Below are 576,716 nucleotides of genomic sequence, written 5' to 3'. Positions count from 1 at the left end.
AAACACCTTACAGAACTGTTAGTAATGGACTTTTGTAGCTTGATTGTGACTACTAAAATTTTCTTATAATTCCCATTTGTTTCACATGATATCCTTATCCCACTAGTCAGCCACCCAGGCTGCCTTTTACTGCTAGTACCCTGTTTAGAACATTCTAATGGAAAGCAACTTTAAAAGAGCATGAGAAATGAGTTAAGGAAAACATTATATTTGTCATTTATGTTATTGGCACTGTAAACATTCTGCCACTATTGTTCCTTAACAAATTCTAAAAACCTCTCTATTGCCATTGGATTAGTTTTTCTACATAGTTTGCAATTACATACAACATTTGTTTGAGTGCAAAAACCTTTTAGTATTAAAATTGGTGCATCATGATCTGAAAGGCCAGTCACCCTTTTACTAACAGAATGCCTATCCAGTAATGAAGTGTGAATAAAAATATTACCTATGGCTGTGCTACTGTTCACCTGCACCTTGGTTGGAGAAATACAGTCTGCATCAGATCATATGAATTTAGGAGATCGTCCAACAACCTTTTCCTTGCATAATCATATACCAAATTGATATTGAAGTTGCCACATATAACTAATGTTTGGTAATTCTTGTAAAGTGAGCCAAGAACCATCTCTAGCTTGAGCAGAAATTCTCTGAAGTCAGAGTCAGGGAAACTATAAACAACAACAATTAGAAGTTGAGCTTCACTAAATGCAACTTCCCTTGCACAACATTCAAATATCTGTTCAGTGTAGTGCCATGACACATCTACAGATTCAAATGGGATACTGTTTTTTACTTACACAGCCACTCTCCCACTCCACAAAGAACTCCTTGAGAAACAGCTAGCTAATCTGTATCCTTGTAAAGGAAGTGTCTGAATTGTCAAATTATTTCAGTGATGCTCCAATATACCAACAATGTGAGAGTCAACATCTATAAGCAAATCACTTACTTTATACCGTACCAAATACCTCTTAAGTTTTGAAAAAATATGCTAATTCCTTCACTACTTGAATACCTGACTTCCACTGAAGGTGATTCCTTGTTAGAGGGACTTCCTTTAAGCAGGGATACCTACCATCCGACTTCAATCTAAAAAAGGTGCAGCTTGAACATCAACTACTACAGAAATTTTTCCATGAGTGATCCCACCACCACACACTACACTGTCACCTATAAGCTTTGCCAGCCTCCCCTTCCCATACCTACTGAGAATCATGCCATGCCTAATGAAACCTGATCTGTTGATATACTCTATTGGCACTACTGCAATATGAGCCATGCCCTCCAACATCAGTGCCTTCTGCAGCCCCATATTAACATGCCTAACAGCAGCACTAAGATGAGGACAATCACGATGTTGAAACAGTTGCACAAAGTGCACATTAGTGGCACAGGTTTGAATAACTATCTTTACCAGGTCACCACCTACATCATACTCCCTGTCCCTATCATGTCTATTCCCAGCTCCACCCACAATCACTATCTGATCCTGTTTTATAGCATCCCTACAGTTACGTGAGCCAACCTTGCACTAGGCTTCACAATGCTGGTGACCTGGTACTCACTCCCCAACACTTCCTGCAACTGCTGGCCCACACCTTTGCCATGTGAACTACCTTGGAGCAGAACCTTCTTATTTCTGTTAGAATTTGCAAGTGACTTACTTTCCCTAACTGCTGAGGACTGCTGCATGTTTCCTACACCTACAGATATAAGACATAGCTGCAGAATCATTTTTGTGTAGACTTTAATGTTGCTTTTCTGTCTGATGGTAATGGCTGAAGTCACCTAGAGTTGTTCCTGTCCAGCTATGGATTATTTTTCACAGTAAAATTTCCTGTGAGGATTGAAGGAGTAGTGTAAAATGTATTGTCAAATTGTTTTTAGAGCCAACAACTTGCAGTGATTTAGCTGTGAAAACAGCAGTCAATAGTTTATCTGACACTGATGGTCCCACTTTAGTAATAAAATTTACTGACCAGTTAGGAGAAATCATAGAAGAAAAAATTATATAAGCATAAGCAGTGGCTCTGTCACAGTGTTTAGAGAGAAATTATGGGAAGAATGCTGAGGAGAAATTTGTAATGCCTACACATTGATGAAAATTTAACTTTTTCTGGAATGTATTTGTACAACTTTTTCAGTTTTGTTTCCCCATAAAGCAAATAAAGGCTTTAAAGAGAAGCAAGGAGAAGTGGTGTACAGCTCCTGGCATTAAAGGATCTTGTATTATATAGAGAAAGCTCTACAAAATACAGAGAACAAGTGGTGGTAAAGATTTGAAACACCATTACCAAACAGTTCTCTAAAATTCACCATCCTCACATTAAAAAAAGCAAAACTCTTGTACTCTGCTGAAGAAATAAAATAATGTTCCAAGTAATTTTTGGAACACTATTAAACAAGAAACAAGCAAATAAAGCTCTAGCAAATGGCTGTGACAGCATTCTGACACTTTCAAATCATTGGTCACCAAATTCAATGATTACTTCCTCACAGTGATTGCAGACATTGCACATAATAATAAACAAACAAATACAGATCCACTATAAAGTTGACAAATAAATGTTTCATATTTAATTTTGAACATTGTGAACCATAAATATTTATGATATCAATACATCATGTTTGTTTTTAATGTAGTCCATGTTTCCACAGCGAGGGGGGAAGCATGTGCAGTCTATGGCAACCAAGTCACCTGTAAACATTACAGTTCTTGCTCTGTGTGTCATTATGAAGGTTGTGTTGCTTCAGCATGGTTTTAACAATGATAACGTATTATCAAAGCTCTGTAGAGTCACCCTAACAGAGCAGGGAATGAGACAGATGGATGTCACACTGAATATCATTCTGAGTCAAAGTGATATGTCTCTAGAATCCAGAACAAGTTTCTAGTAATAGTATCACTTAAGGATCATCACAGAAGTGGAGGCAGATGAAAAAAAAGAGGTATGCATGACTAATATCTGCATATAATGGCAAGCACCATACTTATCAGGTTCTACACTCAATATGTGGTTGAATTTGCCCCTCTTCTATCTCTAATCTATCATAGATATCTCAAACAAAAAACCATGTCCAGTTTTTGGAAAAAGGCACAGGTCACATCCATCTACAAGAAGAGTAATAGTGATCCTCAAAACTATTGTTCAGTATCCTTGACATCAATTTGATGCAGAATCTTAGAACATATTCTGAGCTCAAACATAATAAGGATCTTGAACACAATGACCTCCTCAAAGCCAACCACTATGGTTCTTGAAAACATCAATCATGTGAAACTCAACTCACAATTTTCTCACATGACACACTGAAAGCTTTGGATCAAGGCAACATGGTAGATTCAGTGTTTCTTGATTTATGAAAAGCATTTGACTCAGTACCACACCTACACTTACTGTCAAAACAATGATCATATATCATATGGGGTATCAAGTGAAATTTGTGACTGGGTTGAGGACTTTTTGGCAGGAAGGACACAGCTTGTTATTTTGGATGGAGAGTCATCATGAAACGTAGAAGTAACTTTGGGTGTGCCCTAGGGAAGCATCTTGCAACACTTGCAGTTCATGTTGTATATTAATCTCCTTGCAGATGGTATTAATAGTAAAATCATCCTTTTGCAGATGACACAGCTGTCTATAATGAAGTGCTATGTGAAAGAAACTGCATAAATATTCAATTAAATCTTGATGAGATTTCAACATGGTGCAGAGACTGTCAGCTTGCTCTAATGTTCAGAAATATAAAATTTTGCACTTCAAAAAATGGAAAAACATAGTATCCTGTGACTACAATGTCATTGAGTTACTGTTTGACTTTGTCAACTCATAAAAATACCTGGGTGTAATGCTTTGTAGGGATAGGTTCAGTCATGGGTAAAGCAGGTGGTAGACTTCAGTTTATTGGTAGAATATTGGTGAAGTACAATCAGTCCACAAAGGAGATTGCTTACAAATCACTTATGTGACTGGTTCTAGAATATTGCTTAAGTGCACAGAAACCACACTAGATAGGGCTAACAGGGTTATTCATCATATACAGAGAAGGGCAGCATGAATGGTCACTGGTTTGTTTAATTCATGGGAAAGTGTGACAGAGATACTGAAGGAACTGAACTGGAAGATTCTTGGAGATAGACATAACCTATCCTGAGAAAATCTATTAACGGAACTTTAAGAATTAACTATACAGGTTTACTCTAGGAATGTACTGCAACCCCCTACACATCACTCACATAGGGATTGTGAGTATAAGATTAGAATAATTACTACAGGCACAGAGGCATTCGAACAATCATTCTTCCCATTCTCCATACTGGAACAGGAAGAAATCTTAATTACTGGTACAATGGAATGTACCCTCTGCCATGCACCTCATGGTGGTTTGCAGAGTGCACATATAGACATAGGTGTAGATGTTGAAGCAGAGACTTTCGACAAAATGCTACGTGTCTATAGCAGCAGTTTGGAATAGTTACAAGAATGCATGTGTCAACACAAGCAATACAAAATAGGCTCCATGAGCAGAGATTATGCGCCAGAAGAACTCTCAAGGCTTTTCCTCTAAATCAGGTTCAGAGAGGTGCTTATGTCACATTGGCACAAGACACAACACTCTCTTCTAATGAGACCCACATCACTCACCACTATGACAATATTGATACCCATGTGTGGAAGGAATGAGAACAACATTTATCTCTAACTTTATTGCAGATCATCACCCTTATCAAGACACTTCAGTCACATTTTGGGAGTGGAATTGTGTTGCCTAAGGGTACCTCTTGTGCTGTGTGGATAGATGACTGATGTGAAGTATGAGGATGGCATCCTTGTACTCATTGTGGCTCAGTCTGGAGCACATATTGGAGTGGAATTCACACTGATGGACAACAATGCACACCATCATCATCACAATATTTTGAACACCTTCCTAGTTGAGCACAGAATCACTCAGATGGAATGACCTCCACATTCCCTAGATCTCAACCACATTGTGAATGCATGGGCAATGCTAAAAGTAGCAGATTTCCACTGTCTGTGACACCAGAGACATTACATGCATAACAGGGGCCCCAGTTGAGGAATAGTCAAATCTCCCACAGGCGTATCTGGACTATTTGGTAAGGAGTATGCATAACTCCATTCAAAAGTGTTGTCAGTTATGAGACTGCCCATCTGGTTCATAAATAACCTGTTATGCAAGATGATAGTGGGAAGAAACTGTAGTGTTTGTGGTGGAATCTTTTGTTCTTTTTTTAATCATTGACAGTGTGGTTATTTTCTTCATTTTTGTTTTATTATTGTTGTGCCTGACAGAAAAAATACATTTTGTATCCTATTATGTCCAATATAGACAATAAAGCAATATGCAACATTTATTTTGTCAACTTAACAAACTAAAGTCTTTTGGAGTTAATGTCATGTAACTTGTACATATGGTATCTTACTTTCACAACCAAAAGTAGTGGGGTGTCACTAACAGGATGTATCTCAGGTGTGAAACTAACCTCAGCGTAGGGGTATATATCATGCAGAACACCGTAAGGATCAGAGCTTGTTCCACTCCAGTTTCTAACCACATAAATGAGAATCCAGAGGCTTTAATGGTGGAATCAAAAATTGTGATATTTTTGCTGAAGACAGAAGCATATCACTCAAACACAGACACATCTCAGATGATAGCTGAAGATGCCTACGAGTGGGTCACAGGGAACACTTTAAATCTTAATCTCACAAAGAATCATATTATGCAATTGTGAATCTCCCATATGAGCAGTTGAGACCAGCAGTAGACACAATGATCATCCACTAAAAGAGAAAAACTGCACAAAATTACTAGTGGCCCAGCTGGATAACAAGTTAAACTAGAGTCATCTGCCATCTGCTAACAGCCTTGTCAAAGAGGGCAGAGGAGTGGACAGAGGTTCAGGGCACTCTCTTGTCCTTGGGGTTGGAAACTTCCCCTAAAGGCAGAAGAATCATCCATGATCAACAGTATGAGGATTCAGAAGGCAACGGAAACCACGGTATTAAACACGCATAATGTGTATCTACAGGACATGTGGGCCTGCATCTGAAGAAGTGTCATGATCATATCTCCATTGGCAAAAGATTCCAGAATACCTGTAGTCTTCCATTCAGATCTCCAGGAGAGGACCACCAAGGGGGAGGCGAGCATGAGAAAAATAATGAAAAACCAACAAAAGGATAACATTCTATGAATCAGGATGTGAAATGTCAGAAGTTTGAATGTGGTAGTGAAGCTGGAAAATGTGGAAAGGAAAATCCAGAGGCTCAGTCTAGATATAGTAGGGGTCAGTGAAGTGAAATGGGAAGAAGACAATGATTTCTGGTCAGATGAGTATTGGGTAATATCAATAGCAACAAAAAATTGTATAATGGGTATAGGATTCATTATGAATAGGAACGAAGACCAGAGAATGAGTTACTGTGAATGGTTGAGTGGTATGGTTGTTCACATAAGAATCAAGAGCAAACTAACATTGACAATGATAGTTCAGGTACACATGCCAATGATGCAAGCTAAAGATGGAAAGATAGAGAAAGAATATGAGGATACTAAGCTGGTAATTCAGCATGTAATGGGATTTGAAAATGTAATTGTCAAGGGGGACTGGAATGCAGTCCTAGGGAAAGGTGTAGAAGAAAGAGTTACAGGAGAATGTGCACTTGGTAGTAGGAATGAGAGAGGAGAAAGACAAATTAACGTCTGCAGTAAATTGCTTCTGTTAAGTCTCACAAGAGAAAGAGGTGTACTTGAGAAAGGCCAGAGATATGGGAAGATATCAGTTAGCTTACATCATTGTCAGTCAGATATTCCAAAATCAGATACTGGATTGTAAGGCATACCCAGGAGCAGACATAGACTCAGATCACAATTTAGTAGGGATGAAGAATAGGCTGAAGTATAAGATACCTTTCAGGAAGAATCAATACACAAAGAAGTTGTACACAGAAGTACTAAGGAATATAGAGATACTCTTGTAGTTCTCTAAGGTGATAGATACTGTGATAAGGAATAGTTCAGTAGACAGTTCAGTTGAAGAGGAATGGACATCTCTGAAAAGCACAATCACAGAATCTGGAAAAAAGAAGAAAAAAACCATACGTACGAAGAAGGTAACTGCAAAGAAAACATGGCTAACAGAAGAAATACTTCAATTGATCGATGAAAAAAGAAAATCCAAAAATGTTCATGAAAATTCAGCAATACAGAAATGAAGTCACCTAGGAATGAAATAAATAGGAAGTGCAGAGCTAAGGTGAAATGGCTGCATGAAAAATGTGAAGAAATCAAAAAAGAAGGGATTGTTGAAAGGAATGACTTAGCATACAGAAAAGTCTGAACAATCTTTGGTGAAATGAAAAGCAAGGATGGTAACATTAAGAGTACAAAGGGAATTCCACTGATAAATGAAGAGGTGAGAGTGGATAGGTGGAAAGAGTACATAGATGGATGCTATGAGGGGGAAGACTTGTTCGATGTGATAGAAGAACAAACAGGATCAAATATGGAAGAGATAGGGAATCCTGTATTATTATCAAAATTTAAAATAGCTTTGGAAGACTGAAGATCAAATAGGACAGAAGGGATAGACAATATTCCATCAGAATCTCTAAAATCATTCGGGGTAGTGGCAACAAAACAACTATTCACATTGGTGTGTAGAGTGTGTGAGCACGGAAATATACCAACTGACATTTGGAAAAATATCATCCACACAATTTCAAAGATTGCAATAAGTGTCAAGTGCAAGAATTACCATACAACCAGCTTAACAGCTCATGCATCCAAGTTGCTGACAAGAATAATATGCAGAAGAAAGAAAAAGAAAATTGAAGATGTGTTAGATGAGAATCAGTTAGGCTTTAGGAAAAGTAAAAGTACCAGAGGCAGTTCTGATGTTGAAGCTGATAATGGAAGCAAGACTAAAGAAAAATCAACATGCAGTCATAGGACTTTTAGATCTGAAAAAAGCATTTGACAGTCTCAAATGGTGCAAGATGTTGAAAATTCTGGGGAAAATAGGTATAAGCTATAGTGAGAGTTGGGTAATATGCAACATGTACAAGTGCCAAGAGGGAATAATAAGAATGGAAGACCAAGAATGAAGTGCTTGGATTAAAAAGAGTTTAACACAGGGATGTGGTCTTTTATCCTTACTGATCTATCTATACAGTGAGAAAACAAAGCTGGAAACAAAAAAAAAAAAAGGTTCAAGAGTGGAATTAAAGTTCAAGGTGAAAGGACATGAATGATATGGTTTACTGAAGACATTGCTATCCTCAGTGAGGGTGAAAAACAACTACATGATCTGCTGAATGGAATGAACAGTCTAATGAGAACAGAATATGGACTGAGATTAAACTGAAGAAAGACAAAAGTAATGAGAAGTAGGAGAAATGAGAACAGTAAGAAATTTAATGTCAGGACTAATGATTACAAAGTAGTAGTCTACTACCTACACAGCAAAATAACTCTGATGGACGTAAGTGTCAATTTAAGGAAGATATTTTTGAGAATCTATGTTTGGTGCACAGCATTGAATGGTAGTGAAACATGGTCTGTGGGAAAACCAGAACAGAAGAGACACAAAGCATTTGAGATGTGGAGCTACAGACAAATGTTGAAAACTAGATGGATTAACAAGGTAAGGATGATGACGTTCTGTGCAGAATAGGAGAGGAAAGGAATATCTGGGAGATGCTAACAAGAAGAAGGCACAGTATGCTAGGACATCTATTAAGACATTAGGGTATAACTTCAGTGGTACTAGATGGAGCTATAGACAGTAAAAACTGTAGACAAAGACAGAGACTGGAATATATTGAGCAAATAATTAAGGATATAGGTTACAAGTGCTACTCTGAGATGAAGAAGTTGGTGCAGAAGAGGGATCCATGGCAGGCTGCATCAAACCATTCAGAAGACTGATGTCTCAAGAAAAATAAGATAAACCAATCAAACTCAGTGCAGTATGTTATGCCCTTAGAAGCATCACTCTTTATACTGCTCTAAGGAGATGAGTGTTGGTTCATTTAATATATTTTAACTTCATGTTGTCCCATAAAATTATCTCCTAGGGTAGAGCACCTAAAGTAGAAAGAATATATGCAGAGGTAAGCGATAATAATATTTTTAAGATAGATAACTGGCCATACTTCACGATTTGTCTAGGGTTCAGAATGGAGTTAAGTGCTCCGGTGTTAAGATATTCAACAGGCTTCTGTCTAACATCATATCTGTCTTTACATATATGAAACAAGGTGTGTGTGTGTGTGTGTGTGTGTGTGTGTGTGTGTGTAGAGTATCTCCTACGAAACCAATGGATCAGTTTCAAACAAATCTGGTGCACGCACTGCTTACTATATGAAAATCATCAGGTGTGGAGTTTAGGTCATCTTAGCTGCCATTTGAGTGTAGATATTAGCAAAAAACAGTTTTTCACTCCCTGATATGTAGGTTGCACTGCATGAGAGACCTGTTGTAAAGGTTGTGTTACCTTGCTTTTCAAGGTCTACATGTGCAGAAAGGCATGGCTGAGCAGGGAGAGGGGGAGGAGATGGATAGTGGGATAGTGAGAGAGGAAGAAGGATGAGGTGGATAGAAAAAGTCTGAGGAGGAGACAGACAGAGAGGAAGGTGGAGATAATGGACAGAGAGAGGGGAGGAGGGAATGAACATTGAGAGAGGGGGAGTATGAGATGTACAGAGAGATTGTGAATGAGGAGATGAAGAGAGAGAGAGTGGAGGAGATGTGTTGTCAGGTAATATTGACAAGCATTTCGGTGGCTAAATATGTGATTGGGCACAACTGAGCAGGAAGAGGAGGAGATTACTGTTTAATGTCCGGTCAACAACGAAGTCATTAGAGATGGAGCACAACCTCAGATTAGGGAAGGATATCGGCCATGCCCTTTCTAAGTAACCATCCCAGCATTTCCCAGAAATGATCTGGGGAAATCACGGAAAACCTAAATCAGGATGGACAGATGCAGTATTGAACCATCATCCTCCTGAATGGGATTCCAGTGTGCTAATTACTGTGCCACCTCGTTCAGTACAGCTGAGAAGAGACAGTGGGTGGGAAAGATGGATTGTGAGAGAGGGGAAAGTTATGATGGGCAGAGAATGGAGGACAGAAGAGATAGATTGACAGAGAGGGTAGGAGGTGATGGACAGAGAGACAAGGAAAGGGATGGACACAGACAGAGGGAGAGGATGATACAGCATGCAGCATCTTTGCTGAGAGGGAAGCAAGGAGGGGAACTAGAAAATGGAATGACACTCATATTAAGTATTCATTGATATGTGTCAGACCCCTCTCCCCTCAGCTGTGCAATTTAATACATGTATACCCCGGAATATATAGCCATATGACCTGCACACTACCTTTCATCCCCTCTCTCTGTGTCCATCTACTCCTCCTCACTCTCCTTTCCCACCTCATCCTCCCTCTCTCTCACTGTTTATCCCTTTCACTCTGTCTCTCTGTCCATCTATTGATAACGTTTTCCAGTAACAATAAAAATTATTATTATTATCATTATTACTTCAAGAATTCATCATATATTAAGAATTTTACCTTGTAATCCTCATGCAGAGTGAGTCACATAAAATGCAACACACAATTTATTTCGTGAAAGGTTACACATATCAAAACAAGGTTTTTGGCAAATGTTACAGTGTCAAGTGGCATGCATATTTTTGTTTGGTTTATGTTTTTAGGGCTGGCATCAACTGAGATATTGGAGTAAGTATGTATTCAGAAATGGAACTGTATACTTTTTATAACTGCATTCAGTAGCTCTTGGGAAGACAATTACAGCGATATATACTGATAGCGTTTTTTGATGTTCGTAACCTGTTAGTTCATCCCTATGAAATCCCCAAACCACATTCCCTACCCTCTGGCTCCTATCCTTGTGACCGCCCCCGGTGTAAAACCTGTCCCATGCACCCTCCCACCACCACCTACTCCAGTCCTGTAACCCGGAAGGTGTACACGATCAAAGGCAGAGCCACGTGTGAAAGCACCCACGTGATTTACCAACTGACCTGCCTACACTGTGATGCATTCTATATGGGAATGACCAGCAACAAACTGTCCATTCACATGAATGGACACAGGCAGACAGTGTTTGTTGGTAATGAGGATCACCCTGTGGCTAAACATGCCTTGGTGCACAGCCAGCACATCTTGGCACAGTGTTACACCGTCCGAGTTATCTGTATACTTCCCACCAACACCAACCTATCCGAACTCCAGAGATGGGAACTTGCTCTTCAATATATCCTCTCTTCCCGTTACCCACCAGGCCTCAATCTCTGCTAATTTCAAGTTGCCGCCACTCATACCTCACCTGTCATTCAACAACATCTTTGCTTCTGCACTTCCGCCTTGACTGACATCCCTGCCCAAACTCTTTGTCTTTAAACATGGCTGCTTGTGTCTGTATATGTGTGGATGGATATGTGTATGTGTGGGAGTGTATACCCATCCTTTTTTCCCCCTAAGGCAAGTCTTTCTGCTCCCGGGATTGGAATGACTCCTTACCCTCTCCCTTAAAACCCACATCCTTTCGTCTCTCCCTCTCCTTCCCTCTTTCCTGACGAAGCAACCGTTGGTTGCGAAAGCTAGAATTTTGTGTGTATGTTTGTGTTTGTTTGTGTGTCTATCGACCTGCCAGCATCATCTTTGTTTATATATATATATATATATATATATATATATATATATATATATATATATATATATATATATATATATATTCCAATCCCGGGAGCGGAAAGACTTACCTTAGGGGGAAAAAAGGACAGGTATACACTAGCACACACGCACATATCTATCCACACATACAGACACAAGCAGACATATTTAAAGACAAACTCTTTGTCTTTAAATATGTCTGCTTGTGTCTGTATGTGTGGATAGATATGTGCGTGTGTGCTAGTGTATACCTGTCCTTTTTTCCCCCTAAGGTAAGTCTTTCCGCTCCCGGGATTGGAATGACTCCTTACCCTCTCCCTTAAAACCCACTTCCTTTCGTCTTCCCCTCTCCTTCCCTCTTTCCTGATGAGGCAACAGTTTGTTGCGAAAGCTTGAATTTTGTGTGTATGTTTGTGTTTGTTTGTGTATTTATCGACCTGCCAGCGCTTTTGTTCGGTAAGTCACCTCATCTTTGTTTTTATATATAATTTTTCCCACGTGGAATGTTTCCTTCCATTATATTGATATCATTAATTTGAATCCAACAATTACGTTTGTTATTGTCACTGTTGCATTTCGAAATCTTTTCTGTCGTCTTATTTTCCTCTTTCTGTTTTTGCCAGTAGTTTCACTTTGTATTCACCTTCTCCTTTTTACCGTAATCTGCTATACTATTTTATCCCGCCTATATATATACTCAATAATACGTAACCCACTTCCAAACCATAACCAAAAAAATATTTTTTTTTTTTTTGCCGCTTTCAGCACTACCGCCGCTATAATATCCACCGTTTGTAGTTCACAAACAGCTCCTTTCACCTTTTAAACAACCATTTCGGCCAGTTCTAATAACTTTCGCTTTATTTCCATTTCCGTTTTTCCCACATCACTGATCATTTTTAGCCGCTTTCCACAGGTTTTAACGCCATTATTTCTTCGTCAGACAATTGTTAGCCTCATTTTCATAATCTGCCACCACAATACCACTCCATTTAATATACTACACGCAGTTTTTTCGAAATTTTCCCGAATTTCTCCGTCCTTTAACGTGTTTTGGCGGCAACACAACCACATAACCTTTATGCACATCGTTGTCTACCAACCCAAGTCCAACATAGCCCATCTGTAACCAACACCTTTTCGCCTTTTTTCATTCCAGATCTCCAGTTTCTTTCCGGTTCACCTTTATCTCTCCCCATATATTTTTATTTTCATTTTCATTTCACCTCATGTTACACTTTCCACCTTCTAATACCATGTCACCCTCACAACACCCCCACAATGACCCCATTAAGTTTTATTTACATTCCCTCCGAAAAAAAAAGCCCAAACTCTTTGTCTTTAAATATGTCTGCTTGTGTCTGTATGTGTGGATAGATATGTGCGTGTGTGCTAGTGTATACCTGTCCTTTTTTCCCCCTAAGGTAAGTCTTTCCGCTCCCGGGATTGGAATGACTCTTTACCCTCTCCCTTAAAACCCACTTCCTTTCGTCTTCCCCTCTCCTTCCCTCTTTCCTGATGAGGCAACAGTTTGTTGCGAAAGCTTGAATTTTGTGTGTATGTTTGTGTTTGTTTGTGTATCTATCGACCTGCCAGCGCTTTTGTTCGGTAAGTCACCTCATCTTTGTTTTTATATATAATTTTTCCCACGTGGAATGTTTCCTTCCATTATATATATATATATAATAGAGGGAAACATTCCACGTGGGAAAAATTATGTATAAAAACAAAGATGAGGTGACTTACCAAACGAAAGCACTGGCAGGTCGATAGACACACAAACAAACACAAACATACACACAAAATTCAAGCTCTCGCAACAAACTGTTGCCTCATCAGGAAAGAGAGAAGGAGAGGGAAAGATGAAAGGATGTGGGTTTTAAGGGAGAGGGTAAGGAGTCATTCCAATCCCGGGAGCGGAAAGACTTACCTTAGAGGGAAAAAAGGACAGGTATACACTCGCACACACACACATATCCATCCACACATTTACAGACACAAGCAGACATATTTCTTGTGTCTGTAAATGTGTGGATGGATATGTGTGTGTGTGCGAGTGTATACCCGTCCTTTTTTCCCCCTAAGGTAAGTCTTTCTGCTCCCAGGATTGTAATGACTCCTTACCCTCTCCCTTAAAACCCACATCCTTTCGTCTTTCCCTCTCCTTCTCTCTTTCCTGATGAGGCAACAGTTTGTTGCGAAAGCTTGAATTTTGTGTGTATGTTTGTGTTTTTTTGTGTGTCTATCGACCTGCCAGCGCTTTCGTTTGGTAAGTCACCTCATCTTTGTTTTTATATATAATTTTTCCCACGTGGAATGTTTCCCTCTATTATATATATATATATATATATATATATATCTGTGTGTGTGTGTGTGTGTGTGTGTGTGTGTGTGTGTGTGTGTGTGTGTGCCACATATTGTCTGTAAGTAAGGAGTAGTGTGGTTGTAAAAACTGCCTAGCTCTCATAGGAGTTGGGATGGGGATTTGCTAACCCCTGACATCTAGGTTAACCTGAATAAAAGGCATATTGCATTCCAGAGACTATACATGCAGATGGGCACAGTTGAGCAGAGAGAGGGCAGAGAATAAGATGGACAGTGAGATGGATGAGCATGAGATGCACAGAGAAAGGGGGTGGAGGGGACAGACAAACAGAGACAGGGGAGGAGGAGATGGACAGACAGAAAGAGGAGAGCAAAAGATGGCCAGAATAATGGAGAGGAGGAAATGAACAGAGAGAATGGATGATGATCAGGTGGGCAGAGAGAGTGGGAGGAGGAGATGGGCAAACAGAGAGGGGGAAGGAGATGGAGATGAACAGACAGAATGCGAAAAGGGGGAGATGACTAGAGTGAGGGCAATAGGGAGACAGACAGAGAGAGACGGACGAAAGAGATGAATAGAGAGAGGGAATCTGTAGTTAAAAGGATAGTAAAGAAATAAATTAGACTCCCTGCCAACTCATAAGAAAATTAAAAACATACCTCATTAGTGACTCTTCCAACAAATTATCTTAATATCTAGAGTCAGGTTTCGATAAGTTGTGTTAATTCCAAGGAAAGTAACAATTTTTGTTATAAAACTGTGTGCCAATTAGTAATGCAAGTTAAATAGGAGGCAGATATTACAGATGTAAGGAAATGCTTTCCTTGAAAAATACCACTCTAATCAAGTAAATATTTACCTGCTAATAGCAAATAAACAGCAGCTATATAGTAAAATTGAGGAGGAACCAGCTTGTTTCAAAATATCAGCTTTCTTTCTAATTTATTCTTTCAAATTTAGGCAACATACAGGGTGTTTCAAAAATGACCGGTATATTTGAAACGGCAATAAAAACTAAACGAGCAGCGATAGAAATACACCGTTTGTTGCAATATGCTTGGGACAACAGTACATTTTCAGGCAGACAAACTTTCGAAATTACAGTAGTTACAATTGTCAACAACAGATGGCACTGCGGTCTGGGAAACTCTATAGTACGATATTTTCCACATATCCACCATGCGTAGCAATAATATGGCGTAGTCTCTGAATGAAATTACCCGAAACCTTTGACAACGTGTCTGGCGGAATGGCTTCACATGCAGATGAGATGTACTGCTTCAGCTGTTCAATTGTTTCTGGATTCTGGCAGTGCACCTGGTCTTTCAAGTGTCCCCACAGAAAGAAGTCACAGGGGTTCATGTCTGGCGAATAGGGAGGCCAATCCACGCTGCCTCCTGTATGTTTCGGATAGTCCAAAGCAATCACACGATCATCGAAATATTCATTCAGGAAATTAAAGACGTCGGCCGTGCGATGTGGCCGGGCACCATCTTGCATAAACCACGAGGTGTTCGCAGTGTCGTCTAAGGCAGTTTGTACCGCCACAAATTCACGAAGAATGTCCAGATAGCGTGATGCAGTAATCGTTTTGGATATGAAAACTGGGCCAATGACTCCTTTGGAAGAAATGGCGGCCCAGACCAGTACTTTTTGAGGATGCAGGGACGATGGGACTGCAACATGGGGCTTTTCGGTTCCCCATATGCGCCAGTTCTGTTTATTGACGAAGCCATCCAGGTAAAAATAAGCTTCGTCAGTAAACCAAATCCTGCCCACACGCATATCGCCGTCATCAATCCTGTGCACTATATCGTTAGCGAATGTCTCTCGTGCAGCAATGGTAGCGGCACTGAGGGGTTGCCGCATTTGAATTTTGTATGGATAGAGGTGTAAACTCTGGCGCATGAGACAATACATGGACGTTGGCGTCATTTGGACCGCAGCTGCAACACGGCGAACGGAAACCCGAGGCCGCTGTTAGATCACCTGCTGCACTAGCTGCGCGTTGCCCTCTGTGGTTGCCGTACGTGGTCGCCCTACCTTTCCAGCACGTTCATCCGTCACGTTCCCAGTCCGTTGAAATTTTTCAAACAGATCCTTTATTGTATCGCTTTTCGGTCCTTTGGTTACATTAAACCTCCGTTGAAAACTTCGTCTTGTTGCAACAACACTGTGTTCTAGGCGGTGGAATTCCAACACCAGAAAAATCCTCTGTTCTATGGAATAAACCATGTTGTCTACAGCACACTTGCACGTTGTGAACAGCACACGCTTACAGCAGAAAGACGACATACAGAATGGCGCACCCACAGACTGCGTTGTCTTCTATATCTTTCACATCACTTGCAGCGCCATCTGTTGTTGAAAATTGTAACTACTGTAATTTCGAAAGTTTGTCCGCCTGAAAATGTACTGTTGTCCCAAGCATATTGCAACAAACGGTGTATTTCTATCGCTGCTCGTTTAGTTTTTATTGCCGTTTCAAATATACCGGTCATTTTTGAAACACCCTGTAAGTTAAGCAGTTAATACAGTATACAGATTAAATTTCCTTGCTTTCCTCATCTTATGTTTATGTATACCTTGGTCCATTCCAAAGCCTGAAGGTTCTCCTTCTTTGTGGACTCTATGGAACAGGATGAATGGATGAATTCCTAACTGTAATATGTATTATCTTCTTTTACATAACTGCTAATATTCACATAGGAGTAACTGCACTATAATTAAATGTCTGTGACTGTGAAGCAGCATGTGGATCATTTATATGAAGATACTGAATATGTCATAATAATACAGTTTAACAACAAAAAATACACACACACTGATGTACTTACAGATATAGTTTGGCAAGGATGGAACAGGTCATTAGCCATTGTTTTAGAGAAGAAATCATTCCAGGATTTGTATGAAATAATTCAGAGAAATTACAGAAATCCTTAACAAAATGGCCAGATGGATATCATAGTTTCCACCCTCTTAAGTATAAGACCAATCTGTTAAAAATCATGCAACCTCATTGCTTTAGCTTTTCAAATTATGAAATAACTTCTTTGCAATGCTGTATAAACCAAACAGTGTTGTACACTAGGAGTAAACACTGATGAATCATTTCTGAACACCATTCACTACATCAACCAGATATTGCATATTAGAAAGGAACTCACCAGGCAGACTGATTGGTTGCCTGTAGACAAAGTCAGCTGCATTTGTTTTCAAATCATTCTTGATTGCCATGTGGAGGCCCAGTAGGATGACTGATAATGTCTCTGTTCAATGTTGGGTCTTGTGGCACTGTAGGGATACTTTAAGCTGACAATGTTGTCATTCCTCCAAACCTTTCACTGCTGAGTGATAAGTCAATGTCCCAATACGCTTTGTGCCTAATGTAGTGTTGAGTGCCTTGGGCAGAGAGGATTTGAACTGTCTACCCTAGTTGATGGTAATGCACAATGGTACACTGAAATGGGTGATCCATCCCTGAAAGAAGATAGTTATGATTGTCTCAGTGGTGATGTTAGACGTGGATAAGACCACAGCCAGTGATGGTAGTGAAGCAGTAGGTACATCCCTCAGATGAAGACAGTGGTCCAGTGACGTCCATTTGGACATGGTCAAATTGCTGGTTATGCAGAACAAATATGCTGAGGGGTGTACTAATGTGGTGAGTAATTTTATTTTACTGACAAGCTATACATTAGTGAACAAATACTTTACAGTCTCTGACAATGTTAGGGCACATGAAAGCTTGTTTCACCAACTGTGCTGTAGTGCAGACACAAGGATAAGACAGATCATGCAGAGACACGATTGCTTGTTGTCAGAAACCATCGATCCCAAGGGGTCCTGTCTTTGATGTGGAGATGTCACAGTGCAACAGCACACATGTTAGTGTCACTTGGATACAATGGAGCTGCAGACGGGATGGTCATGCCAATAAATATCAAAGCTTGTCATCAGATTGTTGTACCAAGGCTAGTGCCTTGTAGTTAAATGCACTTGAAATCACTTCAATGTGGTAGAGAGCATCTGCTGGGCATTAAGGTCTCCCTTAGCATGGACAATATGGGTTGTAAACTGTCCTACGAAATCCAAGTGATGAAGCTGGTGTAGTGATGCTTTGTCTCATCTTTGACAGAAGGTGTATGACAACAATGTGTGGTCCCTGATGAGAATAAAGTGTCGACTTTTGACCACATACTTGAATTTCCTAACTGAAGCATACTCCACATGCAACTCGAGATTGTACATAGACTAGCACTGTTATGCTGGAGATAGCTTTTTGCTGTAGAACATAAAGGGTTGGCAGTGTTGATCTATTTGTTGTTGTAGTGTGTCACCTGTTGCTGTCACTCATGTGTCAGCCATTAAGGCAAGCAATACTTGTTGGGCAAGGTGCGCTAACAGAGCAGCCTTGGTGATAGCAGTCTTTTGAAACCTGTCTCAGCTTTGTTACACCACAGCAATCTTTCACTTGGTCTAGGTGAGTGGCATAGATGGTCATCCAGCAGGACAACCAACAATACATGATTATGCACCCAATGGCAGTAGAAGTTGGTGATGCCTAGAAATTGTCATAATTTGTGAACAGTCACAGGTTGCAGATAGTTGACTATGGCATCTACTTTCTTTTGTGGTAGCCGAATTCTGTGAGCAGTGATTGTGTAGACCTAGAAGAGGACTTCTAGAACTCCAGAGACACATTCTGAGGCATTAATAAGTAGTCCACGTGAATGAACACATATAACTACCTTGCATAGATGTTCCAGACTTCGCAACTGGAAATAACCAATACATCATACACCAAAAATGCAGACCTTGCATCACCACATTGAAATGTCTGTGCAGTGTTGCATAACATGATTGGTGCCCCTGTAAATTTGAAGATGCCAAATGGGATAGGGGTGGCTGGTTTACCTATATCTTCTGGCTTTACAAATATCTGATAGTACGCACACACAAAGTGTCAGGTGCAGAAGATGTGCTTGCCATAGATGTTTTATGTGAAGTTTTCAATATGTGAAATTGGGTAGCAATCACTGCATGGATGCTATCCAATGATCTTTCTAGAAACAGCATGCAGTGGTGAGGCCCAACTGCTGTTTGATGACTGGCAGATTACTTGTAGAAGCATGAAAGAAAATTCTTGTTTGGCTACTTTCAGCTTCACTGGTGTCAAGCAGTCCAGTCAAGTGTGGATTGTTGATCAGGATATAATGCACTGTTGAATAGCATACTATTGCTATTGTAGGTAGTTGATGGTCTATCTCTGGGAACAATTTAAGAAGTTCTACATAAGGAGAGTCATCAATGATCATCCAAACAGCTATATTATCCACACAACATAAATATCCTTGACTGGCCATATTAATGGTGGTATTGAGGAGAAAACAATGTCAAAGGTCTCATAACGGGCCATAACATGACAGAAAGTCATCTCTGAGCATAGCATGTGTCACATTTGCTACAATAAACTGCCATTCAACCTTAGACCTAGGTTCAATGAGGGTGTCACATAATCATATGTCTGTATCACAGATCCATTAATAGCAAAGAGGTAACAATCATCTTGTGGCAGATGGGAGGATGGGTACACTGTTACATCCACAACTGTGTCCAACAGATACTGCGGTTTTGTGTAGAGGTTAGTGATGAATAGTCGACGGCTGTTGTTTGGTAAGCCAGTTGCCATCATTACTGACTTTCTACTGCATTTCCCATTTCACGTGGAGGACTGTGTTTCTACACTTGAGAACCAAACTCACTGTGTTACTAGTAAAGTTTCGTTGATGAAGGGGAACAGTTGTGTTTGCTCAGTGAGCAGTGTTGCTGAGATAAGCAACTGGAATGCTGTGTTTGTAGAGCAGAAACTTCCACTGTAAACTCTGCAATCTGTGCCTGCAGTGATCCAATAGGATAGTCTGACTATGAGCCAATAATTTCTGCCACTGCAGATGGGTACATCTCTGCTACATAATCTGTAGTTTGCACTAGCTCATCTGGATCTCTAGTCCAGGGATCTCCAAACGTTTTAGTCTGTGGGCCACACTGATTCCACCACGAAGTCATAAGGTTCAAGATCTACCTAGTGGGATTAAAGAACCCTAGCACTCCATGATCACTGTAATGTAAGGCTAAAGAAAAGATGAAATCGCAAAAATCTAACGTTGTGGGAATAGCTAGCACTGAAACGAACTACGATTTTTATTTAATTACGTAATTTTGATTGGTAGGCGTACCTGACCAAATTTCTGGCATATTTTATTCTGGTGAATTTCACCGACAAAAAAGTATGTCACTGCACATTCTTCATGAAAGCATCCTGCTAAGTTACCGAAATCTCAGAATCATTGTTAGCAACACTATTACTACAAGACGTAACACAGGTAGAGTATGTCAATGCATTCTTATCTCAAGCAGCGCAACAATAAGTTTAGTTATGTAGTCTTGTAGCAAGTAGCAGAGCCAGAGCATATATTTGATAGTTCTGTTGCGTGATTGTGTCTATGTTGTGAGTGTTTCACGAGTTTTTAGTGTTTTATGCGCTGTACTAGTAGGTGTGGGACAATTCAAAGTTTGAATTCGAAGAGACAAGGAAACTCTGAATATTGAAATACGTAAAGAAAGTGAAACCCTGCTTAAGAAGCGTCTTTCATAATGATTGATTACTAAGGCTAGTCGCCGAAGTGGATTCCATTTGAAAGACTTGCACCAAACTCGTGAGTAGAATAAAATGCAAAGAATTTTTTTACTTAAAATGTTTTCACCAAACTAGACTGTTAACCTTTTTTTTTCACTATCCCACAGAGAATGGTCTTTCTGTTTATTGTGGATAGCCACAAGTTTAACCATGACCTTCCACTTTGTAAAGATAGAGCCCCGACAATGTCGCGGTGTATTGGTCACGATAGGCCTCGAAACTCAATTGTTGGCAGTATAGGCACCACCTCAAATATTTGGCGAGCCAGATACCAGGGATGTCTGGCCAGCTAACGTGGGCCGGCTTGCCGGCCCTCGTGGGCTGGTTTCGGCCCGCGGGCCGTAGTTTGGAGACCCATGCTCTAGTGCATGCTGTGAGAATCATCTATGTGTCTGGAGGGAGACATGACAACCAGATGTTTCTCAGGAAGTCCTCATTAATAGCACTGCTTGCTAATGACTGTAGCCACTGCAGAAAGTGTGAGGGAGTGTGTTCATGTACCTCCTCTGTTCACAGAAACTTCTCGAGACACTTTTTCTTGGATTGTGAAAAGTGAGTGTTCAGGACATTCTTAAGAGTAATGTATCAGTCTGTGGCAGGTGGTAAGGCCAAAATATCTTGTACCTCAACAGGTATATTTAAATTTAGCATGGGGACAAAATAGCAGCACTTGGTTTTGTAAACCACGATTTTGGTGATCAAAAGTGGCTCTTGAGCTACACAAACAATAGAAATGGGTTATTTTAGCAGAAAGATGATGGATTAACTGTGATTCAGTTAGACAAAGCATTTTGAGACACATCAATGGGCAGTATTGGGCCTGACACTGCTGCCCCTCATTACTTGGACAGTGTGTGTTGTGCGATTGGTATGGTGGTCTGGTGCTTGATGTTTGAAATGTGTTGGCAATGTACTATGCAGATGGTATGAGGCATGGCTGCAACAGATGGTTAGCACTTGATGCTCAGAATGGAACAGACATCATATTAGCTGTCTGAAATGACATCAGTTGGCACCTAAGATCATGCTAGTGTAACAAAAATTATGCAGTTCAAGGCAAATTAACTTCATTACAACATTTAATTGCATACATGTGTATACACTACAATCTGAGAATTCAGTAATGAGAGAAATCAATAACAGAATAATTATCATAAGACAAAGAATAGAGCAGTGTTGGTGATATTATTGCTAAGTGTAAACACTTTACATCTTTTGCACTTCTACATATTGATGCACAACCACTGCAGAGTCATAGAAACAGTAAGTTTTTATATTCAAGGTTGCTAGAGACAATAACTGAATGAACAAGAGCAAAATGGACTAAGGGACTTTTGGTAATACATATAAGGTTTTCAGAGTTGAGTCTGGATAGCAAAGGAATTGGAGTCTAGTATTAAGAAGAGGAAACTGTGTGTGAAGAGAGAAATTAATCAAAGCCCTGCACTGTAGACATTTGATAAATTAGTTAAACTAGCAAAGCTTACTGCAACAACAGATTTGTTTCAAATGCTAAAAATCAAATCAAAAGCTGTATGGTCTTTTGTAAGAAGTAAAATTGGCAGTGAAACAAAGAGAACATTCCCCTCTAATCTATTGATACGTGATACATCTGTTACAGACCCCAGTACCATTTGTCTATTCTTCAGTGGCTTCCTTGTAAGTTGTAATAAGGTCAGTGATCAATGACTGCTCACCATCAAGTGCAAATCCTAGTATGACAGAGAGATGTTGCTCAGGTTTAAAGTTTTCCCTGGTTTTTAACACCGATGTTAAGAAAATCATAATGTTCCTAAAAAATTTAAACTCAATGCATTGGGATGAGATTCCCACTAGAATAATAGTGAAAATAGTCTGTCACAGTATTGCATATAAACTCTCCCTCATGTTCAATTAGTTTTACTGAAGGATATTTTCCAGATTGATTACAATATGTTGAAGATCATACAATTCATAAAAAGTGCAAATATGATGAAATGGTAAATTACAGATCTATCTCATCACTACCAATATTTTAAAGAGCTGCATGCCATCAGACAGAAAATTGTAATTCATCCCACAGCACTATTTTACACAACCCGTATAATTTCAGGATAGGCTGCAGCAAGAAAATTGCAATGAACGAACTGGTGAAAAAAGTGTGTCACTTGTCTTTTGTGATCTTACAAATGTTTTTGATACTGTGGATCATGAGCTGCTTCCATGAAAACTTGCAAGCTATGATTTTCAAAGAAAATATCTTAGTTGGATGTCATTACACTTAGCAAACAGAAAACCAAAAGTGATTGTTAGCAAGAAATTTCTCTCCAACTGGACACACACAAACAATAAGGCATTCCACAAGGTTCAGTAAGAGGGTCACAACTATTTTTGTATTATATCAATGATATGCTGTACCAGATTTAGTACAATATTATTCGCTATGCAGATGACTCAACAGCAACAGTCTGCTGTAAAACTAATGTAGACTTTATGCACTGTATTGAGCAGGCATTTGAGGAAGTAGAGACAAGTGTCAAAAATAATAATTTGAAATTAAATTTACAAAAACAGAAATTGTTCATTTTACTACAAAACAATATGTGGAATGTATAAGCGAAATACACTATGTGGTCAAAAAATTACACATTGCAAACTGTGTCAAATTTTTTCATGTACTAGTGAAAAATGTATATTTGGAGTTATCACATGCACAGCACGCTGAGTTGACTGAACCATGTCCTTTATGCCATGAATGTTTTATATAATATAACTGATTCATCTGTAAAAGACCGTAAATTATGCTTATTCTATTCATATTTTGTTTCATTCAATAGGTACAGTAGAGAAGATAGTTGTACCTGGAGAATAGTGTGCCTCGATACACAGGATATTTCCTGATTATTACGTAAATCTAGAGACAGATTTTCTACTTTTTCTGTTGTTGCAAGACAAGAGGCTGTGTTTTATGCAGTGTTTGTAAATATTACAAGCTCTTTATATTTAAGTGTTGTATAATGTATTACAGTTATTTGGAGGATATTATTAATTCTTCTGTTACAGAGATGTAAGATGAGTAAAGTTCTGTGTATTTGTAAAACTAGTTCTATAACATGTGAACAGTCACACTTCATCAATTGTGCACCATCTTCTTCCACAAGAACACAATCTGTCTTGAAAATGAAAATTTTTGTTAGTTGCCAATAGCTTCTATTTCAAAATGTTTTTAACTTTAACTGGTTTTTGATAATATGCCTTCTTAATTTGATTGTGCTTAGTACTGTAGTGGAGTAAATGTAACGCAATGACTATTAAGTGCAACATTGACAAGATTTTCTTGATTATTACTGTTACATATATGAACAGAATATTTTTTCTTAGATATATGATCATGTTGTACTCTGCAACAGTCTGTCACTTGGAAAAACCTTTCTTTTCCAGAGTAACTTTTTAGTTTCAGGAAAAGACTATAGCACACAGAAGGTGAATCCTATCATTTTAAAATGGAATAAGAAAATACATTAAACTCATATTAGAGGGCATGGCCAGAGGTGAAAGTCTGAGAAAACTAGTCTACTCAAAGCTATAAAACTATAAAAAAGATCACCTGAGTCATGATAGCAGCTAAAACAGAAACAACACTACAAACATTTATTTGAAAAGAAAGATGAAGCACACATCCTTTGGATGGCAACTGCTTCTTGCATAAGTATGAAACATCCACAGAGCAAGCTACATGTTACCTAGACACAGACAAAAACTTAGTGAAGAAACTGCACATTATAAGGGCATGAAATTTTTAAATAAAGTCTGGAAGAAGTGTGTCACACATATTTAAAAAAAAAAAAGCTGAATGCAGCATAGAAAATATCACAAAAGCAAGTGCTACTTCAGTTTAGAAGGTCTGTTGAGCTATAGTCTTGTAAAATTATACTGGTATCTGTCTAAAGAAGTAACATCATATGTATTATAGCCACAGATTTTTTAAAAAAAAATGATAATCTTATAAAGTAATACATGCCTCGAGAAGAAACAAAATACGTATTATTAACTTAGATTAATTGTAGTAGTCTGTGTATGGTGTCAGAAATGACAAGTCACTTATGTCAGGATCTTCTACTGTATGAGGCATTTTATGAGTTAATAAAAATTTGATTTGATTTAACTGATACTGCCCGTTTTGTTCTGTTGGAATAAGATATGGACTTTCAGTGAAAAAACATTCATAAATTGAGGGTTACTCATTGAACAATAGAGAAGTGCATTGTGAATTACTATGAGAGACATCTTCACTTACATCTATACTGTACTCCACAAACCACTCTGAAGGACAGTGCTGAGGGTACAACCCATTGTACCAGTTATAAGACTTATTTCACAGTCTATTTACGTTTGGAACATTGAAAGAAGGAATATTTAAATGTCTCTGTGGATGCTGTAATTAATCTAATCTTGTCCACATAATCCCTCTGTGAGCAATATGTAGGAGGTTGTAATATATTCCTTGAGACTTCTTATGTAGGCTTTTTCAGGATAGCTTGCATCTGTCTTCAAGAGTCTTCCAGTTCAGTTGCTTCAGAATCTCTGTGACGCTCTCCTGTGGGTCAAACAAACCTGTGATCATCCATGCTGCCCTTCTCTCTAGACATTCAAATAGTCCTATTTGGTACAGGTACCACAGACTTGAGCAGTATTTTAGAACATATCTCCTGAGTGCTTTGTAAGCAATTCCTTTTGTAGACTGATTGCATTTCCCCAATATTCAGCCAGTAAACCAAAGTCAACTACCTACTTTACCCACAACTGAGCATGGTGATGACTCAGAAAGATAGTGTTACGACTCAAAAATGAAGATTTTACAGCAGAGCCATTTATAGTTTTTAACTGCAGCTGGTAAATAAATGAGTCATGTGACAGTAATGAAAATAGGAACAAATATTCTTTATTGATCTAAAAAATTATCATTGTTTAAATGTTGTCAAAATTTTGTTTTATGTAACTTTAATGTGTAATTTTTTTAGTTGTAAAACATTTTCATTTAAATACCTAAGTGAAACTTATGAGACATAACTGCATTCATTAGTATTTTATTCTGTCTTCCTCAGTGGTTCTTAGTTTTGTTTGTTTTACAATTATTATTATTATTAATAATTGAAAAACTGCATTCATTAGTATTTTATTCTGTCTTCCTCAGTGGTTCATAGTTTCGTTTGTTTTACAATAAGTTTATTTAAAAGAAGAAAATGTTTATTTGTGTATAACATTATATTAGTAACATAAAAAACCTTAGTACATGTAATGAATAATGAATGCAACAAGGTAAAGAGTATTGTCTTCAAAGTAAACAATGTAAAACGAAGTTATCTTCTCGAATACTATTAACTTTCAAATTCTCATAGAACTGGGCATGAACACTTGGAATTACACCATTTTTACACAGAACAAACAAATAGTTCTTCTTCTTGCATCTATACATTGTGGTAAACAAAATTCTGCATTAAGTATGGTTTTTGAAGGTTTGCCTCTCTCTCCTCATTGAATGTTAATCTTTGTGAAATCATCGTGTTCATAAGAGTGTTGTGTAAAGGATAGTACAATGATCCTATTTTCTGATTCCATGATCTTGATGTCACACCAGTTTACATTTCACCATTTGTATACTTGGAAAAATTATTACCCACTTGTTGTGCTAAATCTTTCAGATCTGCTACATCTGGAATACATATTCTATTGGCTCTGTAAGTACTGCCCTTTTTATTTGCCAGTTTTAGTACTGGTTCTCACTGGGTTTACACTAATACACATCCTCCTTTAGGAACTCTCTGTTTTTCTATTTCAATGGTGGAATGCATGGAGTCATTTTCATTCTGTGTGTGGCCTGTGATAAAAAAAATGAGCTATAACATTAATACATATTACTTAAACAAATTAAAAGTAATGAAACAATGAATCTGTTTTTGTTTTTCCCAGCACAATTATTTGAAAACAAAAGAACTTGCAATACTGAAGTGGACAAAGATTTTAGGAATTTACATAGGCTTGTATCAATCTCATTTGAATCTGTTTGGTCAAACTCTGATGCCAAAGTAACAGTATCACAGGCTGTTTAGAATATCATATACTGTAAAATTGTAACATGACAGTTTCTTTTCACAAGGTGAGGGGAGAATAACCTGAAGATCAAAACAGCTCAGAGTTTTATTTGGATCCCATTCCACTGATTCAGTATCTGCAGTCTTTGCATCTCTTGATATTTGTTTTCTTCTAAGTACCTCTCATAACTTTCTTGAAGTTTTAGTTTTTGAAGGCTGGTGCTATTTTTAAGTGCATTACATATGCTACATGAGTCCCTTTTAGGACTACGAATTGCTAAATTAAGTGAATGAAATACTGATATGTATGAATGATTTTGGCAAGCTGTAAACATTTCTGCAAATAGTAATCATCATAAATGCAATACACTTCACTAATATTCAGGTTTACATCTAAATACTACTTTTTGGAATCCCTTCTGCAGTAGTGAAACTCTATGTGACTAAAAGAGAGTATACGTTCCCTTGCATGCTCATCTACTTAATTATTATTTACACATTTCCCTGTTAGTTCTCCCTCTATTGAACCTATGTTTCAGATTTAACAGTTCTTTAGAAATTTGATACATAGTATTATATTTTGGTCATTCATTTAAATGAGTCCATTACACCATTACTGTATCAAACAAAAATTTACTCCACTGACAATTACATTTCACACTCCTGGTAACTACAACATAGTTCAGTCACAATGTTCAATAAATTAGGCATCAGTATCATTTATAAGTAATTAAGCATCAAAACTCATGAGTTTTATGGTGAACAGAGCACCTATTCTTACATACAGAAGATACATACTTATGGCTTGAGCTAAACAATGAGAGTGCTCTGACATAGTTGTGACCCACTCACATTCAGACAAAGGACTGCCCATTTTAGGTGATGTCCAACTACTTAAAAATTGGTGTAAGAACAAATAGTAGCTTGGAAAAGTACATTATGCTTTGAAATGTGGCTATGTTGTAGTTTACTGTTTTTAATAATCTATGAGAATCAGCAGAATTTTGGGTTACAAAAAATGTTTGTGGATGCAAATTTTTAAAAATACATCAACATTATTTTTCTTCTGCATTGTGATTCCATTCATTTACATGAATAAGTGTCATATTACAAATCAAAGTGGATGACATAAAGTTACTGATTAGTGAGTTAATTAAGTGATGTTGTGTCTCAGATGATATAGAAAAATGAAGGTCCAAAAGGAAGTTGTCAAAGTCTGGAAACTAACAGCAGATTAAACAAACTCTGTGACGCAAAATAGTACTGACTCAGCTCTTTAAGTTTATTAATCCAGAAGACAATCAGTTTTTGATCATGTAAAACACTTTACAGAAAACCGAGAATGCTTAACTTTTAAATGGTGTAGGCAACTTTCCACAAATTTGCTGATCAGCTCACAAAGTTTTATGTGTCTCAAAATATAGTTACAACTTCAGTTAGCTGAAATTTATAATTAACAGTGTCCTAATGAAAACTAATTATACAAATGGAAGTGGATCACTTGAAATGAGAATGTGAATAATAAATTCTAGATAAATTTGGTGTAAACAAAAGCTTGACATTTCCAAGTAAATGTCACGTATCAACAGGTTAATGTATTGAAAATAAAATGAAATTTAATGATAAAAAAATTTAGCTATTTTTGGGAGTATAAAAGTGTGGCTGATGGAAAGAATCTGACTGCTTTGTCTCAAGTACGAATTTACCACATTTGTGTGTGAACACCTATCTCCACTGAGTAATTTCCCAGGCTTTGCATTATTAGAGTTCTCAGAAAACTTCATCAATGGTTGGTTCAGCTGCTTAATGAGTGACATTATTTATACATTAGAGTGAGGCATGTTTACAATTATGTACCAGTGTCATCCACAACTGCAAACAAAGGTATAATCAAACAATACCCACATGAAGTGTTTTACCAGCAGATTGAATATTGTCGACTCACTGTCATTTATTAACAGCATGTTTGAAGATGACACAATGGCATTATTTAAACATGCAGTAACTTTTGTTTACTTTTATTTGATAACCAGTATTATGAACAGACTGATGGTGTTGACATGAGCAGTCCTCTCTCACCAGTGGTAGCTAATTTATTTATGGAGGTCTTGAAGAAAAAGCACTCAACTCTGAAGTTTTAAAACCTACAGTGTTCTTAAAATGTGCTGATTATGCCTTCACAATTTGGCCCCATGGAAACACCAAATTGATCCAGTTTCTTAAAGATCTAAACTTCATTCCCAAAAATATTAAGTTGAGAATGCAATGGGAAATAAATGGATGTATTAGTCTACCAAAAGGAAGTTGGGCTTTTAGGACATAAACATTTGTTGTAAGCCACCCATGCCAATTTACACTTGCAAGCATCTAGCTGCACCATCCTTCACCAACTAAGCATTCTTCTCTTTAGAACAAGAGGCTCTGGCACTGTCAGCCTACAGAGTGAACTGGTACTTAGAAGAAATATTCCACTAGAACTGGTATACAAAACATCAAATTAAGAGAGGTCTGTAACCAAAAACACCAGATCAATGAAAAGAAAATGTAGAAGAAAGGAGTATAAAATCCAAAAGTCTTACTATCGTATGTGGGTACTGCTTCTTCAAAAACTACAAGAATAATGAAGAAGCATAAATTGGATGTGGTCTTCCTTGCACCAACCAAGACAGCAGCTATTCTGGGATTTGTGAACTTCAGAACGGTGGGTATGTACAAAATTCCTTATGAGTGTAGTTAATGGCTCATAGCAAAAACAATACATTCCATAAAAGAATGTTGTGTTGGGCAAAAGCGATTCACTCACTTACTACAACCCAGCAAATCTGCAGTGGCTGAACATTGCATTTCCACTGGCCATTCTATGGATTATGGGGAAATTAAGGTACTGGCCACTGCCTCTTCCTACTGGGATTCAGTGGTCAATTAAGCAATAGAAATACAATTAACAGACCACCTGATCAACTGAGACAAGGGTTTCTACCTTGACAAATCATGGAAATGTCTCAAATATTGTTCTAAGTGTTGATTGCCTAGCATTCCAACATAAGACATCCATAATTATCAACAAAATACTTCATAAGCACTGTGAATTTCTTGACTCTGCACTTGCTTTGTTTTACTTTTAAACCCATAAAGTTTCATCTGTGACTGCTGCTCTTTTTACAAACAGTGTTGTCTCTTATGCACATACATTTACTCCACAGTGCAAAGTGCCTCAAAAATCTTACAAGCAACTCACCTTGAGAATGGCTGGAAGATTGTCAGCTGAAATATAAGTACAAGAGTTGATAATATCCTGGATATACTCTCAAAAGTTGATGGAATATCTGTAGCTTTGTCTACAGAAGTAACTTATTTATCAGTTTACTCTACTGTCTGTTCAGTTTTCTCATGAATGTGTGGTTGTGAAACTCTCCCAAATGATTATTTAGGATGGTTTTATGAATCATAATTGCTCAGAACACCTCTAAAAATGGAGGGGGTGGGAGGGACTGATTTTGAAAACTACAGGCCAGGCTTCTATCAGACTGCCTACAGCATCAAATTACTCACCTATGTTTAATACCTGTGTATGTGTGTAAGTGTTGGATTTGCACATTGTAGAGCTTGCTCTCAAGCTTCCCTATCAGGAGCAAGATGTATGGCTGCATATCAGACCATATGATCTGCAGAGGATTCCTTATAAAATTTGTCACAAATATTACAGTAATGACTAAGTCCAAGTAGTTCTGATGCCCATGCCCTGTATGACTGTTTTGGCTACATTTGGCAAAGGTAAAACCCCGCATGAGCAGCAATAACGTGAGTATGTTTACGGTGACAGATAGAAGGTAATTCACATATCTGATCAAGAGCAAGACTGACGCTGTAGCTGATTCACACAAGGTGAAATTGACAACAAAAAAGGAGCCTTGCACAAGTTTACATGTGTTACCATAAATTCCCAGAAATGTTGTTGTGGGCATTTTTCGTAAGTGTCCCAGTCTTCTGCTGCATCGCCATAGACAGGGAATCTGTTGCAACAGCCCAACAGGTGTCTCAGCCACGCATAGGTAATCATCATATGTGACAACAACAGTCTGTGTCACATTAGAAACAGCCTTGTTTTCTGTTGACTCCATGCCCATAATCATTCGTTCAACATGAATGGACTGCGTGCCCCAAGTACTAGGTAATGTGTAATAGGTGCCATAGAAAGGAATACATTGCTTTTGTGTGTAACTTTCTTCTGAAGCTGAGTGATGATGAAACGAACATGAATGTGAACAGTGTGTCAGGAGTGATGGTGTCTCCAAACAAATTATACAGTGAAGTGTGTGTGTTTAACATACCATTAAGACTGCAGGTGTTCATGAGTGCAGCAGCAGCATTGATGAATTCTCAGACTTTTGTGAATATGGATTCTCCCTCTCTGTCCCCAGTGTCATGGAGGCTGGTAACTTATAACAAACAACAAATTCCCATTCTTGGACAGTATTCTGCACCTGTGACGTACAAGGCTGTGGTTTGTTCAATGACACTCCTAGCAGAGGACAATTTTATGCTGATAATCTATTTGGTTTTGATGCTTTTAACCTTTTTGTGTTCTTCATTGATGATGAAGTGCATTAGGTTTGTATCAAGTTCTACATTAACAGCTGGATGCTCTCTATGCAAAATTTTCCTCTTTAGTTTCTCCAAGACTGGGTTTTGCATCACAATTTTGTGTTTATATTATGATGAAACAATCTGTCTGCCCATTTCTTCTGGGCCTGTCCAGTACCAGTAACTTTACGGGATCAGGTAAAAGCAGACATCATCCTCAAACTTTTGATGTTGTTCGACCTATTTCTTCCAGTAATGAACAAAACACCACTGGTGACAATAAAAAAAACCTGTAGGTGAATTACACATCTGTGGTGATTGTTAAAAATTATGAATGCACAGTTGATCACTGATATTTGCCCTTCACCATTTTCTGAGGAGCTGTTAGCAAAATTATTGGGGGCCATTATTTTGAGATTGACTTAGCAGAACCATATTTACAGCTGCTGCTGTATGAAAGATCTAAACAAATTCTAATTATCAGTACACCATTTGGTCTTAATCAATACCAGCATTTGATTTTTGGTGTAGCAAGTGTAGCATCTATTTTTCAACAGTTTTTATAGAATTTATTGCATCACTTCCAGGTTGCATCTACTATTTAGATGACATGGTAATGTCTGGTGCCTCTACAGAGGAACAATGGCAGAACTTTCATGCTCTATTTTCTGTTTTACAGTCTGCAGGGTTAAAGTGCAGTTTGGACAAGACAAAATTTTTTAACTGTCTATTATTTATTTGGGTACTGATGTGTTGTGAGCTGATATTAAAAGCTATTACATCAGTATATTGATGCTATGCTACGTTGCCATGCCCCATATCCACCAAGAAATTACAGGCATTTCGGCATTCAAATTGTTGAAATCTGAATCCAGTCAGCCCCTTGTTTGCTCACTTTTCAGCCAGTTTTCTCCTTGTGTTAGTCATGCATACATCCCAGATCAGCTGTGCTGCCTTCCTTACTGGTAAGCATGCAGATGGAATTCTCTATTGTATATGCCTCCAAACCATTAAATTCAATGTAACAGCATTATTCTCAGATGGAGAAATACGTTTTAGCAATTTTCAATGGTCTAAAAAAATCATGTTTTTCTATAGGGTCTAACTTTCATCTAATCATAGATCACAAACCATTGGTGTCTCTTTTCAAGCCTCTGGTATCCTTGCCAGAAAAATGTTACAGTGGTGGGCTCTTCTCCTGTCATGATACCATTATGAGATACATTTTTGACCTATGCTGCAACATGCAAATAATGTTTGCTGATTGGTCTGGATCCAGAGTTTGATAAAGAAGAATTACTATGTTTTAATTTAGACCTGGAAGATGTCGATGGTTTTCCTATTACTAGCACTAAAATTGCAGCTGCAATAGCTGCGGATCCTGTTTTAAGTAAAATTGTTTGTTTTGTGCAATACAGCTGGTCAGACAAACCTCCAGTCCATGCTTCTGATCCTTTAAGACATTATTTTGCACCATAAAATTGTCTTTCTTTTTGGTATAGAGTTTTACTGTTATGTTGCCGACTGATCGGTGTATACATGACACAATATTCCATTCATAACTGGAGGTACATCCAGCTCTACTGAACTGCAGTAGGAATATAAGTTTATACTGACCTCTGTTCCAATGATGTCTTCACTTAGTGATTTCCTGTGGTCAAAATAATACTAAAAATAGTGTGTCTGATTTTTAAAAAAAGTGCAAGTCATCGAAGTGGTCCCAACCTTTAATTAAATATTGTTAAATGTTGACTTTTTCTGACTCCTTATTCATTTTTATACTATTTTCATTTCTCAGGATGTGTACTGAAAATTATTTTAGGTGTGTACATAAAGAACATATTTCATACTATCTCTTGAAGCACAGTTTTAACACTGCACTTCATTCTATCAATTTATTATATCTTCAGAGAATTATCCATTCATATTTGTTGATTCTTGATTTTCATGACTGCTTTGATCAATGAGAATGCCACATCACAGCAGTATTTCAGTTTTGGAGAAGAAAAAAAATCTGCTTACAGAACATGATACAAAAATGGAATATAATATCTATAATAATTTTCATTGCAGCATTGTTACAATTGCTTTTAATAAGCACATTTTAGCACAAATATGAATACCTCATAAATTAAGAAACTTGTATCAATTACATCAGATTCATGTTCATGTTGCTGTTTAACAAAAGTTATGTTTGAAAAATATGTTGATGTTTGTGACCATAAAGCTAGATAGTAAAAAACTAATTTAAATCTACAATCAGTCAAAATTACCTTTAAAGGGTGCATTGTTTTTTCATAGTTTTATATCTCTTTATCAGGTACACTTTTATTTATTTACTGAACCTAGTCAGATTAAGGTCTACAGGTACTCACTTAGAATTTACTTTTTGTACTAACTCAAGAACACTGCAACTTTAGAACATGAAAAAGCATAAACACATGCAAAACAAAACACATGCAGCAGCTAACACACAAGTGACCAGCGGAGCCTTGTTCCCCAGCCTATATAGTAATTAGTTCTAACAGGGGGCACAGCTGGCAGGCTGCAGAAGCAACTGCTGTTGTACTAGCATGCCAGGTGGCCTCTAGCAGCTGAATCAAGCACAAACTTCACACACAATTATGATGCAGTGCATCTGCATGAATTCATTCCCAAGGCGGCTGCAGAGCTGGCCGGGCTGACAAAGATGTACAGGGGCTGCTTGATGGGTGGCACACTGTAAGTAGGCTGCAACAGCTTGTGCTATTTCTCCATCAATGCCTGGCCAAAAATCTTTTCTGTGTGCCAATTCTTTTGTACATGACACACCTCAGTGGTCCACATGTAATAAATGCATAACTTCATGCTAAAGGGCAGACAGGAATACAACCCTGGGAGTGGTGTCCTTTATAGCTAAAAGCAAAACTCCATACCAAAAAGAAAGAATAATAATGAGCAAAATAATGTCTTAAAGGATCAGAAGCATGGACTGGACGTTTCTCCAGCCAGCTGTATTGCACAAAACAAACAACTTTACTTAGAACAGGATGAGCAGCTACTGCAGCTGCAATTTTAGTGGTAGTAATGGGAAAACCATCAACATCATTTTACACTCCCAGGTCTAAATTAAAACATAGCAATTCCTCTTTATCAAACTCTAAATCCAGACCAATCAGTAATCATTATTTGCATATTGCAGCATAGGTCAAAAATGTATCTCATAATGGTATCATGACAGGAGAAGTGCCTACAACTGTAACTTTGTCTGGCAAGGATGCCAGAGGCTTGAAAAGAGACACCAGTGGTTTTTTATTTATGATCAGATGAAACTTAGACCCTATAGAAAACATGATTTTTTTAGACCATTGAAAATTGCTAAAACTTATTTCTCTGTCTGAGAATAATGCTGTTACATTGAATTTAATGCTTAGAGTCATAGATAATAGGGCATTCTGATCCACCTGCAGACTTACGAGTAAGGAAGACAGCAGGGCTGATCTGGGATGCGTCCAAGGCTAACACAAGGAGAAAAGTGGCTGAAAAGTGACCAAACAAGGGGCTGACTGGAATATAGATTTCAACAATTTGAATGTCTGGTCATAGGCAAGTGACCATTGGAAAAGAACATCTTTATGTAATAATGCACAGAGTGATTGTGCCACAGTAGCAGTGTCTGGTATGAATTTGTGGTAGTAAGCAATTTTGCCTAAAATGCCTGTAATTCCTTTGTGGATGTGGGGCATGACAAAGTAGCAGTAGCATCAATATGCTGATGTAATAGTTTAATACCAGCACACAACACTTCAATACTCAATTAAATAGTAGGCAGTTGAAAAATTAATTATGTCTTGTACAAACTGCACTTTACCCTGCAGACTGTAAAACAGAAAGTAGAGCATGTAGGTTCTGCAAGTGTTCCTCTGTAGAGGCACCAGACATTACTATGTCATCTAAATAGTGGATGCGGCCTGGAAATGATGCAATAAATTCTCTAAAAATTGTTGAAAAATAGATGGTACACTTTCCGCACCAAAAAGCAAATGCTGGTATTAATTAAGGCCAAATGGTGTACTGATAACTTGAAGGTGTATAGATTCCTCATATAGCAGCAGCAGCAGCTGTAAATATACATGTGCTGAGTCAATCTTTGAAAAGTAATGGCCCCCCAATTTTTTTGCTAAAAACTCCTCAGAAAACGGTGAAGGGCAGATATTTTCTTTTGCAGTCACCACTGATGTATAATTTACCTACAGGTTTTTTTACTGTCACCATTGGTGTTGACCATTATTGGAAGAAATAGGTTGAACAACATCAAAGGATTTAACATGATTTCTGCTTTTACTTGAACCCGTAAAGTTACTGGTACTGGACAGGCCCAGAAGAAATGGGCAGACAGATTGTTTCATCATAATATAAACGCAAAATTGTGATGTAAAACTCAGTCTTGGAGAAACTAAAGAGGAATAGAGAGCATCCAACTGTTAATATATAACTTGATCACAAACCTAATGCACGTCATCATCAATTAAGAACCCAAAAAGTTTAAAAGCATCCAAACCACGGATTATCAGTCTAAGCATTGCCCACTGCTAGGAGTGTCAATGAACAAACCACAGCCCTTTAAGTCACAGATGCAGAATACTGACCAAGAATGGGAATTTATTGTTTGTTATAACTTACCAGCCTCCATGACACTGGGGACAGAGAGGGAGAATCCATATTCACAAAAGTCTGAGAATTCACCAATGTTGATGCTGCACTGATGAACACCTGCAGTCTTAATGGTATGTTAAATAGATACACTTCACTGTATAATGTGTTTGGAGACACCATCACTCCTGACACACTGTTCACATTCACGTTCGTTTCACCATCACTCAGCTTCGGAAGAAAGTTACACACAAAAACGATGTATTTCTTTTTGTTGGCACCTATTAGACATTAGCCAGCACTTGGGGCATGCTGTAAATCCTTGCTGAATGAAAAATTATGGGCGTGAAGGGAACAGAGCACAAGGCTGTTGCTAATGTGACACAGACTGTTGTTGTCACATATGATGATTACCTATGCATGGCTGAGACACCTGTTGGGCTGTTGCAACATGTTCCCTGTTTCCTTGTGAACTGACTGATGGCTGGAAGTGGTGGGAGGAACTGATTTTGAAAACTTAAGATCAGTTTTCTATCAGACTACCTACACCTTCAAATGACTCACCTATGTTTAATACTTCTGTAAGTCTGTAAGTGTAGGGTTTGTACACTGTAGAGCTTACTCTCAAGCTTCCCTATCAGGAGCAAGATGTATGGCTTATGAAATTTGTCACAAAAATTACAGTAATGACTAAGCCCATGTAGTTCTACTGCCCATGTCCTGTATGACTGTTTTGGCTAAATTTGGCAAAGGTAAAACTTCATATGAGCTTTCAATAATGTATGCTTACAGTGATAGATAGATGGTAAGTCACACATCTGATGAAAAGAAAAACTGACACAACAGCTGATACACACAAGGTGAAATCCACAACAAAAAAGGAGCCTTGCACAAATATACATGTGTTGCCACAAATGCACGGAAATATTGTTGTGGGTCAATTTCATAAATGTCTCAGTCTTTTGCTGCATCACCATAAACAGGGTTCAGTGGCAGGTATGCTGGTGGTGGGACTGCACCTGGGCCAATTTAGTCATTAAACTTTAAATAGCAACTGTCAGCTTCTGCTACTGCTTGATAAGAATTTAAGCGTGCATCCATGGAGATTATTCTCAAAGGACCAATGACTGAAGTAGAACACAGTGAGTTAAATACCTTATTTTTCATCAAAGTGTTTTAGCCCAAGAACACAGTAACTTCATTACATGAAAAAACAGAAACACATGAGAGACAAAGTACGTATAACAGACAACAGCTAAGTATCCAGCAGGGCCCTGCACTCCGACCTGTATAATCATTATGTCAAATAGGGAGCACAGCTGCCAGGCTGCACATGCAGCTACTGTTGTAGTAGGAGGTTGAGTGGCCTCTACTGGCTGAATAAAGCACAAATTTCATGCATGAACTAGGAAGTGTCGCACACACAAATTTGTTAGTTACAGCAGTTTTGGTCTACATTCTATCTCAAAAACAAATGTGTGAGTGTTGTATGAAAGCAGGAAACCATAGCACATCACAAGTAGAAAACTCTCATTGGATAAATATCCATGCTAAAGAAATGGCACATTTATGACCAAAGGTATACTTAACAAGGGGTATGGCTGTCCAGCTGCTAAGGCTGTTATACATTTTGTAGAAACGTTGTGACCAATTATGATTCATAAAACATAATAATTACTTTCATGTAAAAAAGTTGACATGTGTACAACAAAGCTCAAATCAAAAAAATCAGTGTAACACTACTTTCATATTAAAATTATCTCAGTGTGGATACATAAGCCTGTGATTACTGACAACACTATGGGAAAAAATTATATTGAAAACCAGAAACTTCTAAGACTTATGATGAGTTAATTGGTGCGTGAGAAAGAGATATTTTCTTTTTTTAATTTTGTGAATTTTCTGAAGTTGGCAGTGGTATAATATTGTGCCATAACAAATGAAAACCATACAGAAAATCAAATTTATTGTGAATTGACATTAATGAAATGAACATTTTATTTATGAAAGACATTAAAAACAAAAATCTGAACCTCTTCACAGGAAAAAAATCATACATTTGGACAACAACACAAGATAGCCCTGAGCAGAAGATAAGTCTGCTGATTTGTTTTATTATTTGGACTCATTTGTATCATTCTTCAGACTACTTGAAATGAATGCTGTGGAAAAGCAAATTTCACAGTTGTGTCATATGAGAGTGCATTGAAAAGTTGTCAGTCTTCCAGCCATTCTCAAGGTGAGTTGCTTGTAAGATTTTTGAAGCACTTTGTACTGTGGAGTAAATGTATGTGCATAAGAGACAACACTGTTTGTAAAAAGAGCAGCAGTCACAGATGAAACTTTATGGGTTTAAAAGTAAAACAAAGCAAGTGCAGAGTCAAGAAATTCACAGTGCTTATGAAGCATTTTGTTGATAATTATGGATGCCTTATGTTGGAATGCTAGGCAATGAACACTTAGAACAATATTTGAGACATTTCCATGATTTTTCAAGGTAGAAACCCTTGTCTCAGTTGATCAGGTGGTCTGTCAATTGTATTTCTGTTGCTTCCTTGACCACTGAATCCCAGTAGGAAGAGGCAGTGGCCAGTACCTTAATTTCCCCATAATCCATCGAATGGCCAGTGGAAATGCAGTGTTCAGCCACTGCAGATTTTCTGGGTTGTAGTAGGTGAGTGAATCGCTTTTGCCCAACACAACATTCTTTTATGGAATGTATTGTTTTTCCTATGAGCCTTTAACTACACTCATAAGGAATTTTGTACATACCCACCTTTTTGAAGTTCACATATCCCAGAATAGCTGCTGTCTTGGTTGGTGCAAGGAAGACCACATCCAATTTATGCTTCTTCATTATTCTTGTAGTTTTTGAAGAAGCAGTACCCACATGCGATAGTAAGACTTTGGATTTTATACTCCTTTCTTCTACATTTTCTTTTCATTGATCTAGTGTTTTTGGTTAAAGACCTCATAATTTGATGTTTTGTATACCAGTTCTAGTGTAATATTTCTTCTAAGTACCAGTTCACTCTGTAGGCTGACAGTGCCAGAGCCTCTTGTTCTAAAGAGAAGAACGCTTAGTTGGTGAAGGATGGTGCAACTAGATGCTTGCAAGTGTAAATTGGTATGGCTGGCTTACAGCAAATGTTTATGGCCTAAAAGCCCAACTTCCTTTTGGTAGACTAATACATCCGGAAATGGTAGACATCCATTTATTTCCCATTGCATTCTCAATTTGATATTTTCAGGAATGAAGTTTAGATCTTTAAGAAACTGGATCAATTTGGTGTTTCCATGGGGCTAAATTGTGAAGGCATAATCAGCACATTTTCAAAACACTGTAGGTTTTTAAACTTCAGAGTTGAGTGCTTTTTCTTCAAGACCTCCATAAATAAATTAGCTGCCACAGGTGAGAGAGGACTGCTCATGTCAACACCATCAGTCTGTTCATAATACTGGTTATCAAATAACAGTAAACAAAAGTTACTGCATGTTTAAATAATGCCATTGTGTCATCTTCAAACTTGCTGGTAATAAATGACAGAGAGTCAACAATATTCAATCTGCTGGTAAAACACTTGGTGTGTGTGTGTGTGTGTGTGTGTGTGTGTGTGTGTGTGTAGAAATCTCATAGAAAAATTCTTGCCTGTGTGGCCAATATATCTGTTCTGACACAACTGTATTTTATTGCACTCAATAGAATACAAGGATCCTCTTTGAAGATTTCATAGTTCCTTGACCAACTGCCCAAATTTTTTTGTTATGAAAAATGCGGGAGCTATGGCGACTGACAATCAGTTTCTTTCCAATCCTTTCTGATATGTGGCCATGATATGGAATTTTACAAAACTTGTTCTTTTTCTTCTCTGCTGGCTTCAGAGTGGTTCCATTTCATGATCCCTCATGCTTCCCTAATATTTTTTTATTCAGTTTCTCAATCATAGCCATTATGTGTGACAGTATTCTTGATTATACTGATCTCTCTTTTATATGCCTCTGATGTGAGGGAAACATTATTTAATCTATTTAAGAGAGACTGCAAGGCAGCAGTTTAATATTTATATGGTTGGATCAGTGCTACATTCAGAACTAAATCAGTAATATACTTTTTTCTATAGATGTCAATCTCTACCTTTTCACAATTTAAGGTGATATTTAACACAAAATATGGCAATGTCCCATTAATCTGATGTTGAACTTAAAGATCATCTTAAATAGTGGCAAGATAAAGTTTGACATCGGTGGGAAAAACTCTGCTATTGATTTAGTTCTGAATGTATCACTGGCCCACCCATTTAAATATAAAACTGCTGCCTTCTAGTCCCTCCAGTCTCTCCTAAACAGAGTAAATAATGTTTCCCTCACATCAGAGGCATATGAAAGGGAGCTCAGTATATTGCCACACATAATGGGTATACAGGTTCTATGACTGAGAAACTGAATAAAGAAATACTAGTGAAGCATGGAATGGAATAACTCTGAAGCCAGTAAAGAAAAAGAGAGGAACAAGTTCTATCAGATTCCATATTCCATACCATGGATGCATGTCAGAGAGGACTAGAAAGAAACTGATGTCAACTAAAATAACTCTTGCATTTTTCATACAAAAAAATTTGGGGAGTAAGTTAAGGAACCACGAAGTCTTCAAAAAGGATCCTTTCTCCTATCCTGGATGATGATGATGATGATGATGATGATGATGTTTGGTTTGTGGAACACTCAACTGCGCAGTTATCAGTGCAAGTACAAATTCCCAGCCATTTCTCAGTCCAGTCTCACCAATTTCATGAATGATGATGAAATGATGAGGACAACACAAACACCCAGTCATCTTGAGGCAGATGAAAATCGAACCCAGGACTCCATGCCCGGGAAGCGAGAATGCGACCGTGAGACCATGAGCTGTGGACTCCTATCCTGGAGTGTACTGTATTGAGTGTGACAAAATCCAGTTGTGTGAGAGCAGAGATATTGGCCAGATAGGTAGGAATTTTTATATGAGATTTAAGTAAAGTAAAGATCTGGCCATAAGCTCTGACATTGCATTTGACTGACTACCAGAATCAGCTGCAGCAGGTTAGTGATAACTTAACTGTCTTACACACTGCAGAGGAAGGTTGGATATGCAATGTTCTAGAAGAAATTTAAATCTTAGGAAGTCCTCATTCTTAGCCCCTTGATACAATTAATGAATGCTCAACTGTGTCACAAAAATTTTTTAGTTAATTATGGTATTATCCAAGCATGTTAAGGTGTCCATATAATGTAGTACTTTCCCTTGTTTTTTAAATGTATGGGCCCTTTTCCTGTTACTTCCCTCTTTTCCAATTTACACAGTTGCGAAGCTCATGTCTGCTTAGTACCACAGCTATGCTTGGGTCATGTGCAGCTTCAGTACTCATGGCTGGTATTTACTATTACATAGTTTTCCTTTCTGTGTTTCTGGTCACGCAGCACTGGGAAATGGTTTTTTATGGAATTGATTTAAGTAATTCCATGCAATATGTGCTTCCTACCCCATTCTTTATTGCAGTTTACATGTTTCATTGTTTTGGTAACTTCCGGTCTTCAATCATGATGTCTTTTTTTTTTTTTTTTTTTTTTTTTTACGTCCCTTATATCTGTCTGACATGAAACCTTTGGTTCCATGGCAGCGAGGATGACCTCAGATGTTAAGTGATTTTATTTGTAAGTAACAGCTTGTTATCTCTTTTATGGCAATTCAATTTAATTTGTAAGTTTCAGCCACATAGTTCCTTATGTGATGATTCAGACTTGAGGATCCCCTCCCATTCCCATGTAACAGAATATTTTCATTATTACTGTTTACACCAGAGGATTGAACTTTAAGTGTTCCAAAAATCATCTCTGCCATGTACATAACAATAGAGTCTGTATTAAGGAATAGTTATGCAGCTTCTTCACTTTACAAAATGGTGACCACCATTGTTGCTTCCCTTGTTGTAGCAGTGGAAAGCAGTGCTCCCAATGAGAGTTCTGTGCACAGGAAAAGCACCACATCATCTTTCCAAATAAGTCCTGGTTGTGCATACAGCATCATGATGGATGTGTCTTTGTGTGTGAGGAGGGTCCAAGGAGAGTGGCACCTGGAGAGATGGTATGGGCTGCCACTGGGTATACAGAACAATCACCTCTAGTTCACACAACTCAATGCATATGCCCTTCAACTGTTCCTCCCAACAGAATATCTGTCAGACCTCTCTCACTCACTGAAAACACTTGGATTGCTTAGTGACTGGAATGGCACCAGTTGCCAGTCACTGCAATTGGTGAACTGTGGTATATAGTTGAAGCAGCATGAAATGACATACAGTAGAATACCAATTATCTGGTAGACTGGGAACTGAATCCCGAAATTTTTCATCTTTTGGCTGGGATGAAATACTTAATTTGAGTTATCTGCTTTATAGAGCTGCTTTGTTGTTGTTACTGATGCTGTAAAAAGGAAAAAACTGACCCAATGGGTAATAATGCCCACACATGGCAGACATGATTTTTGAGTTTCAACATAGTTTATTTCTCTGTTGAACTCATCCAGCAATAAGACAAGGCATGATATGCCTGTACAAAGTAGGCACAGTGTGTGCCTTCAAGAAACGATAGCATATTTACAAATCAGATCGGCATTGAGGCCACCTTGAAACTTTGAGCAAAACTGAGTGCACAACAATGGTTCTACATGGGCTTTATATACATTTTGCTACAATTATGTGGTTGTTAAAAAGAGGAAATTAAAGAAATACAACGAATTTTGACAGATATCACTACAGTAAATGAGATTACATAGTATATGAATTTTGTTACAGATCAATCTTATTCACAATGAAAATAGTCAGATATATAAATATAACAATACACATTGTATTTTAGTGAAATATTCATAAAATATTGGATATAATTTCTCCCTAGCATGTTTCCTAGCTTTCATAAAAATTTACTTCATTTCAGTAATAACAGTTTTTCAAAAAAGGGCCTGGCAAACAGGCTAATGCCACCTGGTATCAAACATTCCTCACAGTTACAGTATCTACTTGAAGATGCAGATTTATTTCATCACAACAGTTCCCAAAGTATAGAATTATTTATTTTGTCCATATTTGGTGATTCTTAGGATTGCTATTGACGAGTTATTACTTTTTCTATTAATTACTGTGAGAAAGAATGTATTGGAAGTGGAAAGGTCCTAGCTGTTATGTTTCAACCCAATCCAAATAGTTAGACATCTGGATGATTGGATAAAACATGAAAACAGACGATTTCCTTTTTTTTGAAAAAAGCTAAATTTATACATACATACTACTGTATTATTAATTTAGTGATTGCAAAACAATGTTTAGATTTTGTACAGTACTGCACTTACAAACAGAGCCAGTTCCTGAATTATTGGTCAGAGTCAGTTGGTTTGCTGTCTTCAGTCATTTTCATGGAGTCAAGTCTTGCATCCACTTGATGGTGAGCAACTGCATATGGTCACACTCAAGCTGCCATTCAATCCATGTTAGCACAGTGTTAATATGTGCAAAAGTCTTAGCAGCTGATGGTCTCATAACTGGTTCAGTGACAATATCATTCTCCTGGTCATCAGTTTCCTTTCTCACATTTTGAGTGATTTTGTGTTCACTGAGAATCTGGAATCAAGGGTCCAAAAAATCACAAGTAAACCACTCATCTATATCCTCTGCACTGCAATCAGGACATTCAAGAATTTTCAGAAGTATCTTTCTTATGTCTTTAAATGATATTTTTTCTGTGTTGCTATTCTTTCTTCTTCTTCTTTTTCCACTTCTTCTTTTGATCTTCCTGTTTCTTGTTGAAATGCCTTTCAATTTATTCCAAAGTCTTTTTAATGAGGTTGTCTTCAGCAAATTCCTTGCATCCACAACAATCTCAGAGCAGTCTTTCAAATTCAGTTTCAGGTGATGAGCCACAATGCCCACTTCATTTCCTTTCTATCAAAATCCTCATCAACAGCTGTCTTCTGTACTGTCATTTCTTAGTTTCAATAGCCAATTGGCCCAATGGCTGCAGCAAAAATGTTATGTTTTTTGGAAGGAAGAGTGTTTTGAAACATCGATCTTCGGTATCAGAAAGGATTTCTGTAGGGTTGATGGCTGCATTGCCCACAATGAACATCACCTTACTACCTTCTTTCCCTATGTCATTATGGTACTTTTTATATCCAGGTAGGAAAATTGAGTAATATCCTTCACAGACAAAGTAGCTGTCACCCAGGTCTTTGGTCAGTTCTTGTAAAAGATGAGAAGTTCAACATTTTTGAAACTATGGGATTTTTTTCTATTTTCCTATCAAAAGAAGGGGTATTTAGGGGTTTCTTGTAGAGTTATCACAGTTCAGCACTGTAATATGGTCTTTACTAACCTTATGGTCAGGAGCACTTGTTTCACTTTTAGAAGCTAAAGCTATTTCAGGGAAAGACTTCCATCTCATATGTGCCATATAAAAATTCAGGGTCATAAGATCCTGCTCCAATTTGGAATTTTCAATAAAATTTTCTGCTGCTTTTGGATCTGCTCACTGGTTTTCACCACATAAATCCAACTCACAGATACTGGGCCTTGCCTTGAAATACTGTAGCCAATTATTGCTCACTTTAGATGAGGACAAACATTTGATTATCTCTGATAAAAGTTTCGGTTTTTTACAGTCAGCCCTAAAAGAGGGTTTCCCAGTGTTTGCTGCTGAAAAAAACCACTTGAATATGGCCTCTTCAAGCTCTTTATTTTCCGCTATTTCCATTGCTCTTTGACAAAATCCTGTCTTCATTGTCAAGGAAAGACAGAAAGTTCAAAACTGAGGACTTGTTTTTCTTTATGTCTGAAATTTCTGATGTTCCCATGGTAACATCTCAGAAAAATGCTTACCATTCATGTCTTTGCTTATATGTTCAAGGACGTTTATTTTGTGTTCCAGTGAAAGAAACAGTACCTTGCCTTTTAGAAGACTTGCTGCACAGTACATGAAAACACATGTGCAAAACAAAACAAATATGACTCAGATGTAGGTTGCACTGAATGATGGGCACCATACACACAGCAATGGACATATTGTATTCATTGTTCACTAGAATATTTTCTTTTTGTTAATACATTTACTGCAGATTAATTTTAGAATGATCCAGAAGCATACAGCGTATTTATTATATAATGTAACAACTATCAAACAAAATCAACCATTTTATTCATAAAGTACAAATTTCTCTTTCCTCAAAGTGATCTGGATATCTGGTGATCTGAATTGCTGGAATTCCCATAACTGGAGATCTACTGTACCTATATCTGACATCCAAGCTCAGTACAATCAGAAGCTGAGAAAAAATGGTGCCACTGTTGCTACTAGAGTCAACAGCTCCGCCCACTAAATTTTGCACCCTGTATACCCACAAATCACATACAAAATTAATAATGTATTGTTCCTACTATTTTTGTACACACAATAAGTAAAATTATGTAATATCCTGTTCTTCCTAAAATTTCAGTTGTATTGACCAGCAGGGTTCAGCAACAACTATTAGCAGTAGCAGCAACAGGATCAGCCAAAGTACTTGATATTGATATGGCTAGATGGCTTGTGAACAAAACTAATGTAAATTCCTAAATGTGTAAGCACACAAAAAAGGCATGATGTCAGTGACTGTAAATCTCATAATTTTCTGGCCAGAAGATGAGAGTGAAACTAACTGAAATATTGTGCCTTTTGAATGAGTTCATATGGCTAAAATGTTGAGAACATTGTACGAGAACCAGAAAAGGAACTGTTGGCATCAGCACTTGTAAATAGGGGCAGTAGAAACAAATTCAGCAGAAATGTGCACGTCTCAGAATCTGGTGTCAGTTCCACTCTTAATCCAGCATCTAATATTAGCAGTAGCTCCAATAGAATCAGCAGTAGGAAATTCAGTATTAAAAGATTCAGCAAAAGTGTATTCTTTCACTTATGCTGTGGGGAACTGCTCAAGCCACACTTCTGCATTGCATTCTATCTGTGAATTGTTAATGACACATTATGTAATACCTGTGATAAAGTTACCTGTGGTTAACATGTAAAATCCTCTTTCTAATTGTTTCCTAACATTTTCTGGTGCCAAAACCCAGAGGGTGGTGATGCAGATGGGAACTTTCAGAATAACAGGGATGTCCAAGACACATCAAGTGAGCATGTATGGATTCCAAATGACTATGCACAGACTACACAGTGGCAAGGACACACCACATACCTGGGGGCACGGAGGTGGGCACAACCGTACCCCCCCCCCCCTCCACCCCTCCATCACTCCCTCCCCCAACTCTGAGGCAAGTGAAAAAATATAGTAAAGTCAATTGTTTTTCTGCAAGAAAATGATTTAAAAATCAATATTACTTAGGTTTATAACTGGATTGTAACAAACATTTTTATCGTTACTTCCAAGTAACCATTAATCTTGCAAAATATTAAAAATACTCCATACTTCCAGTTCTAAGCCATTCCCCCATTCCCCCTGCCCCCCATCCCACCCTGACTCCCACTCTTTACAAACAATTGTATGAGTACCCTTGCACAGTGTAATCTATTTGCATGTAATGCACAATATGCACCTCTAGCGAAGTCATTCATGCACTGGGGTATTCTGTTTATCTGTATTCATTACTGAATCTTAATACATTACTGTCTGCATACTACTAGGTGAAGTAATAGTTGAGTGGAATGTAGGAGGATAATTGATTGCTTAATAAGTAAAGTTGGTCCCTAGTGAGAAGATCAATATGGAAGCTTGCAGAGTACTCATACAAAATAGACCTGACTTCCCAGAAGCTCTTAGGTTAAAATTTATTGAATATAGCAAATGTGCCCAGTTTCTACAGGCACTAGGGGAGAACGTAGAATCTTATGGTCAACTATTAGTTCCTAAGGTACTTCACAAGTTTCCCAGCTGACTCATGTTCGTATGGATAATCATACCAAAAGGGCACTATTGGTAGAAGCAAACATTCTGAAACTAATGGAATTGTTGTTAGATGAAGTAGATGGGACACTACTGGCACAAAGTATGCAAGAGAAAACTCACAGATTCTATGTCATCTACAGCACCCATCAATACTTGCTAAGCTAGGGCATACAGTACATAAGTCAGTGCAGAAGGTAGAAGACTACTATGTGTTTTGTGTGCAGCATGATCACTAGACACAAGACTGCAGGACAGCAAAGAATGTTCATGACCATCCCAACATTTTGAGATTCTGTAATAGGTGCTTTCTTTGCCTTAAACAGGGCCTTACAGCAAAATATTGCAGGAAGAAAGGTAAAGTATTTTGTCTCTTTTGCAAGATAGGTCATTATCAGTTAGTGTGTACAAATTCAGAACCTTCTACTTTGTCAGTTACTCTTGCCAAAAACAGTTCTATTGACAATATGAATTCCAGACATCTATACGCACACCTTCAGATGGTCTGTTTGGATGTAATAGGACCCATTAGAGTAAGTAGACTCACATGTTGCATTCTAGATGGTGGCAGTCAGTTTAGTTTTATCAGTAGATCATAGATTAATAACTTAAAATTAGAAGTCATTGCAAATCATCCACTGCCTATCAATGCATTTGAGTCTTCATTTGCTACATCACACTTTTGCTGTCTGGTCTGACTGATACTGAGAAGAATGTGGAGCCATGCTCACAATGAGATTACTCCATTTGAGAGTTTTCATTTTTTTTTTTGTGGCATGTGCCGATGCCTCAAGAATTCAAAATGAAACACATTGCTAATCATTAACATGGCAGAAGGAAAAGGTGATTTTCCCACAAAGGTACTAATTGAAGCACATTGTTACTGGAGAATTGTTAGAAATGCAGACTGATACACATCTTTCAGTCTCTAGCTCTACTGTCTGCAAAATTTGGATGGATCTTTAGAGGAAGCTGCTTAAGGATTTCTGCAGACTGAACCATCGTTAGCTTCATCAACCTGCCATGCAATCGAGCATTTGACAACACAGTCAGAAACTACTAGGATTTAGAGGCAGTAAGGATATGTGACAATCAAAATCACATGATGAATGTGAAAGATTTAGAGCTTTGAGGAATTTCACACTTCCTGTTCTGTTTAGAGCCAACAAAGAGTAATCTGTCTTCCATAAAAAACCTGAATTCATTCTTCCAAATAACCTCAGTAATGCCAAGAAATGATTTCCTACATTGCAGAAATGTTTAGGGAAGAATGAAGCCCCTTTTTATTAAATGCGAGACTCAGATGTGAAACTACATCCAAAATCAACACATCAATATGGTCTCACCACACAATTGAGCCAACACTTTTTACTTACCTCTCCAAATAGTAAGGACGGAGAAACATGGGAGCACCAAATAGCAAATCATTTTCAATGCATCTTCACCCATTCTCCTTTAGTTATTGATGTCTTAGAAACCAAAACTAACCTACTTCCTGAAGTAGTCACAGTACTTATGCATTTTTTAATGTGACATTTTGCCAATGTCGTAAATATTACCCAGGCATGTTTAAAGTTGGTTCTCCATCTGACCAACAGAGACCTAGCTAGATTCTTCTGGTGTAATGATCAAGGGCACAAAGTAAATGAAGCATCTGGCAGTCAAAGGATGACTATGTACCGCTATAAGAGACTTCCCTTTGGGTTAAACCATAGTCCATTGTTGCTTTCAGTGGTTCTAAGAGAATTGGAAAGCAAGTACTCATCATAATTTCCTACCAAAGTATCTTGTCAGACCATGACACTTATGAGGACTACTTTGCAGCAGCACTGCAAATGAGAAAGAAGTGATAACTCTTTGTTACAAACTGGCTCCACTCATGAATCAAATTAAACTGCCTATATATGATGTGGGCAACAATCTCTCAGCAACTAATTGTAAATGGAAAATGGAAGGCTGAGAGATCACAAGAACTTCAAACATGTTAAGAGTTCACTGAAACACGGTAGATCACACATTTTGCATGGATCAACAACAGGTTATTGACTAGATATCTGATGACAGGCAACCAAAAGGAACTTACTATAAGCAACCACTAGTTTCTACAGTCCCTTGGGCTTAGCAGCAGAAATAGAAGTTGAATGTATTTATAGCACTTGTGGTTACAACATCAGAAATGGATCCAACTTTCATTTCTGCTGAAACTACTCCATTTAATTTTCCTTTACTGCTTCATGTGTGCTGTAGAAAAGATCAAAAACATTTATTTGTGGAACTCCAGAGCATTTTGTCTGATCCTTATGAAACAGCTTTTGAATGGAAGTAACAATTGTAAAATTGCTACAAGTGAAATAACAGGTGCAGTTGTTGAACAGAAAACAGAAAAATTTTATTGTCTTCAGTTAAATGTGCACTCACTGTCCAATAAGGTGACTGCTGTTGAATCTCTCATAGGACCTTTAGCTATAACAGTTGGGTGTTTCATAGAAAACATCTTAACGCAAGGAGATGGATTGATGCTGCCCTGAGCACTAGACCAAATTCAAGCATTTTAGAACAAGCAAAACCCAGGGATGACATGTAGTCTGTTTATGAAAGAAAGTTGAGATCTCAGTATATTTGAATGCTTTTAACAATAGAAATGTTACAAGAAATTACAGCAATAAACTTTGTATGTTAAAGTTGTAGCTCTCTGTTCAGTGAACGCCTGAGGCTACAATACAGAGGACTTCATTGTTAAGTTAATTTCCGTATGTGAGGCTGTTTGTAAATACAGATGTAGGATAACTATTTGTCATGAATTTAATGTGTAGATATATTTCAAATGAAAGGATATGAAATGTCATAACAACCAAACCAGCTGAAATCTGCCACTGGTGTAGCAGACATAATTGGCACCTGGGGTGCAACACTTTATTGGTGCCCCCTCCCCACCATCAACGCCCATAATGCCCAGGGTACAACACTTTACTGCCACCCCCCCCCCCCAAAAAAAAATATATGTATATATTATTTTTCTGGAAAATCTTGTTTGTCTTCGAGACTGTTTCTGTTTGGTGCTCCTCACAAGCAGCACCCAGGGCATGATAACCACCCTCCACACCCCTTCCACACCCCACCCCACTGCATTGCAATGCCACTGAAATCTCCATATGCCACTTGGGGATGACATACTGAGACATCGAAGGACATGAATGTAGTGTCCAGCTTGGTCATGTGTATGCATGATACCCAAAAAAATTCTAAGTTGTATCCTCAGCAGGCAAAGTAATCCATATAATCTTTTTCAATGTCTGATGTCTGATACTCATCAAATTCCTTGAGTACAGAAAAACCATTGACAGTGATGTGTACTGTGACACACATGATGCCAGCGGCCTTCAACTCCGGCTTGTTAGCCCCGAAGTGCTTCAGTTTTCACCACACAGCAGTACAAGAAACCACTACACACTGATACTGAACTTTAATGCAAGTACTGTAAATAGTGGGGAGCATAGTTTTCATAATGTGCCACAACAGGACGCCTTTTTGAATGTGCAAGCTCCACGTGTGTATCACTCCGCGCTGGTTGCACACTATGTGAATGACATTCACCAGCCTGTTACTCCAAGTGTTCATCAGTGCAGTAATTTCAGCGCATCAGGTTCCACCAAGCTCATCAGTGACTCTGTGATGGACAATTTTGCTGCAGATGTGGAGGACCAACTGCATAATAACCCGTCGAACAACCGCCGTGAGCACTTTGACCTTCCGCCGCAACAACCGGTCCTGCTTTGCTCCACGCCAGCCTTGCTGCTAACAGATTTCGTTTCCCCTCCAGCTACTATGAACACAGCCAGCATGTCTGCTTTCTCTCTACTGCCCTCATGACGCAGAGTTAACTTCGACTTGGCTACTCCTGCGTCCACGAGTGGCTGCCCGCATTCTTCGACCGCCAGTTTGTCGAATCTACCGAAACTTCCGGCATTTAAACCTGCTCCCACCGAGTTTTCCCCTACCTCACCCACTGTTGATGAGACCATGCTCTCTGGCCACCCTCGGCCTTCTTCCTCTGCTCATGATTCGAGTAAACTCACACCTACACCGGCCCCGTCAATGAGCCTACACTCATTCCAGGGTTTTCCGCCTCCCAGCTCCCATACCACAGGCTCCAACTCCCAGGGCTCTAATATAACAGTTCCATCTTCGTGCAACAGAAAATCGCGCCGCTCTTCTAACCAGTGCAGCCCGCAGGTTACTGCCACACCCACTCAGACCTCACCATGTGACACTCACCCCTCTACTCGCAGCACACTGCCCTCACCTTGTTACGGTTTCCCCAACCCACTGGCTCAGCATACCTCTCCATTAGCAGGCAACATTTACGAGCCCTCAACCCACGTTCATCCTAATGACATTTGTGGTTTATCTGTTGTCGTTAGTGGTGATACCACATTAGTGCTGCTTGCGTGTGACGATACGTGTGACTCGTTAGGTGGTGTGTCACAACGTGTAGTCAAGCATTTCAAAATCTCTCTAAGTGCTACATGTGGCAACCTACATGCTTACGTTAGGCCAAGTGGAAAGGTGATCATTAGGTTCCCTGCCGACGACACCCTTCCACACCAGTGCTCCCGCAAAGGCCGACGACTACGACCGCCGACATCGCTTCAAGACTTCAGCATCAGCATTCCAGGATTTGCTCCACACTCTCCTCCTACATGGCCCATGGCATTAGATGCAGAGGAACTCAGTGTAACCCACTTAAACTCTCGCCAACCAGCCCCCCCCCACCCACACACACACACACACCTTCATATGTACTCCATACTGCAGGGGGGGTTATGTGGCGTCAATCCATGGATAGATAGGCCAGAACATCATATGTGTATTAGGTCTTCGAGTTGATCTTTGTTTTGTATACTTCTGGGACCTCAGTTCCGGCCTAGTCTTCGACCTGTACGTTTGTCGTGTAATAAAAGTATTGATGATTAGAAGAGAGAACTGTGGTCATTATCTTACCACCATGATATCTCCTTCAAGATTATAAGGTTAATTTTGACAAACCTAGAACCAGAGCAACAGAGTTTAGCTGAAAATCATTCAGTGCAGAGGGAATTACGTTAGGAAATGAGAGTTTTGTTATTTGATCAGTAAAGTAGCTGAAGTAGAGAGGATACAAAATGGAGACTGGTAATAGTAAGAAAAGTGTTTCTGAAATTTGTTGGCACTGAATATGTTTCAGCAGTAGGAAGTCTTTCCTGAATGTAACTGTCTGCCGCGTAATCTTATATGGAAATGAAAAGCAGATGACATACAATACTGACAAGAAAAGACCTCAAGCTCCTGAAATGTGGAGCTAAAGAAGAACACATACAATTAGAAGGGTAGATTGGATAACTGATCAAGACTCACTGAAATGAACTGGGGGACATGAAATGTATGACACAACCAGACTAATAGGAGGGATTGGTTAATATAACAACAAAAATAATTAATTTTTGGCAATAATTTTAATAATAATTTTTTGACAATAATTTCTTTCTCATTCTGTCCAGTAAGTCTCCACTTACCTTTGGTTCTGGGTGACTTTTCTGAACTCTACCCCCTTTCATAAACCTTCCACTTCCTTTCCCTTGACTCCTCATCCTTTCCCTTCAACCCTTCTGCTGGAAGGAGCCACTGGCTCCAGTAGCTTGCATATGTTATAACTTTTCTTATATGTGTTTTCTCCAACCACTGCTTGGTGAGAAGTGATTGGTTGATAGAACACACTCTGAGGTATAAAGAAATTATGAATTTGGTGATGGAGGAAGGTGTGGGGGATAAAATTGTAGAGGGAGAACAAGGCTTAATTGGAGTAAGCAGGTTTAATTGGATGCAGGTTGCAGTAGTTATGCAGAGATGATGAGTCTTTAATAGTATGTCTAGCAAAAAGACCAGCACCACACCAGTCTTTGGACAGAGGAGTACAACAGAAACACTGCTACATTAATATTTGATGTAATTTAATTAACATACTGGAAGTCTCAACCAATCTGAAAGATTATTGAAAACATATCTCATTAGCTACATGTTCTCCAAATTCCCTGACTATGAAGATTCAAGGATTAAAAAGTTCTATTAGCTGCAGGGTAAGCAGCAGTGCTCATTGTACAGCTGCATGACAAGTGGTAATGTAATGTAAATGGGACTTTCTGTACACAGATGTTGGGCACTTATTTGTATGAAAAATAACAGTGTAATAATCTAAATACGGAGCAACTAATAAGAGATAAACAACTGATATTCAGTATGAGTGAGTAACAGCAGCTTTTTCCAAAAGTAGCAACATTTTCCTAGTGTACTTGGTTAAATTTAGCTGTCAGAGGCATAAATAGCATTAAACAGTCTAGTAAGAGTTTATTGTTATACAGTGTATGGATTAAATTTCTATATTGCTTCAGTGTTGACAAATTATACTTTGATTTAGTCTGCCTGCTTAACTGAGTGATTACATGTCTGCCTACCATACAGTGGGCCTGGGTTCAATTCTGGGTTGGAGATTTTCACCACTCATGGACCAGTTATTGTGTTGTCCTCATCATCATTTCATCCTCACGCGAGTCGCCCAACGTGCTGTCAACTGAAATAAGACTCGCACTCGGTGGCTGAACTTCGCTGGATGGGGCCACCTGGCCGGCAATGCCAAATGCTCATTTCATTTTTTTAATTGATTTATTCCACATTATGGAAGTTTTTCTTTCTTGGTGGGATATTTATATATACTTCTGCTGAACTCTCCTTTCTTTTAAAAATCTAAGATTGATCATGACAACTCAATTAATTCCTAATCAATTACTTCAGAAGGAAGACTCTGGGTTTATTATAACCTAAATATTTACATGCTAAAAGTTGTTTATGGTATAACATAATGGAGACTTTTGACCAGTACATAAAATTGATTGAAACTATCCATAATTTTCTGTATTTATCACTTTATCAGCAATTACTTTTTTCAGATTCCTTCATGGCTTCAATTTATGTATTTGTTTCCTCTTTTGGACATAATCCTCATGTGTTGGATATCAGAACCACCTCTTATTCTCACTGACAATGCTCAAACTTAAAATGGACCTATGGAGCTGCAACCAATGAAAAACCCACTTCCGCTATGTAGGCATATGCACAGGAGTTGTGGATTTGAAAATCTGCTGACAAGGGCTTGCTTTTTATAAGCTAAACAGTGAAGTACACAAACAGTAGAAAATGTTGGATGGAATAACAGCAATATGAAACCAATAGATCGCCACTCACCACACAGAGGAGTCTTTGACTGGCAGACAGGTACACAGAGAAGAGACAGTTAGATATTATCAGCTGCTGGACTAAGTCATCTGTCAGACACAAATAAAAGACACACACAAATTTGCACAGGCTTGGCTCACATACATATGGCCACTTGTCTCCAGGCACTTAGCACTTAGCATGTGGGATGAGCAAGGCCATATGTGTGTGTGTGTGTGTGTGTGTGTGTGTGTGTGTGTGTGTGTTTTGTATATATCTGACAAAGGAATTAGTCCAATAGCTGATAGTAACTAGCAGTATTTTTTTCAGTGTGCTTGTTTGTCAGTCATTGCTTCCTCTATGTGGTGAGCAGCAATTTGTCCATCTCATATTGTTGTTAAACAACTAAATATAGGCAGAGCTCAAATAATCACGTTAATGAATGCCTCACTTCATGTATATGGTACAGTTTTGTGAGCAGCCATTCTAGATTTTCTTCCCTACTCCATAAGCACCATCAAGTGCAAAATCAATTTACAGTGTTTGTGTATACTGATCATGTTTCTAATGTTAACGTTTACAGAAACTTAATATTACATAGAATTCACAATGTGTGGCATTATATGAGTAAGTAGTTATGCCAAACAGTTCTACAAATTAATTTATCAGTAAAGTAAAGGGTGTTGACTACCAATAATTCATTCAGGCTACTCTTAAACTGCACTTTATAACTAAATATACTGGGTGAAGGAAAAATACCATACTTGGAGGCTGGCATGTGATTCCTAATCCAGCTTCAATACAAAATTTTATCTAGCAAAATCATATCTGGCGCATTTTGAAAATGTATGTATGAAAAGGAGGAGCTAGCAACACTGTTACATATGCAGCACATTGGAATCTACAAGGAATGTGTATTACCCCACACCACAGTATCAGCCATGGTAGCTCACTGAGTAGACTGCTGGGACATCAAACTCACATCCACCATGGAGCTACGGGTTGAATCCTTGTTATGTTCAATTTTTACATTTAAGACATTCATTCCCTAGTTCTCATGTTTTTTCAATACACAAGGGTTGACTGAAAAGTAGTGCCTCCACCTTCATAACTCTTCAACAGTTAGCAGCATTGATGTGTGGCAGGTACTGGCTTGTTCCATAACCTCTTCTCTATAGCTCCAGTTGGCAGGAAGCTTAGCATTTAATGGTTGTGTTGTTACAGTGTAAAGTATGGAACCCTGCACAGATGATAGGTCAATGCAATTTAAGCAATGTGCAGTTGTTGAATTTTTGATAGCAGAAGGTGTTACCCCAAAAGAGATTCATCAGAGAATGAAAGCAGTTTTTGGTGATTATGTTGATGTGAGTCTATGGAATATCAACACAAAGACTCATCACAGAAAAAGAAATTTAAGACGCAGCCTTCTGTTGGAAAAATCATGGCCAGTGTTCTGGGATGCAGATGGTGTTATCCATGTTGATTTCCTTTATTGTGGAACAACAATAAAATCAGAGCATTACATCACAACACGGCAAACTCTGAAATGATGGTTAACAAGGATTCGAATGGAAAAGGGAAATGTTTTCCTGCAGCATGACAATCTCACCACCATATGGCATCCTCCATACAGTCCAGATTCAGTACCGTCTGATTTTCATCTGTTCCCAATAATGAAACACGATCTACCAGGACATCATTCTGCTTCTGATAAATACATTGAGAGACCTGTGAGACTGGGGTTCTGGAAGCAGTGTCAACATCTGTGATGACTTCAGAAAATTTGTTCATCATTGGCAGAAATGTTTCCAAGTGGCTGGTGAGTATGTGGAAGAGTGAATATTGGTAATTAAAGATCACATTCTAAGGTTTATTTTTGCATTTGATTTATTAAAATATTCCCATCCAAACCCAATTAACGAAGGTGGAGGCACTAATTTTCATTCAACCCTCATATAAATATGTACTAGGAAAAGTTAGTCAGCAAAATCTCGAAATTTCTTGACTGATTTACTTGAAACTTTTATGCAGTAGTGTAATAAACATTCACGCATAGGATTGCCGTACATCCTGATTGATAGGGAATGTCCTAGTTTTTCAGTCTTTGTCCTGGTGTCCCAAAAAGACTTCAGAATGATAAATATCCTGATTTTCAAGCAAGATAGTTATTGTTTACTGGTTCAGCACATTAATATGCATTAATAGATAACTTATAACAAACTGCCAGTGCCTTACTCTCATATCACATCTATTTTATTTGATAATGGTTGACAACTCTCTATAACAACCACTATTCACTTGTTCGTATTGTGGAGTCACTTGAGTCTCTAAATTTATTTACCACTGTAGTGCCAGTGTGCATTATTACAGTATGTGAGTTGTCATTGCTTTGTCATGCAAAAAGTGAAATGTAAGTGTTCTTTCCATTATGAATACGCAGAAATAACACCTTTCATAAAAAGAGGCAATGAAAATGGAGAAGCATTCTGCAAACTTTGTTCCTGTTATTTTTCAATTGAGCATACTGGGAAGTCCAACATAATTCATCATATTAAGACCCAAAAGCACAAAAGAAGTATTCAGTGAGAGGCATCCAGTTCAAAACTCACAACTTTTTTTATAAAATCAGATGCAAGAGAGGAAATACTCATTGTTACAACTAAACTGACCACAACATACAAAGCTGTAAAACATTTAAGTCACTTGATTGCACACTAGAATTGTGTTTAGTTATGTATACCAGCTTTGTGATTACTAGGAAGCAATGTCACAAGTACAATAACCGAAGCAATTATCAAGCATAGTCTTGCTCCTCATTCTTTATATATTTGGCCTTAGACTTTAAGGGGGGGGAAAAAACCTTCCATTTTACAGAGTAGCTGTTGATGTTGGCAATAATAAGGCCTTGAAATTATTTCCTTCAGTTGTGTAGTATTTTCATGCAAATAAAGAGAAAAAAACTAAACTAATGAAGCTTAATCCTGAACAAAATGAAACATTGAGCACTATATCAGTGCTCACAGATATTAAAATTAATTTAAATAAATTGTTTAACAGTTTTCAGTGGCAACTGCAATGTCAGTTTTGGGAGGCTGAATGGTAGAGGTGAAGACAACATGTTTAGTCACTTAAAACTGAAACTTGGGCAGAACTTGGAAGGAGTGAGCTGTTCAGCAAACATTTTGCATTACATTGTTTCAACTGCTGCAGAGATTTTCTCTGTTGATATCAAAGAGTTTCCTGGTTTTGAAACATTTCAAAGGATAATTGAAGGTCAGTAATACCTGGCCAGAACAAAAGACTGTGATTTTTCATAAAAATCGAGTTCAGTGTTCTGAAGTTAGAATTGTTAAGGATATGCCAATATATGTTCTAATGTTGAGTGAATTTTTTCATTAATGGGAGGTCAATGGACTGAGGAACAGAATTGTTTGTATGTATCAAAATTGAGAGCATATTCCCGTCTACTTATAACTTTCAAATGAACTGTGAAGAGTTTTACAATTATGCAACTAACTACACCAATCCCCTAAAAGCACTCAAATCATTTGAGAAGTATAACTGATCCATTACATAATCTGTGTAAAAGTTGTGTATGTAAGTAACTTATGTAACTTACACTATACATTGTTCTTTTCAAATTTACACTATACTTTGTTCTTTTCAAATATATTTATACAAGTATTATAATCAACAGTGATGGATAAATTAGTTTTTCCAGGCATTTGAAGCCCTTCCTCACACACATCTTATGATTGGATTTCTGTGGATTTTGTCCTGATTTTAGGGTACCAATGTTTATGGAACTCTATTCAGATAGCAGCTACTATATATATATTTTTAAATAATTTATGGTTTTTCTGTCAAAACTGACTGCAAGAAAGAAAATGCTGTGAAAATGTGCAGGTGTTCCCCCCCCCCCCCCCCCCCCCCCCCTCTCTCAGAGTCAGTTTGAACCACAGTCTCTGTGGTTTTAATTACAATATCAGTGCATTTAAGCAATGGATAAATTGTTTCTCACATTTATAATCTTTCTCCTTATATGTAAATCTGAACAAAAATTTATATACACATACACATCTATGTACTATCCTGTTTTCTTCCCCACAATCTGTTTTAACAGAAAACAGGAAAGTTGTATTTGTGGCTTATTGGCTTATGATTAAAATAGTACTATGAAATCTGTATAATCCAAAACTTTTTAATCCAGTCTATTTGCAGGTTAACACTACCATAAGCAAAATACTGTCATCAAATCTTACAGACACAGCAGCTATGGAGGTCTCTCATATTCTGTATACCAATGATCCCAACCAATTTACCTATTCATGTTAAGTGACTTATATTCCTAATCAAGGTTCCATTGGCAATAACAACAGTCAAGTCTCAAGGCAACTTTGCAAACACTTCAACTTAAGTGGAGTACATAACTGCCTTGAAAGTATCATACATTTCTTTGGGTGGTTGTACATACACCACATAAAAATAGGCAAGTTTTGATTGTTTCACATTAGCTTCTCCATGTTTTAATGCTATTGACTTGTAAATTTATTTGTTAAGAAATAACTTATAAAAATTTAATATGTATGGCTCATAATATTAAATAAAAATTACTTTTTTATCAGCTTATCTTGCACGAAGATTTAAAAATGGAATAAATCCTCATCATAATTTGGAAGGCCAGGAACAGAAAAAACTACAAGTGAATGGCCTTGAATATAACTGCATTTTCTACATGCTTTCAAGCATATTTGCAGTAGGAACTAAACTTTAGCATGAGATGCTGCTCTTCACACAATAGGTGGTAAAAGCAAATATACATTCAATATGTAAGCAATGAGCCTATTCCAGTTTTTACATTATAAGATTCATCTTACTGAAAAGTTTTTTGCATCCAGAATTTGAACACAGAATGGATAAATATGAGAACTCAAAATCTGGTAGGGCTGGGAATTCTCTCTTACCAAATAAAAATTTTACGTTCAGTTGATCCCCCAAAGAATGTCCACTTCTGACCAGTCCTAAAATTTTTTATCTAATTTCAAAATAGGAAGGTTCCTATAGTCATCACTGATTTGTTGTAGGAGATTATCATCATCAACAAAAGAGACTTTTCTTGGCAATTTTTTCATAACAGGTCTAAGAGGTTTTTCCCTTTCTTTGTTTGAAAGAGCCCTTTTAGTCATAAAAACTGCAAGCAATGGTAATAAATCATCATTGAAGTTATACTTATTCTTCATCTCTCATGATCCCATCAGCATAAAATCCCTACATCTGTGGTAAAAGACTTTCAAGATGTTCCATTCATTATATATTTCTGGAAGTGCCTTTGAAACTTAAATTTCTTAATACGTTTAGGCTGTCAGAAAGAAAATTAGACCTTCTGTTGAGGTCAATGTCAATCAGTTTATTGATTGTTTTTAATTGGATTTTGTCTGCCCCCGGTAGCTGAATGGTCAGCGTGACAGATTGTCAATCCTCTGGGCCCAGGTTTGATTCCCGACTGGGTCGAGGAATTTTCTCCACATAACCATCCACCTTCTTTTAATGTAAATCAATGATTAAAACTTTACCACTCTGGAAATACATATTTAAATATTTGAATTTCAGTAAAATATAAGAAAGCTACAACCTCTGGGTAATGGACAACACTGAGAGGATGATAATATTCTGCCAAGGGTCCCACCAATTTAATTTCTGCAATGTGTGCTTGATTATTTAAAGAGGTATCAGTGATAGCTGATTTTACAGATGTACTCAAAACTGTCTGCTGTTTAATTTTTTTTGCAAATGTTCCACAGTTTTTAATGCAGTCTCCTTAAATCCAAAAGTCAGGTTACAGACTCTACAGCTTGCCCTTTCTTAGTTTTATTGATTGGCACACAACCAACCTTTAAATTCATGAATAATTTCCCAGCAATTTCTTTATCTTTAGTTTCACCTCTTATATTTACGTATGCTCACTGTAGATTCCTTGGGAGTACTAGGACCACTGCCACTATCTTCTGTTTCCATTGACACTATTTTGTACTCCTTAACACCTTGTTAACCAGCCACTGCCAGTCACTGTGCTCACATGAGGCAACATGTTACTGTAATCCTTTTCACTTATGTATGAGCACTACATGGTACAACAAAATCAATATGATGAATACCCCAGGGGATTCATCTCTGGGAATAAACTGATTTGTGTTATGCAACTGCTGTTTAATACAACTTAGGAATTCCATGACTGTACAGACTGGCATGTATGCTTTCAAAATCACATTTGTGAAAAAAAACTGTCCAAAATTAAATAAACTGTAAAAATAATAAGAAAGATGAAATCTTAATAACAGTAAGCGTTTCATAAGATTGTACGATACATGTATGCTCAGAAGGGTGGCTCATATGTTCATATTCCATTTCCAATTATTGCACATGTACAACCCATACTGCACTATTGGTGGCACTGGCTCTAGGTTAGAGAGAAACGCAAAAGGAGATGGACAAAAATAGTGGCGAGGAGGAGGTAGAGAATGATGGGGGCAGGGGAGAGAAAATGAACAGGGAGAGGGAGGAGAAGGAGATTAGAATGTATATCCGATTCCCATTCATATTTTTCAAATGTGAAGCTTTGCCATGTTCACTAGCATCTATATAACAGTGATCTACAGTCAAATGAAGCTAACTACTACTACTGCTACTACTACTAGTGCTACTACTGCTACTACTATTACTACTACTATTATGATTATCTTCACAAACTGGATAAAGAGAAATCTCTCTCCCTCTTTTTTTTTTTTTTTTTTTTTTTTTTTTTTTTTTTTTTTTTTTTTTTTTTCACTGCACAACGAAACTGTCTTCTTCTGTTAGTTTGTCACCATAACTAGACCCTTTCATTTCATATTTGTTGGCTTCTCCAGTTGACATTAAAGCTGTGAATATACACACAAAGAAATGTGAAGTCACTGTAGCTAACATTACACCTCTGATCAAAGCTGACTACTCATATCAAATATTCCTCTTGACCCAAGAAATTATATGTATGGCGCAAATGGGCCAAAATATGGAAATCTGAAGTGATGCCCACAAAACATAAAAATGTATTTTTTGACTACATCACTAAGTACCATAATAATTAGCAGCTGATGTCTGTCACTTGCCACTACTGTGTTGCCACATTGGTTGCTGGCTGCCACTCAGTTATTGGTGACATACAAATACACAGTTGGTCACTTCACAAATGTTGTTAATGTGTAATGCAGAACAATGTTGGAATGATGCTCTGTCGATAGTTGATTTGAAGTGGTCAATGGCTGAATTGGGGCAGACGGCGCATTTGGTAGTCCTGAATTTAAACTTATGTCCCAATCTAACCACAATCTCATGATGTTCAATGTATCTGAGAAAATGGCAGTCAGCAATCAGTGGTAAAAGTAAAAACACAATCACTTTGTTCACTATGATTAAAGCTAACCTCTATAAGCAAAATCGAGAAAGAATAATTTCAGTTTCAGTGCTAAAAAACAAACCTTAATTTCCTGCTGTCATTCATTGGTTACCAGAAACTAACCTCACACTGGCTACACAAACTGCTATTTACCAACTGAGGAGCAGTACTGGTTGGCACTTGGTTGAAGATTATAGGTGCTACTAGCAGATTCCAAATGGAAAAAGAATGATAGGAAGAAAAGTAAGAACAAATAGAAAAACCAATATGAAATTAAAATGACATGGCAACATATTTGCAATGTTAAACAAATACATTTAAATCATTAATTGAATAAAATAACAATTAAGTTCTTTTGATTAGCTTTAGAAACTAAAAACAAAAAATTGGCGTGTTTCATAGTTTCTAAACTATGACTTCCTACATGACACCGAGTGCTCTGACTGGAGGAAACAAACTCCACCCTGTGAAGTGTCAACTGACAAGTAATTTTAATCAGAGTATAGAGTTACTCATGTCCGAAAACTACAGGGTGGAAATAATTATAGAGCATCTATTCACAGAGGTCCAGTATGGGCTGTAATTATTGTATGGCAGCAAAACTTGGTAGGTATGGTAATGTGTTAATATGGAACTGATTTATCCTGGAAAAAATTAGTTCCAATTTTGGCTACCAGGTGCAAATCTGGCGCTGTGCATGCAGGAAAGACTTATAAAAATGTTACCATATCTAATGGATTAGTAACGAGATGTGGGCAGAAAAGGTCAAACAAGTGAGAAAAGCATAATTCTGATTTTATTATAAACCGCCACTTACACTATTTCTTCAAATGGTTCAAATGGCTCTGAGCACTAAGGGACTTAACTTCTAAGGTCATCAGTCCCCTACAACTTAGAACTACTTTAATCTAACTAACCTAAGGACATCACACACATCCATGCCTGAGGCAGGATTCGAACCTGCGAACGCAGTGGTCACGTGGTTCCAGACTGTAGCGCCTAGAACCACTCGGCCACTCTGGCTGGCACTATTTGTTCAATTTGGCAATTAGAGATGTCAATGAGATGCTGCAGCTATAAAACAACGTGATCAACAGTTTCTTGCCGCAGTTCCGGTGGAATATGAGCAACGTGTTCCTGTATACTGCTCTTCAGATAAGGTAGAGACTGAATGGGTCACTGGTAAACACGTCCTTTTAGATATCCCAAGAGCCAAAAGCCACATGGATTCAAATCAGGTGATCTGGAACACCTGTAGAAATTACACATTTGTGAAAGCTGAATTAAGCAGATCTCTCACTGAACGAGCAAAATGAGTTGCTATTTCATCTTGCATGAAAACTTTGGTATTCACACAGTTACACTTTTACTAGACTGTAGGACTTACGTAGGAGAAGATACAGGCTCAGATCATTATTTAGTGTGATGAAGAGTAGGCTAAAGTTTAAGAGACTACTCAGGAAGAATCAATACGAAAAAAAGTGGGACACGGAAGTACTAAGGAATGAAGAGATATACAGGGTGTTACAAAAAGGTACGGCCAAACTTTCAGGAAACATTCCTCACACACAAATAAAGAAAAGAAACGCTTAATTTCCATGTTAGAACTCATTTTAGTTTGGTCTTCCACCTACGTTCAATGGAGCACGTTATCATAATTTCATACGGGATACTCTACCTGTGCAGCTAGAACATGTGCCTTTAAAAGTACGACACAACATGTGGTTCATGCACGATGGAGCTCCTGCACATTTCAGTTGAAGTGTTCGTACGCTTCTCAACAACAGATTCGGTGACCGATGGATTGGTAGACGCGGACCAATTTCATGGCCTCCACGCTCTCCTGACCTCAACCCTCTTGATTTTCATTTATGGGGGCATTTGAAAGCTCTTGTCTACGCAACCCCGGTACCAAATGTAGAGACTCTTCGTGCTCGTATTGTGGACGGCTGTGATACAATACGCCATTCTCCAGGGCTGCATCAGCGGATCAGGGATTCCATGCGACGGAGGGTGGATGCATGTATCCTCGCTAACGGAGGACATTTTGAACATTTCGTGTGACAAAGCGTTTGAAGTCACGCTGGTACGTTCTGTTGCTGTGTGTTTCCATCCCATGATTAATGTGATCTGAAGAGAAGTAATAAAATGAGCTCTAACATGGAAAATAAGCGTTTCCGGACACATGTCCACAGAACATATTTTCTTTCTTTGTGTGTGAGGAATGTTTCCTGAAAGTTTGGCCGTACCTTTTTGTAACACCCTGTATTATACTTGAAGCTCTCTAAACCTATAGATACTGTGATAAGGAATAGATCAATATGTAATTCGCTTGAAGAGGAACAGAGGTCTCTAAAAACAGCAATCACAGAAGTTCGAAAGAAAACCATAGGTACAAAGAAGGTAACTGCAAAGAAACCATGGGTAACAGAAGAAATACCTTAACTGACCGATGAAAGAAGGAAGTACAAAAATGTTAAGGGGAATTCAGGAATAGAGAAATACAAGTCACTCACAAAGTAAACAAATAGGAGGTGCAGAGAAGCTAAGCCGAAATAGCTGCACCAAGAAGGTGAAGAAATCGAAAAGAATTATTGTCGGAAGGACTGACTCTGTGTACAGGCAACTCAAAACGACTATGGTGAAACTGAAAGCAAGGGTGGTAACATTAAGAGTGCAATGGAATTTCACTGTTAAAAGACAGAGGAGAGAGCGGATAGGGTAGGTGGAAAGAGAACATTGAAGGCTTCTATGAGGGGAAGACTTGTCTGATGTGGTAGAAGAAGAAACAGCAATCGATAGAAAACAGTTTATGGATCCAGTACTAGAACCAGAATTTAAAAGAGGTCTGGAAGATTTAAGATCAAATAAAGCGGAAGGGTATTCACATTAATGTGTAGAATGTATGAGTCTGGTGATATACCATCTGACTTTCGGAAAAATAGCATCCACACGATTCGAAATACTGCAAGAGCTGACAAGTGCGAGGATTATCGCATAAGCATTTAACAGCCCATGCATTCGAGTTGCTGACAAGAATAATATACAGAGAAATGGAAAAGAAAATTGAGGATGCATTACATGACGATAAGTTTGGTTTTGGGAAAGGTAAAAAGGCACTAGAGAGACTGTTCGGATGTTGTGCTTCATAATGGTAGCAAGACTACACAAAAATCAGGACTCGTTCATAGGATATGTAGACCTGGAAAAAGCGTTCAACAATGTAAAATGGTGCAAGATGTTCTAAATTCTAAGGAAAATGGGAGTAAGCTTTCCTCTTCCACATGCCACACCAAGCTCAACCGCGTCTTCGAATTTTATTATCATCTTCTTTAAAACATTTAATGACATCGTGAATTCACAAATGCACAAGAGTTATTGTGTGTTAATAACTCGCAAAACCAGTAATATTAAGTCTTCACGTGACACATGTCACATAGAGGGCGTTCCAAGCCCTGTCACACCGAGGTCTGCTGAACAGGTGCATGTAAACAGCGGCCTCAGTTTATGTGATCGCTCTAAGCTTGTTGACACCAGTGCCTACCAATTTTAATTGTATATTACAGGTATGTTCCTACCAACAGTTATGTTCATACGCAGGTGTAGTTGTGATTTTCTGTTTTATACTCTCTGATCGTTATGTGAAATTTTTAACTTCCAGCACTGAGGATGGTCACTAAGTGACCGAAAATCGATTTTGCGGATAATAAAACAAACAAATACGACCAATGCTGTTTCTCCTTCCAATTGAATCAAAAGAAGCTCGTGTCCTCTCCGGCTCTAACAGTACAGAAGAATATGCTGTCTTCTCTGCTTCTGTTGTTGCTGACAGGAGTTGCATGAACGATGGAGTGAACTAAAGAGAACGTAATACTGCTGACAGAAGAATACAGATATTATGCGTGCATCTGTGATCGAAGGAAAAGCAATATAATTGACAGAAAACTGACGAACCATTCAAATCTCCAGCTGGAAATGTGAGGAAGACAATAAATTCATTAGATGCTTGTACCAGATAGGAACCGAGTAAGTAACCAAAAGCTTCGTTAACTCTTCTTGTTAAAAAGGAAAAGTACAATAAATTTCCTTGAAAGTAAACAAGTGTGAATATTCATTGCGGGGTGTACAGACAGACAATCATGCGAAATACTTTTGAACATGTTTTCTGAAAATTGTCTTGAGCAGCTAACTCGGCAGCTCATACGCAATGGAAGTATCTTAGACCTTGGAGATACAAAAGGCCGGACCTTATCGACAATGTCAGTGTAGAAACGGGGATTGGCGCTCCTGACATCATTATAGCAACTATGATTACGAAAGTTAATGAATCAGTGAAGAAAGGTAGGAGAGTGTGTCTGCTAGACAGAGCAGGTAACAGTTATGAACATCTTACTTAGACAGTGAATTGGCATCACTTAGTACTAGCAAGTGGGTGTAGAGGATTTATGGGCAAAGTTTAAGCACATTGTAAATCGTAGTCTGGAGAGTTACTAGCCTGGTAAGAGAATAGAAGATGGAAAAGACCCACCATGGTTTAATAACGAAATTCGTTAGATGCTGAGAAAGCAGAGGATGCTGCACTCCAGATTCAAAAGGGGACGAACAAACGACGACAAGCGAAGGCTAGTAGAGAATCGTGCGTCTGTGGAAAGATCTAAGCGCGAAGCATACAACTACCACCGTCACACCTTAGCAATAGGTCTGGCAGACAACCCGAGAAAATTCGGACACTTTTGTGCCTGCAAGGTTCCTGTACTGTCGACACGTTCTTGCTTTCTAAAGCAGGCGAAGTGGCTGCTGCCAGACCAGAAGAACCCAGACGTCTTCAGGAGTGCATTTTTGAAGCTCCATCTCCTTGGATACGGGGTCCATCAGTTTTCGGCAGCCCTCTTATTGTCCGCCAAAGTCATCGCGAGGTGTCCATTCTTAAGCGAGGCGAGGGCATCCGCCCTGCTCCATCCTGAGCGTTTGCTCAACTGCGCCGATGTTCACATCTTGGAAGCTCACCGCGGAGGATGCCCTCTCTCCTTGTCTTGGGCCACTGGCTCTTTGAGCCGATGAAAGTGGTCCCCGGTGTAGGTATCGCAGTATGTTTCAAATTTCATTAATCATTTTATTGACACTATTTTCCTCATATTTACTTCAATAAAATCCTTGAAATGCTTCACATATGTCACTTCAGACATCAGAAACTATCTGATATAAAGCAGCTAATAAAATGCAAAACAATCACTAATGTAAATCTCTCTGGTTGCTAATAACCAGAATGTTACTGCTATCGTTTCTTCAAGTTATGTTGGACGTCAGTGATCACTGTTCTGCTTTTCAAATCCCTCCTCAGTTGTAATGAGAATTCTGCAAAAAGCGTCAATCTACATATGTGCAGTGCTTTCGACTAGTGCTAAGGAAAACTGGAGCTGCAGTTCAGTCTGTAGTGCACTACCTCCAAGAATTTAACGTTCACATACATTTCCCGACACATTAACACAGCAAACTTTACTAAAAATGACGCCTTCTTGGGAGATCTTTGATACCGTGTATATCTAAAACTGCGTATTTTCGCAATACGAAAACCACCAAATGTGGAATGTCAACTTTGCAAACACTGAAGTCAGTGTGTCGGTTGCACGGTTATGTCGTATTTTCTTCCGTTCGCTCCTGTGTAAATGCCTGTGGCGACACAACTAGTCACACATTATGAAAAAAAAGATTTACTTATTTGCTTTGACTTAGAGACCTTCTTTGGAATTCTTTCAGTTTTACCGCCATGTGTCTGTGTAATCAGCTGGCGTAATGTATACAGGGTGTTACAAAAAAGGTACGGCCAAACTTTCAGGAAACATTCCTCACACACAAAGAAAGAAAATATGTTCTGTGGACATGTGTCCGGAAACGCTTACTTTCCATGTTAGAGCTCATTTTATTCCTTCTCTTCAAATCACATTAATCATGTGATGGAAACACACAGCAACAGAACGTACCAGCGTGACTTCAAACACTTTGTTACACGAAATGTTCAAAATGTCCTCCGTTAGCGAGGATACATGCATCCACCCTCCGTCACATGGAATCCCTAATGCGCTGATGCAGCCCTGGAGAATGGCGTATTGTATCACAGCCGTCCACAATACGAGCACGAAGAGTCTCTACATTTAGTACCGGGGTTGCGTAGACAAGAGCTTTCAAATGCCCCCATAAATGAAAGTCAAGAGAGTTGAGGTCAGGAGAGCGTGGAGGCCATGGAATTGGTCCGCCTCTACCAATCCATCGGTCACCGAATCTGTTGTTGAGAAGCGTACGAACACTTCGACTGAAATGTGTAGGAGCTCCATCGTGCATGAACCACATGTTTTGTCGTACTTGTAAAGGCACATGTTCTAGCGGCACAGGTAGAGTATCCCGTATGAAATCATGATTACGTGCTCCATTGAGCGTTGGTGGAAGAATATGGGGCCCAATCAAGACATCACCAACAATTCCTGCCCAAACGTTCACAGAAAATCTGTGTTGATGACGTGACTGCACAATTGCGTGCGGATTCTCGTCAGCCCACACATGTTGATTGTGAAAATATACAATTTGATCACGTTGGAATGAAGCCTCATCCGTAAAGAGAACATTTGCACTGAAATGAGGATTGACACATTGTTGGATGAACCATTCGCAGAAGTGTACCCGTGGAGGCCAATCAGCTGCTGATAGTGCCTGCACACGCTGTACATGGTACGGAAACAACTGGTTCTCCCGTAGCACTCTCCATACAGTGACGTGGTCAACGTTACCTTGTACAGCAGCAACTTCTCTGACGCTGACATTAGGGTTATCGTCAACTGCACGAAGAATTGCCTCTTCCGTTGCAGGTGTCCTCGTCGTTCTAGGTCTTCCCCAGTCACGAGTCATAGGCTGGAATGTTCCGTGCTCCCTAAGACGCCGATCAATTGCTTCGAACGTCTTCCTGTCGGGACACCTTCGTTCTGAAAATCTGTCCCGATACAAACGTACCGCGCCACGGAAATTGCCTCGTGCTAATCCATACATCAAATGGGCATCAGCCAACTCCGCATTTGTAAACATTGCACTGACTGCAAAACCACGTTCGTGATGAACACTAACCTGTTGATGCTACGTACTGATGTGCTTGATGCTAGCAATGAGTCGCATGTCAACACAAGCACCGAAGTCAACATTACCTTCCTTCAATTGGACCAACTGGCGGTGAATCGAGGAAGTACAGTACATACTGACGAAACTAAAATGAGCTCTAACATGGAAATTAAGCGTTTCCGGACACATGTCCACCAAACATCTTTTCTTTATTTGTGTGTGACGAAAGTTTCCTGAAAGTTTGGCCGTACCTTTTTGTAACACCCTGTATATTTTTGTGTGTTATATGCATGTTTTTCATTATTTGAAGAAGTTCGTGGTACTAACACTGCTCGTATTTAACTGTGGACTGTCATTCCCACAAGTGGTAACCCGGACGAGCACCACGGCAGATGACAAACACATCGAAAGTGAGTTTACTTCACCGGCTACTATGCATGCTGCCTCTTCATGACTGTCAGAGGAAGCCACTATCTTGCACAGACGATGTTAAGTTTCAGGTAAGAGCCGAATACACTGCGTAACATACAACGTACGGACAATTCGCTAACAAGCTACATCTCATCTTCCGCGTCCCGTGGAGAATTCTTCGCTCCGACGTGCATGCCAGATAACCAGATCAATAGTTCCGGATCCTAAAACTTTGTTTTGAAGCCTAAACTATCACGGATGACAAACTGCAACTCATCCTGACAGTCGGAGCCTTTTACTCTCAGACCTTATTCCCAAATGACTATTCACTGACACAGGGATGCATGCTACACAGTAGCAAACCAATGTGCGTAGTCTGCGCAAACCCGCATTCGCTCATGTACGCTTGTGATTTCTTCGGCATAAAGGGCTTCATATGTGCCATGATGTAAGTGCAGAGCGCACCACTAGGAGCCAGGCGTATCAAAACACGTCGTGTAATTGAGCGATGGGTGGCGTTTTTGTGTCCTTGACTTCGTTAAATGTGAATTAATTATGGTAGTTTGCTGTTGATTTCGTACCAATTCCCGTGACACTGGCTGCTTATGTGATGCGAAGAAAACAGGGTGCCAGGACCATAAGCAGAGAAGATGGAGCCTACACAGGAATCATTCGTTGGAAGACCGAAGAAATCGACCACGCATGGAAGCAGAGATCTGCAGATACCATTGTCAAATAACTGGTGCATTCTACGCAAATATTCGCACGTAAAATAGTACCGCTTGCAGCTGATGCACGCGTAGACTTCTCGGAATAATGAGCTTCTGACTACTGCAATGATTTGCAGGAGCGTCTGGAGGAAGACTGTTTTCCACAGAAGTTTGTTCTCAGTGAAGAAACTTCGTGTCATGTTTCTGGAAATGTGAATCGTCATAAAGTGCATGTTTGGGACTCAGAACATCCACACTGTGGAACACATTGGTTATTCGCCTAAAGTTAACGCATTTTTGTTCCATGTCTTCTTCACAAGTTCATGGACCATTTTTGTATGTGGAGAAAGCAGTGACTCATTTAGTGTACCAGGACCTGGTGCAGCGACGGCTTACGCCACAATTACAGTAAGTCCGCAGCTCGTGGTCGTGCGGTAGCGTTCTCGCTTCCCACGCCCGGGTTCCCGGGTTCGATTCCCGGCGGGGTCAGGGATTTTCTCTGCCTCGTGATGACTGGGTGTTGCGTGATGTCCTTAGGTTAGTTAGGTTTAAGTAGTTCTAAGTTCTAGGGGACTGATGACCATAGATGTTAAGTCCCATAGTGCTCAGAGTCATTTGAACCATTTGAACAATTACAGTAAGACGCTGGCATCTCCCTTCCCAACAAGATTGTACTTCACCAGGTTTCCTATCAAGCGTTCATGATTACCTCAATGCAAGACTGCCTCGGATTGGATTGGATGTGCCTTCTTTCATCATGGCTCTCCTCTTCTTGAGGGACCCCATGGTCGCCTGGGTTAACTCCATGTCATTTGTTCTTATGGGGTTATGTCAAAGGTCGTGGGTTCCTGCCTCCAATGCCACTTAATTTCGAAGAGTTGCAAGAACAGATAATTAATGCAGTTGCTGATATCAGTCATGACTTGTTGGAACGTGTATTGCAAGAGTTTGGCTACCGGTATCGTATTCACGTTCGTCGCATTAGGAACAATGCCCATAATGAGAGGCTGTGAACTGAGTTATAAACTAGGAGAGCTGTTCTGTTCATTTATATGTAGCGTATTTCGTGAACATTTCATGTATCTGCACCATTTCCAACATGTGTAACGTCTTCCGTCTGTCGATCACCAACCACAGAAATACTTTCGTTCGTTGCTTTGTTGAACATACAACAAGTCAGCCGTTTTTAGCTCAGTCTTGCATACAGATAAAGCAAACACACGGACGAGTTGGAATAGCTATTTTCCCAACCTAAATACTCAAGGAACAATGCGGCCTACACACGACTAAAAGTTCCAAATTAATCTGAGAGAAAATTGTAGGCCACTGGCAGATTCGTATGCTGTTCTAGAACGACCTACAGGCGCTTTCTGCAAGGATGTTATGCAGTACACACTTCTAGACTTCGCTGCAAGATGTGTACCCGTGAATAGGAGGAAGAGTGTGATTTATGTATGGGACGATTCTAACATTGTTCGAGGGGCACTGAATGATATCTTCCAAGACAGATGGATATATAGCAGAGGAGCACTCGCCCCCTTTGCACGTCTTCTAGACGCAAGCGCTTTGGATTATTATCTGTGGGGCCACTTAAAACTGTTGGGTTATGCAACTGACGTTCCAAAGCAGAGATTCTTCAGTAACGTGTCTTGAAAATTTCTGAAACCATTTCACGCTGTCCTGAGATGTTTCGAAGGACGTGTTATTTCATGATAATATTATGTAAACTGAAGGTGGAGGAAGGGGGGCGGGGAGGAGGGAAAGAAAGGGAAGGAGCTAATGATATCAGCTGCCTCGAGACTTCACGTGGAATCAGGGGTGACAAGTGAAAATGTGTGCTAGACTGGGACTCGAACCTGGGGGACGGGGACTGCAGGTAGTGAGGCGCTAGGCGAGAATGTGAGTCGACCGGGGAGCGTGCTGAGATAGTCCGCGAATTTGCTATAGCACTGTGTCTGGATGGAGCAATGTTTGACACAACTGCTAAGCAGGCAGAAGATCGTGGGTTCGATTACTGCTCAGGCACTGATTTTCACTCGTCAACTCTCATTACGCTTAGAGTCCGGATGCAACTGATATCCTCAGTTCCTCTCCTTTCCTTCAGGCTCGCCCTCCTGTACCTTCAATTTAAATAATATGTATCACAGCTGCGGAATCTGCGTGGTTTCCGTTCTTTCGGACATGTCCGAAAGAACAGACATAACATTCACATCATTATAATATTACTAAGACTAGTAACAGGTCACATAGGTAAAGCGTAATCAATCTGTAAAGTAGATAGCTTAAAAATAGTGCAGCCGTACTAGAGTATTGCTCAAGTAAGTAGTATCTGTGCGAAATCGGACAAACGAGAGATATTGAACGCATAGGAAGAAGCACAGTACGACTGGTCACAGTTTTGTTTGATCCACAAGAGTTCGTCACGGAAATGAGAAACTTGAACTGGCAGACGTTTGAAGATAGCAACCATCGCTCGAAAGCCTACTTACGTGGTTTTAAGAATCAGTTCAATCTAGGAATGTATGGCAATCCCATACGTATCCCTTCCATTGGGCCAGTAGAAACAGGATTAGACTAATTACAACACACGTAGAAGCATTTAAACAGTCGTGCTTCCTGCGCTCCCCGCGAGAGTGGAACGGAAAGAAACTTTAATTTTTCCGTAGCTCCGAAATATAGTAACGTATGTGGTGTTAAACGATTTAAATACTGTGAAGTTGTGTATGATGAATATTAAAAGACAAAACTTACACAGGCGATGGCACGAAAGAGCAGCCACTGGAACTGTATTGTGAGACAACCGTTGTTCGTTTCGTAGTTTTAATCTCTCCGAACTAATTAAACGCACTGGTTTCAGTGATTAAAATGAACGCTTCTCACGTTCGTATGACGAGAATTTTAAAGAAGTAAGACGGAAGCAACCACTGCAAAATATCTGGTCCCGATAAAAATCGGTCACCAGTGACAGAGAACGGTAAACAGTAATATCGATGCAAAGACTCAAAAATAATTAATGTGACGGTGTGTGTGCAATGCGTCACACGATAGCTATGATACACCTCTCTTTGTGGGGTAAGTAAACTATGGCTACAACGGGCGGTTTGCTGTGACGCACGTTACGAGTGGCAAATGACAATCGTGAGCGCTGCCACGTGGCAATGTAATAACACAAAAGCACAAAGAGATTATGAGTTTCGGAGAGATTGTTATCATTGGAAAATCAGTAGTAAGGCGACTTGCGTGCAACATTGACATTATTCAGCCACTCGACATTACAATTCGAACGTTTTTTAAAGCAGAAATACGTTAAGCTGTCCGTCACAAAAGTGTCAGCACCTGGAGGAGCATCTTTAAAACCAGGAAGGTAAGATGAAACTGATAATGACAGACAGTTAACTGGAGTGACTTAGAAATTAGTGAAGTGACATTGTGAAGACCATGTTTTCGTTTCTCCCAGCCGAAAAGTCTCTTGAAATAAAATAGAGAGTGCAGCACAGTCCTGGTGAGGTATTAGTCCAGTACAAAAATTCAATTCCAATCTATTGACATATGCTGCAGTGTTGCCACGCACCTATGCATGGGCAGCTGTCCTTGTAGATATTTGTTATCCACTGGAAATTTTTATCTGTACAACTGCTCAAGACAAGTTAAAATTTTACAAACTGTAATTCATTCAGAATAATTTTTCTGTTCAGTTTTGTTCGTATTTATTAGTTTTTCCGGCATATTCTAGCAAAAACTAACTACTTTGTGGGATGAGTGTGTGATATACTAACGTCTTTTAAAAGCAGTATACGAGGTATGTTCAAAAAGTTACGAAAATAACGATCATATAAAATTAATCGCCTGATGCTCGAGTATCATGTCGTTTTTGGAAACCCAAAATCTACTATGTAGGAATCAACATGGATTCCGGAAACAGCGATCGTGTGAGACCCAACTCGCTTTATTTGTTCATGAGACCCAGAAAATATTAGATACAGGCTCCCAGGTAGATGCTATTTTTCTTGACTTCCGGAAGGCGTTCGACACAGTTCCGCACTGTCGCCTGATAAACAAAGTAAGAGCCTACGGAATATCAGACCAGCTTTGTGGCTGGATTGAAGAGTTTTTAGCAAACAGAACACAGCATGTTGTTATCAATGGAGAGACGTCTACAGACGTTAAAGTAACCTCTGGCGTGCCACAGGGAAGTGTTATGGGACCATTGCTTTCCACAATATATATAAATGACCTAGTAGATAGTGTCGGAAGTTCCATGCGGCTTTTCGCGGATGATGCTGTAGTATACAGAGAAGTTGCAGCATTAGAAAATGGTAGCGAAATGCAGGAAGATCTGCAGCGGATAGGCACTTGGTGCAGGGAGTGGCAACTGACCCTTAACATAGACAAATGTAATGTATTGCGAATACATAGAAAGAAGGATCCTTTATTGTATGATTATTTGATAGCGGAACAAACACTGGTAGCAGTTACTTCTGTAAAATATCTGGGAGTATGCGTGCGGAACGATTTGAAGCGGAATGATCATATAAAATTAATTGTTGGTAAGGCGGGTACCAGGTTGAGATTCATTGGGAGAGTGCTTAGAAAATGTAGTCCATCAACAAAGGAGGTGGCTTACAAAACACTCGTTCGACCTATACTTGAGTATTGCTCATCAGTGTGGGATCCGTACCAGATCGGTTTGACGGAGGAGATAGAGAAGATCCAAAGAAGAGCGGCGCGTTTCGTCACAGGGTTATTTGGTAACCGTGGTAGCGTTACGGAGATGTTTAATAAACTCAAGTGGCAGACTCTGCAAGAGAGGCGCTCTGCATCGCGGTGTAGCTTGCTCGCCAGGTTTCGAGAGGGTGCGTTTGTGGATGAGGTATCGAATATATTGCTTCCCCCTACTTATACCTCCCGAGGAGATCACGAATGTAAAATTAGAGAGATTAGAGCGCGCACGGAGGCTTTCAGACAGTCGTTCTTCCCGCGAACCATACGCGACTTGAACAGGAAAGGGAGGTAATGACAGTGGCACGTAAAGTGCCCTCCGCCACACACCGTTGGGTGGCTTGCGGAGTATAAATGTAGATGTAGATGTAATTTAGCGCCAATGGTGTGTCAGAGCGAAATGCAGTTAGCATCCCTGTACACGCCTGTGTTTATTGCATAACTGCCGGAAGTCACGTTGTTGTGTGTCTATTAGTTATTGTTCAGTGCTAATAGAGTAGACCGTTGTGTTACACAGTTTGCGAATTTCGAGTTGGCCGAGTTAGAGGAGCAACGCGTCTGCATTAAATTTTGTGTGAAACTCAAGAAAACCTTTACAGAGACACACCGCATGACGCAGAAAGCCTACGGTGATGAGTGCTTAAGGCGTACTCGAGGTTACGAATGGTTCACACAATTTGGAAATAGCCAGACGGAAGTTAAAGACGATCCTCGTTCAGGACGCCCTTCGATGTCTACCGACGACGCTCAGGTCAGGAACGCCAAAGAAATTTTGTGTGTCAATCAAAGATTGACTGTCCGAGAGATTTCAGAAGAATGTAACATTTCAATTGGATAATGTTAAGAAATACCGACACAGCATCTTGGAATGTATCGTGTTGTCGCCAAGTTCGTCCCACGGCTCAGGAGTCAAGACCAGAAGGATCTCCACCTCGCAATCTGTGAAGAGCTTTTGGATGAGAACGGGATGTTCCTTTAGAGAATTATATGGCCCCTATTTTTATTTCCAAAGTTGAGAATCCCATTGAAAGGACGAAGATTTGCAACGATAGATGTGATGAAAGAAAATTCGCAGTCGGCGCTCTGCGCGATCCGGCAAGATGGGTACCAAGACTGCTTCCGGAAGTGGAAACGGCGTTAGGAGCGGTGTATCAATTTTGGGGAAGAGTATTTCGAAGGAGACCATACACAATATGTAAAAGGTAATCTTAGAAAAATTTTATGGACGAAGTTTCGGAATTTTTTGAAGAGACCACGTATGTACCCATTTTTCTTTTTTCGAATTATTGGGGTTCTAGTTATCAATGGTGGCGGTGTATCATTTCAAAGACAGTCCACACTGTTGCCAGTTTTTCTCCTCCCGTCCACCGCCTCCCTATGACATCAGGCGCTGTCCCCAGATTTCCCCTCCTCCAACCCTCTGACGTTGGCCAATTGCCCTATGTTTAAAATAGCACGAAATTCAAAATTTGTTGGGAAATTCAAACAATGATGGAATATTCTGTATTCCTATTGTGTGTGTGTGGGGGGGGGAGGTGAGAACAGCCCGATTTGTCCTCCCCCTCCCTCACATCTGTGGGCCAATTATGTGGCTTAGAAAATGGCAGGAAGACAAAACAGTTGGGTGGGACAATGTCCTTTTTGTTGGGTATTAAGCTCATTAAATACAGTATCATAACTCAAAAAAAGTGGTGTTATTCAGGAGGAGAATTTAAAATTTTTAAAGGACTACAGTTTCAAGACCAAAAAATTTAAAGGCATTAAATTTGACTATTCGAGAAAATAAGTCACTTCAATAATTATGAGAGTATCAAATTTATTTTATTTGTTTCCAAAACTATGTTATGAGGCCCAAAGTGCCCCAGATGCACACTTATGTAATAGTTACTAGAAACATTATGCTCGAAGCACCACACAAATCAAAATCCGACATTTTAGTCACGAACTTGGATCATATTAGTTGTAGTTACGTCACTGGTGCCCATGACTCCCTACGCACTGAAATAGTCCCATCACGTGCAACAAAATCTAGGCGTCAGCTGTGGACTGTCATCAGTAATCTGAAGATAATTTCATTGCTTATTAACATATCACTGAGTGTGTGAAGGTATGTAGTAGTGTGTGTAACCCTTCGGGATGAAATTCTCTGCCAATAAATCCTGAACGTCTTCTTTCTTCTTAGAACCTAAGCTTGATTAGAAAGAAAGGTTGATTTTAGAGCCACTTCTTCCATTATCTTTCTTTTCTTAGTTAAGATTATTTCTTGCGCATCTCTGCTCTGCTGTAGAAGTGATTAAAAACTAGCAAACCCGGCAATGCTTCGCAATTGCTGTATATGTAAGGGAACTGCATGAACACCCTAAATTCCTTGTCCCTCTCTCCCTCTGTCTCTCTCTCTCTCTCTCTCTCTCTCTCTCTTTCCATGCATCTTCTCCTTCCCCCATCTCTATGTGCATAATCTCCTCCCCTTCTCTGTCCATCTGCTCTTCCTCTTCACCCTCTCCCCCTCTCTATGCCCATTTCCGTGTAAATGTTCGTTAGAGTATCATTTAAATATTTTTAATAAATCGGCGGAAGCATTTCGAGATTTATGGTAACCAGGCTTACCCTTTATACATTACATGTATACGTATATATTATGTATATTACAAAACTATATAGCATTTGTCCGTCCGGACGTCCGTTAGGCCGCGCGTGATTAGCCGAACGGTCTAGGCGCTGCAGTCATGGACTGTGCGTCTGGTCCCGGCGGAGGTTCGAGTCCTCGCTCGGGCACGGGTGTGTGTGTGTTAGTCCTTAGGTTAATTTAGCTTAAGTAGTGTGTAAGCTTAGGGACTGATGACCTTAGCAGTTAAGTCCCATAAGATTTCACACACGTTCGTTCGTTCGAACGTCCGTTAGACTGTCGTGTAAAAACTTGTAGTAAATCAGTGACGATCTTTTCCTGAATTTTTTTTATGAAAACATGTCACAGCAGAGCTATCAAACTGAACGCAATTCTTTTTTTATTTTCTTTTTCGTACCAAAAATACAATTACCATCTACAATTGCCACACAGAAAAAGATCATCCGAATCAATCGAGCCGTTCTCAGGCAATGATCTTTCACAACTGATTTTAATTTCCGACTTTTCTGGTGGATTTTCCAAAAATTTTCTTTTATACAAGTCTTGTCCTGACGATAACGAACGCAATAAAAAAATCAAATAACGGTTAAGTCGTCCTCAGGTGATGATCTTTCATACATGCGACAGTTGATTTTTATTTATATAGGTAAGGAATACTAAGAGTCACTAGTAATTTTGACATCTTTTACATCTGTCAGTTTCAAAGGTTTCAGCTTAAGAGGACCGACCACTATGTATTTTACATCATAGAAGTCCTCATGTCATAATTCGTGCACATGGAAAGGTTCGCCCTGTTTTTCTGCAGATCGTACAGCAGCTACAAACCCTTCAGAGGTATAAATTGGTCCATCTCTAAACTGCCGCTTCGTTTGTCGCTTAGTCAGAGAATGATCTGAATCTCCTTCATTCTGAGTGCACCCTTTTATAAGACATTTGTGGGAAATGGTTATTATTCCAAGAAAACTAACTGCATAAAAATACAGGTCCAACATAAATTTATTTCCTTGTTGGCCAGCAAAATTATCAGAATAGATGACTTCTCCATCGCTTGTGTTAGCTTTCTATTTTAAATACATTAACACACATGAACATTACTGATTCACTCTACGATGACCATTTGACTCATCCCAAACAAAGCAATCACGCGCATTTGTGTTGAGGTCATAAATACTGAAGTTTCAGACATTTAGTTTGGATTTATAATTAAATGAGGAAACATCAGCCTTTGGCAACTGTACAGGGTGGTCAGAAACAGTTTGATACGTTGCGCTGTTTCGAAGTTAATTAACAATGAAGTTATACAATCACACCGTTGCGCGTGCAAGTTCAAGCGACCCGCCAGATTCAGTTAGGGTCAGTTGGTTTCAAAGTGTAGATGATAGCGGACGAGACAGCTCAGCCTTTGGCTCCGATTCGATCCTTAGTGCCATCCCATATTCAATTTTTGTATCGCTTTCTTGTTCGGTTTTAGGAAACCAAAAGAAGAACACGTTTGGCGGCACCGTCTGATGTGGGGCGCCAGAATTCGCACACGCAATGGCCTTATTGGTTAACTTCAGTGCTAATTAACTCAGAAACGGTGCAACGTATCAAATTTGTTTATTAACAATCATTACTCAGCATAACCTAATCTGTAACTTTTCAGAAGGTTTCTGATCATTCTGTATAAAAGAAAGTTAGTACACCTGGAAAGACGATGTCGATTTTGATCCGATGATGGCATAGTACAAACTGCAGCCTCGTTTTCCTTCAAACACTGCTTTGTCCTATCTGGTTCCTTCGCTACTGCCTCTTTTGCTTCATTCAGCTTAATACCAACAAGGTCTAGCTAAACCAGCATTTTACCACGAGAAGATGACGTGGTCTGCAGAGATCGGGGAATAATGAAATCGTTCAGTGTAAAAAATAAATAATCTTCGTCTGTTTCAGTACTGGTTCAACCAGTTCTAACAATAATAGCATAATTAAAAATAATCGAATGGTATTCCCTAAAAAGGATACGTTCTTTGTAACAAGAACGATATACTGGCATCTTGTACATAATTTTTGCATCAATTTACATCGTGATTTATGGGAATAAGGTCAAAAGTTTATACAAGAACGAGTAAAATATCTATTTATCGGGGCAAGAACGTTGTATTTCAATTTCAATTTAGTAGCCGGCCGGAGTGGCCGAGCGGTTCTGGGCGCTACAGTGTGGAACCGCGCTACCGCTACGGTAGCAGGTTCGAATCCTGCCTCGGGCATGGATGTGTGTGATGTCCTTAGGTTAGTTAGGTTTAAGTAGTTCTAAGTTCTAGGGGACTGATGACCTCAGAAGTTAAGTCCCATAGTGCTCAGAGCCATTTGAACCATCAATTTAGTACACATACCGTTTGGGTGGATACCGTCTAAATAATGTTATGCATGTGAAATTCTATCACATAAAATAATTACTTATCTCACAACAAGGGTGTCACAGCTCCAAATATGTCACTCTTTAAAACCCACGCCAACAGCCTTGCTGCAGTGGCAACACCGGTTCCCTTCTGACCACCGAAGTTAAGCGCTGCCAGGCTTGGCTAGAACTTTGATGGGTGACTGTCAAGGTCTGCCGAGTGCTGTTGGCAAGTGGGGTGCATTCAGCACTTGTGAGACCAATTGAGTAGCTAGTTGACTGCGAACTAGCGGCTCTGGTCACGAAAATTGACGAGGACTGGGAGAACATTGTGCTGACCACATGCCCCTTCATATGCACACCTAGTGAAGCATCTGACTGAGGATGACAAAGTGGTCGGTCAGTACTGTTTGGCCTTCTGGGCCTATTCAGATGGAGTTCAGTTCTTATTAATATCCACAGTAGTGTGTATTCCACACAGCTCCAACTATAATGGTATGGCATTTTGCACATACAAGGAACAAAGGTAGGAGGGCTAAGAGTGACACAGCTGCCTCCACGTCCATGTTGTTGAACTTCAGATTATGTCATTCTGCCAGATAAAATTGCATGCCAGATTCGTTACACTGATTTACACCATTCAAACCCGACGGTTTTCAGTTATGACATAGTTGCATTTAATAAATGTTGTGAGTTCATCACCTGTCACCTCTTCAGTCTTGACATACGTCACCCGGCCTACTCCTGTAGGTCAATTGAGTGATGGTGGGAAGTTATCCCATTGGTGGGACCCCACCACCGGTCTCCCCCCCCCCCCCCCCCCTCCCGCACTCATCCAAGGATGGTAGTCATCATAAGATGGCCTTCGTGCTTAGAACGTCAGCCTACGAACGTTATGAAGCATCATCAGAGATCAGCCACGGCCCCCAGACAGAATAAAAAAATAAGAAGACAGTCACAATTGAGTGCAAGTGTTAATACACTCCCGTCTCTCATTATTCATTGCGTATGTTTGTAATTTCGCGAGTACTTGCCATTATTCTTATTTTCAACATTGAAACAACACTGTATGTGGTACTAAATGATACATTGAAGCAGGACATACATCTGTTTGTTGCACCGTCGCTCGTTGATCCGCAGCAGTGTGGAGATGGATCACTGATTTCTAGGATCATCCATTCGAGTTTCTCGCGTCTGCTCCATCGCAGCAGCATGTCACTGCAGGCCTACCTGGTATATGGGCGCAAGAGTCGCAACCACTCGAGTTTTCACTACCTCTTGAAGTCAATGAGTGCTAATTGGTGCTAAGGAACTACTGTTCACCACTACATATAATTTGTCTGCCTGTGGATCCAAACGTGTAACGATAGGTACACCAGTATATACTGAGTGTCATGTTTCAATGAAAATCAAGAATGTTAAACACGTTGTTAAAGTTCGGCTTTCAGACATGAAGTGGGATGAGCTATGTCATGCAGTGCCACACATCAGTGTTCGTATGACGATGCAGTGTTACCTATCTCGTTCTCCTCCAGACATCTGCTTCTTCAGTGTGAAGTTGTCCATCATAGTTATGTACGGTGGCGCAGCACTCAAGTTAACGTCTAGAAACTCTCCCATTCATTTACGTCATTCAAGTGTTATGAACTTACATGGCCTAGAAGTGCATTATGGATTGTGTTAGACAGACTGAGTAGATGGCAGCCATGTGTCAAAGCTGTATTCAATCACTTTGTAAGCTATCTGTGTGAGCGTAGCGTACAATTAGAGGGCTTAGAACAGTGCATAAATGCATACATCCATACTGTGCCCAAGTCAGCCACTATCAACCCGATAAGTATTAAATCCATAAAAGGATAATTTTCAGATGGAATACCTAGACATATTACTATCCCCTTAGTTTTGAATGTGATCCAGGACAAATCTAAGGCATTAAAAGAAACAGTTACTTGTGAAATATTGCAAAAATATTGTCTTATTTCTTAACTCTTGTGGCTGACAGTGCGCGTGGTTTGTTCGGAAAGTAAGTACCGTTTCGGAAACAAAAAATCATAAAACACTTTTCTCAAACCAAAATTTACTTTTCCAAGAAAGAGCATTTGTCAAACTGTTTTTCTACGTAACTGTCTCCATTGTTCAGACATTTGTAATAGCAGGAAACCAATCTTTCTACGCCCTCTTCATAGAAAGATGCCGCCAGTCAAGATAGCAATTGCTGAACACCGTTTTTTGCGTCTTTTCTGCTTGTTGAGTTTCTTCCCAGAGGTGAAACCGTAAGTGCTGTTCGATACTGTGTAACAATGAGAAAACTTAAGTGTGCAGTTCAAAACAAAAATTGTGGTATTCTCAGTCAAGGCATTGTATTGCTTCGTGACAACGCACATCCCCCATCTGCTGGTGTCACTCAAAACTTTATTCAGTAATTCTGTTGGGAGCAGTTCGATTGCCCGCCGTAAAGCTCTGATCTCGCGCCTTGTGGCTACCACTTGTTCTTGAACCTAAAGTGTGAATTTGAAGGAAGATGCTTTGACAGCGATGACGACACAGAAAACGGTGTTCAGCAGTGGTTGTCCTCACTGGTGGCATATTCCTATGAAGAATGCTTAGAAAAATTTCTTTCCTACTGTGGCAGCAACATCGACAACTATGTAGAAAAGTTGTTTAAAAATGCTCTTTCTTATGAAAATTAATTCTGATGTGAAAAAAATTATGAGTTTTTTACAAAACGGTTCTTATCTTCCATGGGTGCCTCATATCTAAATATACAACAAAATAATATTTTCAGCAAAATTGTATTACTTTCCCTACACCATCCTGTCATTCAAATGTGAGTTAATCGGTTGATCAATAGGGTTTATTATGAAGCATCCGCTGAGAACAGCCTCAGACTCTAAGGCAAAATAAAAAGAAACTGCACGGTCGAATGTATTACTAAGGGACGAAAGCTTAACTAAATTCCAAATCTTTTCAAAGGCAGATAACATACTATTAACATAAGTCTTGCATTACAATCAGACGTATCGGATGGTTATAATTAAAGTACATCTATTCACGGAGGTTCAATGTTGGTTATAATTATCGTAGGGCAGCGAAACTTGGCAGATTTGCTAATGCGTTAATGCGAAACCCGTTTACGCTTGCAGAAACCACAGTTCCAGTTGTGGCCACCAGGTGAAAATCGTATGCCGTACATTGTTCGTATGACGACAGGAGATCCACGCAGTCACTTGACAAGCTATAAAGTGAGTGAACAGTATGGCTATCGCGAAGAGACCGTGCGCTGTTAGCGAAATGTTTTATGTGAACGGCAGCAACTTTAATGCTGCATTGGGAGAGTAATGGCGACTGAAAGGTCGAGGAGGGGCCCGATGTCATTAAAAGGTTGAAAGAAGATGATAATGAGATTCGAAAACACGGGTGAGTTTGGTGTGGCACCTGGAAGAGGAAGGCGTCATATCCAGCTGGAAATTATTGACAAGGATGCTGTTGCTGTAACTGACAATGCAGCACGTGCCCCGTGTAGTACCAACTACCACTGCACGGCCAATTTCACGGGAATTGTGCATTCCATGGTGAACAGTACGTTAAGTCTGCGGTGTATTTTACACTGGTACCTGTACAAGATCCAGACGGCACAAACAGTGAAAGCTCATTATCCACAGCAACGGTCTGAATTTTCTCTTTGGTTTCCGGTGCGTATCGAAGTTGACGACATGTGGTCGGGCAATATTATCTGGAGTGATCAGGCGCATTTTTCGCTAATGGGCGCAGGGAATACACAAAATTGCCAAATTTGGGGTACTGTTAAACTGCGTGCTGTGCACGAAGATCCATTGCACTCGCCATATCGGACTTTGTGGTACGGATTCCCAAGCAGCTTTATTCGCAGTCTGTTCTTCTTTGGGGAGTATACACCCGGAGGGGCTGTCAGGTGTACCGTGACGTCTGCACGTCATGAAGACCTCGTTGTACGACATATGTTTCCTGCTGTGGAAGAGCGCAGATGTGTGGTAATTACTGTTTTCATGCAAGACTGGGCAGTACTGAAGGCTACCTCCAACGAACGTGTTACCTCAAGAGGTTTTCCAGATGCATGGCCTGCAAGATCAACTGATCTGAATCCATTTGACTTTTGGTTCTGGAGATATCTAAAAGAATGCGCTTACCAGGGAAACTCGTTGCTAAGATTCAACCGGAACTGCTGCGAGCAAATGTTATCACGCCGATTTACGGACACATCGTCTCGTCGATGACTCCAGTGCACACACTGAACAAACTGTGTAAGTGGCGGTTAATAATGAACTCAACATTATGACTTTCTCGTTTGTTTGACCTTTTCTGCCCGTGTCTCGTTCCTAATCCATTACAGTGGAAACTTTTATCTACGTCTTTCTTGCATTCACAACACCAGATTTACACCTGGTGGCCAGAAATGGAACTAATTTTTTTCCAGTATAATTGGATTCCCCATTATTGGTGTTGTGGTCTTCAGTCCAGAGACTGGTTTGATGCAGCTCTCCATGCTACTCTATCCTGTGCAAGCTTCTCCATCTCCCAGTACCTACTGCAACCTACATACGAGGTGCATTCAAGTTCTAAGGCCTCCGTTTTTTTTTTTTTTTTTTTCCAATTAACTACTCACCCGAAATCGATGAAACTGGCGTTACTTCTCGACGTAATCTCCCTGCAGACGTACGCATTTTTCACAACGCTGACGCCATGATTCCATGGCAGCGGCGAAGGCTTCTTTAGGAGTCTGTTTTGACCACTGGAAAATCGCTGAGGCAATCGCAGCACGGCTGGTGAATGCGCGGCCACGGAGAGTGTCTTTCATTGTTGGAAAAAGCCAAAAGTCACTAGGAGCCAGGTCAGGTGAGTAGGGAGCATGAGGAATCACTTCAAAGTTGTTATCACGAAGAAACTGTTGCGTAACGGTAGCTCGATGTGCGGGTGCGTTGTCTTGGTGAAGCAGCACACACGCAGCCCTTCCCGGACGTTTTTGTTGCAGTGCAGGAAGGAATTTGTTCTTCAAAACGTTTTCGTAGGATGCACCTGTTACCGTAGTGCCCTTTGGAACGCAATGGGTAAGGATTATGGCCTCGCTGTCCCAGAACATGGACACCATCATTTTTTCAGCACTGGCGGTTACCCGAAATTTTTTTGGTGGCAGTGAATCTGTGTGCTTCCATTGAGCTGACTGGCGCTTTGTTTCTGGATTGAAAAATGGCATCCACGTCTCATCCATTGTCACAACCGACGAAAAGAAAGTCCCATTCATGCTGTCGTTGCACGTCAACATTACTTGGCAACATGCCACACGGGCAGCCATGTGGTCATCCGTCAGCATTCGTGGCACCCACCTGGATGACACTTTTCGCATTTTCAGGTCGTCATGCAGGATTGTGTGCACAGAACCCACAGAAATGCCAACTCTGGAGGCGATCTGTTCAACAGTCATTCGGCGATCCCCCAAAACAATTCTCTCCACTTTCTTGATCATGTCATCAGACCGGCTTGTGCGAGCCCGAGGTTGTTTTGGTTTGTTGTCACACGATGTTCTGCCTTCATTAAACTGTCGCACCCACGAATGCACTTTCGACACATCCATAACTCCATCGCCACATGTCTCCTTCAACTGTCGATGAATTTCAATTGGTTTCACACCACGCAAATTCAGAAAACGAATGATTGCACGCTGTTCAAGTAACGTCGCCATTTTAAGTATTTAAAACAGTTCTCATTCTCGCCGCTGGCGGTAAAATTCCATCTGCCATACGGTGCTGCCATCTCTGGGACGTATTGACAATGAATGCGGCCTCATTTTAAAACAATGCACATGTTTCTATCTCTTTCCAGTCCGGAGAAAAAAAATCGGAAGCCTGAGAACTTGAATGCACCTCGTACTTCTGAATCTGTTTAGTGTATTCATCTCTTGGTCTCCCTCTACGATTTTTACCCTCCACGCTGCCCTCCAGTACTAAATTGGTGATCCCTTGATGCCTCAGAATAAGTCCTACCAACCGATCCCTTCTTCTAGTCAAGTTGTGCCACATATTTCTCTTCTCCCCAATTCTATTCAATACTTCCTCATTAGTTATGTGATCTACCCATCTAATCTTCAGCATTCTTCTGTAGCACCACATTTCGAAAGCTTCCATTCTCTTCTTGTCTAAACTATTTGTCATCCACGTTTCACTTCCATACAAACACTTTCAGAAACGTCTTCCTGTCACTTAAATCTATACTCTATGTAAACAAATTTCTGTTCTTCAGAAACGCTTTCCTTACCATTGCCAGTCTACACTTTATATGCTCTCTGCTTCGACCATCATCAGTTACTTTGCTCCCCAAATAGCAAATCTTATTTGCTACTTTAAGCATCTCATTTCATAATCTAATACCCTCATCATCACCTGATTTAATTCGACTACATTCCATTATCCTCATTTCGCTTTTGTTGATGTTCATCTTATATCCTCCTTTCAAGACACTGTCCATTCCGTTCAGCTCCTCTTCCAGGTCCTTTGTTGTCTCTGACAGAATTACAATGTCATCGGCGAACCTCAAAGTTTTTATTTCTTCTCCGTGGATTTTAATTCCTACTCCGAATTTTTCTTTTGTTTCCTTTACTGCTTGCTCAATATACAGATTGAATAACGTCGGGGATAGGCTACAACCCTGTCTCACTCCCTTCCCAACCACTGCTTCCCTTTCATGCCCCTCGACTCTCATAACTGCCATCTGGTTTTTGTACAAATTGTAAATAGTCTTTCGCTCCCTGTATTTTACCTCTGCCACCTTCAGAATTTGAAAGAGAGTATTCCAATCAACATTGTCAAAAGCTTTCTCTAAGTCTACAAATACTAGAAATGTAGGTTTGTCTTTCCTTAAACTATTCTCTAAGATAAGTCGTACAGTCAGTATTACCTCACGTGTTCCAACATTTCTACGGAATCCAAACTGATCTTCCCCGAGGTCGGCTTCTACCAGTTTTTCCATTCATCTGTAAAGAATTCGTGTTAGTATTTTGCAGCCGTGGCTTATTAAACTGATAATTAGGTAATGTTCACGTCTGTCAACACCTGCTTTCTTTGGGATTGGAATTATTATATTCATCTTGAAGTCTGAGGGTATTTCGTCTGTCTCATACATCTTGCTCACCAGATGGTGGAGTTTTTTCAGGGCTGGCTCTCCGAAGGCTATCAGTAGTTCTAATGGATTGTTGTTTACTCCCGGGCCCTTCCCCATTAAAGCATTAAAATATCTACCAAGTTTTTCTGCTGCCGCACAATAATTACAGCCCTTTTTTGGACCTCTGGGAGCAGTATCTGGTACGTGTAATTTACTGAGCACAAAACGTATGAGCCTGGCAATATACAGTATAATGTAGCGTCTACACATAAACTCCATGGTATGTCAAGACGTAAACTGATGCTACGGTATAACTGCAGCGACCACGAAAGCTACTAGAGAAGTCAATAGTGGTGACATGCGTCAAAGGATTGGGGTTCTGTATCGTAATACAAATACAGTTTAGAAAATTCATTGGTAAAATGCAATCCTAACAAGTCGTGAACTGTCTATACTAATGAAACGTTGTAAAATATGGAAATATAAGAATAAAAGTAGGTCAGGTACTGTGACGTCACACATGGCGTACTCTAAAACTATCACAAAGTGAACCAAGGAAAGGGCTTATGGAATATCAACTACAGCACAAACAAATTACAGTAAAATATAGCCTTATGTAAGGTGGTTGTATAGTGTGGGTGCGGTGTCCTATATTATACAGTATACAATTACTTCCTGCACATCAAACACAAAAAATGAAATAATAAAAATAAAAAAGAAGGGTTTGGTAGCCCTTGTACAGAAAGGTCGGTACGTACGTATATTTGACAAAAACTAATAATCACCTTGATGGAATCGTAAAATATACAAACGTACAGACATTAATGAACAAGTGCTACCATAACTCTTCTTTATTATTTTTATTATTTTATATTTTAACGTCTGTATTTACGATCGTTTGCTGTTCCGTTTGTATTTGATGTACAGGAGAACATAGCGACGACTAGGTTCTTTCTATTTCTGTAATGCCTCTTACACTTTATAAACCCATTACAGACTTTACTAATTGAATCCCCCTTTATTTTACATGGTATCGTTGAAGAATAAGTGTACGCTTATAGTAGCGACATCTGGCGAACTTGCAACACAAACATTTTGTGGCTGCCGTATAGCAGTTTGTTTTGAACAGTAGTGCTGTTGACAAGATGAATCTTGGTTCAAATGGTTCTGAGCACTATGCGACTTAACTTCTGAGGTCATCAGTCGCCTAGAACTTAGAAGTAATTAAACCTAACTAACCTAAGGACAACACACACATCCATGCCCGGGGCAGGATTCGAACCTGCGACCGTAGCGGTGATGAATCTTGTGTGTACTATTATTTGTATATGTTTGACAATGCTGGCGCTGAGTTTGTGTTTAGCATTTGACGATGCCACTATAGCTCCAGTATATTAAGACATGTTTTTATAACATGGATATGCCTCATCGTATTTAAAACGCACAAATCCACACGTATATCAGTAATACTTTTCATCATGGTCTGTTTTATTGTTTTAACCGCAGACAATCTGCTAGTTTTATTTGTGTTTTTCCCATATTTTGCTGCAGATCAAAAGATAGACCGAAACCTATAGTCTGATGACATAAAAATTTGTGCCCATAGACGTGACGTAAAGGAAATTTATTCGATGTACTTTTGTACAATACAGGACACCACACCCGCACTATACACCCATCTTGTAGCACGCTATATTTTGTTGGAATTTGCTTATATTGTAGCTGATTTGCTATAAGTCCTTTCCTTGTTCCACTGTGTGATAGTTTCGGAGTGCGCCCTGTTTGGCGGCATAAAATTTGACGTACTTTTATTCTTATACTTTATAATGTTTTATTAGTATAGACTGCTCACGACTTGTTAGGATTGTGTTTTACCAATGAATTTTCTAAACTGTGTTTGTATTAAATTACAGAACCCCAACCCCTAGATGCACGCCACCACGAGTGCTCTCAGGACTAGTTTACAATGTCGCTGTAGGTACCTCTTAGTATCCGTTTAACTTTTAACATACAGTGATGTTCATTTGTGGACGCTATATTATATATTGCCAGGCTTGTATGTTCTGTGCCCTGAAACTGACACCCACGTCTGGTTGTAATGCAAGACTTGTGTACATGGTATCTTACCTACCTTCGAATAGATTGGGAGTTGTTAATCCTTCATTCCTATGTAGCGTGACATCAATTGCAGTTTGTTCTCCATGATTATTTGATAATGTACAAGCAGTCCGAAACTAGACATCAGTAAAAGATAAAACCTCCTACACAGCTTAAGACGCTTCCTGTATCACTTGTTATAATAACAAAAAAGTTGCAGATGTATTTCAGTACCAGCTCGCTGGAGATACAGACATAAATTGATATTAGATGTTGACAGATTCCTCTTTCTCATAAATTTTTCTCTTGCTGTTGCCTCTCTGCATTTTATGTCCTCACTATTCCAGCCATCATTAGTTATTTTTCTCACCAAATAACAAAAGTTATCTACTACTTTCACTGTATCACTCTCTAATTTTATTCCTTCAGAGTGTCCGGATTTAATTCGAATATATTTCATTAGTTTTATTTTTGTTGACTATCATCTTATGATCTTTAAGTCTCTATCCATTCCATTCAACACCTCTTCCAAGTCCGTTGCCGTCTCTGTGCTGTGATACACCGAAATTTACGAGACTTACTGCAATTAGATCGTTGTATATCAACGCGATTTCACTTTGTATTCAAGTTTCTTTCAGGAATATATTATAGTTAATATCAATATAGTTTTTGCTTTTAGACGATTTAAGGTAACAGTCACAGAACATTGTTTCTTTGCTTGCTATAGTATCAACGGGTAACACTTGTTTCACACTTCTCGCATACGTGACATCATTTTGACTTCACGCACAGTATCGACGACAGCACAATCGGTTATCGACTTTGTGACAAGGAGGAGTATGAATGTTATTGCTCTTCGTTTAATTAGACTGTGGTTTCAATCGCAGCAATTTAAGCTGTACTCTTAGGTTCCTGCCTAATCAAACACTCGGAAGTAGCCACAGATTTGGAAAAAAAGAGCCAAAATTTTATGAAGAGAAAGAATACGAATTTTATTGCAACATATAAAACTGCACTCTTAGGTTCCCTCTAACCACACATATGGAAATCACCGCATATTCGTAAATAAATAGCGAAATATTTGTGACAGGGAAGAACATGAATGTTATTGCTCACCAATTCACTCGCAGCAAGTTAAACTGTTGTCTTAGGTTCCTGCGCGCAACCACATACTCGGAAATCGGCACATATTCGTAAATAAAGAGCCAGATATTTGTTAAAAGGCAAAATATAAATTTTATTGTTACTGCTGCGACGAAATGCATAAGCGAGAACTCATATGTATTATTGTGAAAAGTGTAGACACAATGCATGTGTCTGAAACGAAATAACGTTACCCATAAAGAAAAATTGTTTCACTGCAGGTGTGCATCCTCAGTACTTGTATAAAAATGGAAAGAATTTATGTGTACTGTTTAGACTTAATGCAGCATACACCACGCGAAGACTGTATTTCAAAATGAGTAAAGTGAGTGTTATGCACTACTATATTTTTCTTGTATATTGCTGTACAAATGTGTTTAGCGGTCTCATATACACACGATGAATGTGGGGGGGAAATCTGACGGAGACAGAATTAGTTTAATTATGTAAATATATTTTATTTCTTTTTCATTGTTCTGTCCATAAATTTATTTTTTATAAAAATTGTGTCAATAAATACTCACTTTAATGTACAACAATACTTGCATTTTCCAATATCAGACTGAATTACTATTGAAAAATAAAATTATAATTTTCGTATGTTTTTGCAAACATTCAACTCACATAGTGTTTATATAAAAAAAATCAGAAAATATGAAATGTCTGTAGATGTATTCAGATTTATGAAATCCACGTATTGTATGTAAAAATATGAAAGAAAAGTGAGCACACGCAAAGTCTACACAGTAGCTCTACAAAAATATTCACTCACATACCTTATATTTATCAATATATTTGTATGCTTAATTACATAGATACAAAAATTAACTACTAACATGAAACTAAGTTTTCTATAACTAATATTTAGAGGCTAGTTGATCAGGGTGAGCAGCAGCAGGAAACTGAATCTATGATCTATACAAAAAAATGTCTGCTACACACATTCATAGACGTTGTTAGTGAAAGCTTAAACAGCTTGTGCTGTAAAATCAGAAAAATGCAGTTACTATACGTGAAAACTACAGTCGTAGTCATCTCAGTGTTTGTGCAAAAAAATTAGAAAAATGCGTATTCCACATGCAAAAATACGTAAAATATCTACGGGGTGTCCAAAAAATGTTGCGACAAACTTTGAGGGGTGGTAGAGGGTATCTTGAGGAATACATCGAGAATAGAAACTCGTGCCCGGAAACGTCATCCAACGACGGTACAGAGTATCGAAGTTACAGGAGGCAACACCTGCGACAAGGCCACGCCTTGAGCAGCAAATGTGACTTCGTACGCTGAAGGAACGTCTCACAACGTTGTTTGTTATTCGGTAACTGCGACTGATTCTCATGATCGCCAGTTTAGAAGATGGAGCTAGCTGCTGCGTAGAAAGGTCTTGTTTGTCTCCTGCGAATGCGATGCCTTGTTGCCTCAGTGGATGACGATTTCAGACACGGTTTCCAGTCATAATTTATTCTTAACCTAGCACCCTCTGAATTCTCCAGTGTTTTTCGGAATACAGAAGAAAAATAAACTATGGCTGGAAACCCAAGAGCGAAACTGTCATCTACCAAGGCAACAGAGCGTCACATTCATAAGAGAAGAGACCTGTTTGCACAGCAGCCAGCTCCATCTTCTCCTCTCGCGATTGTGACAATCAGTCGTGAACAGCGAGTAACATGTAACATTGTGAGAGGTGAGACATTGCGACTATGGTCCACAAGATACCAAAGTCACGTTTGCTGATTAGTGGAAGACTTTGACGCCTATATCTCTGACGCTCTATAGCCTCATTGGATGACGTTTTTGGACATGGATTGCTATCCTCGAACTTTGGCGGAACACTTCTAGGACACCCTGTAGATGTATCCATATTTACATCCGTACACAGTCTGGTGGTTCATATTATTTTGCCAACACACACTCAAACATACGTAAAATACATATATTCAGCCTATCACTCACGCACTCAAGTGAATAGTGTGAGTATGGAAGGGTTTCAGTTCCATCATCACAAATGAACCATTTATTGTCGTGACATGAAAGGCCAATTCTCAGTTCTTCACCTGTATAAACCACATAACTGAGATAGAAAATTATTATATCACACCTTGTGTGGTACACCAGCATCATCACTCAAACACCATTGGTAATCATCAGTTGTAAGATTCCATGTGGCTGAACGATTCACACCCTTAACCTGCTTGAATATGGTATGCATACTTATTGGCTTGAAAACCCAATAACTCCACAATCTGCAATACATTCGGATCATCTTTGCTCAAGCCGACAATCTTATTGCTTCCCAACTTTGAGCCACAAGAATCACCAGCTGCATATCCACATGCATCAAATACATTGGGGTGACACCTTAGGACTTCATATGGACCACAACCCTTCACCCAGTAAATGAAACTGATGAAGGCTAGCTGCAACGCTGGCCGAAACGTTGGCACATTTTAAAATTATGACGATGCGGTCTGATACCCTGAAGAATTTTATTGAAGATGATAAATTTCAAGTTTGGTAGTCTAATACACACTTACTGACAGAAACAGGTTTAGTAAGCAGTGTCAAAAGGTTATCCATCTCTAGAACTGTAAATTGATTACTGAAGATAGTAGGCCATTTAAAAATTGACATGGTGAAATAATGAGTGCAATGATTCCCAATATTCTCCATTTTTAAATCTGGTTGTTTATTAATTTATAAAAATCTTTTTGAAAATTGCATGACGTGAAATCTCTTTTTTCGGCGATCTTATCACTGTATGGCTTGAACAAAGAACTCTGCTTGAAGACATTGCCATGTGTGATTCCATTCGTTTCCATCGCCAAACTGAAACATTACTTCAGGTTTCTGTCACACATTATATGCCTAGATTTATTCTCTAGTGTTATCTACAGCTTGGTGTGTAAATGTGTCATGGAATCTGATGCTCTTAATACAGCAGCAAATCACTCTGGATGTCATGCAACCTAGCAGGATGTATCAGGTCCACATCAAGATATATCCATCACTAGCATTATCTGCCACAGTTGAGATAGCAATTAATCTGACGATTTCATCACTAGATGGCCATCGAATCCCTACCCCTCACCCCTTCCCCTCCCCCCCCCCCCCCCCCACCCAATAGGTAAACATCGTTGCGTGACATATCCATATACACACATCAAAAAGTTTTGAATCATCCCGGTTCCCAGAACTCCTGAAGTTAGACGTTGACTGTGGATATCGTATCACAGACACAGTCCCTTTGACTCTTCAGAGATGCCACTAAACCCGCCCAAAGATGTAAACAACCATCCATGAGCAGCACCTATTAGACGGAGGGGTTTCCACAGTCGATAAATTCCAGTCATTCCACCAGGAAGCACGTACACGGCTGCTCGTGTTGTCTGTAGTTAAACCATGCCTAGACAGTCAATACCGTGGTTAGATCGCGTCTGCATTCTTACTTTGTGCCAGGAAGGGCTCTCAACAAGGGAAGTGTCCAGGCGTCTAGGAGTGAACCAAAGCGACGTTGTTCGGACATGGAGGAGATACAGCGAGACAGGAACTGTCGATTACATGCCTCGCTCAGGCCGCCCAAGGCCCACTACTGCAGTAGATGACAACTACCTACAGATTACAGTTCGAAGTAACCCTGACAGCAACGCCACCATGTTGAATAATGCTTTTCGTGCTGCCACATGCTGTCATGTAACGACTCAAACTGTGCGCAATAGGCTGCATGTTGCGCAACTTCATTCCATCTTTGCAACCACGACACCATGCAGCATGGTACGGATGGGCCCAACAACATGCCGAATGGACCGCTCAGGATTAGCATCACGTTCTCTTCACCGATGAGTGTCGCACATGCCTTCAACCAGACAATCGTCGGAGACGTGTTTGGAGTCAACCCAGTCAGGCTGAACGCCTTAGACACACTGTCCAGCGAGTGCAGCAAGGTGGAGGTTCCCTGCTGTTTAGGGAGGCATTATGTGGGGCCGACGTAAGCCGCTGGTGGTCATGGAAGTTGCTGTAATGGCTGTATGATACGTGAATGCCCTCCTCCAACCGAAAGTGCAACCATATCGGCAGCATACTGGCGAGGCATTCGTCTTCATGGACGACAATTCGCGCCCCCATCGTGCACATCTTGTGAATGACTTCCCTCAGGATAACGACATCGCCTGGCTAGAGTGGTCAGCATGTTCTCCAAAAATGAACCCTATCGAACATGCCTGGTATAGACTGAAAAGGGCTCTTTATGGACGACGTGACCTACCAACCATTCCGAGGGATCTACGCCGAATCGCTGTCGAGGAGTGGGACAATTAGACCAACAGTGTCTTGATGAACTTATGTATAGTATGCCACAAAGAATACAGGCATGAGGAAGTGCTAAGGGGTATTAGAGGTACCGGTGTGTACAGAAATTTGGACCACCACCTCTGAAGGTCTCGCTGTATGGTGGTATAACACGCAGTCTGTGGTTGTCATGAGCAATAAAAAGGGCGGAAATGATGTTTATGTTAATCTCTATTCCAATTTTCTGTACAGGTTCCGGAACTCTCGGAACCGAGGCGATGCAAAACTTTTTTCATGTGTGTACATTCATGTGTAGAATGTAACGTGAATAACTAGATGTTTCGTCGTACGAATCTGGCATTTGCATATTATATGAATCAGTATGCCTTTCAATACATCTTACGCGAGCCCCTCGCTTGTAGAACAGCAGCACGAAATCATCAGTCAAAAGTTCGAATTGAACATGTGTGTCCTTAAGCATGGTGTCCCACGAAAACACAGGTGCGGTGCAATAAAAAGCGAAATCCAGATCGTATGTTGCTGGGCATTGTATGGGATTTCTATGGGAATACCATATTTGTCACAACGATCTGAAACCTTAAATAATCACGATATGTAGCTCATTTGGGGTGTATGTCCTTCTGATAAATAGATTCAGCAATTTTCTGAAGTGTGGCCTGCATAAATCTTAATGAATGCAGGAATCGCTGCACAATATTTTCGGTAACTCTCTTAGAATATGAAACGCAATTCTCCCTGTTCACAGGTAGGCACTAACCTGATCATTACGTGGTACTAAACATATTAACTGCTCAGTGACAAAATGAGCATCATATCGACTCAAATTATGGAAGAAATTATGGGATTATGTAATGAGGCTATTGATAATTTAGATTGTATGAGTTGTGCACTGCCCCACGAAACTTACCACTTAGATAGTAGAAGAGTTAATGGTGTTGTTATACTAATCCTAAGCTTCCTGAAATTTAATTAGAGAAACCTTGGTGAGATAAAACGCATCAATGTCCTCTGCAAGTGCTTTAAGCTCAGAGAGCAGCAATTTCACAGTATTCTCCCCAATACATGATTTATAAAAATTACGAATCGAATCACACACATAATATGCTGCAAAGAAATGTACTTCTTGTTTTTCAATAACTTCGTTAGAGGTGATGGGGTTGTTGTTACAGCCCGCTACAGGAGCGAGAAGACATTAAAAATTTCCATAAGCTACATAAGGTTCTCACTCCGTATGTTGACCTTTAAGATCTAGTTAGCCACAGAAGGTATGTCAACACACTCACTGGCTCATGGGTAGACCAGTCTCTCAGATGCTAAGTCAATTGATCATTATTGTAAGATGATTTTGATCAAGCAGTAATGCTGTCGGGCACCATCAGATGTTAGTAGCAAATCAACATGTTTTCCACAATGACATGAATGTGGGAGGTAATTAGAGCAGACTGACAGTTTTATGCTGTGTCTCATTTGTAGACTCATCTTCTTTCATGCTGTATACGAGTACATGAATTGAACATTGGGGGTTTTGCTTCAAATTTTGAAATGTTCTGAAGATTTCTGGGAAAATCAATCCCAGCAACATTGTCATGTTCATCGAATCATGCATGTTTTGTATAGCTGAACACTCAGAGTTTTGCTGAATATTTCTCACACAAGCTAGAAGGGACAAAGCGAAACATCAATCTCAGTAAGCTTCCAATTAATAACGGCCTTTTTATTGGCTATGTCACTTGGAAGAGAAATCTGAAGAACCTCTACATAAAATATCTTAAACATGTGAGTGAACATCGAGCTACAGGATATGTATTAATGCTTTTCCGAACATTCTTTTGTGGAACTCAGAAAATGGATCTTTGTTAGAACTGACTTCTCGAACCATTCAGCAAGCAGCACATCGAATCTTTCCTTTCGCAGTATAGAGAAGTGCAGGACTTTACGCCCAGATATCACGATAATTAATGATTTTGGGAATCTAACGATCCTAAACACTTTGACCTTCATTTACAAACATGATCAGATCTAGCTACTCGATCGAATAATCAACGTGGGCATCCAAGATCTCCAAACGCCACCGTGATTACTGAAAATGGTAGTGCTGTGACATTATGCTTGTGTAACTCATCAACACTCCTATTTCTTGTAGAGTAGGCTCAGGAGCTGCTGCTGGTCGATTGAATACTGTTACACACTAATATGCCTCGAGAGACAGTAGCAGGTGGCTGTGCTTGCCAGAACAAGCATCTGGGGTATTAAAAACTGGAATAGACTTCATTGTAATAGTACATTTATTAAAAATGGCAACCGATTTTGATCAAATAGCAACTATTTTCATACCATATGCAGTGAAATGTAGGTCGATATCGTTTTAGAGGAAAATCTAATAACAACAGTTAATGTAAGATACATAAAGTATGAACAGAGTCAAAATAAGTTACACCCATGATGGTAGGTCGTGGTGGGAATAGAGTAAGTATCGTGGATGCATTAAAGTCACCTGGAGCTTCGGGTAGTGGCGCTGATGGTTAAGTGCTGGATGCTCTGCCCATCACTTATTGCATCACGTCAGTAACAGCCAATCAGACATACAGTATGTATTAAGCGTTATTACAAATAATGTACAGATAAAAAAACTGTACGACGATTAAGGAAAAAACGTTTCATGACAACACATAAATATCTAGGCCTACTATATAAAGTAGTTTGTCGAATTACATTCAAACAGATACACAAGAATATACAGAGGAATAAGCAGTTTAAATTGGCTGTCAGTACACATATTGCCCTCTATGGGTGTTTGAAGAAAACAGATATAACACAGTCATAGGGAAGACAGATCTATGTGACGCCGTAGGTTTCCATGGAAAAGGAGTTAAGGTATCGACCCAGCAGTTCAGGGCTGAAGAAGATAGATGACAAAGATGCGACTGCAATTGGGCACTGTACTGGGTTAGCATGCAAGTAAGAAAAGCAGTTGATGTGCGTGAAAACCGATGAAGAACGTTGTGACCTAACCATTATGATGAATGGCGACAAAAGCGCATATAATATTAAGTACAGAACAGTGAATTAGATAGAGATCAGCAATGCTATCATTACTGGCGACAGAAGCGTACGTAATTTTACGTGTAATGTAGTATTTTACGTAAAGTTTAGTAGTGTCGATCAGTACAGTACCGTAGAAGCAATATGTAAACATAAACCCTATAGTCAGGAGTTATAAAATATCCGATCAAACGTTTAAAAAAAGGCCTGTGTCGTTATCAATCACGAAACTAAAATTATATGCAGGATAAAAATAGGTGGAAATCATTTGAGAAGCAGAATAAAAATATAACAAAATGAAAATAAGAAGTAAAACAAAAAAATAATATGTTGTTGAGATTTAAAATTTAGAAAGCAAAAGCATTCTATAGTAAGTCATGCAATTGATCGATAAAATATCTTTCTCTGAAGTCTAACTGCTTGTTCAATATGGGGAAAGACTTATTTTTATAATGAGCCTAAATTTCTATCTCGTCCAAAGCGTTCAGTAAGTCCTTTTGGTGCATTGCGAAGGATTTTCAGATTATTCGTTATGGATCCTTTCGAATGGTTACGATGTGTTAAATGTTGGCCAAACACTGATTTACCATGAGAAGTGTATGGTTTACGTCCTTGAAGATGGATATTAAAGTTTAGAGTTGTTTGTCCAATATATTGTGGATGACAGTTATCACATGATGTTTTGGAAACACCAGAACCCAGATAATTGCTATTGCATTTATCAGTTGTGTGTTTTCGCCTATCTGTAAAACATTGTTTGATAGTAAAGGCAATAGTCTATTCCATATTTTAAACAATTAGTTTATTTTATCAAATACTACACATATGTAGGTAATTTTAGTAAATTTACGTATATTGGACAAGCAGGTCGAAACCTTAATATCCGTTTTAGGGGATATATATCAGGAACTTCTCATAGTAAATCAGTATTTGGCCTACATTTAACTCATCAGAACGATTATGAAAGATCCATTATGAATTACTTGAAAATTCTCCACAATACACGAAAAGGACTTAGTGAACACCTTGGAAAAGATAGAAATTTATGCTCATTAATAAAATAAACCTTTGTCCTCACTGTACGAACAGTTAGACTTCAGAGAAAGATATTTTTTCGATCTCTCTGGTGACTTACTATAGAACGCTCTTGCTCTCTTGTTTTTAAATCCAAACAACCTATTATTTTTTCCTTTATACTTCTAGTTTTAGTTTTTGTATATTTTTATTCTGCTTGTCATATGATTTTCAGGTATTTTATCCTAGATGTAATTTTAGTTTCATGACTGATGATGATACATTTCATGTTTTTGATATTTGACCTGTTCTTTTATAACTTCTGACATTTTGATTTTGTGTTTCCTTGGTGCTTTTACAGTACTCTACCGATCAACATTTACTACTCGTTATGTAAAACACTACATTACACCTAAAATTACGTACTCTTCTGTTACCAGTCATGATAGCATTGCCAACCTCTACGCAATATACTGCTCTATACATAATATTATACACTTCTGTGGCAAGTCATCGTAGTGGTTAGTCCACAACATTCTTCAGCAGTTTTCATGTACATCCATTTACAGGGAAATCTGTGTATTGACAGCTGATTTCAGTTGGCCCTTCTCTCGATTCTCCTGTATATCTATTTAAATGTGATTTGGCAAATTGTTTTATATGATAGATATTTATGTGATGTTATGTAACATTTTTCTTAATCTTTTTGCAGTTGTTTTACCTGCACATTATTTGTAATAATGTTTATTGTGTATTATATTTCTGGTTGGGCTGTTTCTGATGTAATGCTATAAGCAGTGGGTAGAACATCCAGTACTTAACCCATAAGTCCACTACCCTGAGCAGCAACTGGCGTTCATGTATCCACAATACCTGGTTTGTTCACCACCACCTTCTGTCGATATAGGTATAATTTATTTTAATTTTGGTTACGTTTTACATATATTACATTAACTCTTTTTATTAGATTCCCTTCTACATCTATATCGTGCTTACTTTTTGGTGCATATAGTCTAAAGTCTATCTGACTGAAAGCAGTTGCCGTATAATTCTTAACATTGCATAATCAACGTCGACAACAGTCATTATATGCTGCAGCACAGTGTGTCACTCAATACTGGCAGATACGTCATCCCCAGTGTTCCTTTGCAGATGGTGGAAGTTGATGGATGCAGTGGATAAGTAGCAACCTTATAAAAAAAGGTTAATTAAAAAAATACAAAGTATTTATTTTATTCATTTAGTCTTCATATTCGAGACTGACGTTTGAAACTGACAGTCTGATTTATAACTGCAATGTACGAAAAAGAATCCTTCGATTTTGAATAAAAAATACATAAGTTAAAAAGTGCTTTAAGTATTAACCACCTTTCACTATTCGTTACTGTCACTGCTCCAATCTTATTTTGGCTAGCATCCTACTTACCTATATTCTGAAGCGCTTTAGTGCATGCTTAGGTCCCTCCTCACCCATAATTTTACACAGAAAAGCCTGCTTTGCTGCGAAATGTTGATTTGGTCAGCTGCTTTAGCATATCCTGTGCTTAAACAACACAGCCTGCAACATATAGAATTGATACTTTGGTATTAAGCTGATAGTTCGGTAATTTTCACATCTGTCAACACCTGCTTTCTTTGGGATTGGAATTATTATATTCTTCTTGAAGTCTAAGGGTATTTCGCCTGTTTCATACATCTTGCTCACCAGATGGTAGAGTTTTGTCAGGACTGACTCTCCCACGGCCGTCAGTAGTTCCAATGGAATATTTTTTTATTTTTTTTTAGAGACTATTCAGGAGGAAGTCGTCATCTAGAGAACGAAAACTGTCATTTGATAGATTGGAGAGTGTAAAATTATACCCTTTAATCTAATCCCTTAAAACTAGTAGAAGCCAACCTCGGGGAAGATCAGTTTGGATTCCGTAGAAACACTGGAACACGTGAGGCAATACTGACCTTACGACTTATCTTAGAAGAAAGATTAAGAAAAGGCAAACCTACGTTTCTAGCATTTGTAGACTTAGAGAAAGCTTTTGACAATGTTGACTGGAATACTCTCTTTCAAATTCTAAAGGTGTCAGGGGTAAAATACAGGGAGCGAAAGGCTATTTACAATTTGTACAGAAACCAGATGGCAGTTATAAGAGTCGAGGGACATGAAAGGGAAGCAGTGGTTGGGAAGGGAGTAAGACAGGGTTGTAGCCTCTCCCTGATGTTGTTCAATCTGTATATTGAGCAAGCAGTAAAGGAAACAAAAGAAAAATTCGGAGTAGGTATTAAAATTCATGGAGAAGAAATAAAAACTTTGAGGTTCGCTGATGACATTGTAATTCTGTCAGAGACAGCAAAGGACTTGGAAGAGCAGTTGAATGGAATGGACAGTGTCTTGAAAGGAGGATATAAGATGAACATCAACAAAAGCAAAACAAGGATAATGGAATGTAGTCTAATTAAGTCGGGTGATGCTGAGGGAATTAGATTAGGAAACGAGGCACTTAAAGTAGTAAAGGAGTTTTGCTATTTGGGGAGCAAAATAACTGATGATGGTCGAAGTAGAGAGGATATAAAATGTAGGCTGGCAATGGCAAGGAAAGCGTTTCTGAAGAAGAGAAATTTGTTAACATCCAGTATTGATTTAAGTGTCAGGAAGTCATTTCTGAAAGTATTCGTATGGGGTGTAGCCATGTATGGAAGTGAAACATGGACGATAAATAGTTTGGACAAGAAGAGAATAGAAGCTTTCGAAATGTGGTGCTACAGAAGAATGCTGAAGATTAGATGGGTAGATCACATAACTAATGAGGAAGTATTGAATAGGATTGGGGAGACGAGAAGTTTGTGGCACAACTTGACCAGAAGAAGGGATCGGTTGGTAGGACATGTTCTGAGGCATCAAGGGATCACCAATTTAGTATTGGAGGGCAGCGTGGAGGGTAAAAATCGTAGAGGGAGACCAAGAGATGAATACACTAAGCAGATTCAGAAGGATGTAGGTTGCAGTAGGTACTGGGAGATGAAAAAGCTTGCACAGGATAGAGTAGCATGGAGAGCTGCATCAAACCAGTCTCAGGACTGAAGACCACAACAACAACACAACAACAACAACTTTGGTATTATATGAAAATGTGTATACACATGCAAGTTTGACAAAGAAGTACAACCAGTACTTAAATGGAGTGTGTTGACCCTCTGTACATCCCACTGTATCTAAAACAACATTATTTAGGTGTTTCAGATGTACAACATTCAGTTGCTAATGCAGCTCATTTTACATTTTAGGAGTGTATGTTGTAGCATACAGAATGAATTATTAGAAAACGACCCCACACATACCTACATATAATACACAAATACAAGAGCTTACAGGAAAGAAAGAAATGTTACTGGTACTTATAAGGAACACTTCTCCCCTCAACATTCGTCTCATCTGCAACTGCTTCCTGAGAAGAGGTAATCGCCATAGAAACCCCATCATTGTCGTCAAGCACATCAGCTATAGCTTATATGGAACTATGACATATATGGAATGGAATATTATACAATGAACACACACACACACACACACACACACATGCACACACACATGAAAGAGGGCAAAATGTTATTAGTACTTACATGAAATAAAACCTTCCTAAAGAGTCTGCTCAGTGAAAACCACTTGTGGTAGAGAGACAAAAACCTTGTTCTCATCCAGCATTGCCACTGTTGTCACAACCACATAGGGGAAAGGACATATATCCTTATCGTCATTATCATCATCATCATCAACAGTCATCACTGTAACATGTGAAAAAAAGAATCTTTAGATCGAAAATGCAAATAATAGTGCATAACATTTCATATATAAGAGTTATTAATTATGTGGACTGAGCTTTCAGCTGCTGGCAGCCGACTAATTTCAACCATTGCAACCACTTTCAGCGGAAATGGGAAAAATTCCCACTGTCCATCAACATCTCAACTCTAATATACATGGGAAGAATCATTAGGTGATGAGCAAATACATATGGTCCTGTAATATCCAAACTGTAATTCAGATACTTACAATTCAAGTCCTGGCATGATCTCTTTAATCTGCTATGTCTACAACTTGCTGACATTTGTCTTTTTACTATCGCAGGATGGATGATTGACTTGCTGCCTAACAAATGAGACTTGAAACACCTCCAGCAGCTTGCTTATATGTGATCATGGGATGTCACACAGTTTCCCTAAGACCATTCCTGCTGACATAGCTTCCATGAGCCAAGGTATGTGTGCTTATTGAGGTATATGGCACTGAATAAAAGTTCACATATATTATTAAAATCATGTTTTCATTAATAATAGCTGTACATTTTTCATTGACTTCCATAAAGTACACATCAAATATCGACATGAATGATTTATTCATCATCCACTGTAATAATAACAATGTGTTTTAGTATGAATTCGTAAAAAATATCTCCTTTCTTCCTGCAAAGTGAATGTGGCTGAGTGTTTAAAGTCTTCAAAGTTTCATAGCGATGCATTTTTATAGATGGCTCTCATCTAAGTCGTTTTTTCGTGTCCTTTCTCATACACAATCGTGTCTGCATTATATAAGGCCTAAAGCATTTTTAAAATATTTATACCCATATAATTTAAGTGCAAGCTATGACAGTTTTCAATCAGCTACATGGCAGTTCTACAAGTCTTGGTGCCTTTAGGGTCTCTGAACAACTTTGTTAGTGCAACACTCATATTACAAGTTGGAATAGTGTATTCATCACTTTTGGATGCTACAAAAGCAACAGATCTAATCATTAATTCATATATTGTTGGTAAACTTGTGCAAAAATACTTGTTCAAAACCGGTGGTAGGCAGAAAACATCTTCCGAGATTGTTCTAAATGCTTTCTCCGAAAATTATTTCGAGCAGTTAGTCCACGAACCCCTCTCGAATTGTAAATGGTTGCTAAAACACACTTGACCTCTTCGCCACAAACAATCCGGAGCTAATAGAGAGCATCATGACTGATACAGGGATTAGTGATCACAAGGTCGTTGTAGCTAGGCTCAATACCGTTTCTTACAAATCCACCAGAAACAAACGCAAAGTAATTTTATTTAAAAAAGCGAATAAAGTGTCACTAGAAGCCATCCTAAGAGACAATCTCCATTCCTTCTGAACTGACTATGCAAATGTAGATGAGATGTGGCTCCAATTCAAATATATAGTAGCAACAGCAACTGAGAGATTCATACCTCATAAACTGGTAAGAGATGGAACTGATCCCCCATGGTACACAAAACAGGTCCGAACGCTGTTGCAGAGGCAACGGAAGAAGCATGCAAAGTTCAGAAGAACGCGAAATCCCAAGATTGGCTAATTTACAGACGCGCGAAATTTGGCACGGACTTCAATGCGAGATGCCTTTAATAGGTTCCACAACAAAACATTGTCTCGAAATTTGGTAGAAAATCCGAAGAAATTCTGGTCGTATGTAAAGTACACAAGCGGCAAGACGCAGTCAATACCTTCACTGCGCAGTGCCGATGGTACTGTTACCGACGACTGTGCCGTTAAAGCGGAGTTATTGAACGCAGTTTTCCGAAATTCCTTCACCAGGGAAGACGCATGGAATATTCCAGAATTTGAAACACGAACAGCTGCTAGCATGAGTTTCTTAGAAGTAGATACCTTAGGGGTTGCGAAGCAACTCAAATCGCTTGATACGGGCAGATTGTATACCGATTAGGTTCCTTTCAGAAAACGCTGATACAATAGCTCCCTACTCAGCAGTCATATATAACCGCTCGCTAAGCGATAATTTGTACCTACAGATTGGAAAATTGCGCAGGTCGCACCAGTGTTTAAGAAGGGTAGTAGGAGTAATCCATCGAACTAAAGACCTATATCATTGACGTCGGCTTGCAGTAGGGTTTTGGAGCATATATTGTATTCAAACATTATGAATCACCTCGAAGGGAACGACCTATTGATACGTAATCAGCATGGTTTCAGAAAACATCGTTCTTGTGCAACGCAGCTAGCTCTTTACTCGCACGAAGTAATGGCCGCTATCGACAGGGGATCTCAAGTTGATTCCGTATTTCTAGATTTCCGGAAAGCTTTTGACACCGTTCCTCACAAGCGACTTCTAATCAAGCTGGGGGCCTACGGGGTATCGTCTCAGTTGTGCGACTGGATTCGTGATTTCCTGTCAGGAAGGTCGCAGTTCGTAGTAACAGACGGCAAATCATCGAGTAAAACTGAAGTGATATCAGGTGTTCCCCAGGGAAGCGTCCTGGGACCTCTGCTGTTCCTGATCTATATAAATGACCTGGATGACAATCTGAGCAGTTCTCTTAGGTTGTTCGCAGATGGTGCTGTAATTTACCGTCTAGTAAGGTCATCCGAAGGCCAGTATCAGTTGCAAAGCGATTTAGAAAAGATTGCTGCATGGTGTGGCAGGTGGCAGTTGACGCTAAATAACGAAAAGTGTGAGGTGATCCACATGAGTTCCAAAAGAAATCCGTTGGAATTCGATTACTCGATTAATAGTACAATTCTCAAGGCTGTCAATTCAACTAAGCACCTGGGTGTTAAAATTACGAATAACTTCAGTTGGAAAGACCACATAGAAAATATTGTGGGGAAGGCGAGCCACAGGTTGCGTTTCATTGGCAGGACACTTAGAAGATGCAACAAGTCCACTAATGAGACAGCTTACACTACACTCGTTCGTCTTCTGTTAGAATATTGCTGCGCGGTGTGGGATCCTTACCAGGTGGGATTGACGGAGGACATCGAAAGGGTGCAAAAATGGGCAGCTCGTTTTGTATCATCACGTAATAGGAGAGAATGTGGCAGATATGATACGCGAGTTGGGATGGAAGTCATTAAAGCAAAGACGTTTCTCGTCGCGGCGAGATCTATTTACGAAATTTCAGTCAACAACTTTCTCTTCCGAATGCGAAAATATTTTGTTGAGCCCAACCTACATAGGTAGGAATGATTATCAAAATAAAATAAGAGAAATCAGAGCTCGAACAGAAAGGTTTAGGTGTTCGTTTTTCCCGCGCGCTGTTCGGGAGTGGAATGGTAGAGAGATGGTATGATTGTGGTTCGATGAACCCTCTGCTAAGCACTTAAATGTGAATTGCAGAGTAATCATGTAGATGTAGATGTAGATATTAACACTTCTAGGTTCGATTTTGAAATGGTTCTGTGGTCCTTTCTATGCAACTCTTTATACTATACTGATGATTGGCGAATGAGTAACCATCCTGTCACGCAAAATTATTGCAGATGTGTCTGTATTATCAAGAAAATTCTTTTTGGATTCACATTCAACCCGTAGATCAACAGGACCCTGAAACCGAATAACATATTTGGAAGACACTCTGGGGTGACTTCTTTTTTTTTGCACCTAAAGTACAGCACTGGATGGTGGGCGTGCACTACCGAGCAGAAAGTATCGACCAGTCAGTGTGGAACTAGACTATTGAAAGGAGAAGCGACAGTCGAGTATGAAGAGTTATGTCACAGTCTAATAAATACAGTCACTACATTCCCTGGGGTGAAAGTCGTTACAGTTTCACAGCTGGAGCGACACTAGCACTCTATGTGGTCAAAAAGCAGACGTTTATGCACATCATGAGGTTAATGTTTGTTTTTCATTATTTTATATTCAATTAACAAAATAGTTGTTATGTTTTTGTGTTCCATCCGTTAGTAAGTTACCAAGAGAAATGAATTATCGTCAAATATTCGTAAAAGCAGTCGAACCATGCTGATTCAATGGTAAAAGCTACAACTCATTCATGAAGAAATAATTTTGGATATGTCAATATTTGAAACTTATTCCACTGACAGCAAGAAATATAACACATTTCATGCATTAGAAGCACATATTTCTGTTGTTGCCTATTGTTATTATCATAGGCCCTACCCTTGACACATAAAAACTTTTATCGAGTTGAATGATTAGCTCTTTTTTTTTTTTTTTACACTTCCCTCGAATTTCTAATACATGAATATTTTTGTAAATGTAATCACGTTTGCTTTAAAAGCAAATGTGTTGAAGATTCTTGTCGTTTGTGGCTCAGATTTAGCTTCTATTGTGGAACTGCTTTCTCCTGTGTTGGGAAACTGTTTTATTGCTTCTAAAGATTTATTGTCACGTCTGTGAGGATTTTCCCTTAAGTTAAGTCGTGGTTGCTTATTTCATACATTAAATTATGTAGATATTACACCCCATATAAGTTTCCTACGTTCCATTTTCACTGATTTCATTGAAAGTGAAGTGAGCAAAATTGTGCATTGTCAGATAGATATACGACATCTTTCTGTAAAAGGACAGGTCTTCTGGTGTTAACTTGCAATCTTTTGTTAGTAAAGGAAAATGACATAATTCATTAAATGTCTGTATGTTACAAGAGAATCGTAAATAAACTATCCTGTAATGCACCGTTTTGTATCTCTCAGGCTGCTTAGGAAATTAAATAATCACAGATGTGATACAATTTCTTAGTTATTGTCGATTTTATGGCACTACATACACTCTCTATTGTAAACACTATGTTACAAATCAACATACATATTTTACGAAAGTTCAGTATGTGGAATTTTTTTAAAGTGATAGTAGCTACTTGTTACTGTAATCAAGTGTCTAGAAGTTTTAATCAAAGTTATTTCCATTAATGTATTACTTTCCCAGTTTAGACTTTTTACAATTTCTGATTACAGTGATTGCATCCATCATGGAACAAAGATGTTTTACATAAATTTGAAGTTTCCAGATTATGAAGATCCCAGTAGAAGTTCAATGTTACTATAATGTTGAACAATTAGTTTTATAACATTGTACTCATTGAACCTCACAAACAGTGACTGTGAATAGAAAATTATTTTTAATCTGTGTTCTGTCCTCAGCGATTTTAGACATTATATGTTTTTATTTTCTCTTTACTGTGTCAATTATCCATTTAAATATCTGTTTGTTTCCAACAGTTGTGCTAGGCTTTATATTGATATTATTATAGATTACTTAGATAGAGACATTAACGAACATTGGAGTGACAGAACCTGGGATCTGAATTGTGCACCATACAGTTCAGTTGAGTTTTACTGCTGCCAAACACTAAGCAATTCCGTGACCTAGTGACTGTTCTTGAGTATTATTGATTGAAAAATAATTTAACGCAATGTTGGAATCAAACAACAATGAAAAACGTAGAAGTGGGCGGCTGTCTGGAAAAGAGTGGCACAGATAATGCAAATGATGCGGCAGCTTATCTTAGGAAACAGGAGCCTAACTAAAAAGATAGAGATAGGAAACCAAGTCTCAACAAGAAGATAGACAATATAATGCAAAAAATTGAAAAAAAACTTATCAACTACTGGATAAAATGATAAAGCAAATAGATAATTAAATGACAGACAGAGTGAACAGTGATGTTGTAGTACAAAATGGTAATGCTTAGCCATGTGAACTAGAAGATAGTAAAACACCAGTTAATACAGAGGGCATAAAACTGTTTCTGATATATGGAACAAGAAAAGTACAAAACTGGATATATTAGAAGCCATTGTTTAAACTGAAGAAAATGATGATATGAATCTTAAGGGACAAACCAAAGCAGAGGAAACCATGTGTATGGAGGACAGTGGTTTACTTGTTGCAAATGGCAAAGCATTTTGTGACCATGTGCGAAGCAAAGTTTCAAGTAATGATAAAAAGTTAGAGACCTTTAAGTTAATTGTTAACTACATTCTTCAAAGTAGCAGAATTTTAAAGCAACTTAGCCAAAGATTAATAAAGAAAATGTATTTCAACAAATATGAGGGATTGGCACATTTATATATTAAAATTATGCATAAGGAAAATGAGAAAAGTGTCATGATGACGATTTTATCTTGTAATTACAACTGAGTATTTAATTTTACTGATATTGAAAATCCTCAAATTATTTGTAATTATTTTTCCAAATATTTGAGAATGTCAGAAACTTCAATGTGGAGAAATATATGTACAGCAAGAGTTGAAGATAATATGTTGACATGCAATTTTTTAAATAAATGTTAGAAGTAAAATTTTCTATTTTATTTAAATTTTTCTTTATAGAGATAATAGATGTAACTTACGGAAACAGACTTATGTTAGCAGAAACAGATAATGGTGAAGGCACTGAATAATATCATGTGAGAACTCACGAGCATTCATGTTCTTCTGTGAATAGTGTGCTTGGCAAGCAGAGGACTCTGAGCCATGTAGCACCAATTTCCTGTTCATCATTTTTTGTTGCTGGATCATTACTTTCCCTATTCTGCGTATCTTTCCAAGTTATACAATTTCGTCTGTCGCTCCTCTGCATTTTCTGTAGTAAGTTTGCAGACTGTAAAAGGTTTGAATTGTAGTTTCATACTATAATGTCTTATGTGTTAAGGGAGTACTGTGAGAGTAGACTGGAGTCATGTTGAAAATGCTTGGGATGAAAGTTGAAGGGTTTGAATATATGCTAGATGCTTACGAATTGAATATTCTGTGTTCAGAATTTTTTTTATAATGAGGGGCTGGTGATGTTATTTAGAGGATGCTAATGATGACAATGTAGGCTGACGTGAAGTATATGTTATATTAAAGTATTATTATGATAAAGATAATTATGTTCTTGATGACAATGTCAGTGTTAGAATTCTTAATTCTGAGTTGCAGTTATTCGTATTCATTTCCTGCAGTGAGAAAGATAACTTTATGATGTTCTAATAGTGGATATGATAATTGTAAAGTATGTATATATTTCAAGAAAGAATTATGCAGGTGAGAACATATTATTGGGATAACAACGAGTAATGCAAATGGTGAACTATGAAAATATTTAGCAGACTATAAATAATTCTTGATTGCTCAGAAGTGTTATCTATAATTTAAAGTGGAAAACATATGAGAAAGTACTATCTAAGTTTATTTACTATTTCTTATGCAGTCAAATGCCAGTTCAGTTTTTTTAACTTTTCTCCCATGTCTCATTGTGTATGACAACTATTAATGAAATCTGCAATGAGGTCAGTAAATTACAGTGAACCATAAGTGACAAATAATTAATATATTGTTTTACCTGGTAAGTCATGGCACAACTATTTTAATGTTAATTAAAGAATGGTCGTTGGTGTATATTTTCTTGAGATGAAGTAATGAAGATAACTGTATGATCATTCAGGTTAATGTGAATAATAACTTATGCAATTATCAGAGTACATTATCATGGCTACTGTGAGTAATGTTAATTTGTTGCATAAATTTGTATGTATTTCTATTTAATATGTCACGGAAGCTTCCAAGTGAACATTATTTATGTAATGGCAAACGTAATTTTCTTCTTGTCAGACACTCATTTGCATTTGTATTTCGTCTGTCTGGAAACCTGACAAATTATCATTTTTATGCAGCTATCAATGTAATTATCTTCTTGTAAAATTTATATTTGTGTTATTTTTTGGGGTCAACATTCTTAATTTCACTTTGGCCCAATATACACCTGCCATCTTTATTGTCTCCATAATACGATTTGCAAAAAACATGCATATGTATCAAACTGCAGATAGCGAAGGTTCAGATCATAATCCTGTTGTAGATTATAACATAGATAGAATTCAGAATGAGGGCACACTTTCAGTTTTGTTAATTTACTTTTGTCAGGTACTCTAGAATTAATTTTCAGGTTTGTGTTGTGTCAGTCTGCAATGCTAGTAATATGAAATATGGTATTTTGACTAGAAGCCATGTTTTAATATTCTATTTCTGTAGCATGGTTGTAGGCAATAGGGGGTAGCCCATGAACAGAACATTAAAGGTAATTGGGTACCTAAAACAATTATCACCAATAATTTTAAGTATTGTTTATCACTCACTGAAGTATGTGGCAGTTTCCAAACAGTTTTGTTAAGGATGATTTTACAGAATTCCTCATGGTTATTCACTTCTTGTTTGTAAACGTTTTTAATAGTATTCCTGCACTTAAACACTTGAACTCAGGTATAGGTTGCATTTCTGTTTCATTAGAGATCCATCCATCATTCCTTTTAGGTAGGGTTTTGACCCTGAAACATGAGCTGTTAAGTTTGATGTAGGAAGTACATCACATGTGTGATCAATTTTTACACCATTCATTTCTTATCACATTTGTTGAAATAAGTATGTAAAGGCATTACTTTTGGAATCAGATGCAGAACCCAGTATGGAGAAGCGACTGTAAATTGTGTGAATGAATTTATCATTGAGGTAAGGATTAGTTGCAATATTACACTTAATTTGAATTATGTTTTTTGGTAATACATCCACTGACTGATCTGACTTGTAAAATTTTTCATTTGGCATCACCTGCTGATTCTTTGAAAAGCCTGAACGTTTTCCTATCAAGCCTTTCTTTCCAAAGTAAGTAGTTTCAAGTATCATTCGTATTTCCATTTTAAATGTATTGAGATTTATATATTATGGTTGTTGGGAATAGGTGTTTAAATCAACAGGTTTATATCCTCCATAAAGTATCTGTATGACCTCATGATATTTTTTATGTAGTTTACAGGTTGATGATATGACATTTAGAAAATAGTTGCACATATCAAGCCCTATTAACGGAAAGGACCACAATCCTTTGCTTATGTCTGTCAGAGGAAAATAATTTGCATTAGGAACTGATGCTTACCCTTTTAACATGTGTGTAGTGCCTGACACTACACACACTTAACTTTCAACTGATTAATGGATGTATAGTGGTTTCTGTTTTATATTTAACCCATCTTCATCAATGGAGTCATCATGAGAAACATTAGGAATACATTATGTATCCACACATGTATCAAAGTTTTGATAACAATGAAATTTATAGAAAAAGCGGTTGTCAGCGAAGCAATACTGTAATTCTTCAGGTGGTTGTAAATCTCCAATGCATCAAAGCAATAGACATTTACTTGGCATAGCAACCCAGTGCATCCCAGAACCTCTTTCATCATCCCCTAAATTCATAATTCCACATTATTTCGTATTCCGTGTAGTTATGGGCCATGTGGTGCATGTAAACACTCCGCAGAATCTTGATAATTGATCTTTTTCACTTTTTTTAAGCAGATCTGTATTCTTGAGAGGTCTATCTGAAAGAATAGTTAGGATCTTCTTTTAAAAAAAAAATGAACAATCCTAGTCCAAGGCAGTGTGGTTTTAAACTTAGTCCTCTCCCGATAGCTACAACTTCTATGAGTGGATTATGTCTTTCGGCTTTGCAAAGCTGTTCTAGTGTGGCTAACTATGTGAGTGATTACTGAAGCCTACCTGAAAGGGTTCCTATGGCTGAAAGTAACACTGCTATTAGGATAAAAGGAACTCTCGTGATGTTTTAGGTACTGGTTAGATCTCTGGGTGGTTTCACTAACTTTTTCCTTAGTTTCTGTTTTGCAGCTCATCATCAAAGATGAGTGACAATGAGTAGGTTTCATAACTTATCAAAAACTTATTTCAGCACCGAATTTGACTTTGGCACGCATTGCCTTGTTAACTACTAATGCAGCAATATAGTGGCTAGAGCCAGTATCCCTTCTGCTGCATATCTCCTTGGCCTTTTTGGCTAAAATTTGATCTGCTACATGACACTCTTTCCTATGTGTAGTTGCAGTGTATGCAATATAATATCTTTGCAGGTGGTGTCCGATAGGTTAATTCTCTTATCACCTCACGCCAACTGATTTTGTAGCTTTGTTCTCGAACCACAACCGTTATATATTGGAATATGGAGTGCCACTGGTACTTTGTTGATTAAATTATTGTTTCCATATATGATGTGCTTCGCTTCTGTGGAACATTGCAGTTTGTTGTTTTACATGCCTTCTCATGTGTAACACCCTCGACATCAACCCAGCTATTTCTCTATGATGGAATCGCAAGCCACTTAACCAATAGACTTTTACCTTGTCACTGAATGATATGCTCTATGAGAAACACATCTAGTTCACTGGTTTTCAGTGGTTTTTCCGGGTGGAAACTGCCAGCTATTTTGCTTCCTCTGCAGCCTTTCAAGCTACATGTGTGTAGTTCTGTTAATTTCGCCTCCCAAACTGTAAATATCACTGTGTGAAGTTTGGCAAGTATGAGTCCTCAAATACAGCCTAGTATTTGCAAATGTGAATTGAAATCAGCAACATTAAATTTCTCTTTGCATGAATCTATCATATCAATATGACTGCACACAGCATATAAAAGCTATCATGGAGTTCACATTTAATTGTCCAATGTATTTACTCAATACTATTGATTAAGTTACTTGTATTCTCACATGTACCACTGCACTGGTTATGCCGCTGCAGTGACACAGCCTTGTGACATCGCATCTTTTTTGTACTCCTAGCAGCATGTGCTTTTCCCTAATATTCTGGGAATTAGCAGATTTGTACCTGTCTTATTACTTTTATTGCCTTGTTTTGATATTTGTTCGAGTTTGTACCACTTCCTAAACTTCATTGCTCTTTTCGTTTGCCAATGAAGACCCACACATTGTCAGACAACAACATAGTATTTCAGTTCAACAATATTGTTGTTATTGCATCCTGGACTTTCTATTGTTTGAGTATTTCAGTTTAGTTTTATCCCAACTATACTCTACAGCAGTGCGAATATTATGATTGCTACACCAGTATTTCTTTCCAATATGGTTCAGTTCATTGTAAGAGCGGCCTGTCTTTTAATGCAGGAAGTGAAACCATCCAAATCACCCTCCCCCAGAAAAAGAAATAGAAAGTAGTTCAAAGGCAGTGTAGCGATAATTATTTACCTTACAGGTGTTTTTCATGTGGTGATAAAACATTTCCAATCCCTGGGTGTGTGGTGTGTGGTGAAAGAATCAGTAATGCTGCTATGTTTCCCAGTAAACTGATAGACGTTTGCCAACAGAACGTTCCTTTCTCAAACAAAGTTGTGAATTATTTTCGTTGGTTTCTGGAACAAAATAAAAAAAAAAACAAGTGAATTTTATGGCTACGTTGGTACGTGTTTCACGAAAAGTGCAGGACGCCAGCTATGGGGCAGCCGAACTTATCGTGAAGAGCAAAAACCACACACAACAGCAGAAACACAATAGCAGAAACTTGCTAGCGTATAAGGAAACTGTGAAAATAGTCTTTGGTTCAGAAGTTGCTACCGAAATTTCAGAAATTTCTCTCTCTGCTCACTCAATGAGCCGCTGAGCTAGTGTCATGTCCAGTGACATCAAAGACGTTTTGAAGGAGAAAGTTGTGGCGTTTGCTGTGTTATTCAGTGGTTTGGTATTTAACTAATCTGTAAATGGAAATGATAATCTTATTTTATTACATTGAGTAATTACTAAATAATTTTTCTCCCGGCTAAAGATTTTATCAAGTTGCTAAAGAACTCCAAGTTAACGTGGTGTTAAAGTGCTGTCTGTAAGTTGTGTAAGTGTCACTAAATCACAGTTCATACAACAGATTCCTTACAACTATTGATTAAGATGGAAGCAGTTATCTTCAGCAAAATGATCATTAAAACCACCAAATATCAGCCGCGCACAACACTGACGTATGTTACCTGAAACAATATTCTTCGCAACTCGTGCGTAATTAATTTTGGCTCCATACATCAGCTAGAAAAGTTTCTTTAAAGGATCGTGCTATGAGCACTGTTTTTAAAGAACCAATCTGATTAGAATCATTTTCATTAAAATGAGTTCGGGACCACCGGTGCACATTTATTTTTACACATTTGTATTACCTTCGGCATTTATTCTGCAGAGTTGCGTAATTTAAACTTGAATTTGCCGCTGAGATAATTGTTAAGATGACGGCAAACGATTGATAGAGACTTTCTATTGTTAGAGCAAATAAGTAAATATTAAAAATGCTTATTAAACTCTATAAAATCTACTTTCGTATTGTGCACTATTTAGAGTTCATCAAGCAAACATTTGATTTGTTTCTAAGGAAAACACAGACAAAAACACGATACAAATCGCTTTCATCAATGGCTGCGCTCCTTGCAGCGGAAAGAAATAATTAACACAGATAATGCTTACTGGGAGAGGAATTAAAGTTACAAATAATTATTCACTCATATTTATAATAATAATGAACTCTATTTTCAAGTAATAATTAAGAAATAATCACAATTTCTTAACAGACCTTGTAACCTCCCCACAAAATTGATAAATGAAAATTGACCATTAACCCACACAATAACATTGATTAAATAATGAACCATGTAGGAAATGTAACTTGCTAACAGAAATAATAATGTCTGGTAAATTTTATAAGGACAGCAGCGCTGACTTTCGGCCCTGTGAAATAATTAAACCTGATAAATTTTATAAGGACAGCAGCGCTGATCTTCGGCCCTGTATTCTGAACAAAAAGGCAAAAATTCTTACCTCAATAAAAAACTGCATCTATATCTGCTCTTATCTATCGTCACAGCTTCGTGCAATGCTGGCGTATATTTAATTTTGATTCTTGGAGGAAATGCATAGGGAATATTCTTTAAATTGAAATGAATGTTTTCCTTTAAAAGAGTTACTTTATAAAAAAAATATTATTGGGGCATTTTTTGAACAAATTAATTACAATTAACATACATTAATAGATGTGCTCAATGCTGCTTCATTACCTTCTACAACAATACTCATCATCCACCACAATTCTGACCAGAGTCGCAAGAAGAGCACGCCGCCAACGCATGCCGACGTCTGCTACCATATCTGACTGACTACTACTACAGACAGAGTACAACTGTTCCTGCCGACTCGCTACACGCAACTAACTTCTACTGCCGACTCGCGCAGACTCTCTGGTCAGAGATTCTGTCATGCCTCACCATCGCTGGTAATGAATACATACGTCTTTCATAACCCTCCACTGGGGGGGCAAAAAATTGGCAGCAATGGTGAGTCATTTGGGATTGCCATGAGCAACAAATTTTTGTTAACTAACTAACTTTACAATCACAGAATATACAGATATATAGATGTAGAACATGAAGTAAAGATAGTGCACATGCACCGACTACAGAACATATCAGGTAATGACAAAATATATATACAATGAGTACAAAACAAATTAACAAATGACATAAGTGCACATGCACTGTAGTTCAGAACATATCAGCAAATCAAAATTGTATATGCAATTAGTAGAAATCATGTTAACAAATGATAAAAATGCACACGCACTGTAGTTCAGAACATATCTGCAAATCAAAAAATGTATAGATCATGAATACAAATCATGTTAGCAAAAATGATTTTCACTATGTTACAAGAATTAGGATAGGAAAGGGAAGGATTGCATCATGGTCGTAGCACCTTAGGTTGCATGCAGCTGCACTGATAGTCCGTATCTTTCTACAGAAGCACAACACCAAGTGAGACAATCTGAAGTTCTGTTCCCAGAAGTATTAATCAGCGTAGCCAAGACACTGAAACGTCGTAGTAATATTCCATGTTATATTTTTGGTAGTACATTAGGTACACCAAACAGTGGGACCATAATAGCATCTCCATTGCTCACGGTAGTGGACAGAATGTCGTGTCAACACCACGTTCTTGTAAGGTACACCAACGTAAAATTAGTGCAAAAACCAAATATAGTGCTCCATGATCATGATGATATACAGGACAAACGGATATTGCAGTAATTCCAGGTAATTATGTCACAAGGTGAAGGACATTAAGTCACATACTAGGCTTCATTGAGAATTACACTAATAGTTGGTGGCACTCATTGCCCAGTTGTTGAACATTTCTGTACCATGTATGTAGTATTACAGAATAATGTTCATGAGTTGTTTTACAGAGAACATTGGCACTCATTGCCTAATTATAAACCATCAGAAGTCATCATTGAAAACAGGAGCTAATAAGTGGCATACTATTACAGAATAATGTACATAAATCGTTTTACAGAGAACATTGGCACTCATTGCCTAATTATAAACCATAAGAGGTCATCATTGAAAACAAGAGCTAATAAATGACATAGTATTACAGAATAATGTTCATGAGTCGTTTTACAGAGAACATTGGCACTCATTGCCTAATTACAAACCATCAGAAATCATCATTGAAAACAGGAGCTAATAAATGACATAGTATTACAGAATACTGTTCATGAGTCGTTTTACAGAGAACATTAGCATTCATTGCCTAATTATAAACCATCAGAAGTCATCATTGAAAGCAGGAGCTAATAAGTGGCATAGTATTACAGAATAATGTTCATGAGTCGTTTTACAGTGAACATTGGCACTCATTGCCTAATTATAAACCATCAGAGGTCATCATTGAAAACAGGAGCTAATAAATGACATAGTATTACAGAATAATGTTGATAAATCGTTTTACAGAGAACATTGGCACTCATTGCCTAATTACAAAGCATCATATATATACAGTGTATATATATATATATATATATATATATATATATATATATATATATATATATATATATATATATATAAAAGCAATGCATTGCGTTGGCTAATTACTGAAGAATGAAAATATTTGCTTTTGAGTTGTTGCTGCAAATGAAGATGTGTAACGTCATTCGTTATGAGTCAGCTGTAGCCAGATTATGAAACAAGTAGAGTATATGTAATCACATTCATAAATGACATAGGTTTAATGAACAACTGCTTATAGTACATTAATTTCATAAATAATTTCTCCTGCAAAATACAAAAAATGAATTATTAAACTGAAAGAAGAAACGCATTTTTTGCTGAAAAGTAGTGAACTTCGAATTAACAGGTAGTGAAATGTGTATAAAAAAAATGTGTTCCCTAACTGTCCTTTCCAAAACCTTCAGTCATCATACTAAGTAATATAACACATACTGTCAAAACGAACTGCAACAAATACTAAAATAACTACATAGCATGAATACATAACTTCAACATTATCCTCATTTGTCAAGAAAAAAAAGAAACTTCATTATCCATCACTTCATTATCTATATTATCATAACTCCATTATTATCGTCACCTGTAAAGAAAAACTTCATTATCCATAGTAGCATATTCTTCATCATTATTCATCACCATTCATTACCATCTGCAAAAAAAAAAGTCACTTCATTACTCATTACACAACTATTCCTTATTTCTAGCATATTTCATCACTAAAACTAAGATGTGTAGTTCTGTCTGACAGCCTGCACCAATCGCCTTGTATTCTGAAAGAAAAAATTAGCTAAGACTGCTATTCTACGATGTGTATAGTATATTCTTGTTAATGCTTGTTAATCCAGATCCATTTACTCTTCATCATGAAGTATTGCATCCTCTTTCGTTCATTCCGAAGGTGAAATTCCCATTTCTGTTTAATTTATTTCGTTTATACATTATTTCTTTCTCAAAATGATGAACAAAGATTAATGTCTTGCATTTAATTCATATACCCATTAGATAAAAACTGGTTTATAGTAGCATAATTGAGCATACAGCATAGCATGACAGAAAACGTAATATGTCAAAAATATGGATAGTGTTCAGAGGCAAAAAATGTACCCAGTGTATCACAATGTAGCAGCAAAAAAAAAAAAAAAAGAAGTAAAGTAAAGTAGTCACAATGTTGAGATATCATAAGGCAAAATGTCAAAGTTAACTGGTGTTTGCTATATCTTAACTATTTCATAGTGCATACAAACAAAACAGGAAAACAATCGTACATACATAAAAAATGATGACAAGAAATGTGACTTTCTTTGTGTTCAGCTTGTATGTTGTGTAGTTAATAGAGGCGAGAATTAAAGACTTTAATGGAGACAGAATTTAATAAAATTAATATGTTACTAGATAAAATTGCATAATTATTCATAAGATACGTAAGTTTATCTGGAAAAATGTGCACGGTCTGATGTGTAACGACAAGAAGAGCGACCTGCTAACCTTACCTTGCCAGACACTTGCCAAGAAAAATACGACAATCATCAGTAAGTAGTCACATAAATATAATTGCATAAGTGGTCAAAAAATGTGTAAGTTCATCTGGAAAAATATGCACGGTCTGATGAGTAATGACAAGAAGAGCGACCTGCTAACTTTACCTTGCCGGGCACTTGCCAAGAAAAATACGACAATCATCAGTAAGTAGTCACATAAATCTAATTGCATAAGTTGTCATAAAAATGTGTAAGTTCATCTGGAAATGTGCACGGTCTGATGTGTAACGACAAGAAGACTGACCTGCTAACTTTACTTTGCCGGGCACTTGCCAAGAAAAATACGACAATCATCAGTAAGTAGTCACATAAATATAATTGCATAAGTGGTCACAAAAAAATTAGGAAATGGCATTACAGTGTGATAAATCATAAAGTATCTTCATTCAATAAAAGGTTTGATATTTGACACGTGGTGTTCCCTTTGGTTTTTCTGGTTCTCAAAGTTTCGACGTGTACAACATTGGGGTGAGGAATGCTGCGAATCAGATATGGACCTGCGTATAGAAGCTCAAATTTACTGCACCTACCTTTTACTCTATTGGATAAATAGAGTGTACGTACTAACATCTTCTGTCCAATGTGAAAGTCACGGCGCATACAAACCTGTTTTTGCTTTCTTCTCCGGCGCTCTGCGGCACGTTTGATGTTGTTCAGCGCAATGTCAATTATTTCATGGTGTCGTAGTCGACGAGATGTAGGAAAGTTTACTAATTCTTTAATTTTGTTAGGTGGTGCAACATTTTTTAGTATAACAGACGGAGATAGCATAGTGGATTCATTTGGTATGGAATTAATTACATCAGCACGTTTCAAATAACGTTTTCGTGAACAAGATTCTGCGTACTGTATTTAATCAAATTCTATCTGGCGTGTTATTATTTTCAGGAGGATGCTGTAGCATTTCAACTATTTGTACTGTTCTATTATTTCTTCCATATGTATTACGCTCTGGATGATACCTACTGTCTGGTTCATTCATGGTAATATGTTGTTGCTGATGTTCTTGCTGCTGATAAGACTGACTGTTATAATACGTAAGCTGAAAATTGTGCTCATTAATTTTACGTCTGCCATGATAGTCATTTCTATACGGCGCATTGCGATAGGAATTGAAATAGTGTGTTTTCTGTACGTACTTATTTCTTTGCTGCCGTGCGTTACCATTTGTTGGAGCTGAGACTATACATGCACACGGCGAAACATTAAAGCTTGGCTGACCTTGCGCACTCCATTGTTGGTTAGGTATGCTAACTGGCTGGCTTTCATGCTGTTGCGGAGAAAAACCTCTATTGTTACCAAAGTGCGTTCGCTATTGCTGATAATTTTACACATACTGATGATTAAAATTTTCTCTGATATTAAAGTTCTCATGGTTGTCATATCTGGAGCGTCTAATGATAACTGTCACTTTCGGTAAAATTTGTCATATCAGGTTTTCTTTAGACTCTTCTTAATCCTAGGTAGAGCAATAGTTAAAGAGCTGTTTTGATAGATATAAAGGATAATAGAAGAGAAGGCAGCAGTGCAGAGAACTAAAGATGAAACAGCACTACTACGGCTCGGGGCCCTGTGCACGCTACGGCACATACTCATTAAAGCGTAATGAATCCCCTGAGGTCTATTACGCGCTGCAAATAAATTTCAGCTTTTGCGTTACAGGTAATGCCGGTGAAAATTCAAAAAGAAATTGCTGTATCAATGCTAATTGTAGTTTCTGTATTACAGGCAATGCTGTTAAAAATACAAAAATAAATTGACGTATCCAGTTCAAAGCGTGTACCTGTGCTCTGTCATTATTAAGTTCCTTAGATTTTCTTACGGATAAAAATTGCTGATAATCAACGTTACCGTCTCTGAATTTGTGAACACGTTCAGGTTTGTGTGAGAATTTGTTTGTCTGTATCATTTCGGGTTTTAAGTCGCGTAGCTTTTCGGAGTTTAAGTCGCGTACTCTCTGCAAATCATGCAAATTACACTGGCTGTGTGACTGCGACAAATGTTCGGAATGTGCCGTATGCTGTGACGTGTTAGTGAGCGAAACATTTTTCATATCTGTCACTTTAATACGTTCGTCAGTTTGGTTGTTCTGCTGTTCACATTTCTTATCGACTTCCATATCCACAGTGTGTGAAAGTTCTGGTTACTTTAAATTAAACTCGTCGTGTACCTGTGCTCTGTCATTTTCAAATACTTTAGATTTTCTTACGCATAAGAATTGCTCGTGATCAACGTTATCGTCTCTGAACGTGTGAACAGGTTCACGATTGCATAAGAATCTATTTGTCTCTGTCACTTCGTATTCTAAGTCACGTAGTCTCTGTAAATTGCCTAAATGACACTGGCTGTGTGAATGTGACAAATGTTCGCAACGTGGCGTATTCTGTGACATGTTATTAACTGAAATAATTTTCATTTCCGCTACTTTAATACTTTCGTCCATTTGACTGATCTGTTGTTCAAATTTCTTATCGATTTCCGTATGCAGCGTGTGTGACAGTTCTGGTGACTTTATATTAAACTCGTCGCGTATCTGTGTTGCGTTTTCTGAACATTGTTCAGTGACTGCATTAATTTCGTCTTTAAGTGATTCTGTTGTGCCTACACGTGTACTACTTAATTCCTGTACAACAAATGTAATTTCTTCATTACTGTTCCTAACATGAGCCTTACTTTCTTCACATGATTGTTCTTTCGTGTCGTGACGTTCCACGGTAACAGCTGTAATCTGTTCACTAACTTGTTTGTTCTGTTCGTTAAGGTTGTCGTGTTTTTCGTTCGGCTGTTTAAGACTTTCAGAAAATTGTTTGTTCTGTTCTCTAAATTGTTTGTTCTGTTCTGTAAGTTGTTTGTTCTGTTCATCAAGTTTTTTAATAAGTTGTTTGTGATGGTAGTCTTGTCTTTCATTCTGTTGTTTGAAAATTTTGTTTAGTTCTTCACTGAATTGTAGTAAAAATGCGATAACTTGATCCACAGTAACATTACCTACTCTATTCTCTGTGCTATTTGATGACGTACCTGCAATTGTCACGTTTTGTGTAACCATTTGGTTATTCTGTGATTCTTGAAAATGTTTGCCAATCGGATGTGCACTGTTAGTCACTACACCGGACTTAAATAAATTTGTCGTACTCTGATTACACTGTTCATTTTCATTAGAAAAATTTGTCTGTTCGTCACGTAAATTCTGCAAACCGGGCGTGTTAAGCTGGGCAGCGCTCATTGCAACAGAACGCCCCACGTCATCAATTATCGTCAAATTAACAGAGGACACAATTGAATTCGTTTGTTCAACGTTAAGATAAAAATCATTATTAATGGTCGGTACGCACTGATTGTCAGTAAACGGAGGATTGTCATCATTACACTGTGTGTCACAAGTACTATCGTTCAAATTATTAGAATCGGCTATTTCATTCATTACACATCGCGATGTACTGTTAACAGTTTTTCGCGGCATTTTTCTCAAAACAAATTAATCACAAACGAAATAAGCACAATGCAAAAAGCAACAAACAAATACAACAAGGAGCAACAAATTGCCGATGATCTGTGGAAGAAAGAATGACAAATTAGAAAATGCGTTGCGCCAAATGCTAATTATATTAAGTAAATAAGAGCAGATATATAACTACTTCTCACAAGGGAACCTCCCCAGCGCACCCCCCTCAGATTTAGTTATAAATTGACACAGTGGATAGGCCTTGAAAAACTGAACACAGATCAATCGAGAAAACAGGAAGAAGTTGTGTGGAACTATGAAAAAATAAGCAAAATATACAAACTGAGTAGTCCATGTGTAACATAGGCAACATAAAGGATAACGATAGCAGATGAGCGCCGTGGTCTCGTGGTTAGAGTGAGCAATTGCGGAACGAAATGTCCTTGATTCGAGTCCTCCCTCGAGTGAAAATCTTACTTTCTTTATTTTCGCAAAGTTACGATCTGTCCGTTCATTCATTGACGTCTCTGTTCACTGTAATAAGTTTAGTGTCTGTGTTTTGCGACCGCACCGCAAAACCGTGCGATAAGTAGACGAAAGGACGTGCCTCTCCAAGAGGAACCGAAAACATTTGATCGCAAGGCCATAGGTCAACCGATTCCTCCACAGGAAAACACGTCTGATATTTTCTATACGACACTGGTGTCGGCATGTGCGTCACATGACAGGAATATGTTGTCGATCCACCTAACTTGTACACTTGGCGAATGGGTAAAAAGATTCTTCTAACTTGCCCGATTTAGGTTTTCTTGTGGATGTGATAATCACTCCAAAGAAAGTGAGGAAAACATAAGAGTTTGTCACATAAACTGCATCAAATGAATGCAACAGTTTCAGAGTCGCACAGTTTTCCCTGTGCTCTGTCAAAACATATGTTTTTTACGTTTTCAAATGTTTCTGTGCGTAGACCATCAAAGTCTGTATAAGTCCAAGCAAATCTGAACATGTCCTGGAATTTTGGAGAGCGAAGATGATTATGTGTGAGTGGCTGAACTTTGATAATTATCTGAAAATAAAAAAATTAAATTTTCACCCGAGGGAAGATTTGAACCAAGAACCTGTCGTTCCACAGCTGCTCACGCTAACCACGGGACCACGGCGCTCATGAGCTAACATTCTCCTCGATGTTGCCTACCTTGCGCATAGACTACTCAGTTTGTATATTTTGCTTATTTTTTTCGTAGTTCCACACAACTTCTTCCTGTTTTCTCGATTGATCTGTGTTCAGTTTTTCAAGGCCTATCCCTGTGCCAACTTATAACTAAATCTGAGGGGGGTGCGATGGGGAGGTTCCCTTGTCAGAAGATTCACAAACAAATACGATCCTGGTCCGGATGTCGCCAAGTGTAACCTCCCCATAAAATTGATAAATGAAAATTGACCATTAACCCACACAATAACATTGATTAAATAATGAACCATGTAGGAAATGTAACTTGCTAACAGAAATAATAATGTCTGGTAAATTTTATAAGGACAGCAGCGCTGACCTTCGGCCCTGTGAAATAATTAAACCTGATAAATTTTATAAGGACAGCAGCGCTGACCTTCGGCCCTGTGAAATAATTAAACCTGATAAATTTTATAAGGACAGCAGCGCTGATCTTCGGCCCTGTATTCTGAATAAAAAGGCAAAAATTCTTACCTCAATAAAAAACTGCGTCTATATCTGCTCTTATCTATCGTCACAGCTTCGTGCAATGCTGGCGTATATTTAATTTTGATTCTTGGAGGAAATGCATAGGGAATATTCTTTAAATTGAAATGAATGTTTTCCTTTAAAAGAGTTACTTTATAAAAAAATTATTATTGGGGCATTTTTTGAACAAATTAATTACAATTAACATACATTACTAGATGTGCTCAATGCTGCTTCATTACCTTCTACAACAATACTCATCGTCCACCACAATTCTGACCAGAGTTGCAAGAAGAGCACGCCGCCAACGCATGCCGACGTCTGCTACCGTATCTGACTGACTACTACTACAGACAGAGTACAACTGTTCCTGCCGACTCGCTACACGCAACTAACTTCTACTGCCGACTCGCGCAGACTAGCGCAGACAAGCAACGATAAATAACTCTCTGGTCAGAGATTCTGTCATGCCTCGCCATCGCTGGTAATGAATACATACGTCTTCCAACCTCAGTTCGATATGCGTCCGCAACCTACAAAAGCCAACCAACAAAAGGTAAAAACAAGGGAAGACAAACGCAGATCATAAAAGGAATTTACAATTATCATTGTCTTTGTATGATACACGTCGATATGTCCAATTACATCATAGAATATTATATAAATAATTAATATTTATCATCGTTTTCATTCGTTTTCACTGTTTTTTCATACGTCGAATAGATAATGTTTATAACTGTTAGAGGCATAATTTTCTCTCGTCGCACTGTAGCTAAAATTTATCTCGTGGATGTTACAAAGTAAAGAGTAGTCCTAAGTTCTCACCTCAGATCGAGGAGTACATCGATACTGGCAGTCACGGAGAACTTCATTCCTATAAAAATTACGTTGATGGGCATGTAACTGCAAGTAATTTCTTTTTTTGCAAGAAACTACTTAAATGAGGAATTGGTGAACAAACATTTCATGCAACTCATTAATATTTGGTAATGACTCATTAATATTTGGTAATGAATTAACTTTGGAGGACTGCGTTTGTGTGTGTACAAATGGAGCAGCGACTATAACAGACTTAGTTAATGAAGTTGTGAGTAAAGTACGTGAAGTACATCCCAACCTAAAAACAGACTATTGTCTCATTCACACCTTACCCAATGTTGCTAGATCTTTACTATTTCCTGTGGAAATCGTGATGGGTGAAGTAGAAAAACCTGTGAACTTAATCAAATCATGGCCACTAAATTTATGGCTTTTTCACGTTTCGTACAGAAGTACGATGGTTATGTCGAGGTAAAGTGTTAACCTGAATGTTTGAACTTGATGATGAGGTACTTGCATTTTTAACTACAGAGTGGCATGAGTATGCGGATTTATTTACGTAAGATGAGCGGGTGTCTAAGTTGGCATATCTGTGCGATATTTCCACTTAAATGAAGCAAATGTAAAAATGCCAGGTAAAGGAAAATATTTCGATTGCTATGGATAATATTCATGGATTTTTTATTAATAAGTTAAATTTGTGGATGCATAAAATTGAAAACGGATTGTGTGAGATGTTTGCAAATATATGATCCTTACTGACGGTAACAACTATGGAATATTTAGTACTCACGCAGTAAAATTAAAAAAAAAATTGCGGACGGTACTGAAGATTTCGACTGAGTTCGTGATCCATTTGCGGATTCGAAACATCTTCCGAGTAATTTAAATTTAGGATTACGAGAGGAAGTCGCACATTTGAAAGCTGACAGAACATTGAAATCAAAATTTTTCGAAGTGCTTGTGTATACGTTGCAGTTGTCAATAAGCAGTGAATACCCGACTACCTCCGAGATGGCAGTTAATGTGTTATGACCATTTTAAACTACATATTTGTGTGAACTGGACTTCTCGACGTTGACTAAAATTAAAACATCAAAGAGAGAGAGAGAGAGAGAGAGAGAGAGAGAGTCAAATCCATCGATGAAGAAATTACGCTTGCCTTGGCGACGATTCAGCCGTCTGTGTGCAGCTAAGTAGGCTCAAGTACACACTGAAGATGCAAAATCCAGTTATTTACCTTAAAATTCATGTTAGAAATGTCTGTTTTCTACAGTGCATATTTGTAATAAGCTGATGGTTAATGCTCGAGTCTGTTCCTGTTTTATAGTAATAATAACAATAATAATAATAACTGATTGCTTAATGACGTAATAATTAGTAATTATATTAAGAATCACGCGATTTTGGGGAAACAGATATTCTGGTGCGCAGTGCTGAGTCTAGGACCCTCTGCATGTACCGTGAATAATAATAGTTTACGGAACATTGATTTGGAGAGTAGCTAAGGCTTCGTTCCGTCGAAAAGGGTAATTTTTGTTCGTGACCACAATAGCGGTTTTTTGTTGTGCATTGAGTAGGGCCTATCCGCAATGCTTTCTTCCAGTGTAAGGACGTTGTGGATGGGGCGATTTAAAACTATGTGACACAAGTCTTCGGCTTGAGAAAGCTTTTATCGCACGGCCCTTACCGCCATTAATCATCTACATGGTGATGTGGCTGGTTACCAGCCCGGAAAATGTCACACACAGGCCAGAGCTCGTGGAACAGCGAACAACTGATCAGTCACACTAACTTCCACCAAGTGAGTTATAACAACCACTTCAAATTATTTATGTTGTTTATCTCCACCAGTTCACAATTTAGTTGTAGAATCTTATTTTCTTACAAATCTAATCAACTTTGCATCAGCGGAAACATAATTTTTTTCCGATGGCTATATGAATACATTTTTAAGAAAAATGATCCACAGACAAATGACGAGCACGTTGTCGTGTGACTGACAAGGAATGAACTAACCCTACATGTCGAAACCGAACCTCAAATTTCTCGCGCAGGAAGGATACACCGAAAGAAAGGCACTATCAGAATTTTAGCTTCTAAGCTGCATTGCAAATATTTTTTACAAAATGGCAAAGTTACTCATATTATCTGCATAAAGAGCCCCTTATAACAACGGTTCGTACAGTCCTTCCAGCCTAGCGCGCGAATCGACGAGTAAGCAGATGCAGCAGTGACAATACGTCGTAGTGCTGCGTAGTTCGAAGTCCTAAGTGCACAAACGCGAATTTTAAGCACGTAAGCCATACCAAGAAGCCTCAAATCACAAATTTTTGAATAACATGCATTTCATATCGATAGGTATAGTGTTGCAGATGTAATCGTAACAGTAGTGACGTGCAAAGGAAAGAAAATCGACTCAATGTATCATGTTTCATTACAGGCAACTTCTATCAGTCGGGACTTTTATATGTTGACATGAAATATTTTGTGACAATTCCTGTAACATAGATCTTATGATAATTTCTAAATAATGTGTGTTTTATTAGCAGTGAAACGGTTTCTTGTTTATTCCCTGTAGCCATCACAAGAAAGTGAAATGTCTATTGGATGAGGAAATCACACATTTTCCGTACATCAGGAATACCTGATAAAAGGAAAAGTAATACATTCAGGAACTTCCCATTAATTACTAGTTTTATTTAGACAAAACTGAGATGGAGGAAGAAAAGGTTGTGGTTATTGTTCTGCATATTGTGCTGCGTACCAGCATACTTGGTCAAATCCGTAAAACGTGGTGATGCAGACTGACATTGCACAAGTGTCTGTAGTTTAGCGATAATGTCCAGCTGTAAAAGCTGAAATGACAAACAGCTGTCGAAAGTTATATTGTCTGACAATTTTCTGAAAAAAATGCTTTACTCTATATGACAAGCTCTTTATCGAGAGGCTGAATCACGCTATTAGTTCCGGGTGGAATTCGAATTATATTAACAGTATTTTGTCTTTTTCCTAAACACAAAGGTATTGTCATATATGAAGATGGTATCTGATCTTTCTTACATGTCCGAAGAGCAGATACCATTGGTGATCTTGCAGCTCTAGAAGAATGAAATTACAGTGAAATCAGGCCTTTAGTTGCTTATAGGCGTTGATAAATATCAGTGAGGACAGCTGAAAATGTGTGCCTCGATCAGGACTCGAATCCGGGATCCCATGTTTAATGGCAGATACTGTATCCGTCTGAGCCACCGAAGACGCAGAGGATAGTGCGACTGCAGGGACTTATCTCTTGCACGCTCCCCGTGAGACCCACATTCCCAACTCACTCGTCCACACACTACATTTGTAGTGACCCTGCCCACTATACTCATTACTCGCGGCAGTCAATCTACCGATTCCCGTAAGAGTTCGGGCAATGTGGGTGCATCCGCACTGAAGAAGATCATTTGTCGGTAAGCCTTAGCTATTTGAAGATGGTATCGGTTCCTTGGGACATGTCCGAAAGAACAGATACCATTGGTGATTGTACAGTTCTCGAAGAATGAAAGTTGGAAATGTGGGTCACACGGCGAGCATGCCAGAGATGAGTCCCTGCAGTCGCACCATCCTCTGTGTCCTCGGTGGCTCAGACGGTTAGACCTAAAGACAGTCTTCTACATTACTGGAAGCCTTTGTGTTTTGTTTTCGCAAAGGCTTCCAGTAATGTAGAAGACTGTCTTTAGGCCTATGTCACTACAATAAGAAATTTCATAATGTTGTTGTAACTATTTGTGACTAAAAAAAATATGATAGAGCGTCTGCCATGTAAGTAGGAGATCCTGGGTTCAAGACCCGGTCGGGGCACATATTTTCAACTGTCCCCGTTGATATTTAAAGATATGAGTTCATTGTAAATCCAAGGTATTGTCATGTCCAGGCCAAGAAGCCACAAAAGCAATGAACTGTTTTGTGCAACTGATAAGGAGACTTTTCGGATGTAACACTGAAAATTATTCTCTCCCATTTTCGCACATTTTTCTATGTCGATTACAGGATTTGTGCAACTAAACAAACGTCTTTTTTTATTTTTGGTCCTAATTTGCCTTGAGGTTCCTTATCACAAGCATTGTTGTATACGAATATGGTGTAGCGTTCATCAGCTGCAAAGCGACTTTGTCTTTCTTCACTAAAAATGATAAACTGCGGTCTACACACAGTTCTTGCCCAAAACCTGACTGATTGGCTTTACACACAAGATTTTAGGGGCTAGCAAGAAGCATCGTCTTAACGTCAACTGTGAATTTCTTTATAACATCACCTATCAATGACACCTCATCTACACGTTCACTTGAAGTAAACTTCGTAATTTTGCAACATTCTTTTCCGTATAATTTTCTGCATCTGTTTAACCAGGTCGAAGAAGTCAGGAAATCAGTCATGTCATCTCATTTGCAAATCAGATGGCCTAGTCTCATAGATCTATCTGGAGAATAGCTTTTCTTCCACACTTCTGAAAGCTTCATTCCGGAGGATATTTCATAGTCCTTGTAACACTTTCTTCAGTTTATACAATTCACATACGAAATGTGACAGGCTTTTCACACTGATTAACTGTAAGCGTTTTCAACTTCCGTCATTTAACCAAAAAATTTACTGCCTCTTTTTTCTCGCTGAAAGCTATTACTGTAATGTTTTCTTTGGGCTAGGAATGTACTACATTTTTGTTCTGGACATGAATAGTACGTCAATCATCCTTCGAACTAAAATTAAAGGCCAGAATGAGATTTTCCTTCTGCAGCGGAGTGTGCGCTGATATGAAACATTCTGGCAGATTAAAAATGTGTGCCGGACCGAGACTCGAACATGGGACCTTTGCCTTTCGTGGGCAAGTGCTCTGCCAACTTAGCTACCCAAGCACGACTCACGCCTCGTCCTCACAGCTTTACTTCTACCAGTATCTCGTCTCCTACCTTCCAAACTTAACAGAAGCTCTCCTGGTAGAGCACTTGCCCGCGAAAGGCAAAGGTCCCGAGTTCGAGTCTCGGTCCGGCACACAGTTTTAATCTGCCAGGAAGTCTCAAAATTAAAGGCATCGTCATAGTTATTTGCAGTTTCTTCTAATGTTTTCACAAGTTCTAACGAAATGTCAGCATCATTCAAATGAATATCCAAGAAATTAGGTACTATGTAACGCAATGTAGGTCTTCATCACTTTATTCAAATTTCATCTTGCAAGTTGGAACCTATTAACCGAAGTAAACATTACTGTGAAAGTCTAGAACCTGCACAAAGGTAGATACTATTAGGAAGCAAATTCAGAGAGAACACAATGAAAATTAATTCAGTTTTATATCCATAGTCAACACTTAGCGCTATGTCCGCCCCAGTAGCTGAGTGGTCAGCGTGACGGATTGCCGTCATCTGGGCCCGGGTTCGATTCCCGGCTGGGTCGGAGATTTTCTCCGCTCGGGGACTGGGTGTTGTGTTGTGTTCATCATCATTTCATCCCCATCCGGCGTGCAGGTCGCCCAATGTGGCGCCGAATGTAATAAGACCTGCGATATGGCGGCCGGACCTGCCCCGCGAGGGGCCTCCCGGCCAATGACGCCAAACGCTCATTTCATTTACTTAGCGCTATCACAAAGGCCTCTGCTAATGTCATGTGTTATGGATATTAAAGGACTAGCGAATTTGAGCGAGTGGTTACTATGAACAGTTGTGTCAGAGAATCTATGAATGGGAACTGAAATTCTCTTTACGAATTACGATCGCACTATGCCTTGTTATCTGTTTACCGATGCGCCGTCAACCAAAGCTATGAACCTGCCCCGTTACATGTGCACTGTCCGTTACAGCTACGCTACAGGTTACATTTCTCCAGCCGCCTGACGAACTACAAATTTGGTAAGTTTCAATTTTTGAAAAAATTCTGACAGTATGTCTTGGAAGCTAAAATTTTGACATGGTGTTTCTTTCGGAGTATTCTCCATGTACAAAAAAATTCATGGCAGGTTTCGACATCTCGGATTTGGACCACTCCCTTGTAGGAATGAACTTTTCTGCAAGTCATCATCACTTCAGTAAAATAATGGTACGCAGTTGTTGCCCGGGAGACACCAGCTGGGTTGATCGGCCACTTGGTGCTAGTCTTTCCCTTTCACGCCGCTCTGGCGAGCTGCACGTCTTTGTGATGGAGATAAGATGAAACTATTTGGATAGAACACGCACCCAGTCCTTCAGAGAAGAATATTTCCGACCTGACCAGGAATCGAATCTGGGACCCGCTCGACGCTAACAAACAACAATTTTTTCCTCCATCCCTCCCCCCCCCCCCCCCCCCCTCCCCAATCACCCTCCTCTCAGAGCCCACTCTTGTTCTCACCAAATGTGGCTTCAACGGCTAGGCTTCGGTGCCAATATTAATATGTTTACGTTTCCTCAAACTGAAGTAATGATATAGAATCTCCACAAGAGACGGACACTTACTTGTTTTATCGGATTCGTACGTGCATTAACCATTCAACTGCTCAATCTGCATGTCAGGTAGAAAAACCTGTAAAAAAGATGTATCATCACCGTCCTCCATGTACAGCGATCTGTGATATATATAAGGGCTGAAAATTGGATTCAATACTCCAATATTCGTATCACTTAACAATATTATGCACATAACAAAGGGATATGCAGAGATTTAGCTCATTGCTAATTTTTCCCTTGTGCTATTCGACAGTGAAATGACTTTGACATTTGATTTAAGCTATATCTCATCCCTCTGTTGCAGGATCTTAGAAGTTTCTTTAGTAAGGAACCGCTAAAGTCTATTCAATACATTGCCTGCTTATGGCGTTCACACTCCTTTTACTTCTCTGTTTCTGCAATTGTTACACAGCAGTTTTGCGCTCACCCAGTAGTATACTCATCCACAACAAGGAAATTGGCGATTCCCTGTGACTTATGCATGAGAGTGAGGAACTGCTATATGTTACAAAAGTTAATTCACATTTTGCTTGAGCTCCTATGTGTATTCCAAACATTAGAGTAGTGCTCTATAAGAATGGGCCACAAAAAGTGTTCTGCATGTGGTCTCCTTTATAGAGGAGCTACACTTGCCAATAATTCTCCCAGAAAACCAAGCTGACCATTTCTGTTCATTGCAACATTGCATGGTCGTTCCTTTTCATGTTGCTTAGCAGCGTTGTGTTTAGAAATTTAACTGACATGACTTGTTCAAGTAGTATTCGAATATTGCAGGATTGTTTTTCTACTCATTTACAACACTTTACATTTTTGTACATCTGTAGCAAGCTGCCATTCCATACATCAAAGATAAATTCTGCTAAAGTCATCCTATAGCCTTTTACAGCCATTCAACAACATTTTTCTGTACACCGTAATGCCATCGGCAAACAGTCGCTGATTGCTGCTTACACGTTCCGGCAAATCGTTTATGCATATACAGGGCGCCCCAAAAATCCCGATAAGCTTTAGGAACAGGTTCCTTACACCAAAACCAGGAAAAAAAGTAGAGAAAACATGGTCTCTAAAATACTTACCTTAAGAGCTATGAGCACTTGTTCATCTTCGATACTATCAAACAGACTGTAGGACTTTGCTTTCAACATTTTGGGAGGTGGTAGTATGGATGAAACCAAGGAAAAAATGTCGAGTAAACATTGGGTCTAAAATGCACACTTTAAGAGTTACAAGCCCTTCACCAGTGTGAAACTCACCTCTTCTACAGAAGAAGTAGATTGTACGAACTTGTACACCCTACTAAGCCGTATCTTTGTGTATTGTATGAATTTCCGTTACCACACAAACAAGTTATAATTCACCACCTACACTGGTTTATAAGCATACTTAGCATAGAAACGCACTATACATTGACAGAAATCGGAATTTGCGCAGAAGCTGGTACCACTACATATATGAGGGAGAGATGGCAACCCATATGTGTGCTTAAATAGAGGTAACATTCTACAGGTATGGTGTAATGACAAAAATAGCATTTCTTCTTAATGGGAGCAATACTGTGGGAGCAAGAGGAAAATTGGCAAAAATCAGCTAGGGAGCACTGGACATCATTTCGAGGAAATCTACTTCTAAGTTATAATTTATGAGAATGAAATGGATTTCTCATCTATCTAACAGTGTTAAACGCCATTGAATAGAGTAGTGTTATATTAAAGCAGCAGAAACATATTTTTTTCTCAATCCAGAATTTTTCACCACAATACAGTCTAATAAAGACATTACCGAATTAGAACGGGCTCCTAAAAGAATTGTTACTCCAAAGGTATTAGGGAAAACAACCAGTGTGTCGAGGAGACACAAATCAGTTCTGAGTACAAAACACACTACTGACATAGTATGTGACTAATTCATAGAACAGTACACGTAGCGTATACAGTCGCTTTAGCAGATTCCCCACTTCTTGTTGTAACTGTTTTGGTAATAAACTGCAGTACTGCTGTGCCATATGGCACTACACACTAGTTTAGATGATACTATGGACTTGACAGACATTCATAGAGATTTTCTATGAGTTAGCCATCTTGTAAGAACTAACCTGATACACATCTTCCGGACTAAAGCGCATGGCACTAAGCTCTGTTAAGTCACATTTATTCCCAAGGAAACATAATAATATGTATGATGGAATTAAACGCTTACTGCAACATGTAAAAATATCAGTTTATAACATTCCTTTAGTTTCATTTCTCCATCTCTCTCTCTCTCTGTCTGTATACAGGATGGTCCATTGATCTTGACCGGGCCAAATATCTCACGAAATAAGCGTCAAACGAATAAACTACAATGAACGAAACTTGTCTAGCTTGAAGGGGGAAACCAGATGGCGCTATGGTTGGTCCACTAGATGGCGCTGCCATAGGTCAAACGGATATCAACTGCGTTTTTTAAAAATAGGAATCCCCATTTTTTATTACATATTCGTGTAGTACGTAAAGAAATATGAATGTTATAGTTGGACCCCTTTTTCGCTTTGTGATACATGGCGCTGTAATAGTCAAAAAATGGCTATAAGCACTATGGGACTTAACATCTGAGGTCATCAGTCCCCTAGACTTAGAACTACTTAAACCTAACTAACATAAGGACGCCACACACATCCATGCCCGAGGCAGGATTCGAACCTGCGACCATAGCAGCCTCGTGGTTCCAGACTGAAGCGCCTAGAACCGCTCGGCCACCGCGGCCGGCGCTGTAATAGTCACAAACGAACAGTTGGTAACAGGTAGGTATTTCAAAAAAAATTAAACACTGAACGTAGGTACGTTTGAACATTTTTATTTCGGTTGTTCCAATGTGATGCATGTACCTTTGTGAACTTAACATTTCTGAGAACGCATGCTGTTACAGCGTGATTACGTGTAAATACCACATTAATGCAATAAATGCTCAAAATGATGTCCGTCAACCTCAATGCTTTTGGCAATACGTGTAACGACATTTTTCTCAACATCGAGTAGTTCGCCTTCCGTAATGTTCGCACATGCATTGACAATGCGCTGACGCATGTTGTCTGGCGTTGTCGGTGGATCACGATAGCAAATATCCTTCAACTTTCCCCACAGAAAGAAATCCAGGGACGTCAGATCAGGTGAACGTGCAGGCCATGGTATTGGTGCTTCGACGACCAATCCACCTGTCATGAAATATGCTATTCAATATCGCTTCAACCACACGCGAGCTATGTGCCGGACATCCATCATGGTGGAAGTACATAGCCATTCTGTCATGCAGCGAAACATCTTGTAGTAACATCGGTAGAGTATTACGTAGGAAATCAGCATACATTGCACCATTTAGATTGCCATCGAGAAAATGGGGGTCAATTATCCTTCCTCCCACAATGCCGCACCATACATTAACCCGCCAAGGTCGCTGATGTTCCACTTGTCGCAGCCATCGTGGGTTTTCCGTTGCCCAATAGTGCATATTATGCCGGTTTATGTTACCGCTGTTGGTGAATGATGCTTCGTCGCTAAATAGAACGCGTGCAAAAAATCTGTCATCGTCCCGTAATTTCTCTTGTGCCCAGTGGCAGAACTGTACACGACGTTCAGAGTCGTCGCCATGCAATTCCTGGTGCATAGAAATATGGTACGGATGCAACCGATGTTGATGTAGCATTCTGAACACCGACGTTTTAGAGATTCCCGAGTCTCACGCAGTTTGTCTGCTACTGATGTGCGGATTATCCGCGACAGCAAGTAAAACATCTACTTGGGCATCATAATTTGTTGCAGGTCGTGGTTGACGTTTCATATGTGGCTGAACACTTCCTGTTTCCTTAAATAACGTAACTATCCGGCGAACGGTCCGACACTTATGATGTCGTCCAGGGTACCGAGCAGCATACATATCACACGCCCGTTGGCCATTTTGCTCACAATAGCCAAACATCAACACGATATCGACCTTTTCCGCAATTGGTAAACGGTCCATTTTAACACTGGTAATGTATCACGAAGCAAATACCGTCCGCACTGGCAGAATGTTACGTGTTACCACGTACTTATACGTTTGCGACTATTACAGCACCATCTATCACAAAGCGAAAAAAGTGATCGAACTAAAACATTCATATTTCTTTACGTACTACACGAATATGTCTAAAAATGGGGGTTCCTATTTTTAAAAAAAACGCAGTTGTTATTCGTTTGACCTATGGCAGCGCCATCTAGCGGGCTAACCATAGCGCCATCTGGTTTCCCCCTTCAAGCTAGACGAGTTTCCTTCTTTGTAGTTTTTTCGTTTGATGCTTATTTTGTGAGATATTTGGCCCGGTCACCATCAATGGCCCACCCTGTATACAATGTTGCAAATGGGGTTTCCAATCAGAAGTTATAGAATACTGACCTGTCCTACCCTCGCAGCATGAAGGTAGGGGTCCACATATTATTGGACATTCAAGTGCCATTGAGTGGTATATTGTAAATTATGATTGTGTACCCATTTCTATTCATCTGTGGCGAAATGAAGAATATGCTTCAGACAAAACATATGTCGATTTTGCTGTAGGATCATAATCTGCAATAAAAAACGGAGGTTTCCTCAGAAGATTTCAAAGTTGCCCTCACCACCCACGCATGGGATCGGGTGGCAGGCTGAGTGTGATATCCTCTGAGGCAGAGGAATTGGAAATATAGCTTTCTGTGATCCGAAATGTAATTTTCGACTTATTGCAATGTCTTCAGTTACAATGAACACGATCTATATACACCGATCGTTACAGAACAGGAGCAGGTTGAAGCACATATGCATGTCATGGTGATTAAGTGGGTGACAAGCACATGCACTAGACAGAATCAACGACTCCCACACTGGATGTAGCTAATGTGATTCTACGTGAATATGCTTCTCTAAAATTATTTGTAAACATTTTCTGTAATTTTGTTTACTGTATCGATACCATACCTATTCTACACACAGTTTCGTAATATTTGTTGATAGATACAATACTTTTAGAAGGAGACAGTTTTAAAACTGTTAAAATCGTGGTCAAGGCTTTGTAAACGTGTATTTTTCAACTGGTTGGCCTTTATTTCCAGTCCATTGAAGTATTTTATGTGTGCAATTACAATAATCGAAAACATAGCATGTAGATTTGGGTTTTGCAGTATGTATCACTTTGTAGTGGATGATGTGAATGTTTATATGAAGATAGGCTGTTACAAATTGCAGAAGACGGATGCATGTAAATGTAACAACTACCCTTAAGTACACAAAGAGACTCACTGCTGTTCTGTTACACTACAGGTGATAAAGCACTAGCAGTGGTAAAACATCTATGAGTAACCATCTGGATCGATCTGGGGTATAGTGACTCCATAAGACAAATAGTAGGAAAAAGAGATGCCAGATTTATGAGAAAGAACTGTGTTAATAATCAGCATTAATAAATTGCTACATAACAAAGAAGCGCAATAAAGTTGAAGGAAGTGACAAATACAAATCCTACAACAGATCGATGTGGGATCAAAACCAGAATCTTCTGAGCAATAGTATAGCATAGTTGTCTGTACTGGTGTGGCTGAGGGTCTATTAATAACCATTTATGCATGTGATCCATAAGTCAACGCTGCAGAAAAACTGTAGAACTCTCCTACAGCTTTTGTAGAACGATGGTCATGTAATGTGGACATGGTGTGCACTTTGTCTGGCATTCAGTGAAGAAGTAGTAAATGTCTCTGTAGACTCTCAACCTGTGTCGGTAAACAATCTCAATTTTTGCTGTGAAGTGCTCTCGTCTGTAGAAAGGTGGTGCTAGTGATCACTTATCATAATAGACCTCTACATAGAGGGTTAAATGATGGAAGTACTCTCTCTCTCTCTCTCTCTCTCTCCCATACGTCATATGAAAGCATCTGATTTTTTATGCAGTCCATGTCCACATCTTCACAGTAAGAAGATATTAAATAATGCTGATAATGGTGATACGCATTAATTACACTAATAGGACAATTAATTATGACAAGTCATTAATAAAAGTGATAAGCCAAGTGGCTAACTACTGGAGAACAATGTCCCTCTTGACTCTTGATTTCCAGGTCCTCCATATGGAGGACATTGACTCCTGACCTTGGATATAAGGAGATAACCTTGACCTCAGATGATCTTCATTGCGCTTGCGTGCTCACTGCCCCACTACTCAAGTATTCCAAGAATACAGCACCTTCGTTGTCAATAATTTAAGGGCTGTATGCCCAATGACACATAGAGCTGAATTTGGTTAGTGATTGGGTACAGCAACATGGTTCCTCAAACTTTCATATAGCGTGTGGGGGCCCTATCGATGACAGACAGTTTGTGGCTGAGAAAATTATCTACATCATGCTCTGCTCCTCAAACAAAGCTGTCTGGGAGTGAGGCAACATTCCTGCATTTGTTGCACTGGGGTGGGTCCTGTGCAATATGTCATTCGTGGGTATTATGTCAATGACAATCAGATATCATCGTGGACAAATCCGTTAAGGCAGGCACAGCTCTCGAATGTTTCGCCACAATACCTTCCAGCTGACATGCGGTTCCCTTTCGTCATCGGGGTTTCCAGGGATGGTCTTTGTCATGGTTTTGCACTCTTAACAAGCTGCGAGGTGTTTGATATACTTCTGTGCACATAGGTAAATTCAAGAAAATATTTCAGTGTTTGCTGATATTCAGGAGGGACATTGCGAGGTGTATTTTCCCTGATAGGAACATTGGTCTCAAGCTGGTTAAGAGACTGTGAAGATGGCAAGCGCCCTGACACTGTATTTCTTTCATCATTTGGTTGATAATTAACACCAAACATTGGTGTCGAATGTTGATTACCTCACAAAGAAGGCCACTAACTGTACTTTGAAGAAGTTACCATGGAGAAGAAACCAGCTGAATGGCCATTGAATATCTGTCACAAAAGATTCGGGAAGTGGAAGAACTTTGGCCATTAAGTACAGTTTGCTTGCTATGGACACATGAAAAGCTTGCATCGTTTGCACGAGTTTCAGATGTCTGTCGGAGTGTAGACTTAGAGTGGCCGTAATGTGGTTCAGGGGGTCGGCACAATTCTCAGTTATCACAAAACAATGCGTGGCTCCCAGTGGATGCCCACAGAAAGGTGCAACGTTTGTTGCTCGGGTCATGTCGCTTCAGGTGTTTCTCCAGAGTCTCCATTATGAGGAAGTATGACTGTCTACCGGCTCTTGATCTGAACGCCAATCGCCCGATGTAGATTTCAGTTACGTCTTCCAGGAAGGCCCAGTCTTGTTGGGAAGACACAAGAACAGATCAGTCATCTGCATATGCTGTGCGGCAGATCTAAGTGTTCTGAACCACTAAACAGATAACTCTGCTTTCAATGAGACGCTGTAGTGGCTCAGTAACTATGACGTACAGGGAAATCGATAGCGGGCATCCCTGGCAGAGAGACTGAGCAATGATGAGAGATTTTGTGAGGTAACCATTGATTAAAATCCGAAAGGAAGCGTCTGGTAATACACAATGGATAATTATTGTGAGATGGTCTCCACATACAATACTCTTCATCGCGTTGTAACGCCAGAAATGCACATCCTCCTATTTCCATCTATTGCACTGCAAATTTTTTTCCTTATTTTGTTAGCTGAAGATATAGCATTTCTGTGTCTTTGTATATTGTAATTGTTTTACTATTTGTATATACATGCATTTATGTCGATGTATAATTGGTTTGTTTTGTAAATACTATTTGTATTTTTACGCTGGGTCTTGCCTAGGGAAAAGTATGCTATCGAACGATTACATCGATAGGTCGTGTGGAGAACCAAAGTGTTTAGGATCTTTGGTAGTGTGAACTCGGCCGCGTGAAGTGCGGGCAGAGGGAGAGTCTGGCTGGGGTGGTGCAGTGGAGCAGGTGTGTGGTGTGACGCTCCCTGGAGTTGCCGCGCTTTCGTGCTTGGGCAGCATGTAATTGCGCTCGACTTGCTATGATAGTTTCTGACACGGTGTCGTGGACGGGAAGCATTAGCTGGCGCACATCAAGAGCCCGTTTCGCCTGGTGACCGTGTCGAGAAGAAGGCGCGCCAACATCCAGCTTCTGCAACAGTGACGGCCGACAATGAGTGACTGTCGCCACCTCCTCGATCGACGGCTTCAAACCTTCAATCAACCAACAAGGAAGACTGGAAGCACGTAAAGTTTTAGAACTGTATGGCAGACCTCAGCTTTTCAAACTGTTCCATTTTCATAACTAAATTACAGCAACGTAGCATGAACCTTTGTTGCTCATTGTCCAAATTGCATTACCAAGCAGGGTCCCTTCCTTTTCCGGAATGAACCCGAGTGTCGTTGAAATTCAAACGCCAGCATCATTCGATTTCACTGCTTTAATTTCAAAGTTCAGTTAAGGTATTCATAGCTGACTACAATATTTAGATTACACAAGCACAAATTAAGAGTGCGTGTTTTGTTACCGTATTTTAGCTTACCTGTGACTACAGCTCAGCTTGGTATGTACTAAATTTTACTATTGTTAATTGTTCAGAATCATTTAATTCAAGTTCAGAGTTAAATCTCTTATTTCTAAATTGCGTAGATTCAAGTAGCTTTTGAAATGATTATTGAGGTAGTCCAAGACTAACCGTATTTTACTGAATTTCGATGTGCTTCAGAAAGAAAGCTTACTATTAACTTCAGTCACTAAATTAACTTTCGATTTTCCGGTTTTATTAATTCTTTCGCTAAATTAAGTCAGAGTGTAGCGAAATTTATTACTTCTGACAAACTTTCAGTTTTCACACTACACGTGTCAACCTGCAGTTGCCACGCTTCTAGTGCTAATTATATGTGTAATAACCTTTCTTTTTCAGTTACTATAGTAATTGTCCTTAGGACTGGCGACCGTAATTTCCCCCAAATCTCAAATATCTAATTACCGCTAGTTAATTGTTAACGTAACGACCGCACATTTACTTTCTTTATTAACTTTACCCCTTTTCAAAATTAATTTCCACCAGTTTCATTTGCATTTTTCCTTTCATTTAGATGTAACCCTCTCCTCCCCCTTTACCAACATATTAACTTCGGTGACGATAGCTTTTCCCGAATTTCCATTAGGTACACGCGGTTTAATTTTTCGCTGTCATTAAGGTCGATGAGTGAGGGGGAGGTTACACGTGGCGACCTGGTGACAGGACAATCTTCGGATTTGAGGTTGTTCTGGACACGAATTTTGCATTGTGCAAATCTCGTAACAAAGTACTGGTTACGAAATGGTCGATACGTCAGCGAGAATATTATCGTGAGGAATCCTAATTAGATTTGAGATTTGGCATTTATATTGAAAATTATTAAAATGAGTGAAGGCAACAATTACCAAAATTTGGTAGACTTGGATACGGAACAGTCGGTTGAACAGTGGGAAACGCGCACCGCGGTACCCATTGTTCAGGGGCAGGCGGCTAGCATGAAAGACGCAACCGCCGAAACGCAACAAAGAGCAGAAATGGAATTCCAAAGCTTAGAAAATGTTTCGGAAGCGAAAATCAAATCTTCACCCCTTGATGACGAATACGGGGGAACATATATAGAGGAACCCGCTACGGAAGTAAAACCGGTAGTTTCCGGGAATTTAACTGATTTATTGAATGTTCTGATTAACGAAATCAAGAGTCAATCGGCAGAAATTAAAGTTCAGGCTGCCAAGCAAGAAGCTCAGGCTGCCAAGGAAGAAGCTCAGTCTGAAAAAATTGAACGGAAGCTAGACAATCAGAACAAAGCTATTAATGTTGTTAACAACAATGTTGGAGTTGTTAACACAAAAGTTGATAAAATCAAAGAAGATATTGTTGTGATTAATACCGAAATCGGTAATCTTAAACAGGAAATGATAGGCGTTCAGGCGGAAATTGCGAGCATAAATACTCGTTTTAATTCCGAAATTAGCAGAATCGAGAAAAGTGCAGGAGAAGCAGTTGCTCCGATCATCGAGAATAAGGTGACGGAACAAATTCAATTAGTGAAAAAGGAGGATCAACAGAAGGTGGAAACTTTAAAGGCTTTAGTGACCGAAGTAGAAATTAAAGTGAGGAAGCAGGCTAATACCTGCGAAGAGAAAAAGAGGGAAGTGGAAACGCTTGCGACAACCACTTGCCAAGTAATTTCGAGAGTTTCGTAATTAGAAAAGAAACTTGACGAAAAACAGAGCTATGTGCCAATCTGTGCACATAGTTCGGAATCGTTGACGAAAGAGGAGCGGTTCGACCCATTGACGAAAGGCGGTATACACGCGTCGGATTTCATTAAAAATTGTGAAAGAGTTTTACCCAGATCATGGACTAATGAGAGAAAAATTAATGCGGTTATTGACGTGTTGGCTGGTGATGCCAAGCGTTGGGGCTTAAACCTCAACATTACGAACCTGACTTTTGACGAGTTTAAAAATTTGTTTCTGGCTGAGTACTGGTCAGAGCAAAAACAACAAAGTGTCTGGCGCGAATTTGTCGTATCGAGGCCTTTCGATGCGAATTCGCGTGGCTCGATGAAGGAGTTTTGTGAGGGCTGGATCCGCAAGTTGGAATATTTGCGTGATCGCCGCACGGAACCCGAAATAATCTGGGAACTGTACAGGAAGCTTCCAGATGATACAAAACTCTACGTAGGAAGCAATTACAGGACAATCAGTGATTTCGTGGAAAGAGTTGAGGACGAGGAAAATTGGCGCAATAATCGCGACAGTGGTAGAGGCCGTGGCAACAACAACGGGTACCACAGCAACCACAACAACCATAACTATGGGAGTAATACATACCGCAATCATGGCAGCAATAACAATAGTGGTTCGGGCCGTAATGACAATTGGTACAATGCAAATAATAACAGGAATGACGGAAACCAGTATCATACTAGCGTGATACGGGCTTCGCAGAATAGTAATAACGCCAGAGGGTGTGATCAGCCGCCTCAGCAGCATCCGGGGAGCGTATCTGCCGGGATGAGACAGGGAAACCATTAGCCGCGCCGGTGAGGGGCCGACCGGGCGTGGAGAAATTTTGGAGGTCCAATAACAGGAGAAAACCCGGGTGTCGTAGTTACGAAATTTCCGTATGGAATATTCAACGGTGGGAGAGTGTGCCAGTGTTAAGAGAAAGAAGTGCGCCCACAAGTAGTAGATCAGCTGTAGACACGGCAGTAGAAAATACATTCACTGTCAGTGAGAACAATTTAAGTAGTGTTCCGGAAAACGATTACAAAGTGGCAGCTGTAACACCCACAGCGGAAATGGAGATTGAGTTTAAGAATGATTCGCAATTGTTGAGAGAAGATCAGATGTCGGATAACACGTTCGTCATTGAGCGAGGGGATGCAGAGAGGGATGAGGTCTGGTTAAGGCAGTTCGGTCGCTTATACGACGAACTAAGAGATTATAGGGGCCCGTACGGGAGAAGTGTTTATGGGGAGCGCGGGCAGGATTTGCCGCGTCTCGTCCCACAGGAAGATAGTATTTGTGAAGTGATAGAAAGTTCTGGCCCTAACCGGCAGACTTTACTAGAAATAGTTGATGTTAATGGGGAGCACGAGCAAGACTCGTCGTGTTTCGTCCCGCAGGAGTTGGATGTTGAAGTAGTAACGGAAAGTTCTGGCCCTAACCGGCAGACTTTACCGAAAGTTACAGTGGTAGAAGTAGCCGACCCATCCGACGCAAACCTCCAGTTTAAACATTGCGAGAGTATTAAGGAGAAAGATTACGAAAATTTTAGTGATAGCCGGACACGATTGGTAGAAAAGCACATAGATTACAGCGTGTATGAGGTTAGAGCTGACATTATACGGTCAGACGATAGCAGTGTGGGTTGCGCAGATCTGTTGTTGTTGTTGTGGTCTTCAGTCCTGAGACTGGTTTGATGCAGCTCTCCATGCTACTCTATCCTGTGCAAGCTTTTTCATCTCCCAGTACCTACTGCAACCTACATCCTACTGTATCTGCTTAGTGTATTGATCTCTTGGTCTCCCTCTACGATTTTTACCCTCCACGCTGCCCTCCAATGCTAAATTTGTGATCCCTTGATGCCTCAAAACATGTCCTACCAACCGATCCCTTCTTCTAGTCAAGTTGTGCCACAAACTTCTCTTCTCCCCAATCCTATTCAATACCTCCTCATTAGTTACGTGATCTACCCACCTTATCTTCAGCATTCTTCTCTAGCACCACATTTCGAAAGCTTCTATTCTCTTCTTGTCCAAACTGGTTATCGTCCATGTTTCACTTCCATACATGGCTACACTCCATACAAATACTTTCAGAAACGACTTCCTGACACTTAAATCTATACTCGATGTTAACAAATTTCTCTTCTTCAGAAACGATTTCCTTGCCATTGCCAATCTACATTTTATATCCTCTCTACTTCGACCATCATCAGTTATTTCACTCCCTAAATAGCAAAACTCCTTTACTACTTTAAGTGTTTCATTTCCTAATCTAATCCCCTCAGCATCACCCGATTTAATTTGACTACATTCCATTATCCTCGTTTTGCTTTTGTTGATGTTCATCTTATATCCTCCTTTCAAGACACTGTCCATTCCGTTCAACTGCTCTTCCAAGTCCTTTGCTGTCTCTGACAGAATTACAATGTCATCGGCGAACCTCAAAGTTTTTACTTCTTCTCCATGAATTTTAATACCTACTCCGAATTTTTCTTTTGTTTCCTTTACTGCTTGCTCAATATACAGATTGAATAATATCGGGGAGAGGCTACAACCCTGTCTCACTCCCTTCCCAACCACTGCTTCCCTTTCATGCCCCTCGACTCTTATAACTGCCATCTGGTTTCTGTACAAATTGAAATAGCCTTTCGCTCCCTGTATTTTACCACTGCCACCTTCAGAATTTGAAACAGAGTATTCCAGTTAACGTTGTCAAAAGCTTTCTCTAAGTCTACAAATGCTAGAAACGTAGGTTTGCCTTTTCTTAATCTTTCTTCTAAGATAAGTCGTAAGGTTAGTATTGCCCCACGTGTTCCAACATTTCTACGGAATCCAAACTGATCTTCCCCGAGGTCCGCTTCTACCAGTTTTTCCATTCGTCTGTAAAGAATTCGCGTTAGTATTTTACATCTGTGACTTATTAAACTGATAGTTCGGTAATTTTCACATCTGTAAACACCTGCTTTCTTTGGGATTGGAGTTATTATATTCTTCTTGAAGTCTGTGGGTATTTCGCCTGTCTCATACATCTTGCGCACCAGATGGTAGAGTTTTGTCATGACTGGCTCTCCCAAGGCCATCAGTATTTCTAATGGAATGTTGTCTACTTCCGGGGCCTTGTTTCAACTCAGGTCTTTCAGTGCTCTGTCAAACTCTTCACGCAGTATCTTATCTCCCATTTCATCTTCATCTACATCCTCTTCCATTTCCATAATATTGTCCTCAAGTACATCGCCCTTGTATAAACCCTCTATATACTCCTTCCACCTTTCTGCCTTCCCTTCTTTGCTTAGAACTGGGTTGCCATCTGAGCTCTTGATATTCATACAAGTGGTTCTCTTCTCTCCAAAGGTCTCTTTAATTTTCCTGTAGGCAGTATCTATCTTACCCCTAGCGAGACAAGCCTCTACATCCTTACATTTGTCCTCTAGCCATCCCTGCTTAGCCATTTTGCACTTCCTGTCGATCTCATTTTTGAGACGTTTGTATTCCTTTTTGCCTGCTTCATTTACTGCATTTTTATATTTTCTCCTTTCATCAATTAAATTCAATATTTCTTCTGTTACCCAAGGATTTCTATTAGCCCTCGTCTTTTTACCTACTTCATCTTCTGCTGCCTTCACTACTTCATCCGTCAGAGCTACCCATTCTTCTTCTACTGTATTTCTTTCCCCCATTCCTGTCAATTGTTCCCTTATGCTCTCCCTGAAACTCTCTACAACCTCTGGTTCTTTCAGTTTATCCAGGTCCCATCTCCTTAAATTCCCACCTTTTTGCAGTTTCTTCAGTTTCAATCTGCAGTTCATAACCAATAGATTGTGGTCAGAATCCACATCTGCCCCTGGAAATGTCTTACAATTTAAAACCTGGTTCCTAAATCTCTGTCTTACCATTATATAATGTATCTGATACCTTTTAGTATCTCCAGGATTCTTCCAGGTATACAACCTTCTTTCATGATTCTTGAACCAAGTGTTAGCTATGATTAAGTTATGCTCTGTGCAAAATTCGACAAGGCGGCTTCCTCTTTCATTTCTTCCCCCCAATCCATATTCACCTACTACGCCATCATCATTTAATCATACAGTAAAGCTGCATGTCCTTGGGAGAAATTACGGCTGTAGTTTCCCCTTGCTTTCAGCCGTTCGCAGTACCAGCACAGCAAGGCCGTTTTGGTTAATGTTACAAGGCCAGATCAGTCAATCATCCAGACTGTTGCCCCTGCAACTACTGAAAAGGCTGCTGCCCCTCTTCAGGAACCACATGTTTGTGTGGCCTCTCAACAGATACCCCTCCGTTGTGGTTGCACCTACGGTATGGCCATCTGAATCGCTGAGGCACGCAAGCCTCCCCACCAACGGCAAGGTCCATGGTTCATGAGGGGGTGCGCAGATCTAGAGGAAGTAATTGCGGATACTACTGGGGACATTCCTCCAGGTAGATTGGCAGATGAGATCAATCTGGCCAACGAGGAATCAACGAAGGTGACAATTGATGAAATTATAGCAAAGCAACACTCACTAGTTGACGAGTTACAGGAAAAGGTTTCAGTATTGGAGGCGAAGCTACAGACATAGCCTCAGGACAAACGTGTTGAAATTAAAACTGTATGTGAACAGAGGCTGAAAAGGCCGCCAAATAAGCCGGATTTAGGAACAAAGCCGGATGGTTTTTTTCTGGAATGACCTGGATATAGACGAGGATTTACTGTGGGAAAATAAAGAAACAGTCGAGGACAAGTGTAGACAGATAGTAGTGTCTGTTAATATGCACGACCTACAACTAAACGTGTTGATTGACACCGGTGCAGAATTGAGTGCTGTATCTGGGAAAATATTTGAGTTACTGAAAGACAGACCTGGCATCGTAGTTATGTCAGTAACAGGAGTGAAAATTATCGGTGCTACTGGGAAGGCCAGTAAACCGGTCACAAAACAGATTTTTGTCAACTTCGAGATATGTGGGGCACGATTTGAACAAGAGTTTGTCGTCGTGCCAGACTTAACTACGGAAGTAATTATCGGGTTAGATTGGCTATTAAAGTACTGTGCAGTGATTAATTGCGAAAGCAAAACTTTGACATGTTCGTCACAAGATAAAACCATAGTAGTTAGTTTTGACGAGGCAGGAGACGGTGTGCATAGGCAATACCAGCCTATACACATTGTTAACTGGCCGGATGCTATTGACGTAGGTATAAATTTGAACTACTGTAACGTGAGGAATCTCGGCATTGACAACAGTGTAGAAAGTGAATTGGGAAGTATTGTAGACGGTGTGTCAAACGTAACACACGAACAAAGACGAGGCCTGTATGAAGTAATAATGGGAAATAAGAGTGTGTTTTCAGACAAACCGGGACTTGTGGAAGAGATAATCAAATTCCCTCCACAGATTGACATTAATATTGGTGTGAAAAAAGATCGTTTGCGAGAAGTAATGAAGCTAAGAGCCGATGCACGCATACGTCGTCATGACGCTAAAGCGCGTTTTGCTAAGTTTGCAATCGGAGATTTAGTACTTGTAAAAGCTCATGACAAATCGAGCGAGATAGACAGTGAAATCTCTAAATTTAAGTTTGTTTATAATGGACCATATAAAGTCATTGGTATACCTCACACAAATGCTTATTGCTTAGAGTATCCAAGCTCTGGAAAAGTATTAGGTATACGGAATATTGTAGACTTGAAATTGTACCAACCTAGGATCGATTAATACCACACAATGGGTAATTTGTACAGTATGTAAATATGGTGTGTAAGATTTAAGGTTTGCTAGATTGCCATGCTTTTGCCTGACCAAGAGTACATTAAAGAAGTTGTAATTAATAAGTAATTACTTTGACTAAATGATTTAAGAGGAATTGATTAGTAACCAATTCAAAAATCCAAGCTGCTATTTTAAGTTTTCAGCTGAGTCACAGTAGATTAAGGAATGTAAATATGAATTTGTAAGTAGCTGTAAGATTTCATAAGTATGTGATTTACTAGACACTGCCGATGTACTTAGACGCTGTTATAAGTTTCAGGTTAGTACATGCGTGTGATGATGGACACTGTTGAGTTATCCACTGTGATAGTGTTAATGGACTCCTTGAGATTACTCGGGAGTGAGTTTTTCCGAAAGAATTCAGTGAAACGGACGTTCTGGAAATGCCGTTACACAGGCGAGTGAGATCAAGCGTGCCGCACAGGCGGGCGCAACAATACTGGCGAGGCGGAGCCGCTATCGGCTCTTGTGCCGCTATCGGCATTCTTTGTACTTGCGGGTACGGAAGGCGGAGTTGTTTTTCTTCCCGGACAGCTGATGTGAAAGACTTTTGCTGTCAATATTTATGTTTTTGTCGATCTGCTGTATATTATTTTCTTGTTTAGAGTTAAGTGGACTCTCATGGCGAGAGTATTAATTATGAAAAGGTTATATAAAATGTGTATTCTATGTAATTAATTATTAATTTGCGTATTTGATATACCTGTTTTTTATGACCATGTACTCTAATTAATTTTGTGAATAGTATTCCATTTCTTGATACTGTTAGGAATTTTGATTTTTTGGATAGCTAAACCATTTTTTATGTTTTCTATGAATTTTAATTTGTTGTCAATCTGTTTTCTTTTGTGTAAGATGACAGAGTGGAATAAGATTAGGAGTGTCTCCACTCACTTATTATGGTCTAAAAATTGGTTTATGGTTAATTAGCCTAATGCTAAATTTTCTTGATGTTTTGAGCATATGCATTTCCGCTGTTTTTTTTTCCTTTTAGGGACATTTTCCGCGTCTGTTTAGGTTACACAAACATCCTCAGACAATGAGGGGCACGTGTAATGCCGGAAATGCACATCCTCCTATTTCCATCTATTGCACTGCAAATTTTTTTCCTTATTTTGTTAGCTGGAGATATAACATTTCTTTGTCTTTGTATATTGTAATTGTTTTACTGTTTGTATATACATTCATTTATGTCGACGTATAATTGGTTTGTTTTGTAAATACTATTTGTATTTTTATGCTGGGTCTTGCCTAGGGAAAACTATGCTATCGAACGAATACATCGATAGGTCGTGTGGAGAACCAAAGTGTTTAGGATTTTTGGTAGTGTGAACTCGGCCGCGTGAAGCGCGGGCAGAGGGAGAGTCTGGCTCGGGTGGTGCAATGAAGCAGGTGTGTTGTGTGACGCTCCCTGGAGTTGCCGCGCTTTCGTGCTTGGGCAGCATGTAATTGCGCTCGACTTGCTATGATAGTTTCTGACACGGTGTCGCGGACGGGAAGCATTAGCTGGCGCATATCAAGAGCCCGTTTCGCCTGGTGACCGTGTCGAAAAGAAGGCGCGCCAACATCCAGCTTCTGCAACAGTGACGGCCGACAATGAGTGACTGTCGCCACCTCCTCGATCGACGGCTTCAAACCTTCAATCAACCAACAAGGAAGACTGGAAGCACGTAAAGCTTTAGATCTGTATGGCAGACCTCAGCTTTTCAAACTGTTCCATTTTCATAACTAAATTACAGCAACGTAGCATGAACCTTTGTTGCTCATTGTCCAAATTGCATTACCAAGCAGGGTCCCTTCCTTTTCCGGAATGAACCCGAGTGTCGTTGAAATTCAAACGCCAGCATCATTCGATTTCACTGCTTTAATTTCAATGTTCAGTTAAGGTATTCATAGCTGGCTACAATATTTAGATTACACAAGCACAAATTAAGAGTGCGTGTTTTGTTACCATATTTTAGCTTACCTGTGACTACAGCTCAGCTTGGTATGTACTAAATTTTACTATTGTTAATTGTTCAGAATCATTTAATTCAAGTTCAAAGTTAAATCTCTTATTTCTAAATTGCGTAGATTCAAGTAGCTTTTGAAATGATTGTTGAGGTAGTCCAAGACTAACCGTATTTTACTGAATTTCGATGTGCTTCAGAAAGAAAGCTTACTATTAACTTCAGTCACTAAATTAACTTTCGATTTTCCGGTTTTTTTAATTCTTTTGCTAAATTAAGTCAGAGTGTAGCGAAATTTATTACTTCTGACAAACTTTCAGTTTTCACACTACAAGTGTCAACCTTCAGTTGCCACGCTTCTAGTGCTAATTATATGTGTAATAACCTTTCTTTTTCAGTTACTATAGTAATTGTTCTTAGGACTGGCGACCGTAATTTCCCCCAAATCTCAAATATTTAATTACCGCTAGTTAATTGTTAACGTAACGGCCGCACATTTACTTTCTTTATTAACTTTACCCCTTTTCAAAATTAATTTCCACCAGTTTCATTTGCATTTTTCCTTTCATTTAGATGTAATCCTTTCCTCCCTCTTTACCAACAAATTAACTTCGGTGACGATAGCTTTTCCCAAATTTCCATTAGGTACATGCGGTTTAATTTTTCGCTGTCATTAAGGTCGATAAGTGAGGGGGAGGTTACAACGTCTATTAAAAACTCGTGGCTCACATGGTCAAACGCCTTCGAAGGTTCTAAAAACACGTTTTCTCCTTCAGTTCCAGCAGCTTCTGTGGAGCATATCACGCCCTGTCGTCCACACGCTGCAGAAAGGATGCATCTAAGAGAGACGGCACAATGTTGGTAGCTGCGTAGTCTTCTGCGAATGTGATTCCAAAATAGCCTTGTGCACACACATACAAATTCGTAAATCTAGGGGATACGGAATCGGATTTTGGGTTAAAAAATCGAATTTTTTTTATTGGCGTATTATATTCTGCCATGTTTCCTCTTTAAAATGACGTATCATACATAGCCCTACTACAATTATAACTATTTTATTTTTATATATTTGTGAGATCGGGTATTGCGCTTTAGTTATACACGTCTCTCGTGGCTGACCATGAACTTTTTGGCAGTACCTTTAAAGTGACATGAATTCAAATATCCCGGTTTCCAGCGACTATTTATACACTAGTTGCCCGAAAATGTTTCTCTCTGGTTTCCTCAAGTTACTCTTTGACTTTGTGGCGGGACTGTTTTGTAAACAGTGTGATATAAGAAAGTAGTTGTTGTTGAGTTATTTCGTATTTAGTGCTTCATTTTTCGCAGTGAAAATGCCTAGAGCTAAAGCAAAAGTATTTAAAAAGCGTGTGAACTGGCAAAAGAAAAGAAATAATGATTCATTAGCAAAGCAAAGCAGTTCATCATCATCACTGTTGGAAAATGTGAATCCACTTATTACTGATTTGCCGAACGAACTTACACCAAATGAAAACAGTGCTTCTCATAAAAAACTAAGAGATTTGGAAGAGAAATATAATTTACTTGATAGAGGGAATGAAGTTTTTGAACTCATTGATACGAATATATTGTGTGAAGCTCTTGAAAACAGTTTGTGCTGCAAAAAATGTCATGGAAACGTTTCTCTGAAAGTAGAATCCCATGTTGGCCTGGCTGCCCAGTTTAATTTAATATGCAGTGTTTGTAAATACAGCTGTAAGTTTCCAAGTTCGGTTTCAGTAACTGTAAATAATGGATACAAGAAAACTGAACTTTATAGTGTAAATATTAGGTTAGTTTATGGATTGCGAGCAATTGGTAAGGGCAAAGCAGCTGGTGATATGCTATGTGGTGTTCTAAATCTTCCAAGTGCACCTTCAAAGTTTGAAGCTTACAATTATGTACTAGGATCTGCAGTTGAAGATGTAGCACAGAAGTCAATGCAGGTTGCTGTGGAAGAAGCAGTGGAAGAAAATGACGGCAGTCGTGACCTCACAGTGGCGTTTGATGGCACGTGGCAGAAAAGGGGCCACACCTCCAACAATGGTGTTGTAACAGCAACTAGTGTTGATACTGGCAAGGTTATTGATGTTGCAATAATGTCTAAATACTGTAGGTGCACAGGCAGGCTGAAAAATGAACACAGTGATGACTGTATTGCTAATTATTATGGTAGTAGTGGTGGCATGGAGGTTGCTGGGGTGAAGAAAATTTTTCATCGCTCTTCACAGTGGTATAATGTTCGCTATGTCAAATATCTGGGAGATGGTGACTCTAAAGCATTCAAAGAAGTTTTGGAAAGCAAACCATATGGGAACAGTGTAAATATAAGCAAACTTGAATGTATAGGACATGTGCAGAAGAGAATGGGTGCCAGGCTGAGAAGGTTAAAATCAGTTATGAAAGGGAAAAAACTAGATGATGGGAAAACCTTGGATGGCAGAGGAAGATTGACTGATTCCATAATAGACCACATTCAGAACTGCTATGGCCTTGCAATCAGGCAAAATACAGGCAATCTTGAAGAAATGAGGAGAGCTATATGGGCTTTATATTTCCACACCGCATCCACGGATGAGCATCCACAACATGGTTTGTGCCCCAAAGGTGAAAACAGTTGGTGTAAATACAATAGGGGACTAACAACAGGAGAGAAATACATTCACCACCACAGTCTACCATCAGCCATCATGGCAGAAATAAAGCCCATTTTCAGAGATCTGGCTGACAGAAGTCTTCTGATGAAATGTCTTCACGGAAAAACGCAGAACCCCAACGAGTGCTTGAATAGTGTGATATGGCATCGTCTCCCAAAAACAGTGTTTGTCGGAATTAATACACTACATTTTGGTGTGTATGATGCTGTGGCAACCTTCAATCTTGGAAATATAACTAAATGCCAGGTCCTTCAAAAGTTGGGTATGTGTGTTGGTTCCCGTACGGTACGTGCTATGTTCTTTTTAGATCAGCACAGACTAAGGCATGCTGATAATATAATCAAGACATTAGTGAAAAAAGCAAGACAGGTGCAGAGGGGTGCCAAAAGAAGACTTGAAGATGATTATGAAGACTGTGAAGGGGGTATTAGCTACGGATCAGGAATGTTTTAATCTTCTTTCTCCGTTTCCCGTAAGTTTACTTTTTACTTCATCTAGGAACATTATCTCAGGTACTGATCAACCTAGAAGTCTGAAATTTTTATGACGTAGTGACATAGGTCCCTATTACATACTGAAACAACGATTTTTTAATTACTTGATTTACAAAAGACTTAGGGGTGATAGTCTAGTAAAAAGCGATGGAAAAAATTTACTTAAAAATAAATGTACAATATCTCTGTAAGAAAATACTTTGACAATAAACTGTTGTTTCAGTATTGTTGTAACATATGAATGCACATACAGTAAAATTTTTACCTCTCTGTCTCCAGTAGTTTGTGAGAAAATGTTCCCTATAGTAGGCATATATTAACATTGCGGGGATAGGTGATTCCGTATCCCCTTAAGGTCGATAAGTGAGGGGGAGGTTACAACGTCTATTAAAAACTCGTGGCTCACATGGTCAAACGCCTTCGAAGGTTCTAAAAACACGTTTTCTCCTTAGTTCCAGCAGCTTCTGTGGAGCATATCACGCCCTGTCGTCGACACGCTGCAGAAAGGATGCATCTAAGAGAGACGGCACAATGTTGGTAGCTGCGTAGTCTTCTGCGAATGTGATTCCAAAATAGCCTTGTGCACACACATACAAATTCGTAAATCTGCGTTAAGCAGTGACAGGCTGGAGGTTCCATCTATGTGTGCTCTGCCCAGTCCTTGGGAGAAGAACAACTGTCTATTCCTTCCTCCGTGGTGCTTCGCTGTACGTCGTTAGTTACAGCTTGAAAGGAGTCTTTGAGGATATCCCAATAGCATTGGTAGAATCCTACTCCGAGGCCACCAGGCCCTGGTGACGTTCCTGTAGCATCACGAGGTTGCATTCTTGATTTCGTCGATTGTGAGTGGGGGTTCCAGAATGATCCTGTATGCCTCTTGGTATTCCTGGACAGTGCTGAGTCGTGTGAGACGAGCTGATCGTCGATCCTGCCACATAAGATGCAAAAACACGCTGGTTACAGTCTGCAATCCATCTTTGTGATCCACTCGCAGACTAGAGTCGTACGCAACCTCAGTGATTAACTGAGCTTCAGAGGCGCAAAACATGGAATACCGACACTCTTTTTTCGGCCGCTATGTCTGCTGGTCGAGACTGAACGAAGATTATAGAGAGTTGCTTTAGCCATATGTCAGTGATTTTATTTTTAAAATACTCAAGTTTTTTTGTTATAACGTCTGTGACACAAGTTCTTTGGTACAGGTCCCTGAACCATCCATAGTAAACCTCTATGCTCGTTTTTTTTTCCAGAAGCGTTTCCGTATGGCGTACTGTTGCATTATGGACTGGAAACTTTGCCCAATGAATCCACCATGTCAGAGCATCGAGATGGCGGTGACCTTGTAAAAGAAATGTCTCCTACTTCAGTATTATTTCAGTTTTAAACCAGTACCTGAAATCGCAAGAGAACTATTGAAGATATATATAAAAAGAGGAGTAGACACAGTGGTCATGAAAAATGACTGGGACTATGAAATCGCTCGTGACATGCGGCTGCAGAGCAGGAGAGACATACAAGGTGGCAAATGAAGGGGACCCAGATGAGTGGATATGATAGGACGTGAATCTGTGACAGGATTACTGGAGGAGGAAAAAAACTTCAGTTGCTTCCAACAGGATGAAGCAAGTTCCCATACATGTGGCCGAACCTTGGAATACGTTTACACAGTCTTCACGCCTGACAGAGTTGTTAACAGAGGGCAGTCTGGTAGCAGCCATAGCTGACCACCAAGATCACATAATCTGTCAGTGTGCCATTACACTGTGCGGCGAGCTCTCAAGTCAAAGGCGTATCGCCACAACATTAACAGTCTTCAAGAAGAGCAGCAGAACATTTCGGATGAGATTCCAGTAATTCGAGCAGTCCGATCCGCCTTCACCAACTTGCTGACCAGGGCCCATAAGGGCGAAGAGATGAATGGTGGTCACTTTCACCATCTGCTATAGTCAGCTTAGTACTGTATTTCCTTTCCTCTGCTGTGTTTCCTCGTACCCTGGAGGTTTGTTCTCCAGACCACTTTTATTTGCCCCACCCTATACACTCTGTGCAGCCTGCTTGCTGTGCAGTGAGACATGTAGGTAAATTCTATGCTTGGGTCGTATGGGTGCTTCCAAGTGTCATACATACATACATACATTAATACTTGATCCATAGATCATGAATGCGACATTTCGTAATGATGTGCAACGAGTCACTTTAACATAAGTTTCTTTACACAAAATAATTAATTAATTAATTCTTTTTCTTACAGTTACTACTTCATATCTAAGAATTCATCTATTGAGTAGAAGGATTTGTCATTCAGAAATTATTTTAATTTGCTTTTAAATGGTGGTTGGCTATCTGTCAGACTTTTAATACTATTTGGCAAATGACCAAAGATTTTTGTGGCAGCATAATTCACCCCTTTCTGTGCCAAAGTGAGATTTATCCCAGAATAGTGAAGAAAAGCCTTTCTTCTAGTGTTGTAGCTATGTACTTCGCTGTTATTTTTGAATTGGGATGGGTTATTAATGACAAATTTCATAAGTGAATCTATGTATTGCGAAGATACTGTGAATACCCCGAATTCCTTAAACAAAAGTCTGCAAGGTGATCTTGGGTGGGCTCCAGTTATTATTCTGATTACACACATTTGTCCAATGAATATTTTTTCTCTTAATGAGGAATTGCCCCAAAATATTATGCCATATGAAAGCAGTGAATGAAAATAGGCATTGTAGGCTACTTTACTGATATGTTTGTCACCAAAATTTGCAATAACCCTAATAGCATAAGTAACTGAATCTAACCGTTTCAGCAGATCATCGATGTGTTTCTTCCAATTCAATTTCTCATCAGTGCACACACCCAGAAATTTTGAGTATCCTGCCTTAGCAACAGACTTCCGTTCATAGTCTATATTTATCAATGCCATTTACTGTACAGAATTGTATAAACTGTGTCTTCTCAAAATTTATTGTGAGTCCATTTGCAGAGAACCACTTAATAGTCTTCTGAAAGACATTATTTTCAATTTTCTCAGCTGACCCTTGCTTTTTGGGTGGGATTACTATACTTGTATTATCAGCAAAAAGAACTAGCCCTGCATTTTCATGAATATAGAGTGGCGAGACTGCACCCTGTGGGACACCACTCCTGATAGCTCCTGGTTTTTGCTGCTGGTTTTTGCAGACTATCTGTACTGTTAATTTCAACTTTCTGCATTCTTCCAGTTAGGTATGAATTAAACCATTAGTGCACTGTCCCATTGTAACGATTCACGTTGAATGCTACTTAACTTAAGTCTCTTCCACCTGGTTCATTGATGAATGAGTACGAAATTTTCATGCTTCTCAAAATTTATTCACATTAATTGACGTCTGAACTGCACACTCGTCATATAAACAAAACACGGACAGACTTCACTGATCTCTTTGACTTCCATAAGTAAATTCAAAACTGTCTCCTTGCATCACCACTGCATCACTTCATATAGACTTTTAACAATAACTTCCACAATAAATCATTATTAATTTCGTACAATTTTGATGAAACAATTAAATTTTGCAAAACGTAGAAAAACTGATGTTACAGCCAAATAAGATATAAAATACATTATTCAATGACGATCTTTTATAGTAATATCTTTAGTTTTCCATAAGAAAATCATTTTGAACTTTAATTACAATAATGTCTCTCATATTATTCTAGTTATGCAATAAATTACAGTTTGGATTTGGTTACTAATATTTAGTGGTAATGCAGACCTTGTTCTTTATTGGATTACATACATAAAATGCACAAATAAGGCCTCAAATTCTGGAAATTGGAAAACTGTGAGAAGTAAGCAATTGGAGAGTTAATTAGAAATGTAATTACAAAGAATATTAATTACAGAGGAAGACATAAAAATAAGTAACAAATGAAATAACATCGCTTGGTAATAACTTTAAAGCTATTTGTCAAGATAGTGAGGTCTCCTGTTACAGGATTTTTGTATTACCGTTTTCTTAATTAGAATCATTGATTTTTCATGCTAACATCTCTGCAGTCTCTAGTTATTTATTTCTAAAAACTTATTACTTCAATTTCTTGATTAGTTACTTAATTTAGTATAGGGTACTAAAGTTAAGATAATTACGACAATGCACGCCCTTCCAGAACATTCCACACACCTTCGCAATGAATATAAAGTTTTTATCAAATAGGACAGAATGATACATATGAAGACACACATAAAGGCCCAATAACTATCCGGATGCATATAAAAAAGTGGCATCGGACATTTCATATGAGTCCTGGGTGAGGCTTCACCGTTATATTTTACAAACCACAATACTTAAGCTTATCTAGAAGAATTTCATGATTCACACAATCAAAAGCCTCTGAGAGACAACAAAATATCCCAATGGGTGATGTTCGGTTGTTCAATGCATTTAATATTTGATCAGTGAAAGCATATACAGGATGTTACAAAAAGGTACGGCCAAACTTTCAGGAAACATTCCTCACACACAAAGAAAGAAAATATGTAATGTGGACATGTGTCCAGAAACGCTTACTTTTCATGTTTGAGCTCATTTTATTACTTCTCTTCAAGCCACATTAATCATGGAATGGAAACACACAGCAACAGAACGTACCAGCGTGACTTCAAACACTTTGTTACAGGAAATGTTCAAAATGTCATCCATTAGCGAGGATACATGCATCCACCCTCTGTCGCATGGAATCCCTGATGCGGTGATGCTGCCCTGGAGAATGGCGTATTGTATCACAGCCGTCCACAATACGATCACAATGAGTCTCTACATTTGGTACCGGGGTTGCGTAGACAAGAGCTTTCATATGCCCCCATAAATGAAAGTCAAGAGGGTTGAGGTCAGGAGAGCGTGGAGGCCATGGAATTCGTCCGCCTCCACCAATCCATCGGTCACCGAATCTGTTGTTGAGAAACGTACGAACACTTCGACTGAAATGTGTAGGAGCTCCATCGTGCATGAACCACATATGTCGTACTTGTAAAGGCACATGTTCTAGCAGCACAGGTAGAGTATCCCGTATTAAATCATGATAACGTGCTCTATTGAGCGTAGGTGGAAGAACGTGGGGCCCAATCAAGACATCACCAACAATGCCTGCCCAAACGTTCACAGAAAATCTGTGTCGATGACGTGATTGCACAAGTGCGTGCGGATTCTCGTCAGCCCACACATGTTGATTGTGAAAATTTACAATTTGATGACGTTGGAATGAAGCCTTATATCGCAAAGAGAACATTTGCACTGAAATGAGGATTGACACATTGTTGGATGAACCATTCGCAGAAGTGTACCCGTGGAGGCCAATCAGCTGCTGATAGTGCCTGCACACGCTGTACATGGTACGGAAACAACTGGTTCTCTCATAGCACTCTCCATACAGTGCCGTGGTCAGCGTTACCTTGTACGGCAGCAACTTCTCTGACGCTGACATTAGGGTTATCGTCAACTGCACGAAGAATTGCCTCGTCCATTGCAGGTGTCCTCGTCGTTCTAGGTCTTCCCCATTCGCGAGTTACAGGCTGTAATGTTCCGTGCTCCCTAAGACGCCGATCAATTGCTTCGAACGTCTTCCTGTCGGGACACCTTCGTTCTGGAAATCTGTCTCGATACAAACGTACCGCGCCACGGCTATTGCCCCGTGCTGATCCGTACATCAAATGGGCATCTGCCAACTCCGCATTTGTAAACATTGCACTGACTGCAAAACCACGTTCGTGATGAACACTAACCTGTTGATGCTACGTACTGATGTGCTTGATGCGAGTACTGTAAAGCAATGAGTCGCATGTCAACACAAGCACCGAAGTCAACATTACCTTCCTTCAATTGGGCCAACTGGTGGTGAATCGAGGAAGTACAGTACATACTGACGAAACTAAAATGAGCTCTAACATGGAAATTAAGCGTTTCCGGACACATGTCCACATAACATCTTTTCTTTATTTGTGTGTGAGGAATGTTTCCTGAAAGTTTGGCCGTACCTTTTTGTAACACCGTGTATAGCATTTTCTGTTGACAATCATTTCTGAAAACCAAACTGAAATTTTGTTAGAGCTTCATTTTTACAAATATGTGATGCTACTCTTGAATACATCACTTTTTCAAGAATTTTGAATAAAGTTATCAGAAGTGAGATTGGGTGGTAGTTGTTAGCATAAGATCTAAACCCTTTTTTATGCAATGGTTTAACAATAGCTTATTTCAATCTATCTGCAAAATTGCCCTGTTTCAGTGAGCTACTACATATGTGGCTGAGAATCCTACTTATTTGTTGAGAACAAGCTTTTAGTACTCAGTTGGCAATGCCATCGATTCCATGTGAGCTTTTACTTTTGAGTGAATTTATTATTTTCCTAATTTCAGTAGGAGAGGTGGGTTGAATTTCAATTTTATCAAATTCTACAGCTACATCTACATACACACTCCGCAATCCACCATACGTTGCGTGGCGGAGGGTACCTCGTACCACAACTAGCATCATCTCTCCCTGTTCCACGCCCAAACAGAACGAGGGAAAAATGACTGCCCATATGCCTCTGTACGAGCCCTAATCTCTCTTATCTTATCTTTGTAGTCTTTCCGCGAAATTTAAGTTGTCAGTAGTAAAATTGTACTGCAGTCAGCCTCAAATGCTGGTTCTCTAAATTTCCCCAGTAGCGATTCACGAAAACAACGCCTCCTTTCCTCTAGAGACTCCCAACTGAGTTCCTGAAGCATTTCCGTAACACTCGCGTGATGATCAAACCTACCTGTAAGAAATCTAGCAGCCCGCCTCTGAATTGCTTTTATGTCCCCCCTCAATCCAACCTGATAGGGATCCCAAACGCCTGAGCAGTACTCAAGAATAGGTCTTATTAGTATTTTATAAGCGGTCTCCTTTACAGATGAACCACATCTTCCCAAAATTCTACCAATGAACCGAAGACGACTATCCGCCTTCCCCACAAGTGCCATTACATGTTTGTCCCACTTCATATCGCTCTGCAATGTTACACCCAAATATTTAATTCACGTGACTGTGTCAAGCGCTGCACTACTAATGGAGTATTCAAACATTACGGGATTCTTTTTCCTATTCATCTGCATTAATTTACATTTATCTATATTTAGAGTTAGCTTTCAGTCTTTCCACCAATCACAAATCCTGCCCAAGTCATCTTGTATCCTCCTACAGTCACTCAACGACGACACCTTCCCGTACACCACAGCATCATCAGCAAACAGCCGCACATTGCTATCCACCATATCCAAAAGATCATTTATGTAAATAGAAAACAACAGCGGACCTACCACACTTCCCTGAGGCACTCCGGATGATACCCTCACCTCCGATGAACAGTCACCATCGAGGACAACGTACTGGGTTCTTTTACTTAAGATGTCTTCGAGCCACTCACATATTTGGGAACCAATCCCATATGCTCGTACCTTAGTTAGGAATCTGCAGTGGGGCACCGAGTCAAACGCTTTCTGGAAGTCAAGGAATATGGCATCCGTTTGATACCCTTCATCCATGGTTCGCAAGATATCATGTGAAAAAAAGGCGAGTTGCGTTTCGCGGGAGCGATGCTTTCTAAAGCCGTGCTGATGCATGGACAGCAACTTCTGTGTCTCAAGGGAATTCATTATATTCGAACTGAGAATATGTTCGAGAATCCTGCAACAAACCGATGTTAAGGATATTGGTTTGTAATTTTGAGGATCCGTCCTTCTACCCTTCTTATATACAGGCGTCACCTGCGCTTTTTTCCAGTCGCTCGGGACTTTACGTTGGGCAAGAGATTCGCGATAAATGCAAGCTAAGTAAGGAGCCAATGCAGTAGAGTACTCTCTGTAAAACCGAATTGGAATCCCATTAGGACTTGGCGATTTATTTATTTTCAACCTTTTCAGCTGCTTCACAACCACAGGGATGTCTATCACTATGTCCTCCATATGGGAATCTTACAAGACTCAAACGGCGGTATGTTTGTACCATCCTCCCGCGCGAAAGATTTCTCAAATGCTAAATTTAAAATTTCAGCTTTCGTTTTGCTGTCTTCCATTGCCAGGCCAGACTGATCAGTGAGTGACTGGATGGAAGCGTTCGACCCGCTTACCGATTTTACGTAAGACCAGAATTTCCTTGGGTTTTCAGCAAGATCTTTTGCTAAGGTATGACGGTGGTAGTGGTTGTATGCTTCGCGCATCGCTCTTTTTACAGCAGCACGAATCTCTACTAACTTTTGCCTGTCCTCATTCTCCCGATCTTTCTTGTACCGCGAGTGCAACTGTCTTTGCTTCCTGAGCATTCTCCGGATTGCTCGGTTAAACCATGGTGGGTCTGTTCCGTCCGTAACCCACTTTTTCGGCACATACTTGTCCAATGCGTGATTTACAATGTGTTTAAAATTTGCCCATAATTCTTCCACGACCATCGGGGTCGATTCATTTACTGAGTGGGATGCTAACAACTGCTTATCTGCTCTTTCTAGTAAGAATACTCTCCTAGCCTTCTTGACCGACTTTTTAGCTTTCATAACCATAGTCGTAATGACAACATCATGATCGATAATCCCGGTCTCAACACTGACACCGTCGATGAGGTCTGGTCTGTTCGTGGCTACAGATCTAAAATATTTCCATTACACGTTGGCTGTCGATTTAGCTGCTCAAGACAGTTTTCGGATAATGTGTTCAAAAGTACCCCCTGTAACGAATCCATAGACATCCCAGTCTATACTAGGTTGGTTGAAGTCGCCTCCGATTAATATAGCATGATCCGGGTACTTCCGCGACACAGAGTGTAGACTCCCTTTGAATGAAACCAGAATGAGATTTTCGCTCTGCAGCGGAATGTGCGCTGATATGAAACTTTTGGAAGGTAGGAGACGAGATACTGGCAGAAGTAAAGCTGTGAGGACCGGGCGTGAGTCGTGCTTCGGTAGCTCAGATGGTAGAACACTTGCCCGCAAAAGACAAAGGTCCCGAGTTCGAGTCTCGGTCGGGCACACAGTTCTAATCTGCCAGGAAGTTTCGGTCCCTTTGAATGATTCTAGAACTGTCACGGTGGAACCTGGTGGCCGGTAATAACACCCAACAATTAGCTTTATTTCTCATAGCCCTGTTAAACGTGTCCAGATAACTTCACAATCACACTCTACTTCGACCTCAGTAGACACAATATTTTTGTCAACTGCAATGAAGACACTACCTCCTACGGTGTCTAATCTGTCTTCCGATACACGTTCCAACCCTCACTAAATATTTCAGAACTTCCTGTCTCAGCGTTCAGCCTGGTCTCAGTCCCGAGAATAATTTGCGCGCCACACGCTTCCTGGAGGGCAGTAAATTCAGGAACTTTATTCCGAACACTCTGAAAATTTGCTGCTAATATCTTGATAGCTGAAGTGTCTTTACACTGAGCGCGTCCTGATTACCCTGCCTGCACGTCGAATGGTGAGTGTTCATCAAGACACCTCGCGCTACTGCCTAGCCTAAAAAAAATCCATGTACACGCCACAAATACTCTGCTACTCGAGTAGCCGTTTCCTTTGTGTAATGCACCCCTGACCTATCTAGCAGCGTCCTACAATTCCCCACCCAATAGCGCAAGTCTAGAAATCTGCAGCCAAGACCGTCATAGAGTCTACGAAGCCTCTGGTTGAGGCCCTCCACTCGGCTCCAAACCAAAGGACCCCGATCCACTCTCGGAACGATGCTGCAAATAGAGAGCTCTGTTTGCACCCCGCGTGCGAGGTCAGCGGCCTTCACCAAATCCGCCGGCCGCCTGTACGAACTGAGGATCGCCTCAGAACCCAAGCGACAGGCATCATTGGTGCCGACGTGAGCAACTACTTGCAGACGACTGCGTAGGCACTGCCTCTTCCATATACTGCCATGCATTTTCAAATGAATAGCTGGGTCCTATTTTCTCTACAACATTTAAAAATGACTATTAAAAATGTTTTCTACTTCTGACTTCTTGTTAACAAACTTTTCATTGTGTTTCATAGAAATACAGTCTTCCTATGCTCTCAGTTGCCCTGTTTCCCTTTTCACAATATTCCAAATTGTTTTAATTTTATTATGAGATGTGCTAATCTCAGACAATGCTCATACTTCTGGACTTCTTAATAACTTTTATTAATACAGTGCAGTAGTTTTTATAATGTTACACTGCTTCAGGATCATTACTCCTCCTAGCCATAAGATACATTTCCCTTTCCTGCTTACAAGTTATTTTTATCCCTATAGTAAGCCATGGCTTTTTACATGTTTACTTACAATTACATTTCACTGTTTTCTTAGGGAAACTGTTTTCAAATATACTCACAAAACTATCATAGGTTAAATTTTAAATTAGCATCATGTTCCCTGTACGCTTCTTCCCAGTCTAACTGTTGCAAGCTTTCCCTAAAATTTTGAATTGTTAAATCGTTAATGGAATGCACTATTTTGGAGGACTGTTTTGCATTACTGTATGGAGCTATATCATATACTGTTACTAGCTGTGCATCATGATCAGACAGACCATTTTCAACAGAAAAAGTTTTTATTTGATGAAATTTATCTTTGTCCATGGAAATGTTATCTGTCAGTGTGCTGCTTTCCTGCATCACCCGAGTAGGAAAATCAATAACTGATGTCAAATTGAAAGAACCGAGTAATAATTCAAGGTCAAGCATTCTATCGGACTTTTTCAGATAATCTACGTTGAAATCCCCACAAACAATAATTTGCTTTCCTTTGTCTGACAAGTAGCACAACAAAGAATCCAAGTTTTTCAAAAATAGTTGAAAATTTCCCAATGGGAACCTATACACGGCTACAGTTACAAAAGAGCCATTATTTAGTTTAAGCTCACATGCACATGCTTCTATACGTTGCTCTACACAAAATTTTCACACTATGACTGATTTTAACATACATGGCAACTCCTCCTCTCTCCACAGTGTCTCTACTCACTTGTGCTGAAAGATTATATCCACCTACATTTACCATTTCTATACATGTGATTATATGATGTTCAGACAGGCATAGTACATCTATTCACCCTCAGTTTCTAAATCTTCTAAACAAACAAGAAGCTCATCTACTTTGTTTTTTAATCCCCTGATATTCTGATGCAATATATTAACATTATTTTTCACTGTGCTTTTATGTGAACCTTGTGACATACTAACATTTTTCACTGTACTGTTAAGAGAATCTTGTGATATTTTCGCATCTCTAGTACCTGCCTGTCTGAACTTCTCATTAAGCTTAATTTCAATCAATGTAGGATGGCTGGACACTGATCTTAGCCTATAAAAGTACTCCCATGAGTTTCAGTGCCCCCTTACAGATTTTGCTATCATCCCAGCCAGTTTACCGTTCCCTTTCCTATTGAGATGCAGGCCATGTCTTGTGAAGTCCTCCCTACCAGTACCATCAACAGGAACCAAACATACGCCTAACAAAGTAGCATCCTGAAGCAGCTGATCTAACTCCAAATTGACCCTCTTGACAGAGCTATTCAATTGGGGCCAGTCATACCGCATGAAAGCAGGAACCAAGCCAACATTTGTGTGGTTCGTTGAAGATGCTATTTTTACTGGGTCACACTCAACATTGTAGCCCTGATCACTTGCAATACTGTCTCCCGCTCCACCCACTAGCACAACATGATCCTGCATTGTAAAACCCTTGCACAATGTCCTACATCCTCTATCACTTGGCTAAGACTTGCACTGGGCTTGAAAATACTTGTGACCTGGTACCTGTCACTTAATTTTTCCTGCAAGATCTGGCCCACAACCCTTCCATGGCTACTGACAAACAACAGAACTTTTCCTCCTACTTTCTACTTTTTTGTAACAGTTGGTTTCCTAGTGAAGGTCTGTTGAGTGCTGACTACACTTACATCTATTTGAGCCTCTTCCTTAGCTGACTGAGGTAGCAAGGCAAATCTATTGTTTGTGCCAATGATGAAACTGTCTGATACTGTTCTCTTTCTGTGGCCCCTGTTCCTTACTACCACTTCCCACCTGTCTTCACCCTCCTCCCCCCTTCACCTCATCAGTTCCTCCCTAGCATTATCCAGTTCAGCCTGAAGGGCTGTAATCGTCCCTTCGTGTTCCGCTATTTTCCTATCCCTTGAACATAATCTTCAATACCATGGAAGAGATCCATTTACTTCCCCGGTTCCCATGCCACTACATTTACCCCAATGTAACCATCTGCCACAACAGATGGACAGAACGCCAGAACTGACTTTCCTACGGCAGCTCAAACATTTCTTGCTCATGGATGTTTACAATGTTTCTTTCAAAATTTATCTAGGCAATAACAGCAATATTCCACAGATCACAAAAGTCACTAAACGTATGTGAAACACTAATAATCGTGTATACTATTAATATAGTAACGTAATGCAGTTAAAATAACGTTAAAAATCAAAACTTGTATACCGGAAAAATTAGGCCTAAGATCGTGTATGCGCGATACGTACTTAACGCGTTTTGAAAGGAAATAAAAGAACTGAAAACCTTTAATTCCCCGAGTAGACATGGCACTAATAAATATATGTGTAATGAAAACAACCTAAATTCTGCACTTATCACTTAAAGAAATGTCTTAAATTTGTACGTAAACCTACATCGGAAGTACGCGGAAACCGGCCCTTATGTTATGTTTTTTTTTTTTTTTCGAGAAATACTTTGAAACGAATGAAACCTTCAATAGATAATATACAACAGGCTCTAATTAACTTCGTTACGGTGTAATATTATCATAATTGACAATTATAGAATTAATTACGTAACTTCACGAGCTTAATATTCAAGCGTGTGCGATGTGCGCTAGTGCTGCCAACTAGGAGAAGACCGGCGGCCAGGGTTTCCAGATTGTGACACTTACTGAAGTTTGGTGTCTTATCCTTAGCATGGAATACGCAATTTAAGTATCCAGCGATGATTATCGGACCGCTGTTGGTGCTGATAAGAGTGGGTAGCTCTTCTTTCAAAATGAGGACTGTTCGTGACGTTAGGTTGATCCTGATGGAGGTTTATTATCTGTGTTTCATTGGCCGTGCATGAGACCATTAGGAAGGTGCTGGACATTAGTGAAGGCGCCAGCAGAATCTTCATTACCTGCATTAAAAATTCCAGTGCATCCCGCAACAACAATATCGGTAGTGGTAACTTCCTGAAGAAGAGCAAATTCAAGCGCAGTTACGTGTAGAAATTCTACAAGAGCAATGATACTATGGCCACAAGTAATACGGTTGATATTGACTGTAATGACGTTTAAGTTCGGTATGGCATTAAGGGGTTGAGCTGCATTGCAGCGTTGGTTGGCGTCCCGTAACTTCTGCCCACCAGGGTGATGTTTCGGTTTTTGCAGGTGGGCGTTCTTCCATGGCTGTTGCTCCAGCACTGACAGCAGGTGTAAATTACGAAGCGTTGCACCTCCCTTGAGGGACGCGACCGTTTTCAGTAGAGTAGATTTTAATTATTCAGCTTCCCTCTGTACACCGGAATGCGAGACACGTATTTTTTTTTTTCTTATCGTGTGACAGCTGTAGGGTGTCTCCCTTCCCTTTGCCTTTCATGCTCTCGTTACGTCGCTCTTTGTGTGGCGTTTCGTCGTCCAAATGCCGAATGGAGCCTGCTACGGTCAAGACGACACTGTCACTAGTTACAACCGGAGTCACATTGCTTGTTTCTCCAGGAATTGCAACGCCCGGATTACTGGCAGATTAAACCGTTTCGGGGCCTGTGGTATCACCCACTCCTTCCACGTCTCCTCCGTCACCGTATCTTCCTCTCACTCTGTACTACTGTCCGTGGTAGGAGGATAGGCGTCTACCAGCTCGGACAACGGAGCGACAGCTGTGGCATTCGACGTGTCAACCAAAGCATTGCGCGAGAGGGCGTCAGCGTAGCTATTCGAGTGCTGGAGACAGGGGATCAACCGCTGGTGCGCTTCGCATGGAAGTTGGATATATCTGCGCTTGCTACGATTTGCCTGCAAGAGCATTGATGACTCGCAAAAAAATTTGCAGTGCGCCTGCCCACTGTAAGAGATGAATTTTCGTATCCCACTAACGGCCATCTACGAAAGGATAGGCCAGTAACAACATCCCTATCATCGCTGTCAACTTGGTATAAACAAGTAAACTTTTCATGACATCATTCTATCAAAAATAGGTGATTTTTGTGACGTTTTTCTTTTCAAGCTAAAATAAAGAATAATACTAATTCTGATGATGCAGTTTTATCCCCTCCACTTATGCCTTAAAGAAATCATTTTTGTGTCCACAATGGACACTCGCTGTAACCGATGCACCTGGTGGAAGGAACCCTTGCATCCGGAACACTGACGTCGGCGGGTATTCCCGAAGTCCTCGTATCGGGCTTGTAACAAAACAATTTTGCATAAGGCATTTTCAATATATTTTCTATCAGCATACATAGGATAATTGAAAAATATTAAGTTGTAACAAAATGGAAATGTGTAGAAATAAACGTCATTTCCGTCGCCCATAAAATCGAGACGAAAGCTTGCATCGAAAATAAACTGTTGTAGATGTCCCAGAACAGTTATATAAAAATATGGTTCAAATGGCTCTGAGCTCTATGGGACTTAACTTCTGAGGTCATCAGTTCCCTAGAACTTAGAACTACTTAAACCTAAGTAACCTAAGGACATTACATACAGCCATGCCCGAGGCAGGATTCGAACCTGCGACCGTAGCGGTCGCGCGCTTCCAGACTGTAGCGCCCAGAACCGCTCGGCCATCCCGGCCGGCAACAGTTACAAACGCTGATTCAGAATTTAATTTATAAATCTGGCATCAAATTCCAATCAAAATCGTATGTTCTGTTCTCAAGTTACACTCAGATGACAAAAGCCAAGAGATAGCGTCATGTACATACAGAGATGACGGTAGTATCGCGTACGATATACAAGGCCACTGTTAATGTCACCTTTGCTACAGGGACGATGTTTACCAACAATAAAGTGAAGCTGGAAGGAATTGGTGTTTCACTGCAGTAGATGGACCTTACGTTTCTTAGGAGCAACACTGAAGCTTAGTATTAATACAGTCGATATTTTTTTCACATGGTAGCGGTTGGTTGGCTGTTGACATTTTTCGGTGCAGAAGTTTTCTGTCATTTCTACTCAAGTGATTCATGTGAAAAGGTTTCCGACGTTATTATATCCACACAGTGGGGATTAACAGCCATAGAACTCGGGGTGTTAGTTGGAGCTGGATGAATGGGACATTCCACTTCGGAAATCGTTAGCAAATAATCCGATGCACAGTGTCAAGAATGTGCCAAGAATACCAAATTTCAGGCATTACCTCTCACCACCCACAACGAAGTTGGTTCAAATGGCTCTGAGCACTATGGGATTTAACATCTGTGGTCATCAGTCCCCTAGAACTTAGAACTACTTAAACCTAACTAACCCAAGGACATCACACACATCCATGCCCGAGGCAGGATTCGAGCCTGCGACCGTAGCAGTCGCGCGGTTTCGGACTGAGCGCCTAGAACCGCTAGACCACCGCGGCCGGTCACAACGAAGTGGCCGACAGCTGTCACTTAATGACTGATGGCAGAGGCGGTTGCGTAGAGTTGTCAGTGCTAACAGACGAGCAACACTGTGTAGCCGAAGAAGTCAATGTGGGACGTTTGACGAACAGTGCGGCGAAATTTGGATTTAATGGGCTATGGCAGCAGACGACTTACGCCACTGCCTTTGCTAACAGCACGACAAGGCCTGCAACGCCTCTCCTGACCTTGTGACCATATCAGTTCGATACTAGACCACTGGAAAACCATTTCCTGGTCAGATGATTCGCGATTTCAGTTGGTAAGAGTTGATGGTAGGGTTTGAATGTGGCGCAGACACCACGAAGCCATGGACCGAAGTTGTCAACATGCTGATGATGACTCGCAAGTGATGTATTTGTGTACATGGAATGGGCTGAATCCTGTGGTCCAATTGAACCATCATTTGACGCGATACGGTTACGTACGGCTACTCGAAGATTATTTGCAGCCAAACAAGGATGGAATTTTTATCGAGGACAATGCGCCATGTCACCAGGCTACAGTTGCTCGAAACTGATTTGAAGAACATTCAGACAGTTCAGACGAATGATTTGGCAAAGCAGACCGCTCGACTTGAATTCCATGAGTCATTTATGGGACATAATCGGGAGAAAATACTGCACCGACAACACTTTCACAATTAAGGAGACAACATGGCTCAATATTTCTGAAGGGGAGTTCCGACTTATTCGATCCATGACAGGTCAAGTTGTTGCACAGTGCTGGGCAGAAGAAGGTACGGCACGGTATTAGGAAGTATGTCACGACTTCTGTCTCCTCAGCGTCTGTTTCTCGCCAATTCAAAAAATATGTTTGGTTTACTTTTTTTGTATTCAAGTTAAACTTACCTTTAGTCAGCCATGCCTGGCTGTATAGCAGTTCGTCCGGATCCAAACGGACATCCTTCACCACTCTTCTTTGTTGCCATGGTTGTCCTGGGGTCCTCTTTGATAGCCTCTGTCATCCGCTGCTCTGCCTGCTCGATACGCTTTTCGTCTGTTTTTGTGCAGACGTTGTAATCAGCTGGTCCGATCTCTAGTTCGAGAATGTTCTGAATTTCCGTAATACCTGTCAGATCGTTGTTAAAGTTATGTGCTGCGACATAGGTGGCGATGTCGACTTTTTTTTTGCCGCTGTGAATGGTTTTCGGAGGCACTTTTTCACAAATCGCCTTGTAACTCGATAACGGAGTTACTGGCGAACTCGAGATGAGCATCACAATAAAGCAGACATCCTAGAGGACATTTTAAGGAAAAAACCAAAAATTGATTTTTGAAATTTTGAAAGAGACCTTTTTAATTAATCACACTAACAATAAGTATAATTCCATAGGGACGTGTCCATCGTGAGATATCGTCACTCTAGCTTTCTAGGGGCATTATGAATCCCACAGCCAGTATAGTATGTACGATTAGTTCGTCACTAATCTAGCCATCGTCATGTTTAAATTTTCGAATGCCACGTGCGGAAGTTATAATAATTCCAAGTCATTCAGAGTTCTTGAAGGTTATAGAAAGAGAGTTCAAAGCAATATCCAATTGAAAAGCGATAATACCATTATAGGCAATTTTAAGTTCCTCAGGCATCATTTGTAAATGTCTAAGCATTAGGAAGCGCAGAGTTCCCATTGAAAGTTCAATGCATTCGGTCTGTTCTATTTAAGTCCCACGTTTTAATTGCAGAACGCTGTCACAGCACACACGAAGCGATGATTTTCAGCGATACGCAAACGCACAGCGACAGCACCGCTTGGCGAGAGACAGATACCACACGACCGCTCACTGGCGAGCCTACCACGAGTTCGACCTGCACTGCTGTAGGCAACCACAGAAGATGCGTGAATGAATCACATTTCGGCACACGCCGTAAACCTGAGACTTCCTTCTCGAAGAACATTGCTCTGAAGACAGTTAAAGGTATTTTGCTTGTGTCCTTTGACACCATTCACATAAATTTCGAGGCGCACCTTATTGTAAAGCCATCCTCACATTCCGCGTAATCGCCTGGCTTAAACCGACACCGCTTCTATAAACTTGTCTACTTGAAGTGAGTGGTCAAGTAGGCAATAATCATATGAAAGCAGAGCAATCTATTGCTGCGCCTGAAAGTAAGCTCAGGGTAAACGTCTGCTGAGAATTCTTATTCGCCCAGAATCACAATCCTACTGAAATCTTTGCTATTGTTATTAGTTAATACTAATTACAGTTTAGGATTATTGATAGTACCAGGACTGTACAAAACAACGAGTTAAATTTTTCTCCTCAATTGCACTAAAGTAGCTTCTCTGAACTGCTTTTCTCTAATTAATTCAAAAGGCAGATTGGACTATAGTGGCTGAAACTAAAACATACTGGTACCTGGTGCGAAGGGAATCGAGCACCCACGTACATAAACTTGTGCGTGTGCCACACCCACAGAATTTTGATTTTGATAAATAAAAAATAAAACAAATATTTCTCAATTAATTAATATCAACACACTGAGATAGAAGTTAAATCTTGTGACCTCTAACATATATGTTTGTTTCAAATGTCTGGGCAAAGGCAGCCAAGCATCCCCCCCCCCCCCCCCCCCGCCCCAAAATAAATGCTTGCCGTGTTGATCAATGATATAGAATAATCCGTGATACAAGTAATACGATTGCTTCAAACTGCCTAAATAGTTTTTTTTTAAAAAAACATAAGATTTCAGAGAAATTGTTTTCGCATTATCTGGATTGTTATCATTTCGTTTGTTGAGACAATTGCTTTGAAGTACGCGAGAGCTTATAATGTAGACTTCAGCGGTGTTAATGGAATAATAGCTAGTACAAAGAAGACGGTATACTGACGGGATGCGTGGAACACAAGCTTTTCGCCGGGCAAAAAGTTTCGCAGTTTTTAGACGTTGCGCGATTACTGGGCGCGTGAGGAAAGTTTCGAATTCATCCTAGTTTCCTAGTCGCTATGGATAAATTCGTCATACGTTTCTCGTCGTCATCACAAGTGGATACTACTAACATCGACAATAGCGAAAAGCAATTCAGCCAAACAATAAAGAATCCTAAATATGTCTTCTGCCAGTTCCTGTAGTACATCAGCAGGAAATTCAAGAAACGTTAGGCAGGTCATACGACGAGGGATGGAAAAACACATTTCCTTGGATTTTTTACGACAGTTGGACAAAGTGTTCTGTAGCGCGCGTAAAAACGCTTTTGATTCCAGTATAGCGCTTCCATCTGCAACTGCTACCTCTGAGGACAGGGATTCGGGTAGTGCATTTGTTCTAAATGGATTTTCCGAGTGGCAAATGGGAACTGAACGTGTCAGATTTCATGAAAAATGTACACTTCAACGTTCGTTACGTCCAGCTTTGGCAGCTACGAAATAAAGTACCACTGTGAATTCCTTGTCTCAACCCATAAACTAGAAGATATGTAAAGATGCACACAAGGCGATTTGAAGGGTAACAACGTTCCTCCACTTTTTAAGTCAGCAAGAAATAGCAATTCGTGGTCACACCGATGAAGCATCAAATATTCATCAGTTTCTGCTGCTTAGAGCTCCTGACTTGAAATCTTGGCCTCAGCGAACTTCATATAAGTGTTATTTTGTCTAAAAGTGACATGGTGAGACCGTGGCTATGTACAATTAATGTAGGTTAATTCTTACAGAGAAGACAACAGCAACCAGCCACTATTAACAGATAGACAACTGTACAATCTACACTTGCAACTTAGCAATAGCCTTTCCAGCATACAGTTATCCTACATATTGCAATACATTGACGACATCATTTCTAAAGAACATCAGAAAATAACTTGTAGGCATAACAAAAAACTTGATGGTCTGAAAAGCAAAAAAGATAGATTCAGTGCCAACAATCCCCAGGCCAACCTACATCAGTTCCATTTATTAATAGTGGCTGGTTGTTGTTTTCTACTCTGTAATAATTAACCTACATCATATAAGTGGGTTTCTCACGATATAGTGAATGAAATTGTTTCGTTAGTACCCAGCGATGCACAGAAAAACATTGTTAAATCTATTAAGGATGCACTGTATTTTTCTCTTATTGTGGATGAGACTTCCGACGTATCAGTGAAGGAACAGCTATCCATATGTTTCAGATATCTCGACAAAAATCTTCAAGTTGAAGAAGTTTTTATGGGATTCTAGGTAGTAGCTTCCGCAAAATCTAGGGCATTGTTTGAAGTCGTCCAGGATGTCATAAGAAGTTTATCCCTTGACATAAAATACTGTTGTGTTTATGTTATGATGTGCGAGCAATGTCAGTGGACGTTTAACAGTATTACAAAGTAGGATAACTCGATTTGAGCCAAGAGCTAAATTTGTTCATTATTCGGTGGATTATTTGAATTGGTAGTACGATATGCGGTGCAAAGTATTAATTATTTGAAAGTCTTTCTGGTCATTCGTAGTGAATTAACATCATTTGTAAGACTTTCGTCAAAGAGGCTAGCGGTGTTTCAGTCGCTACGGGAAGACTGCAGATAACGAGGATGGTGTTACAAGACACGTTCACAGACTGACTTTGTGACCATTCTGTCCTACGATGATGAGTGTCAGGATACAGTCACTAACATCGTTGGGAAGTAATTATGACGTTCTTTTGAAATTATTGGAAGATGTCAGAAGAAGAAAGTGAAGCCATTGGGAAAGCTAATGGATATCTATCAAACCTGCGTCAATTCTAATTTCTTATTTCCCTGAAATTGATGATTTTTAGTTTTGGGTAGGATTGAGACACATCATTCTTCTTTGCAGGTGAAGTCGTTGTAATACTGAAAAATCAAAACATTGGTGGAAATTTTGCCTGCAAGTTTAGCTTCGCAGAGGGATATATTTCTTGAGTATGGAATGAAATGATTAGGAAAGTGGAGGAACTTAACACTTTTGAACCAGTTTTGTCTAGAAAAACGAAGATGCCAAAATGCTACGACTAAGGTAGTGATTCTCATACGTATCAAAAGCCGAAGGAAATGTGCAGACAAATATATTTTGAAATAATTGATCTGGCTGTGGATTCACCAAATCGTAGATTTGTCTCAAATGTTTTGGAACTGTTGATAGAATCCTGCAGTTCTATGGGGCAGACCTTGATAAAGATAAACTAAAAATTGCGTAGGGACATGTATCTAGATCTGTGCACATCGAAGAAAGAGGAAGTGGCCAGTTTGTCAGACATTACAAATATTTTAAGGTGATAAAACAGTGTTCCCATGCGTGAAATGCTCACAGAATTAGTGAAGGTTGTTCGGATGATTTTAACTATATCTATTACTTCTTGTACCTCTGAGTGGTCGTTTTCAGCACTTAGACGATTGAAAACGTTTTTGCCGTCAACAGTGACACAAAAAAGACTGAATAATTTGGCAATTTTGCATGTTCATAGAAAATGACTAAAAATATTGATATTGCCAAAATTGCAAACAAATTCATATTTACAAATGACCTAAGAAGGTTCAAAATGGTTCAAATGGCTCTGAGCACTATGGGACTTAACATCTGAGGCCATCAGTCCCATAGAACTTAGAACTACTTAAACCTAACTAACCTAAGGACATCACACACATCTATGCCCGAGGCAGGATTCGAACCTGCGACCGTAGCGGTCACGTGGTTCCAAACTGAAGTGCCTAGAACCGCATGGCCACTCCGGCCGGCACGCAGGCACCACCTAAGAAGGAAAGTGTTTTATACTGAAAGTTAATATGCCATGATTGTTATTCAGCATGTCAAGTGAGTTATTTTGTAGTTTCGTTCACAAATAAATCTTTGCATAGTTTTTTCTCCAGTAAATTAAAACTTTCGATTTATGGAGATTTTTTCATTTTAATTTCTATGAACGTGATATTTTTTTTTTTTTTTTAGTACGTGTTGATAACATTGTTGCCTCTTGCAATCGCCGGCCGCGGTGGTCTAGCGGTTCTAGGCGCTCAGCCCGGAACCGCGCGACTGCTACGGTCGCAGGTTCGAATCCTGCCTCGGGCATGGATGTGTGTGATGTCCTTAGGTTGGTTAGGTTTAAGTAGTTCTAAGTTCTAGGGGACTGATGACCACAGATGTTAAGTCCCATAGTGCGCAGAGCCATTTGAACCATTTGAACCTCTTGCAATCACTGTGCATGTGAGTTGTTTACAATACCTGATGCTGATCCAACTGGCATTTTGTTAGTGAATTATAGGTTGAAAACAGACATTTAATACACAAAGTATCGACTACTGTTACGATTACAGATTTTGAGAATATTCGTTTCGTTAACTTATCCTTGTAAAACAAACTACTAGCGTGACAGCCCTTGTGGGTCAGTACCTGTCGGAGAGGCCTCTGTGTGGGTGAAAACGTGCTCAGTGAGTCGCTTTGGTCCCACGGTTGCTCCAGTACTCATTTCAGACTGAGTATACCTCGGAAACGGACGGTCTGTGTAGGTGTGCAGGCGTGTAACTTCAGGGCCTATAATGTGGGCCGGCCTGATACTTCTGCGGCCCGCAGAAAGTAAAAGATTGTTGTTAGTTTATTCAGAACTAAAATTTAAATAAATAGTGAAGTCAAACGCATAGAAATGGTGAGGTCACGATGGTTCCGTAGAATTAGTCAACGCTAAAATGAGTTTATCGTAGAGTATGTAAACAGTGCTTGTCGTTGCCGTCTCTCGTACCACTTTAATTGCAGCATTTTCCTCGGACCGCACAAAAGTGCAGCACAGTAAGTTACTACAAAACAATGACAACAACAAAAACGTTTACCAAACTATCACATTTAGGTAGAAAATTATTCACTCTTCATGTTCAGAATACACGAGACTGCATTATGCAGATTTTTCTGAACATTTAACTGTCGTCATATCTTTATTCGGCAACACTGTCAACTATCCAATAAGAAGTAGTGGTGTAATAACGGGCAGTCAACTCTAACGCAATGGTTATAGAAGTATGCAGTGTCACAAGTGAGTGCTATTCGGAAGTGAAAAGTTATAACAGCAATTATCAAGGCGAGGAAGAAGACGCAACAAAAGGCGGCCTGTGTGGCCGAGAGGTTCTAGGCGCTACAGTCTGGAACCGTGTGACCGCTACGGTCGCGGGTTCGAATCCTGCCTCGGGCATGGATGTGTGTGATGTCCTTAGTTTAGTTAGGTTTAAGTAGCTCTAAGTTCTAGGGGACTGATGACCTCAGACGTAAAGTCCCATAGTGCTCAGAGCCATTTGAACCATTTTTTGAACGCAACAAAATCGTCGTAAATGTAATTAGCATATTAATATCGCTGACTATTCAAATGATCGCTCAGATTATCAGTTTGATGTAAATGATTCAAGTAAAAAGTTCGTTATTCGACAAAATCCTTCAGCTTGGAGGGAAGTGGTTCGAGACTGGAGGTGGCTAACCAAAAGTACAGTGTGACGTGAAACTATATGCACGTCTGAAGTCATGCTTTGTATTGAGTTCGTGATGGAAAAAAAAACATCAGGGACCTAGGGAGAAAGTAGGAAAATCAAACAGTAGAAACCTTTTAGCAACCATCAAACTTCTCGCAAAGTACAATAGGGTAATCCGCGAGCTAATATGTAAACCAAAATAGGCCTATAAGCAAAAAATGTCCTATGCCGTGCAGCTGAAAAAGAAATTATTAATGACATTAACGCTGCCTCGTTATTTTCTGTTATAACACATGAAACATAGAACATTACTAAATAGATCTGTGAACTCAAGTTATTTGGATATGTTACAGTGGAAAGCCTTGTGAGGTGAAGATAAATGAAAGTTGTTTAAGGTTTCGTGAAATAAAAGATCAAGAAAAGGAAATTCTACATGCAGAAGATGAAAAGGGAATTTTTAACTTAATATTGTGGTCAAGGTTATGACAGTTGTACCAATATGCCAGTCATATACACAGCTACTAGGACGAGAATTCAAAAAAGACGTAAGACTGCAAAATATGTGCATTGTGCTGTACACGCTTTAAGTCTAGCACTTGACGATGCTACATGTGGAATTCAAGAAGCTAGGTCCTTTTCCAACGCAGTAGAAACGTTGTATCTTTTCGTCAGTCATAGAATTAAAAGATGGGAACTTTTGCTATCTTCTTGTATCTTAAAAAAAACTTGGACCAGCACTTTTGTCTTCCAGGTACCAGCCTGTAAAAGTCCTTCGTTATCTTCATGTCTATTAGACTACTTAAGGCTCTGTGAAAAATAGTATTGGCATCTGAGTAAAGGGAAGAAAGAGAATGAGCTGCTGTTTTGCCAAACCAACTAGAGAAATGTGAATTCATTTTTCATATAGTGCTACAATCAAAACTTTGCTATTTAGCATCTCAAATTATGCAATTGGTAAATGTAGAGTTTGATAAAGCATGTTCTCTCGTTCAGATGCAGCTGATAATTTATCTTGCTATAGACACAATTTTTAAGAATCAATGTCCTGTCTACATCTTTGGCAAACAAATGGGACATTGCAATGACTGTTTGGACATCATTTTAACCAAGTAAAAGAGCAAATTTGAGAGTATGCATAACGTTAAAATTACTTCAAAATTATTATCCCAAAATGTATAAATTCTGCTTCCGAAGAAGAGGTTAACAATGGAGTAGTAATTCTTCGAAATGAATATGAGAAGGATTTATCCAGTAAATTCCCAGACCTAAAAAGCTTTGAAATAAGAAATAGCCTCATTAACCTCGGCAGGTGATTAGCAATACTATTAGTAACATAGAATTCTATTATCATCTTAGTGTTCCAGAGTAATGCACAAAATTTTACCTGTTTTTAACTATTCCTGATGCTGTTTCTTCGTCCGAACGCTTATTTTTTAGGCTCATACTTACATAGAACTACCTATGGAATTCTATGACCCAAGACAGAGTTAGTGAATTCAGCCTCCACAGTGTCCAAAGTGATGTAATGACGCCAGTGAAATAATCAGTACCTTCCATAACAGAAAGTACACCGCATGGCCCAGTTTCACTAGAGTTCAAGGTGAGTACAGTGAGTTTTACCGATTGAGCAAGGGCTGTCTCAACGTACGCTTATACTACCGGTATACTGTACTTTATCACAGAACATGTCTTTAGGATACATGCAGTGTTTATAAAAGATTACGAATGAAAGGTAATCATTTTAAAAAATATCGAGACTCCCCAGAAAACATATAACACATTCCGCCATTGATACGCACCTACAGAAATTTTTGGGAACTCAGCGCCCTTGTATAGTATTGTTTGTGTATATGCATGAAAGTGCAACGGTAGTATTGATACGTGTGAGTAATAAAAGTAATGAAAATCATTACGCGTTTGATTCAATTTTCTCGCGTGTGAAGGAATTGTGCGAGGTCTTTGTTTATTTTATTTCATTTTTTTACGGGATTCTGATGAAAGAATTTGCTTTGCGAGATATGACGTTGTGTGAAATACAACGTTGTAATTACAGTATCAAGTGGATGGACTTTTTACTCTCTTTTTTAGTGATTTTTGCAAATTCAACATGGAATTATTCTGTTTACAAATGGTTGTTGTTACCCTTCCTGAAGTTGAGTCATTAACAATGGCCAAAATTAGCCTTCTTGCTGATCACTTTATTTTAGACCTTTGTAGGGGAGGGGTTAATAGAGTACCATGCCTCAGTCCTATTCACAAGGAAACTAGCCATCGCATCCCCCGCAGATGTAGTTGTAAAATGGCCTAGTAGATAGCACGTAAAAAAATTGAACATAGATCAAGCACAAAAACTGGGAAAAGGTATACTGATATGTAAAAAAAATGAAGCAGAATATAAACAGTGAACGGTCGAACCTCAAGATGTGTAACATTGAGCGGACAGCAAGAATAATGGCGTTGTGGTTGTGTGGTCATGGTGTGGTACTGTAAAGGGAAAGATCCATGTTCAAATCTCCCTCATACCCAACTTTTTTTCACACATTCATGAACTGTCTGTCCGGTCATTGACGTGCCTGTTCTCTTTCTGTAGCCTTGGCAATTGTCATACTATACATAGGTTATAAAATATGAGTCATGTGGTTAAAATATCACTGTCGCAAGTAAGTGTGTTGAATAGTAAGAGCAGACGAGATGCTACAAAGAGCTATCATAGAAATGAAAAGAACAAATAAACGGGTGTGAACTATTTTACAACAAAGGTATTCAAGAGTCAGAACTTCCAAAACGGGACGCAAAGTCATAACATGTGGTACTTTTTTGGAACAAATAGAAGGTACGCACAGTACATTTGAAGGTTGCAAACGGACAGACACAAATTTGAATACAGTGAATAGAGACGTCGATGACAGCACGCACAACTCATAATTTAGAGAAACAAATGAGGCACGAGGAAGATTTAAAAGGAATCTCCGTCTTTGCCGTCCAACACCAGGCCCTCATTATCCATGGCGCCGTGGCCATTCATTCGCTCGATGTTGCATATCTTGAGCTTGGACCGTTTACTGTTTATATTTTGCTTCTTTTTTCACAGTCCGGTACATCTTATTCCTATTTTCATGCTTGATACGTGTTCAGTTGGGGTTCACCGAAGTCACTGCGAATGTACTTGTCAGAAGTAGACATTCTTGGCAATGTCATCTAGTAATTACATGCAACTGGCATTTCTAAAGTCCTTCACACTATAAAATACAGTTGAAGAAAATAATTTTTTTTAAAAAAAATACCTTTACAGACTTTCAGTATAACTTCCATTTTTGCTCATAACAGCTTTCCAACATTTTGGCAACTGCTGTGTTCCGGTTAGGGCACCTCCACTGTTGAGCTGTCAAATTACTCAGGTCGCATCAGTGGAAGCTTCATCAAGTGAATCAAAATGTTTTCACTGAAATTGTTACTTCAGTTTGGGAAATATGTCTACATCTACATGAATACTCTGCAAATCACATTTAAGTGCCTAGCAGAGGGTTCATCGAACCACCTTCACAATTCTCTATTATTCCAATCTCGTATTGCGCGCGAAAAGAGCGAACACCTGTATCTTTCCGTACGAACTCTGATTTCCCTTATTTTATCATGGTGATCCTTTCTCCCTATGTAGGTCGGTGTCAAGAAAATATTTTCGAATTCGGAGGAGAAACTTGGTGATTGGATTTCGGGAGAAGATTCCATCGTAACAAAAAACCTCTTTGTTTGAATGGTGTCCACCCTAAATCCTATATCATTTCAGTGACACTCACTCCCCTATTTCGCGATAAAACAAAATGCGCTGCCCTTCCTTGAACTTTTTCGATGTACTCCGTCAATCCTATCTGGTAAGGACCCCACACCGCGCAGCAGTATTCTAAAAGAGGACGGACAAGCGTAGTGTAGGCAGTCTCCTTAGTAGATCTGTTACATTTTCTAAGTGTCTTCCAATAAAGCGCAATCTTTGGTTAGCCTTCCCCACAACATGTTCCTTCCAACTTAAGTTGTTCTTAAGTGTAATTTCTAGGTATTTACTTGAATTTACGGCCTGTCGATTTCACTGATTTATCGCGTAACCGAAGTTTAACAGATTCCTTTTAGCACTCGTATAGATGACCTCACACTTGTCGTTATTTAGGGGCAATTGCCAATTTTCGCACCATACAGATATCTTTTGTTTTGATCTTATGAGGCGTTGAAGAGTGGATAAACGGCAGCGTCATCTGCATACAACTTAAGACGGCTGTTTAGACTGTCTCCCTCTCCCTTATATAGATAAGGAACAATCTAGGGCCTATAACAGTACCCTGCGGAACGCCAGAAATCACTTCTGTTTTACTCGATTACTTTCCATCAGTTAGTACGTATTGTGATGTGTCTGACAGGACATCACGAATCCCGTCATATGATATTCGATAAGCAAGCAATTTCACTACAAGCCGCTTGTGTGGTACTGTGTCAAATGCCTTCCGGAATCCAGAAATACGGAATTTATATGAAAGCCCTTATCAATAGCACTCAAAACTTCATGCGAGTAAAGAGCTAGTTGGGTCTGATGGACTCTTATAAGGACTGTATGGTAGGTGAGGAAGCACTTCCCACCTATATTTGTCGAGCGTTTCTCTCATTGCTAGGACAACATACTTTCTTGCATTATCGTGCTAAACGAGGATACCAGCTGCAGGCATGTCAGGCCTTCTTTGACGAATTTTCGGGTGTAAAACAATATGCAGAAACAGCTTGTAGTACACGCCTGTTACAGATATCGCACGGGACACTCTATCTGTAGCTATGACTCCAGTCATGTGATACGGAGAAATCATCACCATATCCACCCTTGGCTGTTGGTGGCGGAGTTTTTTCGGGGGTGTGTAGAGTCGTAACGTTTCCATTGAGACGACTGAGACTTCAGTTCTAGCTCAAAATCTCGTGTCCACGTTTCAACAAGTGCAACAATCCTTTTCGGAAACTGTTCACCTTCTTTTCGATATCGTTGAAGCAATTCTTCTGCGATTCTTTTACGACCTGCTTTCTGCTGCTCACTCAGATCATGCGGAGCCCATCTGGTAGCCACTCTTCTGATCTTTAACTTCTCAGTAATGATTCTGTAAACCGAAGTGATAGACATTCTGGCCTCGTATGCAGTTTCCTCACATGTTTTTTGTCGATCCCCTCTCAAAATGTCATTAACAATAACCTGAGAGCTGCTGTGTGTTACAGTTGATGGCCTTCCACTTCTTAGATTGTTCTCAGTACTAACCCGACCTTCATAGAAACGAACAGACCACCATGACGCTGTGCTACGATCCACTACACTAATCACACACACCACTCTCAAATGGTTGTAAATTCTGTTGGCGACTTTCCATTGAGGGATTCGATTTTATGTAGGAAGGCTGGTCACTGCGTGTTATCCGACCTGACTTGGATTCGGCTGTCATTTTAAAACTGAATTACCGCACAGCCACGCGAAAGAGCAAACACATATTCGATCCTCACACCTAAAGTCTCACCTACAAGTGACAAGAATTTCATTTTGGCCACGCCACCACGTCTGTCATGCATGAACAGTGTGCAGGACTTTTGGAATTATCGCCGTACATAGGAAAGTTATTGTGTTAGTTACTATATAAACTGTTGTTCATCTCTGAGGAAAGTACATAAAAATAATGAATTGTGCGTAGGAAAATGAGATATTTTAAGTAAAGTTGTGGTCTTATGTAACATCCTCGAGTCTTTGCTCTATGTACCTACTGTATTCTCGACTTACGATACGAACGTAGCACATGCCACTTAAGTCTGTGTGCGTCACCTCCTATTATCACACTCTTCTTAGATGTATTGCCTTCCTACCTCCAAAACTGCCATTGGTACATGCAGGTGCAGCAAAACAACATACAAGGCAATGGGCAGGATGCTGAGGGGCACAACGCTCGTCGCACTAGTGGTCGTCGGATGTTCTGCTCAACTCGTCTTCAAAGGCGGCGAGAACGACACTGAGGGACCTTCGGAGTGTGTGGCGGACATCGCAGCGCGGTACTTCCCCAGAGGGCGCAGCGTGGTCGTCAGCTGGCTGGGGGAATCCCCACTCGCAACAGCGCACAGTTTTAAGGACATCGTGCAGCGGCTGCAGGCACACGATTCCTGGCCGCTAATTGTGCGTTCCGGACTTCATCCTATGGTCAGTGTTACGTTACAACAGCAGCCAGGTGCTTACGTGCTTGTGGGGCACCTCCAGGACTCCAGGTATCGTGTCCATGACTCCATCGATGTCGAGCAATCGCTATTGGGCAGCTTTTTACTTCCAACTGAAAATGTATTTTATTGAAAGTTGTCTTAAATGATATTTGGCACCTCATGCTGTAAATGAACACAGAGAATTTTCGTAATCTTCTTAATTTCCTTGTCACATGAAGAAAAGTATGGGGTGTTCAAAAAGTCTCTCCGCAGTGCCGTATGCTTGTTAGCGGCGCGTGCCTTATGCCACATTGAATATACCGAAATGAAACTCAGTGAAATACAAGTTATTAATTTATTCAATATTCATTTTTACTTACAATTTCTCACTTTAAAGGCTGAAAGTGTCCGCCCTGTTGTCAAATGCACAATTCAATTCGTCTAATCATGTTTCGCCGACCGGGGTGGCCGAGCGGTTCTAGGCGCTACAGTCTCGAACCGCGCGACCGCAACGGTCGCCGGTTCAAATCCTGCCTCGGACATGGATGTGTGTGATGTCCTTAGGTTAGTTAGGTTTAAATAGTTCTAAGTCCTAGGAGACTGATGACCTTAGAAGTTTAGTCCCATAGTGCTCAGAGCCATTTGAACCATAATCACGTTTCCAAACACATGCTGTAACATCCCTTGTGTAACAGAAGCAGTGAAAGTGCATATCGCAGTTTTCAGTTCGTCGATGGATTTTGGACGGTTTTTATAGACAGTTGCTTTCGCTGCACCCCATAAGAAAAAGTCAGGTGGTGTTACGTCAGGCGATCGTGGGGCCAGTGTCCCTGTGAAATTATGCGATCACCAAAAACATCAGCAAGCAGTGACATTGAAACGCGAGCTGTATGCGCGGTTGCACCATCTTGTTGAAAATAACCGTTTAGTATTTCACTTAGCACAAGTTCTCCTATGAATGGGTACAGAATATCACTGCAGTATCGTTGTGCGTTTATTGTTTGGTTGAAAAATATGGGACCCACAATCCATCGTCTAGAAATTGCTATCCAAATTCCTATTTTCACAGAGTGAAGTGGTTCCTCATGAATACACAGTGGATTTGCAGTACTCCAAATACAAGAATTTTGTGAGTTCATGTACCCGGATAAATGAAACCACCCCTCAACAGTGACAAACGTTTCATTAAGGATATCCCTTCCATTTTGTTGAACGAAATTTTTGAATCATTGACAATAATGCAGTCTCTTCCCATGGTGAGTATTTTCAGTTCTTGCACGACTGTCGCTTTGTATGGGAAAAGTTCTAATTTTTTCCTTATAGCTGTGTGGGCAGTTCCGACACTAACATCGATTTCCTGGGCGAGTTTTCTTACTGACTTCTTCGGACCCATGGACATTTTATCGGAAATATCGAGTAGGTTATCCTCAGACAAAATGCTACGACGACCACTTCTCAATGCATCTGTCAATGAACCCGTACCTCGACATTTATTAATCGAATCTCGCACAATATCGCGATGTGGGTCTCTTCTCTCCGGGAAAACTGAATTAAATGTTTGACAAACTGAAACTGTGGATTTACCGCCAGCTTTGAACACCTGTTCGACAAAAAACACACGTTCTTCAATGGTTAGCATTTTTACAGTGACAAAAACGGTACAAACGAACAAAGGAACTAAACTTAAACGTTCACGTCAACACGTAACGACACACACCAACGATACTACTGACGCTGGCTGAGATAAGCGAAACAGAGGAATGTTGGGAGAGTCCACTTGAAGGGAAGTAACCCACGCAGGCCAACAATCATACGGCACTCGTGGCTAACAATCATACGGCACTGCGGAGAGACTTTTTGAACTCCCTGTAGTACCTTCCGCCACCCTATGAAACAAATACAAAAGAACTACCACAATGTCAAACATTTTTAATTTGTAATCTCGGTCCCAACACCACTATATTATACTGACCTGTGTTCAAGATCTATCTTGTACTCACTGTATGCAGGGGTAGAAAAATTACACAGCCAAAATTTGGAAAGTGATAGCACAGGTCCATTCAAACGTAACGAATACAGAAACATACAGCCGCAAAGCACGACGGGGTAGAAATTACACTGCTCGTCATTAAAACTGCAGTACCATGAAGGTGGCATGCAACAAACCTCAAATTGGCCTATACTGCAAGCTCTTTGCTTTCCATATTTTCGGAGGTGGTAATATAGACAAAAACAAAAAATTCCAAGAAACATGGGCCCTAAGGTGCATATCTTAAGAGTTATGAGTAATTGTTCGTCTTCGCTGCTGTGCTCGTAGCTCTTAAGGTACGTATTTTACAGTCCATGTTCACTTGACCACTTTCGCTTTTTTTTATCCATATTAGATCCTCCCAAAATATAGAAAGCAAGGGCTTGAAATAGAAGTGATCTGTTTCACAGTATCCAAGATAAAGTGCTCGAAGTTCTTAAGGTATGAATTTTAGAGCCCATGTTGACTGGACTTACTTGCTTACAATGATCATTCCTGAATATTGACCATTCTTCTCAGGAAACCCCGTGTAAGGAAAACGGATTTGGCATTCAGACACAGCGTTTGAAAGTCGATTTTCGTGAGAACGTCGTGCTATGGGTCACCTAAGATAGAGATATACATCTCACCTCGTCTCATGAATCGACAGAAGCAAAATCGTGGCTTACTAGCACTTCGACGTATCGTTTGTATTGGCCAGCATCCTTCGACTTTCATTCGAAGATGGAACTGATTGGTTCAGGAAGACCATACTCAACGTAATGCAGGTTCTCGGCAGCCGTACACGCTTAGCACCCGAAAGAACGGACACAGAGTTCACTTGGCCGTGTAGGATCATACAGCCGTTATGTACTGTGGGCCAAGAAACAGCTTTGTTTGCAACAAGACAGTGCGACGATGTCTGGGTCTCACGGACAGAGAGCACAGTAATCGCCGTCTCACCTCCCTTGACGTGGCAACAGAGAGAGCTGCTGCGACAGCGATGCACAAAACGGCAACACTGGATCTTGAAGTGGCACCATGTCGTCTCTTCCGGCCAATCCCTGTTTACAAAGGAGGAGTTACATTTGTAATATGTTAAGGCTGGTAGCTGTTCCCTCTCTTCAAGGTCTCTGTGGCGTCATCCTTCAATAAGAACGCGAGACTGCATGCTGCCAGTATGTCCTGCACTACATGGATATCCTTTGTGTTCGACTGTTGCCTGGAGAGCACGTTCTCCAGATCATTCAGCCACTGAAAATAACTGGCCACAGGTTGCCAAGAGACGGCCATTCTATCACTCGCCAACCAATGCGACAGATGAACGCTATAATGGAATGACATATCCGAATCTTTCATACGAGCTTAATGCTGCTCGTTGCCCAGCCTGGTTAAAGCTATTGCGCTGCCATAGGTGGTAGTTCTGTGTGTACTCCTAAATCACCAACAAATTTAATCATGTATTTATTCTCCTATATACGGATAACAGCCGCGCGGGATTAGCCGAGCGGTCAGGGGCGCTGCAGTCATGGACTGTGTGGCTGGTCCCGGCGGAGGTTCGAGTCCTCCCTCGGGCATGGGTGTGTGTGTTTGTCCTTAGGATAATTCAGGTTAAGTAGTGTGTAAGCTTAGCGACTGATCACCTTAGCAGTTAAGTCCTATAAGATTTCACACACATTTGAACACATTTTGCACGGACAACAGATAAAGTTTGGTTTTTTTCATCCTTTGGGGTGTTGAAAATTTAATAACTAAAATGTGGGAAGTGTATACTGAGCAACTCCTCAAATACTGGGTGGTTATAAATGCAACTACTCACGGAGGTACAGTGTGGGCTGTAAGTGTCGTATGGCAGCGACACTTGGCAGACATGCTAAGGCGTTGCGGTGGAAGCGATTTCTGCCAGAAAAAAATTAGTTTCAATTTTGGCCATCAGTTGCAAATCCGGCGCTATACAGCAACCCCTCGACGTTTCTGGTGATTATATTTAACAAACTGCCTAGGCGGCGGTTAAAATAATAAAATCATTACTATTCATTTCTCACTTGTCCCTATCCTGTCCTTAATCCACTACATAAGGAAACATTTCCATACATCTTTCTTGCATTCACAGCGCCAAATTTGTACCTGGCGCCAAACTTGGAACTAATTTTTTCCAGCGTAGATAGGTTCTGCATTAACACATTAGAATATCTACCGAGTTTTGCTGTCATACGATAGTTACAGACCACAAGAATCTCTGTGAGCAGTTGCACTTTAGGCGTTGACATCAAAAGAGGGACATGTCACACAACTGTAGTTTTGTGATATGTTGAAAAAACTATGTAATCTTGAATAGTATTGTTCACAAACCTTATAGTTACTCCCATATGCTCATCAGGAAGAATACAATCTTTCACCAAAAGCTGTAATCTTAGAATAAACGCAAATGAAAGAAAATGGTATAGAAAATGACTGATATATCCTCTTTTTTATTTAAACAAAACTCACTTTATCATAAGTAATATGTATCTAAAAAATAGCATAACATCAAGCAAAATATTCTTTCTAATCATTTCAACATGTTCATACAAATTTCTACTATTTGTGTAAAAATTCATAATTAAACAATACATATCAAAATAGATAATCCAGTGGGAGACAATATCATTTCTAGTGATACTTATATTCATAAACTTGTCACTCTTGATCACTGTCCCAAACTTCACTTCCAGATGCATTGTCTTCTGCTCCACCAGTCACTCTATTAATGGAGCATTTTTTTTTTTTTAGAATATTATCAAAATATGCACGAAACTGCAAAGGGATAACTTCAGTCATGCTCGAAATATCCTGTAGTTTCTAAGGTTTTAGAGGAATGACATATGTGCTTCTGGCACATTGTGAAAATGAAGGACTATTCCAGTCTTAACCAGAGTAAATTCGTATTACACCATTCGACTGCTACTGGGTGAAAAAGAGACGCATTATGACTGAACATGTTTTGTTTATTGCATCCCGCTACAATGCTGCCATCGTGCCTCAATTTCTTTCATGCAGTATAGGAACTTATCCCTGTGGCAAGGACTCTTTCTTCAAGAAACGAAATTTCAATGCTGGTTTAGACAGGGGGAAAAAATCACTGAATGTGCCCCATTTTAGAACCAACAGATGCGGAATCGTGTGAAAATAACAACTACAGAAATAACTCATATAGCAGAAATATGATGACAAGTCCCCTTTTTTTTATCTCAACAACTCAACTGTAACCACCCGGTACCTTTGTAAAAGCTAGGAAACATGAGGAGGGTCTATTACAGAACGTTAACTGCTTATCCACTTTGATGAGTGTTGAGGCGTAAACAGAGGAGAAATGGAGTATTCCTTTTGCGTTGAGTAACAGGGGAACAGCAGCAAGCCGAGTGGGGGAAGAAGTACGGGTCCTCGAGGCGGCCGGGATGCTGGAGGTGCGGGCTCTGTTCGTGGTGGCGCTGCTGGGCTCCAGCGGCGACTTGTGGCTGGAGGAGACCGCGAGGGCCGTGCTGGAGAGACTGCGGGCCACTGGCGCACTGCAGGTTGCCGTGCTGGCGGGGCGGCAACAGCAGCATCAGCAGCAGCAGCAGCTGGCCGTCTATGTCTGGAGGCCGTACCAGGACGGCGCCTGCCACCGCAGCGTGCACACCGCCACCCTCGTAGACAGGTAGGTCTTGCTGAGGGTCTGCTTGCAAAAGATCACTTTTCTCTGGAGCGAGTGCAAGAGAACTAGTCCGATGCTCCTTAGACTAATTTTAATGCTGAAAATAAGGTTCAAAATGGCTCTGAGCACTATGGGACTTAACATCTGAGGTCATCAGTCCCCTAGAACTTAGAACTACTTAAACCTATCTAGCCTAAGTACATCACATACATCCATGTCCGAGGCAGGATTCGAACCTGCAATCGTAGTGGTTGCGCGGTTCCAGACTGAAGCGCCTATTTAAACGTCCCCTTTGAACAGTTATACATGACTGTGCTTAAACTGACACACAATATTTTGTTAGCGCAACGCAATCTGACTTTCAAAATTCCCTACAAAAGAATGGGCCCTGACTAACATTAAACTATACCTTTCACAAATCACTTACCTCACAAAAATCTTCGCTGCTCAAGCTACTGCAATACAGCGAGCGCCACTACTGCCAGCTAAATAAAAGATTCAAACTATGGAAGGCACTAACTACTGATAGGGATAGTTAGCAAATGAAAGATATTAATAGAGAACAAACAATGTATTTACCTTTATATCATCATATATAAATATAGCAGTTCATGACAAATTTCAAAACTCCGCCATCTCTCTCCCCACATCCACCACTGCTGGCGGCTCACCTCCAACTGCCCAACGCTACGCGCTGTTCACATCCAGCTGCCTAACACTACAATGACGAGTATTACAACAATGCAAAGCAGCCACAGACTGCACACAGCACAGCCAGTGATTTTCATACAGAGGTGGCGTTACCAATAAAAAACCTAAACAGCCTACTTACATAGCCCCCATGCTCCCCACAAAAAATTTTACAAATTGGCTTGGGCAGTGGCCAATACAGATTTGAAAAAAAATTTTCACAATTACAGTAACAAAGATATAAAATGCACACACTTATTGATACAATGTTGGTCAAAAGCTAAAATTTTCTCACAGTCCATAAAGACAGTCCTGATCATTCATCACAGTAACATTGCAGTGTTTTTCTCAAAGTCTGAGCAGTAAAAGAAAATGCACACGGAAGTAGTGGATTTCCATGCAGTCTTGAAGAAGTAGTGTTGTCCTTCCAACGGAAAGACAGTGCTGACTCTTGACATGCATACAGGTAATGGGCCACAACAGAGCAAACCCACAGCAGAGTCAGTCGAAATTTTGAAGAGTATTGGTAAGTAGGTCATCACAGAGCAGACCCACTGTAGTCCTGGTAGAGATTACGGTATTGGTGGGCCACCAGAGGTGCAGACCCACTGCAGTCTTTGTAGAAATAATGGTATTGATGGATCATCAAAGATGTAGACCCACTGTAGTCCTTGTAGAGATAGCCAGCAGCCATCTGTTGTGACTGTGCAGGTGCACAATCACCATTGAAGAGTCTTGCGGATAATATAGCAAGTCCATAACCACCACTTGTGCACTCACAAAGTTTTTGGAATTGTCCTTAGAACCAGCAATGCTGTTATCCAGTCCCTTGCTGAATTAGTAACACACGTGCAAACACTAACAGTCCCAACTTCTCACATATTGTCCATATACTATGACCAACAGAAACGTGTGCAGTGAAATGTAACTCACAAGTTAATAATATCATGAACTGGTGACAATTACAATTTTATAACATAAGAATACAATAAAGGTACAAAATACATCATTAAAAACATAACAATATAGATAACATTTGTAGTACAGGCTTTACAAAAGAATAGAAATAGACATATACATCAGTGTTACAGGAATTATGACATGAGTACAAAAATAAAAGATCAGAATCACTTTCGAAACATCAACTTCACACACGAGCATTAAAACAAAACAGAATGAATAATGTCTAACATCTTTACAAAGTAAATAACAGAGTATTAGAAAAATTCTACAACATAGCTCTCATCAGCTAAACACATAAAGACAGGAAAAACACAAATACACAAGGGTACACAAACATATAGAGGGATGACACAAAAGGAAAGGACAGGGTTTGTTTTACTGCAGTATTTTGCATGGAGATCTCCCTTCATTCAGCATTATTCCCAAAAAGTCCTATCTAAGCCTGCTTTCTGTATTCTGTTCACATCCTCTGTCAAAAATAGTTTTTCTCCACTGTACAGTATCCTTTTTTTTTTGCCAGACCATTTTCTGATAGCTTCTCAATGCATTTCTTATAAATTCATCATAGTTAGTTTCTTATATAGTCTACCCCCTCTTAAGCTAACTTAAATCTACTGAGCTCAGATGCTAAACTAAGGGACGAGGCAATGCAGCAGTACATAACAAATTAACACAAACAGCAATGCAAAAAAAATGGAAAATTGCAAAGCAAGCTACAGTAAATATAAATTACCAAGCAATTCAACATTACAACTAATATGAGGCAATGCGCAGTAAACAAAAAAATAAATCTGGCTTAGCAGAGTAACACAAATTAAAGTTCAGTAGTACTATGCCTGGCAAACAGCAGCTTATATCTAAACATGACATAGCTCAAGCAGAAAAAATAGTACACTAAAGATAACAATGCAGATAAGGGAAATGTATAATCACATCTTAATGTCTAAGTAATTAAAGTGGTGCACCACAACAACTTATTGTAAAAGAAATATTACCATGTACTTGAAAAGAATGTTATGTATGCAGTTACTGTTACTAGTCCCTTCTTATTGTTCTTTCCTTTCCAAGTGCTCCTTTTTGTAATGAATGTGGATTACAAAATTATCATTTAATAGATCTGTTGACAGAAAGTGTTCACATTAGCAAATGCATTTAATTTTATTTTATGAAACCAATGCTGCAACACAGCTGGAAAACAGATGTCAAATGAAATAAGCAATTACGCCAACCAAAGCATACAAATATCATTCAATAGTCATGTGACATTTCATAAGTTAGTAGAAATTCTCTCAACTCTCGTAGAAAGACGCTTGTCGTAATCAAGTGTGCAGATGTAAAAATATTTCTCGTCATTTCATTAGGCATTTCAGTAAATATCATAAATTACGAGCTCCACAGTATGCTTTCAACAAGGAAATGTCAATAGCAAGGTTAATGGAAGTAAGGAGGGTGCCGCATTTGCAATATTTTCTCTAAAGGAATGTCAATGGCGAGGATAAAGGCCTGCCTTTTTTCTTTTTTTTTTCTACCTGTGCTTCCGGAAAGGCACACCCTAATGGCTTGTTCTCCAGGTGTTTGACACAGCTGTGTGCCCACGACGCATTACGTGCAGGTGGTCACTTAACTTTCTTATGGAAATATTTACGACACCAGTTTCCGCTACAGTGACAGTCTCACATGAAAATATTTCACAGGTCAAGAATTAGCGTTGCAAATCTGTAGAAACAAAATCCTATAAATATAAGTGTCCAAAAAAAATTTTCGCCGCCATTGTGATACATTCACGCATTTACACACACATTTCATAACTCTTAAAGTACGATTCTCGGTTTCCAACATCCTTTTTCACAAGTCAAGAGTCCCTACCCACTATTCATTACTCCTTACCTTATTACACATATACGTATCCATCGACACTCGTCAATATTTCGTCATTATAAATATGAAGCATAATCAAATATGAAACTTCCTGGCAGATTAAAACTGTGTGCCCGACCGAGACTCGAACTCGGGACCTTTGCCTTTCGCGGGCAAGTGCTCTACCAACTGAGCTACCGAGAAGTTTGGAAGGTAGGAGATGAGGTACTGGCAGAAGTAAAGCTGTGAGTACTGGGCGTGAGTCGTGCTTCGGTAGCTCAGTTGGTAGAGCACTTGCCCGCGAAAGGCAAAGGTCCCTAGTTTGAGTCTCGGTCGGGCACACAGTTTTAATCTGCCAGGAAGTTTCATATCAGCGCACACTCCGCTGCAGAGTGAAAATCTCATTCTGGAGGCATAATCAAATAACTCATATAGCCTCAGCCTATTAATCATAAACATACCTCAGCAGCATAATACACATCGTCGTCGTAAAAATAACATCATAACACCTCAGTCAAATCTCAAAATCGTCGTAGCTTCCTCCAATAATTAAAAAAATTCTCTGCTCATGTCAAAAGTGTCATCTGCCACAAACGTACTTTAAAAATCATGAATCCATACCAAATACATCATTCAAAGCTCTCATAGTATCACAATGGTTCCGAAAAAAATATGAAGAGTTCACACAGTACAGACAAAATACAATTTCGTAAGTGTGAAGTTATCCAACGGTGTAATTACGAAAACATGTGTCACTGATGTAGTAAAAAACATGTTTATCTCTCAGTTAAATGATCAGATCGCTGTGTAATCTATGTTTTAGAGAAATATGGTACCGATGTGTAAAGCTGTATAAGCAAATACCATATTAGCTAGGGTTCCTTGTGCTTGCCAAACACATGGTACACAAAGTAGGCGTGTACCCCCCTGAGGATTAATGTAATTATACCCTCAGGTGTTACAGATTACAGCAATGGAATGAAATGTATCACGGAAAACTTTCTTTGTAATTCAAAAATCTTTAAAAATAAATGTTTTAAGTACAAAATTAATCACTCAAATACGTGTCCTGTAGCGCTAAATATGCGTCTTGCTGTAAGATAATTTCTGTGGAAGTGTCGTAGTTATCGTCCTCCGAAAGCTAAGTTCTGCAGAAGACAATGTACTTACCTCATGATAAACGAAAGTGAAATGCTTTGCGTATAGATATCTTAGTTATTACGCTTATTGTTGTGGTAAAGAACGTACTGTGCTGTAACGTATTGTTGTGCTACGGAAAACCCTGTATCATTGTAGCTATACTACAAAAGTTACTACTAAAACATGTTTTACTTTCCAGAATAAAACAGAAAAACTGTGCAGATATAAAACAGAAACACCACAAAAGCAACATTGTATATTGTCACTCATTAGTAGTGTCGTGATAAAATCGTGTAGCTGTCACATAAACTAACCATTGTGTCATCTGGTATCTCACAGAAAGTACTTTAAATCCAGAATATATTTTCAAGTAAACCAAAATGTTGCATTAAAATCTCATTAGCAGTACCAGTATATGTTTTAAGTATGTGAGCCTTATGGTCGTTACGTAATCGTGCCACTAACAAACAAGAATGTACACACACAATAACGATGTGTCGTCAGTTCACTATAACAACGCATTCTTAATTTCTGTTTAAATAAGTTCTCTTGGTTCTTGACTGGATATTTAACTTCAAACATTGTTGCATATTAACAGATTCTAAGTCTGACAAAGCATACTAGTAATGTAAAGTGAAAAGTTATATGGCAAAGACAAAGTTAAAAGGCAGATTATCTTTCAATAAACGGTTTTACATGTGAAATGTGGTGTAAACCTTTACTCTTCCTAGTACGCAGAGTTTCAACTTCAACGCAATTATCATGTTGTATACATCGGTAAAGAATGCTAAAATTTTTCTCAAGGCTAGCGTCTTATGTTATTTTTCTCGGAGCTAGCGGGCGCACGCGGCTGCCTGCTGTGCGAGTCATTGTCTGTCTCTTTGTTGGCGCGCGTCGTTATTGGGATTAGGAGACCTAACTTCTACAAATTCACTTTGTCGAGAGGGCCCTGCTCTGTTTGAAGCTCGCCAGTTCTGATGGAATTCAGGTCTGTCGTTTTGTCGGTAGTTTACATAGTTTCTTTTTTGTCGGTCATGTGGTGGAGAATTTCTCCCGGAATCGTAACTGCGCGCTGAACTGTTGCGTCTGAAATTACTCTGTCTCCCTTGATAATAATAGTTCTGGTTACCATATTGTCTGTTTCTATTATTGTCTCTCTCATATTCATTACTACGGAAATGCGAACTTTCTCTGTAACTATAATTACTCTGCCAGTGGTTGTCATATGGGTGGTGTCTGTTTTGGTCACGATTTGCGTTGTAAGAATAGCCTTGTCGTGTCCAGTTATTGTTTCTGTCGTCACGGAATTGTGACGTATGTGACCTGTAGTGATTATTTTCCTGTTTTCGCATCCAGCGACTGTCAGTGTCAATTTCCAGTTCTTGTAACAGTCCCTGAAAAGCCTCAATGTCTTCTTTGCAACGTCCTGCTAAAATAATATGTCGTAAATGTTCAGGCAATTTGAGTAAGCAAATGCGGATGAGTTCTGAGGGGCTGTATGGGTTTGAAAGATACTGATTCTTATGCAACATGTCTTCAAAATATTTCACAAGACTGGAAAATTCAGATTGTTCGAAATGTTTCATCATTATGATGCCATGTTTTACTCGGTCTTGTGTGGCTTGAGACCAATATGCTGAGAGGAAGGCATGGTAAAATTCTCCTTCACTGTGGCAATCGTGAATGACCGATCGCATTCTTACAGCTGGTTCATTCTCTAAGTAGCCACACATAAATTCTAATCTGTGTTCTAACGACCAGTTGGGAGGAAAACAATGAGAGAATTGATGGAGCCATGCTTGTGGATGAATGTCGTTGCCAGAATTCTTAAATGTTTTGAATTTACGTGTAGTAATGAACAGCTTATAGTCAAAATCGTCATGTCGGTGAGTCGTATGTCGGTCATTGTTACGTCGTGTCGGCGGTTCCATCTCAAAATCCAATGCGCCTTGCCAATTTCTTTCATAATTTCCGAAGTGTCCTGTGTTATTATTTTGTGGTTGTTCCGTATTTCTATGTCCCTCTTCCTGTATTGGAGCGCGAGTGTCCTCTGAAATACGTAATTCTTGTATTACCTGCGTCAACTGATCTTGTACTTCCCGGATTTCTCTTTTGTACTGTGTATTGATTTGATTTTGATTTTGTTTGAATTTTCTTATTTGTTCATACTCTTCTGTGTCAGTGAAGGCTACGGGTCTTGTGTCATTCAGATCATCATCTACCTTTGTAGATAAGTTAGTGACCTGATCCGAAAGTTCGGCTACTTTCTCCGATAGTGTACTTATTTCCTCCATGTGTCTTTCTGAACCAATTTTCAGGGTATCTACTGTGTCCTTTAAGTTTTCCTGAGTTCTTGCAAGTTGCGTAACCGAATCGGTAGATGCAACTGAGTCAATTTTAGCTTGCAAGGTCTCATGACTTTCATGAACAATAGTTTGCAGTTCTTTTATGGCTGCTTCGTGATTCTGTAATACATTTTCATGACGCGAAAAAATAGGTTGGAAATGCTCACAAATTTGTGTTTTTACGTCATTACAGACCTTTTGACATTTCGATTCGATGTTATGTAACTCAGTGGTTAAATCTTCACGTGTTTGTTCAAGTGTAGTGTCTAACTTTTTGAGATTTTGTTCCACTGTGTCTAACTTTTTGAGATTTTGTTCCACTGTGTCTAACTGTTGCTGTGTTTGTCTCTGGTGTTGTTCCATTGTGTCTAACTTTTCAAGCTTTTGTCCCATTTGTTGCATTAATTGTAATAACAATGCACTGGTGTCTGAAACATGTTCCTCAGTGCTTTTCGGCAGTGAAGTTGTACCGGCAACATTCACATTTTGACAAGCAGAAAATGTGTCTTGACTCATTTGAGAAAACGGTGAGAACCCAAATCCTGGGTCTACAGTATTTGCAAAATTGTGTCCTGGCATTCCCGATTCCTGAGGCAAGCTGTTGCCGACCGATCGATCGATAATGCGTCCCTCTTCACTAATTGTTTCACTGTCCACGCCATTGTTTGCTGCCCGCTCCATTTCCCTATGCACAGTTACCAAATTACTACTTTGAATGTCTGTTAATTCATTACTCTGCGGCGCTATCACACTGCTTTCGTCTTCACTGTCATTTCTCAGTTTACTTTGGAGCCTAGTATTACGTTTTTCACACGCCATTATTGTCACAATATTTCACACGACAACACAGAAAAGCACAATTTGAAGAGCAAAAATAAGAGAACACATTAACGTAGCACTGAAAATAATATCTAGTTAATTGCAGCTGCGAAATACTTGGTGCAAATCTACATGCATGCCGCAACTGTTTTACTGTACAACAATGAAAGTCTGCAACTACAAAGGAGATTTTCTCTACAATTACGCGCTAGCAATAAACAAAATCTACACTAATTACACAAACTACAACAAAAAATCAGAAGATTCCAGTGAGGTATCCTCGGCTAAGGGTCGACATATGAAACGTCCCCTTTGAACAGTTATACATGACTGTGCTTAAACTGACACACAATATTTTGTTAGCGCAACGCAATCTGACTTTCAAAATTCCCTACAAAAGAATGGGCCCTGACTAACATTAAACTATACCTTTCACAAATCACTTACCTCACAAAAATCTTCGCTGCTCAAGCTACTGCAATACAGCGAGCGCCACTACTGCCAGCTAAATAAAAGATTCAAACTATGGAAGGCACTAACTACTGATAGGGATAGTTAGCAAATGAAAGATATTATTAGAGAACAAACAATGTATTTACCTTGATATCATCATATATAAATATAGCAGTTCATGACAAATTTCAAAACTCCGCCATCTCTCTCTCCACATCCACCACTGCTGGCGGCTCACCTCCAACTGCCCAACGCTACGCGCTGTTCACATCCAGCTGCCTAACACTACAATGACGAGTATTACAACAATGCAAAGCAGCCACAGACTGCACACAGCACAGCCAGTGATTTTCATACAGAGGTGGCGTTACCAATAAAAAACCTAAACAGCCTACTTACACTAGCACCGCTAGGCCACACCAGCCGGCTGGAAATCAGGGGTGGGGGTGAAGGGAAGAGGGGGAGGGGGAGGGTGGAAGTTCTTTCGTGTATTCGTTGGAGCTTCTGTGGCGTTGCTTGAAGTCATACTCGAGTCCACGGTCTGAATTCGAACACTCTTGGCGATGTGTTGCCTACGGGACAAATTACGCAATGTACTGCACCGTGAAATTAAACAGGAACGTTTATTAACATGCTGGGATTCATTGTCTCCACCACTACATTACTATATCAATACAGAGTCTCAAAAGTCTTTCCCTGATTACATAAATTGATAACTCAGGCTGGAAGTAAAATACAAATATGAAACTGGTGTCTAATTGTTTACAAACTATCAAAGTTTTTTTCACACATCAGTAAACTTCCACATGAGCATCATTGGTAGCACGTAGCACATCTAGGCGATATTCAATTTCCGTCCACACATTAGCCAACAACACTGGAGGGGTCGATTCAACGACTGTGGTTATCCATTGCCACAGGGTTTCAAGATCTGGTACACGTGTTTGGTAGACCTCGTCCTTGACATAACCCCATAAAAAGAAGTCTAATGGGGTTATGTCAGGAGAGCGTGGAGGCCAAACCGTTGGCCCATCACGACCAGTCCATCGCCCAGGAAAGGTCATATCGAGATAGGCATGGACGTCCAAACCCCAATGAGGCGGTGCATCGTCTTGCTGAAACAAGACATCTGGTGATACTGAAGCAGCTGAGGAAAAGCATACAGTTGCAACATGTCCAGATACACTGCAGATGTGATGGTAGCCTCAGCGAAGAAGAATGGCCCGATAATTCGATCGTGCAATAGCGCGCACCAAACATCCACCTCTGGACTGCCTCTGGTGTACTCCATGACCTCGCCAGGGGGTTGTGAACCCAAAATGCGCACATTATGGCGATTCACTACTCCACTGACAGAAAAGGTCGCTTCGTCGGAAAAGGCAATTTGTCTGAGGTAACCATCATCGTCCTCAATACGTGATAGCATTTCGACCGCAAAGTCATATCGACGTCTACTGTCATTGGGCAACAAGGCCTGAGCGATTTGCACTTTGTATGCACGAAACAATAAACGTTTGTGTAAAATGTCATGGAGAGAGCTTTTTAGCATCTGTAATTCACGTGAGGCCCTGCGCACCGATTTCTTCGTACTTCGCAGAAAAGACTGCCTTTCAGCTTCCACCCTGTCTGCTGAGGTTCTTGGTCGGCCAGACCTCGGGAAGGTCAGCAACCGATCCTGTGTTCTTGAACTTCTCATGCCAGGCTTTAATGCTCTTGACATCAGATGGATTCCTTCCAAATGTTGTTCCTTCCAAATGATGTCTGGAAGTGTCCCTGCACTGTGGTTGGTGATCGTGTCTCATGGTACCACAGGACACATTGTGCCTTCTCCTGATTGGTTAATATGGCTTCTTCGTCACTGCACCTCATCCACTACTTACGTACTGCGAACCTAAAACACAAAAACAACTTTGATAGTTGTAAACAATTCGACACAAGTTTCATATTTGTATCTTACTTCTAGCCTGAGTTATCAATTTATGTAATCAGGGAAAGTCTTTTCGAGCACCCTGTATAAATAAGAATCGCCAGCCTCGCTTTGAATCGCGAGGGTTAAACTTCACAGTTCAAAACTCAATAAACTAAATCCCTAAATACGAGGTCTGATCAACGAAGACAGACTGATTTTTTTCACAGGTGTTTATTACTCCATGCCAGTGTTTACATAACCTTTTTCAAAGTACTCCCCTCCTACTTGAATGCACTTTTTGTAGAATCTCTGCCAGTCCTCGGAACGCATAGTGCAGGCCATCCTTTGTCACGTCCTTCAGAATAGCCTCACTCTTCTTGAGCACTTCTTCAGAGTTCTGAAATCGAATGCCCAAAGCTTTGCCTTTAATGATGGGAATAAAAAAATTACAGCGTTCAAGATGGGCTCTATAATGCGGATGTAGCACAGGTAATGCTGAATTGAACCAGAAAGTGCATGATTTGATTTGTGACGTGAGGCCGCACATTGTCATGATGAAGTCTCAGAAAGTTCTGATCGTTTCCTTGCAATGTGCTTTCTGAATCTAGGCAATGCTGACGTGTAATATGTTGCTGTTAACAGTAGTTTGAGGGGGAACAACATTCTGGTAAAACATACCATGACAGTTAAAAATTGTGGTGATCGTCACTTTTCCTGCAGATGGAGCAAGTTTTGCCCTTTCTGGAGTTGGAAAAACTCGCGTTACCACACTGTGACGGCTCGCTTCCTTCAGAATCATAATGATGTAAACTCATCACCGGTGAGAATCGATTTCAGAAACGCATCCCCTCCAACAGCAAAGACGCAGTACCTCACGGCTTGTCTGTATTCGCACAGCCTTTTGTTGGGTAGTCAACAGTCGTGGCACCCAAAGGGCACAAACGCGACTTATATGGAGGTGAACATTCATAATCGCAAAGACATGGCCATATGAAATTCTCAACACTTCACTGAGAGTACGTAATTATATCCGTCAGTCCTCATGGACAATCAAAGACTCTGTGTTGGTGTTGAATTCAGTCTCAGCAGAAACCGAAACACCAGACCCATCTCGCTTAACACAGACAAGACGGCTTTCTTTGAACACCTTGAACCACCTAAACATAGTTTCAGGAGGTGGTGCACCTTCGCCGAACGCTTACTGAAGCTTTTCGTAAGTTTCTGTGGCTGTGTGGTTTAAATAAGCACAGAATTGTATTGCACCGTACTGCTCCTCTATCGTCTCCTCCACTGTTTGGTATGCGAAATTCAAAGAGTATTTATAAAAGAGAGCATTACTACCAACCTCCCAACACGGGAGTTCTGCCACCTATCAACACTACACACAATAACCTGCTCTTTTTAAATATTAATTATACATACAGGAAACTATCTCAAAAACTACAGGAAAAAATTCAATCTCAGTCTTTGTTGATCAGCCGCCGTACTGGCTACTAATAATTGGCGTTGATATTTGCCATAACCATAAAAAGAAACATAGTTCAAAGTCAACATGGAAAATTTCACTTAAAAACTCTGCGATTAAATATGCATTAACCCTATCCAAGACCGTAACTTTTATCCAACACCATCTCCAGCTGGCTGATGGCTCCAAGCTCTGCTCTGAGGCTTCGTTTGACCGAATAAGTCCATGTTCACCTGTTTACAAGACTCGCTGAGAAAAACAGGGTAGTATCTAAGGAGAATTCGATGCGTACAGAAGAGAACGCACCTTCAAACAGTTTGTGAGCTTTCCGTACCAGAAAAGTAATCCCGGTGATCGCAGTGAGTCACTAATTCTCGACTTTCAAAATGGCCACTATAAAACACAAACTCCGCGCCGGAGTGCACACGACTTGCCGATTGAGCCCCACGAGGGCTGCTGGTCGATTCCCCGATTTACGCGAGCCTCTCAAAACACCAAGAAATTAATTAACATAAACGTCTTTCAGCCAATCAGAATCAGGAGCCTAATGTAGGCTCTCTCATTGGCCATTTCCTGCTTCTGCTTACAGACCTTATGTAATGTGATGTCCTTGGCAGCACTTACAGAATTTTTTCTGCAACGAGTTGGAAAAAACCGGCCGTTATTGGGGAAATTCCACCCCATTAAGGACAGCCTAGTTTGCTCCCTCCACTACTCATTTAGGTGGATTAGGAAATCCCGGCCTTCAGCCAAACAAAAAGCCCTTTTGCACAGCAAGCAGAAATTGTCAGAGCGAAATAGTAAGGCCAGGGAACAAAGCGTTAGGGGGGTTATTTCGTTATTCTCATCTGTCAATGAGAAAGTTCAAAAGAAGCAATTTGGATTTCATTGTAGAATCAACAGAGGACCGTACTGATACATTAAACTGCTAGGGGAAAAATAGTACACCATTTTAGAGGTTCCCAACTCACTTAAGATTTATTAAGTTTCCTTTAATTTACGTCTATGGTCACAAACTTTTTTTTGTTAACAGATTACCGGTTTCGGTCTTTAATGACCATCATGAGATCTGCAGCAAAAATGGGAAAAACATAAATACACTCGCAGATTGTCTACAGCTTAAAAACAATACATAGACAATAATGAAAAGTAGTAGTGACAAAAATTACATTTGTGCGCTTTAAATATGAAAAGGCATACCTGTTTATTAAGTTTTCAAATGTATACTGACTTTTTGATCACCCAGTAAGACTTTTCTTGAGGAGGTGCGAAACTTTCCATTGACTTCACAAGGATGTCTGGGTCAGACAAAGAAATATTCGACTTTCTCTGCACTTACCTTCCACGAATGCCACCTTTGTAAAAATCTGACTTTTTTCACTCAAGGAATAACCATTTGAGGAGAGCTGAATGTGAACATGAAGGGAATTACTTCGTTAGTGCCGGCCGCTGTGACCGAGCGGTTCTAGGCGCTTCAGTCCGGGACCATGAGGCTGCTATGGTCGCAGGTTCGAATCCTTCTTCGGGCATGGATGTGTGTGATGTGTTTAGGTTAGTTAAGTTTAAGTAGTTCTAAGTCTAGGGGACTGATGACCTCAGATGTTAAGTCCCATAGTGCATAGAGCCATTTGAACCATTTACTTCGTTAGTGTAAAAAAATGCGGCATAAAGCAACACGAAAAGCAACAGGTGCCGACCAACTGTGCAGGTGGGTCCCTCCAGAAGGCTTTCAGTCGGGTGCAGATCTGTTCGCGGAGAAGCTGCCGCAGGACATGGGTGGCTGTCCGATCGTGGTGTCGACGTTCCTGTGGCCTCCGTTCCTCAAGACGGAGTCGCCCGCGGACCCGTCGGACGCCGGGCTGGAGGCGAGGCTTTTGCAGACGATGGCGTCGTGGCTGGGCGCGACCATCCGCACGGTGGCGCCGCCCGCGGGCGAGGACGCGTGGGGCGACCTGCAGGCGGACGGCCGCTGGACGGGCTGCCTGGGCAACGTGCAGCGCGGCGACGCCGACGTGCTGGCCGGCGGCTTCTGGCTCATGGCCGAGCGCGCGCCCTACTTCGACTGGCTGCACCCGCACTTCCACGACGCCGCCTACTGGTACCTGCCGATGCCCGCGCGGGCGACCAGCTCGTGGCCGCCGATGGGCACTGCCTCCGTCGCCGTCGTGGTCGCCGCGCTGCTGCCGCTGGCCGCTGTTCTGTACAAGGTCAGGGCGCGTCTCTGCCTAACACTCACGTGGACAACGTGTGAACTGAACCAACTTCTCCCAGTTATCAGCACAATGATAATTTTTTTATTTTAATTAGTTTCACTCCCTTACCTGGTCGGCGGTGACTGGCCACGGCATAAATTGTGGGCCTTTGAACGCAAAAGTTCAGAACAGTGCGGATTAATGAAACTTCCTGGCAGATTAAAACTGTGTGCCGGACCGAGACTCGAACTCGGGACCTTTGCCTTTCGCGGGCAAGTGCTGGCATAAGTAAACCTGTGAGGACGGGGCGTGAGTCGTGCTTGGGTAGCTCAGTTGATAGAGCACTTGGCCGCGAAAGGCAAAGGTCCCGAGTTCGAGTCTAGGTCCGGCACACAGTTTTAATCTGTCAGTAAGTTTCATATCAGCGCACACTCCGCTACAGAGTGAAAGTCTCATTCAGTGCGGATTAACATCCACTCGAAGGCAAAAAAATCGACGCACCACAAAGGAATTATCTAAAGGGACGGAAATCGGTAGATGTAAAGTACATGTACAGGAAAATAAATTTCAGAAAAATGGATGTTTTGTTCAAGAGAAAGAGCTTCACAAATTGAGCAAATCAATAACGTGTTGATCCACCTTTTTAAGGATATCATGCCACATACTGCCCAGCTGGCGTGTTAGATTGCCAAAAACCCGAGATGGTTAGAGGACCCTGCCTATAATACTACAAACGTTCCCACTGGGGGAGAGATCCGGAGAGCCTCAAGGATAATCCTTGTATGGGTGCCACGAAGGGCAACAAAACGGAGCGTAGAATATTGTCGATGTACCAATATGCTGTAATGGTGCCGCGGATGACAACCAAAGGGATCCTACTATGAAAAGAAATGGCATCCCATATCGTCACTCTTGGTTGTCGGGCCAACAGTTAGGTTGACCTAGTAGATAGTGTAGGAAGTTCCATGCGGCTTTTCGCGGATGATAAGCGAAATGGAGGAAGATCTGCAGCGGATAGGCACTTTGTGCAGGGAGTGGCAACTGACCCTTAACATAAACAAATGTAATGTATTGCGAATACATAGAAAGATGGAGCCTTTATTGTATGATTATATGATAGCGGAACAAACACTGGTAGCACTTATTTCTGTAAAATAACTGGAGAGTATGCGTGCGGAACGATTCGAAGTGTAATGATCATATAAAATTAATTGTTGGTAAGGCGGATACCGGGTTGGGATTCATTGGGAGAGTCCTTAGAAAATGTAGTCCATCAACAAAGGAGGTGGCTTACAAAACACTCGTTCGACCTATACTTGAGTATTGCTCATCAGTGTGGGATCCGTACCAGGTCGGGTTGACGGAGGAGATAGAAAAGATCCAAAGAAGAGCGGCGCGTTTCGTCACCGGGTTATTTGGTAACCGTGATAGCGTTACGGAGATGTTTAATAAACTCAAGTGGCAGACTCTGCAAGAGAGGCGCTCTGCGTCGCGGTGTAGCTTGCTGTCCAGGTTTCGAGAGGGTGCGTTTCTGGATGAGGTATCGAATATATTGCTTCCCCCTACTTATACCTCCCGAGGAGATCAACAATGAAAAATTAGAGGGATTCGAGCGCGCACGGAGGCTTTCCGGCAGTCGTTCTTCCCGCGAACCATACGCTACTGGAACAGGAAAGGGAGGTAATGAGAGTGGCACGTAAAGTGTCCTCCGCCACACCCCATTGAGTGGCTTGCGGAGTATAAATGTAGATGTAGATGTAGATGCTGTCCAAGGAGTCTCCAGACACATCTTCGCCCTGGAGTTACTTGAGCCCCAATGACCAGCGAAGAAGTATCTGGAGAAACTCTGGACAGCGGTGGATACCACCCTGACTCCCGAACGCCATTTCGTCCTGCACCAAGGAGTGTGGTCCGGGCTGCGGTTTCTATTCATAGCACGACCTTCTCGGTTGCCATCCACGGCACCACTGTAGCACAGCGGTACAGGGACGATATTCTACGTCCCGTTTTGTATCCCTTCTTGGCAAGCCATTTCAGCAAGATAACGTCCACCTGCACATGGCGAGAGTTTCTACTGCTTGTCTTCGTGCTTACCAAACTCAACATTGGCGAGGAAGGTCGGCGGATATCTCCCCAATTGGAGCATTATGGGCACGGTCCTGCAATGAGCTAAAATTTTTGACAATCTAACGAGCCAGTTGGACAGAATTTTCCACGATATCCCTCAGGAGGACATCCAACAACTCTATCAATCAATACCAAGCCGGATAACTGGTTACACAAGGACCAGAAGTGGACCAACATGTTCCTGACTTACTCAATTTGTGAAGGTCTTTCTCGCGAATAAATTATCCAAATTTCCTGAAATGGTCATCAATTACTTTCCTTTACATGTACATCACATCTACCGGTTTACGTCCCTCTCGGATAATTCCTCCGTAGTGCGTCCTTTTTTGTCTTAGAATGTATTTCTGAAATGCAAAACATATTTTCATTATTTTACCAAATACACTACCTGTCCTAAAGTGAGGCACCCAGAAGGGAACGATAGAACAAAATGAGACTTTATAGGTGAAGAGGATGTAATTTCAATGATTTCAGAATTGAGTCAAATATACAAATTGTTGTGGATTGGCAGGAGAGCCAACCCCGTGTTATTAGAGGAAGCCGAAAGGCACGCGTTTTAGCTCACGCCGGCTGGCGTGAGGTCTGGAACAGGACAAGGAAATTAGACTAGCAAAAAAGGACGTAGCTGTGGAATACTTAACTGTAATCCATAATTGGTGAACATCGCTCTTGACGGTGCATGTTTTACAGCATCAACAGTAACTGGTAATGGCACCTTGCTAGGTCGTAGCAAATGACGTAGCTGAAGGCTATGCTAACTATCGTCTCGTCAAATGAGAGCGTATTTTGTCAATGAACCATCGCTAGCAAAGTCGGTTGTACCACTGGGGCGAGTGCCAGGAAGTCTCTCTAGACCTGCCGTGTGACGACGCTTGGTCTGCAATCACTGATAGTGGCGACACGCGGGTCCGACGTATACTAACGGACCGCGGCCGATTTAAAGGCTACCACCTAGCCAGTGTGGTGTCTGGCGGTGACATCACATTCCTCCCCCGCAAATCGGCGGACGGTGGTGGCATAAGGCTTCCGCCCGCCGTGGGGAGGACCCCATGTTGACGTATGCGACGATGTGGGGAGCCTATCAACAGTCGAGGCTGTGCCACCCGCACCCTGCCATTCGGAGCGAGGGGAGCTAGGAAACGCTTGAAAACCTGCTCCAGGGTGCACGCCAACATGCGGTGTATGCGCCCGTAGAGAGACAGGAGGGGCCGAAGGGTCGACCTCCATCGGGCCGGAGCACCCGACGGGCGAAGACGACATATGGTCCAGAGCGGGCAAGACTTCCATGTCGGAGGACAACTGGTCACGGGAAGCGATCGGCGGCGCGTGACTCAGGGAGGCGCCCAGCGGTTGCAGCGATGCGTCCACTGCGGGCGTCGCCGGCGGGAGAACAGGCGGCGGCGGCGCGTCGCCATGGGGCAAAATGGAAGGCAGCGTCGGTAACACCTGGGGCTGAGGCGAGCCAGTAGATGGGTCCCCAGGGCGCTGACCGGACGGCACCGCCGCTGAAAGCAGACGGCGAGCGGCAGATCCCATCCTCGTCGCCAAATGTTGTGGATTGGCAGGAGAGCCAACCCCGTGTTATTAGAGGAAGCCGAAAGGCACGCGTTTTAGCTCACGCCGGCTGGCGTGAGGTCTGGAACAGGTCAAGGAAATTAGACTAGCAAAAAAGGACGTAGCTGTGGAATACTTAACTTTAATCCACAAATAGTGAACATCGCTCTTGACGGTACATGTTTTACAGCATCAATAGTAACTGGTAATGGGGCCTTGCTAGGTCGTAGCAAATGACGTAGCTGAAGGCTATGCTAACTATCGTCTCGGCAAATGAGAGCGTAATTTGTCAGTGAACCATCGCTAGCAAAGTAGGTTGTACCACTGGGGCGAGTGCTAGGAAGTCTCTCTAGACCTGCCGTGTGGCGGCGCTCGGTCTGCAATCACTAATAGTGGCGACACGCGGGTCCGACGTATACTAACGGACCGCGGTCGATTTAAAGGCTACCACCTAGCAAGTGTGGTGTCTGGCGGTGACACCACACAAATAACTTGGCAGTATGAGCTCCCATATGTATTGACGTTACACGTCCCTAGGTCCCAATGAATGCACTGATTGTACACTCCTGGAAATTGAAATAAGAACACCGTGAATTCATTGTCCCAGGAAGGGGAAACTTTATTGACGCATTCCTGGGGTCAGATACATCACATGATCACACTGACAGAACCACAGGCACATAGACACAGGCAACAGAGCATGCACAATGTCGGCACTAGTACAGTGTATATCCACCTTTCGCAGCAATGCAGGCTGCTATTCTCCAATGGAGACGATCGTAGAGATGCTGGATGTAGTCCTGTGGAACGGCTTGCCATGCCATTTCCACCTGGCGCCTCAGTTGGACCAGCGTTCGTGCTGGACGTGCAGACCGCGTGAGACGACGCTTCATCCAGTCCCAAACATGCTCAATGGGGGACAGATCCGGAGATCTTGCTGGCCAGGGTAGTTGACTTACACCTTCTAGAGCACGTTGGGTGGCACGGGATACATACGGACGTGCATTGTCCTGTTGGAACAGCAAGTTCCCTTGCCGGTCTAGGAATGGTAGAACGATGGGTTCGATGACGCTTTGGATGTACCGTGCACTATTCAGTGTCCCCTCGACGATCACCAGTGGTGTACGGCCAGTGTAGGAGATCGCTCCCCACACCATGATGCCGGGTGTTGGCCCTGTGTGCCTCGGTCGTATGCAGTCCGGATTGTGGCGCTCACCTGCACGGCGTCAAACACGCATACGACCATCATTGGCACCAAGGCAGAAGCGACTCTCATCGCTGAAGACGACACGTCTCCATTCGTCCCTCCATTCACGCCTGTCGCGACACCACTGGAGGCGGGCTGCACGATGTTGGGGCGTGAGCGGAAGACGGCCTAACGGTGTGCGGGACCGTAGCCCAGCTTCATGGAGACGGTTGCGAATGGTCCTCGCCGATACCCCAGGAGCAACAGTGTCCCTAATTTGCTGGGAAGTGGCGGTGCGGTCCCCTACGGCACTGCGTAGGATCCTACGGTCTTGGCGTGCATCCGTGCGTCGCTGCGGTCCGGTCCCAGGTCGACGGGCACGTGCACCTTCCGCCGACCACTGGCGACAACATCGATGTACTGTGGAGACCTCACGCCCCACGTGTTGAGCAATTCGGCGGTACGTCCACCCGGCCTCCCGCATGCCCACTATACGCCCTCGCTCAAAGTCCGTCAACTGCACATACGGTTCACGCCCACGCTGTCGCGGCATGCTACCAGTGTTAAAGACTGCGATGGAGCTCCGTATGCCACGGCAAACTGGCTGACACTGACGGCGGCGGTGCACAAATGCTGCGCAGCTAGCGCCATTCGACGGCCAACACCGCGGTTCCTGGTGTGTCCGCTGTGCCGTGCGTGTGATCATTGCTTGTACAGCCCTCTCGCAGTGTCCGGAGCAAGTATGGTGGGTCTGACACACCGGTGTCAATGTGTTCTTTTTTCCATTTCCAGGAGTGTATTTCGAAGGTCGTCATAAAGTCGTTGTATCCTCTCCTTAGGCAAGCTGGCCCAGAACTGTTTTATCTGGTCCTTGGATTCTAGAATGGAATTGACCACTGAGCTCATCCCACACTTGTTCTGTCGTACGTAGATTTGGGGATCTTGCTGGCCACAGCAGGACTTCAGCGTAATGCAGACATTTCATTGAGACACGTGCAGGATGCGGACAAGCAACGGCCTGTTGAAAAATGGCACCATGATACTATCGCATGGGATGTAACATGTGAGGACACTTTGTGGCCTGTACATACCGTTATGCCATCTGGGTTCCATCAATCACTGCTAGCCGTGACCTGAATCGTGCACGATGGTTCTCGACGCCATGACGCCATCGCTCTACCTCTCCAAAACATTGGAAGAACAGTCGCCGGCATACTCGTTGACAGTTACGTTCCTCATAGTGCAGGCCAGCGATTCATTGCTGAACACAATGCGATACCGTTCAGCAGCAGTCCATACTTCCGGTCACGGCAACACTCCAAACGCAGCCATTTGTGTCGCGCTGCAGGATAACATAAAATGTTCCGGGTGTCGGAAGCGCATTGAAGGCATTACTATGTGCTTGGGGCACAATACGGATTTTCTCCCTTGTGGTGGTTAGACCTTATCTACTGAAATCTTGAAGACTAGTATTCCCGCACTCACGTTCCCCACGCAGTCCAGTATCGGGCCACTGACACATGTGATATACCACACAATTCTTGATATTGAACGATTCGACAAGCCAGTCTTATGAAGATCTACCATGAGTCCTCTTTCAAGCTCTGTTCGGTGGAGATATTGCTGCCTCACAAAAGTACACAGCGCTCTATGTCATTCGCAGTGATAACGCCTGAAGCTGTCCACACCGCTTATAAACCCCACCAGCCCTGGTAACAATAATAAACGCGAACACCTGTAACTCACTCCGGTGGCAATTCTGTCACAGGGAAATGCAACTCTAATCGTTTACATACCCGCCGATGGTGTATATGTGTACGAAATAACATTGATATCTGCGCATTGCTTCTGGGTGCTTTACACTTTTTTGCCAAGCTGTTTAACATGATTTGGCATTGAGAACTGTCTTAATGTGAATTTCAATTCATATTGGCAATAAGGCATTGCCATCCAATAAAAGCGTCCCCCCAGTGGTGCTAATTTCACACATCCCGCGAAAGAATCTCTATTTTCACTTCTGGAAAATCATAGGTGGCAACATCAGTGACAATAAAAATTGGAGTCAGGTTTGGAGACGCGCTCAGATATTACGACGGTTAAGATGACTCCTCGCCAAAAGTAGGGAACCCCGGATCGAGCCCCAGTCTGGTGGAAACTTCCAGCAGTCTTTCCACAATCAAAACTTTACAAAATCTCTGTCGACAGGGAACTCGGTAATATAAAAGTGGCTTAATGGTGACATAATACACATTGTATAAAATCTCTGTCTAATGAAATATCAGTGTTTCTGCTACAGTAGAAATACTCAACTGAGTACTTTACTGAAATGGAAGAATCACCACCGGAAAAGTATAATTGAACAATTATGTGGGGGTGTAAGATGTGAGGTACTACAGTTAAGTAGGCAAAAGGGAACACAAACGTCAAAAAAATGTGATTGACAAGAAGTGCAAAATGGCGAAGAAGGAGTGGCTAGAGGACCAATGTAAGTTTATAGAAGTATGTGTAATTAAATACCCGTTCGAGAGAAGAGAAGCAGCTGTACGACTATTAAGTGCTCGGATGGAAAACCAGTTTTAAGCAAAGACGAAGAACTTGAAAACTGGAAGGAATATATCGAGAGACTATACAGGGGAAATTAATTTGAAAGTAAATATTATAGACAAGGGCGAGGACGTAGACGAAGACAGGATGGGAGATATGATACTGCGAGAAGAATTTTTACAGAGCACTGAAACACCTAAGCTAAAACAAGACCCTCGGAGTAGACGGCATTTCCCCAAAACTGCTGATATCCTTGGAAAGCGAGCCCTGACTAAACTATTCCATCTGGTGTGCAAGATGTATGGGACAGGAGAAATAGCCTCAGACTGTAAGAAGAATCTAATAATTCCTATTACAAAAGATGCAGGTGCTGACAAGCTTGAATATTACAGAACTATCGATTTAATAAGTCATGGGTGGAAAACATTGGCACGAATTATTTACAAAATAATGGGTAAACTGGCAGAAGACGACCGAAGGGAACATCCGTTTGGATTCCGAAGGAAACATGTATCAACAATTGAGGCAATGCTGACTCTACGACTTCACTCAGGATGTTGTTGTTGATGTTGTTGTTGTCTTCAGTCCTGAGACTGGTTTGATGCAGCTCTCCATGCTACTCTATCGTGTGCAAGCTTCTTCATCTCCCAGTACCTACTGCAACCTACATCCTCCTGAATCTGCTTAGTGTATTCATCTCTTGGTCTCCCTCTACGATTTTTACCCTCCACGCTGCCCTCCAATGCTAAATTTGTGATCCCTTGATGCCTCAAAACATGTCCTACCAACCGATCCCTTCTTCTAGTCAAGTTGTGCCACAAACTTCTCTTCTCCCCAATCCTATTCAATACCTCCTCATTAGTTACGTGATCTACCCACCTTATCTTCAGCATTCTTCTGTAGCACCACATTTCGAAAGCTTCTATTCTCTTCTTGTCCAAACTGGTTATCGTCCATGTTTCACTTCCATACATGGCTACACTCCACACAAATACTTTCAGAAACGACTTCCTGACACTTAAATCTATACTCGATGTTAACAAATTTCTCTTCTTCAGAAACGATTTCCTTGCCATTGCCAGTCTACATTTTATATCCTCTCTACTTCGATCATCATCTGTTATTTTGCTCCCCAAATAGCAAAACTCCTTTACTACTTTAAGTGTCTCATTTCCTAATCTAATTCCCTCAGCATCCCCCGATTTAATTTGACTACATTCCATTATCCTCGTTTTGCTTTTGTTGATGTTCATCTCATATCCTCCTTTCAAGACACTACCCATTCCGTTCAACTGCTCTTGCAAGTCCTTTGCTGTCTCTGACGGAATTACAATGTCATCGGCGAACCTCAAAGTTTTTTTTTCTTCTCCATGAATTTTAATACCTATTCCGAATTTTTCTTTTGTTTCCTTTACTGCTTGCTCAATATACAGATTGAATAACATCGGGGAGAGGCTACAACCCTGTCTCACTCCTTTCCCAACCACTGCTTCCCTTTCATGCCCCTCGATTCTTATAACTGCCATCTGGTTTCTGTACAAATTGTAAATAGCCTTTCGCTCCCTGTATTTTACCCCTGTCACCTTCAGAATTTGAAAGAGAGTATTCCAGTTAACATTGTCAAAAGCTTTCTCCAAGTCTACAAATGCTAGAAACGTAGGTTTGCCTTTTCTTAATCTTTCTTCTAAGATAAGTCATAAGGTTAGTATTGCTTCACGTGTTCCAACATTTCTACGGAATCCAAACTGATCTTCCCCATGTCCGCTTCTACCAGTTTTTCCATTCGTCTGTAAAGAATTCGCGTTAGTATTTTGCAGCTGTGACTTATTAAACTGATAGTTCGGTAATTTTCACATCTGTCAACACCTGCTTTCTTTGGGATTGGAATTATTATATCCTTCTTGAAGTCTGAGGGTATTTCGCCTGTCTCATACATCTTGCTCACCAGATGGTAGAGTTTTGTCATGACTGGCTCTCCCAAGGCCATCAGTAGTTCTAATGGAATGTTGTCTACTACTGGGGCCTTGTTTCGACTCAGGTCTTTCAGTGCTCTGTCAAACTCTTCACGCAGTATCTTATCTCCCATTTCGTCTTCATCTACATCCTCCTCCATTTCCATAATATTGTCCTCAAGTACATCGCCCTTGTATAAACCCTCTATATACTCCTTCTACCTTTCTGCCTTCCCTTCCTTGCTTAGAACTGGGTTGTCATCTGAGCTCTTGATATTCATACAAGTGGTTCTCTTCTCTCCAAAGGTCTCTTTAATTTTCCTGTAGGCAGTATCTATCTTACCCCTAGCGAGACAAGCCTCTACATCCTTACATTTGTCCTCTAGCCATCCCTGCTTAGCCATTTTGCACTTCCTGTCGATCTCATTTTTGAGACGTTTGTATTCCTTTTTGCCTGCTTCATTTACTGCAGTTTTATATTTTCTCCTTTCATCAATTAAATTCAATATTTCTTCTGTTACCCAAGGATTTCTATTAGCCCTCGTCTTTTTACCTACTTGATCGTCTGCTGCCTTCACTACTTCATCCCTCAGAGCTACCCATTCTTCTTCTACTGTATTTCTTTCCCCCATTCCTGTCAATTGTTCCCTTATGCTGTCCCTGAAACTCTGTACAACCTCTGGTTTAGTCAGTTTATCCAGGTCCCATCTCCTTAAATTCCCACCTTTTTGCAGTTTCTTCAGTTTCAATCTGCAGTTCATAACCAATAGATTGTGGTCAGAATCCACATCTGCCCCTGGAAATGTCTTACAATTTAAAACCTGGTTCCTAAATCTCTGTCTTACCATTATATAATCTATCTGATACCTTTTAGTATTTCTAAGATTCTTCCAGGTATACAACCTTCTTTTATGATTCTTGAACCAAGTGTTAGCTATGATTAAGTTATGCTCTGTGCAAAATTCTACAAGGCGGCTTCCTCTTTCATTTCTTCCCCCCAATCCATATTCACCTACTATGTTTCCTTCTCTGCCTTTTCCTACTGACGAATTCCAGTCACCCATGACTATTAAATTTTCGTCTCCCTTCACTACCTGAATAATTTCTTTTATCTCGTCATACATTTCATCAATTTCTTCATCATCTGCAGAGCTAGTTGGCATATAAACTTGTACTACTGTAGTAGGCATGGGCTTTGTGTCTATCTTGGCCACAATAATGCGTTCACTATGCTGTTTGTAGTAGCTAACCCGCACTCCGATTTTTATATTCGTTATTAAACCTACTCCTGCATTACCCCTATTTGATTTTGTATTTATAACCCTGTAATCACCTGACCAGAAGTCTTGTTCCTCCTGCCACCGAACTTCACTAATTCCCACTATATCTAACTTTAACCTATCCATTTCCCTTTTTAAATTTTCTAACCTACCTGCCCGATTAAGGGATCTGACATTCCACGCTCCGATCCGTAGGACGCTAGTTTTCTTTCTCCTGATAACGACGTCCTCTTGAGTAGTCCCCGCCCGGAGATCCGAATGGGGGACTATTTTACCTCCGGAATATTTTACTCAAGAGGACGCCGTCATCATTTAATCATACAGTAAAGCTGCATGTCCTCGGGAAAAATTACGGTTGTAGTTTCCCCTTGCTTTCAGCCGTTCGCAGTACCAGCACAGCAAGGTCGTTTTGGTTAATGTTACAAGGCCAGATCAGTCAATCATCCAGACTGTTGCCCCTGCAACTACTGAAAAGGCTGCTGCCCCTCTTCAGGAACCACATGTTTGTCTGGCCTCTCAACAGATACCCCTCCGTTGTGGTTGCACCTACGGTACGGCCATCTGTATAAGATTTGGACCATGCTAATTGTAAAACATCCTTTAGATTTCTGAAGGTACCAGGGATAAAATTAAGGCAGTGAAAGATTACTTACAACTTCTACAAAAACCAGACAGCAGTTACAAGAGTCGAGGGGAGTGAAAGGGAAGCTGTGGTTGAGAAGAGAGAGAGAGACAGGGCTGTAGCTGAACCCTGATGTTATTCAGTCTGTACAGTGAGCAAGCAATAAATCAAGCCAAAGAAAAATTTCTAGCAGGATTAAAGCTCAGAGAGAAGAAATAAAAATTTTGAGGTTTACCGACGACATTGTAATTCCGTCAGAGACAGCAAAAGACTTGGAAGTGCAGCTGAACGGAGCGGTCAGTGTCTTGGATGGATGTTGTACGATAAACATCAACAAAAGCAAAACAAAGGTAACGGAATCTAGTCGAATTAAATCAGGTGCTGCTGAGGGTATGATATTAGGAAATGAGACATTTAAAGTATATGATGTTTTTGCTATTTGAGCATCAGAATGACTGATGGTGGCCGAAGCAGAGAGGATATAAAATGCAGCTTGGCAATGGCAAGCAAAGCATTTCTGAAGAAGAGAAATTCGTTAACTTCGAATATAAAGTTAAGCGTTAAGAAATCTTTTCTGAAGGCATTTGTCTGAAGTGAAACCTTGTACGTAAGTGAAACATGGACGTTATGCAGTCCAGACAAGAAGAGAATAGAAGCTTTTGAAATGTGAGAATGCTGAAGGTAATATGGGTAGATCACGTAACTAGTGAGGAGATAATGTACAGAACTGGCGAGAAAATAAATTTATAGCAAAACTTGACTAAAAGAAAGGATCGGTTGATAGGACACTTTTTGAGACATCAATGAATCGTTACTTCAGTGTTGGTGGGAAATGGAGGGGTGGGGATGGAGACCAGTCTTCAAACTAAAGCGCACAACAACAATGAGAGATGCCTAACAGCCCTGCATGTCGGATAACGACAATAGCGTTTTCAGTTCTCCACTTCATCTCCTCCAGTGTGTGGGGATTATCTGAATAGACGTGACCGTCAAATTTGCCCCACAAGTAAAAATCAGCAACCCCTTACCTCCAGTGGCCTTTACTCTTGTAGCAGCCAAAAAATTCTGCAGCTCTTTGGCGTTATTGTAAGAACAGATAGAGATAATGTAGATAAAAGAATCAAGGAAGGAAAGATCGAGGGGACGAGATAAAAAGGGATAACAGCGACCAGGTCGATAGATGAAATCAAGAAGATCTTCAATCTCCTTCAGTAGGCCCTATGTGACGGTGGTAACCACCGAAGATAGAGATGCTTGGTTTGTGGGGTCACGATGCTCAGCACTGAGCACATCGACTTCTGATAATGATGATGACGATGACGTCCTTTAGAATTTCAAAGATCGTACGTTAATTTTTGCTTGGTAATGGTGGTCGAGCCCCGTAGCTGTGGATTAAATTACTTGAAGAAATATTGCAACCAATTACATTTTCTACAGCTTTATTGATTAGCCGAGCGGTCTCCGGCGCTGCAGTCATGGACTGTGCGGCTGGTCCCGGCGGAGGTTCGAAAAAAAAAAAAAATGGTTCACATAGCTCTGAGCACTATGGTCATCTGTCGCCTAGAACTTAGAACTACTTAAACCTAACTAACCTAAGGACATCACACAACACCCAGTCATCACGAGGCAGAGAAAATCCCTGACCCCGCCGGGAATCGAACCCGGGAACCCGGGCGCGGGAAGCGAGAACGCTACCGCACGACCACGAGCTGCGGACGCGGAGGTTCGAGTCCTCCCTCGGGCATGGGGGTGTGTGTTTGTCCTTAGGATAATTTAGGTTAAGTAGTGTGTCAGCTTAGGGACTGATGACCTTAGCAGTTAAGTCCCATAAGATTTCACACACATTTGAATATTTTTTTCTTCAGTTGACCTAACAGTTTAATACCTTCGTCAGTTCAACGTTTCTGTCGAATGCATTTTCATCATTGCAGCTGACCTGCACAAAAAACCATTTCTGTCCGTTGCTGTATTTCCACAAGTACTTAAAAGAATGTATTCTAGGCAACAGTCTGAATCGATAAAGCGTCGTAATCAACCAGTATTTGATCGTGTGTCGCCCTTGCATTTATGGCCGCTTGAGCTGTGCTGGTCACATTTTCAGTCGGGTGTCCAAACGTCTGTGCACGAATGGCAGCCCATTCTTCCTGAAGAGCTGAACCCGGAAGAGGTGATTATGATGGACCCTGAGTCTGCAGTGAAGTCTACGTCCTAAGGGGTTCCATTGCGTCCAGGTTGGAACACTGGGCAGCCCATTTCAGAAATGTTATTGCACCCAAACTATTTCCTCACAGACACTGTTTTATGACAGGATGAATTGTTATGCTGATACAAATAATCATCGTATACGCACTGTTTCTCTACTGCAGACAGTACAAAATGTAAAATGTGTTCATATCTTTTCGCAGCCCAACACCATACACGAGCTCCTCCGTATTTTAATACATATGATGGCAGGTAACGGTCTCCAGGCATTGGCGAAACCCAGACACTTCCATCGGAATCTCACAGGGTATAGCGTGATTCATCACTCCAAATCGCTCACTAGTACTCATCCACTGACTAATGGTGTCGCTCCTTATACTAACTGAAGTTTTGCGTAGCACTGACAACTAAAATGTGTGGCTTGGAGCCGTTCGACTATTGTCCCATATTCTTTTCAACTCCACATGCACATTCATTGTGCTAACTAGACTGCTGGTAGCGCTCTAGAATTCATGAGTGTCCCGTTCCTCTGATTGCATGCATTTTTTATGTAACCACTCTCCGCAATGCACGACAGCCCTCTCCCTCAGTACATAAGGTCTACCTGGATTTGGTTTAGATATGGTTGTTCGTTTGCTTTTCCACTTCACAAGCATATTTGCAACATTCAAGTTGGTCAGCTTTAGATTGGCTGAAATGTCCCTGACGGACTGTTACGTAGGTGACATCCAATGAATAGTCCAAGTTCGAACCATCTTGCTGTTAATGCTCCGTTACTGACAGCACAATCCTTTTCTTTTGTCTTAGATTGAAATACAGCGTCACCGATGGATAACGGTCGTACTGTCTTGGTGGAAGGTATAAAATTGTTCTATCCTACATTGATGTCATTCCAAGGACATCATCGGAGTGCACGTTGAAGGTGTGTTGGTGGGACCTGAAGTTCCACACCATTCTCCGACAGTGGAAGTTCAAGTTGCAGGCAATAGGTAACACACCTGCATTAGGTAGCGAAATTGGTGGTTTATTATGGTCGACGTATATCGAGTGGTCATTTCAACACTGACACTTCATTACTGGCTGTAACAGGGCTATCGTTAGCCATGTTCGGAATCTGATTCCTCAAGGATTGTGAGAGGACCAGGGTAGCGTTGCTTGTGCTGGGAAGTCGTGATGCCAATGTTTTGTAAGCCAGCGACCATGCCGCGCAGGGCATTCACTTTGTCATAGAGGTACTTGGCCTTCTCTCGAATGGACGTCTTTAGAGTGACCATGTCCGTTTCCTTGTCGAGGGTAACTACCCTCATGATGGGAGGGGCACGCAGACACCACCGATGATCTTATTCTGCAAGCGCTGGAGGGTCTGCAGCTGGGACACACTAATCGTGGCCTACGCAGTGGAGCCATAGGTGAGGGAAGGGTGTACAACCATCTGGTACAGTCGGAGCTTGGGTTGTAGGTTCAGTTCCCTGCTGTTGAACGTTGTATACCACCCTTTTATTAGTTGCTGTCCAAACAACTAGATATTTGGTATCAGGGGAACATGGGACCTGGACGCTTGCAATAGAGATATTGTGGATGAGGATTGGACGCCGTATAGTGCAGTAGACCGCCGTAGTTTTGGCGGCACCGAGGGCAATCTTGTTTGAACGACACCAGCTAACTGTCGCGTCCACCTGCCTCTGCAGATGAGCAGTGAGCTGGTCCGTGTTGCAGGCGATCGTATAGAACGCCGTGCCATCGGCGTATTGCACCAGGTGGCAGTGTGGGGTGACTGGCGTACCATTAACATAAATGTTTAAGAGGACGGGAGACAACACAGAGCCTTTAGAGGTACCCATCAGCATGTGACGTAAGCTTCAGCGCTTTCCTTGCGATTTGTCCTGCCAAATCTTGTCATACGCGTTTTGCAGGCCCAGGAAAAGCTGGATTCGACGTAGCGGATTTCAAGCCCTTGTGACATGTTCTGTGATCTTAAGAACTTGGAGTTCAGCTGACAGGTGGGAAACGAATCTCAACTGTTCCAGATGGATTGTCCCAGCCACCACCAGAGGCTGGAATATGCAGTGGAGGATCAAAGATTCTAGAACCTTTGCCATGTTATTCCAAAGGCTAATGGGTCTGTTGTTAGTAGGGACCATAGGATACTTCGAGGGCTTGGGGATGGCAATCAGTTTGGCCTGCTTCTACTGTGGGGGTAAAAGGCCAGTTGTGAGACAATGGTTCAGGATGCTAGTAAATAAGACCAATTGCTTGCGTCGGAGCCAGCAGAGGTGTTAGCTTAAGATGCCGTCCTAACCTGGAGCCGACTGCCCACACTTCTGCTGAAGGATCCTTTGGATTTCCACTGGGGATGTAAGATGAGGGGCAGTCAGAGGTGGTTTTTGTCTGAAAGCATCAACAGCTGCCAGAACATCACATTCATCCTGGAGTTCATCAGGCATTAGCTCCTGGATGAGCTATTCGATATGGGCTTCAAATGTATCTACCACACGGAGGGCATCATAAGTTAAGCCATCCACTGTGCAGATGGGATACTTAAGTCTTCACTGCAGAGCACCATAGGGCTTGGACAACAGTCCATTCAGATTTATGTTGGAGGAGAAAGGTGGACATATTGTCCTCCCATTCTTCTGTTTTTCAATCGACGAGGCAGTGGCAGAATTCACGCTGGAGACGCTTCATGTGATGCTTATCCTGGGGATCACAAAACTGCTTCCACTGCCCGTGGTTGTGGTTGTGGTTGTCCTGGATTTAGAGTTCACGCAATAGGGGAGTAAATCATCCCTGGAGTTAAAGCCCTTGGGACAGTGGAAGTAGAGGTCTTCATCGCCTTCTGGATTTTTGTGGTTAGGTAATTAACAGGACTAACCAGATCGGCAGCCATTGTCACGTCGAGATGTTACCGAGTGGTGTTGCTGATGATCCTGGAGAATTTGTCTCAATCTGTGATTATCAAGGTAGAATGGTTGTCTAAAGACAGAGCAACGGGGGGTAAGGTGCAGGAGCACGGGGTCGTGGTCAGAGGCCAGTTCATGGATTGTTTCCAATGAAAGCTGCACTGCAACAAAAAATGCCTCTGAGCACTATGGGACTCAACTGCTGTGGTCATAAGTCCCCTAGAACTTAGAACTGTTTAAACCTAACTAACCTAAGGACATCACACCCATCCATGCCCGAGGCAGGATTCGAACCTGCGACCGTAGCGGTCGTGCGGTTCCAGACTGTAGCGCCTTTAACCGCTCGGCCACTCCGGCCGGCTGCACTGCAACGTTCTTGAAAATAGCCACATACAGAACATCTGGCTGGCAGTTAGAATGGACTGGTATATGGGTGGGAGTGTGTGGGCCATAGACCAACAGCGCCAGAGGATCTTCCAAGTCAAGGAGAAGTCTGCCCTTGGGATTAGCAAAGTGACAATGCCAGGAGGATGTTTGGCATTGAGATCGGCCCCAATAATGAGTTTGTCAAATGATGTCAAGGTATGGATGTCCACTTCAAGAAGTGCTACGTTAGGACTCAAATACGCCATGGCAAAAGTAATAGCACCAAGGTGGGTAGAAACAGTGACCACCATAGCCTGACATATATTACACATGGTGGTTGTAGAGGAAGGTGTTCAGTTCAGTCTTCATACCTTTAATGCCATTAGCATTAAAAATACAGACAACTAGATATATATTGGGGCCTGATGGTTGTGCGGTGGGCGATTCGCCTTATAACAAAATCTGGCTGAGTCCATCAACAAGGGTGATGACCTTGGTAAGCCTGTCCTCTGTCTGATGGATCTTTTGAGCTGTTTCACAAATGACAGCCCTGATATGGGACTCCTTGAATAGAGAGATGAGCTGGAGGATCTCTCTCATGTCATCCCACAAAGAAGCATCTGTCTCCACCAGTTAGGCAATATACAAAGTGGGCTGCTTGACCCTGTGGCGGGCAGGAGTGTGTGCAGTGGCTAGCGTAGGTCCTGAAATGGAGGCCTGTAGTACTTCAACATGTGGGTGTGAGGTGGCTGCAGACACTCTTTCAGTTTGGTAGGCGTTGGCATTCATAACAGAAGACAGATGAGCAGGAGGAGACTGAGCTGCAGCAGCAAATGTGGTCATTGGGGATATAGCCAGAGGGACCTCCTGTGTCGCAGATGCATGAGGTGCCTGAGAGTCAATAGTAGGATGATCGTCGAGTTTACCCCTTAAGATGGGGAAATGAGTGCGGCCGCACTATGGTGGGGATGGCTGATTCGTCCTTGGTTTCCTTCTTGTAGGGCAGGAAGACTTCATAGCCTTCTGGTACATAAGGAAACCCTTACAGGAAGCCATATGGAGGGGATCATGGGAGGTGCTCAAACAGTGGGGACATGGGGTATTTTCAGTCCCCTGATGCATGTGAGCCTGCACACTTGACACACTGAAAAAGCAGTGAGCAAGTAATTGCTGATGTGTCACAAACGTTGACACCATGTAGGGGCCATTGTGGCCCTTCAAATGTTGCACCTTGGTGCACAGTAGGTACCTGATTTGGTAAATGTCTTCGACGTCCTTTCTCCTTGTAAGGGAGACAACATGGGTGGGCATAGGGATTGATTTCCAGTTCTCAGCATCCCTCTTATTATATTGATGGACCAAAGGGTCCAGGAACTTGAGACAGAGTAATTCATCCCTAACGTCTGCTTCTGTAACTTTGCAGGGAAGGTCTTTGATGACAATATTTGTTCTTCTGTCTCCAGAAACCTGATGAGTGTAGTAGTCCATAGCTCTTGACTTCACAAAGTTGTGGACGTGGAGATAATCGTCCTTTGTGTCAAACAGATACTTGATATAGTCTTCCTGGTAAAATGCCCGCAGTTGGCCCATGATAAGGCGCTGCAGTTCAGCATTCAGTTTAATGTAGCTCATGGGATTGTGAACCACGGTAGGAGGTATCTTCTCCTTCTTTGGTGGGGGTGGCGGTGGATTCCGAGAAGTGGGGGCGGGAAGGGGAACCATGTCCTGGTCCATGGCACCAACAGTTGCGGCTACTCCAGCTTTGGAGGCATCTGAATCCGAATCATGGTCACTGTGATGGGTGCGAGTGGAAGACCATGTACATTTTCGCCATGGGGTGGCACAGGGTCGGAATCCCCAGAAGGCCCTTTGGGCTGACGAGATGGTTTAGATGAAGCAGCACATGTCGGGGCATCCACGTGGCGCTGAGTTGTATCAATGATGGGGGCCGACATGGCTTGACCGTCACTGGGTGAGAGGTCTATCACCAGGCGGCCATGGGAATCGTCGGATGATGAAGAGGAAGATCGGTCCGTCACGCGAGGCTGTGGACAGGGTTCATGTGAATCGGTATCACTGTCAGTGGTTATTAGTGATTCGTGGTGGGAGGCACGAAGCGCTCGGTACTTAGCCCGTTGGGTGGTGTCGGTATCGGCGCTTGCAGCAGCTCGCCGGGACGGCCGCCGAGCACGTGGTGTCATGTTTTCGCGCAAAGGGGCGGCGGAAGAAATTCCTAGCTGCGGATTCTTGTCCTTGGCCCTATTCACGCTTTGCCTCGGCCCGACTGACGTAGGCAGGGCGCTGGCAGACAAACTACACTAACGCTGTCGCTCTATAATTACTCAGGACAACGGGACGCATACGAAAAAAACAGTATTGCCTTAGAAGCGAACGAAAAATTAATGTCGACTCAGACACTACGACTAAACAACCCTGAGAAACACTCGTGACCATAACGAACAACACGCACGTGCTCGGAAGTAAACACTGTCAGGATTCCAACTTTACTGTTGGAACAGAATCCTCCCCACCTCGTGATATACATGGTGAAAATTATTAAAACCGACAAACTCTGGGAGGTTGTAGGGGACATCAAAACAAATATTTTTCCCTAATGTCATTTTCTCCTATGAGAAGTGTTTAAACCAGTGCAAAAAAAAAAAAAAAAAAAAAATGGCTTTGAGCACTATGGGACTTAACTTCTAAGGTCATCAGTCGCCTAGAACTTAGAACTACTTAAACCTAACTAACCTAAGGACATCACACACATCCATGCCCGAGGCAGGATTCGAACCTGCGACCGTAGCCGTCGCGCGGTTCCAGACTGTAGCGGCTTTAACCGCTTGGCCACCCCGGCCGGCGTATAAACCGGTAGAGGAAGATTTCTCTGGCGGCAAATTAATTAAACCAACAAACACTTTTCCATTTTTTTTTTGTGAGCAAGACACAACACATTAACACCACCCAATTTCAGTTACACTAGATTTTCAAAAATGTATCCAATGACACGTAAACAAAGGTTATACCGTCGGATCATGTTCTGTCTAACACGGGCAAAAACCCCAGGAGTATCCTGAATTGTCCCTGCTGTTGCTACTATCGGGGCAACCAGATCCTCTTCTGATGCAACAGGAATTACGTAAACAATGTTGCGCATCTCTCCCCACACAAAAAGTCCAGAGGGGACATATCTGGGGATCGAGCAGGCAATGGTACAGGACCATCTCTGCCAATGCACTTTTCTGGGAACCGCTGGTCCTGGAATCGACGTACACGACGACTGAAATGTGCCGGCGCCCCGTCATGTTGGAACCACATGCGTTGTCTTGTAAGGAGCGTGACGTCTTGCAGCAGTTCTGGCAATGCTCTGGCGAGAAAATGGTAATAGTGCCTGCCATTTAATGGCCTAGGTAGCAGATACGGCCCAATTAAACAGTCCCCAAAAACACCGACCCACGCATTAACGAAGAGCCGCACTTGATGAGCGCTAGTAACTGTGGCATGTGGGTTATCCTCACTCCAAACATGCTAATTGTGCATGTTGAAAACTCCATCACGCCCGAACGTTGCTTCATCGGTAAACAACACAGAGGATGGAAATGTAGGATGCATTTCACCCTGTTCCAGGTACCACTGCGAAAACTGTGCTCTGGGTGTATAATCAACTGGTTCCAGGTTGTGGACACGCTGTATGTGAAATGGATGTAATAATTGCTCTCGAAGCACTGTTTTTATATTCGTCTGATTCGTCCCCATGTTACGTGCAATTGCACGAGTGCTGATTGAAGGATCCCGCTCCACATGCTGCGAGACATCTTCAAATTGCAGCGTTCTTAACGCGCGACGGCGTCCCTGTCCAGGTAGTCTGCTAAATGACCCGGTCTCATGCAGACGTTGGTACACAGCAGCAAAGGTCGTATGATACGGGATACGGCGATTGGGATATTGTTGTTGATAAACCCGCTGTGCAGCTCGTCCGTTGTGGTGCGCTACGTAGTACGCACCAACCATATCAGTGTACTCACCCCATGTGTATCGCTCCATTAGTAGACAGAGACAATGCACTACTACACTGCTGAACAGCAGTTGCCTACAACTGAAGAGCGTAATACGCCCTCTAACAACTGAAGATCGTGATACGGCCTCTAACAACTGAAGAGCGTAATACGGCCTCCACCGGTTTAAATAATCCTCATAGGAAGAAATGACATTAGGGAAAAATTTGTGTTTTGATGTCCCCTACAACCTCTCAGAGTTTGTCGGTTTAAATACTTTTCACCCTGTATATTGGCAAGTCCACATCTCGTGGCATCTAGTGGTCAATTACACACTACATAAGGATGACTGGATACGTTTGATCAGATAGTGTATCGTGCATAGACTGAAACCGTCTATGTGCTTTGGTTACCTACAGTTGTTGATTTTTACAATATCTGTGGTTGTGATGTAATACTAGAGCAGCTGTTGTGCCGAGGTAAAGCTGCAGATCGGTGACGATGCCGGCGACCGCGACAGGTGGAGGTGTGGTTGCGGCGCGGCGGGCCCCGCTATGGCTGGAGGACGTGCGCCGCGCATGCGCTGCACCTGTTCAGCGGCATCGTGGTGAGACGGTGCTGGGCGCACACCGCCACCGAGCTGTCGCTGTCGCCATGGCTGCTGGTGCCCGCGGTGCTCAGCCCCGCCTACACCTCCTCCCTGTTCGACATCATCTACAACCCGCCGCAAGAGCCCAAGATCACTTCCATCGACCAGCTGGCTTCATCGTCTCTCGAGATAGGTAAGTTTTCTCAAATTATACACCATTTTGTAGTAAATGCCGAGGTACAGTTCTAAGGTAGAGGTATTATAACGAGAAGTATGCGTGCAGTGATGAATGAACGCAAGGGCACATTGTGTTTCAAGACAACGATCACTGTGAATGTTCCATTCGTACAGTTTTCGGAGCTTCCGTGGAGTCACACGTGAAATAACACTCCGGCCGCTTTCTGGATCCATGATCTCTTGGCGGTGTGCACCGCGCAAACCAAATTATGTTACGTACTGCTCCTTGAATTAATGGGAAAAGTTTACTGGCGGACCCGGATTAATTGTCTGCACTGACACATTACCAAATCAGTATAAATGAGGTCCGCCAGCCTCGATTTTGCCCATGAAAATGGCTGTATTTGACAGATCAAAGGTCATTAACTAAGAATCCCGCAGCTATCTTACTACACTACTGGCCATTAAAATTGCTACACCACGAAGATGACGTGCTACAGACGCGAAATTTAACCGACAGAAAGAAGATGCTGCGATATGCAAATGATTAGCTTTTCAGAGCATTCACACAAGGTTGGCGCCGGTGGCGACACCTACAACGTGCTGACATGAGGAAAGTTTCCAAGCGATTTCTCATACACAAGCAGCAGTTGACCGGCGTTGCCTGGTGAAACGTTGTTGTGATGCCTCGTGTAAGGAGGAGAAATGCCTACCATCACGTTTCAGACTTTGATAAAGGTCGAATTGTAGCCTATCGCGAGTGCGGTTTATCGTATCGCGACATTGCTGCTCGCGTTGGTCAAGATCCAATGACTGTTAGCAGAATATGGAATCGCTGGGTTCGGGAGGGTAATACGGAACTCCGTGCAGGACCCAACGGCCTCGTATCACTAGCAGTGGAGATGACAGGCATCTTATTCGCATGGCTGTCTCGATCCCTGAGTCAACAGATGGGGACGTTTGCAAGACAACAACCATCTGCACGAACAGTTCGACTACGTTTGTAGCAGCATGGACCATCAGCTCGGAGACCATGGCTGCGGTTACCCTTGACGCTGCATCACAGACAGGAGCGCCTGCGATGGTATTCTCAACGACGAACCTGGGTGCACGTATGGCAAAACGTCATTATTTCGGATGAATCCAGCTCTGTTTACAGCATCATGATGGTCGCATCCGTGTTTGGCGACATCGCGGTGAACGCACGTTGGAAGCGTGTATTCGTCATCGCCATACTGGCGTATCACCCGGCGTGACGGTATGGGGTGCCATTGGTTACACGTCTCGGTCACCTCTTGTTCGCATTGACGTCACTTTGAACAGTGGACGTTACATTACAGATGTGTTACGACCCGTGGCTCTACCCTTCATTCGATCCCTGCGAAACCTTACATTTCAGCAGGATAATGCACGACCGCATGTTGCAGGTCCTGTACGGGCCTTTATGGATACAGAAAATGTTCGACTGCTGCCCTGGTCAGCACATTCTCCAGATCTCTTACCAATTGGAAACATCTGGTCAATGGTGTCCGAGCAACTGGCTCGTCACAATACGCCAGTCACTACTCTTGATGAACTGTGGTATCGTGTTGAACCCGCATGGGCAGCTGTACCTGAACACGCCATCCAAGCTCTGTTTGACTCAATGCCCAGGCGTATCAAAGCTGTTATTACGGCCAGAGGTGATTGTTCTGGGTACTGATTTCTCAGGCTCTATGCACCCAAATTGCGTGAAAATGTAATTACATGTCAGTTGTAGTGTAATGTGATTGTCCAATGAATACCCGTTTATCATCTGCATTTCTTCTTGGTGTAGCAATTTTAATGGCCAGTAGTGCAGTTTCCTGCAACGTTGGAAACTACCAGCCGTCATACTGACATCACTCGCCCTGGAGACGGCCTCGTATGCTCCGCCGGCTACCCGTTTAGGGGGATTAGGGAAACACCCAGTCCATTACCTCCAGACTGGAGGAAACTTCATTCACTGCCATATACAATAGCCACCGAAACGAGTGAGCAGGTGCGGTCCAGAAATTATATGTTATAATTGTATATGTGCAATCCAGGTAGCAGGCTGCATCTCTGTGTTCCTTCTGTGGCTTTAGTATACACCAGTACCGGTATCTAGTTGAACCAATTTATCTAAACTATTTTTAAAAATTTTGCAAAAGCTTTTAATTGTCTTGATCGCAAAAGGTGCATTAAAGTCTTCAGAACTGAAAAAAAATCACAAACAGAAAATTACCTCAGGTTAAACTGACTTAAACAGATTTCGAGATCACGCATACATGAAGGTAATGAACATTAAATACTGATGACATTCCACTCATGGTGCGAACTTACAGACAAGGGCAGCTACTATGAAGAAAATGACCCGCTGCTTCTTATGCCTTAGACGTAACCGCAACACAAATAAATGTTACGAATGGGGAAAGGCGTCCTGTGCGACGTGTAAGAATGAGCACAACATTCCATCTGTAGTAGCCAGCTCAGGGCAGTGAACAAGATTGAAACGACGGCTTTCAACTTCACATATCTACAAGCTGATCACGTGAGTATCAGAAGACCAACCAGTAAGACTAAACTAATACGTGCCGTCTTAGACACATGGAGTCAATCAAGTTTTCTCCACCATTTGCTGATCTAATCTCTCCAACTCAATGTCACTGGGAACTAAAATCGGTAGGTAACGACATTTGAGTTATCCAACTCTTTAACCTCCTCATGGAGGAAGGTTCATTTTGATTTGATGAGATACGCCAGCACCCACATATCAGTTACAGCTTTCGAAAGCAGCAACAGATAATCACATCCACTGACAGTACCACGACATGTGGGAGATAGGGACTTAAGGGAGGGCATATGGGTAGCACATCCGAGAGGAGACACTGAAGATCTACGTATAGAAGTCCTGACTGTAGCTGATTACTACTGAAAAACTGTGGCCGTAGAGCAAGCAATTAAAGTATCAATGTCACTGGTTCTTCTTCCCACAACTTCCGGGTACAGTCTTTGTGGAGACAGAAATGGTACTACAGTTAACAAGACGACCGTTAACTTCGTCAGAGTAGCTCCAATGAGATGACCGATAAGTCAGTGTGCCGTTATGGGACTTGAAGACAAGTTGAATAACAGAGCATCAAGAGCGAGAATTGACACTCGTATACTACCCTGTCTCGCAAAAGTTCTGAGAGTTATACCACACGGAGAACAGTCGAAGGCTTGTACGCCTACCTTGGTAGTAGGATATACTTTTCTCTAGCAACACCACCACTGCTGAAGTACGTGTTCATTCCTTACAAAACAAGCTGCAACGTAATGAAGAACTGAAGCTCATTTATCACGAGACCATTCAAACAACAATGAGAGAGATCAGGTAGAAGTTGCACCTGAGGACTAGGCAGTTGAAAACATATTATACCTGCCACGCATCATAGTCAAGAAATGCATGAGTGGAAGCATTAAATACAGGATCGTGTACAGAGCCTTATAACACAACTCTCCATCTTTGACTGACCCTCTAAACAGAACCTGATTTACTGGCGGACATACAATATTGTAAGACTCCGCAAACTTCCGACAGGATTTGTGTGTGATGTGGACGGAACCTTACAGCTGACCTTGAACGAATAGGACAGATGTCACTGGGTTCTTTTGATATCGTTTTGAGCAAAGTGAGAATGGTGCCTACACCACCATGGATAATGTGATAACGTCTCTGTGTCCACCGACTATCAAAAGAATTCAACACAGTAATTTCAATTCAGTTCACATATTTGTTCACAGCGTCCATTACACACACACACACACACACACACACACACACACACACACACACACGCTGCTACAGAAAATTTCATAGTAATGACAGGTTATTCTTTTAGTTCCAGAAGCTGCGAAAGTGTCTCTGCAGACCACTGTTTCGACTTTTTTTACTGAATGAAAACGAAAATTTAACAGTAATGTAAGTTGTTCTTGTAGTTCCAGAAGCTGCGAAAGTGTGCCTGCAGACTTTTTTTACTGACTGTAAGCGAAAACACTGAAAGCGAATGGAGTATAGCAGCAATTATTTCACGATAACTGCTACAGAATGCTGGTATTTCGAAGTACAGCCACCAGGGAGCAGTCAAATAATGTTATTCAGTAGTGGGGGAAGGCTAGTTACGTCACGAAGTACAACCGAGTTGACTTTGTGGTGTGACGAAAATGGCGCCTCTTGAGTAACGCTACAGAAAAGCTGGGTGTTAACCCATGCGACTGTAGTGCCGCTGGATTATGCCACTACCTGTGCCGTCATTTTAGTTGCGTGTGTGAAGGCGGCTTTAGGTGGCTCGCTATTTAACAACATGTTACTAACAAGAGGACCATCAGACCTGTTAATCACAGATTTTGATGAGTCTTATGTATGTTGTACAAGTCCCGAGCACTTGGCTAGCGGTTTTTGATTCGACGGCTCCTAGGTTGCTAGAAAATCTATGTTGAAGTTTTATGTATGCCTTCTATACCGATAACTTTAGCCATTTTCCGAAGACCCAAGTGTAGTGCAACGGCCGGCCGTGGTGGCCGAGCGGTTCTAGGCGCTACAGTCTGGAACCGCGCGACCGCTACGGTCGCAGGTTCGAATCCTGCCTTGGGCATGGATGTGTGTGATTGTGTGATGTCTTTAGGTTAGTTAGGTTTAAGTAGTGCTAAGTTCTAGGGGACTGATGGCGTCAGCAGTTAAGTCCCATAGTGCTCAGAGCCGTTTGAACAATCTTGTAGTGCAGCGACTAATTTTCATGGCCACAGCGCTGCCGGTATTGTCAGTGTCATTTTACTTTTTTCCTTCGGTTTCAATATAAACAATATCATTAATCACTATATGTCACGCAAAATTATTCAAAAACAGTTATTTTCGGCCTACTAATTTCATCAATAAAACAATCATTGCAGCAAACTTTTTCGAAATGTTCAAATGGTTCAAATGGCTCTGAGCACTATGGAACTTAACATCTGAGCTAAGGACATCACACACATCCATGCACGAGGCAGGATTCGAACCTGCGACCGTAGAGATCGCGCGGTTCCAGACTGAAGCGCCTAGAATCGCTCGGCCACTGCGGCCGGCTTTTGAAATGTGTATTCCGTTTGTTACGAAATAGATTACAGAATTGCCTTACTCGCTATCGCTTGCATCGGCTACTGTGCTAGGACAATTTTGTACGGTATTTGCCCTAGAAGCAGCCGAACCACAAATTCGCAGAGCACCACGGACATTTAATTAAAACTGCTGTCTTGCAACACACAAGGGTGTTTCAGAAGCGATACCTGAAAACACAGTTCGTTTAAATTCAAAAAGATTCTTCTCTCTCTAGTCAGCTTCGATGTGAACCACAAGTATTTGATCATCCCTGTGAAAGCAGATACACTAATTTGATACGAAACTAAAGAATGTATATTTTATGGAAAATCTCCTCGAAGCGATTTGTCTGTTACTATTCAGCAAGTCAGAAACATTTCGAATTTTTTTCGTGAAAATTCAACCTGCCTCGAAAAAAAATTACAATTTTGGTAAAATGGCGTACGCTTGGCTGAGATAATATTTATGGTGTAGGCACATGCTTTCCTTTCATCTAAAAGTACTTGGTTGTAAAGTGTCTGATCAGTGCGCCTTCTTCACGTAGCAGTATTGTAAAGAAAATTTTCTTGCCACGGAGGAATGGCACGTCCTAAAAGTTCTTTGTACAGGACTTTCTTTAACTTCCCTGATTTCGTGAAAATGACACTAATATTTTTTTTTAAATTATGAGCCAGCAAGTCGACTTTTTTTTAACAATCCGACCAATTTCCCGGATGTTTCTTGCGTACATAGACAACCGTAAGGGAATATATTTCCTGACGCAGTTATAGTATATTGTGCTGTGAAGGAATGACTACTCTTGTTCACATGCCTTTCTGTACGGGAATGGTTTTCGCTTCTTGTTCCGCTAGGGTTCTGATGTACGTCGATTGATATTAGAAGCTGTTTTGATCGATATGAATTTCATTAACTAGATAAAAATTGGGAATGAGTGCTTTCGTCCGGATTTGGAATGACATTATTTAATGACATTCTGCACGATGAAACTGAAAAAGATTCACATGCAGAATTTTGACCTCTAATGCCAGTGTAGTGGCCATGAACCTAAGCAGCTGCACTACCCTTGTTTGTTCGGTATATGATTAACATTAGAGTTATAAAAGGTAAGCACAAAACGAACAGGTATTTCTGTTAATTATCTAAGAAGGAGAGGTTTCCAGGGGTGGGATGGAATTTTTGAAACCATCTACAGGTATATGGTGATGAACTTAAGGGTCCCACATATCACACCCTGCAGCCATTCGGCCTGGCGGGCCTTCGTTTGCGAGCTACGGACGAAAAAAATTAATAATTTTGCGTGAAGTTCTAGAGCATTAAATTTGAGGAGTTGCCTGCAGTGGTGATTTAGCATGTTCGTTAGCATGTGAAGCTGTTGAGCTGAAGACTGTACGCTCAGATGTTGTTGGGTGCTTTTAATTTTTGTATTTTTAATTAGTTGTCAAATTAACTTTGATCATTATTTTTATACAATCAGTGGGTTTATTTGTAACTTTCTTTACATTTCTAATCCGTGTCACGTTATTTTAATCATAGCATTTACTTTTCCATTTGCTCTAATTCCTTCTTCCTATCATCCTGTTTGGATTTGGAATCTTTGTGCATGTGATTTTAATTATTTTTACTTATCTACCACGGTATTTCATGTCTGAAAATTCCGACCTATCAGTTAAAAATCAAAAGAGGAAATCTATTTATATTGGCTCAGCAGTGGTGTCAAAAATATATTTTTCATCACTCACATGATATACATTCTTCTTGACAGGAATCGTCACAAACATTCGAACACAAATTCCTGTTGCACTACCACTAAAATAACGCAGCTGAAGATTTAAACGAAAGAAGGGATTATAAATAAATGCGCAAAATGAAGAACAGGAACAATGAATGCAATAACATGGAAGAAAATATAACATGATCAAATTGAAGAAATGAAATCGAAATTAATACAAATGGACATTAAATGGGGCAAAGTCTAATTTGTCTGCAACATATAAAGACAATCCCGTTTACAAAAGTTCTCAAAATAGATGACCCAAAACGCATGAGTCATGCACACCGGGGGACACTCACTGTTAATAACATTAACATTTCCAAAATATATAAAAAAACAAGTTTTACAAATTTCTGCCAGTCAACTTGCGGCAAACACACACGCTCGCCAGGTAGGACTTGCGAACTTTTACAACATTCTCCTTTCAAGGCAACAACTTCTAACCGTAATGAAACGGCAAACTTTTGCATGGCAAGAAAAAACACAAATAACCAACTACCTGTATAAAACACATAAGCATGTTGATTAAAAGCCTTAAAAGGTATTGAATTGGAAAAAGACACAACAGTTTTTGCTGACTAGAAACAATGTTAAAAAATCCACTACGGCGTACCGTAACAACCTTGCTTGATTATAGCCAAATATACACAAACACCACTTTACGTAAGTTACAGCTTCCAGATGAGCAGGAATTCGTTATGCAATTGACTAGTTCTTACCACGAGGCAAAAGGAATTTTTCTTCTTTCTTATAGTACCTTTTACCCGTGAGTCTCATAATACTAGTTATGGCAGGCGAGAGAACGGATCAGGTCTTAGTGCCTTGCATTTTAAACAGTACAGTCACTGGTGCCTTAGACTTTCACGGACATGACAGAGGCTAACAGTCGAATAAAGTCGTAGGTAAGCTGGGAGTGGAAAGAAGCAAACCCAACCACAGATTTATTCTGACTCCCCCCCCCCTTTCGTCCTCAAAAGGGGACAAACGGACCACGCATTCTAATATTACCACCTTTCCGCGGGTGGACAGACGAGAATGAATGGTGGGAAACACTCAAAAAATACGGCTGGTATAATTAACAAGAATAAGTAAATTGAATGCAATTAAACTTCATAAAATCTGTTAACAACCAATACTCAACTTCTGGTGCTTTACGACTCCCAGGATTGAACCAACGCAGCACCTCCAAATGCTCTGCCGAGCCGCCTGCTGCCAGCCGTTTCAACGGACGCAGAAGACGCGCCGATTTTCAGAACCTCCTCGCCGGCCGACAGCATACGCCCGAATTGCAGATCAGGCCCCTCGCGGACCCACGCTCACAAGGGAACCTCCCCATCGCACCCCCTCAGATTTAGTTATAAGTTGGCACAGTGGATAGGCCTTGAAAAACTGAATACAGATCAATCGAGAAAACAGGAAGAAGTTGTGTGGAACTATGAAAAAAATAAGCAAAATATACAAACTGAGTAGTCCATGTGCAACATAAGCAACATCAAGGATAATCTGCGGTCAGGAGCGCCGTGGTCCCGTGGTTAGCGTGAGCAGCTGCGGAGCAAGAGGTCCTTGGTTCAAGTCTTCCCTCGAGTGAGAAGTTTACTTTTTTTATTTTCTAAAAGTTATGATCTGTCCGTTCGTTCATTGACGTCTCTGTTCACTGTAATAAGTTTAGTGTGTGTTTTGCGACCGCACCGCAAAACCGTGTGATTAGTAGACGAAAGGTCGTGCCTCTCCAATGGGAACCGAAAACATATTGCTCACGAAATACATCTCACGTATTTAATGCACTCTCGTCCAAAGTAGCGAACAGTCAACTGCCAGCCAGGGAGCCTCGTTAGCAGGAATACTCTCTCTTCCGTTCGCTGTAGTCGACTGACGTCGCGTGTTTCGATGTTTGTTTAGGTGTAGCGTCCCCATACTACGGCGCAGTTACCTCGCATCGGACGGACGGACGGACAGATAATTGTCTGAAAATAAAAAATTAAAATTTTTCACTCGAAGGAAGACTTGAACCAAGGACCTCTGGTTCCACAGCTGCTCACGCTATCCACGGGACCACGGCGCTCCTGAGTTCAGATTATTCTTGTTGTTGCTTATCTTTCACATGGACTACTCACTTTGTATATTTTGCTTATTTTCATAGTTCCACACAACTTCTTCCTGTTTTCTCCATTGATCTGTGTTCAGTTTTTCAAGGCCTATCCACTGTGCCAACTTATAACTAAATCTGAGGGGCGTGCGATGGGGAGGTTCCCCTGTCAGGAAGATTCCTTTCGCGACGAGCAGTTGACGCCCCATACCACGGAGCCGCTCCTCGCGTCGCTTACGCTGATGATGCGGTCTGCGTGCTGTCCCTCTGGCACCGGCAGAGAAGTTGCTTCTCGATGTCCCGACTGCCAACTCTCCACGACAGCCCATACAGCCACTACTTAAACCCAAGCGAACAGCCCACTTTTCCCCTTTCCCACTAGAGGGAGACACCGAAGCCTTCAACTGCGACAAAGGTGCCACCGCCAGAAAACGGAGGGCGACTGCTTCACGCTACGTGCTGCGGCGCGCTTTTCAAAGCTAACTTTTACTACGGCTCAGTCACCTTACTGATGGTTTCAAAAACTCAGTCCCGTCTCTGGGGATTTCTGCTTGTAAGAGTCATCAAAATCCGTGATTAACGGATCTGAAGGTCCCCTCGTAGAGCGAAACCGATGCTTTTTTTTCTGGCGAGATGACAGCTGGGTGTTTTGTCGGCGGCAGGGTCCCGGCAGCGGCTGCTGGACCTGTACGACGTGGAGGGGGAGCCGCTGTGGCGCGGGTATCGCGGCCGACCGCCCGTGCTGTGCGCGGACCGACTGACGCAGTGCGTGCGCCGGCTGACGGCGACGCGCGACCTGGCGCTGCTCTGCTCCGAGATCTTGGAGTACCAGGCGCCGCGCGCCGCCGCCGTCGCCTACTACCGCCTGCAGCGACCCGTCGCCACCTACCCCATCGTGCTGTACGTGACCAGGGGCAGCGCGCTGCGCGACCGCCTCGCGCCGCTGGTGAGCCGCATGGTGCAGGCGGGGCTGGTGAGACACTGGGCCGCGGCCGTAGCCTACGGCGGGGCGGCGGCTGCGCGCCAGGCCGGCGACGACGAGGTGGCCGTCTGGCGCCTGCGCCACCTCGTGGGCATCTTCTGGATCTGCGGGCTGCTGCAGGCGGCCGCCGCCGCCGTGCTACTGGCCGAACTCGCGCTGCACCGGGCGCACAGCCACTGGCCCGAGACGACGGCCGGGCCGTTCTGGTCTCTTCCGAGGCTTCTCCTTCCTATTCTGAAAAAAACTACCAAAAACTCTAAAGGAGATCTGTGAACCCTGCAATGAGCAACAAAACTGATATGGCGCGCGCCGCTAACCTGTGATCTTGTTCAGAGCGCGCACTGTAATCGATTATAGTTCGCTGTCCTGGTGCGGGTGGCGCTCCGGTGGCGATTTGCTATGACGTCGCTGGCGTGTGTTTGCGGTGGCCGGCGGAATGAGAGAGGGTAGTTTGTTTTGCGGGTACTGCACGGAACGCGAAGTTCAAAAAACGGTTCAAATGGCTCTGAGCACTGTGGGACTTAACATCTATGGTCATCAGTCCATTAGAACGTAGAACTACTTAAACCTAACTAACCAAAGGACATCACACACATCCATCCCCGAGGCAGGATTCGAACCTGCGACCGTAGCGGTCGCGCGGTTCCAGACTGAAGCGCGTAGAACCGCTCAGCCACCAGCGGCTGTCTACTTTTCTTAACAAATGGTTAAAGAGTGAGCTTTAAAAACAATAACGGCGGCTTGCCACCATAAAATCAAGAACCTTTTACAATAGTTATACTTGAAAAAAGAGACAGAAAATCGATTTTGCAATAGTAAAAAATATACGACCAATGCTGTCTTTTTTCAAGTGTACCTGTTATCTGGTCGTAGTGCACAAGACAACATGGAGTCGCCAATCAATAATTTTACAATAGTGCTTTTACAGTTTATCCAAAAGACAAAATCCAATAATAAGTTAACTTGGCTTACAATTTAAAATGATTTATACACTCCTGGAAATGGAAAAAAGAACACATTGACACCGGTGTGTCAGACCCACCATACTTGCTCCGGACACTGCGAGAGGTCTGTACAAGCAATGATCACACGCACGGCACAGCGGACACACCAGGAACCGCGGTGTTGGCCGTCGAATGGCGCTAGCTGCGCAGCATTTGTGCACCGCCGCCGTCAGTGTCAGCCAGTTTGCCGTGGCATACGGAGCTCCATCGCAGTCTTTAACACTGGTAGCATGCCGCGACAGCGTGGACGTGAACCGTATGTGCCGTTGACGGACTTTGAGCGAGGGCGTATAGTGGGCATGCGGGAGGGCGGGTGGACGTACCGCCGAATTGCTCAACACGTGGGGCGTTAGGTCTCCACAGTACATCAATGTTGTCGCCAGTGGTCGGCGGAAGGTGCACGTGCCCGTCGACCTGGGACCGGACCGCAGCGATGCACGGATGCACGCCAAGACCGTAGGATCCTACGCAGTGCCGTAGGGGACCGCACTGCCACTTCCCAACAAATTAGGGACACTGTTGCTCCTGGGGTATCGGCGAGGACCATTCGCAACCGTCTCCATGAAGCTGGGCTACGGTCCCGCACACCGTTAGGCCGTCTTCCGCTCACGCCCCAACATCGTGCAGCCCGCCTCCAGTGGTGTCGCGACAGGCGTGAATGGAGGGACGAATGGAGACGTGTCGTCTTCAGCGATGAGAGTCGCTTCTGCCTTGGTGCCAATGATGGTCGTATGCGTGTTTGGCTCCGTGCAGGTGAGCGCCACAATCAGGACTGCATACGACCGAGGCACACAGGGCCAACACCCGGCATCATGGTGTGGGGAGCGATCTCCTACACTGGCCGTACACCACTGGCGATCGTCGAGGGGACACTGAATAGTGCACGGTACATCCAAACCGTCATCGAACCCATCGTTCGACCATTCCTAGACCGGCAAGGGAACTTGCTGTTCCAACAGGACAATGCACGTCCGCATGTATCCCGTGCCACCCAACGTGCTCTAGAAGGTGTAAGTCAACTACCCTGGCCAGCAAGATCTCCGGATCTGTCCCCCATTGAGCATGTTTGGGACTGGATGAAGCGGCGTCTCGCGTGGTCTGCACGTCCAGCACGAACGCTGGTCCAACTGAGGCGCCAGGTGGAAATGGCATGGCAAGCCGTTCCACAGGACTACATCCAGCATCTCTACGATAGTCTCCATGGGAGAATTGCAGCCTGCATTGCTGCGAAAGGTGGATATACACTGTACTAGTACCGACATTGTGCATGCTCTGTTGCCTGTGTCTATGTGCCTGTGGTTCTGTCAGTGTGATCATGTGATGTATCTGACCCCAGGAATGTGTCAATAAAGTTTCCCCTTCCTGGGACAATGAATTCACGGTGTTCTTATTTCAATTTCCAGGAGTGTATAAAAAACTTTGAGAAAGATAATGGCCCTTGGCACCATAAAATGAAAGAAGCGCAATACAGAACCAATAAATATAATAACAAAATAATAATTTGATGCAACCAAAGGGCGAAGGCAACTCCCAATGCAATCACAGACGAGCGAGCTCTCAACACCTCGGTGCCTTCCCACTAGAAACGGTCCCCGAAATAAACCGCTGAGAGCTACCCGTCATGCCTCCCACAACTGCCCATCACTTACCCAACTTTGTTATGTTCTGTAACATACGACAGATAATATCAACACAAGATAAAATTCAAAAATACAGTATAACATCCCGACAGAATATGATAACCACAGCGCCATTAACTCGGGCGCTCTTAATAAGTGCCGGAAGCCAACACACACAAATCTCAAACGATTCTCGCTTCCTAAAACGAAACAATAAAAGCCAAGCGCACATGAATAGTCAAACCACAGACTTAGAAGTGCCTTAACGACACCAAACGCGACTATTCCACCAGCCGGCCGACCGTGCGGTTAAAGGCGCTGCAGTCTGGAACCGCAAGACCGCTACGGTCGCAGGTTCGAATCCTGCCTCGGGCATGGATGTTTGTGATGTCCTTAGGTTAGTTAGGTTTAACTAGTTCTAAGTTCTAGGGGACTAATGACCTCAGCAGTTGAGTCCCATAGTGCTCAGAGCCATTTGAACCAACTATTCCACCAAGTTAATAATAACATAGTAAAAAATACAGAACATACTACTAAATGCTGTTACACAATCAAATTCACTAGATCTTGTTGTTCAGGTCCTAGAAGACTACATATATCAAGCAGCAGTAATCCACTATGTATATACTGTACAAAACCGCCCTTCTTCAGCAGACTTTACCTAACACATCGACTGCCAAATGTACCATACATGAACGCAACTCCGGGCAGGACTCCATTTGAGCAAATAAATTAGTACCAACAAATATCGTAACGAGCCACACACACATAGCAAAAAGTTCCGACAACACCGTCCCACATCAGAAAGTTCAGAAGCAGCTGCTGGAGCTTCCAGGGGAAAATCTGAAGAGCCAACCGAGCCCACACCCTAACTTGGCAGACGACTCCAAAATTCAGCAACTAGTTGTCTCCGGGCCAGAGCATCACAGGACCCCACCGGACGTCCACATCAGACAGGCAGGAAGAACAGGTACGCCGACTCCAATTAATCACCACCGCAAGGCCAGCACAGCGGCGAGCCGTCTCCGCCCCAGACCACTCTGCTCATATTGCGAGGCACAACCACCTTAGCGCTAGCCACTAGCAGGTCAGGCAGAGCGAACTTCACGTTCCGTGCAGTACCCGGAAAACCAACTTCCCTCTCGCTTTCCGCCGGCCACCGCAAACACACGCCAGCGACGTCATAGCAAATCGCCACCGGAGTGCCACCCGCACCAGGACAGCGAACTATAATCGATTACAGTGCGCGCTCTGAACAAGATCACAGGTTAGCGGCGTGCGCCATATAAAAAACTATTAACATTTGGAGCCAGAACGGTTAAACTATACTAACTACTCTGTCTGATGAAAACGTGAAGCCTGTACAAAGTGAAGAGTAAATGAAATAAAACCCCTTTTTTTTTTTCTTTATTGTGATTTCATTCCCCTGCCCCACATGGGCAGGGGAGGGCTGTCAGGGGCACAAACCGCCGTTCTTCAGCCGAGCGATATGACAACTAAGACAAGAATAAAATGTTACATGTAAGGCGATAAAAAAGGGGGACATAAAACAGAGTAAGGGGAGATAATGGAGGTAAAAATATACAGACATGGAAATGTTCATGAGGGTACAATTAAAAAAGGTCGACATAAAGTTAAAAAACACAGTTGGCGTTTCTTAAAACACAAAGAAGACACTGAAGGCACATGCACAGGTTAAAAGTCAGCCACAGTATTAAAAACACTCCAGAACAGCACACTTAAAAGCCACTGGGAGCACACACGATGAATAATAAAACTGCCAGGTGGGATCTGCCGAGGGAGAGGCCGGAGAGGACAGAAAAGGAGGGGAGAGCAAGGGGCAGCAGGGGAGGGGCGGCATGAAAAGAGTAGGGGTGTCAGTGGGTACAATAAGAGGCAGGAGATGAAGAGGGAAGACAACGTAGGAGGGAGTGCAGAGACACTGAAGAGAGGGAGGGGAAGTAGGAGGGAAAACCACTCAGGAGAAGGGAGGGGGAGGAGAGGGAGCCCTGAGGAGGAGGCAGGAGGAAGATGGGGTTAGAATGGTAGGAAGGGTAGATGTCAGGGCGAAGCTCATCATCAGGGAGGGGTAGATGGTGGAAGTTGCGTTGGGAAAGGAGGCGGAGGGTGTGAAGATGGAGAGAGGGTGGCATACAACGGTAAAGGCGCGGCAATGGGCTGGGGGTGGAGAGGAAGGGAGACACCAGGGGGTTAGGGGGATCAGTGCAGCGGACAATATATAGTGTGTGGATGTGTTCAAGGACAAGGGGAAGGTGGGGGAAGGGGATGAGGTCGTGGAAAATGTGCATGGGGGACGGAAGGCGGATGTAGGTAAAATCTCACAGGTTGAAAGAATATGTGATGTCAAATTTTCAAAGAACTTGCGAGTATGAGCCGACTTATCAGTATCATGTCATACCCCTTTGGCGTGGTGGCATGCTCGATTTCGTTTGTGAAGTGAGTCATATAACCATTCTACCCTCTCCTGAGGTAAGGTGGCCCACATCATTTGTAACTGGTCCTTCATATCCTGGATTCTGGAAAAGGGAGGGAGTTGACTCGCCATAAATCAAATGCATCTCAGCCGTTTCGCGGTACGTGTAGCTAGCCATATTACTCCCAAAGTTTCCACGGCCAGAATGGCGGCGGTCTCTGTTCATTACGCCCGTGTTTGTATAGCAACGCTCTCTTGTGACCGTAGCGCCCTCTCGCCGCGTTTGAGACCCCAGGTTCCGAAATTGTTACTGATTCTTGCTGTATGCCCAATGCACCATGTTATTTTGCAAACGTTTTCTGAATCACCCTCGCGCATTTATGATATATCTATGTTGTGCTTTCTTCTTCTCTTGCCCTGCAGTCGTCGATTTTGGTATTAATGTACTGTGTCTTCTTTATTATGCAAAAATTCACACACAAATAAATCATCACTGTATGTTCTTTATGTGATATCGTAACATGTTATGATTCCACGTACAGACAATCTGAGTGATGGTTTGTGTGTGTTTTATGATTTCACGTAAAGAAATCTGAGTTATGGATTTCTTTCTAATGAAAGAGGCGTGCACGCGCGCACACACCCACACGCACCCACCCACTCACCCACACACACACACACACACACACACACACACACACACACACACACACACACAAAGAAAGAGAGAGAGAGAGAGAGAGAGATCAAACAACCACCCAAACCACTTTAAAATGGGAATAAATTCCTGAAAGTCGCCATGCTATGCTTGAAGAAATGCAGCTGGTGTAATGTTTTCTTACGTAAATAAAGAAGGAAACACTTTCCTGAGGTTCAACAACTATTATTTGCCTACGCACAAACTAGTTTTCGTCCTCTTAGGCCATCATCAAATGACAACCAAATGTCATAACTGTAGAAAAAAACGTGTAACTTACTAATAATGCGCAAACATCGTTAAGTTTCGAGCCCCGATTTAAAATTTTCTTGAGCTAATACGAGGGCTATTTGGAAAGTAAGGTTCGGTTGGGCAGAAAATGAAAGCCATAGTGGAAATCCAATGAAGCATTGCACAGATGGGTTGGGTAGGGTCCATAGTATGCCTGTCGATTGCGTCACGTCGCTCATTTCAGTTCTGAGCGTACAGTAAGCACGTAAAGATGCCTAGCTAAACAGTCTCTCCCTTGAGGTATGAAGACCTATGAGAGATTTCTCCTATTTCACGCAGCACATACAATGTAGGTGTCATGTATTTCCTTCTCCATGACAATTCTCGGCCGCACTCTGCACGGTCAGTGCAGATGCTTCCGCAGTGCTTTCGATGTGAAGCGTTTGATCACCCTATTTGTCTCCCTCTCACTTTTATCTCTATGGCTATGAAGACAACATTTGGGCACAGGCAACGAGCTTTAGACCAGCGTAGAGAATTGGCGGAAAGTTGGTACACAGCTACGACAAATGTATAAGTTGAAGCGGTGACTATGTAAGGAATTAGCTGGAAGGTGTAGCTAACTGTTGCAAATAAAACATTTTTGATTTTCACAACTGATGACCTTACTTTCCGGATAGCACTCATATGACATTGAATGTTGCCGGAGTTAGTTCTAACGCTTCATCCAGACGTCTTGCTAGTATTGTGAAAAAAGTGAACGTAATCCATGTTCGTGTAGAATTCCTCTTACCTGTAGACAGAAATAACGTGACTTCTGAATAAGAAGGTCGACTGCTTTGCATTACATTTCCTTGTTTATTATAAGGGGCGATCAAAAAGTTTCCGTCTGAGAGCGCTGCCGTGGCGCATATGCAACGTAGCGCGTCTCCCATGAGTATAAATACCGATATGTAGGCAAGGGATTAGTTTGGCATTCGTGTCTTTCCGACGTGCGTACGGTAAATACGGAAACGTGAGCAATAGAGACATTATTAGCAAATGCGTCCAAACAGGACCATCGTGTTGCTTTTCTTTTCTTGGTTGCCGAAGCACAAACAGCAGTAGACATCCACCGAAGAATGAAGAACGTGTATGAGGCAGCATGTTTGTCGAAAACCACCGTTGTGGAATGGTACACGACAAGCGGTGTTGCTGCTTCATGGTAAGGCACGTGTCCTTATAGCAGATGTCGTGACGCAGGAGTTACGCCAACTCAAGTGGGAGAAACTCGAGGTCCCTCCCTATAGTCCAGATCTCTCCCATTGCAGTTCTCGCGCCTTCCGTCCCTTGAAAAGGGCCCTGAATGATCGACCATTCATGTCGGACGAGAATGTGCAGCAGGCACTTACGGATTTCTTCACGCAGGACACGGTGTTTCACCGGACGTGTATCTTCAGTCAGGTGCGTTGGTGGGATGATTGCCTCAATGCTCAAGGCGATTTTGCCTGATTGGCGTGCAGATTCTGGACTGTACGCACTTCGAATGGAAACTTTTCATCGCTACTTATAATTTGATTCTGATTGTTCTTCAAACGTGAGAGCTTTCGACTCACATGGAGGAGGTGTGTATGCGGTAAATAATAAAGATAGTTATGAGGTCATGGAGAAATTTTTATTTCCTTTGTTGGAGCAGCAAGGAAAGCTTAATAAATACTGGCATAACGCAACACCTCGAAGAGACGGTATTTTACGCAAGTGTCAAACAACTGATTGACAATTCAAGAATAAGCGACCATGCATTAACCAAGTACAGCCACAAGGTGTGGACGGATTTATAAATGAGATAAGGCTTTTACAGAAGAGTAACGTTGCGTGAAGTCTGCTAATCGATTTTCTGGCACTCAGCGGTGAGGGGGAGGGGGAAGTTGGGGGGGGGGGGGGGACTTCACTGAATCGATGAAAACTGATGTTGCTGCTACAGCGCATACAACGGCACATTCGTAACTAAATTTCACATGGTATCTTTCCGGACGCTGAGCTGAATATCATGGTAAATTAATGTGACAGCCAAGAATTACACTTTGCTATAGAAAGACACTTGAAAATCTGTAAATGTCTTCTATCATGATTTTTTACGAGATTGCGATGAGGAAGTGAGGAGTTCCCTATTCCTTTGACTCGATCGAGTTCTTGAACAAATCCTGTTTCGTAAACCCGATTTCTTGATGCTAACAGAGATCCCAACCTAGGAAAGACCGTGTCTCTCCTCACATTACCTTGAATTCTCTTTCTCGGTGTGAATCTCCTCGTTTGTCGCTCCTTGCTGAGCATAAAGTCGATTGACTTCCAGGACGACTTTCATATGGTAAGAACCACTTCACCCAAGGTGCCAGCAACCATCTAAAATTTTATTTCACCCAACTCCTATGGGAACATCGTTTTAACGTCAACAGCTACACTCTAAGAAAAAAAGATCACTCCTTGAAGGAATTATGAGAACGGGACGGGAATCGGTAGATATGATGTACATGTACAGACGGACAAATTATCACACTTTCAGAGAAACTGGATGATTTATTCAAGAGAAAGAACTTCACAATCTGAGCCCGTCAATTACGCGTTGGTCCGCCTCTGGCTCTTATGCAAGTAGTTCTCCGGCCTAGAATTGATTGATAGAATTGCTGGATGACGTCCTGAGGGATAGCTTGCCAACTGGTTGACGCTTTAGATCGTCAAAATCCCGAGCTGGCTGCAGGGCCGTGCCCATAATGCTCCAAGAGATCTGGTGACCTTGCTGGCCAAGGTAGGGTTTGGTAAGCACGAAGACAAGTAGTAGAAACTCCCATCGTGTGCAGGCGGATATTATCTTGCTGAAATGTGGTCCCAGTATGATTTGCCATGAAGGCCAACAAAGCGAGACGTAAAATATCGTTGACGTATCATTATGCCGTAAGAGTGCCGCAGATGAAACCAAAGAGGTTCTGCTATGAAGTGAAATAGCACCACAGAGCATCCATCAGTCCTGGCTGCCGAGCCGAGTGGCGGATCAGTCAGATTCGTATCCCATCGGTGTCCGTGGTGTTGCTATCCCATCGCTGTCTGCGGTGTCCCGAGACAGATCATCGGAACCTAGTTTGAAGCGGGATTCATCACTGAAGACATTCTACTCCAGTCAATGAGATTCCTGGCCGAAGGCCTGTATGTATTTTTCCCAGATAGAGCTTATATGTTACATTCTTCCTACTCAGAAGAATGGGTGATAAGGTTGAGGCAATTGCCCGCAAAAGACAAAGGTTTCAGGTTCGAGTTACAGTGTGGAATGTAGTTTTAATCTGCCATGAAGTTTCATCCCTTTAGCTCAGAACAGGAATAAAACGCAGTCATTCCAAGCCGTCAGTGCCGACACTCGCTCAGAGTGGTAACGTTCCGTCCCTCGTACTCACGGGATGCCATGGCACAGCACGTAGTCGCAGTCCCATCCGAGATCAGAGTCCACGAGCTGCTGGCAATGTGGCAAGAGCGAGCTAAATCATTCTGCAAATCGCACTACTGATGGCAAGGAAATGTATGGCGACAGCCCTGGTCATTTCTCGCCACTATTAAGCTTGTAATGTCTCTTAATACGGCTTGTCGTCTTCTCACGCACGAGACAGGGCCAAATTAGCATTACTATATTACGAATAGTGAATGCCATGCCAAACTCTAACTGTCCTGAGAAAGATTCCAACTAAATCCGAACTATAAACTGGAAAACTTAACATGTCTAGCAGTCAACACACCACCTCCGAATGGCTCCTTGCAACGTCCGCACAAATTTACATACAGGATAAACGCTCAAAAGACATATCAAAACTAAAACATCTCAAATTCCTCGGAGACAAACAGAGTTTGCCTACTGTTAATACACTGTTCCAAGTATATCTCCTCGAGAATTTTTTAAAAATCTGATGCAAATAGTTAAACTAGATAACTGATTTCGATTACATTCAGTGTTCATCTTGAGATCTAAAAATGAAATAAAATAACATAAAAAATTAATAAAAAAAGAATTTCTGTAGATAACACTGTAAATTTAAAATTTAATTGCCCGCATCTCGTGGTCGTGCGGTAGCGTTCTCGCTTCCCACGCCCGGGTTCCCGGGTTCGATTCCCGGCGGGGTCAGGGATTTTCTCTGCCTCGTGATGGCTGGGTGTTGTGTGCTGTCCTTAGGTTAGTTAGGTTTAAGTAGTTCTAAGTTCTAGGGGACTGATGACCATAGATGTTAAGTCCCATAGTGCTCAGAGCCATTTGAACCATTTTTAAAATTTAATTATTTTTAAATTCCAGCTCTAAATGCATTAAAACGAACTTAACCAAAGCTGCAAAATAGGGGGAACATCACAACAGTACACTTGTAACAACATTCCACGGCGTCTACCATTTAATAATTGCTGTATGCATCATACAAACCTATGAGTTACAGGTGCTGGGTAGGGAAAGGAGGAAAGTGGGATGGCGAATGGAAGAGCAATGATATACTGCGGCACTAACATGTAATAAAGAATGGTCTAAATGACGTAACACAGTTATTGCAAAACAAAGAAGCAGTTTATATTATGCATTTTGTATAAATTTATAGTTGAATTAAAACTGGAGAGTTGCTACTAACTGGACCGCCAGAGATCGTCGTAAGCCGACCGGTGTGGCCGAGCGGTTCTAGGCGCTACAGTCTGGAACCGAGCGACCACTACGGTCGCAGGTTCGAATCCTGCCTCGGGCATGGATGTGTGTGATGTCCTTAGGTTAGTTAGGTTTAAGTAGTTCTAAGTTCTAGGGGACTGATGGCCTCAGAAGTTAAGTCCCATAGTGCTCAGAGCAATTTGATTTAGATCGTCGTAAAAATTCTTGAAGAACACCAAAGTGTTGAAGCCACACGGGAAATTAAGTATTTTACATGGTTCTTTCAGGTGATATTCATATATTACAAGTTCTTCGATAATTACCACCACTCAGTATCTAACAACGCCGCAATAAATTCCAAAATTTCCTCCCAACGAATCATATTCAATATTTTAACGAAATGTTGTAATCAGTACACATGTTCGACTGCTAAATGATAACATAACTCAGAACCCTCAGTCGATGATCAAAAAATTTAAATGCATTTCAATACAGTTACTTTGCCAGAGAAAGAATTGTCTCATATCAGTCGATTTCGAAGCTTGTTTATTCGTTTATTCACATAAAGTTTTGTAGAAATGGGTTGCATTATTTCGCACTGCGAGGCGCATGGCAGCGCTGTCTCTCTTGATGCGAAACTATGGCGTGGCTGATTGTAGGACGATCTTTCGGAGGACTGCTTCCGCCGAGACGAAGAAAGGAAAAAAAATGTAAGGAAACACTCCTCATAAAAGAACAGCCTCTACTAAATGAGGCAGTTTAGAATTAGACAAGAAAATAGTGTGCGCCTTTAAAATGTATTTTAAGGCATGTTTTCATAAGAAACATCGTTACAAATACTCTTCTTTCTTACTGTTGCCAGAGGCATATAATTAATGAGAAGGCAGTCAAATAAAGAATACATAAGAAAAATTACCCAGCTAAGCAAAGGACAAGGCGAATTAAAAAGTGGGAGTGTCACACTGCCTTTTGAGGTTTTTGTGGGGCACATGCCCACGTAGAGCGGCTCAACGGCCGCTCGACGGTTCACTGGCTAACAGCAACCATACTGCATATCTTCCCAGGCACAGTGTGTGTGTCTGAATCTCTGTGCAGACGTTGTTGGTTTTACAGCTGTCGGTCATGTATTTACGGAAACTGTAGCCGCGCGGAGTGGCCGCGCAGTTTAAGGCGCTCTGTGACGCATTGCGCGGCCTCTTCGGCCGGAGGTTCGAGGCCTCCCTCGGGCATGGATGTGTGTGTTGTTCTTAGCATAAGTTAGTTTAAGTAGTGTGTAAGTCTAGGGACCGATGGCCTCAGCAGTTTGGTCCGTTAGGAATTCACACACATTTGAACACACATTGCCGGCCGGTGTGTCCGAGCGGTTCTAGGCGCTTCAGTCTGGAACCGCGCGACCGCTACGGTCGCAAGTTCGAATCCTGCCTAGGGCATAGATGCCTTTGATGTCCTTAAGTTAGTTGGGTTCAAGTAGTTCTAAGTTCTAGGGGACTGATGACCTCAGATGTTAAGTCCCACGGGGTGGCCGAGCGGTTCTAGGCGCTACAGTCTGGAACCGCGCGACCGCTATGGCCCCAGGTTCGAATCCTGCCTCGGGCATGGATGTGTGTGATGTCCTTAGGTTAGTTAGGTTTAAGTAGTTCTAAGTTATAGGGGACTGATAACCTCAGAAGTTAAATCCCATAGTGCCCAGAGCCATTTTGTTAAGTCCCATAGCGCTCAGAGCCATTTGAACTATTAGGAACACACATTTGGAAACTGCAACAACGCTATATTTGCACCTATTAGCTCATGTTAACCACAGAAGATTACGATAGCCATCTGGCTATGATCGGTAATGGAGCTCAGTAGTTGTAAATTTGCATTTGAAAAGAGCGGTCGAGTAGTGTAGTAGTTACTGCAACGGTAAGAATCCGATAAATTTAACAAGAGCGATTGTTTGACACCAAGCTTACCCTGGTCTGTTCTGTGGCCGCAATGGCGTCGTTTGCGAGGAATCAGAAAGGGTACACCGTTCTGTCGACGGCGATGGCATCCTCGCTCTAGTTCTAGAAAAATGTACAGGAAGAATTGTCAACAGGTTAAAGTTAAAAACTTAAGATAAATAAGTTCTGCAAATAGTGTTAAAGTAATTTTAAGTCTGAAACTCCACCATCGCTTTCTTGCCCCACGTAATTCTTCTGAATGAGCTCTGATAAAAGCAGTGGATCAGATTGGGAAATGAGCGACTGTGCGTTGGTGTTCAGAGTAGCGCAGCAGCTCAAGATAAGTGCTCCCATACGTATGGGCTTACTGTACTCTCCCCCACCGATAAACCACCAGCGTATGTTTCTCCCTTGAGTCCGTGCACAATCTCTGACTCGCAACACTCACCCTCAGAAAAAGGGGAAAAATTGTTGCCGCTGTAGCTCACCAGCAAATTCTTTTCAGTTTTCCATACTGAAAGACTAACTTTGTCACAGTAGATCGTCAGCTCCCGACTTCAATAACATGTAACAGTCTCGATCACGACCATCCCATAGGCCCCCATGCACCTTCTACATCCATGGGGGCTGCTCCCAGATTTCATGAACTCGAAACAACTCTAAACGTCGTTTTGACGTTCAGACATTTCACTCAATCAGTGCTGTGATTCAGAACGGTTGGCTTGTGACTAAAATGCATGTATTCACATTGACCATCCCCCTTCTACCTCCAGTGTTACCTGTCTGGTAACTGTTGCCTCCTGCTAGGGAGTATCACATTATTAATTCTCGCTAAATGCTACTGGACGAGTATCTCATAGCACGAGAGCCCACGACCAAAACCATGTCTCATCCATTTAAGGCCAAAACCGTATTAAGGCCCCTTAATCTGATTAGTTGCGCAGTAACAGCCAAAAAATGTCACAGCTTCACGAAGGTCCCCTGCTACGTCAAAAAAAAAAAAAAAAAAAAAAAAAAAAAAAAAAAAAAAAAAAAAAAAAAAAAAAAAATTTGGCGGATGGTATTATCACAATTCGTGTGATATTAAAAATTTGCATAGATTTCGTCGTTTTATTACGAAAACTTTTGTTCTCAGACATTTTGCGCGCAATATTTGATCTGAGTGAAGTTTCAAAAATGTTAACAAATTTTACCGAACAGTATTATAGACACCCGGTTTAATTTACTTCCAAACATTCTGAATGGCTGTCAAGTTACCAAATTCTGCTTTCAGAAATTTTCGATGTCGCTTAAACTTACAAAAGGATAACAACGTCCGACGTTTCTTACACTCCAATGTTGGGAACTGATATTTACTTGTTACGCTCTTGTCCATCCACTCACATATCACGACTGTAACAAGTTAGGCCTTCGGATTTCGAAAAAATAATTGAAAAATATAAAATTTAAAGGTTTTCTGGCCAAATTTTTGATTAATGACTGGTCACAATATGACGTGGCGCAGATCATCAGCAACAAAGTCGTCCACATTAATCATGAATATTGGGTCGAAGATGGTACTGTTAATCAAACAATTACTGCAAATCTAATTTCTCAAGAACACGAGGAGGCTGGTATCAAGTTTGTTTACAATGTTTGCCAAATTAATCAATGAGGGCGAGTTCTATTCGATGTTTTGACACTCAAATTTTAATTATAATGCTTGGGAATATGTAAAAATGTCCGTATAGATTTGGATGGATGCTGCCGTTGGTAATTCCCGCCGTTGCTATGATGTCTTACGTCTGTATGAAACAATGGGATCGTCTCTAGCAAAATCTTTAACTGCTTTTCATGCTATGACCGGCTCCGATTGCAACCCTCACTCTATTTCAACGGAAAAAGAAAAGCTACTCACTGTGCCGAAAAATTCTACACGCTATAAAAAAATTTTCACAGACTTGGGCAAATATGCTTCTGATACTAGGAATTTACTGAACGTTTTAGAAGAAATCATGCGCAGATTGCGCAAAGAAAAAAGAAATTAACGACGTCGATTCGGCTACATCAAGCGTTTTTACAAAAACATGTAAAATATCAATATTCTTCTACAACTCTTACAGGATTTATCTAATTACGTCGCACGAAATCTACCGCCGCGTAAAAGAGAGCTGGAACAGCACTTGCTAAGAATAAAATATATTGCGCAAATACGGAACAACACTCATGCGAAAAATCCGACAGATCTAAATCCCACAGATTTCGGATGGTATGACAATGAGGGACGTTACGACTTTTCGTGGTTCTCCGACAGTCAACTACCAGAAATGAGAGACGTTATTTTAGACAAAGAATCAACAGCCACAAAAGGTATAGTTGGCACGAATGTTACTCTAAGATTTTTTAAAATAAATGAATGATTTTGACTAACTACATTGGTCTTTCGTAAGAAGTCCTTGAAGATCTTGGTCGTGGCCTGATGGGTGATTTCGATTAAGATAATAATAATGATGAGTCCAACAGTGATTAAAAACGTTAAAATTTTTCACTTTAAAGCAAGCATATTTTTCAAACTTTATATCACTTTCATTTTGTGCAATTTATTTTAAAAATCCTGCACCTTCATTTCACTTAAGGTGTTTCTTATTCATCTCAGAATTTGAGTGTTGCAGCATAGAATTTCAGGCATTTCCGTAGAATTTTTTAATAATTCCTTTGATATCAGTTTTTCTACATCTATATAAGTTATTTTATCATGTACAACAGTTAAATATCGGTAAAAATTTTTAACATTTTTAGAACGGTCTCAAAATGGAAGATTGTCATATTTTCTTCTGAAAAATGATTTTCAGCGTTATTTGACCCAAATCTACTAGTAGAACAGATTTTCAGACGGTTTGTAATGATTCTCTTTTTTATTCTCATTTTCTGTTTTTTCGAACGGTTCTTCGGATTTGCGCTACGCTACTGTCGTCTCAAAAATATATTTTTGTAATCAGAGAACTATCATTCAACTACATTCCTAAAATCAGACTTATTGCTATGATGCAGCTCGATAAAAGTTCCTGACATTCTTGAAAATGCAGTCACATCAGGTTTGACGTAAAAATTTCTGAAATTAATATTTGTTGATTAAGGGTGATCGAATCTTTCGATTTTATAGGGTTTTGGTCGTATTGCTGTAAGTCAAAAATTTTGGTAATGGGCTCTCGTACTACGGTGTCACCAGAAAGTATCTAACACCACAGGGAGCCTAGACATTCTAACCACAACATTCAACATGCATCTCTGCCTGCATTTATAGTCCATAAAACATCTTACGGTATGTGGTAGAATGGCAGAAAGTACTCCTAGCATCAACATCTTTTAACCCATTTCTCTGTCCGTTTTGAGAATGACTATCGGGGTAAGCCTATGTGTTAGCTTTGATTTCTCTTATTCTCTCATTTGGTCGTTGTACGAGACATATGTTGGTGGAACTAACATGTTGCTCGATTCTTGCTGGAAGATTTCTCGCGGAAATTCAGCACTAAACCGCTCTGTGATGCACAACGGCTCTCCGCTAGCGTCTGCCACTGCAATTTGTTGAGCATCTCCTTAACGCCCTTGAGAACGAAGCGACCCTGTGGCGAAACGAGCCACTCTTCGTTGGTTCTTCTCTATTTCTTCTATAGTTCCAATCTCATGAAGCCCCAGACTGATGGGGAACACTCGAGAAATATTCAAGAATCGGTCGAGCAAATGTTTCGTAAGCCACTTCTTTCGTTGATGTATTATATTTCCTTCAGTTTCATTCCGAAAGTGCTAATTTCTACTTTTTTTGGCTATCATCCCACTTTATGTCGTTCCGGATAGCTACACCCATAATACAGCGGGAGCTAGAAGCTCTCTGACAGTTCTTGTACCTGTTGCCGGCTTTCAACTGCGGAGCGCAATTGACTGTAGGAGAAAACAGTAGCCGCCTATGCCGCTGCGACAACGTTGAGGCGTTGCCATAGAGACGTATACAAGATGGCGTTACGTGATTGGTTGCGGAAGATGCGCGAAGAAACCGCTCCAAGCCCACTGCAGCTGTTGGGAATTTTCTGTCGCCGATTCTGCTGTAGGTATTTTACAGTAGCCTGTCGCCAATAGTGTAATCGACCAGTAGTGAATTTCTTCGTCTATTTAAGCGCAGCGCGCCACATTGTGAATCGGCTCAACAGCCCACTATGGGCGAACGGGGTAATAACAGCTCAACAGCTCCCCGATGAAAACAAATTAGAGAGCGAACCTGACCACGTCTCACCGAAACGCCGCCGGTCACTGGATCTTACGTGGTTGACATCGCCAGACTATAGGTTTAGACTCAAATTAACATCAGATCAGCGACCCTACTAAAGTACTGGTCGCATAAAGACTCCTCCGGACACTCGTTACTAGTTCAGAATTGATGTAAGTTACAGATTAACACCAATAACCAAACAAGCCTGAATGTAAATGTGAGTCACCCCCGTCTCTCACAGTATGAGTTCAGAGCTACATGGCTGTTTAATTTTCAAACATCTCACATTACTTAGACACAAATTAAGTTTCCCAGAGAATACGTTTCAATTTGTCTGGTCTTACACTCAGCAGGACGTCCATCATCTAAATGCATCCTAGTCAGCTCGCATTCCAAATCACGAGGACTGTTTATCTCGAAAAACTTTATTTTATGAAACTAACAGTTATCTTTTAATATCACCGTGAAGTTAAATGTGTATCAAGTCTACTGTTGGTACCGTACCATGACTGTCAAGCATGCCTTACGCAATATCCTAATGTCTGTGCAACAAAAATTACTAAGAATTACTTTTTTATTGTTTAACTTACTATAGACATCGAAAACTTACCCTGTATATTGTAGGGTGACAATTATTGAACTATATGAAACAAAATAGTCATAACGTTTGAACGGTTTGCGTTATGACGTTCAAACTGCGCGGTTGACCGCGCGGCATGACGGGAATTAGTATGCGCTGTATGGTCTGGTTTAGCGCCGAAGCCCACTTTCATTTGGATGGGATCGTCAATAACCAAAATTGGCGCATTTGCGGGACTGAGAATTCGCATTTTGCAACCGAGAAGTATCTTCATCCTCAACGAGTGGCTGCGTGGTGTGCAATACCCAGTCACGGAATATCCGGTGCCATATTCCTCGATGGCACGGTGACTACCGGACGGTAGATGAAGGTTTTGGAAGATGATTCATCACCATTATCCCAAGTGACCCTGATTTCAACAAGATGTGATTCATGCAGGACGGAGCTTGACCCCATCGAAACAGGAGAATGTTTGATGTGCAGGAGGAGCACTTTTGGGACTGCATTCTGGTTCTGGATTAACAAGGGGCCATTGGTATGGGCCTAGATTGGCCGCCATATTCTCCGGATCTGAATACATGCGACTCCTTTTTGTGGGGCTGTGTTAAAGACAAGGTGTACAGCAATAACCCCAAAACGATTTCTGAACTGAAAACAGCCATTCAGGAGGTCATCGATGTTCCGATACTTCAGCGGGTCATGTCGAATTTCGCTATTCGTCTGCGCCACATAATCGCTAATGGTGGAAGGCATATCCAACATGTCAGAACCTAAATTCCAATATCTGTAGTGACGTTTACCTGTGGAATAAATTGTGTGCAAGCCGTAGTTTGTAACTAATTTACTTTGCTTCATATAATTCATTTATTGTTATCCCGTACATACAGGATAGATGAAATAAAACTTCCCTGTCAAATATTTCGTGCACCTCAAGATAGCAAATTCAACTTGCATCATCCCGCCAAGACTGCTAGTCTTAAGGAGCATGAAATATTTGGTCCCATTGGAACTTATCACAAGCCACCTTTATTTTGCCCAACTTTTGCAGGGTGTTCGGAAATTCCCCTTACAAATTTCTAGGACTTGCAGAGCGTACTGAGTAGACAATACTTTGAACTAGAATCCATGTCCGGAAACGTACAGTTTCCGTGCTACAGCCTTTTGAAAACTTGTCTGCTAGGAGGTGTGCAGCAGAGTAGTTATGGTGAGCGGTGCTTGCGACGGATCGACTGATGTCATTTGACGTCTATCCTACCTCTCTGACACGGTTCGATCTGCAATCACGTGCCTGTGAGTGTTAGGGCAACATGGCTGAGTACTCGTTTGCAGAATACACCGACATGATCCTTCTGGCGAAGTTCACGGTAATGGGCCGCGCGGGGTAGTGACGCGGTCTGGGGCGTCTTGCCACGCTTCGCGCGGCTCCCCGCGGAGGTGGTTCGAGTCCTCCCTCAGGCATTGGTGTGTGTGTTACCCTTAGCGAAAGTTAGTTTAAGTTAAATTAAGTAGTGGGACCGATGACCTCAACAGTTTGGTCCCATTGCAACTTATCACAAATTTCCAAAATTACACGGTAATGGAAGAGCTGCTCGTCGCCTTTCTCAAGATCGTTATCCACAACGTTCGGCTCCATCGCATACCCATTTCGCCATAATTACGCAACGGCTTCCGGAAATGCTTACCTCACCGTCAGCAAGCGTGATTGTGGGGCTCCAACGGCTCGCAGCACATCGAACTGGAAGAGACCATACTGTAAACAACAGTGTTTGTGAAAACTGTTTAAGTTTCCCTTTAGGTTCTTTGGTTATAAATGAGTGGAACTGTAGAACAAATGATGTACTGGGTCACACCTAATAAATTATTTGCAAAAGCGGTTGCGTTACCTACATATTTTCAAATCGTTGCAGCACGGAAACGGTACGTTTCCGGACATGGGTTCCAGTTCATAAAGTAATGCACCCAGTCCCTTCTACAAGTACTAGAAGACTATAACGGAAATTTCCGAAGAACCTGTATATGACACCGTTTCCGTGCGTTTGTTAAGCCAAGCGGGATTAGCCGAGTGGTCTATGGGGCGCTGCAGTCATGGGCAGTGCGGCTGGTCCCGGCAGAGGTTCGAGTCCTCCCTCGGGCATGGGTGTGTGTGTTTGTCCTTAGGATAATTTAGGTTAAGTAGTGTGTAAGCTTAGGGACTGATGACGTTAACAGTTACGTCCCATAAGATTTCACACACATTTGAACATTTTGCGTTTGTCAACCACGTCGGAAAACACATCCGCCCAATGCTCTTTCAAGATTTACTAACTGTGTGAATAGCACTTCATATTATGAAGAGACATATTTTTCTGCCACTAAGCTTTCGTACCCAAGACATACGTAGCATTAAGTTGATCTTATTTTCATTTCTGTATCATGGTATGAAACCTCAAGAGTATGGCTGTCTACAGCAGAGAGGGATGTTATGAACAAATTCTCAGATTCTTTCTCATACTCATCCTTTTCATGAGGACAGATCACCAACTGCCACAGACAGTTCTGTCCCATCTGTTTTATACGCAGATGTAATAATGAAAAAGAAACATTCATTGGGCTCTATGGCCCTAAGTGTGGTGCATCTGCTACCTGTCTTGCTACTGCTACAACTAGGGAGATGTTCTTTTCCTTGATGGATAAATATTTGTAAGTAGAGTATCAGAAACACTGAAATCATACATTTCGAAATATAATTTCTTCTAAACAAATCGATCGTTGCTTAGTATTTGAGGCAGAGAACGTACGCTATCTTCATTGTAGAGTATCTCAACTCAAAGTCGTTACCCAGTTCTCCTTAACGAATGTATCTTTCACAGAAAAAAATCTGGCTAAGAGGAAGTACAACGTGAGAATATTGTCGACAGTGTTTTGTCAGTTTAGTGAAATATGGAAGACGCAAAACTATCTTTCATAAATAATCACTAAGATATTAAAACAAAGTACTATTCAACATGCTGACGTATTGAATAAATAGTACTTACTATTTAGCAGTGATTTTGTTTTCTTATTAAGTTCCATAGTTACTTGTCGAAGGAGGGATGACCTAATACACACCGTCCTCTGATTCTCCCGTTTAACGTCAATTTTTCTAAATTTTGTTAACTTCTGAGCGCCAGGAGAATAGAAAGGAGAACATATTTTTCTTTTAAATTTGATTGAATGTACAAGTTGTTCCTTACTTTGTTCACCTTCTAGGAGTCTATTTCTGCAACTGCTTCTGTCTAAGTAAGTTCAGTTTTATTGCATGTCTCTGCACAATTAGATCGAAACCCAACAAAGTAAAAAAATAAATAAAACTGAAATGTACCATTGTTGCATAAAACTTTCAATAGAAATAATTCAGATCTGTTGGGGAATCAATATCACTTTGTTAACAGAAAATCAAGGAATGACTACAACTTTCAGTGCAGGAAGTTCTATTAATGTGTTATTTTATCTATTCTGGATTTTGTGAACTTGGTAAGTAACCCAACCAGCCACAAATACTTTTAAAATGCATTTATTTCAGACCCAAAACCGGTTTGGGGTCATGATGCCCATTTTCAGATGGCTAACTTTTCCATTTATATAAATGTTTTCAATAGGAGCATGTCGTCAGCTCCAGCATTGCACAAGAGTTAGCACCCCTTTTATGTTGTTTCAATGGTAAAACATGCTATACGTGTGCATTTATTTATATATATGGAGAAACAGTTGTATACACTTACATATTTTCCAGTAGACGTCGCTTCGTCTTGTCATGGTCTCAATGACTTTACAGGTCAATGTACAAGCAACGGCCGTGTGAACAGCACATATATTCTAAACAAATCGCTGTGGTACGTGAAACATATTTCTAAATATTGTCCATGTCAGTTTGGGCTTCACACATGGGCTTTACACTCTGTGTTTTTATTCAAAAAGCAAATAACATCCACTAAGGAACCATGTCATTGATTTCTTATTGAGCAGAGATCTAAACTAAACGAAGAAATTATGATGAAGGTGCAACATGTTAAAAATAGAAAAAACTTTTACTCCAAGAATAAATTTATTATTTAACAACGTAATTCATCCTTCTAGTAAAAGCTTTTTCTCTTTTTAGCACGTTGTCCGTCTTTTGGTAACTGTGAGCAGGTGTTACACTTTATCTGATAGTATTATAAATCACAACATGAGGCAGTGTGTTTTCCACTGAGAGTAAAAAATGCAGCAGTAGCTACAGTAGCTACTTCCGAGGAATAGGGTGTGGTCAGTCAGGGTAGCGCCACTGTGTGAAGCTAAATTGGGCTCATCGATTGCCCGTACCTGGTGAAATATTTTGGGTGGGCCGGGAAGCCTGTTCAGATGCGTATTGATCCGACTTTGGAACGAACCACGGAGTGCCGTTACACGTAACCCAGGCTAGAGTACTATTGCAAACCGCTCCTGGAAGTCTCTTCAAGGGGCATCCGCTACTATGTGAGTGATGGAGCCATCCAGACGAAGAGCTTACCGTCCTGCGTTGATTTGTTGTAACCTGTCCATGACAGTGAAGAGATACGGAAAACATATACTTGTACTAGATCGACACCTGATGATAACTCTGACTATTTACATTTGTACTCATGCAAGATCTCCAGTTTTAAAATAATTTAAAGTTAAGTAGATAATACGCTTAACAGTTCTTAAACGTTTAAAATTGTAAGGTACTGTTATTGCACATAAATTGAGCCATCCTATTCAAACCGCCGAAAATCCATTTTTCAGCAAATCAAGTGAAACTGATAGTATCAATAAAAAGATTTTTTTAAGGAAAATGTTGCCTCTGACTGTTTTTACTGTCTAATGATTAGTGGTTTTAACTACCGACCTTAAGTTATCTGATTCTAGCTTTTAAAAAAATTACGCGTTAAGGCTGCAATTCAGGTTTAAGGTGTCGGACGCAATCTGTCAATGACCTTTTCAAGGGGAAAAAGGCGAAGTGGAGAAGTATACAGAGGTTCATGGCACAGACTTGCTCTTAGGTTGCCAATTCCTAAAGCAGTAAGGATCAACGACATGCGTACACAGAAGGCAATGGAGGCAATGAATTCAAGGTGGCAAAAATACATTCACAGGATGTACTCTCCTAACATAAACTCATATTCATCACAAAACCAAAACAAACAAAAATGTAAATTCCATCGGCAAATTAGTTCACATTCAAGTCTCTAGGTTGTGGCTGCTCAGGAGTGGGTTATCGGGAAGTGGATGAATACTATAAGAATCCAAGTGTGGAACACTGAAAGACTGAATATAGTGGTAACACAGGAAAATCTCTAATGATAAAAAGACTAGCGAAATTAAGATTTAGGAGGGTCGGTGAAGTGAAATGAAAATAGGACAATAACTTCTAATGACGAACAACGTAGTGAGCACATTATTCTTCTAAGGTCTTAAACGAAGCCAACGTTACCAGCACTTTAGAGATTTACAAATCCACATCGCAGACCATCTGTCCTGAATCGGATATGTAGGAAACACATAGTCACAAGGAGCTACAGGGATATGTGTAGCTTAGAAATGACATCAAAGCAAAGAACCAAATCGGAATTGAAGGGAAGTATGTGTAAGGAAATACAATAAGAAGGGCTAGTACTGTGTATGGAGCAAGTAAATTCATTTTTTTTTCGAAATAGGAGTGCCTATCTGCAGTGAGGGTGGGAAACCTATTTTGAGCGCAAATGAAAGCGCAAGTTTACAGCAGCTGAAGAAGAAGAGCAATAAATTGATGTGGATGAAATAGACGATACAGTAATGAAATTTAAATTCGACAGAGAACTGATTTATTTGATGTAAAAAATCATTACGACTCGATGAAATACCAATGGATTTCGCATAACTTGTGTCATGTATAGGAACTAGAAGGTTATTTTGAATTTGTGCGCAAGACTTATGCAATGAGAGACTATACTCCAAACTGATACGACAGTATTGCATAAATCTGTTCATCTGTATTGCTAGACGCCTAAACCGGTTACCTGATCAGTCGGTCCCAGCTGAAGGCTTGCTATGTAACGACTTCCACGAGCAACGCCAATTTGTTTTTCAGTATTTCATATAGTTTTTCAACGAATTTAAAACTTTAAAACACTGTCTTAATCTACGCGTTAAGAGGTCCAATCTTACGTTAAAAGTTTAAGTAAACTACAATGAAGAGCCAAAACATTATGACTACTGTCCACCTCGAGGCTGGATTCTTTGCTTATTGCGTCACGAGGCCGCAATAAGGAAAGAATGTAAGCGGAACAGAGACGAGTGGGCAGTCACTATGGCGGAGATACGGGCGCAAATGCGGAAATTCAAGGATATGATCGGTTTTGACAAAGGGCACATTGTTGCGGTGCTGTCGCTGGAAACTAGAATCTCTGAAACGGCCGGGCTGGTCGCTTGTTGGCATACTACTGTCGTGAGAGCCTACGAAAAGTGGTTGAAGGATGGTGAAGTAACGAGTAGGTCGTATGGTATTAGACGACCACGTCTCATCACAAAACACAGTCGGAGGATCCCCCATTGTGTGAGCCAGGCTAGGCAGCGTTCTGTGGCAGATATGACGGACGACAGGGTACAGTGTTTCGGAGCACTCCGTTCGAAGGCCACAGTTGAACATTGTTGAGCCCCTACACGTTTCTGTGGTAACATAATGACGTCGTCAGTTATGACTGAAACGGACATGACATCACCGAATTTTCACCGTGGATTCGTGTTTTGAATAAATCGCATTTCCTTTTACACCAGGTAGATGGTTGCGTCGTTACACGCCGTCATCCTGGCGAATGGCTGCATAAAAAATACACAGCGTCACAGGCGCACGCCGATGAGGGCAGAATTATCCTATAGGGTGCGCTGAGTTGGGCTTCCATGGGATCTGTGGTGGTAATCGAAGGCATCATTGAACTACTTGAACATTATCGCAAACCAACTACATCGCTGCATACTTGAAGTCTCCTACTATGGCGATGACGTCTTCCAGCATGTAACTGTCTGTGTTGCAAGGTCTGAATCCTATTACAGTGGTTTGAGGGGTATGACAGCGAACTCACATCTGATGTCTTGGACGGTAAATGTGCTTGATCTGAACCCACTGGAACACATGTCGGGCACCAGCTGCATGATCGTAAACCACCATTCCGTAATTTGCAAGAATTGCTTGATCTGTGTGTAGAAAGCTAGAGCCGCATACTTCTGGAATCCGGTCAATGACTTATAGAATCCATGCTAAGCAGAATATCTGTTGTGTTTGAAATGTCGCCCACCACGCTATTAAATAGGTCGTCACGATGTTTTCTTCTCGTCAGTGTGTTAAGGTTAGAATCTGTTGCCCTATGTGTCTCGAGGTAACGTAATTCAAGTCGCGCAAAATATCAAGTTATATTCATCCAGTATTTGAGAATGAGAACACTTAGCTTTCCAACAAGCTTTACACATAATTTCAAATCTTTTCGAAAGTTTTACTGGCTAACAGCCCAACAAAATAATGAATGGAAAAGTCTATGACTGTCATGTTTTCGCTATTCGTGCATGAGGCACGACGTTTTAATTTATTACTTCTTTACTACTAGCTCTATTCGCAATAGATTTTTGCACACAATATCCGCATGTACTAATGAATTTTCCTGCGAAATTGTATCATTTACAATACATACTTCAGAAGATAGGCCGTCATAAACACTCAGATAAATGAAAAACTAGATTTTTCTAAAACGGTAGTGATTTATGTGTGGGAGTTTGAATTTTTAAAGAGTCTGTGGTGTGGCTAGGAGTTACTGGTGCAGCCTAAGAGGGGATAAATAAACTCCCTGGTCTAAGTTTCAGTCACCCCTTTCAAAGATCACAGTGGTGGCTGTGTAGCACTGCAGGAGGTGCAGAGCAGCCATCAGGCAGTCATTGGACCTTCAACCACCGACGAAAGTCATAGCAGTGAAGTATCCGCCTCTGTCAGCTGCAAGAAATAAATTCAGTAAGATGTGGAGACGTGGCAGAATGGCATAAATGAGCAGTAAATGCCCATGACAACACCGGGAATGAAGTTGCCCGAGTTGTTGCTGCTTCAACGCGGACTGTCCATTGTGTCTAAGAGGAATGTTGTACCATCCACAGCCATGTGAAATGGAATAAGACTAGCGTTCGTAAGGACAGGGACAGAGACCGGTGACGACTTCCTTGCCTTGTCAATGACAGTCGGTTGTACATACGACAGGAATAGTTGCTGTCAGTGAATGCAATTCCATCTCAACTAATTTCCGAGTGCAGATTGCGAAGGGAACTGCATACAAAGAACATATAAGGAGGTTAACACGCAAAGGCGAACATGTCTGCAATTTACAAAAAATGAGTTATGTAATGGAATGGTACACATAGGATAAACAGAATGTAAATATGTCGTGCAGTTTAAGTGAAATCGAACATGTGTCATGATACGAGCCTGTGAAGAGACGCTGATTCCCGTCACGTGATTTCCATTCCAATCAGGGCTAGACGTCCCCGCGAAGAGCAGCTGTTAGTATCAGTTTTTGCTTATGTGCTCTCTCATAATAAAACTGCATAGTACTAACATCATTAATTATTATTACGAGGACAGAGTTACTTCTCTGATAATTGCATTTTCGGTAAAGCTGAGAAATTTGTACGAAAAAGGCCAACAGTTGCAACAAAGGGGGAATATAATGAGGTCTACCAGTCAGTGGGTAGAGTAAGAAACCTTGTTGAAGATTGGAGAGTGATAACATGAAATCCTTATGTAAAGGCCTACGAAATGTAGATCACGTAAGTGATTTGAAACGAATTTTTATGTGCAAGAACGCACGCAAGAACGCACTCACATTGATATGAAACCAACTGCATTCTACAGGTCCCAGCACGATACATAAGAGCTGAAGTTTCTTTAAAAACGCGGATGGACAGTTACGAAACTCTTTTACGCCTTTCTCAGCCACCCTACCTCAGACGACAAGAAGGAAGGTGTTGATGGTTTACTGTAAACTATTTTCGTGGAAGATTAATAAAACTGAGAGGAGTTAACTTGGTATACACGGTTGACGATATATGCATGTTGTTCAAATGCATAAATAGAGAAGATTGTTCGTATTTGTTTAGAAGATGCTTCTGGTTTATACGTTTAAGTGTTAACAGTTACCTCAAAGTACCGTTCTAATAATTGGTAATGCCATTGTTACATCACTGTATTCTGTTACGGTGATTTGAAGTATTTTAAATAATTCTGAAGTACCAATAAAATAAAAACTTTTGGTAAAACACCGAATATCAATATTACAGCTGCCATTTATTATTTTTTCCATGATGTCAGATACTGAATTGTTGTAAGTACGTAATATGATATAGCATAGCAAGCATTACACAATAATACATAAGTTATTTTCAAAAAACAATATATCTGCTTTTTAAAATCATTCAAAGCCGAACACGTCCAAATGGTTCAAGCAAATGAGAAAATCTTCGTATTTAAATGTACTTTTTAATGCAATATTTCCATTGTAGATTTGATTTACAGACATGAACTGTTTTGGCGCATAATTAAAGGCGTTTGCATTGCAGTATGTTACTTTCATTTACATGTGTGCCTGAAATAAGTTTTATGTTGATTGTGGAAAACTGTATTTAATCGACGTGTCCGTATTTGCGTCTCATCTTCTCGTTTGTACTCAGGTACATTGCTCTCAGCGCCACAACAAGATGCACGTCTTCAGCGGCGCAAATACAGGGTGTCCAGAAAAGGACTCCCTGATTTCAAAATTAAATATCTCGAAAACAAAGATCGATAGAGGAATGCAGTAAACGCTATGTTTATTGTGATAGCTGTAAGAAGTTTATACAGCAGTTTGAAATAATAGTTACAAAAGCTGCTAACAGATGGCGCTGTACGCTGTACAGCTCATATCAGCATACATAAGTGAAATAATCGTATGAAAACAATCTTTGCAAACAATCACATCACAATGTTTTCAAAATGTTCACCATTGGCACTACAGAGGTGGCGCAAACGAAGAATGAAATTCGCCATCACATTTCGTAGTGTCTGAACCGAAATGGATTCACATGCCACAGAGATCGCCGATTCAAGCTCGTCCAGCGTGGCGGGATGCTTCGGGTAGACCATGTCTTTCACTGTGCCCCACAAAAAAAGTCACAGGGAGTCAAATCCGGCGAATATGGAGGCCAATCCATGCCTGCACCAGTAAATTTGGGACATTCCAAACCAATGTCTCGATTCCCGAAGTATTCCTCAAGAAAGCGAAACACTTGTTCGGTCCGATGTGGTCGGGCTCCATTTTGCATAAACCATTCAGTACCTGGTCGATCCTCTAACGCTTGCTGTGTGGCGACAAATTGTTCCAAAATTGCAACGTAACGTGCACCAGTGACCGTTTCTCGAACGAAAAAAGGGCCAATGATGCCTCTGCTGCATACTACAGCTCACACAGTAACTTAGGAGAATACAGGGGTTTCGCTTCACACCAATATGGCTTTTCGGAACCCCAAAATCGCCAGTTCTGATTATTCACGTATCCATTCAGGTGGAAGTGTGCTTCATCTGTAAACTAGATGCAGCCGACATCAAATCCTTCACTATCAATCATTGTGAGCATCTGATTAGCAAAGGCAACCCTTTGTTGCACAGCTCGTACGGGTATGGCCTTGTGCGTTTGAATTTTGCATGCAAACATGTGTAGGCTCTTTCTCAGTATTTTCTGCGTGCTGGAACGCTTCAAACCAGTCTCAGATGCAATTCTACGGACGGATGATATTGGATTTCGCTGAATAATTCCAGAAACTGTAGCGATATTTTCAGGCGTAACTGCGGTTTGCTTGCGGCCAACATGCCCCACTAGGTCATCAGCTACGCTGCCTGTTCGTTTAAATTTTGCGAAGAGCGTACGAATGGTTTTCGCATCGGATCCTTTTGGAACATTAAATCGTGCTTGAAAACCGCCTTGTTGCCGTAGGACTCTCTTCTAACCTGTGGTACTCTAGTACCAGAAAAACGCGTTGTTCAATGGAGTACATGGTTTTAATCTCTTCCTTCGGTACGCTAACCTCCTTTCACGTTTCAGTAGTGGAACTGATCGCTCTGGGCTTCGGATCACTATTTATACTAGGCATTACGTATGGCGATTACAGCGCCATCTGTTAGCAGCTTTTGTAACTATTATTTCGAACTGCTGTATAAACTTCTTACAGCTTTCACAATAAACATACCGTTTACTGCATTCCTCTGTCGATCTTTGTTTTCGAGATATTTAATTTTGAAATCAGGGAGTCCTTTTCTGGACACCCTGTAATACAGAAACTCGACGGCAGCAAGAGACGTGATTTTGCTTTTTCAAATGGAGCAAGACGACTAGTGCCCAGACGGCTCAATGCGAGGCGTTTAACCAGCATTATGTAGAGGCGTAGTTCAGACCAGAGGTCATTCCGTGATGTTTCAGGGGAGCTTTTCGTACAGTGACTTGGGCACGCTAATCCATCGTATTGTGAATTTGAACCAGGGTGTTTATTCCATCATTCTCGTTGTTTCTCGTAGATTTTCATGATGAATATATAGTGGACACTCCCATCACCCAAGATGACAAAAGATGCGTTCACAGGGCTACATGCTTAAGTTTCTGCTTTAATGGACACTGAGGCACTCTATAGAAACTAGACCTAGACCTAAATCCCATAGAAAACGTATGGCAATATTTGAAACAGCTGGTAAAATATAGCAATTCGGCAGTTCTACAGAATCTAATCATTATTTAATGGCTGTTCTACGATATCGATTCATCAGTTAATGGTACAGCTGGATATGGCATATCTGAAGAAACTTGTGTAGTCTCATCCACGCCTAACTGCGTTGAACAGCATGCGTATATCGTTATTAAGAACTGACGCTTTCTTACACGCTATTAGCGTGATGACTGCTGGGGGGTGACTAATTTTTTTCGGTTTGCTTGACATCTATTGGACGATTACTTTGCTATCTTGAATTGATGACTAAAATATCTAAATGATAACTGGATCATTTTGAAGAGTGAATGTAAAAGATAACCGTTTCTGACCTATTGAAGGAGGGAAGAATAAAGAAAACTTCAGCCACCTCGCAATAATTTCTCGCTCAGAAATTAGGAAATTCGTGTTACAGCACTTTTGAAACTTCGAGACTAAGGCGGTGAAACACTGGGTGAAAAGGTCGTTTTAAATAAATCATTATTTGAGTACTACTACAGAATTTTTAAAGCTGCACCCATTAAAATTGGGATTTGACTTTTCACTTAGAAACAAAAAATACGTCGTTCATTGTTTCTGGACATTCAGTCCCTAAGGGGTTAAAAAGGGGTCGAAAATCTTATGAAAATATTTCATTATGAAAGCATTTTTAAAGTTAAATCTATGGAAATCTCGATGTACTATTTTTGTCAGAAATAGAAAGCTCAACCACTAAGGAAATAAAGTACTAGGCGAAAACTTTTTGTTTGAAAATGATTTTTTTATTAAAAGACTACTAAAGTAAACTTAGAGCTGCATCTATGAAAATTCGACTTGACTTCTCGGTTAGACATAAAAAGTACATGTTCAGTGTTTTTGAAAATATTTCGTTACATCAAAATATTTTTGAAGCTAAATCTATAAAATTTGGTATTTGGCTTCAAAAGAAATATGTGTTATAGGATGAAAGTTTCTATAGAAATATCACAACAAAAGCTCAAAACGCAGGATTAACAAGGATCTCCGACTCCAGCGACCAGTATTGTTATTTGGTCAGAAGTACATTCGAGAAAAGAGTAATTTGTGAATAACAAAAATTCAGTTAAAGAAAAAAAACGCAAAAGAAATCTGTGCACACGATACATTCTGCACGAGCGAAGTAGCGGGTACAGACCTAGTGTAACATAAGAGTGGCTGGACCGGAATTTTTACGTGGCTTTCAAACAATAAGCATGCAATCCTTCATCGTTATAGAACATGATCTCCAATTCCGTTATACTCATCGAAGTATTCAGATATCACAGTAATTTTCTCTTACGTAGGTTCTTATGTTTCGTGAGTCTTCACTTCCAAGTCGTGTTTCAGCTTTTCTATAGATTATTTTACATCAACCAAAAACTCCTAACCAAGATCCTCTTCATGCTTGGTTTGTGAGGCTCCTATACTAAGTAAATTGTTGGGATTCGTCATTAATGAGCAAGAAGTTGTCAAAATATGATACTTTCCGAGTAAGTACAGAACGTTTTTTTTTTGAACTTGCTTTCGCATACTCTTTGCTATGTCGTTACTGAAGTGCACGTTAATTGGTCACATCATTTCTTTCTAAATTCTAAATTATTGAAGGATTTTTGTCCTACCTAATGTGGGAAATTACATGGCATTAACTGATAAAGTAAAAGAACAAAAATATTTTTGAGCCTGTATCATGCCTGATTTGCAACAGAGTGTACTGTATTACGTTGTATGTTATAACTGATAACGTTTCGAAACCCTGGTCAACAACTGATGCAGATGCATAGATCTGTAAACTGTGAATAGACTTACTTTTTACTTTTCCGTGTCCGGAAACTACAATTTGTTTGCCCAGCATTGGGCAATATCCAATGCTTCTTCTTTAGCCAGCCGTAGATCGTCGAGGGTGCATCTGTGGGGGCAGGCAGGGCATTGTAGAAGATGTTCCATGTCCGGTCGAGTGCCGCAGTCGCATTTGTCGTCATTTTCGTCCAACAAACCCCATTTGATCAGATTAAATTTCATAGGAGCCACCCCAGTTCTTATGCGGTTAAGCATTCTCCAGGTTTTCCAATCACCAGAAACGCCGCTTGGTGCGTCCTTTCTTAGTGGATAGTAGATGGGAGGCTCATCTAAGGCGCAACTTAGGAAACGGCGTCTGGATTTGAGTCTGCTGGGGCCACACTCTAGGCCAAATATTGAGTGACGGGCATCAAAGGTTTGTTTTAGCTTCTCAGTATGTTCATGGGCTTTCCTACGTGAGTCAGGGTTTGTGAAACCTGCGGCCCTGTGAAGATTTTCTATGGGAGTTGGTCTCATGCAGCCTGTCACTATCCTGCATGTTTCATTCAAGCTAATATCTACATTTTTTTGCGTGGGCGGATCTGCACCATACCGGGCAGGCATATTCGGCAGTTGAGAAGCGCAAAGCTACAAAGCTTGTGAATAGAAACTAAAGTATCGTTGGTAGTTTCCCCATATGAGTTAGTGGTCCCACTGCACTACACATAGTGCAATATAATGTGAACAAACTACAAGGCAGAGATGGCTGACTCTGAAAACTAGACGATACATAGCACTGTATCTACTGACTGTAGATTCGTCGTTACTTAAAAATAGTTTTGAAGCTAAATCTGTAAAATTTGGTATTTGGCTTCAAAAGAAATATGTGTTATAGGATGAAAGTTTCTGTGGAAATATCATAACAAAAACTCAAAACGCAGGATTAACAAGGATCTCCGACTCCAGCAACCAGTATTGCTGGCTGTGAAATTGTAAAATGGAAACGTAAGTCTTAAATGAATGAGGAATGATTTACAGGAGACTATGCAATGAAGAGAAGGGGGTGATTACAGGAGTACGGCTCAGAGGGTGCTGAAAGCCCTAGTAAGGCAAGATTGATAAAAATTTAATGTTCCACGGATTACCTACAGAATTTGCTCTTGCTTGTACATTTAATACCTATTAGTTTGAGGAGAATGTGCCTGTACAACGATGATGGTGTCACAGATTCCAGCTGCACTAATCAAAAACTTGTTCGCCTAATGAAGAATAAATGCTGCCCTCAGATGCACCCTGCCTATAATTTTTTGATTGCGACTGCCTATGTGTTTCGTACTTTCCTGCTACATCCCTATTTTCCTTCTGGTAGCGGTGTTGCAAAAGAAATTCTGAAGTGTAACTCAGTAATACATCTAACAACAAATCATGACAAAAATTTTGTTTTTACACTGTTTGTTGTAAGTTTTGTCAGGATATCAGCAAAGAAAATAATAAATAATTTTTAGTTTACCACTTTTACCTCCTACAGAATTTAGCTCATTACATTTTTCTCGTCTATCCTACCTCAGAAGGGTCCTTCTTTGCAACCGTTAAAACTCGGTTACTGTAGAGGGCCGCCAGAAAATCGCAGCAATGGAGCTGTTTGGAACAAGCATAATTTTGATTTTCAAGTTCCTGTTGAACATCCATTTATTTAAAAATTATATCGTTGTAACTGTGATAGTGAATACTACGTTGTATATTGTGAATAGTGGTGTGAAATACTTCTAAACAAGTAATTCAAAATGTGCTTTGTATCATTCTCGAGCCGATTTTTTCACGTTGTATAACACACACTATCCGACCGACTCGCCCACTGTCAGTCGCTGAAGCATGCGTAGAGCATTAGTTTTGCATAACTGAATATGAAATTTCGACATGTCGTGAGCCGCTGTGTCCAAGCTGCACTGTGGACAAAGCTGTGCAGTCTGCCAGCGCGATTTGAATACTATGGTGTTATTTTGGTCTTGTAGTCACGTTGTGTGAATCACCAGCCATTCGTCGCTGTGTCCAGCACACTTCTTTGTAATATTCGAGCCTCCTCACCCTATACAGGCAGGGGGAGGGCTGTTCAGCCAATGAGTTTAAAATACGCAACACTGAAAGATATACAGAAAACATTTACATACTATATTAAAATGGTTAAAGAGATGAGTTCATAGTGATGTTAAAAGGGAAAATGAACTTCACTTATTGATTTTTGAATTACAAAGAAGAAGATAACAATAAATATCTAATTAAAAAGGGTGCCTAAATATGAAGATCTTAAAATGAAGCACTGCATTTGCTCTTAAATTGGAGGGTTTGAACTGGTAAAGGACAGGAAAGGAAGGTTAAGGCGTAGCGTCGTAGGGTGTTGGATAAACAAATGGGTCCAGTTTGTGGAGATTCAGGTGGGTGCGAGGGTGGATGGTATATGCATAAACGGAGTAAGTGACTGCGGTATGGGCCAGACCATTGAATTAAGAGGAAAGATATAAATAGATAAGGGAGTGGGGAGCTCAGCTGTGGGGTGGAATAGGGAGGGAAGATCTTGAATTGGTATGAAGAATAAGTGTCGGGTGAATTTCATTGTCTGGAAGAGGGAGTTGGTTCAACCTTCGGTGGGCCGTGATTTGAAGAGTGTGTAAGTTTGGTATATGTGGGATGCGTCGATAGGCGCGACAGCGTGCCAGACTAGGAAACTGGGGGCGAAACAATGGTATTGTAGGTATCGCCTTGCGGATGGTGAAGGATTTTCCGATGTGATCACCGTGGTTGAGGTGCGGTTGGAATTTTATATGGTGGAAAAAGATCATTGTGGCAGAAGGTAAACAGATACGGCGGGAAGACATGTGACTGCCTGGTGTTCAAGAATTCGGAAGGAATGACAAAGACCATATTGGTACAGGGGAGGCTAGGACGATTCAAGATTTTTTTTCAGATATACACTGGTTAAGCACTATCCAATAATTGAACGCAAATACGCTATTGTATAAGCATGCCATATACGAAAAGAAATGTTACGATATTAAAAACAGATATCCCGAAGACGGATCGTTTCGCCCATTCTATCTCACTCATAGCAGTGTTAGGTGACAGTGATGAAAAATACTGGCACTTGCTTCAAGTTTACTCTTCCACAGCTCTACAGTGACAACTCTTCGAATGACACTAATTTCGAAGGTCACTCAAGAGAGGACGAAACTAGGTCTACGTTTACGCTATCTCTCAGCAGTTTCGATCATCTATTTCTAGCACACTGTTTCTAGAACTGTTCCAAGTTGGGACACATCCTGACCATTCTTTCTGTGATATTGAATACATAAATTTATTTAACAATAGCTAAGTCTATATTCTATTGATTTCGAAAAGGTTCTGCAATTAATAAAATAGGCTGAAGAACGAATGCGCCTAATCGATTCGTATATGAATCATCTCCATTTTATGTGTAGCGTTGTTTTTTTTCGTTTACACTTCAGCATAACTTCAACAGAGAATAACTGAACAGCGCTCGTACAAGAATAGGGTTGAATATAAACTAAACGAGAACAAAAACTACATCTAACTTCATGAAAAGAAGGCAATGTACAGCAGCAGAAATTAATATATTATGCGGTGGAATCGTTTGTTTATGACACATTAAAATGACGAATTAATATCAGAAACAAGTTAGCAGAATATAAACTTACGCATTCTTCTACATTTAGTTATTTTCATTTTGACGCATTATGCTACTATTACTGTTGAACTATAAAAGATGACTTCCATTCTGATAGCTACGCAACTCACATTGCTAACGGATATTATTTCCAAAGATATTCACCAATATTATGTCAGTTTGACAATAACTATCAATATGATTGAAGATGATCTTGTAAACCAAAAATCAGGTAACAACAAAACAAGTGAGTGGGACTTTCGTACCTTGTGTTTTTTATTGTTAAAAACGACATTGTTATAGGATTCAACGATAGAAAAAGCGAATAACGCTAGGAAAAAATGCCGTAGTATATTAGGTTGGTGCACACGGGCGTTGAGTTTTTGTTTTGCATGTTGTTATTCCGGTTGTTATGGATTTATTTATCGATTGTCACTTTTTGTTTGTAGTTTCTGTCGCTGTCTGGGTTTACGTATCGTATTTTGTCATTTAGAGATAGTGAATGGAGCTGTGGAGCCTAGAAAATGGAATGACAAGTGGAGAAATCGGAATATTTCCGATATATTATCCTGCCTGAGTTCAATAGAAGGGTGACATCAGAGGAGGCAATCGGAAACACTTGCACCCTGTCCACGGATAATGCCATTGGACAGAGCACGGTAAGAAAATGCTTTACTCGTTTCAGGAGGATCACTTTGACATTATTAACTATCCACGTTCGGAAGACCGCTTCGGGGTTTGATGAAGATCGTTTATACGCCTTAATCCACAATGATCCACGTCATCGTGCTCGAGAACTGGCAAACGTGATGAACTATGATCACTCCACCATCGCGCGACATCTGTATGCAATGATGCAATGGGGAGGTTGAAAAATCGGATGTATTGGTACCGCCTGCTCCAAGCCAAAACCACAGAACTGAGCGGCTGGCCGAATGTGCATCACTGCTTGGTCGTCATCAGTTGGCTCGTGAACAACACCGGCCTTTTCATCCCGGTATCGTTACTGGTAACAAGAAATGGCGTCTTTATCCTAATATAAGCAAAATAAAGGAATGGTTGAGCACAAACAAAACAGCAGCTCCCCGTACAAAGACCTGCACCAATTCACAAAAGATAAAGCTGCGCATCTGATGGAACAGTGGCTGTGTGGTGCACTACGAATTGCTTCCCCGTGGTGTAACCATCACTCCTGATATTTATTGTCTGCAAATGAGATGTCTTGCAGACCCATTCAAGAACAACAACTAGAGACTACTTGAAGTGATCCTACTTCACAAGAGGCCCGCCCGCATTCTGCTAGGACTGACAAAAAACGATACACAGGAGTTGGTTTGGGAAGTCATTTCGCACCCACCTAATGTTGCGCCCTCAGACTTTCACCTTTTCCGCTTTCTCTCGAACAGCCTTCAAGGAACTTGCTTTCCTGATGAAAATGCGCACCGAGCACGGCTCGACGAGTTCCTCGCCTCAAAATCATGCGATTTCGACAATGGCGGAATCGAAAAGTTATCCCATCGTAGGCAGACTGTTGGAAATAGTGAATGAGAGTATATTACTGGTGACTGAAGTATCTGTTATGCGTATCTGTTCTCAAACGCTGCGTACAATAATATGCCGTGGGCTTTGACTATTCTATTCGCCTACAAACTGAGATTCTCTTCACTAAAAGGGTGTGTATTAGACATAACAAATAGCGACAGGGAGACGAGTAGAGAGTAAAGGACACAGTCGAACATGTCTTGTTTACTGATGAGAAATTGGAATGGATTCAGGTGGAACATATAACCAAACCAACAGAAAGCGCTTTCCTGAGATTCTTTGCTGCAATCATCGTTATAGGAAACAGCCTCAACAATGGTGTAAGAGAACACGGGGAGATGAAAAAAAAGAGGATGCAGCTGGATGCTAGAAGCTACAGATCATAACAAGAAGTTGAAGGCAAGGCATGTGAGTGCGTGGTGTTCAAGAGTTAAGAAAGAATGGTGGAAGAACTTAGACCACCTCGACATAGGAGCGAAAAGGAATAATCAAAAAATTTTAGGTACTTCCTGCTTCAGCGCTATCCAGTAACTGAACACAAATATTACTGTTGTGTCAGAATACCATACACGAAAAGAAATGTCACGACTTTGCAAGTAGATTTCCCGGGGACGGTTCGTTTCGCCCATTCGAACTTGACCAGATCAGTTTGACGGAGGAGACAGAGAAGATCCAAAGAAGAGCGGCGCGTTTCGTCACAGGGTTATTTGGTAACCGTGATAGCGTTACGAAGATGTTTAATAAACTCAAGTGGCAGACTCTGCAAGAGAGGCGCTCTGCATCGCGGTGTAGCTTGCTCGCCAGGTTTCGAGAGGGTGCGTTTCTGGATGAGGTATCGAATATATTGCTTCCCCCTACTTATACCTCCCGAGGAGATCACGAATGTAAAATTAGAGAGATTAGAGCGCGCACGGAGGCTTTCAAACAGTCGTTCTTCCCGCGAACCATACGCGACTGGAACAGGAAAGGGAGGTAATGACAGTGGCACGTAAAGTGCCCTCCGCCACACACCGTTGGGTGGCTTGCGGAGTATAAATGTATATGTAGATGTAGACATACGTCGGTAATGTGCACTGGCCGAGGTGGTGTATAATGAGACTGTCAGGCTGTTTGTATGAATTTCACTCACTGCTGCTATGAGTAAAGGCAACAAATTACATGAATCGATCATTGGCTATCGGCGTGAACAGGAAGTATTTCTGACCCCTCGCTTGCTTCTGTGATGACAGTATTGTGTAAGTGGATTAAAGACACCATTGCTCATAACCGTCATGGAAACTGCGGAGTGTCAATGATGTTTCAGATGAATGCCGACTACAAGCATACCCAAAGCGTAACTAACACCGTCCAGGCAATCTAAGCAACTATCAGATTCGTATCCACTACAACTACTCAATAATTATTAAATGATCAAAAGTTCTTTTCTGGCGCCCAAATTTCACGAATATTAATCCAAATGAACATCGACGGGTGTCCTTGATGGTCGTATTCGCTGTGTGAATACTCCACCACGATCAAAGACTGTTTTCAGTTTCACATTTTTTAAACAATGGGTCGCACATCATCTAAATTCACATCTTTACTAAGAAATTCAGAGCGCGTGGATCTGCTACCATAACGTCAAGAGTACCCCTACTATAAACTATTGTGAAACATTGAGACAGAGGAGCGTTACAGGTAAGTATCAGTTCCAGCCAGAGGACCGCTACCTAGAGAGTGGTTGTTACAATAAATCATTAAATAAACCTATGTCAATAAAATCTAGGACTATAACAACAAACAGTTCATACACAGCAATCTGATATGGTCAAACCTCTTATAGAAGAAAGGGAACAGGCGGCTGTAATGTGTCAAAATTAATTTTGAACAGTTTTTTGTCGTTATGTTAATAACGTGGTCTCTTCAATCTACATATTATGACAGCAGCATAAAGGATGAGGTAGATAAAGGATGTAAAAATGCATCATTTCTTGTAACTGAAGTCAGTGTGGGTGTGTATATGTTCTAGAAAACCAGTATTGTAACCAGCTGTACAAGTGTTCACCCAGAAGCGGCAAAAACCATGTATGCGGCGGTGGTTGACAGCAGCAACGCACGCCAGAGATCATCCTAGGCGAGCTGCCCGCTATACAACAAAACAACAGCCACAAGAAATTATATATTGATTATTAAAGAATAATGGTAGCACGCTACGTTTGTCTAGATTTATGGTTCAGCTATGGTTTTATGGAAAGAGGCAGTTAGTCACTATCGAGGAGCCGAGGATTACGTGAGCTTGAGTCGGTAGCAAGACTGTTGTGGTACTGCATGTGGGTCGAAACACTTTTACGTGTGTCTTATCGATACCTTGTTATGAGAACTCGGTATCAGTTATAAAGACAGTTGGAGATTTTCGAAGAATTTTGTTGGAAAGGTTTCCGAAGCTTAATGTGTGGATTTCGATTTTTAAATGCAAGATTAAATGACGCAGTAACGGTACTAGAGAAAAGTCAGAGGAAGTGTTTAATGACTAGTGTAGCGTTGCTGGTAAGCTGTATTAGTTTGAAGACTGGTATTTGTGTGTAGTAGATACGACCGTAAATGAAAGTTTTAACGTCATCCATTGTGTCTGACGGAGTGCGGTTTTGTTGCCTGTAATTAGTGGTTGCACACGCCCAAGGATTTGGGTGTTGCGTATAGTTCGAAGATTTTGGGATAAGCACACTCTAAGGTAGTTGAGTGTTAGTTATTTCTGTAGATTTGTGGAGGATATCATTACTGCGAGGTAGTAACTTGTTGTATACAAAGGATTATTTAATAAGCGAGCGTCTTTCTCGAGTTTTTCTTGATCGTGGGATCAAGTACAGGAACAAACGGACTGAAAGTGAATTGTGATTACCAGTGTATTTAGCCCATACTCATTGTTAGTGACGCAGTTATAGAGATTCCCTTGCCCTAGTTGAACCATTTGAAGACGGAAAATCCAACTGCTGCCATTATTCCAGTAGTAACTGATGAGTGAAATTCAATTAGATTTGTAGTGGGTACGCGAGAAGCCAAGACCTGAAGTCGATGAGTTTTGAGAATCTGATCTTAAGTTGAGCTTGAAAGTGGTGGTGGGGGCGCGTAGTGGTCGCTCGCACACATCAACGTTTGCCGATGTAAAGATCTAATTCATTTGAAGTAAACTATGATTCGTTAAAATTAAAACAAGTTCCCGTACTATCCTTTTACCCGCTATTCTAAATAAAGTGAAATCCAATTTTGAACTTTGTAAAGAAAAAACTAATAAAGTTGAAAATTTAGTGATCTGGCGTACAACAAATAGAGAAAGCACGCTCAAGTCAGCGATATAACATATATAAATGAATGAAGAATCTTTAAAAAGAAAGCAGAAAAGTATTTTATCAAGGTTAAACAAAGCAAAGTATTTACGTAACATCTTGAAAGGTAGCTTTGGAGTTACAGTTAAAAAATATTGACAATTATAAACCGATACGCAAAGATTTACGTACGAAAGAATTATGATTTAGTACAAAAGACAATATTTCAACTTTATTAGCAGACGTATACATGGCACAAGGGTTGACGCATCATTGCTGAGAGAATAGTGTACCTGTTACCATGTGACGTAGCCTGTTGGATGGTACATGCAGCGTGCAAGACTTGTCCCATTCGGTCTATGGCGCAGTTTCTTGGTATTATCGTCGGTCATTAGTTGTTTTACAGAATAACACCATCGCTAACCTCAAAGCATTTCACGAAGTGCAGTATCAGTGAAGTACAATGCTCCATTTGCTTTATTAAGAACGGGAAAAGCCACAACAAACTCGAGGCATCATTTAAGGAGAAAACTTAAAACCTAACAGTTCATACAAATTAACAGGTAAAACAGAATTTTTCGATTTCAGTTTTCATCCCTTAGCACTGACTACTCGTAATGCCCAAGCAGAGGTATTATCCTCGATAATAACCTGATTTTTGAACAGACTCCCAGAAAATTATAATCAGTAGTAGAATACTGGTGATTTTTTTTTTTGTGTATTCAACGACTTACGAGAAAAGTAGCAAATGGTGGACGGGATAACTCTCCTTTATTTTATTTAATATTCTGATTCTGTGTGTCTTGAAATTTTTCAATCTTCGTTCGATTTCCGCATTTGTTACCCGAAATAACAGCAACAGAAAAATTGAAAATAGGTTCGCTCAGAAACTGGTTATTATGCGTGTTTGTAACACTCAGGTTAAACTGGCGTTGAAGAAAACCAATATAATCGGAAACCGGTTGTTTCAGCGATAATTGCCATACCTAGCGTGTGCGCCATCTTAGGTTCGATTGGATGTTAAATTCTTGAGCACATGGGGGAGGCTCTATAATCTTTCAAGCAGTCATACTATTGTCAGTATATCATATGGTCACACTAAAAGGTCTGTCACACCATTTTATGTGACCAGCTGCTACTCTCAGTCTCCACAATCTCTACCTCCCGCAGATGGCCTGAATGTTGACCTCCTCGTTACCCAGACCCTTGTACACTGTTCTTCTGCAGGACATTCACAGTAGGCGGCGGGGGTGGGGAAGGGGGCGGTGGACTGTCGATATAGCTCTATAATATGGTTACTTTGGCTCTCGACTTTCTAGTGTTTCATATCCAAGATTTACTGCTCACCATGTTGTGTTGTAACCTGTAGAGAAAGCGCACAAGAAGAAAGTCCGTCACTAAAGATGAAAACAAAGAGATACCTCAGTTTCTTAAGAGCATATTTTATAATATCTCTCCGTCCGACCCGTACCTATCAAGGGAATAGTGGTAGTCGAATTATTCTCTGCCCATTTTTATCTGCTTTTATCACTACTAGATTTCACAAACGTTTCCAAAACTAACATTGCTTCTTTCCTCATGTCAAACGCTTCCTATTTTAAATCTACATTCCATTCTATCCCCCCACGCCAATTCTTCATCCTCTGTAGCTCTTTCCAGCAATGAAATGAAATGAAATGTCGTGTGGCTAGGGCCTCCCGTCGGGTAGACCGTTCGCCTGGTGCAGGTCTTTCGATTTGACGCCACTTGGGCGACCTGCGCGTCGATGGGGATGAAATGATGATGATTAGGACAACACAACACCCAGTCCCTGAGCGGAGAAAATCTCCGACCCAGCCGGGAATCGAACCCGGGACCTTAAGATTGACACTGACACTGACACTGACACTGACCACTCAGCTACCGGGGCCGGACTTTCCAGCAATAAATCCTTGTGTGAAGCCAATAGCCCGTCTTCCTTCCTCGAGGAGGCCTACCACAAATGTCACGTTACTTACAGTATGTTCACCAAGTCCCAATGAGAGAAAGCCATTGTATATTTTCTCGGGTAACCAGCATTTGGTATGTGATTGTGATTTTTTAAACAGTTCCAGCCACCTTGATTTACGTTTCCAATGCTTTTCATAAAATAATTCAGGCAAAGTCAGGTGCTTCTTGCTATAACGCCCCGTGCGACCACCTGTATTGGATCCAATTACAATGATATGAATGACGTTTTTCTGTTGTTATGAAACTGTAATATCGTGACATATCTAACAGCGTTGCAAAAGTGACCCACTGTTACTACTACTGATACTATATGGCGATGTTTCAGCGGTAAAAAATTAGAACTATTCGCCGTATGCCGAGAGTCTGGTGACTGCGACGCTGACAGGACTTCACTGCCGCTACGAAATCGAGAAGTTCAGGGAAGAGAATCATGACACATGTAACTTCAACCGCACAGGCTTTATTCTCTACAACGTTTACGTTTCTTTATTGGGAAAAAAGCAAAGAAGATGGACCCATTATCCTCCTACAGCACATCCTTCAAGGAAGTGGAAGAGTTTCTTTGGTTTCTTTGCGAGAAGTCGGAGAACTCCTCAGTGATCATTGCTAAGGGATTATCTGCATTGCTCCCAAGGAGGATTCAGGCTGATTAGGGTAACTGAGGAGGACCTGTACCATATTCAGTCGGTGTTGTCCAACGCCTACATGTTTACAGTCTTTTGCGTCCACTGTAATGTACGAGGGCTGTTTGGAATGTAAGGTTCGATCAGGAGCGAAATGGAAACCACTGTGAAAATCCAATGAAGCTTTGCACAGATGTGTTGGGCAGCGTCTCAAGCACGCCCATAGGCCGCGTTACTTCGCTCCTTTCAGTTCTGAGCGCTCAGTGAGCAAATAAAGCTGCCTAGCGAACTATATCTCTGGCCAAGTCTGAGGGCCTGGTGAGAGATTTCGCATGATGTCATGCAGACCTAATAGCATAACGGTTATGCGTTTCCTTCCTCATGACCCCCGACCGCACTGTGCTGTGGGAATGAAGATACTCCTACAACATTTTCGATGGGAAGTGTTTGATCATCGACAATACAGCCCGTAACTGGCTCCCCCTGCGTTTCATCTCTGCTCGCAGGAACCGCTGGCTATGAAGACAACGAGCTGCAAACCAGTATAGAGAAATGGCGAAACCCATAGGCGGCTGCCTTCTAAGAGGAAGATATTGCAAAATTAGTATGACGTGTAGTGATCCAGCAACACATGGCTAACAAAATTAAGGTCTAACTTGCTGTGGTACCCAGTTCAGTTATGAATCAAGCCATATGTACTGATAGTGACTCAGCCCTGCCCCTAAATTTTCACCAAACTACCATAAAACACTGACTCAATCCTGCTCGTTGCAAATCTGATGGGGTGTGGAAAAAACACTCTCTGATTTCTATACCAAAAGTTTGACCGTTTTGCCAAACATTATCTCTGCATAGACAGTTAAGCACGGTACAACTGAACGCATACATGGTTTGATGATGTGGTAATAGGTCATTTAGTTCTCAGTGAACAAACAGTGCTCGGTCTGACACATATTATTATGTTTACTCGCATCTGCGTATATTTCACCAATCGGGAGTAAGCACCTCTGCTGTCATTGGCTGTTGCTTTCAGCTTAATTGCGGACGCCACAATTCGAACAAATTCAATGCCTGAATAATTGCACATTAAATTCACTCACAGAAATTATGGTGCACATATGTTTCATAGCTACCAAAAGATGCTTAAAACATCAGACAGTGGCAGTAGTGCTAAAATTATGAATGAAAGAAATAGGCCTAAAATTGGAAACAACAACACTAATGGAGGTCAAGAGTGTGTACATTAATAACAATATTCCGCTAATATGATATTTATTTTAAAGAAGAAGCAAATTAAAGATTAGTTTCTTTGAACAAATTCCAAGTAAAGAGTTTACAATTTTAATATTTGTTTTAGTCTTTGGGGAGAGCTAAAGCAGCTGTCCTTATTTGTTACGATGCCGGCGGTGAGATATACTGTCATCGGTAACTTATCGTTGCAGACGGTGTATTGAAAGCAGATCCATCATGTGTAAATGCTGCAGATGAATTGTCTCATGTGGAACTTTACTTTCCAGTCAGCGACGATTTCATCAATGGTGCATCATAGGCCACTGGATAGTTAGACGTTGTTACGGTTGTTCCCAACATTCAGCTTTGCAAGAGCGATTTATTATGTCTCTCATGCACAACGCTGAAGTAAAACAGTTCAGTAGAGAGTTTTAAAGTTATTTCGATCGCGGAATTCCAGTCTGTCCGTTTACCATGTCAAAAACGCGACAGCGAACTCGCCACTCTTGGCGGTGTCATGCAGACACGTAATAAACAGTTTTTATACGCCTGTGGCACAATTAACGGTTCATGCACACGGTAGTCAACGACGGCACGAATATGCATTGAAATTATGAAGCATTTAAAATGCACACGGCACAGTCACAGCGAACAGAATTCTTTCCAGAACACCGTAACTACAATGTCGTTCTGTCCATAGTTATATTGTCATAGTTACGCGACACATTTCGTTTTGGAGGTTTTACAGAGTCCGACGTCTCCGTCCACTTTAAACGTTTTTACATTGCATTACAGGAAGGAGCAGGAAAGTATCTCATTGTTAATCAGTTTCGTCTGCACCGATTGTTTCGCAACACGACGTAGTCAGCACACTTTTAACCTCCTTCCGCTTTCTCGGTACAAACATGGGTGTCACACACGCTCTACTCACGCTGTTCGATCCTCACAATCGATATTCTGATCGCTCTCGCTCGTTTTATACATTATCTCAGTATGCATTTAACTTTACCAAGTCAATCCAATCAAAATTAATGCAATAAATGGCAAATGAAGAAACAAAATATTTTTCATATTCAATAGACAAAGATACCTAATTAGTAATTTCCAAAAGGGAAATATTATCAGGTGTATGTTATTATTTTCAATTACGTTATAGAACAAAATAAACACTATGCTATATCACCAGAAATTCATGTACAACTACGAAAAAAGAAAGAAAGCAAGAAAGAAAACAGAAAAAAAGCTCTTCTATAGGTCGCAACTAGCGATTTCTTCACAAACGCTACGTAAAATTGTTAGATCGGAGCAGAAACTGTGTAGAGAAGTAGCTGGAAGGTGTAGCTAATAAAACGTTTCTGATATTCACAGTAGGTTCCATTTGGTGACCGATAAGAACTTACCTTCCGAACAGACCTCGTACTGATCACCAGGAATTCGGAAGGAAGGCGGTTCAAATCTGCGTCCACCCAACCAAATGTAGGTTTTCGGTAATTTTCCAACATCACTTAGGACTGTTGGGATGGTTACTTTCAAAAGACACGGCCGATTTCCTTCCCAATCCTTACCTAATGCCAACTAGCGTTTTCTATAATAGCCTCGTTGTTGACAGAACGTTAAACTATGATATTCCTTCACTCCCTCTTTTATAAACAGTAACATGAAGTAATGTGTCTTTCCTAGCCTGCGCAGTTGGCAGTTATATATGTCACTGAGCCGTTGTGTCTCGTAATCAAAGAAAGATTTGTGGAACATTTGACGCACTTTTCAATAATGCTCGAAATCATACGTAGCAAATGAGGGTCGACTGAGAATTTAAAGTTCAATGTTTAACTTAAAATTTAGAATCTTAAAGAGTACTAGAGGGTACTTACTCTCTATGATCCTGAGCATCGCTCAAAAGCAAACCAAATGCTTCTCTAACCTATTTTAATTCTTACCCTTATACAAATCATCTCACAGAACATTTAAATTTATTTAATCATACGCTTTTTTGAAGTCTACAAAGATGATCACCGTTGTACTGCTCTTGCGGATCTGTAAGACACTCTGGAGACTGAGAATTTGTTCGACGCAGGACCTATGTTCCCTAAAAACTGCTTGACATTCGAAATTTAAATGGTCTGTTTGTACTTACTTTTTAAGTACTTTTGAAACAATTTTGTAACTGTTAGCAATGCAATTTCTCTGTAGTTATTTACACTCAGATGAGAGAAGTCATGGGATAGCGATATGCACATATGCAGATGGCGGTAATATCGCGTATACAAGATATAAAAGGGTATAAAAGGACAGTGCATTGGCAGAGTTGCCATTTCTACTTAGGCGATACGCATGAAAAAGTTTCCGAAAGTGATTATGGCTGCGCGACTGGAATTAACAGACTTTGAATGCGGAATGGCAGTTGGAGTTAGACACATGGGAAATTCCACTTTGGATATCATTAGGGAATTCAGATTAACAGTGTAAAGAGAGTGCCGAGAATACCACAATGCATCGCCTCTCACCACGCACAACGTAGAGGCCGGCGGCCTTCACTTAACGATCGACAGCAACGGCATTTTCTTAGAGTCAGTGCTAACAGACAAACAACACTGCGAGAAATAACCACAGAAATGAATGTGGGACGTACGAGCAACGTATCCATTAGGATAGTGCGGCGTAATTTGGTGTTAACGGGCTATGGCAACAGGCGACCAACGCAAGTGACTTCTCTAACAGCATGACATCGCCTGTAGTGCCTCTCCTGGGATTTTTAGGGTATCAGTTGGATCCTAGACGGCTCGAAAACCGTGGTCTGGTCGGATGAGACCCGATTTCAATTAGTAAGAGTTGATGGTAGGGTTCGAGAGTGGCGCAGGTCCCACGAAGCCATGGATCCAAGTTATCAACAAGGCACTGTGCAAGCTGATAGTGACTCCATAATGGTGTGGGCTGTGTTTATTGGGTCCTCAGGTCCAACTGAACCGATAACTGACTGGGAATGGTTATGTTTAGCAATTTGGAGACCATCTGCAGCCATTCATGGACTTCATTATCTCAAACGAAGATGTGACTTCACCAGCCCACAATTGTTTGCGATTGGTTAGAGGAACATTCTGGAAAATCCGAGCGAATGATTTGGCCACCCAGATCGCCCAACATGAATCCTATCGAACATTTATGGGATATAATCGAGAGGTCAGTTCGTACACAACATACTGCACCGGCAACACTTCCGCAATTATGGATGCCTGTAGAGACAGCAAGGCTCAAAATTTCTGGAGAGACTTTCAGCGACTCATTGAGTCCATGCCACGTAGTGTTGCTGCATTACGCCGGGCAAAGGCCAGACACGATGTTAGGATGTATCCCACGGCTTTCGTCACCTCAGTGTATTATGCATTTTGTCCCTTTTTTGTGTAATGGGTGGATTACTGCACACTGTCTTACTTTTGGGTTTTTTTACTCCAGCCAACTACGAGTATTATTATTGTTATTATTATTATTATTACTATGATTGTACAATGAAGAGAATAATGAAGAGAAAGCAATGATCTCGCCGACCGGAGTGGCCGCGCGGTTAAAGGCGCTTCAGTCTGGAACAGCACAACCGCTACGGTCGCAGGTTCGAATCCTGCCTCGTGCATGGATGTGTGTGATGTCCTTAGGTTAGTTAGGTTTAAGTAGTTCTAAGTTCAAGGGGACTTATGACCACAGCAGTTGAGTCCCATAGTGCTCAGAGCCATTTGAACCATTTGAAAGCAATGATCTCAATTTATGCTGCTACTTGACTTTGATATTTATTTTACTTTTTCAACATGGAAGAAGTAATTTCACAATTTCAGCAACAATGTGACTTTTTGCGAGCAAATAACTAGGCTTTGAAGAGATTAACTTTTTGACATTCCTTTTACCTAGTTAATAGGAGCTGTTCGTGAAATATTTCTGTATTCCGTGAAATCACTAGTAAAGTTTCTCTTAACTATCCTGATTATTTTCAAGCAATTAAACCCTTTTTGTTACAAAACTTGCCTCAAGTTGGTCAATTTGATATCCCATATGTCTAATTTTACATATTTCATTTGGCTATGAAAATTCGGACAAAATGCATTTTGTGGTTTCTGGGAGTCTTGTTTCCGTTGAGCTCTAATATTTGACCAGAAAGAAACAAAGAAGAAGCTGTTATCGTCTTCCAGACCCTTTTTGTTAGAAAACTTGTCTCAAGCTGGTCAATTTGATATCCCATATGTCCAATTTTTGACATTTCGTTTGGCTATGAAAATTCGGGCAAAATGCATTTTTTGGTTTCTAGGGATTCTTGTTTCCGTTGAGCGCTAATATTAGACCAGAAAAAAAACGAAGAAGAAGCTGTTATCGTCTTCCAGCTTCCCTTAAGTAAATGGAAAAACCTCATTGGTTTAATATCGCTGTATTGTAGAAAAATGAACCGAGTATCGTTCAAAGTTCATTTGCATTGGTCCGAAGGAGCTGTTTTGGATTATACATGCTGCGTTCCCCCCAGCGCTAGTAGGTTCGTGACACCTCGCGTCCACGGTAGCGTAGCTGGCCGCCGAGTGCCCTCAGCTCCGAGGCGGCCCTGTGGTGGCGCCCCAGCCCAGAGGAGGTGCCGGGAGGGCTCCGAGCCCCGACCGGCGGCGCTCGTGCGCCGTCGCCCGCGACGTCGGCGTCGTCGGCGGCGGCGGCGGGCGGCGCGCACTGCCCGGCGCGTCTCGGAGTGGGCCGGATCGGTTCGGTCCGGGAGAGGAGAGGAGAGGCGAGGAGCAGCGGCCAGAGCTCGGCACAGATCAGCACGCCCCCGGATGGCGCCCAAAATAACGCGAGCGCTCGCCAGAGTGCCGCTAGGCACCAGTGCTCGCCGCGGCCTCGCCATGAAACCCTACGCCTTCGTCACCATCAACAAGCAGTATGGGTGAGTTGCGCGCACCGCGCACCGCCACCGCGGCAGCTGCACCGGGCCGGGAGGTCGCGCCGATACGTTTTTTGGCCTCGGTGCGGCGGGCCCCCCTGTAATACAAAGCGCTGGCGCCGCTCGCCGCGATCCCCTCCCACGCCGATGAGAGAGCGGCCAGCAGGCACCAGGCCACACGACAGCCGCTAATACCATCGCTTACTGTCGCCTCGCTACCGGGGGACACGTGCTCGTATTACAAAATCCGACGATAAAAACGGCAGCTCTGATTCCACCGCAGTGTGCCTTCGGCGGTGCTGGTTACTCGTGCTCAGAGCAAACCACTACACACTGGATGACTTCTATAACGGCGGTTTTATTTCTTGAATGGTGTTGCGTGTTTGACAATATTTTGATACAAACAAGTCGGCAGTTTAGAGAGCGAGTGATTACGTACTCAAAATTCAAATTTTGTGAGGTGTAATAATATGAGCGTGGAGTACGCTTATGCAGATGCATATGCTCCATTCTCTGCGAAGCAATCATCGAGTATCGAGGTAGAATATGCCTTTCCCTTGATCTCCTGGCTTTCTGTAACATTTCCCAACGTTTTTGGCACAAGCTCCACAGCAAATTCTACCAAGCATATTATTTCGCTTATTTTCTGCATTCTGAAAATTTGTCAAAACTATGCTGGTGCAGAATGAGATTTTCATGCTGCAGTGGAGTGTGCGCTGATATGAAACTTCCTGGCAGATTAAAACTGTGTGCCGGACCGAGGCTCGAACTCGGGACCTTTGCCTTCCGCGGGCAAGTGCTCTACCAACTGAGCTACCCAAGCACGACTCACGCCCCCACATCACAGCTTTACGTCTGCCAGTACCGCGTCCCGAGTTCGAGTCTCGATCCGGCACTCAGTTTTAATCTGCCAGGAAGTTTTATGCTGGTGCAGTTTAAAAGAAAATACTGCATCTTCGTGGAGCAAAACGGGAATCCCCTTCCTTACGAGAGGTTTCCGAAAAGTTTCTGTATGTTTGTTTACAAACTATCTATAATTCAACATACACTACACCCCAAGTTTCGTTACTACACTGCAAACGGAACTACTTATGAACATCCATGAATGTGAACATCTGTCTTTATTACAAGATATAATGGAGAACCTTTCACAGACACACAAAAAGGAATAGTAATGAGACATTAAGATACGTTTCTTCACTTGTGCAGCCCTAGCACCCGTAGCTGCTGTATAAATACTTTATTACCTGTATTCTATGTCTATCAACTTGCTGTAATGAACTGCTTCGTCCTCGTACCCGTTTCATTTTTTATTTAATAAAATCTTCGTCACTGGTTCCAATATCCTGGCAACTTTCACAAAACGCTTATAGCGAAAACAAAGTGCATTTTAGAAGTAGCGTTTATGGTACATGAATGATCATATATTTTATGAGGTTTAAACATTGGTGTTTCAAATAACTGACAGGTACGAACTGCATACAATTTTAAGCAGTTTAGATGACATAGCAGAAGCCTAATAAGGTTTCGTTAGCACTTATCCCTTTTACGAGAATTCTCTCCTATCCATTTCCAAGTTATACGTCGCAATTGAATTTCCTCTACAACCCAGTCGTATATCTGTTATAAATTACTTTATATTCAAGTGTTTTAGTAGCGTTGTATTTCCGTCAAGAATGCTAGCTAGCTTGGATCTAATTTGAGGGCCAACATTTTATTTTAGATAGCGGCTGGTTCGTGTGCCATTCTCTTAAACTTAGACTTAAAATAATTGTGGGTTGACGTATATATACTCATAGCGCATAGTTATAGTTTATGCATAAAATCTTGGACAAATTTAATGCGCGATATGCGATGCGTTCGCTCAAAAACAGTTTTGATTGCAATGATTGGTTACGAGATATGTTCACATTACGTTAGAAGGATCATACGAACATCCTTTCATATGGCCCAACAGAGAAGAACAGAATAAATTATATGATTTGGTAGATTTTGACACGAGGGAATCACGTGGCACACACCAAAGCTGAAACTGAATTGTTATCCAGGGAATCACTGACAGAGATTAATATAATGTGGAGTGTTAGTTTTCTTAATAATGATTCCTCCAGTCAAAACTTACGTAAGGAGAATCGTAAGCAATTATGGGTTTTGAAGGTACTTTTCGTAGTTTCGAACATTTTATGTTGAAGAACGTTTACGACCTTTTACAAATTTAAAAATGTGATTTACAATGGACAAAACCTTTATTGGGCATAGTTACATTTTTGTAAGCGAAATGCTGCTCTTATCAAGTTCTGTAATCGATTACATTCTTTTCAATTCAGTTAAAGTACTCAAAAAAATTGTTATTGCTTGATTTGCTTATGAGCTTCTCCAAACCCTCTTGTTAGTCTTCTTATTTACCGTAATGAACTTTCGAATTTAGATGTTGAATATGTCGTCAGCGTGGGTCATTATGTTCATCTGAGTTAAATACATTTATACATGTTTTACATGTGTTGTACATAAATATATAAAAAACTGAAAACAACCCACATATAAGTCCATCCCTGGCATAGACCTGTGATCTATCGAAGTAATTCTTTCAATATTTTGCGACGCGTCTGAACAAATAAAAGCCTCCTTCCCCTGGCCCTTTCCCTTTCCGTCTTTACTGTTTCTAATTTCTGCCTATGGAACCTCAGATGCCAAAAAAATACTATAAGATTTTCATTGGACTTGAGAGGGTGAAGGCTGTAATGATTTTCTCTGGAGAATAAGACATGATACATTCGCTATTTTACCATCATACATCTTTTCGGATGAAAACACACATGGATCAAACAATTCAGCGTACAGTAGCTCAAGTATAAACTGCCTTGTTTTCTTTGCTGCTCGACGTGATTGCAGCAGAGTATTGGGTTGGTACTTCTTGCTGAGTGTGATTCTGAAATTTGAATGGGAATAGTGAGGGGGGGGGGGGGTGGATGGGAGGGGCGAGGGGAGAGGGGAGTGGAGGAGGGCAGCGTATGATGTAAACGTCTGCGAACAGAAATACACTTTGTTTTAGTCAGTCAAGAGAGACAACTGTTATGCTGTAAAGTTAAGGTTATTTTGCGCGCACAAGTAGTGAGGCTTTATGTAGTACTGTGTAGAAATGTCTGCCGATGGACTTGTGAGGCGTGAACTGTGTTAGGACTATGCGAGTTCCATACGGTTCTATATAGTTGCACTTAGTGATTATAGACGTTTCAGTGTCATTCAAAACATATGTGACGTTTCGGCTTTTTTTCACTGCTCAGCGCAGACTCATTTTATAAAATGCCGTCAATGAGGCTATGAATAAGTTTATACAAACATGCAGCAAGCTTCATAAATTGCAGCTATCCATTCTCGAGCAGTACGGTAATTTTGCATGCCTTCCCTTACTATAAAGCGAGTGGAAGACGAAACGCTTCCGTTTCACTCTGCAGTGGTTTCAGCAGCCTGTACACGATAATTCATATACACGAAGGTTTCATACATACTCACTATATTATTGCAGTGTTTAGAGAAACGCTATTAAGTCTATACCTGCTTCATTGCACTTTTACCAGCTTTGTTCCGTATCGTGACAATGAGCATGCACATGGTGCCATTCCAAATCTTGAATTGGTTACGACAGTGAGACATTTAGCTGTTCTCTGTCTCATTTGGCAGTAGTAAACCTGTTTTATGATACTTCCATTCACATTGCATATAACTTTCAAAATATATCCATGTTGCTCCTTCTGAGACAGCATAGATTATCTACACTGCAGTAGACTATACTTATTCCACTGGCCAATGATCTGGGAATGTTTCCTGTCTGCATTATATGACGTCAGTCCCTATTCAACTGTTCTGTTCTCATCTCCTGACAAACGGTATAACAATGAACTGGGTAACAAAGCGCTCATCGTAATATTACACTGAAATAAAATGGTCATATTGCGTTGGTGGCCGGGAAAGTTTGCCTGCTGAGTTGCAAGTCTTTTCAGTTGACGCCAAACTGGGCGACTTGTGTGTCAATGGTGTTCAAATAATAATGAAGGCAATACAACACCCACTGCGAGCGGAAAAAAAATCTCCGATTTGGCCGAGAATCGAACCTGGGTCCGCTGTATGACAGTCATACACGCTGACACTTCTTTTTTTCCTTAATTTCATTTTGTTCGTAGTTGATCGTTGTATTTGTTCGGGCGGACATCCTGTGACACTTGTTGAAGTTCATCGTTGATACATTAACTCAGTTTTTTTTTTTTTTTTTTATTACAGAGAGCAGCTAACCCTCTGACCGAAGACGCTGAACTACCGTGCGGGCAACACTCAGCTAAGAGGGCAGGCGATATTACAATCATCGTCATGAACAGAGCTGCGCCTAGAAAGACAAGGCCAATTGCAGTTATTGTTGGCAGGCGAATAGATGGTACTACACATGTGGGATTTATTACACTTTCAACGACTTTGAACGACCAATGTTTATTGCGCTACATGGTCACAAAATATACATGTTATAATGTCAGACCCCTATAATTGTGGATACAAGTGTACAGATATATCGGCAGGGAGCTGTACAGGCCTCGGATACAGTCCTGTCGTAATCCATCTCATACCGCGTGCACCTGAGCGCGCAGTTACAACAGACAGGTGGGTAGAGTTGGGGTCCTTATGGGACGCTCCATGGCACCCCACACATTCTCTGTCGGGGGAGATCGGGAGATGCGGCTGGCCGTGGCAGGGTATCCACATCTGCTAGGCGTGCACGGAATGGGACAGCAGTACGAGAAAAAGCGCTGTCCTGCTTATGGGCGTTCACGAACGGCAGAGCCACTGGTTGCACCGTACGGTTGTGACAGAGTCCGTTAGGAATACTAACGGTGAACGACACCATAGGATGTCGTTCCCTACACCGTCATGCAAGGCTGACGGAACGTTTGGTGGGACCACAAACCGCTCTTCGTGGAGGTCTCTACTGTGTCTTCAGACACGGACGCGGTAGCAGTCGCCTCCATGGCAGAAGCAGGACTCGTCACTAAAGCTGACCCGCTGCCAGCCTGCAGCGCCCCTTGTCCGTCGCTGCCGACACCAGGCGACTCGGGAGCGATGCTGCTGGGGTGTGAGTGTCAGGCGTAGTAACGATCGGTTTCCAGTAAGTCTGGCTTCATGCAACGGTCTGCCAATGGTACTAGCACTTTACGGGATGTAGCATAGAAGGCAGGGCGACGCGCTCAATGGGCCCTATCGTTGCCGCTAGATCTGTTCGCGCGTCGCTGACAATCTACCGGTCCTCCCACCTTGCGATGCATATCGGACGCTCGGATTCTACATGTTGTGCACGCTTGCCTGCCCGTATTCATTGCCGCGCAGAGCGGGCAATAATGGTGTCCGTACCACCGGATGGCGCTCCCACAGCCCAACGATGCGGCCCCTCTCGGATTCGTGTAGCTGGGCAACTCGTTGTAATTTTCGCTTGGGTACATTGCACGTTCAGGTGATGCTCTAGTGACGATACGCTCTATCGTACAGGCCGCTTGGGATCTCTCTCTTATATCAACCGCTGCACACGTTATTATGCCCCTACCTACACTCCCTTTCGCAGTGGATCGGTGGATCTGAAATACTGATTAGGAAACAGCAGTGGTTTCAGTGAGTTGTTAAAGCAATTTTTTAAATATAGTGAGAGAGGTAGAGATTTCATGATAATTTTATTTGAAAGTGGCAGTTGTTAGATTATGATGTTATGTTGTGGCCATGGAGCGCAATAAACATTGGTCCTTCAAAGTTGAAAGTGTAATAAATTCCAAATCTTCCGCCTATTTTAATGACTTCTCCAATCAGCACATTTCACGTCCCCCAACTTACTGCACACTTCAGTTGTACACAGGATGGCTGCTTGCCTCAACGCAGACACATTTTAAGACGCAAATTTATGATCTGCGCTATTTTTCAGTCCTATAGAGACATCAGAAAACTCGATAACACTCTAGCTATGTCCTCCGATTCCAAAGTTAGCGGATGATCTTTCTCGGATACAACAATTTGCTAGAGGAGTACACAATACCCAATAAAAAAGTCTGTTCTGTACACATTAACAAATAATTTACCAACAAATGTTCAAAATGGTTCAAATGGCTCTGAGCACTATGGGACTTAACTTCTAAGGTCATCAGTCCCCTAGAACTTAGAACTACGTAAACCTAACTAACCTAAGGACATCACACACATCCATGCCCGAGGCAGGATTCGAACCTGCGACCGTAGCGTTCGCGCGGTTCCAGACTGTAGCGCCTTTAACCGCTTGGCCACCACGGCCGGCACTAACAAATGTACTGGAAACGGTAGGCAGTAGTGAATTTTGTAACTGCTTCTTCAAGTACGGATATCCACATTGGACAAAAGTCAGTAGCCCACAGATTTGTTACGTGAGGTATTTGAATTTTTAAATAGTTGACATTTTTTCCTTCTTGTACATTCGAAACATTGTCAGTATCCACTTACTGTTATTAAGCTACACGTCCTTTCCCCGCAACATTTAGTCTCTTATTTGCCTTCCCAGCCCTCCCCTTTCTCTCCATCATAACATACACATTAAAAAATTCACTTTTTGCCCAATGACTGAGCACAAAAATTTACTCTGATTTTACACTCTAACCATACACATATTTGTTTGTGACAACAGGTTTTTTTCAGAGAAACAATAGTGTCCATTAGTTCACGACAATAAATAAAGCTCAAACGTTAAATTCTCTTCTTTAGTGCTTCAAATCGTACTTCCAATGTCAACAAAGAAGTCTTTTAACTGAATAGTCTGCTTCAAACTAACGTATTACCCATTTGCTGTCCTTCTACCAGCTATCCAAGCGATCACCTTGAGAACGTTTTATCCCCAGCTTGTTACCATTTGAACTGGATAATACATGATACTTAGGAGTATAGTAAGGCAAATGATATTCAGTTAGGAAGTTGAAGCGTACTATGCAAGTCCTTTTTCCGCAGTTAGTATTAACATGAGTCACTAGTTCACTTCTGGAAGAACAGCATATCACTACTGACTTCCTTCACAACACACATGAAGTTATTCTCCTCCTTGCTCTAATTCTGCCTGGAGTGCAATGCTCTTTCAGCGTTACTCACGTCTACAATGTACTCTCTCTAATGTACTACTGAGACGGTATACTAATTGCAGTGAGACGTTGCTGCCGTATCATGCGTTTCCACAATTTCCACAATAAACAAAGATCAGCTTCGTAGAAGCGGTTCTATGAACAACTTCTGTCTTAAAAAAGGCAAGTAAGAAGCGATTCAACACCAGACTAATAGTTTTCACGTGAGAATGGAATAGTCCGAACTTAAACCCTGATGATAGTCATTCCATTAACTACAAAGGAAATAATGTTGCAATATTCATATGCCGCCACCAGGACAGGCGTGACATGCCGGACGGTACCAACAGCTACTTGTGCTACTGACAACGCCGGCGCGGGGGTGGATTTTCTTTCTCCATATTTTTTTCGATTACAAAAGGACAAAAATTCCCACACGACAAAGCAGAAATGCTTAGAGCGACTAGCTGAGTAGAAGAACGAGGAAATTTTCGATACTAAAACTAAACCTGACAATACAGATGTTTCTGCCTATTGTACCATGCTATTATTTATTACACTTTCAACTTTGGACAGTTTGTTTATTGCGCTTCATGGTCACAAAATGTACGTGTAATAATGTCGGACCCCCATAATTGTGAATACAAGCGTCCAGACACCGTGGCATGGAGTTACTAATTAATTCCACAACTATGGGACCTGTACAAGTCTTGAGTGCGAGTTAGCGGTACTAACTGCTGTTACTCATCGATCGTGGTCCTGTTGTTACACTAACTAGGAGCACGCTGTTGTTTTCACAGAATTATATGTATTGTACGGATCACTGGATAGAAAAGAATTAGAACGACGCGGAGCTGTGTCATTTGAAAGACCTCTGAGGCTGCAAGATAAGAGCCATGGCGAAAAAAACTAGTGACCACAAGAATGGCAGATAGAAAGTTAGGATTTTCTGATAGTGAGAATGAACAACATAGTACTAATTTAAGACTGTGGAAGCCGCAGACGTTTGATTTCAAGTGACCGCCTTTTAAAAATAAAAACAAGGGGACACATGAACGAGATGCGAGAGTTGTTAAATCGGCCACCCATCCGCAGAGCTTTTCATCTGCTATTATTTGTTTTTACTTTAGTGTCAAAAATTTAGCATCAAGGAGAAAAACAGAGGTATATTTCCTAAAAAGGATGCCGGAACGCTGTGGCACTAGATAAGGCTTAATCACAAAATCCAAATTCTCCTTGGCAGTCGACAGTGTCCGTAAAATGTACTTACAAAATTTATGAAACAGAGAGCCGCATTAAAGACAAGAGAGAGAGAGAACAGTGACAAAACAAGAGCATGTCTTTACAGTTAATATAGAACATCGTGAATTACGCCTTGTTTCTGTACATGCTTGGTAATGACTTGGCGTGCGTTTCAAGGTAGAAAATAAATACCGTTCACTGACTTTTTGTTTGTATACAAACAGCTGTATTTCTATCTTATTTTAATTGCAATAGATTTGGAAGCCAGAAAGATTCATATTCAGGTACATAATGTGGGAATCAATGTACAGCACATTCGATGTATAGTATATATCATATGAAAATGAGACAGCTCATCGATTCCACATTTCTTCCATCTAAAAGTATGAAAACATTGAAACTGATAAGACAATTGAGCTGCGATGTTTTCAGACTTCATCACTACCTCAACTATAAAATTATTAGTAGCTTATTTTGTATCGGTATATTAAATAGGTCTTTTGACAGTTGTTCTCATTCCAGACACACAGCTGCACAGAGATAAGTAAGAGCCTTTGCTGCGGCAGCCGGTTTATAATTTCCCTCCTACACAAGCTCTAAAATTTACATCCACAGACGATTCTAACAGCCCATGCGGTAGATATGTTCGCGTTCGACGAATCATCATAGTAGCATTATATGGAAGTTCTTTATGAAAGCATGTCTACACTAAAGATACAAATGAAAAAATAGACACATATTTACAGTACATCTGAGTGTTAGGAGTATTCTTCATACGGCTAACGAAAAAAATTCCTGTAGTAGAGCTGCACTATTTTTAGATTGAAGTCAGTTGATAGGCATACCTGCTTAAAGGAAGTCCCTCTAACTAAGGGCTCACCTTCAGAGAACGTCATGTTTCCAAGTAGAGAAGGAATTAGCGTATTCATCAAAGTATAAGAGGTATTAGAGACAAAGTTAGCGAACTGCTTATAGATGTTGACTGAAACTGTTGGTATATCAGAGCACCACTTAAATAATTAGACAATTGAGAGGCTTCCTTTACCAGGATACAGATTAGCTGGCTGTGTTTCAAGGAGTTCCTTGTGGGGTGGGGGAGTGGCTATCTACGTAAGAAACAGTATTCCATTCGAGTCCATAGACGTATCACGGCACTGCACTGAACAGAAATTTGAATGTTGTGCTGGGGTAGTTAAATTTAGTGAAACTAAATTTCTAATTGTTGTTTATAGATCCCCTAACTCTGACTTCAAAGGAGCATTTCTGCTCAAGCTAAAGAGGGTTCTTGATTCACTTTGTAAGAAGTACCAGTAATTAGCTATATGTGGTGACTGCAATATAAATTTTGTGTATGATGGTGCAAGAAAAAACAAGTTGGTAGATCTCATAAATTCGTATGATCTCATGCAGACTGTGTTTTTTCCAACATGGGTGCAGGGGCGCAGTAGAACAGTCATAGACAATATTTTTATTCATTCTTCATTACTAGATGGGCATTCTGTTAGTAAAAGGGTTAATGGCCTTTCAGACCATGATGCAGAAATTTTAACATTAAAAGGCTATAATACTCGAACAAATGTCACATTTAATTACAAGCTATGTAGGAAAGTTAATCCAACAGCAATAGAGAGTTTTTTAAACCTTGTTGAGGAACATGAGTCGCAGGATGTTTATAGTGATAATAACATAGATAAATATAATGTTTTCCTTAACACACTTCTCATGCTCTTTGAGAGTTGCTTTCCATTAGAACGTTCTAAACGAGGTACTAGCATTAATAGGCAGCCCGGGTGGGCTCACTAGTGGGATAAGGATATCATGTAGCACAAAGCAGGAATTATATCAAAACGTTAGAAGGAGTCACAATCAAGCTACAGTAGCCCATTACAAACAGTATTGTAAGGTGCTTAAAAATGTTATTAGGAAGTCAAAGAGTATGTGGTATGCAAATAGAATAGCTAATTCACAGGATAAAATTAAAACCATATTGTCAGTTGTGAAGGAAGTGTCTGGTCGGCAGCACAAGGTCGACAATATGAAGTCAGTTCGCACTAAAAATATTTCTGTTACTGATAAATCAGATATATGTACAGTGTTTAACAATAATTTTCTGAGGATTGCTGGTGAATTAAATAAAAAATTAGTTTCTACAGGGAATCATATAGCTTTCTTGGCAAATGCCTTTCCAAGATTGATGTCTGAAATATTCCTCTGTGATACAGATAAGAGGGAGATTGAGTCAATAATTAAATCACTGAAGACTAAGGACTCTCATAGTTATGATGGAGTGTCTAGCAGAATAATGAAGTACTGTGCTGCACATGTTAGCCCTGTATTTAACCATATTTGTAATTCCTCAATTAGGAACGGTCAATTTCCTGAACGATTAAAGTACTCAGTAGTAAAGTCGCTTTATAAAAAGGGAGAAAGGGATATTGTAGACAATTTTAGACCTAATTCTATGCCATCAGTGTTTGCAAAAGTTATTGAAAAGGCTGTGTGTGTAAGGATAATTGATCATTTTATATCACACGATTTGATATTAAATGTACAGTTCGGCTTTAGAAGTCGTTTAACAACAGAAAATGATATTTTCTCTTTTCTCTGTGAGGTATTGGATGGGTTAAATAAAAGGTTTCGAACGATAGCCATATTTTTTTTTATTTAACTAAGGCGTTAGATTGTATCAATCACAAAATATTGCTCCGGAAGTTGGACCATTACGGAATATGGGGAGTAGTTCACAATTGGGTCACCTCTTATTTTAGCAACAGATATCAAAAGGTCATTATTTACAGTGTTGAGAATGGCTGTGACGGGGGGTCTGAGTGGGGTAAGGTCAAGTGGAGGGTGACCCAAGGATCAGTGTTGGGGCCACTATATGCCCTGTAGTATTATGGGTAACTCTAACATATTTCTGTTTCACGATGACGCTAGCTTGGAAGTAAAGGATTTTGTGTGCAATATTGGCTCGGTTTCAAATACTGCAGTTCGCGACCTAAGTTCATGGCTTGTAGAAAATAAACTAACGCTAAATCACAATAATACTCAGTTTTTACAGTTTCTAACACACAATTCAACAAAACCTGACGTTTTAATTTCACAGCATGGGCATATGATTAGTAAAACTGAACAGTTCAAATTTCTAGGTGTTCAGATAGATAGTAAGCTGTCGTGGAAAGCCCACGTTCAGGGTCTTGTTCAAAGACTTAATGTCGCCAGTTTTACTATTCGAGCCGTACCTGAAGTGAGTGATCGTTCGACATGAAAATTAGTCTACTTTGGTTATTTTCAGTTGCTTATGTCGTATGGTATTATACTTTGTGGTAACTCTTCCCATTTTAAAAGGATATTTTTGGCTCAGAAACGGGTGGTTCAGGCAATAAGTGGTGTAAGTTCACGAACCTCTTGTCGACCCCTGTTCGCGAGTCTGGATATTTCCACATCGGCCTCGCAGTATATTATTCCTTAGTGTCATTTCTTGTTAACAGTATTACCTTATTCCCAAGAATAAACAGCTTTCACTCGGTTAATACTCGGCAGAAATCAAACCTGCATTTGGTTCGGACTTTCTTAACTATTGTGCAGAAAGCAGCATCCATTTTCAATAAGCTACTACTTGAATTCAAAAATCTTAGCAGTAATTCACGTGCTTTCAAAACGAAACTGAAGTTTCCTCGTGGGTCACTCCTTCTATTCTGTCGATGAATTCCTTGAAAAATTAAGCTGATTCTTGTTGTATTGTTGATTGCGTTTAATTAAACTTAGGGACTGACTTTTTTCGGTTTTATAAACATTTTATTTTTATCTGTTTTGACTTTTATGTTTTAATTTCATGTACTGACATGCTCCATGACCTTTGAGATTTGTTCCTCAATTTGGTCCTACGGAACTTTACACGTGAATAAATAAAAATAAAATACGGGAAGCTCCGTACGTCCATCGTGATTAATGTCCATATCAGGACCCCGCCATCGTCGAAATAAGCTCTTGCCACGAAGTTCATCTCCTTGTACAGGCAACGATCATCTCTCCAGACAAATGTGCAGTGAAATTTATACACTAAAGTGAAGTAGAATTCATCTGCAGCATCCGTCTCCCTACATTCACTCATGAACCGATCTCTAAGTTGCTGCATTACAAGGGACATTTCATAAATAATGCACATTAATATTTTTTGTTTACACGCTTTTTTTTTACTTTTTTGTTTGTTTTTCAGTATCACTTTACAGTCCTTTAATATAGTTTCCCTGCTTCTCTAAGACTTAATCCCAACGTGTCGGAAGCTCCATTATGACACCCAGGACACCACTTTTGTTCATCTGTCGAATGCCTCAGTTAACGGTGGTAGAAATCTCTTCCAGAGAAAGATAACGACGGCCAAGCATAGGATTTTTCCAATCACGGGAACAAGTTGAAATCTGGTGGACGCATGTTCGGGTTGTATGGAGGATGCGGCAGCACTTCTGTATTCGCGCAGTTTTTGGGCTACAACATTGCCGATATGCGGGAAAGCATTTTTGTGAAGAAAGAGCCTCGAGTACCTGAGGTCGGGTTTTGTACATTTTTCTTCGTAGGATTTGCGTGAAGTTAGAATAATACACTGCTGTAACACTTGTCCCACATGTGACTATCTGTCATGATGATTCCTTGGTGATCAAAAGCAAAAATCATCATTTACTTGAGCTTTGATTCATTGTATCGAAATTTTTTGGTGTGGCGTATCCGAAGCTCTCCATACATTGGACTCTGATTCCAGCTCCGGTTCAAAGTCTCGAATCCTCGTTTTATCAACAGCAACAATGCGACACAAGAGACCTTGACCTTCATGGTCAAATCGTTGTTTGAGCAAGGTTTCAATGACCAAGACTTTCTGCTTCCCTTCGGCAGCCAAACAGTATGGGACCCAACTCGTAGAAATTTTTCTCCTCTTCAAATCATTTGTCAAAATACGAAATACTCATGTTGGGGGAATTCCCGTGGCTTCAGAGAGTTGTCCATAAATCACACTCCGATCTTGTTCAGGAGCATCTACCACAAGTTTCACCCTTTGTTCATCTATTGAACTTTTTGGCCTTACGGGTCTTGGATTATCGTCTATGCTCACACGGCCACAACGGAAACGATTAATTCCACGTGAAACTGTACAAAGATCCACTGTAAACTCATGACAAACTTCACTTAATTCAATTTGGATTGCTGTCAGGTTTTTGCCACGTAAAGTTTCGATCTTGATGTACGACCTCTGGTCTTCAGCAATCTCAGTACCTGAGAATCCCTGCAGGAACTATTTCTATCTCTCCCCAATTCTATGTTAGAGTATACAGTAAAAAAACAAAGACACGAGCTTCTTCGTCAAGCTCCCAATAACATCTGACGTAATTTTCACTCTTGTTTCACCAAACAATCCACAGTAATACCAACGTGAGCATTATTTACGAAATGTCCCTCGTGCCATTGAACGTACTCGTGTTTATACTGGTGTCAGGAGAATACCCTGTGCAGAACACCTGTGCACAGAGCATCTGCTTCTAGCCTCTGGTAGACAATCTGTTAGAATACGTTAATTGCAGAGGTGACGTTAAGTACTGCAGATAATTGTCTTGCAGACTTTGTTGGTTTCCGTCATGAAATTAAGGGCAGGCACTATTGTGGAGGTACTTGCCCGCGACGAACGTTTGCTGTGAGTGAAAACTGCCGCCAGAGCCTTAAAATGAAACGCCGAGGGACACGCAATGCTCCTGAGACTACGTGTGCATTGGATCTGTTCCAAAGCGTGCGAGGAGTTTACTCCGCCCAACACAGTCCCCATGGCGTCTTTGCGGCATTATGTTGTAAACTTCAGCATGAGACAACACTTTGCCGACAACAATAGTGCAAACAGGGTTGCGACATCATACATATGATGCACTTATTTGTCGTTGAATAGCTTACTTATTGGAAGCAGGAAGTAGTTTCTTACAATGCGGATAACGTAATTTCGCTTTCTGACAACATCTTTATGCTCATTCAGTTTACAGTGGTCGCTCCCATTTCCGTTTTCATTTTCTTCTTTTCTCCGATTGTCCTCAACTTTTGGAACTAGTGTATTTATCTCGGAGATACCTTAAACATTCATAAATGTGACGAATATAATAATCCTAAAAACATGGAATGCTTGTCGAAGGCAATGGAGGCTTTTCCAACTGATAAGAAATTGATGTTCTTCTTATAGGATTATCAAACAGTGAAGGCAGTGGTGATGATAGCAAAGATATGAGCAACATGAATGACATCATTAATCTACACAGACGGAAACGGAAGGAAACGATTAGAGGAAGCGTTTGTGGGAAAGCTATCACATAGCGAGGAGATGAAGCTTATGTGTTAAGTCGAATTTCATGTCGCAGAATTGAGGTGGTGGGTATGATGACTGATGTGGAAAAAGCAAACATCGGATTCATTTTTTTTAATTTCATTTTTTCATCTTCCTTAGAACAGGCTTAATATTGCCTATTTCCTATTCTTTCCTACTCTTTTCGTATCAGCTTACTTACTACACTAAAATCAACAACATGCTGTATGAATATTACATCTTTCTCTTCTATACCCGTGGCCGTGTGAGCTCATTTGATATAGTGTCATTTTTATAGGTATTTATTACGTAGTTTGCATGTCGTTCTGGGTTTCAGCATTGTCAAGAGCATCTAGATAACGCAGTACTTTAAGGGACAGTTGAGCAGTGAGGAAGTTTCGTTGTGTGTATCGGTGGGATTGGTCTTATATGTACCTGTGTAGATACTGAATGAACACTTAGATCACCGGATTTACTCGGTGTTGATTGCAGATAAGTATTGTGATGAAGATTCAGGTCAGGGTACCTAGTGGATGTAAGTGAGCTTAATTAAAGTGCAGTTACAGTAATAGGGAGACACCAGCACGATCAGAAAGCTGCACTACATTAATATGGGAATTAATAAGCTGAAATATAGTAAAATTGGAATTTAGAGGTCAGTAACTTTATTTTTAAGCATTTAAGATGAAGAAAAGTTATGAGTGCCCGAAGTGTGTTTACAGAATCGGAATTAAAGGAACAGAATGGATGCAATAACAACAGCGGTGCACATGAACTAAAATGTCAATAAAAAATCTCCTAGTGATAAAAGTCTTTGATTTTCAATTACGTATATCACGTAACAGCTGTGGAGAACAACAATATTAGCACGCAGTCGCTTTAAAGGGTAAAATATCTAAAGCAGGCGTTACTCATTGAATTAAGACTACAATTTTATAATAAAGTAGAATAAAGAACGGGTGAGAGTACGCTTGCATTGTTTTGTATATTGTAGTATATGATCCTTCTCCAAATTTCTGACCTGTACCGATCTTCGCAGTGTTAATTATCCGTGGTACTTCCACAAAGATCACTTTTATCTGGCACTTCTTTAGGCAAGGCTTCACACGTACTTCGACCCTCATTTGTCCTTCGTATTTGCTCTTCATTTCATAATAATCTCACATTTTCACCATCCTTCTGTAGTGCCAAACCTCAATTGTTTCCCACTTCTTTTTCTCATGTTTTGCTCCTGACGTAAAATTGCAGAAATTTCATTGTCAGTTATCTGTTCACATTAGAAACCAGTAAATGTGATCCGCTAAAGGTGTATCGAAATACTGGTCCAGCAGTACCCGGAAGACGTGGGCCGGCCGCGGTGGCCGAGCGGTTCTAGGCGCTCAGTCCGGAACCGCGCGACTGTTACGGTCGCAGGTTCGAATCCTGCCTCGGGCATGGATGTGTGTGATGTCCTTAGGTTAGTTAGGTTTAAGTAGTTCTAAGTTCTAGGGGACTGATGACCTCAGATGTTAAGTCCCATAGTGCTCAGAGCCATTTGTGGAAGACGTGGTGGAGAGCCCTTTTGACCAGGTTTTATGGAAACTGTAGCAGGATACTATTGGTCGAAGTTATTATGATCAGTGGGTCACTACTTCTAAATCGGTAGAGGTCGGTAGTAGTACTTCGAGTCGCCAGTATCCTGTGCGGCCGCAACCAACGTTACAGATCTAACAACAACAAATCTCTATGTAGCATTGCTGAGACAATTCCAGGGGGCAGTCGTCTCGCATTTCGCTGCCGGCCTTGTTTGTTTCAGACAGCGCGATTTAGCAATTGCAAATCCATTGCGGATGTTACAAATGCCCTTTGAAGCAAATTTGTTAGAAAACAAAGTGAAGCGAGTGGAGTAGTTAAGGTAGTTAACAATGCCGTCGATTTCTGCTTGTGAGAACTAATGCGTAATTTGTAGCAGTAAGTATTATGGTGGAAAACGATTGTGTCAGTAACAAACTTGAACTGAATGTTTAAGCGTTAGTTAATTTCTTATGTCTCTTCTATTTTCGAAATGAGGCTCGGTACAGACCGCATAACACAAGTGTAGCAGCAACAGCAGCAGCAGGAGGAGCGAGGCAGCAAAGCGGAGCCAACGCCCCCAGCAACGGCCTACCGCTCGCGGTAGTCTACGCGCCAAGCGGAGACAGCTTTTTCTGCTTTGTGCGACACCCTCAGTAAGCGACCAAGAAAAGTTCGAAAAAATAGCAGACATGCTGTAGACGGAAGGAGCAGATGAGTATGTTGAAGACTGCGAAAGGCGTAATGGAGCAGCTGTTTCCTAGGGAATGGAGGGTCTGTAATCAAAACAGCGCCGGCCGAAGTGGCCGTGCGGTTAAAGGCGCTGCAGTCTGGAACCGCAAGACCACTACGGTCGCAGGTTCGAATCCTGCCTCGGGCATGGATGTTTGTGATGTCCTTAGGTTAGTTAGGTTTAACTAGTTCTACGTTCTAGGGGATTAATGACCTCAGCTGTTGAGTCCCATAGTGCTCAGAGCCATTTGAACCATTTGAACCAATCATAACAGCGTCGATGAACCACAAGCTACTGCTGTACACTGAGCTGACAAAGGTCATGACATAGCGATATGCAGATCTACGGATGGCTGTAGTATTGCGTACACAGGGTATAAAATGACAGTGCAGTGGGGGAGCTGTCAGCTGTGCGCAGGTGATTTCTTGATAAGGTAGGGAGCGGGGCACAGGGCTGTTGGCGTGGCGTGGAATGCTGAGCCGCAATTTCAGGATACAGCAAAAAAAAAGAAATTGACAAAACACACTGGTAACAACACAGTTGTAGAATAATACTATCATAAGCAACCGGTGGAATACTCATGGCTACAGAATTAAATAAAACAAAATTTTAAAATCAAACAATTAAACAATTCTTGAGGGTGTGCAGGACAAAGAAGCTAACGGCCCAAAACTTTAATGAAAACAGTATTACTGCAACACTGAGTTAAATCCGAAATAACAAAAAAAAAAAAACCTTAACTACTGACGAACGAATTCTGACCCAGGCAACATTAACACAGTTTATAGCAAGCTAGAAGATTTCAAACTATTCTATGTAAATTGTCTTAACAGCAAAAGTCTCTATCACAGTTGAGCAAATTGAGCAACCTGATTAAAAACCAAAGAATCTGAAGCTTACAGAGAAAAGCATAACAACAAATATCGGGTGATCATTACATAATGCAGTAGCCTGAAAAGAGTAAACACAAATTTGATCACTATCGCCGAGCCGGCCGGTGTGGCCGTGTTGTTCTAAGCGCTTCAGTGTGGAACCGCGTGACCGCTACGGTCTCAGGTTCGAATCCTGCCTCGGGCATGGATGTGTGTGATGTCCTTAGGTTAGTTAGGTTTAAGTAGTTCTAAGTTCTAGGGGACTGATGACCTCAGATGTTGAGTCCCATAGTGCTCAGAGCCATTTGAACCATTTTTGAACTATTGCCGGTTGGCGTTCAGTTTCGTGTACGAGACCCGACCATAAACAACAACCAGCATGGGCTCTACACGACAGCAGCTTCTATAATACACACAAAACCAACATTACTATACACTTCACCGTGACAGTAAAATACAGGATCATCAAGGTAAAAAGCAAATTTAGGTAAGTTTCGGATCAAGGATTCTTAAATTCGGTATTGCCTAATAAACTGGAGCTAAAGTTGTTGTCAATTATGTCGTTGAGACAGCTTGAATCAAGTTAACATTCGTGAAAGGTAATATGCAGAGCCACTCAGGACTTTTACTTTGTAAAGAACGAAAACCTGTACGCAGTTTTAACTACCAAGAATAGCGCCCTTTGAGGGCACAAGGTTTTCAACAAGTAAAAACATCTCATAGGCGGACAGTGGCGCAGCAAAATTCAACTAAAGTTGAAAGTTAATCATTAGCTCGCGGGCGAGGAATTCACTGACAGATCGTGAAAGTATGAGTTCACTCAGATAAGATACAAATTCGCCGAATGTCGGCCCGAGCTGACAGCAAACAAGAACTGATAGCAAAATCAGCCAGGGCACAAGTCAGTTAACTCCACTTGCGATTAACAGTGATGCGAACTCAAGTCTCAAGCCATTTAGAAGAACACCCTTCTAATAAACAGAGTGGCCACACGGAGCAATCCACAAGACAAATAGCTCGCCCTTTGAAAATTAATCCAGGGAGTTGCCGTAGATGTACAAGCCAGGACAAACTCCGGGGGTCTCTTCACAGCACAAAGGGGAAACTACTCCTCAACAGAGCCCGTGTTTACTGGTCACTGCAGCCACTCTCCAGTTCCGCTCGCCAACAGCCACAGCAATGACAGCAACAGTGCTACACAGCAGCACACCACGCGCCGGGCCCCGCATAGCAAGAGGGCGCTAGCCAACCAGCGCGCCGCGAAGCATATCGTTCAGACAGAAAAAACTCCGCGAAAGCAGGAGCATCGCAGAAGGTCACTGCACATTCCTGTAAAAAAGTTTCCGACTTGATTATAGCGGCATGGCGGGAATTAACAGACACGGAATGGTAGTTGGCGCTAGACACCTGAGGATTTCCATTTCGGAAATCGTTTGGAATTCAATATTACGGGATCCACAGTGTCAAGAGTGTGCTGAGAATACCATCATATTGGGGCATTACCTATAACCGCGGACGACGCAGAGGGCTACAGCCTTCAGTTAACGATCGAGTGCAACGGCGTCTGCGTGGAGGCCTCAGTGCTAACAGACAAGCAGCAGTGCGTGATATAACCACACAAATCGATTTGGGACCCACGACAAACGTTCCCGTTTGGACAGTGCGGTAAAATTTGGCGTTAATGGGCTGTGGCAGCAGACGACCGATTCGAGTACCTTTGCTAACAGCACGACATTGCCTGCAGCAGCTCTCCTTGGCTCATCGCCATATCGGTTGGACCCTAGACGACTGGAAAACTGTGGCCTGGTCTTACGAGTACCGATTTCAGTTGGGAAGAGCTGCCCTCGGGTGTAGCGCAGAGCCCTTGTAGCCATGGACCCAGGTTGTCAACAAATCATTGTGCAACCTAGTGGTGGCTCAATAATGTTTTGGGCTATGTTCACATGCAATGGATTTGGTCCTCTGGTCCAACTGAACCGATTATTGATTGGAATTGGTTATGTTCGGCTTGCAGCCATTCATGAATTTCATATTCCTAAACAACGATGGAATTTTTATGGGTGATAATGCTCCATTGACAAGGCCAGAAATGTTCGCGATTGGTTTGAAAAACATTCTGGACAATTCGAGAGAATGATTTGGCCACCCAAATCGCCAGAGATGAATCTAGTAGAACATGTATGGGACATAATCGAGAGGTTAGTTCACGCACAAAATCCTAGTCTGGCAATACTCTGGCAATACTTTCGCAATTATGTACGGCTATAGAGCCGGAATGGCTCAATATTTCTGCAGGGGACCTTCAACGACTCGTTGAGGCTATACCACATCGAGTTGCTACACTACGCCAGGCAAAAGAAGGTCAGACACAATCTAAGGAGTTATCCGATGACTTTTGTTACCTCAGTGTAGCTGTGGGCAGGGAGAACGATAGTCGCATATACACAAGGAAAACTACTTAATGATCAAAATTTATACTTAGTGTAATTTTACGTGTTATTCTTTCAGCTAAAAAATTGAAAAAAAGTAAGTAGTAAGACACACGAAACTACAGGAAAATACCAGACATTGCATATTTTCTGAAAATTATTCGTTTTAAATATCGTCTGTTGAATATTATGAAAACCTGACTGCGAACTAATACTTTGCAAGTGTTACATTTCATATCAAGTGAGTTCTATTTCTTACGGCTGCTTTACATTCCTGTAAGTTGTTTCGTTTATTGAAACATACTTGAGACTTTACATATCTCCATAAAGACATGGAGCAGTTGAGTCTGAGGTTTAGAAGGCTATTCAGTGTCATCAAAGCCCGATATCACACAACTGGGAAATATGTGTCGCAATAATTTCCTTGTTTCAAGTCTTAGGTGGCTTGTTCAACCGTCTTGCAGAAAGAACATATCCCTGAAGTTGGAGACATGCATGCACGTAGCTGTAGCCCTGGAATAAAAAATTCTCTAAGTATTTGTTTGTAAGTATCGCCATTAACAGTTGCTGTAACACCACTGAAGTTTCCAAAAAATGTAAGCGTATTATCTATAATGTTGATATTGCACACCACACAGTAAGTTGGACGCTGATGAACTTATGCCGGGTTTGCCTAGTCCATAATCTCACATTCTGTACGTGTAAGACGATAAACGGAAGTGTGCATCATCAGTCATTATGAGCCTCTCTCCAAAATTGTGATTGGCTAACTTAAATCCAGTCACAGAGTTAAATAGCGACAAATGACTTTAAAAGTCATCTGGCTTGAACTTGTGGGATACCTGAAGTTTATATGGAAACATGTTCAGATATTTTCTCAGTTTTTTGCTTACCGTTTCTCTACTGACACCAGTTTCTCGTGACAATCTTTTTGCAAATTTCTTTGGGCTGTTTGTGATAGCAGCTCTCATCCTTTCAACATTTCCTTCGTCGTGCACATATCAGCGCCTACCCGAACGTTCGGTATCAGTTCCATTGCCACTGGTTCTATGCGATTCAACATATCGCAGAACTGACTTTCGAGAAGGTCATGCACACCCACCAAACCTAGCGCCAAACCTTTTTTCAGCAGCGATAAGTGAGTAATTGCTAGCAACATAAAATTTCACTATTGCTGCTCTCTCTTGTGCACTCCACCATTCCGTGTTACACCACTACAGTTCACAAGTCTTGATCTTTATTTATACCTGAAAAGAAACAGAAAAAAATAGTACAGTACCACAAAATTATCAATGTAAACCTGGTCATTAATTAATTGTCACCCTGTATATCAATAACAGTGACAATCCGGAAATATTAAGTGCATCACGTCAACAGTTTCCGAAAATTTAAAGCGTTGCACCACATTCGTTTACTAAGACATTCAATTTTTTTAATAAAACGAACACGTTGACTAACAGAAGCAGAAATTTATTTAATCAGCAGAATTAGAGCCTGCTTTTCCTGAGCGTTGGTGGTATTTTAGTCAAATCTGCCAAGTCAAATGTACGAGCGGTGCTGGTAAGGCAGCGTGGATCGTTTTGGTCAACAGGAGGGTAAAAGAGATTACAGGTGTTTTTATTTATAGTAGCGATAATGAATACCAAATAAAGCGAAGAAGTTGCACTACCGTTTATCCTTAAAAAGAAATAGTTAGAAACGGCAATGGGTACTGAGAACGAACAGTTGATCTAGATGAGATGTTATGTTCAGTGAAGAAAGCACTTGCGCCGCCATAATCCGGCATTTTGTGTCGTAGCCTGAAACAAATGACGGAGGTTACGGTCGCCAAGGGCGTAAGATATTGTTTCCAAAAGTTGCAGTAAGTCGGTAGCCGATATAAGCGTGAAGAGCGAACATTAGGGCTACAAGTAACTTGAACTCAGATTAATAGCAATGGACAAAGCCAGAATCGTCTTAAACAGCAAGACACACACGTAATCAGTTCCAAAATCATTGTCCAGGTCCAGAAAGGTGAGACAGCAGTTGCAGTCGCCTATCGGTGTAACACGGCCTTCAATGGAGAGATACTAACTGTGCATATAGCTGCGTGGCCGGGTATTTATTTCCTCTACCTGGCCAACGGTTATGTGACATATTTCGCTGGTCTCTGAGTCGCGTCCGTCGCAAGCGGAAGCGGAACTACCTGCTAGATGGATATTATTGCAGCCGCTCTCTCAGTAGCTCCATATCGCTGGAGTGGCGAAATATTTGACCATTCCTCAGAATTAGCAAATTGGCGCAGTGGTAAGCCTCTGGGCTCGTATCTAGCAGCTAGGTTAATACACATCTAATAACTACTATTCAAAAATTCAATCATTTTCCTACACAGTTTCAGATGGATGCCTAAAATATTCCTTCAACAGAAAGCTTGCCTGGAACTTTAAGCCGGTCTGTGTGGCCGTGCGGTTCTAGGCGCTTCAGTCGGGAACCGCGTGACAGCTCCGGTCGCAGGTCCGAATCCTGCCTCGGGCTTGGATGTGTGTAATGTCCTTAGGTTAGTTAGGTTTAAGTAGTTCTAAGTTCTAGGGGACTGATGACCTCAGATGTTAAGTCCCATAGTGCTCGGAGCCATTTTTTTTTTAACTTTAACGGAAATGGTGAGAGCTGTTTCATTTTACATCCAGTTTCGGTCGAAAAAATGCCAATTTGGTGTAGGACATCGTAGGATGTTCTAGATTCAGCCCCTATTAGTTTCATGAACTCCGATAGGCGAAGGTGCTATACGTAGCCATCACCGTGTCTGCAACGGTGCAGCGTTCCAAGCAGAGAGCTGTCTTTCAGTCTGTTTTGGCGGAAAATCAGAACATCACAGATATTCACAGGTACTTAAAGAACGTTTACGGAGACCTGGTAGTGAACAAAAGTACGGTTAGTCTTTGGGCGAGGCGTCTGTCGTTGGGGCAGACGTCTGCCACCACCGCAACATGGTCGCGCAATCCTGTCCGATATACCACGTGCCGGTCGATCACATACAGCTGTGAGTCGTGAAATGTTGAAACGTGCGGACACTCCCATTCGAGGTAATCGACACAACACAATCAAACACCTCGATGCACAATTAGACGTCTCTGTTGATAGTGCTGACACATTCATCCACCAGTTGGGGTTCTCAAAGGTGTGTACCCGCTAAGTTCCTCGCCACCTAACAGAAGACCATAAAGAGCAACGGAGGACCAATTGTGCGGAATTGCTTGCACGTTGTGCGCCTGATCATGACTTTTTTTGTCGAACATTGTCACAGGCGATGAAACTTGGGTTCATCACTTCGAACAGGAAACAAAACGACAAATCGTGGAGTGGCGATACACCACTTCCTCTTCGAAGAAAAAGTTCAAAGCTGCACCCTCAGCCGGTAAAGTCATGTCGATGGTCTTCTGGGACTCTGAAAGGGTTATTCTGTTTGATGTCCTCCCTCATGCTGCAACGATCAACTCTGAAGTGTAATGTGCTACCCTCAGGAAACAGAAGAAACGACTTCAACGTGTTCGTCGCCACCAAAATGCAAACGAACTTCTTCTCCACGACAACGCGACACTTTACACATATCTGTGCACCCGAGAGGAGCTCACAAAACTTCATTGGACTGTTGTTCCTCATCTACCGTACTGACCGAACGTTGAAACTTCCGACTTCCATCTGTTTGGCCCAATGAAAGATGTACTCCACGGGGAACAGTGTTTGTGTTATGGGGATCTTATTGATTCAGTAAGCCTTTGGCTTCGACGTCGACCAATAGAATGGTATCGTTCGCTCCCAGTAAGATGGCGTAACACTGTCATACTAAACGGAGATTATGTTGAAAAATAGGATCCAGTACACAAAAAATGGGGAATAATACGATGGAATCCTGAAAAAACCAACCTCCATTCAGAAAAAAGTGTGTTGTGTTACTTATTGAACGCCTCTCGTACGTTACCACTTGGGAGAAAATCGTGATAACTTTACTGAATCCTGTATGACAATTTAATTCTGTACACTACATACTGATTCAGAAGTGGACACCTATCTTTTGCGCTTAGTTGGCTACCATTTGACACACTTGAGTATGCCTCACGGGCCACACCAAAGCTTCAAAATGTTACTGTATCCACTGCTATTATCCCCCCCGAAATAGAAGCTCTCTGAGAAAGCCGAGTGGCTGACGTCCACAGGACGGCGCCTACAATAGAGTTTCCGTATCATTTCAGACATACACTACTGTCCAAAATCAAAGCAACAAATCGCTATTTCGCCGTCCAGTGTCCAATTCACGATGTAATCGTACATACTGTCAACCAGATGTCCGCACGATCGTGTTCTGCACGGAAGATGGCAGTCCGGTCAACGACAGCCATGCCAGCGATAATGACAGGCCACCTATGAAACGAGTTAGTGCATGCCATGTGGTCCCACATCCACAATCACTGTGTACACAGTCACAGACGGTACAGTATAGCACAGGGAAGATGCCTACCAGACTCTCTGCGGTGGAGAGCCCTATAAAGGAAGGAAGCGGGACAGCCGCAACTGATGTGGCCCGATTGTTTAATGTGAATAGTTTTATTGTTTCTCGGATGTGGCGACAGTTTATACATACAGAAACTGTATCCCGAAAACCAGGGCAGCGCCGACCACGTGTGACTTCAGAACACAGGACAATTATTTGGCTGTAAGGGCACGACAGTACGGCCTTAGTACAGCACGGCGACTTGCATGTGAGCTCACAGCATCCACTGAACGTGCTGTATCGAGGAAAGCGGTATGTAGAAGGCTTCGGCAGACCGGCCTGCTGTATGTTTACCTCTGAAGCGTCTTCAGAAATGGGAACATCTAGAGTGGAGTCATCAACAAGCCACTTGGACGGTCGAACTAAGGGCCAACGTTGTTTTCACAGGTGAGTCCCGATTTAGTTTGGAGAGTGATTCTCGATGGATTCGCATCTGGAGGGAACGTGGAACATGATTTCGGGACTCAAACACTGTGGAAAGAGATCGATGTGGATGAGGATTCCTATTGGTGTGTTTACCATTCGAAATGGTACGTGTAAATCGTAACGAGATCTAGGGGCCTCATTTGCGGTTGTTGCGAGGTACTGTGGGTCCAGATTTCGTATTGATGGACGATAATGCTCGACCTCATAGAGCACGAGTGTTCGATGTTTCTTCGAAACGGAAGATACTGCACGCACGGCGTGGTCTGCTCGCTCTCCCGATTTCAGTCCCATAGAGCGTGTCTGGAATTCAGTAGGGACACCGGTTGTATCACGTCAGCATCCACCAACCACTCTCCAAGACTCGTGAGCAGCGCTGCAGGAAGAATGGGCGTTATTGCCCCAGCATGAGATTGATGGTATCATATATAGCATTACCCGTCGATTGTCAGAACTGTATTGCTACCAGAGGTGGTCACAACCCATAATGAGGGCAGTAACCAGTTGGAAAGAACGAAGAACGTTTCTGTCTACCGTTAAGCGTGTTGCAGTTGTTTACGTTCTGTATTCTTTATATTGTTCCTACTTTACTATCACCTGATCGTACTGTTTTGTGGCAAACTAAAAGAAACCTTGCAAAATTTCCGTTTGTTGCTTTAATTTTGGACACCAATGTAGATACAACAAAAAACTCGTAAAATTTCAGCCTAAAATACGGGTTTCTGTTTCAAGCCAGTTCAATTACTATCGGGAAAAGGTCACTGATAATTTATTGAAACTGTTTCTTGTGACCTCACGAACATCGAAGCTCTTGTAAAAACGCTATTCTGAAGCAAACCGTCATATACGCTGCTTTCTCTATAGTTTACAAGGAATAACTACTTGAAACTGTCAGGCATGGGTGTAATGGGAGCGATAGTAAATTAACAAACCGTTGTAATTTTTATTTTGCTGTCAATTTACTTCTACATAGACTTTTCCAGAAATTCCACCACGAGCTTCAATACATGTTGCAGCATAATGCAAACAGTTTCTCTGTTGCTGACTTATGAGATTTGGATACTCTTCGTTAACTTGTGCAAAGGCATTTCAAACACGAGTAACAAATTTTTCATTTTTTGCCATGTTTTATCTATAGAATTCGATTTCTAATCCCAACAAAAATAATCTAAAGGATAAAGGTGTTGATATTTGTGACTATGGATCAATTCCGCCTCGGTCGATTCAGATATCCGGATGCGTTTCATGGAGGTCCTGGTCGAACAATGTCCAAGGGTTCCATCCTCTTGCAAATTAGTTCAAGTTCATTCAAGAATCATTCAAGATTATTCAAGAATCTGAAAGAAATGATGATACTGGGCTCCGTTAACACGTTCATCGACTCGACACTAGCTCATTCAATGAACTGTTTATCAATTATCACAATAGGTCGACTGAGACGTGTGAACAACACTACCTACGGAAATTAACTTTTCACTTGGCCACGTGTGAGAGCTGTAGCTGTTGTCGACTGAAACGACATAAATATTGACGCTTCATTAATGTAGAATACCCATAATGTTATCTCCTTCCTTCGCCACAGTGATGCATTATGTTCCAGACTACTCTGTGTTGACTGACCAGTTGTGCAAAAATTCTTCTACAGCTTCACAGTGAGCTCCGTTCTAGACATAGAATCCCGTCCCGTAATAAGTGTTCACAACTAAAATAGAGTTAGATATAACTATATTCTGAAATTAAATGTCGAAATTAACCACTGGGGCAACCGCGTAGTGTAAATGCTATGTGCGTAGATCTTATGCAGACGATGCCGACGTCTACGTTGATGTAGTAGTGATGTTGTCGTGTGATGGACAGAGACATGTATCACCAGACTCTCTTTAAATGGATCACACTGGATCATCACAACGGCGTTCCAGCTGTGAGCGGTATCCCTCTTTACTGACGACAGTGTCTGTTGCTACACAGAGAGCCAGTTACGTAACAACTATATAGCACATCACGTATCTAATGTAAGCGTTTCGCATGTACTCGCGATCGTCATCATTCCACCAACCGCACTCGACAGGCATCACAGATGAATCCTCTTTAGAGCTGACCGCATATCTCCAGGAATTGACTGTTGTGTTGAAGTTGATCTACCCCTTACAGTTACAAGTAGCAAGATGCTAACATGCACGCAGCGACTTAACTTACAGAAAAATGTACATGCTTTCATGGAATGTAAAGAAACACAGTATATACAGTGTGGATCACCTAAAACGTGCACCGCATATATTGCGGAAATGGAAAGTGCTATTGATGCGCGGTTTTCACAGAATAGATTGGTAGTCAGCGGCTCGTGTTGTTAGCCAATTGACAGATTGTAGTAGTACGTAGAAAGTGTACTTTTTGTGCATACATACACTTTTTTAAATGGAACAGTTCCTATCGTCATTAAAAAACTAGAAGTATGGTAAATTAGAATATCAATGGCTTTTGTTGCAGGATTCTAGTGCGAGTCGTTTACGAGATATTGTATTTTGAAAAGTTATCACACCGATACTTGTACAATACCTGTGGTAGCATACACTAAAGAACAACACAAGTGCATTCACTAGTTATGTGGATTCTGACTAGCAACGAGACAACTGACCACCACAGGTTGTGTTCAAAATGACCGCCGGCAGCGGCAATATACGTTTTCAATCTGGTACGGAACGACTGCTGCACACGTACTAGCATTTCAGTGGAGATGTCCAAGCAGGCTCCTGCAATATGTAGTTGCATATCATCGGGTGTAGTTGCCAAATCCTTGCAGACAGCGTCTTTCAGGTTTCAACGTAGAAAGAAGTCTATAGGCGTCAAATTCAGGGAACGGGATGGCCAAAGTACAGGTCCTCTGCGTCCAATCCAACGATTTGAAAACGATTCCTGAAGACATGTTGTAATATTTCTTACACTATGGGCTGGACAGCCGTCGTGTTGGTACCACAGGTTCCTTCATGTCTGCAGAGAAACGTCTTCTATCGTCCGTGGAAAATATTCTATCAGGAGGCTGCGATACTTGTGAGCGTTTAGTGTTCCGTCTACGAAAAACGGGCCTATGAGGTGAACGGTCCACTATCCCACACTACACGTTTACACCCCATGGACGCCGACATTCCACCTGACGAAGCCAACGGGTATTGTCAACAGATCAGTAGTGCATGTTCTGGCTTTTTACTTGGCCATGATTGGTAAATGTGGCTTCATCACTAAACAAGATACTTGTTACATCAGGAGTTTCCTATCTTAATGCGCATCTACGGAACTTAACACGATTCTCATAATCGTTTACGTGCAGCTCTTGATGGAGAGAGATGTGTTACGGATGGAACCTATGTCGATGACTCATACCAGTTCCTCGTGCAATTGCACGGAAGCTAACGAGCGGAACAACTGCAACAACAGCAAGAACATTAACTTCCTCCTCGTCTGTCGTCATTTGCTTCCTTCAGTTACTTCTTCTAAGTGTTACTCTACCACTTTCACATAACTGGTTGTCGAGGTTGATAAATAACTGCCGAGCTGACTGACGTCTATTGGGATATCTCACCGCATACACCGTACATAACGAACTGCATTCTTCCTTCACTCCATACACCATGAGCATGTCGGCTTTTTCTGCATTACTATAACCCTCCGTTCAACCGCGCCCTTTTGCATGAACTTTCACACACTGACTGACTAGCAAGTCCCACTGCACTCAAGTAACACAAAACACACTGTAAGCGAACATAACAACATCGTACCTTGCAACTACGCAGGCTGTATTGCACAAACAAGTGTCTGTGTACAAACTTTTAAAAGTACGATATCTTGTAAACGAATCGCATTAGAATCCCGCAACAAACACCAGTGACATCCTAATTTACCCTACTTCTAGTTTTTTAATGTCAATGCACATTGTTCCATTTAAAAAGTGTATGTTTGCACAAAAAGTACGCTTTCTGAGTATTATTACAATCTGTCGATTGGCTAACTACACGAGCCTCTGACTACCAATCCATTCTGTGAAGGCCGCACATCAATAGCACTCTTTATTTCCGCAATATTTGCGATGCAGTTTTAGGTGATTCAGTCTATAAACATTACGTGTTTCTTGCAAACGTTGTTTCAATTGAGTACTATCGTAGTATTATCTTTACACATGCAAATGCTGAGGTAAACCTATATAAGACACCTGCGATTTGGTGTTACAGGAGTAATTATCAAGCAGGTACGATTTCAGTTCGTGTTTGAAGTCAGTTTTATTATTTATAAGAGTCTCTACATCACACGATGCGTTATCCAAGATTTATATGTATTTCTATCCCTCTGCTTTCTGTGACACTCTAAGACTGAGTAATGGATAGTGCAACCAATTTATGTGCTAATTTTATATTTTCTTGATTGTTGACAGAAAGAGTTAACATTAGATATGATCCTTACCAGATGGTTTCGTTTAACAAATATTTGCCTCCCCAAGAAACATTTGCCCTAGAATATGATGTCATAAGACATTAGTGAATTCAAATAAAAGAATTTGTTATTTACTTGGCATTTTTATGTCCAAAATAATGCCGCGTATGTATATATGGCGCTTTCCACGGTACGTCCGTCAATGAGCGCCCGTTTTCTTAAGAAACACCTTGTCTCGTGAATGCTCCAAGACTCAAGCAGTCGGCGAAAAGCGTTCCCTGATTACTTGATGATCATTGAAATGCCAGAACTTTAACATTTGTTGCGTTACTCAGGCCAGTACTGGCCTGAAAAGCGGAGGTTTGCTACGGACACTCGCTTTACAAAAAGGAGCAATATAATTTCAGCATGAAAGAACTAGCAGTAGAAATATAGATTAGTAATGACGAAAGAAAAATTCTGAACAGATATTATTGACTAAAGTCTTATAGTGAATTCTATGCTTCACTAGGATCTGCAAGAACAAGGACAGGTACTTTATAAACATTTCAAAACACTAACATTGATGTGCTCGAGAGAATACATACATGTAAATACAACAGAAGATATCATTTTGACATTAAGTGTTTGAAAACAGCCACTAGTCTCTCATAGTATTTTTCATTTACCGGTTTCGCTCTAAAAATTAACAAGATTATCACCAGAACATACACTGTAAAAGATATTAATTTATATAAAATGGAAAACTTACATATACGTTCTAACAACCCTACCACAACAAAGGTCAGCATTTAATAACGATTGTGGTGTTGCTCACGCTGCCAAATACTGCATTTTCGGGCAACAACAGTCATATTATGTGGCAGGTGTCATTAGAGCACAGTTAATAAAGTCATTTCATGTAATAATAAAAAAAACTAGGCATTCATCTTTTTGTGTTTTCCACGCTGGTCTCATCGTAAAATCATGGCTCAATCGTTGAAAATCTAGGTGGTTATGATTCCAAGCTCGGATGCAAAGAGGCCTAGGTTTTATCCTGCTATATTCAAAAGTTTTGTAGATGCGCTTCACAAACCATTCATGAAGCTTACACTTTTACTGGACAATGGTGATGTAAAAAAAAATAATCAGCACTCCGAATTTAAATTACACTTCTTTTTACTTGCAATACCACGTAAACACAAAACATCACTTCACAATACAAAACATACTTGAAAACATCTTCCTCACATTTTATAAGCCAACTACAACATGCATCTTTCCAACATGAGGTCCAAGACTTGACCTTCTCAGCGTCCGACTCTCTAACAACTCAACAACTAACTGATAATCGCATACGCACCCAAAAATCAGAGTTACAAGTACGTCAAAGATCATAGTGACAAAAGAAAGAATACACATAAGAATAATATCATTGCAATATAAACATATCGATGTATCACAAATGAAATCAAATCTGAATGTTGTCTCAGAAATATGTTAAGAAGTTAACAGAAAAACAGTAGAATATTACTGGTATCGAGAGGTTCAGATGAGGTGCCGTAATGGTTACGTAATTCAAGTACCATTACAACATTACGTAAAGTACATATTGTACTTCCAGTATGGTGACTTACGTTTAAAGATGACCGACAGTACTAAGGATTGCGTTTAAAGTTGCTGAGAACTCTAAAGATTAAATTGGCTGTACTATAGTACTTAAACTTACATTTAAAGTGCGTTTAAAGTACTGTAGTAATTGATGAAATTGACAGCGCCAAAGATTAAATTCACTGTACAACAGTACTTGTAACGTCCATGGTATAGTGTATCCAACGATAATTAACAACTATGGAGAACTACATTTACATTTTAATCGCCTCTTTTATGGACATGTGTATAGACATCTCATATCTGTACATATCTGCCTATCTTTCAAAAATTACGAGTACGTCTGTGAAAATTAAAATATCTTTCAAAATAATTATAAAAACTGCATATTTATAAATGCTTATACAAATATGCATTCAAAACTAAAATGTTTAAAAATATTTCTCTTAGGAAAATACTGTCTGTATTACATTTCGGTTGCTTATCTACACATCTGCCAGCCAACTTTTAAACGCAATCTTTAGTGCCGTCAGCCAACTCTAAACTTAAGTCACCATACTGACAACAGAATATGTAGTTTACGTAACGTCAATGTGAGTTTTCGGTATTATGTTAGTCTGCGTCTTTCACAGTGTATGCTCTGATGATGCTGTTGCTCATTTGAAGAGCGTAACCGGTAAATAAAAAATACTAAGTGCGACTTGTGGCTGTTTCCAAAATCTTAATTTTAACAGTCGCTCCCCTTGCAGGCAATGTCTACTCTTGCCATTTTGACATTGTTTTCTTTCTGAATTTCTGACAAGTAAAATTGTACTGTCTTCCCTCAGTGGAGTTGATTTTTTCTCTCTGAAAACAATTTTCACTTAAAAACTGTTTCTATCTACACAAAACGAAATGGACAGTCTTCCACCAGTCTAATACTTAACAAATTTCGTGGCGATATTCTTAGTATAACAGATACTAAATAACAAACCTTTCATGCCATTGGAATTAATGACCATCATCAAAATTAGAATGAGACTGGACTGCTGGAATTGCTGAATCTCATACGAAATGTTTTGCTGCAGTTCTAACAGCCTATGAGGGGTGTTGCAGTACACGCTAGACTAAGGGCTCCCCACACAATGTAATCGCACACTACATATCAGGTGACCTGGGTGCGAGGTAGGGGCACCGACCAGACTGACTTCTCCTAACAACTCGGTTAGGCGCGGAGATTGTGTAAATGTGCTCCAAGGTCGGCCGGCTGTACGGGCAGTTGCTCGATCTTGTTGGAAGTAGCTGTAGATCTTTTCCTTTTCCGTTAATGTTGCCACTCGTCCGGGACCCTTTTATTTGCTCCACCCTGTCTAATTGTATACAGGAGCTCTCAAAAAAATTTTCCTCAATTATACCCCCATTCTAAACATTATACAAATAATGTACTTGCAAAAGATTTATTTAACTGTGTAGCCTACCCATAACTGCAAGAATTAATCAAAATCTTGAAATGCTATACATCGGCATAACTTATAATTTAAGTAATCATGACTTCTATCTTCTTATTTAAACTATCAACACGATTGGGACTCTGTCTACTTTTACAGCTGGCCAAAGATCTTATTTTACAGGTCCTACGTGTGCCAAATTTTTGAGTATCGGTATGTTCTGACCAATATTTCGATGGCGTCATATTGCTCTAAAATGAATTACACTTTTCATCATTTATTCCTTCAATAGATAGTAATAATCATCGAACTGAAATCTATATAAGAACATTAAAAGCATGCAAGTGTGAATGCACTGAAGAAATAAAAGCAGCTCGTATTAATGCAGCATAATAAAACCATGGTACATAATTATACATGACTGAAATAAAAGTTTGGCCTTGTGAACCGTTGATAATGTACCCGTCTAAGCTGAACGTAAGTCTCCAGTGGAAAAATAATGCTAAAGATTTTATAGCGTATTATGCATGTTACTAGTGTTCCTATGTAGTCATAACTTCTCATGTGGCTATTGTTGTTTCTTTCTAAAGAATGAGTAATTAATGCAACCTCTAAGTTCTGCGAGGATTTATCGAATTCTAAACCAGTAGACACCCTGCGCATGTTGCTGGTTAGATTATGTCGACCGTCAAAACGCTCTGGAATATTTAGAGAGAGTGATATATGTTATTTGGGCAGTTGAAGCAATAGATAAGGCATTAGGGTGTTTGCAAGCTTGCTGATTATTTACACGGAAGATAGAAGTGCATGATTAGTTATATGACAGTTTATACCAAAATTGAATATTCCACGATATTGATTAATTATTGCCATTGTGGAATACAGAGTTAAATACACGTGTTACATGTATTTCTGTGTATAATCAAATGTTTGTGTATAATTGAATAAATATGTTTTATGAGGCACTATGAAGATTTATTTTACGCACTTATTGTACAGTTGTTCACCTTCGGTACAGATGGCTTGTGGATGGTCAGATTGTGACCGAAATCTATTGTCAAAATAAAAACAACTAGAGCTGTGTACTGAATGATGCAGATCTTAACCTTTATTAAAGTTATTCAATACGATTGTTTTCTTCTTAGCTTTTATCAAGTATGGCCTCAACTGTACTCAAGATTTGGCAGATTTATTGTTATTTAACTTAGTTTTGCTGCGGTCGTCAGTTACCTAAGCGAGGGAAGCCGTGTGCTCCCCTGATGCGAATTGTGTTAAAAGTATACTATCGGCATGACGGTTTTATTTATTACTTCCTTACTACTAAATCTGTTTGCTACACATTTTGCGAACAATATCCACGTATACTACTGAATGTTCCTGCAAAATTATCTCATTATAGGACACATAATACGGGAGAAGAGACTTTTATACATGGGAGTTCGATTCTTTAAAGCAGGGGTTCCCAAACCTATATATTCTTACGGAACATTTCAGATTGTTTATTTTGAAGCTTAATACAAATTCCGTAAATAAGAAAAATTTGAATCTTGCAGTGATAACTATTCTTTAAAACATAGCTAATAGAAAATAAATCGTAAGAGAATGTGAAATTAACAGTTAGTATCGGCGGACTGTCCACAAAAAAACGCCATGATATTAGCAGTTTTTCGCGGAGCACTTATCCGTTTCCGTGGAACTCAGTTTGGGAAATCCAGAATCAAGAGGGGTCGGGGCTTACTCGTATGTTTTGTAAGTGGTGTTAAACAAGTTTGACGTGCTCGTGTAGCGTTACGTACAGCGCGTTAGCTTGCAAGACAGTAATGTGAGCTATACGTGGATGGAATCCGCAAGGCGGATTTGCGACTGCGGCTGGTGCTCCGGCCAGGCTCACTGCGCTTCTTCGGTGGTTTCCCACACTCGTTTAGGCAGAAGCTGGGCTGCTCCTCAAATTTCCGCTTCCAAACAGTTAAAATACCATCACACACAGAACAAAGCAGATAAAATGTAGCAAGAGATTAAGGTTTTTCTTTTCATCGTTTTGTGGGAAGTACGACTGAGGAAAAGTTTTGTAAAATTTCGAAATTATGTGAAAGTTTATTGGAAGTCGCTAACTGTTCTCGTTCTCAGATACCGGATGACTAGGGTTATAAACAAACGAACACCCTCCGTGCAAGCCTTGAAAGCCCAACGATAACGACCGGCCACCGTGTCATCCTCAGCCCTTAGGCGTCACCAGATGCGGATGGGCATGCACTCAGCACACCTACTCTCCCGGCCGTTTTCAGTTTTCATCTACTTCTACATGGATATTCTGAAAACCACCTGGCAGAGGGTTAATCGAACCACCTTCACAATTCCCTATTATTCCAATCTCGTATAGCGCGCGGAAAGAATGAACACCTATATCTTTCCGTACGAGATCTGATTTCCCTTATTTTATCTTGGTGATCGTTCCTCCATATATAAGTCGGTGTCAACAAAATATTTTCGCATTCGGAGGAGAAAGTTGGTGATTGGAATTTCGTGAGAAGATTCCGTCGCAACGAAAAACGCCTTTCTTTTAATGATGTCCATCCCAAATCCTGTATCATTTCTGTGACACTCTCACCCACATTTCGCGATAATTCAAAACGTGCTACCTTTCTTTGAACTTTTTCGATGTGCTCCGTCAGTCCTATGTGGTAAGGATCCCACACCGCGCAGCAGTATTCTAAAAGAGGACGGACAAGCGTAGTGTAGGCAGTCTCCTTAGTAGATATGCTACATTTTCTAAGTGTCCTGCCAATAAAGCGCAGTCTTTGGTTAGCCTTCCCCACAACATTTTCTGTATGTTCCTTCTAATTTAAGTTGTTCGTAATTGTAATACCTAAGTATTTAGTTGAATCTACGGCTTTTAGATCAGACTGATTTATCGTGTAACCGAAATTTAACGAATTCCTTTTAGCACTCATGTGGATGACATCACACTTTTCGTTATTTAAGGTCAACTGCCACTGTTCGCACCATTCCGATATTTCTTTTAAATCGTTTTGCAGCTTGTTTTGATCTTCTGATGACTTTATTAGTCGATAAACGACAGCGCCATCTGCAAACAACCGAAGACGGCTGCTCAGATTGTCTCCCAAATCGTTTACATAGATGAGGAACAGCAAGGGGCATAGAACACTACCTTGGGGAACGCCAGAAATCACTTCTGTTCTACTCGATGACTTTCCGTCAATTACTACGAACTGTGATCTCTCTGACAGGAAATCACAAATCCAGTCACATAACTGAGACGATATTCCATAAGCACGCAATTTCACTACAAGCCGCTTGTGTGTTGCAGTGTCAAAAGCCTTCCGGAAATCCAGGAATACGGAACCGATCTGAAATCCCTTGTCAATACGACTCAGCACTTCATGTCAATAAAGAGCCAGTTGTGTTTCACAAGAACGATGTTTTCTAAACCCGTGTTGACTGTGTGTCAATAGGCGGGTTTCTTCGAGGTAATTCATTACGTTCGAACACAATATATGTTCTAAAATCCTGCGGCATATCGACCTTAACCATATGGGCCCGTAATTTAGTGGATTACTCCTACTACCTTTCTTGAATATTGGTGTGACCTCTGCAACTTTCCAGTCTTTGGATACGGGTCTTTCGTCGAGCGAACGGTTGTATATGATTGTTAAGTATGGAGCTAATGCATCAGCATACCCCGAAAGGAACGTAAGTGGTATACAGTCTGGGCCAGAAGACTTGTTTTTATTAAGTGATTTAACTTGCTTCACTACTCCTAGGATATTTACTTCTACGTTACTCATGTTGGCAGCTGTTCTCGATTCGAATTCTGGAATATTTACTTCGTCTTATTTTGTGAAGGCATTTCTGAAGACTGTGTTTAATAACTCTGCTTTGGCAGCACTGTCTTCGATAGTACCTCCATTGCTATCGTGCAGAGAAGCCATTGATTTTTCTTGTCGTTAACATACTTTAAATACGACCAGAATCTCTTTGGATTTTCTGCCAGGTTTCGAGACAAATTTTCGTTGTGGAAACTGTTATAGGCATCTCGCATTGAAGTCCGCCCTGAATTTCGAGCATTCGTGACCAGTGCCGCTGCTCCTAAATGAAATAGCTCCTCAACTGGCCTCACAAGGGCCGAATGCAACCAGCTTGGCAACAGCACTCGGCAGACCCAGATGGTGACCCGTCCAAGTGCTAGCCAAGCCCGACAGTTCTTAACTTTGGCTATCTGACGGGAACCTATGTTATCATTGTGGCAAGGCCGTTGGCAAACTAATAGGGCTATAGTCTGGCTAATTGGGGCGCAATGAGTTACACTGCCTCAAGGCGTTCACACAGTTTCAAACTGTGACTTTTGAGGTAATGTGTGCTGTTGAGCCGCGCAGGATTAGCCGGGCGGGCTAAGGCGCTGCAGTCATGGACTGTGCGGCTGGTCCCGGCGGAGGTTCGAGTCCTCCCTCGGGCATGGGTGTGTGTGTTTGTCCTTAGGATAATTTAGGTTAAGTAGTGTGTAAGCTTAGGGACTGATGACCTTAGCAGTTAAGTCCCATAAGATTTAACATACAATTGAACATTTTTGTGCTGTTGAACCTTTAACATAAGGTTACATCCCTCAATGAGTAGATCATGACAGAATTTGGAATTTTTAAATTCGGTCACTAACTGTAAGAAATACGGTCACTAACTGTAAGAAATACTGAGAAACAAATTTTTGTTGCCCCTCGGAGCAGGTAATAGTCAACCTGCGACTGGGGCCGTGCCTTGGGGTAGCCGTTTACTAATGTAGATCTTTGATAAAATAAAGATTAATAATGTAGATCTTTGATAAAATAAAGAAGGGACAAAAGCGTGAAATCCACTACTGTCGCCGGCCGGGGTGGCCGAGCGGTTCTAGACGCTACAGTCTGGAACTGCGAGACCGCTACGTTCGCAGGTTCGAATCCTGCCTCGAGCATGGACGTGTGTGATGTCCTTAGGTTAGTTAGGTTTGAGTAGTTCTAAGTTCTAGGGGACTGATGACCTCAGAAGTTGTCCCATAGTGCTCAGAGCCAATTGAACCAATCATCCGCTACTGTCATCTGGGCGAACGAGGCGAGACGAGGTTAGCTTCCGATTGCGGCATACCCCGTCACAGAGGAACCACGAACCGCAGTTATGAAGCGCAACCGACGAGGGCAGGCAGGCAGGCAGCGGCGCGTCCCCCACTGTGCTGCGGCTACCCCGCGGCGCCACGTGCTGGCCGTGTGTCGGCCCGTGCTGTGCTCCTGTGTGGCTGTGCGGCTGGCGGGCTGCCAGCAGTAGCGGCGCAGAGCTCGACCGCGCCACTCCACGCAGCGCCGGGCCGGCAGCGGCGCGCCTCAGCGCGGGATGCCGCCACCGCCGCCTCAGCCGCAGCGGCGCCCAGGTCTGCCACCACACCGCACACGGGCTTCTGCTACTCGCTCGCCGGTGCATGGCCACGCCGTAGTTGTCGCACGCGCGTAGCAACTACTATAGAGGCGCCTCTTATCAGCCTCTCCCAGAGGCTGTTGTAAAATGTAGCTTTTCACTGCCAGAATTCCTTGTAGAAACGCAATATCTCATCCTATCTGTGGAGGAGATATTCAAAGAGAGTTTGTCGCTTCATATATATGTATTTTTTTTTCAGTCATCACTCTTCTGACTGTTTTGATGTACCATCCTCTTCGTCGGCCGTTGTGCTTGAGCGGTTCTAGGCGCTTCAGTCTGGAACCGCACGACCGCTACGGTCGCAGTTGCGAATTCTGCCTCGGGCATGGATGTGTGTGATGTCCTTAGGTTAACTAGGTTTGAGTAGTTCTAAGTTCTATGGGACTGTTGACCTCACATGTTAAGTCCCAGAGTGCTCAGAGCCATTTTACCATCCTCTTCATCTCAGAGTAGCACCTGCAGCCTACGGCCTCAGTTATTCGCTGGATGTATTCTAATCTTTCTCTACAGTTTTTACCCTCTGCTGCTCCCTCTTTCGTAACAGCCTGTTCCCTCCTCTTGTCAGTGTTTTCCATACACGCCTTTTCTCCCCGGTTCACACATGGCTCTGAGCACTATGGGACTTAACTTCTGAGGTCATCAGTCCCCTAGAACTTAGAACTAGTTAAACCAGGGATCTCCAAACTTTTTAGTCCGCGGGCCACATTGACTCCTCCACGAAGTCATAAGGGCCAAGATCTACCCAGTGGGATTAAAGCACCCTAGCACTCCATGATCACCGTAATGTAAGGCTAAAGGAAATATGAAATCGCAAAAATCTAAGGTTGTGGGAATAGCTAGCACTAAAAAGAACTACGATTTTAATTTAATTACATAATTTTGATTGGTGGACGTACCTGACCAAAATTCTGGCGTATTTTATTCTGGCGAATTTCACCGACAAAAAAGTATGTCACTGCACATTCTTCACGAAAGCGTCCAGCAAAGTTAACGAAATCTCAAAATCATTGTTAGCAACACTATTACTGCAAGACCTAACAGAGGTAGAGTATGTCAACGCATTGTTATTTCAAGCGGTGCAACAATAAGTTTAGTTATGTAGTCTCGTAGCGAGTAGCAGAGCGAATGTTGCGGTGTATTGGTCGCGATGGGCCTCGAAACTCAATTGTTGGCAGTATAGGTACCACCTCAAATATTTGGCGGGCCGGATACCGGGGATGTCCGGCCAGCTAAGGCGGGGCGGTTTGCCGGCCCTCGCGGGCCGGTTCGGCCCGCGGGCCGTAGTTTGGAGGTCCCTGACTTAAACCTAACTAACCTAAGGACATCACACACATCCATTTCCGAGGCAGGATTCGAACCTGCGACCGTAGCAGTCGCACGGTTCCAGACTGTAGCGCCTAGAACCGCTCGGCCACTCCGGCCGGCTTTCCTCGCCGGTTCTGCCGAGAATATCCTCATTCCTTACCTTATCAATCCGCCTAATTTCCAACATTCTTCTATAGAACCACATCTCAGAGGCTTCGATTCTCTCCTGTTCCGGGTTTTTCCACAATCCATATTTTACTACCATACAATGCTGTGCTCCAAACATACATTCTTGCAAATTTCTACCTCAAATTAAGGCCTATGCTTGATACCAGCAGAAGTGTGTTGGCCAGGAATGTCCTCTTTGCCAAAGCTAGTCTGCTTTCCAAGTCCTCCTTGTTCCGTCCATCATGTGTCATTTTGCTGCCTAGGCAGAAGAACTTCTTAAATTCGTCTACTTCATGATCACCAACCTGATTTTAGGTTTCCGCAGTTCTCAGTTCTGCCACTTCTCGTTACTTTCATCTCTCTTCGATTTACTCTCAGTCCATATTCTGTACTCATTAGACTGTTGTCCACCCCCGGTAGCTGCGTAGTCAGCGTGACAGGATGTCAATCATAAGTGCCCGGGTTGGATTCCCGGTTGGGTCGGAGATTTTATCCGCTCAGAGACTGGGTGTTGTGTTGTCCTACTCATCATCATTTCATACCCATCGACGCGCAAGTCACCGAAGTGGCGTCAAATCGAAAGACTTGCACCGGGCGAACGGGCTACCCGACGGGAGGCCCTTGTCACACGGCATTGTTATTATTATTACACTGTTCAGAAGATCCTGTAATTGTTCTTCACTTTCACTCAGGGTAACAATATCAGCACCGAATCGTATCACTGACATCCTTTCACGCTAAATTTTAATCTCATTCTTGAACCACACTTTTATTTTCGTCATCCTTCTTCGAATAATAAGTTTAACAGTAGCGTTGAAAGACTACATCCCTGTCTTACACCCATTTTAATGAGAGAACTTGCTTCTTGGTCTTCCAATACTATTCTTCCCTCTTGGCTCTTGTACATATTGTATATTTCTTGTTTTCCCTGTAACTTACCCCCATTTTTCTCGGAATTTCAAACATGTTGCGCCATTGTACGTTGTCGAACGCTTTTACCAGGTCGACAAAACCTTTGAATGTATCCTGATTTTTCTCTGCTCCCATTATCGACCGCCACGTCAGAATTGCCTCTCGGGTTCTAACTGCAACGTCAAAATTAACGCTCTGATGTCTAACACATGCTCAGTTTTATTTTCGCCTCTATGAAAGCCCTAATCAATCGATTCAGCAGCGAGCAATGGTGTGAATCCGACGTTCACATAATCTACAACCTCCCATCTCGATATCCTCCGAAGATGTGGACGAAACTTTGGGTTTCTTCAAGAAATTCATTCGACGACGGCACAATAGCCCCGAATATTTTCATAAGTGTGCATGCATGTGAGAACGCTGGAGATTTTGTGGTGAACACGTTCATATTCTGTGATGCAGTGTGGCAGCTCTCGTGTCGAGCGAGGCGCTGCTCTGTTTGTAATGAGGCGCCGCCCTGTGGGGCTGTGCGGGAAACAGCAGCAGCACACCCACGCCGGTCAGCGTTCATCCCACGTGTGCCGCTCCGGCTGTACTGTCGCTGTCCCGCTAGCTCACCGTGTTGTCAGAGACGGCTGACACAAAAATGTAGGTGATGCTGTGCAAAAGCAACTATTGAGTGAGACGAGCCTCTGCACTGAACGTAGTTAAATAAACAGTGAAATCACGGCCCGTCCACGTCGACGCTTAACACCACTGGTGATCCCATGTATATGCCCATATCACCGTATTAAATGCAACTGTTACTCATCAAAAGAAAATAAAAAAATGCAATTGAAAGTCTGAATGTACCACAGTTGTTGGCACTTTCATAAAAGTTACATCTGATAAAAAGGGCATTATTTCTATTATTTTGATATAAGTTACACGAGATAAAAAAACGCATTTTTCTGTTATTCTTGTGGAGTGCTATTGACACATGCAATCCCACCTCGAGTGATTCGTGTTTTAAGGGTTCCATACCTAAATCTTTAAAAACGGGACCCTTGTAGCATCACTTCATTGTCCGTCTGTCCGTCTGTCAGTACCACTGCTAAAATCCCTTTTCCTCAGGATTGGTTAGACTTAGCAGGTTGAAGTTTATATCCCTAAGGTCTGCGGTCCTTTAGTGGTGTAAAACGTTGAAGCTTCTAAATCAATACAATCAAGAAATACTGCTCTTTATGTCACATGTTTTGATATTCGCTGACCCGCTCATCGAAACCTATAGGGAACTACCCATTGACCTAGAATCATGAAATCTGACAAGAAGAAAGGTGTCACAGTACAACCAAAGGGAAAAATCGCAAAATTGTTAATTTTTTATTATATTTCATGAAAAAACTTTTTTGTCATTTGTTATAAGACTTTATGTCCCTCCGCCTGTTAAGATCCCTTTTTCTCAGAAATGGATAGACGTATCAAGTTGAAATTTACGTCACTTACTGACGTCTATAGCCCTCTCGTGCTGTAAATAAGTTAAGTAAGTCAATGTAATCAAAAGATACGTCCATTTCCTCACATATTTTGACACTCGCTAACTCTTTCAATAAAATACGTAGGATACTTCCCGTTGACCTAGAATCACGAAATTTGGCAAGAAGCAAGGTTTCACAATACAAGTACAGGATAGAAATCAGAAAACTATTAATTTACAATTATAGCACACGAAAACAATACTTCTTTTTTCATATAGTATCCGACTTCAAACTTTAAGTTAAAATATTCTCGAAAGTCTTGGACTCCCTGGGATCGATATCTTCAGAGTGTCAGTGTCTAAAACTGGCAAAAATCGTCGCTATTCTCGATTCCCGAAATGGCTGAGCTGTCTTATACATAATTACGTCTGTACGGAACCTTCAAATGGCCAGAGCTATTTGCATGTCGCCATTTTTTTCCCAACGAGATAAATTCTTTACTTCCTTTTCATACTTTGATATACAATTTTTTTCCGAGGGTCTGGCTTTTCTTGTACAATCTTTCGATAACTCCGTTTTCTTGTAGTGGAGCTTGTTTAGCGTGAATTTCACTTTAATTTGTGTTAAATAGTGATCTAAGTCTATGGTTTCGTCTTCTATTTCTTTTTTTAGAAATCGGAAGATGGCGCCATGACAGATCTGGTACTCACCGATTTATTGTATAGGAAATTGCTCGCATTCCGCTGTCGGAGATGATTTCAAAATGGTTCAAATGGCTCTGAGCACTATGGGACTTAACATCTGTAGTCACCAGTCCCCTAGAACTTAGAACTACTTAAACCTAACTAACCTAAGGACATCACACATATCCATGCCCGAGCCAGGATTCGAACCTGCGACCGTAGCGGTCGCGCGGTTCCGGACTAAGCGCCTAGAATCGCGAGACCACCGCGGCCGGCAGATGATTTCAAGCAAGTTGACATAATTCTTATGTTGTTTTATTGATATATTTCGATAAACCACTACCTTTGTCTAATGAATGTTGGCTATGGACATGGATGGCCATGGACCGGATTCTTCGTTCTCCCTCTTTGCCAATTCGTGCGTTTAAGTCTATCTGTAAAATTTTAACTTATTCTCGGGGTATTTTGCCCTATAATTTTCATGTTTAGTCAGGGATTTTTCAGTCATTTGTGGATTTTTATGTTGTCAACATTGAGAAGCGTATCGATATTAATCAGTGTGTACGGTTTGTTAGCACATTGAATAAGCTTAGTACAGAAGTGGTAGTTTTTGGGTGAGAATTTATCTAACGGAATTTACTGCAATTTTGTGCACAATAAAGGCCATGCCGACATGTGGAGCACCATTGTTGATTCGTTTATCGGCTATCGTCTTGAAATTACCTTAGTTGCCGTAGCCTATCGCCCAGCTCGTCCAGAAATCCATTGCCGATACATGGGGAGGCGTCGAATGAGAGAGTTCCAACTACACGCGACATACATACAATTTTTAATGTTACTCTTTAAAATACTTTGCCGATTTTTTTCACTGTCCACATTTCATTTCCGAATATTTTTGGACTTCACAGACAGTACTGAAATTTTCTTCCTTAATTCTAGAGCATGATTTAAGCCCACTAATACACTACTGGCCACTAAAATTGCTACACCACTAAGATGACGTGCTACAGACGCGAAATTTAACCGACAGGACGAAGATGCTGTGATATGCAAATGATTAGCTTTTCAGAACATTCACACAAGCTTGGCGCCGGTCGCGACACCTACAACTTGCTGACATGAGGAAAGTTTCCAACCGATTTCTCATACACAAACAGCAGTTGACTGGCGTTGCCTGGTGAAACGTTGTTGTGATGCCTAGTGTAAGGAGGAGAAATGTGTACCATCACGTTTCCGACTTTGATAAAGGTCGGATTGTAGCCTATCGCGATTGCACTTTATCGTATCAAGACATTGCTGCTCGCGTTGGTCGAGATCCAATGAATGTTAGCAGAATATGGAATCGGTGGGTTCAGGAGGGTAATGCGGAACGGCGTGCTGGATCCCAACAGCCTCGTATCACTAGCAGTCGAGATGACAGGCATCTTATCCGCATGGCCGTAACGGATCGTGCAGCCATGTTTCGATCCCTGAGTCAACAGATGGGGACGTTTGCAAGACAACAATCATCTGCACAAACAGTTCGACCACGTTAGAAGCAGCATGGACTATCAGCTCGGAGACCACGGCTGCGGTTACCCTTGACGCTGCATCACGGACAGGAGCGCTTGCGATGGTGTACTCAACGACGAACCTGGGTACACGAATGACAAAACGACATTTTTTTCGGATGAATCCAGGTTCTGTTTACAGCATCATGATGGTCGCATCCGTGTTTGGCGACATCGCGGTGAACGCACATTGGAAGCGTGTATTCGTCATCGCCATACTGTCGTATGACCCGGCGTGATGGTATGGCGTGCCATTGGTTACACGTCTCGGTCACCTCTTGCCCGCATTGACGGCACTTTGAACAGTGGACATTTCAGGTGTGTTACGACCTGTGGCTCTACCCTTCATTCGATCCCTGCAAAACCCTACATTTCAGCAGGATAATGCGCGACCGCAAGTTGCAGGTCCTATACGGGCCTTTCTGGATACAGAAAATGTTCGACTGCTGCCCTGGCCAGAACATTCTCCAGATCTCTCATCAACTGAAAACGTCTGGTCAAAGGTGGCCGAGCAACTGGCTAGTCACAATACGCCAGTCATTACTCTTGATGAACTGTGGTATCGTATTGAAGCTGCATGGGCAGCTGTACCTATACAAGCCATCCAAGTTCTGTTTGACTCAATGCCCAGGCGTATCAAGGCCGTTATTACGGCCAGAGGTGGTTGTTCTGGGTACTGATTTCTCAGGATCTATGCACCCAAATTGCGTGAAAATGTAATCACATGTCAGTTCTAGTATAATATATTTGTCCAATGAATACCCGTTTATCATCTGCATTTCTTCTTGGTGTAGCAATTTTAATGGCCAGCGGTGTATAATGTTTCTGAGAGAAATTTTGTTCTTTTATAGTCAGCTATTTAAGTCTGCATTTTTTATGAACGAAAAGGCAGAGCGTGAATGCTCTGCTGCATAATACTCTCAGGAGACGTGTTCCTTCACAGATTTTCCACAAATCGTCAACGAATGAATCCATTAGACCCTCCTTACAACGCCCCATACTGCTAGAATAAGCTCTTTCCATTACTGCTTCGCGAACGTATGTCCACTGAAAGCTTTGATTCTAGTCCGTTCGTTCTTGTTTTAACTATTCCTGATCCTAATTGTGTAGTAAGAAGCCTGATTATTCCAAGCAATATTTCTAAATTTTCCTGCTTTCGCCTGAAGACAATGTCCTCTCCAACCTTAACAGAAATAACTCTTACGTTCGTATTTTTTTTTTTTTTTTTTTTACGTTTGGAACTATCCCTTGACTTCATTACTCAATAGAAATGATACATTTCGTTTAATGTGACTTATAACTGTTAACCTCCATAATTGACACTTGGCGTCTCTAGATATTTTAATTTACTATCCAAACCCTAGTACGTTGTTACTACTGTCCTCTGAGCTCTTAAAATTACATTTCGCGTCATTTGCTAAAGGGTTTCCGTAGGTCGCTAACTACTATGAGTCCTAAGTCTTTTTTAATATATTATTAGTCATTATTATTCCAAATGATCAATTGAAAGGGATGTAAAAATGTTTTTGTTGGGGTAAGGTATTATATGATTTACGTGTACAGAAACAGCAATTCAGGAAGTTTGTTGTGTCACGTTCACAAAACGTCGATGTATGAACGGTTAGACACACCGCACAGGTCTAACCTAAGGTCCATTTCGGCCCACACGCGTCCCAAAATGTTCGCATCGGTATCAGTCACAGCTGCTCTGATACGTCCTTGTAAGTCAGCGATTTGTGGAGAAGTGGAGGTGTGAGAACAATGCCTATGATGTAACTTCACGAAATCAAGAATATCATTGTGAAATTCTGGAACACACTCCTGTTGAAAAATGAAATCATCACTGCCCTCTTGCAATTGCAACACGAATCACAGCTGAAGCATGTCGAGGTATGAATGTCCTTTGATCGACGCATCTGCAAAGAAGAAGGGTCCATACGCTTTTTCCCTAGACAGAGCACAAAACACGTTAAACTTTGTGGTCCCACCGTCACGTTAGACAACAATGTGGAAATTCTCTGCTCCCTTTATTCGCACTTTGTGCTGCTTTACTGCGCCGTTCAGGTGAAAGGTAACCTTGTCGCTGAAAAATCAACCTAAGAATAAAACCGACTTCTTTTATTAAGTGCTGCACATGAATGAAAAACTCTTTCCACAAACGTTTGCCGCCATGTGTAATGATTTTCAGTAACTGAATCCGATATGGTTTCATTTCCAAACAGTTTTTCAGCACGGCTATGGAATTCCTAGCTCGTGTCTGACACAAGACGTAGACTTTCGTGAACTTCTGAGGAATGTGTACCTGATGCAGTCAAACTATTCAACTGTTGAAGGCCGCCCACTGTTTTTGTCTTTACGAAGACACGAATACGTCCTGTTTTTTAACCTTCTGTGCCCACTCGTAAATGGATTGTCTGATAGGTGGACCACTGTCAAATGTCTTGTTATCCAGAATTTTTGACACTCTATGGCTGCGGACTCGCTCTTTCAGAAATCCGATGGACTGATAGCCATGATTCTGGAGAGCACTGTAACAAAAAAAAGAAAGAACAGCAGTGTTCACCATCCTTGTTCGCTTTAGTCCACAATACACACAACTTTCTGGTGTAACCACGCCGGCGCGTACCTCATTTGCCTCAAATTACGGCAAGGTGGCGAAAGGTTATCAACCTACTGATAAGCCCTCACTCCATGATGCTTTGGTGATATTTACTACAATAGTCCGTATCAACAGCAGGTGGTTAGACCGTCATATGTAGTTTAAAGCCTCGCTTGCACATTATAATTTACAGACGATCGATTTGAAATGGCAAGCAACTATTATCAAGTTTGGAATAGTGATGAAACTGACACATCGTCGATACTTGAAACTTGATAATGGATACTTGTCATCCCGTATCGGTCGTCAATAAATTGTGATGTGCAACTAAGACTTTAAACTATATACTAGGTAAATTGTGACGCCACAACCACCCCTTTTATCCTACTGAATACGTAGACCACGTTCAGAGCGTGCCACAGCAAGATGATTTGTACTTTCCGTAACCTAAAGCCTTCGTATTCATTACCAACAGAAGTACCACGATACAGCTTGGCTTGTTTTTATTAGTATTTTCGTCACACAATTCCTTATCATTGCCTGAGAACAACATAGCTGATTTACGGATATTCACAAGGAGGACACTAAAGATTAAAAAGATTAATTAAAACAGATTAAAAAGAAGAGCATGCCAGGACAAGTCAACAGTCCTCGCAAGTTTACGCTACAGAACTCGAGTAGAATTGGCGCTGGTGTGTAATGCCTGTTGCCAGTCGTAGATTCCTACTTTGTTAACACAACAACAATTGCTTCCTGCAAGTTCTGATAAAAATTAATACGTCCCGGGTGCTACATTACGACTACGTAGATTAAGGTACGTATCTTTTAATGATTTACGTTTTAATGATTAACAGTTATTAATTTTTATTCCTTCTGTACTTGCTGGCGCAACAATGGGGGTGAAAATTTGTGCCATCAGCAGTATTCGATACTGCTCTTCTGACAGAGCACAGGCTTGATGCACACCTTTTCGATTTCGACTACGTCGGCGAATCTTGCTTAACATCCTTTACAAAACTAAAATTACGATCTTTGTTTGTCGACAACTGTTTTATGCCCTAAGCAAGTATACGAAGTACTGTGAATGTGTCGTCTAGGTAAGGCAAATTTTCTGGTTATCCACACACATTCTAAACGTGGGGTGAGCATCATACAGCAAGTGTGTTAGGAAATCACAAGAAATAAATACAGGTGATACGACAACCGTGACGACACGCACTACGAAAACAGGCGCCTCTTGAGCCACTGCTGATACGCATCCATGCCGGACACACAGTGTGCAGCTGGCCATGCGGGGAAAAGGCTGACTGCAAGTGTCTCACACACCGTTTTCTAAATTTACATTTTGCCACACTACATACAACTATCGAAGCATGAAATACTAAATACCTTTGTTGTTCAGGTTCTTACGTTAACGAAAATACAAATGCCGTATTTAAGTTTTCACAATAATTTAAGAAAACCATTTTTGTACAAATCGTTTTCTTGTTTTTCAAAGTATTCGCTATTGAAAGGCCATTTTGTTTTACACTGAACAACATTCAGCGGCTTTTCGTGCTGCTGAAAAATCGTTTTCCACGCACTTTTTCTTTGGCGTTAGGGAACAGAAAGAAGCTATTAGGCGATGACTCAAACGGATATGAACAATGAGACATTAATTCAAAGTTTTCTCCGACAAATAATAAGCTGCATTATGTATTTTCCGACGGCTAACAGTATTATGAACAATGGTAGGACGTTCTGTGTTGTTTCCTCGATTCCGTTGATGACGTGTGGCAAACAGAGCAATAGTCGTGACCTGCGCAGAGTAACCGAAGAAACAAGACAGCTTTTACTTAGAACTTTCGACTTTCGTTGGTTTAGATTCATCTCAGAACACCAAAGCAATTCCCTACAGTTGATAGCTGCTTAGACTTGAGTTTTTTGAGCGAGTTCTTACACCAATAAACAAGAGCTTAATTTGGAGTTTCAGTCAAATTGTGTAGAAACCTGTGCGTCGGCCGCAAAATCGAATATACAGCAGTCTTTGATATGCCTAACGACGCCCTTAGCTATCTGTTACGTACTGAGAAAACCCGTGTCGAGTCCTAGGCGCCCGCAAGTAGGCAAACACTAGACACCTCTACATTCCGGCACGCCTACTAGCAGGCGGCCAGGACGCTCTCATATTTTCAAAGCGCTCAAAAACCCTGGGTGAATGGCACTGGCACTATTGTCCAATAGTCTTAGAGAAACGTTTTGACGTTTTATTGAGGCATGTGTCAATGTAGCATGATCACGCCACAGGAGGGCGCAAAACAGAAGGGCTGAAAATGGGTAAAGATCCTTTGCTGCTTCAGATCGCGTCCATATTTCGTTGAATGGTTTTTAACAGTCCCTTGTAGATCCCTACTGTACACCAGATCAAAAATTATAGTCGCACTGCAGTCCAAAGAGGTACAATCGTTTTCATTGGGATAGCTAACCCACTGTCCTCAGAGAAGGCTTCAAGCGTCCGTGGAGTGTCAGCAGTATCAAGGATTGTCGAGAACATCGTCCTGTTGCTCGTCGCACTGCGAACTGTCGTTTTCGACCGTGATGTATGTGGGAATCAACGTTTCAAAGGAAGAGCTGGCTTCACTGGCTCCCTTCATGCCACACTCTGAGGCCTCTTCGTGTCGATGCTGAACGGCGGTATGTCTGAAACGTTTTCTCGGACACACATAAGATAACCGTGTGATTTCAACGATGAGCGTGGCGGTTTTAATCTCTGTCCAGGAGGCGTCAAAAGAAGGTTTAGAATGAGGGTAAGAGTGAGTGCGATGATGTTCCCGTCATGTGACACGTTGACGGTGCCGTTGGGCAGAATTGTGATGAAATTTGGTGCCAACGTGACACCATTAACGTACCTACAGTTCACGTGATCTTCTGAGCTGTGGCCCTTTCCTCGCATGTGTCGACACCTTTCTGCTTCAAGCCTCGTCCAGCCCGAGAGTGAGATCTGGGGCGACACACATTTGCTCCATTACAAAGGAAGGTCATAGGCACCTTTGAGCCCAGTTCAAAACTTATACGTCCGAATGGGAAATAATCACGGGGTTTCTCAAAAACTGAGCCTTTAATTGTGTTGCGTATTAGATGGAAAAATCGCAACACAAAAAAATAATAAATTTAGAATAATGAAATTTCTGAAAAATATTTGTCTGTGTAACGTATTTAAGTGACTAACATTGCAAGATCACAGGTTAACGTAAGTTACTGCAAACGTGAAATAGAGAAATGCTAATGTAATCGTCAGGATGTTGAATGCAAGCATGCAGACTTGCATACATGTGTTGTACAGGTGCCGGATGTCAGTTTTTGGGATGGAGTTACGTGTCTGTGCACTTGGTCGGTCAACACAGGGGCGGATAATGCTGATTGTGGATGACGCTGGAGTTGTCCAGTGGTGTCCCATACGTGATCGACTGGAAACAAATGTTATATGGATATGGTGCCTGCTCTTTCGGACATTCGTGACCTGCAGCCGTCTAGAACGAAATTATAATTATATTAATACCTTCAGCTGCTTACGGGCGTAGATATATATCAACTTGAACAGGTGAAAATGTGTGCCCCGACCAGGACCCGAAAAGGGATCTCCTGTTTACGTGGCAGACGCTCTATCAGTCTGAGCCACCGGGAGCACAGAGGATAGTGCGACCGCAGGGACTTATCTCTGGCACCCCTCCGAAAGAACAGACACCATATTCACGAATAATGAGTGTGTTGGGGTGGGACACTACGAATGTAGTGTGTGGGCATACAAGGTGAGAATGTGGGTCTCGCGGGAGGTGTGCGCGAGATATTCCCTGCAGTCGTGCTATTCACCTGAGTCCTCGGTGGCTCAGATGGATAGAGCGTCTGCCATGTAAGGAGGAAATCCCGGGTTCGAGTCCCGGTCGGGGCACGAATTTTCACCTGTCCCCGTTGATATATATCAACGCCCGTAAGCAACTGAAGGTATTAATATAATTCTAATTCCGGAAACAAATCTTGTGATCGAGCAGGCCAAGGCAACATAGCGACACTCTGTAGAGTATGTTGGGTTACAACAGGGTATGTGGGTGAGCGTTGTCCTGTTGGAAAACAGCCCGTGAAATGCTGTTCATGAATAGCAGCTCAATGGGTCGAATCAACAGATTGACGTACAAATTTGCAGTCACCGTGCGTGGGATAACTACGAGAATGCTCCTGTTGTCATACAAAATCGTACCGGTGTAGGTCCGGTCTTCAACTGGCCTAGTTATGTCCAACATACTGCCATCACTGGCGCCGAGGCAGAAGCAACTTTTTGTCACAAAACACAACAGACGTCCACTCCGTCCTCCAGAAGGATCTCACTTAACATGACTGAAGTAGTTCAAATCAGTAAAATACACGCTGTAGGGGGTCTGGCTCGAAGCTGTCCTTAAACTGACCAATTTGAAACAGTTCGTTGTGTCACCGTGGTGCCAACTGCTGCTCAAATTGCTGCTGCAGTTGCAGTACCATGCTCCAGAGGCATAAGCCGAACACGATGGTCTTCCCTCTCGGTAGTGCCCCGTGGCCTTCCGGAACCACATTCCCCTGACCACCGCTGCCAGGAGTCATCTACAGTGGCTTCATTTGTGTCAAGTCTTTCCGCAGTATCGCAGAAGGAACATCGAGCTTCTCGCAGCCCTATTACACGACCTCGTTCAAACTGAGTGAGGTGTTGACAACGGCGTCTTCGTCGCCTTAAAGGCATTCTTGATCAACATCAATCTACCACATCCAGTCTCAAAAGTAATTAATGTTCAGGACCATTACAGTATGTATTTAAACCAAATCTGATTTGTATCTTCGTAGTGGCACCGCTGGCGCCACTCTTTGCTACTAGCTCTAAATTTGAATAGACATTATCTTTCATATTACACAGCTCCTTAGCTCTTTCTCGGTGGTGAGATGTGTGTGTGTGTGTGTGTGTGTGTGTGTGTGTGTGTGCGTTCCTGGAGGAATGGCAAGTACTCAAGGATACCTTACGGGCTATGCCGACTACTTCATCTTCGATACTGTGAAACAAATCACTTCTGCTGCAAGCTGTTTGGTTACCATATTTTGGGAGTTTGGGAGGAGGAAAATTGTCTAGTAAATGGGGGCTCTAAAATGTATTCCTTACGGCTCAAGAGCAGCTGTTCAGTAAAAGGGATGTGCTTCACACTGGCGAGGATGAACAAGTCCTCACAGCTCTAAGGTATCCACCTTACAGCCATCATTTTGGTACCACAAGCTCCTTCTAGTCTGCAGGGGAACGTCTTCTAGCATCCATGGAAGATTGTTTATTAGGACGATTTCAGTGTTCGGTTTATGAAAAACGTGCCTATAGGCACGTTTACACTCCACGGATGCTGACATTTCAACTGACAAAGCCAACGGCGAATGTCATTATTGCTAAATGTGGCTTCATAACTAAAAAAGATACATGATAGATCTGGAGTATTCTGTCTTAATCCCCTTGTACAGAAGTTAACACGATGCTCATAATCATTTCCATACAGCTGTAGATGGAGAGAGATGTGATAGGATGGAACCTATGACGATGGAGAATGCGTAGGACATATGACAATCATGCCACTTCCTCGTGCGAGTGCGCGGGAGCTAACTTGCGGATCAACTGCAACAGTAGCAAGAACTCATCTTGGATATTAGTAAACCGCTTCAGCTGCATTTAGTCCTTTGTTATTGGATCACTACCAATTTTGTGGCACTTAAATCCCCATCTTCAGGTGAACATCTGTATAACAATAAATCCAGAAGGAATAACAACCCTGAGATATAAAATGATATGGTAAATTATTTTAAGATTTAAAAAAATTTAAAACCTCTGAATAACTTTTAGATGAGAATATTAAAATGTTAGTATCCACATAACTAAAATATTAGAGCTAAAAAGCTCGGAACTTTTTACCCAACATACGTCGTCCGTCAGCACAAAACACCGCTATAAGGCGGTGTGTCATAGATTAAAACCGCCGGATTCCAACATAGTGGATGGCTCCTAAACAATTCATACCATAGTAATCCACAGGTAAGGTGAAAATAAATGAAAAACTATTAAGACCCAATTTTGGGCCGGAATGAAAAACGAAGAAGCGGTTGCCACAAAATGGAGGGATATTCTATCTGGATAAAAACCGTCATGCAGACAGCTATTAACGGAAAAGCAGAACCTGAAAACCGAACTTACCGCTTCTACGGTCTATATGCAATCGCAAACAGGGGACACAGCCGCGAGTTGTGTCATACTGGCGGCAGGAAAGTAAACGGTTTGCCCTAAATTAGCTCGCGCATGCGCTAATGATGCGCTTTAGGGAATACACAAATGGTAAATGAGAACAAGGAATGCTGGGTTAATAAGTAGAAAAACTTTTTGGAAAACCATCTGTAGAATAACCGTCTGTAGAATATGATAGTGACAGTTGACATCACTATGGTATGGTTTGTTTAAGACCTACCCACCGTATTATAATTCGGCTGTTTTATGTTATGACATACCGCCTTTTAGCGGTGTTTTGTTCTGAGGTAGGTCGTATTTTGGGTAAAAATTTCCGAGCTTTTCATCTCTAATGTTTTAGTTATGTGAGCACTAACATTTTAATATTTTCAGAGAAAATAAAGTTCAAAAACAAAAGAAATAATATACATAATACGTGCAACATATCTGAAGTTAATACGTTGCTCAAAGTATCGAAGTTAGTATCGAGAGATGACATGAAGTGGAACGATCGGATGACATCAGCTATAGGGAGGCGGACTTAAAACTTCTTGGGAGAATAACAGCTAAGTATAAAGCAGCTGTAAGAGATGTGGTGCACAAAAGTTTTGTGCGACCGATGCTTGAATATTGTATGAGAGTTTGAGATCCGTTGCCAAGTTGTACTGTGGGCAGAGCTGCAAGGATTCTCGACGTGCTGCTAAGATTATTTCCGGTCATTTTACTCAATACAAGAGTCCTACGCAGCCTCCCAGTAAATTTACGATCACTCCCAGAAAGAAAGTTTTATTTCATGAAACGCATCTGTATAAATTTCGAGGTAAGCTGCACAATAATTAAATACACATCCTTGTAAATGTCGATAACATGACGGTTTGGTAACGTGGCGTAGTATGCAAACTGTCACAATTCCCTAGTTCCATTCACAATCAGCAAGTGCCGGAAAGGCAATGATTAACACCGGCACGAAGCACCTTCCGATATAGATATACCTTATTCGCTAACTGCTCGCTGTCTCTAGGTGAGGTGGCTAGTGGGTTTTGCTGAATTGATAAAGTCGAAATGCGTTGACTGGTTGTCAGCGCAATCCAATATCTGGTAGCTTTAGCTAGCGGATAACATTATGTACCATGCATGTAACAAATTAAGAAATGGAATAATTTCTAACTCAGTTACAACATTTCAGCGATCGTCAGCTCTGAGTTTCCCTTCTTGTTACGCAGTTGTGCTTTCTGCTAATTAACACTGGCAACAATTGGAAAGCATTCAATACTTGTCGATGTCATTTGTCTTTTATTGTTTGAGTTACTACTAGCAGCTAATATTCTGAGAGTGTTCTTGGAGCATACGAATAGCATAGTTACTTGCGAAATGCATAGCTGGTATGTATAAAATTTACAGACATTCAGCTATTTTAGCTGCAGAGTTAATATCGATACGAAACGTTATGCAAGTAAACACATAGATTTCAAAATTTACAAACAATCCACCAGAGAAACCGGAATCACTGTCAATCACGTAGTCGTTGAGAAAAAAAATGTATACTGACTAGTAACTAAGTGAACGTGAACGAAATACGTGTTTGTATGTAGCTAAAAATGGTAATCTGATACTCAGAGCCGCGCGGGATTAGCCGAGCGGTCTGAAGCGCTGCAGTCATGGACTGTGCGGGTGGACCTGGCGGAAGTTCGAGTCCTCCCTCGGGTATGGGTGTGTGTGTTTGTCCTTAGGATAATTTAGGTTAAGTAGTGTGTAAGCTTAGGGACTGATGACCTTAGCAGTTAAGTCCCATAAGATTTCGCACACATTTTTTTCCGATACTCAGAGTTTTCGGCTTTGAATGATGAGTGAGAACAACATTTGTGGTAAGATAAATGCGTAGCTAAAAACTCAAATTCTTTAACAATAATTTCGCAAAACTACATCAGACATACCAATAAATATAACTTTAATTTCAAACAATATTAAGTCATAAATACTGCTGTACCTCCAGTGTCAAAAATCTTTCAATAATCCTTAATGTTACATACGGTAAAATTTAAAAAAGAAGTTTCCTAATGGCAGTAATCGAGGCGTTTGGATAAGAATTTCACACGCTATTGCCGAGATTGAGTCATGTCTTGCACAAGGTGGACACAATATTAATGGCGACCGTAGAGAAAGAAACGTGCATTTTCTATTTTCGGGAACCAAAATCTCCTATAACAGTTCAATATTGATACGGAATAGAATTTAATATAGAACTGTTTACAGAACAGTTGCTGTAGTGCAAGCTGAAAGAATCTGAAGAAGCGAAAAGTGTTTTCTAAAGCGAGCGACAGGCCGTGCTTAACATATGCAGTAATGGAAAGGACAATCCCCCGTAACATACCGAAGTCTAGCCTGCAACAACCAGTTCCTAAACTAACAGCAAATAAGGCTAAGAACAAAAAGAAAAGCAAACAGCCAAAAATTTACTCGCAAAACTTTCGGGAGTTGCAGGTGCATTAATACGAACACTTCTCATGTTTATTGTTTTCCGCTTCGAGGCAATAGTATTTCTGCCCCTCACGTCTTTGGGGACTGTTTTAGGAAAAGTCTGAAGTTAAATGTTTTGCGTGCTGTCACTTATTACCATGTGATTCGACCACCCTTTTTCAGTGACACTGCGGCCCACACATTACTATCTTGTTTCATTTGAATGTCATTACTCACTTATAAGACCTGCAGCCATATGTAAATGGACGGAGAGCAGTCGTTCAGAGAGTTGAACGTCGGTTGCATGTTGGCGATTTTCAAGGTATGTTGACTGAGCGGAAACACCTCACTCTGTGACCTCGCCCCTCCCCCCCTCCCCCCTCCTCCTATTTGCCCTGGCACCTAGACTTTACTACTGAGGTTCGTTTGATCTGTTTGTTTACGTTACGCCAAAGTTAATAAATCTTGTGTAGAGCTACGGAATAGAATTGGATGGGATCTCTGTGAAATCGTATTGGATAAGACGTAGAGCATGTAGTGTATGGTCCTGCAGTTCTGAAAGTCATGTGATGTTACCATACAGAAGTGCATTGAAGGATCTAATACCATGCATTTGAAAGTTCTTTCAGACAGTCTATGGCACGATTAAAATTGTGTTTCTGTGTGACTTGTAGTATGAAGTTATTACTTGTCGTAATGTATTGAATAAATCGTGTTCACTGCTTTTCTACATTAACGAATAGACTGTGTTGTTGTTGTTGTTGTGGTCTTCAGTCCTGAGACTGGTTTGATGCAGCTCTCCATGCTACTCTATCCTGTGCAAGCTTCTTCATCTCCCAGTACCTACTGCAACCAACATCCTTCTGAATCTGCTTAGTGTATTCATCTCTTGGTCTCCCTCTACGATTTTTACCCTCCACGGTGCCCTCCAATGCTAAATTTGTGATCCCTCGATGCCTCAAAACATGTCCTACCAACCGATCCCTTCTTCTAGTCAAGTTGTGCCACAAACTCCTCTTCTCCCCAATCCTACTCAATACATCCTCATTAGTTACGTGATCTACCCACCTTATCTTCAGCATTCTTCTGTAGCACCACATTTCGAAAGCTTCTATTCTCTTCTTGTCCACACTAGTTATCGTCCATGTTTCACTTCCATACATGGCTACACTCCATACAAATACTTTCAGAAACGACTTCCTGACACTTAAATCTATACTCGATGTTAACAAGTTTCTCTTCTTGAGAAACGCTTTCCTTGCCATTGCCAGTCTACATTTTATATCCTCTCTGCTTCGACCATCATCGGTTATTTTACTCCCTAAATAGCAAAACTCCTTTACTACTTTAAGTGTCTCATTTCCTAATCTAATTCCCTCAGCATCACCCGACTTAATTTGACTACATTCCATTATCCTCGTTTTGCTTTTGTTGATGTTCATCTTATTTCCTCCTTTCAAGACACTGTCCATTCCGTTCAACTGCTCTTCCAAGTCCTTTGCTGTCTCTTACAGAATTATAATGTCATCGGCGAACCTCAAAGTTTTTACTTCTTCTCCATAAATTTTAATACCTACACCGAATTTTTCTTTTGTTTCCTTTACTGCTTGCTCGATATACAGATTGAATAACATCGGGGAAAGGCTACAACCCTGTCTCACTCCTTTCCCAACCACTGCTTCCATTTCATGCCCCTCGACTCTTATAACTGCCATCTGGTTTCTGTACAAATTGTAAATAGCCCTTCGCTCTCTGTATTTTACCCCTGCCACCTTCAGAATTTGAAAGAGAGTATTCCAGTTATCATTGTCAAAAGCTTTCTCTAAGTCTACAAATGCTAGAAACGTAGGTTTGCCTTTTCTTAATCTAGCTTCTAAGATAAGTCGTAAGGTCAGTATTCCCTCACGTGTTCCAACATTTCTACGGAATCCAAACTGATCTTCCCCGAGGTCCGCTTCTACCAGTTTTTCCATTCGTCTGTAAAGAATTCGCGTTAGTATTTTGCAGCTGTGACTTATTAAGCTGATAGTTCGGTATTTTTCACATCTGTCAACACCTGCTTTCTTTGGGATTGGAATTATTATATTCTTCTTGAAGTCTGAGGGTATTTCGCCTGTCTCATACATCGTGCTCACCAGATGGTAGAGTTTTGTCATGACTGGCTCTCCCGAGGCCATCAGTAGTTCTAATGGAATGTTGTCTACTCCCGGGGCCGTGTTTCGACTCAGGTCTTTCAGTGCTCTGTCAAACTCTTCACGCAGTATCTTATCTCCCATTTCGTCTTCATCTACATCCTCTTCCATTTCCATAATATTGTCCTCACGTACATCGCCCTTGTATAAACCCTCTATATACTCCTTCCACCTTTCTGCCTTCCCTTCTTTGCTTAGAACTGGGTTGCCATCTGAGCTCTTGATATTCATACAAGTGGTTCTCTTCTCTCCAAAGGTCTCTTTAATTTTCCTGTAGGCAGTATCTATCTTACCCCTAGTGAGACAAGCCTCTACATCCTTACATTTGTCCTCTAGCCATCCCTGCTTAGCCATTTTGCACTTCCTGTCGATATCATTTTTGAGACGTTTGTATTCCTTTTTGCCTGCTTCATTTACTGCATTTTCATATTTTCTCCTTTCATTAGTTAAATTCAATATTTCATCTGTTACGCAAGGATTTCTATTAGCCCTCGTCTTTTTACCTACTTGATCGTCTGCTGCCTTCACTACTTCATCCCTCAGAGCTACCCATTCCTCTTCTACTGTATTTCTTTCCCCCATTCCTGTCAGTTGTTCCCTTATGCTCTCCCTGAAACTCTCTACAACCTCTGGTTCTTTCAGTTTATCCAGGTCCCATCTCCTTAAATTCCCACCTTTTTGCAGTTTCTTCAGTTTCAATCTGCAGTTCATAACCAATAGATTGTGGTCAGAATCCACGTCTGCTCCTGGAAATGTCTTACAATTTAAAACCTGGTTCCTAAATCTCTGTGTTACCATTATGTAATCTATCTGATACCTTTTAGTATCTCCAGGATTCCTCCAGGTATACAACCTTCTTTTATGATTCTTGAACCAACTGTTAGCTATGATTAAGTTATGCTCTGTGCAAAATTCTACAAGGCGACTTCCTCTCTCATTCCTTCCCCCCAATCCATATTCACCTACTATGTTTCCTTCTCTCCCTTTTCCTACTGACGAATTCCAGTCACCCATGACTATTAAATTTTCGTCTCCGTTCTTTTATCTCGTCATACATTTCATCAATTTCTTCATCATCTGCAGAGCTAGTTGGCATATAAACTTGTACTACTGTAGTAGGCATGGGCTTTGTGTCTATCTTGGCCACAATAATGCGTTCACTATGCTGTTTGTAGTAGCTAACCCGCACTCCTATTTTTTTATTCATTATTAAACCTACTCCTGCATTACCCCTATTTGATTTTGTATTTATAACCCTGTAATCACCTGACCAAAAGTCTTGTTCCTCCTGCCACCGAACTTCACTAATTCCCACTATATCTAACTTTAACCTATCCATTTCCCTTTTTAAATTTTCTAACCTACCTGCCCGATTAAGGGATCTGACATTCCACGCTCCGATCCGTAGAATGCCAGTTTTCTTTTTCCTGATAATGACGTTCTCTTGAGTAGTCCCCGCCCGGAGATCCGAATGGGGGACTATTTTACCTCAGGAATATTTTACCCAAGAGGACGCCATCATCATTTAATCATACAGTAAAGCTGCATGTCCTCGGGAAAAATTACAGCTGTAGTTTCCCCTTGCTTTCAGCCGTTCGCAGTACCAGCACAGCATGGCCGTTTTGGTTAATGTTACAAGGCCAGATCAGTCAATCATCCAGACTGTTGCTCCTGCAACTACTGAAAAGGCTGCTGCCCATCTTCAGGAACCACATGTTTGCCTGGCCTCTCAACAGATACCCCTCCGTTGTGGTTGCACCTACGGTACGGCCATCTGTATCGCTGAGGCACGCAAGCCTCCCCACCAACGTCAAGGTCCATGGTTCATGGGGGGGACGAATAGACTGGTAGATTATTAAAGCGTACAACGAAGTTACGCTCTAGAGCATGTTTTTCATACAGTACATGTCATGGACACGTTATCGGTTCTTCTGTGGCTACGCTCTCAAACAACTACACTCTGAGGACCAGATAGTAGAAACAGCTACTAAATTTATCGCCAAGATAAACAGAAAATTGAGGTGGGCGACAAATAATAATGAGGCTTCTATCGTGTAATGTTACACCACAGGGTGGACATGGCAGATTTCGTTTAACTTCCTAACGGATCGTTTTGGAACTATTAAAATATTTAAAAATGAGCAACAAAACTGATTACAGCCATCCGTATCGTAGTGTGAAGAATGGTGTGTGTGTGTGTGTGTGTGTGTGTGTGTGTGTGTGTGTGTGTGCGTGTTAGTGTGTATACTGCAGCGCATCAGACAGATTCACAAGTTCTATAGTAAAAAAATTTTTCACGTTATTAAATTTACTTTTTCCAACGAAGAACAAACGTAAGATATGTTAGTAACATCTAAATGAGGTATCGCATATTTAATAAGACTCAGATTCGGAAGATGAGCCTCATTCTCCGGCGGCCCTCCTATTTTAGATTTTCTATGCTTTTCCTACATCACTAGTAAAAGCAAAAATGGTTCCCTCAATAAGACCATTGCCAGCCACCTGTCCTGTCCTTTTTAAAGCATTCGTGTACACAGAGTGTATCAAGAAAAGCTTGCTCCGCAAATGTTGCGGAAATGGAAAGTGCTCTTGATGTGCGGTTTTCGCAGAATGGATTGATAGACAGGGGTACGTGCTGTTAACTAATCAACAGATTGTAATAATACTTAGGAAACGTATTTTTGAGCAAGCGTGATATTAACAGACTAAAAGTAGGGTGAATTAGAATGTCAGTAGCATTTCTAGCAGAATTCTTATGCGATTCGTTGACGAGATATCGTACATTCCTGGAAATGGAAAAAAGAACACATTGACACCGGTGTGTCAGACCCACCATACTTGCTCCGGACACTGCGAGAGGGCTGTACAAGCAATGATCACACGCACGGCACAGCGGACACACCAGGAACCGCGGTGTTGGCCGTCGAATGGCGCTAGCTGCGCAGCATTTGTGCACCGCCGCCGTCAGTGTCAGCCAGTTTGCCGTGGCATACGGAGCTCCATCGCAGTCTTTAACACTGGTAGCATGCCGCGACAGCGTGGACGTGAACCGTATGTGCAGTTGACGGACTTTGAGCGAGGGCGTATAGTGGGCATGCGGGAGGCCGGGTGGACGTACCGCCAAATTGCTCAACACGTGGGGCGTGAGGTCTCCACAGTACATCGATGTTGTCGCCAGTGATCGGCGGAAGGTGCACGTGCCCGTCGACCTGGGACCGGACCGCAGCGACGCACGGATGCACGCCAAGACCGTAGGATCCTACGCAGTGCCGTAGGGGACCTCACCGCCACTTCCCAGCAAATTAGGGACACTGTTGCTCCTGGGGTATCGGCGAGGACCATTCGCAACCGTATCCATGAAGCTGGGCTACGGTCCCGCACACCGTTAGGCCGCGCTTCCGCTCACGCCCCAACATCGTGCAGCCCACCTCCAGTGGTGTCACGACAGGCGTGAACGGAGGGACGAATGGAGACGTGTCGTCTTCAGCGATGAGAGTCGCTTCTGCCTTCGTGCCAATGATGGTCGTTTGCGTGTTTGGCGCCGTGCAGGTGAGCGCCACAATCAGGACTGCATACGACCGAGGCACACAGGGCCAACACCCGGCATCATGGTGTGGGGAGCGATCTCCTACACTGGCCGTACACCACTGGTGATCGTCGAGGGGACACTGAATAGTGCACGGTACATCCAAACCGTCATCGAACCCATCGTTCTACCATTCCTAGACCGGCAAGGGAACTTGCTGTTCCAACAGGACAATGCACGTCCGCATGTATCCCGTGCCACCCAACGTGCTCTAGAAGGTGTAAGTCAACTACCCTGGCCAGCAAGATCTCCGGATCTGTCCCCCATTGAGCATGTTTGGGACTGGATGAAGCGTCGTCTCACGCGGTCTGCACGTCCAGCACGAACGCTGGTCCAACTGAGGCGCCAGGTGGAAATGGCATGGCAAGCCGTTCCACAGGACTACATCCAGCATCTCTACGATCGTCTCCATGGGAGAATAGCAGCCTGCATTGCTGCGAAAGGTGGATATACACTGTACTAGTGCCGACATTGTGCATGCTCTGTTGCCTGTGTCTATGTGCCTGTGGTTCTGTCAGTGTGATCGTGTGATGTATCTGACCCCAGGAATGTGTCAATAAAGTTTCCCCTTCCTGGGACAATGAATTCACGGTGTTCTTATTTCAATTTCCAGGAGTGTATTTTGAAAAATTCTCACACCGACACTTGTACGAGACATGTGGTAGCACACACTAAAGAACAGCACAAGTGCATACATTACTTATATGGATTCTCAGCAGTAACGAGACAACTGACGATCACAGGTTGTATTCAAAATGACCATCGGCAGCGGCAATACACGCTCCCAATCTGGTATGGAACGACTGCTGCACACCTGCTAGCATTTCAGCGAAGATGTCCGAGCGGGTTGCAGTAATACATCATTTCACATCATCGGGTGTAGTTGGTGTGTCCTTGTAGACAGCGTCTTTCGGCTTTCACCACAGAAAAAAGTCTACAGGCATCAAATCCGGAGTACGGGTCGGCCAAGGTAGAGATCCTCCGCGTCCAATCCAACAATATGGAAGCAATGCGTGAAGACATGCTGTAGTACTTCGTGCACTACGGGTTGGACAGCCATCACGTTGGTACCAGAAGTTCCTCCTAGTCGGCAGAGAAATGTTTTCTAGCAACCATGGAAGATGGTCCACAATTGCGAAAGTATTGTCGATGCAGGATTTTGTGCACGAACTGACCTCTCGATTATGGGTCAAATGGCTCTGAGCACTATGGGACTTAACCTCTGAGGTCATCAGTCCCCTAGAACTTAGAACTACTTAAACCTAACTAACCTAAGGACATCAGACACATCCATGCCTGAGGCAGTATTCGAACCTGCGACCGTAGCGGTCGCGCGGTTCCAGACTGTAGCGCCTAGAAGCGCTCGGCCAGTCTCGATTACGTCCCACGAATATTCGATGGTATTCATATCTGACGATCCAGGTGGCCAAATCATTCACTGGAATTGTCCAGAAAGTTCTTCAAACCACTGACATGGCCACATGTTCGCCGCACGTCCCACAGCGATTTCTGGGGTTATTTCATGCGGTGTTGTTTGTTACTACGCAAACGTCGCTGCTCTCGGCCGTTAAAGGAAGGCCGTCGGCCACTGCGTTTTCCGTGGTGAGAGTTAGGCCTGAAATTTGGTATTCTCGGCACAGTCTTGACACCATGTATCTTGGAAAACTGAATTCCCTAACAATATTCAAAACGGAATGCCCCAAGCGTTTAGCTCCAACTACCATCATCATCATCAGTTATCTGCTATATTAGCAGGTCCTTTGCCTCTCCATTTTCTGCGATCCATTGCTTCCTTCTTAAGGCTGCTGTATGTTGTACCGTCCATCATGTCATCCAGTATCTGGAATCTCTTCCTTCCTCGCTTCCTTTTCCCTTCTACATAACCTTCTAAAACTGTTTTTATCAGTCCGTCATTCTTTCTTAATATATGCCCAATCCAATTTCTTTTTCTTCGCTTTATTACATCTAGTAACTGTCTTTTCTCTCCCACTCTTCTCAGTACCTCTTCATTTTTTACTCTGTCCATCCAACTTATTCTTTCCATCTTCCGCCATGTCCAGATCTCAAAAGCCTCCAGCCTTTCTCTGTCTTTTTTCCTCATAGTCCATGTTTCAGCGCCATATAGAAGAACACTCCATACAAGACATTTTATGAGTCTCTTTCTGAGTTCTCTGTCCAGACCGCTGCAGAAGATTCTCCTTTTCTTATAACTCGCCTCTTTTGCCATTGCTATCCTTGTTTTAATTTCTGTGGTGCACTTCCAGTCGGTGTCTATCCTGCTTCCAAGATACTTAAAATTTTGCACCTGTTCTAGTATTTCTCCATTCAGCACAATTTTTATTTCCTTATTTCCTCCTATTGCCAATACTTTTGTTTTATTTGCGTTAATTTTCATTCCATATTTTTTTCCGTTAGTTGCAATGGTGTCCACCAAATCCTGTAATTCTTTTTCCCCTATGGCTAGAAGGACCATGTCATCAGCAAATCTCAAGCACCCTACTCTTCTTCCTCCAATTTCTACTCCTTTGTCATCTAATGAGCATTGGTCAATCATATTTTCCAAGTACAGGTTGAAAAGAGTAGGTGATAAACAGCATCCTTGTCTTACTCCTTTCCCTAGTCTGATCCAGTTTGTACTTTCTCCTCTCACTTTAACTGAAACTTTTTGATTAAGGTACAATGAGTTTATAAGTCTTCTGGTTTTCCAGTCCACTCTCTTTTCCCTCATAATAGTCGCCAGCTTGTCCCAAACCACATTGTCAAATGCCTTTTCTAAATCGATGAAGCAGATATGTAGGTCTCTTCCTTTTTCAATAAACCTTTCTCCCAAGATTCGTAGGAGCCCTATTGCATCTCTGGTGCCCGTATTCCGTCTAAAGCCAAACTGCTCCTCGCCGAGATTCTCCTCTATTACTTTTTCAAGTCTTTCATTAATTATTCTTAACATCACTTTGGCTGCATGTGAAATGAGGCTGATTGTCCTGTGCTCGCTGCATTTCTTGGTTCCTTGTTTTTTTCGGTAATGGAATCATTACTGTTGTCAAAAAGTCCTCAGGCCATTCACCATTGTCATATATTTTATTACATAACCTCAATATTTCTCTTATTCCATTGTGGTTCAAGCATTTTAGTATTTCTCCAGGTATTGTATCTGTACCTACTGCTTTGCCATTTTTCATTGCAGCAATGGCAGACTTTACTTCTTCCATTATGATGGTCGGTCCTTTCTCTTCATCACTTACACTGTTGTGTGATTCAAGTTCCAGAGTTTCTGGTTTGCTATTTGTGTCATATAGCTCTTTTATATATTCTGCCCATCTCTGGAGGACATCGTCACGATCTTGGTACACTACCTCTTCGTCTTTACTCAAAATTTCCATAGTAGCACTTCCTGCTCTGTTTTGTTCCCATGTCATAGTCTTTACTCTGTTGTATAGTAAGTCGTATCTTCCCTTCCTGTCCAGTTCTTCAATTTCATCACATTCCTCTTTTAGCCATTTTTTCCTAGCCTGCTCTGTTTCTCTTCGCAGTTCGTTATTTAACCTTCGGTATATCTTTCTTGCATCTTCAGTGTTCTTGTTTTTCAATTTTCTTCTCTCCTCCATCTTGGAAATCATTTCTTGTGTGACCCATGTTTTTTTTTTACCTTTTCCCTTTTACATATCCTATATTTTGCTGTCCTGCTTTAATGATTCCTTCTTTCAGCATATTCCAGTACTCGTTGGCATTATCAGGTGCTTCTTTGTCTCGTAATGTGTTTAGATAGTCCCGAGACAGCATTTCTGTAATTTGTTCTTTGTTGGACCTTATCTTCTCTAGATCCCACTTCTTCACCATTGTCGCCTTTTCCGTTTTTTCATTCTTATTTCTATTTCTGCCATAAGTAAGTTGTGGTCACTATTAATATCTGCACCTGGTAATGTGTGCACCTTCTTGATTCCATTCCTGTATCTTTCTTCTACCGGTATAAAATCGATTTGGTTTCTATATTTATCCCCTGGTGATTTCCAAGTGTAGAGCCTCCTCTTATGGTTCTTGAACCATGTGTTTGCCGTTATCAGCTACCTTTCCCTGCAGAAGTCAATTAACCATTCACCTTTGTCATTTCTCTTTCCAAGACCATGACTGCCTACTATGTTTCCCTCTTTCCCTTCTCCCACAATGGCGTTCCAGTCTCCCATTACTATTTTGCAGCATTTTTTATTTTCGTCCATTATTCTCTCTATTACATTGTACGTTTCCTCTACAATTTGGTCATCATGTTCTGAAGTTGGCATATACACCTGGAAAATCAGTAAACCTTTTTGTGCTCCTTTCAGCCTTACACCAATAACCCGGTCATTTGCATAGTCTACATATTCCACACATTTAGCCAATTCCTTTGTCATAATCATTCCTACTCCATTAATTCCTTTTACTTCTCCTCCCGAGTAGTAGAATACATATTAATCTGACTGCAACTCTCCATATCCATTCCATCTTACCTCAGCAACTCCTACGAGGTCCATATGATTCTTTTCCATCTCTCCTTTAAGGTTTTCTAGTTTTCCTGCTTGTAGCAGAGTTCTGACATTCCAGGTACCAATTCTCGTTTTGATTTTTTGCCTCCTTTCAAGTTGTCCCCCCCCCGTAGATCCGAATGGGGGACTATTTTACCTCCGGACACTGATTTAACATGAGATGAAGCCATTTTTTGTGCACAAAATGGAGACTGCATTTTGCAGAGAAGATAATCCAACTACCATTCCGCGTTAAAAGCCTGTTAATTCCTGCCGTGCGGCGACAATCACGTCGGAAACGTTTTTACGTGAATCACCTGAGTGCAAAAGACAGCTCCGCCAATGCACTGACCTTTTATACCTTTGCTTACGCGATACTACCGCCATCTGTATATGCGCATATCACTATCTCATGACTTTTGCCACTTAAGTGAAGATAGAGTTGATGTTTAGTAGCCTACTTTTGCTTCGAATGGTCTTTCGTTTAGTATACCTGAATCCTGACCATTCCTCCTGGGACACCTTGTACATGACATGCTTTTTCTTGTATTAAGCTGCCATACCTTGTAACATTCTAAAATGATCCTTGGACGAATAAATTAACATCACTAAAGGAGAACGGACAGCTAGAAAGGAAGGTGACTCGGCAGAGGTGTACAGTGTTCGCCATACAGCATTAAAATGACATCGAAGACGTAACGAAGAACCATAAATCTTCTCTCTGAATTATATTTCATAATTTATAAAAGTTTATGTAGACGTGGAAACAGATCTTTATTTCCAGCGTAAATCGTGGGTGTGTGCTGCTCACGGAACTGACGTGTGTCCCAGGAAATGAAAACCTGTTTTCACCGATGGAACATTTGATAGTAAGAACTACAGTCACAACAGTGACATAGTGAAAGAAATTACCTGCTCAGTAGCTGAAAGGTTCGAATTATCGTTCCACATATCTGAGTTAGATTTTCGTGATTTTATTAAATTAACGGAAAGTACGACCAAAATGGTTACTTAAACACGGTCACACTCATGTTCTTTCCACATTATCTTATATCTCCGTTTCTAATGATTTTGGCTTCACATTCTTCGTCAGGGGCTTAAAAACTAGCTTTAGAAAACAATACTTTCACACGATAACATGATGACGAAAGGTAAACACCCCAGAAAATAAATGTTTTGAAGTCACACAAAGCCCTAATACACGTTAAGACACATTATCAGTCTTCTGGTATAAATACAATTCAGAAGTTATCGATTTATCTAATTGTGTATAATCAAGCACAACGACATTTGACATAGAAAGAAACTGAACATGATAGTTGAGGATAAGTATACAATCAGAAAGTGCTCAAATTGTGTAACCTGCCTCTTAAATTTGTGACTGTTTGCTGTGCATAAAATTCCTGCAGTTTACTACTAGTACACGTTACTAAAGTAGTATCTTTCCGTCCCGTTAAGAAATTAAAATGGACAAATGTGAAATCTGTGTTGACACTTCGTAATGATATATCATGAGAAAAAAATTTATCCATTAAAAATTATGTGTCTGAAGTTATTACTTCTCAACCAACCAACGAACAATTTTTATGAATGTACTAAATACATCGAAGCTTCCATAATCTGTAGGAAATGCTAAAATGATGTCGCTGAGAAACATTATAGAGGCTACTTTTTCACTTTCGCTGCAGAGAGTTTGCGTTGTCAACATGTAAGTTGAGATCCATTATAATTGGCTGACTTAATACCTGTTTTACTATAAGTTGTTGAATTCATTATTTAAAGAAAACAACGATCGTGTCTTCTCATTATATACATAATTTAAATTGCATTTTTAATATCTTTCAATGGCCAAATATGGTGGCGAATTGTTCGGGGGACAACGACAGGACGCTGTTCGTGTTCTTTCGTCAACTGCTTCTCTATCGGAAGCTAGAAGCCCCTGAGATATTTTATCCGATCACTTCCCTTGTTATACGTAACGTTTTTTTCGTGAGAGTTGTGTGTGTTTGATTGTTCTCCGCCTTCGAACAATGACGCCTACCAGCCTACTCAGGGCATGAGAGTAATGATACAATGATGTTCCCATGAAGGTAATGTTTAAGTTAGTGTTTTATCTTATCAACTGATAATTTGTGTCACCAATTTGAGAAACTTTCGGTTGAACAAAATCTCACTGAGAGGGAGGAAACGCCACATTGTCTCCATTCGTTTACTTAAGTATAATAATTCAACTGTAATAGCGCTTTGTAAGAGTCAGAATACGTTTTGAGCTCAAGGAAGGCAGTTATGTCGAGAGCGGCCACATTCGTGATGTATGCTGCGAACGCGCCACTACGGAACGCAGGGAACTGTTTACTCCGCCAGGTAACACCATTGTTAGTTTGCTATAGTGTCCTCACTTCATGGTTACGTCCTTCACACATTTTGCGTATAAATCATGTGCAGGACGTCTTTTCCTCGTGCAAAATGCCGCCTGAACAGCACGCGATCTCGCAAAAGGACGCCGTGGCCCGGCGCCTGAGGCGAGAATCGATTTGTGAAGACCACCAGGTAAGGACCTTTGACCGCACTGGGTCAAGGCCCTCGGCGGCACCCAGAAAATATCACCCATATTTGGCAGCGACGAGGAAACAACGAGACAGCAGATAAGTCGCCGTACTAACGCCGTTACAAACGTCTTCCTACCGAGAGCTGTAGGCGACGCGCCTGCGTCACACAACACGTAGCGTTTCCACCGTCCTGCTGTGTCTCCTCTTCAGCGAGATGTGACGCACTGTTGCCTGTTTTTCACCTGAACGCTTACATGTATTGTTAAGTCTGTGTAATGTCGGACGTGTGTGACCGCTCAATCTCATTCAAAACGATCACGACGGCACCCCTCGATCGACGTTAGCACTCGTGGTGTCACTCGCCTTCATACATGGCAGTGGACGTTTGAAAATTCGTGACGCTAGCTCAATGGTCGTCAATTGATTTAAATGTTATTCCCGGCTGACTCTTAATTCAATTACTGCCACGGGGGTGAGGAGAAAGAACACATCCCGGTGATACCATCATTATGCGTATTTAGATGTTCGATTAATCTGGATGGTTTGCAATGTTCCAGCGATTCTATTCGAACTCTATGCTGCTGTACCGACAAGGACCATTTTCGCAGATAAACATGCAAGTACGTAATGGATGTTCAGTTTCTCAATATAGTTCGTCGCACTCACACATTATACATCCGCTGTAAGAACAATTTCATTCAATTACATTTTTGATGTCCCACAATATTGGTTGGCTAAATATTTTGACAATACGTTGTATACAACTTCCACAGATATTGTTTATCACGTAGTCAAGACTACGTAGTGGATAAAATTGAAATGTAGTTTGTTTATTAACATTTTTCTTTTCACTAACTAAATATGAAATATGAATCGCGATTGGAGGTGATGATCCTATCCTTCTTTTCAGTATTAGAATGGTCGATATCGTGTTCTGAATAACGCGTGTCATATAATGTCCAAATATCAACACGACCCAGGCTCTCAAGTCGGCACTTAAATGTCTATTCTTCGCTCTCTAAATGTTCGATGTGATTGTCTTTGACACGCAGGGTTCAATTTAATGGTGCGTGCACTGTTTTTAGTATTTTAGGTCCCCGTTATTTAATATCTGGTAGTTAATAAGCGAAGTATTTTTATGCTGGCGCGTTGTTTGTATCAGTTACCCCCGCAACCTTCCAAGGGTAAGATTCTCTTAATGTTCCGCGCGCACGCGTTTCACAATTTCATAAAATGCAGAATTACGTAAACTATAGCTTTCCGTTGCGTACAACTTTCGTGGGTTCCACCACCATAATAGTTTCCCAAGAGTATTTTTCCCAGCTAACACAAAGTTCGAATTATGTTGTCGGAATCATTTTCACTTCACCCGACAATAAACGTCTTTGGTCACTTCGTCACACGTAATGTATTTTAAACGTGCTTGAAGAGTCTTTAAATAACCTCCTTAACGAGTTTCGCAGTCGCGTACCACTTTTTCATCGACTAGCCCGATCGCGATAACTGAAGGTAGAGAGCTCAATAATGTGTTACACGTTCATTTATATGTATTAAAAAAACAAACGCGCCCCTATATCTTTCTGTCCCGCTTGGTCTTTGCTGCTTTGCTTTTTATTACTTTTCGTTATATTGCTTCTTAGTAATACTGTGCAGTTATTAAAGTTTCATATTACTTTCCCCTTTTTAATTCTTCCAAAATAAAGTCTATTTATCCCCGATTTTAATTAATATGATGCTGATTGACACGCCTGCCCTCAAAGTACCGTTATACGAGTCACGCGTGTCTTTTTTTTCCTTTTTTCTTAATTGTTACTTCTCTGCGACCCTTTAGCACTTACTAAACGAAGCCGTGACGAAAAGCTCTGCTCTTCTTAGGATTTTCTCTACTTACTCTATCAATCCTATCGGAGCAATACACAAGTACCGGTCGAAAGAATGTTAAGCGCGCTAACTTTCTCGAACGTGGACGATACTTTCTGAGGATTCTTCCACGAATCTCACTCTGGCGTCTGTATTACCTTCTTAGTTTAGAGTACTCGTTCCATTTTGAGTGATTCAGTGCGCTCACTCCCAGATACCTGTCTGTTTCCTGTTTCCATTGACTGCTCGATAATCGTATAATCAAACACTAACGTGATTTTCCGTCTATTAACTCGCAGAACGTTAGATTATTTTAAATGTTGATTATCTGCTGCCAGTCTCTGCACCAAGAATCGATTCCCTGGAGATATTCCCGTGTTTCACTACAATTTTCCAAGGTTACGACTTCTCTATATGCATCAGCATCGTTCACAAAAAGCCTCATGAAGCTCCGAAGTTATTCGCTTTGTATTTTTGTAGCGTACGCTGCAAACAGCAATGGTCCTACCATCCTCCTTCGGGGTTTGCTCGTGCCTGCTTCGACGCCAGAAGATTTATCTCGGTTAGCAACGATCTGCTCCGTTCTGTTTGCTGGGAATTCTTCAGTCCACTCACAAATCTGATCTGACATTCTATACGCTCGTACTCCGTCGATTAGGTGACAATGCGAAACTGTATCGAGCGCTTTCGGAACCTTCTGGGTCTGAACGAACAGGATAAGCTCGGTTCTTGCGCGATCTTGTTTGAGGAATCCATGTTGATTCCTACGCACGAGCCATTCGGTCTCCAGAAAGGTGATAATATGCAAGCATAAAACGCGCTCCAAAATTCTACAACAGACTGACATCATCGATATAAGACTATAATTGTGTGCATATGTTCCATATGTTTCTAAAAACAGGAATGTATTACGCTTGCTGCAGCTCTGGAAAACGTGAACTTTAATATAAAAATAAAATATTGCCACTCAAAACGTTACATAATTAATGAGCTTAAACTGACCTAAATTAGCAACAACGAAATGCCTGTTGATAATGAAATTATGAATGTTGGGGACTGTATTATGGGCTTCTTCGGTCGCTTCCTGGTGGATAGAATGCGTATTTAAAACATAAAAACACAAAACAGATAAACTTAATTTTATCGCGTGTTTTAAATTTATGAAATAATTTTAACTGCTTCAGTCACTTTTTAGTAATATCTATTAGCACGATGCGTTTTCGCAACATGCCAACCACCATCACATTCATTTCAGTACTGTCATATACATGTAACTGTAATGCACCTGATAATGGCAGCATGCTGCCGAAACTCGTGCTAATAAATATTACTAAAAATTGACTAAAGCAGTTAAAATTATTTCATAAACAATACAAATTATGCTCTATTGATATTTATCTGCGATTTACAATATTTGACTTACAAGGCCGTTATTGGCAAAGCTTCCCTTCGTTAAGGCAGAAATCAGATTCGCGGGGCAGTCTCGGTCTGCAACTGTTCTGGCCCAGCACACGCTTCCTCCGAGTTGCGCTATTCTGCGCAGTGATTAGACCTGGCGAGCTAACTGCACGTTCAAACTCCGCACGGCAACTGCGAATCACAGCCGTGTTACTGTTTGAACACGTGGGAAATGGCACTGTGCTCTGATTGTGAGGCTGCCTTACCTCCCCATTTATGCCACAAACTGGGCACAGTGCTGAAGCACGAACTTATTATATTGTTGAAGACGCTTAAAGTCAGTCTTTGCTATTACTGGAATATGGTTTATATCGTCATACCTGTTTCTTTTCATTGGTATAAATTATCAATAAAACGAAGACTTCAAAAAGAACAATACCAGAAATTTTTAAAGAAGCTTGAAATGGTATCTCAGCCACCATAACCCAACAGGCCTTCATTTCAGAAAACCAGACGGAAATATATTCTACAATGATGTAGACAACTGTCACCCTCTAGCCAATTACTTTGAGAATCTCTTTAACTGTGAATAACCTGAAACATTCTACAGTTATCTCAAGATAACATCAAGGAACCAAACTCTCAACCATCGACTAAAATATCAGTGATAAAAATCAAGTTGTCCTTGGAAAACAAAAAAAATCATGTGGAGAAGACTATACAGGGCGGTCCATTGATCGTGACCGGGACAAATATCTCACGAAATAAGCGTCAAACGAAAAAGCTACAAAGAACGAAACTTGTCTAGCTTGAAGGGGGAAACCAGATGGCGCTATGGTTGGCCCGCTAGATGGCACTGCCATAGGTCAAACGGGTATCAACTGCATTTTTTAAAATAAGAACCCCCATTTCTTATTACATATTCGTGTAGTACGTAAGGAAATATGAATGTTTTAGTTGGACCATTTTTTCGCTTTGTGATAGATGGCGCTGTAATAGTCACAAACATATGGCTCACAATTTTAGACGAACAGTTGGTAACAGGTAGGTTTTTTTTAAATTAAAATACAGAACGTAGGTACGTTTGAACATTTTATTTCGGTTGTTCCATTGTGATACATGTACCTTTGTGAACTTATCATTTCTGATAACGCACGCTGTTACAGCATGATTACCTGTAAATACCACATTAACGCAATAAATGCTCAAAATGAAGTCCGTCAACCTCAGTGCATTTGGCAATACGTGTAACGACATTCCTCTCAACAACAAGTAGTTCGCCTTCCGCAATGTTCGCACTTGCATTGACAATGCGCTGACGCAATGTTGTCGGGCGTTGTTGGTGGATCACGATAGCAAATATCCTTCAACCTTCCCCACAGAAAGAAATCCGGGGATGTCAGATCCGGTGAACGTGCGGGCCATGGTATGGTGCTTCGACGACCAATCCACCTGTCATGAAATATGCTATTCAATACCGCTTCAACCGCACGCGAGCTATGTGCCAGACATCCATCATGTTGGAAGTACATCGCCATTCTGTCGTGCAGTGAAACATCTTGTAGTGACGTCGGTAGAACATTACGTAGGAAATCAGCGTACATTGCACCATTTAGAGCCGGCCGCGGTGGCCGTGCGATTCTGGCGCTGCAGTCCGGAACCGCGGGACTGTTACGGTCGCAGGTTCGAATCCTGCCTCGGGCATGGATGTGTGTGATGTCCTTAGGTTAGTTAGGTTTAAGTAGTACTAAGTTCTAGGGGACTGATGACCTAAGATGTAAAGTCCCATAGTGCTCAGAGCCATTTGAACAATTTTTTTTTTTTGCACCATTTAGACTGCCATCGATAATATTGGGGGCCAATTATCCTTCCTCCCATAATGCCGCACCATACATTAACCAGCCAAGGTCGCTGATGTTCCACTTGTCGCAGCCATCGTGGATTTTCCGTTGCTCAATAGTGCATATTATGCCGGTTTATGTTACCGCTGTTGGTGAATGACGCTTCGTCGCTAAACAGAAAGCGTGCAAAAAATCTGTCATCGTCCCGTAATTTCTCTTGTGCCCAATGGCAGAACTGTATACGCCGTTCAAAGTCGTCGCCATGCAATTCCTGGTGCATAGAAATAAGGTACGAATGCAATCGATATTGATGTAGCATTCTCAACACCGACGTTTTTGAAATTCCCGAGTCTCACGCAATTTATCTGCTACTGATGTGCGGATCATCCCCGACAGCAGCTAAAACACCTACTTGGGTATCATCATTTGCTGCAGGTCGTGGTTGACGTTTCACATGTGGGTGAACACTTCCTGTTTCCTTAAATAACGTAACGGCGAACGGACCGGACACTTGGATGATGTCGTCAAGGATACCGAGCAGCATACATAGCACACGCCCTTAGGGCATTTTGATCACAATAGCCATACATCAACACGATATCGACCTTTTTCGCAATTTGTAAACAGTCCATTTTAACAAATCAAATACCGTCCGCACTGGCGGAATGTTACGTGATACTACGTACTTGTACGTTTGTGCCTATTACCGCGCCATCTATCACAAAGCGAAAAAAGTGGTCCAACTAAAACATTCATATTTCTTTACGTACTACACGAATATGTAATAAAAATGGAGGTTCCTATTTTAAAAAACGCAGTTGATATCCGTTTGACCTATGGCATCGCCATCTAGAGGGCCAACCATAGCGCCATCCGGTTTGCCCCTTCAAGATGGCGAGTTTAGTTCTTTGTAGTTTTTTCGTTTGGTGCTTATTTCGTGAGATATTTGTCCCGGTCACTACCAATGGACCACCCTGTATAGTAGCCGAACTGTGGAAGCAGGTCGGAAATAGGTATGTAAGCAGGTTGACGGAGATACTACAAAACGTTTGGGAGACTGGAACAGTACGTTGTTTATTGGTCGATTTCGGGGAGGGGACCAAACAGCGAGGTCATCGGTCCCATCAGATGAGGGAAGGATGGGGAACGAAATCGACCGTGCGCACTTTCAAAGGAACCATTGGTACCTAAAGTACTCTCCACGACGTGCCATTAGGTGTGGCTTGCGGAGAATGATGTAGATGTGAACCGTCTCGGCATTTGCCTGAATTGATTTAAGGAAATCATGGAAAAACTAAATCGGGATGGCCAGACGCGGGTTTGGATCGTCGTCCTGCCAAATGTGAGTTCAGTGTGCCAATCAATGCGCCACCTCGCTCGGTAGTCCCTTGTGATTGAGCTTCTGCTTTGATTCATCGCTTGCTCAAGAAATCGGACTTGACTTTCAATAACTATCGAGGAATGTCGATGATACCTGTCACGTACGAGATTTTCTCTGAGGCCATATTACACAGAACGAATTCCAACTAAACACACAACTAGGAGACTCCTAGGGAGGAATCAGCAAAGGACGCTCTTGTACTCAAGGGATACCTGAAATCAGCGCTTCAATAAATGATAATGTCTGACAAGAAGAGTATCGGCGTCTTTGCTGATTTTAAGAAGGCGTAAGTTTCGATTGACAGGCCGTAATCTCATGAATATCCTGCGGGAATTACGGGTAGCTAGAAGACCCATAGTCGTATCCAGCAAACTTTAAAAGCCAGATCACGAGTAAATTTCAGAGGAACACTTTTAATATGTTTTGCAGTCAAGGTAGGAATAAGAGAGGGAGATGGTCTTTCGCCTCTTCTGTGTAATTCTGCACCAGAAAAGGTATTAAGAGAGTGGCTAAAGGAGTATTGGTGGCTATCTACTCAATATTTGTTATACTCGTAGGTAGATTCTGGAATGAATAAAATCTCTGTATTCCAGATTTCAGGTAAGGGGGACGGGGTGTGCCCCCTCTTGCGGACGCCCGTGGTTCTGCTGGAACCGATTTAAATTGAAACCTGCTGAATAATGCACAACTTTCTGTACAATGCTAAAAAGAGCAACGTTATCCGATTGATACGCTTTTTCCGTCTAGTGTTCACTCAATGGACGCAGTTTCTCCTGAATGAGTCGATACTGTCAACATGTAATGAAATAAGAATCATCTCGAACGATAATCTTACTATAGATGACCGTCGTCAAGCAACACAACAGGGGAGACACTGATACGTCTCCCCTGATGTGTACCCAGTACCTCACATACACAAGTTTGGAGGAACCTGAAACCAAGAATATTTAGCGTTTCCCAAGATTAGTTAAATAATATGCCAACACAGATTGAAGTAATTACTGATCTTTACCACTCTCGTAAGCAAGTCCTTAGCCTGGCTCAGAAAAACATAGCATGACGAGTACTGATTTCTGAATAACCACGAATCATTAGACATCTACCAAAATCTAAACTTTCTCACTTCCTAAGTACTTCGCCAGTGGGAACACACCGGCCATCATGAGATTGGCTGTTGCTTGCTAGCTGTGTGTCAGACACTGCACAACGCGCTTGTTTCTTAGCACACGGTAATAAAAAACACAAAACCAAATCAAAACGAAAATTCAGAATATAATACTAGCAGACAACACAAATCTACATGTATATGTGATAAAACTGGATGAAATATTAAGACTGAGAACTTTAGCATCACTCCTAATAATAGTAGCCTATTCATTTGCAATGATGAGGACTGAGTCGAAATAGGCAAAGAAGTAATATCCACAGTTGAAAATTATCTAAAGTACGAAATTAATTTCAATTCAGAAAGTTCCTTTAAAAAGCTGTTCAAAATTTAGTGGATTTTCAGTGACGTCAACAACATCGACAATGAGAAACTAACACAGCTTTAACACAAATAACAATTTTGTTACAAAGTTCTTTCCAGTAATAGTCCGTGAGGGTTGAGCTTTCCTGGAATATATAAAGTCTTCACTTAACTGGCGTTGTCGGCGTGTCGTCGTCGTCCACGTTGTTGGTTTGCAGTGTGTGAGCATACAGTCCAGCAATTATCGCCGTCGTGCTAATCCTCTTGACCGTAACCGTTCGTTGGTGGCTGCGGCAGGAACGTGCGACGTTTGTAGAACCCTCTCGATTAAAGTATCTATAACTGATTATGTAGATAAGACACACTTCCTTCAATTAAAATGTAGCGTATCCCGAAGTCATAGTTTTTGTTAACCTGTTTTAGTCACAGTTTTGAATTTGGTGTTTCCCAGTCACGAATCAGAAAATTACAAAGTAACATAGTTTACAATAAGAAAATACATTACTGTGTTGATAAACGTTCACAATGGATACCATATGCTCAGAGTAATCATGCGGAGATCAGCACATTGACCAGTGTTATAAATATCAACTCACGACGAGAAAGTGCATTAACGTATTTCTGATTTAATTTGACAGTTCGCGGTATGCATTACAGACTTCGTGCTGCTCATACTAGATACCGTACACGCACGGCATTCACTCGGCTTGGCAACCTGTACATCGTAATTTCAACATTAACGTTCTGAATGTCCGTTCAGAATGAGAAGCAATGCGACACGTCTCAGTGTAAACGTATATGACCGACAAAGCAGTTTTTTAACATCGACCGAGAACTCAGCAGCACCGCATTTATTCGACACGACAGTCAACTCCCTTCTCGCTCTACGGACTTCTTTTTTGATTGGTGTTCCTCTATCGACCTCTCGATATATTTCTACAGCTCTTAGCATTACACAGAGTACATGATCAATAATTTCATATAAAACCATAATTTCATCTTATTATGTACATGCAAAGTCAGAAAAAATAAAAAGAGCGGTTCCATTACTCATACAGAATCATAGATACACAAAGCAACAAGATTACAAAAGCCATACTATATATAATCTTCCGACGTACTAAGAAAAGAAAGCAGGAAACAAGAAAATAAAGAAGCAGAGAGGAAAGAAAAAATATATCGTATCGTATTATTTTCACAAACGGCACGCTGAATTTATGTGTAGGGAGTTAGAATTCCGAGACACCTGAGCAATGGCCTACCCGAAGTTCGTGAACTGACACCCAGATCAGTCTCGTAGTAATTTTTTGCTCTAAGAATATTCTTGTTGAATGCCCAGATTTTCTCAAAAATATAACACCGTACGCGATAACAGAGTGGAACTGAGAAAAGTGAGTGACCTCGCGCGTTTTCGTGTCTGAGACGGTGGGATTAATCTTACATTGAAGATAGCAGCAATCTGATCTTGAACATCCTACTTCTCAGAAAGGTTTCCACCTACCCACATCGCAAAAAATTTAAAAACTTCATTGACTGTTTGACCACATTGGGACAACAAAGTTTCGCTACTACTTAAGTTCCGAGTCAGAAACTTAATGCAATGCGTTTTGTTGCAGCTAAGCGTTAATCTCGCATAATAAGGCACGTGGTGGATAGGGTGGCAAATGTGTATAAAGAGCAGGCTGATATTCACAATGTCCACGGAGTATATACAGTGCATTTCTGCCTCGTTTCCTCTCTGCATAACGGTAGAAACGTAGCTGTGATGAAAAAACAACGCGAAATACTCCAAAGATGATTCTGTAAATAGCAACTAAGACCCAACGCAAGTTCATGTTATAATAAGTGACCACTTGAGCTATCAGACTATGGTCAGTGCTGTATCCAGCAGGTGGTGCAATCACTGCAGCGTCCTAATACTACCGCCTGGCAGTCACACAGAATAAAATGCCACCACTCTCTAGACTGGACGCTAGACGAATGGGTGGTCGCCAGCTTCACCCAGCTGGTGTCATGTGAGATTTACTGCTGACGAGTCAAAATAATTTTGACGAAATTAGACTAGAATATAATAAAAAGAACTGCATTTCACTTTCGTTTTGCCACTTTTGTCATACTGTTTAACTAGCAACCACAAACATACTGCTTTACAAAGAAAACCCGCTTAGAAAGATAGTAATGACGAACCAGACCAATTTGAATGTATTCACTAGTGACGAAAAATTACTTCACTGCGAAGCAGGAATAGCTGCAAAACGTCAGTGCCGGTTTCTTCTGGGAAGATGCTGAAGAGCAATGCAGTGCCGGTTGTTCGCATTCTTTCATTTCTAACGCTTGTCCGCCCCCGGTAATTGAGTGATCAGCGCGACAAAATGTCAATCTTAAGGGCTCGGGTTCGATTCCCGGCTGGGTCGGAGATTTTCTCCTCTCAGGGACTGGGTGTTGCGTTGTCCTAATTTCATAATTTCATCCTCCTCGACGCGCAAGTCGCCGAAGTGGCGCCAAATCGAAAGACTTGCACCCGGCGAACATTTCCAACGCAAATCTTCATTAGGCATTGCCCATAAAGCTATTATTTACATTAATGTTGAAGAGGTAGTAGTTAACATGAGTCGAAATGTCTCACGTAGAATGTTTAACTTGCGAAATTTTTGTGTGGTGGAGCAGAGGGCACAGGTTATATTTACAAACATGCAATTGCAGTAATTGATAGTACCGTAAATTTGGGTTCATATCGATTCTTTTTCGGCTACACAGATTAGGTATTTAGTAAATAATACGTCAAAGAACTGGAAAATGTTTGAGTGTCAAAATTAATCATCACAGGAATACAGTGTGTGATGCTGGGAAGAACTCCGCTAACAGTTCGTAAAATTGTTGTTTATTGAAACAAAACCGGCTTCGCGACCTAACGCCCCATTGTCAGGTGCAACCTACATGGTAAAAAGCAAAGTACAGTGTCATCGCATTTTTTGGATTTTAAAATTATTGAAGGAACATCTAAATACATTCATAACATTAAAAGACCATAGGCAAACCCATCGCTCCTAGTCAAACTTTTCTATTCAGCGAATATTGTCAATACTATGGCGTGCAGAAGGTAAAGGAGATGTGCTCCATTCTCAAAAATTTTCCTGCGTATAAAAAGAAAACAGAAAATATTTTATAGCGAGCGGACGATAAAAGTTTTCAAAGAAGGGGCCGGACTAGAGATAAAAAATTGTCACTGCTAACATAATTAATCGCGGCGCTATTCAGATTACTATGTGGAAAGCATCAGGTGTCTGTGCATTACCAGTGTAACGGCAGGGCAGCTCGGTGCAGGGCAAAGCAAAAACGGCCCGGACGAACGGCTAAGAGAGGCTAGATGGCTAGCGGGACGAAAGCTATCGATGTGGACAGTGTGACGCCACACACTCAAGAGTAGGAGCGCCGGGTCGCTGCTATCTTCACAAGCGAGAATAACATAGAATTTTATTACGTATTAACATCTAATCACACAGTCAATCACAATTAGCCAGAATGTTATGGTGCTTTAATTCCACTTGGTTGTTCAACGTGAACTGTGCGTTTTCGTTTTTATATCTAAAAATTTCTGCTTCCTCTAACATATTCATAATATGGCTTTTTTTAGGACGTATTTTTAAATTTTCTGAACGGCTTGTGATGCTGTGTCCCACTTCGCATAACTGCGCTGTTAATGCAGATCGTGGGTTACTTTAGTTAAGTGTTCCTGGAATCTTATTCTAAAAGACCTATCGGTTTGTCCTATATATTTCTTAGGGCAGTCATTGCATGTAATGCAGTATACACCCGCTTCATTATATTTATTTACCACAACCGTTTATTTGTGCCTGAGTTTACTGCCTAGGCTTTCACAATAAAATATTTCATAAAACACCCCATTAGGAGTTGGATTTTCAGAAGCACTGAAACATGTATTTTTTATTTCCAACCAAAAAGACAAATACCAATTTGCACAGAGCTAGCTTTAAAAATTCTTTCGTAGCTTTTTAATAATGATTTATTTTCAAAAAAAATTCTCCGAGTATTTTATCCTCTTAGGGGCTAAATCTCAAAAAATGCTGAAACAGGTGTTTCTTTATTTCTAACCGAGAAACCAAATACCGGGTTTCGTAGGTCTAGCTTAAAAATTACCTTAATAGCGAGGTATTTTCAAAAGATCATTCATCTCCTATTTCATCCCCTCAGGGACGGAATTTAGGAAAATCTCTTCTTATACGACGCCTATGATACAGAATCAACATCTTCTGTAAATTTCAAGTTTCTGTCCATAGTGGTTTGTACTGGGCGGTGATGGGTCAGTGAATCAGTCAGTCGGGACACTGGTTTTTATAAAGATAATAACACGGACACTGTTAATAAAAGTGTATTATTTACTATATACCATACTAAAACCAATGTACAGTAGGTGCTGTAATCAGTTAGAAATAGAGTTTGATTAGTTTTCAATGTTTTAGGACGTCTAAATAAATTGTAGTTTATTTACTGTAACAATTCATTAAACTTCTTGCTTGGAATGTCTTTCATTAGGATATTCTAGTTAAGTAATATGTCTCAATAATTTTTAATAACTGTTATTAAAATTACTTGCAATATTAAAAAATTGGATCAATCTGAGTAAAGAAAAAATTGCAAGTAGTTAGTATTAAGGGAGTGGGGGGGGGGGGGGGGGGGGGGCGGAGGGAGCATTGCCCATTCTGCTATGTGTCTAGCATCCAGATTTAGACTTTTCGTCATTTTCCTTAATTGTTTAAACAAATGCCAGGATAGTTCGTTTTTAAAGGACTTAGCCGATTTCCTTCCTCATCCGTACCCGGTCCAAGTCTTTACTTAGTCTATAATGACGTCATAGCCAACTGGATGTTAAATCCTAAGATTCCTTATTTATTATGGCTGTACATTTTTGTACCGGCAGATGTATCAGACATTTAAATTACTAGAGTTCTTCAACGTGAAGGCAATGGACTTGCGAGAGGAACACTCAAGACCAATGCTACGCTTAGCCTCTGTGTTGAGTCTGTGGGGTCGCCACTTGTTAATCTTGCACTGGTCACCCTACAGTCAGTACCATCTCATGCTGTAGTTCTCTTTGCAATGTAATGCAACTTTACAATCGGCTGGAAACACTATGGCCATTTTGGTTCTGGACAAATAAGGACCTGGTGGCACGAGCTCAGTGGGGTAACTGTTATATTGCATCATGGGACGCATGGCCTGGCCACCGGTTCCGTGAAAGTGATGTTTTGTGACGACGGAAACTAGGACTGAGAGAAGGAGGGAGAAAAAGGGAAGCGATTGCAGCGAATTAAAATGGGAAGAGAAATTACATGTAGATACTGAAGTGGCAACTTAGTACATAAATAGAGGTGATAATCTAATCATTATAAGGGACTGGAATGCGGTGCGGTTATATGAAGAGAGAAGAAGAGTTATTGGTGGATATAAGCTTGGCAGTAGGAATGAGAGAGGAGAAAGACTGAGCTCTGCAATACATTTCAGATATTAATAGCAAATATATAGTTCAAAAATTACAAGAGGGGCTGAGAGGTGGTAAGATAACAGCTGGATTAGGTATTGGACAGACAGAGATTCCGTAATCAGGTATTGGATTGTAAGGCGTACCCAGGAGCAGATATACACTCAGGTCAAAACGATGAAGAGTAGAAGGAAGTTTAAAAGAATCGCTCAGAGGAATCAGTGTGCGAAAAAGTGGGTTGCTGAAGTGCTACGGAATAATAAGATGCGTTTGAAGTTCTCTAAGGCTGTAGCTTCTTCGATAATGAGTACCGCTATAGACATCTCAGGTGAAGAGAAATAGACATCCCTAAAAAGGGCAGTCACTGAAGTTTGGCAGAAACACAGGGACAAAGAAAGTAATTGTGAAGAAACCTTGCGTAAAAGAAGAACTAGTACAAGTGGTCGATGGAAGAAGAAAGTACATAAGTGTTCTGGATAAGATAGGAATACAGCAATATGCCACTTAAGAATGAAATACACTGTCTGATCAAAAGCGTACGGACACGTATGGTTCAAATGGCTCTGAGCACTATGGGACTCAACTTCTGAGGTCATTAGTCCCCTAGAACTTAGAACTAGTTAAACCTAACTAACCTAAGGACATCACACACACATCCATGCCCGAGGCAGGATTCGAACCTGCGACCGTAGCGGTCTTGCGGTTCCAGGCTGCAGTGCCTAGAACCGCACGGCCACTTCGGCCGGCGACACGTATGAATACGGAGAGAGTCCACCCTACGCTCTTCTGACAGCCGGAACTCTGCTAAGGACATTTTGAATGAGGTGTCCGAATGTTTGTTGAGAACTGGCAGCTCATTCTTCCTCAAGCTTCGAAATTGGAGAAAGTAGTGAGGTTAGACAGCGGGGGCTGGAGCTAAGGTGACTTTCTAACTCAACCCAAAGGTTGGGTTCAAGTCGGGACTCTGAACGGGCCAGTCCTTTTAAGGAACGTTATTTTCCACAGACTATTGCCTCACAAATGTTGCTTTATGACAGGGTGCTTTGTCATACTGAAGCAATTATCGTCTTCGAATTGTTCCTCTACTATAACCAATATACAGTATAATGGTATAAAATATGTTAGTATCCTACCGTAAATAACTTTTAATTAATGAACAATAAGGGGACCACGTCCTAGCAACGGAAAGCACCCCCATTCAGTACCACACCACCTCCTTACTTCACTATAGGCACTACACGTGATGGAGGTAACTTACGTCAGACATTCGACAAACTCTTTCGGAATCCCACAGGGTGTAACTGAATCATCACTCCAGGTCGCTCATTTTCAATCATCCACTGTCCAGCAGCGTCGCTCTCTGCACGATCCCAACTGCCGCTTAGTAATGCGGCTTACGTGGATCTGGTCGACATTTTAACTCCCCACGCACAGTCACTGGGCCAGATACACTGTTGGTAGCACAATTGATCGTTTCTGATGATTTCATGCGACTTTTTTAGAAACCTTTTACAACCTCCCTCCGCAAAACTTGTCAGTACATGACGCCTACCTAGTTTTGGTTTAGCCGTGATTGATCCAGTTCAGAATCACGTCAGCAGCAGCAGACTTGAACAGCTTTAGAAGGGTTGAAATGTGCCTGATGGACCTGTTAATCAGGTTGTGATCCAACAACTAGTCCATGTTCGAAGTCACTGAGCTTTACTGACCTACTCATTGTGCAGTAACTGCTTCTCTACTGTCAACAGAGTACTCCCCGCCTCATTTTATACTAATGAGTCCTCCTCTTGTGACATCTAGTGCTCAGTGCCACATTACATAGGCCTGTATGGATACTTTTCATTTGATGGTGTAAATACAAAGTGCAGGAGAGTCATAGCGAAATGACTGCATGAAAACATGTGAAGAAATCGAAAGGGAAATAGCCGTCGGAAAGAAGGATATGGTATTTAGAAAAGTCTCAACAACCTTAGCTGAAATTAGAAACAAGGGCGGCAACATTAAGAGTGCAATGGGAACTTCACTGTTAAATGTAGAGGAGAGAGAGGATAGATTGGCTGAAGAGAAGCATACTAAGCTGCTGCCAGCCTGCCCCCTTCGGGGCGAATCAAAACTCAATAAAGAAAAAAAAGGATAGATTGAAAGAGTACACTAAAGGCCTCTATTAAAGCGAAGAAGTATCTAATGAGATGACACCACGAAACGAAAGTCGATATGGAAGATAAAGGGGACCGATTATTAGAGTAAAAGTTTAACACACCTTTGGAAGACTTGACATCAAGTAAGGCAGAAGGGATGGATAAAATTCTTTCGAAATTTCCAAAATCACTGGGGGAAGTGGCAACAAACGAGTGTTCAGGTTGGTGTGTAGAATATATCACGCTCACACCATACCATCAGACTTTCAGAAAAGTATCATTAATTCAATTCCGATGAGAGCAAGTGCGGGTAAGTGTGACAACTATCGCACAATCAGCTTCAATCTCCTGCATCCAAGTTGCTTACAAGAAATACAGAAGAATAGGAAAGAAATCTGACGATTTGTTAGATAACGATCAGGTTTTAGGAAAGGTAAAGGCAATCTTGACTTTGTGCTTAAAAATGGAATGGAAACTCAACAAAAATCAAAACCGGTTCATCTGTCGACCTAGAAAAAGCGTTCGATAGGGTAAAATGGCGCAAGATATTCGAAAGTAGTGTAAGTTACAGCGAAAGACAGGTGATATACAATACATATAAGAATCAAGAGTGAACAATGAAAATGAGACCAAGAACGAAGTGCTCGTATGAAAAATTGTTTAAGACAGGGTTGCAATCAATCTCCCCCAGCCGCTATGGGTAGCCGCGCGGTCTAGGGCGCCTTGTCACGCTCCTCGCGGCTTCCCCCATCGGTGGTTCGAGTCCCCCCTTGGGGATGGGTGAGTGTGTTGTACTTAACGTAATGTTAGTTTAAGTTAGATTAAGTAGTGTGTAGGCTTAGGGACCGATGGCATCAGCAGTTTGTTCCCATGGGAATTCACACACATTTGAACATTTTTTAATGTCCCTTGCTGTTCAACGGACACATCGTAGAAGCAATGACGAAAATAAAAAAAAATCATGTTTAGGATTAAAATTTAGGGTGAAAGGTTATCAATGATAAGATCTGCTCATGACATTGCTATCCTCAGTGGAAGTGAGGACGAACTGCAGGACCTGTTGGATAGAAAGAAAATTTTAATGAGCACACATTATGAATCGATAGCAAACTGAAGAACGACGAACATAATTCGGAGTATCAGACGTAATATTAGCAATAAACTTCATGACCACGAAATAGACTAAGTTAAAAAAATTTGCTACCTAGTAACGAAAATGTCTCACGACGGGCGAATCAAGGGGACATAAAAAGCAAAATGGTACGGGCGAAGATGGCATTCCTGTCCAAGAAGAGTCCACTACTGTCAAACAAGGTCCTTAATTTGAGAATGAAATTTCCGAGAATGTTAGTTCGTAGCTCAGTGTTGTATAGTTGTGAATCACAGACTGTGAGAAACCCGGAAAAGAAGAGAATCGAAGAGCTTGAGATTTTTCTGTAGAAAGATATTGAAAATTATATGAACCGATACGACAAGCTGGAGTACATTAAACAAATCATTGAGGAGATAGGTGCAAGTGCTGCTCTGAGATGAAGAAGTTGGCACAAGAGGGTAATTCTTGGCGGGCTGCGCCAAAACAATCAGAAGAATGGTGACTTTAAAAAAATGCAAGGCGAATGGAGATGTCTGAAAGGAAACCAGGAGGAGATTGAGACTTGACTGTGTTGAATAATAGTTCTATGAAACCTACTTGTCCGTGGTATGGGAGACATTCTGTCTTGCTTCTGTCTAATACTTTGTTCAACACAATAAAAGAGTCACTCTTTAGATACCCCGTAAATGTCTCCCACTGCGACGCAGAAGTTTGAAATGTGGTTCAAATGTGTCTATGATCTTCCTCTGGAAAAGCTTGACGCTCTGCGACGTCACACTGGCGATCGGTGACACTTCAAACATCAAGGTGTCGACACACTCGAGAAAAGGGTCTAAGCTCAGAAGTTCATGTGAAGAGTAGGGTGGGTTAACGTTGTTACAGTGGCACCACATATCACCAAAATTCTGTCCAACGTCACCGTGAACATCTCCCACGATAGGAAGGTCGTCACACCCCATTTTACCCCACATTTCACCCCTGCTATTGACGTCTCCGCAATGGAGGTCAGATCCACGACTCCCAGCGATGCAATCAAGCGGTTTTCTTACGGTTAGCTGAGGAAAACATCTCAGGCACTGTGCCACTGAATATCTACACAAAAATCCTTATGGGGTGGCATAAAGGATGTCAACGAAACAATCACTTCCCTTGGGAGATTGATTCCCATACTCTTCACAGTCGAAAACGACAGTTCGCAGTGCTATGAGCAACAATACACTGCTGACACACCACGAATGACTCAACACTTCTCTAAGGACATCGTGGTCCTGCTACCCCATTGAACGTGATCGCTCCCCTTTGGAGTGTAGCACAACCGGAATTTTTGCTAGGGACCGTTCAAACCATTTGTACCTGTTCCGAAGAACCAAAGACCTCTCATGCTTTTTAGCCCTCCTGTTTCTCTCCTTCTGTGGCATGCTCACGGGAAGGGCAGTGGGCAAAGGCGTCATCGACATATGTATGAATACAACAGCAAAGGGTCCCTCTAAAAACCATGTATATCGGCAACACCCGCGGCCCACCTGCACACGTATGTTGGGCACCTTAAAAAGTCCCTGTACAGAGGCATCTATTCACTGAATCCTAGGCACCGGTGTGACGGTCATCTATTTAGACACACCATAGCTGGTTGGCGCTACAATGTTCAACTAAGAGCCTGCTGATCACACGCGAGGTCTGAGGGGTGTCGAAAAGGATTCCTGTCACGTCAGTGCCTACAGTGTTGCCGAACTGGGGTCTTAGAGGGACCGTTTCCCATTTCATTCACAGTTGTGTCAATGTCGCAACCCCTCTCCACCTATGTTCAGTGGGGTGTCAGGCCCAGGATATCCTTAGAGAAGGGTTGAAGCGTCCGAGGTGTGTCAGCAGTGTCAACGTCAAGAACGGCATCCTGTTGCTTATCGCTCTGTGAGCTATCGTTTACGACGGTGAAATGTGTCGGAATCAACGCCCCAAAATAAGGGGTGGTTTCATTTATGTCACCCACCCAGACCTTTTCGTATCGACTATGGGCACCGGTGTGTTTGAAACGATTTACTATGCCATCCATAAGAAAACTGCGTGATTTCAACGCTGGGTGTCGCCATTCTGACCATTTCAGACGTGTCAACAGAAGAGGTTAAACGTGTGTGAGAGGTAGTGTAACGAACTTGCTATTTAGTGACACATCCACTGTGGCGATGCGCAGAACTGTGGTGAAATTTGGTGCCAACGTGACATCGTTATCCCATCTTACATATCACATAAACTCCTGAGCGGTGATGTTTTCTCCGCATGTGTCAACACCTTGCGATTTCAAGTGTCGTAGAGCCCGAGGGTACTGTTACAGGGCGTCACGCTTTTGTACCATTACATAATAAGGTTGTAGACACCTTTGAGCGAAATTTCAAACCTCTGAATCTCATTGGGAGTTAATCATAGAGTTTAGAAAAAGTGATCCCCCAATTGCATTGCGCAGTATAGATGCAGTCGTTCTCGTTATGCCAAAGCGAGCCAATGCAATGAGTGTGAAAGGAGTACGTGATGCGCTTGTTATTGGGTTTGTTATGGCTTGACATTAAACGACATTGAAACAATTAAAAAAGTATCACATTATAGTCGCAGCCAACGTGACTTTTCTGTGTGTGCGGTTATTGTTGAATATGTACCTTTTACTTCATTGTAAAATTGTGTCGATCTCAGTAAACGAATAACCAGGCTAGGTTGCGCTATGACAGACACCAGGTTCCCTAGCTACGTCACTGCATATAGTGCGGAGCAAATTAGTATCTTAAATGGAGGATGCAGTCAGTTACCACGTGGATGAGGTACAGAACAATTTACGTAAAAATTATTCACGTTCAGGAACGCTTCGCACCAGACAACATTATAGGTGAATCTTTTATTATATTTCGGTTGAACAATAGAGATAGGCCTAAACTTGGTGACTTCACCGGTTACTCAGTGGTATTCGGTGGATTTGTTCTCAAGATTTATCTACAAATTGCGTTTACAGATGTTAAATGTTCAGGGCACCAGAGCAGATGAGACGTACTCGATCTTTGAAATTCTTTAATTGCTATGCCCCCTAAGAGCCGATCAACATATTTAGCATTTTTACCAACGCAATGAGAAATTGTTTTCTAGTCAGGATTCCCTTCTCCACTTGAAAGAGATGTCGTTCTGCTGGGTACCTGGACTCTTTGGAAATAAGTTTACAGCTCAAGCAGTCAAGGATACATACACGGGACACACGGGACATACTATGGCACACTGCGCCACCGCCTTACACGCACACACCTCATTCGTGAGTCACAGCATCTTGAGCCAGTGGGAAGAATGGAACATGGAAGTGACGGACATCTCTACAATTCGCCAACGGAATTCCTCCCTCCCTTCGGTTACTGAAGCGAGGGGAATTATTGTTAATACGCCTCAGATAGATTATTGTCCTAAGATGCATGTCACACGAATTCCTCGCAAGGGGAAATATCACCCCCTATCCCCACCTCCATCCAGTGAACAGTGAAGTTGGCCGCCAAATTGTAATTGAATGTGGACAAAATATTAGTCCCTCTCAAAGGACAGCACACAAATACCGTGAAACACCGCTTCTAATCTGGCTAATAGTTTGTGTCCGACGAGGAAGAGATAACACAAGTTTCTTCAAGTCTTCCACATCTAACTAAAGCCTCTAGAATGTCGTTAAACATTTTTTGCTCCGTCGCCCACAGGTACGTGTAATATTATGTTGATAACTATTACTTTAGATGCGTCTAACCCAAATGATAAAAAATAATTTTATACGTGTTTCGTCTTTATTAATTGCAAGGCGTCTTCAGTGGCGTGAAACATACACGTATTTGTGTTTAAACTTTTTTGATTCACATTTTGGATATTATACAGCAAAACGAGGATAATGGAATGTAGTCAAATTAAGTCGGGTGATGCTGAGGGAATTAGATTAGGAAATGAGACACTTAAAGTAGTAAAGGAGTTTTGCTATATGGGGAGCAAAATAACTGATGATGGTCGAAGTAGAGAGGATATAAAATGTAGACTGACGATGGGAAGGAAAGCGTTTCTGAAGAAGAGAAATTTGTTAACATCGAGTATAGATTTAAGTGTCAGGAAGTCGTTTCTGAAAGTATTTGTATGGAGTGTAGCCATGTATGAAAGTGAAACATGTACGATAAGTAGTTTAGTCAAGAAGAGAATAGAAGCTTTCGAAATGTGGTGCTGAAAATTAGATGGATAGATCACATAACTAATGATGAAGTATTGAATAGAATTGGGGAGAAGAGGAGTTTGTGGCACAACTTGACAAAAAGAATGGACCGGTTAGTAGGACATGTTCTGAGGCATCAAGGAATCACAAATTTAGCATTGGAGGGCAGCGTGGAGGGTAAAAATCGTAGAGGGAGACCAAGAGATGAATACACTAAGCAGATTCAGAAGGATGTAGGTTGCAGTAAGTACTGGGAGATGAAGAAGCTTGCACAGGATAGGGTAGCATATAGAGCTGCATCAAACCAGTCTCAGGACTGAAGACCACAACAACAACAACAGGGGTACTAAGATTATAAACAGTCAAGGCACTTTCAGTTATCTGTGATGTATTGATAGTGGTAATTTCTCCTACAAAATTACGTAGTCGCTTTTCTACATGTGTTCTTTTAGATGTTCTGCAGCTGTTCTTCTTCTGCTTATTGCCATACGAAATTTCGTTTCGCAGCAGAAGGAAATAAACATTTGCTTACTTCATGCTATTTTTTGGATGGTATTATTACCAACCGTTGAATGTTGAATGTGTGTTTATGATGTCAGTGATGTATCCCTGTATTTCATTTAACATGGTTGTGAGTACAAAAGGATTTGTAATTACTTTTTCACTTCTTTCATTAAGTTTAACAGAGAGTGTGAATTGATGTGTGTCTGGTCGCTTGTCACTTTTTTGTTCTCTATTATAGCTTTCTGGATGTGATAGTGCTCCCGTATCTCGCAGATAATTTGATCCCACAGAACTCACAAATTGGAAGAATGTTGATGGCTACGTTTTATCTCTTGTTTCAAATATTATTCTATGGTTCAAAATGGTTCAAATGGCTCTGAGCACTATGGGACTCAACTGCTGAGGTCATTAGTCCCCTAGAACTTAGAACTAGTTAAACCTAACTAACCTAAGGACATCACAAACATCCATGCCCGAGGCAGGATTCGAACCTGCGACCGTAGCGGTCTTGCGGTTCCAGACTGCAGCGCCTTTAACCGCACGGCCACTTCGGCCGGCATTATTCTATGAGTCGGGTTTAGATAGAGTGTGTTCGTCATACCAGGACCGTATGTGTGCAGTCCTGTAAACACGGTTGTTGTCATCTTGGAAGATGTCCACAGCATACTCATGGTTAAAACATAGAAGAAAGGACAACACTCGGTCACCGAGAATTTCAAATAAGCTTATGGCGTGGTACAGAAAATAGGCCTTAAACATCACTATGGCCTCCACACTTTAGAGATTAAGCGGCTCATTGGGCTATCGGTAACCTTGATGGCTTGCGTTATTTGAAAACATGAGAACTCGCGGGTCTTCCAATCACACGACATTCCTCCAGCCAGTCATTGTCCAGTTTCTGTATTATCTGGCCCATTGACGACGTGCTGCTCTATGTGCCACTATGAGCGATAGCTTTATAAGAGGCTTCTGACTTCGAATGTCCAGTGCATGCATTTCCCTTCGCTATGATCGCTCAGAAACTGGTTGAGGTCGTTCATTGAGAGCAGCAATTCCCGTCAGGTTTGTAACCGATTGTCATTGACAATGGTTATTCCCGTCTCTGGTCCCTGTTGGTTAAGATCCATGTACGAAGATCGTTCTTATGCCACGTTACATGGCTCCGAGTGGTACACTATTCCTCGTAGACGCCTTGCCAACAAGTCGGGCAACTTCATTCACGGAGTGGTCACAGATACGGCCCAATATGATAGTTTCTTCCCGCCGTTCTGTTGCGTCTTCACGTCGAAGCATCAGCCTGCCCTGAATCTATACAACTCACTGATATACGCTCCGCTGACTGACCTACGTTATCTGTGGTCACCTGAGATTCTACTACCAGTCTTACACCGTCCACAGCACTCCGAACCTACTACTGATCTGTTTTAAGAGAATGTCTACTATTACGAACTGTGATCTTATCACACAAGCAATTTATAAGCTGCTACATGCTCTATTTTTTGGTTGATATTGAGACAAATGAGAACTTATTTCATCATAATATGCACCGAGGGAAAAAATCGTAACATCAAACTAAAAAAAGTTCTTGTAGGGTAATGACATTTCTGGAATACATTTGTGTATGTAACATATTTAAGTGATTAACATTACAAGATAACTAGTTAACATAAGGGCGTGATAAGCCATTACAAATATGAAATGCTGGTGCATTAATAGCCGGTGTAACCAGCAGAACGTTGAACGCAAGAAGACAAATGTGCAATACTTTCTGTTGTACAGGTGTCAGATGTCAGTTTCTGGGCTGATGTTCCATGCCTGTTCCACTTGCTCGGTCAGTACAGAAATCATTAATGCTGTATGTGGATGACGCTGGAGTTGTCGTCCAATGATGTCCCATATGAGATCGATTGAAGACAGATCTAGTGGTCGAGCAGGCCAAGGCAACATGTCGACACACTGCAGAGCATTTTGGGTTACAACAGTGGTATGCGGGTGAGCGTTATCCTGTTGGAGAACGCCTCCTGGAATGCTGTTCGAGAATGACATCACAACAGGTCGAACCACAAGATTGACGTACAAATTTGCGGTCAGGGTGCATGAGACGACCACGAGAACGCTTCTGCTGTTATACGAATCGCACCCAAGACCAGAACTCCAGTGTAACTCTAGGGTGTCTCACATGCAGGCAGGTTGGTTCGAAGCCCACAACTGACCTTCTAATCAGCACACAATATCACTGGCACCAAGGAAGGAACAACTTGCATCAGAAAACATAACAGACCTCCACCCTGCTCTCCAATGAGTTCTCGCTTGACACCACTGGTGTCGCAAATGGTGGTGGTTTGGGGTCAATAGAATACACAGCACATGTTGTCTGTTTCGGAGCTGTCCTTGAAACAACCGATTTGGAATAGTTTGTTGTGTTGCTGTGGTGCCAACTGCTGTTCAAATTGCTGCTGCAGATGCAGTATGATGCGCCAAATGGTTCAAATGGCTCTGAGCACTACGGGACTTAACATCTGAGGTCATCAGTCCCCCAGAACTTAGAACTACTTAAACCTAAGGACATCACACACATCCATGCCCGAGGAAGGATTCGAACCTGCGACCGTGGCGGTCGCGCGGAGTATGATGCGCCAGAGCAACACCTCTCAATAGTGCCACATGACCGTCCGCAGGCCTGTATTGTTGCGGCAGTACATTTTCGTGACCACTGCCGCCAACAATCATGTACAGTGGCTTCATTCCTGACAAGTCTTTCCACAATATCGTAGAATAGGGTGACCAAATTATTTTCGGTGAAAACCGGGACACATTCACCCGGGTGGCAATGGACACCTCATTCCACATGTACCCAGGTTTCTTAATTTTAAATATTAATGTTTTGTTGATACATTTTGTTAACCCGATTATTATTGTTGGCCAAAGTACCGCTCAAAGTAAATTATTGCCCGAGTGTATCAATACTCATACTGTCATTACTAGTATGGGACAATGAAGGTTTTAGACAAATAAGCTAAAATATATTAATTTCTTGTATTTCCTTAAATATAGCGAAATACCAAAAATTTGAGAAAGTTTCACGAAATGTATTTAAAAACTGAATTCCGGGACTTTTGAGCGTCCCGAAACAAATTTTCGGGACACCGGAACACAGGGATGAAAACCGGGACAATCCCTGTTTTCCGGGACGTTTGGTCACCCTATCGTAGAAGGAATAACCAGCTTCTCGTAGTCCTATTAGACGACCTCGTTCAAACTCAGTGAGGTGTTGATAATGGCATCACTGTCACGTTAAAGGCATTGTTGACTAACACCAATTCACCGCATTTGATCTCAAAGGTAATAACGCTCAGGACCGTTACAGCATTGTTATCCGACTGGCACGAAATCTGAGTAGACCTCGCCTTTAAGATGCAGAAAATCACCTACCAACTTTCGTTTCTGTCGCACACCTACTCCTTGTCTTTGCGATTACTTTAACGTCAGTGTACATTAAATAGCATCGGAGGAGGTGGCTTGTTTTATGAAATTCCACTTTGTCCCAACACAAACGTTCTTCCTGCCGACAGCGGCGGTATTGCTGCCTGCGTACTCGGTCTTCACATTTTTATTGAGACTATAAATATGCCGGATAAAGACTGAGAGTCGCCGGCAGATGTGACAGCTGAGTGTCGCCGCCCCACGGGTCGCGCTATACTGTAGCGCGTCTGTGAATCCCGGCTCGGCAGTTGGCACGGCGGCGCAATTGTTCCAAATAGCGGGCAGGCTGCCTCCGCTGGCGCGCCGCTCGGTGGTCCATAATAAAGCAACCGGGCCCAGGCTGGGCCTAAACGCACACTTCCGGGATAGCGAGCGCAGTCACAGCCCGGCGGCGCGGCGCTGCGGCTCACTCGTTACGGTAAGCCCGCTCACATGCGCGCACGTCCTTGGCACGCCCGCTACCATCTGTACGGGAACAAGCGCTTACAAGTCTTCTACTTTCCTCTTGTTTCACTAGGCCCGCAAATGACGAGAGGCGTTCAATACGTAATGCAACACATTTGTTTCCTGCCAGTTTTGGTTGAAAAAATGCGGAATTTGTTGTGGAACATCGTGGAATATTCCCGCTTCAGCTCCTATAGTTTCATAAAGCTCTGATAGCTGGCGGCGCTCAACGTAGCCTTCAAAGTAACGTCTGTAAAGGAGGTGCATTCCAAGCAGAGAACTGTCATTATGTTTCTGTTTGGGGAAAACCAGAGCATCGTAGATATTTGCAGGCGCTTGCAGAATGTGTACGGAGACCTCACAGTGAACAAAAGCACGGAGAATAGTTGGGTGAGGCGTCTATCACCACTGCAACGAGGTCGCACAGACCTGCGCAATCTCCCGCGTGCCGGCCGGCCGCACATAGCTGTGATTCATGCACTGATGGAACGTGCCTTCATTCTCATTTGAGGTGAGAGATGCATCACAATTTAACACCTCGCTGAACAAGTGAACATTTCTGTTGGTGGTGCTGAAACACTCTTCCACCAGTTGGAGTACTCAAAGGTGACAGCTAGGTTCTTCGCCGAGCAACAGAAGGCTAGCAGCAACTGTCCATCTGTGCAGTATTGCTTGCACTTTACGAGGCTGATCGTGACCTTTTTTTTTTTTTTTTTTGTCGAAGATCGTCACAAATGATGAAACACGAGTTCGTCGCTTCGAACCAGAAATAAAACGAAAATCCATGGAATAATGCAGCTCCAGCACTACCAGTTCTCTTAAGTAAAAGTTCAAGGCCGCGCCCTCAGCCGGTAACCTCATGGCGATGGTCTCCTGGGACTCTGATGTCCTCCCTCATGGTGCAACTATCAAGTCCGAAGTGTATTGTGCTACACTGAGGAAACTGAAGAAACAATTTCAGCGTGTTCATCGCCATAAAAATGGAAACGAACTTCTAGTTCTCCACGTCAACGTAAGGCCTCCCACAATCCTGTGCCTCCAAGAGGACTTAACAAAACTTCTTTGGACCGTTCTTCCTCATCCATCCTACAGCACGGATCTCGCACCTTCCGACTTCCACCTGTCTAGCCCCAGAAGGATGCATTCCGCGAGAAATAGCACAACGACAATGAGGATGTTACTGATGCAGCAAGACGTTGGCTCAGACGTCACCCAGTATGCAGACATACTGCCCCCACAGTAAGGGGCGTAAGGCCATCGCAGTGAACGGACATAATGTTGAAAAATCCGTTAATGTAGCCAAAAGAGTGGCAAATAATATGCTGTATTCGAATACTAAATAAAATCAAATTGCTTTCAGAAAAAATGTGTTCCATTACTTATTGAACCTCCCTCATATAAGTTCCGTTTATATAATAGCATGAAAAACATCTTGTGATCATTTGGAGCAATTGTTCAACGACGGACCGTTACAAACGTTTCCTCGACAATAAGAGCGGTGCGTTGTCCGTGGCGATTTCTGGAAGAGTTGGGCGCTGGTGACAGAAAAGTGAGAGGGGAATGATGGTGGGAGGAGGAATTGGTCATGTATGAATTATATCATCGTGTTAGAAAAGTCATGACAATGTGGTTAAAAGGCACTGTCATGTAAGAGAAAATGAAGTTACCGACACCTTTGAAAAGAAGACAGTGCGCAAGGTACTCAGAAATAAGACCAGGTTCCATACGTACGAGGGACATTCAACAATTAAGGCACCAAATAACTGTAGAAAAAAAGTCTATTTTTACAAAATGAGACTCTCACTACTTCTCAGCATAATTCTCACCAATATCAATACATCTGTCTCAAGCTCATTGTTGCTGACGAACATTTGTCCGCCCAATGCCTCCTTGAGTGGAGCAAACGAAAGAAAATCTGAATGAGCAAAACCTGGACTATCGGTAGGATGAGGCAGTGTCCCTCAACTTACTATTTCAATTTTTTTCTTTGGTCAGCTGGGCAGTGTGAGAGCGAACATCGTCGTGTAGCAACATGACGTCTTTATTGCACAACGGTCTTCCAAATAATCACAAAAGACCACACCTTGGGCATCCCAAAATACGGTCAACATGACTCCCGCTGAAGCTTGAGTTCTGAATTTCTTTCGGACAGGGAAGCTGGTGTGTTTCCATTCACTATCTTGTCTTTGGGACTCTGGTCCAAAATGGTAAAGCCAAATTCCATCATACTTTAAAATCTTGTTTATAAAGGAGTCACATTCCTTTTCATAGCGTTTTTAAAACTCTTTTCACATTTTAAGTCTTTTTCCCATGGGTTGTTCCGTTAACTCTTTAGGGGCTCACCCTGCACTTACTTTACTGTGCTTGAGCACTTAGTGCAGCTTTTTTTGCTATATCTTCACCTGTAACACGTCGGTCTACACGAATAATGCCGTAAGGGTTTCAAACAAAGGAGTAAACACTTCAATTGGCCGGCCAGAGACTTTGCTCGTCAGTCACACAGGTTCGACCGTTAACTGTTCTACTCACTTACAAAAGCTTCCTCGGTTCATACAACTTAGCCGGCTGTTGTGACCGAGCGGTTCTAGGCGCTTCAGTCTGGAACCGGACGACCGCTACGGTCGCAGGTTCGAATCCCGCCTCGGGCATGGATTTATGTGATGTCCTTAGGTTAGTTAGGTTTAAGTAGTTCTATGTTCTAGGGGACTAAGGGACTGATGATCTCAGATGTTAAGTCCTGTAGTGCTCAGAGCCATTTGAACCATTTTTCATACAACTTACACCATATTTTAAAATCATTCGAGAAAAGTTTTTACCTGGTTTTCATACTCAGGAAAGAAAAAAATTGATTACTAGACGTTGTTTAACTCACATAGAAACTTTAAGGAGACACGCCATCGTCAAATGCAATATTGAGTTTATAAACAAAACAATATTTATCTGACAGGTATTCTCACCCCCCCCCCCCCACCACCCCATGAACCATGGGCCTTGCCGTTGGTGGGGAGGCTTGCGTGCCTCAGCGATACAGATAGCCGTACCGTGGGTGCAACCACAACGGAGGGGTATCTGTTGAGAGGCCAGACAAACGTGTGGTTCCTGAAGAGGGGCAGCAGCCTTTTCAGTAGTTGCTGGTACTGCGAACGGCTGAAAGCAAGGGGAAACTACAGCCGTAATTTTTCCCGAGGGCATGCAGCTTTACTGTATGATTACATGATGATGGCGTCCTCTTGGGTAAAATATTCCGGAGGTAAAATAGTCGGATCTCCGGGCGGGGACTACTCAAGAGGATGTCGTTATCAGGAGAAAGAAAACTGGCGTTCTACGGATCGGAGCGTGGAATGTCAGATCCCTTAATCGGGCAGGTAGGTTAGAAAATTTAAAAAGGGAAATGGATAGGTTGAAGTTAGATATAGTGGGAATTAGTGAAGTTCGGTGGCAGGAGGAACAAGACTTCTGGTCAGGTGACTACAGGGTTATAAACACAAAATCAAATAGGGCTAATGCAGGAGTAGGTTTAATAATGAATAGGAAAATAGGAATGCGGGTAAGCTACTACAAACAGCATAGTGAACGCATTATTGTGGCCAAGATAGATACGAAGCCCACGCCTACTACAGTAGTACAAGTTTATATGCCAACTAGCTCTGCAGATGACGAAGAAATTGAAGAAATGTATGATGAAATAAAAGAAATTATTCAGATTGTGAAGGGAGACGAAAATTTAATAGTCATGGGTGACTGGAATTCGAGTGTAGGAAAAGGGAGAGAAGGAAACATAGTAGGTGAATATGGATTGGGGGACAGAAATGAAAGAGGAAGCCGCCTGGTCGAATTTTGCACAGAGCACAACATAATCATAACTAACACTTGGTTTAAGAATCATGAAAGAAGGTTGAATACATGGAAGAACCCTGGAGATACTAAAAGGTTTCAGATAGATTATATAATGGTAAGACAGAGATTTAGGAACCAGGTTTTAAATTGTAAGACATTTCCAGGGGCAGATGTGGACTCTGACCACAATCTATTGGTTATGACCTGTAGATTGAAACTGAAGAAACTGCAAAAAGGTGGGAATTTAAGGAGATGGGACCTGGATAAACTAAAAGAACCAGAGGATGTACAGAGATTCAGGGAGAGCATAAGGGAGCAATTGACAGGAATGGGGGAAATTAATACAGTAGAAGAAGAATGGGTAGCTTTGAGGGATGAAGTAGTGAAGGCAGCAGAGGATCAAGTAGGTAAAAAGACGAGGGCTAGTAGAAATCCTTGGGTAACAGAAGAAATATTGAATTTAATTGATGAAAGGAGAAAATATAAAAATGCAGTAAGTGAAACAGGCAAAAAGGAATACAAACGTCTCAAAAATGAGATCGACAGGAAGTGCAAAATGGCTAAGCAGGGATGGCTAGAGGACAAATGTAAGGATGTAGAGGCCTATCTCACTAGGGGTAAGATAGATACCGCCTACAGGAAAATTAAAGAGACCTTTGGAGATAAGAGAACGACTTGTATGAATATCAAGAGCTCAGATGGAAACCCAGTTCTAAGCAAAGAAGGGAAAGCAGAAAGGTGGAAGGAGTATATAGAGGGTCTATACAAGGGCGATGTACTTGAGGACAATATTATGGAAATGGAAGAGGATGTAGATGAAGATGAAATGGGAGATACGATACTGCGTGAAGAGTTTGACAGAGCACTGAAAGACCTGAGTCGAAACAAGGCCCCCGGAGTAGACAATATTCCATTGGAACTACTGACGGCCGTGGGAGAGCCAGTCCTGACAAAACTCTACCATCTGGTGAGCAAGATGTATGAGACAGGCGAAATACCCTCAGACTTCAAGAAGAATATAATAATTCCAATCCCAAAGAAAGCAGGTGTTGACAGATGTGAAAATTACCGAACTATCAGCTTAATAAGTCACAGCTGCAAAATACTAACACGAATTCTTTACAGACGAATGGAAAAACTAGTAGAAGCCAACCTCGGGGAAGATCAGTTTGGATTCCGTAGAAACACTGGAACACGTGAGGCAATACTGACCTTACGACTTATCTTAGAAGAAAGATTAAGGAAAGGCAAACCTACGTTTCTAGCATTTGTAGACTTAGAGAAAGCTTTTGACAATGTTGACTGGAATACTCTCTTTCAAATTCTAAAGGAGGCAGCGGTAAAATACAGGGAGCGAAAGGCTATTTACAATTTGTACAGAAGCCAGATGGCAGTTATAAGAGTCGAGGGACATGAAAGGGAAGCAGTGGTTGGGAAGGGAGTAAGACAGGGTTGTAGCCTGTCCCCGATGTTGTTCAATCTGTATATTGAGCAAGCAGTAAAGGAAACAAAAGAAAAATTCGGAGTAGGTATTAAAATTCATGGAGAAGAAATAAAAACTTTGAGGTTCGCCGATGACATTCTAATTCTGTCAGAGACAGCAAAGGACTTGGAAGAGCAGTTGAATGGAATGGACAGTGTCTTGAAAGGAGGATATAAGATGAACATCAACAAAAGCAAAACAAGGATAATGGAATGTAGTCTAATTAAGTCGGGTGATGCTGAGGGAATTAGATTAGGAAATGAGGCACTTAAAGTAGTAAAGGAGTTTTGCTATTTGGGGAGCAAAATAACTGATGATGGTCGAAGTAGAGAGGATATAAAATGTAGGCTGGCAATGGCAAGGAAAGCGTTTCTGAAGAAGAGAATTTTGTTAACATCCAGTATTGATTTAAGTGTCAGGAAGTCATTTCTGAAAGTATTCGTATGGAGTGTAGCCATGTATGGAAGTGAAACATGGACGATAAATAGTTTGGACAAGAAGAGAATAGAAGCTTTCGAAATGTGGTGCTACAGAAGAATGCTGAAGATTAGATGGGTAGATCACATAACTAATGAGGAAGTATTGGATAGGATTGGGGAGAAGAGAAGTTTGTGGCACAACTTGACCAGAAGAAGGGATCGGTTGGTAGGACATGTTCTGAGGCATCAAGGGATCACCAATTTAGTATTGGAGGGCAGCGTGGAGGGTAAAAATCGTAGAGGGAGACCAAGAGATGAATACACTAAGCAGATTCAGAAGGATGTAAGTTGCAGTAGGTACTGGGAGATGAAGAAGCTTGCACAGGATAGAGTTGCATGGAGAGCTGCATGAAACCAGTCTCAGGACTGAAGACCACAACAACAACAACAGGTATTCTCAGCCCATCCCAATGACGCAAAGATAAATTTGTGAAAGGAGAAAAATGCTCCTACAAACTGTTTCATTTCTACATCAATATCTCTCTTTAATTATTGACTGTCTGTCGTACCACCTGAGCGTCACGAGAAATTGCAACAGCTTGTAGGCATGTCAGCTGGCGCCGACGCTACAGTCAGAACTACTAACAATGGTACAACTGATGTTTACCTCTAGTACTTGGCTACTGATGTTGTGTCTGTGCACATAGTACTTAGCTCCTACTTTCCCCTCGGTTCTCTGACGGGAAATTGCTATTTAACTCGAATCTTACTTGGCAGTGACGCAAAAATGACGTGTACTTTCGAGCTCGTTTGTCGACTGCTATCGAGTTTCCTGGTCACATGGAGTTTTACAGAAGTAAGGCATGTTTGAAGAGGGAAGTGCCGCTGGATGAGCCATGCGGGGTTTTACTCCTTCTCCAAACGATAAAGGCGCTGTTGATCGTGTTGATGCAAAGCCAGAACATAGACAACGTTTTATAAAGGAGAAGTTAGTACCACGTGACGCCGGCCGGTGCGGCTGTGCGGTTAAAGGCGCTTCAGTCTGGAACCGCGTGACCGCTACGGTCGCAGGGTCGAATCCTGCCTCGGGCATGGATGTGTGTGATGTCCTTAGGTTAGTTACGTTTAAGTAGTTCTAAGTTCTAGGGGACTGATGACCACAGTAGTTAAGTCCCATAGTGCTCAGAGCCATTTGAACCATTTGAACCACGTGACGCGTTAATGACAGATCGCCTCTAAAAACTTTCAAGAGACTCCAAGATGAAAGGCAAGTGTCAAAAGGTGCAAGAGTTCACGCGTTTCACGTGAACGCGGATTCATAAGCTAGTGTAGTTAATACGTGGATAAATCATAATGTCTTCTGTTGTCGTATTACAATTAATTATACTATGACTGTTGATTCATTCGTGGTACAAAATCAATTCAATAAATGTGTTCCAGTTATATTTACAGAATATTACGTTCCCTCTGCACCTAAGTTACGAAATACAACATTGGTACACGTACTCAGAAACAGCGAGTGTAACACTGAAAAATGGGAGAAACTGCTTTGGAAAAAAGAAAAAAGGCAGTTTGTTCCAAAATATACCCATCAGTCCCATTAAAAAAAACTAAAGTTGTCACACGACTCAGTTTCTTTGTCTATATTGACTAACGAATATTTGCAGGTTCATACTTCACTAAGTCATTTATAACATTCACTACTTCGTTATCTCCGAGATTATTGCAGTTATGTGGATGTGAGACGACCATTCTCGCAGTTCGTTCGTTTACATTCCCTGGCATGTTCACAAAATCGAACAAGCTCATTCCTGCGGGAAAGATCTCTTATATCCATACCAAAGAACCCAGCAATGCCTCGAAATCGCTAAATACAGGGCTATTACAAATGATTGAAGCGATTTCATAAATTCACTGTAGCTCCATTCATTGACATATGGTCACGACACACTACAGATACGTAGAAAAACTCATAAAGTTTTGTTCGGCTGAAGCCGCACTTCAGGTTTCTGCTGCCAGAGCGCTCGAGAGCGCAATGAGACAAAATAGCGACAGGAGCCGAGAAAGCGTATGTCGTGCTTGAAATGCACTCACATCAGTCAGTCATAACAGTGCAACGACACTTCTGGACGAAGTTCAACAAAGATCCACCAACTGCTAACTCCATTCGGCGATGGTATGCACAGTTTAAAGCTTCTGGATGCCTCTGTAAGGGGAAATCAACGTGTCGGCCTGCAGTGAGCGAAGAAACGGTTGAACACGTGCGGGCAAGTTTCACGCGTAGCCCACGGAAGTCGATGAATAAAGCAAGCAGGGAGCTAAACGTACCACAGGATGGTGCTCCACCGCACTTCCATCATGATGTTCGGCATTTCTTAAACAGGAGATTGGAAAACCGATGGATCGGTCGTGGTGGAGATCATGATCAGCAATTCATGTCATGGCCTCCACGCTCTCCCGACTTAACCCCATGCAATTTCTTTCTGTGGGGTTATGTGAAAGATTCAGTGTTTAAACCTCCTCTACCATAAACGTGCCAGAACTGCGAGCTTGCATCAGCGATGCTTTCGAACTCATTGATGGGGACATGCTGCGCCGAGTGTGGGAGGAACTTGATTATCGGCTTGATGTCTGCCGAATCACTAAAGGGGCACATATCGAACATTTGTGAATGCCTAAAAAAACTTTTTGAGTTTTTGTATGTGTGTGCAAAGTATTGTGAAAATATCTCAAATAATAAAGTTGTTGTAGAGCTGTGAAATCGCATCAATCATTTGTAATAACCCTGTATGTATGGGGGTCCGCCTCTCGTGGTCTTGTGGTAGAGTTCTCGCTTCCCGGGCACGGGGTCCCGGGTTCGATTCCCGGCGGTTCAGGAATTTTTCCTGCCTTGAGATGACTGGGTGTTGTTGTGTCGTCTTCATCATCATCATTCATTCCCATTACAGTCGGAGGAAGGCAACGGCAAACCACCTCCATTAGGACCTTGCCTAGTAAAGCGGTGCGGGTCTCCCGCATCGTTCCCCTACGCTCTGTAAAGAAGCATGGGACTTCATTTCCATTTCCATGTATGGGTACTGCATATACGTTCTAATTTGGGTTATCCTTGAGAATTAAGTCAGGACACAAATTTAGGATTCCGGTTCCTGATTCGCCAACTTTTGAAGGGATGGGACTCGAAATTATAAATGATATAAAATAGGAATGGAAAAGATTCCTTCGTTTTCGATTTTGGCTTTATTGTTTTTAAGGTTTTTCAAGTTACTGTGCAGAAAACATTTACAAAACATCAGAAAATACACCATTTTTTGTTTATTAGATACTTTGTGGTACACGTGTGAACGGTTTTTTTGAACTACCAGTTCGTGAAAGATCAACATACAACAGACCACACGAAAAATTTGTCTTCTTGTCGAAATGCTCTGATATCGCAGTTAAAACTGAGTGTGAGGAAGAAAGCAAAACAACGAATATTCAAAGCACATCTATACAATTATTGTTTAAAACATGTATGTACAATGAGTTAACAGTGTAGAGCACAGTTTTTGTTTTTGGGTTACTGTATGATAAGAGGTAATGAAAGGGCACTATAACCGACCACGGTAAAAACACACTGACCGGAAACCATGTAAGCCTGTTTCCGTACAAATATTTATTGAGAGTACAGTGCTGTGTAAAAATTTTAAGAAAATTGGGAAAGAACTTTGCAAGATTTTTGGGAACAACGTATCCCCTTTATATATTGCGATAGATGTGTATAATATCAAATATTGAAAAAGATGTATCTATTAAAGTAATAAGGAAGTTCCATACGCGAAGGTGTATCAGAAAATATCTGAATGTAGCAAGACACCAACCTACTTCGTTCGGCTTTGTAACTGCACGCCATTATCGGCTACTGTACAATTACTGATTTTCACGTAACACATTCATCTTAGGAACTGCTGAAGGCTTTTACCGCCGGTATGTCTTTAACTAAATCTAAATGTAACAAATCGTACCAAGAGTGACGCGTGTATGACAGCATATGTTCATATGATGCAAGTAAACAACGAAATCCAGTATGGCGTCTCCATACTTGGTCAATTGTCGACAGCTGTAGAGTTTCGTGGTCGACTCAAGTGTTACGAAGGACAAGTCATTTTAACGTTACTTCCCTGTAAGCTTCGAGGTGTAGTGTTCTCCGTCTTAGCTGAGTGATCAGCTTGTCTTACTGCAATGTGACGGCTCGAGGTTTGATTCCCGTCTGGGTCGGAGATTTTCTCTACTCGGAAACTGGATGTTATGTTGGCCTCATTTTCGTTTCGTCATCATCGACACGCAAGTCACCTAATGTGGCGTCAGCTGATAAGACTTGCATCTCGGCGGCCGAAATTTCCCATATCGGTATTATTGGCCATCAATGCCACATGATCATTTCATTTTTTTTTCTTTTTTTCTAGTGACGTTAGCTTCTCCGCCGTCTGACAGCAGAGATCTCACGGCGCGACCATAGTAGTACTATTCCAGCATATGCGGCTGCAAATTAGAACCTACTGGGGTAGCAAACTGCGTCTCAGTACGACATGAAAATAGTCTCGACATTCCATCACGACTGTGGTAAAGCTCTGACGTGTTTGTTGCAGAAAATTACTCGCGACAAAGTTCCATCTCCTCCCCAGCCAAGAAAGATTTACAAAGTGCCTTCTTCGATTACAAAGGACCGAATTATCCCCGAGAGTGTGTAGCGCTGAAGATACTACTAACGATTGTCATCATCGGCTGTCCTCTGTGATCACAAGATACAACTTGTTTATTACATAGTGAAGTTTGGACAGCTGTTACCCACTAGTGTGAAAACTATTAAGTATTGTCAATTTTCCACAGAACGCACCCAATAAACGCCCCATCAAAATTTTAATTTATTTTGTTAGTCAAAATCTTTCTCATTTGTTTGCAAGAGCAAAACCACAACAGACTGCAATTTTTTTTCACGTGTGGAAGGAAGGAATTATTGTGGTGAGGTAGTAGGGTACATCTAATCAAGTACTGCAGTCTAGTCCCCTGCTTTAGTAACTGCTGCAGTCGGTAGCATAAGGCTTATAACCAGAAATAAGTTAATTATCCTTAATCATGCACAGACCGATCGAAACTTTTTGTCTACTTGCTAAATGGCAAACGATTCAGAGACACTAATCTGCAGTGGTGTGAAACATCTATGTTACCAGTCTAGAGTTCACCACGCAAGTTGTATAGAAACCACTACCGGCACCTATATCAACATACGTCCTCTGGAAAAACCACAGCTATAGTTTGTAACTAGGAGCAAATATTGAAGACTGTATACCACGCAAGAGAGTATGTCCCTTACATTTATATCACCATCATGTTCGAGCTTTGAAAATAACTGAGACATACATGGCAGAGTATTCCTCATTGTACCTCGTTTAAGTGATGTTCCAGTTCCATTCAGGGCTAGAACATGGAAAAAGCATGCTCGTGTATCTCTCTGAGGGCTGCGATCGATCTGATATTATTTAAGTGATTCCTAATGGACCAGTACAAAGGGAGCTGCAAGGAATTTCCAGATTTATCACTAAAAATATAGCCAACCTTATAAATAAATGTTCTGAAGGTAACCAGTGTCTCGATATGCTGGTTATTTGGGCATTTCTGTGACACTTTCCAGTGACTTGAACAAGTTCGAGGTATCCGTGCTGCTGTCCAGTATACCCTGATAGTCTAATCGCATGCTGATATCATACTGCTACGCCATCAGGAAGATCAGGGTGTACAACTAAATTATGTTTATTCCTTTCGAAGATAAACTGTTGTACTACACTGTATCATACTATCAGCTTGCAGCTACTTGATAGCCATTGCGAATGATACATAATGCTAAGAAATCACTTACTAAAAGAAATCGGCAATTCCTAGATACAGATATTCTTTCTTCCTTCTTTTGAGTTTTTGGATCTGGCTATTGTACACTGATGAAAAGATTGTATTACCGACATGGCTCGTAGAAAAAAGCATGTCTTAGAAGGAATATTTCATTTTACAAGCATTGGGCAAAGAACAGGAAAGAGGAAACATTATTTTCAAAATGTGCCTCTGACTTGCTACAGTAACAAGTCCCTTCCACAGAGATAAAACTTGTGTCCAAAGCTATTATAAAGTTCGAGAGTCTCTGACCAACATTGTTCAGTTGGATTTTCTTATCGATCGGCGCTGTTTTAAGTTTTGGTGGGTGAAGAAAATGAATACCGACATCACTGTGAGTAGCAATAAAGGTAATCTGATATCTGTTTCATTGAGAAGTGCACTTACCAAGAGTAACTATCAAAATTTTGGTACTATTGACAATTCGGGTAAAAAAAATGGTATGTTTCATTTTCTCTAGGTTTCGAATGGCATTTGTTTGAAATGCGTCTCTTTAAGTTCTGAGGTGAAAGCAACAGAAATCTCTAGAATTTAAGGAAATATGGCTTGAAATTCAAGCGATGAAATGTTAGTAATTGATTACAAATGAACATTGACGTGACAAAACTGATTCGTGACATCGTCATCCGGACTCATAGCTTCACATGCTATTTAGAGAGATATTTTCGATCTTAATTTTCCATTAATGTGATCGACAACAATAACAGTTTGTAATATAAACAAACGGTCGTGTAGAGATAGATCATGTACATACTTTCCCCGTAAACTGTAGTGACTTTCTTGGAATCTGTTTTCCTCTTATTCCATTGGAATTAAGTGTACAAGTATATATATATATATATATATATATATATATATATATATATATGTGTGTGTGTGTGTGTGTGTGTGTGTGTGAGAGAGAGAGAGAGAGAGAGAGAGAGAGAGAGAGGGGGGGGGGAGGGAGGGAAGACTAAAAGCAAATTTAATAGAAGTATATACAATGTCAGAGAAGCGGCAATTCCCTTTAGGGATTTTTCAGTTCTAAAAATAGATATTTAGATGAACACAGAGCACATAAAAACTCTAGAGATTTAAATTTATAGCAATGGGATTCTTGAAAGTGTTGAACAACTCCTGTTGAATAAATCATTTGCATTTCCTGGATGACTTAAGAGAACTTTCCTAATGTATAACACTTAGAGTTTACAACACTGTGTTTACTGGAAATTGCGTACAAGTTTTAGTGCTGTTTTCCACGACAGCCTTTTCGTCTTTCTTAGCACTCTGAATTAATGATATGCATTAGATGCTAAGTAACAAATTCTGTCGACTGACTTATAATAACATTTTTGTTGAACATTTGAAAGTTAATCGTAAGTGATTCGGCTTGCGTATGAGGGAACGTTGTTGACATGCCAAAACGATGGAAACGCAGGTTTACGAACTGTTTTATGCCAAGTTAAACGTAGAAGTCGGCGAACATGAATTTCTAATTCGTGGAAATATTTCGGTTTTTAATTTACCTGTAAATTAAATGCCATTTTGTCGTGTGTTGCGTCACAGTTATAGTTACATCTGAATTTGTCCTCCAAATGTACCGGTCTTCAAGAACTAAAAACAAGGGTAACAACTTAATTTCAAAGAATATGGCATTGAGTATGGGCAGGCCTGTTGCTACAGAGAGTATATGACACACTATAAAAAGACACATTATAAAAAGACATTTGAAGCAAAGATTGCTATGTTTACTTACTGGACATGTGATATAAATCTATTATAGTTTTGATTATTTCTCACATATGTGTGTGGTTTTAACGAGATTCTAAGTTGATAAGCACAATGAAATATCACCTCCAGTGGCTTGATTAAGAGATTCTTTACATCACATTGATTCACTTTGAGTTGCAGAAGTTGTATGTTGAAACTGAGACGTCTCGGATCATGAAATCAGCATAAATTCCTTCGAGAATTCTGTCTCTGGTTTTTCACGGGCATACTAAAAACAAATTTTGTAATGCAAAATGGGAATGCTGTGAATAAATAAAATTTTAATCAAGAGGCTGGAAGTGATAGTTCGTTGTACTTATCAGTTCTGGATGGCAAACAATTAAAGGCTCTTTCAGCATTTTGTCATTTGACAATTTGAAGGTGATTCGTTATGAACATACGGTCCCTTCGTTAACAAACACCGAAAATCTGTGTCTTCCTATTTATTGGTCAGTCAGTTCCATGTTCTGTAGATCATATTCATGATTATAGTTATGGCACGGAACATGTCAGTTGAACAAAAAATTACAGAGATAATTATATACAGAGTGAGACATTCTGTTTCCATAGGCAGATTGTCAAAGAGTCTTGTAGCTGCGTATTTCAGTTCTTCTTGTGAAAAGTTAGACTCACTTGGGGGATTTGTAGATTAGTTTTTTTTGGCTGTTCTATTTGTGTATCTCTCTATTACTCTCAACCTACAATGGTTTGTGACCACTAGATTTCTCCAGTGAATGAATATAAAGTGTTAACCCTACAATGATACTAATTACTTTCTTGTCTGATATGAATACCTTAGGCCTAGATGTGGAGTTACCCAGAACATTTTCCCGTTGAATATGAAAGATTATATATATATATATATATATATATATATATATATATATATATATATATATATATATATATAATACGTTAATTTATTGATTTATATGTTGCCGAATTGGCAATTACTTTTATTGCAAAAATAGATGAAGCTTAATGTCTTCGCAGATCAATTATATGTTGTGTCTTCTTCAGTTTGAGTTTTCGTCATTATTCGGTCCCAAGAACTTAGAAATTTCTACTCTGTTTATTATTGTTATGAAATGTTCTTCTTTATTTTGCACTACGTTAATAGGAAGTGGGGTGTTTCCAGCAGCACAAAATTGGAGGAGCTTTTTTTTTTCTTTCAGAGTTTAATGCTAATATATTTGTACAGAATCAGTTAATAGCTTCAACAGAACTTAACAGACGAGGAACCGCAACAGCTGTTAAATAATTATACTGTATTAAAACGATCTGTTTTACAGCTTACAGCTACGTACCCCGGTACATATCAGAGCAGAAAAATGGGGAAGAAATATAATAACCAATATGTCTACACCTCAAGTTAAAATGGTGTAATAAATAACGGAATACAAGTGCTTCCACGTCTGGGGCTACACAGCATATAAAGTGTTTTGCAACTTCATCAAAAATATCATTTATTATTTTCCCTGTTGTTGCTTTTCTGTTCAGCTTGACAATAATGCTTATATCATCTTCAAAAAGGACTTATGCTGACTCCTGAGGCAGATAGAATGCTGACTCCTGAGGCAGATAGAATGGTGAGCCTGTTCCGAATATTTCGTCGTTGTATCACATACGAGGGAAGGTATTCCAGACATGTTTTATTCAAGTCCGCTGTGATGTTACATCGATGAAATACAGATAGACAAAATCCCAGACATTTTGCATCAGTGACGTGCTACAGACTAAGAGGACCATAGGAGAACCCGTATCTGGTTGCTGTTACGAGCTCTAACAATGGTCACTGACATAAAAGGCGTTTGGGAATGGTATCTATCACCTGTGTCATCCAGTGGATCACCCGACAGTCCCATCATACGATATACACTGTCCAGTCACATTAATGTCTCCCATATCTCTGTTTGTACCATCCACAAAAAAAGGTTCAAATGACTCTGAGCACTATGGGACTTAACTTCTGAGATCATCAGACCCCTAGAACTTAGAACTACTTAAATCTAACTAACATAAGGACATCATACACATCCATGCCCGAGGCAGGATTCGAACATGAGACAGTAGCGGTCGCGCGGTTCCAGACTGTAGCGCCTAAAACCGTTCGGCCATTCCGGCCGGCAATTGTAGTTCTTTACTAATCCAAGTTGTTTGAGGAATTTATTTGTCTACGTTTTCATTACGTTTTTTTTATTTATTTCCATTATTAACACTCCAATTCCCATTTAGTTCGAAGCGGAAAAAAATAAAAAATCAGAAAATTACTGCAGAATGCGTCTCGGAATGAAACACAGGTTCTGTACTTCGCAGCCATATGCCTTGGTCACTACTCCAGCTGCGCTTTCGTTGAACTGCGTTTACCTCGTGTGTACACAAGCGACAGTCGAAACAGTATCTTTCCTCTATTTCTAAAACATGCGTTTACGGACACCATGTATAATGATTAAAAATGTTCAATTTTCAGTTATCTGTCGATCCCCTCGATTGCACGTCATAACCTTTGGTGGTAATTTTTGTAAAGGAAAGGAGATTTGGGCCAAAATATCTCATAGTCTTTTATTTTATCTGCCAAATATGAGCCAAATCGGTTAGCCGTATCTGAGGCCTTCCCCATATTAGTGCAACCTACCCCGTTAAAAATGTTTAGATGAACTGGCAATGAAGGGGAACAGAAATTCTAAAATGTACTTATTTGAATTAAAACAACCTGTCAAGTAAAATATAAGACTTGTACTCATAAGTTTGGTACCAATAAAACAATAATCATTACAACCTACTTGCATAAACTATACACATGCAGTGGACTTCCAACTAATCCCAGAGAGCACTATTTTACAACACAACCTCTTGCCATTACATCCATAGACGTAGCGAGGGGAAAGACGACCTTTTGTAAATTCTTTGTGGACTGTAAAATGTCTGTCGTTATCTTTATAATTCCAACAGCAAGAGCGCGAAGGCGGCCTGCAGTATGTTACCGAATGCCTCATGAACAGACGGTTACAATTTTTAAAGCACATGTTGGCGCAACAGTCAATGGAAATCTTAGAGCGTCTGCCTCTTCACATTTCCCAAGATTTCTGTGATTCTCTCCCTTCTCAGAATAACCTGATTCCTACTGCTTCCTCATAATTTTTAACTATGAAGGCGGAGCTCTGCGGAGAGAAACGCAGAAGCAACGTCGTCAATTAACTCTCTGTTTCTGATGCGTCAGCTATTCTCTTTTGGTAACTGGCATCGCTAGAACATGTCAATCGTGCAATTAGATTTTTCTAATGACGCTTCTCTGAAAAGCAGATACAGATAAAAGATAGTAACACAGCCGTCATCAAAAACTACTAACATTGCTGTCATAGCAAATGTCTAACACATACTTTCAAGCACACGCAATGCCGTAATTGGCAGAATGACACTGTTGGCTATGGAGTTTTCGAGATACGCTTCTGCTCTGCATGCTCGAGAAATCCACCGGAAGAGACTCATTTGTTGAGTGTCATCTGCGTGGACCCAATTATAGAGGGATAAAACTGATGTCCCATACAATGAAGATCTGGGAAAGGACAATTGAGAAGAGGTTGCATTTAGAAACTGAAGTATGCGAAGAACAGTTTGATTTATGCCAGGAACAGGAAAAAACGACGCGATATTTGCACTAAGGCAACTGATGGAGAGGCACAGAGAAGTACAAGCCGAACTGCATATGGCCTTTATCGATCTTGAAAGGCATATGACCGAATGCTGAGGCAACAGATATGGAGATGTCTGAGAAGTAAATGCCTGCCAGAAAAATATATCAGGGTGGTAGAAGACATATACGAAGGTGCAATGACACAAGTCAGGAGCAGTGCAGGTGCAACATAGGCATTTCCAGTGAGAGTAGGACTACATCAGGGATCTGCTCTCAGCCCATATCTCTTTGATCTTGTCATGGATGTACTAGTCCAACAGGTGAAAAAAGAGGCACCTTGGAGCATGATGTTTGCCAATGATGTTGTAATTGTGAAATTGTGAACCACCCCCCCCCTCCCCCCCCCCCCAGGAGGCACTTCAAGATGAGCTTGAACAGTGGAGAAAAGCTCTAGAGGAAAGGGGAATAAGAATTAGCAGGGTGAAAACAGAGTGTATGTGTACAAAGGATGCCAAAGGTCTATACATTAACCTGCAAGAACAACTGACGCTGGTCAAGAAATTTAAATATCTACGCTCATACATGCAAAGAGATGGAGGACTGGAGGCCGAAATACAGCACAGGATAAATAGTGGATGGATGAACTGGAGGAAACTGAGAGGAGTACAGTGTGATAAGAAGGTTAGCTGCAGAATAAAAGGAAAGCTTTACAAGTCTGTGGTGAGGCCTGCGATGCTGTATAGTGCAGAAACTTTGTCAGTTACAAAAGCCCAAGAGAAAAAGTTGGAAGTGGTAGAAATGAGAATGTTAAGGTGGATGAGTGGGGTGACACGAAAGGATAGACTAAAGAATGAGTACATCAGGGGAAAGTAAAAGTGGGGTCCATAGGGAAGAAGATCCAAGAAAGTAGGCTAACATGGTATGGACATGTGCAGAGAAAAGGGGAGTACTACGTGGGAGAAGAGTTGAAGACGTAGAAATCGAAGGATCAAGGAGAAGAGGAAGACCGAAACTGAGATGGAAAGACAAGGTAGCAGGGGACCTACGGGAGAAAGGATGGCTCAGGGAAGAAGCACTGAATAGGCGTTTATGGAAGAGAAGCATCCAGCAAAGCAACGCCGACCACACATGATGTGGGAAAAGGCTAAGATGATGATAATGATGATGATGATTGCGTTGACCCAACGTAAACAGCAGGATACTTAGTTAAAGAATTATAGCATGCCGCTTACTTTCTGTTATCTTAGCTTACAAAATTATTACAGCGATATAACAGATAATTGTTGGTACTCGTTAAGAACAGCATTAACGTCTTTCAGTACTGGAGTTCTGAGTAGCCCGCTTGCCTATAAAATGGTGCCATCATTTTGATAGATTTGTCAAGTGACAATGCTGCCTCATGGAGATCTCCTGATGAACCTCTTTGTTTATGAAGGCTGTGCCTCTTAGCTAGGACAACACATCTTTACGTCGACAGATAAGAACCTGTCAGCCTCTCCTATCTGCTACATTGGAAGTATATTGTATTGACCGGCTTTATCCTTCGTTAACGTGGTAGTAGGGTGTACCGGTATACTTGCTTAAAGAACGCAGACATACCTACGATTTTGTCATCCGAATCTTCTTGATATCGTACTAGCCCTGCTATATCCTGCACATGATTCAAACGTAATTTTGCTATCAACAGACTGAAATCTCTTGTTGAAATTTACGTTGTGGGGCTGCAAAGGCAGAAACTGCCCCTGTTTATTAGCGTAGAATTAGTAACACCCACCCCTCCACCCCATCCCTAGATTCCTTAAAGATACGAATTTTGATGTGAGGTTCTTAATATTAATTGACTTTGGTAAATTCGACCGCGAGCTAAGGAAAGTTGGCAGCTTACCTCAACGGCAGAGAGGTAAGTGGCGCATCCACAGCGGGATAAGAGGCTGTGAGAGAGGGAATGTTTTGTTGTTTATCTTCTACAACTGGCAACTCACTGGCGTGCGCGAATGATACCGATCAGCTACTACTGTATAAATTTTGAAATGGAAGAAATGTGGATTCCTGAATGTGCATTATAGAAACAGTCATCTTGAAATCCGATGTATATTTGTAGGTTTTCTTAAAACCGAATTATTCACTCATAGACTAATGAAAAAATCAAAACCAAAATTGCCTGAAAAATGGGTAGCGATCATAGTTAGGAGTATCATATACTAATAAATTAAAACGTCATGCTTGATGCCGCAGTTTTGCCACATGAACAATGAAATTTAGTGAGCGATAAATTGTTTTCCTTTTACTATTTTGTGGGGCAGTAAGTGAGGAAGTTAGAAAACCTCTGAAATTGTGTTTAAAGTTTGTTGAAGGTTGTAAGAGACCTCATTATCAAACACTGGGTGAGTATAGTCGGATAATTTGTGCTCCATTTTAAGAAAAGCTAGTTTTACATGCATTTCAATGTTTCTGACATCATATTTCCTGGACTACGTGTTGTACAATGATATAATTTTGCAGATACATTCAGAAATATATCTGGATACCGTCTGCAAAATGTGTTTCACATAAAGTTAGTAGGGAAGAAGTAATAAATTAAAACGTCATGGCTGATGCTGAAATCCTACTGCGTGGACAGTGAAAATGTAGTAAGCGATAAACCTTTTTCCTTTCATTATTTTTTGCGGAATATCAGCCAGAAAAAGTTTCGAAAAGATTTGAAATTACGTTTAAAGTTTGTTGGAAGACCGTAAGTGCTCTCATTGTCAAACACTGGATGAATGTAGGCTGAGTTATTTGCGCTCTAGGAGTTACGCTACCTCAAGAGAAATACACAGTTGGCGTCTTCAATATCTGACTTACTGCGATAAATCTTTAACTGAAGATTGTATCTCTTAACGCCTCTGGAAGCCATTAGACAGGCAACCTGAAAACCGGGTATGGGTAACCATTTTAGCCATTTGGTATCGGCTACATACTCTTGATACTAGCCTACAACGAAATTTTCTTTATTTTGCAACCACTCCGAGAATCTTGAAGACAATGCTGCTGAAACAGTGTTCTGTGTCTGTCCTACTTCAAAGCGTCCGAGGATTGTTTATTATACTGCGTGGTTATAATTAATGTGCAGTGCTCACAGAGGTCCATTGTGTCCTGTAATTACCTATTGTAGTTTAATTTCGTAGATATGCTAACGCATTAATGTGGTGTCGACTTACGCTGGAAAAGAAATAGTTCTAACTTTGGCCACCAGGTACAAATGTGGTGCTGTACATATACGGTGCCGATATTGAACAGTGTAAGTGGCGGTTAATAATAACGTTAGCATTATGCCTTTCTCGTTTGTTTGACGTTTGCTGCGCACAACCAAAATTCATTGCATATAGAGACATTTCTACACGTCTTTCTTTTTTTCACAGTGCCATATTTGCACCCAGTGGCGAAAAGTGCAACCATTTTTTTCCCCTGTAAATTAGTTCCACATTAATGCATTACTACCAAGTATCGCTGCCATATGATAATTACAGCCCACTCTGAACCTCTGTGAGTAGCTGCACTTTAATTTTAGTCACCCGGTATTACTGCGAATCCTCAGACGAATTGAAGCAGGCGAAACTGTTTCAGCAGCATTGAATTCAAGACTCTCGGAATGGTTGCGTTGTACGCCAGTGTCAAGACTGTGCATGAGTGTGGTACCATGGAACACTTTTCAGACTTCCCTCTCTAGCCAGTCGTGTAACAGAAGTTTAATATATTTTCTGATTCCGTTTTGAAATGATAGAATTCACTTTAAGCGTACTGCAGTCTTCCTCCGAAAGTACAAAAATTACTCCGAAAAATTAAAAAACTGTTCCAAGATGCAACATGGCCATGTACCTAGGAGCAAATATTCTGTTTAAATTTAAAACTTTTACAGTTGACAAAATAGTGTCAGTATTTAACTGTCTATGTGTTCCAATATTCCTCGTCCGCAGCTCGTGGTCGTGCGGTAGCGTTCTCGCTTCCCACGCCCTGGTTCCCGGGTTCGATTCCCGGCGGGGTAAGGGATTTTCTCTGCCTCGTGATGACTGGGTGTTGTGTGATGTCCTTAGGTTAGTTAGGTTTAAGTAGTTCTAAGTTCTGGGGGACTGATGACCATAGATGTTAAGTCCCATAGTGCTCAGAGCCATTTGAACCATTTGAACCAATATTCCTCTATTACACATCAATAATCAGTAAGTGAAATCAAGTTAAGGAGAAGTTCTGTCACAGACCAATTACAAGATAAATACATTTTGAAATAGAAGCTACTGTTAACTAACACAAACTTCCATTTTCGATGTAGGGGACATTGTTAAGACATTAAAGTAATGCTATACATGGTGAATCACCTGAAACTTACACCGCAAATATTGCAGAAATGAAAAGTGCTATTGATGTGCGGTTTTCACAGAATGGATTGGTAGTCAAGGGCTCGTGTTGTTAGGCAATCAAAAAATCAGAAAATCCTTAGAAAGTATATTTTTTGTACAAACATACACTTTTTAAATGGAGAAAGGTCTATTGACATTAACAGACTACTAGTAGAGTAAGTTAGAATGTCAGTGGTGTTTGTTTCAGAGATCTAATGTGAGTCGTTTACGAGATATCGCGTTTTGAAAAGTTTCCACGCTGACAGTTGTTTGTGCCTTTTAACCTGTGTAGTTGCTAGGTACGATGTTTTATGTTTGTTTATAGTGAGCATGTGTGTTCCATGAGTGCACTGCGACTTGCTTATCAGTTATTGTGTGACGGTCCAAGCAGTAGGCCGTGAGTGAACGATGGGATTTATCAATGCATAAAAAGCAGACATGGTCGTGATGTATGGAGAATGGAGGGACAATGCAGTTCGTTTTTGTATGGTGTATGCGGCAAGATATCCCAATAGAGGTCAACCATCTCGGCAATCATTCGGCAACCTATTCATCCAGACACCTGAAAGTGGTAGTGTAAAACTTGGACAACGTAACAGAAGGAACCAAAAGAGGGGGAAATTGAAGTTCTTGGTGCTATTGCATGTTGATAACTGCCGTTTTCTTGGATGCATTGCACATCAAGAGGTTGTGGTTCGGTCAGAACACGAGTGTAAATTCAGGCCTACAAACGCGTCGTCTACCTCAGTAATAATTGGTCACTTAAGCACTGAAAATCAGCTGCGGACAGAGCTTCTCTTGTTCAAGCCACATCTGACGGCAACCGCTTCCCACATTGCTCCGCGTTACATGACCAGCACTTCAGTACTTGTGGAGTGACCTGCCTGTATGCCTATCGCCTTTAACCGAGCTGCAGCCGATGTAGCAACACGGTAGCGCCAAGTGACTGCGTCACTAGCCACGTAATTTTAGTCGCACTGTAGGTATCACACTCTCCCCTTCTCATTTCACAAAGAGACCGTCACCTGAACTTAGTTGGAAAAAAGTTCAATATCACTGCTGGCAAACAGCCCAGGAAGTATATAGCTGCCTCAGGAGTTACAGTTTCCAGACAAACTTCGCATCAGAGGCTCAGAGTCGATCTATACGCTACCCGTTCGGTAATGTGTGACCTGCTCACTGCACTGCAGAGATGGGCCCAGGACTCAGTGACATCGAGAGTTAGTCATGAGCGAGATGAGGAGAATGATCTTCACAGGTGAATCCCGATTTTATTTGCAGAATGATCCTCGGTGCACATTCGCATGAGGGCTCGGTTCGGTTTGCAAAGATTTTTTTTTTCTAGGTGGTGGGAGGGAGGGGACGGGGGGGGGGGGGGGGGATGCCAATCCTGTACCTTGCTGTGGCAGTCTTAGAGTAGCCAGCACAATCCATTAGTATCATGGAAAGAGACCAGTTTGGTATCTGTGATATCCTGGTGTGTGTGTGTGTGGGGGGGGGGGGGGGGGGCAGGGGGAGGCCACCTTATTGAATGGATGCACGCAGCTTTACGTTTTTGAGCAATATAGATTATGTCTAAACGTAGTACATTATGTGGGTTAGGTTAGTGTTTTTTAACGTCCCGTCGACAACGAGCTCATTAGAAACGGAGCGCAAGCTCGGGGTTAGGGAAGGATGGGGAAGGAAATCGGCCGTGCCCTTTCAAAGGAACCATCCCGGCTACATTATGTGGGACTGCTCCCACTTTTCACGTGTACAGCTGGTAAAGACTTAACCTTGATCGACAGTAACGAACGTTTACATCGAACGTCAATGACGGATTAATTTCTCATAGCTGAAGATATCCAGGACTGGTCTGGGAGTATACCTGTCTTAATTCTACAGACCATATCTGGCGTCAGTTGGGAAGACGAACTGCATCCAGTCAGCCGTCACTACATTCTCTACAAGAGAATGTGCGTTTTTCAAAGAAAGCATCCCGTCAATTAACTTATGTGATCTAGGGAAACTGTGTAAGACTTAAATCTGAACGACATGATGTGGATTTGAACCGTCGTCGTCCCGAATAAAAGCCCAATGGAAGGATCACTTCGCTGGTAGTACGTCCCTTATTCTGTATTTCAAAGAACGTCGCTCAATTAAAGATGCAACAAAAGATGAATCCTAAGTACGTTTCACAACTCCTAAATGTTTGAAGAACGTCATTCCTAACCAACAAACAACTGCTGAGTAGACAAATTCTTTACTAGTTTCGACTTATTTGTGAACAAAACATGCAAACTAACGTTATCCGGAAGGTTGTTTAGAAAAGTTCTCGAAGTTTTTATACATGTTAGGACAATTTAAGATGATCTTTTTATGTCTCGATAGTAAAGAGTATATCTTTACAATAGCTTTTTAGTGGATAATAATTGCGTTCTTGCAGGTACTGACATTGTATCTTTGGTTTTATTCATTGAGTAGTAGTACCTACGAGGTAAGCATTCAGATGCGTAGAACTGAATTTTTCGCGCTGAAACCAATTTCCTGCGAAAGTACGTGACTTCAGAGTATTTACATCAAAGAGTAAGTACTACTCCTTTCACATATTTCGATTTTCATTCATTGCGGCTACACTTACTCAAAATCGCTCTTACTAACAAATAAATTCGCAAAAACGGTTTTAATAGGTGTAATATAAGAGTTTCGATCTTAGCGCAAAATCGCGTTATGCGAAACTGCACGTGACATTGGCCGTTTGATGTTGGCGAAATGTGAAGGACTCTATGCTGATTACATAGATATTCCTACCTATAGCTATATTTTTGTAGATCACTCTATGCTGATTACATAGATATTCCTACCTATAGCTATATTTTTGTAGATCGGTATGTGCGACTGCGTGTCACTTCTTGAAAAACAATAAACTTTTCTCAGAGTAGCACTTCAAACCAACGACCTCAATTATTTGCTGGAAATATTCCAATCTCCGTCTTCCTCTACAGTTTTTACCCTCTACCGCTCCCTCTTGTGCCATGGAAGTTATTCGTGATGCCTTAACAGATGTCCTGCTATCTTGACTCTTCTTCCTGTCAGTGTTTTCCCTACATTCTTTTCCTTGCCGATTACCCAGAGAACCTCCTCATTCGTTGACTTATCACTCTACCTAATCTTCAACACTCTTCTGTAGCACCACATCTCAAATGCTTCGATTCTCTTCTTTTCCGTTTTCCCACAGTCCATATTTCACTACCACAAAATGCTGTGCTCCAAACGTATATTCTCAGAAATTTCTTCCACAATCTAAGGCCTGTGTTTCTGCTCCTGGGTAAGCCTTTCAATCCAGTACCTGATCATGACGTAATCTGAGTGAAATCCTCCCGTATCTACCGTCATTTTCCAAGTATATCTCCTCCTCTTCTGATTCTTGAACGGAGTGTTCGCTATTAGTAACTGAGATTTATTGGAGAACTCAATTAATCTTTGTCCTCTCTCATTCCTAGCACCAAGCCCATATTTTCCTCCAACCCTTTCATTGACTTCTTCCCCTACAACCGCATTCCAATCCCCTTGACTATTAGGATTTTCATCTCGCTTTATGTACTGAATTACCCGTTCAATATCCTCATATACTTTGTCTCTCTCTTCATCTTCGACCTGCGACGTCGGCATGTATGTCTGAACTAGCGTTGTCGATGTTGGTTTACTGTCTATTCTCATGAGAATAACCCTGTCACTGAACTGATCACAGCACTCACTGTCTGCCCTACCTTCCCATTCATAACGAGTCCTTTTCCTGTTGTACCATTTTCTGCTGCTGTTGATATTAACCTTCACACATCTGACCAAAAATCCTTGTGTTCTTCCATTTACTTCACTGACCCTCACTATATCCAGACTGAATCTGAATCACTATCATTATCAGATTTTCTAGCTTCCCGACCACGCTCATACTTTCCACGCCTTGACTCGCAGAATGTTATCATTTGCTTGATCATTCAATCTTTTTCCCGTAGTCACCTCTCCGTTAGCAGTCCCCTCCCACAGGTCCGACTGGGGAACTAGTCCGGAATCTTTTGCCAATAGGAAGAACATCATGACGCTTTCTCGATTTCAGGCCTCATGTCGTAAGGAAACACATCATGTGTCTTTAATGCAGTGATTTCTATTGCCTTCTGTATCCTCATTCCGTTGGTCATTGCTGATTCTTTCTCCTTCAGGGGCAGTTTCTCATACTAAGCGCAAAAGAGTACCCTGAACCTCCGTTCGCTCCTCCACCGTTGGCTGAATAAGGTTGACTTCTTATACGGGAAGTTTTCGGTCGCCATTGCTGATGATTTTTATTCAAAATTTAGGCAGTAGTGGAGTTCGAACCCGGTACCGAGGTCGTTTTGATTTCTAATTAGAAACGCTACCCCTAGATCACTGGGCGCGTACTGTGTTGTCAGTCATGACTACACATGTGCGACAACAGAGATCTTGTAGTACATCGTAGAGAGTGTACCACTTCGCTGACAAGCATGTGTTACTGTTAGGGATAGCTATGTGTCGTTCAGGAAGTGACTTCCCAATTTTATTTTACTTTATTGAAACGTGTATCTTCTGTTTTTCTAAACCTACACTTCGGGCACCATGTATAGTAAAATTCTTGTGGTTTCAATTTCTGTCTCATGTGAGGATATGAGGAAGTGTTGAAAAGTACTTTTGTATGAAAATTCTTAAAGCTTTTTGAATAAAACAGTCATTATTAACATTTTGCATCTTTATTCTTCATGTCTACGTATTTATTTCTCAATATAGTCACCTGGGTAAGAAGATATTTCTTCCCATTGGAGACCAGTTAGTTGATACCGTCAGTACAGAATGTTTGACTTTGTTGACAGGGAGAGAACCTCATCTCCTCGAAGTTGACCATTAAGTTTCGGAAACAGATGAAAATCGGATGGCATCAAGTCGATACTGTACGGAGAATATTCAATGACAGTGAATTCAAGGCTTCGGTTGGTTGCAGATGTCACAACCCTCGCGCGTAGTCTGGCATTGCCATTCTGCAGGAGAGGGTCCGCCATGTGTGGATAAACTCTTCGAATTCGAATCTCGCTTACAGTACGCTGTTTTTCACGCACTGGCATAGTTACGTTACACAACCGCCATGTTACATGTAACAATTTAGAGCCCTCAAGCGGATTGTAACTTGAATCATCGAAATGGGAAATTCGACAGAGTAATGCGCATGACATGTAGCAGCTCAACCGATATTGAAAACAGAATAAAAAATTTGGAGGTATTACTTTTCAGCACGCCCTCATGCATACACTGAGTGTAACTTGTGTAAGTGCAGATGTTTCTACTGCTGTGTGAGGATAGCGTACTAAAGGACATTACATCAGTTTTACGTCATTTTCAAACCATGGCCATTACAAGTTGTATGTTCTTAGATTGGTTACTACCTCGAAGTACATGTGGCAAGAGCAAGACGTTAATGTTTATTTACCTCTGGGCAGCAGGTCAGGTGTTATAATGTGGACGCGTGGTCGCAAAACGAATGTTCAAGTGTGTGTGAAATCCTAAGGGACCAAACTACTGAGATCATCGGTCCATAGACTTACACACAACTTAAACTAACTTACGCTAAGAACAACAACACACGCCCATGCCCGAGGGAGGACTCGAACCTCCGGCGGGAGGGCCGAGGAATTCGTGACATGGCGCCTCAAAGCGCGCGGCACTCCGCACGACGGACGTAAAACGGCTAGACTACACTGAAAGGAGTAATCCATTTAGTGGTGCAGTATGATCATGCAGGAAACATTGGGTCACAAAATTCGAGTTGTGTTTGTGGGAAGACTGTTCGTCAGAGAAAAAAAAGAATCAAAAAACTGATGTGCATGTGTATATTAAGGCACCACACACAAAAGTATCTGCACTTCCACCCCGTATGCTCTACTGGCCACTTTATAGTGAATTACGAAGCATTCTTTGTATCCATATTAGTTATTTTCTGTTCTATTCCATTCGCATATTGAATTGTGGAAAAATAATGTGGTCTTCTTGTTTTTCTTCTTGTATCTGCTTTCCCGACCCCAGTCGCCGGCTTCTTCTGTTCTGATTTTCCTCAACGTTCATACTCCTTGGTTCCATTGCCTCCTCCACATCATTTTGTCAGCTGTGTTGTTGGCGTTCCCTTTTCTACCGTTGGGATGGTATCCTTCGTAGTATGCTGCTTGGTGCCCTGTCTCCATTTATCTATTCACGTGACCAAACCACGTCAGCTGTTTTTGTTAGATGTCATTACAGATATCCCTATCCATCTTCGGCCTTTGTCGGATTACGTCATTTCTTATCCCATTCATCCTTGTACAGTTTTAGCTTCGTCTTAAGTATTCCATCTCAGTTTTTCTAACGTTCCAGACTTCTGCTCCGTACAAAACTATATTCTGGATTACAGTCTTATACATTCTCTTCTTCATTGTTCTTCTTATCTTTTTGTTCCACAGGACAGAGTTCATTGCCTCTGTTACAGTTCATTCCTTATTAATCCGTAAGTGATTTCATCATTACTTATGTCCAGTTTATTAAATAATGTCCCAAAATAATTTGCCTTTTCCATCACCAACCTCCAGATTTTTACCGTTCCAACGGCCAAGTATTCACACTTCCTCATTTTCATCTTCAGAGCAGCTTTATTGTGTTCACCTTTAAGTTTTCTTATCATATAGCTCAGATCATCTGAATCTTCTGCTAGAACAATCTGGTCATCTGCAGAATACAAGCTGAATATCTTCCTGTTCTCTACTGTCACTCTCATAAACTGGCGTTTTCCATGCCAATCTGCAGGACTGCTCCTAATTCCATCTTAAAGTAGGTCGATGACAGCCCAAATCCCTGCCGCAGACCCTTATTCTTATTCTTCTGTCCAGCTATTTCCTATCCTTTCTCTAACTGTGTTATTTTAATATATCTTCATAATAGCCTTTGGCAATCTTTGATCAAAGTCTATGTCTTTCAACTTTTCTGACAGTTTGTTGGTGAGTTCATTATTACATGTTCACTCTAGGTCAGTCAGTGCAACATGCGTCTCCAGTCCAAGTTTTCTGCATTTTTCACACATTAGTTTCAATGTGAAGACGCTGTCGATTACCGCCCTTCTTGCTCAGAATACTGCTGGCTCTCCTTGCTGCTTGTGACTTCTTTCTTTCTCTACCATATCTTTCACTATCCTCAAATATATTTTTCCAACGCAAGGGATCACTGCCAATCCCCTATAATTATTTGGCTCCTTACGTGACCCTTTCTATGCATTAGTCTTATGTAACATGTCTCCCATGCCGATAGAATAACTTCTCCACTTAATACTCTTTCAAACAACCTCGTTAGCATCTCCAATAATTTCGGTGAACCAAATTTCATCAGCTCTGGATATATTGACCATATCTGGCGCCTTATTGATCTTACAACTCTTACAGCCCGTTGAAGAACTTTTACATCAACAAGTCCTCCTGTTGCGTATTCACCACACATCCGTGTGAAAGTTCAAGCAGATTTAAAGGGAATAAATCGTTAAAATAAGTTGTTCATTTACCATGACTATTATTATTATTATTTGAATTATCACTAGTTGGTACTCACACTGACTTGACTGTTCTCCATGCCTCAACACTAGGGGGACTACCAATCATCCTCTCTACATATTCACGCCTATCCTTTTTAACACTTCTCTCTTTACTTCTCTGTTTACTGTCCTGTATCTATCTCTAATTTGGTAGTCATTCACATTCAGGAACATCTAATAAGCTTCTTTTTTCCCTTGAAATCATCTCTGCTATTTCTACATCACGCCAAAGTGGTTTCATCTCTTCTCACATTTTCCAAGGTTGTCGTTCGCAGATATGGCGTTGTCTGTATGTTCATATCTCTCTTCTACAGTTTTCTCGGCACTCACCAATTTGTTTTCCAGATGTTGTTGGTGTAAGTATTTAACCATCTTTCCTTAAACTGTCAGTGTTATACCTGATGTCCGGCTGGTCAGCATATTGCGATCTCTTCTGTTCGCCAATATTCCTGCAAGTATAAGGGGTATAAATTTAACACTCCATTCAGTGATGTTCACTTCCAAGTGTAGAGGCATTTTCGAAAAGGCTACGCTTGTAAACTGTTTGCGTGCCCCCATGGTTAAAGTATACCATGCATGGCAAAATGGCGCTATCCAAAACCGGAGCAAACGCAACTGTGGTGCACCACAGGCCATAGATGGCAGGGGTGAACGACGGCTACAGATATGTGTACGGATGAATAGATATGCAACTACTGAGCAACTGACCGCCCAGATGAACCAAGAGGCTAACGACAGTGATTTTTCAACGACCATTAAGAGAATGTTGCTGCGTCTGGGCCTTAGCAGTAGGCACCTGGTTCGTGCACCCATGCTGACAGCTGTTCGTCTGCGACGAAGGTAATTGGATTTCACTGAGTGGCGACAGGTGGCCTCTGCATATGAATCACTTTTTGTGCTCCATAGGACGTATGGCAGTTGGCCTGTATGGCGTAAAACGTCTGCGAGCACCCTAAACCAGCAGGGAGCTATCTGGTCTGGGGGATGTTTTCGTGACATTCCCCGGGTTATCTCGTCTTTTTGGAAAGGCACAGTGGATCAACACCAGCACGCATCTATCATAACGGACCATGTCCACTCCTACATGAAGTTTGTGTTTCCTCGCTGCGATGGCATCTACCAGCAGGACACTGTAACGTGTCTCGCAGCTCGCAGTGTACGTGCGTGGTTCTAAGAGCACCAGAACGACTTTACAGTACACTCCTGGCCACCAAACTCCCCGTATTTAAACTCAATCGAGAATCTATGGGACTACCCCGAGCGGTCTGTTCGCGCTGTAGTTTCTGAACCGAAAAAGCCAGAGCAGCTGGTCATGGCACTGGAGTTGACGTGGTTCCACATCCCTCTCGGTACCTTCTGGAACCTAACTGACTCTCTTCCTGCAAGACTGGCAGTGCAAATGGTTCTTATGCAGGTTTTTGACGGATGGTCACTTTAGTATGGTTTGACAATGTATTAACATATATTAACACCCGTATCTGTTTACGCTACTAATTATGAGAGGCCGTGCATATAAATTTTGTGTCACTGAGCTTAGCACTCCATGGGCTACTTACGATGGTTGGTCTTTAAACCGGCTCTGATTATTTCTCTTGCTCTGTAGTCCTAAAGTTCTGTGTGGGATATGTGCTCACATTTTCTACTGTACTTGCACTGTAGTTGAACAGGTCACACCAATATCCAAGAAATGTAGTACGAGTAGTCCACTAAATTGTAGGGCCATATCATTAAAGTCAATATGCAGAAGGATTTTGGAACATGTATTGTGATCGAACATTATGGATTACCTCCAAGAGAACGGTCTACTGACACACAGTCAATACGGATTTAGAAAACACAACTAGCTCTTTACTCGCATGAAGTGTTGAGTGCTATTGACAAGGTATTTCAAATTGATTGCGTATTTCTGGATTTCCGGAAGGCTTTTGACGCTGTACCACACACGCGGCTTATAGTGAAATTGCATGCTTGTGGAATATGGTCTCAGTTATGTGACTGAATTCGTGATTTCCTGTCACAGAGGTCACAGTTTGTAGTAATTGACGGAAAGTTATCGAGTAAAACAGAAGCAATTTCTGGCGTTCCCCAAGGTACTGTTATAGGTCCTTTGCTGTTACTTATCTATATAAACGATTTGGGAGACAATCTGAGTAGCCGTCTTAGGTTGCTTGCAGATGACGCTGTCGTTTATCGCCCAGTAAAGTCATCAGAAGATCAAAGCAAACTGCAAAACGATTTAGAAAATTTGTCTGTATGGTGCGATAATTGGCAATTGACCCTACATAACGAAAAATGTGAGGTCATCCACATGAGTGCTAAAGGAAACTTCGGTTACACGATAAATCAGTCAAATTTAAAGGCCGTAAATTCAACTAAAAGCCGGCCGGGGTGGCCGAGTGGTTCTAGGCGCTTCAGTCTGGAACCGCGCGACCGCTACGGTCGCAGGTTCGAATCCTGCCTCGGGCATGGATGTGTGTGATGTCCTTAGGTTTGTTAGTTTTAATTAGTTCTAAGTTCTAGGTGACTGATGACCTCAGAAGTTAAGTCCCATAGTGCTCAGAGCCATTTGAACCATTTTCAACTAAAAACCTAGGAATTACAAATGCGAACAACTGAAATTGGAAGGAACATATAGAAAATGTTGTGCGGAATGCAATCCAAAGACTGCGTTTTCTTGGGAGGACACTTCCCAGAAAATGTTTCAGATCTACTAAAGAGACTGCCTATACTAAGCTTGTTGGTCCTGTTTTAGAATACTGCTGCACGGTGTAGAGTCCTTACCAGGCAGGATTGACAGAGCACATCGAAAAAGTTCAAAGAATAGCAGCACGTTTTGTATGAAATAGGGGAGAGAGTGGCATTGAAATGGTACAGATTTTGGGATGGACATCATTAAAACAAAGGCGTTATTCGTTGCGGAGGAATCGCCAACTTTCTGCTCCGAATGCCAAAATATTTTGTTGACACCGACCAACATAGGGAGAAACGATTGCCATGATAAAATAAGGAAAATCAGAGATGGTACAGAAAGATATACGTGGTCGTTCTTTCCGTGTCATATACGAGATTGCAATAATAGAGAATTGTGAAGGTGGTTCGATGAATCCTCTGCCAGGCACTTAAATGTGATTTGCAGCGTATCCATGTAGACATAGATGTAGTGTGGTAACGACGGAAAGCGCTCTCAGCAGGTGTTGTGTGTGTGCGGCAGGGAGGCGGGCGTGGCCATGGCGATCCCTGCGCTGGCGGTGTCGGTGAGCTACCTGCTGCTGACGGCGCTGCTGGCCGCCGTACTGCGCCGAGTCGTCTTCCGCCTCTTCGAGCAGCCGCTGCTCCGCCGGCTCGCGCTCGAGGCCGTCGCTGCCGCCGAGCTCTGCGGCAGCTGCTTCGAACTCATCATCGGTGCGTACTCCCTCATCTGTCTTCTTCTGGTTAGCATGAAAACTCACGATTCTTCAAAGAATCGCACTTCCACGTGTTTAACGACTTCAAACGTCTGATTACTTCACAAATGAGTTAACGTGTTAAAAGCTTTATACATGTAGTGTCTGTTCTTTGATAGGTCAGAAAGAAGAAGGACATGATCTTCCCTCAGTCCTTATAAATTAACATACAAAGAAATGACTGAAATTAGCTGCTGGTGGGCATTGTTTAAATCAATGGGAAAAACTGAAGATTTGTGCCAGACTGGGGTTCGAACCCGGGTCTCCTGGTGACTAGGCAGATGTGCTGATCACTGCCCCTTCTGGACACTGTGGCCATTGTAACCACATGGACTCTACTAGCACGCCTCCCATCAGACCCAACTTCTCAACTTATCCACACACTATTGATGTGGAACCCTTGGCCATTATCCTCATTAGTCGCAGCATTTCGCCGATTCGCGTAAGAGTTGGAGTGTGATGCAAATCTGCTCCGAAGTGATCAGTTGGTCGTTCTGCCCTTAATTATAAGTGTTGTGTCTGTCATTTCAGTGCAAATGTGCACAACGCTCGAACTCTTATGGGAACCCGCAAAGTGCCGCGATTAATGCGGATAACGCAGCATGTCACTCTCAATGGGGAGAAGTCTTCCGAAGTAAGAGTGATTTCAGGTGTGCCGCAGGCGAGTGTCGTAGGACCGTTGCTATTCACAATATACATAAATGACCTTGTGGATAACATCGGAAGTTCACTGAGGCTTTTGCAGACGATGCTGTGGTATATCGAGAGGTTGTAACAATGGAAAATTGTACTGAAATGCAGGAGGATCTGCGGCGAATTGACGCATGGTGCAGGGAATGGCAATTGAATCTCAATGTAGACAAGTGTAATGTGCTGCGAATACACAGAAAGAAAGATCCCTCATCATTTAGCTACAATATAGCAGGTCAGCAACTGGAAGCAGTTAATTCCATAAATTACCTGGGAGTAGGCATTACGAGTGATTTAAAATGGAATGATCATATAAAATTAATCGTCGGTAAAGCAGGTGCCAGACTGAGATTCATTGGAAGAATCCTAAGGAAATGCAATCCGAAAACAAAGTAAGTAAGTTACAGTACGTTTGTTCGCCCACTACTTGAATACCGCTCAGCAGTGTGGGATCCGTACCAGATAGGGTTGATAGAAGAGATAGAGAAGATCCAACGGAGAGCAGCGCGCTTCGTTACAGGATCATTTAGTAATCGCGAAAGCGTTACGGAGATGATAGATAAACTCCAGTGGAAGACTCTGCAGGAGAGACGCTCAGTAGCTCGTTACGGGCTTTTGTTAAAGTTTCGAGAACATAGCTTCACCGAGGAGTCAATTAGTATATTGCTCCCTCCTACGTATATCTCACGAAGAGACCATGAGGATAAAATCAGAGAGATTCGAGCCCACACGGAGGCATACCGTCAATATTTCTTTCCACGAACAGTTCGAGACTGGAATAGAAGGGAGAACCGATAGAGGTGCTCAAGGTACCCTCCGCCACACAGCGTCAGATGGCTTGCGGAGTATGGATGTAGATGTATGTGTAGATGCAGATAACAAGAAAAGGGCACTACATTAGCAGTTTGTGGATAATTTGAGTATTTGGGTCTGACATGAGGCGTGCCAGGATACTACATGCGGTTGTTTTGACTACTGTGTCTTGATGGCGCAGTGGTCAGCACATCTGCCTAGTGAACAGGAAACCTGGGAGTGAATCCCAGTCCAGCAAAATTTTCAACTTTCTTCACTGATTTAATCAATGCCCCTAGCAACTAATGTCACATATTTATTTTTGTCTTAAATACTTTACGTTAAAAGTGTAAACGAAAGAAAGTTTAGAAACGGTTTGAAATTGTATTTAAAGTTTATTGGAAGTCGCTACTGCTCTCTTTATGGAACACTGTATGAATATAGTCCGGGTGATTTGCGCTCCATTTTAACCAGAAACTAGTTTTGACGCATCTCGTTGTTTATGATGTGATATCTCCTGAACTGTGTGTCGTACAATCATACGAGATGTATGATAAAAGTAATGAGACTGATTTTTATCTACTAAAGCTTTTATTCTTTTCAAACAACAAGTTGTCCCCTTCAAAGTAGTTCCCTTCGGCAGATACACGCCGGTGGAGTCGTTATTCCCAGTCTTGGTAGCAGCGCTGAGAGGTTTTAACTGGTAGGGTCTTTAATATGTCGGTCACGTGCTTTTGAATGTTCTCCATTGTTCCAAAATGAGGTACTTTTAAGACTTTTTCAATTTTGGGAAAAGGAAAAAACCAGGTGAGTAGGGGGCTGCAGAATAACAGGCATACCTTTCGTAGTCAATAATTCCGTGATTGACCCCGAAAGGTATGCCTGTTATTCTGCAGCCCCCTATACACCTGGTTAATAAATCCGTGATACCCCCCACGAACCATGGCCCTTGCTGTTGGTGGGGAGGCTTGCGTGTCTCAGCGATACAGATAGCCGTACCGTAGGTGCAACCACAACGGAGGGGTATCTGTCGAGAGGCCAGACAAACGTGTGGTTCCTGAAGAGGGGCAGCAGCCTTTTCAATAGTTGCAGGGTCAACAGTCTGGATGATTGACTGATCTGGCCCTGTAACACTAACCAAAACGGCCTTGCTGTTGTGGTACTGCGAACGGCTGAAAGCAAGGGGAAACTACAGCCGTAATTTTTCCTGAGGGTATGCAGCTTTACTGTATAGTTAAATGATGATGACGTCCTCTTGGGAAATATATTCCGGAGGTAAAATAGTCCCCCATTCGGATCTCCGGGCGGGGACTACTCAGGAGGACGTTGTTATAAGGAGAAACAAATCTGGCGTTCTACGGATCAGAGCGTGGAGTGTCAGATCCCTTAATCGGCAGATAGGTTAGAAAAGTTAAAAAGGGATGGATAGGTTAAAGTTACATATAGTGGGAATTAGTGAAGTTCGGTGGCAGACAGAAGAAGACTTCTGGTCAAGTGAATACAGGGTTATAAATACAAAATCAAATAGGGGTAATTCAGAAGTAGGTTTAATAATGAATAAGAAAATAGGAATGCGGGTAAGCTACTACAAACAGCATTGTGAACGCATTATTGTGACCAAGAAAGATACGAAGCCCACTCCTACCACAGTAGTACAAGTTTATATGCCGACTAGCTCCGCAGATGACGAAGAGATTGATGAAATATATGATGAGATAAAAGAAGTTATTCAGATAGTGAAGGGAGACGAAAATTTAATAGTCATGGGTGACTGGAATTCGATAGTAGGAAAAGCGAGAGAAGGAAACGTAGTAGGTGAATACTGATTGGGGGGAAGAAATGAAAGAGGAAGCCGCCTGGTAGTATTTTACACAGAGCATAACTTGATCATAGCTAACACTTGATTCAAGAATCATGAAAGAAGGTTGTATACATGGAAGAACCCTGGAGATACTAGAAGGTATCAGATATATTATATAATGGTAAGACAGAGATTCAGCAACCAGGTTTTAAATTGTAAGACATTTCCCAGGGGCAGATGTGGACACTGACCACAATCTATTGGTTGGGAACTGTAGATTAAAACTAAAGAAACTTCAAACAGGTGTGAATTTGCGGAGATTGGAATTGGATAAACAGAAAGAACCAGAGGTTGTAGAGAGCTTCAGGGTGAGCATTAGAGAACGATTGATAAGAATGGGGGAAAGAAATACAGTAGAAGAAGAATGGATAGCTTTGAGAGACGAAATAGTGAAGGTAGCTGAGGATCAAGTAGGTAAAAAGGCAAGGACTAATAGAAATCCTTGGGTAACAGAAGAGATATTGAATTTAATTGATGAAAGGAGAAAATATAAAAATGCAGTAAATGAAGCAGGCAGAAAGGAATACAAAGTCTCAAAAATGAGATCGACAGGATGTGCAAAATGGCTAAGCAGAGATGGTTGGAGGACAAATGTAAGGATGTAGAGGCACGAATCACTAGGAGTAAGATAGATACTGCCTACAGGAAAAGAAAAGATACCTTTGGAGAAAAGAGATCCACTTGTATGAATATCAAGAGCTCAAATGGAAACCCAGTTCTAAGCAAAGAAGGGAAAGCAGAGAGATGGAAGGAGTATATGGAGGGTCTATACAAGGGCGATGTTCTTGAGGACAATATTATAGAAATGGAAAAGAATGTAGATGAAGATGAAATAGGAGATATGATACTGCATGAAGAGTTTGACAGAGCAATGAAAGACCTGAGTCGAAACAAGGCTCCCTGAGTAGATGAAATTCCATTAGAACTACTGACAGCCTTGGGAGAGCCAGGCCTAACAAAACTCTACCATCTAGTTAGCAAGATGCATGAGACAGGCGAAATACCCTCAGACTTCAAGAAGAATATAGTAATTCCAATCTCAATGAAAGCAGGTGTTGACAGATGTGAAAATTGCCGAACTATCAGTTTAACAAGCCATGGCTGCAAAATACTAACACGAATTCTTTACAGAAGAATGGAAAAACTGGTAGAAGCCGACCTCGGGGGAGATCAGTTTGGATTCCGTAGAAATGTTGGAGCACGTGAGGCAATACTGATCCTACGACTTATCTTAGAAAACAGATTAAAGAAAGGCAAACCTACGTTCCTAGCATTTGTAGACTTACAGAAAGCTTTTGACAATGTTGACTGGACTACTCTCTTTCAAATTCTGATGGTGGCAGGGGTAAAATACAGGGAGCGAAAGGCTGTTTACAATTTGTACAGAAACCAGATGGCAGTTATAAGAGTCGATGGGCACGAAAGGGAAGCAGTGGTTGGGAAGGGAGTGAGACAGGCTTGTAGCTGATCCCCCGTGTTATTCAATCTGTACATTGAGCAAGCAGTAAAGGAAACAAAAGAAAAATTCGGAGTTGGAATTAAAATCCATGGAGAAGAAATAAAAACTTTGAGTTTCGCCGATGACATTGTAATTCTGTCAGAGACAGCAAAGGACCTGGAAGAGCAGTTGAGCGGAATGGACAGTGTCTTGAAAGGAGGGTATAAGATGAACATCAATAAAAGCAAAACGAGGATAATGGAATGTAGTCAAATTAAATCGGGTGATGCTGCGGGAACTAGATTTTTTGTGCTATTTGGGGAGAAAAATAACTGATGAAGGTCGAAGTAGAGAGGATATAAAATGTAGACTGGCAATGGCATGGAAAGTGTTTCTGAAGAAGAGAAATTTGTTAACATCGATTATAGATTTAAGTGTCAGGAAGTCGTTTCTGAATGTATTTATATGGAGTGTAGCCATGTATGGAAGTGAAACATGGACGATAAATAGTTTAGACAAGAAGAGAATAGAAGCTTTCGAAATGTGGTGCTACAGAAGAATGCTGAAGATTAGATGGGTAGATCACATAACTAATGAGGAGGTATTGAATAGAATTGGAGAGAAGAGAAATTTGTGGCACAACTTGACTAAAAGAAGGGATCGGTTGGTAAAGCATATTCTGAGGCATTAAGTAATCACCAATTTAGTATTGGCGGGCAGCGTGGAGGGTAAAAATGGTAGAGGGAGCCCAAGAGATGAATACACTAAACAGATTCAGAAAGATGTAGGTTGCAGTAGGTACTGGTAGATGAAGAACCTTGCACAGGACAGAGTAGCATGGAGAGCTGCATCAAACCAGTCTCTGGACTGAAGGCCACAAGAACAAGAACAATTCCGTGAACGAAGCGGCAATGTGACACGGGGCGTTGTCATGATGCTGGGCCTACTTGGCACAAAACTTTCGCATGTACAAATCTTCGGTTAAAATTTGATGTGTGCTGGAAGTGTTTAAATTTAATTTGTCACTCATCATCTTTATGTATAAATGACGGTTTGATCTCGCAAGAACGTACACTTTCCACATTTTCGTTGGATTTTGAAGTTGAAGATCTCCCTGGGTGGCTCTGAGCACTATGGGACTTAACATCTGAGGTTATCAGTCCCCTAGAACTTAGAACTACTTAAACCTAACTGATCTAAGGACATCACACACATCCATGCCCGAGGGAGTATTCGAACCTGCGACCGTAGCGGTCGCACGGTTCCAGAGTCAAGCGCCTAGATCCGCTCGGTCACAGCGGCCGGCAAAAATCTCCCAGAGCGAGGTTCGACCTTCCAAAAATCATTTGTGCATGTGAAAATCTTACATTTACGTACTACAATCGTAGAAATGGAACGTTGGTCGGGTTTGAAAGAAGCCCTTTGCACTTCATCTACTAAATGCGAAAGCTGTTCTCTCTGTAACCTCCTCCAATGGTCTCATAGATTAGTACCAATATTATTCTTGCCTCGTTCAGGTCTATTACATTTCTTTAGGGCCTTACGTTACCAGTAGGACTAGCAACATGCTTTGCGAATAACATCTAAACTCGGTTACTATTTGTATGTGTTATCACCATGGTCCCACTAATTATGCCTTTCAGCATTGAGTCTGGTATCCGCATGCTGTTTAGTACGCATCTCAATGCATTATTATTATTATTATTATTATTCTATCGATTGGACTGTGGAAACATCACGTCTATTACCGTTAGGGAAACAATGTAATTTTAAACCGAACGTTTCATAATTAGCTGTGTCGGGATGAATCATGCAGAACAATATCTGTCAGAGGGGTAATGTTCGTTAGGTGGAACAGTGCGAGGGACTGACGGCGTGTGCCGGCTGGGGTGGCCTAGCGGTTCTAGGCGCTACAGTCTGGAACCGCGCGACCGCTACGGTCGCAGGCTCGAATTCTGCCTCGGGCATGGAGGTGTGTGATGTCCTTAGGTTAGTTAGGTTTAAGTAGTTCTTAGTTGTAGGGGACTGATGACCTCAGAAGTTAAGTCCCATAGTGCTCAGAGCCATTTGAACCATTTGTCTCGCAACACACGGTCGTTAACGTGCTGCACGAACATGGGCTGCACCCCTATCGTTATACTTTCACGCAACACCTACATCCTGCAGATCGCCATCAGCGGATGCAATTCTGTGAACAACAATAGGAAGCCAACGAGGACTTCGTGAACACCATAATATGGTCGGATGAAGCATAATTGACTCGTGAGGGTGTCTTCAATATGCACAATCCTAACCATTGGTATGAGGTTAACCCGCACGTCGCCCGCGACCGTGGATATCAATTTCGCTTTGGTATCAACGTGTGGGCCGGCATATTTGGCGACACATGTTTGGCCCCTACATGTTGCCTGACCGGTTTGACTGCACATAGGTATCATACAATTCTCTCAAACTATCTGCCTGATGCGCTGGAAGATGTTCCACTACATGTTTGGCAGAGGATATGGTTCCAACATAATGGTGCAGCTCCACACCATGGAATTAATGTGTGACAGTATTTGGACAGAACATTTCCAGGGAAATGCCTCGGGCGTGGAGTCCCAGTTGTAGGGCCACCGCGTTCACCTGACCAAACCCCCTGGATTTCTTCCTGTGGGGACACCTGAAGGAGCACGTGTAATCTGCTCCGCCGACGAATGTGGAAGAATTGGTAGCGCGTGTTCAAGCTGCTCTTGTTACTGGGGATGCAGCTTTGCTGTGAAGAGTCCAGAGTTGTATGATCCGGCAGGTTGCGCACTGTTTGGACGTGCAAGGAGGTCGGTTTGAGGATCTGTTGTTCTGAGGGTAACATATTCTGTTGTGAAGGTCATGCGGTCATTACTATAGCTAAACATTATTATTGTCACTGGTTACTAATGTGCTACATCTGAGCGGACAGTTACATGCAGTACAAATGACAAGTAGATGTTGTGTTATTGTACTGTGCTTTCATCTTTAGCGTCTTGAAATTAATATTTTTTTAGTTACTCTGTCCTATGACAGTTCATTTGTTTCAACTGTCTGTTTCTTATTTGTCTAACCACGTATCTGATATGTTCAGCGTTACAGAATGTTGCAAATTTAGGATACATGTGACCTAATAAAAAAAAGACGGTGTATATTACAGTATGAAATTAGGAAATGAAAAAATGCGCCCAAACCCAGAACCGAACCCTCGACCTGCTACAGCCCGGCATGCTAACCCCGAACTCTATCCACTGCACTACCTGAACAGCGTAACTGGTGTGGGCTGACAGAGGTAGTCACCATACATGTGTTTACAGTGTTGCCAGATTGTCACTTTTTAATGTCCTTTTTCTGCCGAATGTACTGGCCAGACGAAATGTTTGTGTGTTTTGTGTGTGTGTGTGTGTGTGTGTGTGTGTGTGTGTGTGTGTGTGTGCGTGTTTGAACAGATGAACAGCAGTAACTGAATATTATTTCTTTTTAGTTACACCTTATTAAAATGCTAACATAAAGTTACATATTATATTGCACAAGCTGAAACATTCATTGCTAGTCAACAGATCCTTATTTTCTCTTCTTGGTTAAGCACTATGTTCTTCAAATAACTTAATCAACATTATTATTTAAAAAACAGTAGTATAAACAACTCATGCTGCGCCTCACCTTTTCTTGCAGCTATGGAGAAGTATTTATTGCCGCACTCAGCAGCATACATATTTATTTACAATAAATACATAGTATGTTTGTCTGTATGTCAAATATGCTTGTTTTTTAGCAGATCAGAAGCGTTAACAAATGATGTATCAAATGCATTTATAGCATATCTGGTGCTTTTGTTACTTCTGTTATAAACAATTTCACAGACAAATGTTAATAACTTCATTGATAAATATGGAATAAACATTGTAATATTTTTATAGGTAACGTCTCTTTATTGCGATTTCATAGCTGCCTTCTTTAGATTTGCTGTCACCCTTATTCGGAGCTAGTGTTTTTTGAATACATGTTTTTTTTAGTTTTAGATTCAGTCAGAACTTCGCCATTCCGCTAGCGTGAAACCGATAACCGCTCACTGGCCAACCACATACCTCTCACCTCTCTCGCCGAGCGCGTTATCGGTTTGGCCTGACCAGTGCGCTGTAAACCATAACCTATAAAAAATCTACTACTCGTAACGTCACACTCATATACTGGGTTACTACCCGTTTAATGACGATTCCCTGCATTTGTACTTAGTGATACTAAGACACCACTATCAGTACCCATAAGGCTGTGATAATATCTCTGACTACGGGTATTACATGGTAGGTTGAGAAATATAGGAAAAAGTTTTTGCTTATCAAGAGTGGCAGGATACAAATTGTTGAGTGTATAAGTAGTCAACATCAGATCTTCATAAGCTGTGGTCGATGATTTGGAGCACAAATGAAAAAATTTAAAAGCATCTTTCCATATGCATTAGACAATTATGTTCCGAGCAAGGTCTTAAGTGATGAGGAGGATCGACTGTGATTTATTTGCCGCATTAGAAAACTGCTAGGTAAACAAAGAGTGTTGCATCACAGGTTCAGCAGAAGTCCGAATGTAGCTGACAACAAATAATGAACGGAGTGGAGCATTAAGTCCCGGATTATAGTGGAACGGCTTAACAGAGTCCGACGGCCAGCTGCCGCGGCGCTGTTTCGCGACCACGTATACTAGGCAGGGAGCGGCGCGGCAGTTAACAGCTCGCGTAACTGCGTGGTCGGCAAACGCACAGGCCGCCCGATCGACAGTCTTTCTCAAACGATTTTAAGGAAACTACCCGGTAAAAAAAATTATTCTCGTACATTTCAGAGCTTTATTCGCCGTCTTCATAATGAACTGCTTATCATTTCGTTTATCGTCATAGTTATTGCGATATTTCAAAATTAAGCAAGCTACGCGAGAAAATCAAATAGTTTGCAATGAAAAATGAAGGACGCTATGAATTTTCGTTTGGTGCACGTTAGGTCACATGTTGCTGCGTAACAAGTGTAGTTAACATGTTGAACTATTCTTTAAACTTGGGATGGGATCTATAACTCGAGAAAATGACTCTTATAGGGCCTATAGCGCACTTCGTTCCACTCGTGAGCCTAGACGATAAAGCGAGAATGAAATATTCATAACACCCTTGTATTCATAAGTGGTTTGAGATCTTAAAATAAGATTTTGCCAAATGATAGTGTGCAAAGAGGAAAGTATGCTGCCTTATTGTAACTGTGTTTATCTGGCACAATATACAAGCCGATTTTTTAAAAATGAAATAATGTAATTTTTAAGGGTCACCGACAGCTGGTGAAACGCGGTCCCTAGAAATCACAAAAAGCTTTCGTGACATGGTTTTGTCATTCACAATATGATTTATAGCCATTGTAAGAACTGCCGTGTCAACTGCCAAAGTGTTGTGAGACTGCTTCCAGTCACAGTACTTGATTTTCTAAATACTGTAAATGAATTATACAATGTACAGAACTTTCCAAATATAGTTGGTGATGTTGACAGAAAATACGTTCGTCTAAAACGCTAGGGAAATTCTGGTACAATCCATAAAACATTTTCAGCCAATCATCCTACAAGCAGTTGCAGATCGTCAGAGAAAATCCCTTATGATCGATGGTGAGTGATATGGGAAGGAAAGAGAAGATGCTAGATTTCATTCCTCTAGCGTATTTTGTTTGATGCAAGATAGGGAGCTTATTATACTGCCAGACTCACCATTATTAAAGCCATCAGGTGGTTGCCTTTTGTATTCATTGGAGATGAGGCATATCCATTGTTAAGGCATTTCACCAACTCTTAAAGTCGATGGGTTTTAGGTCCAGGCAAGGAATATGTCGACAAACGCTCTTGCAGACCACTACGATTAATTGAATGTGCTTTTGGAATAACGTGCACTAATTTGAGCAGATTTCAAAAGCCAACACAAATATTATCATAATACTGCGAAATGTACATGTTCGCCACAACCCTGTCATAGTCGTAGAAGGATTCCTGAGTGTCGATGAGCAACATGCAGCAGAAACGCCGTTCTAAGCAATGTACTTGTCAGACAGGTGAAGCTTTAACAGAGCTCCAAATGAAGCTGTCCAAACGAGACGGTTTTGAACATTTTTTCTCACATAGTAAAACACGATTTTCATGTGTTTATCAGCTATGTTACATCAACTTTATTATCCCCCTTCATTTCAGGACAAAGAAAGAAATTAGAGATTAAGGAAATGTATTATGTACTCGTAGGTTGTAATATTGCTGCCACCTCATCAGATAACTTGTCCAAAATCAACCGGTCGTGACGATATTTTTCCAGCTGGTTCCATAAGGACACCGAGTAAAAACAGCTGCTATTGAGGCTTTGGCCGATGCTGTTCTCTGAACAGTACAACGAAAGAACCAGAGGCGCCAGCAGCACTAGTAACTCTGTAAAAAACAGTACAGACTCTGCTACCCTTGGCAACAGCCGAATACTGCCGGTGTTGCCCAGCCGCAGCCAGAGTCACTGGAACGCTCTGGTCGCCGCTCTCACAAGGAGAAAGCTCAGACACGGCCAACCGATTCGGCTCAGATTTGGCAGGTCGCTTGTATACAAATTAAAACGAAGGAATCTAAGATATTTTGGGTCAACACCCCCGCGTTTTTGAGAAAATCATCCCTAAAGGTTATGACGAGCAATCAACTCAAAATTGGCGGGATCGATAGATAATTGTAAATAGAGCATTTTTCATCATCAGGTTTGGGGTCCGAAAACGCATACATTTCCAGAAATCGAGGTAAGAAACTTTTACAACTGCCACTTCTGTACCCACATGATAAACGCTTTTCACCGACAGCACCGATAGCGCAACGGCCAACGTAAGTCGGCATGGTAGCTCTGGAAAAGTTTGCGTTTGCGGACCCTATACCTGTTGATAAAAATGCTCTATTTACAATTACCTATCGATCCCTCCAATTTTGAGTCGATTACTCGTCATAACCTTTAGGGGTGATTGTCTCAAAATTGCGTTGGTGTTGACCCAAAATATCTTGCAGTCCTTCGTTTTAGGTTGTACACAAGCGACCTGCCAAATTTGAACCGAATCGGTTGGCCGTGTCTGAGGCCTTCCCCTTGTCAGAACCAAACATGTCTGACTCGCTCAGCGCCGCTCCGTACCGCTCTGCTCCCCGCCACTCCGCTTGCAGAGCCGCTGTAATCACGTGTATTGAGCAGCACTGGTTTGTTCCGGCAACGTTAGTCTGCTCGCAGCGCCACATTGCTCTGTGTGTGCCACGCCACGCCACTATGACCACAGTCTAAGAACAGCAGTGAGACAAGCGTTCAATGACTTTCACTGTATAATTTTGCCAACCGATCTGACTAAGAAGCCTAAGAAATTTTGGTCATTCGTAAAATCAGTAATCGGTCCGAAATCATTTAATCATTCACCCAGTGACCATACTGGCACCGAAACGGAAGATGACAGAGAGAATGCCGAAATGCTGAATTGAATCTTTCATAACTGTTTTACTGCGGAAGATCGCAATACGGTCCCACCTTTCAATCATCATATAAACGTCGATATGGCATTTATTGAGATAAGTGATTGCAGACCAGACAAGCAACTAAACTCGCATAGGAATGAAAAGGTGTCTGGACCAGGTGAGGTGCCTACAAGATTCAACAGAGATTATTCGAAAGAACTTGCTCCCCTTCCAACAGCAAGTTGGGATATCTGGCGTCTGGATAAAAGGGCAAGTCATTCCCGTTTTCATGAAGGATCATAGGACAGATGTACATAATTATAGCCGTTAATCTGTTGTACAATTATGGAACATGTTTTGTACCTATGTATTATGACGCTTCTGGATAACTAAAATCTCCTCTACAAACATGGATTTCACAAAGAGAGGTCTTGGCGAAAGTCAGTTCGATCTGTTCCTCCATGAGATCCACAGTGCTGTAGACATCAGTGCTTCGGATGATGCCTTGTTCCTTGACTTCAGGAAGACTTTTGACACTGTCTCGCATTGCCATTTAGCGAACAAAATACGATATTACCGAGTATCGGACCAGCTTTCCGACCGAATCCGACTTCCTTGCAAATAGAACTCAACACACCGCTCTTAACGGAACAAAATCGACAGATATAAATGTAAATTCATGAGTACCTCAAGGAAGTCTGACAGAACCATTACCGTTTACAATATATATAAAAGATCTAGTAAAAAATGTCGGAAGCTGCATAAGGCTTTTCGCAGATGATGCGGCTGTGTATAAGAAAACAGCAACGCCAGGAGATAGTATCGGTTTGCAGAATGACATACAGGGGATTGATGTGTGGTGCAGGTTCTGTCTGTTGACCCTGAACGTCAATAAACGTAACATATTGCGCATAAGTAGTAGAAAAAATCTAGTATTCTAGAACTACGCCATTGATGACAAATTGTGGGAAGCAACTTCTGTCGCAAAATATCTAGGAGCAACCAGCCAGAGCGACATTAAGTGGAATGACCATGTAAAACAAATAGTAGAAAAAGCATTTTCCAGACTGAGATTCATAAAACAAATCTTAAGGAAATGTAGCTCATCCACGAAAGAAGTGTCTTACAAAGATTCTTGAGTGTTGTTCGTCACTCTGGGACCCTCACCGGGGAGCACTAGTAGAAGATATGAAGAAGATCAAACGTAGAGTTGGGTTGGGTTGTTTCGGGGGGAGGAGACCAAACAGCGAGGTCATCGGTCTCATCGGATTAGGAAAGGAAGTCGGCCGTGCCCTTTTCAAAGGAACAATCCCGGCATTTGCCTGAAGAGATTTAGGGAAATCACGGAGAACCTAAATCAGGATGGCAGGACTCGGGATTGAACCGTCGTCCTCCCGAATGCGAGTCCAGTGTGCTAACCACTGCGTCAAACGTAGAGCACCGCGCATCGACACGGGATGTTTTAGTCGGCGCGAAAGCATTACAGAGATGTTCAACAAACTCTAGTGGCAGAGGCTACAAGAGAGGCGTTCTGGATCACAGAGAGGTTTATTGTCGAAATTCCGGGAGTGTACGTTCCGGGAAGAATAGGACAATATATTACTTCCTTCCATATACCTTTCGCAAAATGACCACAACGAGAAAATCCGAAAAGGTACAGCTAATACAGAGGTATTACCGACGATGATTCTTCCCATGCTCCGTTCGCGAATGGAACAGGGCCAGGGGTATCAGTTAGTAGAGTCAAAAGTATCCTCCGCCACACACCGTCAGGTGGCTTGTGGGGGTACTGATGCTAATGCAGATGCGGACATCTCATCCCACGATGCATGGCTGAACAAAATCGTTGCCAACCGACGATAACTTACATCGAGTAACAGACACTGTAGAGATGAGCTTAATACGAGGGTTGGAACGCTTCACGGCATTCCCGCGGGACTGCTACGGTCGCAGGTTCGAATCCTGCCTCGGGCATGGATGTGTGTGATGTCTTTAGGTTAGTTAGGTTTAAGTAGTTCTAAGTTCTAGGGGACTGATGACCTCAGATGTTAAGTCCCATAGTGCTCAGAGCCATTTTTTTTTTTTTCACGGCATTCGCTTCAGAACTGCTAGAAATTCGTCGGGCAATAGACCGCGCCTCTCGAACTGTCAACACAACTGGCAGTGGTAAGAGTATCCTACGACTTCCACATCGCTGGCAACGGGTTATACACAATGCTGGTGACTACTTTGAAGGTCAGTAAAACTTTGAAACGCGTATCTATTTTGTACGAGCTGTAAATAAATAGTTGCCACTATTAAAGTTCCAACCCACGTAAGAGGGTAGCAGGGTTAACTTTTCTGTGCCGTTAAGAAGCAAAATGTGTGTGAAATCTTATGGGACTTAACTGCTAAGAGGTCATCAGTCCCTAAGTTTACACACTACTTAATCTAAATTATCCTAAGGACAAACCGAACCTCCGCCGGGACCAGCCGCACAGTGCATGAAAGCAGCGTGTTTTTTTTTTTGTTTGTTTTTTTTGTTTGTTTGTTTGTTTGGTCGTTGAGGACGTCGCAAGACATCCTGTTCAAGTTTGATGGTTGATCCTTCCACTCAGTTTTTTATTACAGAGACCAACCGGCTCTCTGACCGACGCCTGAGACCGCTCGGCTAATTCCGCGCGGCGTTAGGAAAGCAATAGTACTGCGTAATGTAGAAAGGACTGGCTAAATCCTATCCTACCTAGGATGGCTTACGCATTTTTCACGATAATTTTGTTCCAAATTACCTCGTTTTATTTACGAGTGGATATACTTTTAGGTTCAGCTATGAATCATTTTATCTGTTCCCGTCATCGGTGACATAATAGTAGAATAACATGCTTAGTTCTTTTATCTCACTTCATGGCCACTATGTTTTGTTACACGCTCGCGTTGTAACATATTTAAGTGGCACGTCTCCCACATATACCTTTTCTCAAATGTTCGGAGACGTGTGGTACTAATAATTTCGTGATTTGGTAGCATAGTTTTGCATGTTTCATATGGAATGGGTGTCCAACTATTGACCTGAATTGGAGAAGCAACTGACTTCGTACCTATAACAGAGAAGTAAACATAAGCATTCCTCGTTAGACTTCATACGGATAAAATGCATTCCAGAATCTATAAACTTGTGGTTTCTTGAACTTAGTTCAAACAAGAATAGTAAATTTCAACTCTACGAAATGAAAGACGGTCGAGGTTTCATATGCGGAATCCTCAGTTACTGTTGTGAGAGGCAGAGGTTATTGTAATTTTATGAAGGCATTTAAATTTAAAAAACAGAAAGATTGGTAGCACGTGTTTCAAAACATGTCCGCTGCTTAGAAATGTTACGCCTCTAAGGATGACATATCAGAACACACAAACGGCAAGGATGGAAAGGCAATGGCTAAGTCAAACGGCTGACGAAAGTGATATAAACAGCCGCAGGAATAACCTGGTCGGAGTAAACAGCCTGCCAGGAGGCGGCACGTTGTAGTTTCAGCGCAAATAGCTACGCTGATTCGCCTCCTACCTCTGTCGTAAAGCCGTCGCTAGTTCATAGTCAAACTACAACATATGAAGCGTACATAATGTCATGGCCAAAGACTTTAAAAAGCCACAGACGAGTTACCACAAGTTTGTCGTCACTTCAGTGCCTTCTGTTTATAAAACCAAACTAATATCACCAAAAATAAATATGTTTTCTATTGTTTCGTCAGTAAAAGTTATCACTGTCGTACGCTGACTTTGGTTATCGTTACATCATCGTCGTACGAAGACTGAAATGACAGATATTGATTTAAATGATCACAAAATAGAAATTCAACTAAGATCTCTCAACACAGAACATGTAAATAAACCTGATGAGATGCTTATACAGTTTCTGTACAGATTTTGCGTCAGATCTAGCCCCCACTCTAGCAACAGTGTTTTGTATATCGCTGGGGCAACGAAGCATTCCAATAGAAAGAGGCAGAACCTTCAAGCTATTTCCGTTTTCTAGTACGCCTTTCTAGCAGATGCGCTTAACTGCAGGCCTGTAACACCTTCGGTATCCAAAAAGATCGTAAACTGAGAGCGTAAAACATGTTCCATAGTTCTACAATGACTGAAATCACCATTCTTGTATATTTTCATCATCTATCGTGATGTTTTGTGTCTTTTAATTGGGTTTTTCTGTCAGTAATGATTACGTTGGTTTTTGACGTGTTCGGTTTCAGTTTTTCATCCCTCAGTGCTGATGATAAAACTCGGAGCATTTGGTTATTCCTTCTCCTACTCTACAGTTAATGCAATTTCATCTGCAAAACTAATGCAGTGGATTTTTTGTTCTTTGTTTTGATGTCTTTGCTCTTTGGCTTACATTTTGATATGGCCTCTTCTATGAATATGTTGAACATGTAAAGGGGTAGTGCACAACCTTGTCTCATTCCCCTTCTACAATGGAATGGGAAGTATATCTTCCTGTTGACACTCCATCTTCTTTCTAGATACTGCAATATCTGAGATGTTCAGAAGTACTGTGCGATGTTCCTTAGGATATACACGCATGTCCTAAGAAACAGGCACTCCTGCGACAGCAGCCGTTATGGAATACATGAAATGGATAAATGGATTCGCAGTTGCCAATATGGGCAACCATCAGCTCAATAATGGAATGACGACAATGAAATTCTGTCGTTACCGACATATGGAAGTTTCGGTCTGGCCGTGAGTCGCGTAGGGATAGCCTAATGGTAGCGGCGCCAACCAACAGTTACGTGGTCAGTGGAATGGCGTACAGTGCACCTCCCACACCTTGATACGGGAACAGGTGCGCTGTGGTATCAGGTAGTAAATGGGAAATACGTGACTCGTTCCAGGTTTACATACAATTCATATGGCGGACGAGCCACTGTGTCCGCAGTGCAATGTTATAGACACAAAGGAACATCGCCTGATACGTGGGCCTTCGGCGGACGTATGGTGTTTGGTCCAAAAAATGATCGCTTTCCTCCTTCGGGTGGTGCCGCAAGCAATACAACCACGGATACTACTTCTCCCAAATATGACCTATTATCCACGAACAAAGACAAACGCAGTAACTTGGATTCGAGGTTTGACTGTGCGTTATCTTTTACGAGACGGCAATAAGAATGTACTCGACTTTTGGGTTTTACTACAAGAACATCACTCACAGCTTATGAGACATCCGAGATATCGAACATATTACGCTAATTTTTTAGGGAGTGCCTTGCATGATCCCCCACCCAGTTGGGGTGTCCCGGGTAGGAGAATGTAATTATTGCCTATAAGTATCAGAACAAGAAAGGACCAGGACAGTGGAGAGGATCCACCACAACACGTGAAGACGTACCCAGCATCAACGCGAGATTAGCGAGGTACGCGCCCAAGAAGAGGAACGTGGTCCGTTATTATTTTGTACTGACAGAAGCAGGATATTTTTTCACTATTATGTAAAAAAAGTCCATTTATTTACGTTTCCCAGAAATATTTTATTTTATAAAGGTCGTCGTCTTATATTAAAAGAAACTGATAGAAGCAGTTTATGTTGGTTATTCTTAGCCGGCCGAAGTGGCCGAGTGGTTCTAGGCGCTGCAGTGTGGAACCGAGCGACCGCTACGGTCGCAGGTTCGAATCCTGCCTCGGGCATGGAGGTGTGTGATGTCCTTAGGTTAGTTAGGTTTAATTAGTTCTAAGTTCTAGGCGACTGATGACATCAGAAGTTTTGTCGCATGGTGCTCAGCGCCAACCATTTGTTATTCTTACACCATTATGTAAAAAAATATCCACTTATTTACGTTTCCCAGAAATAAAAAAAAAAGGTAAGGCGCTCGCTCGCGATAAGCAGGAAATCCGGCTTCGAGTCCCGGTGCGGCACAGACATTCATTGTCGTCATTCCACTATATAGCTGATGATTATCTATAACTATGAATACATTTCATGTCTTTATGGAATAGTTCTTTGCTAGCAGAGCTTCTCTAGTTGCCTTTCCTGCTGTGAAAGCAAACTGATCCTGAAACGCACCGTGGGAGGTGGTGCAGTGGTTAGCACACTGAACTCGTATTCAGGAGGACGTCGATTCGAACCCACTTCCGGCCATTCTGATTTAGATTTTCCGTGATTTCCCTAAATCGCTTCAGGCAAATGTTGGGATGGTTCCCCTGAACGGGCACGCCCAAATTACATCCCCAGCCTTCCGTAGCCCGATAGGACCGATGACCTCGCTGTTTGGTCTCATCTCCAAAATCAACCAACGTACCTGAAACGTATGTTGTTCACTTTTCGCTTTAATCCTGTTCTTAATAACATTTTCGATGCATGCGGTAGCAGTGTTATTGTTCTGTCGTTAGAACAGTCGGAGACATTTCCTTTATTCGGTAAGATGATTTTCCTATTTTTAGTAAAGACTTCCGTGATTTTGCCATAGTAATGGCTTCTAAAAATGGTATACAAAAAATGGCTCTGAGCACTATGGGATTTAACATCCGACGACATCAGTTCCCTAGAACTTAGAACTACTTAAACCTACCTAACCTAAGGACATCACACACATCCATGCCCGAAGCAGGATTCGAACCTGCGACCGTAGCGGTCGCGCGGTTCCAGACTGTAGCGCCTAGAACGGCTCGGCCACACCGGCCAGCTAAAATGGTATACAGTTTATATTCATTTTTTTCTGTTTTTCCCGTCAGAAGTTCAGCTGACGTGTGGTGTTGCATTATTGCTCTTAAACTGATGAAGTACTATTTCAGATTCTTCTCGTGTGATTAACGGCCCTTTATTGTCGTCTTCCTCCATCTATTCAAGTTCAAGGTCGGCTATAAATTCCAACTCTTCCTCACTGTGGAACAAGCCTGCAAGATATATAGAACAAAAAGAGTACGTATATTGCACTCCCATCATTATTATATAGAAGAACCTTCACCGTGAATCAGTCTATCTATTAGTGAAAACCGTATCGAAATCCTTACAGTATCTCCTGAGGTTGCCATAACATACAGATAGAAAATCGCAGTGAGGGATAATATGTATAGCTTGTCACTGATAACTTCCGTCCCGCAGCGGACACACCGCTTCCCGCCATATTACCGATGCTAAACACCGTCAGGTGTGGCTGGCAGTTGAATGGGTGACCATCCGGGCCGCCATGCGCCGTTGACCTACTGGGGTACACTCAGCCTCGTGACGCTAAATGAGGAATTGAGGAGCTACTTGACCGAGCAGCAGCGACTCCATGTTCACGAAAACTGACAACGGCCTGGAGAGCAGTGTGCTGACCTCACTACCCTTTACTCCTCCATATACGCATCCGAGTAGGACCGTCGGCTAAATATAACACAGCGGACGGTCAGTGTCACTGTCATTGTCATTGGGTCATTAAGTCCTGATATGCTGCCCTTCTTGCTGGTTCTAACAGCACCAGATTCTCTCTATTCACTTGCTATGGAACTTCCGAGTACTGACCAATGAAAAATTCTTAAAAATATCAGCAATCTCCCCCCTCTCAAGGAATCTGCTTTGATTAACCAGTAGCGACATTTCTCTTTAAGAGAAATGCAGAAATTCTGGCTAGTGCCTCCCGTCGGGTAGACCATTCGCCTGGTGCAAGTCTTTCGAGTTGACGCCACTTCGGCGACTAGCGCGTCGATGGGGATGAAATGATGATGATGACAACACAACACCTAGTCCCTGAGCGGAGAAAATCTCCGACTCAGCCGGGAATCGAACCCGGGCCTGTAGGCATAACATTCCGTCGCGCTGACCACTCAGCTACCAGGGACGGACGAAAGAACGATGAACACATGTGGATGATATGGTAGAGCATACACTGGCGATTCGACGACTCATATCGTTTGGCGTAGTTGGGGCTCCGTCATAGACTGCATCTTTGAGTGCTCCCCAAAGAAAGAAGGCAAGAGGAATCAAATTGGGATACCTCGCACGCCATTTGACAACAGACTTTCGTCTTGTCCAACGTCCAAGAAAGTTCTCATTCAGTATATGCGTTGCAACACGTCACGAGTGAGTTGGACAACTATCGTTTTGCATCCACATACACTGTCTAATATCCAGTGGGTACCTCTTTCTGAAGAACTGGCAGAATGGTGGTCGGAAAGTGTGCGTACGAATGTCCATTTAGAAAGCCTGAGATGAAGTAATGTCCCACAATGTAATTTTTCTGTAATTCCACACCATAAGTTTTCCCTCCACGGTCGTTGATGTTGCTCTTGACGAAGGCAGTGTGGATTTTCGGCTGCCAAGTAGTGCACGTTATACAAATTTACGTTAGCGTGGTTAGTAAACGTCGCTTCATGAGTTAAGAGCACACGATGGAAAAACGTAGGGTATCTCTCAGTTGTTGAAGGGCAAACCAACAAAATTCTGTACGACGTCCTGAATCGCCGTTGTCGAGTACCTGATGTAATGACAGATGATAGGGACGGAAATTCCGACAATGCAGGATGCGAATGATACTCATCTGGTTTATTTCACATTTCTTGCCAATATATCTCTCGCAGCACTGTGCAGATTCACTAGCATCGTAGCCAAAACAGCTTCTTCCAGTTCTCTGCCAGTTGCAGTCTTCTTTCTTGTCCTCTTTTTGATGTTCAGGCAGCCTGTCCGCACTAGCGCCTTAATAGTTCGTGCAATTGCCTAGTACGTCGGACATCGGTGATCCAAATGCATAGCCCTATACCGCTGTACTGTTTTTGCGGCGTTTCCTCTACATCTAAAAGTAGTAAATCCAACTTCTCCTCATTGATGTACATGTCTGCACGCAACGAATACTGAAGTAGAAATGAGCGACCTGCAATGCAGACAAGTACAGAGGGAAATGTGCAGACATTCTGACGCAGCGTAGCACGACAGCTCTATCTGTCGGTATTTGCACCGTTCATGTCGATTTCGAGCGCCGTGCTCTCACATCTAGGTCATTTCTCAAACTTTTTTACGACAGGTTTCAACGTCAACATAAACAAATGCTGTGTCACTGTAATTGTCTTCTCAAGAGCTAACTAATGCAGTTATAAAAAGAATACGGTACCATTTTTTAAATAAAACCTACTTATTTCAGTATCCCAGTTGATACAGCGCTAAAAACATTAACCAGATTTTTAAAAAATCGTGCCCTCGACGCTGCAACATTTGCCGAACACCGCGTTTCGATATGCGTAACCGTTCAGGAAATGAAAGGAGTGTCACATCTGTATATCGAAATTAGGCAACTGTCCGTTTTGAAGGAGGATACTGTGAGCACAAGTTTCTGAGAAGCACTGTTGAAGTACAGAATTAAATATATAGTAGACTAAACTAGTGACTGGCAAGGAGTGGCCTATATTATTTATCAGACATGTCGATTCAGTGGCCACGCCTGCAACAAACGCCTGCATCGGAACATGTGTCAACTCGATGGCTACACCGCCTGAGGATCTCTTAACTACACATCTGTATCGATGCTGAGTCTGGGTGGAGAGTTTGAATCACTGCCAGATACAAAGATTATCGCTTCACTGGCGCGTACGTTAACCTGATATATGACCCACTAAATGTGTCTGTGACATGGGTGGTCAGTAACTTGCTATGGCCCTCCAGTAACCTCTGTTAATATCTTTTGGACTCACAAACAAACTACGTGAAGGGATATTCCACAGCAACGTAGATTCTCTGCCACAACATTGAGAGTCACTGGCTGCAGCATGATGGCACTTCATACAATTCTTAATTTTAAAGAAAATGGTTCAAATGGCTCTGATCACTATACGACTTAACTTCTGAGGTCATCAGTCGCCTACAACTTCGAACTAATTAAACCCAACTAACCTAAGGACATCACACACATCCATGGCCGAGGCAGGGTTCGAACCTGTGACCGTAGCGGTCGCTCGGCTCCAGACTGTAGCGCCTAGAACCACACGGCCACTCAGGCCGGCCTGAATTTAAAAGATCATGTTATATAATCCTGATAATTTATGAACATCGTTGATGTAAATCTATGTCATAAGGCTAATTAAAGACACATTTATGATTCTCAGTTTTGCGGTTTTGACAAAAGTTATTTTATACCTACAAATTTATAAATTTAACGCAGAAGTTGTGCATGTTCTACAGCAATAATTTATTTCGTAAATCGGTATCAACATACGAAGTGTTCATCAGACAATAAACAGCAGTCGAAAAATCTATGTGATTGCAGCTTTTCCCGGCGTACTCCAACGATAAAATCTTCTCGGTTTTAAAAAAGAAAAAAACTGAAATGATTGTATGGTAATGATGGCCGGCAGTCCTCACCCAAGGAAGTTCGGCCACCGAAGTGTTAGAATTCCGCCCCTGCCCGGCGAGCAGGGGATGGTCTATAGCCAAGCTGATAAGGCTATCGCCCTCGCCGATACCTTCGAGAAGCAATTCCAGGCTGAAGAACCCCAAGGCGACGAGCATGAAGAAGTAGTTCACCGTCAACTAGCTGTCTTCTTCAATGCTGAGGAAGACCGTGTAGACGAACTCCCACTTTTCGCCCCCGAAGACGTGGCAAAAGTAATTAGGTCCCTTCCAACAAAAAGGCACCAGGGTACGACACGACAAAGTCACCAGTCAGTTAGTTAAAAACCTCCCGCACTCGGCGATCACAAACCTCGGGAACGTCTTCAACGAGATTACTCGTTCCCGCGACTTCCCAGCTTGCTGCAAACACGGGGAAGTGGTCGCGATACACAAACCAGGGAAAGACCCTCTATTCCCGCAGCACTACGGACCGATTAGCCTCTTGCCAACTCTCAGCAAGATGTACGAGCGCCTCCTGCTAATACCCGTACAGGAACATACACTCCTGGAAATTGAAATAAGAACACCGTGAATTCATTGTCCCAGGAAGGGGAAACTTTATTGACACATTCCTGGGGTAAGATACATCACATGATCACACTGACAGAACCACAGGCACATAGACACAGGCAACAGAGCATGCACAATGTCGGCACTAGTACAGTGTATATCCACATTTCGCAGCAATGCAGGCTGCTATTCTCCCATGGAGACGATCGTAGAGATGCTGGATGTAGTCCTGTGGAACGGCTTGCCATGCCATTTCCACCTGGCGCCTCAGTTGGACCAGCGTTCGTGCTGGACGTGGAGACCGCGTGAGACGACGCTTCATCCAGTCCCAAACATGCTCAATGGGGGACAGATCCGGAGATCTTGCTGGCCAGGGTAGTTGACTTACACCTTCTAGAGCACGTTGGGTGGCACAGGATACATGCGGACGTGCATTGTCCTGTTGGAACAGCAAGTTCCCTTGCCGGTCTAGGAATGGTACAACGATGGGTTCGATGACGGTTTGGATGTACCGTGCACTATTCAGTGTCCCCTCGACGATCACCAGTGGTGTACGGCCAGTGTAGGAGATCGCTCCCCACACCATGATGCCGGGTGTTGGCCCTGTGTGCCTCGGTCGTATGCAGTCCTGATTGTGGCGCTCACCTGCACGGCGCCAAACACGCATACGACCATCATTGGCACCAAGGCAGAAGCGACTCTCATCGCTGAAGACGACACGTCTCCATTCGTCCCTCCATTCACGCCTGTCGCGACACCACTGGAGGCGGGCTGCACGATGTTGGGGCGTGAGCGGAAGACGGCCTAACGGTGTGCGGGACCGTAGCCCAGCTTCATGGAGACGGTTGCGAATGGTCCTCGCCGATACCCCAGGAGCAACAGTGTCCCTAATTTGCTGGGAAGTGGCGGTGAGGTCCCCTACGGCACTGCGTAGGATCCTACGGTCTTGGCGTGCATCCGTGCGCCGCTGCGGTCCGGTCCCAGGTCGACGGGCACGTGCACCTTCCGCCGACCACTGGTGACAACATCGATGTACTGTGGAGACCTCACGCCCCACGTGTTGAGCAATTCGGCGGTACGTCCCCCCGGCCTCCCGCATGCCCACTATACGCCCTCGCGCAAAGTCCGTCAACTGCACATACGGTTCACGTCCACGCTGTCGCGGCATGCTACCAGTGTTAAAGACTGCGATGGAGCTCCGTATGCCACGGTAAACTGGCTGACACTGACGGCGGCGGTGCACAAATGCTGCGCAGCTAGCGCCATTCGACGGCCAACACCGCGGTTTCTGGTGTGTCCGCTGTGCCGTGCGTGTGATCATTGCTTGTACAGCCACCTCGCAGTGTCCGGAGCAAGTATGGTGGGTCTGACACACCGGTGTCAATGTGTTCTTTTTTCCATTTCCAGGAGTGTATTACCAGAGAGCAACTTCTGCCGTATTTCGAATTCGGATTCCGGGAGAACCACTCTGCCCAACAACAGATCATGAGAGTGATTAAAGCAGCCACAGAGGGCTTCAACCAAAGAGGCTATTGCGGGATAGTCCTACCAGACGTAGCCAAAGCCTTCGACTCTGTATGGCATAGAAGGCTACTCTACAAGTTATACACATAAGGGTTCCCAAGGAGCATAGTTAAACAAATTAAAATATATCTCACGGATAGAACTTTCTCTGTTAAAGTAGAAACAGCCACCTCCACCAAAAGGCGTATTCGTGCTGGGGTGCGGCAGGGATCGGTACAGTTTGTACTCTGCAGACACACCAACGCCCCCCCCCCCCCTCCTCTCCCCCCTGGTGCACCGCACAATATGCAGACGACATAGCCTTCTACACACGTAATGTGTACAAGGAAATGGTCATCCGTAGGCTACAAAGGGTTTCAAATGACACAGAAACTTGGGCCCGTCGCTGGCGTATCACCATCAACTCTGAGAAGATGCAGGCTATGCTGATCACAAGGAAGCTCGGAAGGCGAGGATCTCCTCAACGCCTCCCTCCCTCCTTCCTCCACCTTCACCTAAACGGAACCCAACACCCCTGGTGCAGAACCGCCAAGTATCTTGACGTAACCTTGGATTCTCGTCTTACGTGGAAACCCCACACACACGAGGTCCACAGGAAGGTCTGTGCCAGAATGTCCATCCTATACCCAGTCCTCAACACAACCAACTCCCTTCCGTGTTCTGTAGGAGTGAATGTATATCAGGCCCTTATACAGCCAGTAATGGAGTATGCATGCCCTGTCTGAGGATACGCAACTGGACAAGTTCCAGAGGCTGCGGAACTGCCCCCTCAGGAGGGCACTTCATTTACCCCTGGGATTCCCCACCGACGACCTGCACGCCGCAGCTGAAATCCCCCTCCCGAAAGAGCGTTTGCAAGAACTGGCAAAGGCCTTCTACGAGAGCTCTTCCAGATCAGGAAATGACCTCATCCTCTCCCTAGGTCGGTATGACATCCCGTGACAAGCGCGAATGCCCAATGACGATCTTCGACGACTAAGTCGATGGGAAAATTCCTATATCCAATCCCTAGTCCTGTTCCCTCCCCCATAATATCGACCTTCTCGTCAACCTCAGGCAACTACCAGACACACACAGAGCATTCATCACGTTATGCACACACACAAAAATCACAGAAAATAATCACACACACAAGTAAACAAGTGGAGTAAAAGCCTAAAGGATACAAGTTCCCCAACACACTTCCCCAAAGAGGGGAAAGTAACAGATGAGAGTGAGAGTGAGAGAACACCAAGACACTTCGCCTTAAGATGATGGCTACGGAACTCATCGAAACGTTGCGGCAAGACGACGTCACAAGTCGCCTGATCACCTGAGAAATTTTATCAATGGAAGAAACCTGTTGACATCCACATTCTTCTATAAATGTTTTATACGTAAAAAGCGTTCATCGTTCGGGTAAGGCACAATCCCCTCATTCAAGCCCAATACGAGAACTTTCCAGCCACAATAGTGAACAGCATTCCGCAGCAGAAAATCGAGAGCAAGGAAGCATCTATGAGATTCCTTCAGGTTTCTTGGTGAAGCTCCCACAAATTTCTGTAACTGGCTCGAATATATGTATATCTTTCACCAACCTTCCTCATCGAAAAAAATGCAATTACTACTGTGTAAGTGATAAAAATGGCCTGTCTACTAGATCTTTCTAAACCTACAATAAAACTAATTTCCCTTTCCTTGTGTTAGTGGATGTGCAAGAAAATCGTCACATTAACTGTCAAATTTTATTTATGCCCTCTATGCTGGAGCTAACAGATTCGCTATTTCGTAACAGCCACATATCGTGAGAGAAGCATCATGTACTGGTTCAGCCAACAAATTTTAATGACGTCTATGAAATTAAATTCTGTTAGACACAACTTAAATCTCTGAATGTGTTTGCGTAAGCTTAACCGTTGTTCTTGAGCTATGATCTTATTTCCCTTTTCTTGTTAATATGTAACACCAACAATACCACTGAAGCGGGAGGAGGGATGGTGTGTTGGAGGTATATAACTAACACATTTAAGTACTTTAGAACTTGTTAATTTATGACCATTTATCCTGAAAAAGCAACATGGAATTATTTTACACTTTGTACGTGAAATTTTATTAATAATGTTGTATATAAGTAATTGTAAATCATTGCATTGATGTGAAATTTGGATCTGAATTTCGGAAAGTAACGTATCAATATCAGGTTTGATCGAAGTGGTTGCAATTGTCATGGTGTTCTCAAAGTATTAATCTGAGATTTTGGCTCTATTTTTACTCTTTGTGTGCTTTACTCGTAAATACAACTGTTCAAAAACGTGTGTGGTTCCGATCAAAGATGGTATAGATATAACACATGATTGTGCAGCAAGGGATATTTGTCTCTGGGCAGGGATGATCTGTAGAAGTTCAACAAAGGTACTTGATCAATCTTTTACTTTAGTTGGATGTCAGATTACAACTCCGTGTATTGCATCTGAAAATCTTGTACCAATGTATCTATATTGTTTGCAAAATATATTGCATGAATTCAGTAATTTTGATTATTTTTTCGAAAATCGATATTCAGGTTATTGCATCAAATCGAAAAATGTGGCTCCATATTTTATCCCATCTTTAGGATTATGTTTGGCCAACGGGTGGAAATTTTCAAGTTGTTTGCAATTTCTTGTGCTTGCTATAATTTAAGTTTCGTTTGGAACACGTATATTATTTGAAACATTATATTGATAAGTAGTTTACTACTTTGAAGACGCCTGTTTAAGTTATCTAAATAACCAGTCAACTCTACCAAGAGTTCTAAATAAGCCTCCCAATTAGCGTCGTCCACTTCTGGCGCACATTTTGCTTTTGTTATCATGAACAATTTGATTTCATTAATCATGTTATAAAGTCTTTCTAATACCTGCCTTAGACTGATTGACCTTACTTCTGTAAAGTATACGATGTAACTATACCGATCATCAGAAGTGTGAGAAATTCCTGTAATTGGTGTGAATTCAGTCCTTGGCCCTTATAAAATACGGTCTTCACGAAGATTTGCATAATGTGATATATTTTCTTGGTGCATTGTGCAATGGTATATTATCAAATGAAAGTTTCTGACAGCAATGGCTTCGTCTTTTATTAATTTTACTAGCTCTTCTTTTTTACCTATGATAGCCAGGACACCATCAATAACTACGCCAGATATGTTGGCAAGAGACAAAGGTAACCGTTTTAACTTTTGTTTCACTGCTTCTTGTAAATTTCTTTTAATGGTACTAATGAAACCATTTATTCGGTAACATGACATTCATCATTAATACCTCTAATAAATATGAAAAATTTGGCCGTATTAGTAGCGTCGGTACTTTCATTTATCGTCGTTGAATAAAATCTAAAACACTCGTTTTACTTTTCAGATCCGTCTCAATAGATTTCCCAACTTCATCAGTTCTCTTGACTTTAGTTTGATGAGTCAAACTGATTACAGAAATATCTCCTTTCTTGTCAGGGCAAAGTCTATCTGCCACACTTTCTAAGCATTCTTTAATAAATTCAGAACTACCGTGAAAAAGGTTCCTTGTCACAATTTCACCGAAATAACAAAGAACTTCCTTTTATCTCCATAAATTAATTTGTTTATACGGCTCTAACCCTCTAATTTCGCAGTTGCAACTGAAGTAGCCGTAAGATAACAGACCGGCGAGTCTGATGGATTTGTCGGTTGTAAGAAAGAGTCTTGCGGGTTAAGGTACAGCAAGTGTGGAAATTTTCAGAACAGGATGGACCAATGAGAGAATAGCATCGTTTGGCGGGAGTTTCAAATTGAAAATACTCAGTTTTCAATAAACGGAATTTTATGGATTTTTTTTTCGCTCGTTGCTCACTTCTTGAGCCGCACTGATACTTGCTTTGGGCCGCATGCGGGCCGCGAATTGCACACCTATGGTTTACGGCAACCTTGATTTTCATCCACTGACTTCTTTAATTCCCAAGAAGCGGCTATTATACGAACATCCGAAAAAAAATTGCCACTTTCGAAGTTGTAAATACTGAATCGATGCCTGAGAGGAAGGTGAAGGTGAAGTGTGAAGTTATTCACATGAGTACTAAAAGAAATCAGCTAAGTTTCGATTACGCGAGAAGCTCCACAAATCTGAAGGCTGTAAATTCAACTAAATACTTAGGGACTACAATTACAAATAGCCTAAATTGGAACGATCACATAGATAATATTGTGGATAGAGCAAACCAAAGACAGCGATTCATTGGCACAACACTTAGAAGGTGCAACAGGTCTGCTAAAGAGACTGCTTACACCACGCTTGTCCGCCCAATTCTGGAGTACTGTTGTGCCGTGTCGGATCCGCATGAGGTGGGACTGACGGATGACATCGAAAAAGTACAAAGAAGGGCAGCTCGTTTTGTATTATCGCGAAATAGGGGAGATAGTTTCAAAAATGGCTCTGAGCACTATGGGACTTAACATCTGAGATCATCAGTCCCCTAGAACTTAGAACTACTTAAACCTAACAAACCTAAGGACGTCACACACATCCATGCCTGAGGCAGGATTCGAACCTGCGACCGTAGCGGTCGCGCGGCTTCAGACTGTAGCGCCTAGAACCGCAGGGCACTCCGGCCAGCGGAGATAGTGTCACAGACATGATACGTGAATTGGAGTGGCAGTCATTAAAACAAAGGCGTTTTTCGTTGCGAAGGCATCTTGTCATGATATTTCAATCACCAGTTTTCTCCTCCGATCGCGAAAACATTTTGCTGGCACCCACCTACATAGAGAGAAATAATCATCATAAAATAAGAGAAATCAGGGCTCGCACAAAAAAATTTAAGTGCTCGCTTTTCCCGTACGAGAGTGGAACGGTAGAGAGACAGCTTGAAGGTGGTTCATTGAACCCTCTGCCAGGCACTTTATTGTGAATAGCAGAGTAAGCACGTAGATGTAGATGTTGCAGATGTGAAAGGAGGTTTAATTTTCTCAAGTGATATGTTACTGGTTTTAGGAAATGTTACTGTCAGGAAACGTTTGGTCCGTTCGTATGTTACACCTTGTCCAAGGTGCATTCATTTTCTGAGCGTATGCTAGAGGCCGTAGTCGCGTCGGAGTGATGTGTAACACGGCGGCTTGTTTTGTTAGCAGGGTCGGGCTGCGTGGCGTGGCGAGGCGTGGCCGTGGGCCAGCGCGGCCGGCTGTCTATATATACGGTAGAGCGGCTGGGCGGCCAGGCCGGCGCTCACTACTGGCTAGCGGACGCTGCGCTGTTCGGGCACGCACAGTGACCTGGTCCCCCGCACTTCCTCACAGCCACAAAGTCTGCGCCGACTGCTGCACTGCTTGCATAATACGTTGACGGAGGTGGGAGATGTTACGCCAAGGGGCACCAGTTCGATATTCGTCAAACTTCGTGGACGTGTTCGTCACATAACGTGTGTTGAACAATTAGAGTTTCAAACCATCATCAACGTCCGTGTATGGTGCGAGCCCAAACGTCACAAACCGTTGTCCTCGTTGTGGCATGGAAGCAAACTGTCACCGGATTCCAGAATGAGATTTTCAGTCTGCAGCGGAGTGTGCGCTGATATGAAACTTCCTGGCAGATTAAAACTGTGCGCCGGACCGAGACTCGAACTCGGGACCTTTGACTTTAGCGGGCAAGTGCTCTACCATCTGAGCTACCCAAGCAAGACTCACGCCCCGTCCTCACAGCCTTACTTCTGCCAGTACCTCGTCACCTACCTGGCTGAACATAAGGTCATCATTAAGGAAAAAGTGAGTTAAGGGTAAATAGAGCAGTGACAACATTTTTATGGTCTATATCACCAAGCTCTCCTGCAGGGGAGCTTCTGTAAAGTTTGGAAGGTAGGAGACGAGGTACTGGCAGAAGTAAGGTTGTGAGGACGGGGCGTGAGTCGTGCTTGGGTAGCTCAGATGGTACAGCACTTGCCCGCTAAAGGCAAACGTCCCGAGTTCGAGTCTCGGTCCGGCACACAGTTTTAATCTGCCAGGAAGTGTCACCGAATTTCTTGCCGTGCCTGAAACATGGGCTATGCCAGCCCATGATGGTTGTTGGCTGGAGGGTAGTATGAAAGTATACGTCCTAATACCAGACCCTATCTACGGTAAGCCTGGCGGAAGAGCGCTCCACTAGCGCGAGCGCTCCGGCCGCGCCCCTGGCTAGGGCTCTGAACGCAGTGGCGACTGGGGCTGAGGAGGAGGAGGAGGAGATTAGTGTTTAACGTCCCGTCGACAACGAGGTCATTAGAGACGGAGCGCAAGCTCGGGTGAGGGAAGGATTGGGAAGGAAATCGGCCGTGCCCTTTCAAAGGAACCATCCCGGCATTTGCCTGAAGCGATTTAGGGAAATCACGGAAAACCTAAATCAGGATCGCCGGAGGCGGGATTGAACCGTCGTCCTACCGAATGCGAGTCCAGTGTGCTAACCACTGCGCCACCTCGTTCGGTAGGCTGAGGAGTAACGAGGAACGTGAAGAGGCTGCAGCCAGACGCCTCTGGGCCAAGGCAGTCGGCTTGTCACAGTTTGCCAAAAATACCAATTCTGTTTAATTAGCGTTAGGAATACCATGGCGTCTACGCACTTGTCAAAAAATAAAATGTGGGGAAGCCACATCATTCAACGCTGAACGGGAGGCGCTTTACTTTTCATATAGTCTGAAGGCTCTGCAAAGTGTTTAATAATAATAATAACAGCCGCTCGGGGTGGCCGAGCTGTTCTAGGCGCTACAGTCTGGAACCACGCTACCGCTACGGTCGCAGGTTCGAATCCTACCTCGTTCATGGATGTGTGTGATGTCCTTAGGCTAGTTAGGTTTAATTAGTTCTAAGTTCTAGGTTAGAAGTTAAGTCCCATAGTGCTCAGAGCCATTTTGAACCAAAGTGTTTACTATGCCATCGCCCTATCCTGAGCTGGAAAAAATTTCACTGGAACATCATTACAACACCAGCCAGAAACACGATATCATGCACTTGTCTTCTGACGAATAAGAGCGTTTGTTGGCTGAACTTAAGGTCATCATTAAGGAAAAAAGTGAGTTAAGGGAAAATACAGCAGTGACAACATTTTTACGGTCTATATCACCAATTATTTAATTTTATTAAATCTTTTAATGCAAGGGGAGAATAATTGGTAATAAATACGGCGGACAAGATTGATGTTATCAAACAAAAATCAATGCTATGGAAAAATCATCTCCAAATTCGTGACCTGAAGCATTTCCCGAAACCGAAAGTAGCCATTTGCGAGTCAAACAAGACTGATTATGTTTCAACAATTGAAACATTTCATCATTGGTTCTGAAAGAGATTCCCAGACTTTGTACATTGAAGACTGGCTTCAATTTATTTGTCAATCTGTTCTCGCTGATGTACCTCCTCATTACCTCACAGCTTGAGCCGATAGCCGCCTTGTGTTGCAACCAGCTCAATGACTTGTTTGTCCAACCCAGGAATTTACAACACTCTCTTAAAATGTTACCATAACAGCAATATCCTCGATTCCACAGGCAAATCGCTAACGTTATTTCAGTGTTTGGTTCAACATATGTGTGTGAACGGTTTTTTTCTGTTATGAAATCGTTTAGGTTTTAGGTTTAATAGATTTTAATGTGCAAATCACCATGTGTTTGCATCATGAACCATAGTTCCAAATGTATTACATATTCTAAAATTGCAATGTGTATAAATTTGCAAACACCAGAAGTTAATATTAAATGACTGTGTGTAAATGTTTTTGTAGTTCCGATTACCGTATTAGCACTGTCTAATGTAGTTTCTGAATTAAGTATAAAGTTATTGCTTTGGTGGAAAATTAAAAAAATAGAGAATAAACACGTGTGATGAAATCTTCCTCCCGGCCGGAGTGGCCGAGCGGTTCTAGGCGCTACTGTCTGGAACCGCGCGACTGGTACGGTCGCAGGTTCGAATACTGCCTCGGGCATGGATGTGTGTGATGTCCTTAGGTTAGTTAGGTTTAAGTAGTTCTAAGTTCTAGGGGACTGATGACCTCAGAAGTTAAGCCCCATAGTGCTCAGAGCCATTTGAAATCTTCCTTATAGACGTATGCTGCAATATTCCCCTAGCAGAAGTAGTCTCACTGTTTCGCAAACACGGCTTCCTAAGTTTCCTGCGTGTAGAGCCTTTAGCATACAGCCGTCTACTCACACACTTGCTCGGAGTAGCGCAGTGGTGGGGAGATAGCCGGAGCGGTGAGCAGAGTCGACTGCGCTCGCAGAGCGTGGGTGCCCTCCGGGACCACAAATCTTGGCGACGGCTGATCTATGAGTTGTAAATCAGGCGACCTGGCAGGTCAGTAATGGATCTGTACATTCCTCGAGGCACTTGTACTCCGATCTTTAGTAAGGGGTCATGCATTATCCTGCTGGAATATGTCAACTAGAACCCTGATGAAGGTACGACGACAGGACTTGCCATTATTGACCAAACTGGCGGACACTCAGTCTCCCTTCATCATGTACCTAGTTACACCTTATAACTCCCATACCATGGTTCCATGGGTTGTAGTAGTATGGCTCTCTAGAATCGCTGCATACAGTGACTTTTAACGCGGTCGTCTACCGATACGTTGACATCGGACTGTCCACCACGAACAGAAACGTGACTCATCGCTGAACACCACAGAAGGCCACTCAGTGTCTCAGTTGGTTCTCGCTCTCTACTATGCAAGTTTATGTAGCCTGTGGTATGGCGTCAGAGGTAAACGGCTCATCGTAACTCGAGACCTCAACCCTGCTTCCAGGAATCTGCTCCTGACGGTTCTTGGTGACGCTCTGTCTGTAACTTCTGCTCGGATATTGGCTATTGTTACCCACCTACTTCTCACAAGCCATTCAATGAATCCTCCCACAATCACGTGGTGTAATATTTCTGGAAAGAACCTTGGCTACTTTTGTTGCCACACCATTGTCTTCAGTCCATCCCGAAATCACTCGCTCTGCAGTCTTTGCACTATAGTCTGTGAGATCCGCCAGTACGATTCGATCTTTCTGTAAGTCGAAAGACGGAGAAAACCTGCAGTGCATGTCCTCTAGACATGCCGTCTGTGTCCATTTGAAAATTCCCAAACTGGACACACCCTATAGTCATATAGGGTAAACACACCATGTTTATTCTTGAACAATGGCTTTTTCTGTACTGAAAATAAGCCCCATAAAGATGTATCCCATAGGCATGGAAAGGCTGGAGCTCTAGTTTGGTAGCGTGCGCTCAAGGTATTCATATCTTGACACTTTCCATTTCTCTTAGTCTATTTCAATCAGTTAATAGCGTCACCTGTACGCGATACCATGCAGGTGAAAGTCGCTATGTCCTCAATTACTCTCGATTGAATAAATTAAAAGTTCGCGTAATTGGAAAGCTGTGTCCATAATGTAGAAAATATACACACTCACAATTGAAGCAACAAAATCAAAACTGTTAACTGGTGAGTTCCTCTGGAAATGTTCTTACCAACTCACCTACCGCAGCCCATGTCAAAGCTAGATCAAAGCACTTACCCGATCAGAAGTGCATATCTCCTGCTTTTCAGACTCTTATCGAGCCATGGAGTGCATTAGGCTAAATCAATGGCACGAGCTTTGCTTCTCCGTAAGAGCTTTGTTTGAGAGAAGAAAGAGATTCTGTCTAGGTCTCTGTCCGGCACATGGCTTGCATCGGTATGAAGTTTTATTGCAACACACACTCTGCAGCAGAAAGAAAGATTCTTATTGTGACACAGTAGTGTGAACAATCTCATATACTAATAAGAGCAACGAAAAGAAGCAAGACCAGATCCGTGAAAGCATTTTTAGCTTTCCTACACAATCCTACAAGCATTTCTGGAACTTTGTTTATACTGGTCAGCCACTAAGGACAAATGTTTGTTCTTTAACATTTTGTAGGTCTATGGTCCAATAGGTACAGATTCAAGTGCTTGATCTCATAAAGCAGTTCACCTACAAAGTAGTAAAATTACCCTTTTTCTCATCTTGAGATGTTCAGAAGCATGTATAAAGTAGCCTACCTCGTAAAATGTCAGAGAAAGGCATAAATATTGCAACAAAAAGCTATAAATGCTTAAGAAAAGCAGTAAAAACCAAGTTTCAGATTACAAATTTTAAAAAGCTGTATACATTTTTATGGACAGTCTCCGTAATGAAATGGCCCAGAGTTCCACTGGCAAAAGGTAACTACTTAACAAATTCGGACTCCACCCCAGATATTTTGTCTTCATGGACGACGCTCTAAAGACTGGGCAGTCTAAATACATATCAAGTTTCTTCTTCAGACAATTTACTACGCAACTAATATCAAGGGCAAAATAAGCCACCAATTTTGTCATGAGTACGTGGCTTTGTGCCTGCTACAGGCATTCCACGTGGACTACAGGCAGATTTAATCTTGGTGTTGGCTGCGTGGTGTGCTCAAAACGCTCAGCTAATTTAGAATTTCGCACTAAAGGCGATGATCCTGATTCGCTTTACGCTCCTGGACATCGATTCACTCTATAAAGAGAGATAATTTCAGTGATCCACAGACTCTCTGGTATTCTCTTTGAAACTGGTACTGAGAGCAAAGCCGTCTCCATACCCAAGTCGTAAGCGAGGTTAGTTTCCTTTCTGATAGATTTCACAGATCGTTGTCGAATACAAGTTACTTACTTTTCTAATGCTAACTAATTTATATAAAGCGAAGAGTCATTTGAAGTATATAAATAAAGAAGTGGACCAACATTGTAAACAAAGACAAACTTAACAGTGAATAGGGAAAATTTTTCAAATTTTTCAGTGTACACTAGCGGAAAATAGATTTTTTAGTTGTAATCATTTGTACAATGTTACTTTCGATCACGATACAGCAAACAAAAAATTGTTTATGATTTTAATCACATGATATTAGGTCGGACGGACAGTTTGCCAAACCTCTCTTGTCTGTCCTGTGAAAGTCACTAGAAAAGAATAATATGCTCAGAGAAATTACCTAATTTCTGATGCCGATCCCGTAGATATGACTAGTTCTTATCATCGGACCATTGCGCGTTTATGGTCACCTCCAAACGATAAGCATTAGGGATTCGGCAAGTTATCCGTGCGACCTGTGATTCAAAACACAAGTTATATTTTGCTAGTGGTATTGCGATCGAAATATATTGTCTGTCGGTCCGGGCGGCTCCCCTCGTCGGAGGTTCGAGTCCTCCCTCGGGCATGAGTGTGTGTATGTGTGTTGTCCTTAGCGTAAGTTAGATTAAGTAGTGCGTAAGCTCAGGGACCGATGACCTCAGCAGTTGGTCCTCTAAGACCTTACCACAAATTTCCAATTTTATATTGTCTGTCACACGTTCAGTCAGTAAACCGTGAATATCTACGTGGGGCATATTGCTCATTATAGTACTGACAGCCCCTCTGTGGACGTGTGTCTTCCTACTCTGCGATATATCCTAGTGATTTTAATGCCTGGACGTGGTCAAACGCATTGTAACCGGAGAGAAGGAACCGCCCGTTGTTTGTTACGCTCTTTAAAGCTAGCTCCACTAACTATTTGTCTTGAAATGGTATGGAATCCAGATAAAACTCACCGAAGTTCCACACCGCTGCAGCTTATGTGCATTTGGCGTTATATTCATAAGATGAGCAACTTAAGGGAACGCAGCTGTATGACGTCTTCGGCAGCTGCCAATTTTCCGACAAGTGAACTTCCGGTCATTTTCAATGTAAAAACGAAACGAGGAAGCGGTGTGCAAGGAAATTTAAGCCCCCGGTAGAACATGGCTATCCTGTCCAAGAACCGTAACACGGCAGATACAGAAAAACGACACATAAACCAACAATTAGCGCCACCACAAAACCAGAGATAACCGTATTCAGAAGTCAGTGAATATTAATTGTCAACGTGTTAAATTTGCTAGTGAACTTATAAACAGGGACTATTTATAAGTTCACTAGCAAATTTAATCTCGACTGCTTCCATCGTAACACTATCCTAAAGAGCTGGAAGTTCAAGCCAGAATTTATGTAGCGTTGTGTTCCGTGGGACGATAGGAACCAAGGCAGTGTCCTGCAATAGCAAATTAGTTCGGCTGTTGTAAACGTCTGTGAAACTTATGCTCAATATACCAGTTCTCCACGGTCCTGATCGTCTGACTGCTCTATGAAATGTCATAACTGCTTGCGTGGGATACAGTAGATACCCGTCTTACGCAGACCAAGATAACCCGTTGCAGACCCTAAAAGGCCCCTTATGGCAGATGGTGGTCTAAGAAACATACTTCACCCCGCCTTTCCGCAGAATGTGACCATTCCTGTTGGAAATGCTACCTGCATTAGACGAAAATGCCGTTTACTTAAGTGCCACCATATTATATATTTCGTTGTACAGCGCTTGGTCTTTGCATTTGTGGCTTGAAAATAACAGGGTGTTCACCTATCGGACACCGGCTGTTGTCGAAGACGACACTTGACTGTATTTCCATAAGTTGTTTGAGTATTTTATACGTCGGGAGTACATTTTCAGTATAGGAATAGTTGTCTATACGCACTGCTGCGAGATGACAGCAGGCGTATCGAATTGAATATGATCGAAAATCTAGTTTAGTATAAGCAACTTGCTCGAATGGCTTTGCCTCTGCGGTAAACACTGACGTGCTCTGATGGAAGGAGTGGAACCGTTCTGCTTGGGGAACTACCTACATGCATGGATTAGTTTTTGACCCGCCAGTGAATATTTGAATAGCATATTACGGCTGAATTTTGACAGCTGACAAAAATAAGTATACAAAAAATGAACTATCACATCTGGAACACAAGGATGCTAGGCCAACATCTCTATCGTAAAACTCGGCCAATATCGGAAAAGATGTACAAAAGTAAGAAAACATGGGCACCTGTCAGCTTCGATACTTACTGGTGATGACCTAGACTTGACTCACTCGAAGGAGACTTACTCCAGTTTCTGACGTGGCTTTCGATTGCTGCAGTGAGAGCTTTAGTGGATGTAATTTTTCACTGAGGTGGCAAAAGTTACGGAGTAGCGATATTCACGTATATATATGGCGGTAGTATAGCGCACATGCGGGATAAAATGGCAGTGCTTTGGCGGAGCTGTCATTTGCATTCATGTGACTTAATGTGAAAAGGTTTCCGACGTGATTATGGCTTCACGAGGGGAATTAACTGACGCTGAACGTGGAATGGTAGTTGGAGCTAGACGCTTAGTGCAATCCATTTCTGAAATCATTAGGGAATTCAATATTCCTAGACCAACAGTGTCTAGAGTGTGGCGAGAATACAAAATCTAAGACTTTACCTCTCGCCATGAACAACGCAGTGGGCGACTGTCTTCACTTAACGACCGAGAGCAACGGCGTTTGCGTAGAGTTGTCAGTGCTAACAGACAAGCAACACATAACCGTAGAAAACAACGTGAAGCGTATGGCGAACGTATCAGTTGGAACAGTGCGCAGAAATTTCTCGTTAATGGTCTACGGCAGCGGTGATCGACGCGATTGCCTTTGCTATCAGCACGACATCGTCTGTGGCGCCTCGCCTGGCCTCTTGACCATGTTGGTTGGACCCTAGACTGCTGGAAAACCATAGCCTGGTCAGATGACTTCCGATTTCAGCTGGTAGGACTTCATGGTCTCTTAGAGTGTGGCGCGGACCTCACGAAGCCATGGGTCCAAGTTGTGAAGAAGGCTCTGTGCTAACTGGTGTCGTGACTCCATAATGGTGTGGTCTTTGTTTACATTGAATGGACTGGATCCTCTGTTGCAAATGAAACGATCATTGACTGGAAATGCTTATGTTCTGCCACTTTCAGACCATTTCCAATCAAGGACTTCATGTCCCCGAGCAACAATGTTATGTCAACAGGCCACAATTTTTCGCCACTTGTTTGAAAATATTCTGGACTGTTAGAGCGAATGATTTAGCCACTCAGATCCCCTGACATGATTCCATCGAACATTTATGGGACATAATTGAGAAGTCAGTTCATGCCAAAATCTTGCACTGCCAACACTCACATAATTATAGACAGCTATAGAGGCAGCATGGCTCAATATTTCTGCAGGGGACTTCCAACGACTTGTTGAGTCCACATCACGTCGGTCTGCTGCTCTACTCCGGGCAGAAAGAGGTCCGACACGATATTGGGAGGTATCCCATAAGTTTTGTCATCTCAGTGTAGAAGTTTCACAGTATGTTTGTCCATTACTTCTTTTGAAATTCGTGGAAGATTTTCTGTGATAATAACTGAAAGACAATGCTTATCGCGTAACAAGAGACTCCATCATGCTAGCACTAACAGCGTATTGTTAACGATGGTTGTAAGATATACAGGGCACTTTGGAGAAATTTGTAGGTTTATTTCGATATTGGTCCCTCCTTTCAGTATCACCATTAAGTCGAATATATGGCACTAAATGTATATGATTTCAGAATCTGCCAGGACGTTTCGTGTATGTTTTTGTTTTCTGTGCCATTTGGAATATTTGCTTTCGGTAGTACTCACTGCACTGGGTACAGGACTTGCAATAAAAATACGCAAATTAGTCGGCTCACTTGATACGGAAGATACGTGAGGGCTAATGTGCCGTTCATGTATTGACTTTGCAAGAACGGTCAGTGCACGATTTTCACTCGAAGCTGAGGCCTGATTGGCTTTGTGCGTTGCTGTTGCAGTGGCCGACAACTACGGCGTATGGGCGTACGCGGCCTTCCTGTTCCTGCTGACGGTGTGGTGGTCGTCGAGCTGGGGAGAGGCGACCGCGTGTCCGTACACCCACCTCGAGGACGTGCTGCGGGGCTGCTCCGACGTGCTCACCGCCCTGCTCATGACCGGCGCAGAGCTCGCCGGGGGAGTCTTCGTCTTCAGGCAAGACTGTCACCTCACCTCACTCCACCTTCCTGCGAATCACTGTACGGCGTTAGCACCATGGCGTTTTCACTGACTACGTTGCGTACTGCTTCGTACACAAGGAGAGGCGGGCTGCAGAGTGGTGCAGCAACTGCCGTAGCAGGAAAGCTGGACAGGAGCAGAAATGATTAGCAAACAAGTTATCACAGTAAACAGAAGATTTACTTAACTTATATTCCTCCAAACATACGAAAACTCGTTACAAATAATGCAACGAGAAATAAGAGTCTCGCCAGTACAATAGCAACAAGAATGAGGCTCTCTGAACTAAGACTGATGAACTCTGGTATGGAATTGGAGCACCTGTATTTATTATCCAAACTTATTTTGACTCCATGCTCAGCCCTGCTACAGACATTATAGTTTACCAGAAGTGACGGGACTGAGAACTAAATTCTACTCACGGCATGCGCCCAATTCACCCACAAATTTTATCGTATATTCTTCCTACTATGCTGTGCGAATACAATAAGTAAAATTACTTTATTTGCTATTGTCCTTGGTGTTTCATATTCTAATGTCCAGTAGTTTATATCGCTGACGTCCATCAATACGACCGCGTGCTTGTGTATTCAGTTACCGCCGTTAGCAGCACACATAATAGCTCAAAAGCAGGAAAGACTCAAACTAGTGCTGATGGGTCTCCACGGATATCTGGAGGCACACTGTCTGCAGACATCCCTACAGCAGTTGAATATAGCGAACAGCACGATCCAAGTGGTTAATATTCAATTGGATTAAGGTCTGGTCTCTTATAGGTGTTCTTCTGTGAAAAAAGTGACAACGTGAAAATGTGCATTTTCTTACACCAAAGAGAAGACAATCATAAAGGGGAAAGCGATGTCTAAAACTGGATTCGTGATCAGATTGGTCATGAATGCCATCTAAATTTGTTTATAAATCATAGGAATACCACTAAAATATTTCTCTGGCAGTAATCCTGCCCCCATCACAATGTTTCCTTCCAGGATTAGCTCCCTGGCTGATCACTGGATGTTCATCCGTCAGACGAGGAAGAAAATATTTGGTGCTTTGTCGCGAAGTACCGTTTCGAGTATGTCGAGCTAATTCCATTCTTTTCCATCGATGAGGTATCATTAGCTTGGATGCAGATACCATGCGTGTACATACAGGAGTGCTCGCTAAGTGAACTGGTGGCCCCGCTGACAGGCTGTGAGTTGATCCACTTAAGCACTTCAGTTGGGCTTCAAGCACGTTTACAGCCGATGTACATCAGCAGCAATACTGTCATGTGGAAAAGTTATTCAGAATTAGGCCCAAGTCGTTTCACCGCTTGCCTTCGCCGCAGAGGTAGCAAACATTCCGTAACCATACTGATTCCAGAAACATTCCTCAATTGACTCAAAGCCTACCCAAGGCAACAATAATGAGCAAAACGTGTACTACCTGTTAGTTCCCTACGTATCTACGTCGCATGTGCGTATCACATAGCACTTCGTCAATAAAATGTGACGGACAATACATTTAGTGTTAAAATTATTCTCGGTGGTCAGTAGCGAATATCGTGCAGTGGTAAAGGGCGTCCGTGGAAACCGTGAAGTCGTGGGATCGAATCCAGGTCAGACCACGGAACTTTTCATTTAATCTAGTCTCGCCTCTTAGCGTTGTCAGAAGTCGTCAGGAATAAAATGTAGTTCGGATTCCCCTTCAAACTGTATCTACCTTTTCCTCAGTTGTATAATGGAGGTAGATTAGGTATACGCAAGTCGTTGAAGGGCTTCCAATTGAGAAATCTTTTACTTGGCCATTGAACAACACGAAGTTATTATTAAAGTTGCGAATAATAGAACTCCTTACAACATATGTCCTTGTTACTATCTACATAAGAGCCTCCGTATTCAGTAGAATTCAACACCGAGAGTTTCCGATAAGTTTCCCTCGGTTACCACGCGAATGCCAGGACAGGAAATTTCGTCCCACATTTTCCCAGTGGGAAACGCTTTACCCTACTCACGGTGGTTGGCTCAAAAGAAGTGAGTCCCGCAATGACTTTCTTTGTCCTCTTGGATAGAAAAAAAAGATGAAAAAAGAAAGAAAAAAGCCCCCTCCCTGTTTCATTGTAGGTAAATCAATTATTGTAAGAGTCTCAGTTGCGTGTTTTCACAAATGTTAACTTGTTTGGATAATTTAATGAACACCCTCTCCTTCGTTAAATGATATAACTTGTCACCATTTGTGACAATTTTCAGCTGGGACTGGTAACAATAAAGATCTAAAAAAATATATAATTTCGGCTCAACTCACGACAGTATGTCATTATCTGCATCTTAAATATTACTGTAAGTCAGTCTTAATCAATTACAGGCTTATTTATTTACGTAACATATCAAGATTGGGGCGAGGTTGCCCTCTGTTACATCTAACCACGCATTCTACATATGCTTGATGTTACATTCATTAACACAAGTATCTTATAAGTTACTTGTAGTGTGCATTTAATGCGTGGAAACTACTACGACATAAATAATACAACAATAAAGACAAGTTTTACTGGCAGGCAGATTTAAACTATGAGCGCTAGCAACAATGGCCATCTCGGGGGGTAAAAAGTGTAAGGAAGGGGAACGAGATCAAAGCTAAATGATGTTTATAGGGGAAAAGAAAGTGGCGTGACTTACTCAGAAAAAAATAAGAAAGCGTAAGTGGGAGAAGATGGGAGCATCTGCTTAGAGTTTGACAGAGGGGTAAACTGGGCACATCTGTTCATTTTTGGTAGAACATTATGAGATTGGTTGAAGGGTGTGATTCAGCTTCTTTTCAAAAGCAACAGGACACTGAATTGCAAGTAGAGTGCAGGGCAGCCTTTTCCAGAAGCTGACAGCAGCAAGAGAGAGCGAGTTGGCGAAAGTTTTTGATTTAAGGATGGGCACAGCAAGGGTGCTAGACAAGTGGAACATTGTGTTTCGATTACGATGAGATGAGATACTTGATGCGAGGTACTGGTTCGTGGACTTTACTGCACGACCCATGAGAACCGATGATCATAAGTCTTCCATAAATTATTTCACATCATTCTACCTCTTGACAACTACGTTTAAATAACTTTTTCATCTTGTGGTATTAGTTATCTATAGTTGTATATATATATATATATATATATAATTCTCAAAATAGTCACTAACACATTCTACATGATGTAAAACGTTATGATAATACCTGTCGATGTCAAAACCCATTGATACCTATGATCATGTTTATTAATAATATTTTTAAAATGCTATTTTCTACAAAACGAGAGACCATCAAGTCTTTTTCAGCTGTTCGTCGTACGCACCGCAAAGTAGTTCACAGCTCACTTATAGCTGTGAAACCGTGAGCGAGTGCTAAATTAATCATCCCACAGAAAGGGAAATCTCTGTCCAGTTCTCTGATGGATGGGATTTGGGTTGTCTGTGGGAACAGAACTCCTCAAACGAAGATGTCTGTACAGTGTGCCAAGATGGGTTGTACATAAACGAGTATACAATGATTGTCGCTCCTAAGAGTCGTGAGCTGCCTTTTTTTATGTTTCTAAATATGTTTTCAGTTTCACTTCGTGATGTGGACATGGACTCAGCTCATAGAAGACTGCTTGTGGTGAGCTTCATACGATACCCAATGTAAACATTATACATCATTTTCGTTCTCGTTGTAGACAAAATAGTGTCTAAATTGTGAATATATGTCTCAAATCATTAGAGCAACTGCTTAGCTTGGTGTTGTATTGAGATCAAGAAAATTCTTTGACAGTAACAACATATAAAAACCTGTGTTTCCAGCAACTGTTGCATACGGCTGCCGTACCACGCGTTGTGACGGGACTGAGAAGATACCGCAGCCATGCTCAGTCGCATAATTTTTGTATTTTGCTGCAATTGCCAATAAATACCTTTGGGTTTAGTATCACGCCACACTAACTAGAAGTTATACCATCGACTACACACGAAGATTTCTATTTAGACATTTTTTAACAATAAGAACTAAAATCACTTCTCTTTAATACTGGGAATCGCGTGGAAATACCGCCGGAAGATTTTTTTCTCAGAAACGTCAAAGAGGAGGTCAGCAATGGTTCGTAGGAGAGGTACCCTATATTGCAGAACTGTTATGTGTGGTACATAATGTGTTATAATGTATATGCCAAGTTGCGGCTTGCATTCACTTACTGCACCAAAGCTCCAGCAACAAAAGTAAGTCATTTCTCTCTCTCTCCTCTCCCTCCCTCTCTCTCTCTCCCTCTCTCTATCCCTCCCTCTCTCTCTCTCTTTGATTTCCAGCAGATTATCATTAACTATCCATGAAATTTATCTGCTCATTCTAAAAGCTGCTAGCAAGTAAGTCATTTTCGCCCTGTTGTACAACTACTCAAGGACTCACTATTTTAGATGGCTGGGAATGACTACATCAGTACGTCTACTAGCGAAAAGTGAAGGTTGCTGCGTGCAATTCAGGGTCTCTGTTTCGGTTCCTGTTGAGAAATAAAAACTACAGTACTCGAAGAAAGATAATACGAACCATCTTCCATCAGGTCCTTTCCGTGAAAGCAAGGGGGGATCTCTAACAGCATCAAAACGTGTGTTGTGGCCGAGAGAAACACGCTAAAATTGTGCGCCAGTTAGCAAGAAGTAAATTAACTTCGTTTATATTCAAACAGTATTACGTATTATTCAGATGACATCTCCCAGTCTTCAACGACGAGGATTTTACCAAACAGTTAGGTCTTTATACTTGCTATTAATAGTTGGAAAGGAACTAAAGATGACTGGAACATGTTAGCATTGGTATCGTGGCTGTTTTAAAATGTTTGTTTAGACAAAATTTGCTGTGAACCCTCACAACCAATTTATAGGGAAGGTCCAAAGTGTTTATGTCATCATTTGGAAGATCATTTAAAACCTCTTCCAAATACAATATATATATCGCTCACATGTGTGACTAAGGAAATATTAAAGTTGAATTTATGCACATTTGGCAGTCACCTGATGGGATTCAGTCAACAGGGTAGCATTGCTTTTTAGCCTCTTGAAGGATAATGTAAAATGGACATACCTTCTTACCAGATGTTCGGATTATTTCGTATTGTTTTCTTGTCAATGAGGCTCCCGCAAAGATTGACTAGGCTTGTATACGTTAAAGTCGTCTTTTAGCTTGTAAGTCTTTACGATTCCGACCTAATGGTAGTCTGTATTTAGCTCCTCATGCAGGAGATGAGGTAATACCTTAACCACTACGGAACCCTCAACATTTCCAGATTCTCTAACTTTCATTTAACTGGCGTGCGTTAATTCTGTGGCTCCAAAATTATTTTTCATTAATTGTGTCTTAACGCGTTTCACTGCTTTCGCTTTACTCTACGAACAACTTTGATGGCTTACCAACACCAGTTTTGCAGCATGGAATTTTAATGGTACTCTGCAGCCAGTTATGCTTATATTTTAAGAAGTCTGTGTGAAACAAGACTATTTCTTTAACTGTGACTTTATGTAAGACATTTTACGTTTAAAACCTTTCTTTTCTTCATCAGGGAAGGTGGAATCTGATAATATATCACTTTTCACAAAGTCCAGTCTTTCTACAAACTCTTCTTCAGAACATCTTCATAAGGTCAGATAGGCATTTTCTTGTCATGACTTTGACTTTCTCATGGCCTAGGATAAATGCAATATGCTTACAGAATTCATTTTGGAGATGAGATTCTACTATAGCTGACAACTCATTAATGTAAAACAGTGGTACAAAATCAACGTGCGGTATTCAGCGGATATTTTTTTTAAATTTCCAGTACAGAAATAATTTTTCTATCACACTGTATTAACACATACGCAGGGAAATAAGCTGAACTATAACAAAAAAATATTACTAATAAAATTAGTAAATAATATGAACGAAAATAATTATAAATAACGGCACATACCTAATCTTCGAAACCATATTACTTTTCACAACACTTCAAGAAAACACACACTTTAAAATGTTTAGAAACGCAGAGTGAATTGAAGTCAGTAGAGAAGCTTCAGATGCGCTGCTGGCGGGAGGTAAATACAGACAAGCTCTACCGCCTAACAACGCACACTAAGCAAATAACACTGCTTCGGCAATGCCCCATCTGTCAGACTACAGCAGTAAGTTACACGTTCCGGGAATTACTCGCATTTGAAAACTGGACTTTTGACCACCTTTTAGGACAAAATGCCCCTACGTGCGTCTGTGCGACAGTATCGGTGGAGAGCGATGGGGCTAAGGTTGGTGGTCCAGGAACAGGTCCCAGTGAGTCGGAAGCTCGTAGCAAGTCGTAGGTAGACATGGCGACTGCGGAGAGATGGGCCATCGGACGGACTCATGATGCTGCCGGCGAAGCAGGAGGCGACGGTGACATGCTTTCAGGCGGGCCCAGTAGGTGAGGCCGACGTCGACCCCAATGTGTAGAACTCGATCGAGACGCGGAGAAACGGCTCGGACGGGACCCGGAGTGAACGCGTCGTCGGTCGGTATGGAAAACTCGAAAGGACGACGGAGTCAGTTACCGGTGCAGAGGACTCGGACAGGACGCGCAGTGAAGGAAGATCCAGAAGCAGTCTGGTGAAGTTGGCACTCTACTTTCGAGGAATATATATTCTTTTCAGAGTTGTTCATACATATTCTATAGTTCCAGAATTCTCTGTAGAAATTTTTAATAGTGCTGTTGAATTCTGCGAAAAACGGCAATGATCATATTTCAGAATAGCTGGATGCCTGTAAAGTTGGCAACGGGTTTTCGAAAGATATGCATTTTTTTCAGAGTTCCTTCACTAGCTGTGAAGTTGACACCCACCTTTCAAAAAATGTACATTTCCTTCGGAGATCTGGGTAGATATGCCATAGTTGTAGAGTTCTCTGCACAAAACTTAAATAGTTCTGCAGAATTTCGCGAAAAAAATTGTGATCACATTTCTGAAGACCTCCCCAAGTGTTCTACACAAAACTTCAATGGTATCTTTTTTGTGGAGATAGTTGCTATAAAGAGGAACAATTCCCACTGCAGAAAATATACGGAATCACACTAGAGTTCTGATGACAGTACCGATCACACTTGTCGAGAGAACTCCAAGAGCTTTATCGGAAAACCTAATGTAATTTCTTGCAATTATATTTATAATTGTAATAATGTGGGATCCACTTCACCAACATACAGATTTTCGAACGGAAGCTGAGCGTCGCTGCCATAGTTGTGATCGGTGCATATTGGTACAAGTGGGCACACAGTGTCGACTGCCGTTATACATCCGATTGCTGACTGCTTCAGCGGTCTAACGATAGTTATCATTTATGGTCCACTTATTGCGTTGTATTACAACTACTTTAATTTAATTTGATACTCTTTGCTGCAATGAAGTACCTGAACTGAAGATAGCTGTCTCTGTGATGTGCTACCACGAACTCCTGTTACTTCAGTGTTCGTTACATATTGGGATTTTCCAACATTTAGCAAGACATATGTCATTTTTTTCACAGACGAGTTCAGATGCGTCATGCAATTCAAGTACGTTTTTTACCTTCAAGGGTTCGGCGTCGGGGTTGGAAAACAGGAACAGGGGTAGGATCTTGTTCGCTTGGTGGAGGTAAAACAATAACTCACTCACGGAGTTACATCGATTACTTTACGTCACTTTAAAAGATATATGCTTATTGGAACACCACCCATCAATAATCGAAAATCATCTCCTCGATGAGAAGGTGGGTGCTGTCTTGGGCTCCGCTTACGGTACTGCAGCTGCCGGAGAGTGTCACATGGTGAAGAAAACACTGTGCCAGGTTTCTAAATTGTAAGCGTGTGTGTGTGTGCGTGTGTGTGTGTGTGTGTGTGTGTGTGTGTGTGTGTGTGTGAAGGGAGAGAGAGAGAGAGAGAGAGAGAGAGAGAGAGAGAGAGACAGAGAGAGAGACAGAGACAGAGAGAGAGTCTTAGCTCTAGGCAATGTTCGCTGAATAATGAACACTAGAAATTAACTATGGCAGAATTTTTCGTGGACTTCACACCTTCATAGTTTTGAGCTCCGTATTTTCCTTTTTTTTTAAGCACTTTCTTTAGGAACAGACTTTTGCATTGCCTGCTGAAGTACTCTTTCACGTGATAGACGGCATGACTTTGACAGACACTACAAGGCACAAAATCAGCCTAACAAGGAAGAAATTAAGCTTGTACTTGGGTCTGGTGTACGGGAAGAATATATGACTTAGAAAAAAGATGAAGCCAGATAAAGACAAGTTATATTTGCTAAAGTAAGTTGTGAAGAGTTGGCTATGCCATAAGTGAGATATGAATCTTCTTTAGCATTAGTAAAATAAGAAAAACTGGGGAAGTTACAGTTAATACTTAGTCTCCAAATATTTGCACACCACCTTGGTAATAAGCGTATTGAAATGAAAGCGAAAAAAAACTGATGTATCAAGGCAGCCAGTTACAAACGAAGCCAGGAACTCCCTCAGGACGTATCTCAACAACTGTACTTCCTTTTCTCTAGCTGCGGATGAATCAACAGTCATACGCAATGTTGCCCAATTTACTGCTTTTATGACTAGAATTTAAGTTATTTTTAATGCACTCGAAGATCTTGCCTGTCTCAAGACACTGCATGCTAAAACAAGAAGATCAGAAAAATCTAAAAACTAAAGTTATGCCTGAAAAAATTTAAAATTAGGTTATAGTTAAGTCATCAATACATAATCAGCATGTTATCCCACCGGTTCTGAAATGTGTGGATAAACCTAGAACTACGGCTTTAACTACAGGATAATTCTGAGGCTACTGTGAATTATTGGATTTTAAATATGGTGAACTTGTTCTGTATTATAAGGCACAGTATTTTTAAAGGAAGTTTCTTAATACATTTTGGAACCTGAAAAATTCTGTTTTGATTTCTTAGAACAGGAAGAAACATCACGTAAAGAAAACCCCATGACATGACAATTAGCAATTAGACTTGGCAATTTTAGTTAAATTAGGTGCCATCTCAAAGCGTAAATTTAAAACCAGAAGACAAAAGCATCAGTTCATTTAAAATTATATTAAAACTAATCACATCTCAATTATGAAAAGAGAATTTGAGTCAATTTCCACACCTGAAAGAGCAGAGTGAATGTGCTACGGATAACAGCAATATGACCGAATATACGAAAACGTAAGTATTGAAAGCGTGTTTGAAAGTCGTTTCGTTTTCACAAGTTTTACATCCATTTTCAGTTAGTGAATAAAATGTAATGCAGACGCCTAGTGACACAGAAACATACCAGATTCGTTTAAAAATAATTTCACGGTTAGAAACGAAATCTGGTAATCTTTCTCCCATAAAAATGATCCTACCATAATTAATTTCTGGCGTTCATTACGCAGTGAACATTTTCTAGAGCTAAGAACATTTGCACAAAGTTAACACAGTTATATAAATCTATGCCTCTTTGAGATGACATACAAATGATCAGCTTTTCATCCATGACATTTATGAAAGGTAAAACAACGTTACGGATAAAAGAATTGAATACACGTCGAAGCGTCAAATAAACTGGTAGAGGCATGCGCATTTAAATACAGAAATATGTAAACAGGCAGAATACGGCGCTGCTGTCGGCAACGCCTATATAAGACAACAAGCGTCTGGCGCAGTTTTTGATAGGTTACTGCTGCTACAGTGGCAGATTATCAAAATTTAAGTGACTTTGAACGTGCTATTACAGTCAGCGCACGAGCGATGAGGAACAGCATTTCAAGAAGTAGCGTTGAAGTGGGGATTTTCCCGTACGACCATTTCACGAGTGTACCGTGAATATCGGGAATCCAGTAAAACATCAAATTTTCCGTCATCGCTGCGGCAGGAAAAAGATCCTGCAACAACGGGACCAACGACGACTGAAGAGAATCGTTCAACGTGACAGAAATGTAACCCTTTCGCAAACTGCTGCAGATTTCAATGCTGGGCCATCAACGTGCGTCAGCGTGCGAACCATTCAACGAAACATCATCAATATGGGCTTTCGGAGCCGAAGGCCCTCTCGTGTACCCTTGATCACTGCACAACACAAAGCTTTACGCCTCGGCTGAGCCCGTCAACACTTGATGACTGGAAACATGTTGCGTGGTCGGAAGAATCTCATTTCAAATAGTGTCGAGCTGATGGACGTGTACGGGTATGGAGACTATCTCATGAATCCTCGTACGCTGCTTGTCAGCAGGGGACTGTTCAAGCTGGTTGAGGCTCTGTAATGGTTTGGGACGTGTGCAGTATAAGTGATATGGGATCCTTGATACGTCTAGATACGACTCTGACAGATGACTCGTACGTAAGCATCCTGTCTCATCGTCTGTATCTGTTGTGGTTGGCAGGAGAGCCAACACCGGGTTACTAGAGGAGGCCGAAAGGCACGCGTTTTAGCTCACGCTGGCTGGCGTGAGGTCTCGAACAGGACAAGGAAATTAGAATTTAGAAAAACGGACGTAGCTGGTGGAATACTTAACTTTAATCCATTAATGATGAGCGTCGGTCTTGACGGTACATTATTACAGTATCAATAGTAACTGGTACTGGCGCCTTGCTAGGTCGTAGCAAATGACGTAGCTGAAGGCTATGCTAACTATCGTCTCGGCAAATGAGAGCGTATTTTGTCAGTGAACCATCGCTAGCAAAGTCGGTTGTACACCTGGGGCGAGTGCTAGGAAGTCTCTCTAGACCTGCCGTGTGGCGGCGCTCTGTCTGCAATCACTGATAGTGGCGACACGCGGGTCCGACGTATACTAACGGACCGCCGCCGATTTAAAGGCTACCACCTAGCAAGTGTGGTGTTGGCGGTGACACCGCATTCCTCCCCCGCAAATCGGCGTACGGTTGTGTTATAAGGCTTCCGCCCGCCGTGGGGAGGACCCCATGTTGACGTATGCGACAAGGTGGAGAGCCTAACAACAGGCGAGGCTGTGCCACCCGCACCCTGCCATTCGGACCGCGGGGAGCTAGGAAACGCCTGAAAACCTGCTCTAGGGTGCACGCCAACATGCGGTGTATGCACCCGGAAAGAGACAGCAGGGGCCGAAGGGTCGACCTCCATCGGGCGGGGCACCCGACGGGCGAAGACGACATATGGTCCGGAGCGGGCAAGAGTTCCATGTCGGAGGACATCCGGTCACGGGAAGCGATCGGCAGCGCGTGACCCAGGGAGGCGCCCAGCGGTTGCAGCGACGCGTTCACTGCGGGCGGCGCCGTCGGGAGAACGGGCGGCGGTGCGTCGCCATGGGGCAAAATGGAAGGCAGCATCGGTAATACCTGGGGCTGAGGCGAGCCAGTAGATGGGTCCCCAGGGCGCTGACCGGACGGCACCGTCGCTGAAAGCAGACGGCGAGCGGTAGATCCCATGCGACGACAGAGGCGCAGCTGGTTGAGATGCCGGCGCACCTCACCAGAGGCCCCCAAAACCAGATACATAGCACTTCCGAGGCGGTGAAGAATGCGCCCTTCGAGCCAACGCCGTGAACCTCGGTAGTGACGATAGTAGACAACGTCGCCTGGAGCAAAAGCAGGTGTCGGCCTCTGCACAGGAACCTGATGCGGCGGATATAGCAAAGACATCAAGGTTCGATGAGGGCGACCGTGGAGCAACTCAGCCGGCGAGCGACCATCTCGGGGCTGAGAGCGATACGAGGACAAAAAGAGCAATAACACGTCCTCCCGAGAATGCGACTCTTTTAACTTCAACATCTGTGACTTGAAAGTCCTGACCAATCGTTCAGCGGCACCGTTAGACTGTGGCGAAAACGGCGCGGACGTCAGATGTTGAATACCATTGGCCTTGCAGAATGACAAATTCTGCAGACATGAATTGCGGGCCATTGTCGGAAACAATAGTCTGTGGGAGACCTTCAATGCAAAAGATAGCAGATAACGCTTGGATGGTGGCAGATAACGTCGTGGAAGACATCCGGACAACAAAAGGAAAATTACTGAAGGAATCTACCACAACCAACCATCGAGCATTCCAAAATGGACCAGCAAAATCGATGTTTAAGCGTTGCCAAGGGGAAGTGGCTTTCGGCCATGCAAAGAATTTCCGCGGTGGTGCTGATTGTTGTTCGGCACACACAATGCAAGAAGAGCACGTATTCGTAATCGCGGCATCGATTCCGAACCAAGTACAGTGCTGACGAGCAAGTTGTTTCGTTCTCACTATACCCCAATGCCCTTGGTGGAGAAGCTGTAAGACAGAGGACTTTAACGAACGTGGGACCACGACCCTGGACTGATCATTAACAGAACGCAACAGCAAAACACCACGTCGAACAAAAAGTCTCTCTTTGTGAGCAAAAAATCGGCGAACCAACGGATCCCCGATCCGTGACTTTGACAAGGGCCATTGCGTAGCAACAAAACGCAAAACGGTAGCAAGGACATGGTCAGCAGCTGTGGCTGTAGCTACACGACAAAAATCAATCGGAAACGATTCGACCACGTCATCGGTTTCCGCAGCAATGAACATGCAAGCAAGTTCGGAGGAATCGAATGCTCTATCCTCAGCAACAGGCAAACGGGACAACGCATCGGCGTTTCCGTGCGTGGCAGTGGACCGATACAAGATATCGTAGCGGTACTGCGAGAGGAAAATAGACCAGCGAATGAATTTCTGCGCTGTACGTAGTGGTACAGGCTTGGTCGGATGAAAAAGCGATGTCAAAGGTTTGTGGTCTGATGATGGTAAAGTGACGACCATACAAGAAATCATGAAACTTTGTAACACCAAATACGAGAGCCAATGATTCTTTCTCGATCTGTGAATAATTTCTTTGCGCAGACGAGAGCAATTTGGACGCAAAGGCAATAGGGCGATCGTGCGATCCATCTCTGTGCGCAAGCACAGCACCGATACCGAAATCCGATGCATCCACCATCAACAAAACGGACTTCTGGGGATCGAATGGCGTAAGGCAAGTATTGGAAAGCAACGCCGATTTCAACTGGCGAAAGGCGCGTTCACATTCCGTCTTCCAGACGAACGGAACACCTTTACGGCGTAAACGATGAAACGGAGCTGAAATGGAAGAGGCGTGCGGCACATAGTTATGATAATAGTTGATTTTTCCCAACACACTCTGTAGCTGCTTCAAATTCTGCGGCGAAGGCAAGTCTTGTATGGCACGGAGGTGCTCAGGACTGGGATGTATGCCTTGGGCATTGAGTACATGTCCCAGGTAGGGCAAGTCACGAGCAAAAAACACACATTTGTCCTTCCGCAAGCGAAGACCAATTTGTTGCAAGACCTGAAATAATGTTCTGAGATTGGCTAAATGTTCTTCTTCCGTCTTTTAGGAGATCATAATATCGTCCAGATAGTTTGCTGCAGTAGGGACCGACGCACAAACAGTTTGTAGATATTGTTGAAACAATGCTGGGGCGGATGCACACCCGAATGGCAGTCGTTTGAATCGATACAAACCAAAATGCGTGTTAACCACCAAAACGAGCTGGGATTCTTCGTCCACCGGTATTTGCAAGTACGCATCGGCTAGGTCCAACTTCGAAAAATATTTACCCGGGCACAGTTTGTCAAAAAGATCTTCCGGGCGGGGTAAAGGAAAAGTTGCAATCACTAGTTGGGGATTCACTGTTGCCTCGAAGTCCACACAAAGTCTCAATTTTCCCGAAGGTTTTGGCAAAATTACTAAGGGTGATGCCCAGAGAGAAGCCTGAACACGTTCAATTACACCTTGTGATTCCAAATCGTGTAATGTTTTTGCGACCTCATCATGCAATGCATGGGGAACATTGCGCGCTCTGAAAAATTTCGGTTCCACGTGTATTTTCAGTTCCAAATGTACTTTATAGTTCTTAGCGCAACCAAGGCCCGGTGCAAAAATGTTGCAAATTCTTCACTGATAGGACCTGATTTACTATAGACAAGTTAAACAACTGAAATAAATCGAAACCAAACAAGTTCACTGCAGAAGAAGAACGAAGGACATAAAATGACGCAAGTTTTGTTTGTCCTTTGTATGTTGCAAAAAGGCTGCACTGTCCTAACCCAGGGATTTCTTGACCTGAATAGTTAGTTAACTTAACAGTTGCGGCACGCAACGGAGGTGTGCCCAGCAGTTTGTAAGTGTCTCGATTGATCAGTGAAACTGCAGCCGCGGTATCGAGCTAAAATGGTATCACTTTGCCGTTGATATCCAAGTCCACAAAAAGTTCATTGCCCTGCTGACGACAAGAGCGACTGTCTCGTGCAATGTGAACTGACACTGGTACAAAATCACTTGCGACTTGACGGGAGTTCCGGCAACATCGACGGACACTATTTGTGGGATGAACACAGTCACAGTTAGAGAGAGTGGCACTGGGCGGAGTGGAATGAACTACATGAATTTCTGTGGGCGAAGTTTCACGAGCCTGAGTGTCCTTGGTTCGAATTCGGCGCGAAGCAAAGGGCCTGGAATGATGTTGAGTTTCCGATCTGAGCTTTTTCTGGCAAACACTTTGAACATGTCCTTTTTTATTACAGTAAAAGCAAATAGCTTGGCGTGACGGGCAATTCTCACACGAATGTCTAGTTGCACACCGCAGGCGTGATTTTAACACTGCATTTGCATGCCGGCGCGGTACACGTGGCTGAGAGCCTGGCAGCAGTGGCGCGGCCAGGCGCGAGGGCTGTTTACTGCTCCATGCAGCTCGCCCGGCGGGCCGGTTAACCTGACACGGCTGGTGAAGTTTCAAATGATTCCTGAGCAAAGTCAAGTGTGTCCTGCCGATTCAATATGTCCATCACTTGTTGAAGGAAGGGATTGACTAGTTTCAAAGTCTGTTTCCTGATACGAACATCAGAAACGTTCTGTGCAGTTCCATCACGTACCATAGTATCTGAATAAGGGAGTCCACATTGACACTCAAAAGCACAATCCCTAGTAAGGCCTTGCAAAGTTGCAACCCACTCCCTATTAGTCTGACCTGCCGTACGTTTTGTACGAAAGAAGGTATACCTTTTCGCAACTACATTGACTGATTCTTTGAAATATGCATCTAATGCAGACAAAATTTCGTCGTAGGACAGAGTTGCTACGTTGCATCGGGGAAATAATTTGACTATCACCGGTACGTTTTCACCCCTACTGAGGACAACAAAAAAGGTTGCCGCTAGTTACCTTGAATTCTGTAGGCGGCGAGATGGAATCCAAATTGGCGTGACCACTCCATCCAGCTTTCCAGTGCAGCATCAAAAGGTCGAAAAGTTGGTGCAACAGCGTGTTGTGGCTGCGTTAGCGATGGAGTGGCGGCTGCCGCATCGTTTTGCATTGCCCGTTGACCCTGGACGAGCTGTCCAAGGGCATCCAGTAAGGCCTGCGTCTGCTGATTCTGTAAGCGATAAAATTCGGACAGTACATCTGGAGATTGTGGCGAAGCCATTACACAAGTAATTCAGGGCAATATCGGTAAGAACGCGGAGGCCTCGTCGCCAAATGTTGTGGGTTGGCAGGAGAGCCAACACCGGGTTACTAGAGGAGGCCAAAAGGCACGCGTTTTAGCTCACGCTGGCTGGCGTGAGGTCTCGAACAGGACAAGGAAATTAGAATTTAGAAAAATGGACGTAGCTGGTGGAATACTTAACTTTAATCCATTAATGATGAGCGTCGGTCTTGACGGTACATTATTACAGTATCAATAGTAGCTGGTACTGGCGCCTTGCTAGGTCGTAGCAAATGACATAGCTGAAGGCTATGCTAACTATCGTCTCGGCAAATGAGAGCGTATTTTGTCAGTGAACCATCGCTAGCAAAGTCGGTTGTACAACTGGGGCGAGTGCTAGGAAGTCTCTCTAGACCTGCGGCGCTCTGTCTGCAATCACTGATAGTGGCGACACGCGGGTCCGACGTATACTAACGGACCGCAGCCGATTTAAAGGCTACCACCTAGCAAGTGTGGTGTCTGGCGGTGACACCACATTATCCATTCGTGTCCATTGTGCATTCCGACGGACTTGGGCAATTCCAGCAGAACAATGCGAGATCCCACACGTCCATATTTGGTATAGAGTGGCTCGAGGAACACTCTTCTGAGCTTAAACACTTCCGCTGGCCACCAAACTCTCCAGATATGAACATTATTGAACATATCTAGGATGCCTTACAATGTGCTGTTCAGAAGAGATCTCCAACCCCTCGTACTCTTACGGATTTAGGGACAGTCGTGGCAGATTCATGGTGTCAGTTCCCTCCAGCACTAGTTCAGACGTTAGTCGAGTCCATTCCACGTCGTGCTGCGGCACTTCTGCGTGCTCGCGGGGGCTCTACACGATATTTGGCAGGTGTTCCAGCTTCTTTGGCTCTTCCGGTGCAGTCAAATGAAAAATAAACCCCCGCCACAACAGGACAATTCAATGGTTTCATTCAAAAGTAATCACCAAAAGCGGTAAGACATTCATCCCATCGGGTGATGAGAGGATCAGTTCCTGTTTCGTAAAACGCGGTCGGCCCCTGACGGTTTCGCAAATGCACCGACTCTTGCACTTCCTCGTCTGACTGAAATCGACGTCCATGCATGTCTTCCTTCAGGTCGTCAAAGATAAGAAAATCATATCACACGGTGACAGATCCGCGCTGTACGGAGGATGTTTCAGTGGTTCCCAATAAAATTGGTGAAGTTTTTTACTTCGTTCGATAAGCCGTGTGGAGGCGTGTATTATTGTGCAACAGGATGATTCTGTCTGACAGCATTTCTGGGAGTTTTGACTTTATGGTGTGTTGTAGTTTCTGCGAGGTGTCTTCATAGCTCTGCTCATTGATTGTGGTTCCACGTTCGAGGAACTCGACGAGCGGAGGGCACCTGTAGATGAAGAAGACGGTTATCATGTCCTTATAGGAACTTGTGTGAACAGTTTGGATGTCTCTGGCGGGGGATATGTGGGATATTCCCAGTGATGAGTTTCCCATTTGCCATCGAACTCGAAATGGTGGTACCACGTTTCGTCCGCTGTGGCGATACAGTACAGAGACGCATGCTCCTTCTCGTGATTACAGACGACTGAGACTTGTAGCCATTCTGTCCATCTTTCATTCCTCCTTCAGGTGATGCGGCGCCCACTGCGCACAAATTCTGCAGTAATGCAAGTGGTCTTTGATGATGGCACGCTCGGTGCCACGGCTAAAGCCGACCTGAACACGAATTTCGTCCGTGATTCGTCGATCTCCCCGGATAACTCCAGCAATCTGATCCATCACATAACGGATGATGGATCGATGGGTGCAGATTGTCTTGCGGTGATGTGCACCATTCTCGAAATCTCCTCTGGCACTCGTGCACGCACGTTCGGAACATGTACTGCTATCCGTACATAGCGGACATGCGTCGATGAACTTCGCAAACTCCAGCGCAGTCGTACCGGTGCCTCTTTCGATTATCATAAGGAATCGAGACTGACATGGAAGATTTTCATGCAAAAGAATAAGGAGCTTTCCTATATGCCATACATGTTACCACATGTCACATTAAAACAATTTCACTTTATGTTTACGTTAGGATATTAAATGCATTTTAACAAGAAATATGAGGAATTTCTGAGTACAAAACGGATTATATAGGAAGAGTGCGGGACGATTTAGTAAGATTAATTTGCCCATTTTACTATGTATCTCGTAATTATGAGAGAAATGAAGCTTTAAGAGCCGGCAGGACTGGCCGAGCGTTCTAGGCGCTTCAGTCTCGAACCGCGCGACCGCTACGGTCGCAGGTTCGAATCCTGCCTCGGGCATGGATGTGTGTGATGTCCTTAGGTTAGTTAGGTTTAAGTAGTTCTAAGTTCTAGGGGACTGATGACCTCAGAAGTTAAGTCCCATAGTGCTCAGAGCCATTTGAACCTTTTTTGAAGCTTCAAGAAATTTAATTTTGACGTCATGCAAGATGCCGAATCTCACCAAGCCCACTCAAACAGTTTTGCTGTGACGTAATCAGTACTTTCGCTAAAGGATTTCCTTGAATCAGACAACGTCCTTAGAAGTAGATATTTTTCTTAACCCCCATACTGGGGATCCGGTGAGTGGTGCAGCCAACTTGTTGTGCACAGCAGATGTTGTGCACTTCGACGTGCGTAATATCTATTTCGGTAGTCTCGATATTTTCATACAAATGTCGTCTTGTTTGAAACGCGTTTTATTCCTCCTACTCCTCCAAGAATTATGACATTGAGCAATGTACAAAAATGTCTACTTATATTTTTATTGTGAAGATTTTTGCGTGAAAAAGAGAGCCACATTCACATATTTCGAAACAGAATACCTTGGCATTGTCATATACTGCTTGTTCTTAGGCGGGGCTTGTCGTGTCCTGGTATTCAAAGATCGTTTCTCTTACCTTCTCCAGCTAAAAGAAATATCGTTTTATCATTTATAAGGATTTAATCTGCAAGATCATATACCACAGCACTCACGCTATTAGGATGTACCGTGAATATCAGGAATCTGGTAAAATATCAAATCACCGACGTCGCTGCTGCTGGAAAAAGTTCCTGCAAGAACGGGACCAACGGCGACTGAAGAGAATCGTTCAACGTGACAGAAATGCAACCCTTCCGCAAATTGCTGCAGATTTCAATGCTGGGCCATCAACAAGTGTCAGCCTGCGAACCATTCAAAGAAATATTATTGATATGGGCTTTCGGAGCCAAAGGCCCACTCGAGTACCCTTGATGACTGCACGACACAAAGCTTTACTCCTCGCCTCGGCCCATCGACACCGACATTGGACTGTTGATGACTGGGAACATGTTGCCTGGTCGGACAAGTCTCATTTCAAATTGTGTCGAGTGGATGGACGTGTATGGGTATGAATCCATGCACCCTGCATGTTAATAGGTGACTGTTCAAGCTGGAGGAGGTTCTGTAATGGTGTGAGTGGGACGTGTGGGACGGGTGCAGTTGGATTGATATGGGACCACTGATTCGTCTACATACGACTCTGACAGGCGACACGTAAGTAAGCTTCCTGTCTGATCACCTTCCATTGTTTATTCAAACGGACTTGGGCAATTCCAGCAGGACAACGCGACACCTCACAGGTCCAGAATTGATACAGAGTGGCTCCAGAAGCACTCTTCCGAGTTTAAACACTTCCGTTGGCCATCGAACTCCCCAGACATGAACATTGTTGAGCATATCTGCGATGCCTTGCAACGTGCTTTTCGTACTCTTACGTATTTATGGACAGCCCTGCAGCATTCATGGTGTCAGTTCCCTCTAGCACTACTTCAGACATCAGTCAAGTCGTTTACACGTCGTGTTGCTCCACTTCTGTGTGCTCGCGGGGACCGTACACGATAACAGGCAGATGTACCAGTTTCTTTCGTTCTTCAGTATATTCTTCGAATAGTGACAATCTTGACGTGCATTCAGGCTCAGCGAGCTATGCTTGCTACGCGTTGGAAGGGCCGCTATTCTCTTCAACTAAAACGCAAGTTTACCACTAGGCGGAATAGATGATTAAATAGTAACTTCAGTAATTCAACATTTCATTTCAGATCTTTCGAGGATTGTGTATATTTGTTTTCTGTTGATGAAAATATAGCCTTGTTAACTCGTCCAATAAGTTATGGTCACTCTGCATATTAATTTGCTTCAGTAAATCTATAAGCATCTCTGATTCGGCAGTGCTGCCTTAGCGTTTGCCTATTGGTGTTGCAGGTACGTCCAGTACCTGTGGGACCTGGAACTCGCGGAGACGCACTTGGGCAAAGCATGGGAGGAGTGCAGCGCGGACCTTCAGGTAAACACTCCATCCACAGCTCAGTTTACCTTAAATATAGCTGCTAATCCCGATACTGCAAACCCACTTAAACGAATTCCAATTCCTGAGTGGTTCACAAACTCCAGACTCTGTACGCCAAACAAAGGATGCACGACGCAGGAATTATCCGAACGTGATAGAACCTCGGTAGACGTGAAGTACATGTACAGACAATGAAATTATTACGATTTCACAAAAACTGAATGATTTATTGAAGAGAAAGTGCTCTACAAATTAGGAAAATCAGTAACGCCTTGGTCCATCTCTAGTCATTAAGCAAGCATATATTCGGCTTAGCACTGATTAACGATTGTTGGATGGCCTTGTGACGGGTATCCCGTATAATTCTGTCCAACTGGCGCGTTAGATCGACAAAATCCCGAGCTGGGTGATGGGCCATGTCCATAAGGCTCCAAACGTTCTCAAATGGGGCGAGACCCGGCAACCTTCTTGACAAAGGCAGGGTTTGGCAAGCATGACAACTAGCAGCAGAAACTCACGCCGTGTACTGACGCCCAGGAAAGCTTCCCATATAAGGCGACGGAAATCCTGGACGTACTGTAGTGCGATAAGGGTGCTATTTATCAAGGCTCAGTTCGAAGCGGGACGGATTACTGAAGACAATTCTACTCCATCCAATGGGATTTCAGGCCGAAGACGTGTCTGGAGACGTCCCAGATAGCGGTGGGATACCAACCCGACTGTCAACCGCCACACAGCCCAACAACTAGCAGTGATAGTCTGGGGTGTCATTTCATTTCATAGCAGGACCCATTTGGTTGACATCCGCGTCTCCCTTACAGCACAGCGATACAACGATATTCGACTCCCCAATTTGTTACTCTTCATTGCAATCCTAAGAATCTGAAATACATCAGTCAATATCAAGCCGAATAACAAGTGGTGGTAGTGATCCCCCATGGTACTCAAGACGGGTCGATCGCTGTTGCAGAAGCAACAAAAAAAAAAAGCATGCCAAATTTAAAAGAACGCAAAATCCCAAAGATAGTCAAAGTTGTGTCGAAGTTCGAAATATAGCGCGTGCTTCAATGCGAGATGCTTTTAATAATTTCCACATCGAAACTCTGTCTAGGAATCTGCCAGAAAACCTAAAGACATTCTGCTCATACATAAAGCACACCAGTGGCAAGACGCAATCAATATCTTCATCGCGTGACAACAACGGTGAAGTCAATGATGACAGTGCCGGTAAAGCAGAGTTATTAAACACGGTTTTCCGAAACTCCTACACCAAAGAAGACGAAGTAAATATTCTTGAATTCCAATCAAGAACAACTGCCAAGATGAGAAACATAGAAGTAGATATCCTCGGTGTCGCAAGGTAGCATAAATCACTTAATAAAAGCAAGGCCTCCGGTCCAGATTGTATACCAATCAGGTTCGTCTCAGAGCATGCTGATACAGTAGCTCCATATTTAGCAATTATATACAACCCCTCTCGCTCACAGAAAGATCCGTACCTAAAAACTGGAAAATTGCTCAAGTCACACCAATACCCAAAAAGGGAAGTAGGAGTAATCCGCTGAATTACAGGCCCGTATCTCTAACGTCGATTTGCAGTAGGATTTTGGAATATATACTGTGTTAGAACATTATAAATTACCTCGAACAAAACCATTTATTGACACATAGTCAGCACGGATTCAGAAAATGTCGTTCTTGTGAAACACAACTATCTCTTTATACTCATGAAGTAACGAGTGCTATCGACAGGGGATGTCAAATTGATTCCATATTTTTAGATTTCCAAAAGGCTTTCGACACCGGTCCTCACAAGCGTCTTCTAATCAAATTGTGTGCCTATGGAATATCGCCTCAGTTGTGCGACTGGATTCGTGTTTTCCTGCCAGAAAGGTCACAGTTCGTAGTAATAGACGGAAAGTCATCGAGTAAAACAGAAGTAACATCCGGCGTTCCCCAAGGAAGTGTTATAGGCCCTCTTTTGTTCCTGTTCTATATTAACGACATAGCAGACAATCTGAGTAGCCCTCTTAGATTGTTTCCATAAGATGCCGTCATTTAGCGTTTTGTAAAGTCATCAGATGGCCAAAACAAATTGAAAAATGATGTAGATTAGATATATGTTTGGTGTAAAAAGTGGCAATTGACCCTGAATAAGGAAAACTGTGACGTTATTCACGTGAGTACTAAAAGAAATCCGCTAAATTTCTGCAACGCATCTACTAAACAGGCTGCTTACACCACGCATGTCCGCCCTATTCTGGAGTATCGCTGTGCGGTGTGGGATCCGCATCAGGTGGGGCTGACGGATGACATCGAAAAAGTTCAAAGAAGGCAGTCTTTTGTATCATCGCGAAATAGGGGAGATAGTGCCACAGACATGATACGTGAATTGGAGTGGCAATCATTGAAACAAAGACGTTTTTCGTGGCGACGGTATCTTCTCATGAAATTTCAATCACCAGTTTTCTCCTCCGATAGCGAAATCATTCTGTTGACACTTGCCTACATAGAGAGAAATGATCATTGCCATAAAATAAGAGAAATCAGTGCTCGTACAGAAAAATTTAAGTGCTCGTTTCTCCCGCGCGCCGTTCGAGTGTGGAATGGTAGAGAGACAGCTTGAAGGTGGTTCATTGAACCCTCTGCCAGACACTTTATTGTGAATAGCAGAGTAATCACGTAGATGTACGAGTAGATTCAGATGTAGAAGAATAATTGCTTGTATAAGAGGCAGAGGTGGACCAAAGCGTTATTGACTTGCTCAATTAGTGAAGCTGTTTCTCTTAAATGAATCATCCAATTTTTCCAGAAATTGTAGTCTCTTGTTTGTCTGTACATGTAAACCATAGTTACCGACTTCCGGGCCATTCAGATAAGTTTTTCGTAGTGCGTTTCTTTCTTGCTTTGTCTTATAATTAGAGCGTATATGAGCGATAGTTAATGTCTCAGTGTCTATTATTTTAAGAGTAAGTCAAAAACTGTTCTTCAGGCTTCGGAAGACGTACCGTATTACAACAGTCTTGATATTGGTTGAATTAGCCATATTTTCACAGAGGCGATGGATCACGTCAGGTGCAACAACTTTTGTTAGAGACAAAAATGTTAGCTGACACGTTATTGAATTTGTCGGCCCTGGGACGACGAGATTAAATGGAACTAGCTGCGTCTACTAACCAGCTGCGCTGCATCTCCATAGTGGTTTGCAACAATAAAACCTTAAGGATGAATGTCTCTAAGTCGAGAAAGATATTTTACAAGAGCGGCCCATCCTTTTTGATGTTGGGCAAGTGACTGGATTATAGGCGACGCACATTACATACAAATGCCACAAAGTGCCCATGTCCTGCCGCCTCTCAAGGACATAACCAATCATTTAAAGGCGCCTAATGTTGCCGGGAAGCGCCAGCGAACATTTTGTCTCTAACAGAAGTTGTTCCCCATGGTGTGCTCTATTATTCATAGACAGTTGACGCATGGATTTTGATAGATCATTTATGGAAAGGTGAAAGGCCAAACTCATACCAATAGAACACGCTGGTGGAATCTATAACACCTTTACAATCAGTGATCTTGTGTGTGTGGATTCATCTTTTAAGTCCGGAAAGAAGTCTTCATGAAAAAATTCCTCGCCGGAAAAGTGATTAACGTTTCCCTCTACTACTCTAACTTTATTGTTTATCAGCCTCTCTTTCCTTTATACGCTCTACGGCACATCGTCTGCGTACGAGAAAGTGCCGAATCAAAGTCTCGCAACCTTAGAATATAACTTAAATGAGAAACTAATTGACCTTTCAAATATTCATATATACCCAAGAGCTATAACTCGTTAGGGAGAAATGTGTTTACATGTAGTCACGACATGTTAGTATCGAGTCAAACATTTGTTAATAGGTAGGGCGTTATCCTTCACTTACTCCTTCGAGTTAGACTCCGGCGTGTACTGTGTAACGTCTTCTAATTTGATAACGACTGTGCAATGAGGCTTCTTCGAGGCTATCCACAGAACGACATTCAGAGAAAGTTACATAACATATTCTAAATTGAAAGTTGTTGGATCTTCAATAGATCTCGTGTCAAGAGAATAGCGACTTCATCTCTTGCTGCCAAAACAGTGTAACTTTGATGAACTGTAGTCGTCACACGAGAAACATATGGATGTGATGAGGGCAGTGATATTTGATTTTGCGGAATATGTAAGAAGAAGGCCTGAAGAGAATCCCTGAAGCAACAGCACGTCATCGGAACCTAGCACCGAGGAACAAAGCTCAATGATTAAGACACTAGGCTCCACGCTGTGGAAGAGTAGCTATTCAAAACCCTGTCCTCCAAACTCTACTCAGTTTTAACATAGTTTCCCGAAATCGATCAAGCCGAATGGGGGCACAGTTTCTTTTAAGGACAAGGTCGACTTTATCTACCTCGTTGCCTGATACGAACTTGTGCTTCGGTTCTAGAGAGCTCGATGCCTGTTGGACATTAATTACTAATCTTTTTTGCTTCCTAGACGACAACTGGGAAAAGGTAGCTTGTCTCCCACGTATGATGATTTCAGAGAGTACAAGCGGATGGTAATGGTAGGTTTCGGGTCTGCCACTGACCACTTGGAGCCAGATTTCCAGATGTCACCAAGATTATGTACAACAGAGTGGTGTTTCTATAATGATGAACATTACTTGCATTTTTAATATAGTTCAACAAACCCTGAGTAGAAACTTCTTTGTTTTCTTACTGAGTCGCTATTCTTCGTATATGTAACTTCAGATCGACGTGGGGACGCCATTTCTTACTGTATATTGCTGGACCATGAATGAATCATTCAGTTGTATTGAAAGATCTTGCTTTATTTGCTATTGATTTTGGCGTTACAATGCATGATCTTCAGGCAATCCTCTGATAAACCAGGTACTCATGCGAATAACAATTGACCCCTGTAACACACCTCGATTGGACTGTACCATCTGTCGGGGTGTATCATGGGGATTACCATGCTTACAACATCATTTTTTCTAGTAATTTGGCCACAAGAATTTCTTGTTGTGATTCAGCTACATACTGCTTCTGAACTATTCAGCGGTGACCATAATAGTACACACTGTAGTTATGGTAGGCTATCGAAAGGTATAGTTAAATACATTTTCTGTTGAAGTTCAGAGACTGTCAAACTGAGATTTAACACAGAAACGACGTGAGGGAGAGGCTACACAATGTTAGCTATCTCAGAATTTAATTTACACTTATTTCATGCCCTACTTCTGCACGCGGATAAGGGGTGTGCTGCCAGGGGTGAGTAGTTGGACGTATTCGGTGCAGGCCCTGCTGATTACCGGGATCGGAGATTAAGAAGAAACGATATCGTAAAATGCATATTTTCAGTATGGCTGAAGAGAAAGGAGCTGTAGCCTCGTGTCGCCCACGGCCTAAAAAAACAGCAAGTGTGTACAGAGTACTGCACGCGTGAAATCTGAGGCCCGGCCTACCTCGGCACTACTTGATACGTCTCGACCGTACTCGGTCCTTCTCGGAACTGCTCGGTACAGCGCGACGTTCCATTTAGCAGTGCGATGCGACATTGTTTCTTGCGGAATTTGATGCCGCATTTTCTGGTGGGCACAACTTTTTACAGTTCGGCAGAATCTTGGTATCAGTGCTGTTTTGCCGCACGGGGTAGCCGCGTGACTAGGGCGCCTTGTCACGGTCCATGCGGCTCCCCCCCCCCCCCCCCCCCCCCCATCGGAGGGTCGGAGGCTCGAGTCCTCCCTCGGACATGGGTGTGTGTGTTGTCCATAGCGTAAGTTTAAGTAGTGTGTAGGCTTAGGGACCGATGACCTCTGCAGTTTGGTCCCATAAGACCTTACCACAAATTTCCAACTTTTTCAGCGCTGTTTATCCTTCCCTATTTGTTGATGGTATAACGTAATTTTGCAGGTCCAGTGACTATTTACACAAAAAGTAAGAGTCTAGGGACCTGTCGTCACAATTATAATTCTCTGTATGTAACATTCAGTCGCATAATCGAAGCTTATCGCAAACTTGCCGTGGAATTGCATAACGAAACCATGCAGAAAGATGTTAAATATTTAGTTGATAACTAAAGAGCAAAATATTACAATGATCGACAGACAGTTCGTACGGGATTCATTGTTTTGTACATCAAGAAGCACTTTGTGCTAAATTTGGAGGCATGAAGCACGTAAGAGAATTGGTGATAGGAGTAAATTTTGAAGATATATGCATTATTATACAGTCAATTGCAACAGTTTTTGATGGAAATGAATGAAAAGTATGGAGGCGTTACACATTACCGCAAAATACATTGATAAGTCAAGGGGCATTCCTGGAACGATATTTAGAATTAAGACCTGCATTTGTTGAATTTCGACGGGGATTGATCAATATAACGTCTGGAACAGGTGGGAGACCTCGCATTTAAAGTGGACGTTACTGTTCACCGCCCACTGTAAGACGTATGGTGAGACATAAGTTATTTCTGATGCATGGCAAGCTAACTGGTGTAAATAGGCGAAATTCTCTGCGTCTGTCTGTATGCCGATGGATTGCACCAGGTATAATTTTTATTAGATCTTCAGCAAGTCAAAAATAATTAAATAATACTTAAAATTGTGGAAAGCTCCAGTTTCCCCCTCTCCCTCTTCCATCTCAGACAGCATGGCATAGTAGTGGGGGAAGTGTGCACTCAGGTGACAGAACTCCACACAAATGAAAGGGCTCTGCACGTGTGCAGAATTCTTGGCCTTACCTGACTTAGACATTCAGCATGTGATTTGCACTGGGCTAGAAAGTAATCAGATGTGGGAAAATAGACTTTCGAGACTTCTTAGAGACTTTATACAATACTGGCCATTAAAATTGCTACACCACGAAGATGGCGTGCTACAGACGCGAAATTTAACCGACAGGAAGAAGATGCTGTGATATGCAAATCATTAGCTTTTCAGAGCATTGTACAAGGTCGGCGCCGGTGGTGACACCTACTACGTGCTGACATGAGGAAAGTTTCCAACCAATTTCTCATACACAAACAGCAGTTGACAGGCGTTGCCTGGTGAAACGTTGTTGTGATGCCTCGTGCAAGGAGGAGGAATGCGTACCATCACGTTTCCGACTTTGATAAAGGTCGGGTTGTAGCCTATCGCGATTGCGGTTTATCGTATCACGACATTGCTGCTCGCGTTGGTCGAGATCCAATCACTGTTAGCAGAATATGGAATAGGAACGCCGTGCTGGATCCCAACGGCCTCGTATCACTAGCAGTCGAGATGACAGGCATCTTATCCGCATGCCTGTAACGGATCGTGCAGCCACGTCTCTATCCCTGAGTCAACAGATGGAGACGTTTGCAAGACAACCATCTGCGCGATCAGTTCGACGACGTTTGCAGCAGCATGGACTATCAGCTCGGAGACCATGGCTGCGGTTACCCTTGATGCTGCATCACAGACAGGAGCGCCTGCGATAGTGTACTCAACGACGAACCTGGGTGCACCAATGGCAAAACGTCATTTTTTCTGATGAATCCAGATTCTGTTTACAGCATCATGATGGTCGCATCCGTGTTTGGCGACATCGCTGTGAACGCATGTTGGAAGCGTGTATTCGTCATCGCCATACTGGCGTATCACCCGGCCTGATGGTATGGGCTGCCATTGGTTACACGTCTCGGTCACCTCTTGTTCGCATTGACGGCACTTTGAACAGTGGACGTTACATTTCATATGCGTTACGACCCGTGGCTCTACCCTTCATTCGATCCCTGCGAAGCCCTACATTTCAGCAGGATAATGCACGACCGCATGCTACAGTTCCTGTGCAGGCCTTTCTGGATACAGAAAATGTTCGACTGCTATCCTGGCCAGCACATTCTCGAGATCTCTCACTAATTGAAAACGTCTGGTCAATTGTGGCCGAGCAACTGGCTCGTCACAATACGCCAGTCACTACTCTTGATGAATTGTGGTATCGTGTTGAAGCTGCATGGGCAGCTGTACCTGTACACGCCATACAAGCTCTGTTTGACTCAATGCCCAGGCGTATCAAGGCCGTTATTACGGCCAGAGGTGGTTGTTCTGGGTATTGATTTCTCAGGATCTATGCACACAAATTGCGTGAAAATGTAATCACATGTCAGTTCTAGTATAATATATTTGTTCAGTGAATACCCATTTATCATCTGCATTTCTTCTTGGTGTAGCAATTTTAATGGCCAGTAGTGTAGTTCTGGTGTTGTAGAAGTCCAGCTGACGCTGTGCAATAGTTAGGATGGATTGTATTAATGTTTTATAGGTGTAACGGACTGTGGAGAGATGCAATAATGATATACATCGGTCTGATGCAGCTTTCTTTAGGATAGGCAGAAGGTGAGGGTTCTGTCAAGGGTTCGTCCTGTGTGTTACACTTTATTAATTTATTTACTTCTTCGGCTTTTACAAAGGCTTTCATCACATAATGTATTAACTAAAATATTCTAATACCTCTATACTGAGTTACATAGATCACACTGATGCACTTCAAGCACATGTAAATTATTCATTTCTTGGATTTCCCCGCACTCATACTCAAGGTTGTCCGACAGGCACCAATTCATCAGTGTCTTGCACATACCAACACTTGTCCTGATGCGGTGCAAAGTTGTCCAGAGATTCCTCGGGAGGTTGAATCTATCCATCTTCTTGTTGGGGTCGTCCACCAAGTATAGGTTCATATGCCGACTTGCAGCCCGTAGCTATCTTCGAGTCGAAGCCTTACTGTTCTTAGGAGATATTCCATAAGGATGATCTGGATTTAAATCTATTTAGAAGCGCTAGATCTTGCTGTATAGGGAGTTCTGAGTTCTCTAGGATTTTTCTGCATGATTTTGTGGCTAATTGTGATTGCTTAGTTTGAGGGGACTCTATGTTTGCTAGGACGGGGAGCCAGGCACATGGGTGGCCCGGCGTGTTCCAGAGATTATCCACATCGTCTGGTTTTGTTGGATGTCCACTTTAGATAGGTGTGCGTTTCTCATTCAAACTGGCGATCAGTATTCAGTCACATTCCACAACCCCATATCGTTACAGATAGTTGCAATAGGATAGCGTTACGGGACTTTAGTTTCCCTTTTGTATCTTCTAGATGTCAGCTATACGTTAGAATGCGACCTAATTTCGCTCTCATGTATTTAGGCTCATCCCCATGCCTAATGCTTTGACCGTTGATAGAAAGTTGTGTTTTTCAATCTGAGTCTCTGTTGTTAATGTGCATTATGGTGCTGGTCGTTTTGATAGAATTTGAATGCAGATGCCACTTGGAGTGGTCGGTGCTCAGTACTGCCAGGTCTGCATTCAATATTTTGTCGAGGTTGTTAAAATTTTTACTGTGATATGAGATGGCCAGGTTTCCACATACTCCGCACGTGCCAGTGATAAAAAAATGTCTCTCACAAAATTTCGTCTGACGAGTATATCTGGCAGAAAAAGAACGTTAAAGAGTGGCAGTCTGGAAACACGGTAACAACACGTGCGGTAACTACCTCTGACAGCAAATTTGAGTATTGCTGCACAGTTGGCTCCATGGATAGAGTTTTGGGTTAGCATGCAGGAGGTCAAGGGTTCAATTCTGAGTTGGGGTGCATTTTTTTTATTTGCTAATTTCATTCTCTCATTTCATACTGTAATATACATCGTTTCTTATGTCACATGTACCCTAAATTTACAATATTTTGTAACGCTGAACACAACGAATGGTTCAAATGGCTCTGCGCACTATGGGACTTAACATCTATGTTCATCAGTCCCCTAGAACTTAGAACTACTTAAACCTAACTAACCTATGGACATCACACAACACCCAGTCATCACGAGGCAGAGAAAATCCCTGACCCCGCCGGGAATCGAACCCGGGAACCCGGGCGCGGGAAGCGAGAACGCTACCGCACGACCACGAGCTGCGGACACTGAACACAACAAATACGTGGCTAGACAAATAAGAAATAGACAGTTGAAACAGTTAATGGGACCATGGTGATAACACATACAAATAGTAACCGAGTTTGGACATTATTCTAAAGCACGTTGCTAGTCGTACTGGTAATTTAAGGTCCTAACGAAACGTAATGGACCTGAACGAGGCAAGGATAATATTTGGTACTAATCTATGTGACCATTAGAGGAAGGTACGAAGAAAACAGGTTTCGCTTCTAGTAGAGGAAGTGGTGCAAATAAATTCAGGCCCACGACATGAAAAGGGAATCTTTCAGAGCTGTCCAATGTTCCATTTCTACGATTGTCGCATGTAAGTGCAAATGTTTTCCAGAGGACGTGCTGCAATCGCTGTTGACGATTAAGATGTCAGATACCGTACCGACTACATTTACTAAATAAAAAACATATTTTGGAACCGAGGATCGAACCCTCGACCTCCTGCATGCTAACCCAAAACTCTATCCACTGCGCCAACTCTATAGCACAACCTTACGTGTTGACAGAGCTAGTTGCTATACATGTGGTTACAGTGTTGCCGCATTTCCATTCTTTAACGTCCTTTTTCTGCCGAATATACTCGCCGGACGAAATTTTGCGACAGACATTTTTTTTTTTTTTTTTTTTTTTTATCGCTGTCATGTGAGGAGTCGTGCTGCGAAGCCTGAGTGCGCGAATTTCGCTTCATCCTTTATAGACTGAAAAGAACGGACGCTAATTAATGATTGGTATGAAATGGCTATAAGTAATGAGATAAATACCATGGTGATGGAGCAGCGAGGGACGCAATTTGTGGGAATTTATGTACAGATTTGCGATCTATCTCTCCACAGGGATCATAACAGCGGCTTGCAAACGACAAAACAAACAATCACATTTGCTGTTTATAGCTTGATAGCTCACACGAATTCATAGATGGGCACTGCTCGTGCGAAGATAGCCCGTGTCTTCAGGGCCTCCAACGCGGAGGGTCCTAGTCTGTCGCCAGCTGTGGAGAAACAACTCGAGAGCGAAGGTAAGCGTGGCGATGATGAGTCCGAAGAGCAGCGCCTTGAAGGCAGACTTGAGGTGCAGCAGCTGCAGGGGCTGGGGGTAGCTGCCGGGCCGGCAGCGCCTGCTGGTCCGCAGCCCCTCCTCGTACTCCATGTCGGACGACCACTTCGGTACCTGCGCAACCGCACACTGCGCTGACAACACTCTTAAAAAACGTAGGCTTCGCGCTCGTCGTCGATGAAGTTAAAAGTTCTGAGGTTTTCGTGTCGCATTGTTCCATCCAGAATTTTGGGTCTGGTGCTTCGGTCTTCTTGCTGACACCTTCTTCTGGGAACTGACTGTATAATGTGGCGCACTGTCAGATTTTCAGCATTTATCACCGTGAATATTCGTGGCTGTATATTCAACTACGTTTCCGTTCTTGGAGGAAGCTTTACCGGTGTATTACTGGCTGGAGTGGCAGGACGTGAGGGGCACCCTGATTGTGTTTAAGGATTACACGGGGTGTTTGGAAATTCCTGTATTCCCGTTACAAACTACTAGGACTAGGACGGGAGTGTACATAATATTTTGAATAGTAACCAATATCCAGAAATTTCATCTCCACTGGTGTGAAACACATCTCGTGTATTGAACAAGTGCTCGTAGCTCTTAAGGTATGCATTTTAGAGCCCATGTTCACTAGAAAGTTTTTTCTTGTTTTGGCGCATACTTCCACCTCTGAAAGTTGCCTACGCTACGATCTTAGCGACAACAGTACCGGTACATGTCTTCCACTGACAGAGGTATCAGAACAGTTTTCGTTTATAACTTTAAACTCGTTCATTTCTGGAATAGGGACCCTTACCTCAATTTGATGCATTCATCTTTCTCCATCATCCTTGAAAGTTTGTACCATCATCACGGAATCACCCTGAATATACATGCGGCGGCGCCTGTAACTTCGACGCCCTCTAGCATCGCTGGATCACCTTTCTGGACATGGGTTCCTATTCAAAATATTAAGTACTCACTCCCATCTACGAGTCTTAAAAGTTTCTAACGGGGATTTCCGAACACCCTGTATTGGCCCGCGCACTGACGACCGGTAGCAAACTCACTGGCAGAATAAAGCCTTCGTCACGATAAAAATTCTTCGGGCGTATAACAATCTCGACTGCCTCTCTGACTTTTCATTTGCATTGCTACGGTGATTTTGCTAAAAAGCTAATTTAAGCAAACTCTTTATCCTTACTACAGGTTTCGTTTTGTTCAGCTACGCCTGACATGCCGGGCTGCCTGGATCCAACGTGCCGTCACTGCCGTATTAAACGTCCATTAACTGCCAGATCCATTTGCCAGTGTATACTTTATCACACTTTTAACATAGTGAAACATCCGCCCATTTTATAGGCTTTGCTAACGAAAATGTTTTAGCAAAAACACCATACAATGCAAACGAAAACTCAGAGAGATGGTGGAGGTTACGGAGCACCTTAAGAAATCGTGACGACGGATTTAGGCTTCCGAGGCTTAGTGATCGTCGCAGCTACGAGGGCGTCACAGGCGTACGCAAACAAGGCGCCGATCATGGTGCGCCCTCCAGCCAGCAGTACACTGGTGAACACTTCCTCCAATCATGAAAACCCCACTGAACAGCCGCGCATGAACATTTACAGCGTTAAACGCAGGAAACACTGTCCTAACATTTGTGAAATGCAGATAGTGTGCCCACCTGCTGTCTAAACCCTTTACCGTAATCCTCACCTGCAGATCCCTCAGCCACCCCACTCGAACTTATGCATTACCTGGATCTCCGCCTCCCCTAAATTCTGTAAGTCCCTAGAAATCCTGGAAAGACATGCACTTCGACTCGCCTTCTGTATCCGCCTAACATCCCCAACTCGCATCCTGTAACAACGCTTCCACTTCCAGAAGATTTTCCTCTTCTTGGAACTCATTCGGACCCCATATATTAAACGCCAAACCTAGGCATGGCTCCCAATATCCTACCCAATAATCACCAGTCGAAGTATCCTGCTGCAGCACTAGATCCATATCACATCCTCCATCTACCTCTATATCTTATACACCCTCTTCCAGGAAACCTTAACCCACTCCCACTACCCAATAATAAAATCCTTCCAGAGATATACCATTATCTCCAGCTCTAGTCACAATACTTCGCCTCACACCATTCATCCACCCTCCTCCCTCTTTCTACTTCCAACTCGATGATTTGTAGACGCTGTCTGAAGTTCCACAGGATCCCATAGGTATTTCATCATCCCACGACCCCCATCATGGTTATAAACATTTCAATGCAATATCAGCATAGCCATTGTACCACATTAATATTATATTTTCGTCAGTGATTATATATCAAATATACACACATCAAAAAAAGTATTGCATCTCCCCGATTCCCAGAACTCCTGAAGACAGACGTTGGTGTGAGTATTGTATAATAGACACAGTCCCTATGACTGTTCAGATATGTCACTAAACCCGCCCAAAGATGTAAATAACCATCAATGAGCAGCGCCTATTAGACGGAGGAGGTCCGACAGCCGATCAGTTCCAGTCATTCCACCAGGAATGAGGTACACGGCTCGTGTTGTCTGTAGTTCAACCATGCCTAGATGGTGAATACTGCGGTTAGATCGCGTTCGTATTGTTACTTTGTGCCAGGAAGGGCGCTCAACAAGGGAAGTGTCCACACGTATCGGAGGGAACCAAAGCGATGTTGTTCGGACATGGAGGAGATTCAGAGAGACAGGAACTGTCGGTGACATGCCTCGCTCATGCCCACCCAAGGGCTACTACGGCAGTGGATGACCGCTACCTACGGATTATGGCTCGGAGAAACCCTGACAGCAACGCGACCATGTTGAATAATCCATTATGCCCAACTCCGACGGCCATGGCGAGGTCCATCTTGGCAACCGCGATACCATGCAGCACGGTACAGATGGGCCAAACAACATGCCGAATGGACCGCTCATGACTGGCATCACGTTCTCTTCACCGATGAGTGTCGCATATGTCTTCAACCACACAATCGCCGGAGACGTGTTTGGAGGCAACTCGATCAGGCTGAACGCCTTAGACACACTGTCCAGCGAGTGCAGCAAGGTGGGGGTTCCCTGCTGTTTTGGGGTGGCATTACGTGGCGCCGCTGGTGATCATGGAAGGCGCCTAAACGGCTGTACTATACGTAAATGCCATCCTCCAACCGACAGTTCAACCATATCGGCAGTATACTGGCTAGGCATTCGTCTTCATGGACGAAGATGCGCGCCCCTATCGTGCAAATCTTGTGTCTGACTTCCCTCAGGATAACGACATCGCTCGACTAGAGTGGCCAGTATGTTCTCCAGACATGAACCCTATCGCACTTGCCTGAGATAGATTGAAAAAGGCTATTTATAGACGACGTGATCCATCAACCACTGTGAGGGATCTACGCCGAATCGCCGTTGAGGAGTGGGACAATCAGGACCAACAGTGCCTTGATGAACTTGTGGATAGTATGCCACGACGAATACAGGCATGCATCAATGCCAAGAGAACGTGCTACTGGGTATTAGAGGTATCGGTGTGTACAGCAATCTGGACCGCCACCTCTGATGGTCTCGCTGTATGGTGGTAAAACATGCAATGTGTGGTTTTCATGAGCAATATAAAGGGCGGAAATGATGTTAATGTCGGAAATGATGTTTATGTTGATCTCTATTCCAGTTTTCTGTACAGGTTGCGCAACTCTCGGGTCGAGGTAATAAAAAACATTTTTTGACGTGTGTACTATAAAATCATTCAAAAACTTTAAAACTCGTAAAAATTTTAAATTAATGTGGTTTTTTGATAACGTTATTTATTGTAATCTGTTTTTATGTATTGAAACCTTCTTTAAAATGGGTATAGCCTTTGGCAGATGTGCAGTTTTATCCGTTGCCTGCCCCTTCATGAGGAACTGGAATAACAATGTGCAGCCACTTACGAGGAGAAGGTCACAGCAAGAATGTTGAAACCCTGGATCCGAAGACTCTGAGCGGAACAACGCTGTACCAAACCCACGACCTTTTAGCTTAATTGCAGCACTCTGACTTACAGAAGTGAGCAAACAGCTTTCTGCCATTTTAAGTAAATTTTAGGAGGCACTAGTGTCCAAAAGTTAAACGTATACGAGATAGGAGAGCAATTGTTCTGGATAGGAGTTAGAACACTTACAGAACTAGATAAAGCTTTTTAACAATTTCCCTGAATACGATGCAGAATTATACGCCATCTTCACGACAGTGGAGCAGATGAGATTTGTTTAGACTGCAGTACTCCTCTGCTGCGACTTCCTGAGAGCGCTTCACTCCAGCAGATGAAAAGTAAACTGGAATATCCAGGACACACTTCTCCATCTACAAACACTAGGTAGGAGGTGTAAGTCTGCTGCAGTCTGCAAGCTATCCTCTCATAATTGTTAACCAAAAAATGATGTAGACTAACCACTTTGGAGTTTGGAGTACAGGAGAGAGGTTTCGCTGCATTGAAGTATCGAGTTGCACGTGACGTGCGAATGACATTTTGCTTAGAGTGAAAGAAAAGAATCCTCGTTCAGTGGTTCGCAAACTGGGCTCGGATTCGGGAGGCCGACGGTTCAGATCGCCATCCGGCCATCCTGAGCTAGGTTCCGTGATTTTCCTGAATCTATTAAGGCAAATTCCGGGTTGGTACCTTTGAAAGAACACGGTCGATTTCGTTTCCCATCCTTCCATAATCCGACATCGTTGTCAAAGGGGCGTTAAACATTAATCTTTCTTGTTGACTCCCTTCACAGGTATACAGCCGGATTTCACCGTCCTGAGGACGGGATATTTCGACGGTGCAACTGGTCACCATCTTCATGTGAGATTGCAGGTACAAAATCACACCGGAACTGAGGAAACATCAGATACGGCGGCTCCTTCATACCTTCGGGAAGAGGCCGTTGCGCGTGTGCAAGGAGCGAAAGGACTACCCTAAAAAAAGCGTTGAATCACAAATTAATATACAGCCCGTCGAAAACCAGACCGTTGTTGTTTTATATCTGATAAAACAGGACTCCACATCTTGCTTAAAGGGAAACCTTTATCTTTAGTAAAAATGTCATCGGATAATCGTATTTTGATGGATTTCTTAAGTACACTAATGGGAAGCCGGAACAATAATTTTCGTCTCTTTAAATGACATATTATGTCCTTGATTGAGACAATGTTCAGCGACGGCAGATTTTGCGGACTTGAACAAACGTGTGTGACGTTGATGTTCCACATATCGGTCTTGAACCATACGATAGTCTTTCCAATATAAACATTTCCGTAATGACAGGAAATTTTATTTACACCAGGCTTCCTCAATCCCAAATCATCTTTAACATATCCAAGAAGGGCTCTAGTTTTGGCCAAAGGCAAAAGGATACGTTTAATATCCTATTTTCTGAGGGTTCTTAAAATTTTCGAAGAAATACTCCCCGCAAAGGGAAAAAAAGCAACTGACCTACAAGTGTCCATTGTTGGTTCGCATGCTAGTCCAAACTGAAAAGCACAAACAATTTAATGATCAGTACGTCTATTTTGTCCGAAAACAACCTTAAGATAATCCTGTTCCTGAGTGAATCTTTCCATGGAAGATTTTGAAGATACCGCACTCAGGACTTGTTCTCTCTTAAGCCCACATGTTTCTTGAGAGATGTGGATGATATTTTTATCGTTTGGCCATATAGAATGGAAGCTGCTCTTCAGTTTTTGGACCATTTTAACTGCATTCATACATCCATCAAATTTTCAATGGAAATTGAAGAAGATGGAAAGTTGTCTTGTTTGGCTGTTTTAGCATACAAAAATTAAAATGGGGCTTTACGACACAGTGTATGGCGTAAACCTATGCATTCGGACGGCTACTTTCATGCTACTAGTTGTCACCTACCGCACCAACGCACTGGAGTTCTACGTACGCTCGTCAAGAGAGTTTACGCTATTTCGGATTCTCATAATTTGACGCAGGAACTGGATTATCTTAAGGTTGTTTTCAGACAAAATGGATGTACTGACCGTCAAATTGTTCATGTTTTTCAGTTTGGACTACAGTTTGTGGGTAATATTTCTTCGAAAATTTCAAGAATGGTTATCGCCGGCTGCATATTAATTTGTCATTCATCGCTTTTTTTAGTTTGTACCGCAGGTGATGCTGATATTCTTCGCTTCGCAGAAGGCAGCCCTTTCGCTTCTCGCGCATGCGCAGCGGCCTGTTCCCGGGTATAAAGGCGCCGCCGTATCTGATGCTTCCTCAGTTCCAAAGTGACCGTGCACCTGCAATCTCACCTGAAGATGGCGGACAGTTGGACCTTCGACACAACGCGTCATCAGGACGATGAAATCCGGCTGCATACGCGTGAAGAGCATCAACATTAGTTACACAGGGAAAATCTTCCTAATCACTAATCTTCCTTCGCAGAAAAGAAATGTCCTTACCAGGCCAGCGGATGTTGTCCGGTGTATGATGGCGTTGATGGGCTCTCGCAGCGGGTGGTCCTTGGTTACGTAGATGGTGGCGCTCAAGGGTAAGAAGTTGGCGCTGGAGATGTGGATTTGGGAGCAGTATTGGTCGCTCTCGTAGAAGCTGGCGACACGGCGTGACGTCAGCACGGCGTAGTCTTCGGCCACCACCCTCTCGAGCAGCTGCGGTGTCGATGAAGAGATGCTGCACCGACTGAGTACGTTCCACAGGCGCGGGTCGTCGGCCTCCACGATGAGGGACTCCATGACCGACTGGAAGGCGAAACCGCGCGCACTCGCCAGCACCTCGTCCAAGGTGTCCACCTGGAGAATTCCACTGATTGGCCCACATTTCTGGCACAGTCTTCACGAAGACATGCCCCAGACCATAACGTTCTGCCCACAGTATTATTATTATTTATTACTACGAGAGAGAACTGGAAAGTAGCGCACAATAATTTTTTTCTCCTGGTATTGCAACTGGAATGTTGCAATTTCACGACGATATTATTTGAAATTTGAGCTACAGAGGGTATTTTATTTTCACATACAGCTACAGCTAAGGAAGCCTGAACTACGAAACAAACATGGCGTGCATATTACAGACGTCAACTTGTGAAGAGCAGTGACGTGCAGTTCGATCTTTATAGGCCAAAGCGCGTAAACTGAGTAATATTCACAGAGACATGAGTGGCGTATATAAAGGAGGACTGTGTGGGTCATAGCAGTGTCTCCAGATGGTGTCTATTCTTCAGGAGGGCCTTGTGAACCTTAGTGATTCGGCACACTCCGGGCGGCCACTAACAGCTTCGACCTCACAGACTATCGGAGCCTTTGAGGCAGCATTTTTGGACGACCGGCGTGTACAACTGCGAACCTTATTGCAACCCTTCAACAGTTCCTTGGATGGGATGTGTGATATTGTTCGTAACAAGTTGAAATTCGTAAGGTTAGTGCTCGCTGAGTGACTGAGAACCTGTCAGAAAACCACAAGGACCAGAGAATGATGACAAGCATGGATGACTTAACGCTTAGAAGGAAGGGCATCACTTTCTGAAAGGCATCGTCACTGGTAATGAATCGTGGGCGTACCACTACGCGCCTGAAACCAAGCAACTCTCTATGAAGTGGAAACATGCTGATTTCTCAGTACGAAAAAAATTCGGAGTGACTCAGTCTGCTAGGAAAGTGCTTGTGACAGTGTTCATCTACATCTACATCCACGTCTACATCCACATAGACACTCAGCAAGCCACCGTAAGGTGCTTTGCGGAGGGTACCGTGTACCACTGCTTGTCCCCTCCTGTTCCACTCGCAAACAGAGCGAGGGAAAAACGACTCTCTGTACGCCTCCGTATGAGCCCTAATATCTCGTATCTTCGTGGTCCTTACGCGCGATGTATGTTGGGGGGAACAGAATCGTTCAGTAGTCAGTTTCAAATGCCGGTCCTCTAAATTTTCTCAATAGTGTTTCCCGAAAAGAACGCCGCCTTCCCTCCAGGGATTCTCATTTGAGTTACCGAAGCATCTGCATAACAGTTAAGTTATTGGTGGAGTAAACGGGACCACTGTGAATGCTACAGCCTGTATTAAGACTTCGGTTAAGTTGCCTCGTCCCCCTCACGAAAATCGCCACAACTTTACTGCTGACGGTGTCAAACTTCTTGACAGTGCTCGCACCCATTTTGATGTCCCTGTTCGCAAGAAAATCGCCAGATTTGCGTGTGGCTTTCATCTTTCTGGTCCTGTGAAGAAATTCGTGCCGGCCAACGCTTTCCGACAGGTGCAGAAGTGAAATCAATAGTCCGTAGATGGCAATACTCTATCCAAAAGGACTTCTAGGAATGAAAGATATTCAAATTGGTACGACGATGGGAGAAATGTGTTGATAACGTTGGTTACTGTGTAGAAAACTAGGTGAGCGATATAAGTTCATTTTTGACTTTTTTGTTTTGTTACCTGCTAAACTTTTTGTTAGTAAAATTATTGTGCGTTACTTTCCGATCTTCCTTCGTACTCCCCAAGCAATAGTCGAGAAATGTTTAATCATCACGCCCATGATCATTAGTCTCAAGAAGTACAAAATGTAGTTTAAGATCACACTGTCTTGCCAACTAGTTATAGTCCAACTGCGCCGTATCACACATATTCAAGCCTCTTCTGATAAAGTCTTCACGAAGATGTTCCCTAGGCCGTAACACTGTCCCTATCTATTTTTTCCGAACTGTAAGTAGGAAAAGTTTTATCTTCCAACGTAGTCCGTCACGCCGATTATCATCCGTTCTATGAAACAGAAAATTTTGTATAAGAATGCTATCCGTTGCTAACTACTTACTGCAGTGGTCGTTAAACTGCGCCCGATGGTCGTATGCAGACCAGTCAAGTATTCATGCGCCCCGCATTTCACAGTCGTATTGTATAGTAATATTCGTCAACCAAACAACCTGTAGAGTCAAGAAAAGCCAACCAACGTTAAGAGCTTCTTAAGAATGTAGGTTGCTGCTCAGTAACAAACAAAAATACCTATAGAGTGTAATCTTAGCTGCCCACATATCACTATTAAATGATGATTTATTATGAGACAGTGACATTTAAAGATGTGCTTAATTTTGCCATTTGTGAATTCGGTTGTGAACTAAGCAAAGTTGGCTACTTACCTCAGGGAAAGATGGGTAAACAGCGCGGCCACTGCGGGATAAGAGGATATAAGATAGAGGAATGTTTTATTGTTTGTCGTCCAGTGCTGACAACTCACGGGCGTGCGCGACTGGTACCGTTCAGCTATTATCGTATAAATTTTTGCACAGAAATAATGTGGATTTGTGAATGCGCATTACAAAGGCGGTCGCCTTCAAATACGATACTTATTGTGGCAAAGAATATGAAAGTAAATTATGGCTGTTGTAATACAAAGTAATGAACAGAAGAAAAATCACACTGAAAATATTTAGTAAACATTTTCTGTAGTGTCTCACACTGCATAATGCATTTAAATATAGGTACAATGTACACAATTTTATCTTCGCTGAACATTTACTTATTGGTGATCATTCTCCGAGGAATTTGGAGGATATCGTAATTGCACGCAAAGAGGTAAAAGGGTGGATATTAGATTTATGGGAACAACTTGAAATTTTTCAAACACTTAAGGAGCAAAGGCGGCAATAGTTTAAGCGATCAACTCCAGCTTTCAAGTAGACTTTCCCTAAAGGCTTTAAGCCGCTACTTCTGGCCGCATAGCGAAGTTAATCTCCCGCTATTGGCCTCTGCGTGATGTTTGTTTTCCTTTGAATTCTATTTCCATTTATAAACCCTACTTCAATTTTATAATTTCGTATAGCATAATTTTCCATTCGTAACTACTTTCTCTACTTTATTATTTCTTTTTAATCTGCTTACATCTTTCTTAAGTAGCTTGCTCTTTTAGGTTATGCACGTTCTGCTCAATGTGATTTTACGTAGTTTTTTTCCCACGCTGTATATCTGTTTTGTATGCGCCAGCCCAATAGCTACATGAAGCACGATGTATCTGATGTCACAACATTGTTTTCGTCTTTCCTCATTGGTAATGGTGACTGGACGAACTCAGTCTCTCATAATTGCTAGAAAAGCTAAAAATGAGAATTTTAATGGGGCAAAATTTAGGTGGCCGACAGAGGACCTACTTGATTAAGAAGTAGCTGCTCCGGTCTCGAAAACTGACAATGCCCGGAAGAGCGGTGTGCTGACCACATGCCCCTCCATATCCGCATCCAGTGACGCCTATCGCCTGAGGTTGACACGGCGGTCGGTTGGTACTGTTTGGCCTTTCGGGACCTGTTCGGGCCGAGATTAAAATATTACGTCTATGTAAGACTTTTTGCTTATTATTGAGCAGGGAACAGGAAAGTTACGTTATTAAGAAGCTCTTGATGTTAGTTTGACTTTCTGGGTTCGAATGTTGCTAAGATACATATTATGTTAAACTACGGCTAACGACCACGTCTCAGATCAATTGACTGTCCAGGTCGACTTTATGAATCGACTTTTACCTTTCCGTCGCTGATAACTGGTTTTGTCGCTGTTGAAATCGAGATTCCAATCACAATCACCAACACTCTTGCTGCAGTGAGACATTGTATGAAAGAGATTTGATACTTTTCGCAGTAAAGAGCATTTGTTGTTAATAATGTCTCATTGCCATGGAAAAATTAGTAGCAACGGCCTACAGTTATTGACGTCCATAGCGTTCCTGGGTCCTGGTATGTAGTCATCTTCCTTAAAATTAAGCCCTGCTGATGTTATCCCCCAAAAGGGCAAACATGTGACAGTTTAACACAAATCACAAAGTTTATTTTAATTTGCATTACGTTTAAAAGATCCGTGGATAGCGTACATTAAAATCTGGAGACTTATGAAACCTCAAAATAAAGATACTCATAACGCTGTGAGCGTTTATGTCCTTAAAAACAGGATTGCTTTCAGCCTTCCTGACCATTGACTCTTTCACTCATTCCCTGAGAATATATTCAGGCGTTTATTTTATTGTCCTATAGCAAATGATGTAAACTGTATATGTTCCATTTCTACCATGATTTTAATAAAACATTTCATTAAAAATTTTAGGTATAAGTCACCCGTAGACGGGCGGGTCCCGCAGTGTAATTCCGAGTGTATCTTCAGCACGTACCTGTTTCTCGTAGCCAGGGTCAATGAGCATTCCCACGAAGACGCATCTGTAAACGGATCCCATTATGAAGCAACCCAACAGCCACGCACCATAGAACCGACGGAGGCGCCGAGGTGGTGCCATCGGCACGTGCATCATCACCGCCCACGTCGTCATCAAACTGCGGACACGTTAGGCGTCACAGTTCATAAGTCGTTGCTACTCTTCAGTCGCTCTTTTGTGAGGTCTGTGATACAGGCTGTTTCTGTGTGTACAGTAAGAGGTCACTTCTCTTTTCTTTCATTTTCTTTCTGATTCGCTATATGGTCCTCGTAATAATACTGCGCGTAACTAGTAATTTCCTAAATTCGATACGTAAAAGCAGGCTGTTTGACTGTCTACGGGAATTGTGTGTGTCTCAATGGCGAGAAGTCATATACGTATTGTGGAATATTATATGGCTATCATCGGTTCAGGAAACGGCATCAAAGTTGAGACTGCGTTTGTAACAGATGCAGTCGTTACAACAATCATAACGAATAAAGCAACTAGCTCTTAAATTCTTTCAATATGTTCTCTTCATTCGATGTGGTGGGTAGGATATCTCGTATTGTAGTCGCACATGGGTCTCGCACGCAATCTCTTTACATGATGCTATACACTTCTCACAAATGTCCCTAAAAATCGAATGTACAGGGTGTTTCAAAAATGACCGGTGTATTTGAAACGGCAATAAAAACTAAACGAGCAGCGATAGAAATACACCGTTTGTTGCAATATGCTTGGGACAACAGTACATTTTCAGGCGGACAAACTTTCGAAATTACAGTAGTTACAATTTTCAACAACAGATGGCGCTGCAAGTGATGTGAAAGATATAGAAGACAACGCAGTCTGTGGGTGCGCCATTCTGTACGTCGTCTTTCTACTGTAAGCGTGTGCTGTTCACAACATGCAAGTGTGCTGTGGACAACATGGTTTATTCCTTAGAACAGAGGATTTTTCTGGTGTTGGAATTCCACCGCCTAGAACACAGTGTTGTTGCAACAAGACGAAGTTTTCAACGGAGGGTTAATGTAACCAAAGGACCGAAAAGCGATACAATAAAGGATCTGTTTGAAAAATTTCAACGGACTGGGAACGTGACGGATGAACGTGCTGGAAAGGTAGGGCGACCGCGTACGGCAACCACAGAGGGCAACGCGCAGCTAGTGCAGCAGGTGATCCAACAGCGGCCTCGGGTTTCCGTTCGCCGTGTTGCAGCTGCGGTCCAAATGACGCCAACGTCCACGTATCGTCTCATGCGCCAGAGTTTACACCTCTATCCATACAAAATTCAAACGCGGCAACCCCTCAGCGCCGCTACCATTGCTGCACGAGAGACATTCGCTAACGATATAGCGCACAGGATTGATGACGGCGATATGCATGTGGGCAGCATTTGGTTTACTGACGAAGCTTATTTTTACCTGGACAGCTTCGTCAATAAACAGAACTGGCGCATATGGGGAACCGAAAAGCCCCATGTTGCAGTCCCATCGTCCCTGCATCCTCATACAGTACTGGTCTGGGCCGCCATTTCTTCCAAAGGAATCATTGGCCCATTTTTCAGATCCGAAACGATTACTGCATCACGCTATCTGGACATTCTTCGTGAATTTGTGGCGGTACAAACTGCCTTAGACGACACTGCGAACACCTCGTGGTTTATGCAAGATGGTGCCCGGCCACATCGCACGGCCGACGTCTTTAATTTCCTGAATGAATATTTCGATGATCGTGTGATTGCTTTGGGCTATCCGAAACATACAGGAGGCGGCGTGGATTGGCCTCCCTATTCGCCAGACATGAACCCCTGTGACTTCTTTCTGTGGGGACACTTGAAAGACCAGGTGCACCGCCAGAATCCAGAAACAATTGAACAGCTGAAGCAGTACATCTCATCTGCATGTGAAGCCATTCCGCCAGACACGTTGTCAAAGATTTCGGGTAATTTCATTCAGCCATATTATTGCTACGTATGGTGGATATGTGGAAAATATCGTACTATAGAGTTTCCCAGACCGCAGCGCCATCTGTTGTTGACAATTGTAACTACTGTAATTTCGAAAGTTTGTCTGCCTGAAAATGTACTGTTGTCCCAAGCATATTGCAACAAACGGTGTATTTCTATCGCTGCTCGTTTAGTTTTTATTACCGTTTCAAATATACCGGTCATTTTTGAAACACCCTGTATATAGGATGATTCATCTGCCCATACCATGTGGTTTTATGCAACCCGCAACGCTTTCAGGAACCATGTGTGAAATTTTCATATTCTCTCACTCGCCACATGTAAACCAGTAGCCCTAAAGAAGAAATGAACATGGCCTTTTTTTGGGAAGTTTAATGTTAAATTTTGTCCAAAGATATGTTTTCGCTAAAAGCGATGGTTTTCGAGTTGTACAAGAAAACCGCGTTTCCAGATCACTTGTGTGCTTTTTTCTTGAATAATTACAAAACCATGGCCTTTAGTGAAAATGAATCCTAGGACAAAATTGAACAACATTAAATCTACGACAGAAGGGTCATGTTTATTCTTCCTATAGGGCCAACACATTACGGGGAAAAAATTGGTACGCCTAGAAAGACGACATTGATTTTGATCTGATGATGGCACGTGTCCCCTTGGGAATAGTGGATGTAGTAGTAAAGGTTTCAGCATTGTCCCTAGTGGCATAACTACCAGGACGCTACCTTTGTCTATCCTTCAACAGGAAACGCTCACAGCCCGAAGGCTCACTGCGGTGCAAACGTGTGAAGCAAGCAGGCATCCCTGCCGCAGAGACACACTAGTGCTCCCTACGAGCGAATTTGAAAAACGTCAAACAGTGGCCTTCCGAGTGGTGGGATGGTCCTTTCGGAGAACTGCCACACTAGTTGGACCTGCTGCTGCGGTGCAGTGATACTGGTACCAGTGGTCACGTGAACATTCTCATACCACACGAGGATCTGGACGTCCACGTAGCGTAGACGCCCACCACAATCGTCATAAGGGCAGCAGTGGCAGATCGTGCAGCTACCACATCACAGATAAGAGGGCTTGTCAGTCCAGACGTGTGGACACGAAATGTTAACAAACGGTTATTAGCAGTAGGACCACCTCTAGCCTGTCTTCCACTTACGCCACAGCATCGACTTGCACTGCTCGGCTTGTGCTGTCAGAGGTTCACTTGAAAGATGGAATGGCGTGCCATACTCTTCAGCGATGAAAGCAGATTCCGCCTGCACTGAAGTGATTGTCATTTGCGCGTTCGATGCAGACATGGTGAGCACTGTCTCGTAGCGTGCATTGGTCCAAAACACTCTGACCCCAACCCACGCCTTATAATCTAAGGTGCTATAGGCTACAATTCTCGTTCACGTCTAGTGTTTCGAAAATGTTGTTTGACAACATCAATCTTGTCCGCCGTATCTGCTATCAAATTATGCTCCCCTTGCATTAAAAGATTTAATGAAATTAAATAATTGGTGATATAGACCATAAAGATGTTGTCACTGCTCTGTTTACCCTTAATACACTTATTTCCTTAATGATGATCTTAAGTTCAACCAACATACGCTCTTGTTAAAAAAAATGGTTCCAATGGCTCTGAGCACTATGGGACTTAACTTCTGAGGTCATCAGTCCCCTTGAACTTACAACTACTTAAACCTAACTAACCTAAGGACGTCACACGCATCCATGCCCGAGGCAGGATTCGAATCTGCGACCGTACCAGTCGCGCGGTTCCACACTGTAGAGGCTAGAACCGCTCGGCCACTTCGGCCGGCTCTAGTTTTTCTCGAGGCGACGCTAACCAGCACTCTGTACGTGCAGAATGTTGTTAGACCCATTCTTTTGCCGTTCTTGCAGTTGCAAATTGATTAATTGTTCCAACAGGATAATGCTCTCCCATACCTTGCTTGTGCAACAAGTGCAGCAACTTCCCTGTCCAGTGCGATCTCCAGACTTGTCTGCAATCGAGCACGTGTGGAATATGATGGCACAAGAAGTGGTTGGTGCAACTCTTCAACCAACAACTGTTACAGAACTATGTGAGCAAGTGTTGCAGGCGTGGTAAAACGTATCCTTGGACAGTATTCGCCATCTGTAAAATTGACTGGATGCCAGAGTCAGTGCCTGCATTGCCGCCCGTGGGGGCTACACCACATAATATTAAAGGTGTTTCAGCATGGATAGACACCTGGTACCTCAGAATCGTCTATGCTGCTGATCTGTAAATGTAATCATTTCCTGTATCCGTATGGAAAAATAAATCTTGAGTGAATTGGTAACCTCTAAAATGGTGTACTAATTCTTTTCTGGTTACAATGAAATGAACACCCTTAGCTGCTTACAGGCGTTGACATACGTCAACAAGGACAGATGAAATGTGTGCCCCAACTGGGAATCGAACCCGAGATCTCCTGCTTACATGGCAGACGCTTTATCCATCTGAGCCACCGAGGACACAGAACTTAGCGCGACTGCAGGGATTTATCTCTGGCACGCCTCCCGCGAATCCCACATTCTCAACGTATTGTCCCGCACTACATTCGTAGTGCCCCCGCCCATTATAATTACTCGCGGCGCGTTGCCGATTCCCGTAAGAGAACAGATACCATCTTAGTGAATATATCTTTTCTGGTTGTATGTAGCTAGTGAAATAACATGAAAATCTTGTGGGGGTATTTGAAGGCATTGCGGGTTGCGGGAAACCCTTTGGTAGGGGCAGCTGAATCACTCTTTATAAGGCAACCACAGCAACTCCCAGAATTCAGGCGTTCTATACGAACACGATGGTGACACTCGTCGAAAGATCGAGGTTTTATTCTGAAGTGACGCGCAAGAAGGTGAATGGTGCAACGTACCATCTGAGGAGACAGCTGTCGTTGCCGGAGTAGCGCAGGAAGAGTGCGGCGAGCACGGAGGCGGCTACGACGCAGCCCCAGCAAGGGGGCGGCATGGCTTCGGTGACGATGCACCAGCGCTGCCTTGCCCGGGCGTGTCGCACCACCCACACTACGCCATCCATGACGTGCGGGAAGGTGGCGTCGAGCGCGGACAGGCGGCCGTGCACCAGCAGGAAGGCGCCGAGCGCCGCGTCGGCCCGGCCCGCAGCCACGGCTCCCAGCGCGCCGCTGCCGGAGCCGCTCGGCAGCGCGTGGCCGCGGCCGCCCACCTCCTCTGCAGGCGACAGCGCCACCCCAGCACCCAGGCCCCGCTGCACCATCTCCAGCATCTGGCGCCAAAGTTACCGCTATACTCAGTCTAGATCTGCACTCCACAAGCCAGAAAGTAATTGAGGGAGCCTACGGTTTGACGTCCGGTAGGCGTCGAGGTCCTTAGAGATAAACAGCAAACTCCCATTGTGGAAGAATGGGGAAAGAAGTCGGCCGTGCACCATAAGCGGGTTAGGGAAATCTCAGAAAACCTAAATTTGGTAAGCCAAACGGGAATTACACTACTGGCCATTAAAATTGCTGCACCAAGAAGGTGACGTGCTACAGACGTGAAATTTAACCGACAGGAAGAATATGCTGCGATATGCAAACGATTAGCTTTTCACAACATTCACACAAAGTTGGCGCCGGTGGCGACACCTACAACGTGCTGATATGAGGAAAGTTTCCAACCGATTTCTCATACACAAACAGCAGTTGACCGGGGTTGCCTGGTGAAACGTTGTTGTAATGCCTCGTGTAAGGAGGAGAAATGCGTACCATCACGTTTCCGACTTTGGTAAAGGTCGGATTGTAGCCTATCGGGATTGCGGTTCATCGTACATCGGCATTGCTGCTCGCGTTGGTCGAGATCCAATGACTGTTAGCAGAATATGGAATCGGTGGGTTCAGGAGGGTAATACGGAACGCCGTGCTGGATCCCGACGGCCTCGTATCACTAGCAGTCGAGATGACAGGCATCTGCATGGCTGTAACGGATCGTGCAGCCACGTCTTGATCCCTGAGTCAACAGACGGGGACGTTTGCAAGACAACAACCATCTACACGAACACTTTGACGACGTTTGCAGCAGCATGGACTATCAGCTCTGAGACCGTGGCTGCGGTTACCCTTGACGCTGCATCACAGACAGGAGCGCCTGCGATGGTGCACTCAACGACGAACCTGGGTGCACCAATGGCAAAACGTCATTTTTTCTGATGAATCCAGATTCTGAAACTTCCTGGCAGATTAAAACTGTGTGCCCGACCGAGACTCGAACTCGGGACCTTTGCCTTTCGCGGGCAAGTGCTCTACCATCTGAGCTACCGAAGCACGACTCACGCCCGGTACTGACAGCTTTACTTCTGCCAGTATCTCGCCTCCTACCTTCCAAACTTTACAGAAGTTCTCCTGCGAACCTTGCAGAACTAGCACTCCTGAAAGAAAGGATATAGCGGAGACATGGCTTAGCCACAGCCTGGGGGATGATTCCAGAATGAGATTTTCACTCTGCAGCGGAGTGTGCGCTGATATGAAACTTCCTGGCATTCTGGAAACATCCCCCAGGCTGTGGCTAAGCCATGTCTCCGCTATATCCTTTCTTTCAGGAGTGCTAGTTCTGCAAGGTTCGCAGGAGAACTTCTGTAAAGTTTGGATGGTAGGAGGCGAGATACTGGCAGAAGTAAAGCTGTGAGTACCGGGCGTGAGTCGTGCTTCGGTAGCTCAGATGGTAGAGCACTTGCCCGCGAAAGGCAAAGGTCCCGAGTTCGAGTCTCGGTCGGGCACACAGTTTTAATCTGCCAAGAAGTTTCATATCAGCGCACACTCCGCTGCAGAGTGAAAATCTCATTCTGAATCCAGATTCTGTTTACAGCATCATGATGGTCGCATCCGTGTTTGGCGATATCGCGGTGAACGCACATAGGAAGCGTGTATTCGTCATCGCTATACTGGCGTATCACCCTGCGTGATGTTATGGGGTGCCACTGGTTACACGTCTAGGTCACCTCTTGTTCGCATTGACGGCACTTTGAGCAGTGGACGTTACATTTCAGATGTGATACGACCCCTGGCTCTACCCTTCATTCGATCCCTGCGAAACCCTACATTTCAGCAGGATAATGCACGACCGCATGTTGCAGGTCCTGTACGGGCCTTTCTGGATACAGAAAATATTCGACTGCTGCCATGGCCTGCACATTCTCCAGATCTCTCAGTAACTGAAAACGTCTGGTCAATGGTGGCCGAGCAACTGGCTCGTCACAATACGCCAGTCACTACTCTTGATGAACTGTGGTATCGTGTTGAAGCTGCATGGGCAGCTGTACCTATACACGCCATCCAAGCTCAGTTTGACTCAATGCCCAGGCGTATCAAGGCCGTTATTACGGCCAGAGGTGGTTGTTCTGGGTATTGATTTCTCAGGATCTATGCACACAAATTGCGTGAAAATGTAATCACATGTTCTAGTATAATATACTTGTCCAGTGAATACCCGTTTATCATCTGCATTTCTTCTTGGTGTAGCAATTTTAATGGCCAGTAGTGTACATAAGACGAATACGAATAAAGTGTCTCACCACTGGGAGACCTCGTTCGTTATGTATGATGATGACACAGACACTAAATTGAGCTGACAAAAGGCAAGGGATACCTCGTAATATCGTGTTGTACTTCCTTTTACTCGGTGTAGTGGAGCCACTCGAGATGGTATGGACTCAACAAGTCGTTCAAAGTCCTCTGCAAAAATATTGAGCTATGCTGTCTCTATAGTCGTCTATAGTCGTCCATAACAGCAAAAGTGTTACTGGTGCAGGATGTTGTACACGAACTGACCTCTATATTATGTCCCATATATGTTCGATGGGATTCATGTCGGTGACCTGGGTGGCCAAATCATCCGCTCAAATGTCCAGAATGTTCTTCAAACCAAGTGACAACCACTGTGGCCCAGTGACATGGCGCATTGTCATCCACAAAAATTCCATCGTTGTTTGGGAACTTGAAATCTATGCATTGTTGCAGATGGTTTCCAAGTAATCGAGCATAACCATTTCTAGTTAAATATCGACAAAAGGATCGAGTTCATTCCACGTAAACACAGCTGAAACCATTACGGTGCAACCACCAAGCTGTATAGTGTCTTGTTGACAACTTGGGTCCATGGCTTCGTGGGTTCTGCGTCACACTGCAACCTTACCAGCAGCTCTTACCAACTGAAATCGGGACTCATCTGTCCAGGCCAGGGTTTTCCAGTAGTCTATGATCCAACCGATATGGTCATGCCTCCAGGAGAGGCGCTGCAGGCTATGTCGTGCTGTTAGCACTTGCATCGGTCGTCTGCTGCCATAAACGCCAAATCCCGACACACTGCCCTAACGGATACATCCATCGCACGTCCGACATTGATGTCTGTGTTTATGTTTATTTGTTTGTTTCACGCAGTGTTGCTTGTCTGTTAGCGCTGAGAACTCTATGCAAAAGCTGCTGCTCTCTGTCATTAAGTGAAGGTCGTCGACCACCGCGTTGTCCGTGGTGCTTGGGAAAAGGTAAGGCCTGAAATATGGTATTCTTGACACTGTGGATGTCAGTTTGGTTTTCAGAAAGGTCTTCTAACAGAAAATGCTATATATGCTTTCAATGATCAAATATGAATTGCTCTGAATAACCGAACCTCACCCATTGGGATAGTTTTTGATCTCTCAAAGAGAGATGCGTGAATCGTGGAATTCGTTGTGGTATGAGTGGGACAGTGCACAAACCGTTTAATTCATATTTAGCCGTAAGAATGCAGAAGGCTGAAATTAACAGTACAGATAGTCTGCTAAAATCAGCAGAGTCCTCTGATTGGTGAGGTATCAAGACCCACGGGGTACAGTCCTAGATCCCTTATTGATCTTAATATATATTAATGACTTTCCACTCTGTATTCATGAAGATGAAAAGCTAGGTATTTTTGCTGATGATACAAGTATAGTAATCACACCCAGAAACAAGAATTAGGTGAGGAAATTGTAAGCAATGTCCTTCAGAAAATTATTAAGTGGTTCTCTGCAAATGGACTCTCACTAAAATTGGAGAAAACACAGTATGTGCAGTTATGTACACTAAATGATAACCGTTGGTAAATATAGACTTTGAACGGAAGTCTGTTACTAAAGCAGAATATTCAAAATTTCTGGGTGCATGCACTGATGAGAAATTGAAATGGAAGGAACACTTCGATGATCTGCTGAAACGGTTAGATTCAGCTACGTATGCTATTTGGGTTATTGCAAATTTTGGTGATAAACAGATCAGTAAATTAGCCTACTGTGCCTATTTTCATTCACTGCTATCATATGGCATAATATTTAGGGGTAATTCATCATTAATAGACAAAGTATTCATTTCACAAAAGCGTGCAATCAAACAATAGCTTGAACCCACCCAAGATCATCTTGCAGACATTTATTTAAAGAACTCCGGATATTCACAATATCTTAGCAACACATATATTCACTTATGGAATTTCTTATTAATAACCCATCCCAGTTCAAAAACAATAGCGAACTGCATAGTTACAACACTAGAAGAAAAGATGATCTTCACTATTCTGTGTTGAATCTCACTTTGTCACAGAAAAGGATGAATCATGCTGCCACAAAAATCTTTGGTCGTTCGTCAAATAGCATTGAAAGTCTGACAGATATCCAAACAACATTTAAAAACAAATTGAAATAACTTCTGAATGACAACCGCTTCTACTCAATAGATGAATTTTTAGATATTAAATAGTGACTGTAAAAAAAGTAAAAAAATATAATAAAATTATGTTGTGTAGTGAAAACTTATGGTTAACTGACACGTTCCACGTCTTTACGAAATGTCGTATTCATGATATATGCAACAAATAATAATGGAATGGAATGGATAAATGCCACAAGCCACAGGAAGAGAAACACCTTATTTCCCACAGAAGCAACATGGTTTAGTCATGCATTAATAAGCCTCACCAAGCCCGTTTGTATGGTCAATACCTCCTACCACTATCAAGAGCTATAGACTGGCATCTACAACCACTGTATTTGAAACAGTCAAAACTCTTTAATTTGCGATGAAAAAAATAGTTTGTCTGTGACTCACATTTAATGTCTCTAGAGGACTGGAACAGTTTTTCTGTGAGGAACAACACAAAATCCCGTGGCCACCATTCATCGTTTTTATACCATTTACCTAGAAAAACAGGTTATTTTGAATAATGAAAGTAGCTCTACACCACATTATGCGATTGTTCATATTATTCTGTCCAACCCCTGTGGACAGATCATATTCGAGATGAGCTATTTTGTAATAACGATATATTAAAAAGTATCTTTTTGCAGTGTTATCAAGTTTAGCAACTGCACTTCAGTTCCTCTCGTTGTGTACTTACCTTGAAGTCCAAGCCATCGTAAATAATCGTCCTCCCGTCTCGAGACCTCTTTTGGATGATGTACGGAGGTTCCTCCTTAGCGAAGACCTTCAGCGGGCAACCGTGTAGGTCCATGAGCATTTCGTTTGGAAACAGATCAGAATTACTCACAAAGTGGTTAGGATTTCCAGAGGACCAAGAACCCAGTTGCCTACTAGATACTGTAGAACAACCGCTATTAGGATCATAAATTACAGGAGAGTGTACCCTCATTGTGAATTCCCCGTGTCGGTAACTAGACTCTAGCACAATAGCGTTAACAACATTCTTTTCCCAAAGCACTCTGAAGATGTCTGAGAAACGCGTGGTAGGAGCGTCCTGTGGAAGCACCAACACGAATTTTGCCCTTGCATTCCAGTGTGAGGAGGAATGTAGTTGCCTCATCGCCTGGATAGTGTCCATTATGGCGTCATTGTAAAGAAGAATGACATAAACCTGTGGTGTCGACTCACCCCAGAAGCGCTCCGTCTCATTTCCGTTACTGGTTCTGACAATCATGATCGGGTGTGGAAACGGGAAGATCGAAACATGCCTGTAGTCTGACGCAACTAGAACAACCAAACTGGAAGGGTATGTTAGAATTGCTCTCACGCCGATCCATAGCGACTCGTCCGTATTGGACACGTAGAGGGAGGCTACCGCTACTGTCGCAAAATACAGAACGGTGACAGTTGCGAGAATCATTGTCAATAACGTACGTCCTTCTGTCTACTGCGATAAACGACCAACTAAATGGAAGTCAAAATAAGCCTTAGTGGTGATGCTGCTACTACACCAAACTAGAGCAAACCCATGAGGACCCAACGTTAGACCATGATATCTTCGATATTTACAAAAATTCTGAACCACTGCCCTATACTTTCAGTAGCAGCTGTCACAACTTACAACCAGTTGACTATTTAAGGAAATGAGAAGTCAACATTACAGCATTCTCAAGTAGCAAATGGCGTTCAGACTCAAGCTCCAAGACGTTTCTGACTGTTGGAATACAGACTTTACTGTTCCGAAGTAATACACTAGGCTCTTTTGTCAGCCAAATGCGTCAGTTTTTTAACCGTCCGGTTAATGGCAATGCTACATTAACTTTAATTTTCCATCACTTTTTGTTGCCACAAAGTGAACCGATAAATTGTAGCCTGGGTGACGCACAATTTTTCCACAGGGACTACTCGACGTCAGCCTGTCGGTACGAGAAAGATGCAATCCACGGTCGGGCGATAAAACATGGCTTTTATCCATTGTCTTAATTGCAGAGGGGAGAAGTGTACCTCCATATCATGATCTCAAGAGTGCTGTGAACACATGTATTCCCCAGTGCACGTGCATTCTACGAGGAATTGTGTATATGGGTTCTTATCAGTAAGACGCTTCACAGTCGACAATGAATGAGTAATTGCTTCAGTAGCTGCTACTATAATGAAGTCAAATTCACGACTTTGTGTCCATCAAATTCAGTCTCGTTGTCTTGAATGTTTCAAATATCTTATTTCACAACAGAGTGTTAAAAGCGTACCGCAACCAGAATATAAATTAACCGTAACTATAATATTAATCAAGAAAACATCACAAATATCACGATAACTTTAAAAGTTATAAACTTCGTCAAATTGCAGAACGTATGACATGGTATGAATAATGCACGAAAACACAGCTCCAGGATGGTGTTAAAATTATGAACGTCTCCGATGCAGCACAGACTTCAACACAGGGTGTCATTCCCACTAGCAGCAAGATAATTCAAAAAACTAAAACCGAAACGTGAAGAAATTGTTGAGTGTACATCGCAGCGTACCACGACATACGCACTCTCCTTTGTTTAGGGCTGAGCACTGCACATGTGACTGGTCGCCTCATCCATGTATCACTTTCACGAAGCCTGCGACATTCCACATTCAATGTACGAACTCATGTGCGTCACAACTTAGTGTAAGGCTTTAGAGTTGACGCCACTTGGGTGGCTTGTACTCAGGTGCTTTAAGTGTAACTATCCCTCGTCAGTAAAGGAAGTAATGTGAGTTTTATGGCACTGTTGTTGATGATGATTATGATGATGAGAGAAGAAAGAGTAGAAAGAAAGAGTCGTAAGAAAGAGCCGTGTGGAGTTGTTGGCTAGAAGACTCCATGAGACAGATCCAGCCTCATATTTGACAGATTTACTTCCTTCTTTACACACTAAGTGTGAGAAATGTATCTTAGGCACATAAGTTAAGTTTAGGTGACTGTTATGAGTGCGTTTTAAGTTTTAGCTGTCGTGTTTCTATTGCTAACAGCTGTGAGAGAGGAAAGGTGCAGGCTCAATGCCGCTGCCAGCTTATAGCACACTCCCCTGTGATTGCACAAATGGGGTCGCCGAACTTATCGTCTCCATATGAAGCACGGATCACCATCAACAGCGTCACGTAAAGTCTGGCTTTCAGGAACTGCAAACCATCACTTGCACTCCGCTGACTGGAGATTAAATTGTTTTCAATATCGTGATTTGAAATGGCTGCCTCTGGGTCAAGAGCCACAGCACAAGCGTGCGTTGTCGACCGCGGCTACGGTGACGTGTTCGAAATTAGATGATAACAAGTTTCCGTTGGTGATAGAGAGGCAGCCCTTAGCTTGGATGGATTCGCAAACCTGTTTCTATGAGTAATTACAGCAGGTATCAATCACTGCCAAGCGTAGAAGTCCTTGGCTAAGATTTCTGGCTGTCGTACCTAAGGCTAGAAATTGTTTTCGCTGTTTTTCAAGGACCTGGTCCCGTATCTTTCAATAAGACGTGTCGATAATCTACCAGGGGTCCTCCATCGATATCATTCTACGACGCTTATTTTCCCAGTTTCCTCTGCTCGCAGCAACTGCCTCCGACACGCAATAACACAATTGTCTGATACCTAAAAATTGCCCAAGCTGAATACGGCGCCGTTAGTTTGCATAATGGAAATTTTGTGAAAACTGCCGTGCGATAAAGGTATTCGCCTTCCACGTCATTTACTCAGTTTTCCCAAGTTATTGCTGTTTTAATGATAATTCTTTGATTTATGGATATTATTGTATTTCCTTGTTTCTTTAACTGTACCTTTAAGGAGTGTACTTACGATTAACTTTATACAAGCCTGGAAACAGGTCTGTCGTCCAATATTCGATGAGTTTGTCAGACTCCATAGTTTCTTTTGTTTCCTCCTTGTGTTGTATATAATAATTTCTTCCCCCTTCTATGGCACAGGCAATCTCATTTAGGTTTCTTCGCGGATTCACTACATTACTTGAGCCAAATAGGAGGTTGGTTCTGCGAATAAATCCAAAGCTAATCTCCTTCTTTTGTGACCTTGGTCCGACTCCTCCCTCTGCGAAACGGGACTGAAAAAGTACACTTGGTTGATGCTGTATTTGTCAGCAACATTATCAGCTCTTTTCCGAAGCAGGGCGTGTTCGGAGAAGAAAGTTTTCGTTGATGATTCCCTTTTCGTGCTCATTTGGTAAATAGTTTGTTGTATTCTTGCGATATAGAGATGTACATTACATTCGAAAAAGCCGTGTTCCTTGGCATAAACGAAATTTACATAACACTAAAGTAAGATCTAAACAATTATTCCATTGTGTATAACATTTACTAACAAAGCTAGCATGAGTTTTGTATTGTGACTAACACGCATGACAGATTAGCACTGATAAGTAATTCGCAGCATTCATCATAGGTTGCGATTGAAACACAGTGCAAGATTAAGGCAAAGTCAGACAAATCTCCGTCAGTTCATGATCAGAGATTTGAGTACCTTGAGCAACAGCTATTAACCTTACGTTGAAATGACGTCACTAACACATGTAGAATAAAATGTGTAGACATGTACTGGATTATAAGTAAAAAGTAACACTCACTAATTAACATTTTTTGGTGTTCTTACCCCTGCATACTGAAATCAATTTTGCATATGACAAGGAACACATACCAACAATTTTTTGCTGCAAAACGTACATCGATTTTTGATTGCCAAATCGTTAGTACTGGTCTATGTATTAACACACAGTTTGGTCAGCAGGCGTGTCTTTGTAAGTTAGGATCCAGTCGCTTCTCGAAATTATCTGTAACAGCATTTGAGCTGTACTTCATTCTTACCACAAGCATGGCACACAAAGTCACGGATAATACGTAGCAGAGTACGCTTCTAATGAACTTGTTACGAGTGGACGGTAAACGCTGGACGAAAAGATACATTATCTAATTAGTATCACACCGTATTTTTTCCTAATAGCGAAAACATATAAGCTGCCATTGTGGCTTCCTGACCACGTGAGTTATCTTAGATTAATTTCGTAAGTTGTCTTGTGGAAAAACTTTAAACCGAAATTTCCCAAGTCTTGTTTACACAAATCTCTGTTCTCCTCTGCTTTATGCTGTGCTAAAAATGTCTCATCGAATGAAACCCAGTGTTGCGTCAGCTCTCGACAGAATACCACAATCGGTTTTTTCTATATCATCCGATTAAAATCCTTTACGCACATAATACTTCTTGGTCTAGTTCCACTCAGGCCAAGTGGTGACGTACACAGCAAGCGCACTTTTTGTTGTCCCCTCAGCTTCCTAGTACTCAACTAGCAGAAGCTTTAAGACTCCGGGCGGGTAGTGCTCCTGTCTCTGATCATGGCTAACCTTTGCCATCAAAATATCAGCCCGCTGTAGAGCATTTTCGACCAATGGTTGATGCCGTGTTAGCTTCGAATCGTATGTCAGAGTGAATTATGAAGAGAAAAAAATTATCGTTCGTTATTTCTTCATATCTCTTTAACTTTTGCACATTCTCGCTACGATTTACATATCCAACGTTTCAGAAAATGCATTTGAAAGCAATCCAAAAGTGCAGCCATAAAGGAATATTAGAATTCAGCTTGACACCAAAGATATTAAGCGATAAAGTGCTAAGGAAATAAATACTAAAATGAAGGATATGTTTGTGGAAGGTTTCTGCATAATTATTTCTGTAATGAAATGAGTAATGGAAGATACTAATATTAATGCAAACGATAATGCCGTTTTTGGAGCTATAATTCCTTTCCACAAATTGACACTGATTCCAGAAGGTTCTATGAAATGCATCTTGCTTTGTGCGCTGACGATATTTGTCAATATATAAACAGAAGACCCCAGAGTGATCCCATGTTCCCTGACTCCAGGAAGCCTTCGGTACAGTTCCACAAGATTACGCAGTATGCAATACGCGCGCTTATGGAATACCTGAACATTTGTATGATCAGACTGAATACATCCCTGCAAAACCTCAGTAGCCGCCTCAATGGAAAGATTTCATAAGAAGCGAAAGTTCCATCAGGCATACCTCGAGGTAGGGTGGCGGGGCCGTTACTCTTCACAAGGTACTCTCATACAGACGATCTGTCAGATGGCGTCTGTCACTTTATCAAAGTATTCGAGGGCAACGCCGCAATGCACTTAAACATACAGTCATTAGACAATTATTACAGTATGCAAGGACCGTGAAGACGATTAGCACGCAATGGACATACGATATTAAGCCCAAACATTCGTATTGCAGTGTGCGTAAACAGACGAAATATCCGTCATCGTTTAACTGCACGATGACTGATCAGACGCAGCCATCAAATACACACCTGACAAAGAAACTGAAGCACCCAGAAGAGAACTTCTGGTGCCAGTGTAACTTCGTACACGTACAGGCCGTCAACGTCAACGAGTATACAAGTTACTAGAGCTGCATTATTGTGTGACAGATAAAACGGTCACCACAGCGGTTGTTCGTGTGTAGTGTTGTTACCACGCCTGTATCAAGGAGTGTGAACAAAGTGAGACGTTGAGTGATCACAGTGCAGGACGCGGCGATGCCTATTTTCGTGTCAGACAGCGCTAACAGCACATGACAGAGTTTGAAAGGGGTCTCATAGTTGGTCTTCATTTGGCTGGCTGGTCGAATAGTGCAACTTAGGGACATTTGGACGTGTTAGTGGCCTTATACTGGACAACAAAGGAACGTGAGGACAGACATGCTCGCCGTCAAGGTTCCGGCCGGTCGCGTCTGATCACCACGAGGGAGGATCGCTGAACTGTACACCAAGCACATCGAAACTCTTCCACATCTGCGCCTCCTTATTATGTGCAATATTCTGTGCCATCCCCTACCACTGCTCGGAGAATAGCAGCAATAGGTTAGTTAGGTTTAAGTAGCTCTAAGTCTAGGGTACTCATGACCTCAGATGTTAAGTCCCATAGTGCCTAGAGCCATTTGAACCATTTTATTTCCCGGTCATGGCATCGCTCCAGTCACGGCAGTTTGTGTTGCTGGAGTGATCCCATGACCGGTAAATCAAATGGTTCAAATGGCTCTAGGCACTATGGGACTTAACATCTGAGGTCATGAGTCCCCTAGACTTACAGCTACTTAAACCTAACTAGCCTAAGGACATCACTCACATCCATGCCCGAGGCAGGATTCGAACTTGCGACCGTAGCAGCAGTAGCGCGGTTCCCGACTGGAGCGCCTAGAACCGCATGACCGGGAAGCGTAGACAGCCGATGAGTGGCGTCTCAGCGTGTTCAGTTGTGAATTGCAGTTCTGTGCATACCTGGATGACCATTGTAGGCGAATATGACGGCGAACTGTGGAGATGTACCTTCATTCCAATATTTTGGAGAAGCACAGTAGTGTTACTCCTGACGTCATGCGTATGTGGGGCCTTCGGGTATGACTTCAAGTCACGCTTGGTAGCGATCACACCACACTTCATCACGGATATCCTGTGTGCTAATGGTTTTCCCCGTCAGCTGACAGTATCGTAACGCACTTTTTGAACAGATAAATGTTCATCCACGCATGTCTTTGTCTGTATGAACTGTCTGCATGATGGTGAGATAATCTCGTGACCATCTAGATCTGGAGATCTATCCCTGATAGAACAAGTGTGAGACCAACTCAGACGTTAAACTTCTCCCAGTGCCACTATCCAGGATATCAAGTACCAGTAGCTACAGTTGTGGACCAGCTTTCCTCAGTAGAGGATACAACGGATTTATCACAGCCTTCCAGATCGAATCAGTGCGTGCATACATTACAGAACGCATGCAATGTAATATTCATAAGTGGGTTATACTGCCAAGTTCCTGGTAACTTTCACTCGATATTTTAATCACTGATATATCATATACCATCTCAACCCCTAAAGTTTTACTTCGTTTGTTTTGTTAGGCAGTGAGGGAATGATTCAATGTAGAATGTCTAGCTAAGCTTAGCCGTGAAGAAGGAAGATTTCGACATGAGATTTGTAGGTAGAATACTACAGAAGTGTACAATACACTGAATAGAATGTTGCTCTTGTTCGACCGATTCTTGAGCTTTGTGGACCATTGATATGAAATTGGTACAACGAAAAAGATAGAGAAGATTCAAAGAAGAGATTTACGGTTTGATCTTACGGTTCGGTCAGCGTAAAAGCGTCAAATAATTTCTTAGTAAATTACTGTGGTAGATACTACAAGGTACACGTTGTGCATCTCAGTGAGCCTTACTCTCAGAATCCCAAGAGACCACGTTCAAAATCGAGTCAAGAAAATATTTGTGCATCCGACAAACACCTAGCGTAATGGTCACAGGCTAAAAATAAGGACAAACTGAGTTACGTGGAGGCTACCTACATCTTCTTTGACGTGTGCCGTCCGTGGCTGGAAGAGGAGAGGAAGAAAATTATAGTGGGACGCTATCTGTTCTCTAATGCGCTCTTTAAGTTCGTTTCCCAACTCCAATTACAGATGTTGAATTTGAAGATCCTTTAACGCAAATTAGTAATGATATTGGTTCCAGGAAGTATTCAGAATCGAAAAATCTGACGCAAGATGAGAAGAGAGACTCACATTAAACCAATTGAATTACTGATGTCTGGTATGAAAACACTTTCCATGTAGTGATTAATTCGACTTGACAGTTCGAGCTGTATGAACTACTCTACCATACTATGAAATAAATTACTTGCCACCTGAAGTTTTAGGCCCGAAGTCGCGACAAGTGCAGTTTTCAGGCAGCCGCCACAACACTCCGCTCTCCTCGCCAGTAAGAAATCGTTTTCCAGTCTCTATCATCTACAATAATAACGAAAAACTGTGTAAGGTACACAGCTGTACACCATCTCTAAGCATGTCAAAAATCTGTTCTTAATTTTAATTGGGATCGTAGTTATGGTAATTTTTTTGAACGCTAGAAATTTTCACGTCTGAGAAATGGTTTCAAACCTATCACATAACATCTCAAAAACTACTTACCACTCTCAAAAACGTACTCTCATTGACTACCAAACTGCCACCCTCGGCACTGGATCGTTCCAACGTATCGTATCGCATTGCGTTTCTGTGATTAATCTTCCAAAAATAGAGCTTTCTTGGGAGTGGAGGACGTTTAACTCATGTTGTTGTTGCTGTGGTCTTAAGTCCTGAGACTGGTTTGATTCAGCTCTCCTTGCTACTCTATACTGTGCAAGCTTCTTCATCTCCCAGTACCTACTGCAGCCTACATCCTTCTGAATCTGCTTAGTGTACTCATCTCTTGGTCTCCCTCTACGATTTTTACCCTCCACGCTGCCCCCCAATGATAATTGGTGATCCCTCGATGTCTCAGAACATGTCCTACCAACCGATCCCTTCTTCTCGTCAAGTTATGCCACAAGCTCCTCTTCTCCCCAATTCTATTGAATACCTCCTCATTAGTTACGTGATCTACCCATCTAATCTTCAGCATTTTTCTGTAGCACCACACTTCGAAAGCTTCTATTCTCTTCTTGTCTAAACTATTTATCGTCCACGTTTCACTTCCATACATGGCTACACTCCATACAAATACTTTCAGAAACGACTTCCTGACACATCTATACTCGATGTTAACAAATTTTTCTTCTTCACAAACGCTTTCCTTGCCATTGGTTCAAATGGCTCTGAGCACTACGCGACTTAACTTCTGAGGTCATCAGTCGCCTAGAACTTAGAAAACCTAACTAACCTAAGGACGTCACACACATCCATGCCCGAGGCAGGATTCGTACCTGCGACCGTAGCGGTCACGCGGTTCCAGACTGAAGCGCTTTTAACCGCACGGCCACACTGGCCGGCTTTCCTTGCCATTGCCAGTCTACATTTTATATCCTCTCTACTTCGACCGTCATCAGTTATTTTGCTCCCCAAATAGCAAAACTCCTTTACTACTTTAAGTGTCTCACTTCCTAATCTAATTCCCTCAGCGTCACCCGACTTAATTCGACTACATTCCATTATCCTCGTTTTGCTTTTGTTGATGTTCATCTTATATCCTCCTTTCAAGACACTGTCCATTCCATTCAACTGCTCTTCCAAGTCCTTTGCTGTCTCTGACAGAATTACAATGTCATCGGCGAACCTCCAAGTTTTTATTTCTTCACCATGGATTTTAATACCTACTCCCAACCTTTCTTTTGTTTCCTTTACTGCTTGCTCAATATACAGATTGAATAACATCGGGGAGAGGCTACAACCTTGTCTCACTCCCTTCCCAACCGCTGCTTCCCTTTCATGCCCCTCGACTCTTATACCTGCCATCTGGTTTCTGTACAAATTGTAAATAGCCTTTCGCTCTCTGTATTTTACCCCTGCCACCTTTAGAATTTGAAAGAGAGTATTCCAGTCAACATTGTCAAAAGCTTTCTCTAAGTCTACAAATGCTAGAAACGTAGGTTTGCCATTCCTTAATCTTTCTTCTAAGGTAAGTCGTAGGGTCAGTATTGCCTCACGTGTTCCAACATTTCTACGGAATCCAAACTGATCTTCCCCGAGGTCGGCTTCTATCAGTTTTTCCATTCGTCTGTAAAGACTTAGCGTAAGTATTCTGCAGCTGTGACTTATTAAACTGATAGTTCGGTAATTTTCACATCTGTCAACACCTGCTTTCTTTGGCATTGGAATTATTATATTCTTCTTGAAGTATGAGGGTATTTCGCCTGTCTCATACATCTTGCTCGCCAGACAGTAGAGTTTTGTCAGGACTGGCTCTCCCAAGGCTGTCAGTAGTTCTAATGGAACGTTGTCTACTCCTGGGGCCTTGTTTCGACTCAGGTCTTTCAGTGCTCTGTCAAACTCTTCACGCAGTATCATATCTCCCATTTCATCTTCATCTACATCCTCTTCCATTTCCATAATATTGTCCTCAAGTACATCGCCCTTGTATGGACCCTCTATATACTCCTTCCACCTTTCTGCTTTCCCTTCTTTGCTTAGAACTGGGTTTCCATCTGAGCTCTTGATATTCATACAAGTGGTTCTCTTTTCTCCAAAGGTCTCTTTAATTTTCCTGTAGGCAGTATCTATCTTACCCCTTGTGAGATAATCCTCTACATCCTTACATTTGTCCTCTAGCCATCCCTGCTTAGTCATTTTGCACTTCCTGTCCATATCATTTTTGAGATATTTGTATTCCTTTTTGCCTGCTTCATTTACTGCATTTTTATATTTTCTCCTTTCATCAATTAAATTCAATATTTCTTCTGTTACCCAAGGGTTTCTAGTAGCCCTCGTCTTTTTACCTATTTGATCCTCTGCTGCCTTCACTATTTCATCCCTCAGAGCTACCCATTCTTCTTCTACTGTATTTCTTTCCCCCATTCCTGTAAATTGTTCCGTTATGCTCTGCCTGAGACTCTGTACAACCTCTGGTTATTTCAGTTTATCCAAATCCCATCTCCTCAAATTCCCGCCTTTTTGCGGTTCCCTCAGTTTTAACCTACAGTTCATAACCAATAGGTAGTGGTCAGAATCAACATCTGCCCCTGGAAATGACTTGCAATTTAAAACCTGGTTCCTAAATCTCTGTCTTACCATTATATAATCTATCTGATACCTTTTAGTATCTCCAGGGTTCTTCCATCTATACAACCTTCTTTCATGGTTCTTGAACCAAGTGTTAGCTATGATTAAGTTATTCTCTGCACAAAGTTCTGCCAGGTGGCTTCCTCTTTCTTTTCTTAGCCCCAATCCATATTCATCTACTATGTTTCCTTCTCTTCCTTTTCCTACTCTCGAATTCCAGTCACCCATGACTATTAAATTTTCTTCTCCCTTCACTACCTGCATAATTTCTTCTATATCATCATACATTTCATCAATTTCTCCATCATCTGCAGAGCTAGTTGGCATATAAATTTGTACTACTGTAGTAGGCAAGGGCTTCGTGTCTATCTAGGCCACAATAACGCATTCACTATGCTGTTTGTAGTATCTTACCTGTACTCCTATTTTTTTATTCATTACTAAACCTACTCCTGCATTACCCCTATTTGATTTTGTATTTATAACCCTGTATTCACCTGACCAAAAGTACTGTTCCTCCTGCCACCAAACTTCACTAATTCCCACTATACCTAACTTTAACCTATCTATTTCCCTTTTTAAATTTCTAACCTACCTACCCTATTAAGGGATCTGACATTCCATGCTCCGATCTTTAGAACGCCAGTTTTCTTTCTCCTGATAACGACGTCCTCTTGAGTAGTCCCCACCCGGAGATCCAAATGGGGGACTATTTTACCTCTGGAATATTTTACCCAAGAGGACGCCATCATCATTTAATCATACAGTAAAGCTGCATGCCTTCGGGAAACATTACTGCTGTAGTTTCCCCTTGCTTTCAGCCGTTCGCAGTACCAGAACAGCGAGGCCATTTTGGTTAGTGTTACAAGGCCAGATCAGTCAGTCATCCAGACTGTTGCCCCTGCAACTACTGAAAAGGCTGCTTCCCCTCTTCAGGAACCACATGTTCGTCTGGCCTCTCAACAGATACCCCTCCGTTGTGGTTGCACCTACGGTATGGCTATCTGTATCGTTGAGGCACGCAAGCCTCCCCACCAACGGCAAGGTCCATGGTTCATGGGGGGAGGCTTAAAAATGTATCTACCTCAAAGGAAGATTGGGAGATAATGTCATTCTCCAGGAGAAGGAAATGAGTTGTTTTCTAATCATAGCAATTGTCTCATCATTCACCTTAGTTGATCTAGTGAAAGTATGGAAAATGTAAACAAGGTGAGAGTAGTGGAACAGTGCTGGCAATGGCCAAGATGATGGTCTTAAATCAAGATCGTGCACTCACTTCTGGGGAATCCCCCCTCCTCTGCCACCACCTACCAGACAGTTGTGTAAGGTACATTCATGGTCAGGATATAACCTGATACCTGCCAAGTATCTCCCTCATGCACCTCCAACACCTGTAGGGCAGGGTGTAACCTGATACCCCAGTCACAGCTTTCACGTAACTGTAAAACATAAAATAACAGGTACATTAAGGTCGCCCTCCCCCTCCTCCAATTCCCTCCATCCATTCTCTCTAGGCCAATGGGAATCAAGCTCCCCCCCTTCTGTATTGCTATTCAAATTGTTTAAGATTCGTCATTTGTGCTCTGTGCACTGTAACTGCATGATTTATGATGTAAGACACTTTGACATTACATAGGGCTTCTGGGGTGTTGCTGAATTACTATAATGTAATGGCACCATAAATATTCTAAAAAACGACGAGAATAGCAACATAATATATGACACTTTCACATTTCAGTGTGTGACTGAGGTATTGCTGAATTACTATAACGTAGTGAAATCATAAATATTTTTCAAAAACAGCAGGAAAGATTAACACAGTATATGCCATAACATTTTCACATTACAGTGTCTGACTTCGATGCACCTGATTAATTGTAATTTAATGACATCATGACTGCGGAAAATGTCAATGTAAACTATGACATAAGACACTTAGGCATTGCAGTGTGTGAATGGGCTGCACTGAATTAATATAAATTAATGATGTCATGATATCTTTTTTGTAAGCATAATAATTTATTACATTTTTCCAAATACACACTTCTCATGATCGTCAAGCAATGGCGTATATAATACAAAACTGAACAGTTAAATCAGTGTGATATTTAAACAACACACCAATATCACATGTTAAACAATTAGCAAACTATGTTATTTTAACAAATGTACCCACATCCCACATTAAAAAATAGCAAACTGCAACAAGTACATACCAAATCCACAAGGAACTTGCCCCTGCATTATAACTATGTCAAAACTATGACTTCACTATAAAGTTCCATAAGGGAAAATGATACTATACAGCTATAGTACGATAGTAAATAATGGCAAGAAAATCTCCTCACAACACATCACTAAATATACAATATAAGTAATAAACAGCTTCCCCACTGTCATAGAATGGGAATAGGATAGAGATGCATTTTACTGAAGAAAGTGAGTTGGAAAGCAACATATGTGAGTTGGAAACCAACCAACACATAATGATCTGCACATTTATCTTGCTATAGGACACCAATGTGTGATGATACTTACCCAGTTTTCAAGATGAGGCAAGGTGGCTCACTGCATCTGGCAGCATTGGGCTGTCACAGAAATGCAAGGTAACGTCATTCCAAAATAAGGAAGACTAAATTTGCTGTATATCTCGCAGACAATAGTGAAGGGGAGATAGATTTATAGTTCTCCAGAGAAAAGATCAGGGATTATCTAGTTTTTGCACCATCAATTATACTGTGGTTAGTATATTATCAGCATGCTATAAGATTTAGACTAGAGTAGAGCATATGCTCCCTCCATGGTAATGAACAAAGTCGTCCACTAAGTTGCATGATAATGCACAGTGCATTGTACATATGATTGTTAGGAACTTAAACGGCATCTGAAAAAGAACAGCTGTCTGAGATGTAGATCACCACTCTATCAAAATAAATGTTCATTAAATGTAATTATTCCATGGGTTTAAAAAATCAACAATGGTTGTAAAGATCGATTTTCGGTAAACCTAGATATTAGCTCTAATTTTCCAGATTTTCCCATTGCAGTCATGTCACAAGATGTATGTGGGAGGAAGTAAGATATTGCCACAGTACAGACCAATTTTTTGCTGGCTGTGGTCCATACCTGGCCAGTCTACCACAACAAATTTAGCAACTAACAATCCCTTAACCAAACTCACTCTATCAACACTGAAATTTCCACACTAATGGGACTCACTCTCTCACCATCTATATCATGTACATGTACGAACCTTCTACATTTAAAACATATTGATGCATCCAACACATAGCTCACCTCCATTGGTTCAAGGTAGTTGTGTCCCCATACCCATGTGAAGTAATTTCCTAGTGCTTTTGCTTTGTGATATCATAAGAATAAAGCCTTACTGATTTTGCCTGGAGTTTAGTAGGATCATCCTAGCGTACAGAAAACCATGGATTTATATTTGACTGTACTGTAGAGAATGGTTTGAGAAAATATGTTTCTACAGCTTTATTATAGCACTTATATTAATACTTGTATCATCTTCATTGGAATCTGCATTAACAGAGCCGCTCATGTCAGAGGCAGCTTGAGCAGCTTGACCTACCACACAGTGATGTGATATGAGTGAGACTTACATGTACCACATCTTTGACCATTTCCAATGAATTGCAAATTTGTTTCTCTAATTCAGTGTAAACTATGCAGAACACCCAAAACACCAGTTTATATTTCCCTCATGTCCAAAGTATCATGTAAAGTAATATGCACATAGTAAATAGCATCAAACCTTTTTTTTCTTTTCTTTTTTGCAAGATCAACAATATGTGATCATCCTCACCCAAATCAGTAGTTTTATGTCAAAATCAGTCAGCTTCATATATTTCAAAAGTAGTGAATTTTTCACCACCGACACTGCTGGAAAGAACACAAAAAAAAAAAATGTCTAAAATTATGATAATTGGCTTAAAATTAGTCAAATGCCAAGCAATAGTTTTAGTTAATTATCAGAGTCATGGAGAAGACTGTAGAAAAAATGTGTGCAGGCATTGCAACCTAGCCAGTTGAGCGGTGATAGCCATCTCTCTGTATGAATTCATTTGAATCTATTACTGCCTGTTGCAGTACTGTAATCGAGGTAACCTATTTTTCTACTGTATAATCTGACACCTTACCAGCTGAGCTGTGAGTTTCACATATCTTTATAGCCCTTATGAATTTTGAATAACAGTAGCACTTCCCTGGTTGTGTCCTCTTGCATGCAGAAGTTGTTGTTTGATGTTTGGTAGTCACTAATATCCATTTTGTTAAGAATCCCAAAAAACTCTTCCATTATATCCAAAAAGCTGATGCAATAGCCGATGTACTTGATTGATTAGGACATGCATTTTAACATCAGGGGATCCCATTTTATATGACGTAAGCACATGTTGTTCATTCACCCTCAAACTGGCTTCCAGCGCTTCTCCGCTATATCTATCATACTTAATAGGTGACAGCATTAGAGTTATTGTGTATCACAGAGAAGTTTATTGTTGTAAAAGTGGGAGTGAGTGTACTGGGTGAAATATATTACTTCCTCTCTCATATGGCTCATGAAATGAGCACAGTGAGGAATTACAAATGTTTACCACCAGCAATTCCTTCCACATGAGGGGAGTAGCATGAGTCTTAATTTACTCTCCACCACCTACCGTAAGGGGGTATGTGAATGTTAAAAACTTTCTCAGTACTGATCTCGTAGAAACACTAGAATGATTTCAGACAAATGTTTTATTTTGGGTGCTGTTTAAGTTTCTAAAAATCATATGTAGATCGCATAGTGCACCATCAGAAACTAAAGGGGATGACTTTGTGCAATACCCATGGGGGGGGGGGGATGCTCTACTCCAGTCTAAATGTGATATCATGCAGATACTGTACTAAGCACAGTACAATCATTGGAACAAAAGCAAGACTCCTCTGATTGTTGCTCTGGAGAACTATAAATCTATTTCCCCCTTCACTACTGTCTACAAGATATACAGCAAATTCCATCTCCTTTATTTCAAACTATGCTTAAAGATGATATTACATTGTAACTAAATGTACATCTTGTTACTCCATAATCTTAAGAAAACATGCTGACGTATCTTATAGACTTCGAGGTTACTTCAGCAAATGGAAGAGATATATGCTACTCTACACTAAATCTGATATCGAAGTCATTCCACTCTTAAATGGCGTGTAGAAAAAATTAATAATGTGCTAAATCTTTACATATCTCACTGTTCTGCTTGTCATGTTGTTAAGCGATATATACCTCATTACTTTTAAAGCTACTTTTTGTCCCATCTGTCTCACTTATATCTGATTCCTATGAACTCTAAGAGAGATATATGATGGCTGTTGTAGAACTATTGCAGAGCCTACGTCAAATGCACATTTCCTGAAATTCCCCTGCAGATTTTCTTGAGAAGGGTGTTGACACTCTTTCATAGAATCCTATTTTACTGCGGAGCTAAGAAACTAATTCAGGGATTACGTCTGCGTACGTCTGAACAACTATCGAACTGAACTGTGAAACAGCAAACGCTCACAAATCCTACACGCATGTCACACCCTCATCAGTTGTGTTTTTCATTCCTTAAACATGGCCTGCTTTTGGTCTAGAAGACACTCCCAATATAAATGTCCACTAGTAGGTCTCTAGATACTAACATCGGTCAGTGTAAGGTATTTTACTAAGAAATGTTCGGTTATAAATGAGGAATACATATATGGGGAGTTGTGTTTTTCATTCCTTAAACATGGCCTGCTTTTGGTCTAGAAGACACTCCCAATATAAATGTCCACTAGTAGATCTCTAGATACTAACATCGGTCAGTGTAAGGTATTTTACTAAGAAATGTTCGGTTATAAATGAGGAATACATATATGGGGATGCTATATAAGGAGGCTGGAATTGGGAAGCTCACATGCATGGATTAATGTTTTGCTATGTTTGAGGTACGGATATTCTTCGTGTTTCTAATGTCCCTGCTAATTTATAGCGATAGACAAATTTGGGACTGTTGTAATGAATGACTATGTAAAATTTCACTTTACAGACATTTTGTTCCTAATAGGGAAACCATGTTTTTCTTCCTCTAGGTAACAACATTTACCATCACACCATAGGCACCAACGTGTGGAGTCGTCTTGCTGTTTACATGTGATACATGATAAGTAGTATTGCCATTGGACAGCCCATTACCTACAGTGACCATAGATTAGTGTTGCATATGCCAACAAGACAAATTTAATGATTCCACCACAGTTCTCAGCGGTTTTTCGCTGTCATGCAGAAATCATACAAACCCGCCAATTTTGTAGTTGTAGGATCATTCTTAGTAAAATACAAATGAGTACAACACTGATAGTTGATTCCCCACTTGTGATGTAATGATCATAAAAAAAGCCTCACTACTGAAAATATGCTGGGGAATTAGAGAGATGCAATAAAAAAATTAGACCATTTTTCGGACTGTCTGCATTCGCCTTTGCTGCTGGCTGCTTCTGATAGCACACCAATCTTGTCACAAGTGCCTGGAATGCTTCTTGGCTGTTACCCATGTGACAGAGAGAGAGAGAGAGAGAGAGAGAGAGAGAGAGAGCTCAGATGTGTGGGCTGCTTTCAGCAGTTGCTTTTTGGTTAAGGCATGTTGAGTCCTGTTGAAAGCAGTTATCTGCGTGGGTTGTCTCTGGCATACGTGGAGATACTTACCCAGTTTTCAAGATGGGACGAGATGGTTCACTGTATCTGGCAGCATTGGGCTGTCACAGCAGCAATAGCTCTTGAGCCATAGCACAGCAGCGTGCTATGGCAAGATAAGCATGGAGACAATTACGTGTGGGTATCCATGTCGAGTTTGTTTTACTTTGGATTGTAAATAAATTCCATGTGTACGCTATTTCCATCCTATGGTGGCAGTGGTGGTGGTTTGTAGATGCACCAGAAAAGAAGATAGAACAACTGCATATAGAGTTAATCAAATTACACAGAAATATAAAATTCACTTTAGAGAAAGAAGAATCGGGTCAAATAAACTTGCTAGATATATCCATCACAACGAAAAATAACCACCCACTCAGCAGCTACATGTAAAACACCACAACAGACACAATACTGCACTGCACCAACCATCTAGTCACCACACTCCATATATATATATATATAAAAAAAAAAAAAAAAAAAAAAAAAAAAAAAAAAAAAAAAAAAAAAAAAAAAGAGGCAGCTCTGAGAGATACGCTCCCCAGACTAAATATAGTACCACTTGACAAAAACAACTATAAGGAGCTGGACATTATAATTCAGATAGCAGGGAAAAAAACGCTGAGTCTCTAAATATGAAATTGTATAAGAACACCCAGAGAAACATAAAAATAAAAAAATAAAAACATCACACAAGTTCAGACACCAACAACATCCACAACAAACACACTCACCAACAATTCCACGATGCAGCTCATTCTAATTGTTGACTAATTGTATGTTTATAATTCATGTTGACATTGTATGAGTTTAACAGGCAATGGGTGTTTGAGCTGAAGGAAAGTAGCATCGAAACATAACAAAAGTTATCAGTATCTAACAGTGTAGTAATGTTGCTTAGTGTCCAGTTTGTGGTCCAAAGTTTAAAATGACACAGAGATAATAATTTTTCTGTCTCAAATGTTTTTTATTCATTCTTTCACAACACATTTCACACCTTTTCAAAATGCCGCAGGTAAATATCAAAACATAAAATTTAGAACTCCACATCAATTACAAAGAGTTCCTAGGTGTTAACTCAAGCCATGTCAAAAGCAGTAAGTATGAGTCTGACCAGAACTAAACATGAGTGGAAATTAGTCTGATGCAAAAGTTAGAACTCAACATCAATTGCAAAGAGTTTCTCTGTGTTAATCCAAGCCATGTCAAAAGCAGTAAGTATGAGCCTGACCAGAACTGAACACAAGTGGAAATTAGTCTGATGCAATTAGTGCCAATCAGATCTCATAAGTACTTTGCTCAGACAATGGCCTTGCCACAGTGGTAACACTGGTTCCTGTCAGATCACCAGAGCTAAGTGTGGGCTAGCACTTGAATGGGTTACCATCTTGTCTGCTGAGCACTGTTGGCAAGCGAGGTTCACTCAGCTCTTGTGAAGCAAACTGAAGAGCTACTTGATTGACAAGCAGCAGCTCCAATCTCGTAAACTGACAAATGGTCGGAAGAGCAGTGTGCTGACCACATGCCCCTCCATATCTGCATCCAGTGACGTCAGTGGGCTGAGCATGACACAGCAGGTGGTCAGTACCATTGGGTCTTCATGGCCTGTTTGGGCGGTGTTTAGTTTTTTTAAGTACTTTGTCCCAGAATATTCCATAAGTCAAAATAATATTAAGATAACTTCTGTTTTTTGAATTATATATTAGATTTAGTTTACAGAATGTCTCTTGAAGATACATAATTATGTGAAGATTTTTACCAATAATATCTGATAACAAAGATTACAAAAGTACCAAATATAAAAATTGGAAACTTCCTATTATGTTGCAATATTGATCACATAATGACAGTGAAATAAATAAAAATATAAGTAGGAACATTTGCATTGTCTGCATTTTGAATGATAAAAATAGTAAAAATAATGTCGATTTGTTTTCAGAGCACTTCCTGTTAATTATTTGCCAACCACCTTTCTCTGTGCAAAATTAAATTGTGAGAATATATTGATAAATACATGGAAAATTATATTTCCTGGAAAACTGCACACAGCAACTGGAAAACTCTATGAACATCCACAGTTATGGAACATATAATTTACTTACAAAAGTCAATTGAAATCTGGCTGGAATTTTGGTATCATACAGTTTGTTAACTGAACTAAAGTTCTGTCAGATCCTGATTTATTACAACCACCACTACACAACAAGGCACAACACAGAAATTCAACAGACAAGCTGGTACACACTCACATAGAGAGACAAACTGACGTACATAATTGGGGACATCCTCAAGAAACAATGATTAAAAACAGCATACCAACTCAGCACAGAAATGCCTAAAGAAGGAAGACAACACCAACATTTACCAAAAATCTGGCATTTACCAACTCTAGTTAGAGCAGACCAACAGCACTTTTGACATAAGGTATCAAGAACATACCAGAGCATGGAAATATGATCTAAAAGACATGGTTTCTGTGAAAATGTAAATTTTGTTGGTGATTTGAGTGTACATTTTCATAAATAAAGTGTGATCTTGAAAAAAATCTACACATTGATCATGCCAAAAGTCGACAAACAATTCTTGGTGTAGTAGTTCTCAGGGGCACCATGGGATGTTCTAAAGAGAGCAATAGCAAATGATCTCCTTTCCACCATAAATAAGCAAAAAAGGAACACAATCCACACATCAAAACAAAGTGCACAAAATGGAGAGATTGCAGTAGTTTTCATAACACAAAAATGTGAATATATTTAATGTCAGTGAAAGTGCTGTGTGCTAATATTTACCACATATATGGAAGAATCTGAAGAATGATGTAAGAAACAAAAAATTGAGAGTAATAAATACTATTTATAGCGCAAAGTTAAAGCATGAGAACTGTTGATGATACTAGCAAAACAAAATTGTGAGAAAAACTATCTTGTTACAGTGACCACTGCAGATGCTTTAAAATGACATGAAATACATTTAGTCTTAAGTAGACTTCCTTACAGTTGCAAAAGACTGTATTTAACCTATGTAACTTATGTTTATTAATTTGTAAAGAGGGCATTACAGTGTACGCTCAGCAAGTAAGCAGCATTACATGTGATATATGTTTATTGTTTTCTATGTCAAGTAAATTATGCATTCCAGGTACCCATGTTCACTGGTGCTGCAATAGAGGGTGCAGCAACCTGTGCCTGTCGACTTGTCTCACGTGCGTTGAACGAAAGGGAGACACCGCTAGCCAATGTACTCGATGCATTCTTTTCAACAGCTCTAGTTGTTGCAGGTAATCAAATACATCACCTTCTGTTGCTATTCATTTTTGCTGAGAATCAATTCCATTTTGTCCTTTGATAAAAAAAGACTGCTATCTTCAAGCAACACTGTATGAGCTGCTATTAAATTAACTCATATACCAACTACAAAATTTAAAAATGCAAATAAGATTAATAGAATGGGCCTATATACCCTCTTGATGACAACTAATAAAGTTCTTGAAGGTTAAGCAATGCTTATAATTTGGAAAACCAATACTGATGGCTGGAGAAGGTTCTGTTGATGATTTTTCTCTTATACACTTTGTTCAATGCTGCTAAGGCAGAGGATGAAGCAGCTGCCAACTGACAACTTTTTATGGTACCATGGAGTTTATTGCAGAGTTCAGTTTATCTTCCCCCTCCCCCCCCCCCCCCCCCACCTGCACACCCCCACTCCTCCCCCATGAACTGTTGACATTGCCAAGATGGGGTGGCTTGGGTAGCTGTACCACATTTGCAATCACAATGGAAGGGTATCTGTGAACAGATCAGACAAACCTGTGGTCCCTGAATAAGTGTGGCAGACTTTTCAGTAGTTTCAGGGATGTTCAGGGTGGTTGTCTGATCTGGCCTTGTAACATTAGCCATTGTTACGTTAGTATGATGAACATCTGAAACCTGGGTGAAACTACAGATGTCATTTTCCCCAAGGCCCTTCATTCTTAACTGTATGGCTTAATGATGATAGCATCCTCTAGAGTGATCCCCATCTGGATCTCTATTAGAAGCTGCTCAGGATGGTGTCCTCATCAGGAAAAACACAACTGGCATTTTATGGTTCAGAGTATGGAGTTTTAGATCCCCTAATTGAGTAAGTAGGCTATAGAATTTTAAACAGGAAAGAGATAAATTGAAATTAGATACAGTAAGAATTAGTGAAGTGCAGTAACAGGAAGAGCAGGACTTGTGGTACAGGGTTACAAACACAGAATCAACCAGGGATAATGCTGAAGTAGATCTAATAATGAATAAGAAATTAGAAATATGAGTAAGCTACTATGATCAGTGTCATTAATACATTGTAGTAGCCATGATAGACATGAAACCAACACCCACCACCCTAGTACAAGTTTATGCAAATAGACTGAAAAAAGTATGTAAGACAAAACTAATTATTCAGACAGTTAATTGGACAGAACTTTAATTTTGATTTGGCACTGGTGTTTGATACTAGTAAAGGAAAAGAAGAAAAATAGTAGGAGAACATGGACTGGTGAATGTGAATAGCAGGAGAAACCACCTGGTAGAATTTTACTGAAAGCATAATTTAATCATTGCAAACACTTGGTTTCAGTATCAGGAAAGAGTGTTGTACATGTCAAAGAGATTTGTAAACACTGAAAAGTTTCACATACATTATACACTGCTCTCCAAAATTTGAGGATGAGATAGATAAAGCAACATAGCATATTAGCTATCACTGGAAACAAATGAAAGTGAGGGACCATGTGTAGCTCAAAAGTATGGTATTGCTCACAGCATTGTTTCAAGTGTATAGGGAGTGTTCCAAACCATAGGTGCTGTTGCTCAAAGGAGAGAAGATGGTTGAACATGGTCAGCTACAGTGGCTTACGATTGGTATATTGAGCAACAGACAACAAGGAACCCATATCAAATGTACTGCACCCTCCACAGTGGCGCAGTAATTTCATGGGGGACTCACTTTGTCAATGACCAATACCTTGTGATGTCTGTACAATGATGGCATCATTTTTGATGGTGCCAACAGCAGAGGAGTGGGATCATGTGCTCTACTCAGATGTAAGCAGATTCAGTAGTGATTCTTGGTCTACTCTCATATGGCAAGAGGTGGAAACATATAATGCACCCAGGAAAATTGTCAAACATGGTAGTTTTGGTGGTCCAAGTGTTATGGTGTGGGACACATAATGTTGCATGACCTTATTCTTGAACATGTTACACTCAGCAGTCAACATTATAATGACTCTGAACTTCTTCTCCATATGCATCCATTCAGGGCTCCATTTGGCCCTGGCTCCAATTCTATGGATGGCAATGACATCAGGTGTCAGTGCAAGTGGAGGAGCTCCTTGGACTGAGAAGATATTCTGTCAATGGATTGGCCTGCATGTTTGCATGATTTAATTCCCATGGATGGGATGCATCTTTGGGATGCAATTGGGAGGTGCATTGCAACATGTCCAAATGGAGCAATAATCAGCCAGCAGTTGTCAATCATGCTGCTGGAGAAATGGAATGCATTACCAATATTGTGGCCAACATGGGAGCACTTTGCAAAGTATGCATTGCTGTCTATGTTTTTAATGTCCAGGGGACCATCATATAAACCACAGAGACTACAGTACAGTTCACGAAATTTATTTCCAGTTGCACATACGAACAACCATCCGCTGTATAAGGCAATGACAACAATGAAAATTTGTGCCAGACTGGGATTCAAACCCCACTTTCTCACTTTACTCAAGCGGTCACCTTAACCACTTTGGCTATCAGTGCATGACTTGTGGCCAGACCAAAACTTCCATATGTCATCGTTCCTGCATCACAACCTGTGCTTTTACACACGCTATGTAATTCCCATATAGTGGAGGACTTTTTAACTCAGAGTTACTGCCCGGTATCAGGTATTTTGCAGTATATGTGTGGTTAAGAAGAATAATCCAATGTAGAAGGAATTACACTACAAGGAAGAATGGGGAAGAGATGGATGCAATATATCTGTACTCACTCCTATTCACCAAGTTTGCCAGTTGCAATATTTATAGGCACCAGTATGATCTGTTTCACAAAATTAACTGTTAAAGATGCCACAAAAATCATTAGCTCAATGAAAACCAATTAGTTTTATAAGTAAGATCATATTTCAATCAAATTATTACAATCTGATGCTGACTTGATAATAGCCCTCTCGATTTACTGTTTCAAATATTTGTTGAGGTGTATTTTATGAAAGAATGAAATTTGCGGTACTAATACCCATTTGCAAAAGAGAAGGTGAACAAGTCACTTACAATTATAGACCCATCTCCCTTGGCCCATCCCAGTACTTACAAAGATTAAATTATTGTTAGAATGACAAATTGATATCATGTGCCTCAGATTAATGTGCTTTGCTTAAACTATATGTGGTGATTATCTTTTTCTTTGTGTATATGGATGTGTATGTGCCCAAGTCCATGAAGATGTACTACATTCACTGTTTTAATAATCTAACTACATCTCAAAGGTCTTTCACCAATAGTTACAGGCATCTGTAATACATTACTGATACATGAAAATCTGAGGGATTTTTCAGGGTCGCAGACAAATAACAAATCCTTCTGAATATCTGTTCCTTGCAAAGAAACAAAAGGCAAATGAATAAAAAAGTAAAATATAGTTATACAAAAAAAATGAGGAAAGACACACATCAACTCAGAAAACTGCACCGGTTTAAGATCTATTGCTCATTTTTTACTCTCTCTTTCTCTCCATTACACACACACACACACACACACACACTCTTTTCTTCATTTTTATTTGTTGTTTTCTTTACCACAATTTTTAACTGGAACAGTTTTGTTTTGTACATCCGTGTGTTTATTTGTATGTATGTGTAGTTAGACTGAAGTCTTTATCCAACAAGTATCTTGAGGGCTATGCTGAAAAGAACAGACATACCAGTATGATAAAAAATATGACTGGCCATTATACTATCTGTAAATTTCTACATGTAGCAAGATCAAGAGCAAGTGAAGATGGAAGAAGATTTGGAGATAAAGTTAACCTACATAAAAAAATTCACAACTGCAGTTCATTTAAACTTATTGGTTTACAACACCCATATTAAAAGGCAAGGCACGTCAGTCTCAGAAAATATTCAGAGCCTTAAAAAGATAAAACATTTATTCTCATAATGTTGATATAAAACCTCAGACTAACACACTGTGAATAATATTATAATACTTTTTTTTCAAATGGAACCATTATAACCTTAATTGTTTGCATTAGTCCTCCATCTACATCAGATCAATTTATTTCATGAAAAGTTGCATCAATTAATATTAAGCAATGTAAAAAATTAAGCAATGGGTCTTAGTATGATTTCCTTATTTTTGAAATTCACAATGAAGACACAAACTTGCTGAATATTTGTGACAAGCTAAAACTGTGTGCCAGACCAAGATACCTGCCAAAGTATCTGCCTGTCCTGGACAGCATCCTACCAACTGTGCTACCTGATGATTGGCCACTGATTGATTCAATGCTTCACCTTGTCACTAGTTCCTCTTTACAACTTCCAAATTAGCTGAAGCCCTGAGAAGATTCATGAGCCATTCTGAGGGATCTGAGTTGGTAGTGTATTTTCCATGTAAGGAAAGTATAAAGATTTGAGTTTTGATCCACCAAATAGTTTCAATTGTCACAAATATTCATTTCAGTCTATACTCTACTAAAGAGTAAATACACACTATCTCAAAAAATTGTTGGTTTTCAGCATTCAACTACACAGGTGGCTATTTCAACCCAGTGTTGGCCTCATCACTGAAATATGACTGCCCTGGAAATACATACGAAGAGCACATAATTGTTTACTGGGTAGGATCCTGCCTTGGAGCCGCAGCTTCGGTAAACCTCTACAATCACCCTACTGTGCAACAACTTCTGTTCACTGGAACCAAGAAGAAGGAAGAATGAATAAAAAGGCATACCACCTGTGGTTATTAATTAATACAGGACTATTCCACGTAAACAGGCATCATATGTCACTCCAAATAACTTTTGTTACAATTACTTGTCACTTCTCAGTATCAGTAAAATTGTTTTACTGTAGTTTTCCAAGATACTGTTGTGCATACAGCAAACACAGTTTACGAAAATAAGATTTCTGGAATATCAGCAAGAAAATTCCCTTTCCTTTGAAGTCATAGCAATGACTTCAGCTTTATAAGAAAAAAGTTGAGGTAACCCTTTGTAGTGAGTGCAAAAATGTTGACTTATAATTTTCGAACGATGCCTGAAAATCGGGACACGAATGATGAGAATCTGTGAATGATGACAATGAGATACTTTCACTGCCAATCAATGACAACTGCCTATTTTGTACGTTGAAATATACAAAGCAGTATTCGCACAATAATGTTATACCAAAGAGGTTCTGAGACATTCAGCACAGCTGTACTAATGGACACAACTGAGCATTAGTTCTGTTCTGCTATCCAGCCATTTTTTCTATGAAGTATTATGTACAGCATTGCTCCAATGCACACAAACTAAGCACAATGAACTATCTTTAAATTTGAAAACTTCATTCATCCTAGTAAGGCATTTAGCAGTGCACCATAACAAAATAAGTACAACCCTTGCCAGTTTTTACTTTTTTATGTAGTAGATAACTGTGGTGTTTCTATTCACAGTTAATGTGGTCTTCACAAAGTTAAATTGCCATTAATTCCTCAATATATTGATGTGCATTATAATAAATAACACAATTACAACTTAGATGCCACATTTTAATACAATTTCTTACTGCAAACTTAGATGCAAGATACAACTGTGCATTTCTGAAACAAAAAATTCTGGTTACAGATCATTAATTTCATTTCAAGTGCACTGTCAACATAATATAAGCACATTTTTATTTTTTGAGAGATACCATTTTGGATTAATAACATATGTGACAAACGTAAAGAGTTGTGTGCCAAAAGCATTGGAGATTTCACCCATCAATTGCATATGCTGTACACTTGTTGCAGTTACTTTATATAAGAGTTCTATTTATTTTCTGCACATTGTACTTGCCAATTGTAAAGACCATGATATTTTTTAAAACCCTAATAAAGAAAGAAAAACTTGTTTACCATATTATTAATATCCAACAACATGCTTGGCTCTTCTACAATATAAAAAAAGTTTCAAAATTCTAAGGTAAAAAAATGTGGTAAGTATGAATTTGGCACTTTACCAAAAAATATGTTTGTAAGTACTTGCAAAAATGGCTCATGGCCTAAAAGGTTGTATTAACGCAAATTTATCTTTCTTCTGATTAAATGTGAACAGTAGCAGTATATGGTACAGATATAGCAGCACCAAAGAATCAGTGCACTTTCTTTCATGTGGCAGGTTTAAGAATTATCAATTAATCACCAAGAAAGTTACAATCTTTGAACTTCCATACGAAACAATTACAGGATGAAGCACAATGCAAGGAAGTGAATTACAGCTCCATAAGCTTACAGAGGAATGCTGAAGATTAGGTGAGTAGATAGGATAATTAATGAAGAGATACTGAATCCAAATAGGAGGAAAAGAAACTTGTGGCATAATGAGACTAAAGAAGAGATATGTTCTAGGACTTATGCTGAGGCATAGGGAAATAGTTAATTGCAGTCTTTGGACTGAAGATCACAACAACAAAGACAAATGCATTTGTAAAGGGTTTGCTTTAATTCAGTCAATATTAAATATTATTTTCATAAGTTCATATACATTGAAATGTCAATTAACAGTAAGAAAAATACATATCAGTCACTCTTTTACTCAGTTCAGCTATATTGATGAGAAGTGCACAGAGTCTGAAATGCCTGTAATTATAGCTACCATTGTTTCAAATGCTTTTTAAGGATTTGTCCAAAATCATGAGCACAGACATTAGTAATGCATCAAGCCTTGCAGCCATTTGCTTCCTTCCATGGAAGTACATGTAAAATTTAAGCCAAAATCCTCCTCAAAAGGCATGCAATGTTGTAAGCATACTTACCTCAATAGTTTACCTGATTTGAATAACTGGAGAACTCTGCACTTAATATTAAACTGCATCTACTGATGTTGACATTTATCACTCCAGTTATTGTGTAACTTCAGATGAAAGTGATACCCGCTGTGGTTTTTGTAACATTCTTTAGACAAATCCTTAATTTTTATTAACATATACTCTTAGTTTAAATGGAATCACTCAATTTAAGTGATGATGAAATACATATACACACATCAAAAAAAGTTTTGCAACACCTCAGTTCAGAGAGTTCCAGAACCTGTACAGAAAATTTGAATAGAGATCAACACAACCATCATTTCCACCTATTTTATTGCCCATGAAAATTACACATTGCATGTTGTACCACCATACCACAAGGCCTTCAGAGGTGGTGGTCCATATTGCTGTACACATCGGTACCTCTAATACCCAATACCATGACCTCTTGGCATTGATGCATGCCTGTATTTGTCGTGGCATACTATCCACAAGTTCATCAAGGCACTGTTGGTCCAGGTTGTCCCACTCCTCAATGGTGATTCGACGTAGATCCCTCAGAGTGGTTGGTGTGTCACGTTGTCAATAAGGAGCCCTTTTCAATCCATCCCAGGCATGTTCAACAGGGTTCATGTCTGAAGAACATGCTGCCCACTCTAGTCGAACGATGTCATTATCCTGAAGGAAGTCATTCACAAGATGTGCACGATGGGGGTGCGGTTTTAGTCCATGAGGACGAATGCCTTGCCAATATGATTGCACTACCGAATGGAGGATGGCATTCACATATCATACAGCCATTATAGCACCTTCCATGACCACCAGCGGCATATGTCAGCCCCACATAATGCCACCCCAAAACAGCAGGGAACTTCCACCTTGCTTCACTTCCTGGACAGTGTGTCAAAGATATTCAGCCTGACTGGGTTGCTTCCAAATAAATCTCCAACAATTGTCTGGTTGAAGGCATATGCAACACTCATTGGTGAAGAGAACGTGATGCCAATCCTGAGCGGTTCATTTGGCATGTTGTTAGGCCCATCTGCAGTGGGCTGCATGGTGTTGTGGCTGCAAAGATGGACCTCGCCATGGATGTCAGGAGTGAAGTTGTGCATCATGCAACCTATTGCGCACAGTCTGAGTCATAACACAACATCCTGTGGCTGCACGAAAAGCATTATTCAACATGGTGGCGTTGCTGTCAGGGTTCCTCCGAGCCATAATCTGTAGGTAGCAATCGTCCATTGCAGTAGTAGCCCTTGGCGGCCTGAGTGAGGCATGTCATCGACAGCTCCTGTCTCTCTGTATCTCCTCCGTGTCCAAACAACATTGTTTTGGTTCACTCCAAGACGCCTGGACACTTTCCTTGTTAACAGCCCTTCCTGGCATGAAGTAACAATGAGGACATGGTCAAACTGTGGCATTGACCGTCTAGGCATGGTTGAGCTGCAGACAACACAAGCCGTGTACCTCCTTCCTTTTGGAATGACTGGAACTGATTGGCTGTCGGACCCCTCCATCTAACAATCACTGCTCATGCATGCTTCTTTACATCTTTGGGCGGTTTTAATGGCTCTCTGAACAGTCAAAGGGACTGTGTCTGTGATACAATATCCACAAAGCTTCAATTGATCGATCAATATAGTGATAATGTTCCTATCATTTGACTGTGACATCAACAAAAAACTGCATGCAGTGTAACTGCTGTGAGAAATGACTATGAGAACCTCCAAATGGAGATAGTTCTGGATACTTATGTATGTCCACATAAAAAGGATAATTTGGTTACAGCAAGAGCAAGGAATGACAAAATAAGAATGATTTCCTGTTCACACATCTAAACACTGGAAATTAAAATGAAACATAAGGTAGATCAAAATTAATGTACCTTTCCATATCATGTTTGTGTGCATACAATGCTAGAAGTTAAGAAACTACTAGTCCCAAAATCCTACATCAGACTTTTGACAATGCTCATCCTGGTAGTGACATTATAAGTTAATGATAAGTTATACACATACGAGAATCAACTTGAAGTTACTGATTGTTTTTGGGTAAAATATTTCATCATGACACGTAATACCTTTGAAATGGTCCAGGTACATACTGACTTCTGGAATGTAGTCAGAAACATCCGAAGGTAATAGCATCTCCCATTTACATGCTCACACAGCCACAGTCTGCAGACCTGTGTTCACAATCATAGAGCCAAGTGAAAAATTCATAATGATGAGTGCATACTTTTATATTGCAGAAATTATGACTTGCCAAAGTAGTGAGAGTTTCTTGTTACTATAGTTGTTAAACTAATTGCATCAACTATTTACTTATGTACTTCTCAAATTTTTGGATGTATGCATTTCAGATGCTGAAGTTTCTTTGATGGCATGTTAAAAGCAATACATTAAGCACTGATCTGAAAAAGTATTATTGTTTTGTTAAAACATTTTATTATTATTATACTAAAACATGTTTTTATGATTATTATCATTAAAATTGTAGGAACTTCAGGCTTGTTAAAAGGCCAATAAGGTAATGTGGTATGTGTTGTCCTTACAACACAACTGAAACCTGGATCTGTGCCTGCTGCATGTAGCACATATAATTTGCTGCTGGCGAAGTAACCCTTGCCATTGAACTACATCCCAGCCAAATGATAACTGTGGCAACACCACTGAACATTCAATGCATTCATCAGATAACTAAGAATGACCAAAGGAATCATTTGTGAGCCTTGACAGATTACTTATTTTCTATTTCAGTGTGTTCCATACTGAGCATGGGAAACTTCATTTTGAAAAATTCAATGTTCACTGGGAAGAAGAGAATCTAACCATTCATTCACACACCCTGTTCTATTAATCTCAACATGAAGAAAGGCCTTTAGGTCTGTAGAATGAGTCAAGTTATATATTACAACAGGTAGAAACAGTTACTGCTGGCTACTTCTATAAAGTCTACTAACAACATATGATTAGTGATGTTCTACTTACACTGAAAATTATGGTAATTACTTCTAGATAACTTTATGTAAATACATAGGAGAGAAATAGCTACTTTCCAAAAAGCAATTGCTTTTCCTATGCTAATTATATGCTGTTTTCATCTAACACTTTTATAAAAGTTTTTATATAACTTTACAAAGGTATCTAGCTATTGAAAAATTCAGGTTCCATCTGAATACAAATATTAGTTATGCGAAATTTTATATTCCTGAGTCTAAGTTTTCATTAAATTTTAGAAGTGGGTAATGATGTGTTTTTGTACTTTGCATTTGAATATTTGGCGATTTTCAATTCCCTGCCTAGTCTCCACCAACAACCTGTTGTAGACTTGTGCACCAGAATATAAAACTGGATTCCGAACCCTTGAGAGGGACGTTTACTCTAGAGGAATTTATTTCTACTTCTGGTATTGTGGTTGCGAATTTCTGAGTTTGTTGAACTGGGAATATGCATGCTGGAATGCAACTATAAGAATCCCTAGGTCCATGAAGAGGCATCTGCAATATGTTTTATTATCAGCTTCACACAATGTTCTTACTGAACACTTCTGTAGACTAACCTTAACTGTAATGTGCCAGAAGATTATACCATAGGACCAACAGGACAGAACTGAATTAAAGTATGCAAAATGTGATAGTAATCTTGTCTGCAGATCAGCACAATGATAAGGCTTTCTCAGTACAATGCATGCAGAAATGAGCCTTATCATGAGTGTGTGCACATGCTACCATCACCTCACCTTATAATACATATGGATTCACAGGAACTTCCAATATGGATATTTATCCTGTGTATAACCATTTATCTCTACTTATAGTATCCGTAAGTTGTTTTAATTTGTTCAGAATTACATAACGTGGGTTTTACTGATATTAAGGGTTCGCCTGTTCACTGTGAACCTGGTTAAGCCTGTTCATTATCCTTCTGAGCATGTCTGCCATGAGTGAATGTCATTTGGTCCTTCATTAATATACATTCTAGTTTCTGATGAGCCCTCCAACATTCCAAATAAATCATTTATGTAGACCAAGAACAGGAGGGGCCAAGCACTGAACACAACAATATTTAATTTTATTCCTATACAGTCATTTGCTAATGTGATCCTCTGGTTTCTAATGTTAAGGTACCAGTCCAGCCATGTAAGAGGGCAATATTTAATGTCCTATCATTTTAGTTTCCCTAGCAGAATTTCATGATTATATTATCAAAATACCTTGGTAAGATCACAAAAAAGATGAAAAGGCTAATGTTTATTGTTTACTTCTACTAGAACTGAGTTCATAAGATCATATACTGCCTTCTCAGTAGGGAAGCCCCTATGGAAGCCAAACTGAGCTGCTGTTAAAAGGTTCTTCTCAGAAAACTACTTTATCAAAACTTTTCAAGAAGGCAGCAAGGATGGAAATTGGTCCATAGTTAGAGGTCACATTGATATCTTCACCTCAAGCCAGCACAAAATTTTATTACTTTTGGGGTGAGGAGCCTGATGTACCCTCCCATATATAGTAAAATATGTAGTCAACCAGTGTTATTAATTAAAATCTTCATATACAATCACATTCGTGTCATTTCTATGAAGTCTTATTAGTATCCTCTCTCATTGCTTACTGAAGTTTAAAACATTTCCTGATGGGGACATACAGACAGCCTGGACTCCTACTGTGTATGCTGCCAGATTTATTACTGAAGCATAACACCCATAGAGCAATACACACAGTGGTCTATGGCCTGGGATTTTATTCCACCTCTGGTATTTAGCCACTCCCCTTTCCTCATATTACACCAACAGTAATGTAATAATAATTTACATCCATCTAAGTGGATCTATCAATTTCTGTGACTTTCAGATGATGTTTTATTAAGCACAGCATACCTGCAAAAAAAGTTTTGGTTTTTCAGTGACATACATAGATATAAGGAGCTCATTTCTCTTACTGAACAAGCATCTTGTATGTTAATGGAAAAGTCTAAATGCATTACGATTGTTACCATTTGTACTGTGCAATTTGCCATTTGTTCTTTTTCCACTGATTGTTTCAACTGTCCCTAGTTATCTAGCAGCTTTATCTTTTGTAAAAAGTTGCCCTAAAGAGACCCAACCAGTATACTGGAAATTACAGTGACTGGCAAACAGTGTTCTGCTGACACTGAACACTTCTGGAAATCAGCTGTGAAAATATACTACTGGAAAAATTCATATGTAGACAATGCCATGCCTGGTGCTACCATGTGAAGAGTCTGGCATACTCTCCAAACCATAATATAAAATGTATTTTAAAATACTATTAATTTAAGGAAAATTTCACAAATCATGTTAAGACAGAAGGATTATGTAGTACTTTTAAAATACTTCAAATAATCAGCTTCCGTTCATATTTTCTACAGAATTCTTTAAATGATTTCATACTGCATCCATCTGTCATTTTCACTTATTTGTCCCACTATCATATGATTCTGATCCTGGACCATTTTCAAGTATTTAAAACAGAAGCATCATATACAGGAAGTATTAGCATCAGTTAAGAATTAAACACAAAGAATGTCAGATCTCAAGATATGTACAGTGGTACATTATGCCATACAGTTTCCCGCTCCTGTGATTAATTAGTGTTCATCACTGTTGTGCATATGACTATATGTATTTGTCACAAATTTGGAAATATTAGCTACGTTATTATGGGAGCTCATCATTATTAATCAGTTGTTGCAAGAACCTTATGCTAAGTACACACAGCCATACAATGATACAATGTTTATGTATTCAGTATAATATATAGATGGTGCTATTCTGTCATATAGATTTAAAATCTTGTCACCCGAGGGCACATATGCATATTTTCACACCATGATAAAAGGCTGGAAATTTTCTAGACAATTTTACTACAGTACTACAACAAATCATGGCAGTCTTATTTTAATTTTCATTCTTTTTTCATTACATGGCTATAAAAGCACAGTTTTAAACATTTATATACTTGAATGGTAGATTGTATAGCTTGTCTTTATTGTATATTAACTAATCTTACTACTTTTACATCCACATTGAGAATAACACACATTTTGTACCAGTACCTTCTATGCTAGCCGAATCATCAACTTCGTATACCTATTGTGATGTAGCAAGATGGGATCTTCTTACGTCCTCTCGTTTTGCCATCTGCCTCCTTAAATTCATTTTATTTTCAGTTTTGCCTAAATACCATTAACATGCATGAGTGTAATCTGCATTTCCATAAAAGAGAAAGGGTGACCCTCAGTCTTAAAGAACATCACACCAGATCTAATTTTGTGCTTAGTTTTGTGTATGTAATTAATTTCCTGATTCATTGTGACAATTCCTAGTTAACTATATATGACGGTAGTATCTGTTCCCGAAAGAACAGTTACCGTTGATGACCGTGCAGCTTTGCTAGAAATGAAATGACAATTAAATGGACACCCTAGCTGCAGACAGGCGTTGATGTACTGCATTGGGGAGATGTTGAAAATGTGTGCCCCCCGCCGGGACTCAAACCCGGGATCTCCTGCTTACATGGCAGATGCTCTATCCATCTGAGCCACCGAGGGCACAGAGGATAGTGCGCCTGCAGGGAATTATCCCTTGCACACTCCCCGTGAGACCCAAATTGCCAACATGTCCACACCACTACATTCATAGTGCACCTAATAGATGTTCGCCCATCATACTCATTACTCGTGGCAAATTAATCTACAAAGTCCCATATGAGTTCAGGCATAGCATGTGCGTTTGCACAAGATCAATGGCCGGGAAGCCATATTTTAATTATATATATGACGGTAGTATCTGTTCCTGAAAGAACAGTTACCCTTGATGACCATGCAGCTTTGGTAGAAATGAAATGATAATTAAATGGACACCTTATCTGCAAACAGGTGTTGATGTACTTCATTGGGGACATGTTGAAAATGTGTGCCTCCACCGGGACTCGAACCCGGGATCTCCTGCTTACACGGCAGATGCTCTATCCATCTGAGCCACCGCGGGCAAGAACTGCAGAACGGGTTTTTACTGCTCATAGATGTTCAACAGAAAATTATTGTAGCAGTATGCTCATGTTTGCCTGCAACCTATTAATGAAGCTTATCTACATTTACCAATGGTGAACTGGCCGTATAACTGTGCAATAGTGGGGGGTTGTGGACAGTGAAAATAAAGAACTGTGAAACGCAACTTTGCAACTGCCAGCTACATCATTTACAGTAGTCAGTGTTGAATATCCACCACCCATTTTACAGACAGTATAACAATGCAGTATGTCGACACCGAGGACTATCAATGAAGAAATAAAGCAGGCGGCCATCACACTATGTGTACTTAGCATAAGGTCTGTGCTACAGCTAATTACAGTGATGTACTCCCATAATAACTGAACTAATATTTCCTATTTGTGACAGTCAGATATAGTCATAAGCACAAAAATTAACCCTAATTAAATATAAACAGAAGCAAAAACCTTTATGACATAATGTACCACTGACAGTGTGAAGTAAGTTATCATTTTCCAAGCTTATCTTGAGAACTGACATACTTCTTGTTCAATTCTAACTGATGCAAATACATTGCTATTTGAAATCAATTAAGATTATACATAAATTACAGAATGAAACACCGACTTTTGTGTCACTTTATTCCTGAGGAGTGTAAATGACTAAAGGAGGCTATCTAACATGGCGCCCATGTTTGCTGCACTCTCTTAACAAACTCTTTACTGACCCATTCATTGCTGATAGGCAGCTATTTGTAGTAGTCTCATACTAAGAAGTTTTGCTGACAGGCAGCAGTGGCATGCTCAGTCGATTGGCACAATGCTGCATCGATGTGTCATTCCCACATGTCCACATAATGTGTGGGATGGTTTCAGGTCATCTGTGTTGTCAGCCCCATGCCTTTGAGACCCTAGGTCCTTTGAGACACTAGGTGGATTACTGTGTCCCAAAATGCCTTGGCATTGTGGTGTGCTGTCCAAACTGCAATGATAGACTGAAATGGCCTGTGTGTCAAAACCATCATAGACAAACTGGAACTTGCTCTGGAACTACTACTGGAACTGGTACTGAAACTCTTGTATGAAGAACTTCATCCCTTCAATATCTGAATAACAATCACAGTTATTACACACATTATAGCAGTCGGTACATTTACAAATTTTAAATGGAAAATTAAATGTTCATATAATTCCTTGTATGTTTACATATTCTGTATAAAAAATGAAAAATCTGGGATGATAATTTTTGCTAGACATTATGTATTTCTACGCAAAAAATTGAGAACTTCCTGTTTTAAATAATGAAATACCAATATTAGTTTTATAGACAAAATAATTTCAGGTTTCAGTTGCTTTTCTTTACGGATAATCTATGACTAATGCAATAACAGTACGACTAACGCAATAAACAGAAATGTTTTCAAAGTCATGTTTATGGTCATAGACATATGAATTATTTTTATATCAAATAAGCAACCATCATGTTTTGCATTGTTTTCTAGAATGTTCCATGATAAAAAAAATTTGCTGGAAGATTGTATTAAATAATTAGACTGACATTAAAATGAATAAATAGGCTGAGTTGAAACACGTTTATTTGAAATTTTGATTTCTACATTTTCATTATTTAGTATATGACATGAGGTGATGAACTGTGTTGCCTGCAAGTCATTAAATTATTTTAAAAGCTCTTAAATAGCATGTAAAATTGTGAAAGTAAGAGATGTGAACACACAAAACAGATAAACATAATAAAAATATTACATGTTGAATACTCATAGTTGTGGGTACTGTATAGTTCAATTGAAAAGTGCATCACCTGCGAGTACTCCAACATGGATCTGGTATCAGGTAAATCATCACATAGCCCTCCTAACTTTGCAGTTATATCTCAGGGGCAACACATTTGGCACACCCCTATGTGGTCATCTCAATCTGTTGAGTAAATCCGGAAGCTCTGCAGTTACACGTTCAACGGAATGCTTCATCGAGCAGCTTTTCATATTGCAACAAAATTATCACAGTTGACCTTAAGAACCAGAGGATGAAAGCATAACTTGAACATTTAGCACACAGCATGACTTTATGGAAAGCACATTGTCAGGTTTAACTTTTAACCATAACACTACAAGCTGGTCTTAATGGTGTGGAGCAGTTTTTAACCAGAAAGGAGATTACCAATAACAATCTCAAAATAAGTTTCTTATGATTGTTCTGGGGCATTCAGAGTGTTGTGTTGGTGAAGTCTTTACCAATCAGGATGATTTCCAATGAAAAAAAAAACAGGCTGAAGCACTAGTCAAATTATTTCTATTCTTCATGACAAACATCAACATAGGGTGGCTATCCCATAACTAAATGCTCCCCATGTTATGACTTTCATTAACAACAAGACTGGACATTTCTATTGGTAGGGTAGATACTCAAGCACCTACCATATTGCCTGACCTTGCACCATGGGACATCCATCAGATTATCAAGTAGGAAAAAGCTTTGAGTGATTGACACCATCAGTGATACTTGTAGACTTAATCACTTGTATGTTGTCTAGTTCAATTGAAAACCACATCACCTACTCCCACATGGATCTGCCTTTATGTATATCATTAAGTAGCTCTCCTGACTTAGCAGTTATATCACAGGGACAACACATCAGGCACACCCTTGTGTGATCCCCCCAACCTATTATGCCTCTATAGTATGAGTTATGTGTTCTCTTTGTTACGCATTTTTTATCTTTAAGATACAATTTTATGAATGAAAACCCTACACCAAAGAATCCTAAGTTATCCATTTTAGCGATAAGGATGTACCTTTACTGTAATGTGATAGACCAACATAATTGCATGTTGTCAGTCCACAACAAGTGTCATCTGCTCTTTGACTAGGGCTGTAGTTATGCTGTGATGATTTAGAAACTTTGGTTAATGAGTGTCAGAAACTCATGTTTTCTTGTGCATTCATAGTACTGGTCTACAATGATGGGCCCACAGGGATAACTTCTTGTATCTTTCTCACATAGCAGTGCACTTTAAAGAGCTTTGTCATTTATTCCAGAACTGATTCTGTATCAACATAAGAAGAGTGTCTCTGTAGAACTTCGGAGGTTTGAAGGGAATCAAGTGACAACAGATTTTGAATCATTCCATTGGGCAGGGATGCAGGGAACCAGTTTTGATTTCCAGCCTGGTAACAGCCATCTTATAAATATTGATCGTAGCTTATATTTCACGAAGAGTACAAAAAAATGAAAGAGCTTATTGAGGAGGAACTGCTTTGTTAGTTGGTTAATAGTGAAATCATGAGCTGTCAACTTATAACTGAGGAGGTTTGTGTGTCCTATAATACAGCAAATTGCAAGCATTCACACAACTGTTGTGCCTTGATAAGAAGAGCCAATTCACTAATCGCTTGCACCCTTAACCTCCATTGACACTTACGACCTGCCCTGAAATGAACACAGTTGGTTCATAGCTTTTCTGTAACTCCTGTGTGTAAAAATTCCATGCAATTTCTGCACCATCACTTAAGATGTTAAGTTCTTGATTTATGTGCTACCCTTTGGAAACAAAATATCTCCATTGACCAGTTTGGTACATAGGACTTGTCAAATGCAATTTTTCATTTCAAAATATGTACCAAACCACCTATGTTGATCTTCTGCTTGCATAGATCCACAATCTTAATACAACTGTATAATGTATTTAGAAGCCCTTTACCATGAACATCAATAGGTCTAATCTTCATTGTATGATGGGTGGTACAATTATACTCATCAATGATTTGCCATAGACTGTTTAGTCTTTTGTATGATCCTTGAAGATTAAATTGCATCCATATAGGATTTTTGATTGTCCTGTTCAACCACTCAGCAATACTAGCTTTCAAATGAGAGACTTTTGAGTTGTGGTTTATTCCTTATTGTTCCATTATCACTCTGAAATTCCTATTGTAAAAGTCCCTCCCTTGCTCAGTTTGAAGATTGTCCGTTCACCAATTCATTTCAGTCTGCAGCAATTATTCACAAACCTCCACTACCTCCTTCCCTGCCTTGATCTTCACAGATAGAGCCCAAGTGAATTTAGAATATGTATCTATGGCCATTACTTAAAACCTTTATTTGATCATGAATATTTTCACATATCAATGAGATCAGGCTGCCATAAATCATCCAGACTTTTTATCATCATATGTCTGTCTGGGAATGTTTTCCATGCTAGCCTGTGGAGCTCATGAACAGCCATTTTCATAATTACTCAGTAATGTATCTTTCACAAAGCTCTGAGATGGCTGATGTGCTTTTGTTTGTGTGATCCTTATTTCCTGCAGTAGATGATAATGTAAGTAGTCATAATTAACAGAGAAAGCAACAGGTTTCATCAAGCCTGGGGCAACACTGTCTCAAGTAATGAAGTACATTCATTTGGAGGAAACTGGTAAGTTATTATTGGAGGATTATGTTGTACTATTGGTGGCTCAAATTATGTGTACTGAAATGAAACTTCAGTAGCCTGCCAAGAAAAAAAGAAGTGCTTGGGTTATCTGGTACACACAAAGTGTGAACAAAGAGATCAGCACTGCAAATGAACAGCTCTCAAACATACGCAGTCAGTTTGGAAATGTGAATGTTCTGGACATCAATAGTACTGGCGAAAGATTCCATACCACACATTACCTCCATTTGAATGACCTTGGAAAAAAGTTCATAACACAAAAAATGGATGAAACAATCACGTGTAATTCTCTCATGCCAGTTGCAAGAGAACTCATGAAAAATGTTGTATCTCCCACTGTAAAAAAAGAGAAATATTGACTGTTTGCCACCATAGCATATTCTTGTAGAAGTTAACACTCAAAGAAAGCCTTTTTTTAGACTAGAGTACAGGGAAAGTTACAGAGTAAATGTATCCTTTAATAATAATTTAGCACTTGTCAAATCTAACATTAAGAAACCTATCAGAAGTGCAACAGATTACCTGAATAGCTTAAAAATATTTCACCAAAATGTAAGAAGCCTATCAAATAAAGAAGACAAATTACTGCCTTCTCTTCAAGAAACAGCTGACACTAAAGACATTATTGCTGAAGTGCTCTGCCTAACTGAACATCACCTGGAAGCAACAGAAAACAATCAAATACATGTGAATAGCAATAGAATTGTTTCTCAGTACTGCAGGATCAACTCATGCAAGGTGATGTGGCAATTTACATGCACAATATTCTTATGTCACAAGCTGCAGCTGTAGCTCGGTACTGAACTAAACAACATTTTGAATGCTGTGTTGCCATATTAGAACTGAAAACTCAGTTCCTCATAATAACTGGAATTCACAGGGAAGATGTGGGAAACATTAATAAGTTCCTCTCATAGCTAGAATTAGTTCTTACAAAACTTTACAGGAATAACAGTCAGATTATAGTATGCGGCAATTTTAAACTTAATTTTCTTTCAAATTCTAACAGTCATAAACAAATGGAACCATTGGTCTATTCCTAGACCCCACAATTTACAATCACGTAAAAACACAAGCCATCATAAATGGTCTGTCTGATCACAGTACTCAATTAACAACCTTAAAACTCACCAGTAAATAAATATGGAATCTACTAGCTTGTTTAGAAATAGTTTACACCATGAACAATGGGAGGAAGTGTACCAGGCACATACAATGAATGAAAAATTCAATTCATTCCTGGACTTTTTGCTCAAGCATTTTGAAGCCTGCTCCCCCCACAGACAGATTAAAATGAAATCAATTTGTTGTGGAAGGGAAGAGTGGAGAACAGCTGGCATCAGAATATCATTTGCTAAGAAGGGAGACCTGCATATAAAACAAAGTGCTAGTACAAATCTAGCAATGAAACTACATTACAAAAAATGCTGTAAAATTCTAACATGCGTAATCAGGAAGGCCAAACAAATTCATTATGCTGAAACATTCAGCAAGTCAAACAATAAAGTAAAAGCCAGATGGAAAATCATAAAAAAGTGAGACAAATAGGAAAATAAATCTGAACAAGCAGGGACTCCATAGTCGTTGATTGTGGATTAGACAAGAACACTCAAAGAGAATAGAAGCTTTTGAAATATGGTGCTACAGAAGGATGCTGAAGGTTAGATGGGTAGATCACATAACTAATGAGGAAGTACTGAATAGAATTGGAGAGAAGAGAAATTTGTGGCACAACTTGACTAGAAGAAGGGATCGACTGGTAGGGCACATTCTGAGGCATAAAAGGATCACCAATTTAGTATTGGAGGGCAGCGTGGAGGGTAAAAATCGTAGAGGGAGACCAAGAGATGAATACACTAAACAGATTCAGAAGGATGTAGGCTGCAGTAGGTACTGGGAGATGAAGAAGCTTGCACAGGATAGAGTAGAATGGAGAGCTGCATCAAACCAGTCTCTGGACTGAAGACCACAACAACAACAATCAAAAAGTTGCAGCCTCTGAATTTAATAACTTTTTTCTCATTGTAGCTGAAAGAACAGGGAACCATAATAAACAGTCTCCCACAGAAGACACAGAGCTACTAAATCACATGCAAGTCACACCAAATATAGGACTTCATTTCAAAAACACAACTCCTAAAGAAATTTAAAAAATCATGAAATTATTTAAAAGATCTGGATCTTCTGGATATGATGGAAAATCAAATATGATACTAAAATCATGTGCACACTTAAGCAGTCACATATTATGCTGTTTATGTAACCAGTCGATGATAAATAGGACATTCTAAGACAGACTGAAACATTCAATAGTGATGCCCATCCACAAAAGTGGGGCAAGGAATGTACCATCCAATTATGGGCCCATCTCTTTGCTGTCAGTGTTCTCAATGGCGCTTGAGAGTAGTTTATTATAGGATTTATGGCCATATGACACAAAATGGCTTTCTGACATCTACACAGTCTGGCTTTTGTAAGGGATTTTTCCACAGAGAGAGCTATATTTAGCCTAACAGGTAAAACTCTAGGTGAATTAAATCTCAGAAGGTACCCAGTGGGGATCTTTTGTGACCTTCCTAAAGCTTGCCAACTTCTAGATCATAACACATTGCTAAGAAAACTTCCACATTATGGCATCAAAGACAAACCTTTGACATGGCTAGAATCTTATGTAGATGGCAGGAAGCAAAGTATTGTTTCAATGGTGGCAGGTGTAACAGTAAACTCAGACTGGGGAAATGTAAAATACAGAGTCCTCCAGGGCTTGATCACTGGCACTGATTTTCCTGATCTACCTCAATGATCTATCATTTACAATAAATGACAGAGCAAAAATAGTCATGTTTGTGGGTGATATGAGTATTCTGATCTAGGTTCCCGACCCTGCAATGCAGGATACTGCCCTGACACTCACTAACCAAGTACACAAATGGTTCACAGCAAGTAGCCTAACCCAAAATTTTTCATAAACTAACATTATACAGTTTCATACAGTAAATAAAAAAACTCAGGTTCCTGAAATGAAGATCAACAACCAAAAAATTTATGAAATCACACGTACAAAGTTCTTAGGCATCCAGACAGACAACCAGCTAAGATGGACAGTGAAAATTGACCAGATGGTCAAAAAATTCAGCACTGCATGTTTTGTCCTGAGAACTATTTCTCACCCTGTTAACAGAGAAAAATGGCTTTTTCATATTTTGCATATTTTCATTCTGTGAGCTCCTATGGAATTATCTTCTGGGGAAATGCTACAGGGGTTGAAAGAGTCTTCGAGCTACAAAAACGAGCAGTAAGGTTGATATATGGGGTCTCTAACAGAGTCTCTTTAAGACTCTCAGGATATTTACTGCTACAAATCAATACATATACTCTTTGATGATGTTTGTAGCCAGCAACAAGGAATTATTGCAGAAAAACTGTAATGTTCACAAGCATAACACAAAACAGAGGAAAAATTTCCACTAAGGATCTGCAACTCTGATAAAAGTCCATAGGGAAGTAACGGAGTCAGTAATAAAAGTATATAACAAACTTCCCATCAGTATACACAAGGAAACTGATAACATACAGTTATTCAAAAAGAAACTAAAAACATTTGTCAAAGAAAAAACTTATTATAAAATGAATGAATTCCTAGAGTAATAAGAGATCTTTTTCAGTAAAAATACAGGAGAGCAAATCTTTATTTCATGAAGACAAAATTGTGTACCGTACTTTTAACATAAATTGTAATGATAAAATGTAAATTTATTTACACCATAGGTTAAAATGTATACTACCATTTATTCTACACCATCAAGTATTCAATTGAAGTTACTCATGTGATGAAGATAAAAATATTGTATTTTAATTTAAATCATAATATCAACATGTAAATTTCATTATTTATTTGTGGCAATGGAATAAAAATGTGTATCTCAATTCATTCTGCTATTTAAAGCATTCATTTGAACTTAATAAAATGCTCACATAATTTTGTGTTATTTCATTTGACTTGTCCTATAATACTAATACATTCTCCACACAATATGTAATCAACAGGACCAAATAAAAATTCAAATCAAATCATTCTGATTTCATTCAGGCCAGTGTAGTATGTATACTCCAGAGGTAGATTGTTCGGTCATTTATGCTGAACTTCAGCCTTTTTGCCTGCACTATGTGCTGCTGCTAACATTAGTGTACTCATATTCCAATATTTGTGACTCTTTGAGGCTTTTAATTGTCCTTTCAAGGTCTTACACTTCCAAATGCATAACATTTCACCATATGCATACTTTCAGAAAATACTTTGTGACATTCAAAGTTTTTATGAGTATTAGCTCTAATAACCAGATGTTCTTTCAAATTTCTTATTCCCAACTAATACTGCTTTCTCAGTTACATGTATCAGGGGATTACCTGACACTGTGTGTTCTGTCTAACTCAGCATTACTGTGACAATTAATGAATTTAGTAACAGCATATACTTCCTCTTCTTCTCCTTCCTCCTTCTGGTTTAAACATTTCCGAAAGTGACCGATCTTGTTGTAACTGCCATAATTTTAACAATTCTAATTCCTATACAATAGCCCTCTTGCACTTCTATAACTACAAGCTAACTTTGTGTACAACTTACTGAGACTACTGGTGGTCTTGGGAGTCAAGTGCTCTAGGTATCATCTTGATATATCTATGCATGTAAGTTAGTTCTGTGCTGACTCCTTCAATTTTCTCATTGACATATAATGTACAATGTTTCATTGTAGCATTCAACACCTCACCACCACCTCAGTAAGACTTTCCAGTTCCATTAATTTGGCACTGACTGTTTCTAATTTTCTGTCAATGTGTAGGTGGATGTTCTCTGCATCCCGTGAGTGAGTGTACAACACTTATACAAGTCTTTTGAGTTGATGCCACTTCAGCAACTTGTGTGTCAATGGGGTTGAGATGATGATGAAAACACAACACCCAGTCACTGAGCAGAGGAAATTTCTGACCCAGCTGGAAATCAAACCCGGGCACTTTGGCATGACATTCCATCATGCTGACCACTCAGCTACTGGCTCAGGCTACAGTATACTGAAACAATAATAATTTGAAACACTGCCATTTATGTGGAATCTCTTCAAATTCAATTTCCTAGTTTTATGTGCAACAACAAAGCCATATTCCAAGTTATTCCAGCAGTCCCCACATATTGGCTGGCAAAGCTTATAGGTGACACTGTAGTGGGAAATTTCTGTAGTAGTTGGTGTTAGAACTGCAACTTTTTTAGATTGAAGTCAGCTGATAGGTATACCTGCTTAAAGGAAGTCCCTCTAACTAAGGTCTCACCTTCAGAGGACATCATGTTTCCAAGTAGAGAAGGAATTAGCATATTTCATCAAAATATAAGAGGTGTTAGAGATAAATTAGTGAACTGCTTATAGATGTTGACTCTGAAATATCGGAGCACCACTTGACAAATAAGAGGCTTCCTTTACCAGGATACAGATTAGCAGGCTGTTTCTTAAGGAGCTTCTTGCGGGGTGGGGGAGTGGCCATGTACATAAAAAACAGTATTCCATTTGAGTTCATAGACATATCAGGGCACAGCACTGAACAGATATTTGAATGTTGTGCAGGGGCAGTTGAATTTAGTGAATCTAAACTTCTAATTGTTGTTGTTTATAGGTCACCTAACTCTGACTTCAGCTAGAGACTCAAGCTAGAGAGGGTTCTTGATTCCCTTTATAGGGAGTAACTGAAATTTGTTATATGTGGTGACTTCAATATAAATTTTGTATACGATGGTGCAAGAAAAAAGATCTTGGTAGATCTCCTAAATTCATATGATCTCAAGAATACTGTGTTTTTCCAACTAGGGTACAGAGGAACAGCAGTACAGTCATAGACAACATTTTTATTCATTCTTCATTACTAGATGGGCATCTTGTTAGTAAAAGTCAGTTAGAGGCAAAAATATTTTTGTTACTGATAAATCAGACATATGTACAGTATTTAACAGACAATTATGCACAAATTTTAACACTAAAAGGCTTTTGTACTCAAACAAATGTCCCATATAATTACAAACTATGTAAGAAAGTTATTCCAACAGCAATAGAGAGTTTTTTAAACCTCATAAAGGAACAAGAGCAGCAGGATGTTTATAGTGCAGATAGCATAGATGACAAATATAATGCTTTCCTAAACACATTACTCATGCTCTTTGAGAGTTGCTTTCCATTAGAACATTTTAACCGGGTTATAGCAGTAAAAGGCAGCCCAAGTGGCTGACTAGTGGGATAAGGACATCTTGTAGAACAAAGTGAGAACTATATCAAAAATGTTAGAAGTAGTCACAAGCAAGCTACAGTAGCCCATTACAAACAGTATCGTAAGGTGCTTAAAAATGTTATCAGCAAGGCAAAGAGTATGTGGTATGCAAACATAATAGCTAATTCAGAGGATAAAATTAAAACCATGTGTTCAGTTGTGAAGGAAGTGTCTGGTCAGCAGCACAAGGTCGATGGTATTAAGCCAGTTGAAGCAAAAATATTTTTTCTATTGATAAATCAGATATATGTACAGTATTTAACAATCATTTTCTGAATACTACTGGAGAATTAAATAGAAACTTAGTTTCTACTGGGAATCATACTACTCTCTTGGCAAATGCCTTTCCGAGATTGATGTCTGAAATACTCCTCTGTTATACTGACAAGGGGAAGATTGAGTCAATAATTAAATCATTGAAGACTAAGGACTCTCATGGATAGGATGGAGTGCCTAACAGAATATCAAAGTAGTGTGCTGCGAATGTTAGCCCTGTATTTAGCCATATTTGTAATTTTTCCTTTAGGAATGGTTGGTTTCCTAAACGATTAAAGTACTCAGTAGCAAAGCCTCTTTATAAAAAGGGAGAAATGGATAATTCTGACAATTTTAGACCTATTTCTATCCATCAGTGTTTCTAAAGTTATTGAAAAGGCTGTGTATGTAAGGATAATTGATCATTTTATATCACATAATTTGCTATCAAATGTGCAGTTCGGCTTTAGAAGTTTTTTAACAACTGAAAATGCTATATTCTCTTTTCTCTGTGAGACACTGGATGGGTTAAACAAAAGGTTTCAAATGACAAGCATATTTTTTGATTTACCTAAGGTGTTTGATTGTGTAGATCACAAAATACTGCTTCAGAAGTTGGACCATTACAGAGTACAGGGAGTATCTCATAATTGCTTCACCTCTTACTTTAACAGCAGACAGCAAAAGTCATTATTCACAATGTTGAGGATGGCTGTGATGTGGGCTCTGAATGGGGTACAGTCAAGTGAGGGGGGGGGGGGGGGGGGGGGGGGTTGCCCCAGGGATCAGTGGTGGGGCCACTCCTGTTCCTTATTTATTATTTATATAAATGATATGCCCTCTAGTATTTCGGGTAACTCTAAAATATTTCTGTTCACTGATGGCACTAGCTTGGTAGTAAAGGATGTTGTGTGCAACATTGGTTCGGTTTCTATTAGTGCAGTTCATGATATAAGTTCATGGGTTGTAGAAAATAAACTAATGCTAAATCTCAGTAAGACTCAGTTTTTACAGTTTCTAACACACAATTCAACAAAACCTGACATTTTAATTTCACAAAATGAGCATATGATTAGTGAAATTGAACAGTTCAAATTTTTAGGTGTTCAGATATATACACTCCTGGAAATGGAAAAAAGAACACATTGACACCGGTGTGTCAGACCCACCATACTTGCTCCGGACACTGCGAGAGGGCTGTACAAGCAATGATCACACGCACGGCACAGCGGACACACCAGGAACCGCGGTGTTGGCCGTCGAATGGCGCTAGCTGCGCAGCATTTGTGCACCGCCGCCGTCAGTGTCAGCCAGTTTGCCGTGGCATACGGAGCTCCATCGCAGTCTTTAACACTGGTAGCATGCCGCGACAGTGTGGACGTGAACCGTATGTGCAGTTGACGGACTTTGAGCGAGGGCGTATAGTGGGCATGCGGGAGGCCGGGTGGACGTACCGCCGAATTGCTCAACACGTGGGGCGTGAGGTCTCCACAGTACATCGATGTTGTCGCCAGTGGTCGGCGGAAGGTGCACGTGCCCGTCGACCTGGGACCGGACCGCAGCGACGCAAGGATGCACGCCAAGACCGTAGGATCCTACGCAGTGCCGTAGGGGACCGCACCGCCACTTCCCAGCAAATTAGGGACACTGTTGCTCCTGGGGTATCGGCGAGGACCATTCGCAACCATCTCCATGAAGCTGGGCTACGGTCCCGCACACCGTTAGGCCGTCTTCCGCTCACGCCCCAACATCGTGCAGCCCGCCTCCAGTGGTGTCGCGACAGGCGTGAATGGAGGGACGAATGGAGACGTGTCGTCTTCAGCGATGAGAGTCGCTTCTGCCTTGGTGCCAATGATGGTCGTATGCGTGTTTGGCGCCGTGCAGGTGAGCGCCACAATCAGGACTGCATACGACCGAGGCACACAGGGCCAACACCCGGCATCATGGTGTGGGGAGCGATCTCCTACACTGGCTGTACACCACTGGTGATCGTCGAGGGGACACTGAATAGTGCACGGTACATCCAAACCGTCATTGAACCCATCGTTCTACCATTTCTAGACCGGCAATGGAACTTGCTGTTCCAACAGGACAATGCACGTCCGCATGTATCCCGTGCCACCCAACGTGCTCTAGAAGGTGTAAGTCAACTACCCTGGCCAGCAAGATCTCCGGATCTGTCCCCCATTGAGCATGTTTGGGACTGGATGAAGCGTCGTCTCACGCGGTCTGCACGTCCAGCACGAACGCTGGTCCAACTTAGGCGCCAGGTGGAAATGGCATGGCAAGCCGTTCCACAGGACTGCATCCAGCATCTCTACGATCGTCTCCATGGGAGAATAGCAGCCTGCATTGCTGCGAAAGGTGGATATACACTGTACTAGTGCCGACATTGTGCATGCTCTGTTGCCTGTGTCTATGTGCCTGTGGTTCTGTCAGTGTGATCATGTGATGTATCTGACCCCAGGAATGCGTCAATAAAGTTTCCCCTTCCTGGGACAATGAATTCACGGTGTTCTTATTTCAATTTCCAGGAGTGTAGTAAGCTGTCATGGAAAGCCACATTCAGGAACTTGTTCAAAGACTTAATGCTGCCATTGTTACTATTGGAATGGTATCTGAAGCTAGTGATCATTCGACACAAAAATAAGTCTACTTTGCTTATTTTCATTCGCTTATGTCATATGGTATTATAGTTTGTGTAACTTTTCCCATTATAAAATGATATTTTTTTCTCAGAAACAGGTGGTTCAGATAATAAGTGGTGTAAGATCACGAGCCTCTTGTCGACGCCTGTTCACGATTCTGGGTATTTGATATTGGCCTCTCAATATACATATTACTTATTGTCATTTCTTGTTAACAATATTAGCTTATTCCCAAGAATAACCAGCTTTCACTCAGTTAATACTCGGCAAAAATCAAACCTGCATTTCAATCACATTTCCTTAACTCTTATGTAGAAAGATGTGCAGTATATTGCTGCATCCATTTTCAGTAAGCTACCACAAGAGTTCAAAAATCTTATTAACAGTCCACACACTTTCAAACTGAAAATGAAGAGTTTCCTCATGGGTCACTCCTTCTATTCTGTCAAAGAGTTCCTTGAAAAATTAAGCTGATTCTTGTTGTATTGTTGATTGCATTTACTTAAACTTATGGATTGACTCTTTTTGGGTTCATAAAAATTTTACTTTTATCTGTTATTGCTTTTATGTTGTAACTTCATGTACTGGCATGTTCCATGACCTTGGAGATTTGTTCCTCAGTTTGATTCTCTGGAACTTGATGTGTAGATAAATAAATAAACATGTCAGGTTCTACATGTGCTTGATAAATATGCTTTAAATTCAGACTGTCCGGTTTGAAAGCAATAATAAGGTTTGCATTACCCAGACCAAATGTTTCGAGATGCTTGATTGTATCTGGCTCAAATGAAATGTACTGACTCGCACATGGTGGCCAAGGCAAAAATGTCCCTAAATCTCACACTGATTTTCCACTGCAGCATCATCAATTATGATTATGCTGTTTTGCTTTCCTTTTCAAGGCAGCGGAATATCACTGCTTTTGCTGAATATCTGGTATGTTACTCCCTCAATGCCATGCACAATCTCCTGTAATAGCTGATATTTTGGCTAAAGCAGGGATTTTGAAAAAAACATATACACGCTCAAAGTGGACTCTCTCAGGATGTGCTAACAGTGTTAGTAAAAGATTAAGTCTTCCCGCAGTCTGAAGATCTGACAGTTAAAGCACATATGTTATAGGGAAATAATAACACATTCCTCTTCTTCTCCTGGTTGCAGCATCATTTCTTACCATAGGACACTTATCTTGAGGTTGTTTCATCCACTCATTCATGATGGGAACCTCTCATTTAAATTAGAATGCAGGGTGTTTTAGAGGGAAACAGATAACACACATGGAGTTCTTAAACTTTGTAAATTCTTACATATAGCTGGTTATAGAAACAAACTTAAATAAGATCATAATTCTGCACCCACGTCTGGTAAAGCTGAATCACACATCTCGATGTTCACAATGCCCGATAAGCATTGTAGAGTTGCACAATGGATTCTTCTGATGGGTGGAGAATTTAGCAGGTTAACTCCAACAGATTATGCCACAATGTCTCATAGAATTAGTGGACATATGGCTGCACTCTCTGTTATTAAAAATTTTAACTGTTCTGGGGAAGTCCCCTATAGAAAGTGTATGACTGTCTAGTATCACTGATGCACAATAAACATTTCCATACTACAAGGCTGAAATCTGCATTGACAAGTCAATACCATTCATACATAGATAATATTACTTTGATATCACTAAATCAAAGGTTTTCAAATACTAGCACTGGGTGGAACTCCTGATTTGATTTCATACTGACATACCTTACAGCCACTGGTGTTCAAATAGTATGTTTGGATGAATAGTAGTATTTCCACATTACATGACTATTGCTGGAATGATCACACTTTGCCTACACGGTAAGGAATTATTAGTTAAAAATATATATATATACACTTTTTAGATATATATATATATATATATATATATATATATATATATATATATATATATATATATATATCCCTATTTGTAACCATCAATGCTATTATTTACACTATCTCACAACAGGGAGCATTGATATATGCCTCAACATCTTTAACCTTTGACAGTTCTCTCACAACTGGGTGAACCATTTATCAATCACTGTAAATATATAAACAATTTGTGACTACTGCCTGTTCATCACTGTTATTATTATTACTAAATTTAGGGGTTGGGGTTGTTTCGGGGAGGAGACCAGACAGCAAGGTCACCAGTCTCTTCGGATTAGGAAAGGGCAGGGAAGGAAGTTGGCCGTGCCCTTTCAAATGAACCATCCCACCATTTGCATGGAGTGATTTAGGGAAATCACAGAAAATCTAAATCAGAATGGCCAGACACAGGATTGAACCGTCATCCTACTGAATATGAGTCCAGCGTGCTAGCCACTGTTCCACCTCACCGAGTTTACATTTAGGGGTACCCATGTCTATGCATAAGTGATTGAAACATTTAGGAAAATATTATAGGTAGTTTGTATGTCCTGTAGTTACAGCTGTGACTGTTGAGATGACATATGCTGTGTACTGAATATTATACTGCATGGCTCATAAGTGCCTCAGTGTCAGAGGTGGCACATTCCCGCAATGCACCATGCTTGGCACTGTACATTTGAAGTCATTGTCACACCATTACAACCTTGATCTATCAGTAGGCAAGGCACACCCTCTTTACAACCTGCAACTGACTGAGTTTAAAATAAAATAAACACATTATGGGGATATATCTATTTACAGTTTTTTTACAATATTCCTCCTGAGTGTGGACTGTTCCTGTTGCTGTGAACATGTCCATTTCCTGCTCTAATAGTAGTTCCACTAGTGCTGTAATAGTAACAAAAAGCCCTAAGTATGGTCTCATACAAACATAGTGGATGAATATTTTCTGCAATTGTTGGCGCTTTTTGCATTGTGGGAGACTGAGGAGACATTTTAAGATTTTAAAATGGATATACAATCCAAACGCATGTAGTATGGTGTGCTGGTGAACCCAATTTTGTAATGCATCTTTTTGCCATTCTGTTGCATTGCCATTACTTGTTGAACAGTATCCCTCCGGTTTTCAGTCATACATTCCTCCACTATTATGCTTTTTCATTCATGATGAAGAAAGCTCTGAATTCATTTCCCTGACATATGTTTAAAGAAGATAGAAATGCCAAATTCTTCTTTGCTTAATGCAAGTGTCTCACAAACAGTACATTCTCCAAAATACAGTTTCTTTATAACACAGTGACAAGAAAACTGTATTAATGCAATCAACTGACAGAATGATGAGAAGCAGGTGCATGAGGGCACCCAGTCCAGGGGGTGGGTATGAGGGGGGGGGGGGGGGGGGCTTGATGGCAGGAAAGAGCTGATGCTGATGTCAGTTGTCTGTGAAATATAACAGTCACAAGTGCTTGAGAACTGGATGTCATGACCTTGAAGATAACGAAATGCTAATGCTGTTAAAGTTCTGATGAGGATGTCAGCTTTTTCCTGCCCAGAAACTGCACTGACCTACTACTGTGAACTTCTTTTACACCACTGACAAATTATATAACAGTCACTGAGATATTGTAACCTAAAGTTGACGCTTGAATACCACTCCTCCGCTGTTCGATCGTGTGTATCGGAGAGCACCGAATTACGTAGGGATCCAAAGGGAACGGTGATGGACCTTAGGTACAGAAGAGACTGGAACAGCACATTACGTCCACATGCCAACACCTTTTTTTGGTCTTTTTCACTGACGCACATGTACATTACCATGAGCGGTGAGGTACACGTACACACGTGGTTTCAGTATGGTTTATATTAAACAATTACACTAGCCCCTCTCCTCACGTTCGGTCTGTGGAATCGGTTCGTCAGTATTTGATGTGGTTTACGAAATATATCCAGCGTTAGGTGACTCACCCTGTGTAGGTCAAAGGAAGTGTGCGATTCCAGATGATATTGTGTTTAGCGGTATTTGGGGAGTTTTGTGATGTCGGTTTTTTTCGTCGTTTTGTGTGGTTTTGTATGGGGGTGGGTGTCTAAATTTGATTATATTTAGTTTGCTCCCACCCAAAAACACCCCATTTCCCGCGCTTGTCCCGTTAGTGTCATTAGGCTTTTTGTGGAAAGTGTGTGTGTTTGTTTTTCGATGTATTTTCGTCCTCATAATGTGTACGTACCGACTTTATATGCGCCTTATTGGAATTGTGGTTTATGGTCGTTTCCGCCATATTTGTGACGTCATGGGTCAAAGCAGACAGGCGGGATCGGACGTTTCCGACGTTTGTCAGTGCATCAACTAAAGCCGGCCATGTTGGTTGGTTGGTTGATTCAGGGGAGCGGACCAAACATCTAGGTCATCAGTCCCATCAGTTTGGGGAAAGATGGTTAAGGAAGTCAGCCGTGCCCTTTCAGAGGAATGATCCCGGCACTTGCCTGAAGTGATTTAGGGAAATCACGGAAAACCTAAAGCAGGATGGCTGGACGCGGGTTTTGAACCATCGTCCTCCCGGATGTGATTCCGGGAGTACTAACCACTGTGCCACCTTGCTTGGTTGAAACATCGGTCATACTGCATGATACATAATTTGAAACCTCAGTCATAGTGCATTATATACTGTAGGCAGGTAGGGGATATACATATCAAAGTAAAGCTCTCATCATGATATAACAAATGAGGCCATGCTGAAAATTGTAGCATAATTAGATTAGCACATAAAGAATGACAAAGACCTACCTCTCATTATATTTTTTTAAGTTAATGCTTTTATTATATTAATTCCGCAAAATTGAGAGATGGCTCAAAAAAAGCTAATTTAATGTACCTAGAACACTAATACAGCATCAAAAACTTCCAGTTAAGGTTAATTACGACGTTATTGAAACATTTCTGTATCTTGTACGTAATTTTGGTAAAAAAACGCCGTAAATGCAAACTACAGATAAGAATACCCCTGTAGCACAAGAAAGTAGATATTAAGGCAAGTTGATGGAGATGCTTCAGCCTATGGTGCTCCTCAATCTGACTCGAAAAATCCGCTTTGAGCAATACCAACACACGCGTTCACAGTTCCGTCACCGAATTAGCAACCACTCCCAATAACACTGGCCACTAAAAGCTGATGATCTAGCCTTTCTCAGAATGTGCGAATGTAATAGCTTTATACTAATTTTAAGCAAGCTGTCTTTGTGGGTACATCTTGGAATAAGTATTTTAAATATTTATAAACACATGAGATTCACACTATCCGAGATAAATAATGGTAAAAGACAAGATGGCTGTATTGAGAAAATGCACAGTAAAGTTTGAATAAAATGGCATAAATAAGTCATTTCAGTTACATGCAATGTGATATTTTTTCCAGATAAGTCATAGTTTTCAAATATAGCTACTGCAACTACATATTTTTAAAATGATAAATTCTACCCAACATTTTATTCTTAAACGTTCTCGGCTACTTAACATCGTTTACTTGCATACTGTGTGCACTTAACATGGTTACCACTGTTCACTTTCTGGGTGATTTAAAATGTCCGAATTGTTTCAGTTTTTGATAGGTACTAAGATTTTCATTGACTGTTTTTGCAATAATAAAGTACAACAATCACACTCATGATTCAGTGCAGCACAAACAGCGTTAAGGATGACAGTTAACATTTCTACCGTCACCCTATTACGTAAAGTAATGCAAACTATGGTAAGGGCCACAAAATTGTTTACTTACTTAAATAAATACTCAGTTTTGCCTCATTAGCTACATTTTTCAGGCGCGTTAGCGTTCAGGAACATATTCTTTATCTGAGTCGTAGTTGCCCAAACCATCGTCAGATGTGTATAAATTGTCCCTGAAAAGCATTTTTCTGGTACGAACACTTACATGCTTTACTACTGTTGGCAGCAATGTTTTTTAGCACTTCAACGCTTACATGCACAAGTTCTGATGATGTTGTCAGTAGTGAGATTGAGAAATTAGATACAGAGCTGCTGTCTCCCGGTTTATCGTGGAACTCTCAACTGACAAGAATAAACCGTGTGACTTACTGTGTTATATAGGCAATAACTCGGATTCTCACTGACTACCGGTACACCTTGATCTATTTACAGCCGAAGTCTTCTGTTGTGTGAAATATTGTTGATTAATAACAATAATATTAATGTTATTTCGTGCAGATCAGTGGTCTGTTGGAAGTCTTTGAACTGGACGCCACTTCGGAGACCCTAGTTCAACCGCGGACTCCAAATCAAGTGTTTCTGCTGAATATGCACATCATTGACAGGTGAATGCTACGTTAGGACGCAAACTGAAAAATTCATGGTCCTACCGGAATTCGACAGCTCGACCTTTCAGTTTCCAGGCACACGCTTTACGCCGGTTTCCCATCCTATCTTTCTGTTCGGCTTTCTTTCTTTTTTTTTTACACTATGTTTACATGGTGTTCCCAAAACAGGATTTCGTAAACCGATTTCACAATACCGTTCCTGGTTTGTCATCTAAACATTCCAAAACTTTTCTGGAAAACTTTTTCTAGCTGCCGCTTTTCCACTTCCACAATCGATTATCGCTTTCATATAAATGCACAACCGGTTTTAAAACGTGCTTGGATTGTCAGGTTACGTCTTTCTTCTTTTCTTTTTTTTCTTCAAAATACTCGATTAATATGGATGGGTGGGGAGACTTACTGTGAAGTGAGGAAGAAACAGAAATGTTAGAGTGAGCCTCCGAAATGTCTGCCTCCAAACAATAACAAATAACGACTATGCTGATTAAACTATAAACCGGAACAGCTGTTTTCCAGGCGCCTCGCCGAACACGGCTAGCAAATCCGCTTCAGACATTAGCATGTAAACAAGAGAGCGAAAAATGGTGCCAGAAATTCGGGTTTCGTCTTTCGGAAGATGTATCGCATGTAAACGCATGTTTGCTGTTTATCAGTGATCTGTACGGGGACGGCTCTCTCGGGGTCAACGGAGTTACGGTCGCGCTGTTGCAGAAATTCTGCTAGAGCGTAATCGTTCAGCGAGGAGAAAAGAAAGAGTTATTGGACATCTGCGTTGAGAAATAAAAAGAAATTGCGAGGATGTATCTCAATTAAATTAGGGAGGCTAAAGTAACAGTAGTGGTTTTAACCAGAAGTAATGGTATGTCAAGGAAGGTGGGATAAAGGTGCAGAAAGGCATCGGAAGTATATTTGAAATGTGAAAAGCATAAAAGGCAGACCTCACAATTAAAAATAGCAAGGAAGGATTGTATAAATTAATGCAGGGTATATTACAATCTAAGAATGAAAAGACGTATCAAGAGGAAACAAGACAACTTTCGTGACAACTAGCGCTTGGTGCACTATAGCGTGCCGACTTAAATATCCAAAGTGTTACCGAATGTTAGATGGTCATGAATACAGGGAGATCCCTATTTCGGTGTAATACAATGAAATTTGTGCTATGAGATCCGAAGTTCAAACAAGTAGCATTTTGAGACCAAATCAGAAGATAAAGTTTCTGTTAGCGCACATGTAGCATGGCAGTCGGTAAACCTGGTAGACAGCGGGTACTTGTTTACCTGTTGTCCGTTTTTTGGTAAGTAATAGTAATTTACAAAATAATGGAAACTTTTTGGCATTTATTTTGTTATGACTTTACCTACTATCGAATATATTTACAAATCATGAACAGCAACAAAAAAAGAAAAAATCACGTGTACAGACAGTTGAGATGAAGTTCATGACATATGCAAGGGGCTGTAACAAAATGGGTAAAATAAGAAATGAACAGACAGGATCTATTCCGTTTATGACAAGATAGAAGAGAATAGAATGAAATGGAAGGATCACGTTGATAGAATGATAGAAAATAGATTGCCGAAAAAGACTGAAAAGAGAGAACTAGGTAGACCTCGTAAGAGGTGCTTGGATGTGTGACAGAGACTGCAATAGGTGATTACAACACAGAACCTTGGAAACGAGCGTTTGGCGTCATTGGCCGGGAGGCCCCTTGCGGGGCAGATCCGGCCGTCTTGGTGCAGGTCTCATTGCATTCGACGCCACATTGGGCGACCTGCCCGCCGGATGGGGACGAAATGATGATGAAGACAGCACAACACGCAGTCCCTGAGCGGAGAAAATTCCCAACCCACCCGGGAATCGAACCCGGGCCCGTAGGACAGCAATCAGTCACGCTGACCACTCAGCTTTTTTTTTTTAATCGCATTTTGTTCGTTTTCGTTTGTTGCAACTGCTCGGGGCGGACGTTGCAAGACACCCGTTTCAGTTCGTCGTTGATCCATTGACTCAGTCTTTTTATTACAGAGGGCAGCTAGCCCTCTGACATAACACGCTGAGCTACCGTGCTATCGGGGCGGAGGAGTCCTTGGAAGATGATGATCGTAATAAAGGCCACTGTCCTCAGTTTACAGTGGTATCCAGGTACCGGGAGGTGATAATAAGCCACAAAGACATTAATATATTCAATAATCAAAATTGTAGTTCTGTCTTGTGCCAGTGATTTTCAAGTTCCTAAAAAATTAAGACGTCATTTCTTTTTTTCCTGTTTTTTGTTAGCCTGATGTAGTAAGCAAAAATAAGATGTGTCTGAACGAGACAATATGGAAGTCTAGTCGAAGAGAAGGAATAGGGACCTAATTCTTATTTCCCAATCAATACAAAAGCATGTAGCTCGACTGCGGAGTAATCTAGAATAGCGTTCGTTACTTTTTCGTAAAGTAAATTTTCCTTCCAATTTGAACGAAAATATCTTCTAATTAATTATCTTAATTGCTACGGTAATCAGCGAACTGCGACTCCTGTGAAAACATTCCACGCTCTTTTGCACTTGTCTAACTTCCTATGCAGAGCAAGGTTTTTCACGGTGGAGAAAGCGTACAGCTAAAACCATGAAATGTATTACACTTTCAAAGCGAACCGAACGAGATGACAAAATGCGTCTTTAGTCGTACAGAGTACCGTATATATTAATCGTTACCGCCGTTATCGGTAGTTTTGGCAGTGTTAGATTAATTTATATCTAATTAAATATTCGTCATAAACTTTTACGTTTCCTTTAAAAATTCTTCACAGTACAATAATGAGTAAACAACATTTCGTTTAGATACTCGGCTTTTGTAATAAGGGATTGTCGGAAAACAAAAGTTTTACAAGACAATCGAGAATAGCTGAGTCTACGAAATGAAGTAGTATATTTTGCATTCTGTAGGTCATTACACTGTTTTAGAAACATTGCGAACCTACATGACAAATTTAAACTATGAGCGAGACTATGAATGGAAACCAGAGCTTTGCCTGAATACTCAGCCTTCCCAAATAATATCACTGCTCTTCCCATAATTTCAACTCAGCATATGTTTTCTCCTGCCAAACTCCATTCACAGTTGTTGGATTAGCGCCTCTGGAACATGAAATAGTATGGAATTCGTTCATATTAATCGGCTTATATTTCTGGATTGAAACTTTTGCTCTTTGGCAGAGTGTTTGTCAACGATGATCTGACATCAACTAAACATAGTCTTCGTGTACGCCATCGTCCACCCGGCTAATTTCTTCCAGACGCCTTAGACCTGAAGCGTCGTGTGAGTACCTGCATGGCGTTAAGAGCTGTAGAAGACAAACTTGTACCTAGCGACAAGCTACAGAAATGAGATTAAGTACAACACAGCGGCAATCTTCGGCTGAGGACCTCACGTTCTAGTTATTAGGCCATGTTGGCATTGGTTTCATGAGGAGCAAATATACGAGGATATAGAGTAAGTAACTTTCACCAATTCATTCCCAGATACAGCCTATAATAACATGCACACCACGCCATCACTGTGTCACCGCGGTCCTGAGTAATAACAGACTTATCGAGACTAATACGAGCTGAGATAAGACTAAAAGTCCTCGCGCAGGCGGCCAGCGAGTGAGTTGTGGCAGCATTGTGCTGACGGCATGCACTTCTACTGACACAAGCACTTCATTAGCACTCCGAGATAATGGCAGCTTGCGCGCTTGATTGTACGAGTCGCTGCATGCATGCTTCCAGCCCTTACAATACCGACATTTTGTACTGGACGTTATTGTGATTACATGGATGTTTCAAACGAATACTCTTATTCAGTAAGTATTTGTTAAGGTGTTAGCCATAATATCTCTGTATATAGAAGGCAATGTCCCAACAGACCGACACCATGACTGATCATCGCCCAGCCCAAAGCACTAAGGACAGAAACTTAAATTTTTGAGAGGGTGCCGGTCGTATACCGTAGGCGTCTTTTAAGGAGGGATTTTTCGAAATTCTACATTCAAGAGGATGAAATAAGCGATGAAAGCGTCTTTGAAAAATCTCGCTGTTAGGATAATTTTCAAGTTCGACCCACGAAAATTGGTATTTGGCTTATCAGTCAGAAATAAAGAAATACGTATTTCATCATTTTTGAAAATTCAACCACGTTTTTCTTTTTTTAATAAATCTTTATCTTTTTAATAAATATTTGTTAAAGAACTACTAAAGTGTTTTTGAAGCTACATCTGTGAAATTGCTATTTGACTTCTCGGTTAGAAATTAAAAAAAAAACGTGTTTCAGTATTTTTGGAAATTCAACACTAAAGGAATAAAACAGGGGATGACAAGTTTCATAAAATTATTTCGTTATAAAAGCGTTTTGAAAGCTAAATCTATGAAAAATTTTTCACTGTTTCTGGAAATTCAATCTATAGGGGGGTGACATGGAGAATGAAAATTTTAGTGAAAATATTTCGTTATACTAAAATAATTTAAAACAAAATCTGTGAAAAATTGGTATTTCACCTCTTGGTTCGATATAAAGAAATAAGTGTTAGGGGAGGTCAGTTTCTATGGATATGATTTACCATAAGTACACATTGGAATGATAAACAAAAACCTAGGACTGCAGCCACCAGAATCCCTTTTAATTAGTGTGAAAAGTTTAGACGGCGTTGGAATTTGTAAACAACATGAAACATATAAAAATTTGATTACAGAAAAACAAAATAAATCTGTACAGACCACACAGGCTACACAAGCAAAGCAAAGGGCGCAAAGCTAGTTTTAGAATACATGTGAGTGCATTGAAATTAAATAAGCTATTTCTGCTTGGAGTATTCAGCTGCCCTTCCTCAAGTCATTTAGCCTCGTAATTCAGTTGGCATCCACACAATTGCATCATGACAAGCTTGGTTGTGGTAATGTCTCTGTTGGTGCAGACACTATACTTCAGCAACTTAATTTTCGGTATCCCTAACGCGAGAATGAATTTCCACTTATAGGCGCAATTATTGTTAGCATAAAAAATATTTTTATAAAAGTGTTGAGCAGAGCACAGGTGTGGTTTTCAAACGGTTTTCCCCATGTCTTGAGGCAAATGCTCGGTTAAGCTCCCATCTAGGTCTTAGAAACATGATTAGGAGGCAGTAAAATGTGGCAATTGGTAGAACAGATTTGATACTTTTTTCGCGTGGAATTAGCGAAATTCCTCCCCTTCGATCAAATGAGACTGTAGAGCCAGAAATGGATTCCAGCCAAAGAAACTAGTGCCGCGTCCTTGGTTCGGAAACCTCGTCTGGTACAGACACAATAGCTGGACTTGGCCAGGGAGGGAAAATGTACGCAGTTCTTTTGATTTTCGAAGAAGTCTATTTATGGAAAAACTAATGTAGCAGCAGCTCCTAGATTTCAGCCCAGCTGGACAAGTTTGTGCCTCTGCGCAGTGTTTCATGCAAGTAGGCTACCGAGATCTAGCCTTTGTAAATATTGTCATTCTTTTATAAATTTGTATTTATGCCAGTCTGATGGTCACTTCTCACTTTTTATAAAATTTGTTCTCATTTTGAATGATAAATGTCTGGTGTATACAGGGTCTTTCAGAAGTGATGGTCAGTAATTCACACATGGAAAGTACAGGCCAAAAGTAGTTAAAAAGCTCCAATAAACATGGGTCCGCTAATCAACCGTTGACGAGGTATTGCATTAATTCGAGTTGAGAACCAACTGTAAATGCCACAGGATTCCGCGGTATTTACGTTGGTATCTCAGTTTTTGCGATCGACTATCTGTTACTCATGCGCAACTATTTCCCTTTCCCCCTTCTGTGCACTGTGCCGTACCGGCCTCACAATCAGTTACGAACGTAAAGGCTCCATGGACAGAGGTTACACCAATGATTACGCTGACATAAGTGGCCAGTGGCGTATACATATGGGGTGTTGGGGTGTGCACTAGGCGCCCCCCCCCCTCTCACCGCCCCCCAACCCCCGCCCCCCCTCCTAACGGGGCCGACCGCATAGCCACCCGCGCCACCCCCGCCAGTCAGACCGCACACAATTCGTTCGTTTCTTTCGTCAGTCGACTCGGCTGAATCGAATTATCGAGTAGTTGTACTTCCCTATGTAGCACGCGCGTCCGCGTCATCGCATTTGATACATTTCTGTCTGGCACATACACTCCTGGAAATGGAAAAAAGAACACATTGACACCGGTGTGTCAGACCCACCATACTTGCTCCGGACACTGCGAGAGGGCTGTACAAGCAATGATCACACGCACGGCACAGCGGACACACCAGGAACCGCGGTGTTGGCCGTCGAATGGCGCTAGCTGCGCAGCATTTGTGCACCGCCGCCGTCAGTGTCAGCCAGTTTGCCGTGGCATACGGAGCTCCATCGCAGTCTTTAACACTGGTAGCATGCCGCGACAGCGTGGACGTGAACCGTATGTGCAGTTGACGGACTTTGAGCGAGGGCGTATAGTGGGCATGCGGGAGGCCGGGTGGACGTACCGCCGAATTGCTCAACACGTGGGGCGTAAGGGTCTCCACAGTACATCGATGTTGTCGCCAGTGGTCGGCGGAAGGTGCACGTGCCCGTCGACCTGGGACCGGACCGCAGCGACGCAAGGATATTAACAGAATCTTCCGTCGGTTCTTGGTAGAACAACATTATAATAATAAATGAAAAGCACCAGTTTGCTTTTGTTCTACAATGTTACTTTTATTGCTAACCGGTTTTCGGCTTACAAGGCCATCTTCAGACGATTACTGAGTATTATCACCAAAGAAATTAAATGTTAGCAGACAACATTGGAAAGAAGTAACACATCTAGAGTGAAGTAGAAACATACAGTGAGTAACATCTTTGCAATGAAATAGTAAAAACTGAACAGCACATAAATAACAATGTAGTTGACAGGAAAACCTTTAGCACAAAATAGGAATAGCATGCCTACATAACAGTATCTATTAATAAACAAAACTAATAAAATAAGATAAAATTAGTACTAGATCCTACGCAGTGCCGTAGGCGACCGCACCGCCACTTCCCAGCAAATTAGGGACACTGTTGCTCCTGGGGTATCGGCGAGGACCATTCGCAACCGTCTCCATGAAGCTGGGCTACGGTCCCGCACACCGTTAGGCCGTCTTCCGCTCACGCCCCAACATCGTGCAGCCCGCCTCCAGTGGTGTCGCGACAGGCGTGAATGGAGGGACGAGTGGAGACGTGTCGTCTTCAGCGATGAGAGTCGCTTCTGCCTTGGTGCCAATGATGGTCGTATGCGTGTTTGGCGCCGTGCAGGTGAGCGCCACAATCAGGACTGCATACGACCGAGGCACACAGGGCCAACACCCGGCATCATGGTATGGGGAGCGATCTCCTACACTGGCCGTACACCACTGGTGATCGTCGAGGGGACACTGAATAGTGCACGGTACATCCAAACCGTCATCGAACCTATCGTTCTACCATTCCTAGACCGGCAAGGGAACTTGCTGTTCCAACAGGACAATGCACGTCCGCATGTATCCCGTGCCACCCAACGTGCTCTAGAAGATGTAAGTCAACTACCTTGGCCAGCAAGATCTCCGGATCTGTCCCCCATTGAACATGTTTGGGACTGTATGAAGCGTCGTCTCACGCGGTCTGCACGTCCAGCACGAACGCTGGTCCAACTGAGGCGCCAGGTGGAAATGGCATGGCAAGCCGTTCCACAGGACTACATCCAGCATCTCTACGATCGTCTCCATGGGAGAATAGCAGCCTGCATTGCTGCGAAAGGTGGATATACACTGTACTAGTGCCGACATTGTGCATGCTCTGTTGCCTGTGTCTATGTGCCTGTGGTTCTGTCAGTGTGATCATGTGATGTATCTGACCCCAGGAATGTGTCAATAAAGTTTCCCCTTCCTTGGACAATGAATTCACGGTGTTCTTATTTCAATTTCCAGGAGTGTAGATAGCTAACAGAAGATTAGTCAAGAGTGAGAGTGATCAGTTGATTGTGAGGTAGCTCAAGATACCTTTAGCGCCCCCTCCTTGAGGTTTTTCTGTATCATATTAACAGAATCTTCCGTCGGTTCTTGGTAGAACAACATTATAATAATAAATGAAAAGCACCAGTTTGCTTTTGTTCTACAATGTTACTTTTATTGCTAACCGGTTTTCGGCTTACAAGGCCATCTTCAGACGATTACTGAGTATTATCACCAAAGAAATTAAATGTTAGCAGACAACATTGGAAAGAAGTAACACATCTAGAGTGAAGTAGAAACATACAGTGAGTAACATCTTTGCAATGAAATAGTAAAAACTGAACAGTACATAAATAACACTGTGGTTGACAGGAAAACCTTTAGCACAAAATAGGAATAGCATGCCTACATAACAGTATCTATTAATAAACAAAACTAATAAAATAAGATAAAATTAGTACTAGACAAGGCTGCAGCAAGAGGTATGAAACATGGAGAGTGATACACAACCAATTAAAAAAGAAGAGATAGTTCTCAATGTAAATACAGAATACATAAGGAACTTAAGCAATATCAAAAGATAAAGAGAAATTAATAAATGCAGGAAAATTGAGGTGTTTGAGGGAACCTACAGTTTGAGATTGCGGTGGTACTGCATTTTAACATTAACATTATAATCAAAGCAGTGGCTGTATCTGCCACTGGCTGACATGCGCTTCGAGTATGGCAAAGCGAATGGCAGTGATCTTGAGGCTGCACGATTGCATGAAGAAGCTTTTCCTCTCAGCATTTAGCCGGTTACATCAGCGCCTTAGCGAAACCGGGAATTTCACACACCATTTACGGGAAGGTCGACCCAGATCCATAACACCCGATGTTGAAGTACTTCAACAAGGAGGATTGCTACTCAAGAGTGTATCCTGAGTTATAGCAGTATGTGGCGGATATTACAGCAGTAAGTACTCTACCCCATGTGTGAATTATTGGCCACCGCTTCTGAAACACCCTGCATAACTTCAAAAGATTTTTGAGCAGCTCGGGTGGTAAGCTATGTCAAAGCTATCTTACTCTCTGTTTTAACCCCTTGACCACCATTGGAACCTATGTGTCCCACAATAGGTTGTTAGACAACTGCTGCCTATTATTGCTTTTTATCAATGTCTCACTAGTAAAGAGAAGCCTACCAATGGAAAGTAGAATCACAGGCTGCACCTGTATGTCGCGCTCTTGAGTTTCGTTGTTAACCCTTGTGTCCGTATTGTCACATGGAATTAGTTCGCATGTAAGGATAGGTAATCTAATTACCAGATTCGCAAAGCGGGCTGCCTTCGCGCCTTCCTGGACACATCGTGTCAACGACTTGCACACGCGAAATGACGCTTGCCGTATCACAAACGAAGCCCATACTGAACATCTGCAATGCGAATTATGAACTTTGAGAGATGCTCTGTCCACTGATGTGCGTCCGTTTTCAGCACTTCTTGCGCAGTCTTCTTCTGAAACCCTGGAATACTCACGAGTAATCCTGTATGTGGTATCCCCATCATCAACCCCAATCCCCAGACCCTATGGAGAAAGACATAACACAAAATATTCTTTTTATATTACTATTTCTGAGTAAGACATTAATTAAAATGACGATACATTAATTTTTTGAAATATAATTGGTAATCAAAGAGTTAATAGCTACCATCCACACACACATAAATATTTTGTAGTGAATCTTACGTAGAACTTTAATCTTCTTTTTTAGCTTCTGAGCCATTTACACAGGTTCTTACCAATGAACTTGTGTGCTTTTCCCAATTTTTTGGATTTCCCTCTTTGACATTTGAAATAACACAGTGCTGGATGACATACGTGTGGCCTATTGGTTATTTTCAATTTCCCGTCATCTTTTTAATGTGAGTTAAAGTATAAGTATGAATCTTGCATTTTCAGATTTCTCTAGCATTTTAACTTAGAGCATATGGGCTGTGACTGCAGCGGCATCGCAAATATCATATTAGTGTCGCAAATCAGAATTGTGTTAGGCATTTGAGTTGACAGTATTCCTGTATTGGCCTGGGTGCTGAGCAGTCACCAGCCAACACTGGTGTGACTCCCAGGCGAGTGGGTCTTGCTGCTCATGACTCAGACGTCTGATGGTGGCCTCGTTGCAGGTGAGTTGGCTGGACTTGTGCATGTGCAGCAAATGTGCGGGGTTGTGTGAGGGCTCTTCTGGTGTGGTAGTTGTTTAAATAAGGGCACAAACATTTCTTTCTTATGAAAGTTGTTGTTGCAGCTGTTTAAGCATAGCACAAGAGGACTTAAACTGTTGATAAATGAAGCATAATATCATAGGCGAACAATTTTTTAAATTTTCCACCATTTTAAACTGAGAGGTGGGGTCTATACTTAGCACAAGTGACCTGGCAATCATGCAGGCTGTGACAATGAGCTGGTGAATCTGACAAAGATGCAGGCTGCACCAATGTCGCAAGGTCCGCCATCTTGGATTCTGATATCATAGTGCTGTGACAGTATCACCAAGTCCACCACCCTGGAGCACCATCTTGGACTCTGATCTCATAGGGCTGCACCAGTATCCTCAGGTCAGCAATCTTGAATGCCAATGTCATAGAGCTGCACCAGTGTCACTTGGTCCATCATATTTGATTCTGATATTGCAAGGTTCCACATCAGCCACCTTCTATTCAGACGTCGTAGAGCTCCACCAGTAATCCCTAGTCTGCTGTCTTTGACTTTAATCCAATGAGATAGCTATTCGAGTTTTTTAGTTTCCTGTCATTTTGCACTTGGGGTTACTGCCATACCTCTACTGTGACGTCATAGGAGTTGGAGAAAACCGTGGCTGTTTTGAATTTACCACTAATTTCTGAATTTAGCGCCATTTTATATACAGGCAATTGGCCTATGTCAGAGGGCAGGAGGAAATCTGTTAACGTTGCATGACACCATACATTATGTCACTTGAGGGATGGAGAAATTTGGCAACAATGCAGACTGTGCCAGAACATACCCAGCTACTGTATAATGCTGATAGCTTGTTAGCAATGCGTGTATCATTACCTTTCATCTTGAGGTAGGATTTCGTTAAATATTCTCTCAGTAGGATGTGGCCCCTTTTATTAGCATTCCTTTATCATATGCAAAATGGACAGAATTTTCATCTTATGGGATTATTAATGGAAAGTCCTTAACGAAGGCTAGAACGAATAAAGAGCCCAAGAGTGAACCAGGTGGTACACCACCATGGTACACCATGCTGATATGGCATACTTGATTACTTCAAATTCAGAATAACGATCGCTTTGTGATCGTCTCGGAAGTGATTCACAGAACCTTGTAAATTATATATACAATGTAAGCAATGAGCTACTAATTTTGACTACCCCACAATATTTCAAATATTACATCACCGTATCATAATTTACAAAATACAGAGCTTCATATGTGTCACAGAACTTTTCATCCAAGTTCATTTCTGATTTTTATCCAAGGTGTATCATGATTAATATTGAATACTGACATACGTGAAAATATACTTTAACATAAGCAAAAACTTTCCTGTAAACTTGAGTCTGCCAAACGAGCCGTTGCAAGATACAGTGGAACCTGGCTGTTCATTCAAAGGACCTTGAAAATTATGTTGTTAGAAATGTGTGTCGTTGATTCCGATTTTCAGTCTATTGTGGTGGCAAATGAAAAAGAAAAAACAAATTTATTTAGCCTTGTTTTATTTTACATACAGTACTCACTCTTAAGCTTACATGAATACAGTGTATCTAGCAATATGTTGACTACCCAGCAAACTTCTTTACTTAGCAGTGAAGAAATTAGTGGTTTTACCCTGCTGTCTATTTGCCCAATATACACTTTCAAAACTGCGTCCTATGTTCATCATTTCATTAAAATTTCACTGCTCCCTTCATAGAACCCGTCAACAATTCTATTGGCTTCCAAAGCATCATTCACAGTAGGGGTCGCCACCGTATTTCTTTCTTCTTCCTCTTCTTCTTCATCTCCCTCGCTCACTTCATGGTCACTGTCACCCTGATTCTTCAATTTGCGTTTTTCTCTTCAGTTTGCACTTTGATTGTGACAAGGTCATCATCTGTTGTTGCATACATTTCGCTGATTGAGAATATCACAGTTGATTTCTGGCAGCAATGCATATAGCGGCAGATCATCAATGTCATCGAATGTGTTTTCAGTTTTCGGTGGCATGTATTCCTTCAGTTGTGATTCCCGCATGACGAAAACAGTTTGTGAGGTAACGAGCGAGTTGTGGCGCCCTGAAAATATTCTAAATTCGGAGTTGGCGTGGCCGCATGGGCCACTCAGCAAGCTGGGGCTCGTCAGCAACCACATGGTGCCAAACATTAGCCAGAGCAAGAGGGGTAGCACCAACACGTGGTCCAGACTGACTGCGTTGCTGGGAATTCCATGTTGATGCAGTGTCGAGGACTGTGGTTTGTGTCAATGAAGGATATTCACATGCTGGGAGTGCCAAAGATGGCGGACTTTGTGAAACCATAATGGCAGACATTTCATAGTTCATGTAGAAATTAATAATAGCCAGACGAATCATGATACCTTAAAAAGAAACATGTACATTACCATTATTTGTACGACGATTCTGATGGTGTAATCAGATTTTCAATATATTTATTAGTTTAATGTTTAGTATCTGACTGTAAATTATACAAGTAACACCCAGCAACGAAGTTCCAAAATCTAAACGGTTCATCCGATTTTGTCAATCGACATGCGTTCAGAAAGCTATCAGTGTAAACCTAAATTGGTACGAATTACAGGCATGTTACTTGAATAGTGCATCAGTTAATGGAGGTCAAATTGGCTAATTACTATTGATGGCGTCGGGCCATAAGTACTCCGCAGTTACACGAAAAAACGGTAGCAGCATGCTTATATATATATATATATATATATATATATATATATATATATATATATATATATATATATATATATATATATATATATTCGTCTATGTCTTTGTTTACATCAGATATATACTATCAATAAATAAATTAGCCAAATATTTACTGTGTTTTAGAAAGCACAGGGGCATTAGGCTACTGGCCTACTTTTGCTTCTATTCCTTTGATATACGTTTATTTAATCTGTTTATGTATTTAATAATGTGTATTAGAGCGTGTTTATGGTTCAGCTGTAGGAATATTAATTTAATTTCAGGTTATTTACATTTAAATCCAGTATTTCGTATGTGTTTCCATATGTTTGTGAGTGTGCGTTGGCTTGGAGACATGGCCGGAGCGCTCTAGCCAATCACAGCGCCCGTTACTCGGTGGGCGACTACCGAAGTCAATGGAGAGACTGTATGGAAGTGGGGGAGGAGCATCAGGTGGCACAGGACATGAGGCAGTGCTGGATGGGAAGGTGTAACGGACGGCTGTAGGAAATACTTGGAGAGTGTTGAGCAGTTCGTGCTTGGTCGCGGGATATAGAAATATTTCGTAATGCCGACTTGTGTACTTGTGAGATTTCCGTGGCTTCTGCAGTGAAGATGTAGTATACGTTTTGAAGTGAATATCTCACGAGCTTTGTTGTTGTTGATAACTAATTACGTGAAGTAGGAATCTATTGTTTCCTTGTTATTCAACTTATATTTTATTTAATTGTTGGACCGTCGACACCAGTAAGTGTTTTGCAGTAATAAACGGCATTCTTAAAGGTACTTCTGCTATCATACTCATCATTTAAAGTCGTTAAAAATAGTACTTGCAGATTTTATTCAATTGCAATCTTTCATTTATAACTTGCTATGTTACATTCAAAATTCGCAGTTGCCGAGCAATAGGAATCTTCGACCACTCAATTCATGTGTATATTCATATTGTATACTGTAGACTCAGCAGTATTTGGCTTGTAATGCGGCAATTATGTATCCCAGCCCCTAGACAACGAAATCAGCCAAAACTTTTAGTATTTCATCACTGCGTCTGAGGGTACGTAGTCTAGGGCCATCAATAATTTTTAGAGCCCACAAGTTCTTGATGGTTTTGGCTGTGACCCAGCTCCAAGCTTTAGTATTCAGTAATATGAGCTTACGATGGTGGCGTTTCAGACTCCTGATTACTCCTTGGTCCAAGGGCTGCAATAAACTTGTCGTATTTTCGGGAAGAAGAACAAGCTTAATATTCTCCAGGCCAGAGAGTGCAGGATGTGCTCCACAGTTGTCAACAGGAACCACTGTGTCCCTTTTCTGACTCCTAAGCTCCTGATCCTAATGCATTATTTCAGATTCGAGGAATTCTGGTGCCATTCAGGACATTTTATTAGAATTGTAGTGCACTGACAGATGTTTTACATGCTTAAAACACCTAGGATTTTTTGATTTACTGGTCACGAGTATTTTTGTCTTCTCAGTTCCATCTGATTTAGCAAAAACCAGAACTGTTATTCTTTATTAAGATAACTTGCCACCAACACATTTTTTGCCCTTGAATTTCAGAGTTTTGTCAGGTGTCAATTTAAAGAAAATACCGGTCTCGTCTGCATTAGAGATTTCACAGTCTGCATATCCTTCACGCGTTGTAGGTCACACGATAGCGAGCCATTGTCGGATTATTTCAGCATTCACATTGTTGGATTCACCAAGCACTGCCAAAAGTAATGCCTTGACGTTGCTTCAATCTGTCAGTCCAGCCACTGCTGCACACTACTCCTTGTCTTTTAATTTCTTGCCAAATTCTTCTGCTTTCACCGTAAGGAGAGGTCCACAAATAGATAAATTGATGCTTTTATGCTGTGTAAAACACTTAAGCAGCGCTTCATCCACGTCGCTCCCTTCATCTTTTCGTAACCGCTTGATTTTAGATCCATTTTTTTCTAAAACTTAATTTTATACCAGTTCTTCCAAATCGTTTGGACTGTGGGCTTTAAACTGACGACACATGCCAACCTTTTTAACTCCATTCTCGATTTCATCAATCACTTTCATTTTTTCTTCCACCATTAAAACTTCTCTTTTACTGGCCATGTTGTTCTAAAATGTGTTGCACTTTCTAACAACTTGTACGTCAGCAGTACAGTTCTGTGGTTGTCACCACTCTGTAGTATGAATGCGCTAGGGTAACAATGAGGTGAGGAGTCTATACTACACCTGTTGTTGATGGAAGGGCAGAGAGAAGAATATGCCAGACTGTCATGTTACAACAACAAATTTTCTTCTACAGTACACTGATTATTGGAAAATCTTGTTGCTAACTCAGGCTGAAAATGACGTTATATACGAAGTATATGCATATACAATTGTTGTATTAAGCAAGGATGACAAGTACGTTCCTTACAAGGAATATGGCCGTACCACAGAAATCACGGCGTTATAGACGAGCTGTCGTTGTAACCGATGTCATTATAAGGAAGTATAGCTGTAATAGCAACTGCGTGCCTAGTTAGTACAAATCTATTCCAACTATTAAGTTTTCTTGTAAATTCTCATAAAATTGGGTTGAAGGTTCACATATGCTTCGTGGCTGAGAAAAGTTACAGGTATAATGATGCATGCTTTTTTTGCTGGTGTAAGACACCTACCGCGCCAATATAGTCGAAGATAGGAAAGTCGAACAGGTTCCATGAGCATCTGACCTCAACCCTCTGGATTTTTCTGTCTGGAGTGATCTGAAATCTGAAGAGTACAGCACTCTGAGCCTCTCGATTGTGCCGTTGTGTGCCCGTTTTTGACCGAGCGCACCTCCGCGGTGCGCCAGCGGCGCCTGGGTAGTTTGCAGACAGGCTGCAAGAAGTAAGGGGTCAGAGTAAGGACCGCGGCGTAAGGGAAGTGGCCGAGGAGCGCGCTGTGCTGCTACTTGGAGACAACGCGAGCCATTTGGGTCAGACAGATGTTGCATGCAAGGAACACGACCATGATTGAGTCAAGTCCACTGTTTGTGCCTGCTGGGCTGTGTCTCAGGAAGCCAGCTAATGAAGCACATCCCCTACCAGGTGCGAGCGGCCGGTTCCGGTTATATATATATATATATATATATATATATATATATATATATATATACACTCCTGGAAATTGAAATAACAACACCGTGAATTCATTGTCCCAGGAAGGGGAAACTTTATTGACACATTCCTGGGGTCAGATACAAAACATGATCACACTGACAGAACCACAGGCACATAGACACAGGCAACAGAGCATGCACAATGTCGGCACTAGTACAGTGTATATCCACCTTTCGCAGCAATGCAGGCTGCTATTCTCCCATGGAGACGATCGTAGAGATGCTGGATGTAGTCCTGTGGAACGGCTTGCCATGCCATTTCCACCTGGCGCCTCAGTTGGACCAGCGTTCGTGCTGGACGTGCAGACCGCGTGAGACGACGCTTCATCCAGTCCCAAACATGCTCAATGGGGGACAGATCCGGAGATCTTGCTGGCCAGGATAGTTGACTTACACCTTCTAGAGCACGTTGGGTGGCACGGGATACATGCGGACGTGCATTGTCCTGTTGGAATAGCAAGTTCCCTTGCCTGTCTAGGAATGGTAGAACGATGGGTTCGATGACGGTTTGGATGTACTGTGCACTATTCAGTGTCCCCTCGACGATCACCAGTGGTGTACGGCCAGTGTAGGAGATCGCTCCCCACACCATGATGCCGGGTGTTGGCCCTGTGTGCCTCGGTCGTATGCAGTCCTGATTGTGGCGCTCACCTGCACGGCGCCAAACACGCATACGACCATCATTGGCACCAAGGCAGAAGCGACTCTCATGGCTGAAGACGACACGTCTCCATTCGTCCCTCCATTCACGCCTGTCGCGACACCACTGGAGGCGGGCTGCACGATGTTGGAGCGTGAGCGGAAGACGGCCTAACGGTGTGCGGGACCGTAGCCCAGCTTCATGGAGACGGTTGCGAATGGTCCTCGCCGATACCCCAGGAGCAACAGTGTCCCTAATTTGCTGGGAAGTGGCGGTGCGGTCCCCTACGGCACTGCGTAGGATCCTACGGTCTTGGCGTGCATCCGTGCGTCGCTGCGGTCCGGTCCCAGGTCGACGGGCACGTGCACCTTCCGCCGACCACTGGCGACAACATCGATGTACTGTGGAGACCTCACGCCCCACGTGTTGAGCAATTCGGCGGTACGTCCACCCGGCCTCCCGCATGCCCACTATACGCCCTCGCTCAAAGTCCGTCAACTGCACATACGGTTCACGTCCACGCTGTCGCGGCATGCTACCAGTGTTAAAGACTGCGATGGAGCTCCGTATGGCACGGCAAACTGGCTGACACTGACGGCGGCGGTGCACAAATGCTGCGTAGCTAGCGCCATTCGACGGCCAACACCGCGGTTCCTGGTGTGTCCGCTGTGCCGTGCGTGTGATCATTGCTTGTACAGCCCTCTCGCAGTGTCCGGAGCAAGTATTGTGGGTCTGACACACCGGTGTCAATGTGTTGTTTTTTTCATTTCCAGGAGTATATATATATATATATATATATATATATATATATATATATATATATATATATATAACCTGGTGAGCAATTTGAAACTATTGTTTTAAGTTGCGGACTCTCGTTGCCTTCTTGTGGAGGTGCTGTCTGAACCTCGCCCCAGCGAATTAAAACTTTGATATGAATCTTTCGGTCGTTAAATGGTGACAGTTATTGTTGTGCACTGGGCCGCAAGGCGCTCTACCAGGCTAGATCAAAAGATGTGCTTATTCTAAATTCTACCATTCCCAAGTAATTTGGTGACTTTAAATTACTATTCTGCTTGTTTAATTGATATTGTGGTACAAACTGTAATGGTCGTGTTATTGTGGATTTTTAAGGGTCTTGAAATTTAGAAATCTTTGTTAATTGTATAAGTAGCTTTAAGGGAGCATATTGATTAATCTTTCTGGTCGCTTGTTATATCGTGGGTTCATAGTTGTCAGTAAACTGCGACCCGAGTATGAGTATGTGTTAAATTGGACTTCTATGGGTCTATTGTTTGTCCTTACGGCCATTAGTTGTAAGCTGAATAATTCTAATTGCTTATTTGAAGTATCAGAATCCTGAGAACTGGCCCAATTTTTAATTTTAATTTCGGTGCTAAATGGCGTTATATTTAGGCCACTTATTTAAGCCCTTCACTCTGTGGCGTGTTATGAGATGATCTCTTGCATTTTTGAATTAATACATACGTCAGTTTTATTGTGGTTTCTGAGACATCTTAAAAGGTCTTCTGCAGGATTAGACCTTGTCAGTTGAGCCTGGCCATTCTACTTCCTCGACTCTCTCTTGGTCTTCTTCTACTGATGTATTGCATTGTATGTTAATTGGCCTGTTATTGTGTAATGTATCTTTAGTTTCATTTTTTACAGATTTCGGTAGTGCTCTGTCTGGTCTGGCCAATTGTTAACAAGCACTGCTGCACAGACCCGGCCATTGTTTCTCATGCAGCTGCGTCATGTCGTACACGATTGTATCGCTGTGGCTTAATATGGAGCACTGGCCAACTAAACAATTTGCTTAAACATTCTATTATTATTGTATCTTGTTTAGTGTTGTCAGCTTTAATTATTGAGATTTTTACTAAGCGGCTTCACTGAGTTATATGTTAAGAGTTAAACTTTTCATTTGCTGATGCAGTTAGCAACAGCAGTAGGGTAACATTCGTTCTAGTGCATTTTCATAGTGTCAGTTCTATACATTCAGGGAATAATTTGATCGATCTATGACCCTTCCCACTCCCATTAACCTATTGTTATGTTAATTGACTTATGAGTCCCTGCAGATAATCTTTCTTTCTGAAAAGGCCCCACCTCTCCCCCTCTCCCTTCACCATCCCCACCTATCTGGGAAATCCCATCACTGATACAAGTAAGCCTTTAATATCAAATTAATTGACTAATGAATTAAATCGATAAATTAACTAACCCCTCGCTTTAAGGTAAATACCCCAATCCACCCCTGCCTCCCCCCTTCCCCAACTGGAAAATGAAGGGAAAAGGATTCAGCCTATGCTGGAAAGGAAGGATATCTGACAGGAAATACAAATCAATATCAATTACATAGTAAAGGATATACTGTTTATTTATAAAATTCATTTTGCAGGGGTTGGATCTCCATTTTATTTGATGGCAAATGCTCGTCATTCTCTGCTGTATTGGGGAATGCAGGTCTTGTAAACTACATCGAAAAGAAGTAATTAAGTCGATCGCTTTTTTTCCCAATCACACAAGGAACACTGTCACGAAATCGATGTCAACACGACTCACTGCACGTAAGTACACTGTTAAAATTGTAGAAACTCAAATATGATGGCAGATACATAAAACTGTTGAAAATATAACAAAATATGTCGAGGGATGAGGGTACTTACATGCTCGCCTGAGTGTATGAAAATCATTCTATTCTTCCACTGGTGGAAATGAAAAATGATGGTGCATACCATCTGTGCTCTATGGATTTAGACCCTACGAAATATCCCCTTGTTCCACATGCAGTTGTGCATTGTAAGTCATCAAAATGAAAGATGCAGTGCTCAAAGACTTAGAGGTCAGAATAGCAACCACCTAAGAAACAATGATTATATAACCCGGGTGGAAGATGCACCACCAGTATGAGGAATCTATTCTCCAGCTCTCTTCGAAAAATGAAACACCGAGACATCTGCTACCCCTTCACTGTGGAAGAGAGTAAATGTAGAGGTCATCACTTTCGGACAACTGTTAGGAATTGTTCCACAATGCCAGAAACGCTTCCAGTTTCCAGTAATGTCCTCGACATTTTTGTCTATAAGAAACACCGCCTCTGCCTTTTATTTCAATCATCCTGTGTGTTGTGGGAGCAACATGGCTTACACCATGTGATGGCCAGTTTCCTATAAGAGCCAATGGATCGAAACATGTTGATGTTTATTTAGCACCTGTCACAGATCTTGAAGTAGTGGTGGAAAAACAAAATGTATGCCAGTGTACAAAACTGTCGTCATACTGCCTGGATGTGTTACAGCAGAAAAACCATGTACTAGACTGCTTATGAAATAACAAAACAGGGACCCTCTCTCATGATTGATTCTCCTACAGTACAGGCGACGAAATTTTACATTAGTCTGTGCAAGTGACTTCGGTCACTGGCCACCTGCTCCAACAGATCAACAACTGTATGTTTAACAGGATCGCTACATATAGGTATGCTCAATGTCATCATGCAGACGGTATTTGATTTTGGTATATCAGAAGACAGCTACGTGATAGCATCTTATCGAGTTCTCTACTGGGTGCCATTAGTGAAGATTTTATAGTTCATAGTTTCTCTCTGTTGGATCGTACAAATTAACGAGGGGAGGAAAATGTTTATGTGACAGACAGGAATGTGTCCTGAGAGACACAGATCTCCTTTGCACTACATTACCTGATGTAGTTTGGAAATGCACTACAACGCAGTAGCTAAATCCTCATCCTTCTTCCAGTTCACATATGATGTGAATTCTTTCTAATTTTCCTGATAAGAAATGCCACTGTAACTCCTCACACTGTCTTTTCTACTACCTCGTGTTGCAGAATAAAGCTTCGTTTGGCGCTGGTCTTACACATCGTACATACTGGCCGAGCTAAGACATATTTCCATTTTCAATGAGTGGTCAAAACTCTGTCCTCTTACATTAACCCAGCTCATGTTGTTTCTCCATGAGAAGCAGAAGATTGTAGACATAGTGCTCTCTGACTTCTGCTCAGTCACTGACTTAAACTGGAATGATCAGATGGAGAAAGCTGTAGGGAGGATGGGGGAGAGATCGAGGAACAGTTACAAGATGTAGAGAGACTATCTAAAACCGTGATGGAGTTTTGCTGTAAAAGGTTCTTAGCAGATAGGTTCGAAAAAGATGACTCGCTGAGAGATATGAGAGTGCCACGAATATGATTCACCTGTGAATGTAATTATCAAAGGACATCTCCATAGGATCCAACGCAAGTGTGTGGTTGTATGGAGAGACTTGATTCAAAATCACACACAGAGTTTCTATCAGAAAGCATAACATTATATGTTTGAAAAGCCAAGGTATTGGCCATAGGATTTTGTACATTTCTAACGAATTCAATCTAGCATTGGATTTTTAAAAGTGATTCCTCACATAGAACACCATCTACTGTATGTCATCATTCTCAGTCAACCATCATCCTCTCTGGCCTACATCCCTGTGGATGTATTGCAGAACCTCTGTTACACTGTCTACATGGCATCAAGGTAGAATGCATTACAAATACTGTTCGTTAGCATGAAAAATATCTAGAAGTGGCATGAGGGAATTGCAAATATCAGCTAATATCACATTCCTTAGCTAGATCAGTTTCTAAATCTGATGAGAATGGTGATTTTATTACGAGGCTACTCCACTGGCAACGTGCACCCAGCGATCACCGAGTGTATTCAAAGTCACGATATTTGTATGGAAGGCCACTTTAACCAGAACCAACGCCATATCTTGATTTATAGAAAATGGAAATTTGTGGTAAGGACTTTGGGACCAACCTGCTGAGGTCAAGAGCCACGCGAAACCGTGACCAGACGCCTCAGACCGCACCGCTATCGATTTATAGAGCATGTATTGTTTTTAACATGGATAACGTTAGCAATACTTGTGTGTGCCTGTAGAATCAAGACCGATTTTTATGCAAGGTGTCAGTAACATAGTCGTTTTGATCGTGTTTTTAATTGCTGGTTGGTTACAAGATGATCACGTCTCTCTTACTAAGTCACACTGGTACCATTCGCAAGGACAACAAATGGAGCATGTCCATCCACCATGGAATTTTCGCACAATATTGTTTGGTTCCATATGCATTCAGCTATTTGTGAGGTATTATACTTAGTTGGGGATGTGTGATATTTCGCTATAATCAGCAGGCTTATAAAATATGTGTTGGAGTATAAGTTTCTGTGGCTAGTATTCTGATATGTACAAAGAAAATGACTATGTCCAGTCATAAGCGACGTATGGATTTGACATAGACAATTACTACTTCAATGCATCGATAGCCGTAAGGGAGATGAAAGGTTTTACATGGAAAATTGTGTCCAGTCATGAGAAGGACATAGATTTGTGTGTGCAACTGACATTGCCAGAGCCACGCCCATCAGGAGGAGGTATTTCCAATATTTTGCTCATTGTCCAATGCCACCAGATTAGGGCTGTAATCATAATATTTAATTGTAATTACACTGATAAATATGTAGCTGGTTTCCTAGGACTACACCACTTGATTTTCAGGGCGCACGCCAGAGGTAGTTGGTGCCTGGAACAAATTGACATTTCTGGCTTAAGGCTGTTGTGAGTGGTGGGTATAATAAAAATTCCAACTCGATGGCTAGTTGGTTCTTTCCCACAGTCCCAATTTCGGTGCTCTATGGATGGGTGAATAGTGAATTAGTATATGCATTCACGACTGTGATCACAGTGGCTGTTTTCTCTGGCTTCTAAGGGTTGACACTGTAGGTGTATGAGTGGGTGATGCATGCTTCGTTTGGACATCTGGGAGGGGAGGTAAGTGGACTGTACACCCGAATTTTTTAAGCAGTCACACGCATCTAGCCATGACAACTACAAGGACTGTGGTTTAGTGCTTCTCAGTACATTGCAGTGCAATTTGTCTTGTAGTGCTGTTTGATGTTGTTACTATCCAATCACGTGGTAGTCCCTCTTCTCCTCCTTCATCCTAGTGTAGCTGACACAACAAACTTTGGAATTCTATAGGACTTTATAAAATACACTTAGCACACTTGTAGCGGTCAGGAATTCCACAACTGTGATGCTATAAATTCAAGCCGAAATTTAAAATTACAGCAATCATTTTATGCCACACGCTCCTAACCGAGATGTGAAATCTGCGGTTGGTCAGCTTACTGTTTCCAGTAGTGATACAGAGAGTTGACACATCAATCGAACCCTCAGCTAATAGTTTAAGGACATAGTATGCATTTGAACTGAAATTTGAAATTCTCAGCTACCTCCAAAGTAATCTATCTCCTGTCAAATGACCTAACTGTGGCATTATCTGCCAATAGGAGGCAAGGGCAAAAGAAAAAAGATGAAAATCTAGTAGCGTCTGGAAACCACGCATATGTGGGATTGAATCTCGCCACATATACCAGTTGTAGTATTCACCAGTTGGATGCAAGGAAAAAATTTCCTCACACAAAGGGTGTCAATTTAATTCAAAGAGTATGTATTTAATTAATTAATTATTCAATCAGTCTGATAGAGTGAGGGAAAATTTCTGAGGCATCCACACCTGGATGGTTTGTCAGGTACCAATATCAAATAGTTGTGTCCATCTGATACTTTATCTGATTGGAAGCAACCAAAGAGTGAGGGGGGGGGGGGGGGAGAAAAGGGAATTGGACAGAGGAGAGGTGAGGGTGTTTTCTCTCCCAGGGTCCTCTGACAGTGGTAATGTGGCATAACTCAATCAGCTACTGCACAGCAGGGCGAGTACATAGAGCAGCTGTTTCTACATGGAAGGTGTGAGTTTGGGAGCAGATTGTTCAGGTGCTGCAAGCAGAAGTAACCTGTTGAGGTGGAAAAGACACCACTGTGAACAAAGGGGACCGGGATTGTGGCTATTGCCTTGCTGCCAGACAGTCATAAAAGTAATGAGCGCAGTATTTTGAAGCACTGTGGTCTTCTGGTTTGGACAGGTTGGTCGAAATTCTCCCAAGGAGTGGCCTGAAACAGGAAATAGTCACTTGGGATATGGTAATACCGTGAGACAGCTGCAAGTGATTGTGGTCATGGGTCCAAGTGGGCACATTGCGACCTCTTAGACACTGGAGCATCGTGCTGCCCAGCAAAGCAGTCGGTGCATGAGTGTGCATTGTACTGCCTGGCATGTCTGGCTTGCAGTCAGTGTGAATACGGGATTGAACAATTTTCAACACTGTAATTATGTGTGGTGAGTTATGTTGATGTCGATATCATGACAGTATTCCTCCCATGATTGGAAAATTTAATTACTTCTTTTTGATATATTTTACAAGCTCCACATCACCCAATGTATCAGAGAATGATGAGCTGCCGGCCGCGGTGGCCGTGTGGTTCTAGGCACTCCAGTCCGGAACCGAGTGACTGCTACAGTTGCAGGTTCGAATCCTGCCTTGGGCATGGATGTGTGTGATGTCC

At 41.5% G+C, this 576,716-nt stretch overlaps 3 protein-coding genes, 1 non-coding gene and 1 pseudogene across 4 annotated transcripts; 3 read left to right on the top strand and 2 right to left on the bottom strand.

Moving 5' to 3' along the window:
- Window positions 1-44,059: 44,059 nt before the first annotated feature.
- LOC124594374 (jerky protein homolog-like) lies at window positions 44,060-44,857 on the bottom strand. Its single transcript, XM_047132742.1, has 3 exons — window positions 44,644-44,857; window positions 44,449-44,601; window positions 44,060-44,319 (listed from the first exon to the last, which is right to left on the bottom strand). Exons 1-3 carry the CDS (start codon window positions 44,855-44,857, stop codon window positions 44,060-44,062), a joined length of 627 nt encoding a protein of 208 aa, XP_046988698.1.
- A 34,892-nt stretch (window positions 44,858-79,749) lies between these two features.
- LOC124597554 lies at window positions 79,750-79,868 on the top strand (annotated as a pseudogene).
- Window positions 79,869-170,389: 90,521 nt separating this feature from the next.
- Window positions 170,390-171,601, top strand: LOC124594373. Its single transcript, XM_047132741.1, has 4 exons — window positions 170,390-170,511; window positions 170,621-170,778; window positions 171,102-171,350; window positions 171,414-171,601. Exons 1-4 carry the CDS (start codon window positions 170,390-170,392, stop codon window positions 171,599-171,601), a joined length of 717 nt encoding a protein of 238 aa, XP_046988697.1.
- A 108,342-nt stretch (window positions 171,602-279,943) lies between these two features.
- On the top strand, window positions 279,944-524,767 carry LOC124595178 (aquaporin-11). The gene is made up of 6 exons (XM_047133791.1): window positions 279,944-280,168; window positions 406,026-406,216; window positions 445,558-445,750; window positions 465,465-465,546; window positions 518,781-518,919; window positions 523,410-524,767. Exons 1-6 carry the CDS (start codon window positions 280,059-280,061, stop codon window positions 523,607-523,609), a joined length of 915 nt encoding a protein of 304 aa, XP_046989747.1. The 5' UTR covers window positions 279,944-280,058; the 3' UTR covers window positions 523,610-524,767.
- On the bottom strand, window positions 280,915-280,989 carry Trnap-cgg. Its single transcript has one exon. It is a non-coding gene; the product is annotated as a tRNA-Pro (tRNA).
- Window positions 524,768-576,716: the final 51,949 nt, after the last annotated feature.

The sequence above is a fragment of the Schistocerca americana genome, chromosome 2 (genome assembly GCF_021461395.2).
Source record: "Schistocerca americana isolate TAMUIC-IGC-003095 chromosome 2, iqSchAmer2.1, whole genome shotgun sequence".
Taxonomy (NCBI): domain Eukaryota; kingdom Metazoa; phylum Arthropoda; class Insecta; order Orthoptera; family Acrididae; genus Schistocerca; species Schistocerca americana.
The sequence above is the reverse complement of the archived record's forward strand: the minus strand, read 5'-3'. Positions and strand labels throughout refer to the sequence as shown.

Bases quoted from the DNA above. Each gene is read 5' to 3' on its own strand.
- LOC124594374 (XM_047132742.1), bottom strand. From the start codon at position 44,857: ATGAAGACAGGATTTTGTCAAAGAGCAATGGAAATAGCGGAAAATAAA. The intron at 44,602-44,643 runs GTATCTGTGAGT...ACCAGTGAGCAG, and splicing joins GTATTTCAAGGCAAGGCCCA to ATCCAAAAGCAGCAGAAAAT. The intron at 44,320-44,448 runs GTAAAGACCATA...ATCTTTTACAAG, and splicing joins TGCTCCTGACCATAAGGTTA to AACTGACCAAAGACCTGGGT.
- LOC124594373 (XM_047132741.1), top strand. From the start codon at position 170,390: ATGGATAAATTCGTCATACGTTTCTCGTCGTCATCACAAGTGGATACT. The intron at 170,512-170,620 runs GTAGTACATCAG...AGTGTTCTGTAG, and splicing joins TATGTCTTCTGCCAGTTCCT to CGCGCGTAAAAACGCTTTTG. The intron at 171,351-171,413 runs GTTGTTGTTTTC...CTCACGATATAG, and splicing joins CCATTTATTAATAGTGGCTG to TGAATGAAATTGTTTCGTTA.
- LOC124595178 (XM_047133791.1), top strand. From the start codon at position 280,059: ATGGCGCCCAAAATAACGCGAGCGCTCGCCAGAGTGCCGCTAGGCACC. The intron at 406,217-445,557 runs GTGCGTACTCCC...TTGCTGTTGCAG, and splicing joins CTGCTTCGAACTCATCATCG to TGGCCGACAACTACGGCGTA. The intron at 518,920-523,409 runs GTAATCAAATAC...GTTGGTTTTCAG, and splicing joins AACAGCTCTAGTTGTTGCAG to CATTCAACTACACAGGTGGC.